Source organism: Colletotrichum jinshuiense, chromosome 6, assembly GCF_051148585.1.
Source record: "Colletotrichum jinshuiense chromosome 6, complete sequence".
Lineage (NCBI taxonomy): Eukaryota > Fungi > Ascomycota > Sordariomycetes > Glomerellales > Glomerellaceae > Colletotrichum > Colletotrichum jinshuiense.
This window is the reverse complement of record NC_139313.1, coordinates 1,423,631-1,968,199: the sequence shown is the minus strand read 5'-3', so window position 1 is coordinate 1,968,199 and position 544,569 is coordinate 1,423,631. Positions and strand designations below refer to the sequence as shown.

At 52.6% G+C, this 544,569-nt stretch overlaps 148 protein-coding genes across 148 annotated transcripts; 84 read left to right on the top strand and 64 right to left on the bottom strand.

The window, feature by feature from the left end:
* Window positions 1-1,820: 1,820 nt before the first annotated feature.
* EsH8_VI_000508 (uncharacterized protein) lies at window positions 1,821-3,390 on the top strand (the record flags this gene model as incomplete). The annotated part of the gene is made up of 2 exons (XM_083271761.1): window positions 1,821-1,889; window positions 1,996-3,390. The coding sequence occupies 2 exons, from the start codon at window positions 1,821-1,823 to the stop codon at window positions 3,388-3,390; spliced, it is 1,464 nt and encodes a 487-aa protein (XP_083126935.1).
* Window positions 3,391-6,896: 3,506 nt separating this feature from the next.
* Window positions 6,897-7,949, top strand: EsH8_VI_000507 (family 53 glycosyl hydrolase; the record flags this gene model as incomplete). The annotated part of the gene is made up of 1 exon (XM_083271760.1): window positions 6,897-7,949. One exon carries the CDS (start codon window positions 6,897-6,899, stop codon window positions 7,947-7,949), a length of 1,053 nt encoding a protein of 350 aa, XP_083126934.1.
* A 1,069-nt stretch (window positions 7,950-9,018) lies between these two features.
* Window positions 9,019-9,852, top strand: EsH8_VI_000506 (40S ribosomal protein uS19; the record flags this gene model as incomplete). Its single annotated transcript, XM_083271759.1, has 4 exons — window positions 9,019-9,039; window positions 9,195-9,271; window positions 9,417-9,713; window positions 9,783-9,852. The coding sequence occupies 4 exons, from the start codon at window positions 9,019-9,021 to the stop codon at window positions 9,850-9,852; spliced, it is 465 nt and encodes a 154-aa protein (XP_083126933.1).
* A 517-nt stretch (window positions 9,853-10,369) lies between these two features.
* Window positions 10,370-11,632, bottom strand: EsH8_VI_000505 (uncharacterized protein; the record flags this gene model as incomplete). Its single annotated transcript, XM_083271758.1, has 1 exon — window positions 10,370-11,632. The coding sequence occupies one exon, from the start codon at window positions 11,630-11,632 to the stop codon at window positions 10,370-10,372; it is 1,263 nt and encodes a 420-aa protein (XP_083126932.1).
* A 558-nt stretch (window positions 11,633-12,190) lies between these two features.
* On the top strand, window positions 12,191-12,915 carry EsH8_VI_000504 (uncharacterized protein; the record flags this gene model as incomplete). Its single annotated transcript, XM_083271757.1, has 3 exons — window positions 12,191-12,325; window positions 12,428-12,669; window positions 12,774-12,915. 3 exons carry the CDS (start codon window positions 12,191-12,193, stop codon window positions 12,913-12,915), a joined length of 519 nt encoding a protein of 172 aa, XP_083126931.1.
* A 1,192-nt stretch (window positions 12,916-14,107) lies between these two features.
* EsH8_VI_000503 (uncharacterized protein) lies at window positions 14,108-14,947 on the top strand (the record flags this gene model as incomplete). The annotated part of the gene is made up of 1 exon (XM_083271756.1): window positions 14,108-14,947. The coding sequence occupies one exon, from the start codon at window positions 14,108-14,110 to the stop codon at window positions 14,945-14,947; it is 840 nt and encodes a 279-aa protein (XP_083126930.1).
* A 1,101-nt stretch (window positions 14,948-16,048) lies between these two features.
* EsH8_VI_000502 (uncharacterized protein) lies at window positions 16,049-16,593 on the bottom strand (the record flags this gene model as incomplete). The annotated part of the gene is made up of 3 exons (XM_083271755.1): window positions 16,049-16,072; window positions 16,210-16,277; window positions 16,332-16,593. 3 exons carry the CDS (start codon window positions 16,591-16,593, stop codon window positions 16,049-16,051), a joined length of 354 nt encoding a protein of 117 aa, XP_083126929.1.
* A 580-nt stretch (window positions 16,594-17,173) lies between these two features.
* EsH8_VI_000501 (SET and MYND domain-containing protein) lies at window positions 17,174-18,970 on the top strand (the record flags this gene model as incomplete). The annotated part of the gene is made up of 3 exons (XM_083271754.1): window positions 17,174-17,734; window positions 17,805-17,994; window positions 18,060-18,970. The coding sequence occupies 3 exons, from the start codon at window positions 17,174-17,176 to the stop codon at window positions 18,968-18,970; spliced, it is 1,662 nt and encodes a 553-aa protein (XP_083126928.1).
* Window positions 18,971-20,779: 1,809 nt separating this feature from the next.
* EsH8_VI_000500 (RNA exonuclease) lies at window positions 20,780-22,927 on the top strand (the record flags this gene model as incomplete). The annotated part of the gene is made up of 1 exon (XM_083271753.1): window positions 20,780-22,927. The coding sequence occupies one exon, from the start codon at window positions 20,780-20,782 to the stop codon at window positions 22,925-22,927; it is 2,148 nt and encodes a 715-aa protein (XP_083126927.1).
* A 723-nt stretch (window positions 22,928-23,650) lies between these two features.
* On the top strand, window positions 23,651-25,636 carry EsH8_VI_000499 (tetratricopeptide repeat protein; the record flags this gene model as incomplete). Its single annotated transcript, XM_083271752.1, has 2 exons — window positions 23,651-23,824; window positions 23,879-25,636. The coding sequence occupies 2 exons, from the start codon at window positions 23,651-23,653 to the stop codon at window positions 25,634-25,636; spliced, it is 1,932 nt and encodes a 643-aa protein (XP_083126926.1).
* A 1,015-nt stretch (window positions 25,637-26,651) lies between these two features.
* EsH8_VI_000498 (Zn(II)2Cys6 transcription factor domain-containing protein) lies at window positions 26,652-28,662 on the bottom strand (the record flags this gene model as incomplete). Its single annotated transcript, XM_083271751.1, has 4 exons — window positions 26,652-26,697; window positions 26,816-27,014; window positions 27,142-27,739; window positions 27,922-28,662. The coding sequence occupies 4 exons, from the start codon at window positions 28,660-28,662 to the stop codon at window positions 26,652-26,654; spliced, it is 1,584 nt and encodes a 527-aa protein (XP_083126925.1).
* A 15,824-nt stretch (window positions 28,663-44,486) lies between these two features.
* On the top strand, window positions 44,487-48,422 carry EsH8_VI_000497 (uncharacterized protein; the record flags this gene model as incomplete). The annotated part of the gene is made up of 5 exons (XM_083271750.1): window positions 44,487-44,604; window positions 44,672-45,661; window positions 45,716-46,076; window positions 47,301-47,672; window positions 47,807-48,422. The coding sequence occupies 5 exons, from the start codon at window positions 44,487-44,489 to the stop codon at window positions 48,420-48,422; spliced, it is 2,457 nt and encodes an 818-aa protein (XP_083126924.1).
* Window positions 48,423-51,052: 2,630 nt separating this feature from the next.
* On the bottom strand, window positions 51,053-53,165 carry EsH8_VI_000496 (uncharacterized protein; the record flags this gene model as incomplete). The annotated part of the gene is made up of 2 exons (XM_083271749.1): window positions 51,053-52,494; window positions 52,550-53,165. 2 exons carry the CDS (start codon window positions 53,163-53,165, stop codon window positions 51,053-51,055), a joined length of 2,058 nt encoding a protein of 685 aa, XP_083126923.1.
* A 1,960-nt stretch (window positions 53,166-55,125) lies between these two features.
* EsH8_VI_000495 (tubulin alpha chain) lies at window positions 55,126-56,851 on the top strand (the record flags this gene model as incomplete). Its single annotated transcript, XM_083271748.1, has 5 exons — window positions 55,126-55,137; window positions 55,306-55,364; window positions 55,438-55,748; window positions 55,816-56,319; window positions 56,373-56,851. 5 exons carry the CDS (start codon window positions 55,126-55,128, stop codon window positions 56,849-56,851), a joined length of 1,365 nt encoding a protein of 454 aa, XP_083126922.1.
* Window positions 56,852-57,482: 631 nt separating this feature from the next.
* EsH8_VI_000494 (rRNA-processing protein NOP12) lies at window positions 57,483-59,288 on the bottom strand (the record flags this gene model as incomplete). The annotated part of the gene is made up of 4 exons (XM_083271747.1): window positions 57,483-57,986; window positions 58,042-59,097; window positions 59,155-59,221; window positions 59,278-59,288. 4 exons carry the CDS (start codon window positions 59,286-59,288, stop codon window positions 57,483-57,485), a joined length of 1,638 nt encoding a protein of 545 aa, XP_083126921.1.
* Window positions 59,289-60,002: 714 nt separating this feature from the next.
* On the top strand, window positions 60,003-62,078 carry EsH8_VI_000493 (Sds3-like-domain-containing protein; the record flags this gene model as incomplete). Its single annotated transcript, XM_083271746.1, has 4 exons — window positions 60,003-60,933; window positions 60,983-61,052; window positions 61,110-61,593; window positions 61,644-62,078. 4 exons carry the CDS (start codon window positions 60,003-60,005, stop codon window positions 62,076-62,078), a joined length of 1,920 nt encoding a protein of 639 aa, XP_083126920.1.
* A 459-nt stretch (window positions 62,079-62,537) lies between these two features.
* Window positions 62,538-62,902, bottom strand: EsH8_VI_000492 (uncharacterized protein; the record flags this gene model as incomplete). The annotated part of the gene is made up of 3 exons (XM_083271745.1): window positions 62,538-62,632; window positions 62,710-62,837; window positions 62,895-62,902. 3 exons carry the CDS (start codon window positions 62,900-62,902, stop codon window positions 62,538-62,540), a joined length of 231 nt encoding a protein of 76 aa, XP_083126919.1.
* Window positions 62,903-63,947: 1,045 nt separating this feature from the next.
* Window positions 63,948-66,468, top strand: EsH8_VI_000491 (RNA-processing protein PTA1; the record flags this gene model as incomplete). The annotated part of the gene is made up of 7 exons (XM_083271744.1): window positions 63,948-64,291; window positions 64,357-64,522; window positions 64,574-64,704; window positions 64,765-64,968; window positions 65,024-65,375; window positions 65,424-66,279; window positions 66,335-66,468. The coding sequence occupies 7 exons, from the start codon at window positions 63,948-63,950 to the stop codon at window positions 66,466-66,468; spliced, it is 2,187 nt and encodes a 728-aa protein (XP_083126918.1).
* A 2,583-nt stretch (window positions 66,469-69,051) lies between these two features.
* EsH8_VI_000490 (uncharacterized protein) lies at window positions 69,052-70,542 on the top strand (the record flags this gene model as incomplete). Its single annotated transcript, XM_083271743.1, has 2 exons — window positions 69,052-69,154; window positions 69,317-70,542. 2 exons carry the CDS (start codon window positions 69,052-69,054, stop codon window positions 70,540-70,542), a joined length of 1,329 nt encoding a protein of 442 aa, XP_083126917.1.
* Window positions 70,543-72,523: 1,981 nt separating this feature from the next.
* EsH8_VI_000489 (uncharacterized protein) lies at window positions 72,524-76,311 on the bottom strand (the record flags this gene model as incomplete). The annotated part of the gene is made up of 6 exons (XM_083271742.1): window positions 72,524-73,836; window positions 75,165-75,322; window positions 75,379-75,773; window positions 75,820-75,887; window positions 75,995-76,031; window positions 76,108-76,311. 6 exons carry the CDS (start codon window positions 76,309-76,311, stop codon window positions 72,524-72,526), a joined length of 2,175 nt encoding a protein of 724 aa, XP_083126916.1.
* A 1,725-nt stretch (window positions 76,312-78,036) lies between these two features.
* Window positions 78,037-79,599, top strand: EsH8_VI_000488 (transferase family-domain-containing protein; the record flags this gene model as incomplete). Its single annotated transcript, XM_083271741.1, has 1 exon — window positions 78,037-79,599. One exon carries the CDS (start codon window positions 78,037-78,039, stop codon window positions 79,597-79,599), a length of 1,563 nt encoding a protein of 520 aa, XP_083126915.1.
* Window positions 79,600-92,032: 12,433 nt separating this feature from the next.
* Window positions 92,033-93,567, top strand: EsH8_VI_000487 (uncharacterized protein; the record flags this gene model as incomplete). Its single annotated transcript, XM_083271740.1, has 2 exons — window positions 92,033-92,276; window positions 92,348-93,567. 2 exons carry the CDS (start codon window positions 92,033-92,035, stop codon window positions 93,565-93,567), a joined length of 1,464 nt encoding a protein of 487 aa, XP_083126914.1.
* A 3,954-nt stretch (window positions 93,568-97,521) lies between these two features.
* EsH8_VI_000486 (uncharacterized protein) lies at window positions 97,522-98,304 on the top strand (the record flags this gene model as incomplete). The annotated part of the gene is made up of 3 exons (XM_083271739.1): window positions 97,522-97,636; window positions 97,727-97,803; window positions 97,912-98,304. 3 exons carry the CDS (start codon window positions 97,522-97,524, stop codon window positions 98,302-98,304), a joined length of 585 nt encoding a protein of 194 aa, XP_083126913.1.
* Window positions 98,305-99,125: 821 nt separating this feature from the next.
* EsH8_VI_000485 (uncharacterized protein) lies at window positions 99,126-101,021 on the top strand (the record flags this gene model as incomplete). The annotated part of the gene is made up of 2 exons (XM_083271738.1): window positions 99,126-99,539; window positions 99,651-101,021. 2 exons carry the CDS (start codon window positions 99,126-99,128, stop codon window positions 101,019-101,021), a joined length of 1,785 nt encoding a protein of 594 aa, XP_083126912.1.
* Window positions 101,022-102,253: 1,232 nt separating this feature from the next.
* On the top strand, window positions 102,254-103,372 carry EsH8_VI_000484 (uncharacterized protein; the record flags this gene model as incomplete). The annotated part of the gene is made up of 1 exon (XM_083271737.1): window positions 102,254-103,372. One exon carries the CDS (start codon window positions 102,254-102,256, stop codon window positions 103,370-103,372), a length of 1,119 nt encoding a protein of 372 aa, XP_083126911.1.
* A 3,416-nt stretch (window positions 103,373-106,788) lies between these two features.
* EsH8_VI_000483 (uncharacterized protein) lies at window positions 106,789-107,711 on the top strand (the record flags this gene model as incomplete). The annotated part of the gene is made up of 3 exons (XM_083271736.1): window positions 106,789-106,932; window positions 106,975-107,063; window positions 107,162-107,711. 3 exons carry the CDS (start codon window positions 106,789-106,791, stop codon window positions 107,709-107,711), a joined length of 783 nt encoding a protein of 260 aa, XP_083126910.1.
* A 546-nt stretch (window positions 107,712-108,257) lies between these two features.
* EsH8_VI_000482 (cupin domain-containing protein) lies at window positions 108,258-108,887 on the bottom strand (the record flags this gene model as incomplete). The annotated part of the gene is made up of 1 exon (XM_083271735.1): window positions 108,258-108,887. One exon carries the CDS (start codon window positions 108,885-108,887, stop codon window positions 108,258-108,260), a length of 630 nt encoding a protein of 209 aa, XP_083126909.1.
* A 2,554-nt stretch (window positions 108,888-111,441) lies between these two features.
* On the bottom strand, window positions 111,442-112,977 carry EsH8_VI_000481 (Gfo/Idh/MocA family protein; the record flags this gene model as incomplete). Its single annotated transcript, XM_083271734.1, has 1 exon — window positions 111,442-112,977. The coding sequence occupies one exon, from the start codon at window positions 112,975-112,977 to the stop codon at window positions 111,442-111,444; it is 1,536 nt and encodes a 511-aa protein (XP_083126908.1).
* An 825-nt stretch (window positions 112,978-113,802) lies between these two features.
* EsH8_VI_000480 (ribonuclease H-like domain-containing protein) lies at window positions 113,803-114,552 on the top strand (the record flags this gene model as incomplete). The annotated part of the gene is made up of 2 exons (XM_083271733.1): window positions 113,803-113,883; window positions 113,950-114,552. 2 exons carry the CDS (start codon window positions 113,803-113,805, stop codon window positions 114,550-114,552), a joined length of 684 nt encoding a protein of 227 aa, XP_083126907.1.
* A 669-nt stretch (window positions 114,553-115,221) lies between these two features.
* On the top strand, window positions 115,222-117,205 carry EsH8_VI_000479 (phosphoglucomutase PGM2; the record flags this gene model as incomplete). The annotated part of the gene is made up of 5 exons (XM_083271732.1): window positions 115,222-115,274; window positions 115,416-115,513; window positions 115,584-115,787; window positions 115,848-116,861; window positions 116,913-117,205. 5 exons carry the CDS (start codon window positions 115,222-115,224, stop codon window positions 117,203-117,205), a joined length of 1,662 nt encoding a protein of 553 aa, XP_083126906.1.
* A 943-nt stretch (window positions 117,206-118,148) lies between these two features.
* EsH8_VI_000478 (uncharacterized protein) lies at window positions 118,149-120,014 on the bottom strand (the record flags this gene model as incomplete). Its single annotated transcript, XM_083271731.1, has 8 exons — window positions 118,149-118,399; window positions 118,477-118,604; window positions 118,664-118,775; window positions 118,834-119,060; window positions 119,115-119,260; window positions 119,313-119,383; window positions 119,446-119,522; window positions 119,581-120,014. The coding sequence occupies 8 exons, from the start codon at window positions 120,012-120,014 to the stop codon at window positions 118,149-118,151; spliced, it is 1,446 nt and encodes a 481-aa protein (XP_083126905.1).
* Window positions 120,015-122,850: 2,836 nt separating this feature from the next.
* Window positions 122,851-123,434, bottom strand: EsH8_VI_000477 (high mobility group box domain-containing protein; the record flags this gene model as incomplete). Its single annotated transcript, XM_083271730.1, has 3 exons — window positions 122,851-122,880; window positions 122,939-123,156; window positions 123,371-123,434. 3 exons carry the CDS (start codon window positions 123,432-123,434, stop codon window positions 122,851-122,853), a joined length of 312 nt encoding a protein of 103 aa, XP_083126904.1.
* Window positions 123,435-129,295: 5,861 nt separating this feature from the next.
* EsH8_VI_000476 (centromere protein H (CENP-H)-domain-containing protein) lies at window positions 129,296-130,166 on the bottom strand (the record flags this gene model as incomplete). Its single annotated transcript, XM_083271729.1, has 3 exons — window positions 129,296-129,671; window positions 129,781-129,946; window positions 130,010-130,166. The coding sequence occupies 3 exons, from the start codon at window positions 130,164-130,166 to the stop codon at window positions 129,296-129,298; spliced, it is 699 nt and encodes a 232-aa protein (XP_083126903.1).
* A 570-nt stretch (window positions 130,167-130,736) lies between these two features.
* On the top strand, window positions 130,737-135,181 carry EsH8_VI_000475 (uncharacterized protein; the record flags this gene model as incomplete). The annotated part of the gene is made up of 3 exons (XM_083271728.1): window positions 130,737-130,804; window positions 130,868-130,979; window positions 131,033-135,181. The coding sequence occupies 3 exons, from the start codon at window positions 130,737-130,739 to the stop codon at window positions 135,179-135,181; spliced, it is 4,329 nt and encodes a 1,442-aa protein (XP_083126902.1).
* A 1,548-nt stretch (window positions 135,182-136,729) lies between these two features.
* Window positions 136,730-138,745, top strand: EsH8_VI_000474 (uncharacterized protein; the record flags this gene model as incomplete). The annotated part of the gene is made up of 2 exons (XM_083271727.1): window positions 136,730-137,466; window positions 137,572-138,745. 2 exons carry the CDS (start codon window positions 136,730-136,732, stop codon window positions 138,743-138,745), a joined length of 1,911 nt encoding a protein of 636 aa, XP_083126901.1.
* Window positions 138,746-139,593: 848 nt separating this feature from the next.
* On the bottom strand, window positions 139,594-141,147 carry EsH8_VI_000473 (Sodium:dicarboxylate symporter; the record flags this gene model as incomplete). Its single annotated transcript, XM_083271726.1, has 2 exons — window positions 139,594-140,759; window positions 140,859-141,147. 2 exons carry the CDS (start codon window positions 141,145-141,147, stop codon window positions 139,594-139,596), a joined length of 1,455 nt encoding a protein of 484 aa, XP_083126900.1.
* A 7,884-nt stretch (window positions 141,148-149,031) lies between these two features.
* On the top strand, window positions 149,032-151,093 carry EsH8_VI_000472 (uncharacterized protein; the record flags this gene model as incomplete). The annotated part of the gene is made up of 5 exons (XM_083271725.1): window positions 149,032-149,258; window positions 149,342-149,955; window positions 150,029-150,281; window positions 150,345-150,467; window positions 150,523-151,093. The coding sequence occupies 5 exons, from the start codon at window positions 149,032-149,034 to the stop codon at window positions 151,091-151,093; spliced, it is 1,788 nt and encodes a 595-aa protein (XP_083126899.1).
* Window positions 151,094-155,602: 4,509 nt separating this feature from the next.
* Window positions 155,603-156,643, bottom strand: EsH8_VI_000471 (uncharacterized protein; the record flags this gene model as incomplete). The annotated part of the gene is made up of 1 exon (XM_083271724.1): window positions 155,603-156,643. One exon carries the CDS (start codon window positions 156,641-156,643, stop codon window positions 155,603-155,605), a length of 1,041 nt encoding a protein of 346 aa, XP_083126898.1.
* A 624-nt stretch (window positions 156,644-157,267) lies between these two features.
* EsH8_VI_000470 (mitochondrial chaperone BCS1) lies at window positions 157,268-158,683 on the bottom strand (the record flags this gene model as incomplete). Its single annotated transcript, XM_083271723.1, has 1 exon — window positions 157,268-158,683. One exon carries the CDS (start codon window positions 158,681-158,683, stop codon window positions 157,268-157,270), a length of 1,416 nt encoding a protein of 471 aa, XP_083126897.1.
* A 1,076-nt stretch (window positions 158,684-159,759) lies between these two features.
* Window positions 159,760-161,456, top strand: EsH8_VI_000469 (major facilitator superfamily domain-containing protein; the record flags this gene model as incomplete). Its single annotated transcript, XM_083271722.1, has 4 exons — window positions 159,760-160,019; window positions 160,073-160,456; window positions 160,506-161,257; window positions 161,317-161,456. The coding sequence occupies 4 exons, from the start codon at window positions 159,760-159,762 to the stop codon at window positions 161,454-161,456; spliced, it is 1,536 nt and encodes a 511-aa protein (XP_083126896.1).
* A 1,443-nt stretch (window positions 161,457-162,899) lies between these two features.
* EsH8_VI_000468 (uncharacterized protein) lies at window positions 162,900-164,296 on the top strand (the record flags this gene model as incomplete). Its single annotated transcript, XM_083271721.1, has 2 exons — window positions 162,900-163,442; window positions 163,499-164,296. 2 exons carry the CDS (start codon window positions 162,900-162,902, stop codon window positions 164,294-164,296), a joined length of 1,341 nt encoding a protein of 446 aa, XP_083126895.1.
* Window positions 164,297-165,514: 1,218 nt separating this feature from the next.
* Window positions 165,515-166,852, bottom strand: EsH8_VI_000467 (Zn(II)2Cys6 transcription factor domain-containing protein; the record flags this gene model as incomplete). Its single annotated transcript, XM_083271720.1, has 1 exon — window positions 165,515-166,852. One exon carries the CDS (start codon window positions 166,850-166,852, stop codon window positions 165,515-165,517), a length of 1,338 nt encoding a protein of 445 aa, XP_083126894.1.
* Window positions 166,853-168,923: 2,071 nt separating this feature from the next.
* EsH8_VI_000466 (uncharacterized protein) lies at window positions 168,924-169,672 on the bottom strand (the record flags this gene model as incomplete). The annotated part of the gene is made up of 2 exons (XM_083271719.1): window positions 168,924-169,019; window positions 169,076-169,672. The coding sequence occupies 2 exons, from the start codon at window positions 169,670-169,672 to the stop codon at window positions 168,924-168,926; spliced, it is 693 nt and encodes a 230-aa protein (XP_083126893.1).
* A 933-nt stretch (window positions 169,673-170,605) lies between these two features.
* On the top strand, window positions 170,606-171,594 carry EsH8_VI_000465 (RTA1 domain-containing protein; the record flags this gene model as incomplete). The annotated part of the gene is made up of 3 exons (XM_083271718.1): window positions 170,606-170,777; window positions 170,850-171,098; window positions 171,152-171,594. The coding sequence occupies 3 exons, from the start codon at window positions 170,606-170,608 to the stop codon at window positions 171,592-171,594; spliced, it is 864 nt and encodes a 287-aa protein (XP_083126892.1).
* Window positions 171,595-173,836: 2,242 nt separating this feature from the next.
* EsH8_VI_000464 (OSBP family protein) lies at window positions 173,837-175,277 on the top strand (the record flags this gene model as incomplete). Its single annotated transcript, XM_083271717.1, has 3 exons — window positions 173,837-173,899; window positions 173,983-174,302; window positions 174,404-175,277. 3 exons carry the CDS (start codon window positions 173,837-173,839, stop codon window positions 175,275-175,277), a joined length of 1,257 nt encoding a protein of 418 aa, XP_083126891.1.
* A 1,521-nt stretch (window positions 175,278-176,798) lies between these two features.
* On the bottom strand, window positions 176,799-178,751 carry EsH8_VI_000463 (putative ubiquitin-specific protease UBP16; the record flags this gene model as incomplete). The annotated part of the gene is made up of 1 exon (XM_083271716.1): window positions 176,799-178,751. The coding sequence occupies one exon, from the start codon at window positions 178,749-178,751 to the stop codon at window positions 176,799-176,801; it is 1,953 nt and encodes a 650-aa protein (XP_083126890.1).
* Window positions 178,752-182,164: 3,413 nt separating this feature from the next.
* Window positions 182,165-183,190, bottom strand: EsH8_VI_000462 (uncharacterized protein; the record flags this gene model as incomplete). The annotated part of the gene is made up of 1 exon (XM_083271715.1): window positions 182,165-183,190. The coding sequence occupies one exon, from the start codon at window positions 183,188-183,190 to the stop codon at window positions 182,165-182,167; it is 1,026 nt and encodes a 341-aa protein (XP_083126889.1).
* Window positions 183,191-183,679: 489 nt separating this feature from the next.
* Window positions 183,680-185,386, bottom strand: EsH8_VI_000461 (zinc-binding alcohol dehydrogenase family protein; the record flags this gene model as incomplete). Its single annotated transcript, XM_083271714.1, has 2 exons — window positions 183,680-185,081; window positions 185,199-185,386. 2 exons carry the CDS (start codon window positions 185,384-185,386, stop codon window positions 183,680-183,682), a joined length of 1,590 nt encoding a protein of 529 aa, XP_083126888.1.
* A 2,560-nt stretch (window positions 185,387-187,946) lies between these two features.
* EsH8_VI_000460 (BTB/POZ domain-containing protein) lies at window positions 187,947-189,081 on the top strand (the record flags this gene model as incomplete). The annotated part of the gene is made up of 2 exons (XM_083271713.1): window positions 187,947-188,607; window positions 188,672-189,081. The coding sequence occupies 2 exons, from the start codon at window positions 187,947-187,949 to the stop codon at window positions 189,079-189,081; spliced, it is 1,071 nt and encodes a 356-aa protein (XP_083126887.1).
* A 172-nt stretch (window positions 189,082-189,253) lies between these two features.
* On the bottom strand, window positions 189,254-190,516 carry EsH8_VI_000459 (uncharacterized protein; the record flags this gene model as incomplete). Its single annotated transcript, XM_083271712.1, has 3 exons — window positions 189,254-189,406; window positions 189,457-190,258; window positions 190,311-190,516. The coding sequence occupies 3 exons, from the start codon at window positions 190,514-190,516 to the stop codon at window positions 189,254-189,256; spliced, it is 1,161 nt and encodes a 386-aa protein (XP_083126886.1).
* Window positions 190,517-192,351: 1,835 nt separating this feature from the next.
* On the top strand, window positions 192,352-193,650 carry EsH8_VI_000458 (uncharacterized protein; the record flags this gene model as incomplete). Its single annotated transcript, XM_083271711.1, has 1 exon — window positions 192,352-193,650. The coding sequence occupies one exon, from the start codon at window positions 192,352-192,354 to the stop codon at window positions 193,648-193,650; it is 1,299 nt and encodes a 432-aa protein (XP_083126885.1).
* Window positions 193,651-195,300: 1,650 nt separating this feature from the next.
* EsH8_VI_000457 (uncharacterized protein) lies at window positions 195,301-196,499 on the top strand (the record flags this gene model as incomplete). Its single annotated transcript, XM_083271710.1, has 2 exons — window positions 195,301-196,006; window positions 196,057-196,499. The coding sequence occupies 2 exons, from the start codon at window positions 195,301-195,303 to the stop codon at window positions 196,497-196,499; spliced, it is 1,149 nt and encodes a 382-aa protein (XP_083126884.1).
* A 2,271-nt stretch (window positions 196,500-198,770) lies between these two features.
* Window positions 198,771-199,644, top strand: EsH8_VI_000456 (concanavalin A-like lectin/glucanase domain-containing protein; the record flags this gene model as incomplete). Its single annotated transcript, XM_083271709.1, has 3 exons — window positions 198,771-199,123; window positions 199,180-199,368; window positions 199,434-199,644. 3 exons carry the CDS (start codon window positions 198,771-198,773, stop codon window positions 199,642-199,644), a joined length of 753 nt encoding a protein of 250 aa, XP_083126883.1.
* Window positions 199,645-200,706: 1,062 nt separating this feature from the next.
* Window positions 200,707-202,382, bottom strand: EsH8_VI_000455 (luciferase-like domain-containing protein; the record flags this gene model as incomplete). Its single annotated transcript, XM_083271708.1, has 4 exons — window positions 200,707-201,634; window positions 201,701-201,948; window positions 202,007-202,195; window positions 202,254-202,382. The coding sequence occupies 4 exons, from the start codon at window positions 202,380-202,382 to the stop codon at window positions 200,707-200,709; spliced, it is 1,494 nt and encodes a 497-aa protein (XP_083126882.1).
* Window positions 202,383-203,625: 1,243 nt separating this feature from the next.
* EsH8_VI_000454 (uncharacterized protein) lies at window positions 203,626-205,323 on the bottom strand (the record flags this gene model as incomplete). Its single annotated transcript, XM_083271707.1, has 5 exons — window positions 203,626-203,740; window positions 203,801-204,707; window positions 204,761-204,794; window positions 204,856-205,080; window positions 205,141-205,323. 5 exons carry the CDS (start codon window positions 205,321-205,323, stop codon window positions 203,626-203,628), a joined length of 1,464 nt encoding a protein of 487 aa, XP_083126881.1.
* Window positions 205,324-206,389: 1,066 nt separating this feature from the next.
* EsH8_VI_000453 (flavin-containing monooxygenase) lies at window positions 206,390-208,379 on the top strand (the record flags this gene model as incomplete). The annotated part of the gene is made up of 3 exons (XM_083271706.1): window positions 206,390-206,725; window positions 206,789-206,831; window positions 206,893-208,379. The coding sequence occupies 3 exons, from the start codon at window positions 206,390-206,392 to the stop codon at window positions 208,377-208,379; spliced, it is 1,866 nt and encodes a 621-aa protein (XP_083126880.1).
* Window positions 208,380-209,414: 1,035 nt separating this feature from the next.
* Window positions 209,415-211,126, top strand: EsH8_VI_000452 (major facilitator superfamily domain-containing protein; the record flags this gene model as incomplete). Its single annotated transcript, XM_083271705.1, has 6 exons — window positions 209,415-209,478; window positions 209,541-209,769; window positions 209,840-210,351; window positions 210,406-210,485; window positions 210,552-210,772; window positions 210,832-211,126. The coding sequence occupies 6 exons, from the start codon at window positions 209,415-209,417 to the stop codon at window positions 211,124-211,126; spliced, it is 1,401 nt and encodes a 466-aa protein (XP_083126879.1).
* A 1,400-nt stretch (window positions 211,127-212,526) lies between these two features.
* On the top strand, window positions 212,527-214,762 carry EsH8_VI_000451 (luciferase-like domain-containing protein; the record flags this gene model as incomplete). The annotated part of the gene is made up of 7 exons (XM_083271704.1): window positions 212,527-212,680; window positions 213,053-213,193; window positions 213,255-213,459; window positions 213,512-213,524; window positions 213,578-213,637; window positions 213,703-214,437; window positions 214,538-214,762. The coding sequence occupies 7 exons, from the start codon at window positions 212,527-212,529 to the stop codon at window positions 214,760-214,762; spliced, it is 1,533 nt and encodes a 510-aa protein (XP_083126878.1).
* Window positions 214,763-215,989: 1,227 nt separating this feature from the next.
* Window positions 215,990-217,622, top strand: EsH8_VI_000450 (acetyl-CoA hydrolase; the record flags this gene model as incomplete). Its single annotated transcript, XM_083271703.1, has 2 exons — window positions 215,990-217,318; window positions 217,371-217,622. The coding sequence occupies 2 exons, from the start codon at window positions 215,990-215,992 to the stop codon at window positions 217,620-217,622; spliced, it is 1,581 nt and encodes a 526-aa protein (XP_083126877.1).
* Window positions 217,623-218,501: 879 nt separating this feature from the next.
* Window positions 218,502-218,714, bottom strand: EsH8_VI_000449 (uncharacterized protein; the record flags this gene model as incomplete). Its single annotated transcript, XM_083271702.1, has 1 exon — window positions 218,502-218,714. One exon carries the CDS (start codon window positions 218,712-218,714, stop codon window positions 218,502-218,504), a length of 213 nt encoding a protein of 70 aa, XP_083126876.1.
* Window positions 218,715-218,798: 84 nt separating this feature from the next.
* On the bottom strand, window positions 218,799-221,844 carry EsH8_VI_000448 (uncharacterized protein; the record flags this gene model as incomplete). The annotated part of the gene is made up of 3 exons (XM_083271701.1): window positions 218,799-221,560; window positions 221,615-221,720; window positions 221,776-221,844. 3 exons carry the CDS (start codon window positions 221,842-221,844, stop codon window positions 218,799-218,801), a joined length of 2,937 nt encoding a protein of 978 aa, XP_083126875.1.
* A 2,553-nt stretch (window positions 221,845-224,397) lies between these two features.
* Window positions 224,398-224,973, top strand: EsH8_VI_000447 (uncharacterized protein; the record flags this gene model as incomplete). The annotated part of the gene is made up of 2 exons (XM_083271700.1): window positions 224,398-224,651; window positions 224,874-224,973. 2 exons carry the CDS (start codon window positions 224,398-224,400, stop codon window positions 224,971-224,973), a joined length of 354 nt encoding a protein of 117 aa, XP_083126874.1.
* A 1,052-nt stretch (window positions 224,974-226,025) lies between these two features.
* Window positions 226,026-227,041, top strand: EsH8_VI_000446 (uncharacterized protein; the record flags this gene model as incomplete). Its single annotated transcript, XM_083271699.1, has 4 exons — window positions 226,026-226,047; window positions 226,099-226,360; window positions 226,408-226,699; window positions 226,754-227,041. The coding sequence occupies 4 exons, from the start codon at window positions 226,026-226,028 to the stop codon at window positions 227,039-227,041; spliced, it is 864 nt and encodes a 287-aa protein (XP_083126873.1).
* Window positions 227,042-227,720: 679 nt separating this feature from the next.
* On the bottom strand, window positions 227,721-231,239 carry EsH8_VI_000445 (uncharacterized protein; the record flags this gene model as incomplete). Its single annotated transcript, XM_083271698.1, has 6 exons — window positions 227,721-229,358; window positions 229,412-229,810; window positions 229,904-229,985; window positions 230,037-230,399; window positions 230,455-230,923; window positions 230,981-231,239. The coding sequence occupies 6 exons, from the start codon at window positions 231,237-231,239 to the stop codon at window positions 227,721-227,723; spliced, it is 3,210 nt and encodes a 1,069-aa protein (XP_083126872.1).
* Window positions 231,240-232,402: 1,163 nt separating this feature from the next.
* Window positions 232,403-233,698, bottom strand: EsH8_VI_000444 (glycosyltransferase; the record flags this gene model as incomplete). The annotated part of the gene is made up of 1 exon (XM_083271697.1): window positions 232,403-233,698. One exon carries the CDS (start codon window positions 233,696-233,698, stop codon window positions 232,403-232,405), a length of 1,296 nt encoding a protein of 431 aa, XP_083126871.1.
* Window positions 233,699-234,505: 807 nt separating this feature from the next.
* EsH8_VI_000443 (uncharacterized protein) lies at window positions 234,506-235,897 on the top strand (the record flags this gene model as incomplete). The annotated part of the gene is made up of 1 exon (XM_083271696.1): window positions 234,506-235,897. The coding sequence occupies one exon, from the start codon at window positions 234,506-234,508 to the stop codon at window positions 235,895-235,897; it is 1,392 nt and encodes a 463-aa protein (XP_083126870.1).
* Window positions 235,898-235,944: 47 nt separating this feature from the next.
* On the bottom strand, window positions 235,945-237,057 carry EsH8_VI_000442 (bZIP transcription factor; the record flags this gene model as incomplete). The annotated part of the gene is made up of 2 exons (XM_083271695.1): window positions 235,945-236,988; window positions 237,037-237,057. The coding sequence occupies 2 exons, from the start codon at window positions 237,055-237,057 to the stop codon at window positions 235,945-235,947; spliced, it is 1,065 nt and encodes a 354-aa protein (XP_083126869.1).
* A 618-nt stretch (window positions 237,058-237,675) lies between these two features.
* Window positions 237,676-238,548, top strand: EsH8_VI_000441 (SDR family oxidoreductase; the record flags this gene model as incomplete). The annotated part of the gene is made up of 1 exon (XM_083271694.1): window positions 237,676-238,548. The coding sequence occupies one exon, from the start codon at window positions 237,676-237,678 to the stop codon at window positions 238,546-238,548; it is 873 nt and encodes a 290-aa protein (XP_083126868.1).
* Window positions 238,549-244,316: 5,768 nt separating this feature from the next.
* EsH8_VI_000440 (major facilitator superfamily domain-containing protein) lies at window positions 244,317-245,892 on the top strand (the record flags this gene model as incomplete). Its single annotated transcript, XM_083271693.1, has 3 exons — window positions 244,317-244,491; window positions 244,545-245,478; window positions 245,535-245,892. The coding sequence occupies 3 exons, from the start codon at window positions 244,317-244,319 to the stop codon at window positions 245,890-245,892; spliced, it is 1,467 nt and encodes a 488-aa protein (XP_083126867.1).
* A 278-nt stretch (window positions 245,893-246,170) lies between these two features.
* EsH8_VI_000439 (NPP1 family protein) lies at window positions 246,171-246,925 on the bottom strand (the record flags this gene model as incomplete). Its single annotated transcript, XM_083271692.1, has 2 exons — window positions 246,171-246,669; window positions 246,729-246,925. 2 exons carry the CDS (start codon window positions 246,923-246,925, stop codon window positions 246,171-246,173), a joined length of 696 nt encoding a protein of 231 aa, XP_083126866.1.
* Window positions 246,926-252,631: 5,706 nt separating this feature from the next.
* On the top strand, window positions 252,632-253,867 carry EsH8_VI_000438 (uncharacterized protein; the record flags this gene model as incomplete). The annotated part of the gene is made up of 1 exon (XM_083271691.1): window positions 252,632-253,867. One exon carries the CDS (start codon window positions 252,632-252,634, stop codon window positions 253,865-253,867), a length of 1,236 nt encoding a protein of 411 aa, XP_083126865.1.
* Window positions 253,868-254,115: 248 nt separating this feature from the next.
* EsH8_VI_000437 (uncharacterized protein) lies at window positions 254,116-255,243 on the bottom strand (the record flags this gene model as incomplete). Its single annotated transcript, XM_083271690.1, has 1 exon — window positions 254,116-255,243. One exon carries the CDS (start codon window positions 255,241-255,243, stop codon window positions 254,116-254,118), a length of 1,128 nt encoding a protein of 375 aa, XP_083126864.1.
* Window positions 255,244-256,890: 1,647 nt separating this feature from the next.
* Window positions 256,891-257,356, top strand: EsH8_VI_000436 (transmembrane proteins 14C-domain-containing protein; the record flags this gene model as incomplete). Its single annotated transcript, XM_083271689.1, has 3 exons — window positions 256,891-256,927; window positions 256,996-257,088; window positions 257,160-257,356. 3 exons carry the CDS (start codon window positions 256,891-256,893, stop codon window positions 257,354-257,356), a joined length of 327 nt encoding a protein of 108 aa, XP_083126863.1.
* Window positions 257,357-258,255: 899 nt separating this feature from the next.
* EsH8_VI_000435 (glycoside hydrolase family 27 protein) lies at window positions 258,256-259,740 on the bottom strand (the record flags this gene model as incomplete). Its single annotated transcript, XM_083271688.1, has 1 exon — window positions 258,256-259,740. The coding sequence occupies one exon, from the start codon at window positions 259,738-259,740 to the stop codon at window positions 258,256-258,258; it is 1,485 nt and encodes a 494-aa protein (XP_083126862.1).
* A 942-nt stretch (window positions 259,741-260,682) lies between these two features.
* On the bottom strand, window positions 260,683-261,452 carry EsH8_VI_000434 (uncharacterized protein; the record flags this gene model as incomplete). The annotated part of the gene is made up of 4 exons (XM_083271687.1): window positions 260,683-261,163; window positions 261,225-261,239; window positions 261,299-261,372; window positions 261,432-261,452. 4 exons carry the CDS (start codon window positions 261,450-261,452, stop codon window positions 260,683-260,685), a joined length of 591 nt encoding a protein of 196 aa, XP_083126861.1.
* Window positions 261,453-263,071: 1,619 nt separating this feature from the next.
* On the top strand, window positions 263,072-264,080 carry EsH8_VI_000433 (cytochrome b5 reductase family protein; the record flags this gene model as incomplete). The annotated part of the gene is made up of 3 exons (XM_083271686.1): window positions 263,072-263,333; window positions 263,396-263,473; window positions 263,533-264,080. The coding sequence occupies 3 exons, from the start codon at window positions 263,072-263,074 to the stop codon at window positions 264,078-264,080; spliced, it is 888 nt and encodes a 295-aa protein (XP_083126860.1).
* Window positions 264,081-265,221: 1,141 nt separating this feature from the next.
* EsH8_VI_000432 (uncharacterized protein) lies at window positions 265,222-267,030 on the bottom strand (the record flags this gene model as incomplete). Its single annotated transcript, XM_083271685.1, has 2 exons — window positions 265,222-266,950; window positions 267,023-267,030. The coding sequence occupies 2 exons, from the start codon at window positions 267,028-267,030 to the stop codon at window positions 265,222-265,224; spliced, it is 1,737 nt and encodes a 578-aa protein (XP_083126859.1).
* A 4,713-nt stretch (window positions 267,031-271,743) lies between these two features.
* Window positions 271,744-275,837, bottom strand: EsH8_VI_000431 (uncharacterized protein; the record flags this gene model as incomplete). Its single annotated transcript, XM_083271684.1, has 3 exons — window positions 271,744-272,435; window positions 272,499-275,441; window positions 275,501-275,837. 3 exons carry the CDS (start codon window positions 275,835-275,837, stop codon window positions 271,744-271,746), a joined length of 3,972 nt encoding a protein of 1,323 aa, XP_083126858.1.
* A 1,327-nt stretch (window positions 275,838-277,164) lies between these two features.
* Window positions 277,165-278,367, top strand: EsH8_VI_000430 (uncharacterized protein; the record flags this gene model as incomplete). Its single annotated transcript, XM_083271683.1, has 3 exons — window positions 277,165-278,053; window positions 278,104-278,262; window positions 278,312-278,367. 3 exons carry the CDS (start codon window positions 277,165-277,167, stop codon window positions 278,365-278,367), a joined length of 1,104 nt encoding a protein of 367 aa, XP_083126857.1.
* A 2,362-nt stretch (window positions 278,368-280,729) lies between these two features.
* On the top strand, window positions 280,730-283,677 carry EsH8_VI_000429 (S8 family peptidase; the record flags this gene model as incomplete). Its single annotated transcript, XM_083271682.1, has 12 exons — window positions 280,730-280,858; window positions 280,943-281,269; window positions 281,326-281,389; window positions 281,453-281,555; window positions 281,617-281,674; window positions 281,737-281,793; window positions 281,895-282,724; window positions 282,779-282,894; window positions 282,949-283,045; window positions 283,114-283,201; window positions 283,257-283,504; window positions 283,581-283,677. The coding sequence occupies 12 exons, from the start codon at window positions 280,730-280,732 to the stop codon at window positions 283,675-283,677; spliced, it is 2,214 nt and encodes a 737-aa protein (XP_083126856.1).
* Window positions 283,678-284,254: 577 nt separating this feature from the next.
* On the bottom strand, window positions 284,255-285,541 carry EsH8_VI_000428 (fungal specific transcription factor domain-containing protein; the record flags this gene model as incomplete). The annotated part of the gene is made up of 3 exons (XM_083271681.1): window positions 284,255-284,660; window positions 284,715-285,385; window positions 285,443-285,541. 3 exons carry the CDS (start codon window positions 285,539-285,541, stop codon window positions 284,255-284,257), a joined length of 1,176 nt encoding a protein of 391 aa, XP_083126855.1.
* A 970-nt stretch (window positions 285,542-286,511) lies between these two features.
* Window positions 286,512-286,949, bottom strand: EsH8_VI_000427 (uncharacterized protein; the record flags this gene model as incomplete). Its single annotated transcript, XM_083271680.1, has 3 exons — window positions 286,512-286,577; window positions 286,655-286,738; window positions 286,812-286,949. 3 exons carry the CDS (start codon window positions 286,947-286,949, stop codon window positions 286,512-286,514), a joined length of 288 nt encoding a protein of 95 aa, XP_083126854.1.
* A 489-nt stretch (window positions 286,950-287,438) lies between these two features.
* EsH8_VI_000426 (uncharacterized protein) lies at window positions 287,439-288,308 on the bottom strand (the record flags this gene model as incomplete). The annotated part of the gene is made up of 1 exon (XM_083271679.1): window positions 287,439-288,308. The coding sequence occupies one exon, from the start codon at window positions 288,306-288,308 to the stop codon at window positions 287,439-287,441; it is 870 nt and encodes a 289-aa protein (XP_083126853.1).
* Window positions 288,309-288,840: 532 nt separating this feature from the next.
* Window positions 288,841-289,295, bottom strand: EsH8_VI_000425 (uncharacterized protein; the record flags this gene model as incomplete). Its single annotated transcript, XM_083271678.1, has 2 exons — window positions 288,841-289,006; window positions 289,072-289,295. The coding sequence occupies 2 exons, from the start codon at window positions 289,293-289,295 to the stop codon at window positions 288,841-288,843; spliced, it is 390 nt and encodes a 129-aa protein (XP_083126852.1).
* A 464-nt stretch (window positions 289,296-289,759) lies between these two features.
* Window positions 289,760-291,844, bottom strand: EsH8_VI_000424 (uncharacterized protein; the record flags this gene model as incomplete). Its single annotated transcript, XM_083271677.1, has 1 exon — window positions 289,760-291,844. One exon carries the CDS (start codon window positions 291,842-291,844, stop codon window positions 289,760-289,762), a length of 2,085 nt encoding a protein of 694 aa, XP_083126851.1.
* Window positions 291,845-292,184: 340 nt separating this feature from the next.
* Window positions 292,185-293,564, bottom strand: EsH8_VI_000423 (uncharacterized protein; the record flags this gene model as incomplete). Its single annotated transcript, XM_083271676.1, has 1 exon — window positions 292,185-293,564. One exon carries the CDS (start codon window positions 293,562-293,564, stop codon window positions 292,185-292,187), a length of 1,380 nt encoding a protein of 459 aa, XP_083126850.1.
* Window positions 293,565-294,764: 1,200 nt separating this feature from the next.
* Window positions 294,765-296,639, top strand: EsH8_VI_000422 (major facilitator superfamily domain-containing protein; the record flags this gene model as incomplete). Its single annotated transcript, XM_083271675.1, has 8 exons — window positions 294,765-294,985; window positions 295,067-295,119; window positions 295,176-295,393; window positions 295,449-295,769; window positions 295,820-295,944; window positions 296,004-296,304; window positions 296,358-296,457; window positions 296,515-296,639. 8 exons carry the CDS (start codon window positions 294,765-294,767, stop codon window positions 296,637-296,639), a joined length of 1,464 nt encoding a protein of 487 aa, XP_083126849.1.
* Window positions 296,640-297,060: 421 nt separating this feature from the next.
* EsH8_VI_000421 (uncharacterized protein) lies at window positions 297,061-299,802 on the bottom strand (the record flags this gene model as incomplete). Its single annotated transcript, XM_083271674.1, has 1 exon — window positions 297,061-299,802. One exon carries the CDS (start codon window positions 299,800-299,802, stop codon window positions 297,061-297,063), a length of 2,742 nt encoding a protein of 913 aa, XP_083126848.1.
* A 1,458-nt stretch (window positions 299,803-301,260) lies between these two features.
* On the top strand, window positions 301,261-303,011 carry EsH8_VI_000420 (uncharacterized protein; the record flags this gene model as incomplete). The annotated part of the gene is made up of 5 exons (XM_083271673.1): window positions 301,261-301,382; window positions 301,459-302,122; window positions 302,182-302,233; window positions 302,287-302,765; window positions 302,832-303,011. The coding sequence occupies 5 exons, from the start codon at window positions 301,261-301,263 to the stop codon at window positions 303,009-303,011; spliced, it is 1,497 nt and encodes a 498-aa protein (XP_083126847.1).
* A 5,748-nt stretch (window positions 303,012-308,759) lies between these two features.
* On the top strand, window positions 308,760-310,001 carry EsH8_VI_000419 (uncharacterized protein; the record flags this gene model as incomplete). Its single annotated transcript, XM_083271672.1, has 4 exons — window positions 308,760-308,982; window positions 309,043-309,749; window positions 309,809-309,917; window positions 309,982-310,001. The coding sequence occupies 4 exons, from the start codon at window positions 308,760-308,762 to the stop codon at window positions 309,999-310,001; spliced, it is 1,059 nt and encodes a 352-aa protein (XP_083126846.1).
* A 576-nt stretch (window positions 310,002-310,577) lies between these two features.
* EsH8_VI_000418 (serine hydrolase domain-containing protein) lies at window positions 310,578-311,877 on the top strand (the record flags this gene model as incomplete). Its single annotated transcript, XM_083271671.1, has 3 exons — window positions 310,578-310,662; window positions 310,727-311,676; window positions 311,731-311,877. 3 exons carry the CDS (start codon window positions 310,578-310,580, stop codon window positions 311,875-311,877), a joined length of 1,182 nt encoding a protein of 393 aa, XP_083126845.1.
* A 2,263-nt stretch (window positions 311,878-314,140) lies between these two features.
* On the top strand, window positions 314,141-315,450 carry EsH8_VI_000417 (uncharacterized protein; the record flags this gene model as incomplete). The annotated part of the gene is made up of 5 exons (XM_083271670.1): window positions 314,141-314,173; window positions 314,590-314,627; window positions 314,690-314,827; window positions 314,887-315,306; window positions 315,384-315,450. The coding sequence occupies 5 exons, from the start codon at window positions 314,141-314,143 to the stop codon at window positions 315,448-315,450; spliced, it is 696 nt and encodes a 231-aa protein (XP_083126844.1).
* A 271-nt stretch (window positions 315,451-315,721) lies between these two features.
* On the bottom strand, window positions 315,722-319,075 carry EsH8_VI_000416 (uncharacterized protein; the record flags this gene model as incomplete). The annotated part of the gene is made up of 12 exons (XM_083271669.1): window positions 315,722-315,824; window positions 315,876-316,135; window positions 316,208-316,295; window positions 316,350-316,455; window positions 316,508-316,617; window positions 316,677-317,974; window positions 318,024-318,083; window positions 318,136-318,190; window positions 318,261-318,360; window positions 318,420-318,480; window positions 318,539-318,877; window positions 318,935-319,075. The coding sequence occupies 12 exons, from the start codon at window positions 319,073-319,075 to the stop codon at window positions 315,722-315,724; spliced, it is 2,721 nt and encodes a 906-aa protein (XP_083126843.1).
* A 2,733-nt stretch (window positions 319,076-321,808) lies between these two features.
* EsH8_VI_000415 (mannitol dehydrogenase family protein) lies at window positions 321,809-323,323 on the bottom strand (the record flags this gene model as incomplete). The annotated part of the gene is made up of 1 exon (XM_083271668.1): window positions 321,809-323,323. One exon carries the CDS (start codon window positions 323,321-323,323, stop codon window positions 321,809-321,811), a length of 1,515 nt encoding a protein of 504 aa, XP_083126842.1.
* Window positions 323,324-324,884: 1,561 nt separating this feature from the next.
* On the top strand, window positions 324,885-325,713 carry EsH8_VI_000414 (glutathione S-transferase family protein; the record flags this gene model as incomplete). The annotated part of the gene is made up of 3 exons (XM_083271667.1): window positions 324,885-324,957; window positions 325,008-325,505; window positions 325,565-325,713. 3 exons carry the CDS (start codon window positions 324,885-324,887, stop codon window positions 325,711-325,713), a joined length of 720 nt encoding a protein of 239 aa, XP_083126841.1.
* A 3,025-nt stretch (window positions 325,714-328,738) lies between these two features.
* On the top strand, window positions 328,739-329,640 carry EsH8_VI_000413 (SGNH/GDSL hydrolase family protein; the record flags this gene model as incomplete). Its single annotated transcript, XM_083271666.1, has 3 exons — window positions 328,739-328,913; window positions 328,971-329,032; window positions 329,092-329,640. 3 exons carry the CDS (start codon window positions 328,739-328,741, stop codon window positions 329,638-329,640), a joined length of 786 nt encoding a protein of 261 aa, XP_083126840.1.
* A 1,178-nt stretch (window positions 329,641-330,818) lies between these two features.
* EsH8_VI_000412 (general substrate transporter) lies at window positions 330,819-333,286 on the top strand (the record flags this gene model as incomplete). The annotated part of the gene is made up of 11 exons (XM_083271665.1): window positions 330,819-330,986; window positions 331,108-331,144; window positions 331,229-331,451; window positions 331,505-331,567; window positions 331,649-331,726; window positions 331,795-332,224; window positions 332,286-332,580; window positions 332,657-332,753; window positions 332,811-332,822; window positions 332,887-333,025; window positions 333,113-333,286. The coding sequence occupies 11 exons, from the start codon at window positions 330,819-330,821 to the stop codon at window positions 333,284-333,286; spliced, it is 1,716 nt and encodes a 571-aa protein (XP_083126839.1).
* Window positions 333,287-333,977: 691 nt separating this feature from the next.
* Window positions 333,978-336,452, top strand: EsH8_VI_000411 (ATP-binding protein; the record flags this gene model as incomplete). Its single annotated transcript, XM_083271664.1, has 6 exons — window positions 333,978-335,232; window positions 335,285-335,395; window positions 335,453-335,608; window positions 335,672-335,737; window positions 335,796-336,038; window positions 336,100-336,452. The coding sequence occupies 6 exons, from the start codon at window positions 333,978-333,980 to the stop codon at window positions 336,450-336,452; spliced, it is 2,184 nt and encodes a 727-aa protein (XP_083126838.1).
* Window positions 336,453-337,290: 838 nt separating this feature from the next.
* Window positions 337,291-338,893, bottom strand: EsH8_VI_000410 (cytochrome P450; the record flags this gene model as incomplete). Its single annotated transcript, XM_083271663.1, has 3 exons — window positions 337,291-337,883; window positions 337,951-338,529; window positions 338,578-338,893. 3 exons carry the CDS (start codon window positions 338,891-338,893, stop codon window positions 337,291-337,293), a joined length of 1,488 nt encoding a protein of 495 aa, XP_083126837.1.
* A 2,005-nt stretch (window positions 338,894-340,898) lies between these two features.
* Window positions 340,899-341,534, top strand: EsH8_VI_000409 (uncharacterized protein; the record flags this gene model as incomplete). Its single annotated transcript, XM_083271662.1, has 2 exons — window positions 340,899-341,117; window positions 341,214-341,534. 2 exons carry the CDS (start codon window positions 340,899-340,901, stop codon window positions 341,532-341,534), a joined length of 540 nt encoding a protein of 179 aa, XP_083126836.1.
* A 1,871-nt stretch (window positions 341,535-343,405) lies between these two features.
* On the bottom strand, window positions 343,406-344,377 carry EsH8_VI_000408 (ClpP/crotonase-like domain-containing protein; the record flags this gene model as incomplete). The annotated part of the gene is made up of 1 exon (XM_083271661.1): window positions 343,406-344,377. One exon carries the CDS (start codon window positions 344,375-344,377, stop codon window positions 343,406-343,408), a length of 972 nt encoding a protein of 323 aa, XP_083126835.1.
* Window positions 344,378-354,109: 9,732 nt separating this feature from the next.
* Window positions 354,110-355,768, top strand: EsH8_VI_000407 (uncharacterized protein; the record flags this gene model as incomplete). The annotated part of the gene is made up of 2 exons (XM_083271660.1): window positions 354,110-354,745; window positions 354,887-355,768. The coding sequence occupies 2 exons, from the start codon at window positions 354,110-354,112 to the stop codon at window positions 355,766-355,768; spliced, it is 1,518 nt and encodes a 505-aa protein (XP_083126834.1).
* A 1,657-nt stretch (window positions 355,769-357,425) lies between these two features.
* On the bottom strand, window positions 357,426-358,691 carry EsH8_VI_000406 (chitin deacetylase; the record flags this gene model as incomplete). Its single annotated transcript, XM_083271659.1, has 2 exons — window positions 357,426-358,094; window positions 358,152-358,691. The coding sequence occupies 2 exons, from the start codon at window positions 358,689-358,691 to the stop codon at window positions 357,426-357,428; spliced, it is 1,209 nt and encodes a 402-aa protein (XP_083126833.1).
* A 7,761-nt stretch (window positions 358,692-366,452) lies between these two features.
* Window positions 366,453-367,571, top strand: EsH8_VI_000405 (amidohydrolase family protein; the record flags this gene model as incomplete). Its single annotated transcript, XM_083271658.1, has 3 exons — window positions 366,453-366,481; window positions 366,545-367,044; window positions 367,102-367,571. The coding sequence occupies 3 exons, from the start codon at window positions 366,453-366,455 to the stop codon at window positions 367,569-367,571; spliced, it is 999 nt and encodes a 332-aa protein (XP_083126832.1).
* A 2,026-nt stretch (window positions 367,572-369,597) lies between these two features.
* Window positions 369,598-370,752, top strand: EsH8_VI_000404 (uncharacterized protein; the record flags this gene model as incomplete). Its single annotated transcript, XM_083271657.1, has 1 exon — window positions 369,598-370,752. The coding sequence occupies one exon, from the start codon at window positions 369,598-369,600 to the stop codon at window positions 370,750-370,752; it is 1,155 nt and encodes a 384-aa protein (XP_083126831.1).
* Window positions 370,753-371,321: 569 nt separating this feature from the next.
* Window positions 371,322-372,334, bottom strand: EsH8_VI_000403 (uncharacterized protein; the record flags this gene model as incomplete). Its single annotated transcript, XM_083271656.1, has 5 exons — window positions 371,322-371,339; window positions 371,431-371,473; window positions 371,531-371,675; window positions 371,732-372,098; window positions 372,164-372,334. The coding sequence occupies 5 exons, from the start codon at window positions 372,332-372,334 to the stop codon at window positions 371,322-371,324; spliced, it is 744 nt and encodes a 247-aa protein (XP_083126830.1).
* Window positions 372,335-375,996: 3,662 nt separating this feature from the next.
* EsH8_VI_000402 (uncharacterized protein) lies at window positions 375,997-376,347 on the top strand (the record flags this gene model as incomplete). The annotated part of the gene is made up of 1 exon (XM_083271655.1): window positions 375,997-376,347. One exon carries the CDS (start codon window positions 375,997-375,999, stop codon window positions 376,345-376,347), a length of 351 nt encoding a protein of 116 aa, XP_083126829.1.
* A 2,072-nt stretch (window positions 376,348-378,419) lies between these two features.
* EsH8_VI_000401 (uncharacterized protein) lies at window positions 378,420-379,100 on the top strand (the record flags this gene model as incomplete). Its single annotated transcript, XM_083271654.1, has 1 exon — window positions 378,420-379,100. The coding sequence occupies one exon, from the start codon at window positions 378,420-378,422 to the stop codon at window positions 379,098-379,100; it is 681 nt and encodes a 226-aa protein (XP_083126828.1).
* Window positions 379,101-379,409: 309 nt separating this feature from the next.
* EsH8_VI_000400 (uncharacterized protein) lies at window positions 379,410-384,203 on the bottom strand (the record flags this gene model as incomplete). The annotated part of the gene is made up of 6 exons (XM_083271653.1): window positions 379,410-379,836; window positions 379,899-380,128; window positions 380,192-380,425; window positions 380,481-381,431; window positions 381,492-383,033; window positions 383,151-384,203. The coding sequence occupies 6 exons, from the start codon at window positions 384,201-384,203 to the stop codon at window positions 379,410-379,412; spliced, it is 4,437 nt and encodes a 1,478-aa protein (XP_083126827.1).
* A 2,094-nt stretch (window positions 384,204-386,297) lies between these two features.
* On the top strand, window positions 386,298-387,353 carry EsH8_VI_000399 (uncharacterized protein; the record flags this gene model as incomplete). The annotated part of the gene is made up of 3 exons (XM_083271652.1): window positions 386,298-386,300; window positions 386,367-386,807; window positions 386,868-387,353. 3 exons carry the CDS (start codon window positions 386,298-386,300, stop codon window positions 387,351-387,353), a joined length of 930 nt encoding a protein of 309 aa, XP_083126826.1.
* A 271-nt stretch (window positions 387,354-387,624) lies between these two features.
* On the bottom strand, window positions 387,625-390,005 carry EsH8_VI_000398 (asparagine synthetase B family protein; the record flags this gene model as incomplete). The annotated part of the gene is made up of 3 exons (XM_083271651.1): window positions 387,625-388,781; window positions 388,848-389,103; window positions 389,157-390,005. 3 exons carry the CDS (start codon window positions 390,003-390,005, stop codon window positions 387,625-387,627), a joined length of 2,262 nt encoding a protein of 753 aa, XP_083126825.1.
* Window positions 390,006-390,833: 828 nt separating this feature from the next.
* EsH8_VI_000397 (cytochrome P450) lies at window positions 390,834-392,405 on the bottom strand (the record flags this gene model as incomplete). Its single annotated transcript, XM_083271650.1, has 1 exon — window positions 390,834-392,405. The coding sequence occupies one exon, from the start codon at window positions 392,403-392,405 to the stop codon at window positions 390,834-390,836; it is 1,572 nt and encodes a 523-aa protein (XP_083126824.1).
* Window positions 392,406-394,326: 1,921 nt separating this feature from the next.
* Window positions 394,327-402,001, bottom strand: EsH8_VI_000396 (type I polyketide synthase; the record flags this gene model as incomplete). The annotated part of the gene is made up of 8 exons (XM_083271649.1): window positions 394,327-394,493; window positions 394,571-395,273; window positions 395,327-399,693; window positions 399,749-400,772; window positions 400,825-401,187; window positions 401,247-401,515; window positions 401,606-401,750; window positions 401,813-402,001. 8 exons carry the CDS (start codon window positions 401,999-402,001, stop codon window positions 394,327-394,329), a joined length of 7,227 nt encoding a protein of 2,408 aa, XP_083126823.1.
* Window positions 402,002-402,983: 982 nt separating this feature from the next.
* Window positions 402,984-403,628, top strand: EsH8_VI_000395 (uncharacterized protein; the record flags this gene model as incomplete). The annotated part of the gene is made up of 1 exon (XM_083271648.1): window positions 402,984-403,628. The coding sequence occupies one exon, from the start codon at window positions 402,984-402,986 to the stop codon at window positions 403,626-403,628; it is 645 nt and encodes a 214-aa protein (XP_083126822.1).
* A 5,950-nt stretch (window positions 403,629-409,578) lies between these two features.
* On the top strand, window positions 409,579-410,174 carry EsH8_VI_000394 (RidA family protein; the record flags this gene model as incomplete). The annotated part of the gene is made up of 2 exons (XM_083271647.1): window positions 409,579-409,690; window positions 409,855-410,174. The coding sequence occupies 2 exons, from the start codon at window positions 409,579-409,581 to the stop codon at window positions 410,172-410,174; spliced, it is 432 nt and encodes a 143-aa protein (XP_083126821.1).
* Window positions 410,175-413,630: 3,456 nt separating this feature from the next.
* EsH8_VI_000393 (uncharacterized protein) lies at window positions 413,631-414,297 on the bottom strand (the record flags this gene model as incomplete). Its single annotated transcript, XM_083271646.1, has 3 exons — window positions 413,631-413,760; window positions 413,818-413,969; window positions 414,025-414,297. 3 exons carry the CDS (start codon window positions 414,295-414,297, stop codon window positions 413,631-413,633), a joined length of 555 nt encoding a protein of 184 aa, XP_083126820.1.
* A 3,080-nt stretch (window positions 414,298-417,377) lies between these two features.
* EsH8_VI_000392 (CIA30 family protein) lies at window positions 417,378-418,070 on the top strand (the record flags this gene model as incomplete). Its single annotated transcript, XM_083271645.1, has 2 exons — window positions 417,378-417,925; window positions 417,980-418,070. 2 exons carry the CDS (start codon window positions 417,378-417,380, stop codon window positions 418,068-418,070), a joined length of 639 nt encoding a protein of 212 aa, XP_083126819.1.
* Window positions 418,071-418,913: 843 nt separating this feature from the next.
* EsH8_VI_000391 (uncharacterized protein) lies at window positions 418,914-420,806 on the bottom strand (the record flags this gene model as incomplete). Its single annotated transcript, XM_083271644.1, has 2 exons — window positions 418,914-420,696; window positions 420,748-420,806. 2 exons carry the CDS (start codon window positions 420,804-420,806, stop codon window positions 418,914-418,916), a joined length of 1,842 nt encoding a protein of 613 aa, XP_083126818.1.
* Window positions 420,807-422,312: 1,506 nt separating this feature from the next.
* Window positions 422,313-423,545, top strand: EsH8_VI_000390 (uncharacterized protein; the record flags this gene model as incomplete). The annotated part of the gene is made up of 1 exon (XM_083271643.1): window positions 422,313-423,545. The coding sequence occupies one exon, from the start codon at window positions 422,313-422,315 to the stop codon at window positions 423,543-423,545; it is 1,233 nt and encodes a 410-aa protein (XP_083126817.1).
* A 1,100-nt stretch (window positions 423,546-424,645) lies between these two features.
* EsH8_VI_000389 (uncharacterized protein) lies at window positions 424,646-425,601 on the top strand (the record flags this gene model as incomplete). The annotated part of the gene is made up of 3 exons (XM_083271642.1): window positions 424,646-424,675; window positions 424,748-425,116; window positions 425,371-425,601. 3 exons carry the CDS (start codon window positions 424,646-424,648, stop codon window positions 425,599-425,601), a joined length of 630 nt encoding a protein of 209 aa, XP_083126816.1.
* A 5,883-nt stretch (window positions 425,602-431,484) lies between these two features.
* On the top strand, window positions 431,485-434,419 carry EsH8_VI_000388 (ABC transporter ATP-binding protein; the record flags this gene model as incomplete). Its single annotated transcript, XM_083271641.1, has 4 exons — window positions 431,485-432,237; window positions 432,311-433,722; window positions 433,775-433,945; window positions 434,044-434,419. The coding sequence occupies 4 exons, from the start codon at window positions 431,485-431,487 to the stop codon at window positions 434,417-434,419; spliced, it is 2,712 nt and encodes a 903-aa protein (XP_083126815.1).
* A 1,589-nt stretch (window positions 434,420-436,008) lies between these two features.
* Window positions 436,009-437,276, bottom strand: EsH8_VI_000387 (uncharacterized protein; the record flags this gene model as incomplete). The annotated part of the gene is made up of 3 exons (XM_083271640.1): window positions 436,009-436,093; window positions 436,150-437,147; window positions 437,274-437,276. The coding sequence occupies 3 exons, from the start codon at window positions 437,274-437,276 to the stop codon at window positions 436,009-436,011; spliced, it is 1,086 nt and encodes a 361-aa protein (XP_083126814.1).
* Window positions 437,277-437,908: 632 nt separating this feature from the next.
* Window positions 437,909-439,412, bottom strand: EsH8_VI_000386 (uncharacterized protein; the record flags this gene model as incomplete). The annotated part of the gene is made up of 2 exons (XM_083271639.1): window positions 437,909-438,805; window positions 438,870-439,412. 2 exons carry the CDS (start codon window positions 439,410-439,412, stop codon window positions 437,909-437,911), a joined length of 1,440 nt encoding a protein of 479 aa, XP_083126813.1.
* Window positions 439,413-443,229: 3,817 nt separating this feature from the next.
* On the top strand, window positions 443,230-444,486 carry EsH8_VI_000385 (concanavalin A-like lectin/glucanase domain-containing protein; the record flags this gene model as incomplete). Its single annotated transcript, XM_083271638.1, has 3 exons — window positions 443,230-443,323; window positions 443,447-444,211; window positions 444,317-444,486. The coding sequence occupies 3 exons, from the start codon at window positions 443,230-443,232 to the stop codon at window positions 444,484-444,486; spliced, it is 1,029 nt and encodes a 342-aa protein (XP_083126812.1).
* Window positions 444,487-449,360: 4,874 nt separating this feature from the next.
* On the bottom strand, window positions 449,361-450,277 carry EsH8_VI_000384 (uncharacterized protein; the record flags this gene model as incomplete). The annotated part of the gene is made up of 3 exons (XM_083271637.1): window positions 449,361-449,544; window positions 449,608-449,901; window positions 450,036-450,277. 3 exons carry the CDS (start codon window positions 450,275-450,277, stop codon window positions 449,361-449,363), a joined length of 720 nt encoding a protein of 239 aa, XP_083126811.1.
* A 1,288-nt stretch (window positions 450,278-451,565) lies between these two features.
* On the bottom strand, window positions 451,566-452,258 carry EsH8_VI_000383 (uncharacterized protein; the record flags this gene model as incomplete). Its single annotated transcript, XM_083271636.1, has 1 exon — window positions 451,566-452,258. One exon carries the CDS (start codon window positions 452,256-452,258, stop codon window positions 451,566-451,568), a length of 693 nt encoding a protein of 230 aa, XP_083126810.1.
* Window positions 452,259-455,657: 3,399 nt separating this feature from the next.
* Window positions 455,658-456,734, top strand: EsH8_VI_000382 (galactosyl transferase GMA12/MNN10 family-domain-containing protein; the record flags this gene model as incomplete). Its single annotated transcript, XM_083271635.1, has 1 exon — window positions 455,658-456,734. One exon carries the CDS (start codon window positions 455,658-455,660, stop codon window positions 456,732-456,734), a length of 1,077 nt encoding a protein of 358 aa, XP_083126809.1.
* A 1,913-nt stretch (window positions 456,735-458,647) lies between these two features.
* On the top strand, window positions 458,648-460,284 carry EsH8_VI_000381 (galactokinase; the record flags this gene model as incomplete). The annotated part of the gene is made up of 2 exons (XM_083271634.1): window positions 458,648-459,282; window positions 459,339-460,284. 2 exons carry the CDS (start codon window positions 458,648-458,650, stop codon window positions 460,282-460,284), a joined length of 1,581 nt encoding a protein of 526 aa, XP_083126808.1.
* Window positions 460,285-468,896: 8,612 nt separating this feature from the next.
* EsH8_VI_000380 (uncharacterized protein) lies at window positions 468,897-470,698 on the top strand (the record flags this gene model as incomplete). The annotated part of the gene is made up of 2 exons (XM_083271633.1): window positions 468,897-469,056; window positions 469,107-470,698. 2 exons carry the CDS (start codon window positions 468,897-468,899, stop codon window positions 470,696-470,698), a joined length of 1,752 nt encoding a protein of 583 aa, XP_083126807.1.
* Window positions 470,699-474,730: 4,032 nt separating this feature from the next.
* EsH8_VI_000379 (uncharacterized protein) lies at window positions 474,731-476,326 on the top strand (the record flags this gene model as incomplete). Its single annotated transcript, XM_083271632.1, has 1 exon — window positions 474,731-476,326. One exon carries the CDS (start codon window positions 474,731-474,733, stop codon window positions 476,324-476,326), a length of 1,596 nt encoding a protein of 531 aa, XP_083126806.1.
* Window positions 476,327-478,389: 2,063 nt separating this feature from the next.
* On the bottom strand, window positions 478,390-482,022 carry EsH8_VI_000378 (salt tolerance down-regulator-domain-containing protein; the record flags this gene model as incomplete). The annotated part of the gene is made up of 3 exons (XM_083271631.1): window positions 478,390-480,498; window positions 480,568-480,827; window positions 480,879-482,022. 3 exons carry the CDS (start codon window positions 482,020-482,022, stop codon window positions 478,390-478,392), a joined length of 3,513 nt encoding a protein of 1,170 aa, XP_083126805.1.
* A 6,353-nt stretch (window positions 482,023-488,375) lies between these two features.
* Window positions 488,376-489,378, top strand: EsH8_VI_000377 (P-loop containing nucleoside triphosphate hydrolase protein; the record flags this gene model as incomplete). The annotated part of the gene is made up of 4 exons (XM_083271630.1): window positions 488,376-488,410; window positions 488,607-488,685; window positions 488,832-489,023; window positions 489,088-489,378. The coding sequence occupies 4 exons, from the start codon at window positions 488,376-488,378 to the stop codon at window positions 489,376-489,378; spliced, it is 597 nt and encodes a 198-aa protein (XP_083126804.1).
* An 828-nt stretch (window positions 489,379-490,206) lies between these two features.
* EsH8_VI_000376 (mitochondrial 54S ribosomal protein mL40) lies at window positions 490,207-490,719 on the bottom strand (the record flags this gene model as incomplete). Its single annotated transcript, XM_083271629.1, has 1 exon — window positions 490,207-490,719. The coding sequence occupies one exon, from the start codon at window positions 490,717-490,719 to the stop codon at window positions 490,207-490,209; it is 513 nt and encodes a 170-aa protein (XP_083126803.1).
* A 2,497-nt stretch (window positions 490,720-493,216) lies between these two features.
* Window positions 493,217-494,314, top strand: EsH8_VI_000375 (DUF3632 domain-containing protein; the record flags this gene model as incomplete). Its single annotated transcript, XM_083271628.1, has 2 exons — window positions 493,217-493,600; window positions 493,655-494,314. The coding sequence occupies 2 exons, from the start codon at window positions 493,217-493,219 to the stop codon at window positions 494,312-494,314; spliced, it is 1,044 nt and encodes a 347-aa protein (XP_083126802.1).
* A 1,729-nt stretch (window positions 494,315-496,043) lies between these two features.
* Window positions 496,044-496,621, bottom strand: EsH8_VI_000374 (uncharacterized protein; the record flags this gene model as incomplete). The annotated part of the gene is made up of 2 exons (XM_083271627.1): window positions 496,044-496,075; window positions 496,159-496,621. The coding sequence occupies 2 exons, from the start codon at window positions 496,619-496,621 to the stop codon at window positions 496,044-496,046; spliced, it is 495 nt and encodes a 164-aa protein (XP_083126801.1).
* A 1,316-nt stretch (window positions 496,622-497,937) lies between these two features.
* Window positions 497,938-498,627, bottom strand: EsH8_VI_000373 (translation machinery-associated protein 20; the record flags this gene model as incomplete). Its single annotated transcript, XM_083271626.1, has 2 exons — window positions 497,938-498,505; window positions 498,614-498,627. The coding sequence occupies 2 exons, from the start codon at window positions 498,625-498,627 to the stop codon at window positions 497,938-497,940; spliced, it is 582 nt and encodes a 193-aa protein (XP_083126800.1).
* A 427-nt stretch (window positions 498,628-499,054) lies between these two features.
* EsH8_VI_000372 (uncharacterized protein) lies at window positions 499,055-499,363 on the bottom strand (the record flags this gene model as incomplete). Its single annotated transcript, XM_083271625.1, has 2 exons — window positions 499,055-499,192; window positions 499,253-499,363. 2 exons carry the CDS (start codon window positions 499,361-499,363, stop codon window positions 499,055-499,057), a joined length of 249 nt encoding a protein of 82 aa, XP_083126799.1.
* Window positions 499,364-502,637: 3,274 nt separating this feature from the next.
* On the top strand, window positions 502,638-503,516 carry EsH8_VI_000371 (uncharacterized protein; the record flags this gene model as incomplete). The annotated part of the gene is made up of 1 exon (XM_083271624.1): window positions 502,638-503,516. One exon carries the CDS (start codon window positions 502,638-502,640, stop codon window positions 503,514-503,516), a length of 879 nt encoding a protein of 292 aa, XP_083126798.1.
* A 1,945-nt stretch (window positions 503,517-505,461) lies between these two features.
* EsH8_VI_000370 (acetolactate synthase catalytic subunit) lies at window positions 505,462-507,845 on the top strand (the record flags this gene model as incomplete). Its single annotated transcript, XM_083271623.1, has 5 exons — window positions 505,462-505,625; window positions 505,748-505,846; window positions 505,911-505,978; window positions 506,041-507,732; window positions 507,787-507,845. The coding sequence occupies 5 exons, from the start codon at window positions 505,462-505,464 to the stop codon at window positions 507,843-507,845; spliced, it is 2,082 nt and encodes a 693-aa protein (XP_083126797.1).
* Window positions 507,846-509,552: 1,707 nt separating this feature from the next.
* On the top strand, window positions 509,553-511,402 carry EsH8_VI_000369 (uncharacterized protein; the record flags this gene model as incomplete). The annotated part of the gene is made up of 3 exons (XM_083271622.1): window positions 509,553-509,926; window positions 510,826-510,885; window positions 510,976-511,402. 3 exons carry the CDS (start codon window positions 509,553-509,555, stop codon window positions 511,400-511,402), a joined length of 861 nt encoding a protein of 286 aa, XP_083126796.1.
* A 2,988-nt stretch (window positions 511,403-514,390) lies between these two features.
* Window positions 514,391-515,275, top strand: EsH8_VI_000368 (uncharacterized protein; the record flags this gene model as incomplete). The annotated part of the gene is made up of 1 exon (XM_083271621.1): window positions 514,391-515,275. The coding sequence occupies one exon, from the start codon at window positions 514,391-514,393 to the stop codon at window positions 515,273-515,275; it is 885 nt and encodes a 294-aa protein (XP_083126795.1).
* A 5,024-nt stretch (window positions 515,276-520,299) lies between these two features.
* Window positions 520,300-521,543, top strand: EsH8_VI_000367 (uncharacterized protein; the record flags this gene model as incomplete). The annotated part of the gene is made up of 5 exons (XM_083271620.1): window positions 520,300-520,366; window positions 520,431-520,516; window positions 520,578-520,764; window positions 520,820-520,990; window positions 521,038-521,543. The coding sequence occupies 5 exons, from the start codon at window positions 520,300-520,302 to the stop codon at window positions 521,541-521,543; spliced, it is 1,017 nt and encodes a 338-aa protein (XP_083126794.1).
* A 2,484-nt stretch (window positions 521,544-524,027) lies between these two features.
* EsH8_VI_000366 (pectate lyase) lies at window positions 524,028-525,236 on the top strand (the record flags this gene model as incomplete). The annotated part of the gene is made up of 4 exons (XM_083271619.1): window positions 524,028-524,445; window positions 524,499-524,628; window positions 524,686-524,691; window positions 524,840-525,236. The coding sequence occupies 4 exons, from the start codon at window positions 524,028-524,030 to the stop codon at window positions 525,234-525,236; spliced, it is 951 nt and encodes a 316-aa protein (XP_083126793.1).
* A 3,236-nt stretch (window positions 525,237-528,472) lies between these two features.
* Window positions 528,473-529,888, bottom strand: EsH8_VI_000365 (pyridoxal phosphate-dependent transferase; the record flags this gene model as incomplete). The annotated part of the gene is made up of 1 exon (XM_083271618.1): window positions 528,473-529,888. The coding sequence occupies one exon, from the start codon at window positions 529,886-529,888 to the stop codon at window positions 528,473-528,475; it is 1,416 nt and encodes a 471-aa protein (XP_083126792.1).
* A 1,108-nt stretch (window positions 529,889-530,996) lies between these two features.
* Window positions 530,997-531,922, top strand: EsH8_VI_000364 (major facilitator superfamily domain-containing protein; the record flags this gene model as incomplete). The annotated part of the gene is made up of 3 exons (XM_083271617.1): window positions 530,997-531,193; window positions 531,264-531,705; window positions 531,758-531,922. 3 exons carry the CDS (start codon window positions 530,997-530,999, stop codon window positions 531,920-531,922), a joined length of 804 nt encoding a protein of 267 aa, XP_083126791.1.
* Window positions 531,923-532,651: 729 nt separating this feature from the next.
* On the top strand, window positions 532,652-533,673 carry EsH8_VI_000363 (pectate lyase family protein; the record flags this gene model as incomplete). Its single annotated transcript, XM_083271616.1, has 2 exons — window positions 532,652-532,967; window positions 533,030-533,673. 2 exons carry the CDS (start codon window positions 532,652-532,654, stop codon window positions 533,671-533,673), a joined length of 960 nt encoding a protein of 319 aa, XP_083126790.1.
* Window positions 533,674-534,668: 995 nt separating this feature from the next.
* EsH8_VI_000362 (uncharacterized protein) lies at window positions 534,669-535,717 on the top strand (the record flags this gene model as incomplete). Its single annotated transcript, XM_083271615.1, has 2 exons — window positions 534,669-534,791; window positions 534,857-535,717. 2 exons carry the CDS (start codon window positions 534,669-534,671, stop codon window positions 535,715-535,717), a joined length of 984 nt encoding a protein of 327 aa, XP_083126789.1.
* Window positions 535,718-539,346: 3,629 nt separating this feature from the next.
* Window positions 539,347-541,078, bottom strand: EsH8_VI_000361 (amino acid permease/ SLC12A domain-containing protein; the record flags this gene model as incomplete). Its single annotated transcript, XM_083271614.1, has 3 exons — window positions 539,347-540,361; window positions 540,412-540,524; window positions 540,575-541,078. The coding sequence occupies 3 exons, from the start codon at window positions 541,076-541,078 to the stop codon at window positions 539,347-539,349; spliced, it is 1,632 nt and encodes a 543-aa protein (XP_083126788.1).
* Window positions 541,079-544,569: the final 3,491 nt, after the last annotated feature.

Genomic DNA, 544,569 nt, shown 5'->3' with positions numbered 1-544,569 from the left:
CTTCTCGGCCTTGTCGTCTCTACCCCCTATACTGTGACGCGAAACGCAGAGCCGGGATCCCTTGGGTATGAGCCATCTCCCATCGTGTCAAATGTCCAGCGCGGAGGAGTCCAGTTTAGCCATCGCACAGCATCAGGGGACGGTACCCGGTGCGGATGGCGGGCGGCTGCAACCTGCCGTTGTCGCCGTTTTGTAGCAGAATGCAATGCTGTAGAGGCCACTATCAAGACCCTGCGCCTGGGGAGGCTCGTCAACCACGGATCTTACCTCCGAAATGCTCCTGCTTGACGGCGTCTTCTTGTTGTTGTTGTTGTTCTGGTTGTTGTCATTTCCCGTTTTTTCTGCCTAGGTGTTGTTGTGACGGGTGAACTAAACGGGGACCAGGGTATGTGGACTTGACGTGTCGAGCTCGTGACTCGTGACTTGTTTTTGAGCAGAATTTCCTCTACGAAGCTTAAGCCGCACGGGTTTTCAGTGCTATGAACGAGAGCACATGTCAAGAGGAGGTTGCAGAATAGGCTCAATTCGCAGCGTCTATGCGTCCTGGATTCTTTGTGTCGTGGAATCGTCGCCGCAAACTGGCTGCATTAATACCGGGGGTGTGTGATTTAGGGGGCAGCAAGTGCCACACGATACCTGCAGATACCATGTAACCCTGGACAGGACGTAGTTGATTCCGCTAAGTCCGTACCCACTCTCCTGCTGGCAGGCCTGGAGAATCGTGGATCGTAAGCCGTGGGCCGTGGGCCTTGGAGTGGCGGAGCATGACAGTGACAGACGCAATGTCCCTTGTTTAGCTGAGATTTTACCAGTCAGGGTGAGGTACTTGCGTGTTGCGGCGTATTTGCCCTTCTGGCCATGTACCTACTCCAGTAGGATTCCAATTACGGGGACTCTATTTGCCAATTCGGTGCGTGTGTGTGTTGTGCGTGTCTGCATTTGTGTGTGTGGCTGTACTGCCCACGACCCATAGCCAATGCCAGTGTCAATGAAGAAGGTCTCCGCACTCACCTTGTCGAATCCCGTCTCCTCCCTCTGCCCTACGCCAACGCCAACGCCAACGCCAGGCGTTGAACGCTAACAAAACGTCTCGTTCTTCAGACTACTGATAATTACAACTTGACGCTATCCACAAACACCACCACTGACACGCCTTGCACTACACTGCAACACAGAGTGATTACCTTTATTTCCCCCTTGCTTAACCTTGCCTTGCCCAAAAGATACACCTTATCTCTTACAAGGCACCTGCAACAGGACTCAGACAGGCCTGGCCCTCCTCTTACCTCGTCTCAAGGTGCGATCCAGATAGCTCGCCCAGTCTTATTTGCTACGGTGGAGAGGCCCCAAAAGAGACAGGACCAGCACTTGGACCCAGGCCAGACGCACGCAAGTCCCCCCCCGACCCCCGTCCCCCGTCCCCGAATCGCCATCTCCACCATTACAACTCGCCCACTCTTCCCGGAAACTTCGACGCCGTCACACTCCGCTCTGTCCTTCCCACACTCTCGCCTCACCAGGCCTCGCTGCACTTCGCGTCTGTCAAACCTTTAAAGACTGCCAGGTTCGCCCCAACTCTTTAGCTATAAGCTTCCGCATCCCACCCCCAAACAACGCTGTCCGACTGCTATCCACCTCGGCCTCCCACTTCTGAACCCTTACGACACGAAGACGCCGACGCCGACGCCGACGCCGACCCTGCTACCCTTTTCACGGAACGTGAAGAACAAAACCCACATTCACCTTATAGGGTGGAACCCCTTGACCGACCACAATCTCCGCCTCCGTCGTCTTGAATCACAAACTTCCTCTGGCCTATTATGCCTCCTAGGAGATCTCACAAAAAGTCGAGGGCCGGCTGCAAACGATGCAAGTCGCGCAAGATCAAGGTAACGTCGTCACCGTGTCGCTGTGCCCCGCCCCCGCCCTCTCCCACTCCTACTCCCACGCCCACGCCCAAACTGTCCAGCTGCTAATGTCTCGCCGGTTTGATAGTGTGATGAAATCCACCCGAGATGTGGTAATTGTGTCAAGCATGGCGTGCCATGCGACTTTGAGAACCCAGACATCTTCGAAGATATCTTCACCGCCTTAACCTCTTCAAATACGCAGCCGTCAATATCTCCCATCGACAGAGCCTCGTCTGTGGCACCTTCCTCATACTCATACTCATCGAACCGAGCCCAAACCCCGCCGTTTTCCCAATCAGGCTCGCCTCCTACTGTCAACTGTTTACCGCTCTACACCACCCCTTCCACCGCTGCCGTGTCCGCTACGACGTCGCCCAACAACCGGTTATTGGAGCTACGGCTGATGCATCAGTTCACCTCGTTGACCTCGCGTACCCTGGTGGTAAACACGATCGCTACCCAAGACATTTGGACAAACATCGTTCCGAAGCTGGCCTTCAGCGGTGCCGGCTATCTTGCAGATGCTATGCTCGCCGTAGCTGCATTGCATTTGCGGTCATTCAACCCGGATGACAAGGCCCTTATTAGAGCGTCTCACTCATACATGGCCTCCTCCCTAGCGGCGTACTGTTCTACCTTGCAGAATGGCATCACCGAGTCCAACGCCGAGCCTCTATTCCTCACAGCAGCTCTCATCGCCTTCCAGTCTACCGCCACTCGAATCTTCATCCGCGATGAGGCCGACCCGAATGACCCTTCCAGCGCTTACACCCTACCGCTCCCATGGTTCCACGCATTCCAGGGTGTCAAGACGGTTGTAGCAACATCTTGGCCCTGGATCCGCAACAGCGGCGTTGTTATTCCCATCATCGATTCCCAGCCCGTCCTCCAGCTCGACTTGGACGCATCGTCACGTTCCTCGTTCTTTGGGAAGCTGCTCGACAACATGGACGAAGAACTCCAATACGAAGACGCTCTTCTCGCCATGTCAACAAGACAATCGTATCAACACGCCATTGCCGTGCTCAACTGGGCGCATAAACTACCCCATCGCGGCGCCGCCCTTGCGTTTCCTGCCACAGTGTCAAAGCGATTTATCGAACTGCTGGAAGAGCGCCGACCTCGCGCCTTAACCATCCTCGCCTCCTTTTTCGCTCTTCTCAAAGGCTACGAGTCGGCAGTATGGTGGTTGGAAGGCGTCGCGCGGAGAGAGGTTATGGGCATTGTATCGCAGTTCGAAGCCACCAGCCCCTGGTGGCAGCACCTCGATTGGCCCGTCCGGATCGCCCTTTACAAAAACCCCATCATTCCTCCCGAGATCTGGGGGTCGGACTGGATTACGGAGGAGAGCAAAGCGGACAAGGGTCACAACATGACGGCCGAGTCGTTCGTGAATCATATTGAACTTTTGACAGGCGAGATTGCCAGAGCACATGACATGCCGGTCAGGGGCATGACCCTTCCGGCGCATGCGATGTAAGCGAAAATAGCTGGCCATCGCGCACACTCGATGCATGGGACATCATTACAGGTTTGGTCTCAGTTGAGAGACCAGTCTACACGGCATGAGAGCAGGTGCATATAAGTGCGATGGGGAGTTTGGGTACTGGGGAGTTTAGAGCCGTAGGGACGGCCAGTCACTCAATGGGGATTTGGAGCATTGAAGTGGTTGTTATTTGGGTTGGGCTGTCTTGTTGCGGGTCACAGGCCGCCAAGAAAATGATTGAAGCTGGGACATTATCATCATACGAGGTGTAGGGTTCTAGGTTACGGTTAGCATCTTACATGGAACGGGTTTACGTTGCTCTACACGGTATCATAAGGCTGGTAGCGGGGTTCTACAGTCAGCACAGCTCAGGTAGAGCATATTGGGATTTTCTAGCATTTGAAATTGAAATGATATCACGAAATGCCGGATGGCAGTCGCAGAATTCTTTACCTGCTCCTTGGCGCGGCCCTTGCCGAGGCGGACGGACGTGACATGTTTGGTTAAAAATGTCATCAGCTCGCCTACGGGTGACAGCTGATCGTAAGGTATGCCCAGTTCGGACGGGTCCACACTGGCGGTAAGTTGTGTGACCCCCCGAGATATGATGCCGAGGAAGACCGCCCTGCCCATGTGACTGACGTTTGTGCCGACACGCCTCCCTGCAAGCTCTGCCCGATGCGGGACCGAATCGCGATTCTAGAAAGGTGACATCGGAAGTTTCCATCTCTCCAGCGGTTGGTTCCTTCCGTCTCAGCTCCTGGTCCGTTGGTCAGATCTGGAGGGTCTCCGACGACTGACATCCGCCGCGGAGAAGAAGGGGGTGGGGACAAGAATGTCTAGAGTCTCGTCTGAACAAATGTCGGGAGTATTTGCCTAGCCTGGGTTGATTGCCGTCAAAGCATGTCATTTTGGGTCTATCGACAAGCACACTTGTACCTGTGTAAAGAGGTATAGGTAATGTACTTTCCGGTTTCTGTCGAACAACTCGTTGACCTACACTTCCAAGGTCCCCAGATGGAAGCTTGATGATGCTCCGAGGTCCTCGGGTGACGCGGTCGGTGACGTGGATGGACACGATGCGGACACACGGACGGACGAGAATCGCCGGCGGCGTCGGCATTTGAGCCTCCTTCGGCGGCTTCATGTATCGGTTTTGGAAGTACACGATCTGTGGCAGACCAAGATCTGTAGCCCGATCATGGCGTAGATTTGCGGCTACCGTCTTTCGGTGGGCGTTGCCGCTTTGAGGAGGAAGGTTGGGTGGCGTTGGGATGACGAGGCGCGAGGAAACGGCCTTGATGCTGGGAACCCCGTTATGTTTCCTCGAATCTTTAGAACTTGGAGTTGGTTGCGGGTAGTTTCATGGTCCTCCGCCCCCCTCCGAACCATCCTCGGGACAGCAGAGCTGCTCTTTTGACGTGAACCGGACGTAGGTACTTGGCTCTGCTGGTACACTGCTTCGGCCTCGGGTACGCCACCGAGTTTTACTCGACAACAGTTGGGTGGCTGAATTGTTAATTTCAGTTTCAATTTAAGTTGTCTCGAGTAGAACGTGTGGTAGGGCTGCTCGCACTCTGGTATTGGATCTCATCGAGCCTTCAGCGGCAGATCAGCAATTTGAGTTGAGTTTGCCGCTCGGGGATGTTGGTGATTACGAGGGTTTGGGGGTGGGGTTGCGGAGATTTCTTTGGTTCCGACAGAGCTCAATGGGCTGGCTGGCTGTACACGAGAGTTGCTGTCGTGTGCCCATTCCTCCAAGAACTATTAGCAAGGTTGAAGTATCATGCTGACAGACATTTGGGCCGTATGTGCTGTAAGCTGCTTTGAGAAGCCCGGCCAAAGGGCATCACCCCAATAGAGCATCCCGATTCCTATGGGTCAGCGAGTTGACTGGTTTCAGAGTAAGGAAGAAGGTCAGAAGGAATTTCTTGCCATTCATTCCTCGCTGTTTGTGTGTATGTGTGTGTGGGGGGTGAAGCACAGCAGCATGCAGGTAATATGGCAACATTGCGCTGAGGGGCTGGTAACACTATCCAGACAGCCCGAGTATTTCTTTGGATGGAGGCAACACTGGGAACAAATAAATTACATCTAAATACTAATTAGTTGAAGAAGAGCCATTGGCGCGCATCGGTAGCGAGGTTCACTGCTGCCCGGGCAGCGTTCCGCTTTTCTGCATGCCTGTGGTTTCTGCCGCGGGAAGGGGAGGCCGTGTGGGTGTGGGATGGCCGTAACGGCAAGCGAACCGACTCCCGTTCTCTGGAATACTATCGGTGGGAAATACCCCCCGGATGACAACTGGGACGGCAAAGTTGGGGGCGGCAAATACGAGGTGGCACGGTAATCTGCGGAGAGTTTGAGTCGGCAGTCGTGAGCATGTTGGGTCGTGTCGGGTTGCGTATAAGCCGATGCGGGCAGCGAGTGTTACGAATTGGACGGCCGATGACCGGGCAAACGTCCCTCGTCTTCCTCCCCCGTGGACGATCGGTCGAAAAACTGATCAGTCGAAAACAACAACGAAAAACCGCGGTTGCTCAGATCTTATTCACGCTTTTCCTCCGAACCGAGCTTATTTCAACATCCCCCTTGCTTTCCATCCCAGACAATATGGGACATCCAAATCATTTCAACGCAAGGACCGACAAGGCTGCGCCGTCGTTTCTTCTTGCTAAATACGCCGTATTACGAGCAAATGAAACGTCGGCAAAGCCTCCCAACGTCCACTGTCATTTCGAGGCAAAGTCGCTTAGGTCGGGGTGCTCGGCCCTTTCCAACGGCACATTGATGAAAATGGGCGGGTTGGCTGACGCCGAAAAGGGCCATAGGCTGATCAGCTGGTGAGTTTGACGGGGTCGGAACAGGAACAGCGTCCAGAAAGGGGGTTGCAAAGATTCGCCAAGTTGACAAAAAAGGCCAAAAGTGTGGGGAAAGCAGGGGATGATTGGAGGAGTCGAGATGTTCCTCCCTGAACTAGGAGTTGCGCGATGAAACGTCAAACTCCCCACTGCAGGCTAGGAATGGCTCAACAAACCGGGTCGATGCTTTGTTTGGCAGCGTTTGGTAAGCGGTTCGTCGCTTCTCGTGCAATATGTCTGAGGCAGATGAATACCCGTTGGCTCCTCTTGTCTTGTTAGTCTGACGGATGATTGACCGGGGGGGTTATACCACTATACGAAAGTGACATCCGGCTAGTGTTGTCTGCTGACTGCCAACGAGTATTGCTTTAGTCGTTCGAGAGCGGGGACTCAGTGATGGGGTTCGAAGGATTCCGTCAATTAGAAAGGGGAAAGGAACTGTTTAGTTGAAGTTGTGAGAAGGCAGCAAGGGGGCGGAAAAGGTATATACTATCCCCAGAGCAGACTCGGGGGCGAAACAGAGAGGCTCTCTTCGTTTCTGCAAGTTTTCTTCCCTAACCAAAAAAAAGGGAATACCCCCTTTGTCTATTTCATTTAGAGTATCTTCCGAACAAGCCGCCGTCGTTGATCGTCGCCGCCAAGATGCTCGCCTCTTTTGCCTCCGTCTTTCTCCTCGCCCTCTCCACGGCCAATGCCGCCCTAACTTACAAGGGCGCAGATTGGTCCTCGACGACCATCGAGGAAAAAGCCGGCATCAAGTACAAGAACAGCGCCGGCACCTCTCAGTCCCTCGAGCTGACCCTCAAGAACGCCGGCGTCAACTCGGTCCGCCAGCGTGTCTGGGTCAACCCTAAGAACGGCGACTACAACCTCGACTACAACCTCGCCCTTGCGAAGCGCGCAAAGGCCCAAGGCTTGTCCGTGTACCTCACCCTGCACTTCAGTGACACATGGGCGGACCCGAAAAGTCAGGCGATCCCCTCGGGTTGGCCGACCGACGTTGAGAACCTGAGCTGGCGGCTGTACAACTACACCCTGGAAGTGAGCAACGCGTTTCAGAAGGCTGGCGTCCCGCCCGCCATCATTTCCATCGGTAACGAGATCCGCGCCGGGTTGTTGTTCAGCGCGGGCCGCACATCAAACTGGTACAACGTCGCACGTCTGCTCAACTCGGCCGCGTACGGCATCAAGGACTCGACCCTCAGCCCTAAGCCCAAGATCATGATCCACCTCGACAACGGCTGGGACTGGAATGCGCAGAACGACTGGTACACCAACGTGCTCGCCCAGAACGTGCTCAAGTCGACCGACTTCGATATGATGGGTGTGTCGTACTACCCCTTTTACGGATCCGGCGCGACCCTGTCGGCTCTCAAGACAAGCTTGACAAACATGGCCAACAAGTGGGGGAAGGAAATTGTCGTCGCAGAGACGAACTGGCCGTCAAGCTGCCCGAGTCCCGCGTACGCCTTCCCGAGCGATCTCAAGAGCATCCCTTTCTCGGTGGCCGGCCAGACGACGTTTTTGAAGAAAGTTGCAGAGGTAGTTGCTGGCGTAAAGAACGGAAAGGGTCTGTACTACTGGGAACCCGCTTGGGTTGATAACCAGGCTCTGGGTTCCAGCTGCCCTTCCAACACGTTGTTCTCGTGGCCTGGCACCGCGTTGTCGAGTTTGGATACGTTCAAGAGCATCTAAGTGGACGACGGTGACAGTCAGTGGAAGGAACTTTGATGTTGATCTCAGCCCATGTCATCATGGATGATATTTTGTCGTCGGCGGAGAGAGAGGGTGTGTAAATACTTTTTTTACTTCAGCATGTATATAGTTGAGTGTCGTACAAACATGGTTGAGCCAGATGTAACAAGCGCCCTGGCGGTACATAAGCAATCGTTACCAACAAACCAAGTTCATGATCATATGAAGTGCTTCTAGATATCGCCATGATGTGGATTGTTCTCTTGTTCTACTCTTCGCGCCTTAGCTGGATTAGTAGCTCGCAACAATGGAGTTGCACCACATCTGGTGGCAAAACTTGCGGTGTGGCTTGTCCACTTCCATCATTTACCACACGGGTCGTGGATCTTTCTTCTATGACTCGGCCACTCAGATTGGCCATAATTTAAGCAAAAGTTAAAAAAGAACAGCTCATTGATAGTTGATGAGTGTGGCCTGCGTCTCTCAGGCTCGCGAGACCCGAGTTATGTAAGGAGGCCGGTTCCATCAGGGGAATTAAGAAATAACATGATGGCCTTGAGATAGTGCGCTTTCACCTCATTCTATCTCTGGGTCCATTTCTTGCGTGCTTGTTCGAGCTCTATCACCCGGTTTCGTTGAACGAGTCCGTTTGGTGTCTGTACGGATGGGAGAAGCAAAGTGGAGTTAGGAAGACCGCTTCTCAGTAAACTCCGGCACATTCCGTCACTACCGAGAGAGTACGGTGAGGTGGAGCAAGGAGGCCGGTCGGTGGTCGGCAGAGAAGAGAGAGAGAGGGAAAGTGGTCCGGGCGTCAGAGGGCCCACCCACGCATCCTCCCTTCACCTAAAAGATGGCGACGCTCAAAAATCTAATCACATGACTGCGGGGGGAGGGCAACCGAACCCTACAAAAATTTACTGGGCCCAGACTGTGCAGGTCAAGCGAAACCTCCAAGCGAGTAGCAGCCCCAGCGACTCTCCCAAAACTTCGACACCACCGGCAATTCAGCTTATTCGCCTTCGATAGACCGCATCGAAAGCGAATTCCCTGACGACTCACAACCGCAAAGATGGCTGACGACCCCGAATACGTACGTGCGACCCTACTCCCTCTTCCCTGAGCGATGGAAAAAAAGACAAATATCAATCTGCCCGGACGCGCCCGTCGCGATGGTCGACGACGGAGGGATTGGTGGCGTCACACCCAGCACAGAACAGTTTTGGCTGACTGGAGGGACATATACAGGACGCCGAGCAGGCCGCCGAGATCAAGAAGAGAAGAGCGTTCCGCAAGTTCTCTTACCGCGGAATCGACCTTGAGGCGTACGTTTTGCCCACATCCTTCACGCACCCCACGATTGCCGACATGATGAATTCATCACTTCCCCTCCACGCCACGATCCTAGGAGGATGAATCAATTGCTATCAAGAAGATCGGTGCAGGCTAACATGGGTGTGTGTCCTACAGTCTCCTCGACCTTGACTCCGAGCAGCTCCGCGATGTCGTCCACGCCCGTGCCCGCCGGCGCATCAACCGCGGTCTCAAGCGCCGCCCCATGGGCTTGATCAAGAAGCTCCGCAAGGCCAAGCAGGAGGCCAAGCCCAACGAGAAGCCCGACCTCGTCAAGACCCACCTCCGTGACATGATTGTCGTCCCCGAGATGATCGGCTCCGTCATTGGCATTTACTCTGGCAAGGAGTTCAACCAGGTTGAGATCAAGCCCGAGATGGTTGGTCACTACCTCGCTGAGTTCTCTATCTCATAGTACGTGCTCTCCAACTGTCATTCTGACAGAAGTATTCCCTTGTCGCAACAGCTCTAACAACCTCACAGCAAGCCCGTCAAGCACGGTAGACCCGGTATCGGTGCCACGCACTCTTCTCGTTTCATTCCTCTGAAGTAAGAGGATGGTTGTGGGCTGTCTTAGGGGGGTTCTTGCATTCAAACGGACATCAAGGCGAAACGGGAAATGGTTTTGGTAGCAAGGCAAGGCCACTATCATGTTGTTTGGGCGATGATAGTTCAATACAACATCGTTGTCCGCTAAAAGTTTGAGCCTCAAATGGGAATGAATTCAACGACATGGAGATACCAAACTACATGCATACTCTTCCACCTCGCTCGTTGTGATGCCCAGTTGTGATTGCCGAATCCCACAGGGTATAAATATCTATTTCGGCGTCTTAATGCAACGACCAATCTTGCTCCAGTTGATAGACGACATGGATTGTCACTGATAAATTTCTGGTAGTGCCGGGCCCACCGGGGTTTTGCATTCTGTCCACGGAAGCCCACCGCACCTTGGACAGCACAGTGGAGACAACGGCCATAGGCATCAGCAGTGAAGGCATGCATTCATAGTAGGCGATCAAAACACATTGGGTATATCATAGTCTAAGGTGTCCACTACATTCGTATCATCACAACTCCTCCTTTCCAAGCAGCTTCAGCTGCGCCTTTTCGTGCGCATCCAGTCTCTCATACAGGTCTCGGCTCCAGTGGCTCTTGTCCCCCTTGTTCCGCTCCATGATGGGTTTTACAGCCGCTTTCCATTTGTCATCGCTCACACGGTCAGCGACCCTCTTGGACCTATCAGTCTCAGACGCCTTGAAGAGAGGCCAAACGCCTACATCGGCGCCCATGGCCTCGTCAAGAAAGCTGTCCAGCACAAGTTGTCCAGCCTTACGTTGCGCGGTGTCCCACTGCGCATTTTGCGGGCTGAGGATCTCGAGGAGGCGGTCCATGCCCCCGTTAGCGATAAAATCATCCCGGATCGTGGGGCTCTTGATTAAACCCCTGATGGCGGCAACCTGCGCCTTGGCCTTGTTCGCCGCCCGGGGGACATCATAATCGGTGTCCTCTAACGAGGGCACGAAGGAGGAGTAGAAACCGTCGCGGAGCTTGAGTCTCGGCGCCTTGTGAGGTGAACGGCACGAAGACTCCATGAGGCTAGACCAGACCTTGGTCACCTCGGTGAGGGCGGTGGGGTTGTTCTGCAGGGCGCCGGAGATGATGGCGGCGGCTTGTTGGTCCCGGGGGACGGCGCCCTCGGCTGGCGCCGGGGTCTTGGGGTCGACCATCAGACAGAAGAGGGCCTTGACAGTTTCGAAGGTTTCGGTGATCTTGACGCCGTAGTAGATATCGTGGGAAATGTCCTCGAGGAACTCAAGAGCCTCGTCTACCGGGAGATCGCTTCCGTGCGCTCCCTTCTTGACGAATTCGAGATTGGTGTAGAACTGGCTCGACTCCTGCTGCGGCTGCTTGACCATGCCGACGGGGTCGTACTTCGGAGCGTCCTTGGGGATTTGCACTTCCGGGGCTTCATCCGAGTCAATGAGAACGACTGAGCGTTCGGTAGGCATGCCTTCCAAGGCTGGGTTTTGCTCGGTAGGGTCGTTGATCTTGGCTTCTTTTTGGCCCGTGTAGATGTTCAACCGTACGTGAAGCCCGGGTGGCAAGTCTTGATCATCGTGAACTTTCTGGAATTCTTCTGTCGGTTGGAAGATTTTTGGGTAACACTCTGCGGGGTTGTCTGTGTGGCAGATGAGTTCTACTTCGGCTGATGGTGAGGGTGCGGCCGGCGATGAGGCGGAGGCTGAGGATGCGAGGAAGATGAGACCGAAGACTACCAGGAAAATGCTGAACGGGAAGAGGGATGCGCGGGATGTATTCCTTGACGCCATGTTGAAACCGACGGAAACGTCGACTTTGTGAGGTTACGTTGAAAAGATTTGAGATTGAGTGGTAGGAAGTCGACTTGAGTGGAGGATGTCACCTCAGCTCTTATGACTTCAACTAAGAACCCGGTGTTACTGGATGAGATGAGGTGGGCACAGACAAAATTCAAGTGACTTGTAAAAAATGATTGAGTGCCGTCGCGATGCTTTGACAGAATGATTACGGTTCAGGGAATCCATGCACCTTTATAACAAACGATGAAAACGAAAATGAGTCAACAGCGAAAAAGGACAGTTTACCATCACCAGATGGAAATTCGTCGAAGTCGTCCGTTTGGCCAAGTTGTCTCCAATCGCCCCAGTCAGAGGCGATTTCTCTTATTTGAATTCGGCAACGCATGATTGGCCAGAATAGCCGCAGCCGCGGCGGCGCGCTAGCGCTAATCCACGAAAAGTGACGCTCCTCCGGCCTTGGATAACCTCCACACCCCCGAAGCTCCCTCTTCAATCCGCCTCAAACCGAATTCCCATCGTCAATTGACCTGGTCTGAAACGTCATTCACGATGCAGGCCATTCGAACGCGGGCTGCCTGCATCGCGCGTCAGTCACGGCTGACTGGCCTGCGCCAATCGAGATCTTACGCCTCTGGAGGCGACCACGGCCACCACCACGCCCATACCGTCGAGGAGCCCATCGGAGTACGTCCACGCAACCCCTCTATCGCTGCCAATTGGAACTCCAATCGCTGTCGCTTCTGTGTTGTTGATAAGCCAATTGACTGACATGACTCGTCTCTGCAGAACTTCTTCTGGGCCACCGTCGCTGTCATTCCCGCCGCCTATGTCGTCTACAAGATCACCGCCCCCGGCAAGGACGGCGAGGCGCCATACCTGACGAAGAAGATCCACGAGGCCTGGCACTGGCAGGAGACGTGGCAGGAGAGGAACGCGCTGCACACCAAGGCTGTCGAGCAGGCTGGCTTTGATAGATTGCTCATCTTCTCCACCCCGGCCAACCGCGACGTCGACCTTAGATTCCCCGAGTGAGTCTCCCCCGCCTTATTTATTCTACCATCTTCCTGGGCGAGAAGAGTTGGAAAAACATGGCCTAAGGAACTTTACAAACTAACGGTCGGATTCAATACAGGGCTCTGTCCAACTTCGCCGCGCGCAATGTGGTTGCTGGTTCCCAGACCAACCTGGATCACGTGATCGCTCACTACAAGAAGGAGCATCTTGATGAGGAGGACCGGAAAGCCAAGAAGCTTGCCGCTCAGAAGCAGGAGTAAGCGGAGGTGGTGTATGATACCGTTAAATAGATCGACTTCGGGTTGAATCAGGATTTCCAGTTCATTTGTTACACATTGACTGCCTACTAAAATGTTTAGGATGCACGGGCGGCGCCATGCTCCCTTCCAAGAGCTCTTATGTGTTGCTCCTCTCAAATGATCTATGTCTGCGGGTAGTGGCAGCGCCTCAGTTCAAGCGGGACTACACATTCAATGCTCGTCGTTGCTGAGAACGCGGTCAACAGCAGATCCTGCGAGCCCTATCTGAAGAAGTGCAGCTTCGCTCTCATTGTTCATATCATATTCCTTCTTTCCTTTTTCAGCTTTCTTGTGTCTTATCCCATTTTCCGGTGTTCACCGTTTCTATTCTATCGTTTGTATCCCTATTTTCTGCTTCCCTCTCACTCTCATTCCATAGTCTGATACATTTCACTTCCAATTGAAAAACAGTGAAGCATACAAGACCTAAGATCGGTTTCAATTATTGCTTGCGCGAAGAACTCAGTCTCCGGCCATGTGGTGAGTCAAGCATTTCCCATCGGGAATATCAGTGCCAGGCCGAGCTAGAAATGTGGTATTGTTAATAAGGGTTCTTTCCGCCCATGTATCGGCCCGTGGTTCGCCTGTCGTGGTATAGTCGAGGTATGGAAAGTGCCATGCAACACCATCGTAGCTATGCTGCTTGCTCCTCACTCTCATCTCCGATTGTCTGCTCTACCTACCTTCCCCTGTCCTCACATCCACTACTCTCTCGCTCTTTCTCCTTTGCCCCTATGCTGCCTTCTTCGTCTTGGCTTCTCCTGTACTGTAATTTTTTTTTACTCATTACTGCCTTCTCATATCTGCCTCTCTCCCCCTACTGTTCTCTCCTTGCCATTACTGTTATCTCTTCCCGAACTTTCGATACGATTAGCAGTTATACCGCGGCCCAGTATTCTATCGAATGATCCAATACGCGCTGGAAATCAATCGTGACATCTACAGCCGTTCCCAAGTCACCATGGCGCCACTTCTCCCCGTCAGACCTGTGTATACACCGGGGCCGAGATCAGCGGCAAGAGCATTTCAAGAAGGCCGAGCCATCTACAAGGGAAAGGCACAGTTCCCCATTAGGACCCAAATCCTGCAGGATGGCCAGCTTTCCTCGTTTTAGGAGGGGTTGACAGATAACCGTGTTGGGGCGATCAAAAACATGTATAAGGAATTGCACCCTCGGCTTAGCGACGTTCCCAGGTTGTCAGACGACATGACCGCCGAGCACCACAGAGTTCTCTGCGACTTCATGAGCAACGTCGGCTTCCTTGCTTTGGATGGTCACCGGCTGCCAATCTCGCCCCAGGAGCTTGTGGACCACGATGATCGAAATGCCAACACAAAGTTCATTGGAATTGACCAGTCGGGAAACGGTGTGTTCGTGGCTACGAAGTACATTGCCGAAGACGAAATTATTCGGCTCAGACGCCCTATCTATCGTTGCCTTTGTAACAAATGCGTCGCCGCTCCGCTCCGGCACCCGCAAAATCCCCGTAATGTCAAATCCGCAAACCAGCAGCAACAATCCACCAGCAATGCTGATACTGTAAATGTGCTGCATAAACCGACCCAGGAAAAAAATGAAGGTGACACCAGAGGCGGGAACCAAGCCGGTTTGCAGAGGCTGGAATCGGACATTGATGCCATTACGCCAGCACCGCCATCTCAAAATGCGCCAGGGTCCCCACACCACAACAAGCCTCAAAAGGTTGGTGACAGTCAGTCAGGAAACCAACAGCCTAGCAACCTTGGACAATCTTACAACTCAGGGGAATTCCACGAGATTGGGCGTTCTAACAACCCGGAGGGAGTCAACAACAATGACGGGGCAGGGTCATCGGGCGGCGACAATGAGGCTAAGGGCAAGGTTTCTATTTTCAAGCATTCCATTAAGCAGAAAGTCAAGAAGATGCTAAGAATCAAAGAAAACCCTGCCCTCATTGTTGAACACCACGAAGATCCAGATACCAGGGACATGGCAGTGGCCGGGGGTAGGTAGCACGCTACTAAGGGCAGTCACAATATGGATGTTTCAAGACTTGGAGGGTTTGTCCCCTTTCTCTTATTACGGTAGAAAACATTATGGTTCAACAGAGAAAAGGGAGAGGATGAACGGAGAAAGATCGTAATGAAAAGGATGAAGTGGAGAGGAATCGATATTGGGCGGGGCGCGCAGTCCAGAAGGGGCAAGAACAAGAAGTGATGAGATGAGAAAACTGCTGAGAGCTGTCCCAGGTTTCGCTTGACTGGCGTTCTCTTCAAAGGCGAGGGCCGTTAGATGAAGTTAAGAGTTAGGGAGTGCACTTCAACTAGGTACAGACTTTTAAGCCCCTCTTAATTAGTTTTGTGCGAAGGACCGGTGAGACATGAAAGCAACGAAATCCAAGAGCAAATGAGCAAGTAGACAAAACCGAGGTGAAATTTGTTTGCTAAGGATACCATCATGGTGTCTTTGCGTTACATATTGCCGCATCGAGTCAAGACATATTATTCAAGTTTTGATGCACAATCAGCTGCTATTCGCAGGCTTCATTTGTGTCGACAAGCCCCTGTCAGATTCACGATAAATGGAGTTCCGACTGGAATGGAGATGCAGAGGGGGCCCGGAAGCAAAGTACACATCGATGTATAGTCTACGATATGCACGCAGCATATCATCACTGATGGATATCAAGATTGCTTGGTTCCCGACGATTTCATTACCAGGCAGTCATGCTCAAAGTAGTAATCTCTCGTATCTGATCCTTGTTTTGACGCCGACTCTGCGGTTTGAGGGACGGCAAGCTACAACAAGACGGGAGGGGTACAACCTCGAACTCCTCAAGACCGTAGATCCCATGCCAGGTTCCCGACGCGGCACAACAAACCCGGCCAGCTACAATCTGTTTGGCTGGGTCGTAGGTAGTCTCCCACAGGCACCTTTTAAGATTCTCTTGCATCCCCGGAATCGACCTTTCGGATCAGCAGTCTCGGCCGACGGGGCTTCTTCACGAAGCCGAGCCGAGTCTGAACTGATCGGTATTCGTATCGCTCCCTCTGGGTCGCCGGAATCCGGTCGGCAGCGAGGGGGAGACGGCGCCTCCTGGCAGTAACGACTTGTTTAGAAGCCGTGGACTTTGACGAGCTGCGGGGAGGGTGAAAAAAGAGTCAGCATGTCTTGGAATTTGCGGGATGGAAATGTTGCTTGTAATTGGGGGGATTTGGAGAAGCACGTGAAATAATAATAATTTTTTGGGGGGAGGGGAGGGAGCTTCAACGCACCTTGGAGTCCATCTCGAGACCCTCCTGCTTGTCGACGAGGAAGTCGTGAATGGCCTTGCGCTGATCGCCTGTGTCCCGTTGTCAGCTATGCTCAATGCTCGGGTCCAAATTTTGTCACGAACCCTGGAGCTGGATAACCTCGCCGAGGTCGTTATCCTCCACAATGGTACCGTTGCAGGCGAACTTCTTCTTTATGACCTTGAGAATCTTCTTCTGGTCGAAGCGCTTGGGAAGGCCCTGGATGGTGGTGAGGGTCTTGCGGCCATTGCGCTGCTGGATACGGATGTGGATGTAGTCCTGTCCCTTCTTCTGGTCAGATGCCTCGCCCTCGTCCGCATCCGCGAAGGGGTCGATAGTCTTGAGGTTTTCGATAGTGGTAGTCATCAGATCGAAGCTTGGCGCAGGCCGTGGGTAGTAGAGCGTGTTCAGGGTTTGTTTTATTTTGGTTGGGGGAGAATTGGGCGCGTGCGTTTCGTAAACGGTTTGCTGCTCCTAGTGGGCTTAGTGGGATTTTTTTTTTCTGTTTCCCTTAAAGTGTCTGGTTTGCGTGTTCGGCGGGGAAAGCTCGTTTGGAGGGGTTATCAGCTTTTACGTGAGGCTGAGAAAAGAGACGACGGAAAGCGGACGGGAGTTGGTGGGATGGAGTAGGGACGAGGCGGGGTTACAGGACAAGAACGGTCTGTGCACAACGGTGATGTGCTGCTGGCCTGCCAGACCTTCGGTGAAGTTCCATTCTGTGGCACCGCCACAGGGCAAGAGGATGCCTATGAGCTTCTCCGCAATGGCACAGCTTCCCCCGCCAGATCTTGGATTTACTGCCGTACCTTGCATAAGCCACCTTAACGGTGTGGCGCATGTTAGTATCCTCTACCTACAGCCGCACTTCAAATCTTCTGTCAACCTCTAATTTGAGGGTTCACCGAAAAGTTTCCCCCCGGATGCTACTGTTCGGCCAGTTCTCACCATGTCTGCCGTGAACGATGGCATAGAGGTCCGCGGTACGAAAGGTGGTGCCAAGGGCGGCCGCTCCATCCACGTAACACGCCGCTTCAAGCCCGGGGACATCATCGCCCACTTCAATGACCCGGCCGTCTTGCTACCACCGGGGCACCGTGCCCTCGAGTACTGCAATCATTGCATGAAGAAACAGGGCGTGGTGGAAGCAACAGGAGCAAAGCTTCGCGCGTGCACGGGGTGCAAGACGGTGGCGTACTGCGGCCCCGTCTGCCAGCGGGCCAACTGGCCTCTCATTCACAAGCTCGAATGTAAGGCTATTCAGAGGCTGCACGAGGTGAAGCCGGCGAACCAGCCGGACTGGGTCCCGACGCCGATCCGGGCTGCCGCACAGGTTATGCTCCGGCCCAAGGTGCTGGCTAAGTTCGATGAACTGGAGGGGCATACGGAAGCGTGGAGGAAGAATGATGAGATGCATTTGCAGTTACAGGCCCAAGGTATTGTAAGGTGCCTTGGCACTGAGTCAATTACGTTCAAGGAGTTAGAAGCAGCTTTTCAGGTTCTGTGCAAGGTGAGTTTGTGTCGTTGTCGTTGTTGAGAAACAAGTACCCTCATGTTTGCGCGCTGCTAACACCCTGCAGCTTCAGACGAATGCCTTCAGCAGGTCCGAGGAGTACCATGAAACTGGCGGTATTTTTCTGGATACCACGCTGGCCATGATTAACCACTCATGTAAACCGAATGCATTGGTTCAGTTTTCTGGGAGAACGGCCACTCTCCGAGCCACATCGTATATTGACCCTGGCGACGAGATTGAGATATCATACATTGGTAAGTCTCATGCTTGGCCATCCTGGCCAACTGAAAACACACTCGTCCTTATCTAACCCATGCAGACCAAACACAACCGAAGGATAAACGACAGGGCGAACTTGACATCTACCGTTTTAGATGTGCATGCTACAAATGCCAGCACGACATGGACGAATACCAAATAGCCATGGCAGACTCAACCGTTGAGATGAACACCCTGAGCGTCATGCCGGATATCCAGCGGTTCAAGAACCCTCCTGGCGGTGGAATCTCAGATCCGTCACAAGGGATGGAGGTTCAGAGGCTTCAAACACTATTCCCCGTCTTCCCCCGCGATATGGAGCCCAAGGAGAAGCACGAGTGGCTGAGGAAGGCTTACAAGACTGCGTCTTGGTTTGTGAAGACGGGCAAATGGGCGATCGAGCCGTTCGCGCAGCTCATCGACGAGGCCTCATTCTACTTTGGCAAAGACCGAAATAATCATGAATGCGCCCTAGCCATCGCGTGTTTATCGGCCCTCGAGATCGAACCGTACAAGCATACTGCCCCGTTTCATCCCCAGAGACTCAAAGGGCTGTTGTCCATTGCGATTGCCTTGTCCAACACTGCACCGGCCCCAGAGAAGCTTAATAAGCTTGCCAGAGATATGGCGGCGACAAAAAAGTTTCCAACAGCAGGAGTCAAAGTGCTGGAAAACCTGGATCAAGTCTCGTTGTGCCAGATGGTTCTCTCCTTGATTGGGGTTTACGGCCCGCAGGCACCATCGGCTGACTGGGAAGTCTTGTTTTTAGCCAAAGAAATGCTCAGCGATATAGAGAGCCTTCCAGGCAGGGAAAAGGAGAACAGCTTGATTGCTGCTTGGAGGATGGATCCAAAGGGTATGGAGGAGTTCTTCAGGTTCGGTCTGGTAGAGCCGGTCAAAACATTGTCTGAGCTGGGGAAGGTTGTTTTAGAAGTAGATTTAGGCCTAGACCGCGACCTGTCTGGTAAATGATACCCATGAGTTGAAGAAATAGAATACAGTCTTCCTGAAGGTTGGAGCTTCTGATGGTGCTACAAGCCCTTAGATGGTCGTCGTCGTGTTCAGCCTTGATCGCAGACAGAAACATCCGACTTTGCTTTCTTGACAGCTCTCTTGTTGATGGATCCCCTCATTGCAAGGGAAGTTTACGTTTACAAAAATGGAGCTGTAAAGCAGCAGCTGAGGATCCCTCGACTCTAGTGACGAACGGACCATGTTCTCTTAATCCTTCCTGGACTGCATCGTCCTTTACGGTGCCCAGACTGTCTTTCGCGGCCTTTTTTTATTTTTGTGCTTGAAAACTGTTCAAGTGAACCTGCAGAAGCATTGACGAGTCGTCGTAAATATACAATTGCAGAATGTAGCTCCCTTTGAAGCTCGTCCGCCTCGTCGCATATTTTGAACCCTTCTATTTCTCTGATAACGCAACACATGCTACCTAGCCTGGCTTTGTAGCTGGGAAGCTGTATATTACATGGTGTCATATTTTTCATGTTGAAAATCTCTACCCTCCCGCCTTCTGGGTTGGTCCCGTTACCATGGGTTCCCTTCTACAATTCATTTAGGGTAGGACTAATCTTGTTGACCTTATTTTCCGCATGCGAAATGGCGCTGTTGAATTGCCAGATGACCTTGTCCCGGTAGTATATATCCTCTCCACATGTTTCCACTAGATATTGAGATCAATCTGTATGCGGATATAGCTAATAGAATCGGAGTTCAATGATGCATGGCCATTGCCAAAGTCAGAGTAAATGTTAAAGGCCCGAACCAGCTCACGCAAAGCATGATCTGGCCGGGGTTCTTCTGTCTTAAAGCGATCCGGCAGCTTCAAGCAGCAGTGTAAACCCAGGTCTTCTGGCTTACCATTCTCTGCAAATAACACACTAGAGGCTTGTCTGAGGAGAATCTGCGACCTCATTTCAGTGAGTCTGGGTCGCCTCAGGAGGACGACTTCAGCTCACTCGCCAAAGGCATGATCGACTGGTGGCCCACGCACTTGAGCCCAACAATCCTCTTACACCGGCGCAGGAAACTCCTTGAAGTTGGCTGCAGGATAGTAAGCAGACTGATTAGTCTCATTGTTCATCGTAGGCTACGCCAATTGGGATCCAGCTAAAATACAATTCAGTCACCAGGGTACAGGTCGCGCCCTTCTCAGGCTCTTGGGCAATTATATGGACGTCACCATTGACTTCGATTATTGGGTAGGAGTAGGTCGTTTCAATCTGAGCCAATCAGTTGGAGAGAAAAGTCCGTTAATTGTGCACAACATTGCAATCTCACTCAATGATGACTACGGTATCAAAGCTTTAGGGACATTGGTTATCATCGACGACGTGCTTGTGACCATGATTACTACTGTGTGCCCTGAAGTATTGCAACGAACATGAGTAGTTGTCCTGGTGTGAGCGAGAATTTCCGAGAACATCATATATTGGGCATAAACTAAATACTTCACTCGACAGGAGCACAAGGGTGAGTTTACGCTGCGACAGGAAACTGGTGAGCCTCAATGAGGTCCCTGGCTGGGATGGTCCTAGTGCTGACTGGGGTACCTTGCTTGTTTGCTTGCCTAGACCGTTGGAGTTTTATCTTATCTCAGCCCATGCCGATTGGCCCGCCCCGCAATGGACCCATAATTAAACTTCCAGATCAAGGGACTTTTTCCTAAGCTCCCGTCCGCCTGCGAAAAATCACCCAGTTGCAACCCCACTACCTCCCCTTCGCTGGGCAACCTCATTTCTTCCATTCTTGAGTTTCCAGTGACTGCAGAACGCAATGGGAAAGAATCGCAAAAACCGCTCGCGCGATATTGCCGACCAAGTGGCTGAGGCAGTCGCTGCTAACCAAGAATCCCGCGGCCTCTCAGAAACCGTTTCTCAACCCATCGAGTCGCTGGCTGAGAATGGAACCCGGAACGGCGAATCAGAAGTGCGCGAGAGCTCCTCGCAGTCCCAAAGCACTGGAAGTCTGAAGCGATCGGCTCCCGGCGATGACGACGACGACGGGGGATGGCAAAAGGTCGAGCGATCCAACAAGAAGCGCAAGAAGATCCCTCGCGAGGGCTCCAACAACTATCCCAGCATTTCCTTCTCTTCGAGTGCGAAGTTATTCTCCAAGATCAACCTCGCCATGCTTCGCGACCTTATTCTATACATATTCGCGGATGGAACAGGCCCCAATTGGGTCTCTGTTTCGCATCGACCGAACTTCAGAAAGATTGTTGTCTTGATGATACCTGGATTGGAGGAAGCTATGTTTAAGGAAGCGGTGAACTTTGACAATTACAAGTCCGGCACGGCTAGTGATCAAGACCGGATAGATACGACACCCGACGACTACTACCCTCGACCTCTCTCCGCCGAAAAATTGCCACTCGCGCTCCAGGGATTCGCCAAGATGTTCCCTCATCTATGGCCTGTTAAGGCGCCTGGCGACGACAAGTACATGAAGCTTCACTCGCCCATGGGCACGTTTCTGACCGCACCTACATCAAAGTCCAAAGATGACAGGAAAGGACCCAAGCCGGCAAGAGAGCCTAGTGGGTGGAAGAACGAGCGAACCCGCATCACCGAATTCCTTGCCTCGCTTGAAGAGCTGGAAGTTGCGGGCCACCTTATTCACCCAACGCTCATCAATAATGAGGAGAGAAGAGCTGCTTTTAAGGTCCCCGAGGGATGGGCTGTTTCGAAAGTGGAAAAGCTTGAAGACGGTGACGTGCCCGAGGCGGAGATAGAGCAAGGCAGCGTAACAGCCGGCCGAGAATGTCTGGCCTTGGACTGCGAGATGTGTATGACAGGCGAGAATGAATATTCCCTCACCCGTATCAGCGTCATTTCCTGGTCTGGAGAACTCATCATGGACGAACTGGTCAAGCCAGAAAAGCCCATCATCAACTACGTCACTCAGTTTTCCGGCATCACCAAGGAGATGTTGGAACCGGTGACGACAACCCTCAAGGATATCCAACAGAAGCTGCTCGACCTCATCACTCCACGAACCATTCTTATCGGACACTCGCTCGAGTCCGATCTAAAGGCCCTTCACTTCTCCCATCCCTTCATCGTCGACACCTCCCTTATCTACCCACACCCGCGAGGGCCGCCTCTCAAATCATCCCTTAAATGGCTGAGCCAGAAATATCTTAATCGCGAGATCCAAAAAGGTGGCGCCAACGGACACAACCCTATCGAAGATGCGCGTGCTTGTCTGGATCTTGTCAGACAGAAATGCGAGAAGGGGAAGATGTGGGGCGCATCCGACTCACAGGGCGAGAACCTGTTCCGGCGACTGGCCAGGGCCGGAACTGCATACAAAGCCCAGGGTGGTGAGGCAGGTGGTTTGGCAACTGGGAAGACCAGCGCCGCCGTGGACTGGGGTGACCCGTCCAAGGGGCCTGGTGCTGGAGCGACGTACCAAATCGGTTGCAAGTCCGACATGGACGTTGTCAACGGCGTGATCCGCGCTGTGAAGGGTGATCCAGACGGACTGGAAATTCCTGGCGGTGGCGTCGACTTCGTCTGGGCTCGCATGAGAGAGCTCGAGGCTTTGCAAGGCTGGTGGAATAAGAACCGAGTCGAGAGCGCTAACAGCGACGGTGGCCCTCCTGATTTTGACAGCACAAAGCTTGACAAGAGGCTTGGCAAGTCACCTCTTGAGCAGTGTTTGGCCCGTCTCTCGGCCCACCTTGAGGCCATCCACGACAGTCTTCCACCATGCACGGCTTTCATCGTATACACCGGCTCCGGCGACCCTCGCGAGATGAGCAAACTCCAAGCAATTCACTCGCAATGGAAGCGAGAGTACAACACGCCTGGAACGAAGTGGGATCAACTGTCAGTCAAGTGGACAGATGAGGAGGAGCAAGCCCTCCGTCGTGCTGTCAGAAATGCTAGACAGAGTATTGGCTTCATTGGTGTGAAATAGTCACCTAGTCAGAAAATTTTCCATGGAAATCCTTCTAGAGGTGCTTTTGAGAGCCCAGCTTCCGGCGCGCTGGCAATTGGCTGGATTCTGTACGCATATGGCACGTTTCAAGGGACTCTGGTTTTTATTTTTGTTTATTTTTTGAAGGGTCCATGTTTGAGGCGACTGAACAATCAGATCGGCATAGATACCCCTAGGTCATGGTATAGATAGGATACCCGCATAGAGGAGAAACTCATGGTCAGAAGGCAGCAAAACATGTTGATAAAAATCGAGTAACAAAGAAGCAGGGGGTGAGGACATCTCGATGCGTCGCACTCGGTGGAAACACATTGCTTCTCCCTGTACCCATGCACAGCTCACATGCCCGCTGCATCGGAGTTCTTGGTGAACCAGGGTCTGTTCTCTCCCCACCGTGGAATCGCCATGTGATTGGCTACCCCGCCTCCGGCTGCGGAGAAAGAAATCTACCGTTGCCAGGCCCAAGCCCCACGCCGGCCTGCCTCGGTATCTTCTCGGAGACGCAACTGCTCAACGCTGCCCAAATTACAAACCAACTGATCCCACCCCGTCCGTCTCCTCCCAACAACGAAGCACCTTCATTCTTGCCTTCACGCTTTCGAATACCAGGTCCTCGACTCCGAAACTGAGTGCTTTGATCAGTGCATTGATCATAGCTTCAGCAACCTCTGATTTTCTCGACACTGACTTGCGACCGTCAATATGTCGTTCCTTGGTGGTGGCGCAGAATGCTCAACTGCTGGCAACCCACTGAGCCAATTTCAAAAGCATGTCCAAGATGACAAGACTCTCCAGAGAGACAGGTTGGTGCAAAGAGGGCCAAATGGGCTCGCCGGCGGCTTCAGAAGTGCCGGCGCAAGCACTCCCCAGGACGAGGTAGACACCCCGCACTGCCGAACTTGTGGATCTGGGGGCTGACCGACACACCAGATGATGAACGGTTTCCTTAACAAGACTCCTGGACTTCAACAAGACCTTGCTATGCAGAACGGTGCTGTCCGCATAGACCCTGCCCAGGGTGTGCACCTTCGCGCGAGCTCGACATCACCGACATGGGCGAACGACTTCCAGAACCAAGGCGCCATGGAATCCGCTTTTAATGCGCCCCCAGGCACACAATTCAGCCCCGAGGAATTTGCGCGCTTCAGACAGATGAACCAGCAGCCGTCGTCAGCAAGAGCAAGCCCCATGCCCGGTCAGATGGGCCAGCAACAACCAAGAATGGGAATGGGAATGGGAATGAACATGGGCATGGGATACAACAGCATGATGGGCCAGTCCATGTTTCAACCCATGTACCAGCAACCCATGCAACAACATCAGGAGGATGTCAAGGGCAAGGGCAAGCTGGTAGAACTCGACGACAACCAGTGGGAGGAGCAGTTCGCGCAGATGGAGTTGCAGCAGAAGGAAGACGAGCAGTCCAAGGCTGCGGAGCCAGAGCTGGAGGAAATGGACAGAGCAATGCAGAGTGAGACAGGTTTTGGCGATTTCGAGTCAATATGGAAAGGTATCCAGGCTGAAACTGCGGCAGCAAGAGGCATGGTCGACGATTCGACATTCGACAAGTTCGACAGCGAAGACTGGGGCCCGGATTTTACGGGCATGAACGGCGACTGGGGCAGACTTGGCGATCCTGTGGTCGAGAACTACCTCTTCGAGGAGGACAACTTTTTCGGTGACGAGAAGAACGCTTTCGACGAGGGCGTGCGCATCATGCGTGAGGGAGGAAACCTTTCGCTTGCGGCACTGGCCTTCGAGGCTGCTGTCCAGCAAAACCCAGAGCATACCGAGGCTTGGGTTTACCTTGGCACGGCACAGGCACAGAACGAGAAGGAGACAGCAGCCATCCGAGCCCTCGAGCAAGCCCTCAAGCAGGACCCGAATAACCTGGCTGCCCTAATGGGTCTAGCTGTTTCCTACACCAACGAAGGCTACGACAGCACCGCCTATCGTACACTTGAGCGTTGGCTCTCGGTCAAATACCCGCAGATCATTGCGCCGAAAGACCTGCACCCCATGGCTGAGATGGGATTCACTGACCGCCAGCAACTGCACGACAAGGTCACCAGCCTGTTCATCAAAGCGGCACAGCTCAGCCCTGATGGTGAGCACATGGACCCAGATGTCCAGGTTGGACTTGGCGTCCTCTTTTATGGCGCTGAGGAGTACGACAAGGCCGTCGACTGCTTCACTGCCGCCCTCCACTCCTCCGAGCTTGGAGCCTCGAACCAGCAGGAGCAGCTGCACCTGCTCTGGAACCGTCTGGGCGCCACGCTCGCCAACTCTGGCCGTTCCGAGGAGGCCATCGCGGCGTACGAGAAGGCATTGAGCATCCACCCCAACTTTGTGCGTGCGCGGTACAACCTAGGCGTCAGCTGCATCAACATTGGCTGCCATGCCGAAGCCGCCTCTCACTTCCTCGCGGCGCTCAACATGCACAAGGCCATCGAGAAGAGTGGACGTAACATGGCGTACGAGATCCTCGGCGGCGGCGAGGGTTCTCGCGGCGGCACCAACACAGCCCAGCTTGACGAGCAAATCGACCGTATGACGGCGCAGAACCGGAGCACAACGCTGTATGACACATTGAGGAGAGTGTTTACGCAGATGGGTCGGCGGGACCTGGCCGAGAAGACTGTTGCGGGCGTCGACCCTGAGATCTTTAGAGGCGAGTTCGACTTTTAACTCCGGGTTGATGATGTATAGTAGCGAGATTTGATGCGTCAGGGATAACGCAGCCATGTGTTTGGGAAAGAAATCAATGAGACTACGCGTTTTACGAGCACATCTGCTTCGCAGTAGATTCACGTCCTATTCAGCTCTATTGAAATAGGACAAGACAAGACAAGATCATGAATCGAAAAGATTCCTAGATATTTGAATTTTCTACTCATTTGTGAATGGTATTGATGTATAAGACATGGATGTGAAAGGGGGGGCTTCCAAGGAATTGCCTTGGACACCTGGTGGTGACCAAAGCACGATGGCCGTTATGTTTACACCGTCTTCACCCTGGGCCTCGGTAATTATTGATGGACTGTATGACCGTGATGCAGACATGTTTTTGGAGCAGGCTATTAGAATGTAGAAAACTACGCCCGTTGAATACACTAAGAATTTACGTTCAAGATCTAGTACTGTAATTTGGACAGAGTAAATGAAATCGTGGCACTGGCTAACCAATATAGCATCTGGATTCCCCATAGCATGGGGTCTTGAGGAAGAAGAAAACAGCCTCTCGTTGTTTGCCCCGCGCCGTCCCACCCTGCACCGTCTGCTCATTCTCCTGACAAGCGACATAACCGACGATCCGAACCGCTAACCATACCAAGGCTGTGACTGAAAGAAACAATAAGAAAACCCAAAATCCGCACCATGTACCCACCCATATTTATCGATCTCTTTTATGTCTAGAGACTTCCTCCTGCGAGAAATTTCCGAGGAAAGCCTACCGTAGATGGGGCACAGCCTGTCGAGGCAGCGCTGCAAGAGCGAGGGTTACATTTCTCGTCCGCCAGGTGCTTGCTGGCGACTGATTTCATGCCGGACCGCCTTCAACTCCAAAACGCCGCGCAAACCGGCCGGTATTCATACAAACGAGTATGATGCAACCTAGCACTCACCGGATCTTGGAATGCAGAGACCGAGCGGGAGAGAAACTTAACCCTCGCTAGAACCTCGTACACCGGCCGAATCCACTTCAAACCTCAAGCATGAAATGCTTTGTCTCTTCTACGCCATAGTTCCTATACAACGCAAGACCCATTAGCCTCCCCAATTGCGCTGCCTGCTTACACAATCCACGTGCCTCCGCCGCATGTGAAGAGTAGGTATTAGGTAAATGGAGAAAGCAAAGAAACTCACATTGCAAGGAATACCCTCGCAAGGTCATCCACGTCCGCCGGCTTGGCCACCTTGGCGGCCTCCTGCACGAAAAAGCTGTTGACCACGAAGAGAGGCTTCTCGCGCCACGCCAAGTAAAAGGCCGGCGACGACGGCGCGTCCCAGAGGTGCTTGGAGAAGGTCCATCGGTGAGGGACGAGCCAATTACTAACGTCCGGTTCTTTTTGATTGACTCCTTGTCAGCTTTCCAAGGACTTTGCAGGCGAAAATAGAAGAGGTGTAAAAAAGACTGAAAAGAAAGTTCGATGTTGACAAAAGAGACGGGTTAGCAATATGGGGGAGCTCACCAACTTCACTAGCTGACTTGAGCATCTCGTACATGGACGTAAAGATATGCCCCATCAACACCGTCCGCCTCACGCACTCGTTGAAAACCCACACCTCCCAGGTCTTGGGCGACCTCGACCTCAGGGTAGGCTCATCCAACAAAGACAAGTCGTCGAGGTTATCCCTCAGCACCTCAACCTCCTTCAGCCACTTCAGCAACACACCCATGTCCCGCTCGCCCTGCGCCCGGAGCGCGACGTCGCCGTCGAAGCATCGCACCGCCTGCAGCAGCCACAGTGCCTGGGCCACTGCGAGCTTCTCGTGTCCCGTGAGCGACGTCGGCGCCTCCTTGGCGATCCTGAGGATCTCGGCCCCGCCCTCGTACATGGCGCGGAAGGCCCAGTCCTTGTTGACATCCGTCCGGGAGGAGTAGGCGGCGATGGCTGTGTAGGCGGCTATCAATGGCCGCGGGGTCTCGCGCGGGCTGCGGTAGAGGTGGCGGTGAAGGAAGGGGGTTGCCTTCGTTTGGGCGAAGGTAACGTGCACATTCTTCACGAACGTAACGAGGTGGCCGATCCGCGAGGAGGGCTCATGGACATGCCAAGGTTGGAAGCCGCCCTGTGGCTTCGGCATGAGCATCGATGAAAGAACATGAGGAAAGACAGGGGAGGAGAGGGGAGGGGAGGGGGAGGGAAGGGGGACAGCTTTAAGATGGAAGAAAGTTTTCGGGGATTCAGTGCGGTGGAGTTTTGACATTTCAAGTAAAGGGAACGGTGAAAAGGGAAGAGGCAGAGACTTACACACATGTCCCCCAGGTTTTCAGCAAACATGGTTAACTGCGACACCTCGGGTGCCGTGGTCTTGGGCACCGGGTGAGGCAGCGGCGTTTCCCACAGCTGTATCTCGGCACCTGTCACTGGGTCCGCGTTGAGGAAATCCATGACCGAGTTGAAGTCAAACGACGTCGTGGTAGCATCCAGGTTGATGTTCAGCGACGACGATGGCGGCGCGTTGCTGCTGTCGTCCATGTCATCGGTCACGAGCATTGTCGGGAGGCCGCTGTCCAAGTACGATGATGACGCTGGCGTGGGAAGGTGATGTTGACGCAGGAGGTGGTCATTGTCGAGGGTGTTAAAGTCAAAGGAGGGAATGCCGCCGGTGCTTCCACCGCTTCCGCTCTCTTCGATGTCCATAGCCTGTAGGGGGCCGTCTTGGCCGCTGCCAACACCTTCCGCAGGGGATGTGTCGTAGCTACTGGCAGTGGCGGCAGCGGCAGAGACGGGGGGCAGGTTCTGGTACACGCAGGAAAAGTTCTTCTCAGCACAACGGGTGCACCGTGGGGTCCGCTTGTCGCAGCGACGCTTGCTCCTTACGCAGGCGTTGCAGCTCTTCTGGCGGGACTTGTCCGCAGCATCCGCCAGCTCGCTCATATTCAGGTCGGCGGCGGACATGCTCTGGTCCTTGGCCTTCTCTGTCTTTCTTTTGTGGGTATGAGAGGCTGATAGATGGGTCGGTACGGCGAGAGGGATCCGATTGACCATGAGGGTCTTTGGAAAACAATACGATATGAAGATTTCTCGATACCTCCAACAAGAGAAGATGGCCTGGCCTCTTGTTGCCCTGCTAGATGAACAAGGCAATCGGCTTACGTGGTCTCCACCCTTGTCTTTTTCCCCCCCCCTTCTCTATTCCTTCGTTGCTCACTACTTGTCAGTGCGTTGGTCAGACGTGGGGGTTGCAGAGTGCTGGAAGGGTGTCAAAGTCGGAGCGGTCGGAGGTTGCAGGAGCGGAGTGGTGCAAACTCCGCTCCGCGCGAGCCCAAAGTCCACGTCTCTGCGGCCCCACCCGGCCTCGTGCCGCCACATGCAAACCCCAAACTCCGCAACGGCGGCCAAATTCCTCGCCCGCGGAGCCGAGCGAATTTCAAGTCCAAGCAGCCCCCTCCCCGTCTTTCACTGGGGGACCTCTGCTCGAGTATGCCACCAGAGAGCAGCGGCGAATCAGCCGTCTTTGCCGATCTGAAATCACATCGTCGGTTGCCACCTCTTTCCGCCACGTCCCAGCTGCTCGGTCGCAGCCCCCTCGCCCGTCTACATCTACGTCCGTTTGCGGAAAAAGAGACCTCTACTCTCCTGAAGCCAAGCCATCAAATCCGGCCAGCTCAAAGGAATTGATATTCTTCAAGCGAGTCAACCAACGTCAAGTGATTCAAAACCTCACCTTCCTCCCTTTCCTCCCCTCCCTGTTCATCGTGCGGTCAGTATGCTCGAATACCCCGAGTCAAGCTTCCGTTATCGTCAACTTGCATTGCCGCCTCCCCCGGTCCGCTTGCAACAGAGGTGCCCCAGGATGCGCGTCATTTCCATGACGAACCCCTCGACCAAACAAATAACCCATAGACCAGCCGAGAAAGACTGGACAACTCGGACCGAGGATCATCTCCATCATCGCGATCCGAGTTAGGGGCCGCTTTCGGAAAATGCCAACTAGCCCAACTCCACCAGGTGTCCAATGCCTTTCTTCACGGACCGCAGCGTCCACGCCTTCGCGTGTGCCCGCCACCACAAGAAGAGCACCGGGGTTTATCGCTAATCCCATTCCTACCTACTGGCGTGCCTGCCGTTGACAAGAACTTGTTTTTAAATATAAAAAAAAGGTTAAAAAATAAAACTCGGCACGGGCTCGCCGTATCCTCCTCCACGGGCCCCGGCGGCTGGGCTTCCCTCCATCAGCCTTCAGCTGGCCGCCCCATCCAGATCCAAGCACCAACTCTAACCCCATGTTACGCGCTTCGCTTAAACCCTCGCTTAATCGCAGCCGCAGACGGCGCGGCTTCAAGCTTCCTCGAGTCCGTTGCTAGCAAGGCTGGCCCGGCCGCAGCGACCTCCACAGCACCGGGGCCTAGATTTGGGTTGAAGTGTCTCTCCTTCGTCACCGCACATATCCCACCACCTTCACTAAAAGGATGGTAAGGTTAGGCTAGCTGGTCCCAACACAATGGAATATCATAAGACCAAGCGGAGGGCAGGCACAGCCAGCATCGTGGACACCCCTTCGCGCACTTGGCCATGTACACTTGGATCGGGCACAAACGTATCCCTAACCGAAGGGGAAAAAACGCAAGAACGGAACCCGCTCCCGCATGCAGCACACAGACCTGAGTCACGAGATGTGGCACGACTGGAGCCACGACGAAGTGCACTCAACCTGGTTTACACGCGAGATTTGAAGGAAAGAAGGGAAAGGCATAGGCACTACCTTAGCTCCCGTACCCGCACCCGCGCACTTCCCTCTCCGAGACAAGCAGGCGCCCGTCCATCAGACGAGGAAAGAGAACCGGCAAACGCCGTACGAGGGGCGGCTTTGAGGCAGCCTGCTTGTCTGGTGACTAGGAGACAGGGCAAAAGGGGCCTGCGTAGCGTTACGCAATACGGCCGAAATGGGGCGCGACGGCGGGGGGCATGGCCACCCGTCCATCCTCTCCCCTGGAGACGGTAAGTCCAGTGAAGCCACGAGATCAAGATGCCTAGACAGCCGAGAGGAGCGGGTATCCCAAATCAGCGATGGCATACATACCATTTCTCCAGCCCAGACGCCAATGTCGTCGCGTCAAGCCCCTCCTCTGGGACGCCCCCTTTCCAACCTGCACTAGATTTCATGAGTTTATCCATGGGTAAGATAATCAGATGAAGAAACCCTTCGTGGCGGGCCGGGACCGAGAGCCAGCGGCAACAAGGCGGGGAGATGAGGCAGGCGCTGTTGAGGACGGACCTCTGACGGGACCACCGCCTGTGCCCGGTGGCTGATACCGACCGGCGCACAGGCCGGTGGCCCAGGAGGGGGCATATCTCTTATGGTATTACTGATCACAATCTCCCTGACCAAGCTCCGGATCGCCCACGGGTCGTACATGCACCCACTTGCCTGGTGGGAAGCAGATGAGAAACGCCAGGCATCCCCGTGCCACGGGGCACATCTTGAACCGCACCAGAGAGACAGACTGGTGGCGGCCGGCCTTGGGATTGGCTCCTGTACCCGATTCCCGAAAGCTGCAAAGGTAACCACGATGCCCCGTCCCACCGAGGCACATATCGGGGATGCTTTCCCCTGGTTACCGATGACTTGGAAGAGAAAGGGATCTGCATCTGGGCGACATGCCGGCGGATGGGTGTGTGCCACGCACTCAGACTCAGACTATTTCAGCTGCGGGCAGCCGGGAGGGCACGACGCCACGAGGTGATGAGAGTATTAAAAAAACGAACTGCAAACAGGTTTTTGTTCCACAATTCACTGTCATGTCTCAGACCTTTCCAATATGTGATTTGTGGCGGGCTCCAGTACATATTGAGATGTGCACACGTTTTCCTTTATGCCGGCCAACCGCCCCCTCCCACCTCCTTGAGGTTATCCTTTTTTTTTCTTCCTTGCTAGGCACAATCAGTGATATATCACACCGCCCCTGTTCCAGCCTCTCACTAGAGTCCAAGCCGACCAGCAGGTGTGGCTGACAGGTACGAGCTGCGGATTAGTCCTCGGCCATGAGGGCGCAGAGACCGTCTCTTGTGACTGTCTCTTGCAGAAGCCGGAGCAGAATGGTAGGAAGAATAGAAAGAAAAAGAAAAGAAAAAAAGTCCGGGCTGCCCTCAGTTCCATGCAGAAGCAACAGTCTGCGATTAGGACATCTCATTTGTCGCTCGATCGATCAAAGAAACCACCTCCCCATCGATAAGCCTCACGGGGGTGGTTGCTGGAGCGGACCGAACGCTGCAAGGTGACGCTGTGCGGACAGACGGCCCCCCCTCCTCCATCCGCCCCTCGTCGCAAGACGTAGGTGCCTTTCCCCGGCGTCATCAGGAGACCCCACTGACCCGCTACGAATTGACTTCCTGGTAACGAAGGCTCTCTTGCCTGCGTATTTCCTCACCCCCCTTCGAAGCCATGGAATTCGGTCGATTGGAGGCCTACCTGCAGCCGCTTTGAGACAGCTGGAATTGCATGCGGCGCAACCTTCACCGACTCAGTGTGTGTGTATCCCCCAAAAACACGAGTCGGCGGCGGGGAGGGGAGGGGGGAAATAGACTTGTTTCGCTGGCATGGCTGCCCCTGGTTTGTTCACTCTGTGTAGCTCGCATTTCAACCGCGGGCGGCCCCCCGAGATCCAAGTCGATGGGCCACCCTGATCGTCGGTTGCCCTGTGCTCCGTGCTGGACTGCTCACTCCAGGGATTGCAAAGCTACCCGGCGTAGATCATCGGTCCAGGCAACCACCGGCCTGTGCCATCAATTGCCGTTGGCAAACATGGAGCAGACCGGGTTGCTGTTCTTGGGGCAGGCTTTCGTTGAGCTTCTTAGCCAGGGGCGAAAAAACACTCCCTTCAAAGAACATGGTTTCTCCAGAATGGAATCAACGAGTCCTGCACGCCTGGTCCGCGTGGGGCGCAGAGTTAAGCAACACGCCATGGTTTGACCGTTTGGCCCATCGCTTGCTGTTTTCGACGATGCGTGAGACATCGTCTGACAGTCGCGAGGACAAAAGCCGTTGACGGCGTGTTTGGCGCCTATGCGGCTACCCAAAATCCTGATAGTTGCCCTCGACTGATGCGTTGCTAGGGTTTGGGGGTTCAACGGTGACAGCAAGTGGCCAGCGGGCCAGCGGCGGCTGGAGTGTCCCTATGAGAGCAGCAGCAGAATACCTCCTCAAACCAGCCTTTGGGGCGAGCCACCGTGCAGGGTAGGTGCCCGTCTGAGAATCGGGTTGGATGCGGTGCGTTGTATGGGTTGAAAGCTTGAAGCTTAGATGGCGAGCCAACCCCCAAGTATCGGTACATGATCGTTTCGTCTGAACTTTATGGTACGCCCGTGCTTGGGCACATCGGTAGGTGCGGCGGGCAACGGCCCGAACTCCAAGTCTCGTCTCACACACATGTTTGTCTGCCGCAATGGCTTTTTTTTTTCGTTTTTCTTCTTCTTTTTGGGCTGGCGCCAGCTCGCAAAACCAATCAATCTTCAGAGGCCCAGGTGCCTCTAATTACTGTAGGCGCTGGAGGAGCCAAGGGAGTGCGCGGGGGCAGGTAGTTTGCCCATGCTTTGTTTCTTTGGCCGAAGCTGCAGGTGCTAGCAACCATCTGGTAAAACCGACGGCGCTTTTTTCTTTTTCTTCTACTTCTTCCTAATGGCGCTAGGAGTTTACTCCGGTGGCAAGCTCCAATGCACCTTGCACAGGCGGAACCTGCCGCGAATCTTATACTGGCGTCGATTGTACCAGAGCCCTGGCCATTTCCCCATCACACCATAAACTCCGACATTTGACTCAAAGAGTTTTGCTCGTACAACGGGTGGTGGAACACAGTGACTTTAGGATTGTGTTAATCAGTAGCCGAAGAGGGTCCAGCTTGGTCCCTGAGTTGAAAAGCCACTTCGAGGCTCCAAGATTGGGTTCCCTCAATTTGGTGCCTCTCCCCGGAAGATGAACAGGTGAGCACAGCGTTTGGTGATGTGAACTCAACCCCACATCGAGTCCTTCCACGTAACCTCATTATGCATGGATTTGTTGGAATAAACCACCGAGATAGGCGGAAATCGAGGTAGCGCGATGAACGACGGGAGGCTTTCCGAAGTGTGACGGTGGGGAGAGGGCGAGGAGATGAAGGACGTCGTAATGCGCATGAGGGTGAGTTGAGGGTGAAGGACGGGTTTGCAGTGTTACCGCAGTTTCTCAAGACTTTCATTGAGTACAGTTGGCAGCACCATCCTTGATGTCTCCATGATTTCATCAAGCTCGAAGCTTGGTTGCAGTCGAGATCTCGATGTCGATAACTCCCCGGCCGTACATGGTACGGTGCTAGCTGATCCAAGACATGGAGATTTGGCACCATTGGGTCCCGGAACTTGGCGACGGGCCTTTGGGGACTTGTATGTCGATATGCTCGTCGAGTCAAGTGTAGCTGCCCGAAAAAAGATATTACTTACCACTGACCGGATCTCGATGTGGAAGCACGAATAACTCAACGGCTCGGGCGGAATGGGAAGCTGCTTTGGGCCGCCATTTCATGTCGAATATTGATACCGAATTGGGCCCAAAAGCTTTACTTTTTCTTTCTCTTCTTCTTTTTGTGTAAGGAATCGACAGCCGTCCGTGCCAACGGTCAGCCACGCGCTGAATGTGCACCGTGGCGCCAGGGCTTTGGCTTGATAACATCCACTCTCATCAGAGATTCCGAGCCAAGCTGATGCGTAGAAAACCTGCCAAGTTTTGTCGAGACCGACTGAAGCAGTATTCTCTCACCCGCCACTAGTACGTGACTGAGACATGAGCAGACCAGCACGCGGACTGGCTGGGCCAATGGGATTCGCTTTTCTGTGCGGATAGAACTCCCACAAAACACCCCCAGGAATCCTGTTGATTCTCGGTGACACGCGGACTTGAGCCAAGTGAGATAACATTGTGCAACCAAGTTGGTTAGGATGCCAACTGCGTCTGCGTCACCTTTGGTCGGGACTTGATTTTCGTTGTGCTAATTCTATGGGCGGTGTCTGGCTTCAAGCTTAGGAACAGTGGTTTGATAAACCTGTTGCAGACATGTTTACTTTCATCCATGCCCCGGTGGCTTTGATCCAAATGCGAACGTTCATGAGCACTCTCGGACAGCATGGCGATGTTGATGAAACCCAAATCACGTAGAGAAAAAAAAAGGAAAAAGCCAAATTCTCCTTTTTGCTGGGCCGGCTAGAATGCCGGCCTGTAGCAAAACTCAAAGCAATGTGCTCCTATGACGATCTTCCCGATCGGTAGATGTCCCCGCCACAACGATTCAATGTGGATGAAAACGGACCTTGGCCGACCAAGTGATCCTGTCTTGCGAGGCGCAAGGGTCCAGGGGCGGCTCTGTGTCGGCCAAATACAGTACCAATAGATTGTCCGAGCAAGGCTTTGCCTGTCCATCTGAAATCTCCCACGGGCGACCCTGATCTGAGGCGGCAATCACGACTCGCTACAACTCGTGTCCAGGGTTTGACAGCGATGGGCTCACGGGCCACGAGCAAAGGAGGCCACATGTCCAAATTCGACGAACTGTGTGGAGGCGGCAATGAATGGCCTTTCCTTGGAGTGCGGGGGATGCTCAGCACCAGTGCTCTGGGGAAGATGTCAATTCCTATTGGAAGTGGTGTGTATGTGCCCGTATCAAAATTCTGTGCATTGTCGACGGTGTCCAAGTAGCCGGAAACCAATGCCTTGCCTGGACAAACTGGGCAATGGCCCTCGGAGGCCAGAGCAGGGTTGATCATCAATGCCGTATGCTGTATCCGGGCTAATGCAGCGTGGAAATTCATCGCTTTCATATGCGAATCGTTGATACAGGGTCGGCCTGCTTAAGCAATCCTAAAGACCTCGTCGCGTCTTGACGCATGTTCTCTGGTGAGAGATTCATGTTTGCTTGTTTGCTGTTTCTATGCAGTCCGAGACGTGGCTACCACCTGCAGTGTAACGGGCCTCACTATTGGGTAGTGTTGAAATGATCAAATAGCAGCAGTTCCTTCATCGTCCTGGCGCTGTTCAGTCCACCATCCTCACGACTATATTTTTTTCCTTGGGTGGGGAGGGGGCTTGGGGCTTGATGGACGAGAATCCGGCGTTGTGACTTGGCATGGGACAAGGGAGGGGGAAACATGTTAATATTGCCCCGAGAATGGATGCTGGCGCGGCGTATTTATTGTACATGTATAGACGTGGTGTGGTGTGTCCTTGCCGGAGGGATGTACCCCGGGAGTTGGCAACCGCCCAATGCGCTCGGTCAGAATGAACGGCAGCGAAGATCCTACACTGGCAGGTGGGAGAAACGTGGCACACGAATCTGAGGAACCGATGGGCCGTCACACGGGCGGAAAGGCAACGCAGGGAGCCTTTTCCCACCAACCCAGAGGTCAGACCCCGCACCCCTCTTCTCCCAAGAACGTAACGACGACTGTGGCAGACGAACACAGATACTTGCGGAACATAAGTCTACTGGAGGTGTGCGGATAGGCCAACACGATGTGCCTCGTATGCATCGATGACTGCATTGACCAGCGTACTGTGCAGAGCCAGCCTGGATAGTCTCGTCCAGTACGGTTAATCTGTCTCATTTTTTGGTCCAGGTGGAGAGAAATGTCTAGGAAATAGCGCCGCCGGATTCCTCTCGTCGTGCCTCCACGTGGGACGACTTACATTAACCCACTTTTTTGCGTTTAATGATGATGTACAAGGTGTCGCATCCTGGAGATGGTAAGCGACAGGGGAGGGGGGTGTGGGTTGTTCTGTAATACACATGAGGAAGGACCTTTTGAAGCGCGTGCTGCATAGCGAACTTCACAAACAATCGGGGGCCCAGACAGGCTTGGAATTGTACCCGGTCATTGTAGCATTACTTGGGCAACATGCGGACGCTGCCCTTGAGGGTAATTGTTGATGAGGGATGCATGTTCTCGAAAAGCCTGCTTTTGAATATTCAACGCTACACGCAGTATTTGTTGTTCAGCTTCGGAAAAGCCTGGCGGCATAGCACAGATGGGATTCGTTGTGATTTTGGGCACTAGGCTCGCCGATCATTTCTTGGGACGCTCCCGGGGCCAGTGGAGTCTTCTTCTGGGAACTTGACTCGAATGCTGATATGATTTGTTACATCCTCTCATACGGGAAGGGAAATGGAGAAGTGACAGCGGGAAGTGAGCGTGCGGCGTGTAAAGGGAGCTGGGACTTGGACGCCTGCATACTCCTCGCCTCTTCCCGATGACGGTAATGCTGCTTGGTAGCCATCAAGATGTTAACTAACTCGACCCAGATATTAGCTCGACGCATTGTGGCAGAATGGTTCTCATCTGTCAACTCAATCAATATGTCTCTCGTACTACCGATCACAGGAAGAGGCATCATTCTCTTTTTGTTTGGTCGGTCTCTCGGAAAACATTTAAATATCATCGATGTCTGGGGCTTGACACAATTTCGGCATGTTGGCAGCCGCGGAGAAATGATGATTTCCGAGTCAGGCGAAACGTGACAGTCTGTCAGCAGTGGACAGTCGCCTGGGAAAGGGGAGTTGGTTGGCGGCTCACCCCTGTGAGTGCAAGGCCCTAGGCTGCTGTACGTCCAATCCCAAGTAATGTCGTCGGTAGAAGTCGACAGCGCCAGCGGCCCTGCTGAGCGGGCTTGGTCGTTTCGCATTGGTCCCTTGGCTGCATTGCCGTGCTCTGCGTGCTGTAGTTGTGCTCGCCACGCGGGCGATATGCGGTTATGTTACTGTCTTGAAAATACCGATCCAGGTCGAGTTTCAAATCGGAGATAGTCGATGTTAGATCACCGCAACTGTAACAAAAACAAGTGTACGCAGGGTGCGCTCATTTGCCGTGAATAATCAAGCATCCATTTGCCGAACGTATTTCACAAGGCTCTTGCTGGTTGTGATGTCAGGGGAGGGGGCTCCAACATAAAAGTTTTGCAGAACTCAGGCCGGCCACCTGATAGCTGGCAGAGGGCGTTGGCACGCTGCGTTGACCCATGTACAGGATTTATCTCAAAGTCGGGTTTGGAAGGCTGCTCGCGGGCGACCAGTGCTGTGCAATATTTCCTTTCCGGTGGCAGCAGGGCGGTTCACTTACAGCTGGAGGACTCGACAACGATGGTCGACCATGTACTGGGACTTTTCAGGCGGTTGTCAAGATGAAGGGGTATCCAAAGAACTAAGAGGGTCCAGAACGGCAATACCGAGATAGGGGTTCGTCAGCAGACAGGCAAGCCCCGAGCTCATTGTTTATTTTGGTGCATGGTGTCGATCACTTCCTCTCTTTTTCTTTTGGCAGTGTCTGTTCGAGTCAAAGTGGTCGAGGGCAGTGCCGGAAGAAATCTGGGCAGACCCGGCGGTTTGGCTGCCTGGATGTCCAAGTTCAACAACAACAACGTGGCTGGCGGACAATATTGTGTGCATGCAAACATGTGGCATACGGCGATGGATACTGGTTGGATTATGGCGCAGATTGACGTCGTTGGGCGAGGGCACGACACCGCGTTCGGTCTTCTGATAGATAGTGTGAGGTCTTGAGGATTATTGGCCACCAAGTTGGTGTGTATGGTTGGCAGAAAGGGAGCGGGGGGGATCGAGAGGCGAAGAAGCAGTGATCGACGGCCAGCCTTCGTGCCGGAGGGATTGCGGCAATGGTAAAAGGGTAGATCTTATGCCTACATAATAGGTTGCCATGTCGAAGTTGCAAAAGGTGGAAACTGGCACACTGGTTGGGCCTGTAGGATGTCAAGTGTTTGACCGTCAAGCAGTGAGAGGGGGGCAGCGGTGGGCTTGCTTCGGCAATGTGGTCGAGGGTGGATGAACCCTGTGATGATTGCACTGAGGCACAAGTGCTTGGCCGCTGGGTGCAAGAATGTTAGGAGAGGAGACAAGAAGGCACAAAAGTACCTTGGCTCGTGGGAGAAGGTGGCGTTGCATGTACCTCGTCCGTACTCGGTACAAGGCTCACGTGGTTATCGGGAGATCGCGCATTGCAGGAGCGACGGAAGGGAAATCTTGCTAGGCTGGCATGACATGGTACACTACATCAGAAGAGGTACCGCCCTGCGTGTTTGTGTGTAGACTTGGGCAGCTAATTAGCACAGATACCTGCCTCGCCTGATGGGGTGTAGTTAGATGGGGCCTAAAAAAGGCCAGCAAAGAAGTACGGAAGGATGGACGCTGGACTCATGTATGTGGGCAACAACTGCGAGGCCCCTCCTCCTTCTCGGGCCAATCCAATCCAATCAATTCCAATGCGGATGGGGCTGTGTGAAGAAGAGCAGCAGCCACAAGTGACGGAAATGCAAAGGCGCCTGAAAAGGCACTGTTTCCTTTGCATCTCACGTTCACGTCACGCCGCCGAGGTACGTTCCTCAGAAGGCTGGACGCCCTGGACCTTGCCTGCACCGTGCCGCTACACTGCGAGCTGAGGCCCCCACATGCTCCCCCTTCCTGCCCAGCCGGCCAGCCCAGGGCACCGTGCCCATCTCACTCCACGTCGTTCGCCTTGCACATTGCACAGACAAACTGACTCCAGGCCCGGTACGTACCTTGCGAGCGAGGGAAGCCCCAGCCTGGAAGGTAACGGAACGTTGCCCCACACCTGCCAGCTGAAGGGCAGCTGCCGGCGATTCCCTCTTGGGTTTTCTCATGTCCTCATCACCGGCTGTCTTCCTTTGTGTACACCTTGCCAATACGGACTCGGCCGGAGACACCCCAAATCAATACAGTCGAATAGTCCAAATATGCAAACCCTAGCATCAATTAGATTCTGGTGTGCTTGGCATGCCCATGTTGACCCGTTATAACGCTGCATCATCAGCGATTGCCTGATGGACGAGCAGAGGGGAAGGGAGAGAGACAGAGGGAGAGAGAGAAAGAGAAAGCGAGAGAGAGATTCGAGCAAGCAAAAAAGGGAAAAAAAGCTTCCCCCACTTCGCACGAGGCCCCCATGTCAGTACCTGGGAGCTAGCGCTTCCCCCCAATCTTTCGACACACACCGGGGCACGCCTCTCCCACTTTTTCGCTGCCGCCGCCTTCAAGCCCAGCCACTGAGGCGCGGGCCTCACCTGTTCCGGGCTTGCATGTCAACTGTCGTCCAGTTGGAGAGGACGTCCGTACGGATACAGCGCAATATCCATGAGCCATGTCTCAACCCGCCGGACGTTCCAGATGCCAACACTACCATGTCGTAGCAAAGGCAGCAACTGCGGATGATTCAAAAGGTCGTCAAGTGATTTGGAAGCATTGAATCAGAAGGGGCCGCCAACGTGGGTTGTTGATTGTCTTGCATGCCACAACACCAACGCTAATAACAACCAGCATCGAGGCACGGGGACCTGCCCATGCTCCAACTCTTACCTTGCTTTCCTCGATACGTCTTCGATACTCGAGGTGACGACGGCCGGGACGAAGTAGGTATGTTGACGATCAGATGCTGAATGGAATGACGCATATGGTCTCCATCCGCACCTGCGTAAATCGCTACCCGACCAGTGCCAACTAATGTTTCATCGACCAACACAGTGTATTCACAAGATCCATTTATGCCCACAACCACCCTTTGCCATGAGGATTAATCCGCCGGAGAAAAGATTAACTGGCATGCGTGCCTGCCTGCCTGCCTGCCTACTCACGGCTCTTTGTTGAGCAATGCGTTGCATCACATCCATGAAACCAAACAAAACATCACCTGCTGGTGTTCGTCATTCAACATCGCCGCCAATTTTACGTCGCAGAAAGTGCTTCTTGCAATGGTCCGTCCAAATGCACCCGCACATAAAACGATTAAAATAATCGGAATAATAATAAAGGTAGTGGGGTGGTTATCGAGACACATTTCGGCAGCATCTGGGAGTTGCCTTCTGTTTTTGGCCGTCTCTGTTGGTTTGCCCAATTCAACTTCTCTGCTGGGGGGGTTTCTTTTCCTGCTTTTCTTTATTTCCATCTACCCAAATGTATAGGTCCTGTCTACGACTTACGTCTCCTATCTCTCTCTGAGCCAAGGCAATTGGCCCAAGGGATGGGGGTAACCATTTGGTAGCACGGATTGACGGGATCCTCGCAGAAGCTGTACCGCATGGAATGCACATGGGACCGATCGGCTTAATCCAGTCGCTTGGATTCTCTACATGGCGGGATGGATCCGTCGCCCACGAATGGACGTGCACATCGCCCATCGCCCATCGCCCGTCGCCCAGCGCAAACGGTGCCGCTCGCAGCCTGTTCCCAGCCCGGTACGCACGAGGCAAACACCCGAAGCCCAACTCGAGTTGCTTTGGTCGCTGCCAGCTCCGCACGCGGCTACCACGCCATCTCACGCCTGGTTAATTGTGCCCACCTCCATCATTTTCCATACTAGTGTGCATTTCATGTCATGTACCGTCGTCAAGTAACCTTTGGTCTCCTGCCTGAGGACAAGCGGCTTCTGACTACTTGTGGCCCGCCTTTGTCCGACATCATCAACCGCCCTGGCCTCTGGCCGACTGGGATGACGAGAAACGCCATCCTCTTCCGTCTCGTCCCCGAGGCCGGGGCATCATCCGTTGGCTGGCAGCCCTGTTCTGCCTTGCAAGAGTCCTTTCCTTCGGTGAGGAAAGGGGTTCGGTGATGAAGGGACCCTGGCCTTCAGATTTTTAAACCCCATTGACATCGACCACTGCCATGTATCCTCCACCATTCTACATTGGATCGTCCACGTTCGACATCTCAAGCCGGAAGATCCCTCACTCGCACAACCGGCCTAGGCATTGTCGGCGCTGCACACAAACAACCCTGCAGGGAGCGACAGCTGAGCGCCAAAGGAACAAGCTATAGCGTTTCTTCCCATTCGTTGGCTGGTCCGCCGCTCGCCAATTATACCGGCACTACATGTCATTGCACAAAATCTACGGATACACCATCTCCGACTATAAACAACGTATGGGGGAAATGTACCGCACAAAGCATCATCGAGACCTCGGCCTTTACATAGTACTGCCCGCTGGAATTCATGACCGGCCCGTTTATCGTTCTGCCTGGCGCCCAAGGTTTCTCAACCACAGTACAACGCGGGCCGGCCTACTGACGCCTGCCATGGTATCCGTTCTGGCGATCATGTTCCGGCTGTGAACAACCCCAGCATTGGAATCTGATTCAGGGACCGGATCGGCTCCCGAGTCTGGACCTTGGGGGTGACGCATACATGGCCGCAATGGCGACAACGAGCGCCGTTCAAATTACAACGCGATCCGTCCGGCTTCCTTCTCTCTCTTCGTCGGCCTGTCTCGCAATCTTTGGTCCGTCAAACTTCGTTCTAGTCCCCGCCAGTTCGCAAGCCCCGACCCCAGGTGGCATTTGGCCTCGATCATTGTGAGACGAAACATGAAAACAGCGGGCCCCGTCATCATATTCCGCCATCATTTCCCATTCCTTCTGCTGTTAGGCGCCTCTTTTCCGCTGCCCAAGACCCGTCTTAGGGACGACCTGGCCTGGCCAAAACGCTGGCCTGACTTGGTCAGGCATGGCGGCATTGCATGGCCCGGCAAGGTCCGCTGCTGTTCATTTTACAAACACCACCGTCATTGCGATACACCGAAGGGGCTGCAAGGCCAAATTTGCAAGTTTCGAGGGCAATTGTTGCTGGCGTTGCAATCACTGCAGTCCCGAACAGCGGGGTTTGCCTGCCGCAAGGCACGCTCATCCTCCCACTGCAGCTATCTCCGGGGCTCTGCTCCCCCATCCACACGGACTGGAGAAACAGTCTAGTCGGCGATGCTGGAAAGACAAACAATAACAAGAGAGACAAGAAACACGAGTAGGTGCTCGTGACGGCGTACGAATCGACTGGAAAGGGCATGCAACCTCGCCGAGTCCACCCGCCATGGTGTCATCCAGCAGAAAAGAGGCTTTGTTTGGACAATGTAGACGCACATCTACAAGCACACGAGAGTACGCACACGCACACCACACACGGCTGCTAGCAAAAAACCTTCTCCGGGATGCCCACACGGCGAGCAGATGCGCGGTGCATGTGAGGGCCGCGGCCCCGCCCACATCGGAGGAGGTGTCTCTCAAGCTTCCCACAGTTGGTATGGCACATCCACTCCACGAGGGCGTGCGTGGGCAGTATCGATACCTGTGCGAGACGGAGCTTCCTGAAAGCCATATGGCTTGCCATGTACACCAGGTACTACGTGTTGGCGCAGGGGCAGGGATGCTCTGCTGGTCGAGGGCGAGACAAACATTCCAAGTACTCACTACCACCGAGGCCGGGAAATAAGAAACGTGAACAGCGCCCATGCGTGCCCAAAAACCCCCGAGTGTGGTTCGGCTATGCCGCCATCTTGTCCATGACGGCGCCGCTTAGCTGGGTATGACAAAGAGGTGGGTCAAGTGACACGCCCCAGGCACGCTCAGCAAAGACCGAGTCAAGGATACCTGACCACCAAGTACTCCTCCCTACAGCCTTGACACGGACACCAGACCCCCATGCCCTGGCTGCCCTCGGAGGCGTGGGCTGGACAGGCAGGCCGTGGTGGTGGGCTGGCAGCGGCACCCCGAAAGGGCACGGGTACTTGCACTCGATCGGGCTACTCTTGTACTCTATTCAAGGTGCCTACCCGTCTGTGGTAGCGCTGCAGTACTAACTTTACCTACCTTATTTTCAGGTTTGAGGGACACCCTAAAGCACAGCGGTGGATGGTTGGCTAGCCCACTGGCGGACACAGTAAGGGAAGGGGAAGAGGAAGAGGACGACAACGACGAGGAAGAAGAAGAAGAAGAAGAACAAGGAGAAGGCGAGGGACAGCAGATTGTTGGTGGCCATAGTGACAAGCACTGTCTGTCAGTGACTGTATGACTGAGTGCCCTGTCAGTACCCAGTGCCACTTCAGTGTCAATGTTCCAGTGCCCGTCCACATTTCCTCCCCCCTTCTCTGTGTCTCTGTCTCGCTCTCTTTCCCTCTCTCTCTCTCTCGCTCTCTCTCTTTTTCTTGATTTGATCTCTCCTTTCTTTTCTGGCCGTTGGCAGTACACACCTAGGTATAGGTGTCTATCTTTTCCCCACGGCTCCTCGCCAGGCCCCTCTGCTCTCGCCGAGGCGATGTGGGAAGTGGCAAGGAAGGTACATTCAATTTAGTGCAGCGGCCTTAGCTACACTCCCCCTCCCTCTCCCCCTGTCCCCCAAAAACCCTGTCTTGTCTTGCCCTGTCCTGGGCTTGTCCTGTCCTGTGCTCCTCCTCCCCCGGTACGAATACCATCTCTCTCGCATTTGTAGTACCCAAGGTACCTCTCTCAGGTACCGAGCCTGCCTCTGCCTCTGCTCAGGCCAACAAGTCGCCCACCCTACCTAGTGCTCCCGTCTGCTCAATTCCATCTTATCCCCTCCACCCCCAGCTCCCGTCTTCCTAATCTTGAAACCGACTGCCTCGAGCCGTCTTTCTCCTCCACTCGCCCTACGTCGTCGACCTCAAGTTTCCTAGATCTCATTCTATTCTCCCTCCTCCGCCCTCAACCTCACCTACCCCCTCACCAACACTCGCTCATTATCCCCAGTTCCCACGAACCGAGCAGCCTGCAGTTTTCAGACGCCTTAGGAGAGGCTGCTGCTTTCGCATGATCAGCGCAATTGGGCCCCGAACAATCTGATTGTTCGCAACGAGTTTGCTGGTTAGCCCGCGCATCCTCCTCTGTTGCGCCTCTCTCTCTCTCTCTCTCTCTCTCTCTCTCTCTCCCTCTCGTCTAGGCACTGTTGCATTCGACCTGCCCATATCGTCAAGCGCCCTCGCCTTGTCTCCGCGCCGATCGTGAATCTACGCCATTCGGTACCTCGATATCTGCTCGAACCACATCATGGACACCGCACAGCGATCCGTTTCCCAGAAGCTTCCTGCAGGGTTGGCAGGGGTGTTGAACCCGGACGAAAACCGCGACTCGGCCTACTTCTCCAGCACAGATGCCTCCAGCAAGCGTACGTTGAAAAGGCGGCAGAATGCATGTCGTGGGAGACAATACAACTGACCAGTCAATTCTTACAGACAACTCTGCCGCATCAGGCGTGGGTGCCAACGTCCTCAGCCCGACGGGCTCGGGCTATCAATCTTCGTTGGCGGACAAGACGCCTTCACCTATTACCACAAACTTGGTTCCTCAACCTCTAGTGTCACCTGCACAAAGCAATATGAGCGTTGCCTCAATGGTGTCGCCGACGACACCCGGCAGCGCTGATCCGCGTCGATTCGAGCGTCCGACATCATTGGACTCCGGCGTGGTGCACGATATGATGGGCCCCGGGTCTCGAAGAGAGAGTGTAGACAGCCGCATAAATCAGGGTTTTCACGAAATGAGACTGGGCGGGAACTCGCCATACGCGAGCCACAACCAGTCAACCACGTCGATACAGAATACCCTGAATCAGCAACGCAACCCCCGTCCTGGCCTGGACAACCTCTCAGTACACCGCATCTCCAATGGCTACCAGCCCAGCAACGACAGAAACCCCGACCCCAACAATCCAAAGATCATTCGAACTGCTCCGGCAATCACAGGCCCTGCAACGAGTAACATAGCCAGGGCAGCTGAGCCCACCAAAGGCCAGGCATGGGCATTTCCCGAAGAGGACATTCAGCGTATCGGCCCGCACGACGCATACCTTGACTCTAGACGGAGCAGCATTGCCGAGTCTATAGCCAGCAGCCAGTTCACCACCGAATCAAGGCTACCGCCTGGTCAAAGGCGCCTGGACGAGCCGGCCGACTTCAACAACCGCTTGTCGAGCACGTCTTCTGAGTTCCCTCCTGTCCATCACCATTCGCTGCAACACAAGCAAATAGGGGATCTACTCGAGGACGACGCGGCCTCACGTACCGGCGCCCAACCTTACAGCCGAACGCCCGAGCTTCGTAAGAGTCACAAGTTGGCGGAGCGTAAGAGGAGGACGGAAATGAAGGAGCTTTTTGACCAGTTGCGCGATTTGATGCCGCAGGAGCGAGGCTCGAAGGCATCCAAGTGGGAAATTCTTACAAAGGGTTCGTGGAATTTGCTTTGTCTAAAAGTGCAACACACATACTGACGTGGTGTAGCAATTTCCGAGCACCAACGCATGGCGGAAGTCATGCGAATTGTGCAATCGCAAAACACGACGTTGGCCCAGGAGAACGATGGTCTCCGACAAGACAACCACAGCCTGCGCGTGGACATCCAACGTCTTCAGAACGAGCTGCATAACATGCGGCTGCAGCAATCTCCCACAGGCCAGGCCCCGGCTCAGTCACAAGTTGCACCCGCTCCTCCCCCACCGGCAGCCTATCAGACAGACCCATATGCGAACCGTCGTGAGCTGCCGCCTATTCGTGGCTTGAACGGTGCTATTCCCAACGGCCCTGATTCGATGACCGGCGTCCAATATGATGCCCCGAGGATGAACGGCTACCGCCCCGAGAGGTACTGAGTCCATGTCAACAATGCGACAAAGACCTCATGGTCACGCCACATTGTGCGTGATCTGTCAGTACACAAAACGGTTTTGCCCATCTACTTGTTGCGCGGGCTATCTCTGCAACCAGGTGCCGCGCGCACCTTCGATCAAGGGGGTGGATTGGTCTGGGTATTCAATCTGCCGACACCCTTCCAACATGTTAGCGGCCTCGACTTCAGGCCTGCGTGTTTTATTACAGTTCTGCAACCTTTTTCTTTTTTCTTTTTTTTTGGAACATCATGCTCCGGGACTCTCTCTGGAGGCTTGTTTCCTTATTTTTCCTCTTTGTCGAATGTGTCAATACTAGCAATGCGCCAACGGCTGACATTCCGTTGAGACCGGCCCCCCGAAGTATAATACTGACAATGAGGGACGGCAATATACCCTCGTCCTTTGTCAGTGGATAAAAAAAGTCAGATGGCGCCAAGGTTTTCTTCTGTCTAGGGATGCAAAGCTCCACATGGGAATGCCGAGATGGCCAGGGCGGGATCGGGGTGGTGAGTGGTGTATATACCCACACGGTGGTCTATGGGAAGGCGATGAAGGGCTTCGAGTGTGTGGTGTGGTCTTCCATTGCTTTGCGCCGGGGAGAAAACGAAAAATGGGAGAAACACTGGGTGGGTTCAATGATTGACGGGATTGATGGATTCAGCTAGTCTGGTCGGACGGTAAACAAGTGGACTAGTACCGTTGAGTTTGTTCTGCCAGGGACGAGCTGGGGTCTCTCTCTGCGGGCTAGTAGTCTATGAGCTACGGGCCATAATCTCTTAGATGAGACATTTAGATCCAGCGGAAGGCTGTGAATGCAGAATATTTACCGTCACGATGAATCTCATGGTGAATAAAACTGCTCGTGAATTTCGCCGGAAGATGTCGAGATGCCGAGATGTCAAGCCTCAACCGGCAGCTTTAAGTGGTTCCGGGCGGGTACCGGAGGCGCTGTGCGCTAGACCCAGTCCAGGTCTAGCGCATGTCAAACGCCCAGGACCCTCGACACGGTCATTCCAAAATTTCTGTTCCTCGTCCGTCCAGCGACTTCCCAACCAACATCAGCACATTTCGCCGCCAACCTTCTCCCTGCCAATCCGTCCTGTATCCCCCCCAACTTTTCAACATGTAGGTTCATTTGCAACGGTTCGAGATGGCAATTGTCGAAAAAATGAAAGGCTAATGGAGTTTTTCAATCACAGGTACTCCATCCGTCGCGCGGCCACCCGCGCCACTTTGACCAGCACGGTTTCTGCCGCCGCTACTGCGCCTAAGTCCCAGACCATCTCGGCCGCCCTGCGTACCCTCAACGCCGCCGCCGCCGTCTCTGCGCGATGCTTCTCCGTGGCCTCCCCGAGAGCATTCTCTCGTTCCGTCGCCTTCCGCGATGAGTACCAGCGCCGGGACGAGGGCTCCCGAGTGTCTCGGGAGGAGGGGCGGAGGGAATACGAGCCCCCCAGCGACCATTGTCTTTTCGTCCAGAACTACTCCTTCGAAATCAAGTCCGAGGATATTACCGAGGCGTTTTCCAAGTACGGCGAGGTTGTTGGCGTGTCGATGCCGCCCAAGAGGAGGTATGTGCCCCTTCCCCCTTTGCCTTAGCGCGTTCCTCGCGGGAGTTTTTGTCCATTATTCTTGGAAGAAGTGGCATATATCCGACCGACTCTTTGCTCATAATGATCCGAAGCTAACTCTCACCTCTTCAAAGTTTCTGCTTCGTTTACTTCCGGGACGCCGAGTCTGTCAACGTTGCCGCCGAGAACGTCGACGGAACCTTCTGGCACGGTCGCCGCATTGTCGCCAAGCCCCGCGAGAACAACACCAGAAGCCAACGTGAGGGCGGTAATGCCGACGCAGCTTCGCGCGGCGCCAGAAGAAGCCCTGCCTACAGCGGCCCGCCGACCAGCACCATCTATGTCGGCAACATCGCCTTCGAGGCGTCCGACGCGGACCTGAACCAGCTCTTCAGCACTCTTGAGGACGTCAGTGATGTGCGTGTCGCTGTGGACCGCGCTACGGGCTGGCCGCGTGGTTTTGCTCATGCCGACTTCCACAGCGTCGAGTCCGCGACGAGGGCGTTGGAGGCGCTCAAGACCCAGCAGATCCGCGGTAGGGATCTGAAGGTTTCGTATGCTCCCCCTCAAAAGGAGGTCGGCCGATCGGACCGTTTGCAGAAGAAGCAGTACAATAGCAGAGATGGACAGCAAAGAAATTCGCAGCGGCGCGTTGAGAAGCGTGTCGAGGCGGAGCAATCTGCTGTCGAGGAGGCGCAGAAGGAGACCAAGCCCGAAGCTGGTAAGCAGGACATGAACTGGAACGCTTAAAGGGGGAGACACGCGACTGAATATCCTGTCCTGGGTTCGATGGGAGGATGAAGCTTGACGATTTTTTGAGATCTTCTGTTGTGTTGTTTTTTCTACTTTACCTTTTTCACCTTCAACTGCGACGGGTTGTGAGATAGAGGAGCAGGGATGGGGTCTTGATCAAGGTTGTTAAGGTTGTTATGTCTCGATAGGCGAGGGGATGATGGCAGGGAGCAGGGAAGGAGGTGGTGGTGGTGATAGTGGCGGGAGTCTCTAGACGACTCGAAAGCTCGCGAAACGACGACAAAAGCCGGAAGGCGTGTATCATACGACTATAGAAAAAGGGCCCCGGGTTGCACACATGGCTATTTTCATGTATAAAAAATGTATAATCTCTCCTTTCAAAACGCCCGACCATGTGCTATTGCCCCCTTGCAGACTGTCGCCTGCCGGAACGAAGACCGAGTTCTCCTCCACTCTTGTTCGGCATGGGAGCCCGGCGATCCAAAGCACGCACGTCGAAGCACCGGCCGGCCACCGGCCTGGGATGAGGGCGGCCGAGATTCCATCGATCCCGGAACCCCGTCTATGTTTTTTCGTGTACCCTCCCTCCCTCCGACTTCACAGCCCCACCTCCCGTTTGTCTTGACGGCGTGACAAGACACGGGCCAAAGAACCCAGCCCCTTGGGTGCCTGCTGAGGTGGTGGTATAGGCCAAAGCTTCTTCTGGGTGGGTGGGTTTTGTGCACCTCCTTCAGCTTCACTAGCAAGGATCGGCGGCTCCTCGCACCTCAGCCTCTTCCCCCCGAGTCAAGTTTACCGGGGGGAGGGGGGGGAGGGCATCCCACTTCCAACGCTCCTCGCTGCCGCATGTTCCCCTCCCCGCATTATAATGCTTCTTCTTGACAAGCACTGACGAACGGTTTCCCGCTCTTGGAAAGGCGTGTCCTCTGGACGGCGAGGCGGTCGTCCGCCGTCACGTCTGGTCTGTCTCGGCCCCGGCTCCATGCTCGTGTCGGTGGACCCGCCCCGTCGACCCCGGCCGCCCCCCCTTCCCAAATCCCATCCAACCCATTTTTGCGTGCCGTCGCCGCCCCCTTTTCTTTCCCAGTTTGTCATGGGCTCGCGCTATGTTTGGTGGTCCGCATCGGCCGGTCCGCATCCACCCAACCACTGACACAGACACAACGCTGCGCTAGGTACGCAACGCACGAACCGCACCCGCCTGCCCACCCTACCATCCCCACTAGCACCAAACAACCAGTGCAAAAAAATTTGCAGGAAGAGAAGGGAAAAAATTGACAAAAATGAATCGAATCTCTTGACCAGCCTGGGGGTCGAACCCAGAATCTCCTGATTGCACGATTAATCGTAGTCAGACGCCTTGCCATTGGGCCAACCGGCCGTTGTTCTTGAGGAACTCGAGCTCGTTTGCTTGGAGGCTGGGTTTGGGAAGTGGTATTATGACGTTTTACGCATCTCACATCCCACACACGACAACTCACATACATTCGGTTACCCGTCGAGCTTGTTAGACTACCATACCCATCCGCTGTTCAGATTTCTTCTTCTGTCGTAAATCCCTAGTGCTCAAAAGCAGTTTGAAAGATGATTGACTTTGCTCAATCTTGAAGAATAGGTTTTCCCCCTTTGGTCCTTGCTTGGTGTGAGTTGATTCCTGCCGGCGGCCGCAAGCCCGCGAAGCTTTTCCTTGGACTCTACTTCAAGTATGAAATCATGCAGCATGTGGGTGCCTTCAAGACCCGCGGTGCCTTTCATACCATTGAGATGTTGAAACATCCCCCTAGCTGGCTCGAGAATGGCCGTTCAGGGAATGGAGTTGTCAATTACAACGCATGTGTATCCATCCCCTTTGTTGACAATCCGGCAACCACGCTCAAGCGCAAGCCCCAGTCGCCGAGAGGACCGCATCGCATTTTACATTGTCATGTCTACCACCGCGCCGCCCAACAATACCGCAGTCACGAGGGATCGGAGTGACGACGTTGACTTCTCTGGACTCGACTTCTTGGTTCGCGAGACCGTCACAGCTTAGACCGTCGCTATCACGCTTGGCTAAGCCACAGCGGGACTGGAGATGCGGGAGCAGCTCGGGGGGCTCGACTCCAAGCTTAACACCATCATCCGGCTTTGCAACCGTGGTGGCTTGTTGCCTTGCACAGCGCTCAGCTGCGTGGGAACGGGAGTCGAAGTCTTTGGCACCGAGCCGGAGTTTGAGGGCGCGGGCTCCGGGAGAAGCTCTGTTTCTTCACCATGGCGGCAGAGGCTGCGTGCTGTTTGTGGTATGGTTCTCGCTTAGATGAACCAATGCCTCCGTAACGAACAACAAAATGGCTTTTCTCACTGGGTCTACAATTCCCAGAATGCCCTTCGACCGCAAGGCATACGAGAGATGCGGTCAACGCTTGATCAGAACTGCCTTGCATTACTAGTGCATAGCTCCCAAATGGAAAAGGATTAGGTGATATTAGTGAGATTTGAACAATGGCTTACTTTTATTTTTATGAGCTGCTTTTCTTGCCATCTGCGTTCATCTTGCCTGTGCTTGTGTCTTCTTTCGTATTTGGCTAATTCGAGTACGATCTAAGTCGTCGCTCTTCAATATTCTCCTCACAGGGCTCGTTGTCTTCCTATAACTTAGAAGACCGTAACAAAGCAATTCTAGCGGATAAGAGCGCGTGTTCTTCGTTCTGTGGTCCGAAAATGCTGTAGATACCGGACAGTGCTCGTTTATAGCACATTAAAGCTTCGTCTTTCCTCTCTAAATGTTCGTAGAGGTAACCAAGGTTCTGAAGTGTGTTTAGAACGGGTGCATAAGTGTCTGACCCAAGAACCTTATTGTAGCCTTCTAGTACCCGTTTGTATGCCGTCTCAGCCTCTTTGAACTCGCCTGGTTTCTGGTAAAGAATCCCTAGGTTGTTAACTATATCGAGCGGTGATATATGATCTTGCCCTAGCGCCTTCTCTCTGCCTTCTAGTGCCCGCTTATATGTCGTCTCGGCTTGTTGAAATTCGCCCTGGTTCCAGTAGAGAACCCCTAGGTTGATGACGGTTTTAAGCGTTGATGTATGATCTCGCCCTAGTAACTTCTCTTTACCTTCTAGCGCCCGCTTATATGCCGTCTCAGCTTTCTTGAGGTCGCCCTGTTGCTGGTAGAGAACCCCTAGGTTGTTGACTGTTTCAAGCGTCGATATATGATCCCGTCCTAGTAACCTCTCTCTGCTCTCTAACGCCCGATTGTGTAGCATCTCGGCTTTCCGGAGTCTGCCCTGTTTCCTGTGAAGAATCCCTAGTTTGCTGACTGTGTTAAGTGTCGACTCATGATCTTGTCCTAGCAACTTCTCTTTGCCTTCCAGCACCCGCTTGTACATCTTTTCGGCATCCCGAAAACGTCCCTGGTATACGTAGAGATCCCCAAAAGGCTCATATATCCATAACTTGTCGTCAGAATACTCTACAGCATCCATCATACCTACACATTTGTTTGCATGACGTACAAGCCGCCGTTGTATCAACGAATAGTTGCGTTGGCTCTTATTCGGGACGTGTGATGCAACACATCTCATTGCCACCCATGCCGTCTTTTTTTCTGTTTCTTGGTTGAGGTCGTATATCATCCACGAGTGCACACATGCATGTACGCTGTATCCTCGCGACTCTGCACCGCAATCCTTCGTGGGTGGATCCGCCTCTACAAGCCCATGGTTGCACAATACCCTCATGGTCTTATCGAAATCTAATTTGTCTCGAGTGAGGTTTTGTAGCCATATCGGACTTTTTGACCCCCCCTTTTGCAACAGTTCATACCACAAGTCTTCGTTATCGAAATATGCCCACAGCCGAAGGAGCATAGCTGAAGCCACGCTCTGCTGCTCAATATGTTTGAACGAGATGTCCCACGTTGAATACAAAGCTCGATCGTAAGACAACACCTGGGGGCTGTTTTTCTGCAATCGCAACCAGGATTCGTCGTATGACCGGAGATATTCGTCGCAGGTAGTCGACACCTGGTCTGTCGAAAGAGCGAGAGGTAGGCCATCAAGCCGCCGCGCGAGCGCATTGGCGGCGGGGTCTATCTCAAGTCATTTAGTTAGCAACCTTTAGTGTCTGTATTCATAACGGCTTACCCTGACTGAGGAGACTGCCACGGTGGGATGTTGACGCCAGAATCGCCAAGCTGTCGTTAACGTCATCTAGCTTGCCTAGCCTGATGGAATACCCAAGATTTACTATTGATGATCGTGTGGTTATGATGATGGTGCCGTGGTCTGTTTTAGGCAAATATGTGTGGATATCATAAGCCTTGGAGCCCACAGACCCAAGCTGGTCTTGTTCTGCAGAACCGCGTCTGTTTTCCTCTGTGACCTCTGTAGTTCTCTCTCCACCTTTGGTGTTGTGATTCGAGTCAAAATTGTCATAATTGTCGTATACGATAAGCCAACCGTCATTTTTGGGTTCATCCAGCCACCTCTTAACCGCCTCCACAATCTTACTCAGGTCTTGGTTCGGTACGGCGTTCTGTATGTACAATATAGACGAGTGCTCCCGCAGGATCCGTGTAGCCGCATGGGAAAAGCTCTGCCGCAGCGAAATTTCGTCTTTTGCATTCAGCCAAATTGCAGCTGAGTATCTGCTGCGGTGCCGCTTGATGTAAGCTACTGTGAGCTGAGTCTTGCCTATACCCCCCAGCCCATGCACAACAACAGTGCGACGCTCACTGGCCCGTCCCAATGTCTCGTGCATTCGTTCAAGCTCTCTTCTGACCTTGCGATAAAACGGTTCACTCCAATAACTTCTGACAAATTAGGGGCGAGCGTAAATGTGACAGGAGCTGAACTAGCCACGTTAATGCAGTTTCTGACCAAATACTTGTTAGCCACGATATAATTCTGGCCTGGACTAGCAAGGCTTGAAGAAAGACTTACCCCTGAACCCGAATCTCAGCGATGGGCATGTGAAAAAAGAGCTGTCGCGCGTACGCAGCTGCTGCAGCTGCCGCATAGCCATGCCACTGATCGTTCTTGTGAGAGTCACAGTAGTTCGAAATACCGCGAATGACGATGCAGGGGAAGTGAGCAAGCGCCCCTGCAGCCTCCATCTCAAAACATAACAGTCCATCCTGCTGTGCTAAACGGTCCCTTGAGCTGCCGTCTTTGACCACCAGCTCACCAGAAGCTATTGTGCCCCGATGGATGACAATTTATGTTTCGCTTACCCCATCCGAAGGCCGCTGAAACCGCTTGATGCGTTGAGTAGGGTCACAACCACATTCCTCGCATGATTGTTCCGGTCGTAGATGAACATACGTTGGCGAGTAAAGATGGTCTTGCGTTATACCGGGATGTTTGAACCGTCGAAAGTGTTTATGTCTGGTCTTGATCCGCTTGATATTTGCTTCGATAGGGTCCTTGGCAGCCCTTGCTACTGCCAGGTCTTGAGAAGCACTGAGGAGGACTGCGGGCGGCGGTGCAAGGGCGTCTGTACGCTCGAACTGGCCAGCCTTTGCTTTGCCGTGATCGTACTGAGCCACCCCGGAGTGTATGCCATTTGGTTTGCTCACCACCACGTCCCCTAAATGGATAGTTCCGTTATCTGTTCTCATTGGGGCACCGCCGCCAATACCAGGCCGAATCGGAGGCTTGGAAACGTCATCCTTATCTATGTGACGACCGTGGCCGCATAATTGTTTCCTGGCTGGTAAAGTCCTGCAATCACGACGTTGTGGCCGGCTATGCTCCCAAGTCGGTAGACATTATGGTCTGTCGGGGACTTGGGTAGGCTTTCATGCTCTTCATCCAGCATCTCCATTGCAGCGGTCTACTCCACCTCTAGCGGGCATATCCATGCCACAAGATAGTCATCCCGGCTTAGCCTCCTCGGCATATTGAGTATGCCGTGGAAAGCCGTATGTTGGATCGTCCGTTTGCGGCACCTCCATTTTGTTGAATAGGAAGGGGAAATGACGTCGTGCGTCCTCGATTGCAAGTTGTCGCTATATGAAGGCGTACACGTCAAACCCTTGTAAGCACGACTCGTGAAAACTGTAGGTTAGATTAGGGGATATTGCATGCACTGGGATAGAGAGTTGATGGAGGGCAGATGAGTCTTCTAACGGGCTGTTTGTTTAGTATGATATGTCTAGCTATGAAGTTGGAAAACGAGGAGGATGCTCGTGTAGCTGTCAGCCTTGTGCGGCTGATAAGCGCATCGTTGGCGAACCATCACAACGGCTGTCAAATGGGCAGCCGTCTTTTTTAGGCATTTTGTCCCTTCCAGGTACAAAGCCAACAGGGATGCAGGGGGCACCCATGAAAGTTGTCTTGTGTTCAACGCAGATGCAAAGGACAGGCGAACAAGACGCTTGGACCATGTAGCGGTGAGAGTGTCACCGATAATTGATTGGCTACGAAACCCCCCGCAATCATCAAAGCACTAGCAATGAGCGACAGGCGCTAAACCCGGCGAGGAAGGGGGGGACTACCCTTTGCCTTGGAGCCTATCGTGCCACTGGTCGGCATTGTCAATTGTGCCCCGCCTTGCCCACAACAAGCGGCCCTCCAAACCTCTGAAAACCATCACCACACCTTCCTCCCCCCTAGCTCTTCCGAACCTCAACTCTGCGCTGCGCGCGTGAAAATATTCCCTTTTCCAATTCCAACCTGCGTCGCAGCATTCTCTCAGGTTCGTCGAGCCACAATACATCATGAAGGGCGAGGTAAGTGAATGCGCCTACCATGGTTTTCTTTCTTGTTCCATCCCCATTGTCGCAGCTTTGGATCGTCGGCTGGCTGCCCATTTCCCGAACCCGATGCAACCCCTGAAATACAGCCTAGCTACCAATTACCTCGGTGTGAGACCCAAGCACTAACGGAATTGTCTCCAGATTCTTCACCTTCACCTCGGTCAGGCCGGTACCCAGCTGGGTAACTCTGCTTGGGAGCTGTGCGTTCATCTCCATCCCATACCTTCCTGATCCGAAAGAAAGAACCCCGATGGACTGACCGCCAACGCGCAGCTACCTCCTCGAGCACGGCCTCGGCTCCGATGGTCGTCCTGACCCCAACGCCAAGGATGTTGTCGATGGCGGCTCCTACGAGACGTTCTTTACCGAGACTAGCAACGGCAAATACGTTCCTCGTTCCCTCTTTGTCGACCTCGACCCCTCCCCCATCGACGAGATCCGAACTGGTGGCTACCGCCAGCTTTTCCACCCCGAGCTGTTGATCAGCGGCAAGGAGGATGCTGCCAACAACTACGCCCGTGGTCACTACACCATTGGCAAGGAGATGGTCGACAACGTTATTGACCGTGTCCGCCGTGTTGCTGGTTCGTCTCCATTTGCTGCTTTCTTGCCCGTCGCCCCCCGCCAAGACTGACCGGCAACTCTCTGTAGATAACTGCCACTCCCTCCAGGGCTTCCTGATCTTCCACTCCTTCGGCGGTGGTACTGGCTCTGGTTTCGGTGCTCTTCTGCTCGAGCGTCTGTCCACCGAGTACGGCAAGAAGTCGAAGCTTGAGTTTGCCGTTTACCCCGCCCCCCGTGTCTCGACTGCTGTTGTCGAGCCCTACAACGCTGTTCTGTCCACCCACAGCACCATTGAGAACTCGGACTGCACTTTCCTCGTCGATAACGAGGCTGTCTACGACATCTGCCGCCGTAACCTCGACATCCCCCGTCCCTCGTACGAGCACCTGAACCGCCTGATCGCTCAGGTTGTCAGCTCCATCACCTCGTCTCTTCGCTTCGATGGTGCCCTCAATGTTGATCTGAACGAGTTCCAGACCAACTTGGTCCCCTACCCCCGTATTCACTACCCTCTGATCAGCTACGCCCCTGTTATCTCGGCTTCCAAGAGTGCTCATGAGAGCTTCAAGGTCCAGGAGCTTACCTTCCAGTGTATGTCGCCACTCCCATCCAACTACAGGGGCAAGGATACTAATGAATCGCAGGCTTCGAGCCCAACAACCAGATGGTCGTCTGCGACCCCCGCAACGGAAAGTACATGGCCGTCGCTCTCCTGTACCGTGGTGACGCCGTTCCCCGCGACTGCAACGCTGCCATCGCCGCCCTTAAGGCCAAGTCTTCCTTCAACCTTGTTGAGTGGTGCCCTACCGGTTTCAAGCTCGGCATCAACTACCAGAAGCCCATGGCCGTCCCCGCCGCCCCTGGCGATGGTGGCCTCGCACCTGTCGACCGTTCCGTCTCCATGCTTTCCAACACCACCGCCATTGCCGAGGCCTGGTCGAGATTGGACCACAAGTTCGATCTCATGTACAGCAAGCGTGCTTTCGTCCACTGGTACGTTGGTGAGGGTATGGAGGAGGGTGAGTTCAGCGAGGCCCGTGAGGATCTTGCTGCTCTTGAGAAGGATTACGAGGAGGTTGCTGCCGATTCGTTCGAGCCCGAGGAGGACGATGCTGAGTACTAAGCCGGCTCCGGAGATACTCGTTCTCGTTTCGCGGCTTATCGGTTGCTGCGACGGGCAATGACGAACCTGGTAGTCTTGGGCGAAACGAATGCACGAAAAAACTTGTTTCTTTGGCGGCCGTTGGGAGTATCGCTTCGGTAGATTTCTCTGTTGTTCTCGCCGAACGGACACGGATACGGACACGCGACGGCACTGGATTACCCCTTAACCCTTGAATGGATATTTCGGAGTCAAGCTCGAGTTGATAATAGATGAGACCAAATTCCTTTCTTCTTCACGAGTAAATACCTGCCCCCTTTTTTTTGTTTTGATGAGAATCGTTTGTGAATTTGATATCTCTCATTATTGAGTGTACTTGATCTACATGGGCCGTAGTGGGGTCATAAACCAGGCTGCATTATGCGAAGATGGCATTGGCCTTGATACTCGAATCATCCGCAATTCTCGGCAACCCAGTTGTTTTGCCAAGTTGAGCATTACAAACCATAATCAAGTATGATAAATACTTTAAAAGTCATTATTTTTGGACGCCTTTTCCCGACGCTTCTCTATGCCCACCTTGGTATTCCCATGAGACTAGTACACGTGAGACATCTTCCTCCTAATACAACTTTCCCCCCTCTTATCAATCCTAATCGGACTTTTGCTTCTTCTTCCACTCCGACGCTCTCTTTGCACCACGACCCGTTGGCTTTGACTTCTGCACTCCGCCCTTGGCCTTGTTTCGCCTGCCAAACTTAAGATCCTTCGGTCTGCCGTCCTTTGCGCTGGCACGCCGGCCCTCGAAGATGAAGTCCTCGGGTGCCTTGATCTCGTCCTTGGGAACAGCGCCGGAGCCGTTGGCCCTAGGCGGCCTCTTGTCGCCGCCCTTGCGCTCGCGGTAGGCGCCGGAGCGACCGAGCAGGCGACCCGCACGACCGGCCAGGGACTGCTGCTCGGGCGTGATCTTCGCCCGGTACTTCGTGCTGCCCGGCGCGCCAGCGGCGCCAGCTTGGGCCCTGGCCTTGTTGGTGCGTTCCATGGCGAGAGCGGTCTTGTGGGGAGCCTTGGCACGGGTAACGCGCATGATGCGAGGGAGCATGGGAGGGTACTTCTTGCCGTCCAGGAGGAGGGCGGCTTCCACGTGGTTGCCATCCTGTGATTATTAGCTTGGTTTTGTAAGGGGTTTGGTGGAGCAGACTGATACTTACGTAGAACTGAACGTAGGCGAAGCCCTTGCCTACTCTCGTCTTGGGGTCGCGCACAACGCGCACATTCTCAACCTTGCCGGCCTGCTTGCCGAACGTCCTCCAGAGACCCTCCTCGATGTCCGCGGGGACCTTGCTCCTCTTCTTCTGCACTGTCTCGCCGTTCTCATCCGTGGTAACGATGGTCTCGTCATCGATGAAACCAAGGTTGCCAACGAAGACGCAGCGGCGGTGATCCGTAGGCGAGGGGTGAGCGACGCTGTCGACGCGCAGGTGGCGGTCCAGCACAACGGTGCCGTTGAGCTCGGCGACGACCTTGCGCGCGGCGGCGGGTGTTGAGAATACAACGTAGGCGTTGGCAGACTTTGTCGTCTCCTTCATGAGGGACTTGGTGATGTAGGCCGCGCGCTTGGGAAGGGCGCCGCCGGAGAAGGCGATGGAGCGGAATCGGATGGACTCGATTTTCTGGGGAGGGGAGGCGTCCTTGTCGAGGACGCTGGAGAGATGGGCTTCGAGGGTGCGCCTGGAGGACTTGGAGTCAACGGCGTCGGAAGCGACGTTGGAGAGGAAGACGGTCCGGTTCGCCTTTTCCAGCTCGGTGTCCTTGGTCTTGGTCTTGGCGTCGGCGGCCAAGGACTCGTGAACCCGGACTTCTGTGTCTTCGCCCTCGGATGATGCCTCTGAGGTTGCGTCGTCCCCATCTTCCGCCTCGGTACCCTCCTTCTTGGTGCGCTTGCCGGTTGGGTTTTCCTTCTCCTCTGCTTCCGCAAGCTTGCTCAGATATTTGCCCTCGATGTCGTCCTCCTCCCGCTTGCGCTTCCGTTCCTTCTTCGGCTTCGTAGTGGCCTCTGCTACTTCTTCCTCGGTAGAAGACTCGAACTCGGCAGCGTCCTCAAGATCAATGTCCTCGTCGCTTCCCAGCTCCGACAACTCCTCGTCATCTCCCTCGTCGGCGTCGGGGAGCTCTTCGTCAGAGTCGGCGTTTTCAGGTTCGGGCTTTGCCTTGGGAGGAGGCAATTCAGTGTACCTCGCCTTTGAAGGAGCCTTTACGGGTCCAGCCTGAGTTATGTCAGTATTTTCGTGGTCCAATTGGTCGAGTTATCGTCAAAGACTTACACTGGATGCGAAGAGAGCATCGAGGGTGGGGTCAATGGCCTTGGCCTTGGCGACAAGTTTTGAATTTCTGTTGCATGTTAGCATTTTGAAACATATTCCTGGACAATGGCGCATGAAAATTACCCTTTCGCCATTCTTGCAGTAAGTTGTTTGCTTGTATGTGAGTCCCAACGTTCTTTAACGGGCCTGCTGTAGATGCACCGGGTCCCCCAAGTCGCTTGCGCTCAGAAAAAATATCGAGCTCGCTCCTCTATCGCTTGCTCTGCGCTCTGGCCCGATAAGAAATCTCGGAGTGTCGGACGCTGATAAGAGGCGGAACAACAGTCGATTGGTGCAAAACGTCAGAAGGCCGCTATTTGCCGAGAACAAATGCCCCGTGCCCACTGTTGTGCCAGCGTTCACCGCTTTCGCTGTCAGGGCGAAGACTTGGTTCTGCCGACCGATGCTGGTTCCGCACTGGGGGGGACGGGAAAGGCACAGAGAGGGAGCAGGTGAGCGCATCTCTCATGGAGAGGCAGGTCACTAACGCTTCTCTTCCTTCTCCGAAAACCCACCACAACACCACCACCCGTGCTCGCCCACGTCTGTTTTCGGGACCAGACAATCACACGCGTTGATGCTTCTCTCAAACAGCTTTTATTTACCTATTGATTTTGGCAGACGCTCGCTTTCCTCCCCACAGCAACCAGCCCGCTTCTCCAACCTGGTGCTACTGCTTCCTGTCCCTCCGCGCCCCGTCTTCGTTCCCACGAAAACTCGTCTACCCGAATTGCACCTACCCACGACCTATCCCACCTCCAAGACACCCGGTTTGATATCGCAAATCCCAATATCATCCTCTTCTTTCAATGGCAGCTACGGCGTCAGCGCCGCCTGCCCTCTCCCCAGGGCAGGCGACGCTCGATCATGACGATAGCAACATCTCCAGCCCTCTGAGCGACGTCGAGGACAAAGACGGCGAGGGCGAATCTCTCGATGGCATGCAGCTGGATCTCTCTCAACCAGACCATGACGAAGCGCTCGACTCCGACAGCAACCTGTCCGAGGCGAACGATACCGAGGCGGAGACTGAGCGCCTCTACGACACCCCGCAGGCCCAGCGACACAAGGACGTGGTCGTCAATCAGTTCAACGACGGTCAGATCTTTGATCGTACCCCGAGCAAGCTTCAAAAAACATTCTCTCTTGACGCCGCCGACGATGGCGACGATGAGAGCCTTTCCGATCACGACGACGTGTCGATGGCCTCCAGCCGCGGCGACGACGAGGGCTCGCCTAGCAAGCCCAAGAAGTCCACCGAGTTTCCATCTGTCGAGGATGATTCTGAGAACAATGATAGAAAGAAAAGAAAGCGATCGCCGGTCGCGGAATCGTCTGAACCAGGCCAGCCCGCCAGGAAGCGCACCGGATCCGTTGTCCCCCAAGAGCTGGACCAGCACAAGAAGGACGTGGAGATGCACGAGCATGATGTTCCGTCCACAAAGTCCCTTACGGGCGATCACTCTGCAGCCGAGGACAACGTCCAAGGACTCCCACCAGCTAAGCGGGGTCCGTCGCGCGACGGCCACAGCCCAATCAAGGACTCGCAAATAACGAAAAAGGTTACCCGAAATGGCAGCAGGCGAAAGGGCCATACAGCCGAGGTCCACGAGAACGAAGGCCATGACGGTGATGCCCGGGACGAGAGTCGGGGCGACGAAGATTCAGGACCTCAAGGCGACGACCATGCCGAAAATGAGGGTGACGATGACGCAGAAGCCACAAAGAATGACGAAGAACGTAAGCAACACCTCAGCTAATTGCTTGTTCGTGGGCTGATATGGAACAGTCGAGAGAAAACGTATAGCGGTCGAAGAATGGACCGATCTTGAGGAGAAGTTTGTGCTTTTCCGTGAGCGGTGAGTCTCCCCCAACTAGCAAATAGCACCCGGCGTGCGCTTACGGACTTGCTGCAGCTTGTACAAGGATCGACTCGAGCGACTCGAGCAAGAAGAGCTCTCTCTGCAAGCCGAGCCTCCGACCCACCCCGAATACCTAAACATGAAGCAATGTTTGGACGACAGGCTCGAAAAGAAGCTCCGTAACTTTAGTAAAGAGTACGAGCTGTCGGTCGAGGCCTTAGAGCGACTGGCAGTGGCGCGTCGAGCTCAGATCTGGAATCAGTTCTACCAGGGCGCACGAGAACAGCGCTCCAAGATGCTGGAAGACTTGAACAAGGAGTGGTACGAAACTCAAAATGCTAGGCGAAGCGCGCACAGCATCCCGGACTATGGCCTATTATTCCCGGCCAACTCTGCGCAGCGCACGAGGAACGCTGTTGCGTACAACTCGGAAGTTTCCTTCCTGGCAGGACTTGCCAAACACGAGGGCTTCCCCGCTGTGCCGCCCATGCGAGGCGCGAACCTATTGGAGATTGATGACGATCTGGAGGCCATGAAGGTTAGCCAAATACTGGACACTGCGTTTGAACAATCATTGACCATTCTTAGCGCAATTCGAAGCCTCGGCAGCGATCAATAATGCAGCCTATCGAGGATTACCAGGCAGTCGCATTCGGAGGGAACCTTGGCCCTGCTGGTGAACAGTTCATCAAGGACACACCATGGGCCAACCCGAATCATATTGCGCACAAGATCAGCTCAGGGCCTGCAGCACCTGGACCTCGTGTGAATAGCCCATTGCAAGGGGGCAAAGCACCAGCAGGCCCGCCCAACGCCCAACCGATACCGGCCTTATCAAATGGCCATGCTGGCCCGCACACTTCGCCGCCAATGAACCGTTTAATATCAGCATCTCCCGAGATGGTACGAACGGCCAATGTTCTTACCCAAAGCGCCCAGATGAAGCGCGCGGGGAGCCGCACGTCCAAAGTTGCAAAGGACTCGACTCCAAAACAAGAACCAGTGACAGCAATGGCAAGTTAGGGCGGCATCACCGGGCGGCTGACGGCGTTTTCGAGGCTTACTGTACTGTTATGATACCCCACGACGGCTTGGGCAATTCGCCCCTTCTTTTTTTCTTCTTCTTCTATTTAGTTATGTTCGCGCCGAAGCGACAATGCGACGGACTTGTTTGTTTAGTTTCCCATAGATTTGAGACGGCTCTCTTGGGGTGCTGTCTTGTCTGGATTAGGGGGCTACATTTGCATTCGGATGAACAGGATTTCTCCTGTAATGAGACATATGTACAGAATTGCTGATTGAGGATTTGGTATTCTACATTGGTCTAACCGGCGTAGGAAGCGAGTTGGCCCTCGCTGGTATATATTACACAATGCAAATGCCCCTTCACATGGCGAGTTGTTCCCGCAGTTGTCCTGTCGGGCGCGTCCCCTTGCGACGGGCTCTTCGCATAACTACACTCATCTGCTTGTCATGACCAACTTAGTTGGATTTCGCCGGCTGCTGTTGCCTCGGGGCATCGGGGACCTTGACGTCTTCGAACTCGTCCTGGCCGACGGCCTTGATCGTGTACCAGTCTGAGAGTGACCTAGTTAGTTTGAACCGCTCCTTCAAGGTTTGCCAACAACTGAACATGTGGAGGGCCGCCACATACACACTGCGCCGACGAAGCACCACAATCCAGCACCGACAGCGAGGTTCTTGGCGAGGTAGGGCTTGCGTGCACGAATCAGGGCGGGACCTTGGCGAAGGTTGCGATCGTAGTAGGAGGATTTCTGCGGGCTGTGTTTTGCTTGTCAGACCACTCATCCGGCGTGGGCAGGAGAACGGGTGGCGTACATCGCCATTGTGAATTGGTCTTGAGTCCCACGAGTAGACTTTCTATCGAGTATAGCTGGGTGTTGAGGTTTGGAGACGGATATTGTAGTTGACCCTCAGGCGATCGTGGTTGCGCCGCGGATGGAAATTCAATGTCGCCTGTCGCAAAGGCCTAGCGAAGTACGGATAGAGGAAATTCACAGGCCGAACATTCCCTCGATGCTGATTGGTATCGATAACACGGTTGAAGTTCGGGTGAACTGATAATGACGTCGACTAGTCCGATAAGTCTACGCAAGGGCCCCTGCCAATTGTTGTTTGTGAAGCCCACGGAGCGCCAAGAGTGCATCGCTGCCTTTATGAGAGACAACTTGAGGCAGCTCTGGAAAATGAACCGTTTCTGCCACATCGAGCTCTGATATTCAAGCCAATTCCCCTCTCCGCCTGTTGGATTCTTGTGTGAAAGAGATGGGGTTTAGTCATTATCTTCTTCTCATCTAAGCTCTTGTCTCCTTCAAAAGCAGCACCGCTTATTTTCCCCCTCCACCAAGCACTGGGACCACCTCTGCAGCGCGGAGCAATACCGACGCTGAGGCTCTAAGGCAGCCGGTGCGCTAACCGAAAACAGCCAACAGTGGTCGACACGCCCCGTCACAAATCCGCGTCGCTTGTCACGCAGTCCCTCAACGTCGGCAGGTACTGCTGCTTTGCAAGGCAGGAAACCCTTCAAAATCTTGGAGCAGGGAAAACGAGGCAATCGCATCGCCTAGCAGAGACCGACTACTTGAACACGCCTAGTCGCCCTCTCAATTCTCTCCATCCACATCGACGAATTGCACGATTCTACACGATTGGGACCTTGTGTTTTTCAGCGCGTTAGAGGATGGTGATCTGGAAAAGCTTGAGCTCTCCATATTTCGACAAGTCGCGACAGCTCCTGCCATCGTGATCTCGAAGCCTTGCGTCTTTGCCAACTTTCGACCTCTACAGCCACAAACTGGCGCATTTTGACATATTATTCTTTCGCGAACCATCTAGACCCGTAGCGTCTCTGTCTCCAAGCTTGCAGCAATTATGGCGGCCCCTTCTCCGCAGGCGTCCGTGAGCGACCAGATCCGCCAGCTCAACGATGCCCGCAAGCTCGTCCTCGGCGACGTCAAATACTACCCGACTGTTGTCAAAAGCATCCTCCCAATCGTTGGTCCTTCAGCGCGCGTTGAACTTCGAAGATGGGGCGCCGACTTCCTGGCTGAGGCGTTTGCGACGCCCGCGCTTCCTGGAAGCGAGAAGGAGACGATGCAGCTCTTTGTGCTGGACACGCTGCAGACCATGGTCGAGAACCCCAAGGAGGACGCCCACGTTCTTCGTAGCGCTATTCAGACTGCAGCCAGTATCTATCCATTTGCGCTCCGATGGATGTACGTGCGCCCCTGCTTCCGAGTATGCTCTGTTCGTGCAAGCCGGAGGCTAACTAGAGCGATAGCATTAACAACTCGTACGATACCCTCACGTGGGAACGGATGGTCGCGGTCAAGACAAGCATTCTGAGGATATGGGACGATACCGAGCCTACAGTGCGGATATGTTGCATCAAGTTCGCACAACGTGTCGTCCTGGCGCAATCGGTGGCCAATCCCAACGAACCAAGAGTAGGCCCAGCCAAGGATATTGCTTTGTGGTGTTACTGACATTTTGCTCAGCGTGGTGACTCTCTCGATATATCACTGGATAAGATCCCGCCAAACCATCAGACGTTGGATGCTAGGACGCTTGACGCTGAAGGTGCTGGTTTGCTGGACAGAATGCTGAGCGTATTGCAGGAGAACAGCAGGTAAGGATTGCATTGGCAGTGGGCGTTCGATCACAGCTAACCACAGCACCATGGTCATAGTGATGTTCTTCTTGTTGATGCCACCTTGAACTGCCTTTCCATCTTGGTCCGCAGTCGGCCAGGTACGGCCAACAGGATCCTGAATGCCGTGCTCAACTTCAACCCCATGAAGCTCGCAAACTCGCCCATGACTCCTAGAACTCGCGTGATGGTCAAATCGATGGAGAAGACTACTCGTATGCTCTTGATACATCTGTCCAAACGGTACAGCCCAAAACCCTTTGTACATCCCAATTCCCTGACTAACCTCGTAATGCAGCGACCCTCACAACCCCATGGGGCCACGGATCCAGCAGCATGTTGAGAGAATGATGCGCATGCGGCACGAAATCTTCGACGAGTCCGGCCGAAAGCGAGCCCTTGAGGCCCAACAACACGCAGATGTTGATCCCAAGCGTCAACGGGTGGTGCCCCAAGTTGCAACAACGCCGCAGATACAAATCACACCGCTTCCACCAGGACCTCACAGTTTAGGTGACGTCTTTACCCTCACCGGAAGTGAAGGACTCAAGGCGTTCGATGTGGCGACACTCCCAGCTGCCCTGGCCGCCAAAATCAGCATCACAACTCTCATCCGCACAGATGCGCAACTCTTGACGAAAGCCATCGAGGTAAGTCGCGGTGCTGAATACGAGAGAGCTTCCGCTAACTTTACCTAGGGCATTCGGGGACGGCTCAACACATTGGCCGCCCAGCCCGCACCGCAACTCAACCCTGAAACTGCCCCTCTGGGCGTCGATGAGGATGACGATGATTATGAACCGGACTTCTACGCCGCCGAGGACAATGAACAGATATTGAACAAACTTGATAGTGATCCTGCGGCCAAGCCAGATGACGGTGACTTGGGCCTGAGATCATTCAAGCTACCCCCTCCACCGGCGCTTACCCCAGAATTAGCGCTCAGCGCTGGCCAAGGCTCTGTAATATCCCTTTTCCAGTTCGTAAAGACGTTGGAAGACCCCGGAAAGAAGTCCAAGTCTGGCATCAACCGGTTGGCAGCCAGTACCAATGATCGAGAGTCCTGGATTGCCATCATTACTCGTCTTGCAAGCCGATCATCAGCAGGCTTGGAGGTCATCGGCGTCAAGGACGAGGGTAGTAGCGCTGCATCGCGGTTGTCCCTCGGCAACAGTATCCGAGACTCGTTGTACACATATGTACTCGAGGACTTCCGACGCCGTATCGATGTTGCAATCACCTGGTTAACCGAAGAGTGGTATAACGACCAGCTGCAGAAGAAACAAGAGGGAGATCATCCACTTCATTACGAGAAGTGGGCACTCAAGCTGGTCGACGGCTTCTCGCAATATCTCAACGCCCAGGACAAAGTTCTCACCAGATTCTTGGGCGAGATCCCCGAGCTTAGCCCGGCCATTCTGTCACGCGTCAAGCTCATGTGTCGCGACCCGTTGGTGGTGCCACTGGCTCTGACAAGTTTGTTGTACCTGGTCATGATGCGGCCGCCCGCCAAGGAGCTTGCTCTGGATACGGTCCAGGATATCTGGACAGAGTGTATGTTTTGCTTGCCTGAGTGTATTGTTGATTGGATACTGACGAACCACTGCAGTCGAGGACGCACGACCATTGGCGGCCAAGTACTTGGTCAAGTTCCGGCCGGCCTTCTTGGAGTCGGCCAAAGCAGCTGCGGAGAGTGGCAGCGGTGCCCTAGCAACAAACAACACGGCAGCGATCAAAACATAAAAAATGGCCGCGGCCAGGGTCGGTTGGATGCGGCCACTTGGCGACGCGACGACTTTCGATTTCGACGCATATGCACAACGCAAATGCAGGTTTGATTAGGACGAAAACTACTCGTGGTTAAAAGACTTGTGAGGTTGCTACAGCATCCATCTTCCAAGTCTACGGGTGTGTTTGATGGAAATATTTTGATGGTTACCGAGTCCAACACTATACCCTAGAAAAAAATTGGAGTGAAGCAGCGAGAGTCTTGGGCCTCTTAGATTGGGAGGATGATAGTGGCAAGAGCGGTTACGGCGGGAAACTAGCATGGCATAGGCCTGGCGTTTCATTGGGTTCAAACCATGGGTTGTACGGATAACTGTGTGCATACATACGTATTTCTAGGGCGGCCCGGATAAAAGAGGCCCGAAAATGACGCTGAAATGAAGTTTTGGGGGGGATTCAATGCACGCAAATCCTTTTTTTTTCTTCACCATTCATCCAGGTCCTATCACAAACACAAGGGCACGGGCTAAACACGCACAAAAGTGGCCGGGCACGGTGAGAAAGTGACAACCGCTGGCTACGATCATAGATTGGCTAGACCCTAGGGATCACAACGTCTGGAAGCCTTTAATTGAGCTTGGCATGTCATGTTACAGGTGGGACAAGACATAATCTGTGTGTTGTCTTTCGAGCGTGAGGGGAAAATACAATGATTACCAGGCGGGTAGAACATATCGGAGAATTTATGTCATGCCGGGTGGGAGGGGCAGTTGGTAGATCAGGAGGCTCTTTGGCGCTCAGGGGTATTGTACGAGCCTCAGTAATAACACCATGCCTACCTAGGTAATCAGGTAATATGATGTGCGTTTATGGCATGCTTACAACATAAGCCGTTGCAGCTGCCAGGAAAAGATGCGAAGAAAGTCAAAGATTTGACGAGGTTCTCAAGTCAATTTTGAGCCGAGTGGCGCTTTGGCAGGTTTTCAGCTAGAGCTTTGGGGAGGCTGAAGTCTGCTCATGTGGGTGGGAAGTTTCAAGATAGGGTGGGTTAAGGGGTTCATCCGGAGGGTTCTATATGTCTCGTTTTCGAGAGCCTCATTCTATTGTGATCATTGGATTGGGGTTCTCTGAGGAGGTCAAAAAAAAAAGGGGCCTGCGAGAGGTCAAATCAGGGGACGAAAACTCTTAGATCCAATCGACGCCGGGGTCTGGTTGCAATGTGATGGTGAACTGGGTTGTCACTGACACCGACCCGCCTGCGGTAAGACAGGCAAGCCCGATATTGCCGTAAAGGTAAGGAGAAATCTGGAATTCGGAGCAAAATAAGGGCCGGGATGAGCTGTCGGATAGAGGGGAACATGGCTGGTGCTGGGCGAGTTCCCTTCTCTTCAAAATGCTCTCTCAATGTTGTTAAAGGAGCGGCGTTTATGCAAGGAGGTGATATGCTGTCATGCGGAAACGTTGAGAGGACGGTAGGTGTTTCTTTTTGGCCCCAAGTGCGGTGGTTCATTCATGGTTCATCGTCTTGTATAATGTACCAAATTCAGTATCGCGTACTATGTAAAAAGAAAGGGGTTTTCCCGTGTTAAACGTGAGGGAAATTCGTTGTTATGCGCATCTATATGATGGAGATGTCAGTTTTTCCCCCTCGCCTTTCCCTTGCCTCACGATTCAGCGCAACATACCTTGGCTTAGGTAAGTAGCGCAAGACACAGGGCTACTGAGGCGGGACCGTGCATGGCTTCTTTTTCACGGGACCAGGATTACCAGGAGTGACGCAGCGATCTTCGTTGCTGGGGAACAGGGTAGCCTCCTGCTTTTTAGTGGAGTTTGGCCAGGTGTCTGTCGCCTGTTCGGTACGGACATCACTGTTACCTTGCAGTGGTATTAGTGGCCAGCCCGCCCGAGAGAGAGATTGGATGCCTCTCAAACAGGTCCACGGGTGTGTGTTGTGCTGTTCCTTGACGCGGGTGCGCTGGTTCCTGTGCCTTGCGCCTGTGCCTGTGCATGTGCCTCGCTGATTGACGGCAACAGACGTAGGAAAATCACCCGAATTCCATGCATCCCACACCAAAAAAAAACCTGGGGCTGCTCAGAAAAACGGCTGCTGCACTTTGGATCTGCTTAATGCCTGTCTCGGCCACTTTCTGATTAATTTGGGCTGTCCCCTTCTCGCTCGACCCTCCTTTCCGGTGCCTCCTGTCAGACGAAGATGACCTGACTGACTGACGTAGCCCGGCACGGACTTCTGCTGTAACCTGTGCCAACGAACGCTTTTGATTCCCTGGACTTTTCCAAGAGAACCGAGATTCCCGTCCTTTTTTTATTTTGCCTTTCGCATTGCGCTGCCTACCCGGACATCCGCCCATTCCATCCCCCCCTCCCCCCATTAACCCTCATTGGATCCCACGTCAGCCGCAGTCCGACATCAGACGCACGCCGCTTTCGACCACGGGTAGACACCCCAGTTGAAAGACGAACCGGCGCCCCCAACTTTCCTTTGCTGCAACCACCACCGCCGCCAACGCGACTGCTACAAACCACCACCGCGCCGACCAGCCAACCTGGCCTAGAATCAAAAGACGATGAATGAGAGACATGCCTAGTCGACTGCAAAAGCCACACAAGAAAGAGAAGCAACGACTTCCCTCCAACCCTCCCCAAGTACCCGTCTTCAATATCCAACAAGAGTTTGCCTCCGGTAAGGGTCCCCGTCCTCGCTGCGCTTTGCTTGAAACCTCGCCCCGTTCACCGCCCGCCCACTCCTCTAGCCTCTCTTTCGGCAGCCTCCGTGGTAGCACTGCGCCTCAGTTGCCGATCTGGAATTTCGGGAGAACTTCTTGCTAACTACAACTCCCCAAAGACCTTCGCGCCTCAACCTCTGCCAACGATCCCTCCCCGACGACGCCCTCGCTAAATGGTCCCTCGAGCCATCATTCCCTTGCACCACCCCCCAGCGGCGTCCGCAACAGTTGCATGAACACTCGCTTCGACGGAAAATTCCAGTCGACGTCGAGCCCTACCCTGTCTCCTAGAGGCGCCCCTAAAATGGTACAGACCATCCGCACAGTACCCAGCTTCGAAGCCGCGAGCGACACGAGCTCCGACGCCCCGTCACAAAACTCTGCATTCTCCAGCTCCGTAAACAGCAACGCCAGCGCAGTCAGCATGGCATCGAATCATCAAGACAGGACACCCGTCAAGTTAAAACACGAATGGAACGGCGGGGACTCCACGTTGAGGGTAGACTCGACAAAGAGGGAGGAGACGCCGCTTGCCGACGACGAACATGCGGTCGGGGGCGCGGAAGCCCAGCCCGCAGGTTGGGATTCAACCATCGGCAAGGCGGGACTGGGAAAGACGGGACGGGTCATCAACAAGCTCGTCAGCGACAATGAGTCTCTGAAGCGAGACATCCAAATTGAACGGCTACGGTCCGAGGAAGCGAAGCAGGCGGCGAAGCTTGTCGAGGACAAGATGGAGCGCCTCATCAGCGACTACGAGAGCCGCCTACTCGAGGCAAACGTCACCAAAACTCTCTTGAGCCGCAAAGAACGCCAGGTCGAGACCCTCAACGCAAATGTCGATCTAGAGAAGAAGCGCACGGCGGATGCACAGGAGCGGGAGCGCTCATGGCGCGACGAGATGGAGAAGATGCGCTCCAGCACGACGAAGCAGGTCGAGGACGCCAACACCCACGCCGCGTTGATGGAAGGCCGCTATACCGCCATCAGCTCACACTGGAAAGACCAGGGCGACGAGGTGAAGCGCGCACATCTGAAGCTCCGCGCCGAGATTGCTGGACTCGTGGAAGAGCGTAGGAGAGACGACGAAAAGATTGCAGCGCTGAGGGACTTGTGCGACCAGCAGGACGGCAATATTAAGGAGCTGAGGCGGCAGAAGGAAGAGATGGAAAAGACTTTTGCCGAATACAAGTTGCAACAGGAGCTTGCCCTCAAGGATATCAAGACCGGAGCGATAGAGAGGAGTGCGGAGCAGGAGAGACTACTCGAGGAGACGAAGGCGACGTTGGCGAAGTTGAAGTGGGCGCTCAACGTCAAAGAGAACGTCAAGGACCTATTGCAATAATCGCCTTGGCTTATCCCAGTCGGACGGCCTCCATCGAGCGGCCCCGATCCCACCCTCGACGACCGCATCCTACCGCCGCTATCCGATCCTGAGCATAAAACCATCCTCACCTAACCATAACCTAACGACAGACCCGCTGCTTTCCTCCACTCTCATATCTGCAATCTACTCCGCACCAGCGTGAGATGCAACAAAACATCAAGACATACACAAAAGCTGTGTGTAGCGACGAATCACAATGGCCCATAGAGAGAACTGGACCCTAAGATCAAATTTGATTTTCTGTTTTTCTTTTTTTTCTTTTCTTCAATTCTAGGTCGACGACGGGTACCCAAAGAAACAAAACAAAAAGGGGTCGCATATCAGAATTAGAACCAGCACAACCGGGGTTTTCTGGATACGGGGACAGGGCTTGAATTTCTTGTTTCCCTTCGTGTTTGGTCGGCAATGATGAACCCGGCACGGGTGTCACATTTGACCCTACCCAAAGGTTATTTTTTAAACGGGATTTGGAGTTGTGGCGTACATGGAACGGCTGGTAGTGGATAAGGCTCTTTCCGGTTGACGTCTACTGCTCGTTAGGAGTGTGCCTCGAGCGAGTACCTCAGGCCGAGGACAATGTGGACTTTGCGTGTTTCTTCCGCATTCTTATTTCCCATGCGTAACTCTGAGGACGGTGCCGGGCTGTCCCGGCATCTCTGGTAGGACATTGGACGTTATCGATCAACTCAATAAACAACCCAATCAATCAAAATATGAAATGAGACTCTCAAGTGGCTTCCAACATCGGTGACATGCCGTGGTAAGAAATATTTCAAGACATACTCTGCTGCGCATGTACAACAATTAGCAACAAGGTCGAATGTACCAGGTGGTGATCTGTGGAGGGAAGGGGATTGTAAGGAAGGGTCTCACGCCTTGTCTGCCCGCCTGCCTTGCCATTCTTACGCACTGAGACAGTCTTGTTTGGTATTGAGTGCCGCCTCCCAAACTAAATTCCAGAGGATTTTGGATGTCCGCATTGGTCGGCCGTTTTGCCGAAGTTTGAATCAAGGCAGTCGCTTTCGCTGTACGATTCTCTGTTACCTCCTCAGCTTGTAACGGACTTGTAGAGAGGAAGACCAATTAACAAACTAATATCTTCATCACTCCATCAAAGTTTCTTTTTTGATAAGAATACTCGTGGCGGATAGTACCAGCAGCCTGGCGCAAACCAAATGAAGACGGTGACAGTAGTGGAATATCGATAATAGTCAACGAAAGGAAAGAACAGAGTTCACATGCTTGGCGGTTCATCGTGTGTCTCTTTGGTTTACCACATAGGAATATGTCCAACGTGCACATGGTGCATGCTTAATGGTCTGCTTAGTATCTTCTTGTTTCTGTTCTGTGCTCAGTACATGCATCGATGTAAAGGATTGTTCTAGAAGAGCAGCCGCTTCTCACCGCTATTCGCTTTACGTGTATGGATAAAATTAGGAGTGGATTGTGTCGTTAACATCAGTGCGTATTGATTTCTAGACCTTAGGTGAAGAGCCACACCAGGTTGCTACACCATCTTGTTTTCGAGTGCCCGGTAGAATCCATCGTCCACGATGCTCTAATAAATGAATGTGCTTCAGCACAACGACACTCCAATGGCAGGTCTGGGTGGTTTGCCTCGAGTCTATCACGACTTACTAAACCACACTACTTTGGGGGTTACAGGTTCGAGTGGCTTGTTTAGCCTCACCAATGAATTATGGCCAATAACACCCACGTCCTTCTACTTTCCCTTTCGTGTATTTTAGTCCCTGTTTGTACACTGACTATAATCCGGTACTATTGACGTGTCTATTACACTTGTGGCCATACAAAACCGCTTGGATCCAGGTATATATTATCTTGAAAGAGTAATCTTGGGAAACCGCCTTTTAAGATTGACCCAGCCTCGAGGCAGTAGTCACTCCTTAGGGCCATATTTACAGCCAAGCGCCGATTTTTACGTCCATCCTTCAATATCAAGGGCGGTCAGATCTTCGTGACGAGTCGGGCATGAAGTGTCGTGGCGAAAAGCAATCATATCCACGCCCAGCAATCGAAAGCTTTCGATGAAGGCCGTATCCACACTACCATCGCACGTGAGGTGCAACGTGTGCAAATGAGGGAGCTCGCCGTTTTTGACTCTGTCCCGAAGGCGGGATATGCCCGGCTGTGCTGCCCCCCAAAAGCATCCGGGGATCGACAAGACACGTGTTGACCGCGGCAGGACACGCATGAGCGGCCCGGCCCCTTCAGGGCTCCTTATATAGTCTGGGCAGAGGCCGTCCTCGCAACGGGCGAGTTCTAACCGCAGTACCTCGAGACAAGAGAAGGACTTGAGCACGTCTATTTCCGGCTCCTGGAAACCATCCCATATGTACAGCGGTGGCCATTCGTAAGACTTGAGGCTCAGGCGCAACCGCCTGAGGGTGGGCCCGAGGGGCGCCAGGGCCTCAAGGATTTCGACAGCGAATTCGTGGCACGCGAAGAACTGCATCTCCTGCAGGCCGGTGCAATATCCGACCAGGATATTGAGCTCGGCAGGCGTTAGACACCAATCGCGGCAGCCGCGGAGGCTCAGAACCGTCAAGTTTGCGAGGAAGTCCGTCGTACGCAACGGGAACGACACCAGTTGCTCCACGGTACGGGCTCTGTCGGGGAGACCCCACCTGTCCATTTCCTGCGTCAGCTCCGTGGTCAGGACCCTGAGGCTCGGGGTGACCAGCGCCAGGGTCTTCATGTCCGACACCGTCAGCATAGGCCTTCCATCGCCAAAGTTGCCGCCGACGCGGATGACGGCGCGATAGAGGCGTCTCAGCCCGGACCGGCCCCGATCCCGCCTGGCGACGGTCGTCAGGTGCTCGAAGACGGACTTGGTCAGAGGGCGGACGTGCCTCTCTACAATGAGAAACCTGAGGTGGGGGGTGTGCAGCAGCACCAGTTCCTGCAAGAAATACAGGAGCTTCTCGTCGGCCCAAATCTGGCCGGCCCACCACCTCTTGGTCTCCGTGAAGCGCAGGCCGAGGCTTCGGCTGGTCCTGTTGATGAGGGCGACGGAGCCCTTGAACTTTTTCAGGCAGCCCTTGATCCAGCACATGTGCGCCGCGCGAACGTGCCGGGCCAGGTCGGGACGCTGGATCAAGGTCCGCAGGAAGAACAGGATTTCCCGATTAGACTTGTAGGAGTGATGGAGGTACGCCTGGGCAATGTCTCGCCACCGCGAGTTGACGAGGCAGAGGCTGAGCAGGTTGCGTTTGGAGTTGTCCTGCAATTCTGCGTAGGGCCGGTGACAGTGCGGGCAAAAGCGTGAGGCTATTATCCCGAGGATCTCGTTTGGCAATTTTAATATGAAGGAACGTTTACTTGTCTCAGGGGCAAGAATGGCAGGCCGAGGTTCCGGAGGGTGCAAGGAAGCGATGTGTTGCGCCGAATCCGCCGGCGTTGTGATCGCCATAGATGAGTTGTTGTCTATTTTGTTATAGATCCCATGACTAGAAAATCGTAGCTGAAGAGGGGAATTGTAGATTCAAGTCGCTATTTATCAAGTTTGAAGTTTCCCTGCCAGGCTTTATCTCCGGCGAAAATGATAATTGTTTTCTCCTTCCGAATTCATACATAAAAGGATTGCACCATAAGACGGTACCAAGCAAAAATGAAAGCTACCAATGACCACGAAAAATAATTTTGGAGATGGATACATCGGAGTATTGTTCAAGTCGCTCTCTAAAATAACCTCTTCTAGAACCGTGGATGCTGTTGGCAATTGGCCCACCGTTACTTGCCTCGCGGTTCTCAGGTTGTATTTAGTTGATGCCCACTTACACTTCCTGTATAGCCTTTGTCTTAAACTCACATTACATTTTAAAAGAGTATGAGTAAATATGGAGCAGGTTCCAATCTTTTCATCGGTCAATTATAAAGGGCGCTCCCGCTCCGATTAGGAGCTTGTAGGGATATGAGATGTGGTGTAACCAGTGTGCCCTACCTCTACGCTTTGATCTTGGCACATCGATTATTCATTATTACAGTCCCGACTTGGGATATTCTGAGGCTGTTCCCGTAGTTCACTTTGAAGTGTATGTCTTCAACTAATATGTAGGTTTCATGACAACAGGTTCATGTCTATGTTCATGATCTTCCCCGAGAGTCTCTCCTGAGCCACTTCTAAGATCCACTTGCAACGGCAACTAATGCCTAATTTCGGAAACGCCGAAATCGTTCACAGGTTTTTATATAAAACCCCTTTGGATCTATCAGTGGTTATTTGTCTTCCGGGTTTACATCATGCTTGTGAGAAATGACGGAGACCTGAGTCCTGACCATGATTCCTCGATCATAGTCTGAACTCCCCTTGCTCTCTGCTCCACGACTCGACATTGTATCCCCGCAAGTCACCTTGCATGTGAGCTCAACTTCATCGTCCTCGAGGCTCGAATGGCCTGCACTACCTCGGCCACGGCCGAAACCAGTTCCGGCACTGCGACCTAGGTGGCTGGTGTGGGTATGATGGCTTCGAACTCCACCAGTCCCCGAGATACCGCCGCTCCGTTCGCCAGCATATGGATATGGGCTGTTTTGGGATGACTTTTTGCGACCCATACGGAAGAGCGGGGCATAAGTCGGTAGACACGCGGATATCACAGCGACGGAGGGCTCGAGGCTAGACCAGGCGAAGGAGGGACCCATCCACCATGTCACGTCCGTATTCTGGAAGAGGCCGTTGAGATAGTAGATGCGTACTATACTTGCAATGCAGACACTGCAATTTGCAACACGTCAGGATCTGGCGGCAAGGCATCAGAATATGAAACTCACAAGCCACCGAGTAACATGATTCCAACAATGGATGACTTCGTCCTTTTGTTCATCTGCAGTTCCCAAATACGGGGCACAGGCACAAAAAGCAAAACGATGTCGTTGAACATGTTGACAATACCGAGAAGGAGGAAGAACAAGCTGACGTTGATGCAGCTGCCCTCGGCGCCGAGGTATTGATTCCAGTAGAAGGAAACAGGCCGGCAGGCGCATGCCATGGTGATCCAGAGAATAAATGGGTATGAGCTAGTCAGACAGACTGCCGTCCAGTACATTATGGAGTACAGTCGTCCAAGGCCAGTCTTTGAGTGGAATAGGCGTCGGTAGAGCAGGAGGATGCTGACCTTGGTCGAACTGACAGCCGTCGCGTAGACGAATGGCTCTGCGTATACGATCTGACAACGTTAGTTTCATAAAGCATATATTTCGGGTTTCACGCACCTTCAATAGTGTAACGAATCTTGAGATGTTGGTCGCCCAAACATGTTCGCCTGCTCCATATTTTCCCGCTGATGTGTCGTTAGGGGAGTTCTTCCTATATGTTTGATCGAGATGGAAGCGCAATGACATTACAAGTCGAAAGGGGGAAAGACAAAGGAAATGTGTGTCTGCCTACCCAGAATGGTCATGAAAACCGTCACGCCGCAAAGGACCTGGGAGTTGAAAGAGGAGCTGGTAAGCGCCGTTTTGTAAAATAGTGCGACCGTTTGTTGAAAAATGTAGACTTACAACACTGATAAGGATGGCGTAGTCATCGTACCAAAGCTTCGTGCCCTTACTAATACGCACATAGAAACGAAGGACTACTGATGCGGCAGCCAGACCGAGGACGATACAAACGGCAATGTTGTACGACACAACTAGCTGCTCATTCAGATTGATTCCCGAGGGGACATCCCCGAAGATGGCCGCAATGCTCGGATCGACTTCCATGGCTGCAGCCGCTTGGTCGGCATGGGTAATTTTCTCTGCCGGCGGAGAAAACAATGAGAAAAAAGCACGAACTACATGGGACCGCAATCAAGGAAGGGGAACAACCACCAGCTAAAAAGAAATCACGCATACACACTGATTAAAGGAGTGGAATCGACTCAAACAAATAGACAAAGCGAAATATATTATGCGTATTGTGCACATACAGCATAGAGTTGACTGCATACTAGGCTATATCAGGTTCTTCAAATTCTTCAAATTCTTCATCGGTGTCCTCCCTCGGAATTCGAAGGATCATCGGCACCGTGCCGCATGAAGACGTCTTTTTTGCATACAGGCAAGGGTAGATTTAGTGAGAATTTGCGAAGATCACATTACAATAGTACGATTGTTCAACAAAAACTGGGGTCTTCTTGCTGCGCCGCACATATCTAGCGACGAGCAGAATGACAAGCCCCTGGCCAGGCCATGCAGACGAAACACGGCTTTCGTCGGCAATAAACTTGGCTGTGAATACGAGAACAAATGCCGGGTTTATGAGTTATCAACATCGTGCTTCTCATTATGTCTTATAAATGGGAAGCCTGACGTGGGTTTCGTCTCTGCATACCTAGGTTTGGGAGACGGTTAAACATCAGTCATTTAAGAGCACAGAGGGGCATCCTTGCCTAAAAATTAATGCGCACACTGTCACTTCTTGTTCTGGTTCAAAGTGAGTCCGTATCGCTTAGCATATGAATGGCAACAGCTTCCGTCCGGTAATTGAATCCGGCGGCCCGTATGTGTCTTCTCCACTTGGCCGCGCATGTTGTTCAAGCACCCCTGGATGGCTTGACCAATCGCATCAGTCCATCTTCAACTAACCAACTACCCAAGAACAACCAACGATTTCAAGGGTGCTCTAGATGCATGTCTAGTATCCACACGTGGTTCGACGCCGCCTGAAGACTGCGTCCAACCCTCGTAACCGTGGAGCTTCCCGATGTGTAGGGGGGGCCGTAGCGATTGACCTCGATTCCTTGTTCGATTCGACGGTTGTGCGGATGCTTCGGGTCCCGCCGCATCTCGGCCTCTCAGCACTTTATTCGGTGTTTTCAGTCCATTCAAGGGTCCATTCATTATGGCCGGCAGGGATCGATATTCTATGAACCAACGTCAAATCGGCTTTGGTTACTGTTTTTGTACTTACGCTCCCTAGGAGTTATATCTTCAGGGATCAGCGTATCAAAGTCTAAGGGAGTTTTCCTTAGCCACCCCCTAGCAGACATGGTACTAAAAACCCTAGGGTTACGACATGACCGGGTATCTTTTATCTCGATGGCCATATTACCGTTGGAGATCACCAACGAACACCCCCGATTTGTTCTAAGCAGCTTGCATAGAAAGAGCCAGAGTCCACTCCCCATTTCAATACGTACACCCAAACGATCCATACCGGTCACAACGGTATAATTTGGTAGCTAATAGAGAGAATTTCCTGGATCCAGTTGCTGCGCCGCCATCCAACCTGCAGAATGTCAAACATGCTGAACCAACAAGATCATACGAGGTCCCGCTGATTTGCCTAGCTTAGGGGGCGAAGAAGAAAAGATTCTTCAATGACCAAATCCTTCAAGAGCACCCAGTGTGACCTGGCCATGAACGCGTCCTTTCGCCTTGCTTCCCTCAACTTCTCCGCAGATAGCCTGCATTACCACACATCTCAGTCCCAGCATATCTCACAATATGGCGTCAACAATCATAGAAGTTGCTCTTGTCGACGAGACGCAGAGCCTACCAGGCAAAGATGTTTCAACGACAACAGTCACAGAGCTTCAAAGTGTTTCAAACACCGCCGTTGCCTCATCTCCCACCTCCGCGCCAACCAATGCTCAGCTTGACTTGACACCTCCCCTCTTGCCCGTCGAGCAGATTGGCCCCAAGGGATGGGTCCGCAGCATCTTCCACTTTGAGTTGCCCGACAACTACGATGTCGACCATCTTACAAGCCTTCTCAAGACCGCCTATAATGCCATGAAGGCACGCACGCCCATCGCTGGTTGCGAGGTGGTTCCTCTAGATGCCAAGCAGGGCGGCTTGCTACAATTACGCCATTATGGCGATGAGATCGATGACTTTCTCGCCAAAGACCTTCGTGCCGACGAGAGCTTTCCGTCATTCGCTGAACTCAAAGCACAAGGTTTTCCCTCCTCTGCTCTCGATCCGGCCATTGTTTGCCGGCGCGGTCTCGGAGGCGAATGGCCAAAGGCAGGTGATCGCCTCAACGTGACCTGGATGCAGGCAAACTTCATCAAGGGCGGCCTGCTTCTCAACATGCTCTTCCTCCACGCTTATGCCGACGGTACCACGGCATACAAGTTCACCGAAATTCTTGCGGAGGAGCTCCGAGCCGCCCAAGGTTTGCCAATTGACAGCCCTGCCGAGGTCCCCTGGAAAGACAGAGCCAAGATCATGAAGTCAACGGGCCTCAACGCCGGCCGCCCCGAGGACCACGCGGAATACATCGAGCTCCCCTTTTCACCACCTGGCCCCCCGCCAAAGCTGGCCTCGCCCATCCACCACGGTCATGTCTTTTACTTCTCTCCCGAGAGCCTCACTGCCCTCAAGGCGGAAGCCTCACCTGCAAACGTAAAGCTCTTCAAGGGAAGGGAAGGTATCCCAAGCTTTGTCTCCACAAACGACGCGCTAACAGCCCTGATCTGGCGCGCAACCATGTCTGCCCAGCACGCATCCAAGCTCCGCCCAATCGAAGAAGATCCCACCCCATCCCCTTCCATAATGGGCGTCGCCCTCGATGCCCGCCGCAGGGCCGGCGTCCCCATCCACAAGCACACACTCGGCAACGTCCTTGGGTTCGCCGCTGCGGTATTGGACATCCGCGAGGTGGTCTCCGAAGGTTCGCTAGCCGACCTGGCCATCTGCGTGCGCCGTGCGGTCGCCAAGACGGAGGGGACATACCTCGACGATCTGACGGCGCTTGTCGAGCGCCTCGAAGACGTGACAAGACTGGCGCCGACCATGTTCCTCGACATGCCTGGAAACCACATGCTTCAGTCCTCGTGGCGCGAGTTCCCCTTTTACGACATTGAGTGGGGTACGGCGTTCGGTGACCGGATGTTGGCGCTGCGGCCCCCGGCTGTGGGTGTGTGCCACACCATGCAGATTGTGTTGCCTGATCCGCAGAAGGGAGGCATTGAGGTGTTTGTTGGTGTGGAGAATGACGCCATGGCGACTCTTTTGGCAGATCCGTTGTGGAGGAAGTATGCCCAAGCACCCGAAGGTCTCTGAGGGCAGAGCAGTTGACGAATGTATGTACGTTATGTTTGTTTCGAACGAGGTTGGTTTTCCTTTTTCATACATTTATGCAAGGAGCCCGAAGACTTGGTTCAATATCTAATGCGCGTAATGTACATAAAGAATTAGAGTTACAAAAATGGTACATGTCGCACTTGCAGTATGAATTCTAGTTAAAAGTTTCGCGTATGGGAACGAAGCCCTGTTGGTTTTGTGATCGTTTGAGGACCATTAAACTCGGTCAGTTGGGACTTCCCAGAAGAAACGCACAGCATCTATGCTTGAAATCACAACATATGGACTCAGGAAGATAGCAAATATTATCGTAGTACAACGCGGACAAGGCTATTAAAAATGGTTAAGCTGAAAAAGCTGTTTATTAATTCAAACTTGATCACACTTCAACTTGGAATTGGGTTTCGAGACAACCAGCTCGTCGTTATCATTTCATTTCACGATCGCATGGTGTTTTGCTTAATTAAAACTATTGAAACATATTTTCTTCGTTTAAATATTCAAGGTTAGCGCTTCGACATGCCAATAATCATTACGTCTCTTGGTGGTTCTTGGTGTCTTTCGCTGCAATTCTTGAGAGAAACAAATTAAGAGTCAAAGTATCATCCAAAAACCCAACGATATCATCTTATTGTTAGTTCCTCTCTAATTTTTTCCCCCGTTGAATGACGTACATAGGAAATGCTTTTACTATAAAATGGCAGAAGAACGATTGGTTGTGTGGGTTGTTGTGCGGTTGGTGTTCATTGGTCGGATCAGAATCGTCATTCCGGAAGGATTCGGTAAACGTAGCAACAAGATCATAGCTAAATACCTTATTCCGAAATCAAACCTATCGTTTTAGTCCTCAGTCATGTTTTACTACCGAAGACTGTAAACTAATGAGGAGGCACTCTTACGTACTGTTAACGTCTTTTCGTCTAAGTCAACCAGGCTTGGCATAGGACACGTGATGGAACACGTGACTGCGGTGTATATAGACAGATACACGCTAGAACCCATGGGGGGGTTTAACCTTAAAGATATCACTTTGCTTATACCTAGCTTTCACTTTGCTGCTTGTATTGTTTAGTCCTTTCTGCTCTATTTACCTGATTTACGTTAACCCTCTATTTGCAACATCTTATGATCCCTCTAGGATTAATCCTATTCCTATAATAGTCTTACCCCTTCTAGTAGATCCGGAACGGCTGCTAGAAAGACGGTAACAAGTAGTAGTACGACCTCTTACAACACTAGGAATTTTCTTTTTATAACCAGTTACAAGAAGGACCCTAATTCCAACCGACCTTAATATACATACCCTATATTCATTACACTAGGGCACATTAAAGAGTACTACAGGTTTACAGCCTGGCGACAGGTAAATCTATAAGATCTATACGTATAGGAACTTAATTAATTTTTCCTTAAGGACGCCTAACAACTGTATACACTAGATTAAGACTTAGCCTCTTAACTAATATACATAGAGGAAGAGTAGGAGAACGGATTCTAACTCCCAGCAGGATATAACAGCAACTTATAGGCAGCAACGTTAATAATACATACAGTAATTAGACTTATACAAGCAGTATAGAAAGACCCTCTTCTTAACGCACAACTTTACAAACACACACTACTACCAGCCCTTAGTTATACAAACTTATAGACCTCCTATATAGAAGAATAAATAACACCCCCAGGACTACAACAGATATAGGAACTACTCCTACCCTAAAAACCACCCCCTATTCCACTAGATAAAGTAACTATAGTAATCCTAATAACTACACTCTAGAACCCTTAGTTAGAAGCATCCTCCTTAAAAGGAAAAAAACCTATAAGACCCCCTTAAACAAGTTAAGGAGATTACACTATCCCTACAGCCTAACCTCCTAATTCATCTAAAGGATATTACAAATAACTACTTTAACAGTAAGGGCCCTATAATACACCCCTAGGACTACTTCTAGGACTTCTAGAGTAATATCTAATAACAACCTAGGCCTAATAGGAATATAAGCTATACCCTTAGTAAGGTTTTTAGCAACCCCTACTAGGTCTATACTAATACTAGGGATAAGCCTATATACTAAATATAGTACACTAGAATTTCAACCCTCTATCTAGAATATATCCTAATATCTATAGGTAATATCCCCTAGTATAACCCCTTATACCTAACAGCATACTGCTACTCTAGCACCAGGCGGGACTAGCTAGTATGCCTTTAGATAAGACAGTTAGGCAACATCTACTACTATATCTAACGGCGCCTATATAGGTATAATAAAACACTCTACCCTACTCCTAGCAATATACAGGTTATACGCTATATAACCTGTAATACTAGAGGATAAATATATACCCTACAGCTATTCTAAACCAGCAAGCCAGCTAGGATATAGTAATCTACTCTTTTATTTAAGTACTTACAGAAGCCCTAAGAACAACCCTAGCTCTAAGGATATTAACTACACCCTACTAACTACATATAATAGTAAACCCAGCTATTAGTTACTTCTACCTAGATGCTAATACAAGAAGATATAAAACTAACTCTATATTTACTAATAATAGGGTGATAGTACACTAAGAAGTTGAAACTTAGATACAAGGCGTTAACCTATATACAGCAGACCTAGGTGAGGCCTACTAGCTATATAGTAATATACACCTTTATCTCTAAGGAGCTGCCTGCAACTAGTAGGACTTCTAGCTGCTAGACTTAAAGAAGAACAACCTAAAGGCTAGAAGATAAGCTGTAATTTAGAAATAAATCTAACTTCAGTTTAAACCTTTACTAGTAGATATAAAAAAGTAGTTCTAGAAATATTACTTTATAATAGCTATAATATATAGTAATAGGGACCTATAGTTATTTACTTAAAACTATTTTAAATACGTAAGGGTATAAGGAGACTTACAGCTATATTAGTAGTTAACCTAGTTCTACTAAAACCTCACCCCTATATTCTAATAATTCCTCTATAAGCTAACAGCAATAAATACTATTAACTTCTTCCTTATGCTAGTAGAGGAACGCTAGAAGGCTATCCAGAAAGCCTACTTAGCAGCCCCTACTAAATCCGTATTCGTTAGTATAAAGGAAAGTAAAGATTACTATACTACAACTTCCTTAAAGGAAGCATACTAGGGTGCTAAATAAGACTAGAACTAGTATACCGGAAGCTACCCCTATAGTAGGGATTAACTATATAAAAAGTAGAATGACAACTGTAATACTAAATAGCAACTAAATAAAGTTAAAACGTAGTAGATACAGGATGATAACGCTAGATACTACACCTAATACGGAAACGTAGGGATAAAACGGCAACCCTAAGACAACCAGTATAATAAACTACAGTAACAGTACTAGCTATAACAGGATAGACGCCTGTTCTACTAGAACAACCGGAGTAATAGCTGTAGATACGCGTTATACCGCTAAAGGAATAAGTACAATATAGATTATATATAGGTAGTATAGGAAGACGATAAGGACTAAGACGAACGTATTAATAAACTTATTAATAAAGGATATATACTTAATATAATAGGGGGAAATCCTAAGAATAACGATAAGTATAACCTAGCAGATTTAACTATTAACTAGACGGATAAACTAAAAACTAATACCTAATAAAACAAACCTATACTACAACTAGGGATATTAACACTAGACGATATACCTCTATAGACTAACATAGAGGATTACCTATAAGGCGTAAAGGGAGATACTAAAGCTATATTAGCTATAGATAGTACTTACAGCCTACTTAAGATTACTTTTAGAAACTCTACTAACTTTATAATCTTAAAAGGATAGATTCTTAAAGCTCTAGTATAACCCAACCCTAAGAGGCAATACTGCTAATAAATACATCTCTAAATTAACGTACAGGCAGACCCTAACGGTAAAGACCACTCTGTCTGTATTAATATAGGAGTATCTATAATTCTTGTAGATAGGCAGTAGGTATTCTAGTTTACTAAAAAGGCTTAAATCCGTCTGATAAAGCTACAGGTAATAAAAGCAGTTAACTCCTTATTTAAAGTTAATAAGGTAGCTACGTTTAACTTCTACCTCCTAGAGATTATCTGTAATACCAACGTAATAGCTTATATTATAATTACTGCTGGATTAGTTAATAGCCTAGAAGCTAAACTTCTCTTTAGGATACTATTCTGTAACGACTATAGCATTATAGTAGACTTCAATAAGAAGTTAGTTATACTCCACTCAGCCTAGGAGATAAACATACTAGCAACTATTAAGTCTTGCTTTCTAGTAATCTATAGAGTTATAGCTGTAGTAAACTTAATAATACCAGTAGGGGTAGTCTACTTAGTCTTAGTAGACTTCATCCTACTCCCTATAAAGGAAGCAACTAATAGTATACCTACTGTATATACATTCTATACTACCTACAAGTTCCTTCTTAAAGTAATAGTAGACTATTACATACTACAGCGTATACCTATCTTTAACACTTTAGGCCGGCTAATATATATACACTAGGGCGTAAAGCTAGAAAGATTAGTCCTATATAGTAGGAAAGAGGTAGCCTAGCTAATTAATAAAGATAATCTAGACGAAATAGCTGTTATAGAATATATAAACTTTATAGATATACCTAAGAATATTATAAATACTATCTACTAGCTGGAGCAGCTAATAGATTAACTACCAGCATACTAGAAGCTACCGTTATATAGTATATTAAAGCTATATATATACCTAATAAAGAAAAGCAAGCTGGGTGTAGAAATATACGCTAACAATAAGGATTTCGCCTTACAGCTCCTAGAGTTAATTAACTAGAACGATATATATAAGGATTACAGGATAATTCCTATACCGGATAAGGATAGGATGCATATTAACTTACTAGATAAATAGTAGAACTAGAAGTAGAACATTAAGCTATTCCCACTTAGCCTAGAAGACTAGAGATTCCTTAATAAGGATATAAATAAACGCCATACAGCTAGAAAAGCCGGGTGGATAATACAGCTAGTAGTAATTACTTATCCCCTATTTATTATATAGAAATTTAAGGAGGACGAAACTAAACATAAAAGCTGTATAGTTAGTAATATACACCCCCTTAATAGGTAGGTAATTCTAGATGTATACCTACTCCCTAACCAGGAGGATATTATAGGAGCACTATACAGAAAGAAATAAATCTTAATGTTTAATATATCTAGGTTCTTCTACTAACTTAGCGTATACTTAAAACATAGGGATAAGATGGTAATAATAAGTCCTAAAGGACTTAAGTACTTTAATATAGTCCTAATAGGATTTAAGAACGCTCCAGCTTATACCTAGTAGTTTATAGATAGACTATTCTATAAATACTACCACTTTATTAAGGTATATATTAATAATATCGTAATCTTTAGTAACTCTAAGGAGCAACACCTTTAGCACCTAGAGGTAGTCCTGTAAATATTAAATAAGAACTAGATCTATATTAGCGCTTTAAAATCGTTTATTAGGTTCCTATCTATATAATTACTTAGATACGTTGTAAATAAAGATAAAATCTAGAAAACAGATAACCGTATAGCTGTATTCTAGAAACTAGAGTTCCTGTAAAATCTTAAGGCACTTAAGATGTATTTTAGAATATTAGGGTGGTTATACTATAGGATACCCTAGTATAACGTAATAACTACGCTACTTTAGTAACAGAAAACCAACATACAGGTATAGATATAGGAGAAAGGCGACTTACTTAAGGAACTATCCTAAGTAATACAGGCAGCTTGCTTCGTTAAAGCTAAGTTTAAGCTAATAGAATTAGAGCTTGAAGTATAACGGGCCCTATAGAACTAACTTTACAACTAAACCGTAAGATATTACTACAACCCTAAGAAACCCCTCTTTTTTAAAGTTAACGCTTGTCTTAATAGGTTCAGCCTTATAGTGTTCCAGCTGGATGAGGAATAGGATGGCGTAAAGATCTCTAGTAGGGATATTATATAGAAACACATTAGACCTATACTTTTCCTGTTACAGACTACTATAACAGCAGAAAAACGTTTTAGTGCTACTAAGGTAGAGGTAGCAGCTATAGTCTAGGCTGTAAAGAAACTTAGGAAATTAGTCTAGTTAAATAGAAATAAGGTAAACATCCTTACTAACTATACGGCAACGGTTGGGATTATTACCTATACCTTATTAAGGACTATAGACCTTAATAAGGTAAACTTTAAACTAGTAAATATAGCAAACTACCTCTTATAGTTTAGGCTGAAAATCTTCTATATTCTAGAAAAGCTTAACGTAGTTTTAAACGCACTAAGCAGACTAGCTACAACACGCCTAAACATCTCAGCTAGGTTCCTATACTAGAATAAACTAGTAGATATTAATAATAAAGACGATGTAGATAAACTTAAGATAGTACACCTAGCTACTACAGCAGGCATGCTATTAGGAACAGTAACTACAACGTTTACCTATATTCTAAAAGAACTTACATATAAGATTATAACAGGATACTAAGGTAACAAACGGCTATACAACCTATACGCTATAGTCTAAAAGATAGAAGCAAGTAACATCCCCTATATCTCCCTACAGGAAGCAAGGAAGTTAGTAGAACAGCCGAAACGTAAAAAACTGAGATTATATAGGAGAGTAAAACTATATATAATTAACAAGAAGGGACGCTTATACCACCTTATATCTAACGGGACGTATAAACTCTATATACCTAAAAGCGTAGTAGTAGACGTACTTGCTCTTGTATATAACGTAAAATTCTACCTAGAAACAGATAGGATGTTAGCTAAACTCTAGGGTATTTACTTTAAAAACAAGAAATATACTATTAAATAGTATATTATATACTGCCTAACGTACTAGGAAAATCAAACGGATTACATAAAGCTAGTAGGTTTGCTTCAGCCTATTGTTACACCTAGTATCCTATATTACACTATTATAATTAACTTTATTACAGATATACTAGAGATCTCCTTAACGGCCTTGTTCTAGATAGTCCCTAGCTATAAGGTGTATAATAGCCTATACACTGTAACATGTAAGTTTAGTAAGAAGATCTTATTAATTCTAAAAAACATAAAGTATAAGGCTTAAGACTAGGTATAGGTATTAATCTAGATACTTCTCTTCTACAACTAGAGACTTCCTAAGGAAATTATTAGTAACTAAGATCTAAAGTTTGTATTAGCTGTATAGGGGGGGATATTCTACACCCTCTACACTAAGTTACTTATAGCTACAGCCTACTACCTATAGATAGACGGGTAGAGCAAGCAAACAAACTAAACAGTTAAAATCGTAATCTAATATTACACTTTTACTAACCCGGAAATACTATAGACTAAGATCCTCCTGTTACTTTAATATATAATTAATAACGCACTATTAGTTACTCTAGAATACTCCCCTAATAAGTTAACGCTAGGATTCCGCCTATAAACTGTAATAGACGTTATTAGTAAAGCAGATACGCTAATAGAGTCTCTAGACGTACTATAGAATACATACTAGAAAGAAGCGTTAGTGCTTATAGATGCAGCTAGGCTTATTTATAAGGAATAATATAACAAGCGCTACTAACAGGTAGACTTTAATATAGGAGACAAGGTGTACATCCGCCTTAGCTACAGGTACTCCCTCCCAAGCAAGCTGAAACACAAGTAGTCCCTATAGAGAGTAAGGCTATTCTAAGTAATCTAAAAAACAGGACTACTTGCCTGTAAGCTTAACATCCCTAGCTACTAGCAAGTTCACCTAGTAATATCTATAGCCTAGCTATAAAAGGTACTATAGGGGGAGGATCCCTTTAATTACAAGGTATCTCCTCTAGAGCTAGTTAAGGTAGACGGCATACTAGAATATAAAGTCGAAAGGATTATTAAGAGAAGGATTAGGTAGCAACGCAGCAAACACCTAGCGCCTAAGTATCTTGTATAATAGTAGGGATATTTAGTAGTAGTAGATACTTAGGAACCTTATGAGAACTTTAACGCTAAAGTAATAGAGGAGGTAAATAAGTACGATACTATAAATCCTATTAACTAGGTAGTAGAATTCTATAAGAAAGGCAAACTATAGTCAGCCTTAAATAACTTCCTAGCGGTAATAAAGCAAGAAGCTAGATAACAGCCTAGATAATAGAACTAGGTATAAAGAGATTATTTACAGCTGGATTATAAACTACCACCTTTTAATAAGGTTAGCTTCCCTTTTACTTTAAATAATCCCTTTAATAGGAATAAAGCTAAGGGATTATTCTTACTAATAATAACGTAAATAACGTAATATTTCCAGCCAGGCGGGGGTAATATAGTAAGTAATAAAATAAACAGTAGATTACTGTATTAGCCGTACTTACCTACTCTATTCTTACTTAAACTCCGCTTGGATTTACAGCTCCTGCTGTAGTTATATAGATTTACTGCTCCTACTGCAACTACCTATATTTACTACCCCTTCTAATATTAGCCTAGTACGGTTATTTATCCCTACCTACAACCACTACAATAACTTTCCTTTCTACAACTAACTTCTAGCAGTAGAGCTGTAAGAATCTTGTAATATCTACCTTTTCTTTTCTTTCTATTCTGCTACACCCTATTCCTCTCTTTAACCTATATAGTAGGTATAAATATTTACATGCATCTCTACTAGTAACCTGCAACGCAACCTAGAATAAGCAGTAACTATTAATACCAACCTGCTTACCTGCCTACTAACGTAGCTAGCAACTTTAATAAGGTAGTATTTAACTTTAAATAATTTATTATAGAAAATAAGGCTTAAATAGAACAACTAGTTTATAATAAGACTACATCTAATATGTAAGATGACGAGTAAGTTGAGGAGACGATTATAAATAAGGAGGACCTCTAGGTCCTAACTCCACTCCAGCCTCCTATAGGAAATAAGTCTGCTTGTAAGGAACAGAGCACTAAACACGTAGAAGGTACTAATTCAGCTAAGCCCTTATTCCCTAACCTAAAAAGACGCTACTACACCCAAGCTAGTAGGGCCTAAGATCCTAAAGATAGTATAAACGATCGTAAGGATACTAAGACCGACTCTAATTAGGAAGATAACTAGTTTAATAACACTAACAATAAGTTGTTTAAGGATTATAAGGACGAACTAGTCGTCTTAAATACTAAGACCCTTAAGACCCTAAGGAATACATGCTTGTAAACCCCTATAACACCTAAGGGTCCTTATACTATCTAGTACCTAACTTACAAGCAAGCTAAGAAACACGCTAAATAGGTATTTAAAACCAACTTAAACCTAAAACTTTATATTAAAGTTTAAAACTAGATTAAGAAATTCTATAAGTTTAAGGAGTTATATAAGCACCCTAGTATTACATCGGTTGTATACTTCTATACGGTTACAGATAAGATTAATAAGGTTTATAGAGCGTACCTAAAAGGTAAACTATAGATAGAATACCTCTCTATATACGCCTAGATCCTTAGTGCAACTTTTATAGAACCACCTGGCAACCTTAACGCCAGTATTACTAGCACCCTCCTTATAGTAGGACGACTCAACCTGCTAACTGCTGCTTAACTTAAGTACGTTTATATTAATCTAGCAACTTATAACGTTATTAAGGAGCTTAACGAGAAAGTTAACAACGTTATCTAGATAACAGTAGTATATAAAGAGTACATTAAGATGCTAGAGATAGCGCTTTAGGGTGCCTTTAAGACTATTAATAAGCTTTCTATAAACCTTAATACAGCTAATACAAACTACATGCATCTAGGTAACAATATTACAAACAAGCTTATCCCTAAGGTTAATAAAAACACTATAGAAATTAATAAAGTCTCTACGTACGTTAATAACATATAAGAGGCTATACGTAAAGGGTTTAAGAAGCATAAGGCTACTATAACTAGTATTAAAACCACTATATCGGCACTCAGCAAGAAAGTCAGCCTAGCAGCTGTACTTAATAAGTTTAAAAAGGGCCTATTTACTAACCTTATTGTAAAAGTCAACGATATTATAGGGAAGGTTGGTACCAGCTAGGCGAAGCGCCCGGCAGAGCTAGTAGAGGAAGAGGAAGTCTGTAAACCGGCGCCTAAAAGGACTTAACTATCGTTTGTATAAGGATTAAGAAAATATATAGGACTTATAAGATATTTTATATTTATATATAAAGGATATAGGGATCAGTTAGAGTAATTAGGATGATTACCTCTTAAAGGAGGGGCACTTATTAACGTCTTTTCGTCTAAGTCAACCAGGCTTAGTATAAGATACGTAATAGAACACGTAACTGTAGTATATATAGATAGATACACGCTAGAACCTATAGGGGGGTTCAACCTTAAAGATATCACTTTGCTTATACCTAGCTTTCACTTTACTGCTTGTGTTGTTTAGTCCTTTCTGCTCTATTTGCCTGATTTACGTTGACCCTCTATTCGCAACATCTCACGATCCCTCCGGGATCAATCCCGTTCCCACGACAGTCTTACCCCTTCTGGCAGATCCGGAACGGCTGCCAGAAAGACGGTGACACGTACTGTGTCCCGTGTTAACATGTAAGAGACCATAGAGAACAGGAGGTAATATGCCGGCTGGAAAGCCAGCATTTCATTGAAAGTTGCCTGGAACCACCGAGGAAATCCAGAACCAAACCTCCAGTCATTTGCTGGGCAACAAAGCGGATACAACAGAGCCTCTGAAGATGGACCCATCATAGCCCAGCAACAAAAACCCTAGCACGCAAAACCTCGTTGGCCAAAATGGTGGAATCATTTTATCACTCTCTCAGATTTCAAACAAATTATCTGAAGGCGAAACTTAATATATTTATATGTATGAATTCATAGCGTCAGAGAAGAATTTGACTCCAAGCAGAGAAGGTTACTTAACAGCTGGAAGAACCCCTTCCCACGACAAACTGGCAGCCTAATTCAATAGAAGCTGAGCGAAACAAACAAAAGCTGCTGGCTTTCACCTGCTGGTGAGGATATGAATAAGATTCGTGTCAATTCGGCCTAATCATACCCGGCATCCGGCAACTACCTTGATCTAGATGCAGCCAATACATGCGAGACTAACGAAGCGAGAATCTCAAAGTCACTCGGACTTGCCAAGAGAACTTTAGCCCGCAGAAAAGGGAGCAAACCCACCACTGAGGTGGAATGTGGTTGTAACAGCTGTGGGGGTTCGTGGGAACAAAGTCGCATGAAGAGCACGTATCCAACATGCAGTGTGGGAAAATTCAACACCGTGCTGGATTTTTAAATAAACTTGCCAATCTTGATGGGTGCAAACAGGAGGAGCCCCCAAGACATCGTCATCGTCATCGTCTTGCGGTATGGTCTATGCCTGCAAAGACAACGACAACTCTTCGACCGCCTTTGCTCGATTTTGAACAGAACGGTCTCGTGCCAACCCCAATTGCAATCATATAAATACAAGAATTGATTACAACCAAGACCGCCAACCCAATATCTTTAGTCCGAGGGCCACTTTCGGGAACCTCGATCTCACCGAGCAGTCCCTATACTAAGGCTCAAATGCAGCTTTCGTATAGAACCGCTTAATGAGTCTTATATTAAACCCTAGTAAACACACAGCCAGACTGTGGGAGGGAAACAACCTAGCCACCGATTATAAGCGCGAGCCCATAATTGTATTCGTCATAAGGTTCTGACCGAGGTCTCACCTCTCCCCACCCTCCCCGGCCTCGCTGCACGTCTCGTGTAGCATCATTCGCATTTGCGGGGAGAAAACAAGCCTGGCCAATTAGCGCCAAGGCCCAAAGCAAGCAGCTCTCCACATGAGCATCCACGCGGGACGGCGCCGCGCCCTGCATTCACCTTAGTTTTGCTCCGGACGGCGTTCTAGCCAGGGACTCGGGTGGGATTGCGCTCTCCCCCCGTCTCGAGTACAAGGTAGCGCTTTCTCCTACATGGGAGCCACTTAGTGCTGCAACTACCGCTACGCGACTCGGCAATACGAATAAGAGATTTCGGAAATGTCCAATAGTCCGGTGGAAGAGAGATTGTCTTGTCACCCACAACGTGAAATGTTTCCTCCCCACCTCTGGTGAAGTCAAAGCTGGTCCGTGGGCCCGTGGCCCACCGCTGGTGACTTCGAACGAAATGGCATCTACGCAAGGACCAGTGGAGTTGATGCATTGACTGGCTTCAGCATCCACGCCTTGAGAGGGCCAGCATAAAAGGCTCTTGGGTTCCCCTTCCCCTCCTTTAGCGTTGCGTCACGGAAAACAAAGCGTCTTTTCCACTGCCCCTCACTCTTCGTCAAAGTCGTCGCAAATATTTGGCTGTGCCGATCCCACGAGGGCAGCAGACCCGGAGGAAAGGACGGGAAAAAAGACCACAAGTCACCGACCGAAAACGCAGCGGAGAAACATCGATCATCATGGCATTGGTGTCCTGGACAGCCGGAACCGTACTCGGCTTGGCGGCGGCCGTGTTCTTGTACCTTTGGAAGGTCAACCGGGCCATGTCGAGCACCCCCGCCGAGGCCCTGCGGTTTGCGCCGGAGCGATGGACGCCGGAGAAGATTAAGCAGACCTATGAGCGCATCGAGAAACAGCCCATCGACTGGACGCCGCATTTGCCGCCAAAGCTGGACAGGCGCTATGTTGTTGTCGGCGGTTCTGGTATGTGCATTTCCCCCCTTCTTCGGCATGGTGCATGTGAACGTTGCTAACCTTGGCTGGTTTGCGTGCAGGTTTGGTCGGAGGGCAGATTGTCATCCAGCTCATCGCGCGCGGCCATTCCCCCGAGGCCATCCGTATCGTCGACTTCCGCAAGCCCGGGCGCGATGACATGATCGAGGGCACCGTGTCCAAGGTCGACTTTGCCCAGGCCGACATATCCTCCGAGAAGTCGGCCTCTGCCGCATTCGCCAAACCGTGGCCCCAGTCCGTTGCCCACCTGCCGTTGACCGTCTTCCACACCGCCGCCGTCATCCGCCCTTCCGAGCGCAGCGAGCTGGTCTACGACCGTTGCTCCCGCGTCAACACCACCGGCACTGCCCACGTGCTCGCCGCCGCCAAGACCGCAGGTGCCGACGTCTTCGTCTTCACCTCGTCCTGCAGCGTGGCGCTGAGACCCGTCAAGTTCTTCAACGCGCCCTGGAAGCCGTGGCCGACAGACTTCGTCCAGGTCCTGGACGAAGTCGACTTCCAGAAGCCGGTGCGTCCCCACAAGGAGTTCTTCGCCAACTACGCAAAGACCAAGGCCGAGGCGGAGCGGCTCGTCTGCAGCGCAAACGACATCCCCAAAGATCCCTTGCAGAAGGGCGGCTTCCGCACCGGAGCTGTGCGGCCGGGAAACTCCATTTATGGGCACAAGGATGACTACTTTGTCGGCGCAACCGTGCGCACGCCCAGCTCCCCGACCTTCACCGCGCCCTTCATGCAGAACTGGGTGCATGGAGGCAACGTGGCCATGGCGCATCTGCAGTACGAGGCCGCGCTTCTGGGTTCCCACGCCCACAAGGTGGCTGCGCGGCCGTTCCTGGTCACGGACGCTGGGCCGCCTCCCATGTTCAAGGACTTTTACACGCTTGTAGAGTCCGTCAGCGTGACGCCGTTCCAGATACAGTACCCGCCACCACTGATGCTGCTGCTCATCGCACACTGCATAGAGGCCTACTGTCTTTTGCTCTGGCGTGTGCCGCTGTTGCAAAAGTTCTTCTCGGAGCCCGACATGCCGCTATACATGCTACAACCGGCCAGCGTAGCTGGCTCCATCAACGCCCTGATCAACGACGCCGACGCACGCAAACGGGTGGAGGACGGTGGGTTGGGCTACCAGGCCAAGTGCACAACTATGGAAGGGCTGTGTATGCAGCTGGCAGCCTGGAACCGATGGGTGAAGAGCGGACGCGAAGATGGCAGCAGCAGGAAGGGCATCGTGAAAGACGTGCTCCAGGCCGGTGCGTAGCCTGTTGTAGAAAGAGCCTAACCGCATATGACGTCTCGAAGAAGATTGCAACACAGCCAGTCGCCCAATGTGGCTAGTTTTGCGTGCCAGTTGCTTTCCGAGCAAATGTCACTGGCGCCGGCACGTACCTGTCAGGTCTGCGTTTCCTGCCACCCAGTGGCCCGAGTTCAAAGAAGTCATAGAAAGGCAATTCATAAGTCACCTTGCAAGTATGCTGGATTCGCCCATACGTTGTGAGGTCGGGATGTTTCATTGGCTCCAGAATGCAGTATTGACCCGCAAAATGCTGTGGATTGCCGAGTGAATAGCATATGACGTCTCGGTGCTGCACGCGGCACGGGGGACCCGGTACCTTGAGACCCTCGTCCGGACCCCCACAACCCCGGCCTGTCAAGTTCGGGGCGGCTGCATGGCGCCGCGAAGATCCCTTCTTGTCCAATGATGGAATTCAGAAAACCCCATGTTGAAGGAACTTTGCACATTCGCAGGCGCACCGCATGATGCTTTCGGAGCAGCCTGGAAAGCCGTCACGCCTCGCAGTATTGGCTTTCTGTCAAGTGCACACTGCCAAGAAGGCGCACATTGCCAAGAAGGCTTGATAACCTATGCCACTCGACAGGGCGCCAAGCAAGTACAGACGGGGCAATACGGTAGTCAATGTGTTCGTAAGCTTGGTGGCGGGGTCGAAGCGGCGGCGACAGACAAGCAGACTTCGTATAGGCAACGTGGTGCAATGCTAGGCTAGTTCTGCAGACTGCGTCTGATAATGCTGCAGGAAAAGCGTATGCGTACAGCTGGCTTGGGGTGGCTGGTGGTGGTGGGATGGGCTAAGTTGGAATGGAATGGATGCAGCTGATTGACGCAGAGAACATGCATGCATGGCCGGACAGACGCCCGCGAGCGGGTGGTTCGATGTGATAGCGGGCCGGCAGAGTCAGTGTGATGATACTGACAGCATGTCTGCCTTGGACTGGAATTTGACGTGGAAATAACCTTGGATGGAAGGCAGGGGGAGTTGACGAAAAAAAGAAAGGACCTCTTTTCCAAACCGACACAAAACGTTGCAGACGGGTATTGTTGCGTGCTAATTAACAAGTCCAATTGGTGAGAGGGCAATCGTTGAAAGGCCTGGCAGACGAGCGCAAAAGGTCAACCCCCTCCCGCTGTGCCACAGACAGCTTACACTACGGCTGTCGATGACGATCACTACGAAGCTCGGCATGGAATTGGGCACGGTGATTGGACAGCAAGCTCGCGGTAGCTCCGCGTCCAAGACCGTGGGAGGCAGCTCAACCGTAGTGTGCCACGGGTGGAACGGCGTGCGTACCTTGGACGGGTGCCACTACAACATCGTACTGGTTGGCCGCTTTGCCAATTTAGGAGAGACTTGTTGTCTTGGTTCCAGCCCCGGCCTTTGACCGAGCTGCAAGGCGGCCTCTTTTCGCCGCAACTGTCTGGTGGGCGCGCAACGGTGTTGGAGCTTTGGGCACAACCGTCCGCCCACGCCGGACTGGTGGGCGATAAGGTGTCCCCCCCAGTCGTCGTAAGGCACCTGAAGCAGGGTATAAAACTGGATCCGGGTTCGACCGAAAAGGTCGCTCCCATGTAGATATCGGCTTTTTCAAGGCCCAATAACAGTTGCCATGTAATGATCAAATGCTTTTGCCTATTGACACTGCTAAATATGCTTTGAAGGCAAGGGGCTCGCAAGCAGAAACATGACATGGCACAAGAGTGTTGCAGGGGGCGAAATGGAAAAGTTACAATCCAATAACGCCAAGAAGAGGCACGACACGATGCGAGCGAGGTGCGAAGGGGCGGGGAGAGTGATGTTGGGTTCGAAAGGTGAGACGCCGTAACGAATAAAAGATGGCGCCCTACCGGAGGGCGAGTTGGATGTGTTTATGATGACGACGGCTCGGCTGAACAGGATGTTACCAGAGCAGCGCAGCGCAGCGCGGTGCGGATAAGCGTTGCGGAGAAAATGTCGTGAATTAGTCGGGGGCTCGCTCGCGTGAGGAAACCCGAGGTATTGTTATTATGATGGTCCGTATGCATATATGGACGGGGACGGGGAGGGAAGGGGAGGGAAAGCAAATGGAACGGCTGCCACAGCGAAATGCGTTGCGTCCAATTGATTGGCAATAGATACCCATGCCCCACACCTCACCCTTCTGGTACAAGTCTCCCTGCCCACGGCAATAGCGAAGCTGCATATCTGTGGCTAGTGTACCTGCGGCTCTAGTCCTGTTTGGGTCTGGCGTTGTCTCTGCAGACCGAGGAGCGGAGGAAGTTGAGGAGTCAGAAGGAAAGAGAGGCGGAAGGTGGAGCTGTGTTGGGGAGTGTTAGCCCGAGATGAAGCCCGTGCCTTCAAATCTGAGGAGACGCCGGGTCGAGATTTTTTCTCCCCCTCGCCTTTCTTCCTCATGAGACAGAAACCGCGAGGAATGTGATTGTAGCAACGCTTGGCGCTGCGACCATGGGTCATTGGGCATACCCGTCCCACGGCCCCATCCTATCGCAGCGGAGAGCTGCCGTTCACAGTGTTCCCGAAGACAGGAGGAACCAGCCCGGAAGGAAACCAGGGACGAACAATTGAATCCAGTCCGGTCCAGTCCAGTTCTTCAATTCGTTACCGGCCGTCTCGGATGCGGTGCGAGAAAAGGGATGAGCATCAGGTTGGCATGAACAAGACCTGTAGTACAGACACTGTTTTACGTTATTTATGGGAGAGCAAGCGGAAAAGATGCGACGACGCGGATGAGGCCATCACGAGGGACTGGCGAAAGTTTCAGTCCCCAAAGTCTGAAGCGACAAGGGCCAGGCACCATGACCAGGGCGGCCTATGCCTGTTCACCAATAGCACCCACCTCGGGGGGGCCCTCTGCAATTGCTGGCTTATGAGACGGGTTGCGATGGGAGAGTGTATGAAATTGCGCTGTAATTTGAACGAAATCTCACCACGCCAAACTCGCGGGATGGCGCCCGTCTAACTCTGCTTGGGCGAAGAACCTCCCGTCATGGACAAATAGTGCATCTTGCTTAAGGTGAGCAGAGGTACGTATCACCCCGGCCAGTCGGTTGACGACCCGCCCCTACCGATAACAGCCCGTCTGTGCGAATCGAGAGGTTGCGCCTCGGTGTCGCTTCCCCCATGAGAAAATCAACAATGGAATTTCTCAACGTGCTTTGGATACACGCACGCAGTACCGCAACACCACCCAGGATGTATGTACCGCAGCCCACATTGTATACATCCGGCGGCACGCTGGAGAAGACACGCTAACGCGACGCTAGATGAGGACCTTTCCTGGTCGCTTCCCCTCTCCCCCACCCGATTTTGCGATGTGTGGATCCCAGCCACACACACCTTGTCTGTGGGCAGCAGCCAAGACCTGCACCTGCGACTAGACGCACTGGGACCTGGTGGGCATCGTGGGAAGGAAAGAGAAGGGACATGGAAAGCGAGCGAGGGGAAGAAAAAAAAAAACGCGACCGGCCGGACAGGCATTGCAATCAAACCGTGCCCTGCCTGCCTTTCTCATGTTCGCAAGAGGGAAGGTGCGGTTTCTGTTGTTCCACCAGCCACCCTGCAACTGGCCACTGGCACCTGCACTTTCACTCACTCTCCCCCATTGCGCTTACCGCATCCAAGTCAAGTGCGGCCGGAGACGTGGGAACGCCTGCCGTTTGCTCTTGCTACATGCTTGCCTCGTAATAAAACCACATCGTTGCCCACGTCGCCCATCCATTTGACCTCACTTCTTCTCTTTTCCCGCCCACGTCCGTCAAACATCACCAATAAACAGATCAGGCAAAAAAAACATCTTCACCCCGCCGTCTACAATACCCTGGGAACTGAATATTGCTTGCTTGACCGTCAGACACTCCAGTCTCCAACAACAAACACACCACACATTCCACTATCTCCGCGCCCCATCACCAACCGCCAACATGCGTACTTCTCTCGCCGTCCTGGCCCTGTCGGCCGTCGCTACCGTTTCTGCCCAGCGCAAGGTCTTCAGCGCTGCCGACATCACCGTCGCTAGCGTCCCCGAGACCCAAAGAGGTAGGACAATGGAACATCCCATCGCCGTTGGAGCCGGCCAAGCCGGTACTCCACCACTCCGAGGCCCAAGCTAACATTCGCTTTCTTCAGCCAACTGGTGTGTCGGTGAGCGCAACACTTGCAAGGTTCTCTGCGACTCTACTGCCAAGACCAACGACTGTGACTACGTAAGATGCCCTATTTTTTCTTTCCCCTTGGTTGCTGAACGCTTTTGTCCATCATGGGCTGCTCTGAACCTCCCGACGTCCGTTGCCAGTGCTAACTCCACCCTGCAGACGACCCTTGAGTACTCGTGTACCTGCTCGAACGGCTCCGCTCCCGGTCTCGAATACTACCTGCAGACGCTGCCCACTTTCATCTGCGAGCAGGCTTTCAAGGACTGCATCGATGCCAACGTCGGCAACGCTCGCGGCCAGACCAACTGCACCGACAACATCCAGTCCCAGTGCGGCACCATCAATGCTCAGGCTGACGAGGCGTCTACCACCACCACTTCTGCTGCCGCCGCCACCAATGCCCCCACTGGAACCGGCAGCGCGAACACCGGAGCCACTGCAACCCCCTCCAGCTCAAGCTCGACTGGCTTCGCCGCCCCTACTGCCAATCCCGCCCGCTATGGCAACGCTGCCGCCGTTGCTGCCATCGGTCTTTTCGCCTACATGATCTAGATGTTCGCTCTCTAGACTGCGGCTACTCAGAACCAGTGATGGCGGATCTGGGGCAGCCTTTTCACTTCTCTGTATTCACCTTCCCTACTTACCCGATCCCGCGTGCTCTCCGCGCGGCATCTTAATCTTTTTTTGACGAGGAATTACGTGGAATTATGCGATGGAGACGATGGATATTCCCACCTGTATGGCATTTTGAAGTTCGAGGAGGAGTCTGTGCGTTACAGGGGATGGGCGAAGACACCCAATGTTGCTTTTGCTCTGCATTTTGCGTTTTAGGCATGATTGAGGACAGTCAAAACGATGACAAAAGAAATGAAGAATTGATTCTCCCAAGCCCCCTCGCCCGTCTTGATTTCGTTTTTCCAGTTCCTTGTTTGGCAGTCTTGACGACAATGGAGCTGTGGCATCTTTTGATGGTTCCTTTGCATAAGTATGCTACATGCTATCAGTCTGTCTCGCTGCTTTTCGCTGGCAATTGTCTTTCATCACCGTTAACAACAAAGAAAGTCAAAGAACTCATGCCAGCGTTATCATTGTTTTTATCTTCTCTGTTTCCCATAGACACGCCTCTGAAGAGTGTGGGCATTGTTTCTGTCTTTAGTGTTGCAGAGGCTCTTGGTTGCAAATTCTGCGATATGCATTTATATCTAGCTCGCAGTTGTCGACAAAACGACGCTTCGATTCTAACAACACAGATATTAACCTTGACCGGCATCACTTCATTGACCAATCGCAGGCACACTCAACAACACCCTACCCATACCAACTCCACGTTTACACCCAATATCCCGTTTCTATACAAGAACACCCAACATACCATGAGCAACTTTCAAAAGCCCATCACACCCCCACGGGTATCCTTCGGCGTAGAACTCGAGTTTTTCGTTGCCTATGTGCGTGAAGGAGAACCTGATCCTGATGAAGGCATCAAGGATCAACTGCAGCCGCTTGTCGTAGTTCCAGAGGACGAGTACGAAACAACAGCTTGGGTGTATGGCAAGATCAGAGGTGCCCTGGCCGAGGCTGGTCTTCCCGTGCATAACGCGAAAGAACATGTCGTGCCAGGATCCGTCCAGGAAAGTCACGGCCAGAAGATCATGTCGTCGTTCCGTATCGTCAGTGACGTCTCTCTCAAAGCGGACAAGATTGATGGATATCGTTTCCAAAGCGTCGAGATGACCTCGCCAGCCATGTATGACATGAAACTTTCATTTGACATGATTCGCCTTGCGGTGAGTGTACTGACCACCAAATTTCGATGCCGTGTAAATCCTTCTTGTGGGTTTCACGTTCATGTAGGAGCAGGGCCGACGGAAAGGATTGATGCAAGGACGCTGCGGCAGTTCGCTGCTCTGTTGTGGGCGGCCGACCCGCTCATTAGCCGGCTTCATTCCCCGTGGCGTGCCATCACCTGCTACAGCCAATCCGGTCGAGTGAACCAGATGACGGCTCTGGGGGAGGACCGGGGACCGGCGGATGTGCTCATCGACAGGCTCACTACCAATACATCCAGTAGTGCGCGCGGGGACCTCTCCCCCAAGGAATTGAAGAGGGTCAAGTGTTTCGGCAGAGATCGGCTGTTGGGTGAGTCGGTGGAACCAGATCTGAGCCCGGAAGCGATGCAGCGCGAGATTGATCTGGATCAAGAGGACGACATGGCGCTGCTCCAAGGAGAGCCGTGGCGGCATCAAGCCGTCGTCCCTGAAGTCACTGAGGCCAAGTCATCGGGCGACCCGGACGGCTCGTTTGGGTTCCCCGCGGTCAACTACAAGGCCCCGGTGCCGCGGCCGAAGCAATACCACGATCCCGCCTCCGACAAATTTGCCCCACCCCGACCCCGTCCCCCGCCCATCTCCCGGCTCTACCCCCGCGTCCCTGGGACGATGCGAGAAGACACGCGAAACGAGCCGGGCTTCCTTGAGGGCCACCTAGTGAGCCATGGAGGCAATGTGCAAGATCCGGAACCCAGGGTACCGCCACGCCGGTGGGACGTTATGTCGGGCGTCAGAGATCTTTTGGGGGCCGACATGACGGCCGCCCAAATCGGCGAGCTAATGAGGCACAGGTTCATCCCAAAGCACATCAACTACAAGTTCGACGGGTACAGCCTCCATGCCGTCAGGGACCAGAAGCCGAAGGGCGGCGACACGCCGCCGCGGACCGGGATGTGGATCAACAGCCGCAACACCAAAATGAACACGGTCGAGTTCCGCGAGGCGGCGGGGACGCTGGACGCGGAGTGGGTTGCGACGTGGGCGCGCATCTGTTGCAGGCTGCTCGAGTGGAGCCGGGACGCGGCGCCGGCGGAGTACATGGCCGTCATCAGGCTGCTGGCGTGGGCGCAGGAGGAGGAGGGCGCCAACTACGACGTCATCGACTTCCTCGTCGACCTCGGCCTGCTCACGGAGGCGAGATTTTGCGAGAAGAGGCTTGCGAAGGGCGAGGCGGCGTGGTGGGAGTGTTTGAACATTGGGCAGCGGAAGGGGTGGGACGAGGATATTTGGTGGGACGAGGGCGGTTATTACGAGGACGAGGACGAGGACGAGGGCAATGGCTATATAGCGCTTGACGACGATTATGAAGGGTCGGTTTATGATCTTGAGGCGCAGACCGGCCGGTTGGTCCCAGTCGATGCTGCTGGGGGCAGCGGTGGGGCAGCGAGCGGTTCCGAGAACGATTTCGGCGATGAGGAGCAGGGTGAGTCGGCGGTGTAGTGTACCAGCTGGGCGCCCTCCGGGTCCGGACACGGAGAGTGTTCATCTTCTTTTCTAGTTTAGTATAAGTGGTACTGACTGATAATAACGGTAGGTTATGTTGAGGTCTGGGACACAGTTTCGGAGTATTCTTGGATTGGTGATCAGGAGGCAGCTGCGGCGAAGGGGTTGGAGATGGTGGATCACGAGGACTTAGTGAAGTGCAGAGCTGTGATGAGCTCAGGTAGCTACACAATGACTAGAGTTGGAATTAAGTTTGCGCATCAAGACAGTGTAAATGACAAAGAGGTGAGCCGTTTCAGCGGCCGTGGCATTGTTGCTATCAAAGAAGTCAAAGTCGGACTAGGCTGATGATGGGCAGGGACCGGGGGCTTGAGGTCGGATGTAGTCTTTGTTCGAGCTTAGCTGAAGACCAGCGAGCACCGAACACTTTCCGATAATGAAGACGGTGCTGCATCTTATGGAAACGTGCTCGTTGGTTCTCACATCTTTGGTATTCCATGCATATTCTATGCACATGCTTGATTGGTGAACAACGCAGGACAGTGGTAAGGGCTAACCGTTCGGGTTTTCGCCAACTGGCCTCGCGATAATGGAGTCAAAGTATAAGAATGTAGGAACATGGGGAATTTAGGGAATTTGATCAAATATCTGGAGAAGACCGGGAGGCTTTGAGTTATACCAGACAACATCTCATCCGGTATAGGGCTTCAGGATTATACTGAAAATTTATCTTGCTTCATATGGAGACTTGTTACTACGAACATGTTGTCGACTGCTTCGAAGACATTCCCTCCGGCCACCTTTTTTGGCTGGACGAAAACGTGTACTCAGGTAGTGGTGGACGTCCACCCACAAGACTGAGCCTTGAGCTGTGGTCAAGTCCTATCAACAGAACAGCCCGACTAGGCCCAGACTTTGCAGGAACATCCCTCGGTATTCCGCAATGTTCGAGGTCTCGAGGGCCAAGGGCCAGGTTTCAATGGCATTGTTCTCGACTTAGGCTAGTTCGTTGTTTTGGCCTGGCAAGCAGAACAAAGACGCAGACCGAGTTGCGGCCCGCTGTCGAAAATTATCCGCTGTATATTAAGATGGATGTACTTTGCTGAGAGTGATTTTATGGCTCACTAGCTACGCAACATCATCACTTAAAGTGTCCCCCGGAGACTAACTGCCAGCAGGGAATATTTCTTGATCCATTCTGGGCTCTCCGGCCCCTATACACCATCAGCATGAGCCCCAACCAAGCAGCAGACCCCGCGGACGCATCGACCCTTGACCGCCTAGCCACCCTCCCCGTTGAACTCCAACATAGAGTGCTCTCGGAGCTCCTCCCGGTAAGTACCGCTTGCGCCCTGGAGCTCTTCGTCCCAGATTGGGGCGTCTGCGCCCACGCCACGGACCCCGTGAACGAGATTTACGACCTGCAGCGGGTAGACGTCTACACCCGTGGCATCGGCGGTGGGAGAGGTAAGTTGGACTCCAGAGCCCACCATGGCGACGACGGCCACGCATTCTATCCCTCCAAAAAGGAAATGGACCCGCGGGTTTTGAGAGCCTTGCTGCAGAGGTTCCCTGTGGCGATGGAGTGGGCTCTGCGGGATCGCGCAAGGAACTGCCTGCGCTGCTTTCGGCAGCTCTGGCCGCGCGGCCCCGACGACGAGATAGGTAAGTGCATGTCGGGCGGGGGGTTGGTGTTTGGGGAGGGTGGCCGCCCAGCACATGCGCTGAGCGTCGAGGGCCCCGCCGCCGGGCCGGCATTGGGGGTGGGTCAGCTGCCGCGGCATCTGATGTTCAACGGCTTCGCGAAGGACCCCTGGTTCCAGCTCCGCCTGCGGCGGAACGCCCTCACGAACTTCGGAGTCGAGATGAAGATCTTTATTGAGGTGGGCGCGAGCTTGGTCGAGGTCGAATGGGGCGCCCTGGCACAGCTCGAGACACTGTTCCTTGACCTACGGGCCTACGGCCGAGAAAAGCCTCAGGAAGAGGCGATCCGGAAGGGCGCGGCCGGGATGAAGTGCCTCCGGCTCGAGTGTCTCGTGATTGCGGGACTGAAAAGCGGCAAAAGGTATGTGAGGCCCGCCGGGTGGGAGTCGTGCGAGTGGGAGAGGGACGAGAGGGAGATTGATGGCGAGGTGAACTGGGTCAAGGTGTTCTGCGGCGCGCTGAGAGAGGGTGGCCGGCTGGTGTTTGTCGATAGGCGGATGCTGGATATTAACTGGGAGAGTTGGCGGATGAGAGCCGAGAAGGAGGGGCTGTTGCCTGAGGTCGAGGAGGCGCGGCTCGGGGAGTGCGGCGACGGGGCGTATTTGAGGCATGTTGACAAGGTGTTGGGTGAAGGGGAGGTGTAGCAGATCCAAGTAGGTACGTGATTCCAAGTCTATGGTTTTTCAACCTGGAGAAGGCTCACACGCGGCGCGGCCCGCACAACCCTTATTAGTAGCTTTGGGATCGTCCTTGACCGTTTGGATACCCTCCCTTCGGAGACGTAGAAATTCCTCCATTTCTATCTGCCAAGGGCTAATCCCCGTTGCACTTCCTCTGCTATGTACACCGCCCCCGCGCTGAAGCGAATGCGTATTCGTCGGCGATTATGTAATGCCGTCTGACCGCACAGCTGCTGGCCTGTTGGCGCTGCCCGACGTGGCGGATAGACAACGCTACTCGGCGCAGATCACGATCGTGCGCACGCTCGCGAAAACCGCGCGACCACTTGACGTAGCGATTGACCATGCACCCCGTTAACAGCGAGCGGCTGCCACAGTAGATAACTTGATGGTAATGATGCTTCCCCTCAACTTCCGATAATCGTGGCCATCGATGACCACCACGGTCAACTTTGCCGTTCCACGAAGCCCCTTGATTGGTCATCGAGCATCTTACTCGTGTCTCCTCTGCAGCCATCGGTTAGCCCATTGCTGCTTCCAGTCTGCTGGGGCCACCTCGTCTTACAGGCAATCTGTCTTATAAGAGGTTGCTGGCGGTGGGTTGAAAGCCTGGATGCGTGTCGTTTTGAAGGCGAATCACCCCCAGGCTCGGCTTGCTTGAATATCCCGCGTGAGGCGGGTCATTCACTCGTCCTCATTCTCAGCCTCGTCGGCCAAGACGCGCATCCGCGAAGCCTCCTCCTCGGAGTCACCTGGAGGCGGCTTGTTGGGCTTGATGCCCTCCATCTGGAGATAGCGCACCAGGGTCTTTGTCGCGCAGGTCACTCCCGCCTCGCGCTTGAGCTCGGCGTATGACACGGTCGGCTTCTCCTTGAGGACGCGCAGCAGGGTCTTGACGTCCCTGTCGGACAGGATGCGGGGGCGTCCCGGGCGCGGGCGGTCGCGGCCGGCCTGCTGGAGGCGGTAACGCGTGACGATGCCTTTGATGGAGGACACGGGGACCTCCTCCTTGAGGGAGATCTCCTTGAGGGACATGCCCAGCTCCGAGAGCACGGCGATGCGAGCGCGCTTCTCCGGGGAGTACTGCGGCTTGCGGGGTTTGGGTTCCAGGGCGGCGCGTCGAGGCATGTTGGGCTGGGATGGGGGGCGGTGGAAATGAAAGGCGACGGTGTTGGGCGCGCAAGAGACGCAGTTGCTGAGGATGAGAAGGTGAGTGGTGTGAAAGTTGACGATGCTGCGATGAGTTTGAAGATGGGGAGCGAGAGCTTGATGTTCAAATTTTCTTTATTTTTTCTTGCGGCCCGGTGGTAGACCCACTTTCTCGGGGTGGATCAGGGGGGGCGTGATGTACTCGGGGTAGTGGATACGAGGGCTGTCCTGGCCTTGCGGGCGGATACGCCAGACTGGGGGCCACACGGTTGATCGTTTGTGTCTGATGTCGTGCAAATAAGCAAAGTGTCGTCAGATTTGCCGTAAAAGTAACTTTGATTTCCACATTTACCGCGAATATCATCACCTCAGCTCTCGTGGCCCCCTCCATCCTTGGATTATCCGATGTACTCCTTACAAGGCGGTCAGACCAAGGTCTCAAGCCCATTCGGGTTAGCTCGGCTAAACTCCGTATCAAAACATGGCCCAGTCCGACGCTGCGATAACTCTAATCGCGTCCACGTTCTCCCATCTGTTCCCTGAAAGGGCTCCGAGCTTGGATCCAATCAAACCCACGATGGATGATGCTTCGTCTGCCATCTTGCAATTGGGTCCGTTTCTTTGGGGAGAGCCATTGACTACGATTTCCTGTGTCTCTTTCGATGCGTCCTTTCAGCAGATGCGAGACGGACTAAGGGAGCCCCTAGTCTCTGTTTCGGAGTCGCGTAGCCGTCATTCATAGCATTCGCCTTGGACTACAATATCACAGGTCATATATCAGTCCGAGATGCCTTTATTATCATCAACTAGCTTTGATTGGATTTTGAGACAAAAACAAAAAAACAACAAAAAAAAAGACTCGCGATTTAGATTCTCTTGCGTGGCCGCCGAGTCAACCAGCCAAGCCCCTTGACGTATGCGTCTGCGGAGCTGGTGTTCGACAACGGGCACGAGTATGGAGCAAAAGCGCTGGAAAAAGGACGCAACTATATTTTTTTTCTTCATCGATACCGATGATTTCATTGGAATCTTGGCGCCAGAGACAGTCCAGGTCAAGCCCATTTTCCTTTTGGCCGTCTTTCCTTTTTGCTATACCCTTGTAGGTTTCACGAAGTTTCTTTTTTTGGTCGCTGCTTTCTCTCAACAACCCTAGTCTTTATTCGGCAGGATGCTCCTAAGACCATATAGACATAGTCCGCTTGGCAGGGGGGGCCGATTCGTGATGTCAAACCTCGCCTTGGGAAGATCTTTGGCCGACGGTGACGGTCACATGACAACTCTGGCTGAACTACGCGCCGTGAACTGCGGATTGCCCTCAACGTGGCAAGCAGTGGTTGTTGAGAGGGTGTGGTTCTTTATTTGACAGAGGGCAAGATGTTTCCAATGGTCCAAATCAATCGTCTGAAATTCTGTGATGCTTTATTATCTTGGGACTAAGAAGTCGAAAATGTCGAAATTGTCGAAACGTCTCTAGGCAGTGTAAATAAGTCTTTCAAAATATAGAATAATCGAACGAGAGCATTTTGGAGCCATGGGATATCTAGTCGAGATCTCATATCCAGCAGTAAAAAAAGTATTTTCTATCCCGTTTACTTTCCGTCCCATGTAAGGTTTTTACCCTCTTGCAGTCTGACCGGATGGGATGGAACGGCCTGTGTTTTTCTTATAGTTGCAATTTTCTGAAGAAAAACTTTGGCTCTAATAGGTCTCTTGTTATCAAAATCGTCACGACCATTTTTCTTCCATCTTCTATGTGAGTGCCTTCTCTTCGCTCGTTTTCTCGCAACCACTATTATCTTACTAATGTTTTTCATCTAGCATTCCCTCTCCCATTTACAAGCTTCTCGTTGATACTATCGTTATCCTCTACGCCGTTCCTTTATTCCTGCCACTTCTACTCTTGTCTGTGGGTTTGGTATATTTGTCTCTGTCGTTATTCAACGACTCATCTTATGTTACAAAAGCTTGTCAAGAGAAACTGACTGCACAAGTGATGAAAAGACTGCCCACCAGTGTGCAGCCTGTAGAATACGATACGTCGGTCACGACCGCACCAATGTCCCGGCCACCTCCATAAAGGTTCGAATGCCTAACCGTTTATGCCCTTCTGCTCGTGACGTGCTGCACCGCTTAGTCGTCGACGAGGATGTGAAATTTCTGCTCCTATAAATACCCTCTCTTTCTCTTTCCCAAACAAACCAAGACCATCACACTCCGTTGCTGCCAACATCATGGAGGAAGAGGCAACCATCGGAGGTTCGCCTCCCACGCTGCCGTCCTCGAGATGCAAAATATGCTTCGAGTCGAAACCCCTTGACGCGATGCCCAACCTGACCACTCGCTGCGACCATCCCCCTATGGCCTGCATCTCCTGCGTTCAACAGTTTCTCGAGCGGAGCATTGGAATGAAGCCCTAGGACGGCATCACGTGTCTCTCGAACACCTGTCTCGCCACATTCCAGTACGAGGACATCAAGGCTCTGGCCCCTGAAAAGCTGATGGAGAGGTACGTCTCGGCAACGCCACCCACCGTGTTCTCGCTGGAGGGACTTCGCTGCTCCAACCCCATCCGCAAAACGCAGAAACTGACATTGCATTTCCCAGATTCGATAACAAGGCCCTCCAGTCCGCCTTCATTGCTACCCCCGGCTTCAGCTACTGCCCAAACCCCCGCTGTTCCGCCGGCCAGATCGACGAGGATACGCACGGGGCCGAGTGCAACGGCACCTCCCGGTGCCACGCGTGCGGCCAGTCCGCCTGCCACAACCACGGCGGCTACCCCGTGCCCTTCCACGACGGACAGACGTGCGAGGAGGCCGACAGCAGCGGCGTCAGAGATGCCGCGTCAGAGGCCACGAAGAAGCAGATCTCGAAGGCCTGCCCCAAGTGCAAGGCGCCGATCCAGAAGACGGTCGGCTGCGACCTGATGACCTGCATCTGCGGCTGCCGCTTCTGCTGGATCTGCCTGAAGCCGTACACCCGGATCCGCAACCGCGTGCCGCGGGGCCTGACCCGGCACGGCGACATGCTGGCCGCAATCATCGACTGGGTTCCTGACTGCGTACACGATAACGACGAGGAGGGTGGACTGGATGAGCCTTTCCCCCCGGCCGCGACTCTTGACGACGACTTGGAGGATTTGTTCACGGAGTGAAGACTAAGAATGGGGCCGGAGAAGAAATTGGAGGCGGCGACGCCGTTTATAGGCTAGAGAGAGACCGAGCAGTAAGAATCGATGGCTACTCGCTTTAGTATAAACACAGGCGTGTTTGGGCCGCCGGATGGACCTTGACGCGGACGATCCTCCACTGAATACCAAACAGCCTATGATTATCGGAGATATGGGTGTACTAGATTTGGTTGTGACTAAATTGATTCTTCCCGTGACCTCTTCCACGCTCTTGGTAGCATCGCTCGGATTGTTGAGGATGGTCCGAAAGTGGTGTCGGGACGAACAGCAGATGTAATAACCTTTTCTTTTAGCCAGTCGTAATGACGTAAAACCATTTCCTTCCACAGACTTCCAATTTTCAGAGCATTCTCGGTCATACCGACTTGTCATTATTTTGTTCTTTTTGTTTCATACCTACTCTAGAGCTCAACGTATTGTTTATAGGTAATGCCTACCTACCGGTTACGAAGCACCTCCATCGATGCCTGTCAGATTGCTACGCCGCTCTCCGAGAAGAGGAGAGATCCCTTATTTCTTCGCCTCGGCCTTCTTCGCAGCCTGCTCCTCCACAAACTTCTCATAATCCGCCTGTCTCTCGGGCGAAATCTTCATAAACGGGATGTCATCCTCCATGACCTTCCCAGCGACCCTGACGGGGTCCGCCGGCTGGAGGCAGAAGACCACCCTCGCCCACTCGTCCGTCGCGTTCTTCCACCCGTGCATCGTGCCCCTCTGGATCATAATCTCCCCCTGCTTCAGGGTCCTCTTGACGCCGTCGTCGAGGTAGCACTCGACCTCGCCCTTGAGCACGATGCCGTAATCGCACGACTCGGTCCGGTGCATCATCGGCTCCGTGTGGGGGCCGAAATCCACCACCCGCAGCACGGATCCGGAGGGCAGGTGCAGGGTCGGCATGCGCGGGTAGTTCTCGGCGTAGGCACCCAGGTCCTTGTCACCGTCCATGTTGACGGGGGACTCGGAGGTGGTGTAGCAGGTATGGAAGAACATGTTTTTCAGGGGGTCCGCGGTTACGTGCACGGGGAAGGCGTCCGAGTAGACGGCGCGGCCGTTGGCGTCATGGGTGGTGATGTGCCGGGACACAGGGCCGAGCGGGAGTTCGTCAGCGGAAGGGCCAGAGGGAGCTCCTGAGGACGACATTCTGTGTGTATGTGTGTGGGTGGGTGTGTGTTTGGGATGATCCGGGTGACAGTCCTCGACAAGACTTGACGGATGAGGGGACTAGTTGAGGAGTGAAGTGGGCAGGCGGGCAACAATGCGTCTGTCCTATTTGAGGTGCTTCTTTTCTTCTATTAGGATCGATCGTCGGTCGAGGGGTCGTCCGGAAGGCGCTTTTACAATTAAATCACTGTGAGTTTCCAAGAAAATGCAATTGCGGAGGTAAGGGATGAAGGGTCCTCTTATGACGTTGGCTTCGGGGCACAGACTTCCGGGGCCTCTGGCTGATGAAGGGACCCGAGCCAGGGAAAGCACCTAGCCAGCTGGCATTGCTCTAGGACCCCCGGTGTTGTCCCTCAGCTGACACAGAAAGCTGGAATCTTCCTGCATATTTCGTAGAGTTTCTAGAAATAAGGCCACATCGGGCGACCACGGCTGCATCGACCGGTGTGGCCCTCGTCCTCTCTCGAACACAACTGGTCGGCGATCAGAATGGAAGAGGAGTCAGCAAGGTTCATCCGTCTGTGCCGACGCCACTTATGCTGCACGTCCTATGCCTTACGTACGAAAGACCCGAGCCATGCAGCAACGCGGTGCAGAGCAACCGGTGACAATAGCGGCATTGGTGCCGAGACTGTAAGATGTGTCTCAACAATTCCGAGTGACGACAGGGATGAGCTCGCCAATGAGGAGGGGAAGCTCGTAGTGAAACGAGGCTTGGCTTTTTAACGACGCCTGTCCTGTCTTGGCACCGTAGTGACGATCAGTCATTAAGCTTTGTGAAATTAAACGCCTGCGAGAGTTTTTGATTGATAGAATAGTTCGTTGAGAAGTCGCGCAAAATTGAGTTTGGGTTAATATTGACCGTGCTTGGCGGTGGACAAGCTGTGGCGCCCCGACATGTCCGACGACGATATCGAATAGTGGGCAGTAGCATTTCACGTGGTTTGCTGTAATGCCAAAACCCTACCATCGGGCAGCCTCTTCTCTTTTCGCATTCAAAGGCAAAGCATTGTCTTGAATTAAGCAGTTGCGGGTGTTGACACGAGGCGAGATGTAGGGGGGATATATTTCCTTTAATTCATTGATGTGGAGACATTGTCTAACTTCGGATCCTTATCATAATTATGGACCGTTTTCAATCTGAGAGACAGGGGCCTTTCAGGTCGCTTTCCCGCTGTAAGTCATCGTCCGAGGTCGTTTTCTCATCTGCGTACTGGTATTCGTACGGTGGCGTTTCGGACCCCGTAGTCGCACGTCGGTCTGAACGACGGGGAGGAGTCCGCTTTGGCGACCCATGTTCTGGAAGGATTCCGTCCGGTCCGAGACACGCGGGGAACTCCGAACCCGAATCGTTCCTAGAGCCGCAGCTTCAATTTGTTCCCCGATGTGCGGCAAACCTAGTATTTCCCTGTGGGCATCAGAATGTCCTTGAGTCTGGCGGGGAATAGCCCGCCGGGAAGGATTGCTTTGTTAGCCGAGACTTGTAGAGTGATGATTGGCGTGGCTTGATAGCCCAAATTCCAAAGAGTGACGGCATGGACGCCATGACAGGTGCGAGAAATCGTTTCAATGTTGGCAAACCATTCGGGGAGATGTAAATTGGCCAGAAACAAGTCACACGGGGACAGAGGCCGCCGGGGAGAGCCCTTGTAGCCGCGAGGCCACAGCCCTGATCTGGCAACTTTGCTGGCGATTGGCAGGAGGCTGACTCCCTTGCCTGTGATCTGAGACGGCTTCATTGCTGGCAAAATACGGGTTGCCAGCGGGCTCGAGTGTTAAATCGACGAGGCAAGGCTGGTCAATTGCAAAACTTCAATCGACAAGAAAGCCCAGCGCGGAAGAGACCGCCGGGGAGACTCTGACATGAGATCCTACTGGTATTAATGCTTCGAGGACAAGATGCTTTATAACGGGGAGCTACCGCCGGGGCGACCCGAGTGAGCCTCGCGAGGCTTGGCAGTATGATTTAACCTTTGAGGCTCTAGTTTTGTATCTCAAAGAAACAAGCTTCAGCCAACAACGGCTCACTGGCTATCAGCGTGCTAGACGCTTGGGGAGGTCAGACAAGTTGATACCCGGAAACGTGGGGGGGAGGGGGGGCTGAGCTGACGATACCACGCTCCAGAGATCGGACGAAATGAAATTCGTCTCCAGGAAGAACGAAATCGAGCCATTGACAGCCCGCTGTCATTTGAGCAAGCACCCCCACCCCTTGCTTGATCGTTCTTACGCATGGCATGTGCGGGTGACAGAGATGAATGATGCTGGAAAAAACTAGCAAGTTCGGGAAGGTGCCGCCGGGACCAAGTCCCCGAGATGGCGAAGTGATATCAACGTTGACATCTCGCACGGATTGCCTGGGAGTCTGAGATTGGTCGTCCGTGTCACCCTGTTTTAAGTGCTTTAGTTTACCGTTATACATATTGTCTTTTCGCCAAGCGCCGCCTGGTTCGATTGCCGAGAGCACTGTAGAGTGCGCCTCTTTGCCCGCTATTCAACGACGCGTTGGCTAGACCGCAAGCATCACAGCCCCTCATCCACTACCCGTGGCGACAACCTTGCTCGACCACCACTCTTCCCAGTCGACCACCTTCTTTCCTGTTCTCGCCTCTTCGGCCGCAAATACCATAGCGTGCGAACGAATAACCTCTTCGAGTGAGCAGCCGATAAATTCGTCCTGTGCCCTCCTTGCCGTCCAGCCATGGTTCTTGACTCGATCTACGGCCAGTATGAACTGCCGTGCCAGACCCTTATCGCCACCGCCGTGGCCAGCATCTTCAATAGTCGGGTGGAATGATCGAGTGGAGCCCGTGTTGAAGTCCTCGATGGTAATTGTCCGAGAGTCAGCGTAGATCTCACCCTCAATACCATAGATGTGTGTGTATCTCTCGCATATCTTCTTCGTGTGTGCGATCATATGCAGTGTTGCCGATTTGGATTGCTTGGGTGTTTCTGAAGGCCCAGTTATGGCATCATCCCAGGTCATGGTTACGGTTTGGTCGTCACAGACGTTGTTATCCGCGTCGAACACACATCGGCCAAACCAGTTGCGCGATGCGACAATATCTTTGGGCGTGAACTCGTCATAGTCTTCGGACAGTTTGGAAGTTAGAACTTTGTTCCGGTCAGCTGCCGTGTGGAAGTCTTCAATCTCTGGAAGCACAATGCTGACAGGCCAGTCAGTGTTGCCAGAGCCGAGGCCCTTGAGGTCCGATCCCAGGTAGACATTCTTGGCCGAGTATTTGCACCCCTCATCGCCCAATGGGCAGGTAATGCAGTTCGTTGCGTTCCCTGCCGCAGCTGGTTTGCGGCCTTTCCTGAACAGCTGAAGAGAACCGGTTGACGATACAGTGGACGGAAGATGAGGGGTGCCTTGTCCGGCCTTGACGGGAGAACTGAGGAGCCAAAGCAGTAGGTCAATATCATGACAACTCTTGGTAAGGAGGCTAGGGGCCGTAGTCTTTTCATTTCGCCAGTTACCGCGAACGTAGGAGTGGGTGAAGTGCCACCAGCCTACTGGCTCAGTATGCACGATGTTGATGATGTCGCCAATGACACGTTCCTCCACGAGGAGCTTACGAAGGAGCATGTTGTGTGGACTGTAACGAAGGACGTGACCAATTGAGAATACATTTTTGGGCTCCTGGCCGGCAGGGGGCTTGAGGGCCTCAAACATATCGAGGCAATCGACAAGAGAGGTTGCCAATGGTTTTTCACACATGATATGCAAACCCAGAGGTGCGAGACCGACAACGACGTCGCGGTGCATTTCGTCAAGAACACATATGAAGGCGGCGTCGACCCCAGGCGGCACATTCTCGCCGGCAGCTTCTCTCTCACGGCGGTGTGTCTCGTACGTCAGAAACTCGGTCCAGTCGGCGAACTGCTGTCCTTCCTGTGGATGATTCGACCCCCAAATATAGGTTCTACCGAAAGTTCGCCGCTTGTAGGCAATAGGTTCAGCCACAGCGGTCACGACACCATTGCTCGAGGTCTCGGTTGCGCGAGCGTACGCTTGGCCGCGAGAGCCAGCGCCAATAATGAGAATCCGGGGTGGTGAAGCAGACATTGCGGGTTTCTGCGGTGGTACCGGGTTTGTTTCTTCTTGGGGCACTGCGACGGGCGACCCCGACTTTTTGACTGACGACATGATGAGTCGTTATCGACGAAGGTCACCAACCGCTACTTAAATTCAGGGGTCTCCGTTGGCGCTGCTTTTGAATGAAGCTGGATTCTTCAACTCGAACAAGCGATGAACTAGTGTTGGGCCACTGAATAAATTCTGGAAAATATTCACTGGGGATGAAGCTTGGCGTTCGGGCGTGATGGATCTCCAATCGAGGCAAGACACCGACAAGACACGATGAATGAAACACAAAGCATGAAGCTGTGAAGGTGAAGGGGAGCTGTGGTGGTTTCCGGCAACTGGACTGCATTGAGTCGAGAAGCGGGGCAGTGAGGGATTCCAGGCAATAAGAGGCGGCCTATTTGAAGGCAGGTGACGTGGGGGAGTGGCAGCAGCAGCCTTATCTTATCAGCGACTGCTGGTACGTACCTGTGGCAGCTCACCTCTTGGGGCATGGCGGGGGACTTGCTTGAGTGTGTTTTCTGGCGGTGAGGTGGCATAGAAATTCAGCGGGAAGCTGTTGCTCTGACCACCGAATGCCTCGTGCGGCACCTCGCTAGTGATGCAACAGCGCCGAAAGCCACAGCTGCTGAACCCCCACCACCACCGCTAGCAACCTTTTGTACGTTTTCGGCTGAGCTCAACGCAGAAGACTGAACCTGCATTCTGCGAATGCCTTCATCCTGGTAGTACACGACGCCCTTTGATTTTCCTTTCTTCTTCCTCCAATTAAATCAAAAAAATTCAAAGCTTTCAACGCCATTCATCATGAATTTTCTCAAACCCAAGGCCCCTGCTTCAAAGTTGCAGCCTGCATCAGACGACCCTCTTGTCTGGGTCGACTGTGAGGTAAGTCTATTTAACTCACACATCAACTCTCCCTCACCACTTCGACTTTCAATAACACACTGTAAGATGACCGGACTGGACCCTGATAAGGAGGAAATCATCGAGATATTTTGCATCATCACCACTGGGAACCTGGAAGTCATTGATCCCGAGGGCTGGGGCTGCGTGGTGCACCAGACCGGGGAGCGCATGGCGCAAATGGATGACTGGTGCACCAAGACGCATAGAGATAGCGGCTTGACAGCGGCAGTTATCGAGTCAACGACGACACCAGAGCAGGCGGCGGATGAGCTGCTTGCCTATATCAAGCGGCACATCCCGGACCAGAAGAAGGCATTGCTAGCGGGCAACAGCGTGCACGCGGATCGGTCGTTCCTCAACAAGCCGCCTTACCGGAAGGTGATTGACCATCTACACCACCGCATCCTGGACGTCAGCTCGATGAAGGAGGCAGCGAGAAGGTGGTGCCCGCCGCAGGTGGTGGAAAAAGCGCCCGCCAAGCAGGGATTGCACCAGGCCAAGGAAGACATTCTCGAAAGCATCGAAGAGGCAAAGTATTACAAGGAGGCCATCTTCGGATTGACGTGGGCACAAGGAGGCACCAGCGTGCAAGAAACGCCTATCAGCGAGAAGGACGAGGAGGAAGCTTGGGCAGACAATTTGCTCTAGATGGATGATGACCGGCATAGTGGCATTCCAAAACTTCCCACTAACATGATATCGTTAAATGAGAGAGATGAAGACGTCACCGGTGATATTTTTGGGTTGGAAGGATGGCTGACCAAAAAGGTCGATTCCGACTGTCCATTATTTGGCGTACAGTGCGACGGCATCCCTCGACTCGGACATGATGGCGTAAAAAGCGTGCATGCTCCTGACGGTGCTCTTGACAACACGAGCATGCGGTCCCCCACTGACGATGATTCGCCGGATGCTCCCCTGCGACGTCCCCCTGGAGGTGAGGGGCCTGACTGAAGCTGCCCCTCCTTCACTGTGAGGTGACCCCGCCCACGTCTAGCCTCAGAATGATATCACTGGCCAAGCAACCCCCCCACCACGACCACAGCTCCCGAAGGCGCTACTCAGCGAATATTTTGGCCTATCGTATCGCCTTGTCGATTCGCCGGAGTGTCGTGTTCTGGCCCGGGGGCGTGTTCACCGCAGCAAGCTTTGCTGGTAACTGGTCCCGTCGGCGCCCCTCCTTGGTTTTACCTCCGCATGAAGTGCACTAACAATTGCACCCCCGACACAGCTCCGTTCCCAACACTCTCCTTTTCCCTTCTGCATCCCGTCCTAGACACTTTTCTCTACACCATCGTCACCGAATTGCACAGCATCATGGACGTCCAGACTGTCGAGTTCAAGCCTTTCCAGGACCAGAAGCCCGGAACGTACGTCACTCCCCCCAAAACTCCTCCCTGACGCTGTTCCCAGCCATGCCAATCAATCTCCCAACTTTTTTTTGCTACCCCGCCATAGCTCGCTCCTGCGACGCACCGTTCGTCCAGCTCGCATCGCTGACCATCCCGCAGTTCTGGTCTTCGTAAGAAGGTCACCGTCTTCCAGCAAGCTCACTACAGCGAGGCTTTCGTCACGAGCATTCTCCTGTCTATCCCCGAGGGAGTTGAGGGTAAACACAAAGCCACCCTGCCAGACTCCGCGTCGTCATCGGCCCCCAAACTGACAGACCGTCTCTCCAGGTTCTTTCCTCGTCATCGGCGGTGATGGCCGCTTCTGGAACCCCGAGGTCGTTCAGCTGATTGCCAAGATTGGTGCCGCCTACGGCGTAAAGAAGCTCCTTATCGGCCAGAACGGCATTCTGTCCACCCCTGCTGCCAGCCACGTTATCCGCAAGCGCAAGGCCACCGGCGGTATTCTCCTGACTGCCAGCCACAACCCCGGTGGTAAGAGACCATGCTGACCCCAGCCTAGCTCTTCCTCGGCTAATTGATGGTTTCCAATAGGTCCCAAGAACGACTTCGGCATCAAGTACAACCTTGCCAACGGTGGCCCTGCCCCCGAGTCTGTCACCAACAAGATCTACGAGACCTCCAAGACCCTTACCTCCTACAAGATTGCTTCTATCCCCGATGTCGACATCTCCACCATTGGCACCAAGACCTACGGCTCCCTCGAGGTTGAGGTTGTTGATAGCACCACCGACTACGTCGACATGCTCAAGGACATTTTCGACTTCGACCTGATCAAGAAGTTCTTCCAGTCTCATCCCGACTTCAAGGTCCTGTTCGACGGTCTGCACGGCGTCACTGGCCCCTACGGAACCGCCATCTTCGAGAAGGAGCTTGGCCTGAAGGGCGCCACCCAGAACTGCGTGCCCAGCCCCGATTTCAACGGCGGCCACCCCGACCCCAACCTGACCTACGCCCACTCCCTCGTCAAGGTTGTTGACAAGAACAACATCCCCTTCGGTGCCGCCTCCGACGGTGATGGCGACCGTAACATGATCTACGGCGCCAACGCCTTTGTGTCCCCCGGTGACTCCCTTGCCATCATCGCCCACCACGCCAACCTTATCCCCTACTTCAAGAAGCAGGGTGTCTACGGCTTGGCTCGCTCCATGCCCACCTCTGGTGCTGTTGACCTGGTTGCCAAGAAGCAGGGTCTTAACTGCTACGAGGTCCCCACCGGCTGGAAGTTCTTCTGCGCTCTCTTTGACGCCGACAAGCTGTCTATCTGTGGCGAGGAGAGCTTCGGCACTGGCAGCAACCACATCCGCGAGAAGGACGGTCTCTGGGCTGTTATCGCCTGGTTGAACATCATCGCCGGTATCGGTGTCCAGAACCCTGACGTCACCCCTTCCATCAAGAAGATCCAGCTGGACTTCTGGAACGAGTACGGCCGTACCTTCTTCACCCGCTACGATTACGAGGACGTCGACAGCGACGGCGCCAACAAGGTTGTTGGTGTTCTCAAGGATCTCGTCGCCGATCCCAACTTCATCGGCAGCAAGGTTGGAGGTGAGTTGCTTGCTAACCCCCGACAGTATGGGCAAAAACTAACTCTTCTAGACCGCACCGTCACCGGCGCCGGCAACTTCTCCTACACTGACCTCGACGGCTCCGTCTCCTCCAACCAGGGCCTGTACGCCACCTTCTCCTCGGGCAGCCGCATCATCGTCCGTCTCTCCGGCACCGGCTCTTCCGGCGCCACCATTCGTCTGTACCTCGAGCAGCACAGCAGCGACCCCAGCACGTACGAGCAGGATGCTCAGGACTTCCTCAAGCCCGAGATCCAGATGGCCACTGAGCTGCTCAAGTTCAAGGAGTTCATCGGCCGCGACGAGCCTGATGTCAAGACCTAAGCACATAATTGTACGATGGTTGTTGAACATGATAAGGAGGGGATTCGTTTTAAAAGTACGCTTCAGTATAGAGAAGCCCAGCGCCAGAGTTGCTGTGGACGATGTTACGATGGTACACGATTGCATAAATTGAATCAATTGACCTAATCACTTGCGTCGAAGGCCTCGACTTTGCTGTAATTTCAATTTCTTGTATCATTCCATTCTGAGTTAACCAAATTACTTTTCAGCGCTCTTCATAAGTGTCGTAATATCGTAAATCGTGACAGGTACCGAAGGGGGAAATGGAAAAAGAAAAAGGGGGCGGGGGGCGGAAAGGGGCCCCCCTTGAGCTTCAGACAATGAAAAAACAAAAAAACGGTAAGAAACGTAAACAAACGCAAACAAAAACTCAAGCAATGTCAACGTGCAAACAAGAAAAAGAGAAAGCAAAATCAGGCCATCCTTCCCGGGGTATCTCCTCCGAGACCAAAATGACTGCTCCTTGCCCCCCTCTTTGACCACAACTCCGGGTTTGAAAGGAACAAAAACATCTCCAGGGACTGAACGTCCTTGGAATGGGGGGCGGGTTACTGTTGAGGAAGGGGGGACATTACTTGCGGGCGAGAGTGTGGTTCCTACACTGGCAAGACTTGAGATCCATAGAACTGAAAAGAAATTCCCCATTAATGGTTGCGGGTTCGTTACGAGTTTTTGGGTGGTAGAAGGGGGGTGAGAGGGCCAGGGGCGGGACTGGTGTCGAGTCGGTGAGTGAGCAATGTGCGCGACGGAGGTGGATTACTCCAAGGGTAATCCGTATGGAACCCCCCACTCAACCGGACGGGGGTCCGGGTTGTATACCGGGCCTGTATAACCATGCCCCGGGGCCTAAGTGGAGATCACCCGGCAGTACCCCATGCCGTATTCAGTTCTCCGTATCTTGCGTGGCACGTCTACCCGCCTGCTACTTGGGGGCTGCCTCGATGGCCTCAGGGGCCTCCGTGGACGACTCCGAGGTTGTGGGGTAGAATATCTCGTGGAATAGCGTCGCGCCCTCATCGGCGACGAATTTGATCTCGAAGGCGCCTGCCTGGCCTTTGCGCTGGTTTTGCTGGCGGTACCGCTGGCAGAAGACGTAGAGCTGGACGTCCTTGAGCCATACGCGATGGCGGGATTTGCGTTGGAGCCAGGTCGGGGAGGCGGACTGGTGGGTGACTGCAAGATTCACGCATTAAAAGTCAAGTCAAAAACGAGGACGATGGTGGGAGGCTCCTCTGAGATGCAGTACGTACTGAAAGCTGTCCAGACGGGACAATGGCGGAGCTCGCCGTCCCAGACCGCGGCGTGGAGGCGGATACCCTGGGTTGCGAGGTCTCGATAGACGATGAGGGCGTGCTTAAAGTTGTCGTCAATAATTTGCCTGTGGCCACTTCTGTTAGTGATGACCGGAGACCGACATCTCTTTGTAAGAAGACCTACGCTTGAAAGAGTCTCTTCTCGCCGAGGAGTCTATATTCCTTGGCGTTCATGTTGATGGTTAGGGCGTTGCAAGCTTTCAGGGAAACGAAGGTGCAATGGAACAGGACCAACTCTGCACTAGGTCAGTGGGATGACACTTTGATATGGAAAGCGCTCAGAGTATGGCATACCCTCCCAGGTCTTGAAGAAGAGAGATGCCCAGAGCTTCGGGATCCCCTCCGAGTTACTCCATCGGTTCAGTTGAAGGGAGCTCGCTTCACGCTGTATGACGAGTTCGTGGGTGCCGCGGAGAGAAAACCAAGGAGCTCCCAAGTGATACGTTCGGAGGAGGATATATGGTGTCTGGTTGAACGGGTTGAGGTAAGCCATCAGAGCGAGGCGATCTTCGTCAAACGGTCTGGGCATCAACATTAGCGGGAGCCGTGGGAGTTGACATATGCATCACCCGTACCGTCGAAAAAGTATTTTGTTCTCTTTGGGAATGTTAAGCTGGCCCCATGCTAGGAATGGGCCGTTGGCGCTCGACGGCTTGTTGTGCTTCAAAGCTGTCCGGGATGGCAACGGGAGAGAGAATATTTGCTCAGCCCAGTGCACCATCTGGATAGTCCCTTGTTAGTACATCATCGACTTGTCTGTTTGAAGTACGTACAGGATCTTGGGCCATTGGCATAAGCAAGGTCTCTGGCCGGAGGACGGGGCCAACATGCGTTGTCGGCGTGCCTGCAATATGGATTAGCAAGGCGTGAATCGAATCGAATCGATGGAACGCTTGGGGGACATACGGATTCCTCTTGCTTCTCTTAGCTGTATTATCCTTGTCCGCAAAGACTCTAGGGCGTTGAGATCGAAGTGCGGTGATCTATATGGTGGATGCTAGTATACCGGCTCTCTCAAGTACGGCAAGGTTTGCAACATACCTGGTTAGCAGCTGCCTCAGACAATCCAGAAAGTGGTTGTAGAGCATGAACCGTTGAGGAAGCGGTTGGCCGCCTACCTCTTGCGACATCTTGTGGTACATGCTCCGCCATCGCATTTCTTTGCTCATGGTGCGGTCCTCGTAAAACTCGAGGATGTTGCGGAGCGTCTTGGACAAACATGGGAGAACGATATTGAGGTAGTTGAGCAAGATGGGAACCCTTTCGAAGTGGATTTGGGATAGATCAGCCAAGTCTCTCAGTATCTTCGCCGAGGTTCGCATCCCGTCGACCAGAGCAGCGATTGGGCCGCCGAATACCTCTGGAAGTGACATACGAAGCCCCTCCAAGCTCACCGACACAATGTCAGCACGCTCAGCCTCAAGACAACAGCCCTGGAGCAGGCGAAAGTCGATCTTTTGGAGACTCTGTTCCATGTTTGCGGATATGTTGATGGGCTAGGTCGAATTGGCGACGTTTGCGTTTCAAGGTTCCATCGTCCAACGAGCCGAGCCAAGCCAATGGAATCGTTTCGTTTCTGCGAGGTCTTCCTTTCCGTAGAGGGTTTGACGTGGGCTGTTTGGATACCTTGCGCAATCTCGTTGGACCCAAGCAGTATTGTCAAAGGGAATATGGATGCCGTCGTTGACGGCTCACACGAATGTGTCGATTCTTCACTCAAAAACAACGATAGACGAGAACACTGATAAGAGGGAGGGGAGAGAGAAGAAAAATGACCCGCTTCCTATCATATGTTCGGCATGGTTTGTTATGCAGCGGTAACGTGGTGACCACAACTGTAGCCGCTCAATGGGCGGGAAGCAGCTGCAATCGCGATTCGGAGCTGCAGGTCTCGATTTTGACGGCCAGCCTGGGAGGCACACGCCACCACCCCGCCAAATCTCAAATCCAGCTCTCCGATTCTTTTTTGAGCTGGCGGTACGAACCCAAACACCGAGGGCTTATATCTGACGTGGCCAACGGTCTATGGCCGTCATACATTAGTTTTTGACGAACCGAGGGCGACAGAAGGTGTACCGTTCGCTGTGTGTTGCTTGCGATTTCAGTCTTTTCTATGATCGGGATCGAAAGCTGGACAAGGTCGAATTTTGTTCTGGCAACTTGTTTCCAATGAGAACCGCGCGCTCACCAATGGAGCCGATAGCCAACCGTCCCGGACCACCGTGTCAAATGGCCGGTGCATGCGCCGACAGTACCAGATCGATGGTGACTGCTACCAAGGACTGACGACGAACCCCAAAGAATGGAAAAGAGGAGGGCATGTAGGTCAGATTGATGCCAGAGAAATTTGTGTGGGTTCATCACATATTGACCCGGCGACCGACTAGCCAGAGCATGCCACGACTGCTGAGGATGACCCCATGGACCTGTACGGTTCCCCCTCTGCATGCATTAGGAACGTCCAAGTTGGAGTGACGGACGAATGAGGCCGGACCGGAGCCGGCGGGGGTAACGCCTGGATGTTTAGCACTTGCATAAATAATGCAGTCAAACACCTGCTTTTAGGAGAGACTTCAGGAGAACACAAGAGAACGTTGACAGCTTGTCACAAAATGCAGCAACTGGCTGGCAATTCTAACAGGGAAACCCCGCGAAGAACAAAATCGAGAAGAGTTGGTCGGGGGCGTGAAGTAGCACCGCCGTAGGGTTCCGGGAAACCTGCAGTGCACCAACTGGTTGCTGAATGCGATGTGTGAACGAAGAGCGAATTTCCCGGGGGACATTGAAGCCAGACAGACCAGGGTCAATGTAGTGTCGAACATTGGCGACAGGGAGTCATGCGAAGAAGTGTACCAAGAATCGACAGATGCATGGTGGCATTGCATCCGATGTGATGTGACGCGACACGATATGATGCCGCATCCTTTCATATTGGCCAGATAGATGATGTGCATTGGAGGGATTTGTCTTGTTTCCACAACGTATGTGGGATATCGGCGGCATATAATGCGATCGCCTCGGTCGCCCAGAGTGCAAAGCGCAGAGCCTCCAAATGAAGGAGGCAATCTGGCCTGATACACAGGATGAGAACACCCTGGTTCACGGGCAGGTTCACCGGGGCCACATGGGACGAGCACCTGCAAAACATTCGTCGGCCCGTCCCATAGGACGAATGGCCACTAGGCCCGCGTGAAAATCGGCCATCGACAACGGTAAATTGGTGGACTCGTTGACTGGTCCGGGGATCCATGGATTGCTCTTCGTTGGTTTCTGTACGGCGAATGCGGCGCTTGGGTGATAGATTAGTAGGCTGCTATGAGCTACCATAATTGACCAAGTCGTATCCACAGTGTTGTTGTGGATGGTGATAAGAAGTGCATGCCGGATTGACAGCGCTGGACGGAGGATGCGTGGTATCAGAGTGATGATTTGGGGGAAGCCTTGCTGTGATGACCGTTTGTTTATGAAGGCGAAAATAAGAATCGAGTCGAGGCAAGCCCCAGGGAGATAACCTGATTCCAACCAGGCACCCACCGTCTACATCTCAGAGCACCTGCACACCATGTCCGCCAGCTCTGTGTAAACATCTGGTGACGAAACCCGGGGCATGAATTTGACGCAGCCACTTGCTGTCCAGAGTGTCAGCCACAGCCAACCGCCCCACCGTGTTCACCGATTCACCTTCTCACCTCCCAGTATAAGTGGTGGCCCCGACAGACACGGGCCACCCACACCGGGCCATCATCGACACCGGACCGGCTTTAGGCGCGCTACATTAGTGGACAGGTCAATCCCAGCTGCAGTGTGTACCCCCGCGACATGACGGGGCGGCAAAGGTAAGGACCCTTGAGTGGGTGAGGGAAACAAGGGCCCATCAGCCCAAGGGCCTGGACCCGGGGAAAGATCCTAATGTTTTTTCTTATTTAAACATAGCATCGACGGGATGTGATTTGTTGAAGGCGTGCAACTTTCACATGACAGTAAAGATTCACGAACACATAGGCGAGTGCGGGCCATAGTCATACAAGTTTGTCAACGTGAGCCGTCAAATGTCATTTGTCCCTATCGCCTGTGGACAGTTCCGTTCCGCGACTGGCGGCATGACCAGCTCTCCTATGGATGCGGGGTGGCCATGAAAGCTTCGCCTGCCTCATATCGCCCTTCCTGCCGATCCAGAATAACGAGAAAAGTAACCCATTTCAATCCCATCATACACCGCCGAGCCCAAAGTTACAAGAAAAGTCCGAAAGATGTGCGGAAAAGTAACTCAACGCCACCCATTCGGACCGAGAAGCAACAGAAATACAGCAATCAAGAGGACTCATCCTCCTCTTGTTCGGCCTTTAGGACTAATTAGCTTCAGCAATCCACAACTAGAATAAGATATGGGGTGTCTTACGTTGTAGGCCTGCTTCTCATCCTCGTAGCGCTTCTTGTCGGTGGCAGCCTTGGCCTCATAGGGGGCACGCTGCTTCTCGTTGAGAGCCTTCCAGCGCTCACCGAGGATCTTGCCGACCTGTCCGAATGAGATACCAGGGTTCTCCTCACGGACGTTCTCGCGCTGCTCGTTGGCGAAGAACATGTAGGCAGAGAGGCCACGCTTGGGGGCGTTGGGGTCTTGAGGCAACTTGTTAGCCGTTTGCTACTTGTTGAAACGATCCGTCGTGACAGGTGCGACAAAGTGTCTACAGGCCTATTGGGAGCAAAAGACATAAAAGTAGGGGAGCAATCAAGACGTCCCCTACATGCCATGGCCTTGGACCCAAGCTGCGTCGTCTGAGTCGCACGCTGTGACGAGATCTTTCCGTAGGAATGATTGGAATGTACATACCCTTCTTCGCGCGCTTCTTCTCGACCTTGCCGCCCGCACCGCGCTTGGTTGCTGCCTTGGGCATTTTGGATACCTGGAAGACGAATGGTTAATCACCCTGCTCCATGTTGAAGATGAAGCGAAATGATTGACGAGCGAAGGGATCAGGTATGGGGGTAATGTGATGCGCCATCACGACAGAACGACATGGTTGCCGTGTCGAGCGACGGACAAGACGATGATGCAAATGGGCCGCGATTGAGCGGGTCCCAAGGTAGGTGTGGTGTAGGGTCGCAAATGCAATTGCGGTCCGCAACGCGAAGCAATTGCGATTTGAAGCTCAAAGTCGTCCAAGAGAGATCGTGAAGCATACCTGAATGGGTTTTTGTAAGGTAGAAAGGGTGTTGTGGAAGTGGTGGTCTAGACGCGTCAAGCTCTTGTTAGCTGGGGAACTCTTTGGGCGATGCTCGACCAAGATGCAAGGTGCTCGATAAGATGGAGAGTTCAAGAGGTGCACGCCAAGTTAGAAGCTCTGCGATGAACTGCACCGACGATACCGAACGGTAGAAAAAAAGGATTTCTGGGTGCTGCAGTTCGAGGTAGAGCTTCCAAGTGGCGACGACGTTGAAAATAAAATTGTATGCGTTGCGCTTGTGTTTGCGGCGTGTTGAGGGGACTCGGTATGGGCAGAAGGTACTCACGGGTTGGGTGCGCGTAGACTGCAATGTGTGTATTGCGAGAGTGCGGTTTGTATGGGAGGAGGATTTTGGTGGGAGATTTGTATGGGAGAAGAAGAGGGAGGGAGAATGTATGGGGGGAGGGCCAAGCAGCCTTTTTACTATGGGGGAGTGATTGTGCGGGAGCAACGCGCCTGGGTGCACTTGTTTTTGCTGGGAAGTCTGGGACTGGCAGGCGACTGGGGGGGTGGAGGGGGTCACCGCACCGTGGTCCTCCTTGATCAGCTTGGGCTGGGCTGGCTGGCTGCTGCTGAATGGTGGCTCTGGGTCTCCGTACCAAAAAATGGACTGTGCACTGGCACTGGCGACACTGGGCACGCGCGAAAAAGAGGAGAGAGAGGCAAGAAAGAGGGGGAAGGGGCAGTGGGAGGGAAGGGTGGGCGCGCCTTCCTCCCTGAGTCCAGAGTCTCCTTCCCTTCCCATTTTCCCCGTCTTCCCATCCCCCCTCCAAGTCCACGTCCACGTCCACGGTCCATCCACAAGGTAGGTAAAGGTACCTCACTACGGATACTACCAGGGAAAATACCTTGCCTTCCTTGCCTTACCCCCTTCTTGCCATCTCCTCACCCAGGGCAGGAAGCCGTGAATCAGCCAATACATTGGCCCAAGTACCGTAGTACCTTGGCTAGTACGGAAATGTACCTGCTTAGCCCACGGTGTGTGCCCGCACGCAACCAATACCATAGTACATGCCTCCCTCCTGTATCCGTACCAGACGAGACCAGACCAGGCCAGACCAGGTCAGGTGTGGGCAATGCGCGCGGAGACTAGAGTGTGAGGGTAGGAGCAGCCAAAGCAGGAGTAGGTAGGTAGCACCCAGGCCCAGACCCAGCACCAGCACAAGCACCAACAGCAGCGACGGCGGTAGGTGGAAGGAGGAGGGAGGGAGGAGCTGGGCTTGCCTGCCTGCCTGCCTGCCTGCCTGCCTGCCCGCCCGTGTGCCTGCCCGCTTGCTTTCTGCCTTCTGCATCCTGTCTGTCCACTTCCTTCCTGTCTGGCTCTCCCTTCTTGTCAGTTCCCGAGTTCCTTCCTCACTCCTTGCAAATTGCAACTCCTTCCTACCCTGCCCACGCTCTCTCTTGGTGTCGCTGCTATTATTGTGTGGTACTGTACAGGTACGAAGTCTGGCCAAAACTCCGCACCGAAGTACTGTACATTCGCGCTGTACCTTTGTTTTATACTAGATTTTCGCACGGTGTACATCGTCGCGCCTTCCGTCTGCTTCGTCTTCGTCTGCGACGTGCCGGTCTTTTTTTGACGTCTGAGGTGGTTTGCTTTTGCGCTCTCTTCTCCGTCGACCCCACCTTCTTCTTCCCTCTGCCAGTGCCCACCCTTCTCCTAGCTTCGTCTACGTATTGCCATTCTCTTGCACCCGTCTTTTCAGTCTGATCCACTGCCTGCAGCAGATGCTGATGGCGAGGAGAGTCACAGCTCCGACTTGGCCATCCTCTTCCGGTCAATTTGGGACTGATTCGGCGTCTGCGCTTTCTCTCAACCTGCCCATCCACTTACACCAATCGACAGCTGCCATCTCTTGGCTTCAATTGCCCCCCCAAAGACCAGCTCTCGCTCCTGCTTAATTTTGGGCAATATCTCATTTCTTGGTCAACCACTTACACCACGTTATTTACACCCTCGCCTCCCCGACCTTACTGCAATCACCCTCATGCATCGATATCACAAGATACCGATACATCCAGGCAAACTAAACAAAAAAACGCGCAGTGACACGCCTATTGCGACCGACTAATGAACTTGGCCTGAATCAAGCATCTCCTTCATAATGCTCACCGGCGCTAAAGGGTCCCCTACCCTCTGACGGCTTGCAAGGCCCGGTTTATCAGCCAACCTTACCTTGCCGCAGCAAGTACGAATACCTACCTCGAACGGCATGTAGACAAGGCCGGGCCGCACGGGGAGACGGAACTTAAGGCGTGGCCAGCCTCGCCTCGGCCTCCCCTGTATCCGTCCTTCCACAGCTAATTACCTTGTAGCTATGTGTTGTTGCTGCGGTAAGGAGATTGGCTGATCTCTGGACAGTGTCTCTCTGGCAGACTGCGTCCAAGACCTGCGCGGCATCTGTACCTCCTGATTTAGATTCTTTGGGCGGTATCGCTTCGTACACCATCAAAGCAAACTTTGCCTGTGGCAGACCACAACCTACCTGTGCGCACTAGGACGCTCATCACTTGCGCTTTGCTGGGGGTGTGGGTGTTGGTGACCTCATGTTCGGAAGGTTACCCCATTAGCGTCTTGTGCTGACTAGATTCGCGGCTTTCGCATATCCTCACCAAAGCAACAAGGCTCGGCTGCCAAGGAGAGGGCAATCAACGGAGCACTTGTGGGCGTGGTTGAGGAGGCGACGTTGGAGTTGGAGACACATCAGACAGGAACACGCTCCCACACGCACTCAGGCACACTGTGCGAGTGTCTGTTCCTCGATGTAGTTGCGCAATCTTCGCCCACACTAAAACACCACTCGACACACTCCATGGCATTTTCCCCTCCTTTGACTGGCTTGCCCACATGTGCCCTCGGCGCAGAGTTCTTGACAAACGCTCCATGCCTGGCTTGCCCTGGGTTGTAGTCCATGCGGTTAGACAGGATGGATACACACAGCCAAGCCAATGCCGATTTCAATGTGCGGCCTCAATTGCAACACCTAGCCTGAGTTCCGACGCGAAACCCCATCCACCAGCGCTCAACGCGTCTGGGGGAGCTCCTTGAAAGCTTGCGGCAACAGCATCGTGCGACCTCAGCCGGCTCACAGCTGCTGATTGCTACGACTTCCGAGGGTTCGATGCATCAAAACTTGACCGCTTCGAAATAATATACAGCTCCGATTTTGCAGGGAAACAGAGACATTTCCCATATGGTCGCACCGTCCACCGTTTGACGAGGCGGGCTCCAAGTGCAGCAAGGTACCAGACGGACAGCACTCCGTTGCTCAGGGAGATGCGACATGGCAACTGGAAGCCATGATGAGAGATGGGGTTGGCACTTGGACTGGCCGAAACGAAACCCGGGTACTTTGTTCATGCATACGCCCCATGTACCGTCATACGAGATTGCCATGTACCGCTACTTGGCCATATGTACCTCGATTTTGGTCCACAAAGTCCGGAATCAGCTTGGGCAAATGCGCCCAATCACTCCAACCCCCCAGCTTACGGTACACTCTGGAACCCCCCAGCCCCCCATAGCAGTCAGTCACCTTCGCCCACTCTCGCCTTTTCGTTGCATCCAGAGAGCAGTCTGCAGCACGTGCGGGAACTACTAACAATAGATACCACAGGCCGCCAGCTCGGCTGCTCCTTTCAGGCCGAAGGTGGTTTGACGCGAGATGGGCTGATTAATCTCTAATTCAATATTCGCAGACTTATTCTTACGGGCGCAAGTATCTTGTGGTGAAGTCCTGGCTCCAGTATCTGCCAACCTGTCATCAGCAAGCATTTTGAGTAGAGATTCCCGACAGGCTGACCATTATTCCTTCAAGCCGAGCTTGTTATCACGGCGAGCAGCGGGCCTCGTCTCTTTCCCCATCTTGCACTTTGCAGCAGCAGCTGGACAGTGTAACTCACTCACACTCGGCAGCGACAAAAGAGTGGGAATACTTCGTCATGCGCACAATTTGTGCGGGCGTCTGGTGTACCCAAAAGCATCATACTGGGTAATGCCTGCAACTACAGTCGTATACAGACGGCCTACTCTCTCCAATGCACTCGACGCACCCCATGAGCATCCAATACGCCCGATGCATGCCTTCTCTGCAAATTCACAAGCCGGCGCAGCATTTGCCATAGGCCGGGCGGCCATTGCCTGCCAGGAGGAGTAGGACGGTTCCGCACCATTCCAGACAGGTCGCTGGGCACAGCCATTTTGCTTTTGCCCGCTTGTTCCCTGTTTGGCTCGGCTGGCGGTCGGAAGGCCATGGTACCAGAGTAATGCGCGTGGGTGAACAAAGTGCGCAAAGTACCCGCGACTTGCAGCGGATACACGGAGCCAGGCAATTTAGCTGGTCTGGCCGCCTTTCCTTTGTTGATACTGTGCTGTACCTGATGCTCCCCCGGCAATTTTGGCCCTCCCTGACTGAGGACTCTCCCACACACACCCCCTCCCAAGCCAAACACTCAAGTCGCTCACACTTGACAACCTGCACGCGAAAGTACAGGTCTGCGCCAGCCAGCTCCACTCCCTCCTGGCTGATCTGGTGCAGCAGAAACAGAGCTTGACTGACGGGGAGATCTGCCCTCCCCCCAACTTTCACTCCCATCCTTCTCCCTCCTCTCCTCTTCTCTGCGGACCTCTCGGAACACTGCTTACCTCATCTCAGAGACCGCGCGCCTCTTGCGTAGTTTTCACGCCCTGGTATGGAGACGTCGATGATCTAACTCGACGCGCAGGTTGCGCCGTACTTTTTCAACTCAAACCTCATACGTCGATGTGAGGATGCGCTTTAGAGATTCCCATGACCCCGGTCGTTTCCACCTTGGATATTGAAACGGGGTTCATTAAACATCGATATTCTTTTTTTGTCTTTCAATGTTTCTACTCTGTACAAGCAACAGCTTTTACCCAGCAGAAATATCCTGCTGAAGCATTGGCCGGAGAGGCAGATCTCATGGCCAAGCTATCCCACGTGATTTCGGCAACGCGGTGGTCATAGCGCCTGGGTCGCGCTAAGCCCTGTCAAGCCTCCTGAGAGCGTATGAGTGGTGAGATTGTGTGGAGGCGGTAGGGGCCGAACATGAGCTTAGAATCCAAAAGTGCCATGAAGTGCCGATGCCGTGCTGTGCGAAGCACGATTGATCGATCGTGCGCAGGGCAGGGCGAGCACCGTGATCTGGGATTCCCATCTGGCCCTGCCAGACCAAGCCGCGGCCATGGTTCGCCTGAGGGTCCGTACCTGCATACATACTGTGCATCGTGGGTTGAGTTGTATGCCACCACGATCATAGGTACTGGGGACTTGGTCAGGTCCACTTCATCTTACGAACCCTTTGAACCCCTAATATCCGTCTGCTGTTGTTTTGGGGCTCTGGTCCCTCATAAGATGTGAGGTCAAATGGATCGTCGACGACACGTCAAACAAGAACCACACGTTCAGCGTGTACCCACCGTCCTTCGCGGCATCATCGTAGGACTCATTCCCAATCCCAGCAAGAAACAAAACGGAATAGCCTTGCAACTCCGTTCTCGCTTGATTTCATCATCCATCCTCCTCAGAGTCAAGTACCATGTCCCGTAGCGCTTCGTCCCTAGCCCAATCGACGCCGCTACCAGCGACGACAGCGCTGGCCGTGCCTTTCATGACCTTCCACCGCTGCCTACTCTCCTTGACCTCGACAAGCAGTCTAGCCATCTCCGTCTGTACGGCAGGGTCATCAGTCTCGCCGGTCTTTCGCTTCTCGGATTCTTCGGTCAGTCGGAGGACCTCAGCCGCAAGGACGACGTTTCTCCGGCCCACTCGGAGGCTTTCCGCCTCTACATTGGTGAGCTCGTTAATGACTTCGCGGATGTCGGCTGACGTCTTCGCGAGCGCGATGGAGGCGGTGTCACGAGAGTGTACATACGGCAGGAGATCCCTGGGCATGTTAGCCAGAACAGCGCCATCCACTTCAGTGTTGAAACATGAAAACGAAGAAGAAAAAAGCTGCCCCAGAGTCTATTATCAAGAGAGGAGGGTAAACCAACGTTTCAATGGGCGTGGCTTGCGTGCTACCGTGAACAGTTTTCAGTATAGGGTTGGCAGTCATGACGCTATCTGTGATGTCGTTCCTCAGAAGCCACCCTGCGCGCGCCGTTGCCGCATCTGCCTGCGCTTTCTTCACATTTTCTTCCGTGTTTGGCGTTGATGTATCTATTTAAAAAGTCAGGAATCTGGGTCAGACACCATCGCGTGACTCATAAGAGAAAGGGATACCTGAGGTATGGCTCTGCTGCGCCTTGATGAGAGCGACCTTCACCTCAAGATCGCGGAGTTCATCGTAAAGAGCTAGGACGCGCTCCTCATCCTTTGACAGGAGTAGAGCGGGGGCCTGGGTACTCGCCGTGGTATCTTGGTTTTGCAGCTCGTTCATGGCCGAGATCGATGTTTCGCATCAGATAGGGGACAGTTACCTTGACTAAATCCGCTGCCCGATTCTCACCAACCCGCGTTCCGGAGTGCGATACGCGACTCAAATCCCCCTACTGACTCGATAGAATCCGGCGGCGTTAGTGTCAGTTGGTCCAGGGCCCAAGAGCTGTGGCTGGTGACTTACCAGCCTCGCCCTTCTTTATCTTATCGGTGGCTGGTGACCCACAGGCATCCAATCAAGTGACAACAGGGATCACGAGTCGGCATCACGCTATACCTCCCAAGGATTTTTAGCGGGTTTGCAGCCTGCACGAGCTTCGGGGCGCCTCAGCGGTCATCTTTGGAAACCGGCGAACGAACCCTCGCTCGCGCCTTGCAACAACTGCAGTTCCTGCAAACTTTTCCGGCTCCCGAACCCAACGAAGAAGAGCGCAATATACTCAGCGCAATACTCATCACATCCGACGGCCTTGCCAACATCTCGCATAGTTGCTTTGCCTCCGAGAGAATACTAGTGCGGGACTAGACGGCGGGTCAGCTATCGCAGCTGTTTACTGGAGATGTTCCGGGGATGGCGACGCAGGTGTTGATAGCCCATACGGGCCAGCGCCTGGAGGCGGACACGACACAGTTCTCCACGTATGCTACTGCTGCTTCCATAGTTCAGAAAGAGCAAACAGAAGGCTGACGGGTTCATTACAGGCTTGATGATCTCAAGGCCTGGATCGCGAGGCAGACATCGATCCCGGCGCATCAGGTTGTCGCTTTGACTGCCCAAGGACGGAGCGTTAAGCTTCAGACTCTACACGAGGAGGTACGGCACCACTGAATCCATGAGACCAAAAAACTGTACTGACCAGTTCCTAGACGGAGATCTACATCTACGACATCCGGATATCGCAACCGAACTCCCCCGGCACCGCCTCGTCTCCGAAGTCCGAACGACCCCTCCCCAAGCGCTACTCTGTCCCTACCGCTCCAAACTTCATCGGAAACATTCGCGTCTTGTCGGAATGGCAATCTCTCTACAGAGAACGCCAGACGTGGGCCCTCGGCATTGTCGACGACTCGGTGCGCCTAGCGACCGAGATCCAGGAGCGATATGGCGAGATGGATGTCATGATAAAATGCCTCGATGCAGCAGTGGCCAATCTGGAGATTAGTGTGAAGCAGATTGAGCCCAAGTACGCTGAGCTCAAGAAATGGGTAGATCCCGCGCTGAACGAATACAAGCAGCTCGCCGAGAACTGGGAGCACTACCTCACCATCGCACGTAGCACGCCCATCTCCGCTGCTATGGTACGCTTCATGACCTCCCGAGATCTCAAGAAGAAACAGGCCACGTTGGAGGACTTGGTCGAACTGGACACCGCAAAGAAATCGGGACGATTGGCGCCGACGTCATTGAAGAAGTTCAACGCCAAGGCGACGGATTTGGACAATGCTGCGGGTAAAATGTATGGCGCGCTGGAACAGCTGATAGGGGAATTCGACAGCCTTGTTGGACGGTCCGCATTGTCACACAGTGACGAGGCTGCGCAGTTGCTCCAGGATCTTAAGGCCGTGGCCAAGAAGATTGAGACGGACTATCAAATAGTGCTGGAGTATTCCGACACGCAGGCGAACGTTCTCCAGGCTTCTCGGACGGCAGAGAACCACACGTCGCGCCTGATTCCAAGCTTGAAGAAGCGGGCTGCGGAGATGGACGACATGCTGCATTACGTCACGCAGGCGAGAAATGCCATCGCGGCCGACTCTATTAATTTTATGCGCAACATCACTGAAATCACCACGTTACACAGCAGCGTTAGAAATCAAATCAATGTCCTGAACCAAGCCGAGGACGACATGACGACATTTGACTATCTGCGTCTCATACACCAACTGCCATACATGTACGCCTCCTTCCTCTCCGAAGCGGTACGCAGACGGGAGTGGTCCGAAAAGATTAAGACGGATTCGTCAACTCTGGCCAACGAGATGGCGTTGTTCCAGGACGAAGAGTCGAAGCGACGGAGGAAATGGCACAAAATGGTCGGCAGCATGTACGGCCGGGACAAGGTCGAGTCCAGCATACTAGGCCTAGAAGTCAACTTGCTTGGTGAGGAGGAAACATGGCCCGGCATGGCGAAGCGCGATTTGGAGGAGTTCCTCGAGCATCTCCAAAGGCAACAAGCCGATGTGGATATCATCGAGGATGTGACAAAGCTCGTTAACGAGTTAAGCAGCCCCACCAAGCAGCAGTCGAAGAGGTTAAAGGCCTTTAAGAACGGCAGTATACACGAAGCCGCCCTTGGGCGAAGCGGCTTGATGATTCGCGGCGATGACGATCTGCTCCGCAGCCTTCAAGATGACAAGTCGAAGCTCGAGAATAAGCTCAAGACTGCCGAGAGCCGCGTACGAAGGTTGGAGGACTTGCTCCACAGGCAAAGCCAAGCGTCTCGGCCTGGTATTGGAGGCTTGTTTGGGCATGAAAGAAACGACTCGGCCAACTCTATCAGATCAGGAGCGACTTCAGAGGACAATCGTCGATCAACAGGCAATTCAGAGGCACTTTTGCAGAGAATACAGCAGCTCGAGGGTGAACTAAAGAACCGTCCATCATCTGACAATTCGGAGGCTTTGTTGCAAAGGATACAGCAGCTCGAAGGTGAACTAAGCACTCGTCCACCAAATAACGATTCGGACGCCCTTTCGCAAAGGATACAGCTGCTCGAAAGTGAACTCAACACCGAAAGGGAGAAATCTGCAGCCTTTGAAAAGGACCTCAACGCCCGGGCTACAGCGCATGACGACGTCAGGGATCAGATGGCGGAAGCAAACTCCACTAAGAAGGAGCTTCTTGAGAACATGGAGGCTTTGCAGCGGGAGTTTGTCGAGGAGCGGAAGTCCCTAGAGAACGAAATTAAGGGCCTTAAAGCACGCATCGAAGACACCGAAGACGAGATTGAGAACTTTGGCGAATCCAGGGAGAATGAGAAGGCTACCTACATCGAAAGGATGCATGAGCTGGAGGCCGAAATCGAGAGGCTGCAAAAGGATCAGAAGGACGATGCACTCAAGACTCAGGGGCAGGTCGAGTTTCTCCGAAACGAGGCACGACTTCAGAGAGAACAGAATGATACGCTCGAGAAGCAACTCCAAGACGCAAATGATGAAGCGAAGAGGATTGCCAAGAACCTGGGTTTCACTCAGGAAACTGCCGATGCACAGCTTAAAGCCCTTCGCGACATTCATGATCAGCTATCCCCGAACGACGACACCACCGAGGACCTCAACGATCTCATTGATGCACTTGTGTACCGAGCTACTGACATCGCTGCTAAGCTGAAGACTCTCGACAGCGACAGGTCGATACTCGAGACCAATCTCGAGCAGGCCGAAGAGCATGTTAAGAGCCTAAAGGCCGAGATCGCCGAAACGAAAGCCAAGCTGACCTCGGAGGAGGACAACGCGAGACATCTGAAAGAGAGTTTGGATCAAGAGAAGGCCAGAGTATCCGCCCTGGAGCAGGACGCTGCTGAGAGTCGTGAACAGCTGGACCAACTCTACGCCAAAATTGCCGATGGCGAGACTGGCTCGGAGAGCCTCAGAAAGAAACTTGATGAGGAGGAGGAGCGAATCAGCTCCATGACCGAGGAGCTCGCATCTAGGCAATCCCAAGTAGGCAGTCTTGAAGAGGAGTTGCGCCTCTATAAGGAGAAGATGGAGAAGTCCCATGCCAAGCTTTCAGCCGTCATTGGTCACTTTGAATCTAGGTCGGAGAAGACAAAGGATCTGACGCAGCGTCTCTACTCTCAAAACGACCGACTGTGCCGGCTTTTGGAGCGATTGGGCTTTTCAATTTCCCGTCAAGACACGACGATGACAATCCAGAAGGTGCCTAGGTCCGAGAGAGGTACCATGAGCCAGATCCATAATGGCAACGATTCGTCAGACCCGGGTCTTTCTATGATCCGTCGCTCCGGCATGCTTACCAGTCGCACCTTGGCTGAAAGTACCGACCTAGAACTATTGTACTGGATGAACGGCAATGACGGAGATTCCGAGAACGAGAAGTACGAGGCGTTCATGACGAGGTTGGGCAGCTTCGACATGGACTTGTTTGCCGAGACAGTCTATAGGCGTGTCAAGGATGTTGAGCATCTCGCTCGAAAACTCCAGCGAGATGCGCGTGCTTACAGGGAGAAGGCGCATACTCTACAACGGGATTCGCACGAGAAGATTGCTTTCAAGCACTTCAAGGAAGGCGACCTTGCTCTGTTTCTACCTACAAGGAACCAAACCGCCGGTGCATGGGCTGCATTCAACGTTGGCTTCCCACATTACTTCTTGCGCGAACAGGATGCGCATCGCCTCCGCTCCCGCGAGTGGCTTGTCGCTCGCATTACAAGGATACAAGAACGCGTCGTCGATCTTTCGAAGAGCTTACATAAATTGCCCGACAACGATTCGGTCAATGGCGAGGAGGACGACAACCCTTTCCAGTTGTCTGATGGCTTGCGGTGGTACCTCATCGACGCGCACGAGGATAAGCCCGGCGCACCTGCCACGCCCGGGCTTGGAAAATCCACGATCGCAACGAACAACGTCGAGGCCATGGCGGATATGCACACTCACGCGCAGGCGAACGGCAAGGACAAGCAACGGGCAAACACCCACAGCATCGAAGGCGTCAGCAAGGCGCTTAGCAAAAGTCTCGAGAGCCGCCGAAGCAGCTCCAACTCGAAGAAAGCTCTTCCCTTTGCTATAGGCGGTGGCGCGGCGCTTCTCAAGGGCAGTGCATTGGGCAGCGAGACGAACTCTCTCCGTGCCGCCGCGCCGGACACTCCGACTGAAACGAGCCCGCCAGAGGATGGGCCGTTGGGATCACCATTGAACGGACACGAGCAGGCAGGACACGCAGGGCAGGCTTCAAGCCCGCTGGCGGAAGAGGGCCACCCCGCGCATGCGGGTGACGCGAGGCCCAGGTCGCCCGAGGTACGAAACACGATCGATTCTCTCATCGGTCCCTAGATCCCCCCTCGCTGATTCGGTGGTTTTTTCTCTGCCGTTTTAGAAAGCTCGATCCCCTTTGAGGCTACAGCGTCAGAGGAGCGAGGTAAGCGTCGAGAGTCCCACGAAGAAGAGCGTTGTTTGGGACTCCTTGTGGAGCGTTGACTTGAGCTATGAGAGTGGTGGAGGCGCAAGGCAAAAGTGAAAATAGCTAGGGAGAGGGAGGCAGAGGACGAGACTTATTTTGTATGAACATTACACCGGAGCCAGCAAATATGGCGCCACTTTGGAGTTTTGTGTGCTGCGGTGCATTGAAGCATGTTGGAACGACCAACCCCCCCGAGCTTGAGGTTTCGTTGTATGTTTTGTATTGTTATCTGTTTTCATCACTTCGGGCGAACTTGTTTGGACGAGCGGTTTACGGCTCTGAAAGCTTCTTCCAATTGGATCACAACGAGGTAGCTGGCGCTGTTAAGTGCGGTTTTAGAACGAAGCGTGGAGTATTATAAGGGGCCTCCATTAGAGAACAGGAAATCGAGCAGAATGAAAGATTTTTTTGAATAGCTAGCTGGGGATTGCATAGTGTGCTCGGTGGATAGATGCGGCTTGCATGAAATATATTTGCTTTGAATCACAATGGCACTCCTTTTCGCAACTAGTCTGCATCCTGAGGAACTACATTCGCTTCCACACTCACTTCCACGCTCATTTATTGTAGCGTTCTGGCTGCTTATGCTAGAAATCTGGATGGGACCTAACATCGTCTTTCGCGGTAGAGCTCCTCTGCAATGCGGTAAACCTTGATTTGAATCAAAGAAGTCATCACATGGCGATAACCAGACTCCCACCTGTGGTTCCGGGACAATAAGTGTGATCCGTAAGGTTGCAACTGCTGAAAGCTCCTTTGACCTCGAGGTTCACAGCCGAGTTCAAAAGGGCTTTGGGCTGTTCAAAAGAAACGCATAGCCTTTCTGTGCTGTCACATAAAGACAATTGTCCTCTTGACCCGTTGGTCAGAATGGCACTTGACGCTCGACAAAATATAAAGAACAGCTTGACATTTGCCCATTGTGTCGGCTTTCTCGGGCATGAAAGAATGCACCTCTTCTGTTTTCCTTGTTGTTAATGTCAAAATATTGTCTCTTTGCCTTCGACTTGGACTGTTTGACCTATGCTCAGAATTTTTGGGGTGATATGGTCGCCGATAAGCCAGCATCGTACGGCTCGCATTGTCATCAATTCACTTGTGTTGAAGTCTTTAACCCTCTTCATTTGAGCCATTTCTTTTGAAGCTTTGTTAACTTGGGCATTCACAGTGTATTTCAGGCCACTCTAATCTATTTACTCGTCATTGTGTTTCTTTAGTAAGGTAGTTTACACTACCACTTAAAACCGAAGCTGTCTAGAACGTAGACGAAAGTAATAACACTATAAGAATCAGACTTTGACGCATCCCAGGACGACTTGTAACGGTAGAACAACAGTTCAATCAAGCAATCTCGCCAGTCGAAAACACAAACCCGCTCCAGAGCGATCCCTTTTATCTACAACTCCAATCACGGGCAGAAAATGGCCAACAATTACCAAAATCCTCCAGGCCAGTGGCACAGGCCCCATAGGGCGCCAACAATTGCCGAACTTCTCGGATGCTCCCCTGATTATGGCGATCCCCAGTTGGCATATAGGATACTGGGGCTGCATTCAACACAGGACAACCCTAACCAGCTGAGACCATCGGCTCGCGAATTCACTGAATGGTGCAACCATGTGTCCGGCGAGATTTGGACGGAAGCCTCTGACCCAAGCGCAGGGTCTGTCGGTTATCGACGAGCCGTCGAGGCAAACAGACGGGTCCTTTCAGCCATCAACACATTGGCAGGGATACGACGACCTAAACATCAGTATTGGAAGCCAACCGAGCTTTTTATAATCGAAGACTGGGACCAGTATGGACAGTGCTTCGATGTGGCGCATGGTTTGACCGAGAACAACTGGAACGACCTTGTCGTGGTACCGATGTCTTACCAAATGTTTCGGGATCGCTATCGCGTGGTAGACCAGACAATGATGGCAAAGAACGAACCCAAAAAAAGGAAGGCCTGGAAGGCAACGTGGAATATGATTTGCGATGCCGAAGAACGAGAGAAAAAGGACTTTGTCGACATTTTCCCTTGCTACGGCTTCCGTGCTCAGCCAGTGTACAAATACCCGGGTGACAAGTCGGAAGCAGCCAAGGATACACTCGTGCAAAAGTTCTACGCCGCTCCGGTTCCACGAAACGAGAACAGCTTGTGGTATTCTCTTGCGTAAGTGACCCCTTTCAAGGGTGGGTTTTTTTATAGGGGGGGTTTCATCTCTCTCCCTTTATTGTGGTTTCTTCTTGCGTTTAGAAGCTAACGGTTCCTGCTTAGACTACTCGTCGAGAGCACCCCGACCGAAGCAAAATCGATCAAGGCCAAGTTGGCAGATTGGTTCTACAAGCATCTAAGCGACCCACTCTCTCCACGCTTCCGAATGTACTGCCAGCTCCTTGCTGACTCTTCAGCCTGTGTGGGCGACGTCGACGAGTACCACTGGGGACCATTGGACATGCTACGATGTTTGAATGTAAACAGTCCAGATGCTGGGATGCCAAAAGAGGCCGGATTTCATGAGATGCTGCATCTAGTGGCGGACTTTTTTGACACCGAAGTCATTACCTTTACCCGACCTCCTGACATAAATCTATTCGGGTCCCTTGGTTACAGAGATATGGCGGCCTGGATAGAGAAGAAACCGTACGAAATGAGGGTATATGGGCGACCTGCGAGTCAGATCGACTACAAACTCAAGTTTCAAGAAAGAAAGCAAATACTCCTCGTCACGGATTCCGATCTGCGGTATTTCCAGCCAGTCATACGCATTGAACCTGACCTGCCCAGATATCTTGATCCCGCCGAGGTGGAAGCCGGACAATACATCAACACCGACCAATTTGACGAATGGGACCGCTACGCGCCGATGCCTTGGTGGCCAGGTTACCACTGGGATGCTCTACGCGATCCTCCTCGATGGTCGGGTAACTGGGACGTCAAGGACCTTCGCGATAACTTACTGCCAGCTCAACGGCAAGACATGGCGCCAAGTGATATTACTACCACCAACTACATGGACGCAATTACAGGAAATCAGGCTTTGGGTCCGTACTGGGCGATGCAGAGTGTCGCCGATGGACCTGGTCCGGCAGCTCTGAGGGGCTGGATGGCCTCCTACTGCGGCGATGCGGACACGGATAGGCCGGCGCTTCAGCTGCAAACCCCAGAGGATAGGCTCCTCTGGAGGACTTCTAGACCACGACCAACTGATCCTGCGGATGCTCCACTAGTAATGAGGGATTTTGAGGCAAGAAACGGAAACGTCAAGGTGCAAGATGATGTACGCTTCAAATCAAAGGGGGAATCCAATGCATATAAGCGTTGGGCCGAGGATTGGTTGTACCAGGTTGACCCGGTCTACCATCCAAAGTGTGGATACATGAGACTTGCAACATCGGACAAAAAGAGCAATCTTCCATGCTGGCACGCAAACAAGAGAAGACGTATATGAGTCACTCGAGATAGTGGTGTTGAGCGGAGAGGAATTGCAGGATATGGAAGCCGTTAGTCGGCCTTGGAACGGAGTTATGGCGCTCGGGGAATCTAGAAGAAATGAATCATCACAAAGTTTGCACTATTTTTTTCCCGTGAACATAGAGATATAAAGTCATGGGTAGGAATTAAATAGTCCTAAGTTGTTTGCAGTCGACATGTTTGAGAATGCGTAAGGTCCGGAAAAGCCAGCTATATTTGTGCAAAGACATTTCAAGGCAGCATTTCTCACTTCCCAAAACGTTGTTTCTCAGCATTAAAAGGGTAAATTCTGCACCATGAACTCCTGAAGAAGTGGTGCCCTATATTTAGTGACATTGTTGGAATGGCTGGTGGTGGCCAATATAAGCCGAGCTTCCGAAGCCCGTACCTAGCATGTTAACTTCGGAACACTCGGGTACACATAATGGGACTATCTAGTGTTGTTTAAGCGATATCAAGAGGGAATGGAAAGCTGCAGCCTTGATCTCTACGGACAAATATCACTTGGCCGTCGGTCATCTCCCATTCAGGGCATCCGCTAGCCGGGCCTCGACTTGGCAAGATGTGGGACCGCCTGATCACTTTGATCCTGCTGCGGCACTCTTGCATTTTACCGCGCGATACCGGAATCATCGTGTGTCATCTGAAAGAGAGGACACCATTAAAAGGCCAAAATGACCACGCTGGTGCCGACTATAAATGAAGGAACCCCCAAAGAGGAGCGAAAGCGCTTATTTCATCAAGAGATTGAACCATACTAATATTCGCTTCTCCTCTACACCACATTATCTTTTACACGTCGTTTCTACATAATCCAATGGGTTCTTAGACTCGCTCATCGTTGTGTCTAATTTCCTCAATTTCATCCTCTGAGCCGTCTTCAGGGTCGGTGATGCCGGTCATCTTCGTGACAATAACGGCGGCGAACAAGTCACCGCTGACGTTGGTCGCAGTACGGAATCGGTCAATGAACCAGTCGATAGCGACAACGACGCCATACATTCCGCTGGGGGGGATGCCGACACTCGACGAGATCATGACGGTCAAGACAAGCGAAGAGCTGGGGATGGGAGTGGTTCCGATGGAAGCCAGAGTCGACAACAACAAGATGATGATGTAGTCGACCGCGCTGAGGACGTGACCCTGCGTCTGGGCGAGGAATACAACGACAATGGGGAAGTAGATGGCGGTTCCGTCCATGTTCACAAGACAGCCCAAGGGCACAGCGAACTTGGTGACCGTATTGGGGATCTTGAGCGTCTCGCGGCAGCAGCGCATGGTGACGGAAAGAGTTGCAGCGGAAGAAGCGGTACCCCACGCCGTCAGCCAAGCGGGCGAGCACTTGAACCACATGGTGTACGGGTTCTCGCGAGTGAAGGCGAAGAAAATGAGGGGGAGAATGACGAAGAGATGGAGGAACATCGAGCTGATGGCACCGCCCATCAAGATTCCCAGGTTCACACCGATATCGTTGATATTGAGCTTGAACATGTTGGGCAGGATGAGGAAGAAGACACCGATGGGTGCAAGCTTGATGAGAAAGGTAATGATGACCATGATGATCGTCTCGACCTCACGTATCGCCTTGATGAGGGAGGAACGGCCGCCGCGGTCGTCAATAAGATAGCCGACAACGACGGCACTGACGAGAACGGCGAGAAGGTGGTCCGAGGCAAGGGCGTCGACAACGTTGGCCGGAATCAAAGAGTTGAACAGCTCGGTGACGGTGGCCGGGATGTCTTGCTCCTTGCGCTCCTCGTACGTCTCTTGGTCCTTGTCTGACATACTAGACGTGGCTATGGACTCGGCCGACGCGACCGTCATGAGGCGTGCCCAAACTTGGGATGTCATGATGATTGAGTGAACGATGGCTATAATGGTCGTGATGACATAGTAGCCGATGGTCCATTTGGCGAGCTTGGCACCGCCGTTTGTGATTTCCTTGAGCTTCTGGACGGCGAGAATCATGGCCGTCACGATGAGGGGCAGAACTGAAATCGTATTAGTTTCCGGCTTTTGTATGGACAGACACAGCAGACGATCTCGGACACGATCGATCTCTGGTACATGTGGATGAGGGTGCAACATACCGACAGCTTTGAGGGACCGCAGCCAAAGGTTACCGGGAATAATGAGGATGGTTGTCGCGGCCGCAGGAATGTTTGGGTGTGCGCTTTTGACTCCCAGACCGATAGCGACGGCGATGGCGGCAGCGATGATGATTTGCACCGCGGAACCGGGCTCGATGACCGGGTGCCACCATGGCGTCTTCTTGTGCACCGACTCCCCCGACCCTACGGAGGTTTGCTGCTGGGCCTGCTCCATGGAGGAGTTCTCAGCGACAGTCTTGTCGGTGGTACCGTACTCCGACTTCTCCATCGTGGCTGAATTTAGTGACGATGGAACACGACGTCGACGAAACAGCTATCTGGGCTGGGAATGGAGCAAGCAAAACTTGGAATACGAGTCGTAACAAGACCGCTGCCACGCTGAGAGGAGAGGGGAGAAGAGAACCAACGACTTGGATCGACAGCTTGAGGGAGGGCTATATACATGAAGGCTGCCCGGGTCGTGGGTCAATCTGATCCCGGGTTGCACCGGTGGTCTTGTCTATCAGTGTGGCAAGCCGGGACCGGCTGCCTGCGGTGTAATGGCCAGATATGGACACATATTAGAGGGGTGCGAGTGGGAGGCAACTCGCATGGGCGATTTGCTGAGAATGAAGGAGCAGGAGGGATGACACCGAGATAGGGCGCGCGTATCTCCCGCCAAGGAGGGTATCAAAGCTAGAAGAGGGCACAGGAGTTGGCATCTTTCACGCGAAAGGAAGGTGTAAGAGGATCCATTCGATCCCCGCGTTACCCACCAGTCGCATTCGATGAAGGACGGGCGACTTGGGGTGCCACGGGTCTGGAATGGGGTTGCCTGGGCACACGCTTGGGGCAAACAAAAATTGGACGGCGCGGGCGTTTGCGACGGGGGGTATTGGATATTGATGGGAGGAGCCCCCGAGGAAGGGTGGGCATGGATGGGTGCTCTTTGGAGGGAGAGAACCAGACGACAAGAGATAGGGCGATGGGGGCTGACTGGTCGAGTCAGCCTGTTGTGTCGGGGTGTTCGTCTCGGTATTGACCTTGGCTCGATTGTCTACTTGGCGGTGACGATGGGGCTTTGATGGCGGCATTCATCAGCTAGGAGGAAGCTCATTTCCGATGGTATGCTGCCACCTTCGTCAGGACGCATGGCATTGTGGGATAAGCGCGAAGAGCCTCAACTCCGGCTAGCAACGTTGCAGCTTCAACATACCACTTCTCGTGTTGTCGACGACAGCGCTCGATCGAAATTCTAGAAACCATCTCTTGAAAAGCTTCATTTCCAGGGCTCCCCCACAGGCCTTGCATCTCAGCGTCTCCCCATGTTGACAGTTGAGAATGACAACTCACGTTGTCAGCCTGCCAACCATCTCATTGGGAAAGGATTCGTCGTCCAAGGCTCCAAGGCTCGTTACCAAGAGCACCAAGACGACGTCCCCATTGGCAGCGTAAGACATGACTCTCGGACGACGTCGGCGAGAGCTTTCCACCCGCCTATTGGCCAGCCATGGCGGATGCCGTGCCGCGCCGAGCATTGCCGAGAGGCTCGGCGGGAGCGCGAAGACGAGGGTCGGGGATGGGCTCCGAAATTTGACATGGGGGGTGGGGAGAGGAGGGAAAAATCAGCCAAGTCTTGGCCGTGGCGTCGGAGCCCTTTTTTGCCTTTCCACCCACCTCCGCCCAGGAGTTCCGCTTGCAGCCATTCATAACCGCCAGAAAGCGTGAGCTCACCGGCGGTCACTGGTGGAATGCTCAGTTTGCTGCCACAAAGTGTGGTGCTGCTCTTTCTTTCAATCAAGTGCCGCCAGTCCAGAGGGACATACCCCGGTCAAGGTGTGTGCATTACGTACAGTGTAATGCTGTGCAGGGAAATAATGTGGGTAGCCGAGCGCCGAGAGTTGTCGGGGGCCAGGAAGCCATGTTTGTTAATGTCTTGGGGCCGAGCTGGTGGATGAACCGTCTGGCCACTGACATTCGAGTTGTTGAGCTTGTCACCCTGTTATCTGGGGAATTGGCAGACAAAACACGTTCTTGGTCCTTCTGATGCCTGTTTCGTGCCCATCTGAACGGTCTTGATTATCTGCATCTGATCACTCTGCAGGCCGTGGACGAGAATTTGACCCGGCCCGGAATATGGCATATGCATCTCATTTGCGGGGGCCCGAATCCGGGGAGTAGGGTCCGTCTTCGGCTTTTTTGAGTTGAGCTCCATAGATTACTTTAGAGTCTCAGGCTTTGGGGGCATTGCTCAACCGTCGACATTTTCGCTTCGAAGACTCCACAGAGAAAACGAGATTGCAGGCGGGTGCAAATGTCTGGAAGCGGTGACACCCATGGATAGTGGAATGGGCCCACTGCAGACAGCCGACGCTCTGAGTCTCAACGAAGCCCGTCTACCAAAAAAGTCTTTCTTCCCGAGTTTCTCCTAATTAACAAGGAGGCAATGGCGACTCGTATTGACGCAGTGGACATTGCGGAACCCACAGACCGTCATCCCAGCTTGAACACGCGGTGAGAAAACTAGGAGACAAGACGCTTGTCATGTACGTGCGGAAACTTTGACCATATCTCCGGAGTTTAAATACCCTTCCTTTCTTGGCCCTCGATGCGTTCCATCGAGCAAGAGTTTAGGGATGATGCAGGCAAAGCCTTGGAACCGTCATGGCGCCAAGGCGTCTGCGGAAACCGAGGAAAGAAACTTGCTTTACTTGTCGTCTGTCTCCATCAAACGATCACGATGACAGCAAACTATCAAGGTATGTGGTTTCCTTGAACATTCGGTCCGTAACCAAGCAGGAGGACAGCGGTTGTTAGCGAAAGGGTCATGAATTCAGATATTGAAACTCATGAAAAGCGTGCAACTGTCATCAACCAGCTAATCTTCCTCCATATTCACTAGAAAGACGTTGGAAAAGCTCATTTGCAGCGGAAACCTAGCGCCGAGGATGTCTGATAAGCAAAACCATTTTCGATTGATCACTTGAACATAGAAACGGCAATGCCTGAAAGAATTCTAGTTAAGTCACTTTATCCGGGTATGAAAGATGAGGAGTTGAACAGTAAACGACGCGGGCAGCCTGTGGCAGTCAAAGCAGAATTATCCTATGCCAAATAATGATAATAAGGATGCGTATAAGAACCTGAGCTGTGTCGCAAGTCATCCAAGCTATTCTATAGTCCTTGTACGGTCGCACTGAACTTCGCTCACCGGGAGATCTCATTGTTAGATTCCGATTCAATCTGGAGTAGTTCACCTTTCAGTGGGATATGAGACCACCTTGGAGGAAAGGTTTATAGTAAGGATGACATGAGATGACGCTAGGTGACTTGCCACAAATATTGGCTTCCATTGCAATCTTAACGAGAGTCATGTTACAATAGATGTGTCAGTAAGCTTCAGTTGGACGCGCCTTGTGATGATGGTCAAGCATTGAGACCATAAAAAGACTCGTTAACTCACTACAGTCGATATTCTGCGTAGGTATGGGGCAGCAGGCTTGGGATGAGTATATGCGACTCACTAGGAGGGTTGGTGACGTGAGGCTTGCGGGTCGCGTTCTCATTGATTGCTGCTGGAATTGTATTCATCGCTATTTCCAGTTGCGAATCATACTATGTATTTTGGATGTTATCGACATAGTAGTGATTAGGTATACGTGATTGGCTGTTTCTATTACAAGTCAAGCAGGATGCCGCAAAGAGACTCGAACTCATTGACTCTAGACTTGTCCAACAGTTATCTACTGAATGCAGTTGCGTTTCTCTGCTAATCTTCCCCGTGGAAAGGTTTAGCACTGGCTTGGCGGGCATATTGAGACTCATTGTCCATAATTGCAGTGGCATATGCAGTTCGGTGGTTCTGCGCCAAAGTTTGGCCGCTCACGGTATAATTTCACAAGGAGAATGTGGTTATAGTCAGCAAAAAGCGATTAAAAGAGAAGGCAAAGAAAAATGCATCATATCTCTAGAGAAGCCTGCGCATACAACTATTATAGCTGCAGAGACCTGATGAATGAAAATAATATCGATCGTCTGTTCGTCTATATATTAGATATTTTAGAAGACATGGAAAGTCTGATTCACAATTTCCGCTTCCATATCTACACAACTCTATAACAAAAACCGCCCATACCTGTTGCTGCGGTGATTAAGGTTGATTACATTGGTGATATTCGCGGTGCCAGCGGAAGAAGGTGCTATCCACCTAATAGCATGCTTGCAGATTACTAGCGATTCACGTTCTATGTTTAAACGCCACAATACAAATTTGTCTCACTAATATTGTGTTTAAATAAGTAGTTACACAAGTCTACGCCCGGTGGACTTCTACGGAGGACTTGTCAGTCTTGCAAGTGCGCAGCTTGGGCTGGGCCATTTTAGTTCCCGACACCACCGTAGTAGTCTTCGTTGCTCTATCTAACGTGTGGGACCATGAACTTGGTTTATGATATAAAGACGCCTATGATGCCTTGTCCTGTTCTAAAACAATCAATTATTTGGTTTTAGTAGCTGTTGTATGGTCTGTAGGAGACAACCGGTATCACTATTCTTTTGATACGTAATTGAATCCCAAAGAACACCAAGACACACTGTTTACCCAGCGTATATTCTCGAATCATAACATACAAAGTTCAGGATTGGTGGGTGTATGTACCAGGATTCATGCTCTAATCGATCAAGTTCTTCTTTATTTAGTGTCTACATATGAATAAGCATTTGAACTGCACCAAATGTTTGATCGCATAACATATCAGGCTAACTACATTAGAAGAAAAATTGTTTCTGATACTTAAACTTCACATCTTTTGATAGCGGACTTGAATAGCGGACTCTTCATCAAACGGTTACTGACCTGAAAACATAATTACTTCAATTGGAGACGAGAGCGAGCACGAGTTTGTTTCTATGGATATCAAAACACTTCAAGCTCTGTTTTAGTGAGAAAATAACTATTGTCAGATACTTCTAACTAAGGGTTTAGCTTGTCTCAAGAGTGCCAAAGATCGAACTAGTACATAGCCAGTGTTCTGAAAAGGATACTTGTGGCTCTGGGTCCTTGCTTGTTTTAGTAGGGAGATTAACGTAGTAGCCTTAAGTGATAGAACTTCTTGATTAGGCTATGTTAGGGTTGTATTAAACTTCGGGGGGCTTATAACCAAGGAATAAACTATTCAGGGCACACAGACCCAAAGTTAACAGCAACTGTGTTGCTCCTACGAACCAATCCCTTTCTAGGTACACTGTAGTACTTCAGCTGCTTTGAAACATTATTAAGAGCTGATCGTAACTGTCCTTGTTCAAGTACGCAACTAAATGAGTTAAAATCATCTGCCATCGAGTTTAGCCAGCTGTCCCTAGTGATTCGAGGCGGCATAGAATGATCTAGACTAAAACCTAAGTTATCTGGTAAGGCGTGTCTTCGGTACTTAATTATTTCTTGTGAAGGAAAATTTGGAGAAATTACCCGAATTGCCATGCTCAGTTGCATCTCTGTGGTTGGACTAGCCTGAACATGATACAACCGAAACCACATTACCAATCAAGGTATAACCAAAATGGCCCTGTAAATTGACTTTGGCGGGCAAATAACTGTTGGGATCACCGCTAAGCCCAATCTGACCAAATTGAGAAGATTTTCATGCCAAAGACTACATTCCAATGTCAAGGTCATCGCGTCAGCAGCATATGCGTAGTGTCAAGGTATGGAGTAGTCAAATAATCGGGAGTAGAGCAGTGCATACACCACAGGGCAGATACACGAGGGCCAACACCCGAGCAAAGAATGGGGGCAGATTCAGTGATAGTTTAACACAATGACAACCTTTTGGCGGCAAACCTAACAATCCCGTCACTCTACTATGCAACCAATCGCCGATAATTGGTTACATTTAGATTCATATGTACTAAGACATTGCAGTACGATGGCTTATAATATATTCGCAGTCAAGGAAAGACCGCAAAATTGAGCCAAATGCTCAGCATATATCCAGCTGAGATGGTGAACCAGATGTTACTTTCGAAGAAACACCATTTCCTTGTAGAAGTAGTATTGTTACAAGTAGATTCAAGCTACTGTGCTTGGGAATGTAGTATACTTGCTATGGAGTAGAAATGCAAACTTCCAACGGACCACTGTAAAAATTCTCGAACTTGTATGAAATCCTCTTAGAGTGGAATGTAATGGCGCCAAAGAACTGAGCTGAGCGTATAAACCTGCTAGTAGTATAACTAAAAGAACTATATCCAGGCTGTAGACATCTCTTAGTCAGGGTGGCTAGGTCCTACTCATCGGACTTGCCACTTAAGGGCCACCTGGAACCAGCAAGATAATATGGTTAATGGCGTTGGTAATGGGTCCTACCCGCATTACTACCAGCTAAGCGGGTCCGCTTTCGGCACGGTGGCTGAGTGTGCAGAGACATATATTATTAGTAGGTCCCGTTACGTTAGTCGTGGGGCTACCGCTACTTGGTAATAATTCCAGGGAAGAAAGGGTGGGATTTATAATTACGCCAGTCACATAGCAGAACTGTTATTTGGGAGTTGCTGGAAATAAAAGGCGCGAGAAGTATGGCCTATTACCGTCCCCCCCGACCCTACACTACGGGCAGCGCGCTGATTGATAAAAAAACTGCTCACCCTGCTCCACCTCTGCTGCCTCAGCTATTGCAACCCCATGGCGGGAGGTAATCCGACACCACCTGAACGACGTAGTAGTGTAGGGAAACGGGTGACACCTTCTTAGAACCCAACGGTTCCAGTGGGCCTCGAAGGGCCACAACGTGGTAATAAATAAAATAGAAAATAAAGAATTTAAATGCAGAGCCGATGTTCCGTTTCCCTCCTCGAAAGTCCGGTCACAGTATTACTTCTTCGGCTTTGCACTAAACACACTTGGTAGTAGTATATTCCAATGCTGCCAGTCTAGCATCAAGTAGCCTGGTTGCAGCCACGGTGCATTCAAATCACTATCATTTGAGAACAACGTAAAATGAGCTTACTACTACACTCCGAAGGTAATGTTAGACGCTTACCGTCGTCAACCAACTCGTTGCTCTCGCCAAGAAAAAGGTAGGCATTCCATCGGATGTGGACGGACAAAACGTACAATTCCAGCGCCAGGTTCAGGCCACACATCTACATCATACTGCATGCAGTCGGTGATTAAAATACGGTACCCTGGCCGATACAGCCGTGGCGAGAGGCAAGCTTTCGGGAATGGACCAGTGCAGGGGTTCGTTCGATCGGCAGTTATGTATCCTTCCTTGGCAGAAGCAGCAAAACGACCGACCACCTTACACGTAACGACGCAGTAATATCCACATAAAGTCAAACAAAAAGCAATGTTCAACTGAAAATTGACTTTAAAATGACAGGCTACACATCCGACCACAGCAAGGCGAATAACATTCTGATGATGTGTATCGGCATTCAGTATTTTAGACTCTTGTTTCGTTCAGACAATGGCAACAAATCTATCGTGAAGCCAGGCATAATAACCTGCAACCCGCAAAGAAACTCGGCTGAAGAGGCAACCGTGAGAATTTCTCTCGCCAAACTGGGATGCCCCTGATTCGATGACCACTGGGAGAGGAACTCAAGTGGACGGATCTCCACTAGGTACCTTGTCAGATCATCTGATAACGACCCGATATACGCGGCGTCTTCGGCGGCCCGCTACAAAACATTGGGAACCCCGACATAGCGATCCAATTGTCGGGCACCGTCTCCGTGCCCAGGGTTTTCCGGGCGAACTGAACCTCGTTCACGGCCGAACTTCATTGGCAGTGCCGGACCGCCGGCTCTCCCACAGTTTACTGGGTCCGGGCATTGACGCTAAGAGTAACAATTCCGCGTAGCCATCTCTTCGTCGTGACGGAATAGATCTTTTCGACGAATCAGTAATTGCCATCATGTTGTCGTTCTAGATCCACCCCGATGTTGGTGACGATCTTTGCCAACGTGGGTCCCGATGTGGGATCAGCGATGGGTCAGACATTGCAGGTACGTGATAATATAAATCTTTTTAAGTCTGCTGCCGAAGGGGTCGATCTAATCTTTCTTCTTTGGTAACTCCTTCCTTTTTGCTTCGTTGCTTTCCCAGGTGCCCCTTGTTTGTCGTCGGACCTCAGCGTGCGCGAACACTGCAGCACGTGTCCCTGATCCCATCATGGCCGCCATCAGTCCAACGACGACGCCTCAGGTCTCTGAGAAGACCAACGTCATGGGAGAAAATGACATCGAGAAGAACAACGGCCAAAACGTAGTCGACATTCACGCCGACCCCCTGAAGCCCGAGGCGGACGCCAGCACTGAGTACAAGCAAGATGGTGTCAAGAAGGTGGAGGCCATTACTTCGGTGTGGTCGAAGAAAATGCTATGGATAGTCTTTGCTCTGTGAGTCCTGCCATTTATCCGCGTTGCCTCGCTTTGTACCAGGCGTAGATGAAAGGGGACATGTTCTGATTCGTTGCTTGCAGACTGTACCTCGTCTCCTTCACCGACGGCCTTCTCCAGTCCGTCCAGAGCAACTTGACGCCTTATGTAACCTCTGCTTTCGGTCAACACGGCCTCTTGGCTACGACCAGCATCGTTTCCACAATTCTCGGCGGTGTCTCCAAGCTCACTATAGCTAAGATCATTGACATTCGTGGCCGTGCCGAAGGCTTCGTTGGTATGGTCTTCCTCGTCACTATTGGCATGATCATGAAGGCCACGTGCCAGAATGTCGAGACCTACGCCGCCGCGCAGACCATCTTCTGGGTTGGTCATCTCGGACTTATTTACATCATCACCATCGTTTTGGCCGATATGACCTCTCTTAAGAACCGTATGACTATTATCGCTCTGAACGGCACTCCGGCCATCGCTACTACCTTTGCCGGCCCCAAGATTGCACAGCTGTTTTACGACCAGGTCAACTTCCGCTGGGCATTCGGCGCGTTTGCAATCATCTTGATTGGTTTCTGCGCTCCAATTACAATCATCTTCTTCTTCAGTGAGGCCAAGGCGAAGAAAACTGGTCTGATTCCTCCCAAAGTAAAGACCCGTTCTGCACTCGAGTCCTTCAAGCACTACTTTATTGAATTCGACGGTATGTACCAATCACAAAGCAACAAATGCCGAGCCATTGTAAATATATGTGGTTAATTCTGACAACTGTGTAGTCGTCGGCTTGGTCTTAGTCATGGCCGGATGGTCTATGTTGCTGCTGCCTTTCAGTCTTGTATCCAACGCCACTCACCAGTGGCAGAGCCCGACGATTATCTGCCTCATCGTGTTTGGTGTCATCGGCCTGATTCTTTTCGCCGTCTGGGAAAAGTTCTTTGCCACAATCTCCCTGTTTCCTTACAAGTTCCTCAAGGACAGAACAATCCTTGGTGCCTGCTTGGTCTACGGCATCATGTTTGTCTCCATCTAGTAAGTTGAGAACCCGCAACTTTGAAGCTCTCTTGAGTGACTATGAAACTAATTTCTTTCTAGCTGCTGGGACTCCTACTATCAATCTTACCTTCAAGTGGCGCATAACCAGGACATCACAAGCTCTGGTTACATTCTCAACGCCTTCAGCTTGACCTCGTCCATCATCTCTCCGATTGTCGGCGTGTAAGTGCTACTCGTCTGAAGAAAATCAAGTCTAAGATGCTAACAAGGTCTCAAGGTTGATCCGCTATACCGGCCGTTTCAAGTACATCGCCATCGGCGGTGTGCCAATCTGCGTTCTTGGCACCGCCCTGCTCATCCACTTCCGCCAGCCCTCGACCTCAGTCGGCTACCTCGTCATGTGCCAGATTTTCAATGGTGTTGCCAGCGGTATTTTCAGCATTTGCTCCCAGATTGCCATCATGTCGTCGGTCACCCACCAGCAGATCGCCATCGCTCTCGCCCTCCACGGCCTGTTTGGCTCGATCGGTGCCGCCATCGGCCTGGCCATTGCTGGAGGTATCTGGAACAACGTTCTCAAGAAGGCTATCTACAACCAACTCCCGGCGGAGAGCAAGGATCTTACGGCCAGCATTTATGCGAGCATTACGACGCAGCTGTCGTACCCCATGGGCAGCCCCATCCGCACGGCTATTATTGCCGCGTATGCCGATGTCCAGAGGAAGATGGTCATTGCTGGTTGCGCTTTCATCCCGTTGATTCTTTTGTCCTTGCTGATCTGGCGCAACATCAATGTCAAGACTGTCGAGGAGGAGAAGGGCAAGCAGACCAAGGGCAATGTTTTCTAATCAAGCCTTGCGACCCATTACGCCTTGATAAGGTCAACAATCGACCCCTCTGGATAATATTCAGACATGCTGTGGCATTATTCCACAAAAGTTGTACATAAATTATTAGACTGCAATATCACAGACAAAATGTTCGGTATCGGACTTTTCACCACTCATTTTTACTAGTCTCACTGTTCTAATGAGAAACTAACACAACAGGATTATGTGCCACGGCCCTTCGTTCGCTTGTTTGTTATCGCCTTTGTTAGGTCCAATATGTAGAAAGGTATGGCCTTCATCATTACGCGATGCTTGAATCCATTTTCCAGAACTATGGGTAGGAAGAATTCGAGGGAGATCCATCGAAGATATTAGAGGAACTTGGATGGACATTGCTTGCTGATCGGACTAGGATTTACCCATAAGTGTCCTCGAAAGGGGCAAAAACGGGCTTACGAGAATGCAGCATTAGGGTATTTCCATATCTTCACAGTGAAATGTGATTCCCAATTTAATATCTTGTTAGGTGACATACACCGAAGCTCCTCGAGGGGTGTTTGACAAGTTGTGTCGCATTTTTGAGATTGGTTTGGCTGCCTCACTCCCAGTTGGGAAAGCAGCTTTCAACTGCACTGATTTTGCCTTCAGCACTCCTCTTCGTTTTTATTTCGGTGATAAATGAGTGAGTTTGTCAAAACCAGTACTGATTCATTGCATACCCAGGTACGAGGTAGTGACATGCCTTTATCTCGGCCTCAAGAGACGTCTTCGCTTCTCCCAAAATGTGAGCCAAATTTCGAGCAAGGGTCAACGCAAGGCCAGGCTTTCTCCGAGTAAAAATGGCGGCGTCGCCCACTTAGTGAACATATTGATAGTTGAAATCAGCCTGGGTACGAAGGCTTCTGGCCGGGGTAAGCACAGGCTTATCCATTAAGAGTGCCCGGTCAAATAATTGGCGCTTATAATCTCAGGCAACGCATGCATATGTGCTGCGATGGACTTGGCCGCCACTCACAGCCTTACAAGCAGCGGTGGCAGTGGTGCAGGTCTGATGATGCGCCACAAGCACAGCCGTCTATTTTGCGAGAGGCCATTTGCCAGCCTGCCTACCGTTACATTCTATTGCCGCCATGGGAATCCTTAGGGATCTTCATGCGTATCAAGATGGTGTGCAAGGCATACGATATCAAAAACTTGCATATTTTCTCAGCCCAGTTGCATCCTATATGTGACAATTGGATCCAGGGCCCGTCTTGGCGATGTCGTGGGCAATCGCGAGTGGGCAATACGAGGCGTCGCTACGCACGATGCGGTCAGCAGGCTTGCGCTGCGTTTATCTATTTAAGCTCTACAGCCACTGAGTGCGCCGTATAAAATAGCGTGAACCCTACCTTATTGTCCTGATTGCTTATTTCTTGTGGTTGTCTCCAAGGCCTTCAGACCAAGTGCAAAATTGCAACATCACAACACCATTCCCTTCTGATCTGCAACCTATACCACACGCAATGGCTTCGCGTACAAATTCGTAAGTCTTGAGGCACAGGCCGTTCTTGATAGACAAAACCACTTACGCTTCCGGATAAGCATCTTTAGTTACACCAGCGACTCCACCGCAGCTACCTACAATGACTTGGAGTGCGAATGGTGCGACGGTGACGGACTTGGACGAGATGTATGCGGTGTATGTGCCGGAGCTGGGGTTCTCATAGGGCCAACGACTGTCTACCGAACCGAGTGTTCCAACTGCAGTACTTGGACAGACGACGACCGCGAGGATTATGCCTGCACGGAATGCGGCAATATGGGCTATCTCGAACAAGAGGTGCCAAACAACGTGCGGTGCAACGGTTGTGATGGAGCCACTCTAGTCCTCACGGGTGGGACTCAGTGCACCCATTGCGGCACTCATGCTGTTAGTATTTCCCTTCAGTATCTGGTTAAACTGCCTTTTTCTAGAGTGCTGAGAGCAAAACTAACCAAGTTATCTTCACTTGATAGGGCTAATCGTCTAAATACTAACACGTTGGCACCCGGGGACCATCGGCAATAGTACATAGCTAACCCCCGTATGAAGGAGCACCAGATGGCGCAGCGGGGCTAGAGAGGGTATATTAGAATGCTAGTCGTATATTTTCTTACATGCAATCATTGAACTCTGTCATGTGGTACTGCATGATCTGGCGTACGATTTGACAACTCTTCCGGGTGACATATAGGGAATCAGGCCTAAAGATGAAGATATTTCAATTTGCTAGCACGCTATAGACGTACATGTGTTATGAATATGCCAGAAGAATATGTCAGTCAAGACACAAGTTTTCTTGCTGATCTTGCATGTCTATTACTCATTAGGTCTAGTACATCTAGGTATAACGATATACCAACTTTGAAGCCCGCCCTGTCAATTTCGTAGCTTTGTGTTCATTATTAATGTCTTCGCAGGAGTGGGTAGTTAATATAAATGTATTTAATAACTCTTTGGACCCAAAAAACTTCAAACTAACGCAATACTCTGTGTACAAGTCTCTGAGTCTGACTGGCCCTAGAAGACCCGAGCCACCCGGCTTCAACTCCCTCAACCAACATGAGTAAGCCACGCAGGCTAGTGGTTTCCAGTGTTCTATCATATAGAAACGCCAGGAACAGCTCAGCTATGTCTTCTTACTCCTATCCACGTTTTTCAACTGACACTTCGTTGTCCATGGTGAATGACTTATTCGATGCCGGGAACAGATGTTGTAAACAGTAGCAAAAGGAGACAGCCGGTATATAAATTTCTCTCTTGTCCAGAGCGTGAGACTTATGGCGATATTTGCAGCTGTTGTGAACCAGGAGAACAGTAATAGCACCTGTTGTTTCTGCGGCCTTTGAGGTTCGCAAAACGGACCCACTAGGGGAGGGGAGTCACAGGAATGAGATTTCTACAAGGCAGCAAGCGGACGTGTAGGTTGCTTTGACGAAGGCAGAAATCACGCGACTACGTGGGCCTGGTAGTAAGGTGCGAAGGGGTGTACCCAGGAGCAGATCATGCTGGGGAGGCGGGCCGCAGTGACATTGAAATAATAAACGCGTGGGACGAGACCACGACGAGACCGCGACGAGTAGGAGCGGTAAGCAGCACTTGTAAGCAGTGGGAGGAGGAATGGCAGGGTATCCTGATGGAGGGACAAGGAGAGCGGTAACTGGCCGAGAAGGGGAGACAGTCTAGCGGTAGCGTGACTGCACACATGTGCAGTCAAGCAGAATTATGGGACCGCCATCACGTCTTCAGCCATAATTGTCAGGCCAAACTAACTTTTCAGCTCGGGAGATGTAAATTAACAAGAAATCTTGGTGTCCCGGTATTATTATTAACGCTCAAAAGCTTGAGAAGAATTCGGTACTTCAATCATTAAGCTGCTCGCACATTGTGACCACTGAACTAGTTAGATTTTGTATCTCAGCAGTTCACAATTTATACAATCCATTCTTTCGATATACCCTTTGTACACATCAACCGGCGTTCAACCGCAAGCATCCCGGTTGGCTGGTCTTTACTGCACCTCCGCCGCCAGTTCGAACCATATACCACCAGATTTTGAAGATCCGTATTCTGGCCGTCTTCAGCCAAAACACCATGGTCATCTCAACAGAAGCGATTATAGGCATTGTTGCTGTTTTCGTGGCCCTGCCTCTAACTGCATACAAATTGCTTCCATGGATGCGTAGACTCCTCCACAGGATGCGCCGCAGGAAGGAATACTGTACTGAGCTCCCAGGTAAGCTGTGCTTCAGTCATCTAATTCCATTGAAGTTCTTTGGGTGGCGGAGAGCTTTGATAACGCTTGAAACCCATGTAGGCCCAGTTACTTCTCCCCTGAGTAGGAACATGACCCCCCGGAACGACGGGCCTTACGGGCCTGATATCCCATCGTCGTTAGTGCTACACGACGTTCGTATTGTAAAATATTCGCGAATAGAAGAAACGCATAAGCGCACAGTATTGACTATGGAACGGTCACTATCCCTCGAGTATCCCCAATGTAAGCATAACATCAGGGCAGCACTTTCAACGAAGAACACTGACTTTAGATGTAGGGCCTTCGGAGCGCTAGGACGACAGAATCCCCACCCGGGCCGAGTTGGACGCACGGCGCACGGCGCACTACGGCGTGGGTCCGGCTTTCTCTGCAGCTGTTGGGTAGCACTGGCACACACACATATATATACTTGTGATGGCAGCGGACATGGATATCTTAGCTTTCAGCCACTTAGCAGCGCCCCAATTGCGGCAACCTAGAACACAAATTCACAGCGGGCAATTCCCGGCATTTCTACTGCGCGACGTACTGAATGCACCTCGCGCTGGCTACTTGAGTTTAACTACCAGTCCCGCCCCCAAGGCTGTCATGAATTCAAGATACTGCACGTCGAGCACAGCACAGCCATCCCGATTGTGGTGCTCATTTCATCTTCTTGTTACTATTTTAAAAAGGCGCCGTTCTGGCTCATCCAGAACACCGGCCCGCACTACCCTCCCCGTCCGCCCTAAACCTCGACGCCCCCCAGCACGTCCTCAAAGATTTCAAAGTTGCCCTCGTTCTTGCGGTCGTACACGGCGAACCAGACCTCGCGCCACCAGCCGCCGGCGAACTCGGCCTCGCCCAGCACCTCGAGCCAGCACCGCACGACGGCCTCGGGCGGGTTCCGGAACGCGCCGCACCCCAGCGCGCCCAGCACGAGCAGGCTGTGGCCGCGGCTGGCGGCCATCCGCAGGCAGAGGCGCATCTTGTCCGCCGTCAGCGCCCGGTCGGCGGGCCTGGCGAACTCGTACGCGTCGTCGGCCCCGACCTGGCGCCTCCTGAGCTCGGGCCGGCGGATGGCGGCGACGCTCAGCACGCTCACGACGGGCAGGTCGGCGTGCGCGACGGCCGGGGCGAGCAGGCGGTGGCCGCCGGCCATGTCGCCGCGGACGACGACGACGTCGGGGGTGTAGAGCCCGCCGCGGCGCTTGAGGGGGTAGTGGCGCTTGTGCAGGCCGAGGTACAGCGACGAGCGGTAGCACAGGGCCTCCTCCTGGGCGACGGCGCCCTTCAGCCAGCCGCCGCCGGGGTGGATGTCGGAGGCCATGTTGAGCACGGCGACGCGGCCGCCGTCCGGGCGGCGGGCGGCGAGGTCGATGGCCGCGTTGAGGGTGTCTGCGTTGACGATCCTGATCTTTGCGCGCGGGGCGTGCCGCGGGCACGCCGCGGCCCTCAGCGGCGGGAGGTGGTCCAGGTGCAGGGACTCGGACTTGGAGGCGTTGAGGTGCGGGAGGCCCGCGAGGATGGAGGGGAGGACGGCGCGGGTCTCGGCCGAGACGGAGGCGAGGGAAGGGTTCGAGCGGTCGCCGCCGCGGTTGCGAGAGGATCGCGGTGTGGGGGCGGGCGAGGACGAGGAGGGGCCGGAGGAGGCCGGGGGCGATGCGGACGGTTGTTGGTCGCGTTGTCGCGGTGCGTCCTGGTCCTGGGGTGGTTTGCGTTGCCGGTTGCCGGCGCCGCCACCGCCGCCTGAGAAGGCGAAGTCGAAAAGCGTTGTTTGGCGGGACATGTTTTATTATTATTATTATTGTGTATGTGTGAATGTGTGTATGTGTGATGGTTGGTGGTGCCGACTGGATGAGCTCGGCGAGAAAACCATGCGATGCAGAGTTGGACGGTTGGACGGTGGTAGGGTAGGCAGGCGCAGATGGCTGCCTACAATGCGATTTCCCAAACGAGACGCAACTGTAAGCGTGACCGGCTGTAGTGGGGAAACGGTTGCCAGTGTGTTCCTAGGCCGATGAGAATGATGAATTTCGGTTGCGCCGAGCGAGATTGAATCTCATCGACCAACAAGAAATGATTCGATGTCGCAAGGAAGGTATAGTGCTTATGGTGTCGAACGAACCCAGAGGTGAAAATAAGGTTGGCGATGAGATGAGAGTGAGCCGGGGAACGCAAGGCCTGACCGGGGTGACTCACGTAGCGTGCCGCGCTACTCGTCCCAGCTCACGTGTCGGAGAATACAATGCCTGTCCTTTCATGGGGGGAATGGCATTGGCTTGGGCGTGCACCCGGACATGGGTATCATCTCGGATTGTGTCTATGTAGAATTTTTTTTATACATGTTATTACAGGAAGTGTACAGCTCGAGGCCCGCACGCGGTCAATGTGTTCCCCCTCCCCCCGGTCTTCAGGCGCGCGTCTTGATGGCGCCCTCTGGGATCGCTTCATCCGCCTCAAACTTGCGCGGGATGAGACCCTCGGCCATGTCAATGGCGCCCTGCATGTCGTTCTTGTTGAACAGGAACAGGCCCTGGATGGCCGCCGTGCTGGTGAACCTGTTGGCCGTCTCGTCCTTGCCGTTGCCGAACAGGCCCAGGTCCTCGAGCCTCTGCAGGAAGCGCTCGCGCCCGGCGCCGTCGGCGTCCACGTCGCCGTAGAAGCGGTCCCACATCTGGCCGGCCTGGTACCGCGTCGCCTCGCCGATGCGCATCATCATGTCGACGCGCCCGGGGCGGATCAGCGCGGGGTCGAGGCGCTCGATGTGGTTCGTCGTCAGGAACGCGATGCGCTCCTCGCCGGCGGCCAGGCCGTCCAGCGCGTTGAGCAGGCCGGAGAAGGTGACGCTGGCGCCGCTGTACCCGTCGGCGTCGCGCTGGCGGCGGTTGACAAAGGCCGAGTCGGCGTCCTCCAGCAGGAGGATGCTCCGGCGGGGGAGCTTCGTCAGCAGGTACGCCAGCTTGTCGTCCGTCATGCCCATCTCGCTGAGGTTGACCATGGCCACGCTGAAGTCCAGCTCGCCGGCGAGGGACTGGATGAAGGAGCTCTTGCCGCTGCCGGGGGGCCCGAACAGGAGGTACCCGCGCCGGTAGGGGATGCCGCGGTCGACGTACCACTGCTGGCGGCCGAGGAAGTCCCGCACGTCGTCCACGATGCCCTCCTTGACGCCCTCGTCCAGTATCACCGAGCCGAGGGGCCGCTTCTTCCGGGGGTCGCCGAGCGGCGCCCACTCCATCCCCCTCGCCGAGTAGACGATCGTCTTGCCCTCGTTCGCCTTGGCCGCAAGCTTGTGCGCCTCGCCGAACACGTCCTCGAAGATGTGCCGGTGCGCCCACAGCGTCGTCAGCTGGACGATCTCGTGCGGCTCGCCCGTGTTCATGTTGGCCGTGTTGTGCTTCTCGCGGTTGACGGCGATGTAGGCGTTCTTATGCTTGACGATGTGGCGCCCGTAGCCGGGCTGCAGGAAGAAGTGCGCGTTGGACGGGCTGGTGGCGCCGCGGAGGGTCGAGGTGGTGGTCGAGACGGACAGGTTGTGGATGCGGGTGATGCGCGAGGCCAGGAAGCCCGTGGCCTCGCGCGGCTGCGACAGCCACGCGAGGATCCACGGGTACGCCGGGTCCTGCTTGCTGATCTCGACGTTGACGAGCAGGCGGCGGCGGGCGGCGCCCGCGGCGACGACGACGCCCTTGCGGCCGAAGGCGGCGACGGCGCCCAGGCTGGCGAGGCCGATGCCGCCCGCGAACAGGGGGTTGTTGAAGAGCGCGTCGAGGCTGAGCACCGAGGCCGCCGCGGACGCTGTCGATGCTGTCGGCGCGGTCGATGACATTACGGGCTGCGGTTGTGGTGGCTCCGGGCTAGTCGCATCGTGTGCGATGGATGGCCAAGCGGGTTTCCTCCCAGCGGGTTGACGAATTTTTGGGAGCTGTGGCAGGGATGACGAAACGCCTGAGGGAAAATCCCCGGTCGCGCCGATCCAGGGCGGGTGGGCCGCCGCCCGGCCCACCCCAGCTGTGCTGGACGGAACTGAACGGAACCCTGTCCGCAATCCCGTTGTTTTCCTCTTCGGTCGACAATTGAAGGCAGGTCTGACTGCTTTTTCATTTCTTGCTCGTCCGAGTAATGCGTACGGATGTCCAGGACGCAGTTTTTACATAAAAATGGTTCTACAGCCATTCCAGGGTCCTTGAGAGGGGATTCAAGTGTACCGTGCGTAATGCAAGCTCTCTCTGGTGCCGAGACGTCGGCACTCAGACCGAACCCCCCGCCGTCGAGAATCCAGAGTCATGTTAATCTCCCAGTGGCATCAGAACCAGTCAGTGCCTCGGGGAGAGCCGTTCGACATCCCGCCTTGGCGCCTCGGGATGGGATCGTCCTTCAATGACGCCGATTCTTCGACTGGCTGCGTTCCTAGGAGGGGGGCAAGGACCGAGGCGGGAGGGGGATGTCAATGGCATTTCCTTGCTCCATCACCTTGTTGGCTCTGCCGTAACCGAGCAGCGGCAGTCTTAGTTTGAGACAGGCCCGGCCGATGGCGTCAGACGGCTTGTCCAGGAGAGACACGGCGAAGATCTTATCTGCACCTTCACAGGCTTCGCAATGGGAACCGGCGCTACCAAGGTGTCTCTTGCGATCGTCATTTGTGCATGCAACATGATCAAGCAAAGGGCGTGGAATAGTATGGCCGCTTCTGTCGGCATAATACCCGAACGTGACTGGTGCACCCGCGGCTCGCCGTCGAAATATATCCATCGCCTAGCCGGATTATTAATCATCGTTGAGCTAGAGTAATCGTCGGCCTCGAGCCAAAGGGCGTACTACGCCCTTTGGCAGTCATAGATGTGATAAAGTTCCCCGTCAATCTTAGCGAAAGGGTAAATCCTCTACTTCAGGGCCACCAGGACCATGGTTTCACACACAAGTCCTCGCTCCTCGCAAGAGACACGGACGCAAAATGGTAGCGACGAGCAACTCCAAGGAGACCGCGAAAAGCAGGAAGTATTGTCCAACAACCCGCAGCCCTCGCAGCCCTCGCAGGCAGACAACAGCCATGGACAGGCCAGGGCGGAGTGGAACTGGGACGCAGACCCTCACAATCCCATGAACTGGGAATCGCATTACAAGGTCAAGCAGATTGTGATGCTTTCTATGGCCGCCTTTACCGCGTGAGCTCCTACCGTTCCCCAGGTCGACAGGGGAGATGCTCACAGCCGAACAGATCCATCGGGACGTCCCTCGTCAGTCCCGCGCGCGCTCAAATCATGGACGAGTTTGGCGTTACCGCGACGCAGGCCATTCTCCCGCTGTCCATGTACGTTTTTGCCCTCGGCCTCGGCCCCGTTGTCGGCGGCCCTTTGTCGGAAACCGTGGGCAGGTATCCCGTCTACCTCGCGAGCCTTCCCCTGGGCGGCCTCTTCACGCTCGGCGTGGGCTTCTGCCACAACTTCGCCGGGATCTGCATCTTGCGGTTCTTGGCAGGCTTCTGTTTGTCGCCCAGCCTGGCCATCGGTTCCGGCACCATCAACGACACGTATCGGCCTTCGCAGCGCGCGCTGCCCTCCACCGCGTACATCCTCATGCCGTTCCTCGGTCCAGGGTTCGGGTAGGTCGTTGCCGTCCTCGGGGAGATGCAGCCGCTGACTCTTTCCAAGGCCCGTGATAGGGTCCTTTGTTGTGAACCGCAAGGGTTGGCGTTGGACGCAGTGGACGCTGATATTCTTCATCGTCGCATCCATGATAGCCACCATATTCGCCAGGGAAACCTACCACACCGTGCTCAAGCGCCGCGGCGCCGCGCAGCTCGGCCTGCCTGTCGAGCCGCGACCGCCAGCGGGCGAGCGGGTCAAAGAGTTTGTCACCATCGCCCTCACGCGCCCGATCCGGATGATGTTCACCGAGCCCATCGTCTCCTTCATCTGCCTGTACGTGGCCTGCGAGTTCGCGACGCTCTTTTCCTTCTTCGCGGCGCTGCCGTACGTGTTCGGCACGGTGTACGGCTTCAGCATCGAACAGCAGGGCCTGGTCTTCATCTCCATCACCGTGGGCTGCGTGCTGGGGTCCCTCACCGTCGTCCTCTGCAACGCCGTGCTCTACCTCCCGCAGACGAAAAAGTTCCCGCCGAACCGCACGCCCCCGGAGTACCGGCTGTACCCGGCCATGATCGGCAGCATCGGGCTCCCACTGGGGCTGTTCTGGTTCAGCTGGACGGCGAGGGCGGAGATCTCGTGGGCGAGCCCCGTCGTCGCCATCGTGCCGTTCGCCTGGGGGAACATTTGCCTGTTCATCAGCACCATCCAGTACCTCGTCGACGTGTACAAGGGGACGACCGTCGCGAGCGCCGCGAGCGCAAACAGCCTGGCGCGATACGTCCTGGCGGGCGCGTTCCCGTTGTTCATTGTCCAGAGTAAGTGTCGCCAAATTTGCAGGACGGGGAGAGCGACAGTGCTGACATGTCCGCGTTAGTGTATCGCCGTCTGGGAACCGGGTGGGCCAGCAGCTTGCTGGGGTTTATTTCTCTGGTATTGATGCCGGTGCCGTGGGCGTTCTTCAAATACGGAAAAGCCATCAGGAAAAGGAGCAATTTCGATACGGTGTCGACGTGAAGGGGGGTCGGCCAACCATGGATGTGTATGTGTGTGTGTGTTGGCGCTTTCAGGATGTAACCCGATGCCCCCCCGCTTGAGGAAAAAAAAAAGGGGGGGAAAAGAAACCCGCTCCATGGAAGAGAACAGCGGGGCAAGGCGTGCAAAGACACCCATCTCGTGGGGATGCGACGATGAAATAGAGTCGAGTAAACAAATTAATGCAATACATGATCATGAAACCCTGCCAGAATCAAACGTCGGAGACGGCGACAAAGCTCGGGTGGCGCCGAAGGTGCGGATCGCGGGCGTGGAGCTCGTCCAGCCGGGGAAGCGTCGGATCGCACCAATGCAACTGGATCGTCCCGAATATGGGGCTTGGGGGTTGAGAGGTGGGACTGCCACAGGGGTCAACAGGGTTCAGAAGAACCTCAGCGGTCCAAGTGACAAGGACCAAAAAAAAACAGAGGGGCACGCGCAGGAGGAGGGGAAACGGTCTTGTCATCTTGCAGCTCCTTCGGGAGCAAAAGAGAGAGAGAGAGGGACAGAGGGAGGGGTTGCGGTGTTTTCGACCCGACATGGGGATGTGAGACGTACATTTTCCTCGGCCGCGGCTGTGCCGGGTCGACGCTTTTCTGGGCGTCCAGGGCACCCAGGAGAGCGGCGCGCCCACGGCAGTGCGGCACTCAATCTTACGGATATGGCGACGCTCAGTGGGGGAAAGTGAGGCACTATAGCAAAATCAAAATGTCTTGGTGATTCTTGGCTGCCCCGGGTGCTGGGCTCAGGTACACACACACACTCACCACACACACACACTTCGCCCGCCCAATTACGAAACGCCATGCACTTGGCCAGTGGCGCGGCCTAGAGAGGCTTGGCGTGCGCGTTCTTTTTCTCTTTTCCCGTCATTTTTCGTCTCATTCCTTCCTGTCAGGGCCAAGCCTAAGCCTAAGCATGGCTGACCTGTTCAAACCCGGCCAATTTTCTCACCTCGCTCCGACGACACACCTCTTGGGTTTCATCACCTTGCCTCACCCTCATGATGCCGCAGGTCTCGACATCGCGATAGCTTCATCCGCCGCCGCCACCAGCACCGGCCGACTGCCATCCGTTTAGACCACCCAATCGCACGATCCGTGTTTGTTTGTTTGGTACTGCACCAGACGCTCGTTCGAGCCAAGCGTGACGTCCCGCTTACGTCACGCCTCCCTCCCTGGCAAACACGATTCTGCCGTCCGATCTGGTTCCTGCGCGACCTGCGCAACACGCCCCATTGCAGTCAAGGTTGGGGTCGTTTTGCTTGTCTTGGCTTGGCCGGCTCTGCTGCATGCAGCTCTGAACTGCAGCACGCCGAACCTACCCGACCGTTGGGGATGAGGACCACCGCCGCCTCGTGACAACCTCACCACACCATCTCCCCCTCACCTCGGGCCGCAGCACACCAATCACAGCGAGCGAGCCATGATCCTTCCCTCCCCGCGCATCAAGCGCCTGGTCGTTCTCGTGTTCTTCTCCTTACTGGTGGGCAGCACCATCCTGTTCCTCATCCTGCCCTACAACAACGCATTCGTCCTCGCCCTGCGCTTCAACGTCGCCAGCCTGCGCAACTGGCTGCGCGGCTCGGGCACCGACAAGGACGCCTGGCTGTACGAGCCGGCCAGGTACCCCATCGACTTCCGCACCGATGTCGGCCTTCTCATCAAGACGGGCTACGGCACCCGCCACCGCCTCGCCGCCCAGCTCGAGGCCTTTGACCTCACCGCCGAGGACGCCGACGCCTTTGTGGTCGTCGGCGACTGGACGCCGCCCGGGAACGGGACCCTCGCGGGCGTCGAGGTCCACGACGCCGTGGGCGGCGTCATGGCCATGCCCGAGATGAGGTCCCACCAGGACGCGCCCAAGTTCAAGGAGTACCTGTCCCTCAAGGAGGCCGTCGGCAGGGGCGACGACGCGAAGGCGACCGAGATTGGCAAGAGTTTCGGGTGGGATCTGGATGCGCTCAAGGTCCGTCTTCTTTCTTGCCCCCGCACCGCACCGCACCGCCGCTGACAAAGAGACAGTTCATCTGGGGGCTCGAGTTCGTGTACGAGAGGCTCCCGCAAAAGAAGTGGTACGTCATCCTCGACGACGACACGTACCTGGTCAAGTCGTCGCTGCGCCTGCTGCTGACGCACTGGGACTCGGACGCGCCGCAGTACATCGGCAACGCCGTGGGCGACTTCAAGGGCCGCTTCGCGCACGGCGGGTCGGCCGTGGTCATCTCGCACGAGGCGGCGGCGCAGCTGCTCTCCCGGCGCGACATCGTCGCCGACGCCCAGGAGCACTCGCTCGAGGAGACGTGGGGCGACAAGCTCATCGCCACGGCCTTCCAGCGCGTCGGCGTCTACCTGGACGAGCGGTACAGCCACTTCTTCAACGGCGAGCGGCCCGGCATCTCCAAGATCATGGCAGACCGGTACTGCTCGCCGCTCGTATCGTTCCACGGCGTGGCGGACCCCGCCGAGATGACGCGGGTCGGGCGCGCGTTCCGCGACGAGAAGAGCCCCGTCTTCTGGGGCCAGCTGTGGGAGATTTACGGCGCGCCGTCCGTCGCCGAGTTCAGGCGGCTCCCCGTCCGGGCCGGGCGGGACTACGTCGGCAGGACCGACGAGCGGTCCAGGGTGTCGCTGTCGGCGGCAACCGCGGCCGCGTGCCTGGGGCAGTGCGAGCGCCTCGGGAGCAAGTGCCTGGCGTGGACCTGGGTCGAGGCGAGCGCGGAGTGCCGGATGAGCCCCTGGATGATCCTCGGCGACAAGGCCGACGGGCACTTCTCGGGGGTCAACGTCGGGGAGCTCGAGAAGCTGCACGAGAGCTGCTGAGGGCAGGGCGGAGAGACGCGGAATGGCGGACGTGAACCATGATGATACCCGAGATGACACAGGCGTTGGATTACATATCAGGGGGGATTCATTTACGAGGGCACGTGTCCCATAATTTTCTTTCGGGTGCAGGGGTTTTCATTATTGGGTCCTGGGAAAGGAACCAGTGTATTATTTTTATCCATCTTGTACAATAGAAAAATCCTAGATGCGACTGTTGGATTCTAGAAGTCGCGACGTCCCCGATGCACCCCGACAGGCGTGATGCTTCTCGCTTGTTCGCATCCCCGTGGGGAGCGCGCGCGCACTCTCTCGGACCGCGGCCACGGTCGGGCGGGGCGAAGCTCGGGCCCGGTTGAGTACCGAGCCGGCATTTATTAGTGTATCCGTACGGAGTACTTGTCTGCCGTCCCCTGCTCGGAAGGGGTCTTAAGATAATATGGGGTTACTTATACAACCAACAGCCCTTGGGCAGCTTCGTTGAGCCATGGTTTTTGGTTGTATAGAGAAATGCAGGCTTAATGCGCTATAGTTGTGACGGAATAGCCATTTCCGCCGTCATGTTGCCAACTCTCCTTTCCCTTTTGGCTAATACGATTTACTCCCCCCTCTCACCGAACGGATCCGGCAGAACTCGGTGCCGCCGTCAAGCTACCAGAGCCTCTACGTCTTGAATTATTCGGATCATCCCCGGGCCTTGCAGGCCAGGCAGCGGCCGCGGCGGAGCACTTGCCCTCTGCAGACGGGGCCGGCGCAAATCACACGCCAGCACCAACATGAGATTCGATGCATGGTTCCAGGGCGTCTGCAGCAACTTGAGATTATGGTTCTGTTTCTTTACCGACTTGGACCGCTTGGGCGGGTCAAGAGACAGGTGCGCGCAGGGTCGCCGGCCGGCCAGGTGCAAACACACACCCAGCGGTGGGCAGTGATTGGAATCACAGCCGAACGACGAGAGGCCGACGAGGTTGCCCGTGGTACCATCGGCGGCGGTCCCGCCGGTGCAGACCGGAGAAGGGGGCTCGACCGTGGACGACGGAGGGGTCGTGACGGTCCCCGTCTTCGTCGCTGATGTCGTGGTTGTCGAAGAAACCGGCGCCGGCGTCGCAGTCGCCCTCCATGCTGCAACGGTCGTCCCGTTTGCCAGCGCACTGCCGCACGCGACGTCTTAAGACTCATTGCTCCTACACTTACGCAGGAGGTGTCGGGTTTTCCCTTTCAGCCCGAATGCTGCTGCTGGTCCTCGAGCACAGAGATGGGGAACGCGAGCCACTCCGACCAGTAGTCGCCAAGGTGCGCCGAGATGGACCGGATCATGAACTGGCCCGCGTCGCCGAACGCCCAGTAGCCGCGGCACCAGTGCAGGAGGACGGCATAGTAGGCGAGGACGACGAGCGCCTCCGGGCGGCGCTGCCTGAGCACGTCGATGAAGCCGGTGGTGATGTGCACCCCGAAGGACACAACGGAGGAGGACGACTGGCTGCCCCGTTCGGCGATGCTGCGGTATATGCCGAATGAATTGGCGAGGACGTCGGCAGCGGCTCGGCAGGCCTCGAGTGAGGCCGGGCCCAGATCGGCCTGGTCCAGCATACGGTGGAGGACGGCGGCCTCGGCGGCCTGGGCGTGGGGCTGCCTGGACTCCAGAAAGTCCAAAAGGTCTTTGGCGCCGGACTGCCTGATGATGTGCCACGAGGGGCCGATGACGGCACTGGCGCCGCGGTGGATGCTGAGGTACCACGCAAACTGGTCGAGGAAGGCGTTGAAGTCGTCGCGGTTGCTGCGGAGGGTATCGCACAGGACCTGGCTGCCGACGGTGGAGGCGAAGAGGAACATGGGTATGCACGTGTCCTCCGAGACGCCCTCCTTGGCCTCGTTGAATAGCACGAGGCTGCGCGTCTGGAGCTGGGTGGCTTGGTGGCGGTAGTGGTCGGCGCGCGAGGGGGTTATCTCGGCCAGGTGCATCGCTGCGTGGGCCAGCATGATGTCCATGAGGTAAGGGGCGGTCAGGGCCACTTCCATGCTCATGTCCACTATAGGTTTCATGAACTCGTCGCCGGGGGCGACCAAAGCCGGCATGGCGGTGAGGAAGTGGCGGAAGAGACGCAGGTGCTCGAGCGTGAAGAACTGCCCGTCGGCGGGGTAGACGACCTCGTTGGTGTCGCCGGTGCGCATGACGAAGTCGTTGACGACGGCGGTGACGGACGGCGAGGAGGCCGAGGCCGGGTTGCCGCCCACGGTGGCATTGCTGCTCGGGCCGGCCGGGCTGTCGCCGCCGGCCACGAGCGCTGGCTTGTCCGGGACGGCTGGCCGGGGGCGCGCCGGGAGGGAGTCGAGGTAGGAGCAGTACCGCTCCACCGTTGCGCAGTTCACGCATGCCGGGCGTCTCTCGTCGCACCTGACGTGGCGCCTCTTGCACTCTTTGCACCCGTTCCGAGACTTTCTGTGTGACCGGCGAAGCTTGCCGTCACCCGCTCCAGCTCCTGAGGTGCCGCTGCCGTCGTCCTCGTTGGCCGAGTTGGCCCAGGCCGGGGAGTGGTTACGCGTTTGCGGCGTCATCCTCCTGCGTCGTGTTGCCCGGGAAGCCAAGGAACAAGCCAACGAGCAGTCCGTGGTTAGACATGAGGTATCGAGGCCACCAGATGACAAGCGGGGGCTGTGCGGTGCGAGCGACGATGCGGTTCTTTTAAGCTGGGGATGCGAGTTGGTGATTCAAAGACAACGAAAACAAGAGTGACGGGGACCTTCAGCCTTTTTTTGGCGGGGAAATGAAATAGGGATGCTTGGTGGCGGAGGCACTTTTCGTACAGGCGACTCGGCAGATACCGTTGCGGTGCAGAAATCCCTGTCGCGGCGGTGTCAGCGGGACTTAGACTAGTGTTTTAACCGCGACCTGAAGAGGGTCGATTGACATTGCAGAGGCCACTTTGAGTCGCAATGCACCGAGGATGGCCCCATGAAATGGCCAAACTCCGCCGCAGCCCATGCGTCCTTCTTAAAAAAGCCCGAGTCGCACAACCTCCAGTCCCAATATCCTTGATTTGCTGAACTCCCGCAAGCTACTATCGTCAGCCAATAACAAACACGAGGAACCCGATCCCGCCGGAATCCTTCCGTGCTGCAATCACCTCAGCGTCCACGCTTTCTTATGACGGATATCAGCCAGAAGATATTAGATAGTACGATCTGGATAACAAGACCCGCTACAATGAGGTTTTATCCCATCTTCCAGTTGCTGTCCTTCACTGGTAAGGCTGGCTGGCGCCGCTCGCCTGGACAAGGAAGAGGGAGCAGTTGCCGGTGATAAAGATACACGTGAGCCGGTCAACGTGGGTGACCGAAAACGACTCGCCGTGGGGCGCGGTGAATAGTTCTTGACGGCGTTGTGTGAACTGAGGCCGCGAATAGGGCTGGGGCAACGAGGATGGTGAGCTCTGCATTATAGGGGCCGGCCTCCCACCAGGTTCGACTTGGTACCAGAGATGATGTCCGTTGTACAATCGAAGTTCTGGTACTGTGGATGGTTTTGGATGGATTCGACGGCCTATCGTGTTGCTCTGTTTGTTCCCTGGGTCTCTGGTCGACGATTTCCAATCAGTTGTTGATGATTCACGGTGCTCCTCCGTCCGCATTGCATCCGAATTCGCCAAGGCACAAGGGCTTGAATGCAGCCATCTTTATAGAGAAATTCCTGGATTCTGGAGGGAGCCGGCCCCGTCCGTGACACCGGATGCATAATCCCAAGATTTTGTCCCCCATGTCCACATACGCGTTTTCCCTGCCAAGCAGCGGGAAAGCTCCAGGGAGCCATTGAAGCCCGTCCCGGCTCCCCATGTGGCCCTATACATGGAACGAACCGTCTCTCATTGGTCTTTTCTGGTTCCCCTACTACCCTATTGGGTGGATCTCGCCGATTTATGTTCTGGGCTGTAGATCGTGGCTTGGCCCTTACGCGTATTTGCAATGAGAAGTTATGGCGGCAAGCGTGTGACTCAATCCAGCTCTTTATCAGCCTGACCCAACAAACATAGGGTCGGCAAGGATTCTCTGATGGAGGCTTGCGCTGCCAGCGGAATTTTATGAGAATCCCCAACCACCGGCACGAAACAAAATATACCCTGCCTGGCCATCGACTAAAAAGGAGCCTCATGTCTTCGATACCAACTATAATCCCGACCGCTACTATGGTGTTCCACAGGTATGCCGGGGTTGTGCTGCTGCCGCCTCCAAATCTGTTGCCACTGCATGAAACGCTTATTAGCCATCAGAGAATGCTCCTCAGGGCGACAACTCTGTGACTTATTACTCGGAACAGGTTTCTTGGGGGCATTGCAACATAATGGTGACAAAAGAGGCATCAATATGCAGCAACCTACAAGATTCTGCTGTCTTTATGCCCACTATATTTATACTTATTGGGTATCAAATCGCAATGTCTTCATTTTCATTACGCCTGTCTGCTTTAATGTAGTCTACGCACCAGCAAGTCAACTCGCGCCAGGTTGGAGGAAGGTATTTCAGGATTGCGTCGATGAGATGACTTCCCCAATCTCTCATGAACCAAAACTCAGATCCCGCAACGTGAAGAACGGTACAATAATGCGCGAGCACAACTAGAGAAGCCGGATGTTTAGCACGGAGCAAGGTCATGAATCCATCTGCAAGGACCATTGGCCAAGACAAAGCAACGTTCAACTCCGGAGTCGCGGCCGACGCTCTTCCGACGCTGTCCCGTAAACTCGAAATTGCGCGCCCAACGAGGTCCGCGATTTCGGGACTCACCCCTCGCTTGTCCAGTCCATCGACGACGTCCGGGACTTTCTCTAGCAACAATCCGAGTGTCTTGCTACCACCGGAATAGGGACTGCATTGCATGAACTCTCTTAATACCCCATGCCGCACATTTTCCTTGGCCGAGCTGAGAACGCTGCTGACCCCTCGGATCAGAGTAAAGTTCTCCAATATGTCATCCACCCCCGGCCGCAGAGGGCTGTGCAACGCCGGGCTCGACGCGGCGAATGCGCCGATGAGCACCAGCGACGCTGCAGCGAAGAGCGCGTGGCAGTTTTGCGGAGTCACACGAGAAATCTCGGCCTGGACTCCGCGAATCGAGTGGTGCTGGTGCTGGAGTGCCAGGGCAAGGTTCTCCTGGCGCCGCGTAGGCTCGAGGCTCGAAAGATGGAACGCGGAGACGGCGAGAATCTGGTGCATGAGAAAAGGGTATTCGACGGCTACCTTCGGGACCTTGTCTCTCCATGTATGCAGGTTGGCCCCGGGCAGGGTCGCAGAGGTCGACGACGTATAGTGGTTCATCAGGCCAAGATCCACCGCCCAACTAGATGGCTCTTCGGGTGCTGCTTCGACGGCGGACCCAGCCATCGAGGAGGGCGGTGTTGTTGATGCAACTCCGTATACAGTGCTGATGAAGGTAAGGTTTGACAGATTGCTCGACTGGCTTTCCGAGCTTGGATCCGAACAGATCTGCCCAGCGGACAAAACTCTTTCGTAAACGAAGAATGGGGCCAGGCTGCAGCATATTTGCTGCCTCGCACAAGCGCCACACGGCCGTTTTTCGTCACACTATAGCGGAATCAGCTCGTATAACTTTTCTTCAACAGATCAAATAAACATGGCGAGCTTTATGAAGTTGCCGCCTTGACGCACCTTGACCTTCCTTTGCTTACAGTTTGAACAGCCGTTACGAGACTTCTTGTGCCCAATTCGTGCCATGCTGAAGATCCAATTCAAATCTGTGCTGGAATGGCCAAGGTGCGATTCGATTCGGGGGGTCCGCTTCGGATTGAGTCCGAAGAGTTATAGTTAAGGAGGAGCTCGAATCCGAAGCCGATCGGACATTTGTATATTTGCTGGGGCTGCGGAGTTTGGTTTGCAAGGGCGGACTTTCTCGGCCACTAGCAGGCTGCCGTGCACGAATAAACACCATGCAAGTATTAACGAAGCAACAGACAGGCCCGGGGGTATCCTGGAACGATCTCTTGACCAAGCTTAACCAGGTCTTGGAAGAGATTAAAATACCAACATCGTCAAGAGCGCAATATGCATAGCCTCAACACCATGCGTGAAGGATACGGAAACATCCTTACCTTGCTAGGAATAAGAAGGACTGAACTGATTCTCAATCGTCTCTGAGTGATGTGTATATAATCATTGACTGTAACGACGTCTCAACTTTCCTGTAGCCGCGTTGTTACTTCTTTCTATAACTATTACAGATCATCAGCCGACATAAAAAGGGCCAATCCGTTCCTTGCTCTTCAAAAACACAAAACCTCGTCGCGCCCATCCCGAACCATGGACTCTCCGACACAGGCTCCAGAAGCATTCGTCTTCTACCATTATGACCCTTCTCTTCCAGCAGCCTGCATATTCATTGCAGTCTTTGGCCTCTCATTTGCGCTGCACTTCTTTCAGCTAATCAAACTACGGGCCTGGTACTTTGTCCCATTTCTGATTGGCTGCTGCTGTAAGATCATTTCTCACTCTTGCCGTCGTCTTCTCCGGAGTCTGCGTTACTGACGTCTGACCTGCTTCACAGTCGAAATCGTAGGTTACATAGGGCGTGCGCTGTCTGCAACCGAGTCCCCAAACTGGACCACGACGTCGTATACCATCCAGAGCCTTACGCTTCTTCTCGGGCCTGCCCTGCTCGCCGCGTCCATTTACATGGTCTTGGGTCGTCTGATTCGGTTCCTCGAAGCCGAACATCTGGCGTTGATCAGAACGAAATGGTTGACAAAGATCTTCGTCCTGGGCGATGTCATTTCATTCGTCACACAAGGAGCTGGTCCGCCGTCCCCGCGCCTGGAAGAACATGGTGAACTCGGCTAACACTGGCAGGAGGCGCGATACTGTCCCGGGCCAAGTCGATGAGCGACGTCGATCTCGGAGAGAACGTCATCATCGCCGGCCTCGCCGTCCAGATTGCCTTCTTTGGCGTCTTCATCGTCGTCATCTATCACTTCCACTTTAGAATCAGCCGGTCGCCCACGGGCCCCTGCAACACGGCCGCCTTGCCCTGGAGGTCGTTCATCTGGGTCCTGTACGGCGCAAGCGTCATGATCATGGTCCGGTCGGTCTTCAGAGTCGCCGAGTACGTCACGGGCAGCGACGGGCCGCTGATGGCAAGCGAGGTGTACATCTATGTCTTCGACGCGGCACTCATGTTTTTGGTCGCCGCCATGTTCAACGTTTTCCACCCCGGGAAGATCATCCAGGTGCAAATGAAGTTCACCGCGGTCTCGGAGAGCAGCATGCCCATCAACCTGCAACCTCTGGCTTAACGCGAGCTGGCCCCTTGGTCCTGACCTGAGTTTCGATCGCGGTTCGACACAGTTCTCGAGCGGGTTCACAGGTCGGCGGATATCAAGGAACACATTTTCTAGGCGGCTTCCTACGATTGTATCCACAAGACTAGGGCATGCAAGATTAAATCTGTCAAGTTCATGTTAACATAGAACGACCCTGGATACAACAAGTTTAATAGAATAGACGTGGCTACAACCGGAGTTTGCGAGAGTCATCTACAGATATAATGTGATATGTTGGAAAGCCAATCAGACTGCTTGTTATTAAAGACAGCCATCGGTGAGATGGCTAGCCACACTTAACTGCCTGTCAAACTTAACTGCTGATTAGGTTGTAGCCAGACTGCCGGAAACTGGCAGACTCGACACTATCGGGTCGTGCAAACAAGACATACCCATTCTCTTGATACTGTGAAACCCGTAATGAAGGCTATGCCCTGTTGCTGAGGGCCTCCAGCCGTCGGACAGAGAGGTCATGCTGATCAATATCGTAACTAGTGACTTCTATTCATCCCGGTTATAGTCAACGGCAACTCAATCGAACCAGACTTCGCGGAATGACCCCTCTTCAAATACCCTTTTCGTTATATTACCAGCCATTAGTGTACAGACTAAATCGCAACTGGAGTGTGCTGCCACCGTTGACCATAGTTGCTGTGAGCTATGCAATCAGATGGGGGGGTTTTCTTTCATTTTCTTTCTCATTATCTGGGCCGGTACAGAATCAAATTTGGTTTAGTCTCTTAAGAGAGACCCTGCGGTGTAACAATGTTGAAGCCAGCCACTGGGACACTGATTCAAGATGCCAGCTGGTCTGAAATCTCGACCTGTGCATGCATTCCAATCGAATCGGGTACCTGACCTGCCGTCCAGCAGATGCCCCTTTGGTACTGACAAGGGACGTATATCACGTTTTGTTCCTTCTTTCTCGAGATTTATTCAAATATGGGGCACAGGATCAATGTGATTACCTACTGTCGGCCTTGGGAGTCCTTTGCGCAACTCAAGAGGCCCACCCAAACAGCCGTCACGCCAGGTGCTGCATACAGGCCCAACCGAGTCTGCCAACTATCGAAGCCAAGAGGTTTGGTAAAAAAATAAAAATAAAAACAAAATCCTTTTCTCTTTTTTTTTGCTTCAAATGGCTCGGATCGGCAAAGATTGCATGCTCGGGAAGTATTGCGGCAAAGCTCAGGTCGCCCTCGGCAGCAAATGCCGATGGCTTGGTGATGACTTGGTCGAAGCCTTTCATGTAGTTGACGCAGCGCTTTGCCGCGTGGACTTAGTCACCATTGCACCCACCCAGCAACAGAGCAACGGAGCAACAGAAGGGCATGTGGCTGACAAAGAGGGCCTGCACATCGACCCCACGAAACGAAACGCTGTAAGCGTGCACAGCGCGACCCACCCCTCCCTCCCTCCCTTCCGATGGCGCCGTCATTGACGATGACGTCTCGTCTTGAGCGCGCGCACGCACTCAGCCACGCTCCATCCCACCATTTATTTTCGCCTCTGCACTCCGAGGTAGCAGACAGACAGCCAGCCGCCAGACAGTCAGAGCCAGGCCAGGAGACGGACACAACTGGTTTGTAGTCTAGTCCACGGACAATTATTGACGTCAACTCATCTTATTCAGCCCGGCTCTCCTCCCCCCTCCCCCCCCCTTCGGCCAACTTTGGCTCTCCGACTAGTACTCGACTCCCCAACGATCAATATCAATATCAATTTCCCCTTCTGTTGGCCTTGGCCTGGCTTCGTCCAAACACAATAAAAGACTCGAAGACAAGGTACACCACGAAACACACCATTCCCATTGTCGCCCCATCGCCCAGTCAACCGGCGGATCTGCTTCATTTCCCGTTCAAGCGTCGGCAGTGGACACAGTGCACGCAGCATCCTCCCGCGAGGTACCTGGCACCTGAAAAAGCAGCTCCGACCCCTGTTGGGCCCCGCCGAAACCTTCCCAGGCCCGTAACCGCAGCGGTCACCAACCCGCCAGCCACTGCGACATCCCACTTTCCCATAAAGACGACACGGGGACAGCGCAGCACGCCGCCTTGCCAGACCCCGCCTACCTTTTGGATACCTGCCTTTCCTTACTTACATCCACGAGACCCCTTATTTTCCTGCGACTTGGCGAGATCATCACGCCCTCCCCAAACAAAGACAAAGCAAGCAAGTCTGCACACCTCGCACCGCGCACTCCACGAACCTCGCAATGGCAACCCCAACACAAGCTCAAGCCCAGGCCAACCAGGGCAGCTGGGGAGCTTTCCTCAAGGTACGCCCCTCTCACCAGACGACACGAGCGCCCGCCTCCGTCCCCTGGATTCTAGAGCAGCAACTGACGCCCACCCCCTCCAGTCCATCGCCTCCTTCAACGGCGACCTCTCCTCGCTGACCGCCCCGCCCTTCATCCTCTCGAGCACCTCCCTGACCGAGTTCTCCTCGTACTGGTGCGAGCACCCCTCCATCTTCGCCGCCGCCGCGAAGGAGCCCGACGCCGCCAAGCGCGCCCTGCTCGTCACCAAGTGGTTCATCAGCACCCTCAAGCAGCAGTACGCCTCCCGCAGCGAGCAGTATGGCAACGAGAAGAAGCCCCTCAACCCCTTCCTGGGTGAGCTGTTCCTCGGCAAGTGGGAGGACGAGGCTGGCGTGACGGAGCTCATTAGCGAGCAGGTCAGGTAAGAGAACACCCTCCCCCCTTTCCATCTTGTCCCTCTTTGCTCCCTCTCTCCCCCCCTCGCGCAAGTAGAGGTGCTGACCCGCCCCGTCTCTGGAACAGCCACCACCCCCCCGCGACGGCGTACTCCATCACCAACATCCCGACCGGCGTCCACCTCGAGGGCTACAACGCCCAGAAGGCGACCTTCAGCCGCACAATCAACATCAAGCAGATCGGCCACGCCGTCCTGACTGTACCCTCCCCCGAGGCCGGCCAGAAGGAGACGTACCTCATCACCCTCCCCGCCCTGCACATCGAAGGCCTCATCTTCGGCGCCCCCTTCATCGAGCTCGAGGGCACCTCCTTCATCACATCCTCCACTGGCTTCACCTCCAAGATCGACTACTCGGGCAAGGGCTGGCTGTCGGGCAAGAAGAACAGCGTCGTCGCCTCCGTCTACCCCACCGGCAAGGAGAAGGACGCCGCCTACAATATCACGGGAGTCTGGACAAAGTCGTTCGAGATCCATCAGGGCTCCGCCAAGCACAACTCGGCCAAGACGCTCATCGAGACGTACGACGCCGCGGAGCACCCGACGTCGAAGCTCGTCGTCGCGCCCCTCGACAAGCAGCACCCGCTCGAGTCCCGCCGCGCCTGGAAGGGCGTCGCCGACGGCATCGCAAAGGGCGACATGGACCTCGTCAGCCGCGAGAAGAGCGCCATCGAGAACGCCCAGCGCGACCTCCGCGCAAAGGAGAAGGCCGAGGGCCGCGTCTGGGAGCGCAGGTACTTCACCGACCGCCAGGCGTCCGGGGACTCCGTCCTCGAGTCCCTCGGCGCCCACGTCGGGCTCCCGGCCACGGGCGACGCGGACAAGACGGGCGGCCTGTGGCGGTACGACGCCGAGAAGGCGGACAAGGTGCGCAGCCAGGCTGCGCTCAGCGAGGCGGACCAGGCCAAGATTGCCGGGGAAATTCTGGGACAGCAAAAATAATGGCAGAGGCGGCGGGAGTCGGGCATAAGCGGGCAGGAAACACAATGGGAGGATGTTTTACACAAAATATAAAGTCCCGAGGCAGGCTGGCATGGGAATGGAACGAAGGAGCCGTGGATGGACTGGACTGTAGAGCTAGCATGTTGGCGCATGGAGTTGATGTTGACCTGGAGGGTGCATCTTCGGTGTACACGCGAGGTATCTGATGCAAGGTACAACTAATCGGACGGAACATGTGTTTTTTTATTAAATACTCTTTGCACTTCTTCTCACCCCCCCCTGGTATCCAGTTTTTTTGAGGCTGTCTTCGTCCCTCGTATTAAAATATTCGCGTCCAACAACCATGCCGATCGTTGACATATTCCCTGACGACCCCGGACTGTTGGCTTGGGTAGTGGATAGACCCTGTGCTCGTCATCCTTGGGGGATCGTCGTCCCCCTTTGCTGATCTGATCTGATATCTGACGCACACGCACGCAGGAACCCGACCCGACGTCTAGCCAGCAAAACACCAGACGTGCTGCTGGCCGGGCCAGAAGGTCTCTCCTCTTCTTCTGCATCGGCGGCGGCGTCGGTGGTTAGTTACCTTTCGGGAAACGGAGCCGGCGCGCGGAGACGTGTTACAAGTGCAGAGCGGTTTCGGCCGAGCTGGGCTGGGCTGGGAAGCCCAACTGCAACACCGTACGTGTGCGGATCACGGAAATCAAGAAGGGGGGCTTTTGTGTGTTTTGAATCAAGCTTTTTTGATATTATTCCTTTTCATTCCGAAAAAAGAAAGGCAACAACCATCACATCGTGAGACGTGATGGGTGTGATGTATGTACCCATGTTCTTGCAATGCGAACGAACCTCTTCCTCCCCTCCTCCCCTCTCTCTCTCCCTCTCCCTCTCCCGCTGCCTCTCGCTCTCGCTCTCGCTATCTCTCTCTGGCATCCCAGTGCATTCGGTTTCCAATCCCTCCCGCCATGCTGATTTCCGAAGAAAATACGGAATTCGAATAACGCGTCTTTGTCTCTCCGAATGCCACTTTTTTTTTATTGCATTTCTTTTTCGTCATCTTTTCTCGTTTTGAGGGGAGGGATTTTTGGATTTCCAAACAGGAAAAGATCCAAAACAATAAACAACTGTGAAGCTGCCAAAAAAAAAAAACAAGTATGAATACGCCAGCCGATGCACTTTTTCTTTTGCAGTGTTCCCCCCTCCATCTTTGATGCAGCAGTGTATGTCCACACACCGGAATAAAAAGAGAAAGAAAAATAAATAACAAACCCCCAGGTCGAGAGGAGGGGGGGACGGTCCTTATGTTCAAAGCGAACCCAACCTCCCGCCACCTACGGCGGTCGTATGTAATGTAGTTGTATGAGCAGGGGTTTTTATTCTTCACCGCCAGAGGGTCAGCCTCATGGAGGCGGCGGCCGTGTAGCACCGAAAGGGCTCGAACTCGGGCGGCAACGCCCCGGGCTGCTGCTGCGGCTGCGGCTTCAGCTGCCGCGGCGGGGGGGCGTCGTCGCCAGCCTCGCTCTACGGGCTCTCGTCCCTCTCGAGCTCGTAGAAGAGCAGGTAGACCTCGCGGCGGAGGTCGAGGACCTCGCTCGTCTTGGCCTCGCGGACCTTCTCGTCGCTGATGCGCCACCAGCGGTCGACGGGCTGCTTGCGGCGGTGCCGGTGGGCGGGCGGGCGGGGCGCCACGGCCATGGGCGTCGGGCGCGGGGGGCTTCCGCCGCCGCCGCCGCCGCCGCTGCCGTTGACCTTTTGCGAGATCTTGGAGACGGTGCTGCGGGCCGAGGCCGTCAGCGAGCGCACCGACCGGATGCTCGCGGCGTCGGGCTCGCGCTGCCTGTCGCGCGGGGCCGAGGTCGGGCTGACGCGCTTCCTCACGCGGTCGCGCGGCGAGGCGTCGGACGAGGAGAGGGAGGGCGGCGAGGACGAGTTGGTCTCGGAGCCCGGGGTGAGCAGGTCCGGGGTGGACGCGGCGGGGCTGGCGCCCGGGGCGGCGGCGGCGCCGAGCTGCGGGGTCGAGGGGTGCGGGGTGGCGGCGGGGCTCGCGGCCTTGCTGTAGATGCCCGAGGGCTGGAAGGTGTTCTGGTTCGAGTAGGGGGCGTAGGTGTTCTGGCGGCGGAACGACTCGTAGTGGCCGCTGTGGTGGCTGCCCTTGTGGGTGACGAGGCCGAGCAGCTTGTAGTTGCGGCGGTCGCGGAGGCCGCCGAGGGGCAGGCGCTCGGGGAAGGCGACCTTTGCCGAGTTCTTGGTCGACGTCTGGTCGTAGATGGAGCGGGAGAGGTGGACGGCGAGGATGCGCGGGAACGACGTGAGGCGCGTGGACCGCGCGATCCGGCGCCGCGGTGCGTCGCGGATGTCCGGGAGGAGCACGTCGTCGGGGAGGTTCTCCGGGTCGAAGTCGATGGCGTACCGCAGCTTGCGCACCGCCTCGCCGAGCGCCGCGCGCTCGCCGTCGGTCCTGGCGCCCGCGAGGTCCTTGGCCAGGACCGCCTCGGCGTGGATCAGCCGGCAACGCTCGCACTTGAAGTCGTCGATCATCTCCGTCTTGAAGATCTCGTCGAAGCACGAGCTGAGCGTCGTCGAGCTGACCTGGGGCACGTTGAGCGTCAGCATGTAGAACGACTCCTCCCTCGGCTTCGTCTTGTAGCCGCACGTCTGGCACTCGGACTGCGACTCGTACTTCCCCTCCATGGGGAAGCCCTCGTCCTCGTCGGCGGCGGGCGGCGGCGGCGGGATGCCGTTGGTCTGGATCCTGGGCACCGTTGGCGTCGGGTGCGCCGAGGCGCCGGAGGCGGCAGAGGAAGACGACGAAGAAGCGGAGGACTCGTCTCTGGCGGAGCCATTGGCCTGGCCGAGGCCCTCGAGCCTCTGCTGGACCTCGCCGCCGTCGTGTTCCTCGGGGCCGCGCGACTCGGCGGCGGTCCTCGCGTGGGCGCGGGCCCTCTCGCCGGCGTGGTACTCCTCCTTGAGCCTCTCGGCGACGATCTGGAGGAACTCCTGGGCGTCCTGCTGCTGGCGGCTGATGCGCTGGCGGAAGGCGGTCTCGAGGACGCGGACGAAGTCGATGGCGGAGATGGACTTCTTGTAGATGGGCCGCTCGTTGAGCGAGTCGAGCATGTCCTTGAGGCCCTGGGTCACGAGGCCGCGCTGCATGCCCTCGATCTTCCAGTCGGCGTAGTTCTTGCCGGGCGGCTGGACCAATTGGGCGTAGACGCCGTCGTCGTCGATGTTGCGGCGGTGGGTCTCGCGGATGAGGTAGACGCGCAGCTCGCCGAGGCCGGCGAGGGCCTGCAGCGTCGAGTTGATGAAGCAGTCGTTGGCGGCATTGCGCAGGCCGACGACGCCCTTGCGGCGGGAGGACGAGGTGCTGGACTCGTCGATGGTGAAGGTCGGCGCGAAGACGTAGACGAGGGCGATGGCGGCCAGGGATGCGCCGGCCGCGTAGGAGATGGTCGTGAGGTTTTTGTCGGGCATTGTCTGGAGGTCGGGACGCCCGGGACGGGCGCGGGTGTACCGGAGAGGGGGAGGAGGTAGTTGGGGGAGGTTGAGGTGGTTACGCGCGGGTGACGGCGACGGTGAGAATGTCGCGACGCCTTCCAGATGGTCAGCACAAAGCGGTTCCCCCAAATGGGTAGGTTTGAAGCGGACCGGTCCTCTCCCCCCTCCCGTTCCACGGCGGCGGGCGGGTGACAATGTTGCATCCGCCTGCTCGCCGAGGACGGGAGTTTAAAAACTTACCTATGCTCCGTGGGACCAAATGATATGCAAGCTCATAACGATGCGAAAACCGGGCCGGGAAGGGTAGAGAGATGCAACATTGTTCTTTCAAAAAAACCCTCCCAAGAAAGAATAAAAAAAAACACAAGGTCACCGGTGTGCCAGACGGTCGTCGAAGGGGTTGCCCGGGCGTGGTTTGGCCCGACTGACAAGGCGCGAAGAGGGTCCCGGGTACACTAAAAGGGAGGAGAAATGACGGAGAGAGGTGAAGCGAGACTGGACACGAAGACTGGGGGCTGGAGACTGGCGGCAGGGAAAGAGGGTCCGCGATGGAACACCAGGTATCTGGAATGGGGCAGAGCAAAAATGGGGTAAAAAATGGAGGATTGGGACGTGGGCTGGGGGGGTCACGACCGACTCGGGGATCGGGGGTCGGGGTCGGCGAGTGGTCGATGTGTCGAGAGAGTGAGTGAGTGAGTGAGAGGTTGAGAAAGGGCCTGAGAGCATGAGAAAAGGAAAAGGGTAAAAAAAAATGAAAAATGAATGCACAAGCAAAGCTTGGCGGGGGAGGAGTGTGGACGGTGATGCGGAGGATGGTTTCTGGGCACTGCTGGCTATGAAGAAGCCTGATGAGCCGGATGAACAGGCATTACTCCTGCTGCCGGTCTGTCAGTCGGTCAATGGAAGCGGACGGGCGAGGTCGAGGACGAGCACGAGCACGAGGCGAGGAGAGGAGAGAGGAGAGAGAAGAAGGGGTGCAACATCCGAGCGTCTTCCCTGTGCGCGCACTAATACATAATTGCACTATAACGAAGGTAAAGTACGCATGTACATGTACGTATAGGCATACCTAGTACGGGCGGCATGGCATGGCATGGGACGAGAGGAACAATGGAATAATGCATCGATCGTATGGCTAGCCAGCTTAGCTGCCCAGTGAGTGAGTGTGCCGCACTGGACTGGCCCGCCTCTCCGCGATCTCCCATCTCCGTCTTCTCCTCCTCGCCCCTCCAGCTGCTGCGCTACCGCCGCCTCATTATGCGCCGCTGCAGCCGTCGTGGACTCCACCTACTCACCGTTTTCCTTTAGCGGCGGTTCCTCGCTACACCAGTCTTCCTTTTCCTGCTCGCTTTTCTTCTTCGTTTCTTCTTCCAGCCGCCCACTCGGGTTCTTCTGACGGGCCGCTCGCTCGCTCCTCTGGGGGGTGGGTTGCTTTGATTGGGCAGATGTTGAAGGACGCCCTCCGGCGCGGCGGCCAAAGGGTCCCAAGTCCCCTAATTAGTAATTACCCAATTGCTCTGTCCAGTCCAGCGACTCGGCCCCGTCGGGATTAGCGCTGTCTTTGTTCGTGTGTCCTTCCTGCCTTGTCTCGTCTTGTCTTGCATCTCGTGCTCTTTCTTGCTCTTGCTCTTGCTCTTGCTCTTGCTTCCTTCCTGCCCATTTCCACCTCGGCACCGCCGCCCGCTCGGGTCTCTCGGCCACCGTTGCTCCGCCCATTTCCACCCAGTCCGTCCGGCTGGTGGAGTTGAGCAAGTGTGCGTTGCGTGTGTGCTGCGTGTGTGCGTGTGATACGGCTATTCCTCCTATCTACTGCTCTGTACCGTCTCTCTCCTGCCAGCCGTCGCCCGATCCATACGACTGACGGTCTGACCCAACTGCACGGTATCCAACGCTTCCCACCGCAGACGACGGCGCCAGGTCCGACTTTTAAAACCACGCACCATGGTCGACGTGCATGTTCTACGTCATGTTCTGGAAGCCGCCCGCCGAACGCCATGCCCGCCCGCCATGCCTTGTCCGCACTGGTCTTTCCGCTCTTCGCCTCCTGTCTGCGGCCAATTGCCAGCCGGATACTCCTGTCCCCTATCTGCAAGGTAACACATCAATCGGCCTGGATGCGTCTCGAAGACGTCCTGATTGGTGACCGAGCCACCGTCTCGCCCTGCAGCTGCGACGTGGGGGGGCTGGAGGGACGGGGGGTGATTGAGAGGCAAAACTGTCCAATGCATGCAACGTCACCCGCCCTTTGTCGCTTTATCGCGCTGGCCCGACGGGCTGACCACCACCCTCCATTCCGTCCTCATTCGTCCGCTGTTTCTTCCTTTTCCCGAGCTATTTCTCCTGTACCACAGAAGCACGTCCGATCTGTCCCAACAATCAGACGGTTCGCCGGCCGGCGTGGGGATGCTGTTGAAATGCACTAGGTATACCGGCACTACTCCCTAGAACCATTCGGTGACAAACCACCCTCACCACCAACCTGTCAGACCGCCGCGGAGAGAATCCCGGCTCGGATTACCCCTCTGCCCCTCAATCTCCGTCTCTGTCTGAGATACCCGGCATCACCTGTCTCGGATCCCCGCATCTGGTCCCCTTGCGAACAGGCCGCACACCGCCGTCTCGTACTTCTCCAATGTGACTTTTAAAAAGTGCTTGGCTTGTCGCACTGCAGGTCAGGATAGGCCCTTCGGCCGCCCACAGACTCCGCAGCACACCCGTCTATTCCGCCCGCCCGTCCAACGCGCGCCCAGCCGGCTGTCAGCCGTCCAATGGCCATCACCGGCCCGCCGACGTCGCTGGACTTTGAAGGGGGGGGGAGGGAGGCTGACATTGGTTGCCAAAAGAAGCAGCTGGAGGATGAATCCGCGTATTCGCGGCAGAAAACGACGCGTCCTACCCTTCTTCTTGCGTAATCCCGCGGCGCAGCTGTTCCTTCGTGCCATTGAGCCGCCCGAAAGCGAGACGTGTCGATTTTTTTCCTGCTTTCTTTCTTCCCCCAACATCTGCTGCCATGCGGTGTCATGTTACCAAGCGCTGAGCAGGTTGGATCCTGGTTGTTGCACAAAGAAGAGAGCCAAGTGCTTGATCAAAGACACTTCCCCCCGCTTGTCTTGGCAACCCGATTTTGGCCATGCTTTAAAAAAAAATATTACGCTGACCCCGGATCCCAGACCCCCGGATTTTGCCTACCCAGCACGCGTGGTACACAATGCGAGACATGGCAACCTGGGTCTAGCTTGTAAAAGGGGGCAAGGACGCATTTTAGGGGCCACAGAGACAGTATTGAGTTGACAAGCTGAAGAACCTTGCAAGGTGGTGGCTTGGAAATTTGCCAATGAATTACCGGAATCTTGCCAACGCCGTCGCTGCCACCGCCGCCATCGCCCGTGTCAAACACCCGCCGCAGCGGCTTGCTGCCCGCCAACATCTCTTGGCGAAGCCTCCACGGCCTGCCCCTCCCAGCTCCAGATCGAACCATTCAGTGCGGCTGTCTTGACCCAGTCACAACACAATGCAGTAGCCTCCTCGTCCCCGTAGAACGATGTGGGGATGTGGTACCTTTCGACCGTCACCAGCCCGTCCGGGTCGTACTCGGCCCAGCCCGCGGTCTGTATCTCCGGCATGTCACTCTCAACGTCGGCCAACACGATCTTGACCTTGCGAGGGACCATGTAGTCGTGGCTCTTCAGCATGTGGTGGTAGTCGTCCTTGATGTTTGCACTCTCCAGGCCCAGCGGCCGCGCGAGCACGACCTGCTCGAGCTGGGCCGTGTTTGCAACGTCGTACCAGAGCCAGTGGCTCGACACGGGTGCCCGGAACAGCACCACGCGCCGCAGCTTGGGCCAAAGGCTCCAGCAGTTGACCGTGAAGGTCTGGGGCATGAAAGTCAGGGCGGGGTAGTCTCGCAGGCAGACGAGCTCCTCGAGCTTGGAAAGCCTCTGGAACCCGTCCGTCAGCGTCGGTCTCACGTCGAGGTGGTCGTCGTATCCAGAAAGGCTCCCGAAGGGCATGTCGACCACGAGTCGCTTGAGGGTCTCGCAGACCTCGCAGAAGAGCTCGCGCACCCACATGGCGATGGGCTTGTCGTCCAGCGACTTTCCAAAGGGGCTAATGTAGAGGGACGTGATGCATTTGAGCGACAGGGTTGGTGGGAGAGTGCCCAGCGGGGGGGCCAGGATGCTGAGCAGAAGCAGGCTCAGGCGGCGGTTCGAGTCTATGTACATGCACCGCTTCCGTAGGAGACGGATAGTGAAGTCATACGTCGAGCGCGAGACGAGGCTGAAGGCGAGAAGCGCCCTCGTTGCTCCATGCGACGATGGCAGAATCGCGGATTCATTGGACGGGAGAAGGCTCTCAATTATATGCAGGATAAGCTCGGGCGGAAGACGCTGCCGCTGAGTCTGGGAGAGGGACATGTTCCCAGATGCCTCTATGTGATGACGGGCTTTGACTAGGTTTCCAGTGATGAGACGGGCGGCTGAGGTTCTCTACTTGATAAGCACATAAAGCAACACTGATAGCAAGGGAGGGAGGGGGTGAGACAGCTGTCGAGTGAGGGGACGTCATCACCAGGCACCAGGTCTCGGTGAGGGGTCCGGCGGGAAGCACCCCCACTTTCTCCGCAGTGCCCAATCCGGGGCCACCCCACGGCCGCCTCACCGAGAGCTCAAGAATTTTGCTGCATTCAACACAAACACAAACAACATTTGAATTCTCACTACCACTATGTATTCTTTATGATTGCCACTCGGCTCAAGGATAATAGCCGCTCGCCAGCTCCAAGTCAAAAATTTTGTATATCCATATGGACACCCGGTCTTTCATGTCGTCATTCAACCTTATCAACAAAGCCACGTCGGCCGGCCGGATGGCCCCCTCCCTGCGCATCCTTCCTCATCTCCATATCATGAGAGGGGCGTCTCCGCCACGATTCCCGCCGTTTTGGGCTGCCACAGGAAGCCGTCCTTCTGAGCCGCCGCGTCCGTCGCCCCGCTCTCCGACGACGACTCCTCGTCCGGCAGGCGTCTGGGAACGGCGTCGGCCGCCGACCCGGCCTGCCACAGCGTCGCGCTGCTCCGTCTCGACCCCGTCTCGGCGAGCTTCTTGGCCGTGAACTCGGGGCTCGACGCCGGCGACGACGTCTCGGCCTGCTGGGGCTCCTCGACGGCCCCGGCCGTCGGCGAGTCGATCAGCGCGGGGACCTGGCTCGCGTCCCTCGTCACGACCTTGTCCGTCGCGTCGGCCCCGAGGCTGACGACCATCCTGCCGCCGCGGATCTCGCCCCTCCGCATCCGGTCGAGCCCGCGGTTGATGCCGTCGAAGCCCTGCTCCACGCCGAGGACCTCGGGCGGGCTGACGAGGCCGTTCTCCAGCAGGCGCTCCAGCCAGGTGACGAGCGCCTCGCCGACGGCCGGCACCTCGTGGAAGACCTTGATGGGGACCGTGTGGTACGCCACCGCCTCCGGGGCCTGCTCCTTGGGCAGGCCCGTCAGGCCGATGAGGTGCCTCACGGTGGGCGCCGCGTGGCTCGGCGTGTCGGGCGGGCTCGGCGTGTCGGGCGGGCTCGGCGTGTCGGGCGGGCTGGGCGGGGCGCCGGCGTCCTTGGACGGCGCCAGCGTGCGCAGCAGCCAGCCGGCCGACTCGCGGCCGCTGGTGTCGAGCGCGAAGCGCAGGTCCCTGCCGACGTTGGCGCGGATGATGTCGATGGCCCGCGACGGGTCGTGGCTGTCGACCAGCAGGTCCGGGCGGAGCACCGTGTGGTTCGACAGCCGCAGGCCGTGGCGCAGCTTGTCGACGACGGTGACGACGCGGAGGCCGGCCAGGCGCGCGAGCTGCACGGCCAGGTTGGCCGACGTGGACGAGCCGCCCCAGATGACGACCCAGTCGCCGGCGACGGCGCGCTCGTGGTCGCGGATGCCGCCGAGGCACTCGGCGCGGATGTCGTGCGGCAGGCTCTCGGGCGGGATGGAGCGCACGATGCGCAGCAGGTCCGGGCCCCCGAGCACGCCCGAGAAGTCGACGCCCATGCAGATGCCCAGCGACAGCGCGGCCGCGACGTAGGCGACGCCGAGCGTCGCGCCGGCCTGCGGGGAGACGTTGCGCGGTATGCGCGCCGCGTTGAAGTCCGAGGTGACGACGTACTGCTGGTACGCCGCCTTGCGGAGGTCGCGGTAGTCGGTCGAGATGACGAGAACCTGGTCGCCCTCGCGCAGGCGGCTCTTTGAGTTCTCGGCGCGCCGGACGACCCGGCCGACGAGCTCGCGGCCCGAGATGTAGGGCAGCGTGGGGATGGCGAAGTTGAAGTCTCTAAGTGCCGGGAGGATGCCTTGTTAGCAAAGGGGTAAAGTTGGTAAGAAAAGAAGTCGCTGACGCTCGATAGGGTGGATAGGACGCGCGCAGCATGGCGCGGGGGATGTCACGTACGGTGCTTTCCAGTCGATCGGGTTCAGCCCAATGTGTTCCGTCTTCACTAGCACCTCGGGCTCGTCCTGGAGGATCTCGGGCACCTGGTAACCCTCGGCCGTCTCGTACGGCTGCTTCGCAGCGTAGAGGATGAGGACGGTCTGCGTCTCGGGAATCTCTGCCATGGCTTCTGGTCCTGCCGTTCTCATTGGCCGGGGTGAAGGAGGGGGGTGTTGTTGGTTAAGGCGAGGAGGGCGAGGAGTTGCCCGGGTAGGTATGAGATGGGAACGGATGCGGGCGTCCGACGTCGTTTCCCTCTCTCTCTCTCTCTCTCTCTCTCTCTTTCCGTGGGTATGTGTGTGTGTGATTTCCCAGCCTTTACTTTCGCCTTTGGGAAAAGTTTCCTGCTTGCGCTCCGTTGTTCTTTGGGAATAACCAACAAAAGAGAATAAGGGTACGGACTCCGAATGACTGCAGGGTTAAAAAAAAAGTTGGGGGAATACTCCAATCCTTCACAATGGAATTGTTAAACTTTTTTTCTTTTTGCCCTCTCTCTCTCTCTTCCTGTGGTCTCTCTTTCTTTCCCCTCCTGCGGCTGCTGTCTGCAAGAGATAAGAAATGTTTATTCCCTTATTTCCCCCCCTCCCCTTCCCGGTATTCGGAGGGACCGTCGATCGGTTGGACGCCTCTTTGGGTGCTGCGCTTCGTCGAGTCGCGGGGGTGTGTGAATTACGTGCTCTCGCAGTCCCGCATTGCGTGATTCTCCCCCAAGATGGCTGCATTGCCATCAAATCAACCCCCCTCGCAACCTCCCCTCCCCTCCCCTCCAAAAAAAGGCCACAAGAACAGGGCCCAAGGTTTCCCCCCCCGATAACAAAATGCCCGCCCAAACTAATTCATTCGAGTCCGCCGCGCCGAACCTTCGCCCACGGGGCGGGCTTCATTGGAGGCAAAGATTGGCGGCGGGGAAGTGGGCTTTCTCATTAACAGCCCACGTCCTCTCTGCATCTGGGACAGGGCCTGTAGTCGGTCCCCTTTCGTTGTCGTTGTCGTTGTCGTTGTTTGTAGTCGTCGTCGGCGGCGGCTGGGCTTGCCCCGCGCTTGTGTGATGCCGAAAGTTCCCCCGAGTCTATTAGAGCGAACCCCACCCGAAGCGGTGCGGGTGCCCGCCCGGCCGATGACACGGGGGGGGAGGGGCGCGCGAGGGGAGATTCGAGGTTGTGGATGCAGAGGGGAGGGGAGCGAGGGACAAGCTGAACCAACGACGTCGTTAACGCCCGGACTAGCCCCCTCGCGCTCCACCTCGCCCGTCACGACATGTCGCAGGATTTGTGCCAATCTCGATAGTCAAAGACTCGCCGATGTAGGCTGATTACTAATGTTCAGGTTGGTGATTTTTTTTCCCTTCCTCTTCTAACCGCAGCCCTGCGGTGTGTGATCGGTTGGATGGCGTGCCCGGGGCTAAGGGGGGGAGCGTCAGCAGCTTTCCCCCCCTTACACCCGGCGAGATCCGTGGGTGCGTTGCCCGTCTTGTCGCGATGGGCTCCGGGGCACACGCCATCGGGTCGTTGATTTTCACGGACCGTGCGGGATTGCCCCGAGCTCGGGAGGGGGTGTTTGACGCAATATGAAGCTACGGTAGCCCGGGTTAGAGCCATCGAAGCTGCCTCCCGGCGGTGTCTTTTTAAGCTTGTCTCCCGTCCGACCACGAGATGTCGTGTTGCTCCGGCCACGTTCCCACGCGCTGCCGAGGTCCTCCAGCCGGGCCCGGCTTCGAGAGAGAGAGAGAGAGAGAGAGGCGATGTTCGGACCGCGTCCCGCGAGTCGGTGTACGTAATTGCATTGTGCAATACTCGCACCGGGCGAGCGATACCCGTGGCACCCCCGTCTGGAGGTTGGTTTTCTTCCTCGGGCCAATCGGCGAGGGTCGCCCGGCTGTCCTCGCGGCTGGGCGGCATTTACCCATATCACTCGAAACCTTAACAAGCGAGCTCGGCAGTTGGGAACGTCTCGCGGCAATCTCAGGGTCCCCTTCTTGATTTAAAATGTGATGGGTGGGCGTCGTCTCACGGGCATGTTTAGCGCAGTGAATATAGGTGCTTTACCTGTGTTCATATACGCCTTACTATAAGTTGCCCATAGTCTAAAATCCGATCGTTCCTGTTCATTTGGTTATTATTATTGAAATGCTACGCCGAAAGTCTGAATACACCTTACAGTGCGCCACCTCAGCCCACAAAACTCGCAGTGCAAAACAGTAAGTACCTGTTTTGGTGGTGCACTGTAGCATGTATTCAGACTTTTGAGTCCTAACTGTATGCCTGCGGCGTTCCACATGATCCCAATGAGGTATGTGGGTTAGCGCTGCGGTATGGCTCTAGAATTGGAACCCCCAGGTTCTCGGAGATTATAGGTATACGAAAGCCAACTTCAACCACTTGTACGTTGCTTCCTAGAGAGAGTCTTTTGCTTCGCACACCCAAATTCTGTTGTAGCAGTAAAGGCTGGTTGAATTTGCTGTCGAAATCTGGGTCGTGAAGACAAAACTCTACCACGTGCTGCATTGGAGAGCGCGTTGCTTATCTAATCGGACGACGCGGCCAGCCTTGGAGTCACGGATAATTGGCTCTGGACGATAAGGGATATTTTGAATTCATCAATGTTGAAGGTCTTGCAACCACTTCGTCATCTCACGACCGTCACGGACAGGGCATTTTGTTGAGCGAATGGTAGGCGTCCTCGGCGCTTGAAAAACATACTCATATCCCAATGACCAGCAACACCGAATATGCCTCCCCCGCTGCTGGAGACGGCGCCGCCAACGACCCACAACCCCAGCAGCCACCAGCCGAGGTCGCGTCCACGCTCATAGAGACGAAAATAGACCCGGACGGGGATCTCACTCTACGCGTGGGGGGGCAGACGGGCAAGCCAGTGCAGTCATTCCGCGTGTGCGCAAGCGCCCTGCGTCGCTCGTCCCAGGTCTGGAAGAAGATGCTGTTCGGGCCCTTCAAGGAGTCCAAGCCGGCGTGCGGCCCCTGGCTGGTGGACCTCCCCGAAGATAACCCCGACGCGTTGAAGATTCTTCTGCACATCGTCCACGCGAATTTCCAACTTGTGCCGAGCAAGCCTAGCCTTGACGAGCTGTATGGTACCTTTGTGCTGGCCAACAAGTACGACATGATCTCGGTCCTAATGCCATGGGCCAGGGCGTGGGTGAAAGTGGTCCAGAGCTTTGGGACTCCCAGTGATGGCCGCAGTATAGCGTCACTGATGTACATCGCGTGGGAGATGGGGCAGATTGGATTGCAGAAGGAAATGATGGAGCACCTGGTGCTACACTCATCCGTCGATAAGGATGGGCGGATGGTTACCGCTGATGGCGTGGTGCTGGACAACTTCGATCCTATCGGTCCACCTGGTTTGCTAGGTAGTTTTAACTCGTTCCAGAGACCCGACCCACGCTGCAAAACACTGCTAACATCTAAACTTAGAGAAACTGCGCGAGGCGCAAAGCATCATACTGAGGTCATTGCCATCGCAACTCAATTATTACATCGGACAGTTGACAAGTGACCATGGCTACTGCGCTTACAGATTAACAGAGCCTGCGAAGGCGGTGTGTTGCAACAACATCATTTTGGGCAGCTTGATGAGGGGCATGGCTCGGGAGAGAGGCAGCATCACATTGACTGTGTCAGCGCATGAAGGTGAAAGTGTCGCAAAATTGACCAGTGCCATTCGCGCAATTGCCAACTCTATCTCGTCCTTTCATGGCCACCCCGGTTGCAGTCCTGCAACCCAAATTACCATACCAATACACAACTCTCGGAATCAACTAGCAAGGTTGGACAGGGGTGATATCGCAAAAATGGAAAAGAGGCAGGACGAGTTGCGGATATGAAGGTTTTCACAAATCAGCCAGGGGAATCGCATTAGAGCCATCTGTTTAGAGATATTAGGAAATCATTATTCACGGGGCGTTGTTTTTAGGACATAAGAAATTATATTGAGTGACTCTCAGTCTAACTGTTCCAAAACTAGCTAGTGTTATACATGGTATAGTAGAAACAAATTTAGCTCATAATGCCCTTGTGGCCATCACCATCAGCATCTTTGAAGGGGTTCAGCTTGTCAACTAGAGACACCTTTTTTCCATTTGCATCAACAGATCCAGTATGACTAGTTTCTGTGTGGCTAGCACCTGTGGTGTTCGATCCAAACCGGGGCTATATGATAGTCAGATATATCCAAGTAAGAGTAGTTGAACAAAACATACCTCGGCCTTGTTCAGCGCCGCTGTACCATGGGTAGCAGTGCGAGGACCACCCGACGTGGAATAGTTGCCCTCATCATGGTCGGTTGTCGTGTGGGTTCCATGCAAAATCCCCTTTTTCGTATCGTTAGTGGTGCCACCAACGGTATGGTCGTGGGTGAGATTGTCACGAACAGTTCGCTCATTGCCCCGAGCGTTGGCAGTCTTAGCTGCGGCCAGGCTGTCCGCGCCGTGGTGGGCGGTCCCTCGCGTATCAGTGCCGTGGGTCTTGTGGGAAGCGGCGGCAACACCACCGACGGCGGCAGCAGCGCCAGCAGTGGCCTTGCTGTCGTGGTGGTGGTGATCATGGTGCATTCCAGCGATTCCAGCGTGCTCGGAGCTCTTGAAATCCTTGTTCATCTTGTCCGGGCATCCATCAAACTCATGTTGCTTGTGCTGGTGAGGGCCGTCGAGGGTGCCCCTCTCCCGGGAAAACTCGTCGAGGGTCTTGGCGGGAAGAACGGTGGTGCCGTGGTGGACAGGCTTGGCGTGGTGCGTCTCGTGGATGGGCACGGTGGTGTGGACGACGTGGGGCTGGATCGTATCCTTCTGGATCACGGGCTGAATGTGCTCGTGGACGTGGTGGTGGACACGCTCGCCCGTGACAGCGGGAGCAGTCGTCGAGGTGTGAGTAGTGTCATGGGTCGTGGAAGTGTTCTTGAACTTGGCGGCTTCCCTGTCGAGGATATCCTTGGTATCCTTGTCGCTGCCATGCTCGTACGTCTTGTGCGCAACAGGCACAACATTGTGGTGATGCTTCTCGGGGCTGGAAAGATGGTTAGTTGAATGAGCCTAAGGTATCCAAATTTGTTACTCACAGAGTCTCCTGAGCCTTGACGGGCTGGACAGTTGTGTGGTGATGGTCTTGGTGAACCTCTCTGTCAACGGCGGTGGTTACGTTCTCATGGCGGTGGGTGTGGACCTGCTCCTCGGTGACGGGCCTGTTGACATCCTCATGAACGGTGGTCTTGTGGTGGCCGTCGCCAGAGATGAAGTTTGAAACGGCTTGCTTGGCTTTCTCCATTGTGAATATCGGTTTGGGTCTGTAGTTGTTTGTATGGTTTGTATGATAGAAGTGTGATTTGGATGGTGAGAAGAATACCTTTTTGGGATGATCACAATATGGTATATATAATTCGAAGATGTCCAGGTACTTGAGTCTTCAGAGCACCGCTCGGTGCGTCGTTGACAACATTAAAACGTCATGGGATAATAGACCTCAGCTACTGATCTGCTACTACCGGACAGACTCTCCCTCATTTGCGGCTCCATTCCTTCGATCGGCCTAAGGGGATTCCGCCGAAAAGTCAAAAAGCCGTGATGCAAGACGTCATTCACGGATCGCAGCGAGTCCGTACTAAATCACATTGAGCATTCTGTGTAACGATCCAGCTGAAACGTCAAACCATTCAGCTGGGTATGCAGCACCCGGCACAGCTCCAAATGTGCCACTGACGAGGTTGAGGAGCAACCGAGCTGTACGTTCTTGGCATGGCGTTTGCTGGTGGAGGCATTTGGGGTTCCCCAGGCACGTGAGGAATGCGGGTTAAACCGCTTTGGAGGGATCCGTTGGGTCTGCGCGGCCGAGGAGAGCTTGATCACTGCATTGGAGATCCCCGGTCTGAGGGCCTAGGCGCTGGCGTCCTGGCTAGGTCTGCACTAGCCTCGGATCAAGGCGTCATAATGGGGGCGACTGCAAACCGAGTCGTCGGAAGCGGGTAGCGCCGCCCTAAACCCCGACGGCGATCGCGGGGGAAGCTTGATGATCTATGGCTGACATGAGAGTGTTGATTTGACCTAATTGTAATGTCTTTGCCATTCATGCACGCTTGTCGTCCTCACGGACAACCGCATCGACAGAGCTTCCTGATTGATGCATTGATAAAGCCTACTGGTAACACCGTCAGCCCGGACGCCTTGTTCTCTGCAGCCGGGTGTATTTAGAGCAATGAATGGTGCTTCCTTGTGGCGTTGAATTACTCTGTGACGTACGTTCTCAGTTGAGCCCAATTTTCAGTCCGGACGTTATGCTCCTACCATTTCTGCCCAGTTATTGCTTGCATCTCGTTGACATCTCTGCATATTGCCGGACAACGCAAGAAACTTTTAACTCTTCACATTTGTGTGCGAACCCATCGTCTACCAATGTGTTCAACCATTAAATGTGCCTTTGCCAGCCTGAGGCAACCCGCATGCGTCGGACGGTCTTCGGGTTAAACAGGACAGAGGAACAATAGCTACCGATACTAGACAAGGTTCATAACTGGATTGTTAAAGGTTTAATCATTATTTCTTATTCTATGTCCTCCGAATCTGAACTCAGCCACTGTGCATGAACGTTCCGCCGCCACAAAGTATTGGCCACACTATTGCATCCAGGGAGAAAGCCTTGCCAATGGTAACCTGTCGGACGTTGACCTCCAAAACAATACCCTTGTCTCCCAAAAAGGAAACAAACACAAATCAAATGGTACATTACCTAGCGAACCGCAGAGACCAGATCCTCTTTAGGCCACATGCATATGTAGTCGATTATTCCCGGAATAACCTCAAAGCACTTGAATCGAATCCTTCCTTCAACAAGGAGATCATGAAAAGAAATCTAGACTCTGCAAAGGCTGCATATCTCTTTGAAACGTCCAGGGCATGTTCACTTACTGACAACCCATGCTGTCGCGACGTCTAATATAAATACCTGGACCTTTGCTCTATACACCATCAGAAAGCAGTATCATCACTATAATCTTTCACATATCAACATTTCTGTACATTTCCAACCTACCAACTTTCCTTATCTTCCGTGTATATATCAACTCCGCGAAATACTCCATTTTGGTCTCCCGTCCGTCATTATCGAAAATGCTTTCCAAGATGAACCAATTCTCTTTCCTCGCCTCGATGCTGGCATCGAGCACGATCGCGCATGTTGTCTTGGAAAACCCTAAGCCCTTCAAGTTTATTGCAGATGGCCCTACCAACCCCATCTCCACCACTGGTAACGACTTTCCTTGCAAAATCCCGCCCGGCGCCACCTATGAGACCGACGGATCTCCGACACGTATCAAGATCGGCGAGACATTCGAAGCCACCTTCAAAGGACAAGCCGTGCATGGAGGTGGCAGCTGCCAATTTGCTCTGAGCTCCGACAAGAACCCAACCAAGGAATCCACTTGGATGGTCATCCATTCCATCGAGGGAGGATGCCCGGCCCGCAACCAAAAAGGCAACCTCGAGGGCCCCAATCAAGATAAGTACCCCTTTCAGATCCCAGCGAGTATCGCACCTGGTGACTATGTCTTTGCGTGGATCTGGCTCGCCAGAGTTGGCGGCCAGCCCGAGTACTATATGAATTGTGCACCCATTTCTGTCGTTGCCGCTTCTACCAAGAAGAAGCGGGAGCATTTTGCTGACCGTCGCATGTCGCTGGCAAAGCGTGAACAGTTTCCGGAGCTCTTTATGGCGAACATTGGCGAAGCCTCGGGCGGCTGCACCACCGGGGAGGCTTTGAATGCCCAGGTTCCGATCGCATTCCCCAACCCTGGCATCTACGTCGACCACCCCGAGGGCAAAACTAACCTGTTCAAGCAGCCATGCGATGGCAATCCTCGGGTTGGAACACCGATTGAGGCACCGCCCACCGGCAACAGCCCTGCTAGCTCCGGCGAGCCTGGTGCTCCCACCTCCACGGCCGCGGATGGCCAGACCGGATCTACCACATCCGTCACCACCTCATCTGTTGACACCTCATCTGCCATTGCTTCGTCTGCTGCGCCCGAGACACAACCGACGTCGACCACGCCACCCGCTGAGCCCGCAGCACCGAGCAGTGATTGCTCCGCGCCTGTTGCATCCGTAGTGACAACTGAGGTTACCGTAACCGTCACCGCTACTGTGACCGCCACCATCATCGCTACATCTGCATTTGCAGACGTTTCTGCTGCCGAACCCACTGCTCCCACTCCCACAGCCGCTCCATGTGCTCCTACTTCCGCCCCCGGGTCCTGCACAGAGGGCTATCTGACCTGCTTGGAGGACAAAGTTCATTTTGCCACCTGTACTGGCGGCAAGTTGACTGGTCCGCAGCCCATTGCCCCCGGATTCAAGTGTCGTGCTGGAGAGGGCCAAGGCCTTGAAATTTTGCCCATTAATGGAAAATAATTGTTGATAATCGGCTGAGGGACAAGGGAAATGTGGGTGTAGACTCGGCAATGATGAATATTTTTAACCCAGATTTGTTGCCGTTTGACAAATCGACAAAAGGCCGTGTCACCACCACAAATCGTAATAATGTGTGTATCATTGCCCCTTAATTAAACAAGTCGTCTCTCTGGATCTTTGATGTCTTTGGTGTTGGCCGTGGCTTTATGATTATGTTGAAACTTGGCCATCTTCGTTTTTTTGGAAGCAAGGAAATATTGGTACGCCTATAATCTGCCTCGAATCGTTTCAAAGAAACTGGGAATCGCAGAAAGCTTTGGCCTTATAGTTGATATGTCCTTCGGCTTCGCCAACAGGTGTGCGATGAGGTTGGCCAAGACCCCATCTCCAGCCCCCTCGGCCCGATTTCAAGAAAGCCACCCTCGCTCTAGGAGACATACTCAGATTCGACACAGGTGGCGGCACCAGCGAAGAAAGCATAACTCCTTGTTCGATGCCGGATGGGTCACATATGAGACCAAGATCGCCAGATTTTTCAACTGCGGCTGATTTCTCGTCGATGATGAAAAGGAGGCGGTTTGCGTCGTCCTTGCATCCATTAGTAATAACGCCAAAAAAAGGCTCGCCGGCGACGTGACGAATATTTTCGAGGTGCGCCTTGTCGCTGACAAGCGAGACAATACCCACAGCCGCGATAACTGCGGGTTTGCTCCCGGCCGCTAGACGATGGAACTTAAGAGCGGCTTCTACATCATGGGAAACAAGCCCAACCTAAGCCGTGACAGCGATCGTATCGAGGTCGACGTGACCATCTACGACAAGATAGCTTGGTACTGACTCGGTAATTGAGATTCATATTTCCGTGCCATCATTGATTGTGCTTTTAATGGTGGTGACAACAAGCACGACTTGGGCTTGAATAACATCATCTGGGGCAACCTCAATCCACAAGCTGTCTTCATTAAGAAGGACACAAGCGTCTGCTGCGGGAGTCTCTTCGAGAACCAACATTAGAACTATCTGAAGGGTACGATTCTCTCATAGCGTTGTATAAAACCCCAGTCTTTCTTGTTTCTTCAAACAAGGAATTAGCCAAAGGCCATTGAATCAAGGCTTAGTCAGGTGCTCAGACCAGACAATCAATTCCTTCTCCGCATGATACAACTTGGTTCAGACGTAGCTACGTAGGCGGAAGCTTTGGCCTCTCGTCGCAACACGGCCAAGCCTGACGGACCATCCCGCCTGACCTCCGCGGCCCGGGTTCTTCCCCGCAAAACAGTTACAGCTAACGTAGGAAAACGACGAAATGGCTCTGCTTTCCATGCTTTTGGATGTTTCTATGTACGAGATGCCAAGCGTCGCCACCCTATCAGGTCAGTCTGTTTGTGGTTGAGCGTGTGTCATTACGTAAAACTGGCACTTCCGTGCGCTTTCCTTCCCCTCAGCGACCAGGTTGCGCAACGTAAGGTTAGAACTCTACTATGTAACAACATGACATCGCAAAACCCGTGACCACCGTGCTTAAGTGACCGAGAGGGCAGTGCTTGTCCTCGGCGACATCACTATGCGTCTCCCAGTTTCCGTTGAAGTTACTCCTCCCAACTACTATTTTCATTCGGCATCTTAACCTGCACAATCAACTTTGACATTATGGCGCTCAAGACAGAATTGACCCTTCGTCCAGCCCCTGAGGTAGCCGACGGCTACGAAACCGACACGGAGAGTGAGTGGATCATGACACCAACCGAGGAAACTCTGGTGGACGACGATGAGGTACACATTGACCCAAACGGGGATTTGCTCCTGCACGTTGGCTCGGATCCGTCTTCTGGCGACACCAAATCATTCCGCGTCTGCTCCAGCACCTTGCGGCGGGCATCGCCATTCTGGAACCGGACACTCATGGAGACGTCTTCGGAGACTAGACCGCTCGAAAGTGAGTGGTGGGGTTGGACCCCATCACTCTTTGCCTGTCAGTATGAGAAGTCGGATGGACTATTGATCCTCCTCAACATGATCCATTCACAATTCCAACTCGTGCCACGGAGTCCGACGCTTTCCGAAATCTACAACACCCTAAGCCTCGCCAGCTTGTACGAGATGGAACACGTCCTGCAACCATGGATCGCACGGTGGTATGACGTACTTGAGGGCGCAGAGGCCAGCAGAAGCGGACACGACATAGCTATGCTGGTCTGCATAGCCTGGGCATTGGGTGATGAAAGACTTTTCGCAAAGACCATGATCAAGATTGCTGTCTCTTGCGTCGTGGACGGAGAAGGTCATATAACGACTGCGGATGGGATCGGCTTGGATGAATACACCTACGACTCCCTAGGCTCACCAGTGATACTTGGTAAGCCCGCATATTATGTTCCCAAATCAATGTTTTTAACGATGATTTAGAAAATATCCGTTCACTCCGGAGTCGCCTCTCTCTGGACTTGACCTCGCATATCAACGATGTCATCAACAGGCTAATAGATGGGAAGTGGCTGTGTGCTGGCATATCCGGCATCCCCGTCACCAGGAACAAGAAGTGCGACTATGTCGTCCTGGGAAGCATCTTCGCAGGCTTGGTCTACGTTCGTGGCAGCAGGACCACAGAGGTCGAGATCAGAGCGGACGAGAGCATCATGGACCTGCTCAAGTCCCTCAAGCGGGTTTTGTCATACATGACCTGCTATGAGAATCACCCGGTTTGCAATCCCGCGGAACGGATTGCGGACGCCATGAAGAAATCAATTGATGTGAGGGACTTGCCTCTGGGCACGGATTGCGTTCAAAAGATGAGGGAGCAACGCCAAAAGACAGGTATAGACGATTTGAAACCAGAAGGAGAGAACTGACGAAGAATATTTATTGTTGTTCACCTGAGTGTATGTATTATTTTATTCCTCGGAAAAAGTTGCGACTGGTAGTAACGCTATATTAAGAGCATGAAAGAAAGTGTTAAGACGTTGGGTGGTGGACTAAAAATTATCGAGACAATCAATTCATACATTCACTGTCTACTATTTCATCACATGCCTGCCTACCCACTTATTTCACCGTGTGTTCAACGCTTTCTCGGTCCAATGAACAAACTTCTGCGCGACCCGCGGCGCTGAGTGGTGTCGGACAAAAAGTAAAAGTTTAACGCTGTGACCGTGGCAGGGCTCGAACCTGCGACCTTCTCGGGATGTTGTACACTAATGTGAACGAGAAATCATAACCACTAGAACACACAGCCGGATTTGTTGAAAGTTCAAGCCAAATTGTTAAACATATTGGCTGAATCTGTGTGCCTCGGCATGTTTAGCGAAATGAGTGTCATCGAAAAGAGTTTAGCCCCGATCCAAAGAAACACAAACACTAATACCCACACCCACACCACACACACAACCTGGCCTCAGAGCCGGTGACCTTCAGTCCTCGAATTCATGCGAAAACGAAAACACGCCCAAAAGCAGCGGCATGTGTTGCAAGGTCTACACAGGAGTCTGGATTCAACAAGCCCCCTTACCAGCAATTCTGGATGTTGGGTCAGGAACAGTAATCTCGGTTTAGCGGCCGGGCCGGCACTTAGCGCCATCCACTCAGTACCCCCTTTAGATCTCCAGTTCAGGGCTGGCTCGTGGAATCCAAAATCCCACCACTGAAGCACCCTGGGGTCGTTATTGGAGTGACATCGGCAGATATCGAATTGGGAGACATGTTCGTATAACCACTTGGCGACGATGAGTGAATGGGCTGAGGAAACAGACGCAGGGGGTGCCCCCCTCATGTCGGTAGCTGGCCCCATTGCCGTTCTTGGATGTCCTGAGCCGGGATTACTGTCAAGCATCTGACCCTAGTAATCTGGGGGGCGCCGCTGAGCCGGTTCCGGCTCTTGTTGGATCAACCGGGAATTGAACAGCGCAGTCCGTCCTGCAATGGCCAACGTGGAGGAGTTCTGCACTCGGAGCGCGCATAAAATATCACTGAAATTGAAGAGTCGACAGCCGCCTTTATTTTTAGCAGGGCTGAGCCAGGGTTATTGCGGAGTTGCACATGGGCGGCGTCGGGCACGTATTTCCAGGCTGATGTGAAAACTTGCTGTCGCGCAGATTTGCCACGTTGAAGAGAGCATGCTGACATCTTTGTCGTTCGCAGATCGACGGGAAAGTTGACGTTGTCAAGCAAAAGCAACGTGCGCCGCTACAGCCGGATTTTTACATTAAACGCAACACTGCAGGTGATAACCGCATATCCAACACACGGCGGCTTCACATATACATTACAGTGGGGGTTCCCGTCGATGCGAGCAAGGTGCACGGCTATACCGGCTATCGTTATGCTTACCTGGTAGATTCATTTGGTTCTTGGAGCTCGGATGCTCTGGCGGATGTGTCGAGATGTTAAAATGACGGCAGAAACGTGCTTGCAAGGCTAGGCCTCGGAATGGGCCGAGTTCAAAGAGGTGTCATCGGCGAACCGAAGCAATAACCTTCGGCTTTTCAATATGTTGATTGGGGCCTTTTATCAATGTCTTCCAAAATCGGTCGAACGCGAGTCAAATCATCAAATTTCCAACTTCGCACTCGTTCTGCATTGGGACATATTGCTCCAGGGATCATAGGACCTCGAAGGGCTCCCCTCCAGGCTTTCCCAGTGGCGGTCCCCTGCCGTGGCATTTATTTACGTGAAAAAGGCAACCGGTATATTAAACCAGCCCACCTCACCTGCTGGTGGAGTCACCCAGAGCACCGCGTGGCCGCAGCGCAGCTCGTTGGCGTCCCGAAGGGTGATAAAGTTGAAACCGCCCCTGATGCCCACCGGAACCTTGGTAGACAGCCGCTAAGCCCGCAACAAGCTTTCCGACCGATGCTTAGCTCCGGCATCCCGGGAGCCATGGGCTCCAACCTCAGTCGGCTACTGCGTTCTGGCCGCACACTAACGTCACATTGGGCATTCGTCGCCGTAATTGGAGGGACTCGTTTTCTTCTAGAAAGAAATCTATCCATCCCGACGTTGTATCATGCCGGTGGGAGAGGTATATCAGCGGCCACCCGCCAGCCTTCGGTTCATCCCAACACACCACGCTCTCTTCTAACCACATTCCGTTCTAGTCATTCTTTTACTTTCAAACGCTATTCACCATGCAGCTCACTTCTTTCCTCGTCTCGGCCATGCTGGCCGCCACCGCCGTGGCCACCCCCACCCCCGTTAGCGTCGAGAAGCGCGCTGCCACCATGTGCGACAGCTGGGGCACCGTTGCCACTGGTGGCTACACCGTGTACCACAACAACTGGGGCGCGAAGATTACCAAGGACACCTCCGGCTCCCAGTGCACCACCTTCGAGTCTCTCAAGTCTGGCTCCTTTGCCTGGTCCACCTCCTGGACCTGGAGCGGTGGCGCCGGACAGGTCAAGTCCTACTCCAACGTTGCTCTTGAGAACATCAACAAGCAGCTCTCTGCCATCAAGTCCATCCCTTCCACCTGGAAGTGGACGTAAGTGCTTTTGTCCAGCCAGATGTGACGTTGTCATGTGCTAACTCGCTTATCAGCTACACCGGCTCCAACATCGTTGCTGATGTCGCCTACGACCTCTGGCTCGCCCCCTCCGTCGGCGCCAACAACAAGTACGAGATCATGATCTGGCTCGGAGCTCTGGGCGGTGCCGGCCCTATCTCCAGCACTGGCAAGACCATCGATACCCCTACCATCGCCGGTACCAAGTGGAGCCTTTACTCTGGGTAAGCTTCCCGTCGTTCCCTTTTCCCGTATAATTCCACCCGCTAACCAATGCGCCACCAAACAGCCCCAACGGCGACACCACTGTCTACTCCTTCGTTGCCCCCAAGACCATCAACAGCTTCAACGGCGACCTGATGGGCTTCTTCAACTACCTCACCTCCAAGCAGGGCGTTGCCAAGACCAACGTTGTCACCAGCCTCCAGGGTGGCACTGAGCCGTTCTCCGGCAAGAACGCCGTCTTCAAGACCTCTGCCTACACCCTTTCCGTCAAATAAACGGTCTCCGGCCATCGGAAGATCCTTTGACGACCCTTGACCCCGACCACCGTAGATATCGGTCTGCGTTGAGCTGTACAAAGTTCATCCTGTAAATATTAAATATAAATCTGTACATAATTCAGCATGCAAAATTCACAAATAACAACTATAATGCTTGCTATGAAGTCTTTCTACCGTGTCAATATGACGGCGTGTTGTTCGTATGGTCGTGTAAACTAACAAGGCATCGCGTCTGCAATGTGCTTTGCTTTACCCGTAATATCAAGAAGATAGAAGGTCCATCTGCATCCACCCATCAATTCGACTTCGGTTTCTAGGCTGCATCTAGTCTCACAATTTCGCATCATACTTGGGGATAACGTCATGTAACAGGGAATGATCGGCTTTGCATCAAAAACCATCTGGTTATTGTTGACTGTCTTGAATCCAGTTCAAACCTATTCCATTTTGAAGTATGAAAAAAAGGAAAAGAGACAAAATCACCAACGACTTGAAAGCCACCCACTGGTTAAATGTTTTTGTGCAAAATCGATTTCCCACATACCGAATCTTTCAGATTGGCTTAGATTGTCATTGACGAAATAATCAAGTTTCAAAACATCGCGGGCAAGTAAACAATCTTGCCAGGGCCATTATTACGCCCTTATTCGTGTCAAAATTACTTGAGAATTAACCGAAGCAAAGCATGATTTCTCATGGACCTTTTGATAGTAATGTGAAAAGACGAAGAAATATTCTATGTCTACATCGCAAAGATCTGCCAACTTAAGCGTGTTATACTATAATTGTTCTTTCCCCATGTGTGACTTTAAACGGGAAGATGCAAGGCATCGAGATCTGTGTAGGTTCTAGCGAGTTATCAAAAGTCGTGAAAAACTCGATGACTATGCAAACTTACCACGTGAATACCACAGGTACATAACACATTGGGTTATCAGGACTACATATCACTTGTTGTACGATTCGCCTGAGGCTAAGCGCGCTTGCATTGCCCCACAAAGCTCAGTCTATGTTCACAATGCTTTTCTTCTGTGCGATGAACCCTCAATCAAAAATTTCTCAAGTGCTACCGACCTGCTCCTCATATGCTGCGTTATCCTCCTTGTAAACATCGTACTTGTAAGTAGATCCAGTGTGATCAGACCTCAAGCCCTTCTGCCCCTGTCCATACACCTTTTCTCTGGCCGTCAGCTGAACGTCCTCCGCTGGTGCCTCTGGGTAGATGCCGCGGCGTCGAAGCTCCGGGATGAGCAGTTCAACAACATCCTCAAATGTTCCCGGTGTGGTCACATATCCCAAGTTGAAGCCGTCCAAGTCACCCTCACGGATCCAGTATTCCAGGTCGTCAGCCACCTTTTGCGGGCTTCCAACCGAGACGGGGCCGAGACCTCCAATCGCCGCCCGTTCCGCGATAACACGCGGCGTCCACTTGGGAACGTGCTCACTTGTCGTAGTGAAAGCATCCAGAATGCTGCGTACCTTGTGCGCTTCCAGTGAATCCGCCGCCGTGACCTCTTGATCGACGGGGATCTTGGAGAGGTCGATGCCCGTCCACCCACTAACGAGCACTAACCCGCCGACTACGGAGGCATACTTCTTTAGTTCTTCGTGCTTGGCCTGGGCCTCCTCGTCTGTCCTTCCGACGATAGGTGTAAAGGTTGCAAAGAACTTGACTGATTGGGGATCTCGGCCGAGGGCCGCAGCCCGCTCTCTTATCTCCTTGACCTTGGGCCGCAAAAGCTTTGGCGAGTGAGACGAAACGAAAATACCCTCGGCGTGTGTTGCCGCGAACTCTGAGCCGGCGGCTGATGTGCCTGCCTGGAAGAGAAAAGGGGTTCTTTGAGGAGAGGGGTCGACAATGTGGCGTGTGTCGAGGTCGAAGAACTTTCCATGATGGTGGATTGTTCGGATCTTGTCCGGGTCGGCGTAGCTGTCGTTTTCAGCATCGGGGGAGATCGCGTCGTCCGCCCATGAGCCTTCCCAAAGCCTGAAGGCTTCTGTTAGAATCTTATCTGACCAAGCGGCTGATTAGAGACTTTTATGGACGACTTACTTGTAAAGTACCCTCAAGTACTCGTCCGCCTGCGCGTATCGCTCATCGTGGGGAATCGGACTGTCCAAGCCAATGGCTTTGAAAGCGGCCTTCTTCCAAGAAGTCACAATGTTCCAGCCAATGCGGCCTCGTGTAAAGTGATCGAGTGTCGAGAAGCGCTTCGCGAGCAAGAAAGGTGGCTCAAAGGAGGTCGAGGCGGTGATAGCAAATGAGAGGTTCTTTGTAACTGCGGCCATGGCACTGATGGGCTATGATCTATACATCAACAAGGTGTTCACACTTTCCAATGCCAGAGGATCAACGTACAATCGTGGGGTCTGTCATGGGCCATTGAGCAGCGCGGCGGATGCAATTGTCGAGACTGCCCTCATATGTGTCGTAACCACCATAGGTATCTGCGAGGAAGAGGGCATTGATGCCACCCCGCTCCAGCAGCTTCGCAAGGTCGATCCAGTAGTTCAGATCGCGTTTAGTCGCGGATTTGTCGGCAGGATTCTGCAAACCTCTCGTCAGTATCATCTTCAACAGCCTTTGGCTCGCGAGGACCACCAACCTTCCATTGACCTGGAGACAAATGACCAACTGTAGACATGTCAAAGGCATTCAGCAAAATCTGCTTCTTTCCTTCCGTCTTGACGCCATCCTCGTCACTGCGCGATCCATGAATTGGTACTGTAGTCATTTTGAAAATGGTTGTCGTAGAGCCTTTCGAGTTCTCGTCCGCCACCAACCCCTCTCCCTAATTGGGAGGATCCTCTACCATTTTATCACTCGATGAACTTCCTGAAGCTCTCCAACTTGGCGCAGAAACGCGATACAGGGAATCTGCGCAGCTGCATGTCGTCATCGCCGCTGTCGCCCGCCGCGTGGGACTGGCGTGGGATATTATCTGCACGTCGGCCCCAATCCAACGCCTCCAATGCAGGGCGCGGCACTGGCGTGATCGCGGGTGTGGATGGTGCCATCATCCGTCCCCGGTTCCGAAGAGGCAGAATTACGTTTCGGAGCGCAACGCCGGTCGGCTATTTTTTTATCGGATGACTGTTGCGCTCGTTGAAATAATTCACGATGCCTGATAATTGGTTCATGACCCGACTTCGCCGGCGGCGTGGTGGGCCAAGTCTAGATGCATGTCCACAGCGGATCGGCTATTTGAGTATAGATGCTCATGCGGGCCATAGCCACTCGGAGTACTACGATGCTCGACGGGGACATCGAGTGCACCATAATTGCTAATGGACTCCCTGGACTAATTCCCAGCATCTTGTTCTGCTTTCGATGTTGCACTGCCCAACCTCTGGATAGTGTCTTCACACGAAAGTCCCTAAACTGCCATGGAGTCCAAGTTTGATTTTCTGGAGTGCTAACCCTTTTTATTCAAGACTTGCCTTAGTTTGCCGTGAGTTGATGATTGGACTGCAGTCAACATAACTAAGGAACAAAATCTATATGTATGTCTCCAGGAGGATTATATGGATTTGCATTGAGTTGTTGTATTGGACGACAAACGCTCCTTCGTGAATCAAATAAGCGCAAGTTGCAGTGAAAGCCAACTACTATTAGAAGTGACAATATGATTCCAAACGACCACCAGATAGATCAAAGATAAACCAGTTTAGAGTGGCAATATTTCAACAGTTCCACAATTTACTGTATCATTGGTTTGAGTCAAGTTTGAGGGGGTCGCTGAGCGTAGGCACCACTGACGTCTGGTTCAAGGCAGGGTTAAAAATCCCTGTTGAAAAGATATCCCAAAGACACGATATAGTGACCGGTTAGAATCGGGATTTGTCGATCGTTTATGACGACGTCCCACGGGCAGTGTTATTTCCAGGGAACCAAAGTTGAATTTCCTCAACGGGCTTCGATGGCAACGCTACCCCCACGCTCGCTTATGTCCAATATTGCGAACCAGAACCTCTTCCTCAATCACTTCTGTCATCCCTGCCGCTCACCGCCACCGGGGGACGCTTGCCCTCTTCCACTGCGGCATTGTCATGTTCATTATCGAGAAACCCGGTTGAGTTCTCAACTTGAGGGCTAGATAACATGCAGTTAGAAGGCAGGCCAGGTTAGAGAATCCCCTCGGGAAATACGTACTCTTTTCTCTTGACGTATAACCGCAAGATGTGCGTTGAAATAATGAGCAAAACGGCAGAGCCAAGCGTGAATGCGAAGCCTTTGGGATACCTAGGGGACTCGACCGTGGGAAACACCAACAGCGGGGTCCAAGCTGTGGACGATTGAGAGATGGCGTTGATAAGAACCAAGGTAAAAGATCGCTCAGCCGGTGATGATCTTAATTGAGTGTTTACCCAACCATGGAAGACACTCGACATAGCGTACGATGAGTAGATGGTCGCGAAGGCGAACCATTTGGCCGGCTCAGGAACGTCCCATATGACTAAAATAATCAGTCCGATGATGTTCCATGTATGCGATAGCGTGATGGCCCAGGCCGGGCCAAGGACGAGATCCGAAGCGAAGCAAATGAACAGCGTATAGAAAATGCCCAGGGCAGGCGCAATCGTGCCAAGTTCATTCACTTTCGCTGCCGAATAGCGACCAAGACTCTTGATCCAGAGCAGGAAGCTTCCAGAAGATGTGTGGATTCCCGCATTCCAGAAGAATACGTCGACGAGAATAATGCCCCAAAACTGCGGCGAAAGGATGACCTTTTTCAGGGCCCCCAGCTTGAATTTACCATGGGATCTGTGGCCAGCGCGCTTCAATCTCTCAACGCTCAGTTCGATATCCTCTCTCTTTAATACCCAACGGTTGGGTTGCTCAGGCGTGCCAGGGATAACGAAATAGCCCAGGATACCGACTGGGATAGTGATGAGAGAGCAGATGATGTACATCCACCGCCATCCGGCAAGACCATTTACACCGTCAAGCCGGGCTGATGCGCCGGCCTGGATCAGACCAGCAGTAAGTGTGCCTAGGGAAAGTCCAACGTAGAAGATGCCGCCCCGTCGGGCAATTTCGTCGCCACGGTACCAGGATCCTATATGTTGTTAGTTTATGACCTGGAATCTAATGCCATGTGACTTAATTTACCAAAAACATAATGCATAGCAGGGAAGAATGCAGCCTGAGAAAAGAACAGTCAGTCATCTCTCCGAGCGCAAAGGCCATAAAGACTCTATACGCACCTCAAACCAACCCACGAGAAACCGGTATGCAGCAAGCTCGGCGTATCCCGTAACACGGAACTGAAGCAGCGTGAAGATGCCCCAGGCAATATCCAAGAAGGGAATAAGCCAATGCATTGGTACATAGGTAAATGCAAACATCATCGGCAGCTGTCCTGTGACAGCGCCGATGATGTAAAAGGTCTGTAGCTGAACAAGCTCATTGCCCTTGAACCCGAGGTCCTCCTAGGCTTGAATATTAACACCTTTGAACTGTAGGTAGGGCAAGAGTATGGGTAGACTGACTTTGAGTCCTGCGACATAGGCGTTGTTGAGGTTGGATTGATCGATGTACTTCACCCAGTAGCTTAATACTGCGTAAGGGACAATAAGCAGGTCCAACCTGCCAATGAGTTTGCGTTCCTCCGGCGTGTCGGTATCAGCAAACCATTGGATATGCCACCACCTTTTGCGAGCTTGGACAACCATGGCTAAAATTTCGGCATTAATCGGTATATTCAAATGAGAAAAATACGGATATGTGTCTGTACGGCATTCCAGTCTCGCAACCGAAAAGTGTGGGATCGAAGGATTCCTCACGCTTTAGTATCATCCTGCCATCCTATCCCCTGAGATCAAATTCTTCGCGTCCCATGTGAAATCTGTGCGCCATCTACCCACGCCTCAAACAGGGCCGCCATCTACCCACGTCTCGAGCAGGTCCCGCGTCGCCCTTCCACGCAACTTGGGAAGCGAGAACTTGGCGCCATTGTCGACCAGGTAAAATATCGGAAACTACTGCATATAGCACAGCAGGTCTGCTTAGGATGGCAATTGCACCATTCCAGGGCTCATTGATGTGACGGGGGAGTCCAGATATGATATGGAAAGGCGAGGCGCCTCTTATTTCGATAGGCCACTCGACCCCAGTCATGGGTTTCCACACCACCGCCGGCATCATCCATGCCCCATTCCATCACCTTGCAGAATTGGAGATGTCCTTTAGCGTTCGAATTGCTCCAAAAGGCGGGTCTGACTTGTCGGGCTCCATCGCGGGAACGGGGTCCCGAAGGTTGTTGGAGCTCCGAACTGAGGAGGTAGCGGCGGGAGTCGTGGTTATCCCCCAAGAAAGTGGGGAGATGGCGTGCTCCCCAGCTTGTGCGCACCTCATCTCCAGAATCCTTGCGGCGGAGAAATGCCCGCACCACCGACGGCGGGGTTAGATGAAGCTTCATGGTGGGGTGGATAGCTGTCTTCGTGTGTAGCTATTGCTCGAGATAACAATATCTCTTCTGTGATAGGACGCTGGCGGCCGACGTGGTGGTCCCGGTCTAAGTCACACTCGAGAACTTAGATTTGTCCCCTCATGTCGGCGTAACGCGTTCGAGCACGTCTCTGACGTGATTCCGATGTCCGGGCCGACGTTGTGCGGGATCGCCGTCTAACAAAATAGAGGCATTCCATCTTATCTGCTCTAAGCTCTCGATTGAAGCAATTCCGGAATCGAACAGTGCATGCCCCGTCCTAGGAAGCAATACACTAGAAATCTACCACCATGGGCGACTACCACACTGAGACAACAACGCCACAAGCGACTGCCAGTGGCCTGGATAAATTAAACGAACAAAATGGTGGCCAGACTGAGACCCCCTCCCCAAATGGTCTCGACAAGCAGGCCCTCGTCGACCGGACAATTGACTCACTCCTCACCCCGCCAAAGTCCATATACGAAGATTTCCCAATCAAGCTCGTGGACAGATACATAGATGAGCCGCGAGAACTTCGGGTGGCTGTCGTCGGCGCAGGGCTTTCTGGTGTTCTTGCCGGAATCCTTCTCCCGGCGAAAGTCCCAGGCATTAAGCTCACAATCTTTGAGAAGAATGCCGATGTAGTATGTCAAGATGGTACACTGTCGGCTGCGACACCTGAAATAGACTAACATTGAGCTTTCTAGGGCGGAACCTGGTTCGAGAACATCTACCCCGGTGTCCGCTGCGGTAGGCTTTCCCCGTCGATGATGTGGTTACAGGGCGGATAGCTAACATGTGAGACTTGAAGACGTACCGGCACACGTTTACCAGAGTACTTTCGATCCCAATACCCAATGGACAGAGGAATTCGCCCAAGGACCGGAAATCCGCAACTATTGGCAGGGCCTCGCGCGCAAGTACGATGTCTACAAGCACCTCCAGCTTTCCCAGCGTGTCGAGGGCCTAAACTGGGTCGATTCACGCTCAATTTGGCAAATAACCGTCCGTGACCTCAAGACTGATGCGATCCGCATCGAGGAGGCCGAGTTCGTACTCACGGCAATCGGCCGCTTCAACGCCTGGAAGCTTCCCGATTACCCCGGTATCAACGACTTTAAAGGCGTCCTAAGACACGCCTCAAACTGGGACCCCAACTTCGATCCCAGGGATAAAAAGGTCGCTGTCATTGGAAATGGCGCCAGCGGCATCCAGCTCACTTCAAATCTGCACAAGGTGGTGTCGCACCTCGACCACTACGCCCGTAACAAGACATGGGTCACGGCTTCATTCGCCGGTGACGAGACCTCTATCGAGCCGATCACCATACCCGAAGACTTGAGGGAGACTTTCCGCAAGGACCCAGAAGCGTACCTCAAGTACCGCAAAGAGAACGAGGGCAAGTACTTCCGCCACTTCACCGGTTGGCTCAAGGGCTCCGCCGAAAACGAAGAGGCGCGCGAGAAGTTCCGCCAATTCATGAACGAGCGACTCACCAAGAAGCCCGAGCTCATCGACGCCCTCATTCCCGAGTTCTCGCCGCACTGCCGTCGTTTGACGCCGGGCCCGGGATACTTTGAGGCCATCACCTCAGACAAGACGGATTACATCCAGACGCGTATTAAGCGGATAACGGAGACGGGAATTGAGACTGAGGATGGCAAGCACCGCGAGGTTGAGGCCATCTTCTGCGCGACGGGCGCGAACGTCGACATGATCCCGCCGTTCCCTATCACTGCCAAGGGTCAAGACCTGACAAAGCTTTGGCGCCAAAACGGCGTGTACACATACTTTGGCTCCGGTACTCCCGGATTCCCCAATCTTCTGTTCATTCACGGGCCAAACGGTTCGGGAAGATCTGGCACCGTGCCTCACAACGTCGAGAACCAAATCACCTATTTTGCGAGGATCCTGCGCAAGGTTAGCCGCGAGGGCATCAAGGCCATTTCGCCTTCAAAGAAGGCGGCGGACAACTTCACACAGTACTCTGACGCGTTCTTCGCGACGACGGTTCTGTCAGAGAACTGCAGCTCGTGGTACAACAGTGGTAAGGCAGGGTCCAGGATCCATGGCCTTTGGCCTGGGTCGGCGACCTTGGCCACGATTGTGCAGCGGGAGCCGAGGTGGGAAGACTTTGAGTACGAGTACATTGGTGATTCCGATAACCCTTTCTTGTGGTACTTTGGCAAGGGGTGCACAAAGCAGGAGTTAGACCCTGAGGCTGATGTGACGCCATACCTGAAGGCTGGCATAATAGATGCCAAAGACGTGCATGAGAGCTGGTGGAGTCTCCCATAGATGATATTCAAACGAGAAAGCACAATAAACGCAACGAGTTGATGTTAAACGACCGGATTTAAATGCCGTGATTTTCCAGTTAAAATCGTTAATGAAACGAGAGCTAGCAGGACAATGCTCTTCCACTACGTGACTGAAGCTGCCTGCTTGAAACCTCACACCAAGCTATTCGCGCATCACATAAGGCTTCTCGAACACTTATCAATGTTATGCCCGACCTGGACTCTGAAAATCGGCCAGGTCTAGCCACAGCCACCTCACCGACACCATGGCACCGAATCTAAACCCTTTGACCCGAGAAGCCAATGCCAAGCACCAGGGCCAAGGGTGACGTGCCGATTACTGAACCCAGAAAGTCGGATGCCACAGTGCAACGGCTCATCTTCAATCATCCAGGGGGCTCCTCCCACGTGCGTTAGACTGTCTTTGACATGGAATCAATAGTCCCTCACCTCATGCCTGGTTGCTTACACTTGTGTTTTTGGGGTTGGCGGTCGGCAGTGGTGGTGGTGGTTGATGTGCGGTGTTACTTTCGGCATCTGTGCGCCGCGAGCGGAATGGCGTGCTGTACCCAGCCAATTTCGCAACCTCGCTATTCCCACCTCTCCAATACCGAACGAACTCAACCCCCGTTGCCGGAGACTTGCACAAGAACCCTGGCCAGTTTAGTTTCGAAAAATGAGTTACTGGATGATTGGAGTAGCTCGAATGACGTTACCGGGATAGTTTGGAGAGTGACCAGGGGGGAAAAGTTTGTCTGGACCCTGTACTCTTGTCCCGGCATGTGTCGAGCGTTAAGCCATAGAGAGCGGCACGGTACCCTGACAATGACATTCATCCCTGCATGCTTGTTTTGTCCAGATCTGATCCATAAGACGAAGGATTCCCGTTCCCGTTGTGGTTCGCGTATGGTAGACGACCAGGCAGTTCTGGACTCGGCCACTGGGTTTTTTCTTTTTGAACTAGGCTCTCTTCTCCTCGAACATCGTAGCTTTGGTCTGGTATTGGAACCAATTGACACGAGACATCTTCACGATGGCAGAGTACGCAGACCCCCGCAGAGGCGATGTCATTCCTCCCAAGTCGGAGCGTCACCCAGGTTAGTTCAACCGAACCGGCATCATTGCCCATGGCGTCAAATGTTAACATTGGTAACCACAGTACGATGGTACCGCTCGACGTTCTTCAATATGACGATTCTCGGTCTCTGCAACCTCGCAGCACCAGGTATCTGGGGAGCCATGAACTCCCTTGGAGCAGGCGGTGCCGCCTCTCCCAAGGTCGTCAACGCCGCCAACGCCCTAACATTCTGTCTCATGGTCGTCTCATGCTACTTCTCCTCCATCATTGTCCACTACATTGGAATCAAGGGCGCCCTGATCTTTGGAACGTAAGTTTTACACAGCCCTCCAAACAAATGGTACCAAGGGTGGCAGGTACTGATATCGTTCATTTTACAGCATCGGATACGCCCCTTTTGCCGCCGGCCTTTACACCAACAACCGCTACGGTGTTGAATGGCTCATGCTATTTGGTGCCGCGCTCTGCGGTATCTCGGCCGGCGTCTTCTGGATGGCCGAGGCAGCAATCGCAATCGCCTATCCAGAGCCATGGAACCGCGGCAAGGCCCTGGGTTACTGGCTCACCTACCGCCTTTGCGGTCAGATCCTGGGTGGCGCCATCAACCTGGGCCTCAATGCCGATAACGACAAGGCCGGAAAGGTCTCGTACACCGTCTTCATCATCTTTATCGCCATCCAGGCTGCGGGCCCTTTTGTCGGGTTCTTCCTCAATAAGCCCGAGCAGGTGGAGCGACAGGACGGCAAGAAGGTCAGCTTGGAGATCCTGGAGAATCCTTGGTTTGAGATCAAGGCTATGACCAAGAGCTTCTTTACCCCCAAGTTCCTCCTCATCGTGCTTTGGATCGGCCAGGCCGTCTTCTCCGAGGCCGTGTACTTCACTTACCTTGCCTGTGAGTTTTGCAATCCTTTGCCGCCCGGATTCGGATGCTGATGTGTGATACAAGCATGGTTCTCCGTTCGCTCGAGAGCCCTTGGCTCCTTCCTCTCCGGTATTGTTGCCGTCATTTCTGGCAATCTCCTCGGTGTAAGTCACCTCAATTTCTGAATATTATACCGCAATGATGAGCAGACGGAGCTAATATGTCCGCAGCACTGGCTTGACCGCGCCAAAGTCTCCCTCATGACCCGTACGAGATCGACCTTCTGGGCCCTCGTCGTCACCCAGGGCGCCTGGTGGATTTGGGCGACAGTCCTTGCCACGAGATTCCGGCAGACTCGCCCGACGCACGATTGGTCTAGCCCGGGCTTCGGCGCCGCCTTCGGTGTTTACATCTTCCTCACCATCGGCTTCCAGCTCAACTACCTCTTCCTGTACGTTTTGTTCTACGCCGAGTATTGCTAGGCAGCGGCCAGCTAACACAAATTGACAGATACTTCATCGTCACCAACCTGGCCAACGGCGAGGAGGAGGTCATCCGCTACGCCGCCCTGCTGCGTGGAACCGAGTCCGCGTGGCAGGCCGTGAGTTACGGCCTGACATCGCTGACCATCTTCGGCGAGGTCGGCGCCATCTACTTCAACTTCGCGCTGTGGGGCATCGCCGTTTTACCCGCGTGGCTCGTTCTGCGACACTTTGGCACGGGCTCGAAGTCGCACGAGGAGGAGGTGCGGGAGGTCAGCGCGGTGGTGTCGAGTGAGGACGGAGAGTCGGAAACGAAGCACTGAGTGAGGGTTTTGTTTGAGAGAGTGCATTGCCGAGCTGTTGGGACCTGATAGATACCTCTGTTATTCTGGCACTAGTCACTCGAATGGCGCCATGCCACCATAGACATAAGCGGCAGGCCATTGTTGATGTTATGAAGTGCAAATGCATCTTAGCTTGGGAAGGTAGAAGTTAGAGTGGGCGAATTGCGAAGAGGAAATTCAGGCAATCATGAGCACGAACTCTTCTTGCGTAGACGGCAGTCCTAATTTAAAAACATTTGAAGTATTTGCTGCAGTTCTAGATAACTCATAACCCACTACCGTCTGAGTGCCAAAATGATGGAAACGCAACTTGGTTTAGTCTGAGCTAAATGAAAACGCTTACAGAAGTGTCCAAACTTATCGGAGAATATATCAGTCTAAGAGACAGTTTAAATACAGAAGTACGGCTCTTGACAAAGGCAGTCTGTATAAGGCTCTCCTAGTACACCAACACCATCGTTTAATGAAATTTTATCTGTGGTGACTTAGTTGTGTCTGCTGATGATGGCTGATAGCTGCTGGAATCTTTACGGGGTCACGATGGTTAACCATCAAGGTTACTGGGAACCTCACGTCGTGAGTCACGCCACTAGTCTCGTAACTTGCCATCCAACATTCGCCCATTGGCCTGTATCCTCCGATGAATGAAAAACAGATGGGCAAGCATAAAAGTTTCAAATTCCTAAAGCAGATGCTGTTATCGCCTATTACCAGGCCACACATACCTACTATCTGGTGGCTCCTGCATGCGGGAAAACTCAAATGGCAGCAACCAATATCAACCAACACATTTAAAACCATCATGTCACCACCACCCTCCCCACGCCGCATTACATGACGTATGTCATTGCCGACGACCCAGAGGAGGCACCGTTGGCGATCGCAACAAGGCCCACCTCCATTGTGCCCCTTGCGTCGCGTTAATTAAATGCGTCAGAACTTTATTTAATTCCCATTGAAACCACCATCGCCAGTACAGGCAGCGCGCCAATAAGTCCATAGCCGCTCCGGAATTGTCGCGGAATGCGGAATGTTTTAGCAGCCGACAAAACCAAACTTGCGGGACCGTACCTTGTGAGCTCTTCGGCTTTTACCCCGCGTGGAATTCCACGTCCCAGCGTGGTGGATCGACAATTACGGCGTCGCGTAGTAATTCGCACCTCTGCGGTTGGGCAATCTCGTCTTCGCAGCTAATATGACGTGATGCGCTCTCTTCGAACTCTGAGCTCCACGACACGTGGTAGGCGGCGGGCGCCGCTGAAGCTCCTTGAGCAAATTCTCTTGTGCACAATTAACCGCCCTCTGTAGGCTAAAGTGCTACTGATAAGGAGGGCCCCGAAGATCCGTCGGCGGTTTCGTGCAGGAGCTTCCCTGGCAGCATGGCAGCCGCTTGCATGGCCCGCGGCATTGGCGTGGGGTCCGCCATCCAGTGGTGCGTCGTCGTGCGTCTTGCGCCACCGCGCCGCCCGGTGGCATCATCACCCCGGCTCCACGGCACCGGACCCACGCCGAACATCGGGAGGGGCAGTTGGAGTAAGACAGGACCGAGATTCTCCAAAGGACGTCACGCCAGGTCCCATCCGAGACGCGACCCCTCGAGGGCCCTGTTGCTACCCCGCGCATGCCGAGGGGTCGTCAGATAAGTCGTCTGCTAAATATCTGCCGAGACTCGAATAGTCTTCTTTCGGAACTTTTTTCTGTCGCAGACGAAGGCACTTTGCGCATCCAGGATACCCGGCACGCAGGACACGACTCCGAAAGATTGAAGCAACAATGGCCGACGCGACAGCAACCCCCAAGGCGAAGAAGAGCCTCGTGCTCAATGCTTTCGTTGAAATGTGTAGGACTCACTGCTTCCGGTAGCGAAGGGTGGGAGCTGGAGCATCGCTGACAAGCGCATTGTAGGCAGCGGGCATCAGACCCCCGGGCTCTGGAGGCACCCCGAAGACGAGTCGTGGCGCTTCAACGAGATCACCCACTGGGTTGAGCTGGCGAAACTTCTCGAGGAGGCCAAGTTCCACGGCATCTTCATCGCCGATGTTCTCGGTTAGTCTCACCACTTCCTGGTCGCACCTGCTCGAGGAGTCGCTAACATCCAGACCAAAAGGTGGTTACGATGTGTACTCGCAATCGCTCGACCCCGCGAAGATTTCCGGAGCTCAATGGCCCGTCAACGAGCCATTGGCACCCATCGCTGCTATGGCCGCGGTCACCAAGAGCATCGGCTTCGGCGTGACGGTGTCGACAACATACGAGCAGCCGTACCACCTGGCGAGACGGTTGTCAACGGTCGATCACCTCAGTGGCGGCCGGTACGTGCATTCCCAAAGCTGATTTTATGCCGACTTACTAACAATACCGCAGTCTGGGTTGGAACGTCAGTAAACAAGCGGATCACAAGTCGGGAAATGGCATACTGACGGGGCGCAGATTGTGACCAGCTACCTGGATTCCGCAGCGAAGAACATGGGCCTCGCCCAGCAACCCCAAGTGAGCCACGCCTCGTTCCAAGAGCCGGTCGGGCCCATCAGAGTACGGAATACTGACAGCCGCAGCACGATGACCGATACGCACAAGCTGAGGAGTACATCAAGGTCATGTACAAGCTCTTCGAATCGTCGTGGAGAGACGACGCCGTCAAGCTGGACCGTAAGTCCGGCGTCTACACCCAGCCCGACCTGGTCCGCAAGATCGACCACAACGGCCGCTTCTTCAACGTCCCCGGCCCGCACATAGTACAGCCCAGCCCCCAGCGCACGCCCCTGCTCCTGCAGGCCGGGACGTCCAAGGCGGGCAAGCAGTTCGCGGCGCAGCACGCCGAGGCCATCTTTGTGTCGGCGCATGCGCCGGCCGTCTGCGCCAAGAGCATCGCCGAGATCCGGGAGCTCGCGCGGACGCAGTACGGACGCGACGGCAACGACATCAAGGTCCTGGCGCTCGTCACGCCGATCCTGGGCCGCACCGAGGAGGAGGCGCAGGCGAAGCTGGCCGACTACCGGCAGTACGCCTCGCACGAGGGCGCGCTGGCGCTGTTCGGCGGCTGGACGGGTATGGACCTGAGCAAGTACGGCGACGACGAGGAGCTGCGCGAGGTCGAGAGCAACGCCGTCAAGTCGACCGTTGAGGGCTACGCGCGGTTCTCGCCCAGCACATCCAAGTGGACCAAGCACACCATCGCCAAGCACGTCAGCATCGGCGGCAACGGGCCCATCTTTGTCGGCACGGCGGCCCAGGTCGCCGACGGGCTCGAGACGTGGATCGAGGAGGCGGACGTGGACGGCTTCAACTTTGTAAGTGCTGACCCCAGTGTGCTTTTTTCTATGTCTTTTGAACGTGGTGCGTCGACGGAGAGAGAGAGAGAGAAAACAGCTGCTGACTGCGTCATTTTAGGCGTATGCCCTCTTCCCGCAGTCCTTCAAGGACATCATCGACCTGCTCCTGCCCGAACTGCGCCGCCGCGGCCTATTCTGGGACGACTACGCTGTCCCCGGCGGCACGTACAGAGAGAACTTTTACCGCAAGAAGGGCCAATCCGGGCCACTCGACGAGCACGTCGCGGCGTCATACAGATGGAAGGCTGGTGTGCCGGCGGAGGAGGCGAAGATTCCCGAGTAAGAATGGGGAGACATAACGAAGGAAAAGATGTGCATATATATCCAGGACCAAAAAATACAAGAAAGGAAGGCATTCCCAAGTTCCAGAAATAGCCATTCATCCTGCGTGGCCCCTTCCTTTCTGATCCTTGCCTCTTGGTTCCAGGCCCAGCGATGCGGGTGCTGGGGCCAGGCGCGCGGGCCCACATGGGCCGGGAATAAATGGGGCCGTCGCGCGAGACAGAGAGCTGGAACGCGTTTTAAAGCCGAGATTCGTCCGGCCGAGCTGTGCCGAAAGATGGGCTCGCATCTACGGAAGTTCGAGAAGCTCCATTTTATTTTTTTGCGCCTTCGTTTGCGAACTCGGCTAAGGCGAGACACCGGTGGGGGCGCTCTTGGATGGCCGGAGCGTCGGAGAATGCGACAATGATGAGTGATTGCAGACGCCTCAAAAGCACCAGAGATTACTCATGTCGGGGTGCGAATGAGGATTAAAAGGGAATAGTGGAAAATCACCCGACAGAAGCCCATCGTTACTTGGAATACAGCGGATTTGCCTCTTGCTGATTGGTCAATGGATGCAGCGTCGGCTCACACCGAGAGGCATCATGTCCAGCTCCCTGGGAGATGTGCCCCCAAGCCCTACCAAGAGCCGGCCGGCCAGGGGACAATGGCGTCGTTGCCGCGCTGTAAGGTGCGCAGTAAGGTTGCGCTCTAGCGGCCATGCGGCTGTCTCTGGGCAAGGGTGTTACCGACGGTTACCGAGCCGCAATCCAAACCGACAATAGCGACCAACCAGCATGTCTCGCTTGCTGACATAATACGTCCTATCACCCAATCGCCCAGGCACCCCTAGAAAAGCGTTGAGCTATCAGAGAGCTTCCCGGTCGTGTTCCAGGATAACTGCGTCATTCCCCACCAGAGGGGCTCAAAGAGTGACCTGATCTTCCACTATCTCCTGAAGGCCGCCCAGCCAGAACCCGGCAGCTCGCGTTCTCCCACCGTAAAAGAGCCCGGATATAAAAGCCCAACGACGCCCACATCCCTCCCGGAGCTCACCCCATCTTGAGTCTCCTTCTTTCTGACCAGTTGTCGTGTATTTGGCTCCATTGTCCTCCCTCGTTTCCCCGGGCTTTGACCCTCTGTGACCCGACCCTCTCCACTCATCTCGGCCGTCTCCTTTCCCACGAAATCTTCTCTTTTGTTTGCAATCGCCGGTCTCGGGATAGAAATTGCATACACCTAAAAAATGGCTTCGCCCGTTGCTTCGGCCGCCCTGCGGTCGCGCGTCCACCGCGCATCCATGCTGAACAAGCTGACCCGGCCCCAGGACCTCCTCCAGCACTTCCCCAACGGCGCCTACATCGGCTGGTCCGGCTTCACCGGCGTCGGCTACCCCAAGAAGATTCCCACCTTCCTGGCCGACCATGTCGAGCAGAACAATCTGCAGGGCCAGCTCAAGTACAGCCTGTTCGTCGGCGCCTCCTCCGGCGCCGAGACCGAGAACCGGTGGGCCGGCCTCAACATGATTGAGCGTCGCAGCCCCCACCAGGTCGGCAAGGCCATCTCCAAGGGCATCAACGAGGGCAGGATCCACTTCTACGACAAGCACCTGTCGCAATTCCCCGTCGACCTCGTCTACGGCTTCTACACCAAGGACAGGCCGAACAAGAACCTCGACGTCGTCATCGTCGAGGCCACCGAGATCAAGGCCGACGGCAGCATCGTCCCCGGCGCCTCGGTCGGCGCCACCCCCGAGCTTATCCAAATGGCCGACAAGATCATCATCGAAGTCAACACCTCGCTTCCAAGTTTTGACGGCCTGCACGATATCACCATGACCGACCTGCCCCCGCACCGCAAGCCCTATTTGATTACCGGCGTTGAGGACCGAATTGGAACTACTTCCATCCCTATTGACACCGAGAAGGTTGTCGGCATCATCGAGTCCGACTACCAGGACCAGACCGCGCCCAACACCCCCGAAGACGCCTCCTCCCAGGCCATCGCCAAGCACCTGATTGAGTACTTTGAGCACGAGGTCAAGCATGGCCGTCTTCCCAAGAACCTGCTGCCTTTGCAGTCCGGCATTGGCAACATCGCCAATGCCGTTGTGGGCGGCCTCAAGGACAGCAACTTCTGGAACCTCAAGGTCTGGACCGAGGTCATCCAGGACACTTTCCTCGACCTTTTCGACTCGGGCCACCTCGATTTCGCGACTGCCACATCAGTGCGCTTCTCTCCCGACGGTTTCAAGCGCTTCTACGACAACTGGGAATCGTACCACAACAAGCTGCTCCTCCGCAGCCAACAGGTCTCCAACTCCCCCGAAATCATCCGCCGCCTCGGAGTTATTGGCATGAACACCCCGGTCGAGGTTGACATTTACGCACATGCCAATAGCACGTGCGTTATGGGGTCCCGCATGCTCAACGGTCTTGGCGGTAGCGCCGATTTCCTCCGCAACGCCAAATACAGCATCATGCATACTCCCTCAACTCGCCCATCCAAAACCGATCCTCACGGAGTCAGCTGTATTGTTCCTATGGTGACCCACTGCGATTCCACTGAACATGATGTCTCGAATCCCCTGTCCCTCTCTACATGACTAAAGCTAACATATATTGCAGTTGGACGTCATCGTCACCGAACAAGGACTTGCCGATGTGCGTGGTTTGAGTCCGCGCGAGCGAGCCCGTGTTATTATCAAAAAATGCGCCCACCCCGTCTACCAGCCCATTCTCCTGGGTTATTTCGAAAAGGCCGAGTTCGAATGTCTGCGCAAGGGCATGGGTCACGAACCCCATCTTCTGTTCAACTCGTTCGACATGCACAAGGCGCTTGTGGAGGAGGGTAGCATGCAGAAGGTCAAGAGCTTTTAAGCGTTGCGGAAGAGGTTCGGCCCCGCACCCGGGGTCCCACTTATTTTGTTAGACCATCCTCAAGTGTTGCAATGCGGGTTTTCAGGGCAGTGGTTAGCAGTGCAACGTTTGCAGGGGCTAGCCATGACGGCTCGGAGGCTCCGTATCGGCCTTGGCGCTCGGAGGCCATTTGTCGGCCTTGGGGCTTGGAGGCTCCATGCCCCCTCCGCGCTCGGCCGAGTCGCGGCTCGGCGCTTCACTCGGTGTACCCAACCCGGCTGATTCACGGAGGCAATAGCTGGTACGTTGGGGTGGTGAGATTCCGTTTCAAAAGTTGGTTAGTTACCAAGGAACCCCCAAAAGCTGGTTGGATTGTTGGTTAATAGAATAGAGGTAAGATATAGAGAGACACGGCCGCCGTGGCGGAGTTTTGTTTATCAATTGAAAGTTCCATGGCAAACTACTTCTTTAGGATTATAGTAATCAATTGTAGTAATTTTGTAGAACGACGTGAGGCTGCTGCTCACTATTCTGTCCCGACAGACTGCCTCCATCCCAGGCGACCGGCCACCCTACGCAAAGCCGGCCCATAAGCTAACTTCATGTAGCCTACTTGGCTTTATAAAACTAGGCTGCTCTAAAATCCCGCATTGCTTCTGCCGGGAAGTTCTGCTTCGTGACAAGTGATGGATTGTAGCAATCAATTGTAGCAATCAATTGTAGCAATCAATTGTAGCAATCAATTGTAGCAATCAATTGTGGTAATCGAGCCTAGGTTCTCTCCGGAACTACAGCAATCGACTTCAAAAGCATAGACACATGACCGAACGGGTGATTGTTTGACTTGTTTCTCATTCCAGATAGTTGCTATATATTATATGTTTCAATTGTTGCAATAACTCAATCCTCTTCCTCCTCATCACTCGCCAACCAGTCCATGTCGGACTCATCCTCCTCATCCTCCTCATCCTCTCCGTAATCCACCCCCTGGTCTAGATTCAACTGAGCATCAAAAGGCCCCAGCTCAAGATTTTCATTCGCATACTCCAGAGGTATATCGATCTCCGCAATAAGTTTTTTAATATCTGGATACAGGTGCTCGGCAAAATGCATCTTGGTGAAATTACTCGTTCTTGTCTCGATCAAGATGTTGTTTTGATCGTCGAGCCGTTGCCGCAGGCTCCTTGCATCAGGATTCTATCCTGTTCTCATCTGAAGCCCATGGCGCCTATGGGCCACCGCAAAGGTTAGCGGATTGTGGTGTTCGACCGCCAGCGGGAGGCCAAGAAACTCGGCGTATTGAGCTTGAGCTTGAAGCTTGAGCTCGCGCTCTGGGTCCGACTCTTTGACGACCATGATATTCACGCAGGCCTGGTACACACACTCCAGGTAAATGGTGATCGGGGTATCGACGGTCTCATGCTTCCTGTTGCAATTGTTCCGCATCCGCCGGAATCGATTGTTCATCAGGCGCCCACAGGCTCCCCAACTCCAATCGGGAGGCAAAGTGTCGGGGTGTGCAAAATACGCACAACCGTCGGCGGATTTGACCAGCTCGACCCCAGTCCATTCCTCAATCTCCATGACAATGATCTTGATCCTGTCCACATCACGTAGCCAGTCGGGATGGATGTCAAGGGGAAGGTAGTATCGGCGAGTGAAGACGGTGTCGTCTCCGGGATGGGGCTTGCCTGCGATCCACTCATCCCGGAGATATCTCATCTGGGCAGCACTCAACTTAAGATTGAGCCTAGCGGTCAAGCGCCACGGTACTTTCAACACGATGTCGGTGAAGCGACGACAATCGCGAACAAGCTTCTCTTGCAGCACCGCAATGCTTTTCCGGGCAGTCGGCACACCGGACTGGTAAAGCGATGCTGAAGCAACCCACTCTCGGTAATACTTCCCCAACTCTTGGACAAAGATGGGCAAACTGGTGTGTTTGCACGTGTTGATAACGTAGGGAACAAGTTCGATATTGCCGGGCACATGATAACTGGCAACACCGGCACGATCCAATCCAATAGGGAAGATGGCGTCGATGCTGAGGTTCAGCGGATGGTCCCTGCTGACTGGCGGCCGCACCAGTGTTCCCGAGTATCCGTTGATGTACGCGGTGCCAGTTTGACCGGCGTATCGGTGTTCGACCTCCTTCAAAAGGATATCCACACGGCGCGAGATGTCTGCGACGGACAGTTTTCTCCGTCTGCGCTCTGTGACCAAATCACGAAGTCTTGCACGCACTTCGCGCGCGCAAAGTGAAGCCAAATGAGGCGCCTTGTCCAAACATGCCGAACACGCCCGGTAGCCATGCGGATGATCAGCGAGCAAATCGCACATGGTTTCTTTGCCGCAATGACCACAGGCATGTACTGTCACGGGCTTCGCGTCGTCAGCGCAGTGACAAGTGTTGGGAGCCTCTTGTCCAAGAGAGATTTGGGCGTTGGCGATGTCGACGCGTCTTGCCATGACCCTCCAAACCGCGAGGATGTCGCTTGTGGCCAACCAGGTGTCTATGGCGGCATCTCCGATGGGCTCTGCCCAACCCATGTCCCTGGACAAGATTCTGAGGGATGGGAGCCCGGGTAGGTCACTTAATACCTGGTCGCCAGGTATGATCCTGACGTCAAAGATGCATGCCCTCAGGCGGAACAATTGGCATGGAGTGTTAACGCCGCGGATGAGCCTCTTAGCGCGCGCGGAGCAGTTGGAAGGAGAATAAAGCTCAAACATCTCCGTCTTGAACTGCTGTGTGTCGATGTAGCTCTGTAGCAGCGATCGACTTCGAAGCCAGGTCGACACAGCATGAACCGCGAATTGATACGTCCGAGATGCTGAGGCTGCCAACGACGCGTCTGCGTTCTCAATTGTAGGCTCTGCTGCAGGCACGATACTCTCGGCGCTCTTATACATGGCGAGATCGTGATGTATCGCTAAAATAACATTATCCGTGGTAGGAATATGCTTTGCAGATGAGTCAAGTTTCTTGACTGGTATCCTCCACTTGAAGCTTAGGAGCTTTTGCGTCTCTGGGTCAATATATGGCAAGACAACAATCCAGTACCAGACGTTATATGCGAGTGCCAAAGCCGGTTTGGCAATTCGAAAGGGCTTGTGTGGGAAGAGACTGTGCTGCGCCGCTTTAGTGAGCGAGTTGATAAGACCTGGCGTTGCACCCACAGGAGGAGACTCCAGCTGCTTCGGGTCCCGCCAGACCTTCTTGGCATCGATGAGCTTGGCGCACAATGCCAAAGCTTCCTGTCTGGTGAAGTCTCTTGTGCTGACACGCAAAATCATCTTCGCAGTTGATTCGCCAACTTCCAGTGCCCGCAACTCCCATGAGGACATATCAGCAAATGCCCGAGACTGGTGCTTGACAACCTCAGGGGTGTAGTCCTGACCAGGGATAGGCGGGAGGCTGTAGACAAAGCTGAAAGGGTCCTCCGGGGCCAAAGACTTTGGTGCAACGTAACGCGTCTGAACAACAAGAGTTGGCAGGAGTACTTCGAATCTCAGCTCGCGTGGACCTTTCCGGATATTGTCCAGAATTTCAGAAGCAGTGCCAGGGCGAATACGAGGCTGACTTGGAGAAGTGTCCAGTGCTGTGACTGCCTCGTGCACTTCGCCATTGTCATCGTTTTTGTCATCGTCTTCGTCTTCGTCATGGACATGGTCATCGTCATCGACCCTGACATCAACATCGACATCGACATCGTCCTCAACTTCGTCCTCGTCATCGTCCTCGTCATCGTCCTCGTCATCGTCATCCTCATCTTCATACTCATCTTCATCCTCGTCGAAGAGAGTACGTTTCCTCTTGCCCAGATTTTGGCTGACTGGGGTAGGCAAAGAGGTGGCAGGATGGTTGGATGAGGAGGCGAGGGTTCGGGGAGTCCTCAGGGGACGGGCTGGCTGGACATTGCCATTGTCACTGGCGAGTGGTGTGGTTGTGGGCGGGCCTTGTAAGGTCAGCACTTGTACCAAAAGATGAAGAGAGAAGCAGAAGCACTCACTTGTGATCATGACTTCGTCATCGCTTTTAATTGGCTCAGACGCAGTATTGACTGGCCGAGAAGAGGGGATATCTTCCACAGGCTCAACAGAGAAGGACTCGAATGACTGACGAATCCTCTGTGATGCTCTGTTTGCAGCAGCTCTGCTGGGTCTTGCTGACTCTAGAGTAGATGTCAGCTGGAGTCGAGTGATAGTACGGTATTCTGGAGGACTTACGTCTGGAGGACATCTTGGCGGCTTGAAATCCAAGTCGAGAGAGAGAGAGAGAACTGAAGACACGTGGAACCAGATCAACCCAGCGCTGAAAAAGAATGCCGGAGCAAACTACACAACCGTCCCCCGTAGGGCAACAGCAGCAGCACTGGTGAAGAAATGACAACACGAGCCAACAGGGGGAAGGGAGGAAGTGAGAACCGAAGACCGCGAAACCAGATCAACCCAGCGCTGAAGAAGAATGCCGGAGCAAACTACACAACCGTCCCCCGTAGGGCAACAGCAGCAGCACTGGTGAAGAAATGACAACGCGAGCCAACGGGGGGAAAGGGGGAAAGGGGGGGGGAGATTCGAATGTTGTAAGTGCAGAGGGCGAGGACAGCGGTCGAGGATCGATGATCCCGAAACGTCGAAGACGGACAAAACTCAACACGAAAACGATTCGAACAAGAGACTGGCGATACTCTCAAAGACGAAGAAAGAGGAGGAGAAGAGAGGAACGCTGGTCTGAGAGCGGGGTAATGGTCCTGACTGTGTCGAGTCCAGTCATTTGGAAGGCACGAGCTCCCAAGGAAGCGACATCCCATCCCGGAAGCTACACCTTCCCACCATGACGCCCAAGCCGGACAGAGCGGGCAGGAGCATGGCATCCGCGAGGCACCACCAAAATGCAATGCAGCCGGCTGTTCTCCACGACGAGGACGATGAATACTGCAATTCTTCATGGGAGAGCATCATGAAGTCGTACTTGGTTTGTATTATTGCACGTTCCAACAGCCCGTTGCCTTCCGGCCCGTTACTAGGCGATCCCCTCCCCCCAATCGTTGTAAGCGTTACAACACGTTACAGGATCTCGTCGTCGCCGAAAGCACGTAATGGGTCCGGTATCCAGAGAAAGTGGTCTAATATAGTATACCAGACTGGGTGGAGCTCGACATATGCATCCCAGATCATCAAAGCAGCAATGTGGCAAAGAGAGCATGGCAGCCGGCACGGCTTGCAATTGTCGGTTGCGCAGAAGAGCATATTCGTCCTATCGAGGTGTAAGGGAGTTGAAATTGTAACGGCTAACTGAATTCGCATTGGTCTAACGAGGCCGCATCTACGCCATGCTGATAAGCCGGTTTTTGACCCCCTTCATAGATTTATGCCAACTAATGGACACCGAGATTGCCTCCACGCGTTTGGGGGCCGGATCCAGAAGCATGGACTGTTCAAATAGATTCCCATCGACTGGCCCAAGTGCAGCGTGTCAAGTTGGTTAGTCGTTTGACCCGATCACCCGGAATTCGAAAGCCCCAAGGCCGTCGACGAGGTACACGGAAGGCACCGGAGGACAGGAGGCATCGAGTTACTTGGTGGACACCAAAATTGCTTTCGCACGTCTGAGGTTCGGATATAGAACCGTGGTCCGTTCAAATAGGTTCCCATCATCTGACCCAGGTGCAGCGTGTCAAGTTGGTTGGTAGTTTGACCTGGAGGGCCACTTTGCTAGCACTGGCAGTGTCCCAAGACGCTGAGAACAAGCAATTAATCAGCATTAAAAATAAAATAAATAAAGCTAGGAAAGGTAAAGTACTCTAACCAAAATACAACATAAAAGCTCATATTCCGTATTAGCCTCTGATAACTCTAATGAATTGACAGTTCGCAAAATTGCAGCAAAATTGCATAGCTTGCCTAGCAATTGTGCAGACATCAAGCGAGGAGGTAGGATATGTCTCAGGTGTAAGGTCGAGCCGAAGATAGACAGGAAGAAGCTTCTAAAGCGGCTCAAATGTCTCAAGCATCTTCTCTGTAAATGCGGCAGTAGTGTGCAAGGTCATATCTAAGTTCCGCCATAGTTGAGCCGGACCATGAAGAAAGTCATGAGAGAGCTTGCCAAGGCATCCACGGATCTCCTTTTCCATTTCATTCAAACTAGGCTTCAAGTCAAGAATACGGCGACGACGAACTGGTGTGTATAGATTATGTGTACCAATAAGCTATGTAGCAGGTCGATGCTCCAAAGCAAAGCGGCTAGAGATAGATTAGCGTTATGAAAAATAGCTATTAGAACGCATTTAATGACTTAACGCATCTTGCGTTGAAGGCGAGAGAATGCTTGGAGCAGCTGGCGCTCCTTTGGGTAGAGGGGGACCAGCACTTCATAAGAACGACCCAGAGGAGATGCTCTTCTTTGGTGAGAATATCTTGAGAAAATGGGAAACTGCGGCCAGAGCGAATATATCCTTGATTCGCAACATGGAAAGATTCTTCAGTATGTCCTGGGGGGTATCGGAACTTTCCTATATAACAGCTCGAGTGTAGCAAGCTAGAGGTTTGTAAAGTAGTGGAACTTGCGGCGAAGAATGAGCCGGAAGTAATTGGCATTTGTAGGACAGCTTCCTTTTGCCTTACTACATGAGATAATTGAGTAGCCCATGTAGAAGTATTAAGCTTTAAAACATAATTAAATACCTTATTTGTCAAATATTCAACATATTTGTAGCAATAAAATGTAGCAATAGTGATTTGGAAACTTCTAGAAGTGAGGTTGGCTCTGAGAATCTCTAGTATGAGTGCAAGAATGCACTTGTTTCATTTATCCTCGTTCCTATTCATCATTATTTTGATCCTGATGGTCATCATTATTTTGATCCTGATGGTCATCATCATTTCCCTCTTCGTCATTTCCATCTTCATCATTCCCATCTTCATCATTCCCATCTTCATCATTCCCATCTTCATCATTCCCATCTTCATCATTCCCATCTTCATCATTCCCATCTTCATCATCCTGTTCATCATCCCCGGTATCATCTACAACGGTAGTCTGCTTAGGTACCTTTGTGGCACGCGCCATGTTTCTTCTGGCTGTTTTTGCGCCTCTGGAGAGACTCTTGCCAGCAAGTCCATGTCCGGGAAGAGTCTTTCTAGACCCATTGTTTCTCGGAAGGGTTTTGCCAGCAGGAACTTTCTGCGCTTGGGGCTTTGGGGCTGGTTTTTGGAAATGGTTGATGGTGGGAGTTGCGTTATCTTCCAAAAACCAAGAGTTACCCATAGGTACTGCAGCTTTAAGAATGGCCTTGACATGGTGCACATCCTTGGCCATAATAGTGACTCGTTTGGCGTGGATTGCTGCAAGATTGACACCTTAATTTAATTGTAAGAATACGTCTAAAAGAAGGTTTATAGCAACCAAATGTAGCAATATCAAACTTACATTCAAATAAGGCTGAAAGATGAGTTTCGGCTGCCTCTTGGAGGGCTAGAAGTGCAGATGATTGCCAGCGAATTTGAGATCCATTGACAAAAGTATGGCAGATCTCGCGACAAAGGCGTTGAAAAGGCATTCTGCGCATCAGGAGATCGGTACTTTTCTGGTATTTTCGGATTTCTCTGAGGGCGACAGCTATTATATATCAGCATTGTAGCAATCAAAAGTAGCAATCAGAGGGCTTACTGCCAGCTTTCCATTTTTTCTTCTTCTTCTGAACAGCGCCACCAGGCTGTTGAGAAGCTTTTGCAGCGGGCTTCTTGGACGCTTTAGCGATATTCTTAGCTGAATTTGCCTTGAACTTTGCTTTCTTCCCCTTTCTCGCATTGCCCCGAACTGGTGCCATTTTCTTAGACTAAAATGAATTAGGTATAAAGCTTCTGATAGAGAGATTGAGTTGTACACACATTAGCAGTATTTTAAAAATATAACCCGTGTTGTAGAAAAAGAAAAGAAAGAAAACTGAGAATGAGAGGTTGAAAATATAAAGCAGAGAGAGTGAAGTTGAGAGGTGAAGTGAGAATTAAAGGTGGTAAACTTGAGATGAAATTTTAGAACTTAGTGAGGAAGGTGCGAATGATGTTTTTCTTTACTTTAATTTTTTTTAAAATTATAAACAAGCAAATAAATTCAGTTTAGCACTGCTTTTTACTATATTTAATATAGTGAATCTGAAAATAAGCTGTTTAGGTAATTTAGCGACATTTTTTTGTTATTGAACAAAGTGATTTGCACCTTCCTCCGAAAGTGGCATTACACCTAAATATTTCAAATTTGAATTTTCACCAGCTTTAAATTTTTCCTTCTCCTACACCACCACTGTTTGTTTACAGCCACCACCACCACTATAATTTAACAGTATGTTATTCATTTCTACATTGCGTCATCTAATATATAGCAGAGCTTATTGAATTTTCTTTTAGGCCACGTTTTCCCCAATGGCTGACCAGCCTGCTAGAGGTATGTGTAGTCTATTTTGTAGCAATCTTTTGTTCTAATCTAGCAATTCAGGCCGCCCTGTGGGCTCTGGTGCAGGCAATAAGCGAAAGGCCAGCGCAGATTATTCAGAAAACCAACATAGCAAAAAGGCTCGTCAGAGACTTCAGGATATGGACGATGATTTGCTCGATCTTGAGCGAGCAAAGAAGGCGTTTAACGCCCAGAAGAACCGCAAGATTGCCGATTTGAAGAAGAAAGATATCTGGCAAAATGGTTCTGCTTCTGAAAGACATGACTTGGAGCAAGCTGCAATTAATACAGTTATTGATAAAGCGTAAGTTTATTTCGCTTTAAAAATATGTTCTTACTAACTGATTTTAGAAGGGCAAAGGGCCGATATCCCGAGCAAGTTGCTCAGCAACACGGAATCGATTGGACTCCTCTTAATCGCAAAAAAAACCTTGCGTGGTTTGACGAAAACAAAGTGGAGATTAAGATGGACGATAGTGACCTGGAATGGGAGGATATCCCTTTTGGCAATCTATCTGAGGCTTTGGAAGAGGGACTTGCAGATATGGACAAGCATCATAACTTCGAAGGTGGTTCTGAGAAGGTTCGCGAAAATGTGAACATTGAACGAGAGATGGCGAATAGTTTGGCCAAGCAAAAGCAGGTGCGCGTTATTAAATTGCTACAATCGATTGCTACAATTGCTAACAATTATTAGGAGATTGCACGCCGGGAGTATCATTACTTCAGTGGTCTTTGGCGAAGTGTTCTTGAGCAGCTCTATGCTAAGGTCTACCTTACTCGCAAGCACTCTGCTCTTGCCTACCAGATTGGCGTTGATCAAGGCCTCATTCGTCCTAGCGAAACTCTTCCTTTTGCTGAAGATATCTTTACAAAAGAAGAGGCTGTGCTTTGGCTTGTTCTTACAAAATACTGGCCTTCTATTACCCGAAAGCAGCGGAAACTGCTAAGAATCTTCTCTCGCTATAAGCACAAGAAGCAGTAAGTCCTTAACATCTATTTACTTTATTAGAATGTTTACTAACTTTACTTACTACAGGCGATTTTCAAGACTTCGTCGTCCCGCAATCTACCTTAGTGGTAGCTTTACACTGTCTAGCACAGTAAATCGTCGATCTGCAATTAACTTTGCTCCAAGCTTAAAGGCTATGGTAAAGGAAGTTTGCGGTAGTATAGGAAAAGAGTCTGAAGCTACTTTTCCTGGCTTGGCAACACAATGGGGGAATGTGGATATTACTTCTCCTCTTGTGTACGGGTTTGCTGAGAAGATGGTTGAAGCTTACAAGCCTCTATGGAAGCTTCTTCCGTTCTTCTTTCGCTTAAACCTTCCTGCAGAGCTTTTCCCTACCTGTTGGCTGAAAGCTCAATGCCTTTTTCAGCAGGTAATGGGACACTGCGACTTTACGTTTGCTGGGGAGATGTTGGATGATTAGATTGGCTGGAAAGATGCTAGTTGCAGTATCGAAACTTCAGTAGATAGGCTTTCTTTAAGTTTAATAAAGAAGTGAGTCCTCGCAATTGTAGCAATCAATTGTAGCAATCAATTGTAGCAAGTACAAGACATGAAGCATCTAAATGAGTTTATGACCAATTTGGTAATCCCATTAATATGTACCTTGTATCACCCATTCTGATGGATACCCATTGGGCCAATAATCCCAATCCTAAGCCCGTACATTGACCTTAATGGTAGCCACCCGCCCACGGTCATGCAGGTACTTGTGTACCTTCCAAAGCTCTTTGGCTGTCATCTTCATCTTCGGTTTTCCCGGCAAGCAAACAAAAAAATCACCATCCTTCAACTTGGGCCCTTTGGCATTCTTCGGCTTCACCATTGCCCCAGTTACGTTGATATCCCCAATGATCACCAAGCCACATCGTTGCCTGGTTAACAAGACATTTAGACGGCGCGGGTCTTTCGTGAAACCAGGGCCTGGGTTGAAAGCGCGAGTTCCCATAACCACAATAACTATGTCCGCCTCCTGGCCTTGGAAAGCATCGATAGAGGATGCAGGACGCATGGTTGCGAGGTTGGCGTACTTTTCCTGCTTTCGCCGTTGTTCAAGGAGCTGAACATTGTCCTTGTATGGCGCAAGGATGATAACCTTGGAGGGGTCGACGTTTTTCTCTTTGACAAACTTCGAAGCAAAGTCGAGCGCAACCACAACTTGGTCTTCCGACTTCTTGCCGTGCGTGACGGGGTTTGAGAAGACACTGGTGCCATCGCAGTGAATGAACAGCGGGCTGGAGGTGTTCTCAGCAGGCGCCCGAACTTCAGGATACTGCTCCTGAATGAAGGCTTCCAGATGCCGGCCAATGTCGAACTGTGGGAGATTGATGTCGCATTGATCGCCATATACAATTGGCTGATCCGCGTAGATGATGCCACCTACCATGTCCCACAGTGCCTTTGTCATCCGCAGCTGCTTCCGGAGACGGTACACAGGGATGCCAGACGCTTGGAGAAACTCCAACCCGGACACCGTGGCGTCTCGATTCAGCTGGTTGTAGACATGCCCGTCTGTAGTCTTTTCTTCTTTGGTCATGACGGCTGGCGGGAGCTGCTTTGGATCTCCTCCGAATAGACACGGCAACAAGTCATTGCCCCAGACCTGAATGATGTCACCGCGTGTCATGTTGGCGGCTTCGTCGAACGCAACGGCCTTTGCCTTGCCTTTATTCCACATGCTAACGTACTCTTCATTGTTGAACATGCTGGGAGTTGTGCACAACATGTCAGCAGCATTGATGAGCCGCTGGAAGATCTTCATGATGGCATCCTTGCTGGGCTGGGGAGTTTTGGAGAACTCCTCGTAGCCAATGCGGTTTGCACAGAGATTGCGCACAGAGCGGAAATCTTCGCGTGTGTTGAGGTCTCGTTGTATTGCCCGAAGAGCCAGAGAGTCATCCAAGGAAAGCCGCCTGGTTGTTGCGGGTGATTGCAGTAAGACCAGCAGCCAGTATGCAAGTGATATTTTGAAGGTCCACTTGACAGGTGTCCCGCGGATCTTGGGAGCAGCCCTGTCGCAACTGCCGGGGTTCTTGAGAAGGGCAATGAATGCCTTGTACTCGTGCTCTAGCTTGAACACGCGAAGGACAAAAGTCTGACGCACACGCGAAGCATCGTGGGGGGTCTTGCGCATATTGATCCTGTGGCAGACAGATGTCGAAGTCCTGTCGAGTCGCTCAGCAAGATTGGTGATGGCGACATGGGAGGGGGCGGAGCAGGCAGTGGGACCAAGTGACAGCTGCATCGCCAGCGCGGCTGCTGCTACAGCGGTCGTCTTGCCGAATCCAGGTCCCTAGTCAACCAGTCAGTACTCAAATTCGGTGTTAACAAATGGCGTAGACATACAGCAGTGATTATGCCAATCCCAAGCACCTTTTCGCTCAGGTACGCTTTGAAGCGAGCGCGATCTTCTGGCAGCGCTTCTTCACACAAAGCATCCACCCACTCTTGACTAAGGCCGTCCAGGAAATTGACGACAGGAAGATCTCGCCATTGCTGAACCTGGGCCTGCTTCTCCGTCTCCGACGACGAGATCGCCACAGTCTCTATGAGATCTCGGCCACTCATGTAGTCGTAGAATCCAGATCCTCTCATGACGGCGCGGTGAAGAGCCTGCATTTCCTTGGCTTGGTCATCGGGTATGTAGGAATGAGTCTTAGCCGCCCCGGGGTGCAGAGTATTGATGGCCCTAAACTTGCGCTCTGTTTCGACCAGGATATCTTTGAAGTTGAGCGAGATGCAGTCCTAATGCTCGATCTCCGCATCGGCTTCTTGTCTAGTCGAAAACGTCGTGACTTTATGAGTGTGTCCGAGTTGGCCGGGAGCAGGCCGCCAGACCTTCATGACCATATCGGTCTCTCCTCGAGGGTGACCACTCAACTCCGGGATTGTGCCGGGCCACGACATAACTTCGGCAGTCCTGTGACACGCATGTCAGTACACAGTCAAATAAGATCACCAGCAGACATACCAAGCTGCCAGAGGCTCATCGTCCTCTTCTTCGTCGCTGTTTGAGAGCGATTCGGATTCTTCTGTCTTTTTGACCACCTGCAAAGACGCCTCCTTGCCAAGTGCCGCACGCGAAGGATTCATCTCCCAGAATAGTAGCTCGAGGGGGTTGCCGAGTAGACGATCCCAAGATGTCTGAAACTCATCGACAAAAGCAGTTCCGCGCGGCATGATGGCGAAGAATGTGTTGTCCTCTGTCGCATGAGGGATGAAGTAGGCACGCTTTTCTCGCTCACGCAGTTTTCTCGCGTCCAACTCAACCCACAGATCGTCGTGGACATAGACCTGCGTGTTGACGGCCAACATGGTGTCATCATCATCAAACCTATGGATTGTCAGCTAGGACCATGAATGAAAAGATGCAGAGGATAATGACTTACTGGAATGTAGGATGATATGCCTTGATCCGCAGGGTCTTGTGCCACAGTTGCGCTAAGCGGTCGACATTCCAGTCCAGTTCCGTGCCGTAGGAATGAGTGAAGGGCTGTCCAAGCCATTTGGGATCGAATACCTTTTCAACAGTTTTCTCTGGGCTGGCGACAAGGACGTGAAAGGTGGTCTGGCTGATGAAGTCGCGAAAGGTCACGTCACCAACAGTCGGGCGATTGTTCTTGTACCAATCCTCAAGCTCAGGGGCGGAAGCGTTGGCGAATGGCATGCCACAGCCGACGACGGTAGGTTTTTCCCGCAAGTGGATGGTCACCAAGCAATACGTCTTGGAATCGCGATCTGGGAACCGTGAGAGCAGCTCGGGAGGTGCTGACTCGAAGTCCCACTTGTCGTCGCCCGCAGGAAACTTGAGGGTGAGGCTTCGATAGTCCACAGGATCTATCCGGTCTGAACCACAGTCTGTGCACGTAACATCAGTTAATGACTCACACCTGGGTGGTTAACGGCATGACTTACACTGGTAGACTTTGCCGAAGCCGCAGTCCTCATTATCTTGGCCAAAGGGGATATCGATACGTAGTGCGTGACAGTGAGTAGTGTCGGGGAACTTCAGACTGCACAACCTGGCCTTGATTTTAGAGATTCTGGGGCCGAATGAATTGCCGCTGGCAATAATCGGGCCGTTCTCGCCGTTGAAGACGACACAGTCCTTGATCCAAGTGTCCCGGATCTGGGCGTTGCCGGCAGCACCAGTAGGTGCCTGGGGTTGAGACATGATGATTGATGTAGGGTTGTTCAAGTAGTCCTGAATGACGAAAACGGCGGCGAACCGATGTAAAAGAATCGTCCACTAGGGGTTGAGTAGTTGAACAAGACAACCAAGAACCACAGCACCTATGGAATGGATGATTAGAACGAACATATAACTCCATGGACACGCGACACTTACCGATCACCGTACTCCTCCGCTTTTCAACCAGGTGAACAACTAAGCAAAACAGAGCTACTGCTTTCACCGGAAGACGAAAAACAAACGCCGAAGCGAATGAAAAAAAAAAGCCTGACCACGAATGGTTCAGGCCTATCGACCGGCTGCCACGAGCAAACTCTGCGATGCAAAACCGCCCACCTGGAACCCAAAGTAAAAAGAAATTAGAGCCCACGCCGGAGCCTAAAGAAGTCGCGAGCCTGAGCAGGTATGATTGATCGCCGCCGAAGAGACGATCGCGCAAACACAGTAGACTATAGTTGCCGAAGCTTGAGGAGGAAAAGAGGCCAAGACGGATCGCGTCGAAATACCTAACTGCGCTGAGCCGGGGTGGGCAGTGGAGCCCTAGCCGAGCTTGACGCTTGGGCCACCCCACATTTGAATGACCAATCACACGAGCCGAGAATGTCACGCACAAAATAAATCAATGTTACCTGGATATCTGGTAAAGCCTCAAATGGGAAGGAGCTACCGTATGTTGCGTTATCCTCATCGCCATGCATGTGACTTGTTTTGTAAAACCAGTGGCCTTTTGGGGTGTGTCTATTTATGCGTCACGGTTGTTGTTGGAATCGGGGTGCGCACTGCCCTACTGATGGAAAGTAAATATAGGGTGGGCAGGCAGGGCCTAAGGGCATGGCAGTTGTTGGGTGTATTGTGATATTTTGCCTCCATCCCTACTGTTCCACTTCAATATACAGCTTGGCGTTGTTGCAACGGAGCAAATGGAGCATTATACTATTTGCCAAGAGCGGCAGTGGACATGCCATGCGGTCAATGGGACGTGCGTACCCACTTGCTGTCAAAACCGACGATCCTCGGGGACGATGGTTGCATTCGGATTCAAGACGGGGACACGTCGCGGCCGTCGCCCGAGGCGAAGGTCCGACGCTGGCCCTCGGAAGTTGTACTCCGAACACCCTCCCCCACTAGCGGCCTCATCTCCGTTATCATCTCCGACTGCGCCCAACGACGCCCTCGAGGGCGTCGACCGCCTCGTTGGGCCCATCGTGGCCCATGAAATCGTCGCGTATTCTCTCGGCCGCTCTCCGGAAACTCTCATCTGCGATAATCCCCTCAACCGCCCCCAGCAGCGCCCCCTCGCTGGGCGCGTCCGTCGCGAGGTCGACCCCGGCCCCGCTCCACGCGACCCGTCCGCTCACGTCGGCCTTATCCTCGCTCCGGCCCGCGCACACCAGCGGGACCCCGCAGCTCAGCGCCGCGAGCACGCCGTTGTACCCCGCGTTGGTGACCATGACCCCGACGTGCGGCAGCAGCCTGGCGTGCGGTATGAACGACGCCACGCGCGCGTTGGGCGGGAGCGCCTCCCCCGGCAGGGCGGCCTCCGCGTCGGGGGTCGTGACGACGACGAGAAGGTCCGAACGGTACCTCAGCGCCGCGAGGGTTGGGATGATGAGGTTGGCCGCCTTGGTCGCGTAGGTCCCTTGCGTAACGTGGACGACCTTCTCCCGCGGGTGGGCGAGCACCTCGCCCCACCACGCCGGAAGGGCCGCGGCCGCACCTTGCTCCTCGTCGAAGAGCGGCAGGAGCGGGCCGACGAACTTGACGCCCGGGTGCAGGTTCGCGCGCGGGAACTCAAAGGCCGGCGTCGTGGGCATGATGTGCAGCATGTCGGAGCGCGCCGAGTCGTAGAACCCCGAGGCCGGGAGCGGCGGCAGCCCCATCGCGGCGCGGTGCCCGTTCAGGGCGGCCGTGAGCTTCGGGTACAGGAGCCAGTTCGCGGCCGCGTGCGACAGCACGTTGATCCAGCGCCCGAAGACGGTCGTCGGGGGCAGCCAGCCGGTGCCCCAGGGAGGCACCTCCGGGTCGAGGGTGACGAGGGGGTTTATGCCCAGCGTCGCGTACGGCAGGCCCGTCAGGTCGCGGAGGCAGTGGGCCCCGTGGGCGCCCAGGTCGACGAGGAGCACGTCCGCGTCGAACGACTCCAGAGCGGAGCGGTAGGCGGATACCTGGTCGGGCACGCGGTCGAGGAACAATCTGCGGAGCATCGACACGGCCGCACCAAGGCCCGAAGTCCCCGGGTCCGGGGCAAGCGGCGACTCGTCGTGGGACGCGAGGGCTTCGGGAGAGGCGATGAAGGTTGCGCCGGTGGGCGCGATGAGGTGGGCGTGGGAGTGGGAGGTGAGCCAGGCAACGGTGTGGCCGCGGCGGGTGAGGGCGAGGGCGATGGGCTGCATCGGGTGGATGTGGCCCGTAAAGGGCATCGTCGCGATGAGGACCTTCATCGTCGCGGGATTGTTCTGGTCGTTGGCATTGCAGGAATTCGCCTCGCGGTGTTGATAGATGGTTGCGAGCTCGTGTGCCGGCGGTGGTTAGTACCGACACACTGGAATGCGAGGATGTGACGTAGGTTTGCCGTGATGCAGTGTAACACTCCCGGGCACGCCGCCGACCGATGAGCGATAGGTCGGCGAACAAAGTCAAACGGGCGCCGCGGACCGGCTCCCACTTCCAAGGTCTCTGGCTGCAGACCAGATCCCGACCTCCCAGTCATTGATGCATAATTTTAGATTCTGGTCCAGAATAAAATGAAACCACGACTGGATTTGAGGTTCCGAGTCGTGTTGCGTTCATCAGCCACACCTGGATTCGAAGCCGTGGGCGGCTTGAACCTCGCTAGGTTCACCGAACCACACTGGAATTCAACACCTAAAATTTGGCTTATAGCAACGGGGTTGGTTTATGGTTGTCTGCAAACGTGTCTTCAGGGTTGTGGTGTCTGTGCATTGCTTGAAATGCCAAGACGGAGCATCAATGAACCAATAACGAGCGCAAGCTCTATGAGCCATGATACGACGGCTGCCTAAAGAGAACCAATCCTGGGCGGGAAGGATTTTGACACCTACAACTCCATCTTAAGGACAACATCAAATAAATTTGGAGACAACCGTGGCATTTTCATTCTGTCAAGCAATTGTATTTATCTCTTAACAGGATGGCTACATAAAAAGGGCATATGCGCACGCCCTACGCAAGGTAGCTCAATCTCAGCGACAATTGCCATCACAGAAATTTCACCTCACACCGCAACCATGCACCAGTCACTGCGCAATCTAGTCATATTTTCCTTCTTCATCCTCGCCGTATCAGCCTCACCAGAGCCGCAGTCCTTCAAATGCCCAACCTACATTGACACCGTCGTGCCATCAGGCCAGAACAGATTCTACGGCAAACGCGAGCCGGGCGACCCGTTCCTCGCGACCATGCAAGACGTGCACGCCACTCTGTTCAAGTGTTCCAATATCACGAGCCTGAAGCTCCGCGTCACGGGGCTGGGGTGCTCCGAATGGCCCGACCGGTGGAGCTTCCCCTTTGATTTGCGGTCCGGGTCGCACTATCCATCGAAGCTGGAAGCGCTGGACCTGGAAGGCTACCAATTCAACGACTCGCCGTGGGCGGAAGTGCAGGAGTCTCCGGTCCACTCGCAATCCGTCATCCTCAGGAACCTCGAGTGGGCGGCATCGGAGAGGGGGTGGAAGTGGCTGAAGTGGCTCACGCTGTCCCAGGAGCAGAAGGCGAAGACGAGTCTGGATCTCTGGCTCGACGCCATGGATTTTGGGCACATCAAGACGCTCTCCCTGAGACTGGCCCGGGACCACACGCCGAATCTGGAGCGCCTGATCCCGCACCTGAAATCGCTCCGGTCGCTGGCTGTCTCGGGCACCTGGGCCAAGGACCTCATTCTCGGGCTGCCGGAGAACTCTCTCACGCACCTCTCGTGGATATCCAGCGGCGAGACGGGTGAATCAGTGCAGCCGGCCTTGCTTCGGCATGCCCAGTCCCTCACGAGCCTCGAGTGGCGGGAGCCGGAGAGCGAGTATCGTCAGCGTAAAGTCATGTCGGCGGAGCAGATTGCCGAGGTGGGCCGCGCGATTCCGGGCTTGCAGAGCATATCGCTTGACATCAACCGCAACGGCACGTGGCCGATGGAGCACTTCGAGGCATTGGCCACCAACTTCCCAAAGGTCAAGAACATGACCATTTTCCTCGAGTTTGCGAGTGAGTGTCGACGGCAGCTGGAGACGTCCAAGCTGGGCGTCGTCAAGAACTTTCACAGGTACGATATGGAGAGAGAGACGGAGTGCAAGGGGCGCGCGTCGATGGCGCAGCCCCTGCTAAACAACCACCGGGCCGAGAAGGTGTTCGATTTTCTTCGGGAGAAGAAGGTGGGCGATGAGCTGACCAAGGTTGTGTTTTATGCCGGGGACTGGCAGCGCCCTTGGGATGGCCCGCTGGCGGAATCGACGTGGCTTGAATCGAGGAAGGCGTTTTACCTGTGTGAGGTCACCGACGAACCGGTTTCCTGGGACATTGCTGGCTCGGGTCATACCCGATGCGAGGGCCTCAACACCGAACTAGTCGGTGACCATCACCCCGGGTGGGGCGAAGACCTGGCAAAACGGGCTGCAAATTTTGAGTTGTAAAGAGCCGGGACGTTGTGCCGCAAAGGCTCGGCAAGATGGATGTCTGATCAGGATGTTGGTTCGACAGTAGAATGAGACTTCTCTTGCGCACGAGCCACGCGATCTCTGACCTCCCTGATCCAGCTTCCGAGGCCCACGGAGACGAACACGGCGCTCCACCTGGGTCCGTTGCCGAAGCAAATAAAGTTCTCGGCAAACCAGGCGATGAGCGGCCTCAGCAGCTCCTCGTCCGCCGGCGTGCCCTTGCCCTCGATGACGGCCTGGAACCGCGCGGCCTCGTCCGGTGTCATGACATCGAGGACGCAGGCGGCGACCTCGTCGGGCGTCTTCCAATACTTGGCCGATATGCCCTTGTTCTCGTAGTCATCCCTGATAAGCTTGTGCAAGTCGGTCATGGCGCTCCGTTCGAACTGGTCGGAGAGCTTGCGGAACATGTAGCCCTTTTGCTTGTAATCCACCCTCGCCTGAGTGAGCGACAGCAGATACTGGCGGTCAGTCAGGTGCCTCGAGTGGTTGAAGATACGATCCAGGTTTCTGGTTGCCGGGGGCGCCGAGCGGGAGTTCCAGAGGTCGATGGTGTAGTTCAGGGTTGACCAGAAGATGCAGCCAGCGAGGGTGTGCAGGCCGGAGCCGAGGTAGGGCATAATATCTATCGGCGGTTCGAGAACGCGGATCAAGCGGTCTGCGTCGAACCAGAGGCCGTAGTCGAGGCGGGGGGTGAGTCGTCCGATGGCTATCAGCTGGCTTTCTGGGGACAGCCTGTCATCATCCAATATCCGAGATTTCGACGTCGAATCTGAGTTCCGGGCGTGTTCTGCCGGTTGTGATGGTGGTGCATCGCCCTGATCTGCATTCCCGTTGCCGGCACTGCCCTCGGCCGCAGCAACTTCGCTGATGCCGGCGAGGTCGCGGGCCCTGGCGAGAACCACACCCAGGTCATCCGGAATGGCCCCGCGCCTGCGCAGCGCCCTGTCGAGGTCTGCGATAACATCCTTGAGCTGCGTGTTCTCCTCCTGCAGCCTCTGGACCTTGGATGCGTGGCGTTTGCGATACTCGCGCTGGGCGACGACACCGCGCTCACGTCGTCGGGCCTGTGACGATTAGTAATAGGGCCCATCCCAGCGCCGGAGCCTACTCACGTTGGCGTCGGCTGGACTCATCTCCTTATCGTTGACCGGACTGGTTGGAAAAACAGGCAAGGGTCCAGAAATAGGCCGATTCAACGTTATCACGAGTAGGAGGGAGGATGCGTCTGTAAGGGGGTTTTGGTACTCGCTGTGTTATCACGAGGATTAATCAGCGAGACCTCCAAGCGCGGCTTACACAGTAGGTTTACTGTCAAAGCTTGGCGTGTTCATGTAAGCAACAGCGGGCGGATGCGGGCCCGAAAGCCGGTCCATAACGTTATCCGTGACCCGGCCCAAAGCTCGGACGTGGCGCCAGCCGCAGTGGAATCCACCCAACTTTGCCCGATGCCGTGTCGCAACGTTGTCGGACACCAAACTCCACGAGTCTTTGTGATCTTCCTAGCTCAACCCCAAAATCATTTCAAATCCGCTGACAAGAAATGGTATGGTGACGAAGCGATGAGGTGAATAATCTTAGGGAATGTTGGCGGCGGCGGAAATAATGACCATGGCCATCCACAGAGTCCCTTCCAAAGATGAAGGCGTATAAAGGATGGAGGCGCGATGAGATTTGTTTTCTTCCTGCATAGACCAAACTCACAAGTTTCACAATCATCACTACAAAGTCTACAACCAGCAAGCAGCAGCATCATGTCGTTCCCATCCCCCACCAAGATTTACCACACGAAGCCGTACGCGGCCATCTCCCCGTCTCGTCCGGAGCTTTCGACCAAGGGCAGGCATGCCTTCATCTCGGGCGGAGGCGCGGGAATTGGTGCCTCCATAGCCAAGTCTCTCGCTGTGTCGGGAATCGCGAGCCTGGGGCTCCTAGGACGAACAGTCAAGTCCCTCGAGGATACCAAAACCGCCATCGAGGCCCTGAACCCTGCGACGAAGGTGTATCTCTACACGGTCGATGTCACGGATGCCGAAGCGACGACCGAAGCGGTCAGCTCTTTTGCCAACTCCCTTGGTGGAAAGATCGACATTCTGGTGGCCAACGCCGGATACATGGCCGATCTCAAGACCATCCCCGATTCAGACCCCGAAGACTGGTGGCGTGCTTTCGAGATCACTGTCCGCGGCAACTTCAACCTCCTCCGCGCATTCCAACCCCTCGCAGCCCCCGACGCCTCGGTCATTCACATCTCGACGGCCGCGATTCACCTGCCCTACATGTTCGGGTTCTCGGCCTACCGCGCGTCAAAGAGCGCTGCGACCAAGATGTTTGAGTACTTTCACGACGAGAACCCCGGTCTCTTCGTTTTGCAGGTGCACCCCGGCCTCATCGGCGGCACGGCCATGTCTGTGAAGTTTGCGACCACAGTGGAAGAGCTGGGCCTGGTGTACGATGACATCGCGCTGCCGGGGGATTTCGTCGTCTGGGCGCTGAGCGAGGAGGGAAAATTCCTGAACGGGAGATTTGTGCACGCGAACTGGGACGTCGAGGAGCTTAAGGGTCTGCGAGGGGAGCTTGAGAAGGACCAGAGCCGGTTCACCATTGGACTGCAGGGGTGGTTCTAGAACGTTTGCTCTCATGACGCGCGAAAATATCAGAGTATCAGCATCTATTTACATGAAAACAACAGCAGGCTATTAGTTGAATAATTGCATTGCTACCGGATGTCGAACGTAACACTACCATGCTGACAACCAACGAGGCTAGGTATTAAGTAGATTAAATGCCGCCTCTAGGTTCCGTAGAAGGAATGGAATGGAATCATGCAATAACTGCTTTCTTATAGATTGCCCCATACGCCGAGACGAATTCCTAAGCCTCTCCTGGAATCCCACCATTGCTATAATTAGTTGCGCTCTCAAGTAGACGGCAAAAACCATCAGCGACGTCACACAGCACAGGCTGTCGCTTTTGAAATAGATCCATTGGTGTATTGCCTTCGGAGTCGATGGCATGAGGGTCCTGTTTGACCAGATGGCCCGTCGCGAGTATCTGCATAGTCGTTACATCGCCATACGCGGCGGCAAAGTGCAGCACTGTCCAGCCACGGTTGTTGACTCGCCTTGCCGTTTGGAAAAGTCACATCTGGGAGGAAGTTGTGCTCAAGGCGCGCGCCCAACAGGCTCGCTTCATCCCTCCTGGAGATTTAGTTTTTAGGGAATATGCTGGCGACCCTCCTCCACCACCGTCTTTTCCGCCTTCGGGGATCTACCCGCCAGACTATGTACTGCCGGATTTCAAGACGAATGCGAGACTAGATAGTGAATGTCCGCTTAAAGCAATGGATGTGCTGGCTCTTGCACTGGCCTCTCGAACCTACGATCTTGACGGTGTCCAATATACGGCGGTGGATGGCCTACTGCTGCGACGAACAGACGCGGGGGAGATTCCGACGGAATACTGGAGAATTGGCTGCTTCTATGGAGCGATGCAGCAGGAATTTTCTGGATGTGGAAGAGTGGAGGTTACTTTGGTTTAGGGTTTATACTAGGATGATTTGGCTGTCCTTCCACCCAGATTAGAGTAAACGGACAACTTCTTAAGTCTTATTTGATTATAACTATCTAACTATCTAACCACCTAAATATTTCATTGGCTTTCGAAACCTGAGTTGATACTATATTGCGATACCAGATCGTCCTTGTGATCTATCAATATAATCACTTTCCGCCACTGGCCTGCTATGAGATCCCCTCGCCTTTTACATAGATACAATGCTTCGTGTTCAGTTATTGACGCCGCTGTATCACAAAGCTTGGTGCAAGACGTGGCATCTGGATCTGAGAAGCACAGATATTTCTTTGTCCAACCCCTTATATGTATGGCTCTGCAGTGAGTAAGCCACTCCCAAGAGGTAGACGTGCTCTGCTGTAGAACGCTGCATCATTCCTCCCAGCCTGAAGGAAACCATTGTTAGGAGTAATTTGATACAAACTGCTCTCTCATTTCCATTTGCTAACTACGCTTGCAAGTTCAACCTGGCCACAGGCCGGTAGGATAAATCCAGACTGCATTGTCACCTGTGCTGCAAACGGAATTGAATAGAGCGCTAGTACGTCACTGGTCCCCTATGAGCCGCTACGTACGAGCAGTGCAGCCAGGTTTGTGACGAGTGTCAACCTCGTCGGTTTTCGAACTCTAAGGAAGGTCAGACTCTGGAAAGAAGACGCCCTTGTCCTCCATTGTCCCAACCGAGACCTAGAGACTCGGGACAAGAGACAGCGTTTCATTTTCATATTGACACAGAAACTCTTATTAGGACCTTATCGTGTTGCGCTAGTTACCAAGAATGCTGGGTGCTAGACTCAGTTCAGCAATCACAAATATGCAGGAACGCGGGAATAAACATACCCGCGTGAATTGACTGCATGTCTCAGAGGGAATTTCTAAGTGTCCTAATAGTTCTCTTCCTAGCCTGCCACTTAATTTGAGACCATACTGGAGTACTGATGAAGAATGAGGGGTGTCGAGCCATTGCCGGACCAGGAATAGCAGCGTCCCAATCTACTGGGGATGTAGCGGGACAAATCCTCCAGCAGCGGAACGAAAATGCTCTAGTGCTCGGGGGGCTGAACCCAAAATTTAGACTGCGGGTCCCTGAAGTTCTGGACTTGGAACCCTCACAATGGGTGGTAGACTAGACTGGTTTAGCAGTAAAGGTTAAATTACATATGGAATGAAGGCATGCAAGTAGCTTCGACAGCGTTCAGAAGTTCCTTGACGGCGTTCAGAAGCTACCGGGCAAAACGACATTACAAATTCAACCAATTACTCGGAACTACATTGTCAATAATAGGAAGTAACCGTTCACGGTGCATTTTGAATTCGTGGAGGACAAAGAAAAATATCATTATAAGAATTCAAAGTACATAATTACCTTTAAATTAAATTTGCATAACCATGCCACAAGTCGGGCTGTTTGGATGACGGGAAGCTTCCGCATGCGGCCTGCCATCGGGAACGGAGACGTGAAGAATACCTCAACCGGCGATTCCCCGCAGCGATAAACGATGCTAAAACAATGCATGGCTTAAAGCGTCGATAGTATTAATGCTTTTCGGGGTCCAGAGCATTCTCGTACAGAGACAAGACTAGTATATGTCCGGTTTCTGACCTAGGTGAATACCTCATAGAGTGCTAGGGACCAGCCGAAAAGCCTTTTTTTCAACGTCAGAAGCCACCATATTCTGTTTTGGGTCAAAGAAATCCTGTATATAATTGACCATCGTCCCCTTTTGTTGGTGCAAAGTACTACGTTTAAAGTTATCCGCATCATACTCGTTCGTGTTTACAGCCGAAGCGATCTTCGGGATTTTACCCCCCACACAACCATCCAATCCTTTCAGAGTTCCCAAAATGCGACCGACAGCCATTCTTCTTGCACTGTTCGCCTCTGTCGCAGCTGCTGTTCCGGCAATCAGCCAACGGATGCGGCCAGCCGAAACCACCACTATCTACCCGGCAGTGTGTAAAGCCGGCGGGCCAACATGCTGCAAAAAATCAGTTCTTGGAATCCTCTTCACGAATTGCGTTGATCGTACGTTACAATCCTTCATTCTCCATCCTATTTTACTTGTGTGCACATGCTAATTGCTCTCCATCCACAGTGACCAATGAGCCTGTCACTGTTGCTGGGTTCGAAGCTGCCTGTCAAGATTCTGACGATCGAACCCCTTACTGCTGCAGCATTAAACTTGTAGGTCCAATATCATCAGGAAAGCAAGAGATTGCTACAAATGCTAACAAGAGCCCGAAGCTTGGACGAGCTTTACTTTGCAAGGATCCTGTCGTATAATTACCTTATGCATCACCAAGGAGTAGTCTAAGCGTTAATTGTGTCACTTAATTTCGAATCTCCCTCACAATTATTATATTTTCCTGGTCTTCTCTAATCTGGTAAACACAAATCTTTATTCTATTTGTTTCGTCAAGCATTTGAAGTATGATACGCTCGCGTATTTAGCGAATACATAATTTTGACTAAATCGTATTTCAACCGTGTTTACGCGATGGTGCCTTATTGCTTGATCACCAACTCAGTCTTATGGACCTGTACCAAACCTACAGGGTGGTTTTTATACCAAATAATGGATAAGTAACCCACTGCATTTTTCATTCTGGACAACACGAGGTAACCGTACTCAAGCCGTCTGTTCCTGCGGTTCGTCCCACAGACTTGCTAAAAGTTTTCGATTGCTGTCCAAATGTCAGTGCCTGGCTTGAGGGCCATCCTCGTTATAACTTACCCTGTCCAGGGTTCCCTACCATGTTGCACGGCGTGATTCTGATACGGATTAGCGATGTTCTTTTGCAGAAGGATTTTAATAGCTTACATCAAGAAGCAACACGTCACCTTGTTTCCAAGAAATCAGAGCTCTTGTTTCCCTGCGCCAAGTGTTAAAAAATTACATCCTTGGTATTGCGGAGTTATGGCTTCGCACTTGATAATTTCAACGGCGGAATCAAGATACTCTCTGGGTATCAAAGAACCGTCGCCATACTATCAGCAGTTAGTATTCGACTCTCTTGTAGTTATGTGCGTGGGCCGAGAACGTACAAATGCTGGTGGCTGGTATTTCCCATCCTTGTTAACGTGCGGTGGCTGCAGCGTGCCGCCGTCGATTGCATTCAAGAACCGAGATACCACATTGTTGAAAAACGCAGTGTCTCCCGTCCGCGGATGATCTCTCACAGCTTGAATGTAAACATTAGCCGACCATCTGCCTTCCCTCCTGTGGCACGTGCGCTTACCGGGCAAATGTTGCCAAACTCTTAAATCTCCGAGCGGGTTATTGTCCGACTGGTTTTCCCAGACCCACTGCGCCGTTGGCAAGCGTTGAACTTCCCTCTCAATCTTTGATCGAGCAGTTTCTGCATCATCGCTGTCTACAACAGTTCGGCCGTAAGCCTGTAAAACAGTTGTCCCAGCAGATGAAGTTTGATGGCGAGGGCCATTCGGGTAAAACAACTGGTATTTCACACCCTTAAAAGTACGTCAAAAGGAATGCACAGGACTGTCATCGTGAAGGATAACCGAACCTTCTTTTCGATTTCTTGGATGAAGTCGGGATGCTTCTCCTTCAGCCGGTGGTAAAGAACAACAGAATTGTTAATCGGAGTTTCGCCGCCTGCAATATGAGACCTTCAGCGCTCACACGTCACGCTTAGTTGCAGCTTGAAGCCTACCAGTCTCGGGCGCTGACGCGCAGTAAAATAATACGTAGGCTGGATAGTGTGGACTCAACCCAAACTCATTATGTGGGTAAACTGGCTGCGTGTTGGGACCTTCATTGGCAGTCGCTACGTTTTTGGCGAGGATGGTGCGTCTAACTGGATTGCCGATATCCTCGTGGGCCGCCCAGCCAAAAGCATGTGCAAACTGAGAGAATTCTTCTGCGCTTTGGAGACTCAAGTTCTGGAAGTAGACCGCGCCGTGCTTGTTCAATAGACTTCGTAGCTTGCCGCTAGTGGATAGTCCCTCAATCTCGACGACAAGATCCGCTATGTGGGTATTCGGCTCGAAGGCCGCAAGGGACAAGGGGAACTCCGTCTCCTCCGAGTATGGGGCCGGAAGTTTGACAGCGGGTCCGTACGGGGCGGGTCGGAGCGTCTCGGCACGGGATCCCATTTTTGCTTTCAAAATCAAATTATTTACGAATGCAAAAGATCCAAAAAAAAAAATTGTATTTACTGCTGCGAATTTCCTCCATCGGCAATGGTCTTTCTGTGGCCTTTATCCCAAGCTCAATTCGCGATTGGCATTGGAACCATCTTGCGCTCACAACCCGGCTGATGACGAGTAGTGGGTCGCAACCCGCTTGCAAATGTCGCCATCGCACCCTTGTAAGCACGTCGCGATGTCGGCCCCAACACCGACGCCTTCCAGGGTCCAGCCAACGTTTAATTCGCAATACGGACAGACCGTGCCCTCGCCGGCGGCATCCTCCAGGGATAGGTCATGCAGTTCTGACGCTACCGAGGCGAGCCGGTCGGGATTTACTCATACTTATTTTCAATAACGCAATGCGAGCCAAACCTGTTAAAGTTATCGCAAGCGCAATCAACCAATCTGGCCGCGACCCGATATCTGACAGACTGCGGAGTCTGGGGGGCCGGGGCGGAGGAAAAAAAATTCAGACAGATGCGACATGACGGACGTTGGCCGCATGGTGGTTTGGAGGGAGAAATACATTTGCCACAGATCAATTGGGCAGTGTGGTATTTAATACCGTGGTCGCCAGAATTTCCTAAAAGCTCGACATTGCAGCGGTCCCCATCCTCTCCCGCACTTGCATGAACTCATCCATTCTGTCGGGATTGATTGCAAGTTACAATGTCGACGGGTGATCACGCAAAGCAGCCCGAAGAGGTGGATCAGGAGGTTCAAGATGTCCAGCCTACCAAGCCAGTGTCGCGTTTCACGCGGTGGTACCGCAGCCCGCTGTTCAACGTCATCGTCGTGGGCTTGATCTCCTTCACTCAGCCCGGTATTTGGAATGCGCTCAACAGTACGTGTCTTCTCTCAAATCAAAATCAATCATCGACTAATATGGTTCTCAAGGCACTGGCGCTGGTGGCCAGCAGGAGCCGTACCTCGTCAATGGCTCCAACTCCCTCACCTTCGGCATCATGGTCTTTGGCTGCAGTTTCTTCGCTATTATGGCGAACAAGATTGGCCTTAAGACGGTGCTGATCATCGGTACACTCGGTTACGCACCCTACTCGGCGTCAATGTATGTCAACAACCGTTATGGCGTCGAATGGTTTGTTTTGTTCGGAGGTGCCACTTGTGGTATCGCCGCCTCGGCACTGTGGGCGGCAGAAGGTGCCATCGCTCTTGGCTACGCCGATATCAAGGACAGAGGAAAGTTCACTGGCATCTGGCTCGGTCTTCGTGAGCTCGGACAGCTCCTCGGTGCTGCTATTCAGCTCTCATTGAACGTCAACAATGGCCAACGAGGAAAGGTCGGATACTCAACCTACCTTATCTTGATCGCACTACAGTGCCTCGGTCTTCCCTTGGCGCTGCTTGTATCGCCCCCGCAGAAGGTCATTCACAGCGATGGCAGGAAGATTGCCGACCCGACAAAGAACAAGGCTGTCATGGGAGAGTTCCGCAAATGGTTGAAATTGCTCAAGAAGAAGCAGTTCTACCTTTTGATCCCCATTCTTATCGGCTTCAACTGGAACAGCACCTACCAAGGCATTTACCTTACCAAGTACTTTTCCGTCAGAGCCAGAACCCTAGGCGCTTTGACGTCTGGCATTGCGGCATCAGCCGCGAACATGTTTTGGGGATGGTTCTACGACTTGAAGTGCTTCAGTCGTCCCCAACTCGCCAAAATCACCTGGGCGTCGTTCGCAATTATTATGCTCGGTTTGTTCTCCTGGCAGGTGGCCAACGAAAAGCTGTATGAGGATACTGTGCCAAAGATTACTCTTGACTGGAGTTCTCCGGGCTTCGGGCGCGGTTTCGCAGTCAACGTGCTATTCCGGTAAGTTCTTGGCGTTCTGGTTAGCCTTATATACATTGTAACTAACTTGAACCTAGTTTCATGAACGAGTCGCACTACATGTTTGTGTATTGGTTGATGGGCACATTCTTCGACGACATTGAGACCTTGACGCTAGGTGTCGGTCTTGTGCGATCCTTCGAGTCCATTGGATCGTGTTTGGCGTTCGGTATTGGAGCTGTCAAGGTATCGCCTATGGTAAACCTGGTGGTGGCCTTCGTCATGTTCGTCATATGTGTTCCTGCAACCTCGTTGGCAGTTCTTCTTGTACCCGAGCGACCCGTCGACAACACGAAGCTGGACTCAGACAACACCTCGGTCGAAGACAACAAGGTCACAGATCCAGTTGTTGTGTCTAGCACAGCGGCTGCGGTAGATGGACCTCGGACAATTTGAGGTGGCATGGCTGGTTGTTACATTTTCCCTCGCACGCTCTCGTTGAATTTGATCGTTCACATATACCAACTTGGTGGACGGATCGTATATCTTATTTATGTTTAGGTGGTCTCTTGACTCTGAAAAAAAAAAAAAAACATGGAATCTTAATCTTCAACTCATTCAGCGGTGCTCCAGTGAAAAAGTTAAAGCTCCAGTTTTGACTATGAACAAAAAAGAAGTGGCATCTATGCCAAAGTTGGCTGGTTCATCGTGGTGATTTGTGATTAGCCGAAATCTTAGATGAGCGCCTTGTCGAGGTTCTCGACAAAGTTTTCGTCCTTTATGGGCACGTTCGCTGAGCCAAAATCGGCATCGGTCAGAGCGTTCTGGACAGTCGTGCTCATGGCATCCCAGTCAAGGACGGGGTAAGTGCGGCCAACAGTATCGGTGAACTGCAGCTCGTGGTTGAGAAGGGTCTGGGTAAAATATTCCACCTTCAAGCTGTCACCGTCTCTCTTGGGGTCTGTCGTCTTCTTGTAATTGCCGTGTCCCGAAGCAGCTCCGCCTAGAATTGTCGGGTTTGTGACGGAGGGGTTGTTGAGCCAGACCACGACGCTTTCCCAGTCATGCCTGTGCGATCCGGTGGATATACCATCGTTTGGCATGTCCTTGGGGAAGTACCATGTGTACATGATGGCGTACTTTCCATTATGCCATGTTCCTCTCGCATAGGTTTGACCCTTGCTGGTGTCTTTGCAACCTCCACTCGAGCTACCGCTGGGTTTGAGACCACCACTATTTCCAACGTCAGCCAAGTTGAAACATTTTAATCCAGAAAACCGGTTTTGACCTACCTCGTGTCGCCGGCATCGTTGACGGCAGTATATGGTTGACATCCGTGGGCGATGTGAAGGAGCGGGTTGAATCTTGCGATGGCGCTACCAACGGCGTTGTCTTGTACTTTCTGGGGGCTCGGGCTGAGGGAGTCGTGGCTCACTGTTCCACGACGGTCCAGGGTGCTCTCGATGGGTGCACCTAGAGCACCACCCATAAATGCGAGAACCGGGAAGAGAATGTTAGGGAGCATTTTCGAAGCAGTAACCTAGAGCCTTGTCAGCAAACTGCTCTAGATGTTGGCTTGAATTTAGTGTTCCCAGTTTGCACAACACTACAGATGGCAGGCCCGATATAGAAAACTCACATAAAATGATGAATTACTAGTAGAATCAGATATTTGTCACGAAGGCCTGCTTCTTTTGACCGGATTTGCCTCTACACACACAATCGATGGAAGTCACTGACTGAGGAAGGAATGGTTCACACTTCACAACAAGGGCGGGGGACAGGCTCCTTTTTGAGAGCGAAACTACCCCAGACACAAGCCAACACGGTTAGAAGTATCCTTGTGTGGATCACCGCATGACGAACTTGTATTCGAGGAATCAAAAATCCCATGAGAGTCATTGCAGGCACGCGGATTGCGGAAAGCAACTCGGGCCCGAAACCCAACGAGAACAGGGGCTCGGATACGAAGATAGGTTACCTCGTTATCAATTGGGCGGCGTAGTATATTGGTTGCGCCACGAAAAGCCATTGTGTTCCTGAACCAAAGGGTTCAAAAGCTCCCGATGCTAATTTTCCTGTCTGGAATGGCTTCAAAGTCCCACTGTAGAACCTGCGATGTAGCATCTTATTCGCCATCTGTGAGAGGGATTCTCCAGTTCGGGGTGAAGTCAGGTAGCCGAGCCGATAAACTTCATTTAGTCGAGGCCTCCTTTAGTGGGCCTTCGACCCTGTCCGAGTCAGTTCAGGGTGGCATCACACTGCATTCCACGACTGAGAACCCAGCTTTAAGAACCGTTTTCGGGCACCTTGTTCTACTTTGGCCCGCACTTGTTAATCTGTAACCCACTCGTTGCCAAGCGGCTGCTGTGTCCTTGTTTAGGGACACATGGAGATCCGTGTTGTCCGTGCCAAGAAGGGTGAGTCCGCTCAGACATTGTTTTCCTCGCTCTAGTAATCTTGCAAAGGTCTCTTAATTCCAGATTTCATAAAATAAAGTGTTTCTATCAAAACATTATGTTTGGCTAGAGCCCTTCTCAATTATAAGCGGCTAGGTTTTGCTCCTACTCGTTCTTTGCTAGAGAGGCCTCGGAAGGGGTGGCGGCTGCTTTATTAAAGAGGTGAACAATTATCAGCAGGAGGATCGGAGGTGCTTGATGACCAAGGTCAAGGTAATGCTTCTTGTTTGAGCGTGAAAAGGGCGGCCAAGCGAGACGAGTGAGCGTTGTGTCGAGGAGGTGCTGCACGCGACCCTCAATGAAGTTAAATGACGGCAGGCGGAGAGAGACAAATAGGTCTATTTAACGAGCACGTTGGCTTGCTCTGAAAGACCACTCCCAAGTCCGGTTGAATGAGGGAGAAGTTCAGTAATGTTCTTGGAAGGTTGTTCGGATGAGATAGGCGAAGAGAGACGGCGCTTTCGGTAATCCTAATCCGACTTAGGCTCAGAGACCATTGTCAATTGGTAAAAGTAAACATCTTCGCTTGCAAGGATTATATACATCCAGGCACCTCCTCCGTGGTCGCATAGGCTAGCGCGATAAGGGGTCCACTGTTACTTGGGGCACAGTGAATAGCATTGAAAGACTACAGCAAGAACCTTCTCACTCTAACATTTGCGATGCTTGTATTACGACCGAACCACCCTGGCCAACGAGGACCAACACGTTCGGAAGTAGCGTGCCGGATGGTGGTGTCATGGTGGTGGGTAGATTTAGACAGAGGAAACGAATCCATTTTTCCATAAGTATCACCCGGGAAATAATAGCGCCATGTTCTGGGCGGTTCCAGGCCTCATTTCTTGTCCTCTACACTAGACGCTACTGCTGCTTAAGTTAAAACACATCTATATCATCTTTAAGCATAAGAATTTTTTTTTTTTTTTAATCTTTGCATCCTGGACCACAGATTCCTTGCCGAACAGGGTGACCTCGTCACCGCTGCTTCCGCGATATCCTGCGACGATGACCGCTCCAAGGCCCTGCTGTAATGCCCATGAGCAGTGACAGGACTTAAAAAATGGCATAGATCTAGCAGTTATATGTGCATACTGTGTCGGGACAATAGTCTCTGGCGCAAGTAAACCTGCAAAGGTCCCCTAAAGCCGTTTCTAATCCCTCTATGGCGCACCCGAACGGCTTCGTCTCAGCGGTGGATGCGGGAGACCCATACTCGTTACATACGCAAGATCCCGCTGGGCAAAAACCGTGGTTGCATGCAAAGCTACACAGCCCAAGAAAACCATCCGACTTGGATGGACTTTTGGTTCCGCTGTTACAAGTACTGGTGGTGCTTGAGGCCGGCGCAGAAGCGGCGTCGGTTGATGATGGTTTGGCTGTGGAGCTGGAGCTGCCGGAGTTAGAGCCGGACGCTCCAGCCGGCGCGGTGACACAGTATCGATAGCCACGCTTGAGGACGCACGCAAGCGGGTCATTGTCGTCAATTTTGAGAGATGGATTCCAGGATAGAAAGGTGTCAACGTCGACTGCTCCTCATATATCAGCGGCTTGAGCTAAGCATGTGATGTGCACAAGAAAAGAGATGGAGAAGAAACAAGAGTCGCCAGCTACTATATATCTCGGCCCACACTTACGGTCATGGTAATTAGCTATCACGAAGCACGTGTTAAAGCTATCTGAAGTCCTTCTGGTGGTGGGACTCTCCATGTAGGAGTCGTAAGCTACACAGTTTTCCAGGGTACCTGGTGCAAGTGGCAATGATTCGATTGGCGTGGCGGTGGGAGCAGGTGTCACCGTCAAAGATGATGTTGATCCTGAAATGGCAGATGAGGTTCTGCTTCTAGGGGGTACCCAAACAGGCCAATCTATGGTGCCAGTATAAACAGGGTATGATCCGAAGCAGCTCGATGGCGCGCCCTTGCCGAAGCATGGATCGGGTCTTCAATAAGTCAGCAATAAATCTATTTATTAATTGCCCTTGTATTTAAGGATTTGAGAGGATCAAACCGCATATACTTACTGAGCAGTTGATGTCGGGATGGGTGCAACCGAGGTGAGCTGAGCATTCTCTCCGGGAGGACTTCAAACAATCAGTTTTTGATCTTGGCAAGAAATGGAGCTGTCGACATACCTGATACATATCATAGAGTCTGCCAGCTGACGCAGATTTTTGCAATTATCAGCAAGATTAGGATTCCATTTGATAAGGCCATCCTGAGTGAATTTGTCATGATAATCAGCGGCGATGCTGGGGCATGAGTCTCCACGCCGTGCCTTGTAAGTGTTACACTGTGGCGGGATACACAGCTTGGTGCCAGCCTTAGGAAAATTGGTACAATAGGCGGGCAAGGTGTTTGCATACATTAGCCAGAATGTCGACACCTTTTGGGAAATAACCACAGACTCGCAAGTATCTTCAGGCTGGATCGTATATGTAGAGACGCAGGCTACGTTAGGGGTAGATGGCGATGATACTACAGGTGCGGATGTGGTACTGATGGTGTACGGGGGGGGCGATGTTACAGAATAAAACGTGACGCCACACCTGTTGGAGACATAGCAGCGTTAATAGACAGGACTATCAAGTAGATAAGAAAATCATCACTCACGACTTCGTCAACGAAGCATATGATTCTTCAAACTCGTCGTCCCAACCAAATGGAGAGTTCAGCTGAGCCTGCTGGCTCAGAAGATTACAGTCAGAGCAAAGCTCTTCGCGTTTCGGATCCTCCTTGCTGTTATACTCATCCACTAAGGGGGCACAGTACGTCTGAGACTTTCTGCAAGCAAGGTCAGTTGAAAAGTGCTTGGCCAGGCAGGGAAAATGAAGCACAAAAGGATCTTTGATGCAAGTGTAGTTGTAGGTGAACAATAAGTTATCGGTGATGAAGGTTGGGGGGTAGTATTGGCCGTCTTGAAGGATCCAATCGCTAGAGGAGCAGTATCTTCCTTGCGACACCTTGAGATTCTCCAAGTCATTGACACACTCGTCGGTGCAGATGATGGCAAGTTCAGAGTCCGAGGGAAACAACTGGCCTCGGGAGACTGCGTAGATCATCAAATCGCAGGCAATAGACTCATTGAATGTATCACTACATTTGCAGTTGGTTAACTTGAAGTAAAAAGAGATTATTTTCTAGCAGTACCTGCATGTTGGCGATAGACCAGGAGGGGATTCTACCGCCGCGCCCCCGCCACCGCCGCGCCCAGCAAAGATCTGCCCGAATACCGGGCAAGATTGTAAAATTGACAAGATCTGAAGCAATGACATTAGCGACTCCATGTTGCAGACAACAACAAACCTCCTCAATGCTCCACACTCTCCCAAAAAAAAATCTCCTTAGGGCAATTGGTACTGATAAACCCAAAGCTTCAGACACCAGACTTACAAGCAAAATGGCAGTCGTGCCGTCCGCTGTAAACGAAACCATCATAATTGTCAGTTAGATTCGCGAGTACACCGACCCCTATTCTTGAAAACAGAGTGGAAGAAGGTATAGCTTCGAGGGCATGGTCATTATTTCATTTGGCCGTTGCTCGCCTTCCTGACTTTATTCTCACTTCTCCCGCATTTGCCGCCAAGTCAGTGGCAAGTGAGATCCCCACCCTGGCAGGAGCTAAGAATTCGGATCCATTCAATGATGGGTCTGGTGCGGCCCCATGAGCTTGATTCGGTAACATTCATGCAGGAGCGACCAACAAGCGTAAAAGTAAATCCAGCATGGGCTAGTGTAACAATGATATTGTAGAATGAACCAACAAGTTGAAGAGAAGCCAATTTAAACCGTTGGACGAACCAACGAACCCTAGACAGTGAGTGGGTTTCTGAGAAAGCTCAAGCCGAGCATCCGTCAGAGTCTCGCTTCCAACAGTTGCCAAGCAAAACGCTACTGGCTGCGGCAGCCTGAGATGGCATGATCAACGACTTCCGCTGCTCAGTTAGTTATTAAGTCAATGAAGCGGTCTCGCCTGACCCCGCCCAAACTCTAGAAAGGTCATGTGGAGAAATATGGCTGAGCGGAGAAGAATACGGTAACGGTTAGGGGTCCAGGGTCCAAGGTCCACGAGATTGAATCGACTTCCAACGAGATGTGAAGCCATATGAACGAACTTTGGTATTGTAGGAGCAGCGGCGAAGAAGTTGATACTTCCCGCCCTCCTACTGCTTTCTTGGAAATCCCGATAGTTCCTCGAAGTGTCAAGCAACTCCATTCAGAAGAGAAGCCATGGTTACTTTTCATTTTTGTGCGTCCTACTGGGGATATGGGCTCGCCATGCCCAGGCAAAAGCCGCCTTCGCTCATTTTATGGTCAGTGAATTCTATATGAACTTATATTGAACAAACTCTTACTGAGAACAGGTTGGAATTGCCAACAACTAAACCGTTGCAGACTGGCAACATGAAATTTCTCTGGCGCAAGCCGCTCATATTGATGCTTCTTACCAGGTTTCACTCAACAAGAAAGACATCAGCCAGCTTCTTTACCGGGAAGACAAAAATGACATAAGCTTAGTGAAGAGTTGTTGGGCTCTTTCAAGTTGGGCAGGAGCTCACAGTGCCGAGGCCGGCCCGGTTACTGGGCATAGCGGGTCCTGTCACCCCTGATAAATAATGGGCGACGCCCTCTATCTGCACTCCAACACCTTCCAGCTATTTCCCGACATATAAGAAACGACATTTCACTTCATCACTTCTGACTTTATAACCTCTCCGCTTCATCCATCTTGTACCAACTATGGTACTATCACCCGAAACTAGGGCACTGTATGCCAGAGCTATTGAAAATTCGGCTGGACTTACCGCCGCTGAATTGAACCGCGTCTTCGGGCGGCTGCCACCAGAGGAGGAAGACGAGATTTGTCGAGCACGAGTCGGAACCAATCGGCAGGCTGTTATTTCCAAGGCTATTGCAGAGCCTGATACTCTCTCTCGCGCGGAATGCGATATTGTACTGAGAGGCCCTCAATACGATAGTTTGGATCTTTCTGCTGTAAATGCCCAGTTGGATGCATTTATCTACCTATCTCCAGAGGAATTACGGCTGCAGTCTAATGCTTATGCTGAGGTTCGTCGTATAACAGACTGGCAAAACACTGAAGCTTCTGCATACCACAATGCCTATGAACGTTCGGTATCTATCCATAAGCAGAATAGGGCCGAGATGAAGAGAAAAAGGGAGAAAAAGATGGAAGGGCTTCGAGCTGCTGCAGAGCTGCCACGACCAAAATGGATTCAGGATCTCTTAGATGCACAGCTTCCGCGTTGGGGTTTTGTGTGTTTCCGGACGGGGTACATAACAAACAACGACAATGAGGCAGCGCCCAGCCTGGACGACGCAGCCTTGGATCAGCTTCACGGGACACTAGGGAACATAACAAACGACAACGATGAAGCAGCGCCCGTCCCAGACGACGCATCCTGGGACCGGCTTCAGTGGACGTTCAACGATATCGCCAAGATAGTGCTGACTCATTGGTGGAAGCGCGACGGTCACCTGCTTTACAATACTTGCAAGAATGTCTTCATCTCAGACCGAGACCTACAGGGCGCTTCTAATGAGGATCTTCGCGCCTGGTTCCGCGTATTAAAGGATAGAGATGAGATCCCAGAAGGGGTTCGCCGAGACTGCTTCTTGGTCGCTGATACCGGACTCCTAACCTCCGATTACATGGCACGAAAGTACGAGTTTCGAGGTGGAGATTGGGTGCCTTATATCAAGGCCGTTGATGCCGACTTTAACGAAGCTATGGGACCTCTTGAGGGCGGCTTTACGGGTGAAATAACCGTCCCGATGCCCAAGGTGTTCGATTGGCTGCATTACACACTATTCACCAACTGCGAGACTTGGCAGGAGAGACATCAACAGACAACACAGGAGACGTGGCAGCATATCACAACGCCGTATGTTCCATACCCGGGATATACAGGCGAAAGGGATTCATTCATCAAGGCAGGGGTGTACGACCCCTAGAAACATGTAACATCTAGGCTCACCTATCCTTGGGTGCGCCGCTCTGAATTGGCAGCGCCGGGAGAGCTATCGTCCAGGGTTAATACGGAAAAATAGTTTGTTGGATTGTTACCACCATAGAAACAAGAACGTCGGAAATCGTTGATATCGAGTTACCACAAGGGACTGCTTCACGTGTGCGTGAAAAATGGTGATTATTCTTCACCCAAAAGAGATCCCATTCCCTGCTTGTTACTAAACCCGTATGATCAAAATCCAAAGCTCTGTTCATAGGCCTTTGTCTCCTTGCCAATCGGTTGGATTAGGGTGTAGCTGCCAGACTTATTGAACTCCTGCACTCCGTTGAGCAAATAAAGAGGAGTCATTCGTCCGTCGTCGCTGAAGTACAGCTTGGGCCTCTCCCGTCGGTAGTAATCCAACTTTACTCCATCAGTAAATTCGACGGTGGTGTTATAAGCCAATGTCTTGTTGTTGTATGTCCAGGGACCCTCCCATTTGCGGGCAAAGGCATGTCCTCCAACTCGCGGGCCCTTCCTCCCTTCTGCGATATCAATCATGTGGTGAACGAGAATGTGCCAATGACCTCGCTTATCCCTCCACAGGAAGGGATCCTCGCTACGTTCCGTGTTGCGGGGTTCAACCACAAGATCATGTGGAGCGGAAAAATTGTCAGCGTGATAGATGTTGTTCTTCTCGACCGCCAGGAGAATCTCGTGCGTAGGGTTTTTGCGCGACCACAATGGCCACGGTGCCGGGTTTGTGACATTGATGACTTGTGGTATGGGCTCCGTCCATTCCCTTAGATCCGGAGACGAGGAAACCGAAATTGTGTTGTTCCACTTCTGCGATCGGCAGACATCGCCAACCTCAACGTCTTTACCAATGAAGTAGATCAAGAACTTCTCGTCGGCAGGACTCCATATAGTCGTTGGGTTATGGTGGAATGTGCTAAATAGCGTTTGGGCGTAGTTGTACGGGCCTCTTGGTCCCGTGCGAGACTCAGCTCTGATGATGGTGCTGAACGGTCGCCAGCCAGCAAGGCCGCAACCGTGTGCTATTTGTGACGTGATGAGGTGAAACAGCGTCTTGTCCGAACGATCTTGGACGATATGACCACCCCAGGAAGAGTTGCCGGCACCATCTTTGTAGAAATCTGGTCCGGTCGCGTTCGTGTGATTGTACCCAGTCCACCGCTCTACTGGCTGTAGGTCAAGCTCATTGCAGTCAGCAGAGCGCCATCCCGAATCGCAGATGCATGATTTGTTTCGTGAACAGATGCCGTTGAGGCTGCAATCATCATCAGTCTGGCAACCTTGGACCGAGGCAACGAAACCAAGCAGGGGGCTAAAGAGCCATAAAACTCCCGTTAGTCGCATGGTATGGGCGAAAAGTGCACCACAAATTTGGCCAGTGTAGCATTTCCATCTGTTCGGCGATGCGCTCAGAGCGGCACTGAACTATTTATGGTCCAGAGGCTAATTGAAAACGTCTTGGCAATTTCGTCGATCTACGGTGATCATGCCAGTTCGTTGCAAAGTCGACCGAAAACCGTGGGTTTAAAGTTGTCTGTCGCCGGATAAATTCCAATCCTCGAATCTGCTTCAAGACCTCCGCATTACCCCGCGATAGACAGACAAGCGAACACCTATACGAGCCACCCTGCACCATTACAGTAGCATACTTCATACTTCTCTAAAAGACTGAGTTTGTCGCTTAAGACCGCTTGTTTAGCCGGGCCCATAGTTGAATGGCTGTAATTTTCCGTCCAAATGTCTGGGCCATCCAATCAAAACAACACTTTGCAGCTTGCGTTCAGATATATGACGCGGGAAGCAGGATATTTCTCCGGCCACTTGATGCATATTTTACGAATCTGGGAAGTTCATCCTAACTTGATACATTGATCTTGAACTAGGGGCTTGACTAATGGTATTGACTTGGATCAAATGCAACGTATACAAGAGGGCGTATGGCATTGCCTGCCACTACCACATTAACCACTTCAATCGGCAATGTATTGTTGAAACCGGACTTACCAAATATCCCTGATTTTGGCGAAAACTGATATTCTTGATACAGTTGATTTATTTGCTGCATGTAACTTACTGCACTCTGGTAAATCCTGGCTTTCCATTTTGTCCCCAGTGGCAAAGCGTACTCATGAGCCGCACCGCAAGGTCGTGCGTGCGCGGACTTTCTTAATTGATGAATAGGAGTTGAATTAGAATGAATGTTGTGTAATGCGCCGAGTACTGCCTCCTCACGCAGGGCCAGATGTTGTTCGACTTGGAGGGCGCCGCCTGTAGGTGCGGCTCACTGCTGCACATGGGTAACAAGGGCCGGCCCGCGACGGACTGTGCCGCTCCTAGTGCCAGTAAAAGCACGCAGGTTCGCGGAGCAAGAGCCTTCTCAACGTCTTCGGCGCCAGCGGAACCCACAGTCGACATCTGTCTTGCAGCCACGTCGGGTGTTCCTCGCGTGACTGGGGCGGTACTGCTTAGGGTGGAGCTCAGGGCTCGCCGTCTGGGACCTCAAGATTGAGCATCGTGCTAATTAATGCACTCGCAAGTTCGAGGGGAACGAGGAGATCTTCTTTGTTGATAGAGGTAACAGATGCCACTGTACTATCCATAGCCGCGACCTTCTTAGAACGGTTACAGCCAAGGCAGACCTTAACGTTCCTTACGCGGTAGATCCTCAAGTATCGCCATAATACCCTTCTTCAGGCGATCAACAAGCAAAAATACGCTGGCTTAAGCGGTACACGTTGTTGACGATGGAGTGGTCAGATGGGGCATCTCGTGCATTTATTAGGTATTTAATAAGACGTTTTCGCATGTCACAGTGGATACCGTTTGGCGAGCAATCATCTCTCAAGCACGTGGCGGAAAGTCCGGCCCCGCTCGGATTCACTCAGTCCGCTTACCTCAGCAGATCATGACCTCCACCTGAACGCGCCACTCGAGCTCAACTTCGTGTTCATTTCCACGATCACCATTCCACATCTAGTAAACGTGACAGTCATGGCCGAGCACCCAGCATTCACATTGGCAGGCCTGTGTAAGTTCCAATGCTTGGAATCCCTGTTGCGCAATGTCAATGCTTACCTGCACCCTCTCACTCTACAGTGGCCGGCGGCGGCACCTTCGGCTTCTACCGCACGCGTTCCAAGCCGTCTCTCATTGCAGGCCTGACTCTCGGCGCCAGCTTTGCGTATGCAGGTCAGGCTCCCGCCCATACTGCATAGAACCTCATTGCGCTTCCCAGAACCCCCTGCTGACCGAATTCATAGGATATCTCCTGAAGAAGAACAAGGACTACGGCGCCGAGCTCGCATTGGGTAGCAGCGTCGTCCTGCTAGGAGCCGGCGCCCAGAGGTTGATTGCCACGCAAGCCAAGTCACGCCCGGCCATCGGCCTCAGCGTCGCTGGCGCGCTGTCGACATTCTACTACCAGAAGAAGTTCAGGGAATTCCGCTTTGGTGTCTAAGCCTCAGTTTCCCTGCATCCATCTGAGATCTCGCGCACGGGGAAATGTCGAATGGTTTTCTCCATCCTCCCAAGGATATTGAGGAGCCTTGTAACAACAATGAGACTTGTATTTTAACGCATAGCAAAGGCCTTGTATTACGACCGGGTCTAGGTTAGATGTAAGATTCAATGTGCCAGTTTTCCATCATTTTCGGGTAGCAGATCTACAACTCTGAGCGATGGGTTTGCGTCTGGCTCCAGTGCAGTACGTCCCCGAACAGTGCGGCGGTGAACTTCGACGTCATAAAGGAAGTTGATTCGCATCAGCGTGCCGCACTGCTTCAGTTTCGGATCCATGTGCCTGCTGCCGATGGAGAGATCTGAATTCTGCTGGCTGAGAAGCCGACCTGCTTGGCCCAGATCGTCATATTGGGGGCAGGATCCATAGGTCGCACAATCTTGTTGCATGCCTTCCTAAGGCCCTAGATTGCCATCGCCACCGAATTTTGGGGCTTGAGTGAGCCGTCATAGGGGAGCAAGGTATTGGTGGATCCCTGGTGTTCGACCCAGCCATCGGGTGTCAGGTTCTCGAGGACCACCGCAACTGGACGATGCTGGGCTTCCAGAGATGCGCTTGCGGTGGAGTGTTCATCGTCGAAAGAGAGTCCGGGTCATCTGGACTGGCTTCGACCTCTGGTGTGTTTTCATTCGGAGGGTTCACCGTGACGGAGAGGGGAAAGGATAGATTGATTCCTTGAGGCTCGGGATGGTGTCGCGGTTAGGCATGTACACGTGCGAACGCTCATTTTCGCCAAGTATAATGCAAATCATATGTGATAGGACGAGTTTGGCACACGATAACGGACGGCTTCATTGTCTCCAAAACACGCAGGACTACAAGACTTGAAATCAATTTCTCTACGCATAAGTTAGGCGCAAGAATTGGGACTCCCCTTCGCCCAGAATAGCCGATAGACTCCCTCCAGCCGCCACAGTGGTGGAGTTCCCAGACCACACATCCCGCACCAAATACTTTGAGCCCGTCAGACCCAAGTCCTCCAGCGTGATGGACAGATTCTGCGCACCGGCGCCAACGTCGACGAAGCCGCCTCTGCCCAGATTAGGGCCCAGGTTCGTCAACAGCACGTAGGCCTGCCCGATTGTACTGGGGCCAGAAATCCAGGCCTGCAGCTGCACGGCCTGGTTGCTGCCTGTACCGGGATTGCGCGGCTGCATTGGCCACTTGCCGCAGAAATCCGCGGCACGGATGGAATCGCTCGAGGTGAGCAGCTTCCTGCCGAGGTCGTCGAGATTTGTCATGTCCGAGCCCAGGATCAGGTTGGCGGCGGCGCCAATCCAGGTGCTCATGACAGTGACACGCTGGCCGTCGGTGATGCCGGACACGCCGGCCGGGTTTCCAACGAACAGGTTGTCGAAATCCGGGCGGGCGACCATGAGCTTTTTACCGAGAACCAGCTGGTTGATGTACAGGCGGTACTGCTCGATGGTGCCTTGGATCTTCCACATGCCAACAAAGGTACGAGCGCCATGGTTGTTGAGATCTACGGCGATCCTTATGCTGTCGGAGTTGGCTTCCCAGATTCCGAGGTAGGGCTCGTTACGGCAGATATTTGACGAGAGGTCGAGACGGATTTGCCTTCCGTTGTTGACGATGGCTCGGTGGTATGCAATGGCTGCACCGCTGGTGTTTGCAGGTACCGCGTAGTCGCCCACGGAGGACCCGGGGGTGATGTAATCCAGCTTGATCATGTCAACGCCCCAAGATGCCCAGAGGTCGATCATTGTGTTATGGTAGAGCTGAGTGTTTGGGTGGCTGTAGTTGAAGTAGCACAGCCCGTAGTCGTCCGAGACGCCGTTGAAGGTCGTGCCGACTTTAACATTGGTGCCGTAGATGTATTTTTCAGCTGCCTCGCACGGCAAATTCGGCATGTTATAGAGGCCCAGCTTAAGCCCCTTGCCGTGAAGATAGGTGCCCAGCGCCGGTATATCGAACCGAGTGGTGTTGTAGGTAACACGGCCGTATTCGTCCGTGACGGAACTGTACCAGCCGCCGTCGAGACTGCACAGGTCGTAGCCCGCAGCCAGAATGTCGGGATCGGCAAGGACACTGCACTGCTCGATGATGAACGTCTGGTTGGTCAGGGGAGCTATAGCCGATGGGGAGCTGGGCGTTGTCCTCGGGTTGATCTGTATGCCCCAGGAATTCCATCCCTTGGGGGCGGCGTAGAAGCCGTGAGGCGTCTTGCCGGCCTTGACAGGAACCACGGTGCCTCCGGTAGTGTTTGGCGCAACCGGATAGCAGCCGGCAAGGGCACGGTTCTGGAGCGGGAGCTGGGCCGCGGCGGTGCCGACCAGGGTGAGAAGTAGCGAGCTGCACAGCATGGTGGCGATGGAGCTTTTCGGGTGCGTGATGTGCTTCTTAGGAGCTCTTGTGGCCTGGGGATGCTGTTCTGCCAGCCGATGTTATATACCGGTGATGTTCCATATGCCGGGGAGCAACCGTTGAGTGTGTCGAACCCAGTTCGTTCATCAATGGAGCGAAACTGCACCCTTCTACACCTGAAAAAACGCCATTCGACACGTCGTATCCAGCTCGTTCGACAGTGAACCGAAACTTCAGCTGGGCGAATCTAAGATGGCACCCTTGGCCACACCAAACATATCACGTAGTTCGCCCAGTAATGAAACGATGCCCCAGTCTTCCACATCAGATAACCCTCGATTGAACACATAGGGTCCCTCCCGTTCGCCCGATGATGGACCGAAACCTCTGGCCAAATCACCGGCGACGATGGACCGACACTCTTTCCCCATTTTACGTACGCCAATGAGCCGAAAAGCCTCTAGCCAACCCACCGACGCCAATGGACCGAAACCCCAGCTGTATATAACTAGCCGGCATCGAGCTACTTCGTTGCCAAATTCAGATCGGCTCTGCTGCAGCTTCCCCGCATATCGCGTGGTTCTATTGTGTGTACCGACATCTCGTTCCCGGACGAGCCTGTCCCACCCCCGCACCCCCGGAGAAGACCGTCCCACCCCCGGATCAACCCGCCCCCCAACGTCAGAGCAACTTCACGCTGCAAGATTACCACGCTGCGGGCTATTCCGCAACTTGTTGCACCCATCACAGACCGCCGGGATTGTGGGAGCGAGGAAAGGACAAAAGATTCTCCCCAGCCAATGAAAGACGGCATTGGAGTACGTTTCCGACGTAATACTTCCCCGAAAGGCAATGACATACTACTGTAATGAGAGAGGATCGTCCCATTCAGAAATGTTGGATGGGTGGCTCTGGCTCAGCATTACTAAAGTAGACAATATTCAACGAGCAGGATTTACTGTACCGTGGCGGGGGACCTGTTCAGACTTCGCGACCTCGACTTCCCCCTCGGCGCTGTACTGCCTCGTGTAGCTCTCCACGATGCAAGCCTCGGTCCTGTTGCGGATCTCGTCGAGCGCGGGCTGGGCGGTGAGCCAGCTGGCCACGAGCATGCTCTTCATCTGCCAGCTGGAGCCGAACCTGTTCACGGTGTACCACTCCGGGCCCCGGCGCCCGAGCTCCGGCTTCCAGGGGAAATTGGCGATGAGATGGAGGCGCAGGATGGCCGGGTAGTTATCCAGCTGGAGGAGGGCCTCCTTCGTGGCGGTGATGTACCACTTGGTGCTACCGAGCACGAACCCCAGTGAAGACCCGATAATGAACGGCAGCGCGGCGGTGCCCCAGATGCTGCTGCCAATCATGGCGGCCGTGAGGCCGGTGACGGCAGCGGTCGATGTGCCTGCCAGCATGCTACGCAGCATGCTTTCAGTGCGCCATCATGTCAGCAATCGGCCACCCAACCGAAGGGGGATTCACTGCATACAGAAGACCAGGGCCACTGAATGGAGGTTCAGTCAGCGTCATCCCGGATATGCGCAGCGGTGCTACATTACGCACTTGACATTGCCCCACCCGCCCAGAATCCTGAGCAGGTTGAAGTGAGGCTGGGAGTTGGCGTTGAACTCCGTGACCTGTTCACGCCCATCAGTATTCTCGCTCTCCGGGGGTTGCGAGAAGAAGCCGCCCTTACCGCGTATTCCTGCATGGACATTTTGTTGGATTACCGGGGGGTTTGTCTGTCCGGCGAATGAGGTACGAAGCAGGAAACCGATGAAAGGGATTTTTTTTCGTCACCACCCTCGGCTGCTTGCCATCACCCACACAGCATCTCCAAAAGGAGTTAGTCGCTTTCTTAGGTAATCTGCAAGCGGGCACACCCACCGGGATGTGGGGTTGGATCTCGGCTTCGTGTAATCGATGCATGTAGTGTGGATTTGGTTTCTTTTCATCAAGCTGCAAAAAGGCTGGCTTTGGGGGGAGACACCTAAAGATGAGATCGCAGGTACTGATTTATCGCCATTGACCACACGGGGCGCCGCATTCACCGACGCGCCCGGTGCAGATGCCCCACCAGTTCCGGTCAGACGATCGGGCGGGGCCGTCTCTGGCAGCCATGACATCCCGGAGCTGTTGTGGTCGGCGCTGTGAGAAGACTTGCGTGACACCCGCGAGGACTCCGGGATGTGTGATGGCGCATTGAGTTTTAAGGAACTCTGCTTCAAGGGATAGGGGGCAAAAATGGCGACACGCGCCGCAAAGCTTGGCCAGCCGCTGGGGCCAGAATCGGACAAACCCTACGCCATGGACTCGAACTCGTTGACGAGCGAGAAGGTTCTCCGCCGGTTTGGTAATCCGCGGCCGCTCAAGAGGACGGTGTTTTGGAGTGAGGGCCTCTCTGTTTTAACACCTCCGAGAAAGTTCAAGAAAGATAGGACGGCCGTAAGTCCGCAACGGGATTGGATGGCAATGACGTCGGCAGAGTAGCGACAAGCAAGTCATCCGAATTAGCCCACGAAGCTTCCAGCGACTCTAGGAGATCAATTGGGGTACCAGGATCCCTTCGAGCGTTGTAAGCAGGTAAAGCCCTCGATCGTCCAGCAGACGACCTGCTCACTCGTGCGATGCCTTGTCGAAGGCGCCCCCGGCCGCCCCGGCGCGGAAGCAACCCAGCAGATGTGCGGGGTACCGGCAGGCCGACCGCCAAGCAGCTTGGGAAGCTTAAGACAGCGGCAACCGTGGCGCTCTGGTTTCCCGTTTCGTTTGGTTTCAGGCAGCTGTTGGGCTGGATCTCGTCCGGTCTCCCGCGAGATGCAAACTGGAACCATCGAGGCTGACCTCGCGGGAAGGGGGGGGAGGCGGGGAAACGCGCGCATGCGGCGCCGCATTCTCCCGCTGGAATGTCCAGGCGGGGAACGTCACCGAACCCGACTCCCAGGCAAGGTGCACCAACGAGAAAAATAAAGCAGGAAATTCCATTCCCACCAAATCAACTGGAATTTCATGCTGGTGTTTTTTTTTCATTCGGGGTTATGTAAATATATACAACGTCCGTCGTTTGTCGCTGGGGTCGGGTGCCTGCGTCGACCTGATCGGTCCCGGACATTTTGGGGATGGCCGAAATCATCCCGGCTGAGGGACCCCACAGTCGCCTCATCCTCCAAACTGTCTCGGTCCCGGCCCTGTCCGACATAAACGTACCACGCGTCGCCTCAAGCCCAGGGAACGCCCCCTTTTTAAACCCTCCTCGTCGCCCTGAGAAACATCTGTCGAGTTTGCCTCGCATCTAGCACTCCCTCGCACCTGCGGATTTCACTTACACAACGACACAACATGGCATCAGTAGCAGCACGCCGCTTCCGTCCCGCAACGGTCGCGGCCACCATCGCGGCCGGCGGCATCGGCCTGGGGATCCTGTCGCAGATTCTCGTCGGGAGGGCGTCGGCGGAGTCAGGCGCGCCGCCAAAGGTCTTCGGCGCGGGCCCGGCGTTCGTGTCGTTGCCGCTGGAGAGCTCCGAGGACGTGAACCACAACACCAAGCGCCTGCGGTTCAAGCTGCCGCAGAGGGACTCCGTCAGCGGGCTCTCGTTGACTTGTGAGGCTCACCCGTCGAGTGTTTTGTCCTGACGCCGGGCCCGGGAGCTAACATTGAGACAGCCGCCGTCCTGACCATGTCGTGGCCCGAGGGAAGGTGGTTCCCCGTCGCAAGGCCGTACACGCCGATCCAGCCCCTTGGTGAGATGCCCCCCCTCTTCCCAGCCGCAACCCCGGACCCGATGCTAACGCGGCCCCAGACGACGCCGGCTACCTCGAGCTCATGGTGAAAAAGTACCCGGACGGCAAGCAGAGCACGCACCTGCACTCGCTGGCGCCGGGCCAGAAGCTGCTCTTCGCCGCGGCCATCAAGGGCCACCAATGGAAGCCCAATAGCCACGCGCACGTGACGCTCATCGCGGGCGGCGCGGGCATCACGCCCATCTACCAGCTCGCGCAGGGCATCCTGCGCAACCCGCAGGACAAGACGGCCGTGACGCTCGTCTTCGGCGTCAACTCGGACCGGGACGTGCTGCTGAAGCGCGAGTTTGAGCAGTTCGAGAGGGAGTTCCCGGGCCGCTTCCGGGCCGTGTACACGGTCAGCAGCCCGGCGCCGGGGTCGCAGTACCGGAAGGGCTACGTGACGCGGGAGCTCCTCGAGGAGGTCGGCGCGGCGCCGGCGGGGCGCGACACCAAGGTCTTTGTGTGCGGGCCGCCGGCGATGGAGGCGGCGCTCGTGGGGAAGCGGGGCGCGCCGGGGATCCTGCAGCAGCTGGGGTACCGCAAGGACCAGATCCACCAGTTCTAGAGCGCGTTTACGAAATGAACGAGGGACCTTTTGTAGCATTTATTTTTGTACCGGTACGGTATTGGCGTCCTCTAGGGAATTGACCAGGTATGGCCGTTGGGTTGGCGCGGGCACGGCGTGGGGGATCGTTCCGCATCGCGTCTCCACCATCGTGGCCCAACATGGACCGCAGGTTCTGCGCTCCCGTCAACAATTACGAGATGAAACCCGCCTTGCTAGCTCAATCGGTAGAGCGTGAGACTCTTAATCTCAAGGTTGCGGGTTCGACCCCCGCGTGAGGCTCAAATCCTCACCGCGATTGGCGAAGCCATTCAGACGGGTTCATATTTTTGTGGTGTGGTCGGATTTTACCGGGGACGGCTCAGAATGGCCTTTGAGGCGGATGGTACGCGAACGGGGTTTGCTATTCACATGGCGTTTTCGGTACTCCGGCATTGTGCAATCTATCTTATATTAAATAAACATTCAGCTTGAGATCTCGGGTTTGCTGGCTCAACTTTCTGTGAGACTATTTCAACCGTGATCACGTAACATTCGCCAGTTATGCTTGGCAGGTATCTAGTTATATCGAATCCCTCCTCATCTAATTGCCATACCGTAAGCTTGTTTACAAGATGGTGTCATCATGTGTGGTCTACATGTCACACGTTGGAGTTATGTTGCCTGTCAAGTTAACCTCACGTCCAACCGTAATCACCATAACCCAACTAGCACCCCTTATGTGTCGGGACGTCATAAACATTAGTCTAGTCGTTATCGTCACGCGGACCAATTCGACGAGAAGCATGCTGAACTTAAAGATTTGTGATTACAAGTAACTAAACGACTTGCATATATGCAAAAGAAGCCGGCTCGTCATCACTCGTAAAAGGGTCCCATCTCATCCCACTCGTCCGCGCGTTTTCATAAACCGTGTAATCCCGTCCCGTACTTAATCATTACCCGTCCGAACCATAGCCCATCCGAGTCCCATTATCCTTGTATCACCCCCCAACTCCCCATATCCCACCAGAGAATTGGAACCAGCCAACTCTGCTCTAACAAAGAACATCCCCCTACAAGCTTCAAATCTAACAAGAAAAGCCCCCAAAGACGACAAACACATCCAGGGGCAAAGGGGGGAGGGGACACGAGGGCCTCATCAGCAGGCGCCGTACCGCACGCCCCTCTTGCCCAGCTCCTTCCGCCCGACGGGGTCCTCGGGCATGACCCAGCCCCTCGCGCGCTTGGCCTCCCGCTTCTCGGCGAGCTGCGGCTTGGGCATCCACTCGTCGCGGGGCAGGGCCTTGCGGCGGGTGCCCTCGGCGGGGGCGCCGATCTCGGCGCGCCAGTGCGCGACGGCGCGGCCGCGCGGGGTGTCGTCGCCGGCCATCATGCACAGGCCCCACAGCGCCAGGCACGCCGTCAGCGGGATCTCGCCGTCCTCGCAGCCGGCGGCGCCCTCGCCGGCGACGGCGCCGAGCTGGACGGACGCGACCTCGAGGAAGCCAAAGTCGGGCACGGCGTCGGCGCCGTTGCGCACGACGACGAGCTCGATCTCGGTCAGCACGAAGCCGTAGCGGCAGCCGTGCTCGCGCATGGCGTGGTGCAGGGCGGCCAGGCCGCGCAGGTACTCGACGCGCTTGACGTTGCCCTCGACGCGCATGCCCGTGTTGAAGCGGTCGAAGGAGCGCACGAGGCCGACGACGCGCGCCGTGGGCTTGCCGCCGAATATGGCGGCGGCGCTGGCGGGCTCGCCGGCGGGGGAGGCGGCGAAGAGGAGGTCGGGGTTCTTGGCGCCGGCCGAGGAGGAGGAGGAGGCGGCGGGCACGGAGAGCTGCATGGGTCGGGTGGAGGAGATGGCGAGGGCGGCGTTGAGCTTGGGGAGGTAGTGCGAGGCGTAGATGGCGTGCAGGGCGGCCTCGTTCTCGGGGTGGCGGGCGGCCGGGGCCGGGCCGGGGAGGAGGGGCGCGGGGACGGGGCAGTTGAGGAGGGCGGCGGCGCCGGGGAGGGAGAGGACGGAGGAGGCGCTGAAGGCGGTCCAGGGGCGGATCTGGCGGACGTCCCACCAGAAGTGCTTGGTGTTGGGGTCGCGGAGGGGGAAGGAGATGGTGCGGACCAGCGACGGGGCCGGGTTGGGCCCGGTGAGGTAGGTCAGGAGGGTGGTGCTCGGGGTCGGGTCCGGGGTGGCGGCCAGGCTGAGGGGGGAGGGGGCGCGCGGGGCGTACGAGGGGAACATGTAGGCGTCGGCGGCGGGCTGGGGCGTGGCGGCGGCGGCGGGCACGTACGAGGGCATCTGGCGGTAGGTCGGGAAGCCGAACCTGTCGAGGGCGGAGCCGTCGAGGCTGCAGGTGGAGGCGCGGCGGGACTGCATGTCGTCGGCGAACATGACGGGGGAGCAGAGGAGCGAGGAGGCGGTCTGCTGCTCCTCGGGCTGGCTGCAGAAGGAGGAGGGCATGTTCCAGGTGATGGTCTCCGGGTTGGTGAAGCTGCGGGAGTGGGCCGGGCGGAAGACGGAGGCGACGGGGGCGGCGGGGGCGGCGACCGACCGCCTGGGGGCCGGGGCGCGGGGCTTCGGCGAGGTCCTGAGGCGCTTGGGGGGCGACTCGATGGCCTGGTCCTGGGAGCGGATCTTGGGGAGCAGGATGGGCCCGTGCTGGCGGATGGGGGGCGAGGCGCGCGAGGGCGTGGTCATGCGGGTGCTCACCGAGTCCGGGGTGGACTCGGCGGTGGAGATGAAGGAGTAGACGGAGCCATTGGAGCGGGAGCGCGAGTGGCCCGGGTTGTGGTGGTAGGGCAGGTCGAGGAGCGACGAGTCGAAGGAGAAGCTCGGCGGCGTGGAGGGCTCGCACGAGGGGAAGATGTAGTCAAACGACATGTCCGCTGCCAGACTGGAGGGGCGACGACGTGTTAGCGGGGGAGTGTATAAGTGAGGTGAAGAGCGCGCGGGGGGGGTATCATACGTGGACATTGTGACTGTGAATCGGCTGGGTCTGCGCTATACAGACACAATTACGAGATTATGTGAGTTTGTTTTTGTCGAGAGACAGAGAGAGGAGACCGGCTCCAGAGTCTTGTGTGTGTGTGTGTGTTTCGCCTCAGGGTTTGCGGCGAGGGGGCGCGGGAAAGCAGAAAGTTGCCGTGAAGCAGGAGACGGTGGCCGCGTTCAACGAGACCAGTGTCAGAGATCTAAGTGTAACTTTTTGTGTTTTGGGGTTCCGGATTGCGAGCAACAACAAACAAAACAAGCAGACAGTTGAGAGGGGACGAGAGTGGCGAGAGGGAAAGCAGGCAAAGGGGAGGAGATGAGGATGGGAGAGAGAAGGGCCAACAGAAGGGCGCATTTGGGGCGGGAGGGGAGGGCATCTTTATCCTCGGGTCTGAGGCTCGCAGCCCAATGGATCTGGGAGTGGTGATGCGGCGCGCGACCGAGGGGCCAAACGAGAGGGCGTGGTGTGGCCTCTGCCTCGACCGTCGATGCGGTCAAGGCCTGGGTCTCTGGGATGCAGAGTACAGCGCAACGGTGGGCTGCTGCGCGCATCCGGCTTGGATGGTCCTGGGGTCCCTTGGACAGATCGTGGGCCGAGACCCCGGGGCGTCGAAGACGGACACACTGACGAGAGAATGATAGATACGTAGTCTGGTGCCAGCAGCAGGAGCAGCAGCACGAGGAAGACGACTGGGGTCAAGACCATACCCCGGTCTGGTCGTGAACGATACACACACGATCAAGAAGAAATGAAGCTACTGCACAGTAACGTCAAAAAAAGGTGGACTAAGAAAGACTGGGGACTTACACGATGGACGACGGAATGGAGGTGAGGTGAGGTGAAGGTCGGCCCACCAGGGCGCGCTGAGAGAACCCAAATCTGAAACACGGGGAAAGGTGTGTGTGTGTGTAATCCACCCGGATGTACGTATCTGCAGGTGTACATAGCGAGAGAAGGACATGAAGGCGTTCGTTCGGCCGGTGTATCAGCGTCAGTCTTTGGTTTGGGCCGTGGTGGAGATGTTCTTCTTGGTCGGGAGCAGGGCCGGCGGGGGGGAGGTGTGGGGACGCTTCCAGTGAGGCGGAGCCCTGTGGATGTGGACGTCGACTCGGTTCGGCGACGCTACGCACTGTCCGTGCAGCCCGGAATATGGGGGCGCTGGACGGTGTGCGCGGCGGGACAGGGCCACTGTCGACGGGCAGCCACTCACCGTCCACGACAGCTGTCTTGCATCAGACTGCCATTCCCATAACCCCCCTGCAGGGCGTTTATGACTCATTTTTAGACACATGGCAGTCGATGTGCATTAGCTCAGCCGGGGGGAAGCCAGGACGGACTAGGTATGCGTTAGCCTCTCCCCACATGGATGGACGAACGACATCAACAAGACGGGCAGACGCGGTGGTAGTGGGCGCGCGCCGAGGGACGACGGACACGGGATGGGATGGGCGCTGCTCTCGACGCGATGTCATGCGCCGCCGTGAACAGGCAGTCTGATGCGATGAGATGCGATGCGATGCGATGCGCGAACCCCCGAGGCTGCGCTGCGTCGCGTCGAGCAGCCCGTCGCGACGTTGTGTCCGCGAGGGCATTCCCAACTCGTCTCCCGCACGTATCTGCTGCTTCTTCTGCCAGCACACCGCGCAGTCGGTCGCAGTCGCATCCCACGTCCTCTTTCGGCCTATTCCCTTCCCTTTTCTCTTCTTTTTTTTATTTTTATTTTTATTCAATTCTCGGTGACATGAACCAGCCGCCCGCCTCGTTCCCATCATTTGGACATGCGCTCCCTCCCTCGTACCCCTCGTAATCAAAGATAGGCCTCGTGTACCCCGTCCCACCTGAACTCGCACACTCTCGCAAATTACACACAGCCGAGCGGCAACTGAGATTACCGGCGGCTGTCGCATCATGCTGTCTCTCCCCCCACTGAGACACGGCGACTGCTCTTATTTTATTTTTATTTTTATTTTTATTTTTTGCCGGGCCCTCTCTCAGTGCTACCGTCAACCCACTACTCCCCCGTCTGCCGAGATTACACTTGCACGCTTGCGCAGGAAAAGAAACAGCCGACCCGCCTTGTGTCCCCGCGAAACAGCCGCTCCGTAACCGCCCGGGCGGCTACGCGACTTGCCGGTTCTCCGCCGGCGCTTACAGGTCGGGTCGGGCCAGATCAGGTCAGGACTGGTCAGGCGCAGCCAAGCCTCTTTCCCCTCTCTCCGTCTCTCTCTCACTCTCACTCTCACTCTCTCTGTGTGTGTCTCACTCCCTTGCGAGAGTGAGACGGCAGCCGCCCGCCCTGATCATCGGTTTTGGTCTCTAACGCCCCCCAGCCTCAACGGCCCCGAAACCGGGCCCCGGAGCTGACGGGCGATGCTGCTGCTGACGACCAGCCAGGTTCTGCTGACGTCCTCGCCTCGTCGTCTGCTTGTAGCCGCGCATGTCTCGGTGAGTTCGTCGGCGAGGGCAGTGCTGAGCCTCGCCATCTTCAACCGCCCTCTGCGACGCTGGCTGGTACTGGATGACAGTCCACGCACGCGTCTCTCCGTCTCTTCGTCTCTCCGTCTCTCTCTCTCTCTCTCTCTCTCTCGTGCCGGCGGGCGGCAACGGCACTTTGTCGCCAGCCCGTCTCTGCGCCGTGATTCGCAAAGCTGTCGCCCTGGCCTTGTCCTCGGCTATCTCCCCTGGGGCGTCATCCTCGGCCGATGTAGCACGACTCTGGGCCCTCGCGGGGTCGGCAATGGGGAGATGCGGGAGGGGCAGCGAGACACGGATTAATTAAACCGACATTTTGCACAGCCGCACCCGGGCGCTTAACGCTCGAGTGAATACTCTGCTCTGCTCTCTGCTCTGCTCTGCCATGTTCTGCTGCTCCTCCTCCTTCAACTTCTCAAGCGCCGCGCCACAGTCCATTCAAACGCTCAGATGTCCAAATCATCCGTTCACCCCCTGTCCATCCAGTCTCTCTCTCCTCTTCGCTTCCAGCGCTCGTTCGTTCGCTTCCCTTCCCGCTCCCGCATGGCCTGTGCCCCGCGTCGTACCGCACGCGCGCTCCAATAACTCTAGGTACGTACTCGGTAGTGTAGGTAATGCTCTTCTCTGCTCTATGAGTGGACGAGTCCGCGCCGTCCCTTTGTCATCCAATCCTCCCCCAAAAAACCAATTCCTCAACAACATCCCCCCCCCGTCCGTCCTCCCGTCTCTCTCCCACCCCGGTTCTCGCCTCCAATTGGCCGCACACCACGCGCTGCCTCCCGCCCAATCTCGACGCGCCGCAGATCGTCCAGCCCGGCCGCCCGCCGTCCAATCGGGCACGCTCTCGACGCCCATCCAGGACCGTGTCGTCTCGTCCGCTCCATTGGCCCAGCCGTCTTCCCGGGATGTTTCACGACCGCCTTTTTTCCCTAGTCTGGGTTGTTTTTCGTTTCTGTCGATTTTATGGGGAGGCCACTTTTGCGGGTTTCCCATTCGGTAAACCCCCCCCCCCCAGCCATGCCATTATCATCATATCCATCCTGCCTAGTACCTACCTACCTAGCCTTTGCCATGCATGACGAACGGCATTTTCTTGTTCTTCTTAGTCTTCTTTGTCCCGTTCCGTGGCACCTTGTTCTTTAGCCGTGTCCTGTTGCAAGGAAGGGTGACTCACATCTCGTTGTCCAACGACGGTGGAGCTGCCGGACCCCCCCCGGGGGGCAGCAGGCATGATTTTCCCACCCCGAGCCACCCCGGCAGTTCGGGTCGCTGTCCTCCCAAGCAAGTGGGCAAGTGGGCAAGCGAGCAAACAAAACAAACTCCCTCTCTCTTTTTCTCGTCTCTTTCGCAGCACGCCCCCCGGGAAAATCGGGGGAAACATAGAACGGGTTGGGCCCGGTGGGTGGAGGTGGTTGGGGTGGTACATGGGAAAGACGACGACGACAGCAAAAAAAAAAAAGCTGCAGAATGTCATCACCACCGACCAGAAACCCCCCCCCCCCCCCATCGATGGGCATCAACGGAGCACCCGGGAACCCTGGTCTCTCATCTATTCTGTTTTGTTGTTCTTACATATTACTCCGGGGGAGTCGTAGCAGTCTTTCATCCACCCGCATCATGGAAAGAAAGAAATATTTTTTTTGGAATTTTTTCGTTGTCATTCACTGGCCCTTGCAACGTAAAACGCACAACGTCGGTGTAAGGGTCGTCCAAGGTCAAGTATCCTCATGTATCCATAGTAGTCTATTCTCTTCGCCTTGCCGGGTTCCCAGAAACCCAAGCACCCTTCGCCTCGCCCGTCTAGTGTACCCCACGCCAAGGACGCCAAAAGGGTATCCGTCAAGAAACAGAAGAAAAAAAAGAACAAGTCTCTACACAGGAAGGACAATCAAGAAGAATATGAGAAGAGAGACCAAAACCCCCCAAAGGAAACAAATGAAAGAGAGAGAGAGAAAAAAAGGCTCAGAGTGTGCTTCATGCAGGTGATGTGGCCCCATCCCGTCCCATCCCACACACACACACACACACCACTGCATACTGGTGAACTATGTTGCGACGGACTGGTCATCCGTCCCACCCACCATCGTCCAGTCACAATCGCCGCTACCCAGACGCGTCGCACTTTTTCCATACCACGCGTCCCGTCCATGGTGTTGAGGTCGATGCATCCACGACCATCCCAGCCATCTACGCCAGCCCACGGTAGTGCCACGGAGCCCCGGCTAGAATCCTGCCCCATTCGCCACCTCGTCGCCCGCTCTCGTGCTGCTGCCACTGCCTCCCTCGCCTGCATCCATCCCCGTCTCCTCGTGCGTCGGTTGACTCATACTCGATCGCCCTGAAACACCCGCCAAAGCCTCGAGGTCCGCCTTGCCTTCTCGCAGTCTCCGCAGCGCCCTCATCATCCCGTCCAGCCGGAGTCGCTCCTGGATCACCACGCCCTTGGCGAATTCCCTGATCGCCCGTCGCCCCATCTTCTCGTGCAGGTCTTGCCACCCGGCCAGCTCCCCGGCCACCACCTGCTGCGAGTATCGAAGCTCGCGGCCGAGGTCGTCCACCTGCTCCTGTGACTGGCGCGCCTTTTCTTCCCTCTCCTCGTTGAGACGCTGCCGTGTGTCATCCAGCAGCCCGAGTGGCCACCTTGTCGATCTGGTGAGCGAGCTGTAGTTCCTCTCCACTGCCTTGCGCGCCGCCGAGATCTGTGAAATCAGCGCCGGAGGTCGCGATAGGGCCGACAAGAGGCCTTGGATCGTCGATTGAGACGCCAAAAACGTAGAGTGGAACATGGCGTGCGGGTTCGACTGCATCGGGGCGACGGTGCGCACATACGACTCGAGGGCTCGTATGTACACGGGTGGCAGGAACGGCAGCGTCGAGACCGCCCGGTGTAGGAGAGCCGACGCATCGTGTAGATCTGCCTCGTGTCAGCAACTGTGGACGCCTTCACCGCGGGCGTGGGAGGGAAACCCAAACTTACCTGATGCAACAACTGCGATGGAGTTGACTCTTCTGGCCACGCTCTTGGTGGAGTAGTTGACGCTCCGCACCATCTCTCTTGCGTGATCAATGAACTGCTCGACCTCCCGCACATCCCTCAGAGGCTCGTACTCTTCCCGCACCTTCTCTGCACGTGTCTCGGCCTTGAGGTTGCTCCTCTGCTCCATCATGCCGAGCTGGATGTCGGGCACCAGGAAAAACTCCCATAGCATCTCGTGCGTCGCAAATGTCGGATGGTTGAGCATGATCTTGAGAAACCAGTCCGTCCGCGTCTGGATATCCCTCAGCACCGCTCTTGACGGCTTTGACGGTATCTGGAACGGCGACCGCACCCCGGCGACCGCGGGAATCCATGATGCCGGGTTCTCGAGCGCAAGCAGGTTGCCCAGGTGCTCAAAGTCCGAGAGGTTTCGGCGGCTCGTCGTGACCGTGTAGCTCATGTGGTCGGCCGGCGCGGCCGATTTCACGACCAAGCGAATGGTCGCATCTTCGACGAAAAAGGCCCTCACGACACCGGTGATGCGGGCGTCTGCGCCGGGGGGCATGCTGAAGAGTGCCAAGTCGTCAATCTTATTTCTGATGTCGTCATCTTTGGCCAGCTCGACGGCCGTCAGGCTTCGCAGCTCTCGTGCTGCGACGTCGACCCGTGCGTCCACATACAGCGTGCGGACCATGTCCAGCCTGCCGTATTTGCTGGCCACCATCAACGGTGTGAACTTCTTGTCATTGGTCGAGTTGACGTCGACATCGCATTGCTGGAGGACCCTGGCCGCCAGCTGCGGGTCGTTGACAATGTGAAGCAGCGTGTTGCCCTTGGCGTCCACATGGTCGTCAATGTGCAGCGGAAGCCCGTCACCCTGCGCTTCCGTGGCCGCGTCCAGGCCGGCATCCACCATCTCGCGGTAGTGGACATGGTCATACGACCGGCACAGCGCGAAAAGTGGCGTCTGCCCGTTCTTGTCCTTTTGCCGCCAGGGTACTGATTTCCCGATCCGAGAGATCAGAAACGGCGCATGGAACAAGTAGTGCGCGCAGCTGCGCCCCCAAATGTCCTGCTGCGCGAAGTACTCGACCAGCCGCTCTTTTGACGCCGAGGCAATGACAAAGTCCAGAATAATGTTAATCAGCTCCGTATGCCCCAGCTGAACCGCGGCGCTAAGCAGCGTTGTGTCCTCGTTGTTGATGTCGTCAAGCACCACAGGAGGAGCGTAATACTCGTTCAAAGACAGTAAGTACCGCAAAACATCGGGCCTCTCATTTTGCACCGCCATCATCAAAATCGACTCGCCAAAGGAGCTGTGGGTCTGCGACAACCGATCGATCGAGATGTCGCCTTCAAGCACGCTGCCTATTGTTCCGTTGCTTGTCGCCCTTGAATGATATGAGATCTCGGAACCACTCGACATGCTTCTCGTGTCCATTGCAACTCGCTTGACTTTCCTAGGAGGGGGTGGCAGAAATAATTCAAGCCCATTATCGCTGTCCTCGAGGGCCTGGAACGGGAAGACATGGCTCAGGCCAGACCCCGACGAGAAGCGGTCCGAGATAGTCACGGCTGTGGAGGATCTTCTCGAGGCGGATCCATTGGTGTAACTCCAGCTGCCAGACGGACGCCTACTCGATTGGGGTGAATCATAGATGTCATCATCAATGATGGCGTTTGAATCTGGCTCCATGATCTTCTTCAATTCATCCATGCTTCCGTTACTAGCGGCATCCCATAACGTTTTGTTTCGGCGACTGGCCCTCCGCAGCCCTGCGGAGTCCAGCGCAAGATAGGCAAGCACGGCCTCAAACGTGCTCAAAGCGTAACCCATCTCGCCGTTGTCGACATCGTCAATGAAGACGAAGTGCCGGATGTAAATGAGACGGGCGTGCAAGTGTCTTACTTGCGCTCGAATAACAACGAATAGTAGCAAGGAGACAAGAGTGTCGGCGTTGACCGTCAGGGTTGGCTTTTCCGACGATGAGGCGGCTTGGGCCCGAGAGGTATCGGTCAGGTGTGTAACCAACTTCGTGGTCGATAACAGCAGGTCAAGCATCTCCTGGGGGCTCATGGCGTTCGCCATCTTTTTAAATTCCTCCACGGCTAGACTGAGCTGCAGCGTCAGTTCGTGCTTTCCCCGAGAGCCGCCCCCGATTACAATGCCGAGCTGAGAGAGGTCAATGAACTCCATTTGTCGAATCTTGGCCTCCAACTCAAGATCGTATGGTCGTTTTGAGGCACTGAGCCGCGGGAAGAGGAGGTGGTGAACGTTCTCCGTGACATATCTCTCTATGAGCCTCTCGACGAGAGGGCCCGTCAGGTCTGTCGTAGCGCCGAGCATTGAGAGCTGCTGTTTGTCGACGCCCTGAAACAGGTCGATGGCGGCTGTCACCGCAGTCTCGAGCGAGGCTCTCATGACGTCCTCGTCATCTTCCGCGTAGAAGTTTTCCGTCACGGGGAGACCGTTTGGCATGCCGTTGGGCCGCCTCGCCGCGGACATGCTGTTGGATCGGGCCTTCCTCATGGCTGTAGTGATCGGTCCTTCGGGCTCGGGGTCGGGTATGCGAAAGGCTGAAGGGGGCGGGGGAAGCGGGCGCTCGAAGACGGTGGTGAACTCTCGAAACAACTTTTCCAAGCCGGGTTGCATCTGTCGCGCAATGATGGGGAAGTGGTTGAGGAGATCGTGGAAGCTCTTGATGTCCTTCTTGCGCGGCAGCATGGCGCCTTCGTTGCTTTCGGCCGACGACGATCGGCTCTGTTCGAGGGCTCGTCTTCGCGCCATGCCTTCGACCAGGATGGCGGGCTCGATCTTGATTTCCTCCCATAGCCCCACCAGCGGCCGCGAGACGTAGTAGATCAGCCATTGGCGGGGCTCGAGCAGGTCGGGGTACCACGTCGCGTCGTTGAGTAGCTGTGCCTGCGCGAGAGATTTGAAGCCTGGGTTGCGCCTGTTAGCTCATGGGTGTTTGCAGAATGCCCGTACTCGGCGGGCGCACCTTTATTACTGTAGACATGGTTGTCCTTGATGACGATTGTGCGGCCGTTGATGGTCTGATACTGCTTCGCCTTGCCCCTCAGCTCTCGCAGGTTTTGCGCCGCGTCCTTCCCCCCCGCGGCGGCGGCGGTGTTGGAAGCCGGGATCCGGAGAACGTGGCTAGCTAGAAACTCCTCCGAGGTAACGACCTCGTTGAAGGTCGAGCCGCTCTCGGTCTCGCGGCATGTGAGGAGGACATCGGTGCTCGGAACCAGGAGGATGTGATGATGTACCGGCGTACACTGGGACGGCAGCGAGCTTCGGAAGAAGGCGGCGAGGAATGGATTTAGGGGTTGCATTCATTCGACTGGCGCTGGACGTCCTCGGCCAGCTCACCCGGCCGGGGAAGCCAGGATTGCAGGGAGAAGGAGGGTAGAGTGAGGGTCGATGGGGCTCGGAAGCACGGAGGCACGGAGATGCCGGGCGCGGGTGTCGAGTAGGAGGATCGAAAAGGGGGGATTCGCTGGAAAAGGGGATGGAGTGCGTCGCGGTGCGAAGGCGAGTCGATCGTGGGATGTAGAGGAGCGGTAGGTGTCGTTGGTCAAGGTTACGTGGGAATTGGTCGATCAGTCGTAGGTAGGTGACAAGCAGGCTGATGGTCGCAATTCCCCTGGACAGATAGCTGCAGCAAGGTGTTGAAGCTGATGTGGGCCGGGGGCACTGACCTCATCCACGTCCCGCTGCCACTGGCCGTCGCCAGGGGGCACCGTGGCCCAACTCTCTCGGCGCTGAAGGTTCGCTACGAGGCCCTGCCCCACCGATGCGCTGTGATTTGCTGGGGGACGGACGGGGAGCCTGGCGGAGTGCGGAGAAAGAAGGTTTCCGAAGGCGACGTGGACGACGCTCTCCCGTCTTACTTTCGGCCGGGTTAGGTAAGCTTATCTTATCTAACCCCACACCAGCACCTCGCTGTTTCTGGTTCTTGGCACCAGCCATCATGGAACCCCTTCTATTCCCATCTTGTTGGTTCCCTCGAACGTCAGGAGAACGCGTTTTGGTCTTTGGATATCTTGGAGAACTGTGACCAGGAGCTCTGCTTCTCTTTGCTGAGATGTTGACCATGGAAGGCGGCCGACAGATGATGCTGTGATATGGGCTGTCACCTTCAAAGGGCCGTTTGCTACGCGCCTTGCCTTGCCCTCTCAATCGATGGTTGGCTGCAGGCAGAACTCTTCAACCAATGGTGTTATCGACACGATCAGTGTATCGCGTGATTTCACTATTGTTATCGCTGGAGAATTGATGGCATGGTATGCCCAAGACTGTGCCAAGGTTGCGCCACATGCAGGAGGCCGTCAGCTTGAGCTGGGTGGTCTCGTGCTATATAGTGTCTAGAGCCTTGCCAAAGACCTCAATATTCATACCTTTACGTTTTCAATACTGAGGCCATCCCGTCATCTCTTTTATAAGTTTGCAATACTTCAGGCTGACCGTCGTCTCCAACGCGTTTGGTATTGCCTGGAAAACAACTCTACGTCACCTGAGCCGCCCATGGTTTGTTATTTCACCATATACCCGTCTTAAGTACCAATCGTCTGCGCCGGGCATTGAATCAAACTTCTCTTTTAAGTCGCAGTTGGAGCTTTTAATACCGACTGAATTGGCACACTGATTTCTGTTTTCGACATGGCGAGCGAGCCTGCTTCCACAACTGCCGCCACCGAGACTGCCACAGAACATGTCTGTCTGCCATTCTCTCCCGGGCCGAAGCAAGCACAACTTCTGCGGGCTTTGAAAGAGATCCCGCGATATCTCTTCCGCGTCCATGCGTCGAATACTTCGGGCCAGACGTCGTCTACAGAAGTTGTGTCGAGAACCGCCCTCCTCGGGCGGCCAAGCGCAGAGCAAGACATATTTGCCATGCCCTCTCGAGATGCTGCAGACATGCTGAACTGCCACTTGCGTGGCTGGCCAAGAGACAGCGATAACTTAATGTCTTGGACCAGCTCATTGCTTTTTGCGCTCGTGTATGCCCTCTACCGCAGCCTCCCGGACAAAGACGGGTTTCGCAACGAAATGTCAGACATCCGCATTTATGTCCTAGACACCAAAAACATGCCGGCAGGGGCTTTCATGTCTGACATGGCTCTCATAGACACATTCGTTGGCAAGGATTCGGAAAATGTTAAAAACCTCTTCTACATGCGACGTCTGCGACGAGACACGCAGTACAATTTTGGCGAATACTTGTGTCAGGGCAAATTATCAATCGCGGAACATTCAACTTCGACTACTCTACAAGACCTTATCAACCATGGGCTGTTCAAGCTATGTCCCGAAATGGCAGAACCTAACGAGAATTCGGAGCTTGCCAAAAGAGTCTGTAGATTTCGCACTGGGTGCTTTTCTTCGCCTGCCCAAACGACCAGATCAGAAGTACGGTCAGCTCTGATTCTCGCCCAAGGTTGCTTTGGAGAGGTCTGGGCACTGCCGCTCACAGCCGCGTTTCTCTCATTGAGAAGGAGGGCTCGAAACGATATTGTCATCATCAACGCCTTCCATGCCAACTTTTCAGGTATCAACCCTTGGGAATTCGTCTGCCAGAGCGATTCTAACAACCCACAGACAACGAATTAAAAGAGCATGAGTTGGGCACCCTAAAAACCTTCTACCATGACCGGCATCCAGAGGTCCAGCAGTTTGCAAACACTGTCCAGGATATTCATAGTGACCACTGCGCAAGAGCTCTCGACTCTATCATTGCCACCACTATGAGCTTGTCTAGTCAGTGCCATCAATTTTCCTGTTTCTGTTCTTATCTAATGGGTTCCAGTTTCTTCTCCGTCGGCGATAGGACTTCCAACACAACCCAGCAGCGTTAATGCCTGAACAAAAGCCCGGGTGTAGTGCCCATATTTCTTATGGGTTTGCTATACTTGTTTATGACATCGGTTTCCAAAGAATAGCCGAGGAACTGCAGCAGGTATTGTTGAACCAGCGACCACCCGAAGTTGTTTGATAATAGTTTTCTTTCAATAATATGAGACTAGCTCTGGGGAATAGTTAAAGTTGAGAGCGGGCTAGGTGAGTATCAGACACATGGTTATGAGGTTTATTTGAGGACGGACAACTGATTATATCTTGGGTCTATTTTCATGGACAAATGGTCCGTCAAATAACAAAATGATAATTTGCTCTCGGTGGAAATTTGTTATCAATGGTTTGGGATGATCATTACGCAACCATGAGTGGATATCTTATGTTGTCAAGTAAGCAAATATTGATCAATGAATTTCGTGAGCAATGAGAAATGCATCCGAGAATTCTTATAATATAGAAGTACAGAGCCTCTACTGAAGGCTGGGGAAAGTCTAATGTGCAAGACGCCGAGTACCGAGTAGAGAGTGGTATCACCCAGCTCGACATGAGCTTGTGGTGGCAACAAGCCTCATTCGGATCCTGCAGAGACTCGTATCAGGCCTGTATATAAAATACAGTGGCGATTGCGCGTGCTGCGCTCATCCGCCTGACTTTGCCAGAGGTGGTCGTTACCCTCCTCTCATCAGTACGTCATTCCGAAGGTCCAACACAAGCCCCCATGGACCATGACACAACCCTCTCAGTCCAATCAGTGCTTCCCGCGGTCAAAGAAAGCCCTGATTCCGGTAACAGTGACCCAACCAATGACCACGACAGTCACCGCCAGCCGTACCTCTCTGACGACGTCCACCGCAGCGGGTCCGAAGTGGATGGCGTGTATGTGGTTGATTGCGCCAGAGTGCGCTGCCGAAAGACCGAATTGCTCCATCTACGGATCTGTGAGTGCGTGTCAAGGACATACGTTGGAATTAAAAGACTCACGATTGACGTCGGTTGATGTATGTTTGGCGAAGGAAAAGATGCGAGTTGGCTGAGTGACGGAGAACTTTTTTGTGGACTGCTCGCATTACGTCAACGAATCAGGGCGGCCAGCTTGGTCCCTGTGATCAACTATGATGCTACTACACCGCACGGCTGCGGTTACAAATGCACGCAATTTTATGTTAATTCGACGCAAAAAATAGCAAGAAAACTCATAGAGATAGAAATTTGACAGTCGTTTGTTCAGATTTATATTCGCGGCCTGCGTATAGCTTTACTTGCTAGCAACCTCTTTAAAAAGGAAAGCCAGAGCCTTGTAGTAGCAGGGTTAGGCTGGTGACTTGAATGTATGCGATGTGAGTTTTTTGATTTAGAGACAGAAGAAGAAGGAAAGCCAACTTGGGTTAGTTGAATCGAGGCAATTGACGTTTCACTGTAATTATAAGCTTAAATCGATTAATCGGCGGATTATGGATGGACGGGACGGGTTAGTCCACCAGCAAAGATGAAATGCCAACAGTCGGAATGCAATTGCGAAACCGACAGGCCGAGAAGAAACTCGGATACGTCAACAGGGCAATTTAGCTATTGAGACTGAAATTTGGTATGTCCCAAAATATGTGCAAAATGCGGTGAAAATAGGGTCGATTTGTTCTTGAGTTTCGACGAGTCGGATCAAAGTTGATAAATGCAGGTCCCACCGGTTATATACGATGTAGACCATCATCATCTTGAGTTCCACGCATGTGCAATCCCACCAACCCCGAAGTGGCCTTTCACTTCCCGTGGGATCCTTGAGATTGCCCAGCACGCCATGCTGCAGGAGTAAACGTAAAATGCCAAAGTTGGAAGGTCAATTCACCACCGTAGTGCCTTGGCACAGTTAACCGCCCTGCAATGCAACACTACAGGACTTGGCTATTTCCCACAGTGCTTACCGGGACGCAATCCTACCATTACTGAATACGAGGTTGGAGGTGAGGATAAATGACCTTGACCATGGTACGGGCGTACGGCTCATTTGGGACCGCAAATATTGCCCAAGCATGGACGTTCAGAGCAAAACAACCGCTGGACCCGACGCTACGACCAGATGTCAAGGATCCATAATACCCCTGTCGTCTAAGACTGAAGGAAGCAGTACTTGCGCGATCGGTCTCTGAACACGGCAGGTCGACAGCGCCGGCACTAATGCCACATTGCCTGCGCGATTAAGTACTGCAGGTACACTTCTCCGCAAAGCTATTTGGGAATGAGAGCAGATTATCGCGTGATGTCTCCGTGCACGACAAAATAAGACTTGATTCCCGCGCATAGCTTGACGACTGTCCTGCTTGGTCCCTCAACCATCTCTTTCAGCCTCTAGTTGAGAAGTTGGCCGATCGTCAGAATGAAGATGCGTACTTTGGACTTTGCGCTGGTCCTCTCACTTGCAAAGGCTATCGCCGCGCAGGGAGAGGGCGAACCTGACGAGACGGCGGTCCGTTTTGCCAGAAGCTACATCGTCGAATATGCTGCTGTGAGTATAATGAGTTGAAATATCTCTTTTAAGATTTACGGCTGCTTATGAGAGTTCCTTCCTCCTGCTGACACGTGGGATCAGGGCACAATAGCGAAACGGAGTTCTCTGGCTTCCACAGACGGCGTCAAAGTAGTAAAGAATTTTGACAGTGAAGTATTTAACGGCGCCAGCGTTGAAACTACCGACTTTAACCTAGACAGTCTGCTTGAACTACCGGATGTTGTGGGCGTTTGGCCCAACAACCCTGTGTATCTTGAGCCGTCTGTGCCGCAAGATGATAGCCTCAGCGCCGCCGCCTCTGTTGCTCACACTGTCACGGGCGTCGATAAGCTGCATGAGCAGGGCATCTATGGAAAGGGTGTAAAGATCGGGGTCGTCGACACTGGTATCTGGTACAATCACGACGCGGTAAGAGATGAACTCGCGATGAAAGTTTGCGTTCAAACAGTAACACATGAGAGCAGCTCGGAGGTGGCTTCGGAGAGGGCTTCAAGGTTGCTGGTGGCCACGACTTTGTTGGAGATCAGTGTAAGCCATCCTCAACATCTTAATATCTCCGCGTAAAAGCTCGGGAGCTGACATTTATGAAAGATTGGCCCTCGATTGGATACGAAAAGGAGCCCGACGCTGACCCACTCGACTTGCTCGGCCACGGCACACACGTCGCTGGTATCGTGGCTGGCAAGACCGATGAGTAAGTCTTGAAGATTTCATTTGGATTAATGAGAGTTGTTGCTCTGACAATCGAGCTCTAGCTTCTCCGGAGTAGCTCCCGAGGCCACCTTGTATGCCTACAAAGTTATGTCCAGGCAGGTATGTTGGCCACTTCATAATGCTTCGAATTTGACGTGTAACCCATTGACTCATGGCACTAGGGCTCCACGGATGCAGCCACTCTCATTGAGTCTTTCTTGACGGCATACAACGATGGTGTAAGTGTTTTTTGGACTTAAAGTTTCACGCCATCTACATGATGGGACTTTGCTGGTTCGGCTAGTTTGAGTCAACATTTCGTTTCTAACGTTTGAAAAAGGTCGACATCATCACCTCTAGCATTGGAGGCGCCAATGGCTGGGCAGAGGAAGCCTGGGCAGTGGTTGCCTCCAGAATCGTCGAACAAGGAGTCGTTGTAACAATATCCGCTGCCAACTCCGGCTCGCAAGGTCCTTTCTACTCTAGCAGCGGGTCCTCTGGGAAAAACGTCCTCGCAATCGCATCCGCCGATGCGCTATCTGTCAGTACAACTCGGGCGTCTTCGTTCACTTCCTGGGGTCTTCTCAACGACCTCAGCGTTAAGCCAGACGTTGCGGCCCCCGGAGGTTCTATTTACAGCACGTACCTCAACAACGGCTGGACGACAATGAGCGGCACTTCTATGTCATGCCCGTATGTTGCTGGTGTTGCAGCCTTGTACATCGGCGCATTCGGTGGCCGCCAAGTGCACGGCAAAGGCTTTGCCCTTGCACTTAGCAAGCAGATCATCGCCAGCGCCAAACCATTGGCTTATCACAGCACCGCCTTTTCCGAGCTTCCTGCGCCTGTGCCGCAAGTTGGTAATGGACTGGTCGATGCATTCAAGCTCCTCCACTCCAATACGACGCTAGACTTCAGGCCCATTGCACTTAACGATACTCGCTACTTTAGCAGATACCACGATATCACAGTCACGAACGGCGGCTCCGGAGATGTAACATACCAACTCTCCGTACAGGATGTTTACGGAGTAGAGACGTTGTCTCTGGATACTGTCAATGGAGACAAGAGAGTCAGGCTTCTCTCTGAGTTGACGCCTCAGAAATTTGCCGTTGAAGTTAGCCTACCTCGAGGCTTTACCCTCAAGGCAGGAGAGAGCAAGACTGTCTCGTAGGTTCCTAAATTATGCTGAAACTCGGTCATATACTCACAGGTCAATAATAGGGTCAATTTTAAGAACCCAGAAACTTCTGGATGGAATGCAGCCGTTCTGCCTCTATACAGTGGTAAGATTATTGTGTCAGGTGACAATGGCGAAGAACTATCAGTTCCATATGCGGGTAAGTAAATGTGGTTCTAACCAGATTTTAATGATGCCTGACAATCTATTATAGGTGTCGCGGCCGATCTGAGAAAGGAATTGACACCGCTATTCCGGAATGGCTTCCCTTACCTAGAAAGTGGCGACCCTGTAGTCAGGGGCAAAACCTCGTATGTGTTTCCACATTCTATAAATTCTGCAATTTATTGGGAGCTCAGCTAACGAAACATTTCCCCAGGTTCACTTTCAACCTCACTCTTGGCGTCCAAGATTTCCCCAAGATTTTCCACAACATCATCTGGGGTACACGTGAACTCCGATGGGATGTGAGTAACCTGAAATTGTCTGGAAGAACTACCCCCATACTAACTAAGCCGTCAGATTTTCGGAGCAGAATGGGTTGAGAGGCAATGGGCATACCCGCCAGTTGTTGGTGAGAATGGGTTTGTCGGATCAGGCGCCTACTGGATCGGCTCAGGCCAGGCCCCATTCTTTGACCCGAGCAGGTGGAATCCTGATGAAACATATTCTTACCCCAAGACATACAATACGAGAAGCAACTTCAACTTCGAGAACTGGTGGTTCGGCAAGCTATCCAATGGGAGTCAGATTGCTGTGGGTAACTACACGTAAGTCAACCCAGCTACGCCCTGAATGACGGAAGTATATTATAGAATATGATGCTAAGCTAAGCTTTATTTCTAGGTTGAGATACGCTGCCTTGAAGCCCTTTGGAAACCCTTCGCACTCGGATAACTGGGTGACTTTCACGACACCGATTGAAGTTTTGGGACAGTACTAAAGAATGTCGAATTTAGAGACAAAAGTGCGTTGCATATGCCAGCATTTTTAGACACATACAAAGCTCTTTTGATATAACGCAGACCAATGTTGACCGTATCAGCCATGCCCCAAAAGCCACCAAGCAGTTGAATAGCAAAGACTTTCAGTCGTCCAATGCATCTGTGAACTTTTCCCACAATATCTGCATTAGAGAAAAATTTATAACTCTGGGACCGACACTCGAGCACGACCCAGGGCTCATCCACCAATTTTGGAAGCATTAATCGCATTTATGCTTTCCAACCCTGGCATAGAAAATGGTGTCTTTGCCGATATTCAAAGCCTGGTCGAATATGCGTGGAATATCGACGAAGCTCTATGTAATCTGGACATATGACAGCCAGCCAGTTCTTGAATACAACGTCAATGGGCCAAGTGGCCAAGCCAGTCATATTTTTCCAACCTTCAGATGAATGCTCTGAAACATGAAAGAAGGGACCAAGTCAGCTGACGAGGGACATTCAGAAAAACCACTTGCTCGAAATCGAGCTGGGCACCTAATTAAGTTGTATTTTCCCCCGTTACTACAACAAATTCTAATGACCGCTTTTCCCTAGCTGGTTGTCCAAAGTAAAAGACATCGGCCCTATATATGAGCTGCCCCAATCGTTATCATGAACGTCTGGGAAATCATTTGGTTCCACTCCAGAATCAAAGCACTCCCAGGTTTCCGCCATCGGATGTTGCAACGGCAAATGCATCGTGGGCTCCGGTGCCGCATCCTTGCCAGACAGTTCTTTTTTGGTCTTTATGTAAGCCTCTGCGATGCGATATAGAGACCTGCACAATTCGTATTGTCGTTTGCAGGACTCGACCAAAGTGCCCAGCTTCTCGCTGATGATAAGAGAACCTCGCAACAAGTCCAAGTCCTCTGTGCTCGAGTTCCTGATGCAGTGGAGAAAAGTAATGATGTAAGGGGCGAAGGATGAGTAGATGTGTGTCCTGGGAATTGTCAGAAATGTGCGCTGTCGAAACGGGGCTGCCTTCTTAACATACCACACCGCGTAGGTGAACAAGGCGGCATAGCCACCAGATACAGATCTCGGGTAGGCGGTAGCGTAGGCTGTCAGTCCTTTCCTAGCGGCATCGAAGCACTCCTCTGTAATGGCGCCGGCCGAGTTCGAGGAACTCGCTCCACGATGCGTTAGAGTCAAAATAGAGTAGTAGGCAACATCGAACGCATCAAATGTGAACCGGAAGAGCTCATTTCGATATGCGTGGGTGTAGTCCACGCTGCGCCACCACTCATACCATTGCGTCAGTCGCTTTGAGAGGTCGGCCGCGGCGGCTTGTCTTTCTTCTTCTCTTGATCTGGATGCTCCCGGAGAATATAGCTTCTGGTAGATGGCGCACTGAATCCTTCCAAGTTCAATAAACGCAGTGAACCCCGTATCCCAGGGCTTTCTCTCTTGCCTCTGAGAGATCTCGTATGGTTCCGTGTCAATATCGACGTCGTTAATAATTGGCGATTTTCCTTGGGAAAGCGTTAAGCTGCGGTCGGCAACATAAATATGCCAGAAGAGTCGACGCGCCGCACAAGCTTCTGCCTCTGGCAACGCAGCTAACTTCGATTTTCGATGATAACCCAGCGCCAGAGTGTGTCTGGCGGCTGTTGACATTACGCTCCATTGGAGAGTGAGATTGCCGTCTAGCTGTGCCTTGAATGACTGCGTCATAGTTAGTGAATATCAAACATGGACTCTTACGACGTGGTGAGAACAAACCGCTATGCATAGTATCAGAATGTGCTCATATGTAGGCACAGCCATGACCTCGTATGTCTCGATGCCAGCCTTGAAGTTGGCGTGGCAAAGATCATGCATGCGGTTGGCTTCTTCGGGATCTATCTCGGGATTTGCTGTGAAATCAATGTCTCTCAATAAAATAGAAAGATATCCGTTGAAAAGAGTATTCGCTCCGATAGTAACCGGATCAACCGGGAAGTACACCCTTCGACATAAATCTTCGACTTGTGCTTTGTTTTCAACCGGGTAGAATAGAAAGAGTACCGAGTGATCTGTTTGTAGGAGATTCTAGCGGCCGTGAAATATGATCTAGGTGATGCAGTGGTACTGACCGTTTACTGTACGAAGAAGACGAATAACAAATTCTGAAGGTGGTAATTGGTAAAATCCTTTGTTTGCATGAGGCTGACGGGATTTGCCATCCGACCTGGTTTCTTGCCTCTCACAAATCCCTCGTAAAGCGACCAACTCATCTACGATGCTTGGGGATTGTACATCGTCGAGTTTGAGCTCCTCTATCTGACTTGCAAGCATCGTTTGTTGCCTGAAGGATGAGTCCCCCTCATACGTGGCATGGTGATCTTCCCACAGACAGTGGTGTGTTGACGAGTCATCCTCAACGGTTGGAGTTGTATTTCGTGTTGAAGATGGTGTTAATTTGTCAGCTTGCTGCTCTGTCTGCCTCCGAAGAGCCTCTTCGACGACTCTCAGTCTCTCATGGAGTTGTTGAACAGTAAGGTCATCGTTTTTGTTGTTGTTGTTCTTGTTGCTGTTGTTGTTGTTGCTGCCACTGCTGCATCTACATCAGCTTGACGTTGCGACACATCCGGCCCGAAAGTCCGGCATCTATACCTGTCAGATCCTTCTCCAGGCGGTCCATGTCCAGGCTGTCTTCCTACTGAGCGGCAAGGAATCTTTGACGTGACGCAATTGGAACAAGGGATCTCTCGGTTGCACCGTATCTAGCCCTGGTGTCAGTCCTGTGGGCGGGATCAAGCGTTTGCCAAACGAATCCGCGGGAATGCGGCGCGATAGAGTCCTCGGTGGATCAAATCCAGGAGGCTATGGCGCCGTCCGCAATGGCAGGGCACGGGTTCTCAATACCTTGCGGATCCTACAATTATGGCACTATGTGTGGTCGGGATAATCAGTTTCCGACATCACATGCAGATCTCAGCTGGCGAGACATACCGCTCTGGGGATAACGCTCGTCTTGAGCGTGTGCGGATCCTGGTCCATGACAGTCTTCAGAAGTAGAGGAGTTGAAGGCCTCAGCTGTATTGCTTAGTATCTGTGATCTGTGGTGATTGGGGATTGGGGACTGGGGAATATATTTGACGTCACGTACAGATATGGATGGAGCCTTCTTTATGCCGGAGACTTTGATCCTCCTTTGTTTTCCCCAGTCTCGGACTTCGTGGAACTTGTGGCGCGCACGGACCCAACTTCGGGACTCGGTCGTCGCCGGTGCCTGGCTGGACCCCATTAGGTTAAACTCCGGCCCTGAAAAACGGGCCAGAAGGTCCCTTAACTTCTGCAGTGGCTGTGGCGTAGTCACTATTCCATGGGACTAGGGTGTCATCATTTGGAAGAAACTATGATTCAAGAGCGTAATGTACTTCGATCTCTCTATCTTGCTCGTTTTAATCACTTGGCTACCGGTAGGTCCTGAAAAAGATAGCATGGGATCCATCCAAGAACGGCAAATCAATTACTGTTATTTTTGCTAGGCAGGAATACATGTGAAAGCGCCCCAGCACCCTTTGTTCTTTGACCGCGGGCTAGCACAACCGCTGGCTAGGACATCGAAGAGAGCAAGTCACCAAGACTGATTCTTTCGCCAAATACAGTTTAGTCAAGATCACAACTGTGGCTTATCGATGAACAAAGATAGCATGCCTAGCATGTACGAATTGCATCTACCAGTGTGCAAAATTGGATACCCTGTAGGCATCGAAGAGGCTATATATCCAGATTAGAACAGTGCGCAGGCGATAACGAAGCCAGCAAGGACAAGAACCGGCTTTTTGGCAGTGGCCTGTCCAGCCCCGTTAGGTGTTTGAGATGGCGAGCTGCCCGTCTGCGTGGATGACAATGTAGGAGTGGACGAGGCGGAACCCGTTGGGACTGTTGAAGCAGTCGCCGCAGTAATAGAGCCAGATGCGGTCGCGCCCCCTGACGAATCGGCACTAGAACCCGATCCCTGGCCATCGCCGTACTCCTTGATGAGCGAATCCCAGGACTGGAACGTAGTGCCGGGGCACGCGGCGACACACTCGTAGGTGTTTTTGTATATGTTGATGTCCTCGCTCGTCGTGTTTCTCTCGTCAAAATACTTGTCGTTGCACTTGCGGGCGCATCCATAAGCAGAACACGGGATGTGGTCCATGTCGCCAAACGTCGAGCCGCCAAGCTCTGTCTTGCCCCAAGCCGCCGTGCCGCCGCTCAATGTGAATTCGTTGCTGTAAGCAAAGCCTGATGGGCCGTCCTTGGTCGGGTCCGCGTTCCACTCCATTGTCGTGATTTTGAGATCGGCGGAGTCGGGCACCGCATCGGCAGGGATCCTGACCTTCACCGTAGTGACGTCGATCTTGGTCCCGTTGGCCAGAAGGCACACGGGGCCGGTGCCCCAGCCGGGCGGGGTGGTTGCAAGGTAGAGGTTGTAGTTTGTAAAGCCGGCATCGAAAGACTTGGCTCCGTCGGCGATGTCGTTGCGGAGCGTGACTTCGACGTCGGTATCGGCTTTGACAATAGACTGGATGCTGATTCTTTCAAAAGCCAGGGCGCTCGACGCGCCGGCTAGCAGGACGCCCAGTGGGCCCAGGAACGCAGATGAGATCATCATAATAGGTAAGTGGTTGAAGGTCTTCAAACGAATGTAAATAGTTAGGCAATGAACAGAACGACAAGGACGGACGCGAAGTTGGCTAAAGAGCGCTTTCTTAAGGACGAAGACGGTTATAATTTTGCCAAACAGAGAAAAGAAATCATTATGTGACGCGGGAAATGATCGAATGATGACTAAATTTTGGAAGGATTCGCTTCGCCCCTGAATGCCTAGAATAACACCAGTAAGCGGAAACCACCGGTCCCGAGATTGGCTTGCCAGACTAGTTCAAAACGATGCTAGCCGATGGCAATAGTACGGAAATCCGCCGACAAAAACTACGAACACGACCGTGATGATCTATAAACTAGTTTTAGGCTGCGGCACGCACAGAATGCTGTGTGCGGAAAAAGAGATTACGAGGTCCTGACCAAACCAACGTTAATCAAGCTTTTGCCAAGGCTCTTGACACCTAAAAGCTTACCTTTCACCTGCAGCACCTTTATGATTGGCATAGGGCTTTAGAACCACCGTGCAGCAGTCCAAGAAATCAATTCTGACCGACCAATTCCTTCAGTCGATTTTCGTCCAGGATCTCGGCTTCTACTAAGCGACCCGTCTCCGTAATCTCGCCGCCCACTCGCTGGTAGCGAACTACTGTGGGCACGTTGTGAACGTTCCATTTGGTGCGGTAGTCATTAGTGGGGACTTTCCATCTAAATCAATCCATTAGTGAATGTGATCCGTTGAAAGACGTGGGGATAAAGCCGAATACACCTACTCTGGTCTCTGCCCGACTTCGACAAAAGCCATTTCAGGCGCGCCAGCCGCCGAGAAGGCGGCCTTGATGTGTGGCAACGCGGCTCTGACATCGGGACACCACGATTCTCCGGTATCCGGATGGTCTGAGGTGGTGAACGTGATGAAGAATGGGTCTGTAGAATCTCCCGGCAAAGGAAGAGCAGTTGCTGCCTGCGGCAATGTGAAGTTGGATATGATAGGCATGATTGATGATGGTTTGTCGCCTGAGGCCGAGACTAGAGTGTTGATTAAACCTTTGATCGTAGTAGCAGTACAGACCGGACAAAAGAGTTGCTTTGGTTCCTGAACAAGACAGGCTGAAGGATGTTTGCCTTAAGTCCAACGTGAACCGAGTTTCTGGGACCAACATAATGACGTGATCGGAGCCCACTATTGTGAGTTTCGATTCATTGCACTGATAACTCCGACACCGGTCTAGAATGAATCCATCGGGCCGGAACTTTTGGAAGTGGAGAATTGGCGGGTCCGGCTAATTCATTTTATCGTGTCTGGCCGATAAGTGGTTACGATACTGCCGATATCACAAGGGATAGGCAAACAGAGTTCTGCTTATGCTGAGATCAAGTTCAATAAGACGCTTCTAGACATGAATGGCTGATGGACGGTCTAGGTTTTTACTTATTTTTTAAAAACCAATTAGGCGGCCACTAATCCTTAGCAGCAACCACGACGCGAAAGCCGTTCCCGCGCCAGAAGCCCGAAGGCTCAAGGCTGCCTCTATATGTACAGTTTGCTTTGATTTTTGGACTTGAGAAGCATCCACCGCGGAGTACCCGTCGGATCTTCTCAGGAGCATCTAGAGCCTCTCGTCCATCTATTTGCCACGGATACCGGAAGGACGGAGTGGCCATGTCCTCCCCCCAGAGAGTCGTACACCATTCCCAAACATGCCCTGCCATATCAAAGCAGCCATAAGGGGAACGGCCCTGTGGGAAAATACCGACGGCACAAGTCGTGTTGAACCCAGCCTCTTCGCTGTTAGCAGACTCGTCCTGCCAAGTCGTACCCCAAGGGAAAACTAGCCCATCACTTCCAGTGTCATTCTGATCGCCTCTCGCTGCACGCTCCCACTCCGGTTCCGTTGGAAGCCGTACCTCTTCGTGATAGCCGATCTTGCCACTAGCTCGCCAACGGGTGGTCAAATACGAGCAGTAGGCTCTGGCATCATGCCATGTAAGATCGGTTGCTGGTGCGTTTGATCTTTCCGGGTCTGTGCCGTCCTGGCTAAGCCAATCGCGGCCAGTTTCTCGGGCAAAGACCGAGTAGTCCCTGTTGACAACCGGATAGAGGCCAATGCGGAACTTGTTGAGCGAGATAGTCTGCACAGGCAGTGAGTTTGGATGACTCTCAGAGCCCATGACAAATCTTCCGGCGGGAACTTCTGCCAGAGCCGTCAGGTCCCGCGGATCGCCGATTATCGAGAGGATGCGGCCAGCCTTCTCACGATCGTTGGCAGACAAACTGCCTTGTACGACGATTTCAAGAGCCAGATATTTTATTCTGTCCCGAAATTTGTCATTTTGTGCTACAAAGTCAGCCACGAGCAAGGCGCCGCGCTGAGCCTCGCTGGAAGAGCCACTGAGAAGCTTCTCGATAAGGCCATCCGACTTGGCAGAAGATTTGAGTCGGATCAAACAACTGTTTATGATAGGTCGTGAAGCTTGAGGCTGGCGATGGAACAGTTCGATGGCAGCATCAAAGGATAGGCATGCCAAATGCCGCGCGGCCAGTAAACGTTGAATGGCGTCGCAATACAACGCCGGATTGCTGACTGGTGAAGATTGGACGATACCGCTTGGTGCCTCAGGAGACTTATTGTCGCTTATACGATCGAATGCTTTCTGGCACAAGATTTCAGCGGTATCTGCCTGCGCAATAGTGCCCAGAAGCCATGCATCCAGAAGTTCCTCAGCTTGGCCGCCATGATGTCTAGCTTGAAGCGCAAGGGCGAACAAGGATGGGTTTGCGGCTGCAACCCCAGTACCAACTACGACCTTTGAATCCTGGTAATCCAAGAACTTGGATACCAATCCTCGTCTGTGTGCACCTAGTAACGGTAGCAACTCATGGCGGATCACATCGGGAGGAAATGGCCATCGCTCACAGCTGCCTGTCTCGCCAAGCAGGAGTAATTTGACATTCTTGAACCCTTTAATCAAGGAGATCCCTTGAGATAAAAGAGGTAGACCTGTGTCGCCAGCTCTTTGAATCGTATCGAGGACAATTACCAAGCTCATTCCACTGGCCGAGGCGGACTCCAGAAGATCGGGAATTGTGACTTCAACCAGGGACCTCAAAGACTCTTGGCTGTCGACCGTGAAGTAACAAGGTACCGTGTCTCCTGCATCCCATATTTCTTCGCGTGTGTCGCCAAAGTCATTTCGAATTAGTGGTTGAGCATTGCCGAAGCCGGTGGTTGCCAAGCGGAAACAAAGGTGTTTGCCGAATGTCGTCTTACCGCTGCCACTTAGTCCAGTCAGCAGCAGAATAGGGTTATTGCGCAACAGTTCAAGGGCAGAGAAGTAAATGGGGTTCTCCGGCTTCTCTCCGGCTTTGCGTTTTCGCAGACCCTTGGCAGCCTTGTCTTCGAAGGTGAATCGTGTAAGCAGCGGAATGTAACCGCGAGCCAAGTCGACGACAGTGCCATTTGGCAATATCAACAGTGGATCATTTCCGAAAGCCTTTGCAGCAGTTTGATGGCGCTCAAAAATATCGGAGGCGTTCTTCCCCATGATGGATGTTGACGGGCCTGAGATCTAAGATGGATGGCGTGACCGGCCGGTCTTATATACCGAGATACCCGATTAGTGGACCCAGGCATTCGGGTCTAATGCGGAGGGCTCCTCCTGCGAAGAAACTCAAGGAGATGGATACTTAAGACTGAGTGGGGTATCTTTGGCATGGGGTTACTACTGGTACTAGGGTGCTGATGGTTCAAAGATTTTGGCTTTACGAGTCACATTTTGATGGACCTGCGATAGATCTAGACCCAGACGCTTGGGGTTGAACATTTTATCACGAAAATTGTGTTATTTAAGTATCCCCTATTCTAGAATTGTACGTCCTGATTCTTTATAACTCGAGTGTGAGTATGCCTGATCGTCCAATTTTCAATTCGACATCATGCTTTGTCGCCCATACAACGTCTGGATGGGCGACATACAGCCAGGGCGGGTTTTCGTGCAGTCTTTTCAGTGTTTCCGCATATGCGGCAGCGCGACTCTCATAGTCGGTCTTGTTTCTCGCCTCGTGGAATAGCCGCTGCACTTCGTCGTCGTGGTAGCCAAGCCACCAGGTCGCGTGAGATGTGCTCGAAATCTTGTCGTCTAGGACTCTAAAAGTACTGTTCGGTGTAGAATCAAACAATGCCAAACTGCCAATTTGTTTCTGAAGACCAATTTGACGAGCGTACTCGGGACGATTGGACTCGACCTTCACTTCGACATCGAATCCAATAGCTCTCAACGAAGATGCTACAAAGCTGGAGATCTTCTGAGCGTGCTCTGGCATATAAATCGGTGTCCTCAGTACGAGTGGCGTACTCGTATCCAAGCCTTTGAGAAGTTCGCGGGCCCTGTCAGGGTCATATGGAATTGGGCTCAACTCTGACTCTGGGAAGCCAAGGTGGAAAGGGCTCACGATGGTGGCAGATGGCAGAGCGAACCCATGATACACTTCTCTTACCAGAGCAACATTGTCAAGTGCTAGATTTGCAGCTAGACGTGCCTTTGGAGAAGTGAAGATACCTTCTGTACAGTTTAGGTAGTAGATAGCTGACAGTGTGCTCGTAACTCGACCCCATTGAAGGCTGGCGTCAAAATTCAGGAGATCGAGGTTTTCCACCCGCTCAAGGTTCAAGGCAGCATCCACTTCTCCAGAACGCAGTTGCTCTAGCCTGTTAGCAGCATTGGGCTCCATCGTTGCTATAATGATGTGAGGTGCGTTGTGTCGAGACGGATCCAGTCGCTGCAGTTTAGCTTTGCCGATGCCCTCTTCCCGCTCGAATTCAACCACTCGGAATGGACCTGTTCCAAGCACCGGTTTGCCATTTTTGTCAAGGCGTGATGGCCAGAACTCGCAAAAAATGCCCAGGATGTCCGCGAATGGTTCTGCATTCTCAACTTTCACCGTTTGATTGTCCTCGGCTGTGAATTTGGTCTGCGCAAAGTAACGACTATAGCTCCAGCGCATGCCGAAATAGTCCCGCGAGTCTAGCAGGCCTTTGATGTAGTCGACGACATCTGTGGCAGTGCATTGTTTCTCGTCGTGAAAGATTGCTTGATCGCGAATATGGAAATGCCAAACCCGACTGTCAGAGGAATGTTCCCAGCGATCGAACAGTCCGGGCCTGACCTGACCATGTTGTACCCATCGCAGGAGAGGTTCAAATACTAGACTTTTCAAAGCCGTTACGCTGTTATCGTCGGTTACTTGAGAGTCGTTCGTCAGCATTACTCCGGCTTTCCTTTGCGGGGTATTATATTGTACTACCCTGTGTAGGAAGGCGAAAATCGACGTTTTCCAATGACAAACGAAGTATTTCTGGCGTCATTTTTTCCGTCATCTGCCGTCAAAGGAGGATGAATCTTGAAGCTGAGAGATATGGCGATAACGAGTTCGGAGGGGTTGCTATCGCTGATGCATTCGTGGTATCAACGGCTGGTTCCAACGGCGGAAAGACTAGATAGGAATTGCCGAGCGTTTGATTCAAATAAGGATCACGCAACCTCCACGAATCACACCTAATAGCGATGACGGAGAAAGTGAATCGTCGATGGATCCGAAGGGTGGGTACGGTCTATGCAGACAAGGAGTTGGACATGGTCCCTGAGCTTATGTAGTCCTTATCCTACCAAAGCTCGCTTCGTGCCTTATCATCGGTCTTTCGCGTTGTAGTAGCCGAAATTCAGCAGACAGTTATGCAGGTTAATCAGATATCTCGTACTCCCGAAACCAGAGCTCAATCCAGTTACAATAATCTGCCGTTTTTGGGCGATGTCTACGGCTGGGACATTCCAGTTCCTAAAATGCGCTTTCCGCGCCGAACGCTTTGGATTAGAACAATCTATCCCTCTACTAAACCCCCAAAAAATGGAAAAAAAAATTCCAACCGGGTGGGAGTACTCCGTATCAGTACCGGTAAACGGTGCCGGCATGAAGGTGAAAGAGCGGAGCGAGATAACGACATTGCGGGGCGCCCACTTACGACTTGCCTTCGCGACTCGAGCCGCTGGCGTATCCGGCAGCGGCGCGCCTTCTTGTCGTCTTGATGTCGACTTCCGAAGCAATCTCATGGTATCCGCCTGCATGGGATAATGGGGTTGCTACAACCCCAAGTGAGGTGCAAAACCGGGGCCGAAGGATTCTGGGGGAAAATTGACAGCTCTCGAGTGTCTGGCTAACCAGGACCGCGATGACACCATTCTCCTGCAGCAAATCAGGTCGATTGAATTATCTAGCCCTTGTTGATTGAAACTCTAGAGCATTCAGAAACGGTTAGGCTTTTCGGGAAAAATCGTTTCTCTTCAAAGGTCCAAAGTATATAGCGATCTGGAGCCGACCGAGCTGCAGCGGCAGACCAGACAGTCGGAACCGTGGTGGTGCAGACTAAGATTGGCAACTGCTCCTCTGCTGCTTTTTTTATTGGCCGAAATGTCAGACGCTAAAGTCATTGCTCCAGTGGCAGTGTCGGACACGAATTCCGACCTGGACAAGAATGCCAGTAACATCAGCCCTGTGACGATCAACGAAACAACGCCAGGCGAGACGAAGCCATCCTCATGGTGGCGTAAGATCCTTGGACTTGTTTGGGACTCCGTTGAAGGAGACCCAGAGTACCGCAAATATGTGCAGAGATTGGACAGCTTTTTCTTGTAAGCCTTGCGTATCCCCCCTCGTCTAAATGCCGTCAAAGCAAAAGAAAAAAAGCTAACAGCCCTTCTTTTTTTTCTCAGTCCGACTGTCTGCTTTGGTTATTTCATCAAGTATCTTGACCAAACAAACTACAGTATGCAGTTGATAGTGCTCTGCATGCTACTATGTCTTGCTAACCAGCTCGTCTAGGCAATGCGTTCGTTAGCGGCATGCAGTCTGACCTTGGCCTATACGGCAACGAGCGTAACTGGTTGAACACTTGGTTCAGTCTGGGCATTATGATCGGCAGCGTGCCGGCCCAAATGTCACAGCTGAGCTTCATCCGCCCTTCAGTTCTCATTCCTTCTTGCGAGGTCATCTGGTCTCTATTGGTCATTGGCATGGGTTTTGCTAAGAACATTGAAACGGTTCGTGGAATACCACGAATGTTATAGAACTTTACTTACTAACTTTAATAAATAGATGTATGCCTTGCGATTCTTTATTGGATTATTCGAGGCTTGCGCGTTTCCCGGATATATCGCCATGCTTGGCGGTTGGTACGGCCCTAAGGAACTCACTAAGCGACTGGCAATTCTGCTGCAAGTTGAATCCATCGCAAGTATGTTTAGTGGATATCTACAGGCGGGTCTTTACACAAGCATGAATGGCCGCCATGGCATTGCTGGCTGGAGATGGTTATTTATCATGGATGCCATCATCTCGCTTCCAATAGCCATTTGGGGTTTCTTTGGCTTGCCGGATCTTCCCCACAACACGAAGGCGTTCTACTGGTCACCCGAGGTAAGACCACCGTATTTCACTTGGTTTATGAATTTACTCATACGCAATAGCACATTCGGTACGGCGTGGAGAGAATCGAGAAGTTTGGTCAAAAGGCCCAGCCAAAGTTGACCTGGAAAGAAGCTAAACGTATCTTCCTTGGGTGGGAAATTTGGGTCTTTGTTGTCCCTTACACGTAAGTCAAAGCTACTCAGGGCGCATAAATCTGTAAAACTTGCTAATACTCGTTGTCAGAATGGTTGCCGCATGCCATTCTGCTACAAGCTACTTTAACCTTTGGTTAAAAGCCTCCGGCTACAGTGTTGTGGATGCAAACATCTACCCAACCGGTGGAAGTGCCTTGAACATTGTTGCCACGGTTATCTGGGGAATTATTGCTGACCACACCGGTCAAAACTACTTGATGATAGTTGTTGTTCAACTCCTAATGATGCTCTCCAACGTTCTACTGTCCGTCTGGTATATCCCCAAGGGCGCTCTCATGTTCGCCTTCTATCTCTCATACGCTGGATCGGCGGCAACTCCTGTTCTCATTGTAAGGAATACCTCATAGAACGATTGCTTTGCTCCTGCTAACTCCAAGTAAAGAGTTGGGCCAACAGGCTCAACGCAGGCGACCCGAGTTTGAGGCAGCTTTTGGTGGCCACTGCCAATGTCGTCTCCTACGCTTGGGTTCTCTGGGTACCATGTAAGTTCTTTTCCGAGTGTCGCATATGATTGTAGGTATGACCTAACAGAATATCAGTGGTTTTGTTCCCGACATACGATGCACCGAAATATAAGTATGGGTATCAGATTCTCATACTCTTTGGTGGCCTTGCGGTTATTAGTGTCACCTTCATGTGGTACATGTACAGGCGAAGGGAGTAAGTCCAACAGTTCCATTGATTGAATTAGCCATAGGTCAGTTGCTAATTATCAATGAACAGCCAAAAGCGTGCCCAGCAAAACAATCAAGGCACAGAAGGTGCCTCTGCGGCAACGAATGAAAGGTAATGCAATTGTTTTCTGTGTCACAGCTTTTCGAAAGCTTGTGCAAGTCAAGTAGATAATACAGTTTCATGCACCACGCTGAATTGCTTGTGTACCTGCTTAGACTTTTGTTTTTAATTCAAACATCTGTCGGAGTTCTGAATTGCAGGAGGGGTATAGTATCAAATCATATTCACGGCCGATTGAATACTAGGATATTAACAGTTTTGATTCACATCGGTGTTGATGTCTCGATGCATGTCCATCGTAAAATCCGAAAGTACTTCGTAAAGTCTCAAGCTGTGTCATGTTGTCTACACTACGAAATAATGAAGTTTTGGAATGAGACGTACCCTTGTGGCGTCTTAACAGCGTACTCTCTCCCATCATTATTCAAGCGGACCTGTTCAGCCTTCAGCTCCTCCTCGATATCATCCTTCCAGCACATCAACTCGCCGTCCATAGCTCCGTGAACATAGCAGTCCCCAACAATCTCGAAGGTTTCGGGTTCTTTGCTGCTGGTGTCTTCTTGACACTTCCTTAGGACAAATGGCGTTCGAAAGCCTTCGAGCAAAACCACATAATCCCCGACATCCGCATTCCATGGGACAGTGCCTATAAAGTGATTTTTCAAGCTTTTTTCTGAATGTTTTTCAGACTCTTTGCTAGTCCCCGTGGCTTGGGGATCGTCTTTTTCGGCCTTAGGCCCTCTGGTCCCCATGGTTGCGAACCGCCGACCCCGTTGCGCTTCCTGGAACGGGATGGTGTAAGGAATCATGCGCTTCTGGAGGTCCGCTTCAACTTCTTCATCAAAATCGAGGAGCCACTTGAAAATAGCTGTTTGGTGGACACGAATACCGGGGGCTCTTTCGTCTTCCTCCGAATCGGGCCCCCTGGCGTAGAAACGCTTGAAGGCATCCACGCCCGCGAAGAACTCTTCTGACACCGACGTATTCGACTGCTCGACTTCGCTGGCTTCAGAGCTTGAAATAGCTCCCCCATCATTTTTAGTAGTCCTCTGCCCAATTCTCTCACCCTGCCAGGAACGATCCACAACTAACGTTCGCATAAGCGCGTCTTGAAAGCCCTCCTCACCGTAGTAGTGTTCGTCGACAGACATATCTGCCGTGGTGAGAGACGCGAAGGTAAGAATGACGTTTCTAGAATCTTCGTCGTTAAACGGCGGAAATTCTATCTCCGGCTTATTCTTGAAGTCGTGAAACGGAAGGAGGGAGTTGTCATTGGTGTAATATCTCCACGCTGGTCCACCGAGGTTGATTTGCGCTAGAATCGCGCCCGAAATGACCAATTTTGCTTTCTCATTTGTACTCTGGACTGAGACTCTAGGTGATGTGCCAGGCATGCATTGATACAAGTGCACTGGTAGCGTCGACCGTGACTGAATCGTCCAATCTGGTACCCAAGAGGGAAGGTCTGGGATATCATGGTCGATACCTGAGTGGTGTAGGAGGTCTGTGGTGAGTCCACTCCCCACCATCTGAGCAGCGACCTCACAGAAAACTTTGCTTGGAGAGTTTCCGGAAGAGTAATCCGGAACGATTGATTGTGCGATAGCGTCATCGGTTAGACCGAGAAGCCCATATACCTTGTCCCGCGGATCTGTGGCAAGATTCTTTCTGGTCAAGCAGAGCAACTCAAAGAGACTCGGCATTGACGGCGAGACATCTCGTTCAAGTTTGTCTTCATTGTTGGTATCATCATCGCTTGAGTTTTCATCTTCATCGTCTGACATGTTGTCCTTTTTAACTCGGCGATCTCGAAGCATCTTAAAAGAGCTCACAGGACTCAGATGCATCATCATGTTGAACATGTCCGCATATGGTCCGATCCGAAGCACTCTTGGAAGGCCACGTTGTTTTGCCAAGTCCCAGAAGTCCGTTACCGCTTCCAGGCTTATCGCTGTCTGGCCATAAAGAACAACGACTTTTGCTGCAAGAATCACCTCCTGAAGGACCCAAGTGCGGAAGTACCAGTCAGTGCTCCAGAATTGGACCAAATTGTTCCAAGTCTCCCGCCCGCCTTCAGTATTCGGATTCGGAAGATCAATTTGGTCCCACTCCTTGTCAGACTGTATCTTCTCGCGATTGCGGTCTTGCCAGATTCGCGTTAGGAAAGTCATGATGCTAATTGCACCTTGGACGTTTTTAGGATCATATGCGTCATCCACAGGCCCGAGAGAAAATTCGCACAAGCCATATGGCTGATTGAGTCCTTGTGACACCTCTTGCTCAACGGGGCTTTCAGCACCAAAACTCAACATGTCTTGGACACCGAGTCCTCCTAGGCGGTCTTCTAGGGTCCCGGTTTGGGTGTCGGCTTCGTCATCCGCACGGCTGTAACGGAAATGGCCCGGATGAGCGAGTACCAATGCTGCTCTCTGATATATCTTGCCCATTAACAATACTTGTTGACTGCGTTCAATAACATCGTCCTGATTGATGCAGATGCCGTCTGCCCAAAGCCAGGAATTGGGGTGTCTGTTGAAACATGTTCGCAAGGCATGATAAAGGTTCTGCGTTACCGAGATCATCTGCGAATTGCAGTTGATGCCGAGAAACCGTCGAGGATCTCCCCAGACATATGATAAACACAGGTAAGAGGGTGCATCGTCGAGGCAAAATGTTTCCAGCTGGAATTGACGGGTAACGCCATTTTCATCCGGCGGCGCTAGTTTCAGCAGACGAAATTGCCGAAGTTCTGGGTCTAGCGGCGAATAATCAAACGCTATCCCGGTATCTTCGAACATAACGTATGGACTTGTATGCGCTTCGTCGGATTGGGTTGGATCCGGGTCGTCTGGCGCCTTCAAGTTGTCCAGCTTGCCGACAAACCTCATCTGGGGTTGGTTGATATCATCAGGTTTCATCTCCCAGGGAGTCTTTCTAATGGATGCTGTTTCGGGGTCGACGCCGTTTTTGCGAGCGAGGAAAAGTCTCAGTGCCTCTGTCGAACCAGCAGCAAGCTGATCGAGAGCTATCTGAAGTTCATATCCGTCGGGGTCATTGCGCGCGGCTTCAGCGACGGGTTGTGCTTGCGACATATTTATCGTTGAATTGTTGAACTATTTTTCACCTCCCAGAGCCGGAATGAGACCAGTCTTGTAATATTGTGTAGAGAGATGGAACGGGATTGTATGATGAATTTGTAGTTGCGGTTTAGGCATCAACGTGGCTCGGCTGTGGAGGTTGCCTACAATAAACCTAGTGTCCACAAATCAGCGTCAGGCAGTGGAACGGCGATGTAGCCGGCTGAGGATTGGCATAGCCACAGAGCAACCTACCCACGTAAGCACTCGGTTGACATCGAAGCTGACAACATGATTAAGTGCTTAAGGTCAATATAAGGAACACGTACGTTGGCATTCCCCCGGACGAAAAGTGTTCGGCTTATTTATTTCGTCCTCCCTTCTGAAGGTTTGACGATGGCGTCGCAAATGACGTTGGTTCGGTTAACTGGTAGAGAAAACCTGGGGCTCAGTACTAGAGGTTGACACATAAGGAAAAAGCAGCAAATTCTGAAAGCCTAGAGCTTAGTGATTTATAGTCATTCATCATCGCAAAGTCAGCGGCTTGTGGTCGCATGATTGGATGTTTGCGACTAAAGTCTTGAACAACCCGTCTCAAAAATAGGCATTGCCTGGGATTTATGAGCCAATCAGGAAAACCGAACAACTTAACGTCAGCCTAAAAAAAAAAGGAAAAAAAGAAATCGAATATAAGACTTTGGTTAACAATAGGCACAAAAGCTCATCACGCATTGTTAAGAACCATCTTCACCAACAGATTGACTTCTGATAGACCTCTGGTAGTCGAGGTTCATACTGTTCTTCGAACTAGAGAAGCTAGTAATTTCAATTGCGAGCAACGGGCATGCCGTACCCACAAAACCAGTCTTCGCCGCCATCATTAAACTGATTGATAACGGCCACGCCTCACCAACTAGGGTCTAATGACAAGACGTCGCCGCATTCTTGGCGACTTTTTGTGCGGTCTGGCACGTTCATCCGGTGTTCCCGGGTACCGAGCCCATATTGACAGCTGTCAGCGTACACAAATCACGCGACTGATTCGTGTGACTAACGGGAATGAGGGAAAAGAAATATGCCAGACAACGATTGTGTTGACGACATCACGGGCCAAGACTACGACTTTTATAGTGCTTGGCTCTTGGCAGCACCGAACTTCCCCTCACCAACCCCGTCGACCTTCCCGATCCGACTTTCGGCTCGTGGACATACTCCAATTGACGGCGGCCGATTGGGCGCCAGCGTCTCGGCGGCCCGGGATAAGCATGCAAACTATCGTGTTTTTTCTGATCAACGGTGGCAGTCTGGCTGCGCCGTGGTTGACCGCAACACTAATTTCGAGAAAAGATAGCAGGCGGGCAAAGGAAAATGCCGCGCAAATAAAAGGATGCTCGCGCCCGCCTGCGAAATGCTGCTTGATTCAATTCCTGTCGGTTAGCCTTTCGCTGCACAAGTCATTAATTCATCGCAGCTATGAAGTTCTCCAAATCGGCCGCGACTTTGCTGTCGCTGGCCTCTGGCACCGCGGCCACGAATGCGACATGCAGGCCCAAGATTGATTCCGAGACTCTGCAGGCCGACATCACGACTGAAAAGTAAGGCAGACTTCCCCCGTGGCATTTGCAACGACCAAAATCGAACTTCAATTGACTGACGCGTCATTGGTAACAGTTTGATGGCCAACCTCGAAGCCCTCAATGAGATTGCTTTCGCCAACGGCGGAAACCGAGCTTTTGGACTTCCGGGCTACGCCGCCTCGGTCGACTACGTTTGGGATCGCATCTCCGAAATCCCGGCTACAAAGGCATGGAAGCAAGACTTCCCCGCCACTTTTGGTCAGGTTGTCTCGATCGACTTTAATATCGACGGCGAGTCTATCTACGTCTTTGGCTTGACCTACTCCCCTTCCACCAGTGAAGAAGGAATCACCGCCCAGGTCGTCCTCGGTCCAGAGGGCGCCGCTGCTTGCGATGTTGCAAACTACGAGGGTTTGGACGTCCAGGACAAGATTGTTCTCGTCCAGCGCTTCCGCTGCCCGACGGGAGGTACACTTGCCGGTAGGGTACGACCCGCGGCTGCCGCTGGCGCCGCTGCTGTCATTGTCTACCACGATATCACCACCAACGCGACGGCCGGCTCTCTTAGTGCGCCTGACCCGGAGGGCTTTGTCCCCGCTGGATTCATCAACCTTGCAGATGGTCTAAAGATCAAGGAGCGCCTCGATGCGGGCGAGACCATTGAGGCTCACTTCCAGCAAACTCAGATTGTCGAGGAGCGCATTACCCAGAACGTATTTGTCGAGACTGAGGAGGGCGATCCCCACAACGTCATCATTGTACGTGCCTCACTTTGTTGGGTCTTGACAGGAAACTTTTGCTTACTCATAGTTCCCAGCTTGGAGCCCACTTGGACAGCGTGCAGGCTGGTCCAGGAATCAACGACGACGGTAAGGAATGGTCCGATTTGCTACTTCTCAACAAACACTGACGGTTACATTAGGTTCTGGCACCAGTTTGCTTCTCGAGCTCTTCCTCGCCTTGACCAAGTACAGAACGAAGAGCAAGGTCCGCTTTGCGTGGTGGGGTGCCGAGGAGAACGGTTTGCTCGGCTCCAAATATTACTGCTCTAACTTAGTTGCATCCGAAGTCGATGACATCCTCGTCTACCTCAACTTTGACATGGTGTCCAAGGGCTACTTCGGTGTTGCTGACACGGACGGAAGTACACACGGAAGTGTCGCGCCACCGGGTTCCGACGTAGTTGAGCACATCTATGAGGATTATTTCGAGAGCAAGGGCATCGAGGTTACACCCGCTATCCTTACCAACGGCAGTGATTATGCCTCCTTCTGGCAGATCCTGAACAAGCCTTTCGGATTCCTTAACACCGGTACTGGCGTTGCGCAGGACCCGTGCTACCACCAGGCTTGCGACACTATCGAAAATCCTAACCCCGAGACCATTACTGTTAATGCTAGGGTGAGCCTTTCCCCCGAGCATCCTACTTATGAATAAAGTTGGAAGAAATGACTGACATGGCTGCAGGCTGCCGCCCATATTCTTACGGTTCTGTCCTTGAACGGAACCTCGCTCATCCCAAAGACGTCAGCCAACGCCACGATGCTGACACACTTGCAGTCGAGAAGTCTTGGGCTCGATAGTATTGGAATTGAGGAGCTTGAAGCACTCGGCGAGAGGCATCTCGGATGTGGTCATGACATCTAGTATGACCACTCCGCGAATTTCAGGCAATAAAACCCATGTACTTTAACGAAGTACAACTTGCTGTATCTGGGCTAGATGAGATAACGTAGCATGTTAAAATAAAACAAGGGACAAAACTTGATAAAATTATAAATAAATGTAGATGAATCATTCTAATCATAGCTTTCCTCCTTTGGTGATTAGTGCAATAACCTTGCGTTGCTTTAGTTGCCACAGTGGCATGAGATGCTAGAATTAGAACTCGGAGAATTATCTAGAAATTGACATGAATGTGTAAGGATAAAAGGCTCACAAATAACGCAGTCCTGAAAGCGATGTTACCTACGTTCCCAATGTAGGAAAGTTTGAGCTTTATGTATGCAATGAGATGGATTCTAGCAAATCTAGTGGCTATGGGACAACCAAACTCAATTGGTGATACCGTCATGCGATACAGGACTAGACCGCAAAAAGAATATGCGAGGGTTCCGTGCTTACCCTGTGGCCCTACTAGAGCCTCACCGCAACTATATTTGAACAAGATGATGCTGGATATTGGCTTTGGTTGTCGAACTACTGCCAGATAACCTTGTATTGTCTGTCAAACCCGCCCGTCGGGACAGTATGTATCTCCGCATCCCCGCTCGCTGCAATGCACCGCCTGGGGTGTCCGTTGAGGTTATTCTTATCAGACCAATAAGTGGAAGGCAATGTTGGAGATTGCATCATCGGAACAACGTGGTTATCCGCTCCGCAAGTGATGTTGCTCGGCTGTGAGCCTTACGTCCGGTCAAGTCTCCTGTCTTCTGCACGACAAGGTCATTTAGCAAGTAAGTTACGCCACTCCGTCGCGGAACTTTTGCGCATTTGCGCATTGCATGAGCGCTATCGTACCAGGGTTATGAACATTAAGGCCTAAAAGAATACAAGCCAAAAGTCCCCAGGTGGATGGGCGGGCCGTGTTCTAAATATTGCACATTACGCTTATGTCAAATGCTTATTAACCATGATGGCCAATGGCAACTGCAGCTCAATCTATACGAGATGTTCTTCGTGATTGGTGGTTTCGTTTGTCAGCCAATGACAACTCGTCCTGACGATGGGCTTAACGAGGACCCCCAGGTCCGACATGCAGGGCCAAGAAACGGTCATATTTGATCCTACTTGGGGCCTCCGTCATCTCTAGAAGGAGTTATCGTGAACCTAAACGGTTTTTTGAGACTGGGCGACTCTGTCCTCCCTCCTTCGACCAGATTCCAATAATATTAGCTGAATACCTGTCAGTCAAATAGAACTGGCACGCCTTGAGCCGCGTCGCTGTCAGTATTCGAAGGATACCAATGCTATTTCCTCAAGTTCGAGGGTATTTCAACGAAAACAGCTTCAAGACACCAGACTGGGTTTAATCAAACTAGTTTTGTATGGACAAACAACCAATCATCAACACGATGTCGTACATCAAGGTCGCACCAGAAGGGTCACAGGCATCTGCCAGCATTCCCGGAGGACAACAAGGCCGCGTTCCCACGCTACTCCCACGTACCAAGACCTCGCTCCCTGCCAATCAATATCATGAGCTCGAAACGAGACGCCCTAGCGACCCCTTTCTCCCTCGACGAAAGCGGGCCAGCAAGCCCAAGGTCCGATCCGGCTGCATTACCTGCAAGATCCGAAGGGTTAAATGCGATGAGCGTAAACCTAATTGCGCCAGGTGTGAAAAGGCAGATATGGAGTGTGACGGCTACGTCAAGGAGGCAGTTGATCCTAAGAAAATTGCCCAGCGGGAATGGATGATCCTGGCGGCGCAAAAGGCGAACCGTCATCTTCTTCCAAGGCCAACGGCAGAAGGTTTCACATTGGTCACTTCGGATGTGGCACCTCAACTCTGTCAGAACCCAAGCCTCTTACGTATCGATAGGGACGATGTATCATACTACGACATCTTCCGCAACAGGCTTATATGTGACCTTTCAGGGGTGGTACACTCGGATTTCTGGTCTCGCATAGTCCTCAATGAGAGCATGAGAGATCCATGCGTTCAAGAGTCTATTCTAGCCATTGGCGCTATTTCTCAAGCACTCTTTACATCCAAATTCAGCAACGGTTCGGGGGGTGCATCCTCTGCCCTCCACCCTTGGGGGTCTCAGAACCCACATTTTACCAGCTATTTAGATCACAACCACAAAGCCGCCTTAACACACCACATCAAAGCACTCTCTATATACAGAGAAAGAATCGCGCGGACAAACACAACTGTATCGCCTAGATCAGTCATCATAATGACCCTACTACTCGCCGCTTTCGAGTTTATCCAAGGCAACATGAGAAACGTTGATTCGTTGATGGGTACAGGCATGCACGTTTTGGAGAACAATATCGCACCCATGCAATGCCAGACAGGGGAACCGGTCCCATATTGCGAGACAGAGTCTCTGCCTTCTCGGCAAGTCCGCGATGATGAGATGAACGACATCGAGCACCTTTTGCCCTGTCTGTCTCTCATGAGTGGCTTCACTCACTTCTTTAACTTGCGCCGCGCTAGCTTCTCGATGATGAGCAGTAGCCCGACTCTCGAGCTCCCTGAACCTGGCGTCACTGCCATGGCCAAGCTCCAGAAATTATGGAGCCGATTTTTCTCACAAGCCGTTGTATACACAATGCGCGTACTGCATGAACAAGTCAACTTCAAGGATCGCAACATATCTGCCGCTACGGCAGAACAGGGGACATTTATTGCATACATATCCATGTGGGAATCCATTTTGGATGCCTACCTCGAAGACCCAGCGCTCAGTGACCGGGCACGGAGAACACTGGAAATGATACAAATCCATCGACTGATGATCTACATCGTCATCAGCTGTAGCGTAGATCGACACGAAATGTTATACGATAATTTCGAGCCTCAGTTACGAGAACTCTTGGATAGAGTCATTCGCTACGCGCAAGCATCGAAGCACATATCATTGATCTGCTTCACATATGCAGAGAGTCTCACCTCTCCTCTTTCAACCATCGTTGCCAAGTGCCGCAACCACGACCTACGAATGAGGGCGATGCACTTACTCAACACAATATCTTGGAGAGATGGTGCTTGGGACGGGAGGGCTTTGGTGGTTGGCCAGTCAGGCGTCGTGCTGTTGGAGGAGAGAGGCAGGGACGAGAATGGCTTTATACCACCTGAGTCAAGATGGGTGTGGATGTCAGGGAAGTGGGACCTTGAAAGACGAAAGCTACTTGCCACGTACTGCAGAATGACACCTGACAAGGACGGCAATCCGGTCCATGTCCAGCTGGATCTTGATATGGATATATTGACAGATACTTGTGGGATGATGGGTTGCTCGGGGCATCACGATCCCTTTGAACATTATGAAAGTTGAAGCACTAGGATATCACGGGATTTGAGGTATTATGCAAAAGAAAAGTCTCCTAGATAGAAGATGTTGTCTCGCACTGGCAGCTGAGAACTTGGTTGTTGATTGATATAGACAGCCAGCCCTTACAGTTCGGTAGTTTATCATTCTGACTTTGAAAATATTATTTCACTGGTAGTATGACATCCTCCATCATCATCGGAAATCAGTTTTACCTTCCATTTTAGCTGTGGTGCAGCTGGTGAAGACTGCCTTCCTATACAGGAATGGCGTCGATGCCACGGTTGAGCACGCCATGACCATCTGCCGTTTTGCCTTGGCTACTTGGCAAATGCTTAGCCATGGAGGAACCAAAAGCGCAGCTCAGAGCCTCTCGAAGACAGCGACTGCATTTCATGCAGCACGCCGTAGAATATTATATCTGATATACGCAACATCTTGCTGCGATGTTGCCATCGTTGAAATGCATGCTTGATAGAGTTTATGAACTAAGGGAGCTGGTTATAGGATTGTGAATATAGTCACAGTGCGATGACCTTTCAACAAACACGCCGGGATGAGCAACACATCCGCGTACGCTACAATCAGTCAACGGAGACACTAATTCCGGTAAAGTCTGACCAGGCACAGTCTGATACGCGCGCCCATCTCGGGAAGGTATTAAGATATTGCTGATCTAGCCTCGCTAATGCCCCAGTGATGCTCAACCCCTCTTGATTCATTGGGTATGGAAACACGGGACACCCTAAAAGAAGGCTAGCCTGCTGTCGGGACTAAATCGCGAACGCTCACCCAGCAATAAGGTACGCCTATTTGCAATTTGGCCAAGTCTTGCTCACGCCGATCTTCGGCATTGAAATGCAATCACAAAAGCTAGAGAAAGTTGCTGATTTGCGTGCAATGGGGCGTAATTGTGGGATGATACTCGTGCCACCAAGTGTTCAGTGCGTTACGGCTCCGTTGCAACCCCGAACTAATACCAGGTTGTCTAGACCCGGCATATAAGATCAGAATAGGAAGGTCACCCACTGGTGCACTGGGTTGAGTGGCAACGCCGTTGTTTGTGCCCAGCCGCCAAAGTGCCGTGTGCCGGATAATTGGAAATCGCCTAGACTTCGGAAGCTAGGATTTGTCCAAATTTGAAGAAGCAGATAGAAAGTCAAAGTTGACTTGTTCATCTGAAGTGTTACCAAATAATAATTATCAGAGCCCTACAATACTGGCGATACCAGAAGAGGAAAGTGAATGTTGTAGGTTATATTTTCAGGGGCATAAACAGTGGCCCAACTCCGTTCCAACTCCGTTACCCCGCAGTGAGTGTTACCCTAGGGGGATAGCGATCGGCAACATAAGCTTCCCGCGCCAGTCTTGTTTGAGCCCCCTGGCACAATCACTGTATCCAGCCATATATCCGTTGGGTTTGCTGGGAAGAATACGATAATACGTCGCTATACACTATATCCCTTACCTGACCGATGACCGCCATCTGCCCCTAGTCATTGATGGGTGTTGCGATTGGCGTATAGTCCCCCCGGGAGTTGCGGAATGCCACTTCCCTGCTGGTCATCAACCGGCAGGTCGGAAGGAAAACAATATGCTCTGAAGAGATTCCTATCACATGATGGCCCCCTTCCTACTTCCTCCTTCCTGAGGTGGCAAGGTGCTCGTCCAGCTACCTAGTTGAGGTTGGACTCTGGACATGGCCAGATGCCTATCCGACATTAGCTTCGACATGGTCAGCTTCCGGCGTTCGCCGTATCCCATTCTTCTTACGGATAAACACTTGATCTAACCTAGTTGCCGTCATACCTTTTCCATTCAAGCTTGAATCCCTTGTCTAGTGGCATGCCTCCTGGTTATTATATGTGGAGAATGCGCCAGCGTGCGGCGATGCGCCAAGAGCTTTAACGCAACGTCCTTCCCCAGATTGCACGCGTCCAGACATCTGCGACAACAGCCAGCTGGGTTTCTTCAACCAGAGAAACGTCTAGTCTGAGCTGCCATCTTGTCATCCTCCCTCGTCGCTGCTCCCCGCACCCAGACTTGGTTCCTTCCTATCCTCGCAATACGCCTGCACTCGTTGCATTGACCCCGTTTAACCCCTCGTATCGACAAAAGGAAGATGTAGCAGGAAGATGTAGCCGCCCGGGCTATCACATTCCTCATTTGACCTAATACCGTCTTGGCATACGTTGAGCAGCGTTTCTAGATGTGGTTGAGTACAATCTCATCAAAGCATCCGACGTCCACACTATCAGTATAGCTTCATGATGAGTATATATACTCCCCGTGAGAACCTTGATGGACAGTCTTTCAATCTTCATCCCTCACCAGCATCGGCAATCAGACCAATAAGCCCCAGCCTCCTGCCTTCCCCGTTCAATCACTGAAAATGAAGTTCCTCACCGGTCTTTCCTGCTTTGCGGCTCTCGCCAGCGCCGTTGTCGTCGACCTCAACAAGCGTGATAGCCCCCTCGATGTCAAGATCGAGAGTGTCGGCAACTCTGGTGTTAAGGCCAGCATCACTAACACTGGCGCCTCGGATCTCAAGGTCCTGAAGGCAGGTTCCATCCTCGACAAGCTTGCCGTCGAGAAGGCTGAGGTCTTTACTGGCTGTGAGTAAACTTTATACCAGTTCGATAATTTCGACTGGTGGTGCTAACACCAGCCAACAGCCGAGCAGGTTGCCTTTGACGGTATTCGCCTCCGTCTCGCGACCAGTGGTATCGCCGAGGATGCCTTCCAGGTTATCCCCGCTGGCCAGACTGTCGAGGTCGAGTGGGATGTTGCCGAGGTTCACGACCTGAGCGCCGGTGGCAAGTTCGACGTCGCCGCCAAGGGAGCCTTCTCCTTCGCCGATGCCGAGAGCACCGAAATTGCCGGCACCGCTAGCTTCAGCTCCAACATCCTCAGCGTCGACGTCAACGGTGAGGCTGCTGCCAAGGTCCGCCGCGACTTCCACGCCAACATCAAGCGCACCGTTGTCCAGAGTGACTGCACCGGCACTCAACGCACGGCCACCGTGAACGCCCTTTCCAACTGCCGCGCTCTCGCTGCTGCCGCTTCCTCCGCCGCCGCCTCCGGCGCGGCCGCCAAGATGACCGAGTACTTCAAGTCTTCCTCCACCTCCACTCGCTCTACCGTCGCCGCTGTCTTTGCCAGAGTCGCTAGCGAGTGCGGCAGCACCACCTCCGGTGTCTCTCGCCAGTTCTGCACTGACGTCTACCCCGCCTGCTCCTCCGGTGTCATCGCCTACACCCTTCCCAGCCAGAGCTACATGGTCAACTGCCCTTACTTCTTCAACAACTTGAGCGCCCTGTCTCGCACTTGCCATGCTCAGGATCAGGCTACCACTGCAGGAACGTTCCATTCCCTTCTCCAAGTTCATTGGCAGTGAGAACTAACTTGGAAATAGTCCACGAGGTTACCCACCTTACCCAGATCAAGGGAACCACGGATGCTTCCAGCTGTTACGGCTACAGCTGTGTCCAGAGCTTGACCGCTGCTCAGAACCTCAACCACGCCGACACGTACTCTCTGTTCGCCAACGGTAAGCTTCTTCCCTAATAAGATTCGTTTCAGCATGGCACTTGACAATTCTGACACGTCTTTAGCTATCTACGCTGGCTGCTAAGCGTGTCATCTAAGCAACTCATAGATGAGCGAGGGCTGAAATAGCTCGCTTGATTGACTCGTGAAGGCATGAAAGGGGGCCGTGGTCTGGCTTCCGTCGGCATGGCAGACAGTAAATCGAGTATGAGATGCTCATGGTTGAGGTTGAAAAGTGAGTATAGATGGATGGCTCTAACAGCTATCATTCTTGTATGTAGTAAATTCTGGAGGTCGGGGTTTCGACTCGATGCTCTAGCTGTGAATACATCTGCGACATAACACCCTAAGTTTCTCATACTGTTTTCTTTTTCGGCGGTGGATGGTTTCTTGTTGACGAGAATGACCCCTCTAACAGCGGGTCTTACCTCTCGCCAGCCACCTTACCTCGGGACGCTGTCATGCGCTTGCGGGGGATCGGCATTGACCTCGCTCCGATGACTAATGATGATTCCGTTGCCGACATCTATCCGGCCAGATCCCAGAGTTTCAAAAAGCTCAAACCTTAACGTCTACAGTTTTACCCTCGTTGAATTTGCCTTTTTTATACCAATACTAAAGGGGGAAATACCATAGATTGAGCTTAGCAACTCTATTGGCCATGGGCGTTTTCGAGGACTTTATCGACACCGCGGTGCGGAATCGTGACATACCGGGTGTCATGCTGCACGCCCAGGACAAGTCTGGTAGGCTTATTTCACTCTCTGCTCACCGTCTTCAAGTCAATTGCAGCAAACCTAATCGAATTAGGCAATTTTCAATATTCTCACGTTTTTGGGGACAACTTGAAGGACAATAGGGGTCTTGCAGCTGACAACGTCCTCACCCTCGCTTCGGTCACGAAGCTTTTCACAACCATTGCTGCTCTCCAACTTGTAGAACGCGGAATCATCTCACTCGACGAGGACGTATCCAAGCACGCCCCGAGTCTTCAGGAGAAGCCCGTACTAACAGGTTTCGCCGAGTCCGGGGCGCCCATCGAAGTTCAACGTCAAAAGCCCATTACCTTGCGCCAACCGCTCACCCACAGTGCCGGCACGAGCTACGATTTCCTAAGCGACTCAACACGCGAGTGGCAGTCATTCCATGGCATCAAGCCAGTCCGCGGATCAACTGTAGACGAGCGCTTTGGGTATCCGTTGAACTACGAGCCGGGAGAAGACTGGGCATACAGCTCGAGCACAGACTGGGTGGGGAAAATCATCGAGGCCATATCCGGAAAGTCTCTTGAGGAGTACATGCGCGAGAATATATGGGATGCTGTAGGTGCAGCCAGCTTCACCTTCAATGTGGAAGCCGTGCGGCCCAAGCTGTGGGGAATGAACACCCGCGACAAGGCCACTGGCAAGATCGTCTTACACCGCGGGAGAGAGTTGAACCAAGGCGTCACTGATTGCTTAGGAGGGCAAGGGTCATATGGTTCTGCGCCCGATGTCATGCGTGTCTTGCACTCATTGCTGGTCGACGACGGAAAGCTCTTGAGCCCGACAATGACTGCAGAGATGTTCAAGCCGCAGCTGTCCAGAGATGCAAAGAAGGGTCTCTTGAAGGCCATGGAAGAGCCCGAGTGGGCGGTTGGGCATTTTCCAGTTACTGGCGAGTACGACTGGGGTCTTGGCGGACTGTTGGTGGACGGGCACAGCCATCCATACCGGCGAGATGGAACATTGATGTGGAGCGGCGCATCGAACGTCTTCTGGGTGAGTTTTCTCTTGCTGTGTATTCGACATGAAAATATTGCTGATCCGATGTAGTGGATTGATCGGCAAGCTGGATTGTGTGGCTTTTTTGCGACGCAGATGCTGCCATCAGCAGAGGAGGGGGTTCGACCTTATATCAAAGCATTTGAAGATGAGATGTACTCAAGAGTAAAAGCCTCGAAAACTCGTGCTGTTCTTTGAGAATAATCTTGAAAACCTATAGAATGATTGACTGCTTCACGTGTACCTCGCAACGAAAGTTTGGTATTAATACATCAGATAACGACGTTTGCACTGAGACAGCCGGTGTCATTCGCCCATCACAGCTTTGCTGGAAATTTGAACGTTCTCGTGTTATATGTCCTCCATCCTACATGAAGTGATGATATTGAATACGAAAACATCATCAGTCACTCTGTCACTCATATTCACGACCAAGTCTGCTCAATGACGTCAGGTCAACATTACTCAAAGAATAAGAAAAAGAAAAAAGCAGATTTCTTATACGACTCGATATTAAAGAATACTTCGTCCAGTCTTATTATCAATTTACGCGCCATGGAGCCTCATGATTCCCAAAGTGTCCAGACTGGATTTTTACATGGCGAGGTTGATCAAACTAGTCCTCGAAAGGAAGTGGTCAGGCAATCTTGACACCGGTAGCTTATATTTGGCTTCTCATTTCCAATTCTTATAGAATACGGGAAAATAACCGCTGCCGAAAGAATCAAATCTCACGAGTAATATTTAGACGAATAGGGTTCAGCCATATGCCCGTTTTCTATACAGGTATAGACAGGTTGACTGAAGGGTCTGGCAACGGAATCATATTTATGCGTTTCAGAAAGGGTACACGTCAGCTACGAAAACTACATGTGTCAAAGTACTAGGAGCATTGCACACTTGTCACGATTCTCCCAAATAGGGTTTGGTCTGGTACGCAACTTACTCGTGCCAGTGATAAATCTGCGCCACGCCAACGCCCCTCAAAGTGGACGATATTCAATTTGCTTACCGGCCGGCCAACGGCACGGCCCGGTTTCTCCGCTTTCGACTCACATCCCCTGTGAACCTGAGTGATCTGTGACGGTAAAGCTGTTCACTCGGGTTTGGCTTACGATAGACTTTGAAATCTCCTGACGTTCTTCCTTCCACTCCTGGCAAGAGATCGCAGATTTGACTACTCATAGTTACTAATAAAGCGACCAAGAATGATATGCAGGCGGCAGGACGTCTGAGGATATCGTCTATTAGTGCATGCCCACGCGTCCATCGGCTGCAAGTGATATGTACTGTAACCCACAAGGTTTTGATTCCCAGAAGCAGACATCGAACTCATTGGTCAGAACCTGGATTACCAAAAGAATCCAGCAGGGTCAGTGCGGTTGTTTCAATCATTGGTGAGAAAACATTATTTGCGAGAAATTGGAATTCAAAACTATCAGCGTAACGATCCTGGAGAATTACTCGCCATTTCCTTTGCCAACAAAGTTACAAAGTTGCCAATTTTGTCATGAGTGATTATCCATCCCGCGAATGATCGCCGCGCACGCTTTGCGAGGAACGCTATCTCCATCGAGTAACCCCTGTGTACTAAGATTCCTATCTGGTTCGTGGGCCCCTCCACACAGACAAGTCCGAGTACCTGGGCGCCTTTTCTTCCCTGAAGGCCCAAAATTGAAGAACTACCCACCTTCCTTGGTCCCCTGTCGCCGGTGGCACGTGTCAGCGCCCTTGGCATTCGAGCAATCACCGCTAGTAGGTGGAGTTGCCTTGCGTTGAGCAGCCCGCCTCCATATTTGGTTGGAGGATTCTCCCAAAATTTCTCCACAACCCTAAGTTCGCTTTGGGATAAGTCGACTGATTCTTCGAGTTGCCAACCATCAACCCATGCACGCACATTTGCACCGCCCGGTGTGTGATATGATCGGGGAGAGGGGTTAATAAGGGGGGGGGGCCCCAGCTTGGCGGATTAAATAGACAGTCTGGACGGCCAACCCTCTACTCGCCCCCCCGCGATTTTCCCTCATCCTTGCCAGCGACGACAAACCCCTCACCGACGCCAAAACGCTCTTTTGGAGGTATAATATGGCGACTCAAGGAGAAGAAACGCACTCTTCCCCAGCGGCTGAACCCGCGGGTGAGCCTCCTGTTGCTCCTGCGCGGACGCAAGATGCCGCAAACCCAGCGACAGGCATAATTGTACGCTACAATCCGGCCCGCCAGTGCGGAATGAGAAATAAGGGTCAAATTTGCTGATCCAAGACACATTTTACGTGACAGGCCCCGGATGAAAGCGAAACTGACTCGGCCATCAACGTTGTACGTCGACCCTATTTTAACAGTACAAAGTGATATTCAATGTCGCAACTTGTGAAGGGCTTTGCTGAATTAGCCCATCCTTAGTCCATCCGCGATTCCCTTACATCTATCCGCTCCTCTGTCTTAAACTTTGACGACGAATATGGGCGCCTCTATCACTCCCACTCTCGCGGAAGTGAGTAAATCCACATGTTGGGCTTTCCATGAGGAACGACCGTGCTGACACATACGAAGAATATTACTTTCCCCATGATAATGTGCGATTCATGCCAGATACATCTTGTGCGCTTGCTTACACTAAATATCCAGGTGGAGCAAGATCGATTGGATTTGCAACACGAGCTTTTTGTGAGAACCTTTAGAGGCCGCTTGTGCACCTGTGCAAAGTCCTATGGGGCCAATAGAGTACTCGATCTTGGGACAGGCACGGGTATCTGGGCGCTAGAATACGGTCAGTTTCTAACTCAGCTCGTCTTGAATCACTTACCACCTACTTACACTACATCTTCTTCACAGCGGAACAACACCCGGAATCTGAGGTAGAAATGTTTAGCCCTTTGCTTGGTGAAACTTACTAAACAATACTTTCAGGTCATCGGCGTCGATATCAGCCCCGTACAACCGGATTTGTGAGTCAAGCAGGACAAAAGTTCAATTTAATGAGAGCAAGCAAAGCTTACACGTCTTTTAGTATGCCACCGAACTGCTCTTTCGAAATCGACGACATCGAGAAGCCATGGACATGGTCCAAGAAGTTTGACTTCATCTTCTCCAGGACTCTCGGCGGTAGCATATTAGACCCGGCAAACTTGGTTGACAGCATCTACAAGTAGGCTCCCAACACATTACACCCCTGTTCTCAACCCCAGCTGAACATTCATCCTCTAGCCAATTGGAACCGGGCGGCTGGTTCGAAGCCCAAGACGTTTTCATGGAAGCCCGAAGCGACGATGATTCGATACCACAGGACAGTTTCCTTGCTCAATGGGCCGTCGAGGTCGTCGACGCCATGGAGAAAATCGGCCGCACCCTCAACTTGCCCGCCATGTGGAAGCAGCTCCTTATCGACCGTGGATTTGAAGACGTCAGGGAGACCGTCTACAAGTGGCCAACCAATACGTGGCCACGGGATAGAATGATGAAAGACATTGGCGGCTGGGGACTGGCTAACCTCGACACCTTCCTAGAGACTGCGGCCCTGGGTACTTTGACCAATATCAAAGGTTGGTCAAGGGAAGAGGTTATCGTGCTCTGTTCGAAGGCTAGGAGGGAGATGCGTGATCCTACGATCCATGTTTGGTGGCCTGTGTAAGTTGTGTCTGGTGTTTCTTATTGGTCATACTTTACCTTGTATGTCTCGTTCAGCTTGCTAACTATATTTGTAGCTACGTTGTGTCGGGTCGCAAACCAGGTCAGCGGGCTCCACAGCCAGCAGAAGCGCCTTCCGCATAAGGATGAGGTCATTCTCCCCTCATGCAAGCCCGAGTATTGGAATTCACTTTAGCCTGGACGTACTACACTTTCGATGTCCCCAGAATCCTACAGCTTTAGGCGTGGCATCAACTATCCACCCCATGGATTCTAGTATTTACACAATGTATCCTACATAATTGAACTTATCCGCAGAGCGAGATTACAGTTGGTTGTATATTCTAAGTCTCAAATTATTTGTTTGCCAGTTACTACATGTCCCATCGGCCGACATCTTATCGAGAACCGAGTATCAAGATATGTACGGAAGAATAGTAATTTGGGGCGTTTCCCATATATCCCAGTTGTCAGAGTGGTTCGGGTTGCTGAAAGGGGTAAGTGCAGCAAAACGCATTCTGGAGGTCGCAGTTAGATGTGGTTTCAATCGCAAAGCTTTCTTAACTTACGTGTAGTTGCCAGTGGCAATGTAACTGCCATTCGCTAGCTTTCCAAGCCACCAGAACTTATCCGTCAACTCGCTCCAAGCAGTTGTACGCTCAATTCCTCGAATGGGAAATGGCAGGACTCTTTCCTTGTCCATAGTAGCAGGGTCAAACGTGCTGAATCCTGATGCGTACGTCGAGTATGTGACCGCACCTATGTAACCGTTTTCCCCGACTACTGGAGGGTACTTCCAGCGGCTTTCTTGGTAATTTGTGTCAAAAATCTTCCAGGTCCAGGCGTTAGTATTTTTTGTGATATAATGGTTGACTCAATCTTGTATTCCGATGCAACTCACATCCCATCGCAACTCTTTTATTCCCCATTTAAACCGAGCAGAAACCTTGGGAAAGTCCTGAGCAGCTCTGCTAGTGTTGAAAGCGTACCTGTATGATATCAGCCGAGCTTGAGAGCACTAATGATGTATGATGGTCGCTTACGCATGGTAGACTTCAATACCTTGCCCACTTGGACCCGATCTCTGCAATGGATATCCCGCAGGAAAGATGTTCCCTCTCATTTGCTCCTTCAAGTCAAAAGCTGCACCTGGTGGGTTGTCAGTGACAGGAAGTTCAAAAGCGAGCAGAAATAGAATTACCCATATAGGGAACAGAAAGCTTCTCGCCGTTACTTCCCGATATCAATATCTTGCCGCTATAAACTGGAAGCTTTGACTCGTCATCAACCTTCGGGTACATGAAGTTGAACCTGAGAAGAGGAATCAGTACACTGGTTGTGAAAATCTCGCAATTTTCCTCAATACTTACTGAGCCTCTCTGGTTGTGCCGGGGTTAACTTGAAAGGTCCCCGAAGGGAAAGTGACTGTCGGCACAATGCTGATGGGCTTCAGATCAAGCACATCTGCAAGAAGCCCGGAAGTGCGCCCTTGTGCATTGAACCCTCCAGAAGGCTCGAGAGTGAAGTTGTAAGTCACAACCTCATTGCCGTTGTTGGCGATGTCGACCTTGTGATACCGGCTGAATGAACCTGTGTCATTCAACGCAAAGCTTTCGAACCACAGGGAAGTCTTGTATTCCAAAAGCTTTGTGGCATTGATCAGACCATTGCCGACTTGTGCCACGGGTGCAAAATACCCAAAGTCCGTTGGAAGAGCCTGAGGCTCGAATATCTGCCACGGAAGAGACTCGCTGCTGGAGATGATGCGTCTCGAGAGTTCTTTGGCAAAACCTTTGCCATGAATTTCGCGACCTCCATGTTTGCTAATGTAAAGTGCGGCAACGCCAGCAACGTATGGTGTTGCCATGGATGTCCCACTGAGGACTTTGTACGTGTTATCAAGATACGTACTATAAATGTTGGCTCCGGGGGCGGCAACATCAGGCTTGATTTCCAATTCATAAGTCCCGCCCCAGCTGGTGTACTGAGAAGGAATACCACCGGCGGCGTCAAAAAAACCGACTGCCCAGTTGCTATCCACTGGCACGGTGAAGTCTGCAGTGACGTTGCCGCCAGCTTTGACAGTCTCGATAATGGCGGCTCCAGCCTTCGCGTCAATCAATGCCATCTGAGATTTATAGGCTGAGTTGGCCACAAGCTCAAATGGACGGTAATCATCGTTATAGAAGAGCACATAGCGTGCACCGAACTTCTCCACATTGGTTTGCTTGACGTAAGGTGTGCATGTTCCTCTCCTAATAAGTACAATCACATCGGAGAGGTCGGGTGTACTGTCGGGTAAAGCTGTGCATGCTTCGGAGGGGTTGCTTGTGTCGAAAGACAGCGGGATTATTGGTAATCCCGTGACATTCCAAACCGGTCTGTTGACTGGAGGTATGTATGCGAGCTGAGTCGTGTTAATTACGCCGTCGAGACTGAACTTTGCATGCCAGGGCTTGGCGGGTACTCGACTGGTGTCAACAGAAGCAACAGCCAAAACTTCCTTGCCGGATGAACCACTACTGGCGTAGAATGGGCCCTCATCGCCATCGTTTCCCGCTGCGATGGTCACTACGACTCCTTGTTCGACGATTCTGGAAGCAACGGTAGCCCAGGGGCCATCCGAGAACCCGTTTGCGCGGCCTATGCTTGCCGTAATGATGTCTGCCTAATTTTGATGTTAGGCATTATGCAATCCTGTACCAGTTTCAACTTACGCCGGACTCGTAGGCCTTGATAGTTGCTTCAACTAAAGTGTCCTCGTCGGTGCCTTCAAACTGCCACCAGTTAGTATCGCCTTTCGTGGAATACGCATCGCAGTTGTCTTACAGCACCAAAGACCTTAAAGGCAAGTATCTCAGCTTCTGGGGCGACACCAACGTAACTAGTAGGCGATGAATTGTCAGTTGATGCCCATTACGTTGTTTGCTGACACCATTCATGTTTAAACTTACAAATCGCTTTTCCCAGCAATGATTCCCGCCACGTGAGTACCGTGACCGAGTGAGTCGAGAGGGTCGTCGTCCGGGATTTTGTCGTTGGACCCGTCGTAGTCTGAGTATGAGGTGAGTTTTTAGAACATGGTGCCGCAAGATTAATATGCTTTTATTTACCTTCACCAACAAGATCATAGCCACCAGAAACTTTGTATCCAGGCCCGAACCCACCTCCAAGCTGGAGGCATCAGTACTCTACGAACCCAATTATGAGCAGGTCTGTGGGAAAGGCTTACTGCCGAGTGACGATAGTCAACACCTGAGTCAATAACAGCTACCTTGACTCCTTTGCCGTAGATGCCGGCCTCGTGAAGTTTATCTACCCCAGTGGAGAAGTGAATTGACCAATTCTGCGCCGTCGCATCGTCCGTGAACGAAGCCTTAGGTGTCAAGGGAGCAAGCTTATACGCCTTCACGGGCCAAGCCTGGGCTACTTCACCAACACTCTGCAAGGTATCCAAGTTGTCCTTTTCGGACTCGACACTCAGCCCAGAAAATATTTCACTGTTGAACGACTTAAGTACCCTCGAACCAGTAGCCTCGATCTTCCGGGAAAGGTCGCCAAGTGAGACGCCCTACAGGTAGATTAGTGATAGTGAAACTAGTTGTGGCTTGAATACGGGTGAATATACCGGGCCAGCTTCAACAATGAACTTTTTGGTTCCGATGATGGTGGCATTCTGGTGGTCTTCCTGTCGCCGACGATCGCCGACTGAAGACTGTGCTTCGACAGCTGCTAAGGCCACTGCCCAGAGCAAAGGACGAAGATGCATGCTAACAAGTGGATACAATTCGCGATCGCTCACGGCGAGAAATATTCGGTGCGCAAAGAGATACGAACCACATATGTAGTTCTGTCAATTTCGCTGGGAGAACCTGGATAGCCTGCAGGCAGGGACACTTACAACTTGGAGTACCTGCAGGCGTGATGTCCACCTTCATCAAAACTAACCCGCTGCTTGTCGTATCAATAGTGGCTCAGGAAGGTGCCGATAGCGCCTGTTAGGTGGACCGCACATCAAAGTGCAACCGTCAAAAACGAATTCACATGCAGACAACATGCAGATTTCTGACGGATTTGAAATCCGCCTGCCATATTTGGAAAGAGACCCATTGCGAAGGTCTTCGGGTCTTCGGTCCTGGCTACGTAGGGTTACAACGGCAACTAAAACGAGAACGCTCAACCGCTCGCCGTGCTTGGGGTTTACAGGCATCCCTGTCTAAGCAGCATTGCCAAGTGCACAAAGGAGTCCAAATAGCGCATATTAGCTCAACAAGGTGTCTAATTACGGGGAAAAGTCTCCCGCCGGAAATCCGCCATCTTGCCAGCCAATAAATACATGCGAGTATGGAGCATTCATGAGAAGGATGCAATAAACTAAGCTTGATTCATTACATAGCCCTGGCAACAGAATTATGCTTCTGAGGTCTCTCAAGTTAAGAACAATCCCATTTTTATGCCATAGTTAGCACTGAACTGGCTCTAGTTTCGACATGGGGCTTCAAAACCCACCTTCTCCCTAGGATATTCAGTACTGTGCATCTTCCTTTTGAGAGGCCTGGTACTAGGCATGACGTGTATGCAACAAAAAAAGACAAAAAAGAAGAACTCAATTGAAGAACGGAATTTAACCACAAGATCTCCCCGAGGTGGGCTCGAACCACCAACCTCCAGATTAACAGTCTGACGCGCTAGCCAATTGTGCCATCGGGGATATTGAGATGCAATTTGTTGAAGAGTTCGCGATGGCAGGTGGATTATGACTCCATTGAATGGTCATAGAATTGTGCTTGTGGGACAAATGAAGCCCTAGAAGCGAACGTTGCTGATGCAATTGTGGGACCTTGGTCCAATTGGTTTCGCTGCTGGTCACGGGGACAACACTTGTCTCTACCGTCGGTACATCTACCATCGGACTTTACTGACGAATTATGTCGTTGCAAAAGAAAGAAAGGCATTTGAGACATTATATGCGGGCATTATCACATTGGATGGTTCTTTTTAGGCTAGGTCGGGACGCGCTCAATTTTTAACGATGCTTTTACGAGCACGCGCTGTGGAAGGTGACGTCTAGCGGCACAGGGGATGGTTTACACAGAGAATGCATGTTTTAGCCTTCAGGGTGCCCTATTTGGACCACCTTGACTCCAGGTTTTAGTACCTACTAGCTAATCGGCCCCGTAATACACCACTGCTAAGAATGCGTAGCAGTGCCAAGCGAGCCACAGCGCTAAAGAGAAGCCAGCAGTAGAAGCGGCTGCCATCCAGAAGAGTGCTAACCCTTGAGGCTCTTTTAGCAAGGGGTTTATGGAAGTGTAATAAATTGCATCCGGCCCTGCACAAGCCAATGGTGAGGGTTCGGAAGCATAGATGGCGATGGAGGGCCGGGCACAAATCAAGAGTGATGTTTCTGCCAGGGATTTAAAGGGTTGGCTTAGTATTCACTATCTACCTGGGTGGTAAGAATGGGCGAGGGAAGATAAGTACCAAATGCAAGAGGCAGCGTCAGAAGGAGACATCAGCTCTTGGTTGTTAGAACATAGCTTGATGAGCATAATATTGGGCTCGTAAATGCAACCGAATAGATCACCCAGAATTCTCTTCTCAATAGATTCATGAAATTACAGTTTACATGATACAAGGATGTTATGTCGTGAGCATTGCTCTCCAAAGGCATAACTAAAAGAGCACATTCATGATACACTCATGGAATGTTCAGTTGCTTAGGCGGAAACAATGTTGCAACTAATTTACAAAGTGAGACTAGCATGACTTATGAGCACCAAAGCTTTTCGGTGGTCATATGCTCGATAGTTGAAAGAGTTTCTATTGTGATGGTGGCTAGTGCCAATGGCAGGATTTCTTTGAACCGCCTTTGAGAGAATTGACGTCTCCGAGACGAGGAGTTGTCATTTGTCACGGCAGCATCTTGAGAGGAAGCTGCAACTATTTCATCTATATCTGAGCTGTACCGTAGTACATATAAGAGTCTCTACTGAGATGACCAAATGGTCTCCCCATCAGCATATAACTTTCGGTAGCTTAGCAACACAACACCCTCCCTTAATCTGCCAAATCCCACAGCCATGACTAGAAAGCTCCCCGACATATCTGCGAGGATATTAATATTCCTTTCAGCGTCAGGTTGAAATTCCCCATTCAGTACTCCGCATGAAGGCGAGAGAGCTGTTTCAGTCATTAGATTCGAACCTGTGCGCCTAGAGGGGTTTTCGTGTCCTCCAAGTCCCAACCAGACTATCTCCACTTTACTTTTGCTACGTCATTGCACCTTTCAATGCTGGCCGAATTTTCACGGAAACCATCATGAAAACAAGTTCGGGAAAAATAGAAAGTGACGATATTCTCCAATCGTATTAAATCTATCAAATGCTTCTTCATAATCGCTTCATCTATAGGTCTATCCCATCTATACATACTCATCAAAACATTAAAAAGGCGCATGTACTGTAACAACTCGACCAGCACATTGAATTCCTGATTCCGTTCAGTCAACATACTTGGGCAGAGTTGCCATCACGCCGTCCTTGGAAATAAGCTCCATAGCCTTGGTGACTTCGTCAATGAAGCGCTGGTCGCCTCGCAAGTCGTCACCGAACAGCACCTTGACACTGAGCAGGTGGCTGGGGTTGGTACCACCTGCCTTCGCCAAGGCCTGCAGCTCCTCGCGCATTGGGTCGTCGACCTCGAAAGAGTTGCCCTCGTCGTCGACACCATTGAGGTAGAGGAACCAAGCGCCGGCGACGAAGCACAAACGGCGGAAGGGGCCAGTCACCCAAATCTGCTCGGCAATAGAAGGGATAATGAATTGGGGGATCTTGCCCGAGGCGCCAAGGGCAACACGGGGAATTCCGTCCATGATGGTAGGGTTGGAGAAGCGCTCCATGAGCGTGTTGCAGTACTGATCAATGTCGACTCCGGGAATCTCAGGCAGCAGAGGCTTGACCTCCTCCTGCATCATCTGCCAGACGAATTTACGGTAGGTAGGGTGTTCCATGACCTCATGGACGTACTTGAAACCGGCAAGCTGTCCCGGGTAGGCCATGGCGGAGTGGCTAGCGTTGAGCAGACGGAGCTTGTGCTTCTCAAACTGCTCGACCTCGTGCACGCCCTCAACAACCTGGACGCCAACCTTCTCAAACGGCGGGCGGCCGTCGCAGAACTTGTCCTCGACAACCCACTGCATGAAAGGCTCCGTAACGACGGGCCATGCGTCCTCGATGCCAAAGTTGTCCGCCAGCGACTTGATGTCATTTTGAGAAGTGCTGGGGGTGATGCGGTCAACCATGGCGTTGGGGAAAGCGCCCTCTTCGGCGATCCACTTGGCGACATCCGGGTTGCGGAGGCGCGCGAATGACTCCAGCATGTGGCGGGTGATGGAGCCATTCTTCTGCATGTTGTCGCAAGACAAGACGGTGAAGGGCTTCAGGCCCTGCGCGTGACGCCTGGCCAGCGCAGCGTAGAGGAAGCCAAAGGTACTGACAGGGGCGTTCTCGTTGGCCAGGTCGTGCTGGATGTCCGGGTGCTCAGACTGCAGCTCGTGCGTGTTCTCGTTGTAGTAGTAGCCGCTCTCGGTGATGGTCAGGGACACGATGTGGGTGTCCGGGTGGGCCATCTTAGCAATGACGGCCTCACGGTCGTCGGGCGCGAAGAGGAACGAATTGATGCTGCCGACGACATTGGCGAAGCTGCCCTTGGCAGAGCGCTCAATGACGGTGTACAGATAGTCCTGAGCGCTCAGGACATCGCGCATAGCGGCATCGTTGGGTCGGAGACCAACACCGCAGATAGCCCAGTTGCGCTGGTCGTGCTTCTGCATCAATTGGTCGATGTAGACTGCCAGGTGGGCTCTGTGGAAGCCGCCGACGCCGACGTGAACAATCCCCTCCTTGACGCCATTGCGGTCGTAGGTAGGGGTTTTCACCCTCTGCTCTCCCTGCTGCGAGGAAATCAAGGACAGGTTGTTGCTGGTAAGCTTGAGGGATTCCGTGCTGTGAGGCATTCTAATAGGACTGAAGGGTGATAATGAAGTCGTGTTTGGTGAATCAGGAGAGGCTGTGGTTTGAATGATCAAGAACACAGCTCACCGCTGGTTACCCCTGAAGGCAGCTTTTTCAAGATACACCGGAAGAAGTTCGGCCACAGAGATTTCGAAGCACGGTCCATGCTGCCCAAGCAAACCAAGCCTTGGTGGATCCGTGAATCAAGTTCCCCATTGTTAGTGTCGGTAGATTAGGTGGCGGAGGAGGGTCCGTCTTTGAATTATATGGGCCCCCGGTGGCGGATATGGGATTTGGGAACCGGCCAGGCTTTTAAACTGGGACAAGAGGCGGTCTAGCTTATCAACCAACTTGTTGTGGAGTTTTCCGCATCGAATTATGACGAAAAGACGGAAATAGCCATGGGTCCAACCTGATTAAGGTCCAGGCGACTATGACTCGGAGCGGCAAAAAGTCGAAGACAATAGAAGTCCACCCAATGACCCGTTGGCAAGCCGCAAAAAAAAAAAAAAAAAAAAACTTCATGGGGTTGCTCAATTGCCAACAACGGCGATATTGTTAATTGGATGTCCAAGGCACTATTTTGGTCTTGTTGAGGACGATCTATGCAATCCAAGACATCCAATGAACCAACGTCATCTTTTCAACGGGTATGTCTGACATCTTCGAAAGCCTATTGGCGTGTAAAAGTTGTGAGGCGATCAGGAACAAATGCATCTCCAAACGCGAGAAAGAAAAGAACCCAGGACAAATTTTGTTTTCTCACAAGTCGAAATATTTTTCAGGTCGAATTCTAAGCCTGCTGGTGTTTAGACAAAACAAGCGCACGACGATCTATGTTGAGTTGTCTCGAAACACAACATTTACCTTCAAGGATAATGTACATACGTAAACTACCTATTTTATTGGAAGCCTCATATTTTAGCCATAGCCTTTGGCACCTACGTAATACCCATCATGATGTCAAGCTCTTCTGCCTGGTATCTGAAAGCAACCAGAGCAGAAACGATGATTGCCCGACCATGCAGAGGTGAATGATCCGAACGCTCGTCTACTCACTTGCATTTCTCTACAAGTTTTGTGGTCAGATCAGTGCCAAATGCAGCAATGCAAGGGCGTAGCGACGAAAGGTTGAACTGAAACAGCATGTTCTCGGTAGGAAAGGAATGAAAACTAGTACGCTAGTTCATTTCTCAGATTGGCCAATAAGTACGGATAAATTCAGCCGAGGTTGCATCCGCCTCATGCACATAAGCAATTTGTTTAGATAACCCCGGTGCATTTCAAATGCCGAGTGGTGTAGATGGGTGATATGTTCCGGTCGATCTCGGAGTCGTCTGTCAATTAGCGAGTCCATCAGGCGTGGGGTACCGTAAGGCAGTAAGCAAAGTCCGCGGCGGCATCTCCACGGATCGTCCACGGATCGACCCCACGCGGGGTTTAAAATTGTTCCTTACCCCTCTGGTCTTTGACCTTGGTATCGTCCAAATTATATAAACCATCATATCCCGGCTCTATGTGAATTTCCACTTGCCAGTGTTCAATTCACAATAGACATTCAAAATGCCCGGACAGCTAACCTTCTTTGACATCCCCGATCGAAACAAGACGTGCTGGTCCTTGAACCCATGGAAGAGTGAGTGACTTTGGTAATATCACATACTTTAGTTGACATTATCATTACAGCACGACTGGCTCTTAACTACAAAGGCATAGACTACAAAACAGAATGGCTTGAATACCCTGACATTGAGCCCAGGCTCAAGTCCTTGGGCCTGGAGGGAGACCCGGAGCAAGTTGCGCCATACACATGCCCCACCGTGGAGTTCCCCGACGGCACCTACATAATGAATAGCGAAAAAATCATTAAGCGCATCGAGGCAGATTACCCTGAGCCGCCACTCCTTCTCGAATCTGAAGTTTTCCAGCAAGTGGTCAACCTACTCAGCAGATCCCATGGTGCCTTGCGTCCAGTTCTTCTGCCAATCGCTCCCCGGGAGATTCTTAGCGAAGCGAGCGCAAAATACTTTTGGGAAACGCGCAAGAAGAGGTTCGGCATGACCCTTGACGAACTTGAAAAACAAAAGGGCGGTGAAAAGGCTTGGGCAGAAGCTAAAGAGTCTCTGGAGGAGACAGCGGCTCTTTTGAAAAAGACTGAGGGTCCATATTTCCTTGGAGACAAAGGTGAGAATGATCCCAAACTATTTCAGCGGTTGACGATATGTTTTCTGACAAGATTTTAGTATCTTACGCTGATTTCGTTTACGTCGGATTCTTGTTCTTTGTGAAAAGATTTGGAGAAGAACATTACCAGCGTATTGTCCAACACTCTGACGCGTTTGATGAGCTCTATCGCGCGTGCGAAAAGTGGCTGGAGAGAGGGGATCACTGATCACCAAGAAAAGAAAATAGCGAATCCCAGACTACTAGTTAGTCCCGCAAATGCAGGGATTATTGTAAAATAAAACCTGAAAGAGAAAATGCGCCTTCGTGGAAGACTTTAAATATTCGCATATTTATGACAAAGTCTAACGCCTCTCTATCTTGTGCCCCTTAGTGACTTTCCAGCATTATGTTCCGTTCATCTGGCCATCCATCGCCTTTGAAGCGATTTATATCGACAACCAATTTTCCAGGGTGAATCCAAAGATACAAGGCAGAAAGAAGAGCCATGAGACACCCATCAAATATATACAGGAAAATTTCATGGGTCATGATAAACCCTCCCTCACCCTGGAGATACTCTATGCCTCTAACCAAGCTTCTGACGAACATGAGACAAGCCGCTCCGTAGGTCACCAAATAATACTTCCTCCAGTTGATGCCTGAGCGTGTGGCATTTAAGCTGGCCACTTCGCGCCGAGCGGACCGATGAGAATGCCAGCAGGAAAGCGTGAAAAGACAGATGACGGCCAGCTGGGCGATTAAACCAGCCATAATAACCTTCTTGCTCAATTCAATACTAGATGGATCGCCAGAAGCTGGGATTACAGCCCCAAAGACCTGGGACACGAAGCAGCCAATATCAACAATGACATAAAAGAACGCCGTGAGGCGGGGGCTCATGAAAGCGTGGCGTCGAAGGTCGAGGGCTGTGATGATACGACCTAGGCTCATGTAAATCGACGCCGCAAACAAGGGTGGAGAGCCTAGGATTAAAAGATTCTGGAGTATGAAAGGGCCGACTGCGCCATGTCAATGATTGAAACGGGTTATAGATAATGCTTGGGCACGCACCGGCGAGAGGGTTTTGAGAAGCCTTTGCACGACCGTAGTAACCGAAAGCTTCACCTATAACATTGTGTCAGTAGGTATGGATTTGATAGCAAACGGGTGCTTTAATGCATACCGATGCAACCTAAAATGAATGGAAGAAAGTGCCATGCCCGAAGCCAGACCAGGTAGCCGAGGTGGCCAACAGCACCAATGGCGAACAGAACTAGGAACGCCCATCCTGCAGATTCGTTTGGTCTGTAGTGGTAGAAGACGATCTGCGTGCCGTTTACGATCGGACCAAAGGGCCCATCACCGTCATTCACCATGATCCGTTCTCGTGGTTGGCGTTTCCCGGGAGTGTGTTAAACGAGTGAGGGAGGAGTGCTGCTGCGAGAGTCTACCGTGAAATGGACCAAGGATGAAAATACGCACAATAAATCCAAGCAGTGCAAAAATTATCATAGCCTAGAACTAGCAGAATTGAGATTATCTGGATTCTTGCATCTCTTATACTGCTCGAAGTTCATTCAAATTAGACCTAGGGGTTCTCCACAGTGGCAGTGTTCAGCGTATTGCGATACGATTTTGCGATGCGAATTTTCGTATCGGATGCGAAAATTCATTGGGTGGGGCTGGTGAGAGATACAGCCACTAGTATTAATTTCGACATATCATGTATCCTTCGCCGCAGTTCAGGACGAATCTGTCGAGGGGATTTGAAGTCTCACTCAATCATGAACTTTCAGATTCGAAGGCCAAGTATCCATACAAATTACATATGTTATCATTGCAAGATGCTACACAAGTGCCGACAAAGTTGTTGACATATCAACAGAGGTCTCCGCTCGACTCAAACAGGCAGCCATCGCTCTCTTACCGTCCCCTCTCCTTGTTCAATCCGACTCGCCTAGTTTGCCTGCGCTAACTGTTTCTGTGGGACATCGTTTGGACCGCTTAGGCTACACGCAAGCCGCTGACAGCAGTCTAGGATGATATTAACTGACATACACACACCCCCACCCACCGAAAGTATCACTCAAGTATATCAGACAAAATAAGTTTCTCTAGAGCAGTAGATTCGCAAGTTGTGATTAGTATATTATATCTGCTCTGCTCGAGGTACCTCTGCAATGGTCTGATCAGGTCAGCTTGAGTGGTCCGGTCGGGTCAGAAGGGAACCTAGGATGAATCAGAATGCCCTGTGCTTCAACCTTGGGGTTTATTCGCATCATATCATTGAACCAATCCGGCACCCATTTTGATTCGGAAGGCTTGCATCAAAGGTATTAATTGTGCAATAGGTTGAATGATTGAGATAAACATTCACAAATGATCAGACTTTCAATTAATTTCATATGACAGTAGAGAAATACGTTGGTCAATGCCCCATCCAGGTGCTTTTGGAAGTTCTTCAATGTTGGCTTAACCCACTGGGCCACATCTTTCTTTATCTCCCCTGTACACATTACGCTGACGATCTAGTTCAACTTTATTTCACATTTGAAAGTCCCGGTTCTCGGGATTTCTTTTATTTCTGTAACCGTACTCACATAAATGACTTCAGCGTTGCTGGGTTACCGAATGGCACGTAAATCAGACCGCTCATTCCATTCCCCAATTGACCCCAGCAACTGTTCAATTTGGGATGAGAAACTTCAGCTAGTGTTTGATTTCAAGCAGTCGTCGCTGCAACGTGATTGGTTTGGGCTGTGGGGGATTCCATCCAAAAGTGAAACAGACGTCACAGGTCTAAAGGTTCACCTTGAGGACCAGACGAGGACCTGACAAACTTCTCAAATTAACAACCACCAGTCCACCCACTGCTTGTGAAAGAGGGGAGCTGCACTGATCTGCAGCACGAATACGGTACTTATTCCTATATCTTTGTGGCTCTGTTCTCTACAAGCTACAGTTTGATTGTGCTGTCCCTAGGTAGGCACCTACCCAATGCACGGACACGGTTCGTCCACCCCTCCTTAATGACCCGACGGCTGTGGCAAATATGAGACGAGCGAGCATTCTAACGAAACAGCCGGCAACTAAGGATTATTGATGTTCTTCTCCGAAATCGACGAATTGTCTACCAAACTTATCTGTTCATAGCTACAGGATTCTCGGCAAGGTCAGTGATAAGCCGAAATTACTCTCCTAAGGGGGTTTGACTTGTCCTAACCTCCGTACAGTGCAAATATTGGTTCATTATGGCATCGAATACTCCACTGAAGTTCAAGGGTGCCAAACCAGGCCTGGCTATTAAGCCCGGAACGAAATTACGCATCCTCGGTGTCGGCGATTCAATCACCGTTGGTTGGCTCAGTGACATGGATGGAGGCGACGGTAATGGTTACAGGCTTAAGCTTCGGGAGGATCTATCAAGTGCGTAGATCTTGCATTTTGCCTCTTGAGCGTGCTATGAGCTAATACATAGCTCAGAAGACGATGTCGTTTTCGCTGGTACGGAGACTATGGGGGGCACAATGCCCGGAGGCTATTTCGTGAGTTATCAAATCCTTCTCCAGTGGTCCTCGGCTAACGATATCTGGAATATCTAAAGGCGGCTTGGTGTGCTATGACAATCAAATTCATGTCGGATCATGTCGGCCCCTCCTTGGATCAGAGGCCCAATATCATCCTTATACATGCAGGAACAAACGACATGAACCCTAACTTGGACATAGCCAAAGAAGGCAACGATCCGAAAGGTGCAGCAGAGCGCCTCGGCAAGCTTATTGACCAGATTGTGAATGCTTGCCCGGATGCCACGGTCCTTGTTGCGATGATCATTGGCTGTCACGATGAGCTGCAGCGAATAAATATTGCCCAGTTTCAAGCCTTGATCCCAGGCGTTGTTCAGTCCCGTCAGGATGCTGGAAAACACGTCTTGGCTGTCGATTTCACGACCTTCCCCATGGACGCACTAAGAGATGGTATCCACCCCTCAAATGAAGGTTACAGGTTGTTTGGTGATTATTGGTACGACTTTATTGCGCAGATTCCAAGCGATTGGATTCTGGCACCCATTGGCGGCGATCCTGATCGATCTGATAAGCCGAAAAGTTGGTGTAGGCAACTTAAGGATCTGTTGTTTGGTAAGGGGTTCTAAAGAGTAGATGGGGATAGGAAGTGATCCACTCGTGGTATGGAAGACCCCAGTGTTGAATATGAAGAGTCAGTCTTCTTGAGGTTCTGCAGTGAAAAGGCCATATCTTGCTTAATGCACATCCTCGACATGACGCCCAAATATTCCGTCACATATGGAATTTCTAGGGTTCAATGCCAGAAGTTCCGATATGCCAAAAAAGAGTAGGAAAGCGTAACTAGACCCAATTTCTCATCCCCATTGGAAACAATGAAACCATACTTCGTTAAGATCTACAATCTCACTTTCCGGCGCCATCCATTTTATCGGGTTCGATGTTGTAGCAGCATCCAGTTAACTAATCACCTGCGCAGACCATGGCCTGATGACGTGGTTACCATGGATTGCTCGTTGGATGCGTCCAGATCGGTTTAGTCACCGGCGAGAGGCTTGTATTGCATTAGCTGACCCGGCCGACAAATCTACCATGTTGGGGTAAGCAGCATACAAGGATTAAATCCATCAGCTTTTGGCAGGCCAGCTCAGGGTATTGAATGGCGCGCATCCCGCAGCGGAAATACACAATCGCCCAATCGCCTATGCAGCATCACCGGAGGATAAGCGCCAACGAATCCCCCCTCCCCCCAGAATGGGAAAAGACGGATAACAGACTTGGAGTTTTAGGCTAAATAACTATTGCCGGTGTTTGTTGTACTTAAAACATGGGGTTTTGCGGCCATCCCCACGCGGGGTAGTTTCCCAGGGTCTGGCTTGGTGCCATCAACCGGACGAGTAATCTGTGGCGCCGTATCCTGCTGTTTCATCCGAGATGCAACCTCCGTGAAGAGGTGACTCTTGGTGCCGAGAGTTTAGCATCTGTCACTGTCCAGGTTAGGCCAAAATCCCACCAGATCGGGACATGGCTATTCGCGCGGAAACTGACCATAGTGGGATGATTGAGATCCCCGGGCGCTAACCAGTGTTCCCCCATGCATATGCACCGCAGTGATGCTTCCACATTGCTAATAAAAGAGCTCAGATGCCCAGGAAAATTGACGTGTAAAGTTCCAGCTCCACCTTCCCGGCTCTGCTTTCCCGGCAACTGTTTACAAGCTCAAATCATACGCCCTGCCCAACACCAACGACGACCTCATTGCAGCAATTGAGATATTCATTTGGAAATATAGGCCGTGTCGCTAAACATGGGTGGCCACGCGACGGGCAATGCAGCATATGATGCTGCTTTACAGAGGCGCCAGGCGCTGATGGGCGCCAGTGGTGCCAGAGCTCTCGTGAAGAACTGGAAGGTCGCCCGCATTGCCGCATTCGCATGTATCGGTGGAATATTATATGGATATAATCAAGGAATGGTGAGTTTAATTCCAAAACGGTTTATATTGCGGCTGATGCAAATCGGCATTTGGTGCCTCGTCGTTGACATGTGCATGTTGTTACTCTACATCTGCCACAAAGATCTAACGTATGAATTAGTTTTCTGGCATTCTAGCTATGCCATCTTTTGAGAAGCGTAAGTTGTTCTAGGAATTCCAGTTGGAAGCACGTCGAAAGGGTGCTTCAAGAAGACACTAGCTGATGCGGTCACCGTGACTAGACATGGATGGATACACGAAGAATCCGACGCAGAAGGGCTGGCTAACAGCTATCCTTGAGCTCGGTGCATGGGTTGGTGCTGTCTTGTCTGGATTTATCGCCGAAGTCTGCTCTCGAAAATACGGCGTCCTCATCGCGACAGGTGTTTTCATCCTTGGAGTTCTTATACAAATTACATCTATCTCTGGAGGTCACGAGTCTATTCTTGGAGGACGATTCATTACGTATGTAAAGGGTGATAATGCTACCTGGATGCTGGTTGCTAACGTTGGTGAAGGGGCATGGGTGTTGGCAGTCTGTCGATGATCGTACCTCTGTATAACTCCGAGTGCGCACCCCCGTAAGTACATGATCTTGATGCCTCGTCAATGTGCCTATCCCCAGATCCAAAGAGCAAGAAATCTGACAAAGTCCCGTATAGTGAGGTTCGAGGTGCACTTGTAGCTTTACAGCAACTAGCTATCACCTTCGGTATCATGATCAGCTTCTGGATTGACTAGTGCGTTTACTCCACCGAATTCTACTGAATTGGATATAATTTGTATTCTAAGCTTACCATTAATACAGTGGATGCAACTATATCGGCGGTACAACAGAAGAAACACAGTCTGATGCTGCTTGGTTGGTTCCGATCTGTCTCCAACTGGGACCGGCATTCATCCTCTTCGTTGGGATGATTTGGATGCCTTTCTCCCCCCGTTGGTTAATCCACCACGGTCGTGAGGAGGAAGCTCGTAAAATTTTGGCCGACCTCCGCAACCTTCCCGAGAGCCACGAATTGATTGAGCTTGAGTTCCTCGAGATCAAGGCCCAGTCGCTGTTTGAGAAGCGTAGCACAGCCGAGCTCTTCCCTCATCTCCAGCAACAAACAGCCTGGAATACTTTTAAGCTGCAATTCGTTGCTATCAAGGCTCTCTTCCAAACCAGAGCTATGTTCAAGCGAGTTATAGTAGCAACTGTAACCATGTTTTTCCAGCAATGGACGGGAATCAACGCGGTAAGTCCCGGGCGACACCAGAAAAACAGATAACACTAAATTGGGCTGACAAACAACATAGGTGCTTTACTATGCCCCCCAAATTTTTGCCCAACTAGGTCTCAGCCAGACGACTACAAGTCTGTTGGCCACCGGTGTTGTTGGCGTTGTCATGTTCATCGCCACTATCCCGGCCGTGCTATGGATCGACCGTGTTGGTCGTAAACCAGTTCTCGCCATCGGTGCCATTGGAATGGGAACTTGCCACCTGATCATTGCTGTAATTCTTGCTAAGAATATTGATCGTTTCCATGAACAACCCGCAGCTGGATGGGCCGCTGTCTGCATGGTCTGGCTATTTGTTGTTCACTTCGGTTGTAAGTCAAACGGAAAAGCAATGCTATATTCCACCTCTAGCAAGTTTGGAGTAGTAGGAGGCTGACGGAATTCTAGACTCATGGGGTCCATGTGCATGGATTATCATCGCCGAAGTCTGGCCACTCAGTACTCGGCCATATGGCGTGTCACTTGGTGCTTCCAGCAATTGGATGTAAGTTTCATACAATTCCCAGTACTGTGATGATGTATATTGACTGGTGTCACTTAGGAATAACTTTATGTGAGGCTTCTTGACAATCCATCTATTTTGTTGCCTTGCAGAGTGTGTACTAATTGACTGTTAGCGTCGGCCAAGTGACACCTGATATGCTTGTGGGAATCACCTACGGAACATACATTCTATTTGGACTCTTGACATATATAGGAGCAGCTTTCATTTGGTTCTTTGTCCCGGAAACCAAACGGTTGTCTCTAGAAGAGATGGTAAGTTCTGGTCGGGGGTTTATCGCCGTTATGCGGGCGGTGGTGCCCTTGTGGCACTTTGTAGTTGAGAGCTGACCCATCACGTAGGATCTTGTTTTCGGCTCCGAAGGTACTGCCGCTGCTGACTCTGAGCGAATGGAGGAGATCAACAATGAAATTGGCTTGACTGCGGTCTTGAATCGCGCATCGCCCAATGACGGGTTCTCCAATTCGGCTGATCTGGAGAAGAAAGAACTGGCTGCTGCTGCTGAAAACAACTGAGCTTGTTTTTAAATCATTGGACCTGAGTTAAGAACACGAAGTCGGCTGATTCACGTCATGTTATTGTCGTCAGGTCCACTAAATGTTTGTTTAACCAAAATTGTACTAGATACTATGTCCAACGTAACGGCAAGTATGGCAATATTTAGTATAGGCAAATTGATGTAGGCTTATTAAAAATGCTCACACCACCAGCTAGCTTAGTCCAGCCTATGACATACTTGGAATGGTACACCATAAGGAATCTGGATGTCTGGATGGGTATGTCTGCCTCACAGATTGCCTTGACCAGTACACCGGGGTAAGACACATGCAGGCTGGCTACTAGCGCTGTTTTATCTGCCACTATTCTCCAGGCAGTATTGATCTCATGCTCTGGTTGGGTGACAATCCCCGAACATTTGCAGATGCTGCCTGGGTGGCGTATTATCGCCCTACAAGTTTAGTACAAGCTGAGGCCAATGGCGTTTGTGCTGACACGCAGCGCAATTCTGATGCGGAGATGCTCCTGGGTTTTCTCGTGTGCCCTCCCAGCAATTAAAATCTGGGCAATTTACTGTTAATTACCAGCCCTCATCTATCTTTTCTTTCCACTTAGCGGATGTGGTGAATTGCGCCCTTTCAAAACACATGATTTTTGTATCATATCGCAGCCAGAACCTCAGCCGACCACATTTATAAGCGATTTGCAATGTCCGCCGAATCCATTTTCAGCGAGGGAAAAATCGACGAAGACTTCTCAGTCATCGAGCATTCGGCTGATGCCATTCATATTGAAGAAGATGTTGATACCAGCCAGCAAGGCCGCAAAGACATTGTTCAAGACCTTTACGAAGGTCCTAGAAAATGCCAATGTTGCATCAACTGGATGGAAGAATGCCCGCACGATGTCGACCCAAGCGAGTTGAACAAAGACGACGAGGAGACTGAGAACAGCGCTCCATTAGTCATCCGACGCCGAGTAACTCCTGGTGAGAAAGGGAATGTAGTCTCCATCCATTCGATAGAGATCCGACACGCCGCAGTACGAAAGGTTCTCGTGGATGTATTCAACCCCTTGGACCACGTCGTTCACGAGGTCAAGTACCTCACTTTCCTGGCTCCATTTCTTCAGTTCTTTTGGCGCTGGGAACAATTCGAGAAGGCGGTTAAAGAAGAGAAGGAGGAGGGCGTCAAAGTTATTCTCGAGACCTTGAGAGTCTTGATTAAACGCGAGCTGGCTGAGGCGTTTGCCGTTAGCAAGGAGCTACTCAGTCATGGTGTCATCACATTCGACTATCTTTGGACCCTGTTTACACCTGGCGAGCTTCTCTACTCTAACGACGACTCACTTGACCGTTTCTATATTCTTCGGTCTGTCTCCTCACGAGGTGGGCTCACGATTGAGATCGGTTATACCTATATTACTTGGAGCGGTGGTCGCGACGGATTCGGTACTGTTCAGGAGCACCTTCCGATAACGCTGTTTCACGGGACTCGCTCCATCACCAGCCTTCCTGTGTTCCCAGCCAAGTACCTCAGCAACTTTGCAAGCATGCAGGAAAAGCTCATACAGAGGGGCCGAAAGTTTGCTAACCTAGCCGGTATCCACTACAAGGCATACCGTACGGAGAGTCTTGATGCCAGTTCCGAGCTGCGCGTGATGATAGACTCTAGCCGTAGTCAGTTGTATCTTGCGAACCTTATTGGCGACCCCGAGGACGAGATGTTCCCGCAATTGACTGGTTTGATCCGCCAGTCTCCAGTTGATTCGCCCCCTGCTGGTGGTCACATACCCTTGGAGCAATGGGAGAATGAATTCAATCCTAGAGGTCGTGATAAGACTGCCTTTAGTCGCTACCCGCCTCCGCGCCCGCGTCGAGAATCGCCTCCTCCCATCTTCGAACCAAGGTCCCCTCCAGTGGCAATAATTCGCAGGGCTAGACGAAGCAGTTCTGCAGGGATCGGTAAGGAAATCAACTTTCAATGGTTAACGTTTACTTACCAGGCGAAAAATAGCGACAAATGATCTGGCTCAGCTGGAGGCTGCACGGAAACAATTGACAGATTTCCATCTTCAATTGACCGACCCCATGGTCCATGGATATGATCTTAAGGAGAAGACATGGAGTGAGTGTCAATGTTGTTACCATAAACTTTACCGGTTTCGCTTACATTGTGGAATAGGAAACTTTGAGGTCGACCGAATCAGCGACATTAACTGGAACACAAAGCCGTTCGAGAGTCTTGTGCTCCCCGAAGGGTACAAGGAGCTGATACTGGCTTTTGTCGAAAGTCAAATCAGGGATAAAATTGCTTTCGATGATGTAATCAACGGCAAAGGTCAGTGTTTATTCTCGTTGACATCCAAGACGTATCTAATACTTACTATTTTACTGCCTCCAGGAGGTGGACTCGTCGCTCTTCTTGCGGGCGATCCGGGTGTTGGCAAAACTCTCACAGCAGAGTCAGGTACGTTGCCGTTGATGCCGTTTAATATGATGAAATCCCAGGCTTAATTCCATCCCAGTGGCCGAAAAAATCCAAGCCCCGTTGTTCAAGATGGAATTGGGCGACTACAGCGAAGATGAGCCCGATTTCGACAGAAATCGATCTGTGAGCCCACGTCCCAGAGACGTACGGCGGCCTGGGGACTTCACTACAGCATTTGACCTCGCAGCAAGGTGGGGAGCTGTCCTTCTCATTGACGAATGCGACATGTACTTGGAGAAGCGCAGCGATGCTTCGTCTAAACGCAACAGAATGGTGGCTCGTGAGTAAACCTAGCAAAACCACCAGGGGTCAATCCACCTTTTTCTAATATTTGAACACAGGCTTCTTGAAAGAACTGGAGTATTACCCATCACTTCTGTTCCTTACCACTAACCGCGAACGATCCCTCGACCCGGCTATCTACTCACGTGTCCACTTGACCATTAATTACCCGGCGTTAGACATGCCATCCCGACTGAAGATCTGGCAGACGTTCCTCGAAAAGAATGGTTCTACTATGTCCGAGGAGGAATTCAAGGCACTGTCCAAAGTCGAGGTGAATGGTCGACGCATCCGTAACATTGTCAAAACTGCGGGAATAATGGCAAACCGAGAGAGTCGAAAAGTGGTTTTTGACGATATTAAGAAGGTCATGAGAATTACCGAGGGCGTAGAAATTGAGGGTCCAAACTAGGAGGCAGGATACGTAATGCTCCGTCCAGAATGTATGACTGACGGAAGGTTGGCTGTTTCTTTTCTTTGCCACATTCAAATTGTCACCTCCACGCAATGTTATTCTTCAGGTGCTTGGCTGTAATAAACTTCTTTCCAAAATTCCTTGACTTTTCTTAATCTTAGTGTGGTGCTGCTGGGCTATTTGGTCCCGCAGAGGTACTTGGGCGTCACCGACGCGAGGTGCTCCTGGTAAATGTTTGAAACGCTATGGCATTCGTTGTAAACTGCACGTTCTGGGGGTCCAGAAGGCGACCCACACCTCCGTAGGCTATGGCTAAAAGCAGGGGCCACTAGGATAGCCAACCCCTGGTTCCAGATGTTTCGGTCTCAAGCCTTTTGGATGTGTCTGGTTATTTTAGTCTAGGTTATAATCTTTTATTTCTACATTCGGCAGAACATATCACAATGCTGATCTTCAAGGAAGTTCTCCAACTTGACAGCCTTGACAGGTCGTAAAAGGCCCGCTTGTAATCTCGGATCAATCCCACACAACCATGGGGTCGTCTCATCCCCATACCAAATTCTCTGAGGAAAATAAGTGCTAAACCTCATTAAGCATTGGACCCAGGTCGACGGAGGCTCCGGAGAACTTTGACTAACAGTCAAGTGAACTTTGAGTTGAAGTGGACTGCGTGGAAATTGTAGGCATGCAATTACTTTTATATTTCATGTATTCAACCATAAATGGAGGCCATCATCCATCTGCTGAAGCCAGGTCAAATAGTAAAAGGGGTTTGAGCTTTATACTATCAAATGCTCTCATACTATTTGCCGAGCAACCGACACCCAAGTTTCCCTCAGATGCAGAGCCTATCTTGTGTAGAAACCCGCTTTGCATAAATCATCAACGGCTTCTTGATCCATAAGGCAAATGACTTCTGCTCCGACCAGTTTCGGCTTGTTTCACTGAGCTCGAGGTCATATTCAAAGAGGAGCACAGCAAGGATAAGTCTCATTTCATGCATGGCCATGTTCTGGCCCAGGCAGTTCCGAGGCCCGAAGCCAAACGGCTGATGAGCGTCCAGAGCGTCTCCGGCGTAGGTTGGGTCTGTCTTGAGCCATCTCTCAGGCGCAAAGGTATTGGCGTTCTTGAAGTTGGACTCTGACTTGTAGGTCGACCAGTGGTGGACTGATACGCGTGTGTCTGGAGGCACCCACTTGCCAAGGATCTTCTGGCCGCCTGCGTTAACGACTCTCGGGCTACCGATGGGCACTGGAGGGTAGATGCGCAAGGCCTCCTTGATACAGGCGTTCATGTACTTGAGCTCAGCAAGGCGCTCAAACGTGAGGTCGTCCAGCTTAGTGAAGTTGCCGCGGATCTCCTCGAGCAACATCCTCATCTTATCCGGGCATTTGAGAAGGTTGTAGAGACAACCACTCAGGAGTGTAGCTAAGACACGTTAGTTCATTCCCCTTGGGTTCTTCTAGTAGCAGTACGATTGCGCTATGGTACTCACCCGTTGTCTCTGATCCGGCAAGCATAAAGAGTTCGGCATTAGAGTGCATCTCCTCGAGGGTGAGTCCCTTGCTCTCCTTAGCCGCCAAGACCAAGTTCCAGACGTCAGGCTGATCTGAGCCATCTTCCAGGCGTCGGTTGACGCGTTCTTCGGAGTGCTTGCAGTGCGTGACTCTCTGCTCGGTCACAGCCTTTGGCTCAAATCGGGTGAAGATGAAGTTTAGGATCGGGTAGTAGTTGATCATCGAGGCGATGGGCAGCATCTTGAGCGACTCGAAGATAGACTTAACCCACGGGCTATACTCGTTCTTAGCCAGCAATCCAAGTGGCTGGCCGAAGCAGAGCTCAGCCATAACGTCAAAAGTTGCAAAGTTGAGTAGCTGGGTCATTTCCACAGGCTTCTCCCCGTTCTTTCCAACCTCGGAGATCTTGTATATGAGAAGATCGACGTATTTCCGAAAGAGCGGCTCTTGTTGTCTTAAGGCACGCTCGGAAAATGCGGGGGAAAAGAGGCGACGCACTCGCGAGTGGTCCTCGGTGTTAGCTGTGAGCATGCTCGGAACGCCTAACATAATCCAGTCTTATGAGCCAAAGTATTCGATTGAAGAGTTTTGGTGGTATTCCTTACCGTTGACAGGCTGAACAGAGAACTCTTGCGCCTTCTCTGTCACCTTTGGGCCGTGAATGTCGTTCCAAGCTTCACCAGCTGTGTAGCTCAGATCAGTCGGACCGAAACGAACGACAGGCCCGTATTGATCGTGTAAGCTCTTCATCCATTGAATGTCATCGCCTCTGAACGATACCAGCCAGTAGGGAATACGAGTGATCGCGCAGATCTTTGGGCCCGGCACGTCGGCCAGGGGGTGAAATGTGACATTATAGATAGCGCTGCCGACAAGGTAAAGACCCAGGAGAGCCACGAGGGCTAGAAAGGTGCTCAGCATGTTGGCAAGTCGCAGACGACAGATCGTCGTTCAGAGGTGCACTCGTGATATAATCTGGCACCGAAACAGGATGTGGTCAAAGTGGCAGTCGACGCAAATAAACTACAAGACTTTTGGAGAGTGATGAAATATGTCAAGCTCCTCACTCGCCAGTTGATCAGACCCCTGACGATGTCCCACGCGGTTGCATAGTACATTGTTGGAGATAATAAGAATCCGCACATCCCCCGCCCCTGCCTATGACATCGTGGCATTCAAATTCCCGTCTCCACCCAGGCCTCGGACCGCCGATGGAGATTTAAGCGAGCAGTTTTGAGTGGATTTTCAGTATTGATCTTGTAGTGACGGATATTTCAAGTTGAATGTATTCCGTGCGGACAGGTTTGGCCCATTCCAGGCCAAAGATGGCACCACTTACAGGGGTAGATTTCAAACTAATAAACCCTGCCTTACCAGCAGACGAGTCAATACCTGGTATGTTGCAATTGCGCGGGGCATTTCCAAGGGGTCCCTCCGTTTGATTGCACACGGTATTGGTAAAAAGCAGTGTTGGACTCACACGCAGCGCAATGAATGTATGTACTCTAGATTGGGAAGTATTAACCGGCCATGCTGATAAGGGTGTTCCCTCCCTGCCTTATGGCCAATTATGGGCCGTGACACCTTCTGCAGTTATTGGGGGGCGAGTTTTGTTTGTTTTCTGTGCCTCCAAACTTACAAGGCTCAAAGATGAAAGTCAGAACCATCGGCGCGAAGCCATTCCCAAAGGCTCTTTGGGTCAATGCCACGTACTGCCCCAGGCGCAACTGGAATCTACAAAGAAGCCGTCAGTTCTGCAGGCCTACATTTTAGGCACACCGATCGCATCAGGTTACTATGATCCGGTTTTTGGGCCATCGTTCTGTAAAAATGCGGTGGCTAGATTCATGCCGACAGCCAACTGAACAGCCACGTAGCCTGGGGGATCCACGGTGCAACCTCCTTCTGGGCGTGCAGAGCCTAGGAAGCGATGGTATTTGTTTGTATTTTTCACTTAGTTGACCACAGCCACAATGTTTCTGTTGGGCAATATATAGCCCCTGTCTTTGCAGCCGCAGGGTCATATCGTGGTCTGCATCCCGGTTGAGGTTGCTAGTTTTGTGCCTTGTGCATCTCATTTTACACTTCGCACACCGCACGTTTAACCGAACCCTGAATATTTATGCCTGGCTTCGAAAATTGTTTGTATATTCCACTGTGTGGCAGCTCCAGATCTTGGATCCTGTCAAATATGTCTAAGTTAGCTTGAGACGACCAAACAACTGGTGTCAATGACTTTGCTCAAAGCTATCATTTTATTAGCACGACGGTATTAGCCAGAATAACATCGATATATTCGACAGCGCCTCGCTCTTTTTATACACTCGGGGGGCAGAAATGACTGGTCTCCAACCCTGGCTCCGGGGATAGCATTGGACGAGCCAATGCCAGTCAAAAATGGCAACGAAACAGTAGATCGGAACAGGGAGTTGTCCAAAGAAGAGCATAGACGGTGGGTCTCGCAAAGGACTTGTGTGTATAGCAGGACCATGTCCCACGTCGCGGTGCTGATCTCGGCCAAGGTGCAACTTCGCTTGTCTCGCTCAGACGGAGTCCAACTGAGCGCAGCATCGTTTACATATAGTAGCCGTGATTCATGCTTGTATATTACTGACGTCGGCTTGTGGGGTGAGGCAAAGAAACACCCTTGGGCCTTACGGAGCTATCCTATGTACCGTGCAGGGCATGAAGGCTAACCAATGTCTGCTCCGCATGCAGCTGTCAGATTCAAGAACTGGGGCACATCCCTTTTTGATCTATCTGATCCATCGTTTAGCTCCGCTCTCGCATTTCTTAAACAACCATCAATGTAATTCTACATCAACGTCAACGTCAGCTTCCTTTTCTCTTCACCTCCTGGCCGCGCCAGAGACTCCACGACCTTGTTGCGAGTTATGACTGAAGCAGCCAGCAACCGACTTTCAACATGGCCGAGTCAATGACGGGAGAGCAGATACAGGCTCTGGTGTACCAGCTCGAACCTCTGGAACCAAAGGGCCTTGGACTTGCGGTCGAATATGTCGCGATTGTCTTTGGAATCCTCAGCATCATCGTCGTGTCACTCCGGATATACGTGCGCGCGGGCTTTTCAGGAGCTTCAACAAGAATTTGGGGTATTGAAGACTACTTGGTGGTTATCGGGACTGTAAGTTCATGCTCTATGGATTTTGCCCACTAAGCTGTTGCGCACTAGTTCTGGCACCCCGTATCACCATCAGCTAGCTGACAACTGTAACAACAGCTTCCGTTTATACCAGCCGTAGTATTTGCGGCCTATGCATCTCGATACGGAGTCGGAAGCCATGACATCAATATTCCCTCGCAGCTCTACTTGATACGTGCCTCTGAATATCAGCTTTACTGGGAGGTCTTCTACTTCATCTCGTCAACCATCATCAAGTGTGCTATTGGCTTCACCTGCGTGCGGCTGGATCGACGAAAACGGGTCGTCGTTATCATGGGAGTTAACATGGCTATCATGATTATTGTTGCCGTACTTGCTTTGATTTTCGTTTTTGCCAACTGCACTCCGCTGGCTGCGACATGGAACCCCTCGTTGTAAGTTCCCCAGAGATTGACATAAAGTAACCACAGCAAACATCGGATCTCAAATTGTACGGCCATGGTATCGGTTTTACTGACATCTTGTGTTAGAGGAACGTGTCAGAAGATAATTACTTTGCAGACCGTTAGCTACATCGTCTCGGCTATTCAAATGGCAACGGACTGGATATGCGCTACGATTCCCTTCTTCATCGTGGCGGGTCTTCAGATGTCTCGGCGCAAGAAAGTTTCTGTTATTATCATTCTTGGTCTTGGTATTTTTGCAAGCATCGCCACCTGCATCAGAATGCCTTACCTAAAATACTATGATACCGCTAGGTATCCTACCGAGATAGGATGTACGTTGTATACGCCGCCATCATCGCTCCCCTCTTAACCGCATGCTGACTTCACGTCTTTCTTTTAGACCATCTAGGCGTTATTAGTATCACCTCAAATATGGAATGCAGCCTGGGAATTATCGGATGTTCCCTACCTCCCCTTCGCAAACTGTTCAGGTTCTACTATGGTTCCTCTCACGACGGGAATTACAAAATCACAGGCGAGGTAAGAATACTTGCAAACCTCTGTTTGACACTAGAACCCTTCGAAAATTCTCCACCGTATCACAAGTCAATCATCCGAACCACTACCACATGCTATCGCACCCCTCGTATGGTTTGGACATGAAGAGGCTGTCCATGTCAACCTTCGCTAGCTTTACTAGTTACATGAGTCCTTCTCTTCCACGATGTACTGACTTGATTTTACAGAGCGAAAATGTTCTCGGAAGCCATGGGCCGGCTATCAAACTAGGTTCCCTCAACGGCAATGACGGGGCATACCATGCATCGGCTAGGCGTACTCCCTCCGGTGCTAGGGAACTCGAGATAGACGACGACTCGTCAAGCAGTAAGGGCATCATACGAAAAACGGATGTCTACGTAAGCTCGTCGGTGGTTTAGCAGATAGTATTTGTTGAGTATCCATCAATGCATGTGGACGGATACCATATAACGAAACATTTCATGTGCACGATCTAAGAGGCCAGAAACATGATAAATGTTTTATGCTCAAGATTCATGCCTCCAATAACTTTCAGAATCTTCTGCCATGATTCTGCAGCCCCAAGTCTGTCCTAAAAAAGGAGAAGACCTGGCATCTGTTTGGTCATCAGTTTCTATGGCATCCTGCCCGAACTAGACATCGATTGTTCCACGGAACTTTATCCTTCTTCATTCAGCTTATATCGTTTAGGCTTCAGCATGGACCTAAATTAATTTAACTCGAGCATCCCATCGACTGCAAAATGGCACCAGCACCAGTGCGAGAAGGACTCCCAAAATTGATCGCACTTCTTAACCAACTTTTCCATCTATCAACACCACTACCCGTTTTTCATGTAACATGGGCTTTTGAGACAAGTGACTGCAGATAATTGCAAATGAGGAGAAGGGAGGGTCATCGAAGATGGATGCTGGTTACCTTAACCCCGACTTAGGAATGGGTCCCTCCTTGAGTTTGGTTGTGCGGGGATTCAGGCATCCCCACCACCACTAGATCTCAAGATCAGCTCGGTATAAGGAAATCGGCCGGCTGGCGCAATGGTAGCGCGTCAGACTTCTACTAAGTAGCTATCTGAAGGCTGCGGGTTCGAGCCCCGCGTTGGTCAAAGATGCACCCCGAACGAGTGTGGTTGATGGGGAAATCTTTTTTGGCAAGTTTGGGTGAAAGAATTTTCTTTTAGTGGAGACCTTGGGACCGGAGAGGTCGAACCATCGCCGGAGCGGGGCCGCTCGCTCCGGTCCTGGGATGTCCCTCCCAGTCTTCTCTTCAGGACTGATTTATCAACTAGAAGTGTAGACTTCGTTCGGATGGTATCTGGTGGGTTTATGTCTGCCAATCTGGTTTACGTTTTTCCGTGAAAGCCGCAATGCCTTCCTTCGCATCGGCGCCTCGCGCATGCAATGCCATAACCCGCCCGGCCCAGCTTGCCGCGTCCTCGTACCCGTCACCTCCTTTCCCCTCAGCATCGTCACCCCTGATGCCGATCTGCGTCCAGTAGGCCCATTTCCCAAGAGCCATCGGCTGTCCCGCCGACCCCGCCAGCCGCTCCACCACCCCCGCCACGCGCCCTTCGAACGCTGCGGCAGCGGTGTCTGTGGACTCTGCGTGCTCAGGTGTAGCCACCACGTCCACGGCGCCGCGCATGTCTTCAGCGGTAACCGCCTCCGCGGTAAGGAGGAGACGGTACGCCTGGCCTGGTGGAAGGCGGCGCGAGACAACGGTCGCAGGGCTCGTGCATGGCAGGCCAATGCTGGCGCCCGGTAACTGAAACTTCGTGGACGATAGAGCAATGGGGTAATCTGTCGACAGCGCAAGTTGCAGCCCCGCTGCAGTCGCGAGGCCTTGGATGGGACAGATTATGGGCGCCGGACTGTGGCGTATGAGAGACATGACTTCGGCGCAAAGTGCGAATGTGCGCTTCACTTCGGCGTGAGAGAGCGAGGCAAGCTGCTTGAGGTCATGGCCCGAAGAGAAGACGGGGCCGGGGCTACGGAGAACCAAAACATTTGGCAGGCCTGCTCGCTCTCGTTTCCATTCTCCAGCATCGACGAGCCAGCTATGTTCTGATGGGCTACGCTGGCCAGAACTGGATCGATTGTCTGCAATTTCAAGTTCGCGGAGGAGCCCGGGTTTGAAGTTAGGGAGTGTCAGAACCCGGCCTGTTGTCGATGACGTAAGATGTTGGAGGAGCTGGGTGCGGAGATCCTCGAGGACCTCGAGACTCAAGGCATTGCGCCTTGCTGGGTTCCTAAGATGGATGTATGCAGCTCTCGCTGGAAGCTTTGGTAATTGCATCACTCCTGGCGGGACTAGTGTTGATGAATTTTGAAATGTCGTAGACTCTATGGGATGCTGAAGTATCAAATGCTGGTCCCCTACATGTTAAGAGGAGAAGTCAAGCAGAGAACTAGATTTGGCGGGGTATATGGTGTAGCCTGGCGTGCCTGGCGGAAATGCAGAGTGCAAGTTACCCCAACAGAGCTTAGGCCTCGGTTCCGGCACTAATGTCCAAACATGACCTACGCTCAGCACTCATAGTGCGAGATACGACAATCAGCACACAAACAAGGCTATGTGAAAGATACTTTTGGGGTTTCAGTTACGTCCAGAAACTACAGAGGGTTACCTTTTCGAGGAAGCCACATCCTGACGGTGCTTCTGGGTATGACACATCAACCAATGCTACTTCTCGTAAATATACAGCATTGTTCCAATCCGGCGATAGAGTAAAACAGCATAGCAACCGGTTGTGCTTGCAAGCAGAAGCCTAGTCAAGCGTGCAAATCGCAAAATGAATTTTGCCTAGAAGAAACGTTGGTTAACCAATAACCTCTCTATCTGCTGCGGGCCAATTTAAGACAATTGCCCCAACACTATCATATTCTTTAAGAGCACGAAGATAATGAAATCTCATACATACAATGGATTTCGATTGTAACCTGCCACCCACTCGCAAAGGAATGTAATATCATACACCCAATGCTATCTTTTTATCAAGCATTGACGATAAATTTGAATCACGTGGTATTATAATCATTATAAAGAAGTCTGTCCACGATCGATATATGGAGTCTGAATGCGATGTGCTTTCAATAACATGACTCAGAATACCAGATCAAACCAGCGCCCAGTCACCCATTGCCTACGGTATATATCTCTGTTCGTAAATCATTGGTATCTTCAATTAGTATAAGTCAGTTCATGATGTAAGGCTCGCGGGCTATGTCTCATTCATTTCCAACGATAAATGGGGCGCCGCTAGAACTGCCTCGATGGAGGGTCTAGGGAGTTGTTTCCCGCTAGAGTTGACCCAATGAATGACGAAGGCGGTGAAAAGAACTATAGAGGAAATTCAGCACATTGATACACATTTCCAACTCGGAAAGTGACAAAATTGTAAACTGCACTTACTGTCAGTGTTACAGCCTGTCAGGCATAGCCATATCGCCTCACCTCCAAGTCCTAGCAACACTGAAAGATTCCTAATACGAATTTTAGTCAAAGCCTGAGTTTTGGAAAGGAAACGTCCTTCATACACGATGCTACAGAATAATGTTCCGAGAGCACCCACAAATGTTCGGAATGCCAATCTTCGCAACCTGATGTTTGGTGGGGCTCCTGACTGATGGTGGGTTGTCTCGTCCATCGTCCAGGGCTTCATTATCGAACATTGAACGGAATAAAGACCTATTGGTTCCGTTATTAACCTGTACACGAAGTTAATTGAACCTCATTTGCTGGTTATCTTACTCAAAAGTGGGACCAAGAAAAGGGAAGTAAGATATATCTGGTAAATGTCAATAAGGAAAAGGCTCTTTGAGATGTTGGCATCCATACGTTAACGATTGCATCGAAAGCAACAACTGATATCAGCGTAATTCTTTCCAATCTTACTTTGCATGAGTTGGTTTTTCTATTGCTTTGCGATGTATGACTAGGCAAAAATGTCAGTCCTTGGAGGTATCTATAAGTTCCTCGCGACTAACAAGATGATGTTGTATGTTACAATAATTCCGTAGACTCCTGATATGGTTAGTCAGAAGGTGTGGCATTTATTCAACATTGGACAGTGGTATACCAAATATGACGAACAAATTACATGCATACAATTTAGACTTGAGACGAGTCTTGACGGTGCCACGGACAACGTGCTAACCAGGGAATTAGTTGGGCATGAGACCTGCAGAATTGGAACCATACCACTTTATCGATCATGAAGAGATAGACAAGCTACTTTGAACTTAGGCCAGAACATAGGATATCATCAAAAGTGGCACAAACTTACAGTCTACATCAATATAAGCTTCATTTTCCAATACTTGATTGGGAAAATACTCACTTTCATTGCAACGTAAGCACTTATGCATATAATCCCAGCATTTTGACAAGGTAGAAAACCCAAATGAGGTTTTGCTATGAGCCAGAGCTGAAATGTCCAAGACCCAAATATGAAGAGAAATGAACAAAGATAAATAAGTAAAACCACTGTCGAGCATCATTTCAATGTCTGCGTCTAGAAAATGAATAATATCTCGGATCTTACGCCATCTTGTCCATGGAAGTGGACGCCAGCCCTTGACAGTAGACCATTGGCGACCTTTAAAAATGTTAGGTTTTGCACGTGAATACGTAAAGGACAACGTCTCACGCAATAAGTTTGCCACTAGACATGCTGAGATTGGTGCAAGAATCGCGCTGATAATTTGCTCCAGGTGTGGTCTGTAAGCCAAGTTGGTTGACATCTCGCTGCTGGTATGTGTCGTTTCGGCAGATGTAATAATCATATGCAATTGTTTCTTCATTTGGAAGAGAACCACAAATGCAGTCTCGTGAAGTTTTCCAATGTTCGGTTGAGGGCTAACTTGCTTCGAGCATGAGACGTGTTTTAATAGGATTGAGTAAGGCGAGTAAAAGTTCAATTTCAGATCTCCAAACGAACCCCTTGATATAAGTAACATACAACCCACCGGCTCAGGGGGTGGTATATCAGTGTTTGATGCGTAACTGTCAGGTGACTTGCGCTTTCGCCTGCCAGTTTAACAACCCATCGGGGATAAGGTTTTGAGCAAAGCCTCGCAACATCGTTTTCGCTCGGCTTTTGAGTTTGAGTAGTTTGTTGGGTTTTGCCCGAACACTTCCAGCTAGATTTCAGACTACATTCCTTCTCCTTTCACTAGGAGAAGTCTTCTTGTGTTTTGGTAATCAGATGGGGATCATTTGACGCACGACGCTCGCAGACCCCCAAGAGATGTCATGGTGAACTCCGTCCGTAACCAAACACAAATGCTCCTTTGAATTCTGGTATTTTTTATGTTAATTCTCATGGTTCCTGAGAGAGTAAATCCCCCAAAACAATTACCGAGGGTTAAATAAGCAGCAGAGTAAGACTGAAAGCTCCAGGGCCGGGTTGTAAAATCGTTGCTTCGCTGTATTGGTAGTTCGACCGACGGCTTTCAAACGGTAAGCGAGGCTTTCGCCGGTGCCTGCAGCAAGACCACACACGTCCTTGATTCTATCCAAGTTCACGCCTCTTGTGTAGTCCGTGTACACACTCCGGAGGAAACCCTCCCCTCGCTGTCTGCCAACCGTACGAATGTGTCCTAGCTCCTGCTAGCGGTAGTGCAAATGTCATCCCGCACTGTCCATATGTCTGTGGGATTAAACCTCTGCTTCCATATACCACGCAATTTCCTTCCGCATTTTGCCTAGCCTAGAAGATTTAGTGGAAAGCATCATTAAGAAGTCCAGCAATACAAAACATCAAAGTCTTACCTTACGGTATGTCAAGAGTAGACTACGTTGGTAGGTCGCCAAATGTACCTTCAAATATATTTCAACGCCCGATACATAGTTGCTCTACTACCTGAGATGAGTTTGAGGACTGCATTGAATTGTCTCCGGCGTACGGGTTGCGAGGTGCTCACTTCGACTTAATAGAAATGCTTTCTCGCGAAAACTGCATCGCGCCGTCCCGATCCCGAATACCCGTATATGGCATACGCAAGAGCCTAGTAAATGATCAAGAACGTTTCATCTCACCCTTTAATGCAAGGAAACATGACCAGATTATCCTTTTCAGTAGCAAATACGGGGAAAGAGGGGGGTTCTCACCCACAAAAAGCAACTACCATGCATGGTAGGCTAATAAAAAAGACTAGCCGAGGAAAACCACCGAGCCCGAAGCTTGTTTCCTTCCTTGGACGCTTATCCCCATACATATTAATATCGTCCCATGCTAATGTGAGCTAGGGCCTAAAGTCTTCCGACTTAACCGAAGAACTCCAGCACTGGTAGCTGGTGTTCAGATGAAACATTCTCCCACCTCAAAGCTTGAGGTACTTCCACACAATGTGGTCGCTTCAAGTGTCCCTACGAAAGTTTGTCCTAAAGGTCTCTATGTCCTGCCCGGTGTTGATACTGTCTTAAGGCGGTATCAGGTGTCACATGTGTCATCTGTGATCCGACGTACCGACTATAGTCTATTTACTATGCAACTATAACGGTACCACCTGCCCTAATATCCAATCGGTTAAACCCTCGGTCTATTACTTTAATACATGTTCGTTAAAGGTTATGCAGATATATAAATAACTGGCACACATTTGCCTTAGAATTTTGGGGAAGGAAAGCAATAACCTCAATTCCGCGCCGGACTTTATGAAGTGGCTAGTTAGACTTTGACCTTGGCTGCTCGTCTCGCTTGGATGACTAGATATGTAAAAGAAGCTTTTCTTTATGGTGACACAGGCTACTATACTAACATAGGTAATTAGTGATATGAGGTGATGGAGATCTTTCACAGTCGACACTCGTTAATCAATGTCAAGCACACCGTTTTGATGTGGGTGTTTCTCTTGTGCTTTTATTAGAACAAAAATATGCCAAAAGGTTCTAGATGTTGAAGTTTTCAAGGGAATGGGAGATATTCTTAGATTCCGCTCCTTAACATGAAGCTGACCAATTCAAATAAATGTGCTAGCCCTTCCCGCGTCACGTTCCATCAGGTGTGCTGTGGAAATCTTGGGTAGACTTGCGTAAACCGTTGGTAGTCAGTCATGCCCGCCAAAAATGGAAATCAAACAGAAAGCAGTAGGCTATGTCTTTAAAAACAGTCGGAGCGTAGAGACCATGCAGCCGAAGTCTACAAGCAGCACTAATCCCGTGGAGTTACCTCACTCCCATTTCGAACCTCGGAACCAGCATCCACTGCTTGCGAGGAGAAACTACATACCATAGTCATGAATCATCAGCCCATCATAGCCCGAGCTCATGTTATCGACCTTGCCATCCGTCCGACGTGAAGAGCCATTGAACGTCTGGAGTAGTGGTTTCGGATATGAGTAGACGGGCGTAAGTAAAGGAGCGACGATGCCCGAGCGACAGCCAATCGTGCACTTTGCGCTACATTTGAATAGCCGATAGGCTGCTAGCTTGCGAGCCTGGAATGGAAAGTCTTTCCGCATCGGTGCGTGTGCGAACACACTACGGCGTATGGAATATAAACTCCTTGTAACTTGTAGAAACTCTATTTCTCTAGTTCCCATAAAATGTGCCGGCTTAGCCAGAGATTGCCCAGCTAAGCCAAATATAAGATCGCCACCGTACATCGGACGATCTTCGTCGACTAGTACCGGTAGGCTATCAACCTCCACGTCCACCATGTGACACTTTGGATGTGCGTCTAAGTGTTCATACATGTGTCACCGAGGCGACAAATCTTGCAAGGACACACATCACCCAATAAAGCACGACTGTAATTCATGGGCTGTGAGTGCATCAAGGCCAGCACTATGCTTCCATAATCTCATCGGACCATTACCCGCTCTTAAAAGGGGAGCTAACTAACGAAAGATGTGGAATATTAGGTTTTTAAAAACATTAAATGGCTGTTAATCTTTTTACTAGAGGTAAGCTGCATCAGAAGAGCGGAGATCATATTCGAAAAGAGAGGAGCATGAGTCGCCTTCACGATCAACATCCACGCGCTGCGACAGAGACAGGGCAGCAAACATGCCATCTCAACAATATAGGACCACGTAACTGTTTCACGGCAATCTCTGAGTTGACAAGCTACAGGGTGCCACGTTCTCAAGGTCAGGCTGGGTTGAGAAACGAGTCATTTTATGGCGGCATTTGTCGTTTTCGTGGTCGTTCATGACTAGAACAAATCGGCTACTTCTTATGTACAGAAACCATAAAGAACGGGTATAACGAGTCGGGTTGTTTTAATTTCAAGTGATTCTCGAACGGCACAACTGGGCCGCTTTTCCGAGTACAATGAGGTGAGTACTTGTAAGTTTGAAGTAAAAAAAAATGTCAACCTTGCAAGTGCTTGTCAAAAAGACATGGATTCCAATACTAAGTGTATTTTATTGTCTATCTACGGGTTCGTCGCCCTAGTTCCAATCTTGGTGTTGGTTACCGGTAGATGCACTCCACCGACATGGCAGGTGTATATATGCGAACCATGCACTATTCATTGGCATAAGATAATAAAGATGAACCATGACTTTCGCAGATTCTCTGTACCGATTGTTTAATTCTCATCCTGGCGATACGCCTATGCATCGGGATTGGGTGTCAATGGCCGGCGGTGCCGTGCCAATCGTCCAAGCCGAGCCTCACCCGCTGGGCCACGACGACCTGACATACTCCATACCGAGGTAAGCTATGTCTTCTTATTTGAGAAAGATTTCTAATGACCGCCCTAATGCAGCTCTCTGAAGCTTTTCGGATCGTTGGTTGATGGATCTTCATAAAAGAATTGGCTTCCCAAGTCCCATGACAATCATCATTTCAAATATAGCCTTGCTCTATTCAGACTTTGAGGATAGTGTCACGATCTAGAGACCAACCCAGAGTCTAGAAATCGCCTGCACTGTCTTTTTCCAAGCTAAGCCCTACCTTTGTCTCTGTATAGCTAGGTGCGAAATCACAACACCTACCCAAGATGGAGCTCAAAAATGAATGTGACAGGTATGGGTTGACTGACTAGTCTTTTGTTGCTTGGCCAGCAACGAGTTTCACTTCCGAAGGGGGCGGCCTCGCATGTAGAAAAGGATAGTCGTCGTCCTAGCCAAGAGGGCGCTAAGACCCTGTCATCACTGCGAATTGCCTCACTTCCACATCAATAGCCGACTTCCTCTCGTGAGAAGTTGGGGTTCCATTCAGAGTATGTAGGCTCTGGCCCCGAAGCAAAGCGCGAGGTTTTGGTGTCGTCGCTATGATCCCCCCTCCTTGTTGATAATGGAAAGCTCACACTCCTTGCCGCTCGGAGTCGGATGCTAATAGCAGACAGACCCTGCGGTGCAAGTCTCGGGTTTCGGCGATTATGTGGCATTTTTTGGCCAGCTTCACCGCCGCATTTGCCGCAACTGGACGATGGTGGGCATCGTCTTTTTGGAATGCCCCATGAGTAACGTCGGCAGTCAATGCAGTAATCGGTATAGACACGTGAGTTCAGTAATCTTCAATTTGCCATCGGCATCGTCCTCCCGCATGCATTCCACACCACGTTGAAGAAAATACTGCTCCATCGCGGCTTCGGAGAGATCCACTCAGGGGGGTTTGTTTGGAGTTAGCATTGCGAACAGGTAGGCGATCGGATAGGTCCCCTGTCGTGCGGCTGGACGCTAACGGCAGGAGGCTAACGAGACTCGGCTTTAGCTTCATTGCGAAAGCCCAAGCCTTCTCGCTTTGCCCTGCAAGTGCCCTGGCTAAGGGGGGAGGGTTCGCCAAGGGCTCCAGCCTGTAATTTTCTGAGCCTCGCTTGAGGGGGGGAGAACAGCCCATTTCTCTCTACCCCGTATCCGTGGGACGCGGGCATCGTCAGCACCATCTCCCAGGATATTGGATCGTGGGTTATTGCCAGGCGGAGAGAAAATGCAAACACACGGCTCTGACTCGGGTTGATCATGCCTAGCCCTCCAAGGATGTAAGGCTTAGAAAAGAGCTTCTTACGGCCGTGCAGGGCTCTTCAGCTGTCAAACAGGACCCCGAGGCCCCGCTTGCACAACCCACGACAGCGGCCAGTCCGACGGACACGGAATCAAACCAATGGACTGAGCTCTCAAGATCAGATAAGTGTTACGCAACGGATTGTTTACCAAAAACATCTCTCTAGAGCCCGGTCCCGGAGGCTTCGAAGGGTGATGAGAGGATGAGAGCTGTTTGACAGTAATTAGCAACCCACCAGGTGTTCTTTTCGTTGAAGCTCAGGATCGGTCAAATTTGACAGCTCAAAAACAGACCGAGATGCTCGATCCGGTGGCGTCGCCGCCACCCGCCCTGGTTGACAATCGCACCGTTGAAACCATCTACAAACATCTCGGAGACGTTCCCTGGACGCCACGTTGGTGGCCTGTATTACGACATCCAACGCATCTCTTGCCTCGTTAGCTTCAACGGCCATTGACCGAGAGGAATCCCCCGTCGGACTAAGAGCAAGAGAGAACATTTCGAAACACTCTAGGCGAGCGTTCGCGAGGCAAGCTATCAGCTGCTAGGCGCCGCCCAGAGAGTTAGCGCCGCCAACTCTCGTTAAAGCTGACCATCTTGGGCCTAGCGCGCGTGTCCACAACGTGGGCGGTGGGAACCCGGCTGAAGAATCACGATGGGGACAAGGGCGCGACATCGCGAGCAACACAGGACGGGGGGAGGGGGGGAAAAAGGCATGGAGCAAACTCCACAGCAATAGGGTCTCGATTGCAATTATCGCGCCATTCATACGGCCCAACTACACTATACACTCTCCCCGACGCAGGGACGCCCGAGTTCATGCGGCATAATATCCGCACTGCTTAGCAGCTCGCTCTGGTCGGCGCCTCTCGGTCATCGCGCCGCCGCAAAAGAGGATCTCTACCCCTGGCTGCCATCTCGAGAGCGCCCAATCACCACGCCTGGTGCCCTCAGCTAAGGTTTGGTCTAGTCGATTAGCACCGGCTCGTCAAGGACTAGCTCAGCCAGCCTCGTGGCAGCCGGAACCTCCCCCCCTCCTGTCTCTCGCCCCTTGCTCCCCTGTCTTTCGTGATTTTTTTTCTGACAGGTTCGTAAAACCCGCCTAACGAAATGAACCGTCGAAGAGTCTGGACCCGGCAGCCGTTTGGCCCGTTGGGAAACGCCCACGCCCGTCTCTGCTAGACTCCCTCGGGACTTTCTTCTAGAACATGAACGGTTTGATGGTTGCTTTCTGGCCTACTTGCAAGTCGGAGACAAGCGTTGGTGACGGACGCTCGTAGATGATGCATTGTATCTAATATACACTGCAGCAGTTGATCTCTGCCTTTCACCGCTGATGAAACGTCGCCCACAGCGGACCTTTCCCCAGACAGGCGGGCGGGCAAATCGCCCCTCCTCCCCCCTCCCCATTCGCCTCCAGGCAGGCTCCATACTATAGCATGCCTTTGGAATCAAGATGGGAAGGGAACCCGGCTCTCCGGTGCAGAGTGCCTTTTACGGCATGTGGGACCCCTTGGCCGCTGGCCCATTTCCAGATCACCCTCGATTTGTCCGAACGTACAGAGGATGAAGCTGCCTTTGCCGACATTGACAACCCCCCCCCCCCCCATCCCCCCCTTCTCCCTAGTCAGTCATTCTGCAGATGACGGGCCCTCATGAGTTGGGATTTGCTGAGTCCTTCCCGCACTAAGGCATATTCGTCAGGGACAGGGTCTTGATGATCGTCATTTTGGCTCCGCAGCCTGGTCTGGGCTGGGCTCACGGCGACAGAGCGCAAAGCCATTTATCAACTGGTCTGCAGCCCCCTTCCGCCTCGTTTTTGGACGAACCGGCCAACCTTTTGCGTCAGTGGCATTTCCTCGAGCCAAAAGAACGCAGGCAAACAAACAACGCCGTCGAGGAGGGTTGCACAGCAGTAGTTTGGATGTCCGCGCGGTGACCAGCTGTCGTCCGCCGACGACTAGACCATCCAGACCGTCCCGTCCCATCCGTCCTTCACCCACCCCCTCCCCTCCTCCTTCCCCCCGAACGCCACCCGGCGTTCCGCCGCCGACGGCCGCGCCGTCCGCCATGGACCCTCAGAGCAGGACACTGGCGCCGCTCCCCGAGGTCCTCCAACGCGGCCTCACCGCCGTCAGCTTCTTCGGCTTCCTGTCCTTCCTGTCGACGACAACGCTCTTCTTCGTCCTGACGTACCGGCTGATATCATGGTACCTGGCGCCGTCCCCCGACCGGCCGCAGCGCATGGCCGACGAGCCGAACGCCGACGCCGTCCTGGCCGAGGAGATGGGCCTCCCGGCCACCATGTACGCCGCCGGCACCAAGAAGGACAAGACGAAGCGGGACGCGCCCAACCAGTTCCTCATGCTCATCTACAACCTGCTGCTGGCCGACATCCAGCAGGCGCTCGCCTTCCTGCTCAACGCCGCGTGGCTGAGCAGGGGCGGCATCATGGTCGGGAGCACGACCTGCTGGGCGCAGGGCTGGTTCATCTCGACGGGCGACTTGGCGTCCAGCGCCTTCATCACCACCATCGCCGTCCACACCTACCTCTCCGTCGTCCGGGACTACAAGCTCCCGACGTGGGCCTTCTGGTGCATGATTGCCTCGGTGTGGTTCTTCATCTACGCCCTTGCCATCGCCGGCATCATCATCACCAACAACGGGGCGGATGACGGCGGCCTCTACGTTCGCGCCGCGGCCTGGGTAAGTCTCACTTCTGGTCCCGTTCCCGGGGAAGGGGAGGGGCGGTTATGGTTATGTCCGAGGTCTTTTCGCGACACAGACACACCTCTCCCTCTTCCGACAATCATACATCCGCGAGCTGTCAACTAACATTGCAACTAGTGCTGGGTCAACGTCCGCTACGAGGCGATGCGTCTCTACCTCCACTACCTCTGGATGTTCGTCTCCTTCTTCATCACCGCGGTCCTCTACCTCCTCATCTTCAACCACATCCGCCGCACCGACCCTTCCCTCCAGCTCCCCTCGTCCTCCAACAACACCACGTCCTCGGCGTCCAACAGCAACCGTGGCCGCAGGCTCAGCCACGCGCACACGCAGTCCCAGTCCCAGTCCCGGGGCGGAAAGGGCTCCCAGGGCGACGCGCAGGCGGCGAACCCGAGCTCCGCCGGCCACCACCCGGCCTTCCTGCTCTACCCCCTCATCTACATCCTCTGCACCGCGCCCCTGGCCCTGGGCCGTGTCATCACCATGGCCGGCAAGTCCGTGTCGCTCGAGTACTTCTGCCTCGCCGGCTCCATGATCGCGTCCAACGGCTGGCTCGACGTCCTCCTCTTCTCCACCACCCGCCACGTCATCATCTTCAACGCGTCGCCGGACTACGAGGAGACGGGCATCGAGACCTTCGCCTTCATGCGCACGCCCGCCAACCGCCGGTACGGAAACATGGTCTGGGTCCAGGGCGCCGGGAGCACCGCGCACAACGTCAGCGCCGACGAGGGCACCGGCGGCTGGCTCACGAAGCTGATCAGCCGGAAGCGCCGCGGCGCCGAGGCGAAGCGGGACAGGCGCCGGAGCGGCGCGCACCGCAGCATCAGCCAAGAGTCCCTGAGGAGGCGTGGCGGCATGGAGGGCATCCAGATGGAGACGGTGACCACGGTCGTCGTCGAGATGGAGGACCACGCGGGCGGGAAGAAGATGAACGGGCGGTCACACTCAATCGACACCATCGAGAAGGAGCGGGCGCAGAGCGTCGGCAGCATGTGAGATTCTTTCTAATGTAATGGCGAGGAATGTCTGACGAATGTATTGTTCTGAGGCCATGGTGGTTCTCGACTTGGTGTGGGAACCTGCTGGTCTCGGTTGATACGGCAGGCTCTCCCCCTTGGTCCTTTTTTCTATTTATTTTTTCCCTATGTCAAGCTGTATACTTAGATTTGGGAGGCAACGACCTTACGCGGATAGATGGCGAGAGCGTTTTTTGGCATCCGGGCGGTCATCTGTATTTGCTATACCCAGTTATGTCGTTCACGCATAGAACTCTTTACTAAATACTACGTCGGCCGTTCTATGGCTCAAATGAATATCTCGATGCGATGTGCCGGACATTGGGGTTGGAGCCGAGACTCACGATGCATTCATTCCCTTGACATGTTTGGGCCACGAGGTATGTACATGTCGACCCGGTTGGATCGTTTCGAGAGATGGAAGAATCAATGCGTACCGGCATTCAAGGGTATACGTCCAACTCAATCTCTAGCTGACCCAGACTGACCGGGGGTCTATAATTTTTAGTTCCAGGAGATCAATACCTTTGACGAGAGTCAAAGGCAGAGAATGAAGCCCTCGAGCGGTACTTTACGCTCAGCCTCACTATCTCTCCCTCCTTACATTGTGCGATCATCATGGGCCTCCCAGCCATAACATATATTATGGCTGAGAGGCCCATCTCCCTGCATCTTGACGTTTCCTCAGTATCTAATTATGCTGCCTGAAGACAAGCTGCGCAACCGTGCAACCAATCGGAAACAACAACGCCTTGTCCTGGACTACATTGAACTCGTAAGGTGCCCTTCCCCCCGTGGTGTCAAAACCACTTTGCGCTCTGCCAGTCGACTGAATTCGCGCCTCCTCCCACAAGAGACCCGCGCCCGCTCCCGCCCTCGTTCAACCCACTCCCTCCCTTTCACACGCAAGAAACTATACCTCCTCGTCCTATCGCCGGTATCCATCACCACCCAACGAGCTTCAACGCCGGGACCACCGTCTCCGACCCGCTGCTTGGCCCCCCAGCCGGACTCCCCTCCACACCCCGAAAACGAACCCCCTATCCGCCCCCGCATCCCCCACCCCGGGTCCACAACCTCTGATGGCTCCCCCATCCGGCCCTCCCGCCCCGCCGAGGCCGTCCCGCGGTCCGGGGGAAGGTCTACTCCAAGGCGGTCCGCAACTTTGCAGCGACGACTGCAGATTGTCAACGGTGGTTATCAGCGGCGGGAGGACACGCGTTGTCGACTCCATCTTGCATCCATCCTCCCGCGCGGAGGAAGGGATATCGTGGGGAAACTTCGTGCGCGGGCAACTAAATAAGCATGCATTTTGGCCATGCACCAATGCAGTTCTCATATTGGACATTGGGAGGTGCGCACTTCCCTTGAAAGTTGACACCACAGGCTCGGAAATATTAGTATGAAAAATATGTATTTCACAATCAAAATATGTTTGTTAGGTTTCACATCTATGTCCAGTACGCATTAACTCGACTACATGGATGGCGTGGTATCATGTATTCATCTCGTCTCCGTCTCGATATCCAAGGCTCTGTCGACCTGGCGACTGCCAAATTAAGGATTACCCAAATTACTACTGGGAAACGGTCCCTCTTCCTCTCTCTATCGGGGTATTCGACTCGCATTGCAGGCGATCAAATCATCATGGCCCATGCCAAGACGCCAGCGAGAGCGCCGCCAACCGAAAAGACTGCGCGGCCTGCTGCGTTGACCTCGACAGTGGTGTTGGTGCTGGTGGGTTTCGCAGCGCCGTTGGTGCCGGTGGCAGGGATGCCGATGTTGGCTCCGCCGTCGACGGTCCGAGTAGCTGTCGCGGCGCTGACGCCGGTGGCGGTAGCGGTAGCGGTGGGTTCCTCAGACTCGGTCTCTGACTCATCTTTGTCGGCGGTGGCGCTCTTGTTGGTGACGCTGGCCTTCTCGGTCTCAGACTCAGTGGTCGAAACAGTGGTCTTGGTCTTGGTCTCGGCCACAGTAGTAGAGGTCGTGGTAGGAGCCGCCGTCTTGCTGGTTGTGGTCGTCTCCTCCTTGGTGCCGCTCCAGGGTTCGCCAGTCTTGGGGTCACGGTACCAGTTGGAAGCCGGGTCGCCGAGACACTCGCCGAGGGTGGTGAACGAGAAACCCTTCTCCTTGGCGACATCGATCATGTACTGAACGAAGCCGTTGACGGTAAAGGTGTGGATGTCATGGGACAGAGCGATGAAGGAGTTGCTGGCAGGGTTGCCTCCGTTGATGGCACTGGAGTAAAGCTGCTTTGAGTTGACACCGCCGTCGACCCAGTCCTTGGTGTCGAGGTCGTAGTCGGTCTGATTGCATGATTCTTAGTTCAGGAACGAGGTGGACATGGGAACGCTACGACTTACAACGTGGTACGACAGATCGCCGAGGGTCGACACGCACTCGCCGTCGCAGTGAGTGTAAGGCGGACGGAAGTAGGTCGGGATGATGCCGAGGGTCTTGGCGAAGGCCTCCTCGTTCTTGAGGACCTCATCAATCTTCTGATCCCGGTTGATGGTGTTGAAATCTTTGTGGCTCCACGAGTGGCTGCCAAGGTGGTGACCGGCGTTCAGCATGCGCTTGATGAGGGGGGTGTAGGCGGCGTTGGCAATGCCGTTCTGGCCGTTAGTGCCGACAAGGAAAAAGGTAGCCTTGATGTTGCCGTTCTTCTCCAGGGTGTCGAGGACCTTCTCGGTGTACTCTCCAGGGCCATCATCGAAAGTCAAGGCAACCTTGCCGCTGACGGTGCAGTGGGTGATATCGACGCCGTACGGGACGCTTCCGAAGCGCGGGCGAGGAATGTCCCTGGTGGCGAGGGGGGACGACGACTCGAGGGGGGCGGCGGTTGCCAGTTCGCCAAAGGCGACAATTGCCGTCAAGACGGAAAGCGACTGTACTCCAAACATTTTCGGTGGTGGGTGTGCGGAAGCGAGTGACTGAGGTGGTTGGCTGGAGTATCGTGAGATGGATTCAAGGCTAGACGGGGGGGGAGGGATACACTTATATCCAACCTACAATGCCGAGAGGAGAGGAAAAGAAGAGCCCACAAGGCGTCTCATGCATAATAAGCCCCGGGGATAAGAGGAAATGAGAGTGCTAGGGAAATCCGCCGAGCGGCGCGTGGAGAAGGCTGGGCAGGAGGTGACTCCAGGCGCGGCGTCCTGTCCGTGTGCCGCGCCCAACGGCGGCGGCCGAGTTCTCGGGCGGTATGGGGGGCATGGAGCAGGACATGGTTGGCGTTGGCCTCGTCTCAACCGCAGGATGGTCACAGGCAAGGGGGGTAGGTCCGTACGAGTAGCCTGTCTTGCAACTTGCAATGCCGGCTACCTATTCAGAAGAAGGGGAGACCGTGGGCTGTGGCTTGGATGATGTCGCGACGGGAATCGGCAGGGAAAAAGCGACTAAAATGTCGATGCGCGAGGGCCATCGCGGGACGTCCAGTCGGGTAGACCCTTTTGCGGAGGGGTGTGCAAGGATATTGTTAGCAGACGAACTGGAAGGCCGTGTTGGGAGTCTGGAAGTGGGATCACCACGGAGGACTCAGAAGAAGAAGAAATGAGAGGCAAGAAGGCCGGGATAGATTCTAGTTGGGCTTCTGACCATGTCGTCCGAAGGTTCGCGTGGTTTTCCCCCCTCCCCCTGACTCGACAAGTAGAGGAGACAATACGAGCATTGGCATCCCGAGTGACTGGATGTCAAAATTGCAGCCCCAATGGTGTGCGCCCGAAGCACTTGGCGGGCAAAAGCCCACCGTACAAGTTCCTTTTTGACCAACCGGCTTGTACTATGTACTGTCTGGGAGGATCGCATGCCGGTAACTTGGGGCGAGGGACGGAAGTACTTTTGGTTGCGACCAACGACACCGACTCCTCTCGCGGGCTATGGGAGGCGACGGGTGCGGCGCGGAACCAATGAAGGGAGTTAGTTTGCTGGCTATGCTAAGCTGCATATGCGAAAAGCTCGTCTTCCCTGAGGGGGTGAGGGATCTGTCGACGTCAACCGGCATTCTTTTTTTATTTTGTTCTTCTGGCCGAGAGGGTGTGACGGGGCCAGATCTTGGCGCATTAGACTCGTATGAAAGGGGATTGATGCAAGGGACGCCGAGTCTGTGATTGGCTGTCAACATCAATTATTTTTCGCTGTCGCACATCGTGCGATGGGGGGAGGAGCGTCCCCTGGGGGGGTTTCCCTTTCTCCCAACGTTTACTATTATTGAGCAGAAAAGCAGCACTCGCTCCAGCGATGTCCTCTGGTGGTGCGCGTGGGCTAGGACGACTGAGAGCAAAAGGGGGCGGGAATGTTTGGCGCAACTAACTGGATTGGGCGGAAACACTGCAGAAGAAGAAAAAAAAGCTTGGGGAGTCGGGCACGGTGCGGCGACGGCGTGGGTGGTCAAGTCGCTATGATTGCGCCGTTGGTCTTGGCTCAGTTTGACTTGAGACGAACGATGAGTTAGCGGCTTCTTTCGTTGCTTCTTTTGGCAGTTTGTTTTTGTCACGATGGCGTGCGTGCGTGCGTGCTGCTGATGTGCTCTGTGGTTTGCTCTGTGGTGGTCCGCTCTGGGCTGGCGGTCGGCGCTGACACCTCGTCTCGACGCTGCCTGCACTTCATCTCCGTTGCTGTTGCTGTGCCGCGGGAGGTGAGTCGACGAGATGAATGCTGACCGATGGCTGCGGGTGGTCGTCCAACATCCCCGCGTCAAGCAGCCCCGGTCTCGTTGTTCTTGTCGCTGTTTCGAATGTGGGGAGGGCGAGTGGATAAGACAGCCATTTGCTGCTAAGATTTTCTCTCAAGTCTTGTCCCACGTCATATTAAATGGAACAATCATGAATGGGAGGGATTGCGCGCTCGTATTTTGGCCATGGACCCTCGGGCGGGTTACCTAATCAAATGCCGTTGAGTTTGAATCGAATTTCTTTCCAACGGGCAGCAACGGGGGGGACCAGCATCAGGAGCAGGCAGGAGTAGGAGCAGCCCTGGCCGCAACCAGAGCTTTTCCGGCGCCGAGGTGCCGAAATTGTCCCGGCGCCTCTCCTCTCCCCTCTTGTCTCTTTGAGGGCGAGGCAGTAGCAGTGCTCTCTCAAGTAGCAACAGGTAACCCGGGCGGACACACACCCAGACACCCAACCCAAACACCTTTGCCGTTCTCTCCTTCCTGGCAAGGTAAGCAGGCAGGCAGGCAGGCAGGCAGGAGCCAGGGTTGCATTACCGCGGGTGTGATTGGTTTCATCAGCCTTACACGTTGGTGTACATACCGCGTACCATACCATGTAATTACAATGTTCGGATGCAGATGCAGATACGGATGGTACACGTAGCGAAGTATCTCCGTGCTTATCATTGTACCTACATACGGAGACACTACGGCCAGTGAGGAGGGAGAGAACTGCCCTGCTGCCTCCTTCCTTCCTTCCAACGTGGCTCAGTCCGCCACGTCAATCGCAATCAACCACGTTCTGTTGGCGGTGCTTGCCCTCTTCTCTCTCACGTCTACTTCCTTCCATATATAGCAATGCGAAGTAAGTCGGGGGTGCAGGGTACGTACCAGTCAGTTCTCTTGCCTTGGACAAGCCGGACCGCAAAAGTCCCCTCGTCGCGCAACCCTAGGTACCTAGGTAGGTACTCTACTCTGCCTTAGTGCACACAGCACACCATGTCCCACCTCCTCCACCAAGACCCCTCACACGAGATTCACTGGCCTGTGCATCTCGTCGCCCTCTCCAACTTCCCTCTGCCGAGCTCATGTTCCCGTGCCATTGCCAGGATCTCTGCGACGAGCACCGCGAAACAATCGACAATGCGCCGCACTGGCTGCTCGTGTTTACCATCGCCAACCCACCCTTCCCGAGGCCCCTAGCAGCTCGTTTTTTTCCCTCCTCCCCCCCTCCAAGGCACCCTGGTCCCAACTCCGACTCTTGCCAAGTGGCCAAGGCTCTACTACGAGCCCTATATCCGTCCGGTCTGAGCAGAGCGGTCATGGCACTTGGGCGAAATACAGGGGGTCAGGGGAGGATGGGATGCCCTGACTGCATGATGCAGGAACAAAATGGGGGCCAAGAGACGCCTGACCTCTCTCGCTCCCGCCGGGCGAAATCATGGGTGAGGCCATTTTCCCACCAACATGCAACCCTTCATTTCACCCATTAACTCTAAGAGAGCCAAGGCCATCCTATTGCTTGTTCATTTTCATATTTTTAGGCCGCATTTGTCCCGAGCCGCATGTACTTCGCACCATGTCCATTTAGCGCACTACTCGCCCGGCTCTCTCTTGTAGGTGTTGTTATTCCATGGAAGCACCCGAAGAAACGTGCAGCCCAAAGACACGGAGCCCACCGACCGACCGATGGCCGTTTAATGTGTCTGTTCTCAGCCCCCGTCTCGTCTCATGTTTTCTCCCTTCTCTCATTGACCGCTCGCCAGAACTCGCAATCAATCCACTTGCTTACCCCAGAATGATGCCGTCCTGCCGGCCCCATCACGGGTGCTTCTTTTGTTTCTTTTTTTAACGGCCCGTGTGGCCTTTTATCGCCCGGCAACGGCCATGCACCTAGAGGTTCGAGCATGAGAGAAGCATCCCGGAGATGATGTCTGGTTCCCCTTCCCCTCCCCGTTGCCGCAAAGACCGCCTTCCGCTTCGCCCATCGCCTCATCCATCCCGCCTTTCTGCTATTGAGACGGCATTTTACTGCCGGTCGCAATGGCCCTCTCGACTCCGGTGAAAAAGATGCCGAAAAAATTCTCTCGTTGCGCAGTAGCGGCAACATCATGTTTGAAATCACGTCCAATGCACTAAATGAGCCCGCGTCGGCACCGATCCAGTGCTGTGCCGATGAGACACGGGCGGCCGGGGATGGGCAAATTGTTGATTCTGAAGAAGAAGCAAGCAAAACCACCCACCAAGGAAATGCTGAGCCCATCGGGGCGCGGGCGGATTATCGCGCAATGCGTCGAACCTTTTCCCCATGCGTCTAACCGCCTCCCACCCCCGCCTGCCGCCCGAGCAGCCAGCCAGCCAGAGAGAGCTTGAGTGAGACAGCCTGCCGGAGATACAGTGATTGCCTGCATGGATGTAAAATGACCTTGTCTCTCTGCTGCTCCCGGGGGCGAATCCCGACACCCCCCATTTACAATGATTGACGTTGACGGATGCTCTCACCAAAGCATGTATTCATCATTCGAACATGTGCCGAGATGACTTCTTTGGACAAAGTTGGAGAGGCCGAGAGAGGACCGACGCCAAAGGAGCCGCCAAGAAAACACGATTGAACGATTATGAGATCCGACTCTCCCCCGTATCCAGGTGCCGATGGCGGCTGCGCATCTAGCAAGTTTCGTTCGGGCATATCAAATGTTGCAGCGACACAGCCCCCATGGCATCTCACGCTCTCGTCCCCCTCAACTCTTTTTCCAGACCATGGATGGGCTTTGGGACTTGGGGAAGGGAAGGGGGCTCGAAATGCGCCTCGCCTCCAATCCTACATCCCAACTTTGCGTCGGCGAGACTGCCAAGCTCTGCAAGGCCCTTCAGCTCCCCCGTCTTGGCCGCATCGTGCGGCAGCGACGGGCCAATACAATCCCCACGTCGCGCGACTGCCTGCTCGACCTCGGCCCTTAATTCTTTCCTGGTATCATTTTTCCTGGTTTAAACGTGTGACTATTTCTGGCAGATGGGCTGCTGACGGCACCGCACAGCCCGGCACCCAGCACGCTTCAGGGAAGCTGTCGAATGAACGCGCCGACGCCGGCCGGGCTGACTGAAGCCCAACCCCGACCGAGACGGCCGTTTGGATATGCATGTAATCCTGCCCCACGAGAGTAAGCTGGACCCTTGGCCGTATCGAAACTCAGAGGAGGGGGGGGGGTATGGCCTCAGGCCTCAGTACCGATGCCGGCAGACGGGCACTTTCACCTCGAAGCCCATCGGCCCGGGCGATGGTCCTGTCGTAAGCCCCTCCTCTCCCAGAAACCGCCGGAGCCTGGTTTCGATTGACGTGGGCGGTGTTCCTGAAGGAGCCCCGGTAAGAGTGCTACAGCGCTGCAGTGCTACTATTCATGGCGTCCGTCATTGGTCTCGTGTTGCCGTTGGGCGCCCTCCTCTCGGCGTAAGATATTGTCCTCCACACGCTGCCATGTGCCAAGACCTGTGCTATTGCATGCCTGTCATACCACAGCTCCAAACATGTGTCGACTATTGTCCATTGTCAAGACGGTACAGAGCAGTCCTCTGTAGATGGCGGGCGGGCGGGCGAGCTCTCCTGGTCGATTGTCACATGGTGCCAGCCAGCATTTGTCAATTTCGGAGTTGGGCCAATCGAACATTGCAAGTCCCAAATTCTCTCTCGCTGGTAGATTAAGGAGGCATATGAAACACCAGCTCCGTAGGCAGATAGCAGGCCCTTTGGAACTGGGTTGGTGCTGATGCCATTTGGCGATCGCCAGGCGTGGTAGGTAGGATGATGGATGAGCAAACTGTTTAGGAATGAGGGTTTTTGAGTACTACGTAAATGAAGGATTCTTTTCTATCCCTGCTCCATGTCAGCGTGTTTTGGCCTCGATGCCACGGAAAATGTTCGAGCTGAGTCTGAGTGAGCGAGGCTCCGAAGCTTCCTGTAACCAACTTCAACACAAAAGAACGTGAAGGTTGGGACATTGGCCAGTGTCGAGATTGGGCGAGACCATTGGAGCATCTGAATACCAAGCAGAAGCATCTCTTTAGCTATTGGCAGGCTAAGTCTAAACCATAGTCCGTCAAACGGACGGGCAATCCAGAACGACCGCTGTGATGTACTCGTGGATCGTCTACATGACGAGACATCGGACCACTGTTTCTAAGCCGACTGTAGCAACAACTCTTGGACAGGTTTATAAACGGTTGCGAGCAGGCTGTGGTTTGAGGATCAGTTTCGGTTCAGTTACTGCTGCTACTGTTGCAATATTAGATTCAAGCCTTCTGCAATGGACATGAGTGCCAGACCTAGATTTCCAGTCTGCTTCTAAGTGGCATCACCCACAAAACGTCTAGATTACCTGATACTAAACTATCGGCAGCGAGCTTTTACCATTATAACGGGCCAATGCTGACAACATATCATGTCGAGATGTGGCCGCGTTAAGTACTGACGACTTGAACTAGGTTTGGAAATTCTCAAGTCTTACGCAGACTCGACGTTTCCACGATCTTGTCAAGGGCCGCTGGCACAGCTCAGGATGAGACCAAGTAGGAGAAACGACAGGGTGATTTCATTTCTCCGATAATGCTTGCTAGAAGTGCACAGAATATATCCAGTCAATTCATGCCGCGGCGTTAAGTGCGCATGGAGCGAATAAAGCTTCGCGACTCTAGCCATGAACGACAACATCTAAAGCCACAGAGCTGTAAATAACCTGGTTATCACAGGTTCCATCTCGTGTGATCACGAACACCAATATCATCAATATGGGATTCTGTGGTATTCGTGATTCCCAAATAGTGTAGTTACTTGTGAATATCAACATTGATATGGTGCAACACATTGATATAAAAACGTCGATAAGGCGTTAACATCCTGTCATATCTAACTATGCGGAGAGTCTACTAATTCCTGTTGGCGAAGACATCTTCCCAGAGTGAACATGAAAGAGGCATTATTATTTCAACATCTTGGGTAATTAAAGGCAATTAAAACGAGACCTAGTGTACCTGTTCATCTTCTAAATGTATTAAACATAACCGGTTTCGCACCTCCGCTTCCAGGAATTATAGGTACTTGCTTTGCAATACCGTTCACATCATTTGCAAAGATTATAGCCGAGTTCATGATATACTCTAGGTTGATCGACTGAGGATCGTAGCTACCATAGCTGCTGAAACCGACCTCTCCATCCACAGCTCTAGCGCTCAACGCATCGCTGTGCCGCGGCCGGACCCTCTATCCGGTCTCGGAAGCGGTCATATTCACAATTTGGGACTGCCTCTCGCACAAGAAATCCTTCATACTGTGCCTGCAGGGGAGCATTGTCTGCAAGCTGGATATTGCTTGTCGCACTCTAAGCAGGCACCTGATAGCGTCGCAATCTAGAAACGAGTTGCCTGCTCCTCTCATTTTGCTCCCTTCGCTGATACCCCTCGCAGGCCGCAAGGCATTGCCAGAAGCCCCGCCGATGGATTGGCCTTGGCCGAGTGGTAGTGCCCAGCACCCGGGGCGTTGTCGGGGTGGTGGGCCGGGGACAACCACCAGAGCTTCGGTCACGACGGGCGGGCTTTGCGCCTCTGTCTCAGCTGGCGTCCTCTTGTCTCGGTTGTGGAGCAGTATGAATCGCGTACAACTCGCCGAGGCCTATGTACGACAGTCTCAGTTAGTACAGGTGCGAGAGCTTGTGAGAAGATCTTGTGAGAAGATCTTGTGAGAGATCGGAGTTGAGCCGTCGGATCGATCCGAAGGACCGCTGGGTGGAGACTTTGCACGGGAAAATGCCGTCGACGCTGCGGCTTTACTCCGTGTGCCGCTGCAAATCGCGCGGAGCGCGTTCATTTTACCAGTCGAAAACCCAGTCGCTCGAGCGGGGGGATGCTGATTACGCGACAAAGTTGCGGCCCAAACTCTACTTTGTACAAGGACGCTGGTGGATGTCCTGCGGCATTGACAGACCGCCGTCTACGGACCATCAACGGTATCTCAGTTGATAAAATGGTACCTATCACGACACCTACAGAGTCGTAAGTGTTGACAAGATTGAGGGTCGGGTCTAAAGGCTTACTTTATCTCTCCAATCTCCCCAGAGACCACGAAGGCTCCATCCCCAGCGAGCCATGGCTACCTCTGACTACAGACTCCTGGGACACCCACGTCCATATTTTTGACTCTGCTGTTGGGCCCTATTCGCCCTCCAGGGCGTACACACCGGCCCAGGCCACACTGCAACAGCTTTTAGAGTTTAGCTCGGGCCTGACGCAGGAGCAGCCGCTCAAGATTGTCCTTGTCCAGCCATCACCATATGGTAGCGATAACACAGTTCTATTGCATTCGCTCAAACAGCTACACGAGGGAGGTAGACGGTCTGCCCGTGGTATTGCGGTCGTGGACATCGGCAGAACGAGCGACGAAGAACTTTGGTCGATGCATGAGCTGGGCATCCGTGGTCTGAGGATCAACAAGCAGGCGGACGGACGCAGCGCCGATCTGGACGCCCTCCGACAGGTTATCGTGGAGACCGCGTCCCGCATCAAGGGTCTTCCGAACTGGAAGATCCAGCTGTTCTGCGCGCCGTCAACATGGGATGGTAAGGCCGTTGGTTTGACATCCAAGATGAACCAAGTCGCTGAAACTTCATTGCCAGACCTGCACGCAACGATATCCAGTCTCCCGGTTGAGGTTATCGCCGACCACGTTGGCGGAATGAGGGCTTCGTCTAGACTACCTTCAAGTCTACAGGTCGGGACCGACGGTGTTGTTGACCCTACGAAGCAACCCGGCTTTGAGTCCATGGTCAAACTTGCGAAAGCCTCAAAGTTGATTATCAAGCTATCGGGGTTATATCGGCTTTCAAAAATGAAAGAATCCGGATATGACGACTTGGAGCCGATTATCACGAGCTTGGTGAAGACTGTTCCCGATCGCCTGATATGGGGCAGTGATTGGCCTCATACTGGCGAAGGAAAAGACCGGCTCGACCGAGACCTTGACAAAATTGAAGGCTTCCAAGATATAGATGATAGACAACTCCTTCGCAACCTTAGAAGATGGGTGGGAGATGAAGAGATGTGGGCAAGGATAATGGTGACAAATCCGCAAAGGTTCTATGAGTAGCTACTAGTCCTTCCTCCACGTCCAATCGCATCCCCAATGCTCAACGTTTATTGAATAGAATAACAAGCATGGCGAACTAACATTCAATAAAACAAAAAAAATTGGAAATATGCCATCCCTTCGAGTAATCTGGGTTTCGGCAATAGCTGAATCATCAGTCCCGCTTGGCTTCAAACTATTAACTAAAACGGGTTACTCCAGCAAATATGGCAACTAAACGCAGCTGCCGGGCCATTCAAATGACCGCGAGATCCTTAGGTGCCCCATAGTATCTACTGATGTGGCGGTGTATATCTTCAACGTGAACACTGAGGGAAGTGGCTGGGACGGCCCCCACACCCTGTAACGATCTAGAAGGTTATCTTTAACGTTGATTTTACATTATTAGGTGTGGCTAACGGTTTTACTAGAAAGCATGTTCTTTAATATGTGGGTTTCCAGTGCCGTAAGCTCAACTATCCCAGACAAGCTATGATCATGACATGCATACATTGGCATTCGAATATGAAATTGAACTCGGGAAGCTTTCTACTGCATCATGGGGGTTGAATTTCCTTTTTATTCAAGTGAAAATGCCACAATACTCATGAAGTTGGAATGCATATGATGCCACTTCAAAGTTTGCCAGAGAATCTTGCTTGGAAGCGTTACGCCTCTCAATTGCTGAAAGTGAATGTATAACTTAATCGGACTCGGGAAGTCCCCTATCTCCGGGTGTTTCTTCATTTACGTATCGGTGTCAAGCCGTCAAAGCCTAGGCCATGAATTGAGTTAACAAGCTTTAAGAACTACCGGTAGTCCGCGGATGGCGTGAGTGGCCCAAAGCTAAGGCCGATGTTAACTCCGCTGGCCTTCTCCACTGTTCGTCAGCAAATTGCGTGACCATAAGCAAGTCGCATGAAAAGTGTATTGATTTGATGCAATGAACTGCAAATCCGAATTCTTACTACCATATTTCTGCCTTCGAGTTCTAAGCGTCAATATAGAAATGAAATGTTGGCGGTGACATAGCACTGGCGGGAAAAACCAAGCTGTGGAAGCTGCATGCCACCATGGAAGTACGGCGTACGCTCGGTAGCAGTGCTAGCTTCAACCGATGATCTCGCTCCGTGTGAACTCAGACTTGAAGGCACAGGTGCTTTTGGAAGTAGCAAGTTATTTAACTGTCTTATCGCAGCTTTCGAAACAGACTGTCACCTACAGCCGTTAACCCCGATATGTCAACTTCAACCTCCTCATCGGGCACGGTTTCCCCCATTGTATTTGCGGAGTCCGCAACCTACCAGGATGAACCATGTTGCCGTTGTTTTCATGTTCTCGATTGTTTATTCTATATTTCTCTACAGACGAAGCTCGATGAGCCTGCCATTCACTTAACGTGTCAAGGCCTAACTCTGCGTCGGTCGAAGACACGGTACTGCAATAGTTCAAGCCCCATATTTAATGCCTGCAACTATTGATCCGCCGTTCCTCGGTATCATGTCAAAGGCTCTCAGCATCCAGGATTAAAACGTTGGATTCGGAATTTAGCAATCTCAATGATCTTCGATCGCTCGTTTCTGGGACTAGGATGGACCCGAAAGGGATCCACCCATATTCAGTGAGTGGGTCTTGGATTACGTCTGTAGTGTTCTACTGAATTCGTGGTCCGCCGAATCTGCGGACGAGCTACGTTTAGCATCCACACTGAGCTCGGATTCGGGTCTGCTATCCTGTTTGTTTGAACGTCACAGAGAAAGCACGGAGCACAGACGGCCCCAACTATGACAGTGCCATTCCGACCGCTCTTTGAAACCCTGCATGTGCACTCGGACTTTACTCTATACCCGGGCTCGCACAGTTCATCCCCACTGCCCGAGACCATTCCATGAGTTGCTTCAAATGGGTAAAGTTGGTATAAAAGGCAACGGGATAGAACACAATTTAGAGTCGGTCCTTCTGCCATCTCGACCAAAGTATTCTACCCAAATTACCATCTTCGGATTCCAACTCTTCCACCACTACCACAGAACAACCTCGCACCACAATGTCTGAAAGCATCTTCGCGCCGGCCCCTGAGCCCAAAACCGAGCTCGGTCGCTACCGCGTTCTGTCCACCACTGCCGGTGTCAGAGTCTCCCCACTCTGCCTGGGCGCCATGTCTATTGGCTCGGCGTGGTCCTCCTTTATGGGCTCAATGGAAAAGGAGCAGTCTTTCAAGCTCCTCGACGCCTTCGTCGATGCCGGTGGCAACTTCATCGATACCGCCAACAACTACCAAGAGGAAGAATCCGAGGAGATCCTCGGAGAATGGATGGAAGCTCGGGACAACCGCGACGTCATGTTCGTTGCGACCAAGTTCACCACCCAGTACCGCAAGGGAAAGCTTGGGCCCGGCAAGTGCGTCAACTACTCCGGAAACCACAAGAAGTCGCTCCACCTCTCGGTTCGGGACTCCCTCAAGAAGCTGCGGACAGACTACATCGACCTGCTCTACGTCCATTGGTGGGACTGGACCACCTCCATCGAGGAACTGATGGACTCCCTCCACATCCTTGTCGAGCAGGGTAAGGTCCTGTACCTCGGTATTTCTGACACACCCGCTTGGATTGTTTCCGCCGCGAACACCTACGCAAAGGCCCACGGCAAGACCCCCTTCTCCGTTTACCAGGGTCGCTGGAACGTCCTGATTCGCGACATGGAGCGGGACATCATCCCCATGGCCCGCCAATTTGGCATGGCCCTGTGCCCATGGGATGTCCTCGGAGGCGGCAAGTTGCAGTCCAAGAAGCAGATGGAGGAGCGCGAAAAGGCCGGCGAGGGTCTGCGCTCCATGTTCGGGGCGGGTCAGTCCGAGGAGCAGCAAAAGGCCAGTCAGGTTCTCGACGAAGTTGCAAAGGAGCATGGAACCGAGAGTGTTCAGCAGATTGCGCTGGCATATGTGATGCAAAAGGCCCGCTACGTCTTCCCTATTGTCGGCGGCCGCAAGGTCGAGCACTTGCAGGACAACATCAAGGCGTTGAGTATCCATCTTACGGAGGCCCAGATCAAGAAGATTGAAAGTTTCAAGGAGTTCGAAATTGGATTCCCTATGAACTTCATCCTCGACGATCCTAGGGAGGGTGGACCAACCGCACCCCTGGTCGCTGCTTCTGCTAAGATAGCCTGGCAGTCTCCTGGAAAGCCGATTGGACATGAGTAGATAGAAATGGCTGTACAAAGCAATGAATTTAAAGGTCACTTAATGTTAAAAGCTTCCACGATGTTGCGAGGAAATTAGTTCGAAACTGAGAGACGGCTGTATAGGCTTTTGGTTGCAAAAGGATCTATATCGTCACTGGATATCAATATGAAAACGTGTGTTTCTGGCCTGTCACGAAAAATACGAAATTCTCTAATGCGTAATATTTGCCTTTGGTCATCAAATCGCCATCTTATGTCTCACTATCTAGCTGAAATATTATTTCTGCCAAGTCTCTTTAGCCTCAGCTACAAGGGTCTTTTGAGAGTACTCAGAAGACCTAGACGATGAAGACGCCCCTGTAGTAGACATGGAGGCAGCAGAAGACACAATGGACATCTTTTCCTCCGATCGCTGTGACGCAGATTTCCCTGAAATCCTCTCCGACCTTCTGCCAGAATTCCGGACTCTCATTTTGATCGATTGAGGAAGATTTCGGGTTTTGATTGCCGTATTGCGGAAAAGAACCCGCAATACGGGAATGGTTGCCGCTATGATGGTAATCGCTGTTTCGGCAGCAGCCCAAACGGCTAACTGGGCTCCTCCATCTGGAGTAAATGTCAGTATATGGACACCAAGGTTTAAACACCACTGATTATCAAAATACTCACGAGAAAAGTCTCCCGTAGTGTCACTCACTGAGCGCATGTATGAGGCCTTCACAAACGCTGCTATTCCGGCCCTATACAGAGTTAGTTGAAGCCATCCATCAAACCTTGCGCATGAGCTCATGACTTACAACACTCCCATACTTAACGCCACCGAAACGCCAATCTTCTCCTTTTTACTCAATATGAGGCCAGACGACTGCTCTTCCGGTTGAGGCCGCATCAAGATCAGCCATGGAATGACGGCCAAAGCAAGATCTAAAAGACCAGAGTAGACTGTGAATAAAGTCAGCATATTACCAGGACTAAGAGGGAGAGGATTTGAGACTGACCACTGACGAAAACACTGAATGTCACAACCCACTTGAGGTCGTAGCAGGTGCCTTCTGAGAAAGGCTTCCATCTCCTTTCCAGGGGTTCACACCCAATCCAGAATAGCAATGCGGAGACTCCAAACAGGATATTCATGGATATGATGGCAAACCAGACGAACACCCTTTTCCAACCGTCACACATTCGTAAGAGAGATATGGCGAAGGCGGTCTTACTCCAAGCCTGCCCTACAATCGAGCAAGTGATGGAGGACAAGCCGACAAGTGCCAGGGTGGTTATATTATCGATGGTAATGGGGAATCCTGGACGGCCAAATCGGGATTTGATAATGAATTCGTTAAGACCGGCATCGGCTGCGAGAATGACCTACACATGTCTGTGTCAGTCCTGGCCCAGAAATAACTGCAGCGACTGTGCACGGTGAACCTTACCCAAGCGGCAACAAGAAGGCCATCCTCAAATCGGATTTTCGTGTAGGTATATGACATTTTGCAATATATCCTCAGTCCCAAAAAGAATGCTGACAGGACGACAAGAGCCCACAGAACCGTCTGGATTAACCTGGCCTCACTGTCGTCATCTCCGCTTGCGCTGACCGCCATCGCTGTCGTATCCATGTGGGATGTCGTCAAGTATGTCGTATTGATCGCTTCGGCCAGAGAGTTCAACTCCTGTGTCCGGCTTCTCGAACAGAGCTCACATGCTCGCGGGGGCACAACGGCCATCTTCGGCTTCCAAATGGGTCACCGGTTATTGAAGCAGTAGTGACGATCTCATGGCAGGGACGTCAAAGACATGTCCGATGATTGATTGACAGGACTTTATAAGATCGACTGAATGTTAAAGTAGCGCGCACCGACAACGAGAATTGACCAAGCACTTCGTTTGATGGGCAGGCGAGCGGCACCGTTTCATTAAGTATACAATACCATGGGGACAGTGGTGGACCTTGGCAGAGAACTGACAAGTATCTGCTAGGATGTCCATGGCTGATGAGGTCCGGTTCTGAACGGCTTCGTATTATGGCTCCCAGCAAACATGGCAGCGTCTGATCAAGACACAGTCTTGTTCACTGGGAAAAAGAACGAAGAAAAGGGCAAAGCGCAGACTAGTGTTTACAACTTCTGGAACGTTGAAGTTCCGTGCGCCGGCACTGTCCGTCCACATGGTAGATCCACAGGCTTAGCTCGAACAGGACGGCATCTCCCCTCGGCCTCCCGAGCATGAAGGCTGCATCATGTCAGAGAGAGAACTCTTTGACCTCCTTCGTCCCAACTTTCTGGAATCCTCAGGCACGAGCTTGAGAGCTCTTCTTCATTTCCACCTGACTGTACCGGATCCGCTTGCTGGCCTATCAGATGTGTCATTTGAGTTACCACCAATGTAACAGCTGTGTCGCGGCTGATGAGCGACCCCAGCATGCACGGGCGGCGTGACCAATCCGGCTCTTCTTTTGGGAGATTCACCTTTGGGAGATACTTGGTGCATCCGATCAGGGCCGGTCCAGATTTCTGCACTACAAAGCCGACGAGAAGCCGGTGCGCGCTTCGGCTTCCCCGCCCATTCATCGGGGACGTAGAATTCGGAGTCGTCTCTTATCCTTATTCGGATTGTCACAGTTCCGCTGCGCTACTTTCTCCCATCTTTACATCCAACGGTTTATCAGTCTCGCGGCAGTGGTGAAGTTGTGAAGAAACGGCACTAGGACGACTCGAAGTATAAGGCAGTGCTAGCTAGGAGAATCGCAGCCGTTCCGGTGCGGGAAGCTTGGCACTTTGAGGCTGTGGTCCCAGTACATCCCCTTACTGAGTCGTCGTATGATCCAACCATCAATTATAACACTTGGCCATTTTCAAGACGTGCAAAGAAGTATGCCAAACCACCAATCTAACTGTCACAAATGTACCCTCGAGCTGTCAGCACCATGGAACTTTCCCTGACCTGCCAAAATGCGGCGGGTGGCCGCCCATCTTTGCCTGGATGGATTGATCCAACTCATTCAAAGCGAGCTGAATGAGCTGTTCAAACTTTTTGAGAGTCGAGACGACGGCGGCCCTAGAAAAGGCTGCTCTTCGCTTGAAACTCTAAAGATTTATGTTGGTCCCTTTGTCCGACCACAGAGTTCTTCCGATACTTTCTTCTGTGCCACATCGGGAAGTCGTTGCGCCGGCCACGATGTGGCCCCATGAACACAGTGCGTATATTTGTCTTCGATGTTGTTCATTCTGTAGGTCTCTCGCATGTCCGGTCCTTTGAAATCATAAACGAATATGACGATGTCAACCAAACGTGCTAAGTTCCCAGGCAGCGGCTTTCAAGCGGCAGAAAACGTCAAGATACTGATCATGCTTTCGGCCCCGGGTGAGATTCGGGAAAAGAAAGACATGCCACCGTGTTGGCATGCTTCGCACGCTGATTCTAGGTGTTGCTGTCCACAGAGTATCGTCGCGTCTCATGGATCAGATATTAGTTATCCTCGAGATGTGAAAGATGCAGCATGTAGGAACCGAGCTTGACCTGGACCTTGCAAGTTTCTCTTGGCAGAGTATCCAAGTTTTCGGCAGTCACAATATAGCCAAAGGCGCGGTCATGCATGCTAGCTAGACAGGCCATCGGTGTTCTTGCGAATGCTCAAACCACTGGGTCTCCACTGATTAAGCATAATCTGACGAGCAGCTGTATCCTTGCAACCTCGGTGCATGTGATTGCGCACACACAAGATAGATTGACTGTACCTTGTTATTTGAGCTCGTCAGGGAAGGAAAGGCTAGCATTTTGCCCTTGGAGCAAACTGCAGGCTTTCAAATCATTGCAGCGCCACTTTCCCTCCCCCCCCCGTCGACGTTTCCATGGACATTGTACGAAGCAGAACCCCAGAGTTCCTGCAGTTCCATAGGGCTTTCCGAGTTTTTCGACAATTATGATATATAGTACTGTTTATCTAAATACCGGTGAGATGATATGTCTTAGAAGGTGCAGATGCAGGACGCCCCTTTTGCTAAAGTGAGGCTAAGGGGAAGAGGGTCATATGACGAACGAGCGCTGACCTAATGTTGTCGAACTAACCAACTTTGCTAATGCGTTCAAAGCTCTCCTAAAATGGAGAACGCAAAGCGGCACTTGTTGTCAACAGGGAGAATCAATACTACAGCAACCCAAGCGAGTGGCAACAAATTAAATAAAATACTCGCCCTCTCTGAAGATCGCATCTATCCCAGGTATCCTGGCACTGGGACCGTGTTAAGGTGTACATCTTGGCTCCCAGTAAGCCTTGCTTAGTACTCGGTATTCCCTATCTAAAACCAGGTTAAGATTGTGCGGGCTATTTTCGTCACCCGCCTGCCTTCACAGCTCTGGTATTATTGAGCTTTTAGCAATAAGGGGACTGACTCAGCCGATCTCATCCCAATACATCCTCATTTTCATTCCTTTCGGCGCTCACTTCTCTCCGCGGAGTAGATGGGGCTTGTGCATCGCCAAGTCCCCGGCAAATCCGCCGATGGGGATTGCGCAGCCGAGATAATATGCTTACGATAGCTAAAACACTCGACCAGATCTCTGGTCATCATCGGCAGCGGTGCAGCCGCATATCTTGGACCCAGGCCCGAGGCGACAGTAAGCACGCCCTTCATTCCACTCTGACCAGCTCTCGGGGTCATCGAGCGCAGGATTTCCCGCCCGAATAACTCTGCGCTGCGAATGGAGGGCTACCCTTCAACGGGAGCCTGGCAGAGTGTGAGGGCATCGTGAGACATGGGCGTGGCTAGCGCACCCCTCAAAGCTTGTACGCGGAAAACACGGCCTATCATCGCATTAGCCGGGCAAACGCATCGAGTCAGGCGGACCCCCAGCAATGTTGTTGGATTGCCACAAGCAAAGCTCCGATTCGCGGTTGGCTTGGACAAGAATGGGCTAGTGGGCCAGCTTGCCCGACGTCCCCAATTATGTGCAGACAATATTGGCCGGATATGTGAGAGGCGTGATCTGCACTGCCCTCAAAATTGTGTCTTAGCCACGCTGCCTGGACTGTTTAGCGAACTCTCGCATAACCTCAAATACTCAAATGTCCCCCCTCACCAGAGGCTTTCCTGGGGGATAAATCCAATCCCAACAGAAAGCCACTGCCAACAATTACAAAGGTTAGCAAGGCACAGCATCATCCGATTCATCTCCATTTCCAAATATTGGCTCCAAAATCTCTGACCAAAAGTCAGCAGCAACCTTAAACCATCCAACTCTAATCATCGATATCCTGAAAGCCGAAATGGGACTCTTCGGAAAGCCAAACGTTTACGAGGAAGCCATCTCGACCAAAAAGTCGCTGTACCAACGGTATCAGGAAAAGAAGTCGGGCCGCGACAAGGTCATCTCGGACGAGGATCTCGTGAAGTACACCGGCAAGACCAGAGACGAGATCAACGCGTGGGCGCAAGACCGTCCCGGTGTTGCGGGGAACCGAGCCGCGGGAACCCTGACGGCAGGCCCTGCCTCTGGCTTCGGTGGAGCGGCGACGGCGGGTGGATATGGTGGGTGGGGCACTGATGCTGGTTCCGAACCAAAGTATCCGCCACAGCCTAGGCGGAAGGAGGAGGATGTACTTGAGTCTCCAAAGTAGGTCATGATGGGTGTGAGGCAGGATACCAGTACATGCAAGCGGCGGTTGTGGGAAGCCCACCACCAGGACGGGGGCAGTTGAAACATTTGTCCATCCGGAATATTTCTTTTGTGTTGTCTGAGATGAAGCTTTTCTTTTTCCTCACCTCGTTCATTGATAATAGTAAGCTGGGTTGGCTCGTGGTTTATCATGAGGTGGGCTCAGCTATGAGTATGCTTGAACGAGATAATGCCGAGAACACAGATTGTAAAAAGATCTTGGAATGAAAGTTGGGTAATGGAGAAATGATGGGCAACCTGGCTTACGAGACTCTCCGCGAGTCCTCATTGTTTTCTGAGTTTGAGGTTGTCCACAAAAATATCTATACACACAAGTCAGCTTGCAAAATCAGTATCGTCTATTCTATTCAATCTATGTTATTTGTAAAAAATGAAACTGCACCCCGTGTGGATGACATTGTTTGTGCCTTTTTATTTATTCAAATGACTGCGTCCATCCTAGCCACCGTCAAAGGGCACCTCGAACAGGCAAAGTGTTCTAGTGATACGTACGCAATATAATCGTAGAAAACTGCAATACGGCCATGCAATGACAATGTTGCAGTTACCATGAAACTGATCGTTTCCTAGAGGATTCTCGTAGTGAATATTCCGAACTTTGAGTCGGTCTACACCACCGTTATGAGCTCAGAGTCTGTGGTGATTTGGCATCAATGGATATGGGAGGTCGGCCGGTGCCGTCATGAAGCCTGAAAAACGGCACAATGTGCAGAAACAAAGCCGATGATTTCCGCTGGTCCGTGTGTTTTAAGTCTTGAGCATAAATGCCAAATGTTGTAGAGCCCGTGGGAATAGCGGATGAACGAGACGCGAGAAGACTGATGTTGCAACAGCCTGGGCGGCATCAGATGTGAATTAAATGCCCAATTCGAAATTTGTTGAATGTGGCTGAAAGCCCGGTATAACCCAAGAATCTTAGCCGCCCAGTCGACGCCCACTCATGTTGTTTTCGTTCATCCGTGGTTTGCGACCGACCCCCCTCCTGGTGGTTCGACCCGCAAGCACAGACCATGCTGAGCGTCTAGGTTGAAGCTTTCTGAACACCGTTACACTAAATCGGGTTGTGAGAGCTAGATTGCCTCTTGGGCTCCTGGGACCTTGACCGGCGCGCGTTGGACGCGAAGATCATGCGAAGCGTTGTGGGGGAGCGTTTTGGCTAGTAATTCCAGCAAGCGGCCCTTCAACATTCATACTACCTAGAGGCGAGCACAAGTCTAGCCCGCCCGGCTCGTGTGAGAACAAAGCCTGCCATGAACTGTCAACTAAGCGTTAATTAGCGGCTTTGCGGCTGCGTTTCGTAGACCACTTTCATCAAACACCAAGAGTTGATATCCTTTTCAGTAAAAAAACCGACATCACGCCTGTTCTCCTGGCTCTTTCTCCATCGACTTTTGCCATCGTCACAATCCTCAGGGATTAACCTCCCCCCCTGGCCCATGGAAAGCTGACTCAGCGTTCTGGACTCTCAGCCGATCGCCGCAGAGTTGCATCCCGCAGCGCTGATGTCATTTTCGTCGAGTGCGGGGGCCCGCCGCCGTGGGCCTTTCCCCCAGTGATTTTTTTGGCAGCGTAGCAAGCCGTAAGGGCCCGTCACAGCAGCTCTCCTCCCCGCGCCCGCGGCGTGGCGGCAGCGAAACCCTGTTTCCCGCTGCGCTGTATGGCCCGCGACAATCTGACGTCACCCCCTGGTCGAGAAAGCAAGAATTTCAAGATTCGGCCGCCCAGGACTTTTGGGACGTCAACTGGGCGTAGAGGGACCGTGGGTGTGACTGGAGACATCATACGACATAGTTGCTCACATCTTTTCCTTGTTCAAACTCTCCATTTCAAGTCCTTAAGCCCCCCCATGCCATACAACTCTGTTACTATCTTGACCACCCTACCTACGCACCCAACTCCCAGCGGCAACGGCGAAAAACAAAACGTGACGAACATTCCAAAGCATATCAGCAAGCCCATCAGCCAACGACAAAGAAGAGAATACATATATAAAAAGACCAAATAATAGAAACGATGCCTTCCGTACTAGGCCTCACCACCGACCCCTCCCCGCACGGCCCGGGCGCCGAGCAACGCCAGAAGAAGAAGAAGCCTCAGCTCCAGGGCGAGGACACCAGCAACAAGCAGCTGGCCCAGCGCGAGAAGAGCAGCAACGGCGAGCGCAAGGCCTCGTCGTCCCAGTCGCCCGAAAAGAAGAAGAAGAAGCAGAGGAAGGAGAAGAAGGAGGAGCCCAAGCCGAACCGCTACGAGTCCGACGACGACGAGTCCGAGGAGGAGGGGCCCCTCAACACCATCAAGAAGCGCAACCACGCAAAGGCCATCGAGATGGAGACGCTCCTATGGGGCGCCATCTGCCACAAGCCCAAGAGCGCGCTAAAGTACATTGGCAAGGGCGCCGTCATGTGCAACCCCCTCATCTTTGACGACGCAAAGGTCTACTCTGAGCGCTCCGAGCCAACCCTCAAGGAGATGCTCAAGGAGCACTGCGACCCGCCCCTGAGCTTCAAGATGCACAAGCCCCACGTCGTCGAGATCGGGCTCATGTCCATGGCCATCTGCTGCGACATTACGGTTTTCCGGCAAGCCGAAGACGGCTCGCTCGAGCCCGAGGAGTGCACCGTCTCGTCTAGTTACAGACAGTGCGCCAGCGGAGACTGGGAGATGACGAGCTCCATGGCGGGGTGGCAGGATTAGACGGGAGGGAGCTTGCGAATTGGAGTTTTCTGTTAAATTTCCTTGTATTATGTCATGTCTGTATATGGCGTCGATGTTTTCACGAGTTACCTGCGATGTAATGTACCACGGCCTGCATGAATTGATTATCTGCATTATTCACTTTCGATCATTGTTTCGTATTAGCCATGACCCTTTGAGCGGTGGTAATGGAATCTCCTCCTGGTACTTCAACGTACAATAGGCGAATCGCATGCTCCGTCATGTTGGAATTACTTTCCTCTTCCGCCCAAATCAGCGCCTTGTATATCCATTCCCATTATTTTGGGTCTAAGCATTGCGGGACCCACGCTTCTTGAAGTCGTTCTTGGGAACTCGCACAACCCAGTACAAACACGCCGCCGCCAAGACATTGAAAATGCAAAACGCCCAAATGAACCCAAAGTCGCGCCAGCGGTTGCCGAAACTCATGTTCATGCTCGACAAAAACGCGTTGGTATCGGCCATGCCGCAGTACTGACAAGTACTCGAGTTGCCGTCGACCAGATACCCGCCCTTGTTGCGGATATATTCGGCCATGTAGTCGTTGCATGCGGTATTGCTGGGGGCACGGAACTCGAGTAGCTCGGCGGAGCTACAGATAACCGGTGCGTTGGCTAGACTCACGCTGAGGAATCCTTCAACAACGTAGGTGAAGGGGTTGACGCGATACATGAAGATCCAGAAACCAGGGAGGTCGTTCGGTCCTGCCAAAACACTGTTTGCAAGGTCAGCTCGTGGACTCGATGGTTTGCAGGCACCTAGAGGGGTTAAACCTACCCGCAGAATGCAAACATCAAAATGAACAGCAAGTTGAGGATCCCGCCCGCGACCTCGGCACTACCAAGCCCGGCAATGATAAGGTGCGCGAAGGTGCTGGAAAACAGGAAAAAGACCCAGCAGATGAGGAACAATGTGATGCCACGAGAGTGAACAGCATTAGTCCATTCGGCGTTTCGGTCAAGTCTCATGGGGTAGAACCAAAACAAGAACGAGAAAATAGCCATGAGCTAGCCACTGCATGTTAGACCTCCGGTTTTGGGGGCTTGTTGGGCTTGTTGGGTCGCACTTACGGAATTCCAAAACATCTCTACAATGACGTTGGCACCGATGAAGGCCTTCCAAGAGTAAGACTTGGCGGGGCGTTCCCGGGCTTCATACATCGTTCGCTGTGTCACGAACACTGGCATGATTTGCTGCACCATCTGGCTGAAAATGAAGAGGAAAATATAGACTCCGAACATCTGGTTCCGCAGGCCACGCTGGGTGTTCTCGCCGCCCAAGAGCGTCAATCCTATGAAAAGCGCCTAGAAGCATGACTGGTCAGCAATCCATTTCATTAATTGACGTGTTTGAACTTACCGAGCCAAATGTCAAAACCGACTTCGAAAAGACGTATGACGGGCTGCGCCAATACTGCTGGAAGACTCTCTTCGTGACTTCGACTATTTGAATCCGAAAGTCTGCGGCGAACTCTGCATACGCAGAAGGGTCATGGCCTTCGGATGTCGTGTGGACCCCCTTTTCGTTGCTGAGCTCCGACAGCCTCGCAAGTTCGTTCTGAACAGCCTGGTATTCCCGGCTCTCACGCCATATAGACGGCCAATCGATCTCACTGTGGGCTTTCGGAGCTGCCCCAATGACCTCGAGCATGTACTCGGCAGGGTTGGAGCCTGTTTGATATGCTGGTGCGCCTTGTCGACTTAGGTATTCAAGAAGAATATGGGAGTTCTTGCCAATATCACCAAAGTAGACTGTCCGTCCGCCCCTTGCAAGCAGAAGCAATCGGTCGAACCTCTGAAAAAGCGATGCAGATGGTTGATGAATGGTGCAAAGAATAGCTTGGCCACTCTTCGTCAGCTTCTCCATCAGGTCGCAAATGGACCATGAAGTTTGACTGTCTAGGCCGGAGGTGGGTTCATCAAGGAAGAGGAGTAATTGGGGTCTGGCAACAAGCTCGACACCTATAGTCAGGCGCTTTCGTTGCTCGACATTTAATCCCTCGCCCAAGTCTCCGATAATAGCATCGGCATACTCCTGCATACCGAGAAGTTCGATGACGTTATCAACGTAAGCCAGTTTCTCCTCTCGGGTGTATCGTCGTGGCTGGCGTAAAAGAGCGCTGAAGTTCAAAGCCTCTCTGACCGTCGCCGTTTGGAGGTGAAGGTCTTGTTGCGTCACGTATCCGGTCTTGCGCTGAAATGAGGAGTCCCGAAGTTGACCATCAACAAGCATCTGGCCGCTGACAACCCCCATTGTGACGCGACTGGCTAGAACGTCTAAGAGACTTGTCTTGCCGGCTCCAGAAACACCCTAAGGAGTCTCAGGTCAGCAAATATGCAATCAGTGACCAATGCCAGAGCTGGCACTCACCATTAGTGCTGTCAAGGTTCCTGGCTTCACCCATCCGTCTACATGATCGAGAATCCTGCGAGTGTCTCCTTTGACATGCACGTCATAACAAACATCCTTCCAATGAAAGACAGAAGTTTGCTTCGCAAGGTCAGAGTTCTCGCTGTCGTCGGACTCTCGAACTGCCATATGCGGCTGATCATCCTTCAAGTTCTCAATGTCGCCGGGGCCTTTCTTGGTATTCTTCAATGCCTGGCGCTTGAAAAGGAGGACTTCACCCTTGGACCGTTCAGAAGACACCAACTCAACAGCGACGAGATAAAGAGCCATGAAAAAAACTGTGATGGCCACCAAGATGCCGAAGTTTCGCCAGCGATGGCTACCGTGAAAGCTGTAAACCACACGGAGGTGATCCTCACCGCTGACAAAGTCGACGCCCGAGATTGCTCCTTCAATGTTACACACACGCTCATCCGGTCGAATTGACGACGAATCGTATAAGAAACCGCCAGGTACGAACTCTGTGCAGCTAAAATTGCGTCCAACGAACTCGTTTAGTGCAAGGCTCTCCTGGGCGTAAAACACGGGGTTGATCCAGCGCAGCCAGCCGATCCAGTCGCTCAGGTCTGCTTGGGGGATGGCGAATCCACTAAAAAGCATCAATGCTAAAAGAATGATGGCCGAAGGTGCCAGCGCTTGAGAAGTCGTCTTAGTGACCGAACCGAGGAAGCGAAATATCATCGACATGGAGACAGTGATTGTGAAAGAAAGAAGAAGGAAGAAGAAGAACGGGCCAGCGGATTCGCGGCGCAGATTAGTCATGAAGTAGATGGGAACGTTGATAAATAAAGCGTTGACGAGCTTGTAGGGAAGATCGACGAGCATTGCAGCGACTGCTTCGGCGCTCGGATGATACAGGGCGTACCGAGCATGCTTCTCAATGATCTTCCGCTTGCCGTAGAGAGTGAGAATTTCCAAGATACTACCCATGGCGTTGATCAAGATGGTGTAGAAAATCAGGAGGTTCCTGTTGTAGAGACTGGAAGATGTTGGGGCCAGATTGTAGAAAATGCTCGAGATGATGAGAGATTCAAAGAAGTTTGTTGTCAACATTGTGATGGTCATCCACGGCTCGCTAATTAAAAGCTTGAAGCTGCGCCAAAGATTCAGGCTGACTTGCTGCAGAAAAGACAACGTGTAGGGAGACGACGATCTCTGACGCTTGGATTGATGAGCTCTTCGGGTTGCCAAAAACTGTTTGTGGGTGTCGCCGCCGATAGGGAATTGTCGCTCAAAATCGTTGATGTCGTTCATGAGAAGCTGTCGGTTTAGGCTGTCCTTCCAAGCCTGGGCAAACTCATCAGGACTTCTGGGGGGTGGCTTGCCCTTCCACTCAGGATTAATCACTCTTTCCGAAGAGCTTGTCATCGAAGTCAAGAAGTCGGCGGTTGTCTTTTGCTCAGGGCACTGGAAACCAAGACCCTCAAAATACGCTTTTGCGTCGGTTGACTTTCCAAAGAAGATCTGGCGTCCTTCGTAGAGAACTATGACCTTGTCGAAGAGCTGTTAACTGGTCAGCAAGCGAACTGGGAGATTATGTCTCAACAAGGGAAATGAAATCCGAGAAGAAAGCAGGGCGGTGGTTAAGACAGGCATTGATGAGATTGAGTAATCACTTACATCATATGCTTCCTGCGGGGCCTGGTAAATAGCAACAGAGGAACTGCAACCAAAAATATCGGCCTGCATACGAAGAGTGCGGCAGAACTCTATGGCGTTTGCAGAGTCGAGACCTCGTGTGCTGTTATCCCAGCATTGAAGGGGTGAGTAGCTCAGCACAGCCTCGGCAATACTGACGCGTTTCCTCTCTCCCCCGCTCACGCCGCGCACGAAATCGTCCCCGACCCGTGTGTTCTTCGTATGAGAGATGCCAAGGAGCGCCATGACAACGTCACGGAGATGTTCGGCATACTGATGCTTCGAGATGCCTTCTGGAAGATGCATGTTCTGGGGGCATCTTGCTCTGGCGGCAAAGTAAAGGGTCTCGCCTACGGTGAGATAGGGGAAGTGATGGTCGAACTCTGCCGTATAAATAGCTTCGCCCTTGAAGGTTGTCTGCATCTCCTTTGGCGAAATCCCTTGGTAGTTGAGTGCTGCACTTTCGGCTAGGTAGAAACCATGCGTTTCGCCCGCAATGGTCTTCAGCAGGGTTGTACATCCAGAGCCTGGAGGGCCGAGAACGGCAAGCATCTCGCCGCTTTGAATGACACCATCCAGGCCGTGCAGAATATCGATGCGCTGCTGCTTCTTCGAAGGCAGGAGCCAAGACATCATCGCCGCTGCCCCCAGAAAGAAGTTTCCGACAGTCTTCTGATAGTCCATGGTAGTACCTAGGCCATAGACTTGCAAGTCCCTAAAAGCTAGGCCGGCCGTGTTGGGGGCGTTGCCCAGGAGTGCCCGAGTTTGAAGTCGGTAGAAAGCTGCAGCCCATTTTCGAGCGTCGAAGTCTGGGTTGTTGGGGTCGAGGGTCTTTTCAGAAGGTTCAGGAAATAGACAATGACCACCGCCATGTGATAATGAGGTCAAGCGTCTCGCCAAATCATGGACTTCGTCTTCTGCATCTTCTTCAGCACCAGACGACAAGGAGTGGTTCGTGTCGCTGTCGAGAGCGGATTGGCGAGACTCTTGCTCAGCTGCGGCAGCATCATGGTCCAGGAATATGGGTGCCGGCATTTTGGTGATGTTGGCTCAATGGAAGAGCACCAGGCTCTTTAGAGGGACGAACATGATTGAATACTTATATATCGTGGGGTTCCCGCCCTAGTTTTGGTGTCTTGAGGGAAGCAGAAGCGTCCATGTTTGACTCTTGCACAGCGGTGGAGAATCTCCATTTCGCCATTTCGGAAAGTGCGAAACGCCCCTTCTGTCGCCGCTCCGGCGGTGTTTCCGGCTCAGAGAGGTAGGGAGCGTCGCAGTGGGAAGGAGGAAGGAAGCTAGGCGCCGCACTTTCGGAAAGTGCGAAGTGCCGGACGAGTGGATCGCCGCCAACCGCGGCGGGGCGGCTACCGTTGCTGTTCAATTAAAATCCAGCAGCCCGTGACGCCGAGACGCGATGAATGCTGCTTTAGGTCCCGATTGGGAAATGGCCCATCTGGCTGGTGGATGAGCTAAGCTTGCGGTAGCGACTCGCCGGCCAGTCTACGTGCAGAAAATAGAAAATAAAAATAAAATAAAAAGGTTTGGGGTTGCAGGCCATTTCCAAATAAAACAGACTTCCTATTCGCCAACCCAACAGGGAATCTGTGGGGAAGGAAGCTCATCTGTGCCCGCCGCCGTAAACCTCCAGACACCGAGCGACATTCGTCCAACTCTTTGTCGGTTTGTTATTTTGTCATCCAGTACAACCCAATTCTACATAACTTCCAAATTTCCACACCCGCCAGCCAGTCAGATTGAGTGAGAGGCCCCGGAGTCTCAGGGACTCTTTCACCGCCCTGCGATTCGTTGCGCGCTTGTGAGCTTTAATTAAGCCTGCTTAGATATCAACCTGCACCGACACCGCTGCCGTCCTCTTTATGGGCGAGCGGTCATGGATCGGCAAGGGTTCGTGGTAGTAAACGGTCTCTCGGTGAGTCCGCCTGCACTTTCCTCCATGAATGATCTGCAACCTTGTGCATTGTGGTCCTTGTCCTACATAGTCTCATGGTGGATTCTTCCAAACCTAGTCGTTCTTGGTTAACACTTTGTTCGGCCTCTTAGTGTACGAATTGCCGTCGCAAAAAGGTGCGGTTTTCTCGACTTATGCCCCCCATTTCATAGCATCCGCTGACTCATCGTCAATTCTCTCTAGATACGGTGCACTCGTGCCACACCTGCATGTGGACGTTGCAGCAGTAACGGCCTCACGTGCCAGTATCCTGATCGCAGACCCAGAAGAACCGGCCGGAGGGACCCAGATGGTAACAGGTTTGTCTATGTTGATCACTTAACTTTCTCTCAGTGATACTAACCGGGCCGGATTGGCGGTATCACAGCACTGATGGAGGCAAGTTATCTTTGATACTGGACCGACTGCAGCGCATTGAGAACAGATATATCTCCGATACTTCGTCACCAGCCTCCAATTCTGGACCACAACGTCATTCCATTGATGAAAGTGCTACACCGAAGGTACCAGGATCACCCACAACTCAAGATGGCATCGAGGCTTCCGCTGCAACCCCCGCGCCATGCTCGGCATCGGTACCCATACTATCCGCCAATGATAGCGCCATCTTGCTGGAAATGAGGCCAAATACGTTTGATGCTACAGTTTCTCAACGCCCTCCCGTTGATGTAGCCTCCACACTCAGCGACACTTTCGACCGTGTCCGGGATCAAAGATTGCGACGGACCGTGGGGATCAATGCCATCACGACAGAGGGTGTTCACATTTCCCCTGAGCTAGCGAGAACCTGGATTCACAGTAAGCGACGCTACCCCATCGACTTTAGTCTTTAAAAATGAACTGTATTTCGTTCGATGCTGACTCTGATTTTCGATTACTTCACTTATACGCCAACAGAAACATTTCTGAGTCTCGTTGACAGAAAAATGATCGAAATGATGCCAGACATGCTCTCGATGGGGCACGTCACTCTCGATCCCTGCATTATAATCATTTACTACGTTATTCTCTGGCGGGGATGTTATGTCCTGAATACAAGGTCATTTGATAGTCCCGACAGGAAATATTCCAGGCAGTTATACTTGTGCTGCCTGCGCGCGATCCCGAGCTGGCAAAAGGAGGCGACCGGTTCCATCACGGACTTTATCGCCGCAATATTCATGGTATGTCCACCCAGTTCATCTCCAGGTCGAGAGAATGATGGGGCTGACTTGCATTGGCGGTTCCAGACTGGAGTTGCTACGGAATGTTTTGACTTTGAGATGAGTCTGCAAATGCACAAACTCGCTTGCGAATATGCCAAAGGTCTCCAGATGCACAGTCTTGACGGCGGCGACTATTTTGAAACTATAAGAACCGATGATGACCGCAAGGGCATGTGGGAGCTAATACAGACAGATCTGTTCTATCATCTCATTTATAATAAGCCGGCTACTCTGTATCCGAGCCTCGATGCGTGGCAGGTAAACTTGCCTTGGGTATCACTCGACTCGCCCCCAGACAATGGTGCTCAGACAGCAACTGTCTCATTTCTATTTCGCAGCCGACTCACTTTTGTTCTCATACATTTCTTCCAGATTATAGAGAAGCTTGGAAACGAATCAGAGGCGTTGAAGGCGATTGAGCCTCTTTGCCACGAAGTAGAGGTTTTGTTCGAAGACTGGGGAATTGTCTGTCTCCACCATTCGATTCCAACAACTGTTCCGAGCCGCTTGCTAATGCCATTACAGGAAGACTGGATTCAGCGCTCCGTCCACGACCAAATGGACCTGTGGATTCTTGCGGCAATTGTCATGGCCGGCAACACCAGCATCATCTTCATGCTTCGCAAGGCGACGCTCCTCAACTCCAACTCGCCCAACCCCACCACCTCCGACGTCAATATCCCAAAAACAGACTTTGCGACAAGAGCATCGCGTCGAATCCTCGACTTTATGTACCGAATGCTACGTATTTGGAGATTCCCCGCCGCTGAAACGATATCCTATGTGCTGGGTGCTTATCGTGCACACATTGCCTATGCGCATGTGGCCAGCAACGTTATCAACTCGCCCACACCCGGCGAAATGGCTGAAGATCTGGATCTGCTGGATCGCGTCGCACTAGTGATTGGGGCTGCGGCGGAAGAAGAGAGCGATTTTGTGCCTCTGGCGCGAGCGATGAAGAGAATAAACGCAGAAGTCAGAGAACAGGTGAATAGGGCCCGAGATGGGTAGAAGTATTCGGGTTTAGTGCCAGTCCCGGGGTCGAGGTTACCGTCGCTTTATCTATTGTAGAAAAATTCTGCATTTACATTACCTGCCGAGTTCACATAATGGCCAAGTGCCTCGAGGAATGATTCCGTAATATATCTTCTGCCCCCCAACTCCCCCCTTAACTTAATGTCATTTTTCTCTTAACCTCGGCCACAATTGATTTAAAAACTTTATAATTGTGGAAAAGAGATGGAGCTTTAAACGACATTTTCTAGCAACTCCTCACCTGGCTTCAAGCCCAATCCTCTACTGACGCCCTCTTGACGTTGAATCTCTGCGCCAGAGTCACCCAAGCGCCGACATAGCAGAGGGTTCGGAATGACCTCGCATCGCCAGCATCGCCGAACGCTCGCTCGAGGGCGTCCTCCACGACCGCGTAGTTTACAAAACCGAGACCGTCTACCGCCTCGCGGCTCAGAAGGCCAAGGAACATGCGGTGCAGGGGCCCATCCCGCGGCCACCTCGTCGGCGCCAGAAACGGGTGCTTCTTGCGCAAGTAAAGCTCGTCGGTGATGTACGGGCGTGCTGCCTCGCGCAAGATCCACTTCTCGGTGAGGGAGCGCAGGGCCGAACCGGCACTTTTCCAGAGCACGTCGTCCTCGCCGCCACCCTCTCCTGTGCCGTTCTCTTCCGGTAGCGCGTAGGCGAGTTTGACGCTGGGGGGAAGTGCGTTGACGTACTCGGTTAGGTGATGGTCGAGGAAGGGCGTTCGTGCCTCAACACTGTGTGCCATCTCGGTACGGTCGCCGAGGCAGGACAGGAGAACGTTGGCGAGGGAGCTCTTGTTCCACATGTACTGGGCGGTATGGAGCGGGTGCCAGCGCTCTCGCATCTTGTCCCGGACGTCAGCCGAGTGCGCCGCCATGACTGTCTGCCGGCAGTCAAGGCTACTTCCGCTGTACTGTCCATGAACCCACGGAGAAAAAAGCCCCACTGACGGGTGCCAGGAGAGGAGGTTCTGAGGCATGGTGTTGCCGTTGACGTCGGCCAGAAGGCTGCCGTCCGGTGCGCCTTCGTACACATCGGCGCCTATGGCACGCCAGATGGCGTTCATTTCGGCTCCGGCAGCCTGCTGCATCCCTCTTCTCAGCTCGTGATTTTTGGCTAGAAGAGAGTCTGGCTGCGAAAGGTCTGGCTCGCGGAGGAACTCGCACGGGAAATAGGGGTATCCGGCGAAGTGCTCGTCGGACCCTTCCCCGGTGAGCACAACCTTGACCCCGTGCTCGCGAGGCAAGGTGGAGAGGGCGAACTTTGCGACGCTGTTGAGGTCGAAATGGTGGTGTTCGCAGTGGAACGCCGTGTCGGCGAAGTCGTTGGCGAGGGACTCCTCCGTGACGTCCTTTTTGATCGTCTCGACCCCCAGCCATTTCGCAGTGCGATCAGCGATGCCTGTTATAATTTCACATCAGTCAACAAAGTCCTGTAGGTTTTTTTATGCGAAATAAGGGTTCTCACTGGACTCGTCGTAGCCAGACTCCTGCGGAAACCGCACACTGAAGCAGGCGACCCTCGTTGCGGCTTGATTGCCAATCTTTACATGATTCTTCCTGGCCAGCTCTGTAACAATGCCCGCCACGGCAGAGGAATCAATACCTCCTGAGAGGTAGATGCCAACGGGGACATCAGCGCGGAGCCTGAGGCGGATTGATTCGACGAGACGCTCGCGCACTCCAAGCACCATCTCGTCAATGGTGCGAGTCTCGACCTTGGTCTACGTTTTGTCAGCATTAGACTCAAAGAAAACAATATAATTCTTATCCTTACCTTGTCCTCGTATTCAGCATCCCAATACTTATGCATCTCAATGCCGTGCTCTTCAGTCACCTCCATCCAATGTCCTGGAAGGATCTTCTTCACACCCTTGAAAATAGTCCGATCATCCATCATCCATCCGCCGTCAATCATTGCCTGGACGTCCCATTCAGGCTTCCAGCCCATGGCCAGAAACGCCTTGCTCTCGGCCGCCAGGAGGAGCCTGCCCTCGGCCTTGGTCCAAACCAGAGGCTTGATGCCGAATCTGTCGCGACAGGCGATGATCCGCTTGCTTCCTGGCCGGCTGTCGTAGAGAACAAAGGCGAATTCGCCGCGCAGATGCTCGAAGAAGGCAGGCGCACCATGAATTTTGTATAGTGCCAAGACAAGCTCACTATCGCTCTCACCCTGGAAGCGGTAGTTGTGCTCAGCTGCGCAAAGCTTTCGCAGCCGGTCATGGTCGTATATCTCGCCGTTGACGACGGCATGGATCTGCCCGTCGTCGCTAGTAAGGGGCTGCGATCCGCTAGGCGAGAGGTCGTTGATGGACAGGCGACAGTGACCGAGGCCTACACAGTCGTCATCACTGACCCAGATACCGGACTCGTCGGGTCCACGATGGTTGATAATCTCAACCGAAGCGCGGAGTTGTTTCTGAATCTTTTCGAATGTTGTGGTTTTAGTGTGTCCATTAAGGTGTCCATTCACATATCCATTGACGTGTCCATTGACATTTCCATTGGCATACCCGTTGGTATGCCCATTAACATGGCCGTTAGTGTGCCCGTTAGTGTGCCCGTTGCTGCGCCCGTTGGCAAGAGCAACCCGAGGAAGGGCAATGCTTGCTGTAATACCACACATTGCATGTGTTTCCTTATGTAGTAGCGGTATGGTTAACTTGAATCGAATTTGATGAGATCGGTCAAATAATTACAGAAGCACCATAGTCGTCCAGTCTTTAAGAGTTCAAATCATACGGCACAAGACTATGGCCTGTGGTGAATAGTTATTCTGTTTTCTGACGAATCAGAATCACTATCCTAGTAACCCGGTTGTATCAATAAACCATGTCTCACCTTTTTGACATTCATGGCCCAAAGTCTGACTGGTGTTGGGTCTAAGGGTACACCGAAGCTCGGCCCGGGCCAAATTAGGCAAGCTGACAGGATCTCTTGCAAGGTAGGTATATGGCAAATTCCTCTCGAGAATACCCCGTCCTTCTTAGACCAAAATCAGCCATCGCCGCTCTTCTTTGAACTAAACTGAAACTCCGCGTCTGACATGACCTAATTGGCAACATTAACCAACATTGCACCCATTGAAAAGACCATAAGACCAAACCCTGACGGAGGGCGTTCGGATTAAACTACGTGAACATTACAAAATAATAAGAATAGAATGAGTTAGAATGCAACGAAGTGGAGACAACACTTTTGTTTACTTGACAGAAACTACCGTTCGGTCTAGCTGGATTTTTTTGTTGGTTTGATTTACTACAGGATCAACTGAATGCTGAATTGTCCAAGTCTACTAATTGGGGTCGCTGAACAGTAGTAACCCTTATCGAATCAAATCGTGTATAAAACATATTTGCATCAAATCAAACTTGTTTCAGACTTTAAGATGTACTAGTACTGTGATCTTTCTAAGGCTATATTATGCGTTGGTCCATCGTTTCCGTCTGCATTATTATTCCTTCCTGGACGGGGACGGCCATTCGTTCCGCTTGGTCGCGCTGGCGTAGAAATTGACTGGCCTGGTAACCAAGAACTCTGGGTCGTAAACCACGGCCTCCGGTGAGGAATCTTCGAAATGGTAACGATAGACCAGTTGTATCAAGACCATCTTCACCTCCATCAAAGCCAGGTTGAGGCCCACGCACCCTCTCCGCCCAGCAGCAAAAGGCGTGTATACCCCTTTCTTCCCAAGGTTGCCCGCAACGCCTTCGTCTGCCCACCTGTCCGCGTTGAATCTTGCCGGGTTATCCCAGTGGGCCGGGTTCTTGTGCAAACTCGGGAAGCACGGGATAACCACTGATCCTTTCGGAATCAGGTAACCCCCCGGCAGCACAACGTCTTGCTTCGCGTTCCGGGCCGTTTGGAAACTTGGACTATGCATTCTCTGCGTCTCCTTGATGAAACAATCCAGGAATTTCATCGCATGCACCTCGTCATACGTCCAATTGCGCTCTCCATCCTCTCCATGGTCGATAAGCTCCTGCAGCAATCTTTTTTGGTTATCGGGATATATGACAAGAGAGTAGATAGCCCAGGACAGCAATGAGGCACTAGTGGTGAATCCAGCACCGAGTAGGACAACCACATTGGGGATCAGGATGTCTCTAGGCAGGCCTTCTCCTTTGTCATCTCGTGCTCGACTCAAAAAGTCTGCCACAGAAGAAGCACGAAGCGAAGAGGTAGGGTCTGACAGGGGAAGCTGGCCCTCGTCAGCTGTTGTGCATTCATCGATGGCCTTCTCCACGTTATCCCAAAGCATCTGCTGCACGACGCGCAGGCGAGCTGGGTCGCCAAAAGGAAGACTACCGTACCACTTGGGTCGCAGACTCGTCTTCTTCATAAGCGACAGAAACTCTCCGAAAAGACGAATGGTCATCCCGGGAGGCGTGTTGGGAGCTTTAAAGTGCTCCAGGTCTTGCCCCACCACAACCCGCCAGATGATTTGCCCAGCCATCTTGAACATGTAGTGGTAGACATTAAAGGCCAGGCTGCTATCTGAAAGCTGATCCAGCACAGGGAAGATTGAGCGTGCGCACTCTTGGATCAGCGGTGAGTGGTTTGCCACAGCCCGCGGGGAGAGCGCTGGTGGGATGAATTTGTGGGCAATTGGAAATGCGGGAGAGTCGCTATCGCATGTGAACAAGGACGACTGCAACTGCATATAGAACAGTGGATGCGAGGGGTCTGAGGTGATTTTGGTGAAGAATTCTCCTTCGCGAAGGACATGACGGGCAATTTCAGGGTCGTTGGTATGATAAATAGTGGTGCCCATATTCGTGGTCTTGATGACCGGGCCGTAGCGTGCGAATAGCCGGTCGTAATTGCCTAGAGGGTCCGGATAGATCTCATAGTGGTTGCCCACTAGGGGAAGACCTTTTGGCCCTGGAGGTAGTCGAATAGAGGCATTGTTGGAGTCCCGTACCTCCACAGGCTTGGGGCAGGACTTCACGTCCTCGAGGGAAGAGAGCTCGTCGCTGTCCGCACTGTTGTGAAATCGGAGCGCTGTTAATGTAAATATTAACATGGATTTATTTCTACCACTGCAAATCGCGGAGAAGGATCTTACAAGTTGCGTCTGCAAAGGAGAACAGTCGCCCAAGGCTGGATCTAAGTTGCTGCAGCGTTTCAAACAAAGACATGTCGATCTCTCGATGATGGTTTTCCGGCCCTTGGCCGATGAAGAATTGCTGTTGCATGTTGATGAACTTTGCAGCTTATCGGAAAGCAGTGTGGTGACCGATCTTCGTGCAAGTTTGAGCTGTGGAAGAATTACAATCGTTATCATCTCCAAAGTCTGCTTATCGATGTGCTTATTCTGCTGCTATCATCACCAGCTTGGTGTTAGCATAGCCTGATTGATCCCGAGCCCGGACCAGACCAAATATCGTGGCGGCGCGAACCTCCTGGGCTCGGACCGGACCAAATCGGGAAGTCGATTCTCTCACGGATGTACCAATCGGGCATAGCAATCGCTCAGGACTACGTCGATATGCTTGGCCGTAACATTTTGTGATTGTGCCCGCCGGGGGATTAGTGTCGACTTAAGAATAACGAACTTCTCTGGCGCCTTCGACAAAAGGCTTTGAACGCTCTCATTTCCCTCAAGATATTTACTCTGTGATAAGAAACGGCGACAAGCATGGCAAGCCTAATGAGGATTGATGACGTCATTACATCCAGCCAGCTCGGCCTTCATAAGACTCGACATGACTTATGGGTAGTAGTGTACGGCAAAGGTATGTAATTCCCATGAAAAGGACTTTTGTCAAGAATTCATATAGCCTAACTCTATAAATAGTGTACGACTTGACCAGCTTTGCGGAAGATCACCCAGGCGGAATCGACGTGCTTACAGCTTGTGCCGGAACTGATGCCACGGAATCATTTGATTTTGCTGGTCACACAGCAGAGGCGATCGAAACAATGCAACGTTTTTTAATTGGTCGTCTAAATGATGAAGAAAACACGCATGGCTCGGTTGAAGAATTACGCAACTCTCAGGTCACCAAAGAAGAGGTTGGGAAAAATGTAACTTCGGGACCGAATCGATTGGATACCCACGGTATCCAGAAACCCTTGAGCTCAATCTTCCGAGTGACATGGGGCCTGGGTGCAAGCCTTGTATTACTAGCTTTCTCAGTATACGGGGTCCTCCAGCGAGGTCTTGAGAGTGATGGTCTGGTAGATGTGGGAAGTTTAGACGGAGGCATCAGTCTGATGCATAGTGCTGGCGCTGCACTACTACTGAGCTCTTCTATCAGTTGTGCAGGACTGGGATTTCTATACCATCAGCTCAGCAAGACGCTAAAACAAGAGAGAGATGTGTTTTCGTATCCTCCTGTAATACCTCGGCTGGTACGAAAATAATATCAATCTCGATAATTGCACCCTATTGTCTGGTCTATTCGCCTTGGATTGAGGAAAACAGGAACAATTGGGAATCAGATTCAGAAGCATAAAGTTGTATTTAAAGTAACATTGAGAAAGGGCCATCCGCAACTTGAAGAATAGAGAATTTTACAATAACTTGCTGCTGACATCAAATTTGGAAAGATTTAATTGTATAAAGAGCTACTTATCTGTGTTGTAATATTTATCTCCACTTGAGAGCTAGAAACTAAACGTTGACAACTTCTAGATTCATAGTTGCAAGTTCATCTTCATCGGCTGACAACGTCTGATTGTCACCAGAACCACAAATCACAGAAATGACAAAATTGAAATGAAATTTAGTCGACGAGCTATAAATTTAAAAAGGGTTTATTTAGAACTATTACTCGTAGCAGTTGTTTTCATAGTAAGTTTATCACCTTTTGGTTTTATATATAATACTTAGAAAACATTGCATTGACTATGGAAGGAGCGGTGATTACTTTGAAGGAACAAAAGAAAACTATGCTTGCACTAAATAAATCATCAAATATTTGGTCCCCAATGTTCTGCCCTTATACATCTGCATCGTCAACCTCCAGCTTCACCAGTGCGCTCTTTGAAGCAATCTTAATCGCGAGGTCAGTCAACGGTGTCGCGCTTAGTAACTCAAAAACGGAAATATCACTTTGCATCTCCCTCAGAGTTCGGTTGCGCATCTCTACAGCCTTCAGTGAGTCGACTGTTGAACGTTAGCAATCTGTAAACAAGTGATATCTCTTGATACGATGGGGTGATCGCGATAGGTGCAAAACTCACCTCCAAATTCCGGCAGTGGCTTCTGTCCATCCACCTCATCAACCTCGACGCCAATAGCGGCTGCTACCTGGGCTTTTAGGCTCTCCTCGACAGCTCCTGCAGCCTCTCCAAGCGTTGTGGCCTTGGCCAACTTTTCACCGACGGTCAAACCCTTGACAGTGTCACCTCCAGTTGAATTACCAGACTGGATAACTCGATGGTCGAATTTTCGGTCTCTTTCAAATCCGGCAGTTCCATCTTCACGGATGAGAGAGTCTCCAAGACCCAAGACCACCTGCGGAGGAATATCTTGCCCATCAGCGGTAGAGCCATTCATGACCGCCCGCAGCGTAATCCGGAGTTCGTCAAGCGTACATTGAAGACCGCTCCACCCGTGCTGGTACTTGTGCAGGTAGTTCTCCAAGTCACCAAACTCACCAGCCGAAGTAAAGTGCGACGAGTCAGATACCAAACCAACATCAATACTGGTGGCTGCGATACCAAGATGTTTCCGCGCGTAGTGAGCAAGGGCGTCCTCAAAAGTGTTGCCAGAGGCGTAGTTGGCCTGGGCCGTGTTGCCGATAACACCCGTGATTGAGGAAAGCATAATGAAAAAGGGAGCATCGCTCGCCGAAAGTTGGGCAAGGAGGTTACGCGATCCCCTGGTCTTGGGCATGAAAGCGCGTGTCCATTTATCATGGGTCATATTGTCAAAGATGCTGTCCTGTAATTTGTGTCAGCTGAGAAAATATAAGGATGGGAAGATACTATACACACCTCCAAGACCATAGCACATTGGATAAGGCCTTTGACAACACGGCCTTCGTTCTTTAGCTTGCTAAAGACTCTTGCCACACTTTCGGCGTCATTAACATCGCACTTGAAAGCCTCAGCATTGACCCCTCGGCTGCGAAATGCCTCCAAGTCGTTTTCATTCTTGCTGCCGCCCGATCTGGACAAAAATACTAGATGTTTGGCACCGTGATCAATCATCATGGACGCCATATCAAGACCTAGCGCCCCCAAGCCACCAGCGAGGACGTATGTGCCTTCCTTATCAAAAGATAGCTTCTTCGCGGGCGATGGCGGCGTGAGAACTGAAGAGGAATCATCAATCGAAAGGACCACCTTGCCATGTTGCTGTACAGTCATCGTGTCGATTGCTTGGGGGGTGTTGGTAACTGAAATGACGGTAGTCGGGCTGATGGGTGCGATAGGTCCGCTGAATGCTCGCTGAAATAGTGACTGCACAACATTAGGCTTAACGATCTGCACACGATCCATGTCGATGCGAGTGAGAGTAATATTCCGCTTGTGGGGCGGCAATGTGATATCCAGGGCGCCAGAGTTACCATGAGCTATATCGATGAAGTAGCCAAAGTCGCCAAGAATGCTGGCAGACGCCAGGACAACCTGACGATCTTCGCCGCCGCTGAGCACCACATCTACCCCAAGACCATTGGTGGCCTGCTCGATAGCGCCGAGGAAGTATTCCAAGTTGGAGTCAAATATGCGTGTTGGATGGATTCCATATCGATCAGTAAGAATCTTCTTCTGCTCCTTGGACGCAACCAAGGCAAAAACCTTGGCACCAATTGACTGAGAGACTTGGATCGCGGCTTGGCCTAGTGCACTCGCAGCATCGTGAATTAGGACTGTCTGGTCGCTGCTTAAGCCAGAGACGTTGACGAGGGAGTATTGGGCTGTAATGAAAGCGTTTGGAAGAGCTGCTGCTTGTTCTGGAAGTAACCCAGCTGGCACAGGCGCTACTAGCAATTCTGTTTGACGGACATGGGTTTTGCAAGTATCCGTTCCGAAGACCACTACACGCTGACCAACACTCAAAGTCTTGACGTGCTCACCACAGCGTACGACAATACCAACAGCTTCGCGAGCTAGAGATGGAACGATACCGTCATTGCCAGAAGTTTCTGGCTTGCTTATACCGACAAACTGCACCTGAACCTGAACTTGGTCAGGTTGCAGTGGCGTGTTGGCGCCTTCATCCTCAACCCAGAGAAAGTCTCCCCCATTTGTAGCGGAGGCAAATCTCATGGGCATTCCAGTTTCAGTGAGTAAATTTCTCACGGGGTTTGCCACGCCACTGGCTAGCTGCAGGTCGCCATCAAATCCAGAGGCGTCAACTGCACGAGGCACGTGAATTGCCCCTTGGAATTCAGCATACTCCATTTCCGCCTTCTCAACCAATGATGAATGCCAAACATCAGCGACGAGAGAAGCGTTTTCGGCGTTAGAAGTATCGAAAGCCCTTGAGAGGTCGAGATGTGGTAAAGTAGCAAGGGAGTACTCGTTGCGCATGACACGTAGCAGACCTTGAGCAGGTGCAAACTCAACGCCACCTGCCCATGATTCAATGGCACCACCTCGGGTAATCCATAGGAGATGTCCCACAGAGGACACGAGAGACTTGAAAGCGGCGAATTGCTCAGCACTCCAGGAATAGATGAGAGGAGAGTCAAGTTCGAGGAGAGAAATAACGTGCTTGCCTCCAAGGCTTCCGATAGTCTCCGAATTAAGTGTTGTAGCGTGCACAGTGATGTTGGCAGTAGATAGAGTTGTAGTAAGGTTTGCTGCGAGGGTAGATACCTCGGCCGATTCCTGAGACGGGACTAGCAGGTGAACTTCCGAGGGGCTTTCACCAGTCGCGAAACGAAGTCCATGTGATGTGTTCGCCACTAAAAAGGCAGTATGAGAGTCTTTAGCGACGGTGATGATGTTACTGAATCCTTGCGTTTCCAACGCTTCCTTGATAGGGACCTGCGACCCTTCAGTTGCGGCAACGACTAAGTAACCTCGAGGCGAGAGCGTTTTTCGGAGCTCGGAAATGACCCTATGCCTAATGTCGACTGCAAAGGAACCTATGATTAAAATCAAGTCGTGGATGTTGTCTGAAGCTGGGAGTTCTTCTTCATCGCTTGTGACATTCCAGAGTGTGTTTTCGGAGTCTAAGGCCAAGTTGCTGGAGTGCAGCATGTCTACCCCAGCTGTGCTTGTTGCCAAAACGGCGCTCTTGATGAAGCCTAGGCGATGATCCGAGCGAGCCTGTACGTCATGTAGGATCTCAGAAGCGTTTGCCAAGTCGTCTCCCAGCACCACGAGAGCTTTTACCACAGGCTTCTTGTGAGAGAGGCGGTCTAGCCATAAGCTGAGAGGGTCTGCGATTTGTTCGGGCGCGCATTGGAGTCTTGAAACATCTCTTTCGGTCCTAATGAAGTCAATATCCTCGCTCCACTCTATTAGGGCGCATTTGTTCAGGCTGTTTGCATTGCCAGCAGCGTTGGAACCTGCCCCGTCGGCAGAGGTAACCTTCCGCAAAGCAAAGCCCTTGACAACCAGCTTCGGCGCAGACCAGGTGGCATCAGAGACAACTAGATTTCCAACAATCTCATGGCCGTCCTTAGATGTCGAACCAAGATTGCCAAAGCCATGAAATTGGTTGCCTGCACCTTGTGGCTGCTCGGCGGCCACAAACATATCTTCGATGCTGTAAGGCACTGCTGCCTCGTCGACTGGCTTGCCATCGTTGACAGCCGCCAGTAGAAGATGGAAAATTGCATCCATAGTAGCGGGGTGCATAATGTGAGGGTACTCGAAGTTCGCTGGCATTACCGATAGCGTGTCGGGAACGATAACAGCTCCGTAGGACGACTTCTGAGAAGGCACAGCCGTCAGAGAAACCACATTTCGGAACAGAGGGCCATATTCCATCCCAATCGTCTGTAAATGATCATAGAATGTGTCAACATCCACTTTTTCGGCAGCCTTTTCCTCCAGAAGACTTTTGTAAGTCTCAGATTGCTGGGCCCAAGTTGGATCTGTTGGGGAGCTCTCTATATCGCTAACTGGGGTGTCATATTCAAGACCTATCGTTCCGGTGCAATGCTTCGTCCAAGATGTGCTGGTGGTGGTGGAGAAGATTGCGAACTGAAACTGGCTTGGTATGGTCTGGCTTGGTTGCAGACTGAGGCGAGTCTCGACGGCCGCATCATCTCCTGAGGCAACCACCAAACCGCGCTCGAAACCGACGTTACGGAATCGAAACCCCTGCACTTTGGCTGACTTATCCGACATTTGGAGCGCTCCTTCAAGTGCCATGACGAGCATACCAGCGGCAGGGTACAAGATGGTTCCCGTGATCTTGTGGTCCTCGATCCAAGGGTTCTCTGAGATCCGGAGATAGTTCTTCCACCTAGGTTCCATGGTGTTTTGGAGATCTTCGGGTACACCCAAAAGATCTGTTCTCGGAGCTGACGGGTAACGGTTCGATTTAGTCGAATATGCCTCGTGCCAGAAACCTTTGCCGTGGTTCCATGGGTACGGCGGCAGGTTTGTAAGGGCCTTGGGTCCCATGATTAACGACATGTTGTCAACTCCACTAACGGCAGAGAGATCAACTCCGACGCCCATGGCCCACAACTTTCCGGCCGCCGTCAAAGCCGTTTCTTTGGCGTCCTTTCCACGCAAAATCATTGACATGTACGGCGCTTCCTTCGCCGTTTTGCTGGTGCTAACGGCGATGTTCTGCTGCACGGGTCCCTGCAAAGCAGCATGTGGACCAATCTCAATGAGCCCACCCCAGCGAACTGGCACCGCCCTACCACGGCCATTAGCGGGCAATGTGGTGTGGGCGAGGAGACTTGAGAGTGCTGCCGAAAACTCCACAGGAGCACACATGTTGTTAACCCAGTACTGGGCATTCAGCTCCTGGGGATCAACCTGTTTGCCAGTGAGCGATGAGAACATAACTGTGTCGCCACCGGGTAGAGTGGAAACATGGCCTATGCGTCCTAGGTATCCCTGGGAGACATCAAGCATGTGCGGCGAGTGGTAGGCCGTCTTGACCTGAAGTTTGCGAGCAAACTTTCCGTCTGCCGAAATCAGCTTCTCCAAGGTATCGATGGCATCAACGTCGCCTGAGAGCGTCAAGCTGGAGGGACTGTTGATGCATGCGACTACGGCTGACTTTGGAGGGACCCGAGCAAGATACATCTGCGCTTCTTCTCGTGACAAGCCAACAGCCATCATGCCACCCTTGCGATTGACGCAGCTAGAGCTGAGGCCACGGACATAAGCAATCTTAATGGCATCAACATCAGAGATGTAGGATGCAGCATAGGCGGCGGCTGCCCAAAATTAGCGAACTTCTTTTTATGTAAGAGTATTTGGTGAGTGACTTACCAATTTCACCGCTGGAGTGGCCGACAGTAGCCTTTGGAGTAATGGCCCAGTGTCGCAACAGGTTCACCAGAGCAATCTGCAGTACTGTACACAATGTCTGACTGAACTCCGGAAGTGAGATATTGGAGTCTTCGGTCTTTTGCAACTCTTCGATGACATCCCACTCACAACCAAATGACGTTAGAAATCCTTGCGATTTGTTGATGCTCTCTAGGAAGACATGATTGTCGAGCAGCTGTCGTCCCATTGCAGGCCATTGAGCACCCTGGCCGGTAAATACAAAAATCAGGTTATTGTCCTGGCGCGAAGAGCGCTTCATTTTGGGCAAGCCCTTGGACAGCTGTTTCTTGAGTTCGGCGAGGGAAGATGCCACAGCAAAACTGCGGAAATCATGGTGTGACCGCCGAACCGCGAGAGTGTACGCCAAGTTACTGATGTAACGAGTTTCCTCCTTGTCAGAATCTGATCCAGTGAGTTCCTTCGCGTATAGTGATGACAGGCGCTGAATACCGGTCTGGTCCTTCGTGGAGAAGACGAACAGCTGTCGGGCGACTTTACTGTCAACGTCCTCGCTCATCGGGGTATCAGGCCCCATGCTGATACCTGATTCGGACGAGCTTTCACTGGAATCGTGTACCGTAGTGTTGTGTTTGCCAACAAGGCCACGGGCGCTCAAGTAGTGGTAGGCATCATCGAGGATAGCATGTGCATTCGCTCCACCGAAGCCGAATGAATTGACACTAATCCGCCGTTGACCGGATCCGGGCCACTTCATAGTCCTTGAAGGCAACTCAAGATTCCATTCGGAGAGGGTAAGCTGAGGGTTCACCCGTTCAACCCCGTAGGTAGGCACAAGCATGCCCTTCTCTAAGCATATCAGGGCCTTGAAAACTCCAGCCAAACCTGAACAGCCTTCGGTATGCCCGACGCTAGGCTTGATACTGCCAACGTACAGAGGACCGAGCCCCTCGGCAATTCGAGCTGCCCCAAGGGTTGATGCAATGGCTCGCAGTTCAATTGGATCCTGTTGTAAAACGTCAGCTAATGTTGTCGAAAAAGACAATAGAACAACAAACCCCAACGGGGGTACCCGTTCCGTGACTCTCAAAGTACTGTGTTGAGGTCAACGGCAAGCCTGCTGCATGGTAGGTTTTTCTAATGAGCTCTGCCTGGGCCTCTGAGCTTGGCTGGGTAATACTGGGCGTTTTACCGTCCGCATTAGCACCAGTGTGACGAATAACAGCTCGAATAGTATCGCCGTCCCGGAGAGCGTCGGAGAGACGCTTTATAACGAGGCTTCCAATCCCTTCCCCACGACCGTAACCATTAGCCCGGTCGTCGAAGGTATGAGAAATTCCTTCAGGGCTTAGCATATGCATAGCGGAGAGCTGGTGCATAGTGTTGGGGTTTAGGATGAGGTTAACTCCTGCAACCAGACCCTGAATGCGAGTTTTTAGTCAACGTAGATCATGTATTGAAACCCATGGCAGATTCTTACCAGGTTGGTTTCCTTGAGCTTCAATGATTGACAAGCCAAGTGGAGAGCGTATAAGCTCGAGGAGCAGGCCGTATCGAGCGTCAAACTAGGGCCACGTAGACCAAAAAACCAGGACACCCTATTTGCAGTCATGGCCTCGCTGATGCCTGATGCAGCGGTGTGGCCTAGGTTGTATATGTCGTGAAGTGACATCAATTCGTAATCATCGGTCATACATCCAACATAACATCCTGTTTCAGAGTTCATTAAGCTCTCCACGGGGATCCCAGCTGCATGAGTATGGCGTTAGCCTGAGTCAAGAAACTAGTAAAAGATGGTGTAACAAGAAATGACACTACGCCGAGAAACTCTTTACTAACCATTTTCAAAACTCTCGTAGCTGACCTCGAGAAGGAGTCTTTTCACTGGGTCCATTGAAGCAGCCTCCTTGGCTGTGGTTGAGAAAAAGGGAGCATCGAAGTGGCTGATGTCTTGCTTGAGGAAGTAACCGTGTTTGACAGCCATCTGGAGAATTTGTTAGAAATATTGGAGGATAATCTTCTAAGCTTATGCCGCAATCCACTCACAGATCCTTTGCGATCTTGGTCTGGGTGATGTAGGATATCAGCATCCCAGCGGTCAGAAGGAATCTTTCCATGGCCAGTCCGCTCATGGCTGATCATATCCCACAAGTCACCAAGAGAGGAGACCTCCCCAGGCAACCTACAAGCGGCACCAATGATGGCAATTGGTTCCTGCTGGTCGCAATCTGCCATTTTGTTCGTCTGGTACTCTAACACTTTAACGGATTGTGACGGCGTTTTTGATGTCTATTGTGGCCTTCAAGCACAATACGTCTAAGAAGGCTTAACTGAAGATGAAATGATGCGGCTAAATTTCTGTTGATACAAATTAAATACTAGTCCATTAAGCCTTAATATGGGTTTTGAGAGGCTGATGACAAGCCAGTCATAATTTCATCAAGGGTCACGGATAGCCAGCTGTCCGAGGACAACACCGAGAAGGATTCACGCTTTCGCAACACGTTGTGAACAGGACAAAGGGGTGTTCGGCCCGAAATTGTTAGCCCTGCTATCTGTATGCTTCTACGGATGAAGGACCATTCCGTCTCACACTAGTTGGCTGTCTTACATGATGAGGCTGAGCTCGCTGATTCCTAAACGGGTTTTGTGTCGTCAGTTTGGGTTCGGAAATAACCAAATTGGGCAACTTCCGGGATCTAACTCCATTCAATCCAAATTTTACGAACAACTGAATGCGTTGTTGCCTTGAAGAGGCCTGGGAAGGTCAGAAAGAGCCTATTATGTCCTCATGAGTCGTGCATTAACAGTGTCACTCACATCCAGCCTGTATCTAATATCGCAATCCTATTTTTTTCAACTGCGATACGAAGACACGCAAATTCTACGTTTGAATTTCATGATGAGAATCCTCTGCCTTCACGGTGTTGGCAGCTCTGGGGATATATGCGAAAGCCAGTTTACACCTTTTCTCAAAGCTGCCGACCCAAGCTATGAGTTTGTCTTCGTTGATGGGCCAGAACTATCTATGCGAGGTCCAGGTAAGCCAAACTCTTGGGATTTTATTCAAGCCCTGAGGTCTAAATCAACACTATGAAGATGCAATACTAAGGAAGCTGACTCAAATAACTTCACGTTATCAGGTATGGCCCCCCATCTTGATGGCCCTTTTTTTTCGCACACGGCAGGATACGCGCCGAGCCAAATGCAAGATGCCATGGAACATCTAGAAACGACTATTGAAGAGCTTGGACCCTTCGACGGAGTCCTCGGTTTTAGCCAAGGCGCCGCTCTCGCCCTCTCATACATCTACGATCAACAATTCCATGGCAGGCTTGTGCCGTTCAAGTTTGCTTTATGCTTCTCCCCTGTTTTGGCATTCTCTCCAGACGAGCATTGCTCCGAGACCATCATCAAACGAGTTTGCGCTCGTCGACTAAACTTTTCGGCGCCAACTCTCGTTGCTGATGGTCTGCACCTTGCTCCCCAAGAGTCAGCTTTTGCCGACGTAATTGTACGGGTTGTCATGCCGGCGAAGAGAAGCAAAGCCATGTTGCCTGACCACGACCTGGGCATCTACGCACACGGTGATGGCACAGATGCCCCTAGATTGATGATCCCGCAACTCCTCAGTGAAAAAATCAACATTCCAACAATATTCGTTACGGGAAAGCGCGACATGAAGTTCATGCAGGATATGTCAGAAATCACTCGAGGCTTATGCAATGAGAAGATCATGAAAAAGTTAGAGCATAGCGGCGGCCATCAGCCACCACAGAAGGACGCTGAAGTAAGAGCTGCTATCCAGGCGATGGAATGGGCTATCGGGCAATCACACAAGATGGCGAGCTTTCATTTGTAACCAAGTAATCCCACATAGACATCCTTATACACAATGATAGTTACTCATTGAAACAGTTATACAAACGTGTAAAGGAAAAGCTCCGTCTGTTTGAAGCCCGTATAGAAGACGCATTGTTCTATAACGAATGAAGCTGAGCCCTTTTCATTCTGGGCTCTGTATTAGAAGCACCGCACTCTGGAACGGTCATTAATGAATGAATTGAGTGTCTCGGCTGTATCTTGGCGTGCATTCATTTGCAAAATAGCTACGCGTATGTGACGAAATCGTCCCATAACTGATTACAAATCCAGGCTCGTCCCTTACAAGTCTGAGTAAATTTGTTGATGGCTTCATTGTTACATTTATATCCTGGGTTCTAAAGGTTATATCTATGACAAGACTGGCGTAACCCGACACGCCTCGGAATTGATCCACGCCCACAAAACCTCCTGCCAGCGCGGTCATCCCCAACTCTACGGCGTTTGTATTCGCAGGAAGCCTCAGCTCGTCTTGAGAATGGCCACAGCTGCCTGTGTTCTTCCTTCGGCTTCTGAGAGCAGTACTAAATGCCCTTTACGACTCCCTGAGCGCGCTTTCAGCTTGTTGAGCAGCCTGCAGAACTCGGAAATTTGTACTGTTACCAGGCAGCGAAGTACCTGGGTGCGCTCCTGGCTCCCTTCAATTCGGTAGGTAGAGAACCACATATCTCCTGTCGACTTGCTGGAGACGCCCCCATCTTCCCTAACATCGATTTTTTTGATAGGAGGTTTTACTGACGGCCATGGTGAGGATACAGTGACCAACGGCTGCCGTTCGCTGCAGTTCTGCATCCCAAGATAACACTTGACGATCCGTTCGCAAAGGGTGCTCATGTATCGTCCCGCCATCGCCAATAGCATGTTGTTTTCGCTCGCTGACGTGCATTTCTCGCAGTCTAATATGGCCGCACAGTTGGCCAATGACTCACGAAAGTCGCATAGAAGCACATCCATTGCTGCAAGATCATTATTGGCACTTTTTGCGCCCAATTCCTCGACGAGACAAGCCGTGATATGTAGGCAGCGGCATTCTTCTTTTTCATTCGTGTCCTTGATTCCAAGAGCCGGCGTTATGCCTTGCCCATCCCTCTCTTGTTTCGTTACATCTTGGTATTCCTTGGCCGAGGCCGAATGTGGCCCGCTCGGCCGGAGACGTGCATTGGGCTTGTGGCCTGGGCGTCGAAGAGGGCTGTTATTAGCCACGATGTGCTGCGGGTCTCCTCGAGATAAAGGCGAGTTCTTTTGGCTAAAATTTCTATCGTATGGGGAAGTATTCCAGGATTGTGGCATGCTTTCAATGCTAAAATCGGAAGCGTTCTGCATGACGTCATCGTCAAAGACTTTTCAAAGTTGGTTAGTCTCGAGGATCATCGCATAGGGTAAATGATGGACTTGCTGCTTAGGCCATCTGAGTCACCAAATATGGATTCCATGTTCCCATCGGCAAAATAATCGTTATCACATTTCTGTTATCACCCCAAGCTTTCGTTAGTATGTGGTAGAGAACTTTATTAGGGGTTGATTCGCCAATCACAGCGGTGCTCGTACCATGTTCTCATTTGCGATGCTGTCGCCCATGTAGTACGGTTCCAGCATCTTCTCGGGGTTGTCTTGGTCGTAGTCTCGCTCCGGGTCCGTCTCAAATATAATCGCATTCACGTTCGTTGCCGTCCGCTGCGGGTCATTGTGCTCAAGCCCGGGGGCCTCTTCCCATCCACCGTCATCCCCACAGCTTTGGCCCCCTTCTTCCTCAGCAAAACTGCTATTACGTTCGGCTCTGTCTGGCCCTAAAGATTCGGTTGCATGGCTGGTTGACAGCTTCTTTCGACGACCATCCCGCCGTGGGTACCTGCACTCAGCTCCAACGACGGTACATCTATCGCAGCTCGGAGTCTGTCCGCTGCAACGGACCTGTGTTTGAGGGAAGAAGAAGACTATATGTTAGCCCCAAGGAAGTGTAATAGTGGCAATGTTTTCTTATTGCCTATGCGTTGGACTATTCGACAGCCACGGACAAACTTACCTTTCGAGCTCTACAGAGTTCGCATGATACACGCGGTTTGTCGCGACGATTCCGACTCAAGGCGGATACAATGTCCGTGTTCTCGACAAACATCAACGGCCTTTTCTCCGGCTCGTGGACGAGTGTACCGAACATCATGAGATAAGATCTCGAACTTTACCATGTGGTAATATCGTGGATGATGTTGATCGTAATCTGGGATATCTCCAAGCCCTATATGCGTCAAGACCCTGTTGAAATGAGCATACCTTGAAAAGTATGTTTCAGCACCTATGCGAAAACTAAGAGAGATCGACAACTTAGGAGCTCAGGTATCCCAGCTCTTTCAGGCAGCCAGAGACCCATTAGGCACCCGGGCTTCCCGAGTTCCGTTTTCCGCCCAAGTGATGCTGTTGTTGCAGCGGATGACGGGAGCGGAAGAAAGTATCATAGAAGTCCTGGGTCCACTAATGATTTCATTCCTCTCGCAGACAAATCATTTTGTCCAATGCAAGGGTAGCATGAATGCTGTATTCCTAGCATGAGGAAAACTCGGCCTCGGGAACAAATATGCGTATTTAGTGCAAGTGGCAACCATGATCATTTTCTTTCCTACCTTAATGGAACAAGAATATAACGTTTTCTGTTCACGTTTCTATCACCACGCCCTTCTGTTAGTGGCAATGGCTGTCACACTGCATACAGGAAGAGGGGCGTGGAGGCGTTTTAGGCATAATAACATGCCGCATCTTTACCAATAGCCACTTTTGAATCTTCCTGCCTAGTTTGTACGACGGCGCAGGCGTATTTTTGCCTCTTTAACACACACGCAGGGCAGCGGCGCATCCCCGCCTTCTCCCACTTTGTCGACATGCCAGAAGTCAGGGCTGAAGGTTCCAAGACCGAAGGGCTGATGTGAGCGAGACAAAAGACCCACCTACCTACCAGAGACTGTAAACAAGGCTAGGAAACCCCGTCGCCATACGGTAGTCCCTTTGTCATTGGCAGCGCTCCTTTCCCGAAAACCACCATCCCTCGCGCGAGGATCGTATTTCGTAACTTTCCGACACAGCCACCTTATTCCTAAGCCATTCCGCCCTGAGTTTAGCGTTCGTTTAGAAGAGCGAAATTCAGGGTGGAAGAGGAAGAGAGCCCCTGCTCATCGCCAAGACTACACGCACGAGGCTTACTCAGCTGCTTATGTAGGTCTTATTTGATATATCATTATTATCGTACCCCCAGACATTTAGACTCAACACTATGTGGCGCTATTCTTCCTATGCCGAGACTACGTTAAATTCTGTCACCCCAGTCTCCCGCCATGCGCCTCGAGATCCTAACAACGTTGTCGTCACCCTGAGCTTTGGCAGCGTCATACGCCAAGCGATATGCTCGAAGATTTTCGGAGAACAACGGTCGCCTATCCGTCCAGCCCGTAACGCTCCGGATCTTTTCACTTGCAACCCACTGACTCCATCCAAAAACTAACTGACTAGTCATGTCGTCGGCTGGTGCTGGCACCTCGTTTGGATGGAGTCCGAAGAGCGCGCCACCGCCGAAGCCATATTCAGCCGCCAGTGCCTTTCCGACTTCCCTCAGTGTTTCAGGATGCCGGCTGGAGATATTGAATATCTCCCCGGCAACGCATGCGTGACTCTTAGTGTTAATATTGCAAAGGAGCGCCGTTGTGGCAAGCGCCACATATGCGTCTGCGCAATCGTCAACGTGGAGTGAATGCAAAATGGTACCAGCGTCCGCAGTGAAATTGAGAGTTTGGCCGTTTGCATCGGATGCCACGCCTGATATACTCTTCTGTGCATTGGCGGCGTACTCGAACGCAGCGCCAAAGTAACTTCCACTGTATCCATATATTGGCGTTGCGCGAATGACTGCAACATCGAAACCAGACGGCTTCGTGTCTTTGCTGATGTTTTTCGCTGCCTCCAATGCCTTCAGTGCGGCATCTGTGCGGCCCCGTATAGGAGCAGGCGCGTTGAGAGATGATGTCTCGGTATGAGGTCGTAGTTCTGGATCACCGTGCAGACGGCTGGTGCCGTAATCCTTGCAACCTGACGACCAAAGTACAAGGGGGCGCCTCATCTCAGTAGAAATAGACGCTGCGTGGTTTGAAGCTTCAGCAAGGCCGATGACCAACTTCAAAACTGCATTCCAATGTTCAGCCTCAGCCACCGGGTCTGTCTTGGCGGGCTCCGTGCATGTCACGATGACATCCCACGTTGAACTTCGAGAAAGAATGTTTTGGAGAGTAGTCTCAGTATCCGCCGGGTCGCCGACAATAGGGATGACTTCATTAGATGAGAGAATGCAGGCGGCAGCAGCCCGGCGTACAAGTCCATAGACTTGGTATGAGCATAATTTGGTATTCGCGCTTGTATGGCTGGGGGAGAGCGCCTCTGCAGCACGGAGGAAGGCACGACAGACGGCTAAGCCAAGGTAGCCATTAGCACCGATTACCAAGACGGATAGCGGTCGAGAAGGAGGGCGTGGGATGTTGTCGCCCATGACTTTTGCTGTATGGGTTTTTGCTTATTTGAGTAAATTGGATCTATGAATGGTGAAATCGCAATGAAATGCAATGTGATGTGGGATTCAATGGAGGGATTCTTCGTAATTTGTGCACCAGCTTCCATGTGACAACATTTGAGTGACATTAGCCTTGACCCTGTTTGGGGTAATACGATGTTTCGTTGCATTCCCAACAAAGAAGAAGAAAAGCCAAAATTTGGGAGATTCCACATATGTAACCGTGTTTTCAGCCTTGAAAGTTCCATTGGTGCTCCTTAACGTCTTATGCAATGTTTTATTGGTATTAAACCGTAGAGAACACGCCAAGCCCTGACAAATCTTGGATTGGATTCAGCTTGGCTGTAATCCTTGACATGTGTGTCTTGAATGCAATGTCTTCGACCGTTTTAGTCGTTGAATGCTTGCTTCGACTAGCCTTACGCGGAACAGGGCCGTCTACCCCGAACAACAGAAATGTCTCATGAGTGTGGCTGACCCCAACGGAGGGATAGGTTCGTCCGAAGACCACTTGGATCGGTTAGGTGCCGTGAATGTAGGTTATTATACCCCTCATCCCCACTGTATCTATCCGATCCGTCTGTTAGTTCAAGACAGTTGCATCAAAAGCTGACTGCCAAGATAATAGGGCATGATATGCATCTCTAGCGTCGGTCCTTGCCCAACCATAAGTTACCCCACACACGCATGTTAATGAGTGGCTGGCGCCAAACGGATGATCTGGCGGCCGCCATAGTCCAGGGGCATCGGGAAAGCTGGATCTGGTTAAAGCCGACAGCTGAGCCGCTCGCTTGTCTCAACCGCGTTGCACTGCCGGCCAAATAAGAACACTGCCAAGAGAAGCTGGGCGCGAGGAAACATGAAGAATGTCTTTGACTTCTGTAAGGATGAATCAAGTCGGGTCAGCTTTTGTATAGTGGATGATGATATTTCATCTATTTCGTCGAACGCGGTGCTTACCCGTCATCTCTGCGCCTCCTTGGCGTTCCCTGTACCAATCAGTCACCCTGCAAAACTAGGTAGTCAAGTCGCTGCTGTTTGACCAGTTCCACTCTTCCAACGTATCATTCGTTCTTTAAGTGGGATTTCTCCCTTTTTGCCTTTCGCCGTACGTGACAACAACGGCCGAGACTTGGCGAAGTGAGCAAGATAGCTACCTACCTGCCTATCTTGGTACTCGCATCGCACCAGGCCTTTCGCCGTTGTACATTTACGGGCTGGACCTTAAATAAGCCCCCGAATAGAAGCTTTAGTAACTTTAACTGACCCTACACAATCATCTTCGTCCTGTTCCCTCCGTCTTCCACAGCTCTATTTCTGTCTCTAACCGAGCCAATACTGCCTTCCACCTCACAGCCTTCACATTAGCCTCCAATACATCGCCATGTCTGGTCTTCGATACTTCTCCTACAAGGATCATGGCGCTCGGCTACTGGAGCAAATGAATTACAACCAGGCTGTTCGCGTAGGCGACCGCATCGAGACAGCAGGTCAAGGTAAGGACCCTTGAGTTTCCCATTCCAGTAACATGCACTTCGCAAACCGAAAATAAATGTTACCCGCACCTCCATTTCCTGTTCTGTGCCCATTCGGCTACGGACGCACGAAGCTACTAAAAGAGACAAGTTAAAGGGGTGCCGTAAGCTGATAGATCCTGCAGGCGGTTGGTGCCACAAGACTGGCGAGATTCCTACTGATCTCCTAGAAGAGATTGACCAGGTCTTCGAGAATATTGACCTCGCACTCAAAGACGCCGGCGGCCAGGGTTGGTCTCAGGTCTACCGCATCCGTCTCTACGCTCTTGATGATGCCATGACGCCTGAGGCCCTTGGCCGCATGATCGAGAACGTCAAAAAGTGGGCGCCTAATCACTCGCCCATTCTCACTGGCGTCGGCGTTAGCAAGCTCGGACAACCGGGGATGCGTGTCGAAGTCGAGGTTGCTGCCTACGATCCTGAAGGTACTAAGAACTTGTTGTAAATGCTGGCTGTATTGGGGTTCTGAAAAGAGGCTCCCTTCACTACCACTGTATGGATTTCAATGCCGCTGAATTATCAAAAGAACATGCATTGGAATTAGGACAGAAAGGATTCAGAGTGTATGTCCTAAAGTCATGTACTCATCGTTGCGCAACTATCATAGATACAATGAATGTTGTCTTACGTTAAGCATCACACTGAGATAGCGAGATGATTAGTTGGTGTCATTTACCAGTAGCCTAGCGGTTGGTGATATTTTTTGAGCTAACATCAACACACCCGATAAGGTCTGCCCGAGAAAATATGATCACAGCACACCTTGAACCTGTGTTCTCACTCAAATATTTAGTAAAGACAACGTAAAGCAGGGAACACTCTCTGTGTTTAAAAAGTGCAGAATACTAACAAAGGGCTGTAAGTATAACTATCATCACTCCAATGTTGCTTCAATTTTCAATACTGCCTTTTTCGTTTTCCTATTTATGGGTCGCCTTTTTCAATATGGACTGGCTGGACAGGCGATAAGTGGATAGCGAACCTTTTTTATGGCCGAACTCGGGGGTTATTCATCGTTCCAACTGTCACAAACATGGAGGGGTTTCAATCCGCGAGCCAACCAACGAAAGATATATAAAATAGAGCATCAGCGTCTGTTTCCGTTATTTGGTTACATGATATGTTCTCGTGGAAAACTAACAATATCAGGAAAAGACATTTTGCCTCTCTGTGCCAGTCCACCATATGTTTAACTACTTACTCCCCCCAATATGTTCCAATCTCTCTCAAGTCTTCGACAAGAGCAACCGGGTTGTCAAGGCCCGCAAAATTACCTCCGAAGTCGTGATCTACATTATTTGTCAGTAGTGCGTTCCTTTTATTGCATACTCCCTCGATACTTACTTCTGTACATGGTCAAGTTTCCCAGCAAATGCAACACCTCTTTCGGCCAAAATCCTACCATGTACTTGAAGTAGCTGACCAGCATTGGTGCATCTGTGCTGGCCCTACGATAGATTCTCTCGAAAGCACCCGGATCTTGCGCATACGTATATACAGACGAGACAAATGAGCGCGTCAGGTAATATAGGGAGATGCAGCGTAAAATCTCGTTGTGGTCCAGGATGGAAGGCGATTTTCCAGCACTCGGATCAGACCCTGTATGAAGGTGCGTACATTAGTTTGTCTGTAGCATGGCCGAAAGGTTGGAGTCTACAAGTAAGGGTTTGGTCTTACAGTCAATGTACTTCTCACCAATCCATGCTAATTGCGCTATGGGATTGTCATACAAAGCCAGCCCAATGGTGTTTGGCTTGAGAAATCGATTTCAGCTACTAGTTCCTTGAAAAAAGCAGAGCCATACACGGCACAACTCCTGTGTCACTTACTCGAGTGGTATGTTCAAGGAAATACGCGAGGCCAGTCGTCCCCCAATCGGTGGATCTCTTCAATTCAAATTGCTCCAGAGGCGACAAGGTGATGTTCATCGCCGCAATCTGCTCCATTGGAGTGGGAAGGAAGGGAATGAAGACGAGATGGGCTGCTCTTGTTGAAGTATTGAAAACATCGTACAAGGTAAATGTCACCGGCGCCCCATGGGACGTTCCATGCGCGGCAAAGGTTTTGTAACCAAGAACCTGCGTCATCAGTGTGTTGTAAACGCGAGCAGTGTCGTCGAGAGTCCAGTTTCCGGGAGGCGATGAGGAGAAGGCGAAGCCCGGAAGTGATGGTACAACGACATTGAACGACACGGATTTGCCCGTGGATGTCTTGGCCGTCTGCGTCAGTTGCTTGATAATAGGTGTGAACTCGAGAAAGGAGCCCGGCCATCCATGATTCAGGATCAACGGGATAGCGTTGGGATCTTTAGACTTTTCATGGATGAAGTGAATTGTTAAACCTTCAATGTTTGCAGTGAAGTGTTTAAAACTAAAGTCGGTCAATTAGTATGAATGAATTTCCCTGCGACACATGAAGGTCTGTCACTCACCTATTCATTGACCTTTGCTCCTTCTCCCAATTAAACTTTTCTAGCCATTGTTTCCGAAGGCTTTTGAGCACATCCAAGTCAATTCCCATGGACGATCCTACGCCAGGATATTGGGGTTTCTCAGGGAGGCGCGTATCTCTAACGAGATCTAACATGCGCGGTACCCCCTTCGAGAGGTCAATTGTGTATGGACGTAGGTTGAATGACGTACTGGTGGGAGTTGCACCAACTGTCAGCTGGCATGCAAAGCCAATTGCCATGAGAAAAAACAAGCGTGGATTCATCTTGGCGAATTAGCACGTAGAACGATTAGATCATTCTTTTCAATCCCGCGTACCAACTTGGGATACAAGCTTACTCATAAGTAGAACTTCGACATTCAGAAAATCAATTCAACTAACCATTGGAAATCAAACAGGGTGGGCAGCCTGCCTAGTCTCGCTGTCGACCAAATTGGGACATTTCCGTCTCCCTGTCAGACGACTGCGCCACCCGGTATGATTAATTTCGTCCATCGCTTCCCAACAGTGCCAGATTAGGTAGACCAGAGTCGGGATTGGCTGAACGGTTAAGCCACAAGAAGGTTAGCAATGTGGTCGGCCGGCCACACCTATGCAACGTTTTAGAACACATTACTATCTCATCGAGTACAGACTTACCCCTTTTTTTTCAAGGGCGTGGTAGAGCCAATAAGATTCACTGATCGTATGTGACTAGAAATATTTGCCCATCAAATACTTATATCGTCAGTTTTAGAATAAGAATGAATATTTCAGGCCCTGTCAAAAATGGAGTGGGTTCACCCTCAATGTGATACGGACCACAACAAGGTCAAATTCGATTGACTTTATTCATATTAACCAATCTCAAGTATCAACCCATCACATTAAAGGCGGTTGAATCCAGGTGAGCAACTGGCTGAAGCAACTGCAATTTCACGATAGGATGTAGCGCCTCGCAATGCAGAGCATCCGAAACAAAATTGAATCTAATAGCTGATACAGTCTAGAGGAGATAATTCCTTGGTCAATGACTCGCTCTCTGAATCAGTTGATTCCATTACGAACTTGCAGTATAATGCAGCAACACTACATCAGGTTGACAAATAGCCGAATGCGACCTAGTCCTTTCCCCCTCCCGTTTTCTCATTTCTTAAGAGACAACAGGTATTTTACTGTTCGAGTTTGCTCTCTTCTAGTACCTGAATATGACTGATCATCTCCCGATAATATTTATTCTACATGACACAAACGTGAAAATGGAATACGGAATTGTATTAGCATGGAATGTACTCTTATAGAGGAGCAAAAGGTACGAGGCAATTTATCATTAACATTAATACATCTACTACCCCGAGGGCGGCATGAATCATAATCTTGTCCTTAGCGTGCAGAAACCTGCGACATCATAGGATAAACAACCCAGGACTGTGCAGCTTATCTGTTCAAGCCTTCGTAAACTGAGGTGAAATCAGTTACCAGGACGGCGAATGTGAACGAGGAGGTTGCCGTTGCCGTAAGCAAACTCTGAGCCTTGAACCGTGTTATCCGCACGAGTGCAGCTATCCATGACAAAGCCGGCACCACGCGCGACGTCGTTGCTGCATCCGTGACATCAGTTTTCTGTCCTCATCACTCACTAGGTGGATGAAACTTACCAAGACGAAGACACGGTGGCCGCGTTAGTACCTCCCTTCACGCCAGTGATCTGCGCGTTTCCGTAGACGCAGAAGACAGAGACAGCTTGGACAACACAAGCCTGGCTCCCCTTGCGGGCAAGGTCGTTAATGCACCACACGGCGTCAGGAACCTGGTTACTGTTAGTTTACAGGCCGCAATCCGGATATCATAAAGAAAACACTAACGTAAGCCTCGGTGTTGACCAAGTTGTTGCAGGAGACACGCTTCTGGAGCAAACCGCCCTCGGTAGCGGTGCTGGTAGCGTTGATAGTGGCAGACCAGGCCTCGACGGCCTCCTCTGGGGTCAGGTTGTCACCATCGGGGTTGGCAATGATGCCGTCGACCCACTTGACGAAGGAGAAGGCCTCGACGGCGTCAGTCTGGGCGGTGGTAGGGGCGGCACCGATGAAAGGTGCAACGGCCAGAACGGCCAAGGCGGAGAGGGCGAAGTTGACCATTTTGAGGAACTGAGATGGCTCGGCTTTTGGTTACTTGTCTAAAGAGGTGATGGTGCCGAGAAAAAATACATTGAATCTAAAAACCTTTGTTCTTTTATATGTAAAATCTAGAAGAAAAAGCCTCGAGCCGCAATTCCATTTTCAATCCAAGCTCGGGATAACCTGGAGCAAACCCCTGCACAATACCAAAGTTCTTTTCAAAATATCCGCCATAAAATTGCCACCCCTACACGAGACATAATATGAGCCTGCTTCATTCAGTTAAGCTAAACCCGGATCCCCGCTCAAGACCGGTCAGCCCTGTAAGTGAGCCGCTGACCTGTGCTGAAGACGGAATAGCCTCACCTACGCCAGAGCGGTTCAAGAAACTACTGCAAGCTTGTGCAGACTCCACTAGCGGGTCGGGTCGAGTTCGCCTATCGACAATGTTTGAAAATTGCTTGTGTAAACGCCCAGATACTACCTATATTGGTGGGCACGTTGGGAACGTCACCCGCAACTCCAAACACCGCGAGACATGAACAACCTACATTGCTAAGCATCGCTCCTGTACGGCACCCACGGAAGGAATGAGTATAATGGTAGCGGAAAACCTGAAGATTGAATATCTGACAGGCCATAATAAATGGAACTTAGGTGAGATTTTAGCTTGAGTCTAGGGCTACCTATCCACCCCGAACTACGGTGAATAGGCAGCTCCGATGGAAAGGCCGGAAGGGCAGGAAGGGCAGGATTTAGAGTCCACCAAACACTCAGGAATCTCAATAAGTGCTGTTCGCTTGGAGCCTAGAGCGGAGTCTCCAATGTTTCTTTGTCGTAAAGCGGACCCGATGTAACATGTTGTGCGGGCCCGAAATCCATCTCGGCAAAAGAGACCGCTCTATCCATTCAAGTCCCCAGATGATGGGAAACGATGGAGAGCCTCTTGACACGATGTAACCTATGAATATGACATTTGGGCTATGGGTTGGTTGGAATCCCCTTTCTGGCGGGGGGGCAGCTTCGGAAGGATCCGATAGTTGATGTTCGGCGTTTGTCAACAAGATCCTTCGGTAATTCTAGTGTATGTCAACTTATTGCGGAGCCAGAATTTATGGTCCTTTAACTAGCCACCTCGGTAAATCTCGGTCCGTAGGTTGCAGGAGGCAGAGTCAGCAGAGGGGATGTGAAGCAGGACACTGGACAGAAAACAGAAGGAGGCGGCATTTGCTGAGATTCAGCTTGTTGAAACGCTTGGTTTGTCCACATGCGATCTTGAACTCCAAAAAGAAAATCTTTTCGGTTGGGATGGTATTAATATTCACTCCGGTGCCGACTATTCCAACACTAAAGTAGCAACTCTGTTTTTACTCTGAAGTTGATATAAACCACTGAAGCTCTTCCAAGTTGGGAACTGGTGTATAAACATAGGAAAAGTGGAGGAAGAAATCCTTGATGACGTTACAAGCCTTAAAAAATCAGCAAATTCGACGGTATCAAAAGAGAGATAAGAACGTGTATATAGAAACCCCGCGTTTGTGATTAAATTGAAGTGAATGGTTGAGAACCCAGCAAGAGAAGGACATGCTTCTATGTTGTGAGTCGAAGTGTGGGAACGAGCCTGTAAGTAAAAGAGAGTGATCTTTTAGGCGTAGAATATGATAGTCACGTGCTTACGCGCATGGTGGCGCGTGGGACGCGCGCTAACGTCGCCCACCCACTTTTGGCCACCCCCACACTTGGCCACCCCCATTTACACCAAAAACAGTGTTTTCACGAATTCTATATTAAATTAAATACTATAGCTATAAATACACTTACTATTAATACCTATAAGTAAAATATAGATTATTAATTCTTACTTAAATAAATAAGTTGTTTATTTACTTAAACTAAAGGTATAAAGCTTTTAAAAAACTATATACTAAAATAGATATATAATATATATAGAAATAAAATAGATATATAAAAAACAAAAAAAGTAAAACTCTTTTAAAAATATATTTACTTTAATTACTAAATAGTTTAGTTACTTAAAAAATCTTTTACTTAGTAATATTAATTTTTAAATTTCCTTATATAAATATTTCTTAGTAAATTCTTAAAACTAGTATATTATAGTAATAAATTAATAAATATAATCTATTTATACTAAAATATACTACTATTAATAGTAATATAACTAATTATTTTTTATTTAAGATTTTTTATATAGTATTTATTTTTAAAACTAAGATTTTTAAGTGTTAAGAATTACTAGTACTTTACTACTAAATCTTAACAGTTTTTAGTTTTAAGCTTAAATCTTTTATATACTATAATTAGCTTAAAATAATAGATTATAAAAAATATTATAGCTTATATATAATATTAGTTTATCTATTTTAGCTTTTAAATATATTCTATATATACTATTTAATTTGATATAGAATTAGTAAAAACGCTGTTTTTGGTGTAAATAGGGTGGCCAACAGTGGGGGTGGCCAAAAGGGGGTGGGCGACGTTACAGTGCTTCACGATGCTCTCTGCCACGATTCTGGCCCCTTTTTGTTAGCCGCTCAGGTTTAGTTGTAATACAACAGGCCTCTTGACATTCAATGCCAGTCGACCAAAAGTGGATCCATTATAACGTCAGTTGTCTTAAAATGTGTCGCTTTAGGAGTCAAAGGGGGTTCGGTTCCTTGGCAATTTGTTCTCGGTAATCCCGGCAAACTTGGCTCGCGGCTGTGCTTTTGTTGACAAGAGCGAAGATCCCGGATCCATGACATCGTTGATTGAAGCCTCCACAGCTGGGTGAACCACAGCACGGGGTTGATCAGCAGAAAATTTAGAGTTTGGCGTGCAAATGAGCCCACGATGGACTGGCCCGGAGTATTCGACCGTCCCGAGTGGTTCCAAAAAAGACGAGAGTCTCTTGGCATGGAAAGTATAATAAACGCTGCTAGCGGAGACGAACGACAGCGGTCCCGAGATTAAATAGCTGGCTCACCCGCCCAGGTTGTGGGAGCGCGCCTAGGCTCCAGTAATTATTGATCGCCGTCAACTCGTTTCCCGCAACGCAGCTACTAGAATAAAAGCCAAGACATCAGCTCCGAATCGCCATGCACATCCCCGCTGTCGCCCTCCGGGCTCTGGCCTCGGCGGCTCTTTTCACTCCCTGGGACAAGAGCCAGTGGGTCGCTTCCGACGACACGGTCCGCAACGGCACGAGTCATTCGGCTTTGGACATCATCGAGGCCGGCGCGGCCGGAAATCCGTTTTCCGAATCCATTGCAAACTTCCACGGAAACTTGGACTACGCAACGCTGGGCGGTGCCGGCTTCGCCTCCCAGAGGACCGTCGACGACTGGCCGAGCATCGACATCTCGGCTTACGACACCATCACTCTGGAGATCCCCTACGCGGACGGGAAGACGTACTCCTTCAACCTCAAGGACACGGTTCCGCCGCCCATCAACGGCGTTGAGCAGTCTGGTGTTAGTTGGGAGTACAACTTCCAGCTCCCGGCGGTCAACCATCTCGACGGCCAAGTTGAGAAGGTCGTTATACCCATCGCCGATTTTGTGCCCACCTTCCGCGGCCGAGTTCAGAACGACACCGCGCCGCTCGATTTGGCAAGCATCAAGAGAGTAAACATCATGATCCGGAGGTGAGAAAGGTGCCCTAATCATGTTTAATATGGATGAATCTAACAGGAAACTAGCTTCTTTGCCGAGCAGGACGGAGACTTTGAGCTGCACATCAAGTCCGTCACGGCGTCAAGACAAGGCAGCCAGGAGCTTCGCTCCAGCTGAGTAAAATCATAATTCAACCAAATGTATGTATCGTATTGCACGCCGTGCGTGAGCTTTCGTTAGAACCACATTCTATTGGGATTATTTATGCATTGCGAATAACAAGCATGGCATTTGGAACTGAACGTCAAATATATCGTCAAAAGTACTCTGAGATTTTTTTTGGTGCAGTGTTTAATAGACAATGTGCTGTCGCATGTCATTTATGCTACGTATGGGATGGCCAATGCGTTGAAGATATTGAGAACAAGCTGCATACGTTCTTACGACGAATTGAACACAACAATAGACGGCAGAAATCTGCATGTTTGCTATCGAATCTACCTTGTACCTAGGCCACAGTCTCGACTGCCTAAGATTTTTGACGTTAACCCCATGGTACTAAGACACCCTCGCAATACCAATCGACATGATTTTGAGCCTCTAAGGCCTATGAAAACAAGCATTTGATCGTCGTAACACTAAACCGGATACCAATTTACCAGACACAAATTTGAAAGTTGGGACGGAGCCCATCTTCGAACCCCGATGCGGTTCGTAAGAAGAGAAGAATAACAGTCAGAAGAAGAAAAAAATTGTAATGGTTGCCGAATTAGACCCTTCTGCAAGGGAAGGCCGCGTCGGAAGCGAATATTGGTTCTCCATGGTGCCTCTTCGGTCTGGATGTACCAGAAAGGAGGGACATGTCAAGAGTAAAAACGGGTTTGAAAAGAAAGAAAAATGGAAATCGTTCGTTGTAAGCATTCCCGAGGGTATTCTGTTGCCCTCTCCAGAATTTTCGATGGCTCGTTCGTGGTAGAGCCTGGTTCTCGACAATCATGAATCTGAATGCGTGATGGTATATCAGGCACCGCCATGAGCCAGTCCGCTGCCTCGACCTCGACCTCGGCCACGGCCACGGCCACCACGGCCACCTCGACCTCTACCGTTTCCACGGCCTCTGCCTCGAGAAGATTGTCCACGGGTTGCGCCATTATAAGATTGGGACGCAGAGGAGGCTGTGCCATGGGTCGTTACAGTAGAGTCGTTTCCATTCTCATTGGCTTGAGCTGTTTGCTGCGAAAGGTTCTGCTGGTTCTGGTTCTGGTTCAGCACGTTCGGAATGTTAGGAGCCTCATTCTGCTGGGGCTGATTCTGCTGAGGCTGAAGATCCAACTGCTGATCATGCTGCTGCTCTTGACCCTGAACCTCCTGGTGCTGGACTTGATTCGGCTGATGCTGCTGGTTCTGCTGAGGTTGATTCGCCACGGGCTGGCTCACCTGAGTTTGGCCCTGTTGGAGTTGGTTCGTCTGAAGTTGACCTTGCTGAGCCTGAGTCTGTAGGTATTGAACAGCATTGTGACCGCCGGCAGACACCCAAGCCTGGATATTGTTGGCAACGCTCGAAATCTGTGGACCTTGGGTTTGAGGCTGAACCGCATTAATGACACCCGGCCAGTGTGCAAGCTGATTCGAGATCTGAGCCGCGGCATGGAAATGACCCCCAGTGAACAAAGTCGGGAGATGGCCGGGGTGTGCGGGAGCATGGGTTGCAGCCACATGGTGATGGCCGCGGGTTGAAATGAGACCTCCACGGGTTCCACGACCTCGGCCACGTCCGCGAGTTCCACGTGCATTGACGGCCGGGTGAAAATGATTATTGGCGCCATCGAAGGGCTGGTTGGAAGGAGTAGAAGCCGTAGGTTGTTGAGGGAATGCAGTTGTGTTGGGGTTGCGGGCGTGGGGGGGCTTCTCACGGCTGGTAGACTTAACGACGGCGTGCAGGTGCTTGACGCGAATCTGCTTCTCTTTGCAATCGTCAACCCAAGGCAGCCATTTCTGCCTGTCCTGGGGAGGGCACAGGTTCATGATGCGCTTGAAGCGACGATTCTTTTGGATGCGAGTCTGCGATGCAAAGATCAACTGATCGGTCGCAAATATGCCGCGGGCACGGGAGAACATCTCCGACTCTTCGTGACCGGTTCTATCTCTGCTCCACTCAGCGACGAACTCGGGCTTCATGAGCGGCTTGAAGTGCTGTCTGAGCGACGGCGTGTTGAGGCTGAACCAGTAGAAAGATTCGGTGAGTGCGGCTCTGAGAAATCCCTCGTCGTCGTGGCCCGTCGAAAGAAGGTGGAACGCGTCAATGTAGTCGACCATGATTTCGACGTGGAACAGCATGTCCCACTCACGGGCCTCGGCCTTGAGATCCACCCAGCATCTGTGGGTGAAGTCGAGAAGGGAGAGAAACATCTGTCTCAAGATACATAGAAGCGACCGGTGAAGGAAGCGATCGGCGAGGATGATGGTCTCCACCATCTTCTTGAGCTTGACATGGGGGATGTTCAAGTGCGCTCTCTTGCGAGGCTCCTTCTGGACGGCGCGAATCACCCCGTCGAAGGCCTGAGTGGGCACAACCTTGATGCCGTGAAACTTTATCTCGAAGAACCAGCTGTGTGCAAGATTAAGGTAGAACTCAAGGGCTCCAGGGCTGACATCGCCTTCAAATTGGATCTCCTGGGTGTATGCCTCCTCGAAGAACCCGAAAAAGGCGCACTCGAAATACATCGAGCCCGCGGCGACGATGTCACGGTACACGATGAAGGTCTTTTTGCCGCAGTGAATATGAACGGAGTCTTTGACATTACTGCCGTATGTGAGTCTTGGGAGATATTTAGCTGCGTTGGATTCAACTTACAGCTCGACGATGCGCGGACGCTTCGCAGCCTTGGCTTTTGAGTTGGCAAGAGCGGCCATTTTGACCGCGTCGGGTCTAAAGTCCCGGACGTTGCTCATGCTGAATCGTGGCTTGGGAAACGGTTCTCAAGTTGGGAAGCGATCAAGCCGGAAAATTCTGAATGGGTCAGAGATATGAGGAGGTCCTCGTGAGACTAGGGTAGCCCCAACCAACCTGCTGGTGTCCGCGGATGTTTAGCTCGGATCGAACAGTTGGCTGTCCAAGGGAGCCCAGATGATGACAAAAGGGTTGTTTTGGTATGCTTAACGCGTTGTTTATGGGTGCCGAGACACAAGGAGTTCTCGCGAGACGATGCCTGGGCACAGCCAGAGATTCCTAGATGACTGTCTCGAAATTAGGAAGAGTAGGCACGTCTTGACCAATGATGGTTTGGTCAGGGACTTGATATGAGAGAAAGGTGAAAGTGGCAAGCGTCTTATTCCCAACGCGAGGGGGAGGTTTGAGGTCGGTACGAGGAGTGCGGTCGAGGTATGCAATCAAAGGAGAGGGAAAGAGTTGTTGTGCCGCCGAAACTTCGAAATCGTGGGCCCTGCAAGCCCTGTTCCTTCCTCTGTTGTAAAGTCAAGGTCGAGGCCGTTACAAGCCCTAAAATCCAAGCCTTTATGCGGCTGAGTGATTTGAGCCGCATGTGTCTCCCGTTTGTGGCACGAGATAAGTGTGCCGTGGGCTCTATTCCCTCTTTCAGGATGGCCGGAAGCTTCTCCGAAGGTGTTGTCCAACTTGCCCGGCACTGGCCCCACTTGTTCCCGAGTGTGACCTCCTACTCCCTCCGTGCACCTGCGGCACTACCCCAGAACAACAAGGCAATGGAACATCAACAAAGACCGGCTCCTTCTTCGTACAAAAAGCTTCTCTGTGGATCTCTTGTCGGTATATGCTGTTGGAATTTGCGGGAGCTAGCTTTGCTGCCGAAGAGAGTCTTAGTGGCTAGAAACTTGCTTTGTATTTAGCCTTGGAAATGAAAGTCATTCTTACAACTTCATCGAAATTATTTCTTTGCATTTATTCCAGCTCTATGAAGTTGCAATAGCTTCGTGCCACTGTTCAACTATACCGAACCTTCTCCCAGTGATGTGATGCTGACTGTGCAGCAGACAGTGCCATCGTAGGTCCACACAGTGGTTGCCCGCCACAAACAGGCATTGGTCTACCATTCCTTCCCACCTTCATCCTCAGCACGAGAACCTCTCCAAGAAAACACAAAACCTTACCTTGAGACGACTCGATATTTAAACTTGGATTCTTCGCGCTTTTTCTTCTCAGGCTGGAGCGCAGTTTGTTGGCACGGCCGTTTGAGTCACACCCATCCCACTGACTCACCGAGGCCTCTGCAGTTCCTCCCTCTTCCGTTCTTCTCACTATTCTTACTCCATCAACATCTCTCCCTTTCCGCACGCAATCCATTGGAAACATTTGAGGTAGAATGAAGGGCTAAACAAGCAACACCCGGGTTCTGTTCGTTTGCATTTCACCTGCGTGGGAAGGAGCCGGGCTTGTCTTGCATCATGGGGGGTTCCGTCTTTGCCTCGGGCGACAGCCCCCTCCATACTCCAAGGATGCCCCCAGACATCTACGAACTCGTCAAATCTCGCTGCCATGCAGCCCTCCGCAGTATCTACGTATGCGTTGCCAGCCCCATCGAGGGCCCCGAGAAGACGGACTTCGGCGACATTGACATCCTGGTTGCCTGGGAGAAAGCGGCCGTCCTGGGGCCGTCCACAGCTGTCGCATTTGCTTCCAAGGATGAGGCACGCCTCGCCATCCAAGCTGCTCTGGGGGCGGACTATGTCAAATATGGAAATACAGGTGATCACTACGCTGTCCCTTGGCCAAACGACGACGCCGTAAACAGACGCTACATCCAGGTCGACCTCGCCATCTGCAACTCCTTGGACAAGCTGCAGTGGTCTCTATTCAAACACGCGCACGGCGACCTCTGGAGTATCCTCGGCACCATCGTCAGGCCATACGGGCTCACCGTCGATGAAAGGTCCCTCTGGCTGCGGGTCCCTGAGATTGAGAAACTTCACAAGAACTGGGCCAAGGTGCACCTCACGAGCGACCAGAACGAGATCCTGCGATTCCTAGGGCTAGACATTGGCAGATTCTCGGACGGCCCCTTTTCTTCTCGCAACGACATGTACGAGTATGCCGCCCAGTGCCGGATGTTTGTGGTTCGGCCTGGAGACGACGCAGGCCCTGCAGCGGGGTCAAGTACAGCCTCGGGGTCCAACAGCCAAGACACAGAGCCGGGCAGCAAGAAGCTCAACTCCAAGGACCGGAAACGCATGAACTCCAGGCCGGGCTTCAGCAAGTGGATCGAGGAGTTTCTCCCCCGTTGCCGAGCAGAAACGCGGTTCATGGAGGAACGGACGTCACGGCAGGCGGTTCGCGAGGAGGCGTTTCAGCGTTTCGGCGTCGAAAAAGAATACATGGGCCGCTTGAGTGAGTTCATGCGCAAGCAGAGCCAGGAGACCATCTTGGCGCATATCAAGGAGTTGGTTCCTGCTGCCACTCCTGGTGACCCCCAGTCATGCCAGTATCGCGGCTGCCTGATGAAGGCCCTCAAGAAAATCATCTTCGAGGGCGATAAGAGCTACGGGGTTGTACCGGAGACGACCCTCGAGGATGACCTTGGATTCATGATCCAGGAGAAGGCTACACGGTTCGTCAGCGACAACCTGGATGCCATTGGGAAGGCCGCCATGGCGAAGCATTACGAACATTATGAACAGTAAAAGGCAAAGGCGCAGTAGATACGTAGGGGAAAAGAGCGAAAAGATGGGAGCACTTGATACTTTACCTGGAACGCTGGCTTAGATCCGCGACGTTGGAGTTGGAGAAGTAGACGATGCAGGCTATGAGCATCTTAGTTGCGGGATAGAATAATACCCTTAATGATTACTTGCTGATGGCCAACACTTGGTTTCTTTGATTTCTCTCTTTTCCCAGCCCCAAGAGCGGGCATGTGCTTCAACGTGATGCTGTGCCTCCGGACGCCGAGGCATCTTGACAGGCTTTCAGGATGGACCACAGGCCGTCTTCAGCTCAACAACAAAACGACACCACGACGGCATCAAACCTGCTCAGCCGCATACGTTCTTCACCTACATCTTGCAAGTGGCGGCTTGGGCAAGGTGAGTGGATTCTGAAGCCCTAACGACATCATCACATATATCCACCACGGGGCACCCTCTGCCTTCTCCTACTCTAGCTCGCCCTGTAAACTTCCTTTTCTCTTCTTTCCTTTCCTTCAACTTCTGATTGTCCCCTCCTTGCTGGCTCAACAGAAATCTTTATTACAACGAAACCGTTATAGCTCCCCTTTTCTTTTATCGAAGGACATACGTACACCTTCAACCCACCAAGTCCGTCATCAAGGACGTGTCTTTCTTCTCTTCTTTCAAGCTCACTGTCCATACTCACAACTTCCTGCTCACTCTCCAATAGCCGCCAGAGTCAAAGGTCAACCACAGAAAGCCTCGAGTCACTGAGCCGTCGCTCTCTACAAGACCAGTCATCGTCAAAGCTACTGCGCTCTCGTCATCGCCAGTCTACCGCGTCCTTGACCCCGTTGAACCCCAGCAAAGCCGCCGTACCACCGTCGACCAGAGTCAAATCTCTGCTGCCGTCTCGTCTCCTCCTCCAGAAGAATCATAGCCGAGCTTCTCTGCGTCGGATTCTCCGTCTATAAACCAGCACCCCCTTCTTTCATGTGAGCTCCCTTGGTCCTCCAAAGAAAAAACTCCTCTCAACACTATTCTATACACATTCATCGCCTCCTTTCACACAAACACTGACACCACGGAGCCCAGCATCATCAAAGAAGCCAAGCACCATGTCTCGCGGCCCCGCCTACGATGCCAAGGTATGTACACACACGGCATCCTCCCCCTCCCGAACCGCCAGCGGAACCTAACAGGACCAAAAAAAGCCCCAGGAGAACGGCGGCGGCGCCTCCCCCGAGGAGCAGCGAGGCCGAGCCCGCCACCGGGCCGCCAGCCCCCTCGCCCAGGCCCAGGCCCGACAGCAGCAGCAGCATGCCGGCGCCGGCGACGGCGGGTCCGGGTCCTCGGTCCTGGACCGTGTCCCGGCGTTGGGCAGCCGCGCCCGCGCCCACGCCCGCTCCCCCGTCTCCTCCGCGGGCCGCATCTCTCTGGCCCCTGGCTCCGGCCCTTCCCACCCGGCCAACCGCTCGCGCTCGCGCTCGGTGGCCCCCTCCCTTCCCATCCCCATCGCCGGCGCCGCCACCGGTCGCCGCGCCGCCTTCCGCCGGGCGGAGATGGCGGCGATGGGAGACGGCTCCCCGGTCGGCCGGGCTCCCTAGGAGGGACCCCGTCGCTGGACCGTCTCCAACGTCTCCAGCCCCGGCGGCTACTCGGCCGAGGAGCTGAGCGCGCAGGCCACGCGCCTGCACGCCGGAATCGGCATCAGCCAAGACTGGCGGGCAAGTCTCCCAACCCCTTCTCCCCCCCCTTTCACCTTCCGCCGTCTCGCCTTTTCCTCCCCCATACCGTCTCCCCGGGCTAGGCCGCATGTGCTAATACGTACGCAACGATACAGGACCCCGCCGGCCGCCTCCGCCCCCTGCCCGAGGGCACCCGGCTCCCGCCCCCTCCCCCCCTCACCGACGAGGAGCTCGAGCGGGCCCGGACCCTGGGCGCGCAGGCCGTCCCGCCGTACCCCCTCCGCTCCCCCTCCCCGGCGTCCCGTCGTCGCAGCGGTCCCCGGACCCATGCCGAGTACATGCGGGAGGTGGAGGAGCGCGCCGCCGAGTACAACGCGTGGTTCTAGAGCCGAAGGCCGGGCAGGGGCTCCGAGGGGGGGCCTCTGCCTTTGTATATGTACACGTCGGCGGCCGAAGCTGCCGCATCGCAGTAAATGAGCCGTCTCTATGGGCTTTACCAATACGATTTTGTTTCTATGGCGCCCCATCTCCCCCGTGCTTTGAATAATCTCCTCTACGTCTATGCCATACCGCTGAGCTTGAGAAGGGACTAACATAGGCCTCCAGGGGTAGTGATCCCCTGGTCCATGACGTTCTGCTACTTTGCTGTTCTTCAATGCGAAGACACGTTAACTTCTGCTCTTTCCTCCTGTCTTTATTCCTATACTAACATGTGCTATTACGACCTCCTACCAGCTTCTGTGTCTTTGCCTCTCCGGCTTTCCTTTCAGTCCACCATAGCAGAGCAGAACTGGGTGGAAAGGAACCTTCCAAAAGCTCGGTATGCAGAGGAAGAGGACTTGACCGATGGCTACAAACGCCGGGCAAATCGATATTCCGAAGGATTGCACCAATATATCCAGTCACCTGATAAAACCTCTAAAGGGCCTCATAGGCTTCATTGATACCATGGAGCATGGCATCCATAAGACTTCTGTGCGAATTGCACCATAGGGCGCTACCGTTGCTTACGGACGCAGCCATGCGGCACACCCGATGTTGTCCATGCATGTTTTACCCTCTGTACTCTAGGGCGCCCGGCATGAGATCGACTTGCCACCCCGCTCGTGGCGGCTCTAGCTGTTCCCTCTCAGGAGTCCCGGATGAATGGGGGGCGTCGATGGCCCCCGGACGCTCCCCAAGACCTAGATCCCATTCGGGGGGGCAATAGGCCGTACAGCAATGTAGGGGAGAGGTCAGGTAGCCAAGGGAAAACTTTCAAGGAAGTCGGGGTCTCAAACCTGTCCGATGTTCGGAAGATCACATGATGCTCGAGGAGGGACACTAGCTCAGCGGCCAATGTCCAGCCACATACCTTGATGCTCCTTCGGCATGTGGTGTCTCAAACATGGCCGATCTGGGCTCGCCCCATCAGCGGCCCTGGAAAGCAAAACGCTCTGCGCCCGAATGGATCCCGCGCACAGGTTCCCGCGCTCCAGAAACCGTCCTTGGCCGCCTCCACGATGAGATGGGACGCCCAAACCTGGAGACGGCGCCCGCAGGCTGGGAAGCGGACGGAGCCGGGTTGGGATCCACAGGAACTATCGAAACATAACAGCCTCCCCACTGGCAATGTCTCACAACCCAAAAGCCGCTTGCCCGGCTAGCTCAATCGGTAGAGCGTGAGACTCTTAATCTCAAGGTTGTGGGTTCGACCCGTAAGCGCCTATCATGCCCTGTTCAGGCATGGACATCCCAACTAACACATTCCAGCCACGTCGGGCTCAATTCCCGTCAGCGATTGACACACATATTCTTTTGCAATCTTTTACTCAGTCGCTGCTTTTCAAGCCCCACCCCGAATAGGCGTGTCGGTGGGTCAAAGGTCTATGTCTGGGCCGCCGTCTGGCATCTGGCAAAACGGAGCCGGAGCTCGGGGGCGGGCTCGGGTGCGGCCCGGCGACGACCAGAAGGTACGGTACCCGTTCCGGGTGGCCAGCACAGGCAGCAAGCAAGGAGGGCCGAGGAGCTGAAAACTGCATGTCGGCAAAGCGCATGGAGTCATGAGGGAAAAGAAATCCTTTCCCAATTCCGGCCCGAGCGAACGTGCGTATTCGTGTCATATACCCGTCAGACACTGGTAATTTGCCCATCCGAAGTGTCGGCCGAGAGGATACGAACGGTCCATTTCATTCCACGCTGGCTACCAGGTCATGGGATCCGCCACCCCGGCGAAAGCTGACCCAGAGGATTGTCCAGTCTAGGAGAGGTGGCCAAACTGGGGCCCTCCAAACCCCAACAAGTTGAAGGGGGGTCGGCGCTGGTAGGAAAGGTGTGAACAGGATGCCCATGCAACGCGGCCAGGGGTGCTGCAAGATATTGCTTTTTCTCACCACTTAAATGACAAGCGGTGAGACCACTAAGATCCGATGCTGGGCTGGCCAGGCCCCAAGTACGGAACGTAGGTCGCTTGGCAATATCAAAGCAGCAGCCACAGCGCGCTGGCCAGCCGCAAAGGCGGTTCCGTGACAGGGGGCCCCAATCCTCTGCCGGGACAGACCGTCGTCGGAAGGCTGGAAGCCACCCCGCGCGGGCTAACCTCCAAGCGTGATGCTCCAAGAGCCTGGCGTGCCGGCACGATTGGTCCATGACGGCTGCTCCTCGATGAAGCGATTGAGAAAGGACTGAATGTTTCGAAAACAGCGGTCTGGGTACGGTCGCCGAGCCAGACGGTTGCGACCGTGGGATGGATGGATGTCGTTGGTAACTTTTGTGCATTCCACTGCAGCTGCAGGCTCCAAGGAGCCAAGGCGAGTGAGTTTTTGGGTGAGGTGAGTGCAAGTGCCTTGCATATCGACAGGGGTGTGCAGTGAGTGTCCTAGAAACCGGGGATTCACGCCGCCCTCGTTCTTCCCGTGTTGTTGGTTGATTGGTGTCCAGGGTGGTATTCCCAATGAAGCACCAGTGCTCTCTGGGTTCTCGACTTACCCAGGGTGATGAATGTCACTCTGTGTAAGTCGCCATGAGTCTCTTTGAGTGGTCCAAGGCGATGACATCTGCAGGCAGAAGTGAGGCGGTGGGCAGGGTTGCGCTGGAGGCTGCATGAGGGAACTGGAACAACCGGTTCCCACTGTTCCTAACCTGTTACTCGAGGGCTGTGGCTCCCTGACTTTGTGATGAGCTATCAGTACGTATGCATGCTGCTGCGTATCCAAACATGGGTGTCTCCGATCCCCGACTGGGGGGCTCTGCACGCCGCATGTTTTGATGCTCACTCAAAGCCCGCCTGTCTGATCCGTCCATCCCGGTGCCATCCATTCGTGGGCCCTGCCAGGCCTCCCACACACACACCTATGCACCACACCACCACCACCCACCATCAGCTTCAGCCGAGCCGCAACCCAGCCCTGTGAGTCAAGACGAGAGCACCCACATTACACAACACGAGCAATTCGTATCTTTGGTGCAATCGCCATTGCCATTGGCATTCTATTCTGTTTGCCGTCTCGTCATCCCCGACTTTGGGAATGTCGTTGGCCAGGGCGGCATTCGGTGAGTGCCTGACCGTAGGCAGCAGAGAGAGGGAGAAGGACTCCGTGGTGCGCGCACATGATTGTGCATCTCCATGTGGAAATTTAACATCTCCAGGGGCCATCAGGTGCAAGATGAGAGGCGTTCCTCTGTGGCCTAGGGGCATTCCGCATTTCGTACCCAGCAGTACAGCAAAGCACAGCACAGCACAGCACAGCACACCTGGCAAGGCAGCGGTGGTGGGCGACAAGTGCAACAACTTGTGCAACGTAATTGTGATGATGGGGCCCCCCCTCCCCCGGCATCCGTGGCCGAAGAAGATGACAGAGCGACGTAAGCTGAAGGAAGATGGAGAGAGGCTGGAGGCTGAGGCCTGGAGCCTGGGGACGGGGATTGTCGACTTGGTTTAAAGATCCGCAACTCCCGTTTCCACGAGCGAGACGAGATGACGCCAAGATTGCGCTTGCTCCACGACCCATCTTCTTCAATCCCCCACGACAAGCTCGCGCCATCCTGCGACGTGAGCGCGCACCAGTGAAGCCTTCCGTCGCTGTCACTGCCACCCGGTTGGTGCAGAGAAGCTGTCACCCGGCTGGCGCAGAGAACCCGGACAGCCATCTGAGGTGGAAAGTTGGACAAACAAAAGCGCCCTAGACAGGCCATTCCGTGTATCCACCCTGTGTTGTGTTCCAGTCCAAGTGTTTTTTTTTTATTGCAACATCTGGAACCCTGATGGATATCTGAGTCAGGACATAGACCTCGCCAGTTGATCCAAATATTTACTTGGCGTCGCCGAGCTTGTCACCGGCAAACCAGCGAACGTCCGCTTTGCCCTACTCGTCCTGATCAGCATTGAACCGTCCCAGAGCCACAACGTACCACGGCAGCAGGCCATCGACCGAGGCGAACAAGTTCGGGGAGGCGCATCGGCGGCAGCAGTTCCTAGCTGGTTGGTTGCCTGGAACGCTCCAGTCGGGATCACCAGCTTTCTTCCCTGGGTACCATACCATACCTCACTCATCTGTGGTGGACAAAGCGACGGGGGGGTGCGAGCTGCGTTCCAGCTTGGGTGACACGACGGTCGTCTCTCGGGACCTTCTTCGTCTTGTTTTCTCTCCGCTGCGTCTGTGCTTCTTTCCCGGGTTAAGGGAAAAGTAACAACAACTTTCATCTTGGCCGCTTGTTCAATCTCTTATTTTCTCTCCTCCTCTTTCTGAAAAGAATTCGAGCGACGCAACGCAAGGCCAAACTGCAGAGTACATCGGCGTGGCTGTCCAAGCAAGGTCTGTCTCTATCTCTCACACTCGCACATACACACACAACCACACGCACACGCACGCAAACATATATACAGACGCTCTCTCTCGCGCGCGCGCACACACACACTCTCTCGCTCTCACTCTTTCTCTTTCTGCGCGCCGTGTTGAACCAAGGGCGCTCGAACGTGCCTGTGGTACCCCGGAGACGTAGGAAACGCGGCCCCGGGAATTGAAAGGGCATTTCGTTTCGCCCGGCAGTTCGAACTCTATTGCGTTGGATTTGAGGCAAAGCACGGCAAGGCTAGGCAAGACAAGACCAGGCGATACGAGAGGGAGGAAAGAGAGTTCTTGCAGAATCGAGAATCGGAGGCGCGTCCTCCCTGTCGTCCCGCTTTGGTGCTGGCGTTGCACAGAGACATTTTCGATTTCGGACCAGGGCCGCACAGGCATCGCGCAGTAAGCACCGGCAGCAGCAGCAGCAGCACAACGCAGGGCGAGCAGCAAATAGACAAGACGGTTGGGGATCTTCCAGGGTAGCGCGACCATTACATTTTGGGCATAATTTTTCGAGCGTGACAGACAGGGAGCAGCAATCGTCCATCCTTCCTGCCGGCATCAGCACCAGCATCAGCACCAGCACCTGCCCGGAGAAGGGAACCAAGAGCAAAGGGAAGAAAGACCAGGTGCCCTGCCCTGTCTGCCCTGCAGCTCCCTTTTTCTGAGACCGTTCTCACCGGGTTCACGTTCCCTCGCCTCAGACTTTTTTTTTTTTTTTGCCTTGCATTGGCTCGTTTGACACAACACCTCGCTCTCTCAACAGAAGCACGGCTCTTGCTCCCATCACCGCCGCCATATACCTCGGCTGGTCTTTCATCACCTACCTGCCTCTCTTTATTGGAAGCCCCCCTCCTCGGAGTTATCACTTCGTGCTTGCCTGCTGCCTTACAGGTATCCCTCCTGTTTCTGTCATCATCTTGACCGGCCTTTCTAGAGGCCAACGGATCCGTTCCTTGCTAGCATCGCATCGCATCGCCAAATCTCCGCTACTCTTGCCTACTATCTAGCAACCAACGAAAACATCGCAGCTCGCTCGCTCGCTCGCGTCCCTCCGATCAGTAACTGCCCGGCCCTCCCTGCCCTTGCCCTGTCCGGCCGGCCCCAAAAGAAAACCTGGGGGAAGGAAACGAAACAAACCACGGCACCTGGCAGGCGACTTCCCGTCTTCCCCGTATTACGCTATCCTTGCTCTAGGCCCAACATCGGACCAGCTACGGCTTCTATCCCTGGCCCAGCTGCTGTGACCATCTCATCCCTCCGTCATTCACACATCATCAGCTCCCCAGTCTTTGCATTCTCTTCGATCTGCATCTGTCGGCACTTTTCCCTCGCCTCTCTGGCACCCCGTCAACTGGTCATCCACCTACCGAGCTATCTTGCTTGTCGTCCAATCGCTCTGCTGATTCGGGGTTGCTCCACCCATCTTCACCAACACCCGCCGCGATGGCGTCCCTCGAAGAGCTTCTCGAAAGTCTTCACTACCTCTATCCCGCCCTGGCCTTCGCCTACTTCGGCATTGCCTCCGCTGTCGCCGTATGCACCCTCCAAACGTTGAGGGCTGCCAACAGCCCGGGCAAGGAATTCGTTCCTCGCTCGTGGATCCTGAACCTGCTTGGTGCCTTCGTCTTGACCTACGTCGCCCAGCTTTCCATCATCGCCATCCAGTCCATCATTCTCAAGGAATGGATTGGCCAGGAACATGAAATCATTGGCCTGCTCTCCTGCGTCCTGGTCTTCGGCACCCAGCTCGCCTTCCTATCCGATACCGAACACCCCGTGTGGACACCCTACTGGGGGTCGTGGCTTATCTCTCTCGCCTTCGAGCCCATGATTGCCGTGCCAGACCTCATCTTCAGACGATCCACCGTCTTCGAGCACTGCCGCGTCGGCCACCTAGTCTTTGCAGCCCTGCGCTACTACCTTCTTCTAACCATCGTATCTGTCTATGTCGTTCAGCGCATCCGAGCCAGCCAGGAAGAGGCCTCGGACGAAGAACGCCAGTCTCTTCTCGGCCAAGATGACCCCAAGTCCAGGCTGAGCAGTTCTGGGACCGGTAGCCAGAGCTCGGGCTCGGGCTATGGAACGACGGACCCGCCTGAATCGCACTGGGCAGAGCGCCAACGAAAGGCGCAAGAAGAAATGGAGAAGCGACTTCAGGAGGAGGGCAATTGGCTCACCTACATCAAGGGCTTCACAGTAAGTGCCTCGACCCGTGCTGCACCTTGCTTTTCCTCACCTACCTCAAGACACGTGACTAATGTCGTTATAGATCCTGTTCCCCTACATTTGGCCTGTTGGGCAGAAGTCTCTGCAGCTGCGTCTTGTACTTGTCGGCCTCTGCCTCCTTGCCGGTAATGCTCTCAACCTGCTGATCCCACGCCAATTCGGTATCATCGTGGACGAGCTCAAGGACCACGATTTCAGTGGCGCCTGGATTGGTGTGGCCATTTACGGCGTGCTGAGGATTGCTGCCTCCGATGCCGGTATCGAGTTTCTGCGCGAGTGGCTGTACCTGCCGCTCGAGGTCTACGCCGATGGCGCCCTGAGCACGGCTGCGTACCGGCACATCCTGAACCTTTCGGCAGACTTCCACGACTCCAAGAGCACATCCGACATCAGCTTGGCCATGTACGGCGGATCAAGCATCTCCGATCTCCTAGAGTCGATCTGTTTCCAGGCTCTCCCCATGCTGATCGACCTTGTCGTGGCCGTCGTTTATCTCTCCGTCATCCTCGGGCCCTACGAAGGCCTCATCACCGTCGCAACGAGCACCCTTTTCCTGTTTATTGCCACAAAGATGATTGCTGTCATGAAGGAACGCCGTCGGGCTCACGTGAACGCCCAGTACGCTGAGCACTACGTGCGCCAGACTGGCATCACTGGCTGGCACACCGTCGCGTCATTCAACCAGACGGCATACGAAGACGTACGCTACTCGGATGCGATCCACACCCGCATCAACTGGACAAAGCGTGTCCGCCTTGGCTGGTTCACCGCACAAGCCTTCCAGTCCCTCGTTCTCCTATGTGGGCTTTTGGCAGGTGCCATTCTGGCCGTCTACCGGATAAAGAGCAGCAAGGCCACGCCCGGTGACTTGACAATGCTCTTGATGTACTGGGCCCAGCTTACCTCGCCGCTACGCTTCATGGCAAGCCTGGGAAAGAAGATTGGAAGCGACCTCATCGACGCTGAACGCTTGCTGGATATCATGAAGAAGGAACCCACAATTGTCAACAAGAAGGGAGCTCGAGCGCTGAAGCTTGTCGGCGGCAATGTTGAATTCAAAGACGTGAGCTTCACCTATGACAAGAAGAAGAAGATCATCCATGGAATCAGCCTTTCTGTTCCCGGCGGCCAGACTGTGGCCTTTGTTGGCGCTACTGGGGCTGGCAAATCCACCATGTTGAAGCTGCTCAACCGTTTCTATGATGCCAGCGAAGGGTCCATCCTGATTGATGGGCAGGACGTTCGAGACGTTGACCTGCACAGCTTGCGTGACCGAATTGGGTTGGTCCCGCAGAACCCAATCCTGTTCGATGACACGATCATGAACAATATCCGATATGCGAGAATCGCGGCTTCCGACGATGAGGTCTTCGAAGCTTGCAAGGCGGCTTGCATCCACGATAAGATTGTGGGCTTTACCGATGGCTATAACACACGGGTCGGCGAGAGAGGAATGTGAGTAGCCGTGAACCCCCCTCGAGCGAGATTCCGAACTAACCAGACTTAGCAAACTCTCCGGTGGCGAGCTGCAACGTGTTGCAATTGCCCGTGCCATTCTCAAACAGCCCGAGATTGTTCTTTTAGACGAGGCTACGAGTTCTGTTGATACCGACACTGAGCAGAAGATCCAGCAGTCATTCATGCAGCTCTGCAAGGGACGAACGACCTTTATCGTAGCGTGAGTGTCTCCTGCTGCTTCATTTCCCTCATAACCAAGCTACTCTCTCAGTTTAACACGAAACTGGCGAACTGACTTGCTGACTGTACATTCCCCAGGCATCGACTGTCAACTATCATGAACGCTGATCGGATTGTCGTTATTGAAGACGGCGAAATAGTCGAACAGGGCAACCACTCTGACCTTGTAATTGCGAACGGCAGATACGCCGACCTCTGGTCCAAGCAGACTTTCCTCAAGCCCAAAGACGACGACTCATCCAACGGCAAGAAGCCGTCGGTCACGAACGGTGACGCGCCCAAGCCGAACACCGCTTCGACGGCCAATGGCGCGCCCGTTTCCCAGAAGACACAGGACCCCCAGACTGAATCGACCCAAGAGGGCACCAACAATGAGGCGGTTCAGACTCCCGGTAATCACAAAAAAGAGGTAGAGTCGGCTGAAGATTCGTCTTTGGCAGATTCTAACCAATGATTGTGCAGGGATCCAAACTGAACCCCTTTGCCCCTGAGTTCACGCCTAGGTCTGCGGCCCTTGCAGGCGCCGCCATTTCAACTTGTCGCCAAAATGTCCCTTGTCTGGGAACGCCGAATGTCTCGCCCACTCGCAAAACCCCCAAGCCGACTCTGAACTGGGCCAGTTCCCCTTCCTCTGTCGGTGTTTCCCCACAAGATGATTTCCAAGCTCCATCGACCGGCAGTACCGGAAGGCTTGTTCAGCCGGCCTCTCCATCAGGTAGAGTCTCATTTACCTAAAGAGGGCTCTTTCAAGGAAGGTCTTTAACATGTCGGGGAACCTAGAAGCCGGCGAGGATACCAAATCAGTTGATTCAGACGATTCCGTGCACACTGTCATCAAGCTTGAGTTGCCTCAACTCAGACACCCTCATTCCTCGGCCCGTCGATTCAATGCCAAGAGCGACTCTACGGGACAGCCCGGTGAAGAGCTTGAGGCAAGCGACGGCACCAATGATGCCAGTCCTGTAAGGATGGAAGTCTCGACAAGATCCAAGAGGTAAACTAATGCGCGGCAGCTACGACATGCATCTGCGCCACTGCTGAAAATGAAGGTCACTTCAGGACAAAACAACACTCGTCCCAAAGCCTCTGTTGTCTTAATGGCGTCATCATGCAACAAGTCGCCCGAGCACTCCTCTTCTCACGCTGTCGCTGCGCCTATCATTCCGGCAGACTCGGCGGCAATTTCCAAGGATGCTACCCTTTCAAGGCCTTCCACACCTTCGCGAGTCATCACATCGCAGCGTTCCAGCCATAGTCGTAGCCACAAAGGAAGATCCAACCGAGGTAGAGGACGTGGACGTGGCCGTCAAGGCCATACGAGAGTACCCGACACACCAGGCGCAACCGGCGCCTAACCACGGGCCAGCAACCACGATGGTTGACGACCTTCGACCTTTTTTTTCTTTTCCTTGGACTCGCCAACTTTTCTATTATTTCATTTTCTCTCTTCGAATTGAGATCCAATTCGTTGTACCATCATCACACCGACTATTTTTTTGATTCGTTCACGGGTTGCCATGGCTATTTTTGCTTGCGGCATTAATTAGAACAGGGGCCCGCGCAAGCTGGCATGTGGTAAAAAAAAATTCATACAACGGGTGACTTATTTTCCTAATCATGATGAGACGGCCTATCGTATCAAAAGCAAGAACAGAATGGGCGAGTCAGCTTTGTTGTGTTCTGTAGAAGTAGACAGAAAGGAAAGAAGATATCATTCGTAGTTTAGACTACACTGGATGGATGTATTGATATGATGGGGGGGGGGGGGGGGGGGGGGCATGTTGGCCTAGAAGTCTTAAACGAATCAAAAGAAGCTCAATTTGCCTTCAAAATGCTGTCGGGCGCAGTTTCGCTGGGTCTTGTGCACTAATCATGTCCGTTCAATGTGGCCGTTCAATGGTCTTCTATTCATGCATCGGTATCTCATGTATCTCGACGTAAGGTAATCTAGAGAACCACAAGGAGAGTGGTTCCAGTTGCCGCTGATGCTTGGACGACATCTTTTCAGCAAGGCATTACGTCATTCCGTGACACACAAACCCTCTAGGAAGAGTTTCCGCGACCGGCACCGGCACCGCCGCCGGGCGCTCCGCCAGGGGCTCCACCGCCTCCCATCATGTTACGCGCCCTAAATCCGTCAGTACATTTGCTTGTGGATGAGTCTCCAGGCAGTGGAACACTTACATGTCGGCAATGTTGGGGTCGGCCATCAGGGAGTTGAGATCGGGCATGCCGCCACCGCTACCGAAGCGGTCGGCCATCTCGCGCAGGCGGGGGTTGCTCATGAGGTTGCCCATCATCTCGGGGTTGCTCATGAGGTTCTGGGCCATGCTGGCGAACATGGGGTTGCTCATGATCTGGCTGAAGTCGGGCATGCCGCCGGCACCGCCGGCACCACCACCGCCGCCGAGCATGCTTGCCAGGCTGCTGAGGTCGGGCATTCCGCCGCCGGCACCGCCGCCGCCGATGCCGGGCGAGGAGCGCGGGAGGTCGGCCTCCTCGACCTCCATCTCCTCGACGCGGCGCTTGGCCGTCTCGAAGCCCTTCTTCATGGCCTCGCTTCCGCCGGAGCCCTCGTACTCGATGCCCTTGCCGTAGGCCTCCATGGCGCCCTTTGCGTCGCCCAGCGCGAAGCGGGCGAGGCCGAGGCGGGACCAGGCCTTGGTGTAGGCGGGGTCGACGGCGACGGCGGCCTCGGCGTCGGCCTTTGCGGACTCGTGGTCCTTTGCGGCGGAGTGGGCGGCGGCGCGGTTGGAGAGGTAGACGGCGTTGCCGGGGTTCAGGGCGAGGGCCTGGGTGTAGAGGGAGATGGCCGAGGGGTAGTCCTTGGAGGCCATGGAGGCGTTGCCGCGGGACTTGAGGGCGTCGGCCTCCTTCTTCTCCTCCTCAGTGGGGACCTTGGAGGCGGACGGGGCGGCGGCGCCCGCGGCAGAGGCGCCGGCGGCGGGTGTTGAGCCGTTCTTGAGCTTCTCGTAGACGGAGTAGACCTGGTGCAGGTTCTGGGAGCCGACGGCCTCGGCGAGGAGCTTCTTGTCGGTGGGGTCGACCTTGAAGGAGTCGGCGATGCATTGGATCGCGACGTCGATGGAGTCCTTGTCGTCGGCGGGGAGGGTGCCGTCGCTGACGGACGAGGCGAGGAATTCGCAGATTGCGACCGCGAGGCGCTGCTTTGTAGTGGTCGCCTGGAAGAGGGGGGAGGGGTAAAAACGTTAGCCCAACTGCTTTCCCGCTCACGAACATCCTGCCCGCAGGTGGGTGGTGGGGGGGGATTAAAAGGAGCTGGGTGGGGTTTTTGTTTTCCTACTCACCATTTTCTCAAGAGTACCTGGTTTGTATATATGCCCAAAAGAAGAAGAAAATAAAAAAGGCGATTTCGACGGGAAAGGGGAGGAGGGGGGGGGTATCAAGAGGTGGTTTGGACAGGTGTGCGTATGGGAAACACGGCGGTGGGCTGGGCGTATTGTTGGTTTTTTAGTATCGCCTCGGTGACGATTGGGTTGCGGCTGCGGCTGCGTCTGCGTCCCTCGTCTGTTTGGCTGGAAGGTTCCAGCGGCCGATGGATGTGGGGGGGTGGTGTGGTGGTGGTAGTGGTAGTGAGCCGCCATCGAGCGGGTGGACTTAAACTATGCTACCCCGCTGCTTCAGTATGTGCAAAAGGTCTTGGCTTCATGCAATTATGCAAGTACGCATTTGGTCCGCGTCCATTTCACCAAAAACCTGAGTGATAACGAGACATTGTTCAATAGACTGGCTTGTAGTTGATGCTGAATTAGAGGCTGGGTCTAAAGGGATAAATTCCATCGAGTCATCGCTGTCCGCCATGCCGAACATCTAGTCATACAAAAAAAAGTTAAAGGTATCCCCCCTCCTAGCCATGTCCTGGCTTTCCACCAACGCCGATGATATGCTTTGTGTCTTGCTGTAGTATGTTCGCTGCCTCCGCTTACGGTGAGGACTGATTTCTCCGCCGATCTACATTCCGAATTGTGCGCAGAGGCTTGTTCTGGGCCATGCGGTACTTGGTGTACAGCCGGAACGCGTCCCGGAGGACAATGTACATGCATCCGCCGACCAGGTTCCGGCCCCATTGCTCCTGGAGCAGGCCTGTTCGCACCCGGAACCGACCGAATCCGCCGAGCGGGGTCGTTAAGTGCTTCGGCAGCGCCAACCGGATCAGCTCGCCCATGCCAGCGGAGAACACCGGCAGCAGCAGGGTGCTCACAAGGGCGTTCGTAACGTCTCTAAGGCTGGCTTGAAGGCCCCGCTGGCGGGGAACGGGCGCCGCCGGTGCGGGTTGTTGGGCAGCCGCTGCTGGCTGAACGGGGATTTCCTGCTGCTGCTGCACCTCCTGTCGAGGCTCCTGTCGAGGCTGTTCTTCCTGTTGACCCTCTTGGTCAACGGGAGCGGCGGCTATCTCTCCTCCCTCCGCTGCATCATTCTCAAGCTCCTCCACAAGGAGCTGGAGGCGCGGTACATCATCAGCCTGCCCCAACTCCACTTCCTCAACCTCCACGTCGACGGCAACGTCGGGGATGTCCAGCATGTCTATTGCTGCGTCAAGCAAGCCTCCCACGAGACCACCGTTTCTGGCGCCGTCGTTGGCGCCGTCATTGTTACGAGCGCGCCGTTGTCGGTTCCCCTCGCGTCTGTTGTTCACAGGTGGCGCAGGCTCGGGTAGGCCGGCCAATCTGCGCTCCCATTTCCTTTCGTACGGGGAAATGAACTCGTGGTAGAGGTTGTTGTAGGTAGCCCTAATGTACGGGAAGCACGCAACGGCGAGCTGGGGAGATGGCGGCCAGGAGAAAAAGTGGTCGTCGTGCGCCATATGGAAGGTGCCATACTATTTGATGTCAATCAGTCGCTACTTCAGAATATAAGACGCGGCACATGGTTGTGTTCCTTACCAACGCTGCTGCGGGCATGAAAAAGAAGTTCCCCAGCACGGGGAACGACTGGCCCACGATGAGGGCTGGCGCAATGGCCGGCAGGGCGGCGACATGGATCCAGTTGACCATCGGCACCCCTCTGGGGTTCCTGTCGTTGAAGAAGAAGCGATACGTCGCCTCGGGTCCTGAGAACACCCGCACCGCGATGTTGCCGTACATGGCCAATCCGATCCATGTGCCCGCGCCGAGCCCTCCGAGGATCAGGCCCGGCGACACCCTGCTGAAGGCGTTGTAGATGTGGTTGCTGAGCGCGAGCGCGGGGTCGTAGGGCTCGTCGATGTTGATCGTGGACTTACAAACGGGGCACTGGATCTCCTTGCCCTCGCGTTCCAGCTCTGTCACCCACGCGATCATGCAATCCTGGTGGCCCTCGAGGGTGCAGGGGCACGGGTTTACCCAAGGCGACTCCGAGGAGCCGGCCTCGTTCTCGTCCATGAGGCATATGAAGCAGCGCCGCGCACCATCTTGCATCCCGGTCGGAGGAGGTCCCAAGTCGGCCATGTTGGGTGATCAGTGGGGGGAGTGAGGTGGGCGGTGTTCACGTTCCTCGGTTCGTCGGGGGTCGGAGTTTGAGGGTCTCGTGGGCAAGCCTGGCAGCCAGGTCGCAAGCGTCGCAATGCAAGATATGTTGGGATACTAGCGCATATTAAGTTCTGAATGGGTCGTACGTAACCTGAACTCTGGTAGTCCAAGAAATTAAGAGGAAGACGAGGTGGGAGGTCTGCGTGTTTGCAAATGCGTTGGTCCCGGGAAGTCTGATTGCTTGGTTGCTGATTGTCAAGCTCGAGCCGCCAGTGTGACATCAGAAGCGAGCCGAGGCGCTGGGTGGGGAGGATGCTCTGATGTGTGTGGCTGAGGATCGGTGGTGTGGCTGTGCTCTGAGACCTTCTTCGACGGGGATGAATGAGATGATTCTGAAGCAACATCAACCATGCACGACATCGAGAAGATAAAAGTTGCTTATTTTCTACTATATTTCCGTGCCTGTACCTCTACCTTCTGGGCCGAACCGCTCATTGGAGTTTTCTTGTTTCTGCATTCCATCATAATGCAAGGAGCTAACAAGTTCTATTTTGATTATCCCGAGCTGCGACGTTTGGCCAGGCGACTCGGACTGGAACGACATACAGCTTCGCAACCATCCCGCCTAGGTTCAATGCCAACGCGGAGCCTTATTTATCTCCATTTCACTGTTATTGTTTTATCTCCTATCGCTACCATTACTCGAACCCTGAAAATGAAGCCCAAACCATTTCTCGTTCGTCTCTTCTGGTCCGACTTGAGCCCAAGCTTCTTTACCAGCTATCACCAGGTTTGTATGAAGTCCGTGACTTCTGAACAACTTCATATTTCTTTCTTTCTTTCTTCCCTTGACAATGATTAGCTCCAAATAGCAACTTGCCCAACTGAAACCCCTTCAGACAAGGCATTTGTGCGGCCAATGCCAGTGGTTTCCTGTTTGATGACGCATGAGGGGCAGTTTCTTCCATGTCATCTGAAAGAATGAACTCAAGAAGATCCATTATGTTATGGACGTGTTTTATAGAGCTAACAGGAAGCATGCATAGGGCGGCCTGGTGAGGATGTTCTTCCGTCACTATCCAAATAGTTGACGCAGCTTCTTTTACAACTCTGTGCAACTGGTTGTAGGCAACTGAAGAGCAGAAGCTTCGACCCAAATATTCACCCAATAGAGATGAAGGGAGTACCTCGACGCATCAACCATTTCTTCATACCCTGAAGCGTAATAACGCGATTGGTATGAGTGGCAGGGCGATTGCAATCTTGTTCGATCAAGTATGGAAAAGGACGACACCGGTCCTAGAGCCGCACAAAGGACCGACGGAAAGTTTTTGGTTAATCGCAAATGCATCAGGCCAGGCATACCATTGTGTGGAAGCATTGCGTATGTCTACAAGGCTCGAAAGATTTTGGACCTCGACTCTTATCTCAAGCGAAATGAGTCGAGGGATATTCTGCGCGGCGCCGCAGAGGTTCTCCAACCACCAGTCCAACATTGGGGCAGTGGGCTAATGGCTCTTTTCCGCCGGCATCAGGACAGCGTAAGTCATGGATCTGCCGATTACTTGGTTATCCATGCTACGAATGATGGATTAACAAGTGACAAGTGGCCACAGGCCTTACATGACGCCCATGTCTTCGCTGAATAGTATGCTCGATGGCATCTTCAAGCATGTCGCCAAGATCGCTAAAGGTGTGGCGGGAAATGTAGATAGCACTGACCGAGGTACAGAAGAGACGGTGAGCAGAGAAGGGACGGAGAGGTTCCAAATCCTTCACAACTATGAAGTGTGGGAAATCCTGGCAGCGGGGATAACACTGCGCGAGCTTGCCGTCGCCGGCTTGTTTGATATTTTGTGGAAGCCTCTGGGCCGTATTCGGTTGGAACAGGTATTTCTATAACTCTTTTTTCTCTTCAGCCATTTTTGGAAAGAAGTTGGTTTCTAGTTCATGTGGTGCACGGGAACAATGCAGAAGATGTTGGCCATTCACCCTGCCCTCTGAAAAAGTGAAACTTAGGTGATGATACCTCCTCAGAGAAACTGATACCATTGGACATTAGAAGTAAAATACTCGCTTGGTAGCAGAGGTGTGTTGAAAGCTTGCTTGAAGCCACGGTCATAAAGTCGTGGGAAAGGAAGCTGAAATTCGGTTGGCGTTCCTGCGAGAATATTTAACGTGCCCCAGTTGGCATTTTTAGGGGTTTTTTTTTTTTTTTTGGTTGGACGGCGAGCAGCAGCCGATATGTTGGTGTTTTGGAACTCTTGTTCTCCTTCCTCAATGACTAGGAAGTTATGAGAGATGTTGTGGTCCGGTCAACACATGGCCATGGATGGCATGGTGTCTACAGACATGCGTCACCGGACACCAACCTTTTTTGTACTGCTTGTGGAGAGAAATTCAATGTTGCTGGCTAGCTAGCCTGTGAATTTTCGACAAAATGTCGGTCCGTCGATTGATATCAGCTCATAACGTTGACCGATTCCGCCTGGTGGCCGCAACGAGTCCAATTTCAGACATCGGGCACTTGTGCACGGGAGATTGAACTCGTCATCTTGGTCAGGATTGGGCGAACCCATCCCTTCACTAGACGTTATCATTATTTCGGGCGATTCACTTGTGCCCGTGCGTAGATCTGCCGAGACCCTTAGCTAGCCCGGCGGGATGCGATGCCACGTACTCACGGACGGTGGGCATTCGGAAGCCGAAATGGCCTCTGCAGATGTCATTTTGCTTGGCGAGACTAGCGCCCCAATAGCGCCAAGGCCGCTAACGACTCATCTCGTGGTGTCGCATTTTGGGTGGCAACACGGCAACACAATACCGAGGGCCGCGGCCGCCAAACTTAATGGCGATGGCAGAGGGCTTTTGGGAAACCAGAAGTCGAAATACGGCCCGCGCTGAGCTTGGGACTTGCTCCGTTTGTCCAGGCGATGGATGCAAACTGGCTGACAGTAAGATTAAAGTATGTTTCGTCTGAACTGCACAGTCTGAACGCAGCATCAATCCATTCGCTCGACGTTGATCTTCGAGGCGGGTGGGTTGACGTTGGCTGAAAAGCTGGGATCATTCTTGCTCTCGGCTTGGAAGGCCTCCAAATTTGCTGAACAACGGGGAAGCACCAGCCCCTTTAAAAGACTAAGGTTTGAGTCCCAAGCCACCTCGATTCCACCTCAGCCACTCAGGTTTGAGGTCGTTCCGTTGGTCGATCCGTCTCACCATTATAGCCCCCTCAAACGGGGCCCCGTGTCGGGCGGTCCCATTGGCTTGCAGAAACTTGACAAGCCGCACTGTCTTTTAATAGAATGGACGGCCTCCCGGCACATCGGATGGTGGGCGCTGCTCGGGGCCACCAGCAAGTACAGCCACCCCAGCACACGCGTCCCCTCGATATTATACACTAGATTCAGCCCACTATAACCCCACCAAGGAGCCACTCAGGCATCTCCACTGCCGGGAAACCGAATGGCAGATGTTTGCTGTTGCCAGATTCTCAAACGTACGTCAGCCTCCTTGGGGATGCGGGTGGTTGGCTGGTGTTACTCGTTCGAGGGGTTCTCCTAGTCAAGCTCAAACACCAGGTATCCATGTATCTCGTTGACTGCTGCCCGTCCTTAATGGAGACGGCGACCCGCCCCGTAATAAGGGGGCGGGTTTGTTTTCATGGTTCTTTCACTGAATGAATGAATGCTCCTCCATTCTCTTTCTCTTTCCTTTGCAAACACTCATTTCTACCAAATACACTATCGTTGAAGTCGTTTTGGAGGGTTCTTCCTCGCCGTAAGCTTATACAAAAATGGCAATGTCTTTCGTTCGTCAAGCGTCGCTCGTTGCGCTTCTCGCAACCTCAACTCTTGCCCAAACTTTTACCGATTGCAACCCTACAGAGAGTAAGTCACATCGACCTGCGTAGATGTGGTTGAGCATGCTTTCCGAAGGGGGGAGCAGCATCCTCCACATCGCGGCTGAATAGACTTTTGATGGAGTCAATCTATTAACATGTTATTCCCTAGAAACCTGCCCCGCCAACGCTGGTCTGACAAAGAGCACTTATTCGGTGGACTTCACCAAGGGCGCCGACACTGATGCCTGGACCACCACCGCTGGCAACATCTCCTACACGGCCGATGGAGCCGAGTTCACCCTCAACAAGCAGGGCGACGCCCCCACCATCGAGACCTCGTGGTACTTCTTCTTCGGCCGCGCCGAGGTCATCATGAAGGCGGCCCCCGGAACCGGTATTGTGAGCAGCGTGGTCATCGAGTCCGACGACCTCGACGAGGTCGACTGGGAGTGGCTCGGCGGCAAGGACGCCGAGGTGCAGACCAACTACTTCGGCAAGGGCAACACCACGAGCTATGACCGCGGCGCCTTCCACACCATCGCGGCGACCCAGACCGAGTTCCACAACTACACCATCGACTGGACCACATCCGCCGTCACCTGGTACATCAACGGCGCCCTCGTCCGCACACTCAACTACGCCGACGCCCTCGGAGGCAAGAACTTCCCCCAGACCCCTGCCCGCCTGAGGCTCGGCATCTGGGCCGGCGGCGACCCGACCAACAACGAGGGCACCATCACCTGGGCCGGCGGCGAGACCGACTACACCAAGGCTCCCTTCACCATGACCGTGCAGAAGGTCTCCATCACCAACGCGAACCCGGCCAAGTCGTACACCTACGGCGACCTGACCGGCGACTGGACGAGCATCAAGCTCGAGAACGCCGATGCCACCGAGGACAGCTCCAACGCCGGCCAGAACGACACCACCACAGGTAACGCCAGCTCTTCTTCTTCCTCCTCCTCCGCCGCGACCGCCACGGCCTCGTCTGGATTCCCCACGTCCTCGGGCGCCCCGCTGAGAAATGAAACCACGACAGGAACCACCATCCGCCCCACTGTTGCTCCCACTGCCACCCAGTCCGGCTCCAGCGCGAGCGCCACCGCTTCCGCGGGCGCCAACGCCGCCTCTGGCCAGCTCTTGACGGGCTCGACTGTTGGCACCGCCGTCTTTGGGTTTGCTCTCGTCGCGATGGCTGGTCTGTTTTAGATGAGAGATGTCCCTCCCGCCCTCCCCACCAACTGCCAAAGTTGGTGTGCGTATGTAGTTCTTCCGATACCAGCCAGATAATACGGACTGTAGAGCGTCCTCTTTGAACATATACCCCTTTTGCAAGTCTTTAAACCCCATTTCTTGTGGATTATTTCCACTTCGTGTCAATTGTTCAGCGTGAACCATAACGGTAATGCCATATTCTCAAGAGTTGCCACTTTGTAAATGATTGATTGTGTTTGAGAGTCGTGGGATCCCTATTGGCATGGTTCATTGCTCTTAGGCTGAACGCAAAGCGCAGTATTGACGACAAAGGATGATTACTAGAGTCTGGTTATTCTCCAGATCTTGGGACAGATCCGTCAGTTTTTTGCTTGGGGTGTCATAGTTCAGAATTGCTTTATTTAAGAATTTCCCTGTCGATGGAAGAATAGTCAACTGCCATCAATGTTTATGACAGCGTGCTAGAAGGTGCGCGCACTACTGCAAGCCTCCACTGCTCCCAATGTTGAACCCCTCCTCTTCCCCCTTCTCATTTGACACCTTCTCCGCCGCAGTAACTTCCTTCAACCAGTTCGCAATATCTGGTCGTCTGCTACCAGGGTAGAGCTCTGCTGTGGCTATTTGTTTCATCGGATCATTGTTTGAGCTAATTCTCATCATAAACATAAATGTCATTAAAGCATATGGGCTCCTTTCCCGGCCTGGTTAGAGGTTTGACTTGTTTCACGAGATGAAGAAGAATCTAAGTGCGTCGTTGAGAACCCCAAAGCTTCGCCGCTATTCAGCTTGACAGCGTGGATCCAAGGGCTCTTACGGTCACGTTCGTTAAATTGTCTTACGGCTGCTATTGAACCGGTTTCTCCCAGCAGCCCGAATGGACACCCTAAGATGCCTCTCCCACTCAGCACTACTTTGAAACAACAGCTTGCTTCGGCTTTTGGAGCCCAGAATTCTTCACACTTACAGATAGTACCTTTTCTCCCATTTGAATTGCCTGTCCTCATTTCCCACCTCGACTTTGGCCCCAATTCTCGTGGCTCAAGAAGCTGCCGGGCAGACGAGATTCAGCTACAGAAAGAGTGGTTAATCAAGGTCGAAGAACACATGATCTAGCTAGCAATCTTCATTCGTTTCCTTACCTTATGGCTTTAGGTCCTTGAGTTATTAGATATATCAACGACAGCCCTATGATGATAACAGTCGAACCCAATAGCCGAGCTCACAAAAACGCCACTTTACCATAACGATCAAACCCTATAGAGCCACCTGCTAGCCGCTCTTCCTACCAGCATTGTGAGGTGGTTATTTCGCAGGACCATATCGTTGAATAAAGAAGAAAACAAGACCAGAAACTGAGAATTGATCCTGGATCAATAACAAAGATACCATGAAAATGAGTGGTTCTACCGCTAGAGGGTCTTCTAATTAAACGCTAAGGGTCATGTAAATGCGGCATTATAATTCATGGGCCTGCACTATGGCAAGGACCGGTTTCTCGTAATAACCCCGACTTAGTCCACCAATCAACAGCCCCTTTCGTCTGTCCTGGGTACCAGAAAAGAGAAGTCAAACCACTGATGAATAGGGTTGAGACAGAAAAGAACGGAGCTTACACCACAGAGTCATGTAAACGAGACGGTGTGTCCATCGGAGGCAGAAGCGGTGATGGTAGACCAAGATGTAGATTGATAAGATTACGTCGAGTCTTCGCTTAGAGTCTTGGTAGACCCAGAGATCACCTTTCCAATACATCGAAAATGGAACCGTGGGGAGTAAGGTGGTATTGCGGGTGGTTACTCTTGCTTGTTTTGCGCTCATCTTTTCTGTACAGGGGTATTCGCCCTGAGAGCCCACACGACGCCTGGCTTCACCTCCGCGCGGAAGGGTTGTGCGGCGGGCCGGTGTCGGATTGCAAAAGAGATCACCATCTAACATGATTCTGTATCTATAAAGGAGTCTGTCTACTTCAGATGGGCAACATGAACCGGTAGCCTCTCGACAGAATAAGAAGAACAAGAACCGAAGACATATAAGAAAACAACGCCCTCGCTCGCTGTGTTCCCAAAATGAAGTTCATCCAAGTCCTTGCGCTTTTCGGTAAGTCAAAACTGGTATAAGCAAATACTCTACTCACATGAAATTTGCTAACGTAACATTACGTGTCAGCCACGATGGCCTTCGCCGCCCCGACGAACCAGCAAGCTCGCGGCAAGGGAGCCGATCTCGAGGTGCGCCAGGGTTGCCAGTACGACCCCACAAAGATTCTCGGCGGATGCCCTTAGATGGAGGGAATGGCTTCCCGTAACACATCGGTCGATGAAGGAGTTGGAATAATCAGGCAATGCTTGGAGACGGAGGCTATTGAATCATGTCCAGATCGTACCACCTAGCTCGGCTCCACCCCGGGGCCAAGTTCGGGCTGGGCTAGAGCGAGATACGTCCTAGGTTCAATGTCGAGATTTTCTCTTAAAGTCTACGAAAGAGAAATAAAGCTCCATGCGCAAAGCTCAAAGTACATTTGGCGCCCAAGTGCAGCGAAACAAATCCTCGTCCCGTTATGGCCGTGCAGTCTGCGGTTGAACAGAGTTTGGGCTTTTCGGGACGTCGAATGCAGCTACGATTTAGCGTACGCGTTTAATTGGCGGACCAAGTAGCTTTCATCTCGTTTATCCAACCTCGGATTCTTGCACGGCAGGCAAGGTTGATATTCGTCCGCCGGGGTCATTGAAGTGGCACGAGTTGCAGGAAAAATAGGCACGATCATGTACTGACTAAACAAACTGACTGGATGTTCTGCACCACTGTGATTGGGCGGGTTCTATTTTGAGGACGCCATGGAACGTACCGGTATGCCATAGGACTACAATGAAGGGTTGCTTGAGGATATCTAGCTACTTGGCAGCATGGTATTCGCGGTCAAGTGGGTAGCAATGTGTTTGGGTATCTCGTAACCAGCAAGGCGTACCCATCTGACCAATGCCAAGTTGTCGGATCTTGATAAGCCGGCTGGGTGAGAACGAATGCACGTGTGAACTGAGGGAGGCGATCGGTCGTACGTGGAACCATTCCTATTCTCCGATACAGAAGCACCAGCAGCGAGCAGCACCAACCAAAGGCATATGAGGCGTGGGAATTCGGCGGCGTCAAGGATCGGGATCCGCGCGCCACACGTCCAATGACGCACATGCATGATGCACAACGCCGGGAACGATGCCCTGTCGTCGCCGTTGTCGTCGAATTCCACGCCCAAGACGTAGTGTAGACGAGGGTGGTCAAAGAAAGATGTGTGGGGGGGACGAGGGGGAGTGGGGTGAGTGGGTGTGAGGACATGAGCCGAGACAGCTAGCAAGCCACTTTATCCAAACCCCGCTCCGTGTCTCTCTCTGCCGCCTTTCTCCCAAGCGGCATGTCTTGTGTCGTTCTTGTGGTTTTCCCGCGGGCCCAGAGTGACGGGGAACCCTACGTGCACAATGTGTGTAGACGGAAAGACCTGGGAGCTCTCCGCCCAGTGAAACATGTCCCTTAGAAGAAACCAACACCAGTTTGCTCGCCAACATATGGTTGGTCTCGCAGCGGCAGCAAGGTTGGTGGAAGACAAGGAAAGACCCTGATTTTTCGGCTGGCCATCGACGCGGGCGACGGCCCTCGAAGATAATTCCTAGTGTATGGCAGGCTGCTGATCCCCGATTCTGCTCCCCCGCAGTTCGCTCTGATTTTGTCCCGACGTGTAATTGGCCGAGGGGCCGAGTCCGTCCCAAAGCGGCAGCCAGCAGGACAAGGCCCACCCCGGTCTGAGAGAGGCCGGGCCGGCGGGCGATTGTGATGTCGGTGGTAAGGTGGGGCGCATGCTGGTTTGGTGCACTGCACTTGATCGGGAACGATCCACTCGCCCCGACTCGTAGTGGCTTCTTCATGTTTCCATGTCAAAGGAAGGTCGAAGTCTTGGGTGGTTCTTGCCTTGTGATAATCCCCGACTGAGGGCGCTTAGCGTCCCTCCTGCCTGCACATCATTCGCCACTTCCTCCCGAGCTGTAGCCGCAACCATGGTGCGTTTCCTGACGCAGCCGAGCGGGCGGACAGGCAGGCCAGGCAAGAGAGACTACCTACGGTAGGTAGCTCTGGGTAACATCTCTCTGACCATCCTGGGTGCCTGGCTCGTTTGGCAGGAACTCTCCAAGGAAGTAACACACAAGGAAAAACCCGCATTACCTAAGATATCCGGTTTCTCTCCATCAGTCAAGGAAACAGAGCTCGATATCCGGGGCCCCTCGTTAGCTAATCAGTCGCAGTACTTAAACCAGCAAAGCTCGCGACTGCTCCCGAGAACTTTTCCTCTCCATCAACAACTTCATCACGCAAGCAAACAAACTCCAGTGAACATCAATTCACCGCAAATCATCCCAAGTCGTACTACAAGACTACAAATCCCTACCAAACCGTCACCATGAATGGCTGTGGATGCGCTACGTCCGGTGCCTGCGGCTGCGGCGAGTCCTGCTCCTGCGATGGCTGCCCCGTGAGTCTTATCCCGGCCGATCGCATCATCCGTGGCAGAATGATGTGCTAATAAGCTTCTCTTAGCATAAATAAACAATGTCAACCCTGATCGCCATGCTCCGTCGATGGGTCCTTGGGCAAGCAGAGGACCGGGTTCATGGTGCATGAATGGTGGTTGCACGGAAATGCGGGTGGACTTTCTGCTAGCAATTGATGTCGCTGCTCTTCAGCACTCCTATGCATTAGTGGTCATTGCAAACCAAATTTGATATTGATACATCGTTCCCTAAGAGTGATTGTGAGCGGAGTTGCTGTCGCCTTTGATCCAGTGATATCGTAGATCTATCATCCATTAGCTAGATCGGCCCCAATCACGCCCAGCCCAATTCTTCAGCATCGTCCTTGTACGATGACGCAATCCAAATCCCCTGTCCATCACAAGCCCAGTCGTCCAAAAGATATCGCATCTTGGGCCCGGAGGCTCTCCCGTCCTTGTTTCCCTTCTCGTACGCTGACCAGCCCAAGGCGCCAATCATTCTGGCAGCGTAGAATGATCTGGTATTCGTCAGTTATATCTTGTTCCACGTCGAAAGGGGACAGAGCGGGCGGGGAGCATACGCAGCAAGTATTGCCCATCCATACTCCCACTTTGCAATCCGGCACCAGCCCCGGTTCTGCGCCCAGGCCTCGTCGCAGCTCCGCTCGAGATACCACGGCCGCATGCTGAGGTGCTGGGGGTCGGTGAAGTCGGGCCCGTTCTGCGCCGCCGCGCTGCACGCCCAGAGGACCGCGAGGAAGGCGTCGTACGCGGCGTTGGTCCACCGCGCCTCGTACTGCAGGGCGGCCATCGTGAGGCGTGCAAAGAAGACGCTGGCTCCGAGGACCGCAATCGCCATGCTTGACGTTGTGAGTCTGATTGAAGCGGGGAAGGGCACTGTCAGCAAAGGCAACGTCCAGGCGGCGACGAGGAAGACGTAGGAAACCGTAAAACAAGTAGGAAAAGGGAGGATCTTAAAAATACAAGAAAAGAAGAAATTAGTACACACCTTTGGCTCCAGATCAAGGGAATCTCTGGCGGCTCCTCATAGTTCGCGTAAAAGTATATTCTCAGCCTGGGGTTCGAGCACCATCCCTCCTCGCCGCCGTTCCTCCAAAGCCGCGAGCGGAAGCGGTCCGGGTATCCCACGCCGAACAAGATGAGGGCCGCGACGACTACAACGGCCTCGAGGCAGAGGAAAGCAGCGATGATGTTCGCACGGCTCAGCGATAGTTCTCGTCTCTGGGACATTGTCGGCTCAGCGATCGATGCGGTGCGACGAGGGAGGAGGGTTTCGGCGGTTCGGGCAGCGCAACCGCGAACGACATGGCGTCGGGCGCTGCCATGTCAGCAGCATTCGTTTCCCTATTTGACGATGACGAACAGGCGGATGAATGCCTCAAATGTGCTCGTTTGGAGCCGGGGGGTGTTGCGGCTTTTACGTTCTCGAGGGAGCACCTTTTGGGGGGGGCCGGCTTGGCGGTTGGAATGGCAATGGTAGAGGGGGGACTGGGTGAGGGGTGAAACTTGCTCATTCCTGCGCAGCAAGACCACCATGCGGCACGCTGCATTTGCTGCCATCCGATGCATACTGGACCCTGACTTTACGCTATAGACCGACCACCTGGGGTCTACCAGAAAGAAAACGCGCGGCATCTTGACACTTCTTCGACAAGCCTCCGCTCTTCGCCAGGTACCCGTTGCGTTGCGGTTCGGCCCGCCTGATCTGATCTACTCGGCTTGAGGGCTGGGGAGCCGCCAGGTCCACTTCCTATTTGGCGTCTCTAGATCTCCCACGTGTAAAACTGGCTGCCGAAGTCCAAGCACAGCATCTGATACGTAGTTTTGTGATAACTGTTCCCATTCTGTTTGTCTGTGGTACCACACTGGCACAAACATGGTCCGCTCATGAACCTATCAAACGCTAAATCCTATACTGTTTGACTCTATTCACTGAACCAAAGGCATCCAGCGGCCAGAAAAAGCCAGGTTTTCCTGGTACCCGCTACCCAACACATTGCTTGATCTCCTAATGTCGATAGCGAGCCAAAACCCCGGCATGCTGCATCTGCGATGGTGATACATGTAGCGACTTCATCCACTGTAGACGACCCTCTTGCTTGGATAGTGAACCTGGCCTTCTGTCGCACGCCCGTTCTGATCATATCTTCTTTACCCATCACTCGTAGGTTTTGTAGCTTTCAAGACCAAGTATACGCTTCTCGTAGTTTCTTCTCCACTCGACGCCCGCCTGTTGACGGCATAAAGTTAGCTCCTTTGGCAATTCAAAAGCGTAGCCTCGAGACAGAAAGATGAAAGGACTCACCGATATGATCTCCAACATTTCACAAACTCTCTTCAATCATGCAGTGTCCAGCAGATCCAGAGTAATGACGTCCCGGAAGAAACCAAGCCATCACTGGTACCAGCACGCCGTAACAGGACCAACTTCCTCTCGCTGCTTTCTAAGAAGCTCGTCCCTCCTGCGTCTTGTTGCGGCAACGTCGTCGTCCTCGAGAAAACTCAGCGTAATGCCCAACTAAGACATGACGACAGGCCTTGGAGCCGCTGCTCCATCCAGCTCCAGCGCGCTGGGGACCTCCTTGTAGGCAAACGACAGCATCTCCGCCGTGAAGCGCGATATGTCGAACTGGTTGAAGGTGTGGTCTCGCACACCGTTCCCCTTGAGAAGGTGACAACGCGTTCGGTAGTACGCCATGCTTGCCCACACGTAGCTGCGCTGCGCGACACGCGCAAATTCCTTGGTCATCCAGTCGAGGTAGCGCGTCAGGTGAGGGATGACGGCTGTGGGGACCTTCAGGACGCGGACGAGACCCACGAGCTGGGCGTGCGATCGGACACGGATGACGTCTACGCGGTCGTAGGCATGAGTCGGTGGGAAGATCCTGAGCTGGCGAAGGCGGTAGATGACACCGCAGCCTCCGTCGCCATCGGGAGAGGTGGGAGCAGAGTCGGATATGTGCCAGTAGAGGTCCCAGTGGAATTCCTCTGCGGAGAGCCCTTCGGAGACCATGGCTTCGTATGTGCAGAAGGGAAAATCGGAGTCCTCGGGGACGGCAGTGGCGTATGTGTGCTTCTTGCGCCCAAGGTAGATGGGAAGCGGTACGGAGATCATAATATAGAGGGATCCGACCTCGAGCTTGTCCATATCGATGGGCGGGTGGGTTAAGGGCGAGTATGGCGCTGCCAGAACTTTCATCTTGGTCGCCATAATTATACCGCTAGGAATGTTGAGATGGTAATGAAGTGAATTATGCCGGGAGACCAAAAGCAGACCGGATGAGGCACTGTAGTTATCAAGAGAAAGATAATCGAGCGGAGGTGAATGGGATATGTTGGGTCCACAATGGTCTGGAAGCAAAGGGCCAGGGGAATAAAGCAAGAGAAGCAGCAGAAAAGAAATACAGGGAGCGCATTGGACCAACTGAATTTCCCAAAATTCAGCGGCGGTGGATGCAGGACACGATGCGGTAGCGTACTTCGGAAGGAGCGACCCCGGACTCGGAGGACCTCGGAAATGGGTGTGCGAGCTGAACACTCGACATGCATTCGCGGCCTCTCTGGCTGGGGGACAGACTTTGGACTAAAATTTTCAGTTTAATGTATCAAAATAGTAATGCTAAACCAAGCAGCTGCGCTCGATGTCATAGTCTTAAGAGAAGTCCACCAGCCCAAATTATGCTATAAAATGTATATAACAGCTTGCGTAAATGTAAATTCTTGATCGGCTATATCATAATACGAGAAAAGCGCTTTTCTGTACCCGTAAATCTTTGAGGCTAGATTGCGTTCTCAATATTGGAGACCTTAGACACTGGGTTGAATCGGCATCCTATCAGTGAAGATATCTTGTTGGATCCTGACGGCCACCAGTTGCTGTCAATTTCGTACTACCCTCGCGCACCAATGTTTGGAAGTACACAGCGATTCCAACTACTAGGAGATGCCCATTACGTATGTGAATCTAATAAGAAAGAGACACAAGATAATTAGTCAAAGAATTGGGAAACCTGAGCACCCTGCCTATGAAGTTATGCCACCGCTAATGAGTGTTACTGTTGGAATCACAGGGTATCTGTTGTATACAACAGGACTGCCCGTATGGGCTGGAGCTCGCCGAATATCTATGGTATATTCGGAAGCTGTAAATCGGTATGTAGAAGGGAAAGTAGAAGGTTGGCAGCGGCAGCAGCGGAAGTGTAGATATATCTGTTGGCAGCCCGGAGACGTAATCTCCGGGCTCCGCTGCTGCGGCCGCTGCCGCGGCCGGCGGCCGGCGGCCGGCAGCCTGGCTGCTGACCGCCCGCCTGTATTCTGGTCACGTAATCCAACAGTTACTATTCAGTTAAGGGTGAATAGCTTCGGGGCCTGCCTCCACTCATTCACGACATTTTTCATTCTGTCAATATTATGATCCCACATTCCAAGCCTCAGGGCCATTTATAACACGTCTCCTCGCTCAGCACCCTGCATTTTAATCGAGCAACTCGAACCCGTACCATGTGAGGCCGTGGTAACGTAGGTGGCCAAGGTTTTTATTACCCCAGGATGAAATACGGCATGACAGATTCATCGAGTAACTGGATTTGGCGTGTGAATCGCTAATTCAGACAGCTTTCAGTAATTACCTTGTCCTGTTCAATACCACTAAGGGCTTAAAAGGGCCGACATCATCCTTGTAACTCTTCAACTTCTGGGAGACAAGGGCACTATGCGCCGGAGGGCGAAAAGTTCCGTGCGCAGTACTCCGTAGAAGGACTACTTTGCTCGTAGCACCGGTAAATAAAAAAGTGCGAGAAGTGCTATCATATCCGTAGTCTCCGTAAAAAGAAGGACGCATACCCCTGCTTTATGGAGGATGTTTAAATGATTACTAAGTTAGCGTGGGTTATGCTCTAGTCAGAAGCATATGGAGTCGGAGTGGGAGCCCGAAATTGAGAAAATCCGGAAACGATATCCGAACCAAAAACTAACCTGGATCTAACCATTGAGCCAGTCGCATTAAATCCAATCCTATCGCTGATTGTTTGATTTGGAACCTTGGCTGATCATGTTCGCCTTGACGGCATTGCTGGTATCTTATTACTAAAGGCAGTGAATTTATTACCATGGTTTATTTTGCTCAGCATTGTTCAACACAGTACCTTGTTTCAATCAGCATGTGTGTAAGTTTGAAGGTTTTATTTCACTACAGCAACTTTTGCTTTGCCAGTACACGAGAACGGGATTTTTGATACTGGCGGCGGTGAGTACCCTGCCATTCAGCGCGATGGGTTGGAACCCATTCTCTGGTCGCCTGGTTTCGACTTGAGGAGGCTGCTTTCTACAAATCTCCCTGGCGAGTCATTCGGATCCAGAAAACCGTTTGGTCTTGATCTGTAATCAAAATGATCTCCAAATGCTGCTGTCTCCAGTGACTGTTAATAAACCTTAGTCAACCTAGCAGAAAAGGCCCGGGCCCGGACCAGAACCCACGTGGCTGTAGCTATCACCGGCGGGGCTGTGCCAGGCTCCAAGAGGAAGGCATGAAAGTATAACCCCTGGAAATTCGTCGGTCTGTTGGTTTCAGAATCCATGGACCGTATTATGCGGGGCGTCCAGGCAATCGACTCAACCTGGCCAAGCCATGGAAATTTCTTTGCCTTTCATGTAAGTGAACCGGTTCACGAGATGACTTACAAGGATGAATCCAAGAGATAGACTATTGCTTTCTCACTTGGTGTAAGCACTGATCTGGGTTACTGAAAGTAGACAGGATATAAAACATAAAGTCAAGGGATTCATGATGGCATGAAGGGACTAGAATGTGGGAGCTGAGTTGAACAGATCACGCGTAGAAGTTGCACAAGGTTCTCGTTACAAACACAGCTATCCTACCCAAAACTACAGTCTAAATAATACACATAGGGCTTCCTACAATCCGTTCTGTAGACTAGATACTGCCGATGGTGATTGCCAGCCGAGCTCGTCGGACATTCGCATCTTGGCCCTAACCCTGTAAGTGACTCGTATTGCAAACATCATTACAGAGCCACGAAAACTGGACCCCGAATCGTGCCCAATAATCTTCCAATCACAACGATCGTTAGCTTTATCCCACTCGGCAGCTTCCCACACAGGACCGCGTCATTTCCTATCTCGGCCGTAGTTTACATTCTCGTGACATCTAGCAGCGCTTGAAATAAGTCAGTCGACAAGGGTATGGTACCAGCAGGCCTGAAGCAAACGCGGGATAGTACTAGTGCTACATCAAACCGATCATAAGGATCTTTCTCTAAAATTCCAACTAGCCCTATATCGGCACTAATAGTAGAGGGACTGTGTTTGTAATGTGGGCATCGTGACCCCTGAACGCTGACAGTGGCGCTGCTAGTCAAAAAACTCGTAAATCCCCAGAGTACGAACTAAAGTGAGTTATTAACAGATACGCAGTCTAAAAGACTGATATGGATCTCTTGTGGGAACCAACATAGCGCGGCCGAGGACATACGCGGTGAAGGGAGTCTTTGTAATATTATTCCTTTTTTAAATATGAAGGACCTCGAGCCTCATTTGCATTGCATACATCTGTAATGGAAGGCAAGGTTGAATCCTGTCTGTCTCATTCATCATGAATTGTCCAAAGCCTTTTACATTCTTGCTGTACCCCTTTGCTATCAAGCTTCTTGTGGCCCTAGCCATCGTCATTATTCTACTCCGGACGTCGTTCCTCTATCTTGAGCTAGACACAGCGGCACATATCGACCGCTCAGTTCCGGCTCACACCTCGATTAAGAAGGCAACCCAGTGCCTGCCGGAGCCCTCTCCCCGTTTCTACGAAAAGTTAGAATCTCTGCGCTCTTCATGCCAGCTAGGTCCGAACCATCATCAAAACCAGAGCCGCGTGATCACCGCAACGGCCCACTTTGGCAAGCTGGAAGCGCATTATCAAAAGGCACTACAGACACACATGCTCCACGCCGAGGTCCACGGCACAGGGCTCGAGGTCATGTGTACTCCGGTCATCGACGATCTCTGGAACAAGCCTGCATTCCTCCTGTCCCTCCTGGTGGGCGAAATGCTCAAGAGGCCAGGGGAGCGCGCCGAATGGATCTTCTGGGTCGACCGCGATACGGTCATCCTTGACCAATGCCGACCTGCATCCAGTTTTCTACCTCGTCGGCCCTCTGGCGCCGATAGCGGGAGCGCGGGTGAGCTCGCGGATAACGATTTACGGCTTTTGGTCACAAACGACTGGAACGGACTGAACAATGGCGTTTTCCTCCTCCGCGTGGGTCAATGGGCCGTTGAACTCTTTAGCGCAATAGTCGCATTCCGATACTACAGACCCGATACCAACCTTCCATTCACCGAGCAAAGCGCCATGGAGATTTTGATGAAAGAACCTAAGTTCAAAGGGGGGGTGCAGTTTGTCCCGCAGTATTGGTTCAACACCTACCCTAGCGGCAATGCAAGCGTTTTCTTAGAGAGAAACGACGAGCAAGGCTTGGCCGACTACCATGCGAGACGGGGAGACTTTTTGCTACATTTTGCGGGGTTGCCAGAAAAGGACAAGGCAATCAACAACTGGGTAGAGATGCTGGACGACATGCCGACTGTTTTTGAGGCGGGAAATGTACAGAGGAATGCTACACCGGAGATTGAAACGTTCTGGCGGGAACGGGGTACAGACAGAGACGTAAAATGAACCCTGGTCAGGGGGTAAGGCGGATAACAGCATGGTAGCCTGGTAGTTAAAAACAACGATAGATTAATACCTAATACAAAAGTTTGGAAGATACCCGAATTCTATGGTTCTCAATATTGCAGGCGTGCGTTGCCTGTAATGTTGCTTTAAGTCGCTCAAAAAGCCGACAAAAAATCAAAAGAATTGATTTCGCCCGGACTTGAACCGGAGACCTTCAGTGTGTTAGACTGACGTGATAACCAACTACACCACGAAACCATATCGAGAATGTACTCGTTGTTGAAAGTGGAGATTAGTTTGCCATACATACAGGGCTTCTACCAATCTCCAAGCCACATCGACAAGATCAATTCCGGGATGCACCACGCCTCTCATCAATCAGCGTCAAGTCAACCGCACCAATTTGACACATGATCCTGCATTCGTGATACTAATAATATGGTCACTGCTGAAAATGGTGATACTTAACTCCGTTATCAACCTAATACTTCACTATCATCAATTTTCGGCTTCTACTCCAATTCAGTCGCATCGTCCTCTTGAGGTGCCTCGTCTTCGTGCAGGAAGCTATTCAGGCCAGTGTCGAAAGACGAGCTGCGTTCTGCAACAAGAATAGGGGACAAAGGCAAATCGACTGCCCAGGTGGTGGCTGCAGATGCCACGCCCTGCTGGAGGGAGGGATGTCTCTCTCGTCTCGCCCCCGAGATCCCCGCGACAGGTTGCCAGAGACCCTGGAACCCGGTCATCCAGGGCAATCAGGCCGTGATAGCTTGCGGTCACCCCACCGATGCGACTTGGCGACTATCTTTGGCTGCGTTCTAGAATATGTGGTGTATTCTTTCCGTTATTTTGGAGTTAATTTCTTTTAATTTGGTCTTAATATGTCTCTCTGTTTTTATTATTTTTGCGAAATGTTCGCGGATAAAATAATCTTCTTTCGTGCGCGGTTCTGTTACCCAACTTGGTTACCGGGGAATCAGAGCTATTCCCAAGTCGCTTTCGCTAGCTCGGCGTCGCAACCGAGGCAGCTGTGCCATTGTCCGCCGGTTTTCCGACGGCGGCCCGCAATGGAATGGGTCCGCGGGCCAAGCTGGAGACCCCAGATGACCCAGGAATCAGCGCATAATGTCTGGTGTTTGCTGGTATGATTTTGCATCATCGTGGTGGTCTGCCCTAAGAGCCTAGGCGACCACGCGACATGGCGCTTGTCGAAAAGCAAAAAAGAGGAAGAAAAATCGACGAAACGGCTTCAAAGCGGTCCAATTGCCGCCCGAGGCGGTGTTTACTGCCCCGAAGCGTGACGAGATGCGTTGCAATTTTCTACGTTCGCTCTACATGGCTACCTGTAATCCTTCACCTGATGCATTGCGCGACTCTCTGCAAAAAGTGTGATTTAGCACCACTCAAGACTGTCACATCACATGCCGAGTTGTAAAAGACAATTCTTTCCATACACGGCTCATGATGGCCATCGCGCATAGTTCCATCTCCTGTGACCGTGAGACATTTCGGACAAGCTCTTCGGGGATTCTTCAGGCGAGGATCGTCAAACGAGGGGCAATTGCGGGGTAGCAACACCTGCCTTCAAAGCACCCGCACCAGCCAGGCGTGCCTGGACCAGCAACAGCGAGTACAGTAAGGAACAGGCACGCGCCAGGAAAAAACACCAAAGCTCCATCGCGGGGTTATTACGGCGCATCGTTGATGGCCCCCCAGTGTCGTTCCACCCCACCAAAGCAACCACCCCCAAAACGTCATAAGTAAACCCGCACTCTTCCAACCTCTTCTTGCGCCCCCTTTTTCTCATCTCTCCCTTCTTGTCCACCGGCTTGCTGTTGTTTTTTTCTTGTTTCTAGCATCAAGATACCCCCAACAAATCTCATCCTGTCCTCGAGCAAAGCAAGTTGCCCATCATGGTTGGCCCCGTCCCTACCGCATACTCCCTCGCCGACATCTACACTGAGGATGCGATCCCCATCCAGACGAAGCGCTGGTCCTCGCTCCTTTCGCAGTTCCAGTCGGAATACGGCCATGCCGCAACCGTTGTCGCCCGTTCCCCCGGCCGCGTGAACATCATTGGCGAGCACATTGACTACTCGCTCTACTCCGTCCTGCCCATGGCCATCACCGCCGACGCCATCCTCGCCTTCTCCGTCATTGACACCCCATCCGACTCCGAGACTTTCACTCTGCAGGTCGCAAACGCCCAGTCCGACAAGTACCCCTCCCGGACCTTTGAGGTCCCCATCGGCGAGGACGTGCCCATCGACTCCAAAATCCACGAGTGGTCCAACTACTTCAAGAGCGGCCTGCGCGGCGCGCTCGAGCTGCTGCGCCGCAAGCATGGCTCTGGCTTCAGGCCCAAGGGTATGAAGATTCTCATGGACGGCAACGTCCCGGTCGGCGGCGGCCTCAGCTCCAGTGCCGCCTTCGTGAGCGCTTCCGCGCTGGCTGTCATGCTTGCCAACGGCGAGCAGACGGTCGACACCACTGAGCTCACCGAGCTGGCCATTGTCAGTGAGCGCGCCGTCGGCGTCAACTCGGGCGGGTGAGTCTCCCCTTTCTCGTGCGCGGCTCCGGCCGAACTGACATATCCTCCCCCAGTATGGACCAGTCCGCCTCCGTCTTCTCCCAGCGCGGCTCCGCCCTCTTCGTCTCCTTCGTCCCCTCCCTCACCGCCCGCCCCGTCTTCTTCCCAACCACCAACCCAGAGCTCTCCTTCCTCATCGCCCAGTCCTTCGTCACCTCCAACAAGCAGGTCACCGGCCCCATCCACTACAACCTCCGCGTCGTCGAGTGCAGTATGGCCGGCGCCTACCTCAATGCCGCCCTCAACCCCTCCGGCACCAAGCTTCCCAAGGACGCCTCCCCGCTGGGAATCTCCCTCCACGGCTTCCACGACGCTTACTTTGCCAACAACAAGCAGCCCCAGTCCGCCGACGCCTCCGCCGAGGAGGCCGCCGAGGCGCAGCTCCGCGTCCTCATCGACGTCACCAAGAAGACCCTCACCAACCCCGAGGGCTACACCCGCGAAGAGATCGCCGAGGTGCTGGGCGTCTCCACGGCCGAGCTCGAGGATATCTTCATGTCCAAGCTCTCCGTGCGCGCCGAGCGCTTCAAGCTGCAGCAGCGCGCCCTGCATGTCTTCGAGGAGGCCCTGCGCGTCCTGCAGTTCATGAAGGTGCTGGAGAAGGAGGCCCCGACCGACACCGCCGACACGAGCGCCTACAACAAGCGCCTCGGCAATCTTCTCAACGCGACGCAGGACTCGTGCCGCGACCTGTACGAGTGCAGCGCCCCCGAGATCGACGAGCTGTGCCGCATCGCCCTCGAGAACGGCTCCTACGGTAGCCGGCTGACCGGCGCCGGGTGGGGAGGATGCACCGTCCACATGGTGCCCGCCGACAGGGTAGCCGCCGTCAAGGAGGCGTGGGAGCGCGAGTACTACTCCAAGCGCGAGCTCACCGATGAGCAGAAGGAGGGTGCCGTCGTGGTGAGCCGGCCAGGCAGTGGAAGCGCGTCATACCTGCTCAAGGACGGTGGTTTGTAAATGATGCATAGCCCCGAAATCCTAATTTTGAGGATAGGGGCTTTTTGTGGAGGTGCATGTCTTGATATTTAGCCAGTTGAGGATACTTGGAAGAGAAGCGATTCGCCGTATAAATAAGAACCCTTCCCACCACCTTTTCCCACGTATTGCGGTAGCCCAGAGCAAGTCGCGCTGATGGGAACCATAATCCGCCGAGTGCAAGACGCGCGCAGGCTTTTACACGAACTTTGGCATCAGTACGAAACTGCAAGTCAGCGCAGAACGTAACCCCAGGGCAACCTTCTGCTTGTGTCTCATCACACTCTGGCCATTTCAACTGCACGCCATGCTGTGAAGGCCAATAGTTCCTCTGGATTGCGGAGAAACCCGGAAGCTGGACTCTCAACAAAGAAATGGGATTTCGCAGTGGGTTGGGTAGTTAGTATACCACAGTGCATAGTTATCGTCTCCAAGATCACGAGGGATCATCGAACAAAATGTACATCTTGGTGGGCCTTGAGGTCTCGGGCGTTGACTTCATTGCCCGACTGCTCATCGGATCCCACTTGTGTCTTCCATTGGTAGGCCATGCAGTTGCGAACGGGGCTGAACCAAGGAGTTTCAGTCCATCACGAACCTTTGACCCTTCTGTGGCTTTACGAGGCTGAACGACGGGCGAAGTCCTGTGGCAACATTGCCCGAAGCTGTCGGGGCACTATGGAATAGACACCCAGCGTGGTCAAGATGGCCATGCCCACGAATGCGGGTAAGCCCCCATTGTGATTCAAAAATATACAAGTACACATACATCATCTTCTCAATGACCTGAATCCAATATTGCCCGCCACCTTCGACCTGGGGGTCATCAAGACCAACCCAATGTCTCCCGAGTACCTCGAATGAGATTTATACGAGACCAGGGGGATATCGAAGATGCTAGAAATCCAATTTACAGGGAAACGAGGAATGTATACCGGTTTCTGTTTCTCAGAAGGGTGTTCGCATCGAGGAAGGAATACGGAGGGCACTCCGTCTTCAGCCAAACACCACGCTTCGTCAAGAGCCTGGCTTTCAACATACCTCGGCCGCAATCCAATCTACAGCATGACTGCCGGAAAACGCGTCTAGACGACACTACTACGTGTTGGGGAGGGTTCTCCCTATCAATTAATGAGGCCATGCTTCGTCTCTTCACCGATGGCTAGGCTCTGTGGCTTATAAAATGCTGCCGGCCCCTTTACTCAGAGACGCCAAGATGACAAAGAGTTCGAGTTGGACGGAACATGCAAGACCCGTTGATCGTTTCATTTCCTTTCCGACCTCAGCTGCCAAGGGGGCCGCATACATGATACTCCCGCGGCCGGCAGATCGCCGAGAATCTAAGCGAACAGCAGATATGCGGCATCTGGCACCGTCACCAGAAAGGAAGGTGAACCGGTAACATGGCCGAGGAGGGAGGAGAGAGTCCCGCCCGTTGTCTGGTGCCAAGCCTGGTGGAAAGTGAATTGTGATTCTGATAACAATCGGATTGCACTCGGGCCTTTCAAAACTGTCACGCCCAGAGGTTCTGGAAGTCCCCAAACGAAAACCTTGTTTTCGTGCCGGATCATGTTGGCCACGGCCATGAGTCGAGCCCCTAGGGGCGGGTTTAGTCTCAAAGAGCACCACCTATACCCCTCGTGTCAGGAAACCAAGAAGACGGACAGCAGATAGGATGGTCCAGAGAGCTTTACACTGGTAAGTGTTCCAGGTCAATGGCTTGGAAGTACGGAGCACACCCGGTAAAAACGATAGGCCCTTCCCTCCGCGGATGATTCCCCGAGGAAGACCTGCTTCGACGATAAGCAGTAAAGGACACGGAGAGCCGGTAACCTACACTTGAACGCGTTGGGTCTTTGGGCTTGGATTGGGGCCCAGGAAGTGTTTCAGAGTCGAGAACTTGCGGCGATGAGCCTATCAGATTATTCTCGGTACTGGCTCCGAGATCCAAACCACGCCTATCCTTTGCCGTCCAACACCCGGGCCACCTGCTTTCGGCATATACCGATGCTGAGTTTTGTCGAGCCATTGTCGGAGTCAACACCGAGTATCTGGTGTAAATGCCGACAAAGCTTACGCTGATGTATGGATGGCATGCGGCAGACGCCTAAGCGCTAATGCTCAAGGCCGGTGCCGACGGCAACAAGATTCGGACCTGCCGTCGGACTTTGCCCGAGGTCAATCGGCCAGGGCGAACAACGCTGGCCTCGATTGTTTCATTCTCGCACCTTCCCGACGGCAATACTACATTGACTTCGACTCCAATGGGTTTGCACGACTCTAAACTGTCTGTAGTTTGAACGAAGACAGAGTCATGCCAAATTCCAAATAATACGACCTATGCATCACATCACCATGGCCGAATGCGAGGTCTCGAAGCTTAGTGGACTGGGACGGCGAAAGGTGAATAAGCTTGATGCAGCCTGCACAAAAGCCCCGGAGTCATCGGCTGGGCCCGAGTGAGTATTGCTGGTATTTCCTAGAGCAAATGCACATGCTGACGTGTGAGACTGATGCGGCTGAGCCGGAGGCGCGTTCAGCCGCTCCCATTGATAGCACGAACCACCTGCATAGCAGATGGTAGAGCTTGGACATGGGGAGCTGCGCGATGGCCGCGATGATATCAAAGCTCGCCTTTCCTCTTGTCAAGATGTCGAGTCATCAACTGAGACAGTAGGCCTACAGTCGGGAACTTTTGCACTCGTGAATACTGACCGCCATCGTAATTGAAAAATGTCGTCTCCGATCAACGACATGTGCGAGCTTTTTTGTCATTCACATGTGTCGTGCACCAGAGGACGCCGACGGTGCTATCGGGCGGGCCCCACTCGGCCGGCCAATGGTGGATCCGCATGTCCGCTCTAGTCCTAGACGGGCTGAACTGCCGCGAGAAAAGAATGTGTAATTGCTCAGTGTAAGACAAGAGGAGACGATGGCAGGCGACGCGATATCAACGCGGGCAGAGAAGAAAGCGTGGGTGATGTCGCGCAATTGCTGCTGGAACGGACGCCTGGCCGCATTCCGTTTCTTTCGTTCGAGAACGAATCCAGGAGCTAGTCGGAAGCGGGAGTGCTGATGCGTCGACTGGCTCGCCAAGGAAAAGGAAAAATAAAATAAGAGGCAGGCTTGCAAGGCTGATCAAATCAAAAGCTGATGGAAGCTGATGGCGGTGTTCTCGAAGCATTCATTCATGGGCGAAGCTAGGCAGTGCTATCGGTCACAGCGGAGGCTGGGCAGTCAAGGAGAGTGAATCTCGACAGTGATTCGCCGGTGATGGTTATCAACGAACGTGAAGGGGGCCACGAACTGCAGGGTGTTTGCTGCACCCCCTGCCGGAGCCCAATGTTCCCACGAGTCCTGTGATGTGGCCGGGAGGTGAGAGAGGTGGTTGAGTTGATTAGTCTGCAGCAGGCGTGAAACAAAAGTGCTGATCTTGCCGTTTAGCTAATGGAGGTGTTCTAAAGAAACGGAGGAAGACAAGGTCAAGGAAGGATGACCATGGAGACGAGTATGCACGGGTGGTAAGCGGTCCGTCTAGTGTATCCGTAGTGGGTGTGAAGAAAGGATCAATCACCTCACCTGTCCATCGGTGGTGTAGTGGTGTACCTAGTGGTGTAGTGTACCGAGTAAGTAAGGTAGTGCAGTGCAGGTTTGGAGCGGGAATTTTCATGTTTGTCGTGGGAACAAATGGCTGGGAAGGGCTGTCCTTATTACCCAAGGCTGCATCCGTTTCGCAAGTGCAGCATTTCCTGGGGGTATCGTTGAAGCAGAGATGAAGGCCAGAGATTTGAGTTTGGAGCAGAGAGGCAGTGCTTGTCGCTAATGTCAATTGGGTAGGTGAGGTGAAGTGGGAGTGAGATGGGGGTGGATAGTGGAGAGGATACGTACCCTTGCTCCTCCTCCCCCTTCACGTCAAATGTCGCTGCCTTACCTCAGCAGAAGTTATTCATGCACTACGGAAGGTCACGTGGTGTACTTTAAGTGGTTGCTTGCTTTTTACCGGAGCAAAATTGGGGGGCAAAGCCGATGGCAGACTCACCTGCAACTGACACCAGCGGCACGGATCAACCAAACACCAAAGCAGGTGACTTGACGCAACAGCAGGCACACTACGTGCGTGTACCTTGTGTAACTTGCTCAAATTCCGTCTTAGTCTTGAAGCGCGTGGAATGCAGAGCCCTGTGAACGGTGGCTGAAGATGCCACTGAGCCGGGAACTTACATGCTATACGCCATGTAGTACAGATGCACAGGTCAACGGAAATGGCAACGGCAATGGCAGTTGGCAGTGGCAGTGGCAGTTGAGCCGGCACAAGAGCTCCTACTTGGTCAGCGTCATGACATCTGCCGTATCTGGTGCACTTGTCCTGAGAAGCAAACAAACAAAGTCGGTCGAGGGAACCGGCCAAAAAAGGGCTCCGGGCAGTGCATTCCATTCGATGGATGGATGCTGTGGACCTATGAGTACATACACAGTACGGAGTAGTGTACACGCATTGTAAGTATAGTGGTGTAGTAGGTGTCGGTGGATGAGTACCGCTAAGTACACACAGCCATATACATAGGCGAAAGTGACATGAGAGAGAAAGAGAAAGAGAAAGAGGTGGGCGGCGCATGGTTCCTTCCTTGCTTCGCGACTGCCAGGTTCCCCCCACGCTTTCCCCAATAATTCCCTCCACTCATCAAGCTTCCCTTCAGCCCATTTCCGTGACACAACATGGAGGCAAAACAGCATCCCATCGGCTGCCCTCACCAATTCGTTTTTGGTCGTCTACTGCCGACGTCTCCAGAACGGGATTGCATGTCGGGAGAAGCAATCTTTTCCAACATGGCATCACGCAAGCGATGGGATAAGCAGACGCAGCGACCAATGCGGCCAATGTCGCCAGCCAGCCGCCCAGCCCTCTCTGCATCTACACTACCTCGACGCTGGCGCTGATCTTGGACGCGAATGGCTGACCGCCCTGTTCCTCTTTCTCGCTCCCCTTCACGTGTCCGTCCTCCAGCCAGCCAGCCAACCAGCCAGGCAGTGAAGACAAAATACTCGCCCACAGACATCACTGGCCGCCCTCTGGCTGGGCTATCCCACTCAGACCAGCCCTGCAAACCGCCAGGGGCTCTGCACCAATGACCCCGGTCTGATTGGGGCTGCCCACGGTCCCTGCTCCTGTCGCCGTCCTTGTCCTAATCCTAATCCCAATCCCACCCCGGCGAAGCGGGCCATATCTCGTCGATACCGGCTTCCAGACCCGAGGGTTACCTCCTCGATCTTGTCCTCCATGGCGTCAGGGACGGCGGACGCTGCATGCCATGGCCTCCGTCGAACCTACGTAGAGCCCTGCAGAAGCCATGGCTGCGCGGCTTTCGACCCAGGTTTGATATCACATCTTGACCGGGGCTGCGACAGGATGGACCTGAATGAATGCCATTGTCCGTTCTTGCCCCTGGGCGGATGGAACGAACCGACGATGAGGAGGGGGGGTGGGTGGCCACGTCCAAGGGTCCCTCGCATCTCTCCTGCATCGAGCACCTCTACCACCACCACCTCTCCCACCCTTGGACGACGACGGCCCCAGCCTGTCGCACCCTCTCATGGCCGACTTTGCTTGGGGCACAGCGCAGCTTGCTGCCCTGCGACTGGTCTGCCTTGTCCCAAACGGGTAGCGGCCCTACTTCTGTTTCCTTTTGCCTTTATCTCTGGGCCATCCTCGGACGGCTAGCGGTGGCGTCGCCCACTACTATGGTGGTATGGGTAAGTTTTTTACCCCCCTTATGTACCGATCCACATACCAATCCATCCACGTAATATGGCTGACATAATCAGCCAGCATAATCAGCCCATACAGCTGCCTAGTATCTAGTGTGTAGGCCGTCAGCCTTGATCACTGCCTCGCAACGGTCTCGCATTGAAGCCAGTAAGTCATACAGGAAGTAGTCTGGTAGAGCCTCCCACGCCTCCTTAACCCACGGCCGCAGCTGGTTGTATGTAGGCTTCTCAATACAGCCGTACTTATCCTCAATATAATCCTTCATCCAGTTCCAACACATCTCAATTGGATTAAGGTCAGGTGAATAAGGCGGCCAAGGGATGACTTGTACGCCCCTCTCGTTAAGATCCTCTAGAGTGCCTGTAGCTGAATGACTTGGAGCGCCATCTTGCATAAGGATGAGGCTATCTCCAAATTGGCTGCGACATAGCTGAATCCAACCGTGGATGATAGGGATAGTACGCTGTTGGTAAGTCTCAGCGGTTATATAGCCCCATTCCTTCTCCCAGAAGATTCCAGGCCCCTTCCGGCCACCCGAGAAGCAGCCCCAAAACATCCAACCCTGCTTGCGTTGATGCTTCTCGATAATACAAGTTGGGTCCCATTCTTCTCCCTGGCGACGAGTGATGTACTGCTTCCGATGGTGTCCGCCTGTTATCCACGTCTCGTCCGTCCAGAGAATCGATCTCCACTGCTCGGTTGTCCAGCTTACATGCTCTTGAGCCCAGGTGAGACGTCTCAATCGATTTACCTCGGAGATTGGTGGTTTCTTGCGTGCGACTCGTCGGTTGAAGCCTAAGCGACGGAGGGTTGAGCGGATTGCGTATACTCCAAAAGTAGCATTAAACAGTAGGTTGGAAAGCTCAAGAAAGGTAGCCTGACGGCCTTGCTTAGAGGAAGTGACGTACTCAACAAGCTCAGCTTCTTGTTGGGTAGTAAGCTCTCGTGGGCGACCTGAACGAGGCTTTACAGTAGCTGATTCAGCTCGTACAGCATGCTTAACCTGCCCAACTGTATAGCCTGTCTGCTTAGCTATTTCAGTTGGGCCAAGATGGGCGTCTTCATACAGCGTACGTATTCGTATACGGTCGAGCTCTGTCAGGTGCTTTGTATGGATATTCTTTGGTCGACGCTCCATAGTGGGTGGTGGTGGGTGGTGGTGATAATAGGTAGGATAAGTTGGTGAGGGGAAATGGTAAGTTGGGCACAGATGTACTGCAATGTGGGCTAGGCCAAAATCAGTATGGTGGGCGCATTGCTGCAGCCCACATGTACTTGACAGGGGTAAAAAACTTTGGCCCGGTACCATAGTAAACTTGTCTCGTTATCGCATGTGCCCATGCTACCAAGACATCGAAAACTCGCCGGGCTTCCCGCCTGGGATGCCCTCGGATTGGTCTTTCCTTCTTCCAGCCTATTGACTGGGTGCGATTCCATCGTTACCACCCCCCGGTTCCCCTACCTATTTGTCCACTGCAGAGAGGACGGGGACCAGGATCTCGCTGATACAGACAACGGACATTCCACCTTTGTCTCTGGGCCCGAGGAAGCGTGCGTCGGGAGAACCACGGACGGCTTGGGCGTGGGATAACAAGAGAATAGTAATCAATCAGGCACTGCTTGCTGTCCAGGATGAGCACTGATGCTTCTTTCACATTGGCGCAGCACATCCCAATCCAAGACCGTCTGAACCCAGGCAGGCCAGACAGACAGACAGTCAGGGGAGGACAGCCTAGATAGACGGGCCGAGACAGTGAGATTCAAGAGTGCACACGCTGGATTTCCCCTCAGTCAATTGCACATCAGCTCGTTTTCCTTCCCTCCGAGACTTTCCTCTCTTTCCATTCCTCCTTCGCACTCCCACATCCCCCCAGCGTCTCTCAGCCTGCGCCCACAGGGCGATCGATGCCAGCAAAGGCGACGACCCCAAACACGACCGACCGATAAGGGATACTGGAGGAATCCCGAACTCCCGAAATCCTGCACTGCAACCGTCAGATAGACACGGCGCCGACATAAACCCAACGGCTGCCTTGCCGTTTCTCCCCTCATCGTCCCGTCCGATTTACCGGGTCAACAGTGTACAGAGAGCCGCCCGTTTTGCCGCCAACAACATCAGTCACGCCGGTGTTTGGAGGACACGGACAAATACGCCATCTCATCGCCTTGCGCGCATTTCATACGCCTTACGCACATTCATACGCCTTACGCCCGGCTCTCCTTTTCCTTGCTCCTTCGCGCAAGGCTCAATACCAGTAGTTCTGGCTCCCACGCACGCCAGCCAGCACTAACAAAGATTCTGTGGCTGATCACGTCAACTTGGATGCAGGTCCAGGAGACAAGCACCACAGGCCACTTTCCTGCGCTCTGCCGGTAGAGAGCGTGACAGAGAGAGCGAAAAAGAGAGGAGACATACCCTGCTCTGTTCCTCCAGCCCACGCCAGCCTGGCCTTCCTTGTCTGTTAGATCCGTCCCATCGCTGCCACCAATACCTGGGTGCACCGTTTCCCTCCCCTTATCGACCCGACCCTGTGCACTTTCATACCCTTTGCCCTTCGTTCCCACGTTGCGTCCAGCGCTAGACCCCAGGCACCCCGGCCGCCTGGAAAACCTGCACTCCACCTCCCACACTCTTCCCCCGTCCTGGCCGCGATACACTCCTTTTTCCTCGTCTTCATCCTCCAACACATACCATCATAAAATCCCTCACGACTGGTTCGCCAATCGCTCAATCATCTGCTCTCGGGCTCGAAACCAGCTCAGATTCTTTTGGTGGCTTTCCCCAGCATTTCGACGACTTTAACAAAGTGTACGCATAACCGGGGCCATGTCCGCAAATGCTTGGCCTGGGGCCGATAGCTCCTCCCAGCAGTCTGCGCAACTGTCGCAGAAGGACATTGTTCTTGACCGGCAAATGATCAAACATCTCCTCGGCAGATATGGACAAGATGAACTGAGCCGACTTATCCAAGAGACTACAGGTCCCCGTAAGTGCTTTATTTCATTTGGTTGCTACTTTTGACGTTGACTGGTTAAGCTGCAGATTCCGACGGTGCGTCAATTGTGTCGTCGGCGCAGTCGTCAATCATATCAGAGGACCCATCCAGCGTATGGGACACACAGAGTATTAGGACCTTCTCCGACACGTCTTCCATCACCGGGAGCATCATTTCAAACGTTTCTCGAGGCACGTCGAAAATCTTGGGCAGACGGAGCCAAAGTAGTAGCGCAGCCGCCGCTGCCCAGGCCCAAGCTGCGCAACAGGCGGCACAGACCCAGCAAGAAGAGCAAGAGTCGTGGAATGGTCTCGACGTCCCTACGCAAACCAACACAACACCCGACGCCGCGTCAAGTACAACAAGTGCATCCAAGCAAAAAGGAGCCTTCATGTGCGGCTTCTGCAAGGAGGAGGACATTGTTAAGACGTGCACGAGGAAAAACGACTTGAAGCGCCACATCGAGGACTTTCATAATGTCAATGCTCAGTGGTTCTGCCGCCACCGTGGTTGTCAAATGGTGTTCGACTGGCAGGGCGCGTACAAGACTCACCTGAAGCAGGCCCACGGCGGCTCAAGGATGTCATTAGACGAGGCCAAGGTCAACCTCTGCCCGCAAGTGGTATTTGCCTGCGGCTTCGACAACTGCCTGCAAGTGTTCGAAGCGCAAGGCGATTCGAACGCCAGCTCCACGTTCAAAGAGTATGTCAGCCACGTAGTCAAGCACTTCGATGAGGGTTCCAACAGCGGCGAGTGGTCGTACTCGGCAAGGATACGCAACCTCCTACGACAAGTCCAGGTGCAATCGGCTTGGAACGAGTCCATGTGGAACGAAGCATCGCGGGCGTCTTTGCAATGGAGCCCACAGACGTCTGGAATTTTGAGGAAGAGACTGGAATGCCGACACATTGGCGACGTCAAGCTGTTGGTGCAGTACGCCCTTGTACTCGGGTCTGACGCCGGTAGTGTTGGAAAGTTCCGCGAGGACTTTGTCACTCCCGTGGTCGACACTTGCACTATGCACATGCCCGGGCACAGGTCACGGCAACAGAGCATCGCCCCCCCGGAGCCAGCCGACCCTTTCTCCTTCAAGATATCACGCGGGGCAAATCCTGCTCTTGCCGCCTACATGGCATCTCAACGAAGAGTCTACGTGCCGAAGCAGCAACGAGTTGTACGACCGCCACAGCTCCACCATGCGCACCAGCAAGTACCCCAGCAAGTACCGGCATCGAACCCGATGGGCAGCCACTCCCGGCTATCCCACTCGTCCCACTCGTCCCACTCTAGCCATCACAGCCATCCGCAGGCTCACCACAACGGCCATACACAGAACAACCTCGGTCATTTCTTTCAAACGTTGCCCGAGTCGCCAATGTACGGACCGAACCCCAACGCCCATCCTTTTGGATCCACCAGCAGCGCAATGCACCACAACGGCATCATTGCAGACGATATGCAGAGTTTAAGGAGTATGGCGGGAGGCTCGCCCGATTCACCGGACGTGGAGATGCAGGACCCGGGGATGATGGCGGATTTCTCTTCGCAATATGCACCGCACGCACCAAACCTCACGAGCCCGTCGATCTCTGGTCACGCAGACGGATTCTTCCCGCCGGGACAGGCCTACTGAGCAGAGACAGCGAGACTTCGCGTTCACTCCTAGAACCAATCGGCCTGGGCAGGGGGAGTGGGCTCGATGCACGACACGGGCGATTAGCGGCGAGCAAACCGACCGACTCATGTACCAACACTGTATGACCACGCCAAACATCAGCTTCATCTCGCGCAAGAGATGCTTTTCCTTTTTCCGATTTTGCTTTCTCCTTCACAATTTTTTTCTTCGTTTTTTTCTGGGCGTTTCTAGCAAGACTATATACCCAACACGGTCTATCGCCACGTTTCATTTTTCCCAGTATCTTACAGCCTTGGACGACACATGAAGGGACGAAAAGAGGAGGACTCTGTATATTACGGCTCGATTGTGGGTTAGAACCATCCAGGGCGGGCTCTTTCATGAGCGAGTAGGCGCATAGAAAATGCGGTTGGGCTCTTTTCAGAGAGACGGGACGAAGCAGGGCTGAGGCAAGGGCGCATGCAGGACGGTAGAGACGGGTAAGGAGGGCAGGCAGGACCGGGATTATCAACGGAAGCTAACAGGTGACGCGCAACGTGTCTGCCATATATAGTATGCGTTACACTTACAGACGAAACTGTTGAAATTGGAGGTGTTTTCCCCAATATCACAGACATGCTTCATTACATGATGACACGAGCGCTTTTGAGATGATTGGCGCAGCAAAATAGTGAGCCGATTGCGCTCGTTGATTTCCGTGCCCAATGCATATGCCGCGCGTTCAGAGCCGCCAACTGAGTCAACGATGCAGTCGTGGTCCCGGAAGATGGACGGGCAGCGCAACTCAAAATTGCTTGTCAAGTGAGGGTCGAGTCATGCACGAAGGTCGCATAGGAGGAATGGGCTCCCCTGGCAGCAGCAGTGCGGGATCAGCCTCTGCGACGGCAGTCACACCACGTGGCACCCCTTGGCCCTGGGTGCAGGCTGGATGGAGTGTGATGGAGGATCGTAAGCGAGATTCTGCCGTTCTGCCATCGGGAACCGGATCGAAGGGGATCTACGACAAGTTTACTCACCTCTCGACGATGCATATGAAGGGACCGGGGGGTTGCCTTTGAGTGAGTGAGAAACTACGCCCCCCCTTTCTCCCTTTCGCCGCACGCACGCATAACACGGCCCTGGCCTCATCTTTCGCAACAGTGTCGAGAAACACGTTCATCCTCCTTCCTCTCCGTGGACGGACAGATGGAAAGCCTAAGCCTTGCCATTGGCGGGGTTGGTTCGAGTTTTCGAGGTGCCTGTGTAAGGGGGAGAAAGGGTGCATTTTCCAGTTCTCAGCATGTTTTCGTCGATCTCCCTTAGTCGGCTACACCCGCTCGTTGGGACAGGGGAGGTTCACGCATCGGGTTCGCCTCTCGGAGAGAGAAGGAGAGAGAGTTTTCATTTGTTAGTGTGCGGCGTATGTGTGTGCGTGAGAGAGAGAGGGGGGGGGAAGAGAGAGAGGGAGGGAGAGAAAAAGAGAGTGTTTGTGTGTAAGTTTCAAACCAGCCCCTCCCCTACCTCATTTGTTCATCCGTTAAGGCATCGCCGGGAGGGGTTTGTTCCCGAGTGGAGCAAAATACGTGAAAGACCTCCTTTCTCTCGCCGTGCGACGGATGGCGGACCGGGGAGATTCTCTGCCCGTGGGACGATCAGGAAAACGGGGCTAGCGGCGGCCAGTGCGGGGGAGGGGGGATGGGGCTGGGGTTTAGCGGATAGCGGATTTTTCTTTCTTTTACTTTTTACTTTACCCTTTTTTTTTCTTCCCCCTTTTCGTTTTTGAGTGGAGCACGTTGGCGTCTCCGGCTCCTGATTCCTGGGATGCCGCGGAGACGGACCCCTGGGGAACAGGAGAACTCCCCCAAGGTTTTTTTGAGGGTGCGCGGGTTCGGGTTCGCCTCGAGTCAAGTCGAGTCGAGTTGAGTCGAGCTGAGCCGAGTCGGGTTCGTCCTGGTGGGATTGATTGGGAAGGGCAAGGGGAGGGGTTTAGCATACACCGCGGACGGGCGACTGGGTGGTCAGGATATGGAAACTGGGGACCACTTGGAAAGGACGACGGGTGTCATGGCGAGGGCCGTGAGCAATGGCGGATGGGTGCTGCCAAGCCAAAGCAAAGTTTTCGTTTTAAGGCGGCAGGTGTGTTGCAGTCGGGCGGATGAGAGGTGCCTGCCGGATGAGGTTCTGATCCAATAAGATGCGCGTTAGCAGTTTGTTACTAGGGAAGGGAAGGGATGGGATGGGATAGGATGGGACGGGGTGGGCCATATTTTTCCACTTCCCTCACCGCACTCGCCGGCTTACCGATAGCCATGCACGGCACGAGTCTTTTCGATACCCATGTCGTGATGCCCCGTCTTACGGGCTCTTTGAGATGATCAATCTCGTCTCGGTCATGAAGAGACTCTCCGCATTTGGGAGGGAGGCGGGGGCACCTCTTACATGGCCAAATGCCATCCGCCATGGCATTCATGGCAGGCCGTTGACGCGAGTGGCATCAACAGTCGAGGCAAGGATGGCAATGAAACCTTCAGTGGCCGTTGCCCTCTCAAACACACCGTCGCCGGCCGCGCGTGCTCCCGAGGGCACTCTAGTCGCGCTCGAGTTGAGCCAGAACGCGACAACACGTCTACAAGAGCCGAACAATGCAATTGGCCTCCAGGCGTGTTCCCGCGCACTCGACAAAGGAACATGGGGTTTTCGCATCGTCGAGGGACAAAGCAAGAAACGAAGGAGAAAGGGCCAGCAAAGAAAGGCCAACGACTGAACTACTACCCTTTCTGCCTCTCGACTCGGCTCCGGGCGACGCGAGCCGTGGTCCAACTCACATGACCAGGGCCACCACATTGACGCGGCACCGACACGACAACGGGGGGGCATGCGACCCTTGGCCCAACGTCGTCATTCGACCACCACCCCCTGCCGCCCTGCCATGCAGATCCTTTGTTCTAGCGCTATTCTAGAAGCTCACTAAAGTTCTTGGCGTTGCTTTCTAGCTGACGGGGGCAGGCCCCCGTGACACAGCCCCGCTAAGCTGGCTGTCTCTGCGCCTGTCATCCGGACATGACGACGAGAGGAATTCTGTCTAGTTCCTTCGAAAATGGCCGCCCCTGGCACCAAAGGAGGGGAGGAGAAGGGGGATTGGGCCACCCATGCTCCATTCACATTCCGCCCACACCGGTTGGTCGATGGACCGTCACGCTTGCGTGGATGGTTTCTCTGCTCCTCTGGCCTGACTCTATTGTCGGCCCATCCACTTGTGAAAAGATTCGCGAGGGGGTTTGGCAAAGTTCGCTCCCTGGCAACCGGCCTAGTTGTCGACAAATGTCTCTTCTTCGCCTTTCCGGGATGGAAATCTGTACGACGCGGGCGGTTATGCCACGGTGGTTCGCAAAAGAAAAGTGACACTGCCAAATAGTGTCTGTGACATTTCGGAATCAGAATCAAATGTCGTGAACTGAATGAACCTGGGTTGTGTCCACAACCAGCCTCTGCAGGCAATGAGAAGAGAAAGAGAGAGACAGGCAGCTTCGCCGTTGCCTAACAGCGGCCTCGGGACTGAGCACTGCGCCCGCGCTAATGCGAAAGAGGTGTCACAACACACACACAACCAGAATCTCCAGCGTCGACGGGCTAGTCGCCACATGCCAACGCCGTCGCCCGCGCCGTCGCAGCGTCGTTCGTTGGCGCCTTTCCCAGCCGGCTGCCATGCGCTACAGGACCCCTTTGACGTTATTTCTCGGCTGCAGGTACAAAAATGTCGAATCGCCGCCCTTTGGTGGGCTGGACTTGGCGTTTTCTACTGTTATTCGACTCCACTGCCCATCTGTCCCTTCTTGTGACTCTCCATTCACTACATAACTACTGTCTTTTCCCTCCCCCTTTCTCTCTTTGAGCCCGTCTTCAATCTCGTATCCATTGTTTGTCCGCGCTCACGTTCTTTAAAGTCTATCACAGGCTACCCACGAGTCTACATCGTGCAGTATCACACCCCGCGCTCTATGGGATTATAGACACGATACATCAGTCACTCGACGCGACTGGGCCACAAAAATGTTTCCAAATCAATGCCCGCCGGCCATGGCACCGGAAGATATCCGGACCCTCCGCGACCTTGCCGGACGGTACGGCTCCGGCAGCTTGGGCCAGACTCTCCGAAACATGAGCGGCAACTACACGTCTCTCCGGCCGCCTCCTCAGCACCACATGAACACAACCATTCGAAACTCTGCCCTTTCTACATCCACATTCGGCAGCAACAACAGCGCGCCCTCACTTACAAGCTCCGGCCCCTGGAGCAGCTCTAACGCCTCTCTCGGCGACTCCGACGCTGGCTCGTTGGCTGGGAGCTGCTATAGCCCGCACCAGAGCATCTGGACCGATGCCAACGATATGCCTTTTCTCATCTCGCCATCGCCCTCTCTAGCTGGCTCAGAATGGCAAGATCGTCACATTAGCGAACACCTCTCTTCTTCCATTTATGAAAAGAGAGCCACCGCCATGACCAAGTCGTCATCCGTTGCGGGCCGCAAGCCTATCGAGTGCCCCTTGTGCGCCGTTCACGACGTGTATGTCGGGTTCGGGAGGAAGAGCGACTTCAAGAAACACCTCCAGAACTTTCACAACACCGACTGCATCTGGGTGTGCCCTCGGAGAAGTTGCCGCATGGTTTTTGACTTTGAAAAGGCGTACATCACCCACTGCAAGGTCGACCACCACAACCCGAATCCCCCGACGGACCGGGTCAAGGTGGAGCTCTGTCCCCAGGTCGTGTTCGCCTGCGGCTTCACCGGCTGCAAGGAAGTATTTGAGGCGACAGACGACACGAGCGCTCCGTCGGTCGTCGAGATGTATTTTGACCACCTGGCCAACCACTTCGACAAGAGGAGAGAATCGTCCAATTGGACTTACTACCATCAGATTCAAAACCTGCTGCGCCAACGCTCTCTGAAAAGTGAATGGAAACACACCCTCTGGGACAAGGCCGCGCGAAGCCAGCTCCGCTGGCAGCCTCGCTCCTCCGCCGACCTCAAGAAGCTGCTCGAGTGCCGCCACCTGGCTGATGTCCCCAAGATCCTCCACGCCGCGTGGACCTTGGGCCAGACCTCCTTCTCGTCCCCCGAGCACCCGGCCCCAGAATTCCCGGGCGAGGCCACTCGGCCAGTCCGAAGCCAGTGTGCGCTGTCAGCCAACGGCCACAGCGAGGTCCACATCGCCCAAAAACAATCCGCCGTGCATCCTGTTTACTCTTTCCGCCGCGGTTTCACTCCGCCGCACTCCATTCCCGAGGAGCCAGACTCCGCTGCGTATCCCCACCCTGGCACTCGCCTCGTCGTGCCCGATGTAGACGCCTGGTCTACCGACCTCGTTCTCGGCCCCGCCGAGGATAAGGAGCTCTTCAACCCAACGATATACTCGGGCGGGTGCAACCCAATCACCCCCTGGATTCCCACACAGAGCCTTGGCAACCTCACCCTGCAGACGCCAACGCGAAACCATAAACGGGAGAGCGCCGAGCCGTTGCTTCAAGTGCCCAAGCCGTCGAAGCGCCCCCGGCTGTGGGGCATGAAGAGCCTCGAGAACCTGCGCATCAAGCGCCGCCGATCGCCCATCATTGGAGAGAAGGCGCTTCAGTCTACTTGGATCTAAAGAGGTCCCCTTTCATCCCGTGGCGAATATTATGCCGCCCCGGCGCTTTTCATTGTCCATATAACCATATAACCCCCCTATCCCCCGCATTTCTATGTATTACATAATGGTTAATGATCCGGCATGACGGTGGCGCTGGCGTAGACCTTTTTCTTTGTCTTTGATCTACCTGATCCCTTCCCTTTGTCATCATTTTTTTCCCTGTGCCTTTTTTCTTTCTTCTCCGTACACTATAGACTACTACACATGATACCCGGATATAAATAGAGGGACAACGGGGTGGTCGTGACTTTGTCCGAACCAGCAAACTCCGCGGATGCAGATGATGACTTGCAACGAAACGACTTTTAGGGGGATGGGCGCACGAGGAGTGGGAGGGGAGAGGCGGTTAAGGGGCGGGGGAAATACCACATAGACACTGATACAGACATTGCGAATCGGAGTTTCTTTTTACTGCTTCATGAAAATTGCTTGCTCCCTCCCACGAGACGCCCACCCCGACTTGTATAACTCTGCTGAAACGAGGAGTAGTACTGCATTTGGTGAAAACAAACATGTGTGTGAGTGAGAGAGTTGAGTGTGTTTGAGTGTGTTGGTGTGTTTTTTACCCGCCTTCCAATCATTTCGCTGGGAATGCATGCCGCCCGTCCCTTACCCGCGACATGTTGAGCATGCGCCGGACCGCAATGTCTAAGACAACAACAAAAACAACAAAAAAGAAAAGGAAAAAAGTATGGACCGTCGGCAAAAGCCAAAGACACGTTTGCGTAGCCGAAGGAAAAAAGGAAGGGAGGGGGTAACGGAAAAAAAAGAAACAAAAAACAGAGAGGAGCAAGCAGCCAGCATAATCGAACCTCTCTGTCCCCGTCCTCGATGTACAACGAGGAAAGCGAGACATCCTCCCCTCCATCCCGCTCCCGCTTCTCCCCAAGAATCAGAGCAATATAATGGATTAGTCATAGTAATAGTATATTTTATACTAGGAAAAAGAAGAAAAAGAGATGATGCGTGTATTTGCTGACGGAATTTGAGCCCGACCTGGGCTGGTTGGATGATAGTAAACCTATTCCTCCTGGTCTCTCTCCCTCTGGAAGAGAAGGACGGTGCTAGCTTACGGGTCGAACCCGCAACCTTGAGATTGAAGAGTCTCACGCTCTACCGATTGAGCTGGCCGGGCCGAGCGGCCTTTTTTTGCCTCTTCAATATCCTTGGCCGGACGGATGCCGGCGATGCCGGCCGGGACGGTTCATGTGCCCTCCGTCGAAAGGGGAGTGAGTGGCCCTGCTGTCGAGGTTCTCCCCCTCCCCTCCCCTCCACTACTACCCTATCCCCCCACCCGCCCCCCGTGTTGCTTCGGATTGGGAGACGGGGTTTTGTTTTGTTTTTGTGTGGGCGAGGGAAAGTGGGCATCCGGAACGGGGCAGCCTCAATTCACTTGCGCCTGTTGCGGGGCTGTCAGGGTTATTGAGGGGTGGTACGTTTGTTTGTATTAGTATGCTTTGTTGATTTCGTGTGGAGAGAGGGGAGAGAGATGGGAGACAGGGCAAAGGAGAAAGGGAGAAAGAGAGAGCATTATTGCATGATCTGTGGGATGGCAGCCCCCATGCGCAGATGTCTTTGTGGCAGGGGCGTCATTGTGATGCTTCGGGCCTGTAGTATCGCTCCCATGTCTGTTCACGTGCGGAGGATCACATGTTGCAGAAAAAACGCAGGTAGTCTCTATTAGCCAGAACACAGGCGACGACGCCTAGCGACTGGAGCTGGCCAGAATGGCTGCCCCTGTATGGCAATTGCCTGGCAACCCATGACCCGATTACGGAGTTTCAAAAGTCCTACAACGACTCTTCCAAGGGAAAAGAATATCGTTTCCCAAGTCTTTCCACTCAAGATGTACCCATCGTCCGCTCCTCCTTCTCCTCGCCGACGTACCCCGGGCCCTTGGTGACCTTGTTGGAGCGGCCCGTCCGCATGGCTCGGAACATCCCACGAAAGAGCCCCTCAGACGCCATACCGAGGCTCTCGGCCGGGGATACCGACCTCGAACCCTCGCTGGATGGACACTCCTACTGCCCCCTAGCCAGGAATGCCGCTGCGCCGCTGCCGATGATGGGGCTTCCGATCTCGCCTGGTGCGCCCACCGCTCTGTGGTGAGGCTGCGACATGTCGCTGAACTCGGGCACCCACCTGACGGAGTGTTTGCCGGGCCCGCTCGTGTCTCGTCGAATCTCAAAAGTGCCCCCGCCGTTGTGTGCGTTGCCTTCCGTTTCGGCGAGATCTAACAAGTCATCCTCCGAGATGACCTCCATCCTGCTGAGCTGGTCCACCTCCGCCTTGATGGCTGCTAGGTCGATAAACGATTCCGACGTCTCACTGTTGCGGGCTTGCAACTCTTTGCAAGCGCGGCACAGCATCAGACGAACCGTCACCGAGCGAGGGTTTCCAGCCGTGCGGATCTGGCCCAACGAGGGCATCGGCGGCATCATGGGGCTACCCCAGGTAGGATTTCCCAGTCCCGGAGGTGGGGCGAAGGGCATCGGCGACGGTCCCCATACGTTGTTATGCATGTTGTGGAATCCGCCGTCCATGCCGAACGGGATGTTGGGGAACGCCGGCCGCGGGGCCTGGTTGCGCTGCCTGGCCGCATTGATTGCCGCAGTGATTGGGTCCTCGGCATCGTCCAGCAGCGCGCTGCTGCCAAGATGCTGGTTTGCAAACTCGTCTGGCTGGTCATTTCGCTGTCCATGGACAACGCTACCTGGGCGTCGGATAGGCGCTGGCCTCCCAATCGGTTGCGCCTGGGCCGGCGACGAAGCCGAGTCAAAGCTGCCCGAGGCCTGTCTCGAGTGTGTCGCTGGCCCAGGTGCCATGCTGTGCATCGGATCGCCCATGGGCTGTCCAAATCCAGGGGGCGGAGGTGGTATGAAGCCACGTCCGGCCGGCCCATTGAGACCGGGCGGGCCGGGCATCATACCCGGTGGAGGTCTTCCGAAGCCGGGGATGCCGGGCGGACCAAAGATGGGATCATGCATGCGATTTGCCAGTCCCGGAGGCGGTACGGAGAATCCAGGCGGGGGCATGCTCATCGGCATGCCAAAGGGACCCGGCTGCATCGGCCCCTTGATGCTTGACGGCGATACCGACTGAGGATGTGGCAACAGGTTTGTGGCTGCCATGCTGCTTTTCCTCGATCCGATCGGCGCTGGGCTCGTGTGGCCGGGGGTCGCGGGGTGTGGCGATGGGTTTTGGCTGGCAGTAGAGCCAGAATGTGAAGCTTGGGATCCGGGCACGCTGGTTTCGTGTGACTGGGACGCATGCTTCGGGCGAATCGGTGTTGGGGCCTTTGGGAGGACCGGCGTCGCAACGGGTATCTTCGGGGATGCGTATGATGCTGGGTTCGATGGATGCGTCGGAATCGGTACTGGGTGTTGCGATAGTCGTCGGCCCTGTGGGTTAGGGATGGGAATAGGGGCGGCCGCAATCGTGGCAGCTTTTTGCGCAGCCTTTTCCTCTTGCTTGAACCGCTCCTTGCTCTCCTTATCCGCCTTGGCATCTCGCTCAGCCTTGGCTTTGGCCTCCTTGTCGCGTTTGGCTTGCTCCTGCTTCTCTTTCCGCTCGCGGATCTCTCTCTCCTTCTGTTCTCGGGTCTCCTTCTCACGTAACCGAGCCTCTTCCTTGAGCTTCTGTGCCTTCTCCTTGGCCTCTCGGGCTTTGCGTTCCTGCTCTGCGCGCTTTTCTTGCTGCTCTTGGAGGCGTCTTTGCCGTTCGGCCTCTTTGCGAAGGCGTTCCTCCTCCTCGAGGCGTTTCTGCTCTTCCTTCTTCCGGCGCTTCTCCTCGGCCCTTTGCCTTTGCTCCTCTACCTTTCTTCGCTGCTCCTCGAGTCGGGCAGCCTCCTCTGCTGCCTTGTCGGCCTCCTTCCGCGCTTTCTCCTCCGCTTGCATCTGCTTCTTCAGTGCAGCCTTGTCCTTGCGCTTCTGGTTCTCCTTGGCCTTCTTGGCTTTTCGCTGGGCGTCTTGCCGATTCTCCTCCTCGAGTTCCTCGATGAGCTGCTGCTGGCGTTGTTTGGCGACCATATCCCGGTATGCCGTCAGGACTCGTTGCTCGAACATGCGAGCGGCAAAAATCTGAAACATGCGACGACCCTCCTCCATGCGCTGTTCCTCGGTCATCGTGTCCTGATGATGACAACAATAATGCTCAGTATTCGAGTGTTTATGGTCATATGTGTATTGAGAGGAGCTCACTTCTTCATCCTCGTATTCCTCTTCTTGGCTGTCATCATAGTCTTCATCCTCCTCCTCGTCTTCGTCGTCATAGTCGTCTTCGGGAGGAGGATGGCTATGATTCGAGTAAGAGCCGTTGGCGGGATGACCGTAGCTGCGAGAGAAGTGCTCCTTGGCGTCCTCTTCTCGAGCCATGCGACGCTCGGCGAGCTGCTCCATCATTTCGATAAAGCGCTTGCCGTCGTTTTTGAGGAGGTCATCCGCAACGGTGAGTATGCCGCCTAAGTCCATGTTACCATATCTGCAGAGTAGAGAGTCTAGAAGCTTCATACCCTTGACTTGCAGGCTGTTCCCAAACGTCAAGAAGTCCGCCACATCTCGATCGTGAGGGTGAGCATCCTCCGGAGGTTCGTCTTCTTCGCTGTACTCCTCTTCTTCTTCTTCTTCGTCGTCGTCGTCGTCGTCTTCCTCTTCCTCCTCCTCGAGCTCGTCCTCATCGTCGCTATACTCCTCTTCGGGCTCCTCCTCCTCGTCATCGTCGCCGACGTGTTCCACTATGCGGCCGCGTGACGGTGGTTGCCCCGAGTAGCTTGACGGAAGTCGTGAAGGTCGTAGGGGAAATTCGCGCGGGGGAGCGAGCATGTGAGGCCCTTCCCCGTTGTGCGCAAACGACTCGAGTTCTTCGTAGTAGGCGTCGTACAGTCCCTCTAGCTCTTCCTCGATGGCCGTACGCTTTCGGCCGCAGACGGTGCAGCTGCATGTGTGCTTCTGCTGCTCCTTCATCTTCTTAAGCACGGCGTCCTTTTCGACCTTGACCAGCGACTTGCGCTCATCCTCGCCGAGCCCGAGCCAAAACTCCTTGATGCGTTCCCGCTCCTCTTGCGAGCTGGTGTTCCAGATCTTATCCTTGGAAATGCCAGGCCCACGGGGGGCCAATGGCGAGTGGGAGTGCGGGACGTTGTCGAACTGGGTGTTGGCCAGGTGCGGGTTCTTTGCGTTCTTCTTCTTCTTCTTCTTGGACTTCTTGGACTTGGCCGAGGCGGCGCCGTTCGCGGTGGGATAGTCATCGAGGGAATGGTGGTCTTCGACGTCGTCATCGCTGAGATCCTGGTCCGCGTCATCTTGGGGAGCTTGAGGGTGCGAGGCAGGTGCGCCCGGTGCGGGACTTGGGCGTCCGTTCGGCGGTTGGTCGGCGGCCTGCTCGGCGGCAGCTTTCGCGGCAGCCTTTGCTCGCCGCTTCTGCTTTTTGCGATTCACCATGGGCGCCGGTGCGTCGCCAGCGTCCGTCCCGGTCGTTTGCACGCTCGGCGCCTTCGCCGACGAGGTTGGGGTGGAGGGCAGCGAGGGCTCTGTGGAGGGGGGGCCCTTTGGTACGGTGATGATCTTTGAGCCGTCCTTGTTCGTGTATCGAGCCGTGGGCTTCGTACTGGGGGACGCGGGCGTCTGAGATGCCGGCTGGCGGTGGTTGGCCGGCATGTCGATTCTCTGCTACGAAGCAACGAGCGTCGATGTCATAGAGAGGGAGGGTTGGGAGGGGTGAAGGATGGGGAGGGAGAGCTCGGTTCGGCGGTTGATCGGGACTCGCGTTGGATTGATGATGCGTAAAGCTATGGTGAGATGCGTGAGCAAAAAAGCGGTGCCCCTCTTTCGCAAGGAAGTGGTTGAGTCGGGCGGGCGTTTGTGGGTGCGCTCGCGAAAATGGCAGGCGGGATGCAGCGCGCTGGGCGGGCTGAGGTGGTGATGAGGCAGGACTCACAGGTGGAGGCGAATATTATTCGAGATGGGGCCGGGGCAGCCACTCGCCAAGGGACAGCAAAAGCACAGCACGGCACAGCACAGACGACCACTAGTATCTGTCTGTACTCTGTATCCGTCCTGGGCACGACGCACAATGTCGCAGGCGCAAGACTGGTGGCGGGCCGACAATGGATATACGGTCGATATTCAAGACGGGGGGGTTTATTCTCTGGCCTGTCCAGTCCTGTCCTTCACCGAAGAGGGAGGTCGGGTTAGGTGTGTCGTCGCAGCGTCTAGAGGGAGAGGGCCTGGGATGCACAAGTCACTCGTGGGCGCGGTTACATGGGAGTTGTACATGGGGCCACTGGGCGAATAGGCGAAATGCCAGCAGAGCAGGCCTGCAAGTTTGGGGGACATGGACCCGTCAATCAGATTTCGAGGCTGCGATTGTGGTGCGGCCCACGTGACTGACTGCCTGCCCGATGGTCCTGGTGATGTGACCACCGAAGCTGACAATACTGTAGGCATACTTGGCTGGGTGCCGCGAGGGAGCGCGAGCCCCGCTGCGGCCTGTGTGCTGCCCGTGCCTGGAATCTCCCCTTTCTGCCTGAGGGCTGGGGCTGAAGTTGTCAGGCATCAACCAGCCCGCTTTGGGTAGTCAGCAAGCTGACCTAATCAATCAATCCCTTGGCCTGTGCGGGGATGCGAAATTGAAAATGAGAACCCGGAAAGTTATTCCATGATTAGATCGGGCACATCGGGCCCGGTCCTGTCCATTTCCGTCCCGTCCTCCAAACATTGGCAAGTTTGCTGGTTCGTGACCCTCTGTCATCCCATCACTCGCGCCTAGGTTCAGCCCTCCCCCCTCCCGTCTCTTCGCAATGCTGCTGCATTGTTGTTTTTGTCGCGGCCTCACAAACCCCCAGCGGCATTATACAAGGTGTTCGTGGCCGTATCTGTCTGCCACATAATCCGGTTCCCCGACACGGCTTTTATTTTAGTCAATGCTGCTGCCCAAGACTAACCGTGATCAACTGATACAACCAGGCCGCCTTCTGGCCTGATCCTTCGCACATACCTGTGATTGAATCACGACTCGTCTCAACGCACTGTCAAGAAAGAAAGAAAGAAGGAAAACCCCCACCAAACCGTTCGCCCTTTTGCCACTTAGTCAGGCTTAGCGTTTTGGAAACATTTGTCGCAGTTCGGTGTGACACTCTGGCAAGGTACCTCCTGTGTTACACCTCAGCTCGCACAATGTTTCGATGCTTTTCCAACGACTTGATTCGCTTCTCGCCCAAGAGGCGTCGAGGGTACAGCATGCCAAGCCAAACAGCACATCATTTTTTTGCTTGGGCGAGAATGACCAACACCAGCCACTGGCAGGCATGATTTTCAAGTTTGTCGTTTGTCTTGTTTGCACGGGTACCCGTTCGTCCGTCGTTCCCGAGCCCACCGGCGGCGACTATAGCGACAATGTTGAGCGGAGGTTCTGGAGGACATCCCACCCGTCCCGAACCAACCCGCATTTCAGCCTCCAGGGCCGGAACCGCGCGGCCACCGACTGCTGCCGGTTAGCCAATCCAGGAGAGGCTTCCCCGGTCCCGGTCGGTCACCCTGCGTTTCTTGGGCGTACACTCACTTGCAGCCAAGCAGCCAAGTGGCCATAGCCAAGTAACCACGCAGCCACGCAGCCACGCACTCTCCCAAGCTTCCTACCTAGTGTAGACTCATGGAGGTGTCCTACGTGCACCTTTCAGCTCTTCCCAACAAGCCCCACTGATCAACAGCACAACCCCGGCTAGGCCATGGCACGGTCGACTAGCGTTTGTCCAGCACTGCTGTGGCCCCTCCGAGTTTGTGGCCTGTCCGGCGCTGGACTCGGCTACCCATACCGGAGCGTGTCTCCTGCAGACGGAACCCGAAGGTTAATAGTTTCCCGGCAGGAAACAGACCATTGGAGGCACGTCATCGTGAGGACCAGCTGTGAAGCGAGGCCTTGGCAAAATCCCTGACGTTGTGGCTTTTTAGTTGGTCGATCAAATTCGGCGACTCTGCACGTATCGGACTGGCGTGACCGGCAGATCCTGGGCGGGAGCGCATCCTAATTTTGCGGACAAAAAATGCCACGCCCGTTCTTGGGCAGCAGCGAACCAGGAACGCTTCTGTTGGTGCGGGTCTTGGGTCTGTATGGCAGCCATCACCGAGACTGTATACGCAAGGCAGGCCGGTCTCGGGTTCGTCCATGGCCCGAGTGAAGCTTCCGCAGAGCAAACGCAAACTACAATCGGGATAAATGCCCGCAGGTTGCCAAGGGGTTAGCTAGGTGAATGAAGGCTACGTTTGTTTGGCTGTGCCAGGGAATATCAACACAGCCTCGGCCAGCAACGGTGAGGCGGGCCATCAAGGCCCACCGCGGGATAAAGGCCCACTGCCATGATCGTATTATTGTATTAAAGGCATGCTACACAGTGCCCGGCCTGTTTGGTTGAGATGTGATGCGACAAGGAGAAAGAAAAGGGGGAGTCTGGTAACGTTGTTTTTCAGTGCTGGGCATGGGTAGATGGACACCAGATACAAGCGTCGTATCTTGCAGGATCCCAAGGGGCTTTATCAGAATCCAGCAATACCCCCTAGGGCCAAGAGACCGCATGTGGTCAGATCATGTCACCTCAGCAGACTTGCGGCGGCGGCTTGATCAAAAAGTCCCAGCGGTTTGGCCTCAGATCTGGCTGGGTTGGATCTGGTGGTGCCAGGGTGCGTGTCGGGCCTGTAACCAATTCCGCTAGCACCAAGTCAGACGGCCAATGCCGCTGGCTAAGGATTGTGTAACCAAGCGGCGGCCATCTGTTTACTTTGGCGCAGATGATTGGTAGGCAGCCGCCTTGGTTCGCGGACAAGTCTTCAATCTGGAGCGACGTATTCGCAGGCCTATCGTAGGCCTGTTGCTAGCACTTCGAACCTGGCCAGAGCAGGGGGGATGATGACATGATGCCGGGTAGCTGCAGACTCCTCCAGTCCGAAGTGCCGCGCGCGGGACAGCATAACACAGCACAGCCCCACGTATGGTGCAAAAGGTCGCACAGACGGGAGGCACAGCGCAGCGGGTGTGGGTGGGCGCACAGAAGATAGGCAGAGATGGTTGGTAGGTGGACGTGCCCTCTGGTGCTGGTGCTGGCGCTGCGGTCCCTACTTGCTGCAGCGAGCGCAACGGGGTGTTGGTGGCTTTCCCAAGCCTCGAAACCAACACTCCAGGGACCAGATGGCGCATGGCGCTAATTTCTCTAGGGCTGGCGGTTGACGGTTGGGGTGCGGGATAGGACTTTTTCGGGGAATAGGCCGGTGGCGGCGGTGTTGAGAGAGGGGGAGGGGGAGGGGGGGGGATGAAACCAACGGTTGTGGTGCATCGAATGCCGTGAAGGCATCCGAAGTTGGTGTTGTTTCTCAAACGTAGAGGTACGTAAGACATGATGTATATGGTTATGTTTATCGTCAAGCAACAGATTTGACGACAGGCGACGATTGCCTTTGGAAGAGACTCGGGGTAGAGTTGAGGGGAGGGCCTTTCGGGGGGCAAAGGCCAGGGTTCATCCCTTCACGTCGATGTGGCTGAAGGGCGGGAGGGACAGCAAACAGCAGGTGAGTCGGCATGCGGTCCGCCGCATGAACAGACAATTCAAACAAGGTTAGAAGTTTTTTTACTTTGTTTTTTACGCTAAATCGCAGGCTCGGCCGCTGGATCCCGGAACCCTTTGTCACGATTTTGTGTTTCTGCCGGCCGGCCGACGACAAGGCAAGACATGTGTGTCTGTGTACCTTATTTTAGAAGTGGGCGCGGCCTAAAGGGAGGAGGAGTCTCTTGCGATGACGGACACTTTGGGACCCCCCCCCCTTTGAGCTACCACCAACCAGCCTCTCATGCTCTCCTTCTCTCTCTATCTATCCATCTATCTCTCTCACGACTCATGGCACTGACGATAACGTCCAATGCTTTGCTTTGGGACCTGGCCGTCCCTGTCTATTATAAGGAGCCAAGAGAGAGAGAGAGGCACGGAATCTGAGGTGTTCGTATCCAAGTCGGCATGGCTTGCGACTGGCCGGCAGCAGACTTGGAACCTTTGTAATGCTCTGCATACGCATCACTTCAGCCAGCCTCCAGCAGGACCCCATCGGTCTCATGGATCCCGGAAGGTCATCGACAATCTAACAACATGACGGCGGCGGGGGAGTGCCATGGCTGGTGGAGGCCCCCATAGGTAGGACCGTGGGTCCCCGGCTGGCTCGTACATAGTGTAGTACGTAGGTCGGTGCTTTTGGCATGAACCCCCTGGCTCCCCTTGCCATTTTGCCATGTTGACTCTGACATCGGTGTTGCCGGTGTCGGCAATGATGATGGTGATGGGTGGTGGTGATGGTGATGGTGTTGTTGCTGCTCGGAGGAACTTTTGAAGGCTTGGGAATGCGGTCACTCGCTGGGTGACTGATCGAGTGGCTCCAAGACTCAGAGTTTGGTTGAGGTCGTCCTGGAAGCTTACCTTGGATGGTACCATGCCGCCGTGCATGCTTACCTAGTCCTAGGGTCCTAGGCTAGCAGGCAGGGAGTGAATGGGGTGGACTGGGCCGGACGGGCCACAAATCCACAAGCGACACATTGTAAGAGGGGAGAGTTGCAGGGAACAACTGCCATGCCATGTAGGTAGTATCTGCTGTGCCACAACAAGCACCGCTCGGTCATTTGCTGGGCAGGGCCGTTTACCAGAGGTAACCTTACCACGCACTCGCCTACCATCTCACCGGAATCCAACCCCGATGTCGTTCTGCCAGTGAGCTGCCGCCCCGGCCCTGCCCAGCCTAGAGTCGAGACGAGAGCATACAAAAAAAAAAAAAAGTGTACATGTCGGCCGCTGCCAAATCACACAGCGCACTACCACACAGCACAGCACGCTATTCGTCCTGCCTCCGCCTACCCGCACGTACCGGGGTCCTACTTAGTAGCCCAACTCCCTCCCTCGTCCATCCCCAGGCCCATTCGTCCGTCGCTGTGTGTTTCCCTACGCTACCTACATACAATTGATACGCCCAACGTGCATCGCCTTGCCTAAACAAAACAAAAGATCTCATCTCTCGCCCCCCTCGGCCCGCCCGCCTGCGTGCTATTCCATTCCAAACTGCACTCGCTACACCACCCGCCGCCGCTCTTGACCGGCAAGTCTCCAGATCGGTCAGATCATTCAATTGAAGGCCGGTGAAGTCTGTTGCAAGGGTGGGAAGGCCTTGCCCGCCTGTACCGCGTCACCCGGGTTCCCTGGACTGCTCCAGGTCCAGGTCCAGCTTCCAGGCCCGACTCCAACTCCTCTTGCTCCTCCGACTCCAGCTCCAGCTCCAGCTCGCTCCAGCTTCTGCTCCGCGACTGCTCCAGTCCCTTTCTTCAACGCGCGACTACCCCGAGCGTTTTCTTCAGCTCGTATTCCTCCCAAGTCCAACACCTCACCTCACTTACCTCATACCTCCCGTCTCTTTCCCCCCAAAACTCAACGACGCCCTCTTCTTCCTCCTTCTCCATTCTCCTCCTGCCTTTCGTCTCCCCGTCTCTTTCTCGCCTCCCCTTTAAATCCTCCCCTCTCCCCCTTGACCTTGTTCCAATCTTCCAATCCCATCCGCATACTTCTCTTCTTCCGACATATCCGCCATTGTCCTTTTCGCATTTTCCTTTTTTTTTTATCAGTCCCACCGGAGAAGAAGAAACAATCCCACACACCCACCACCTCAAATTCAAACATTGCCTACACCCAGCAGCAGTCGCTTCGCCGCCGCCGCCGCCGCCGCTTTTGCCGCAGCCCCCGATACGACTCTACCACCGACGTACCGCATACGAAACCCACCGACCCCAGCATCGACTCCTCCGTCGCTTGCCCGTCGCGCGGACCAGCCGTATTTTTCTGGGTTGCGATTCTTCGTCGCTCCGTCACTATCTCCTGGCTCGACTTTTAGTAAAACAGCTGCCCAGACGGTCCAGTCTGTCCTTCAATTGACGCTCGGGTCGAGACAATTCCCCCACAACGCTTCTGCCTAGTCCACCCTAAATCGCAGCCATGGCAGCAGCAACCCCCCAGAACGTCATTCGAAGGTACAGCCATTGTCCAATTCCTGCCGATCCCCATCCCAGTTGTCTTCCCTGACCGATAGCCCCTCTCCCCTTCTCGACCGCGGGCCCTCGTTCATGATGCCTCTCTACCTTCAGACCGGACAATCCCGTTTTATCTGCTGTTGTTCCGTTATTCGGTTTTCAAGTAGCTTTGTTTTTGCTGACCAACCTTGTCTAGGAAACTTGTCATTATTGGTGACGGTGCTTGCGGGAAGACGAGTTTGCTCAGCGTCTTCACCCTTGGATATTTTCCCACAGTAAGTCCAGCCCTGCGCCTCCGTGTGTGGCCTGACCTCGAATCTTCATTTTGCTAACAAAAGGCCCTCTACAGCATTACGTTAGTGCCGATGCCTCGCTCCCCCGCCCCTTCGAACTGCGGCTTCTAACGGACCATGACCTCTAGATCCCTACCGTCTTCGAGAACTATGTGACGGATTGTAGAGTAGACGGCAAGTCGGTTCAGTTGGCGCTATGGGATACCGCAGGGCAAGAGGACTACGAACGACTACGCCCCCTGGCATACTCCAAAGCCCACGTAATCCTCGTCGGCTTCTCCATCGACACGCCCGATTCTCTGGATAACGTCAAGCACAAGGTTCGTTCTAGTGGGCTTGGGTTCTTGGCGCCAATATTGGTCTGATTCTGACGAATTACAACAGTGGATAGAGGAGGTGACCCGACTCTGCCCGGGCGTGCCCATCATCCTCGTCGGTCTGAAGAAGGATCTCCGCGAAGACCCCGTCGCTATCGAGGAAATGCGCAAGAAGTCGCTGCGCTTCGTCACCCCCCAGGAAGGTGATGCCGCTGCTCGTGAAGTTGGCGCCAGAAAATACCTCGAGTGCTCCAGTCTCAGCGGCGAAGGCGTGGACGATGTCTTTGAGGCCGCCACGCGCGCCGCCCTGTTGACCTTTGAGAAGGGCGAGGGAGGCGGCTGCTGCGTCATCCTCTGAGCCATGCAACATAATCGTTTGGAATTCAACCGGCCGCGAGTGCGGGCACGGCACAGCAAACAGACGGACGGGGCCTCGACCAGTTCTGCGGGAGGATGGCGTTTGACCACGGCATCACGAGATCGCCGGCCACCACCAATGCGAATCACGCCGATCCAAGCCAATGCTGGAAAAAGCCGGCTGTCCACAAACGGACATGCCGTCAGCCAGGATGCGCAAAATGGATCGAAAGCGAATCGATTTGAAGGACGCTCCCAGAAGGCTCGCCGGGCCACCATCTTACATTGATCGAATCATACGACTCGAAAACTTTTAATGCTCTTTTTTATCTTATTTTTTATTTTTAGTCTCCTCTCAGCGGCACCGGAACGAGCGGGAAAAGCGCGGGATCCAGCGAACGTCTTTGTGAAAATGAGGGGACTGCCCTTCTTCCATTGTCTGTATTAATAGGACAGCACAACATAGAACGATCCGAAAGTTCGAAGCTAGGCAGATGGCACTGGAGTTTGGGGGGATCACATACGTCTCCCCCTCGAAAGGGAGACGGCAGTCACTTTCACGCAGTAGCAATTGAAAAAAAGGCTTCATAATGCTTCAAACTTTGGAATTGCTTTTTGACCCTTTCTCTCCTGCATTGTACAACGGCCATGCTACACAGTATGCTACAGTAGAATGACACGAAACGTGTCAAGGTTGGTGGTGGTACATGGGAGACGAGCGGCCTCGATGTCTAGATCTCTATACATCGCTCTCGGCGCCTCCCTGCTCTGCTGACTCCTTGGTATCCCGAAACGAAACCTTGCGCTCTCCATCCGTCCATCCATCCCTCTACCGCTTCCACTCGTGGTTCCACGCCTGCCGGGCAGGGCTCTCGGTCTGGTAGCGGGCGTACTCGATGGGGACGGCGCCGGCGCCGTAGACGCCCTTCTTCTCCTGGGCGACGCGGTACAGCCAGCCCTCCTCCCTGGTTCCGGGGCCCGAGGTCTTGCGGAGCTCCTCGTTGGCGTTGAACATGCTCTGCTGGAGGCGGTAGAGCTCCTTCTCGCGCTCCTCGCGCTGCTGGCGCTGGAGGAGGAGCCAGGCGCGGTGGATGGTCCAGTGGCGGAGGTGGCGGTTGCGGGCCATGCGGAGGGGCGGCGGCGCCTGGGCGAAGAGCTGCTGGCGGATGTTTGCGACGCGGGCGGCGTACTCGGGGGTCCCGCCCGAGCCCGAGGTCGCCTTGCGGGCGGCGGGGGCTGGTGTTGTCGAGAAGGGACGGGCGGCGGCGGGCATTGCAGGGGCGGTTGCGGTCTTGAGGGCGGCGGGCCTCAGGGCGCCGCGGAGGGGTGCGAAGGATGCCATTTCGGGTTTGCTTGTATCTGGGCTTGCCTGCTGAAGGTTCGTGGGGGTTACTTGCGCGGCCGGTTCGGCGGTGTCGTCGGGTCGGGCGTTGGGCGGGTTTCCCAATCGCGCGGTCTGGACGCTGCTGCTGTCGTGCGCGCCTCGTCCGGTACGGGGGGGACTTGGACAGGCCCGGTTTTGCGAACGGTTTCGGCGGATGGAATTGGCCGGTGTAGGGAGCGCGTAGAGGTCGGGCGGGCGCGGATTGGCTTTTGGTCCTTCGGCCGGCGGGGGGTGTGTGGACGGACGAGGTGATGGCTTCAGACGGAGTTTTGGGGGGGATAGGGCGATTCGAAGGGTTCCGAAATTTTGGAATAGGATTGAATTTGGGCCGACGAAAGGTGGAGGATGGGTTTATCCGGCCCGCCTCGGGGTTGGGTGTGTGGGAGCACTGTCCACCTTTGATGCTGGGGGAGCTTGCTGGACACCAACACCCCTGCAGGGACGGGGGGGCCTTGCGGAAGCTCAGCTTGGTTCGGGCTCATGATCGAACCATCTCACTTCCACCACTTCTCCTCCACCCACCCTGTCATGGGAATGATGATGATGATGATGATGAGATTTTGGGACTTTCAGTGTCCATGAGCACGCCATCTCTGTACACTGACACGCTGTGTATTCCTCCTGCTCGAATACCGGGTCCCTCGTCTTGAGGCCCCAGTCGCGGCGAAGTGCAGCTGCGCGATGTCCATCCGCCCGGTGTAACCCAGTGTTCTCTCCGAGGTCGAGACGTCCACGACGGGCGAGGGCGCCTGTTTCTGTGGCAGGCTTTCGGCGTGGAAAGCGGTCACTGCATGCGTGGGAGACCGACCATGCCGATTCTCGGACGACGGGATGGCTGCGTGGGCTGCAAGTGCGGCTGCGGGCTGTGTGAGTTTGAGCATGTTCCTTACCTCGCTGTTCCCGGGGAAGGGGGCGTATGTCTACGTTGGACCAGAGGGGGCTCCCAGAGGTTCCTTTGTCGTTCTCTCGGGGTGTCCAGGAAGCTTCGCTGGGGTAGAAGGGCGCAGGGCCGTGGTCGCGATGAGGGAGTCCTCCTTGGCCTGTGTCGGGTCTCCGTGTGTGATCTTGGAGCGGACCATGGACTTTCGCCGGAATTCTATGATGAAGCCTACGAGTTTCGCTCGCTCGCTGGGCGCGGGCCACGCCGAGGGGTGCCTGAACAACTGCGCACTCCTTTGCTGTTCCCTAGGAGGCTTTCCGTATGACCCCGAGATGGTAGACATCGAGATATTGGTTCCATATTCTGTGCAGAGCGGCTTGTCCCGGGGGGTTGTTGACTAGATCCGGGGTGTCCTAGTAAGAACGTGATGAATCACGGGCTGTTCCATGGTATTCCGCGAGTGGTCGAGCTGGTCCACTACTTTACTTCGTCGATTCCCTCTTTTCTTTTCCATAATTTCTTCCTGGGTGCAAACGGGGGATACATGGTTACATCGACATAGGTGGTCAGCCTGGAGATGGCTTCAACGTCCATCCCCGTCGGCACGAAGAGTTGAGTTTATTCGTGGGGTGGGACCGACGGTTGCTCTCCACTCAGACATGCTGGCTTGGTGTCTTTTTGAGTGCAGGCCAAGTTGGTAGTTCAACTGCCATATTCATCTGCCACGCTGCGACTGGTTGAGTCCAACAGCCAGGACAACTTGGGTTGAACAACAATAATAGCATGGGTTGGCTCAAGGTGTACTACCCGACCCGCAAAGTATTCTGTAAGGCAAGCAGTTTGCCCGCTTTATACACAAATGCTAGGTACTCAGTGGCATTCCAAGGCCCCTCAAGACCCGCTATTGCCACTGTGGATTGCCTCACTTCAACGGCCCAACAGCGCCAGCACCTGCAACTTACAAGTTGGATCAACTCAGGCCACGGAAGTTGCATGCGCACAGGTTGATAACCCAGCTGCACCGCGCTTGCCTTCCCGTCGCTAGTGCGGAAGCCAGGAAGGTGAGCGCGGCGGGGCACCGTGCTCCCAGGCCACATGCCAAACGCCTTTGTCGGCTGAGTCCGGCTCGCTCGCCCGCTGGTTCCAGACGGGATGCCGTGCCGATGGCAACACTAGTACAGACCAGGCCGCGCACTGCCCGAAAAGTTGCCGACCGGTGGAGGAAATTCCTTGGTTCTAGTCATGCAGCGGTCGTGCTGTCCGATTAAACCCGTTTGCCTGACTGTTGCCCCCGCATATCCACCGGCCCCGGAGAGATGTCGCGTGTGTGTGTCTTGGGGGTTTGGAGGGGCAGCTTAGTGACGTCTTCCTTGCCTTCTCCCCATGCAAACGCAAAGTAGCTTTCCTGAGAGTTAATGCTTCTCTCCCGACCGAGACCGTCGTGTTTGGTTTTATTTCATCTCTTTTTTCCCCTCTATGATGGGCTTGAGACGGCACAGCTTGCATTCATACATGTGACAGTGTCCTGCAAAGGGTAACAAAGGATAAGCGGACATCTCGACGACTTCCCGAGCAATGTCCTTCAGGTTCGACGCGGACGTCGGCCGTCCCCAGAGTTATGAGGAGCACATAGTCGATATAACGGGCGGGAATATGCCAGTCGTCAAATGGAGGCACACGCCAGACGAGACGGACTTTGATGACGGCGCCGCGTTTGGCATCATCCGCGGCGCGATCCTCGAGCAGAACAATGACCCGCAGCGGCTCCGCAGGGTCGCCGTCGAGCTTGCGGCCCTGCTTCCTTCCTACCGCCCCTCCGACGCCGTCCTGACCTCGGTGTGGAATCTGTTCGTGTCCTTGGCGCAGCAGACGCCGTCGGGCAACATCGCAATGCTCGACTTGGTAGTCATCCTCGACCAACTCTCGTCGTCGCCGAAGACGACAGCAACAGTGACGGTGGTGAGTCTGAGACCATTGTCTCGCGCGCTTCAGAATGGTTACTAAACTTTACAGGACGGTTTTGACCAGTTGAGTCGTCTCCATGGCCTGAACCGGAGCATCGTGGATGGCATGGCGTGTAAGTCTTCAATCACCACCCCCTTGCACAACCCGGAAATCGGGGGCAGAGGGGGGTCCACCCGGCCCAGTCTGAGTCCTGACATGAGATCGCAAAAAGCCCCATACCGACCCTCGGCGAGGACAGACACGCTGACCCGCTGGATCAACCTCAACGCCTTCGCCGCCCTCCTCTGGTCCTACAACCTCATCGACGGCCGCGACTTCGCGATCCAGCAGCTCCGCTCCGCCTTCGAGGACCGCCGCTCCGCGGACGCGGGCGACAGGGGCGGCGCCGACGCGCGGCTCATGGCGGCCGCGCAGTGGGCGATCCACTCGTGCCAGCGGCTGTACCACCTGTCCGTGACCTCGGAGGCGGCGTCGCCCGCGGAGGCGCGCGTGCACGCCGCCAAGGGCGGCGAGAAGGCCGACGAGCGGTGGAGGCCCGGGGCGAGGTTCAAGGGGCGCGCGGGGTTCTCGTTCAGGCGGTGGGAGTTTTGGCAGCAGGGCTTCGAGGAGGCGCACGAGTTCGGCGGCGGCGGCGTCGAGGCCAAGGTCGAGGCCGGGGCGGCGGCGGGCATGATGGAGAAGGTCCTCTATGCCGGGTTCGAGGTCTAGGTGCGGGCGGGGCGGGCCACGGGCCTGGGTGTGGCGAGGATAGAAAGCTAGGGAAACGACAGCGTCGAGGGGCTGTTTCTGCGGATTAGAGTATACACGAATCAGTTCGGGGAAGCAATGCCAACTATTTGCAAGGCCTGTTATATTTTGCCTACCTCGAGGTAGTTTTGTCAATTAACATGCCCGGCACCTCAGTTCGCCCAGGTCTCCCTGTCTTCCCACGACACACACCAAATATATTATGGGATTGGAGAACAAAATGTGCTGGAGAACACATGCTGAAAGACGCAAGGCTGACTCAGAGATTGAGACGTAACAAGCCAAAACGCCTTGGAGAATAGGAAAGCTTTGTTCATATGGGATCTGGGACAATAAAGAGTCGATGTGAAAATGGAGAGCCACATAGTTTAGGGGTTAGCTGGGCATAAATTAGTATCCGCTCAATGAACGCAACTCAGACCGCGTACGTAAATTCTTATCAGAGTTAAGCAATGTTTCTCATAAATATTATGCTTCTTCAGCCAGAAGACCAAATTGTAAATGGTCCTCGCACATAGGACACTACACAGCTTCCATCCTATGTGTCGAGTCCATATCAAGCCCCTCGCCGACAATGGCAATGCCCAGGTGTAAAAACAGTGCGCCTGTGACATCCTGTATCTTGCTCGTTGTAAAAGCCATTCTCATACCCTGCCACCAAACAGTGAGGCTGTCCGACACCTGCCGAAGCTGCAAAGATTCCTCAAGCTCTAGAAGATTGCTTGTCTTTTCGTCCTGATTAAGCTGAAATAATTCTTCAATAGTGATATTCCTGCCCCATTTAAACAACTGCAGACAGTATCCTTGAAAAAAGTAGATATGTAGCGTGTTGGTGACCGGGTTCTGTCTCAACACCAAACAGAAACCGTTTACGGTTCTCCGGCGCAAGGCGGCAGACCTGATGGCAAAAGCAGCCTCTAAACCAGCAGTTTTGATAGACGGCAACCATACAAGGGACGAACCAACAATACTTTCGACTTCGCAGTCTGCCAAGTACCCGTCAGCTGTGGGGCCATTCGTAATAAACCTCCTTTCGGTTCCTGTGACGTGGAGGTCGTGATACATCAGACCACAGTTGTTGTTTAATAATGCAAGTTTGCTGGAAATGAAAAAAGTCACCCTCTGGAAGTGACGTGCATAATTTGGGTCGCCAACCATTACTTCCATCTCGACCGGAAAGCCAGCGTATGCGCGAGCGAACTGAAGCTTCTCGTCGTGGGTTCTCCTCAGTATGATAGTTGGCGTTTTTGTTCGGCGGCGGCCGTCTTCATCCGCCGTACAAGGATGGTCGAATGGAAGAAAAAAGATATTATCAATGTGTCCACCAACACAAAAGAGCAAATCGTCCAGTAACGTGCTCCTTTCGGATGAGCCCTCCAAGACTTTGGCGGCGGGGACTAGGTTCGCCACCATTCGAAGCCCTTTATTCGTCATTTCGAAAGGCTCATCTAGTGGGTATAACAGCTTCTGCCCTATGTTCGAATTCGCAAACTCGCTGGGGTTGACGGCAAATGGGCAGCGATAGGAGAAGTGATTCGGTTCCGGACTTTGCCACAAAAAGATGGAAACATCATCCGAGGTTCGTATGATTTCTTCCTGTAACCGTTGGAATGCCCTCTCCCCCTCACCGTATATCAACGGCATGCTGACCCCGAAAATTCCCAGCATACAATATGCCACGTCCTCAATTCTAGTCGTTGTACGATGGGCAGCCCAACGCATCTTTTCAGCAACCGGTATTTTCCCCCTGTGGAAAGAAAGAGCCAAAGTGCTTATTGACGTGAGCTTCTCCAGCTCAGTTTTACTTTCAGACCTGCACCCGAACCTCTCCCACGAGGCCGAGTAGAACACGACCTCACTTGGTGCAATCAGCTCTTGCAGAGTCCAGCCGCGCGTGAACCAACGGTTCTTATTGGTGACTTGCGACATTCTGTCGCCATGAAAGTCTTCCAGATAGGCGAGGCATACTCCTGCCTGGCGATACCAGGCGTACATGGAGTTGATGGACTCCGAGAGCTCGGCGCTGCTGGTCTTGTTGATGCAGCATGTGTCAACCCACGTGTAGTCGTACCACATGTCGCGGCTGACTTTTGCGCAGGCGCGTATCTTTTGGTACCCCCTAGAACTTTTAACTTTGTGTGTAGGGTTCAGCATGTCGTGATAAGACACCTCCTCGCTGCCCCACGTATGCGAAAGAATCGTGTAGGGTGGTACGGCATTGTCAGGAAAGACATGCAGCTCAAGATCCAGGGTGCTAATGAGACGCATGACGGCAGCCGTGACCTGAAGTTAAAATTCTTCGTGGTTTCTGCCTCAACAACGGGGAAGAAATAGGGCGTTGATACCTGAGGCGCGTAGATGAAGAAGGACAAGGAAATCGCCATTCATCATGTATGGGTTGAAAACGACAGCAATCGACCGATGCCTGTTGGGGAAAGAAACACAACTCACAAGAAGCTCGAAACACTTGTGTTTCGACGTCGTCCTGTGGGGGGAGGGGAGGCGCAGCAAGCATTGGAAATTCTCGGTGAATGTCCTGCCCAATGGGCACCAAACGCTCAACATGAAATCATGCACTGGCTGCATATGCATGCACTTGATGGTCGGGGAGAACGCCCGTCCATAGCCAAGGAATTGGATGTAGAAGAGGAGAGGAGAGAAGGCTGGGTTGGTGTTGGCTACTCGCCAAGTTTAATAGTACCGAATTTGATGTTCTTTTGCCATGTTGCTATGAGGCGACATATATGAACATTGTGATTGTTGGCAATATCAACTACGTCCACCGACCGCAAAGGGTTGCCGCTCCCTCTTGTTAGTATGCTGGCGTGATTGTAACTCCTACAGGACATGACTTGAGTCTCTCGTGGGAATGAATATGGGGATAGTTCTGCAAGTCGTTGGCTGGAATTGACAACAAGATTCAGAACCCAGAACATCAGCATCACATAGGAGCCATTTAACGACTGCTGTCGACGAGAACATCACCAGGATGACTGTTGGATCTACTGTACTATGGACTTTCGGAAAAGCCATGGGGTCTTCCCTAACCATCTTCCAGTCAGTTTCTATCATTATCCATTCTGCTTGGTAGTTTAATATCATTCCATCCGGAGGAGACTTTGCGTCAGTACGGGAACCGCCCTTGCCTAATCAGCACAAGGCTCGTCGTGGATAATCCTCTCGAAGGCGATAGTTAGGAAACCATTACCGCATCATGCATGTTACGTGGGTGCTGGTAATAGCTGGACGCCTTAATGGGGTCTGTTCCCTTTGCAGATGCAAATCGCATGGTCGAGCAGGGCCGTAGCACCGAGACGCAAGTTCAAGTTCGACACGGCCGATATTCGTTTTTGACAGAAAAGAATTTTCAGATTAAAAGAAGGCAAAAGTTGGGTTGATTCCCGGATCAGAGGTTTCAGAGTTTAGAAGGTGTTCCTTGGTGTGGCTCGCGCGAAATTGCAGGCGACCCGGTTGCTGCCTTATTCGCAGGGTTCGTCTGCGAGATTTGTTTCTCCTGCCCAGACGCTTCAAATTTCTTTCCATTCCCGTGTTCTCATAATACGCCCGCAATCCTTTTTGTTTATTTAGTCTCCGAGTCTCCAGAGGCCGTCACCGAGGAAGTGCGCCTCCTCCACCACGGGCCCCTTGCCCTTGTCCTTGACCTCCTTCGTGCCCGCGACCAGGATGCCTACGGCACAGGCCTCGGTCTTGCCCTCGGCCATGATGATGACGGGCTCGCCCTTCGCCAGCTCCCTGCTCCAGTGCCCCTCCTCGTCTACGCCCTCGTCGCCGTCTCTCGGTTCCGGCAGCCGGCCGCCGGGGCTCGTCAGGCCAGGCGCCATGAGGGTGGCGCCGGAAAGCACGAAGCGGATCGCGCCGCGGTCGATCTGGATGGTGGGGAAGGCCTGGGGGAAGCGGTGGACGAGCTTCAGGTGCGGCATCAGGATGGCGCTGTCCTGCTGGTAGAAGAGGGGCTGCTGCTCGCAGACGTAGAGGGAGCAGCGGTCGGGCAGCTTCATCTGCTCCAGCGAGGCCTTCTTGGGCATGACCTCATCGATGAAGGGGTTCAGGAGCGGGAAGGTCGTCAGCAGCGACTGGCGGAGGTTGCGCTGGACCGACGACTTGAGCTTTTGTTTCGGCGCCGAGGTGATGCTGGACGGAGGAGGGGTAAACGGTTAGCTTTTGTTTGACGGGTTTCCTATGGGGGCGTGACATTGGGGGCGCTGGGGGCACGCGCACTGGTCGGGTGTTGCGGCTTACTCTTTCTTGAACATTTTGGCGGTATTTTGATCGACGTCTCTAGGGGTATCACAGAAGGTTGGGCGTCGGGAGGTTCGTCGCGTCTGTCGGTCGTGGTTTGGGTTGGTGGTTGATGGTGGGGGTATGTCTCAAGAGCGAACATCGCAGAGGAAAATTGCCCCGCAATTGGGCGGGCGGGGCAAACCAGACATGCAGTTATGGAGGGGCAGCGATTCTATGGGGCTTTTCGCGAGGGGTTTGGCCGGGCGCATCACGTCACTCGAAACTGGATAGGCATCGTCACACATGACCTTCAACAACATATGGAAAGAGTTAAATGTTGTATTCTTTGAAAAGTTTCACAGCTGTACAGTCATGCAAATCTATCGTATCCCGTGGTCGCGTAGCTGTCATGCTCCGAATGAACGCTCAGAGCTTGGGCAAGTGTCGTCATGTGCCGGCTTAACCGTGCTGGACGTGAGAAACGGTGCCATCCTCCTTGACGTGAACGTTCAGTCTGTCGGGCTTAAAGTCCTTGGTGACCATCATGCCCGGCTCAATGACACGGGTCTCCTTGGGGAGGTCCCTCTTGCAAAATGTCTATCGAGGTAGCCACGGTTAGAGAGTTGGCGGCAAGGGAGCAAAGGGGCTGTGACTTACGGTCTCGTTCGACTCCTCCTCATGAAGCTTCTTACCGACGAGCTTGTTGGACCACTCCTCGGTCTTATCACCAGAGGAGTTGTTGTTGATGCCGGGAATGACGAGAGGCATGGTGACTGAAGATGGTGGGATATGGGGTCTAGTGGCGTTGCGTTTTGGCTTGTTGCAGTTGGGTATTAAGAGGTTTGTGGAGTTGATGGGTCAGGATGAGAGATCGATGGCGGCAGTTGGAGGTTTAATACAAAACCTGAGCGATGGGATGCACCAGAAAGGAAGGTTGGAAGAGGTGTTGCAAGGTTGGAGGTCCGGGAACTGAGTGATGACGTCGTAATCGTGTGGGGGCGGGGGATGTTTCTGGTAGATTCAGGGACCGAGCCGGCCCCTCGTCCGACGCAAAGCGAGGACGGGACGGTCTGGAGCGAAGTACGTCAAACCTAGTTCTAGAGCCTCATGACAACATTGTTTATTACCAAGCTAAGGCCCTGATGGCTTTTACGACAACAGTGTATCATCTGGACTAGCAGAGGACATGCGTGCTCTAGGTAGGTATGATGTATGTTGCGAGACTTTGGCCAGATAGCCGAGTTGGGGGAAGGCTATGTTGAGAGCAAGCTTTCGAGTTCAATACCATCAAGAGCCTGTTTGTGGCTTTTAACAACCATCGGTGGCTGGAGATCAGTGTCATGTTTTGGTAAACAGCTGGAACCATTCCACTGATGTGTGGGCGGCACGAGAAGATGGACAGCGCCCAGGTCTCACGGGGGCGTCATTGCACAGTACGCCCAGCAGAAAACTGAGCCTAGCCTAGAAAACAGCCTCGAGCATACCTTGGCCACGGCGGGCAATAGTCTAATCAGCCAGCCAGCCAGCCAGCAAGCCAGAAGGCACGTGGCTGGGCATCTGTCAGACGAGACTCAGCCACGGCGTAGAGGAAGGTATGAGATCTCTGTCGAAGCCAAATCCTTCAACGCAGCCGAGATCCGCCGGGCCACCGTGCTTATCCCGTCGAGTTAGTCTACCTGCCTAAAGGGGAAAACATTGACATGCACGTACGGAGAAATCCACCAACTGTTTGATCCCCGAGGGAAGACCCGGGACAGGGCGGAAGGCGGTGCTGCTGCCTTCTACAACATGCAACTGTCCGACGTGTCAAGCGCGACCGGGGCCAACTGGCTGCCAACTGCAAAGCAACGGGTAGGTACCTTAGGATCCCCAGGTGGCCAGTGCACCTACCTACCATGTCTGCATCCTTCCCATCTAGCCTGCGTCCGGGGCATTCCTTCTAGGCAGAATGTAATTTCACCATGGACATTGTGGGAAGGATGATGGAGACGATGCTATTTATCGACCGCGCCTGCTTGCTGCCTGGTACATGGTCGCGACTCACACCGCCACATTTCCGACGGGATGGGGATTTACTTTGTTTTCCGAACCCGAAGATTACCGGATCAGGAGCTGTTCATCCCATGCTTTGCTATGCTGTGCTCTCGGCCACCATGTTCTTCAGTCAGCCCGGATGGAACGCCGCCCCGCCCTGCTGACAACCAACAACCGCCAACCCAAGCAGCAAGCAGTTCTTTGCTGACAGCCCTCTTGCTTTTGTCGTGCTTACTGCTACGGATACTACGAAGTTGTCTCAGGTGGATGAATGCCTTTCTGGGGCCATCGTCAAATGTCTGACCGCGCGCCAATGCCCTGTCCCTCGGCCATTCTATTGTTTCCCGCCTGTTGAGATGCCTCAGAACACACAGCATCATATCCATGACAATAGCGTTGGGTCTGTTGCCCCCCCTGCCCCTTTCTTGATGAATGCAGACAGAAAGGTCGACCTCTGGCAGAGCCTTTCCCAACAACGGGGGGCTTAGTGCAGTGAAGAGAAAAAAGGGATCTCAGCTGCTGCACGGCGTTGCTAGAATGGGCATGGTCTGGCTCAGCTGCCAGGGTGTCAGTCTCAGCCACGGGCCAACCCAGTCGTGAGTCGAGAAACCAACATTCACCACCATTTCGAGCCGCAGCAGGGATACATTACCACTGCCCGCCCGACCTTGCCAAGCAAGCGAGGGGGCAGTTCCCTCTTTTTTTTAACTTCCTTTTTCTTCTTATTTTTCTTTCCCACCCGAATCCGAGCTAACCCCCTTCCCCCGCCTGAGGACTGCGGCAGCCTACGTAGCAAAATCGGGACGGCAAGGCAACAAGAATCCGAACCTGGTTGTCGATGGTAGACATCCACAATTCGGTGGGCAGGCCCTCCCTTATGGGGCTTGGTTAGAGTTCGCTCTGTGCCCTCTGCGCTTGCGCTGATTGGGGTAGGTTGTGTGACGGGAACAGCTAAGGTCATCTTAGCTTGGGATTGTGGCCGGCGAGCTGACAGAGCTCTCCTTTATCGGGCATTGTGGTAGAGTCAGGGCGGCCAACAGGAGGAAGAGTTGAAGTGAATAGCATGCACAGGGGACAAAATGGGCAGTGCCAAACGGCAAATCAAGACTCGCTTGACGGGCCGTCACCGCTCAAAAAAATAAGCAATATGGAGACATCAGTCAATGTGAGATGGGACGAGAAATCCCCTGTGAGGGCATCGTGGACGGCTCATGCATTCCCAGTCGCAGTCGACATGGCTAATTATGGAGGCGGACGCCGTCAGCCACCACGCCTCCCGCTCCCATTCGCCGGTTCCCAAGCAAAAGTGAGCTGCAAGGGCTGTGCCACCGTGAAATGAGCTTCCCAGCCTTACTTGCAAGTCCAAGTCTGGGTCTGGTGCAGCTGCAAGTCAGCGACTAAGAGCGAGCCCAAGCGGAGACCAAAACATGGCCAATCCACGATGGCCCAATGGGCACCGGGGCCCGTGCTAAGCTGCAGATGCTCGTGGCATTGGTATTGGCGTTAGCCTCTCAGCCCACAGCCAGAGACAAGACAGGACAAGGCCAGCGAGAATGGAGAGAAGCCAAAGAAGGGCACGGCAGGTCGAGTCCAGCCCCAGGCACCAGAAGGCGCCCTTCTGCTTCCCTTGCTTTTATTGACGCCCATTCCCATCCCACCTTGCATGAACCTCCCTTTCACTCTCCTTCTTCTTCTCTCACTACCCCGACAAAGAACACGGCTTTCTCCTACACATTCATCGAGTAGTTCTCCCACCGCACACGATATCATAGACCAATCCGACGGCGCCATTTCGCCCAAAGCTGTACAACACCCTGTAGACTGCCGAAACCAAGTTTCCGTATCGGGAAATTGCTAGAGCACGACTTGGACTCTGTCGCACAACACTTCAACCGCCTCCCGAAAATCTGGGGCCGGCATTTGCGACCCCTCCGAACCGCTACCCACCTTTGACCAACCCCCGTCCCGGCAGTTCACCTGCAGCACACCCCCACAAAACCCGGCCAAGATGCGCTCATCTCAGGCCGCTCCGGCGCTCGTTGCGCTTCTTCTGACAACCGCTGCCTCAGCCCTGTCGCCGGCAAAACTGCACTGCCTCCGCTCACGAAATGTTCAGCTCGCCAAATTGGCCGACTGTGGTGAGCCGGGGTCTGTAGCGCATTGTCTGGAAATGCTCAAGGACGACTTCTCCCAAGCCGATATCGAGGCCTGCTACATCAACGCAGGCTGCGAGGTCGCCGAGGCCATTATCGAGTCGCAATGGACTCTGGATAGATGCGACGACGGCGGAAGCATCGCTGCCGAGCTGCGCAAGCGCCACGTTCCTATTTTCGCCCGCCAGACGACCGAGGCAACCACGGCTGCTGCCGAGACGGCCGCCGCTACTGCCACTGGTACGGGAACCAAGACCAAGCTCGTCTGTTCCACGACAACGACAAAATCAACGACATTGTGCCCAGTCGTCACCACGGGCGCGAAGAAGGGCAAGACAATCAAGGAAGGCTGCTTCCCAACGCAGGTGGCCTTCGCTACGTGCGCGGCAGGTCTCCTCTGCAGGAACGACCCGGGCGGCAACCCCTCGTGCATGGAGCTGAACAACACCATTTACGGCGGCGGCATTGCGGTTGCTCTCTTCTTCGCCGTCGTCATCACGGGCGCCATCGCGATGATTACCTTCCTGTGCTGCCGGGAAAGCAAGCAGAAGAAGCGCATCGCAGCCAAGGCGGAGGCCCTTGCCATTGCAAAGGCGGCGGCGGTGAACGCCAAGAGACCGACTGTCCAGGTCCACAGCGCCGATCATCATGACAACCAGCCGCTCATGTCGCATGGTCAGCCGGCTGCCGGGTACGACATGCACGACCCGTTCGCCGACCGCAGCCGGATGTGAGGTGGAAAATGAAGGCTTGGGTGTCGGGCAAGTGCCGGGTCATGGTGAGGGACATTGGCTAATTCCGGCGGTTTAGCCGGTCGGCGATGGGGAGTAAGCATGGTTAAGATACCTCTTGTGTGCGATTCTGGGTTCGGTGTTCTAAGGCTGCATCAAACGTCTACGGGTAATAATGAATGGGCCAATAGCCAGCACAAAATTTACAATTTTCCGCCTTTTCCATACGGGAAGAATAACCAAATGAATTCGTCTCGTCAGAACCGCTTACTGTGCTGTGCTGTGCTGCTGTTAAAACGCTTACCCTGCATAACAGCTAGTACCTATTTTATCAGCCGGCATGATGACGGGAGCGGCAGAGCTCGGATGAGGGGGAGGCGGTTCGGGAGCTCCAAACTCAATCGGCCAGCGCGATGGGAGCAACCGTTCGGAGCGAGCGAAACTCAATAGCCCGCCAATGCCGAGGAGGTTCACGTGCGAAAGCCAACTCGGCCACCTGGCAGTCTTTAAAACAGTCTTAAACAAGATGAAATAAACAATTATGAATTACGTTTAAGAATTTGCAATCCTGCAGCAGGTGCATGTGTTGGACGGCTTCGGCCAGACTGCAACGGGATTAGCAGCGGCAGCTCCCATGTCTCTGAATTCCTGAAGTTGACCGTTTTTTGACAGCGACCTCGGAAACCAAGACTTGGATAAAAGGAACCCCCAATCCTTCTCCCACTCCTCCTCTCCCCGAGGCACGCAATCGTCCGGCACTCAGTCGTACTCGTACCTATTAGGGGGCGAGAACAGGGCTGGCCTGGGATGCTGCTCCTACAGCGTCTGCCACAGGGCGTGGTGCAGGAGGGCGGCAGACATCGGACGACACATAGGGAGCGGTGATGGGCCGATAGGGAAAGATAGGGAACGTTTGAGTGGAGGTTTTGGTTTGCGTGTCACGGAGTGTGTGACTCCACGCCTCGTTTTAGGCTTGTTGGCGGTGGAGGGGAGAGACAAATACACTAAAACAAATAAAACAAAAATAAAATAAAAAAAGGGTCACAAGTGTGTTTTGCACCTCCCACTTTCCTCAAGCTCGCTGTGGCTGGCGTGCGTGTGTGTGGTACCTATGTGTGTGTGTGTGTGTGTGCGTGCGTGCTCCAGCTTCGGGGAGTGGAGCCCAGTCGGTACCTAGAGAGGAGTCGGAGGAGAGGAGAGGAGAGGAGCATGAGGAGAGGGAGGAGTCGGAATGGAGGAGGGAGGGCAAGGAGAGAAGGAAAGGCGCCAATCACGTTGAGTCATAATCCAATGCAGTCAGCAAGTGCAGGTCCCCGTCCCGGTCCCCGTCTCCCCCAGGGTGTTCCTGTGCCTGTCGAGTCTACGCACACTACATACGGAGGGCACACTCAATGATACGTACATGTGCCGTACCGGTAGGTCCCATAACGACCCGCAAGCAAGCACGGCTGCCAGCTGCACCATTGGCAGGCACGCTCGCAGGCGAGGCAACGCAGGTCAGGCCGATATCGCCACCCCAGATTGGACGGCTGGCCCGTGCCCCTCCCCCAAGCAGCACCGCTTGTTCCTTCTCGCCCACGTCCAGCCAGTCATGGCCCGGCTACCCCACACATCGACAGCCGATAAATTTTTTGGTTTTTTTCCTGGCTCCGAAACAGCAGCGTGCACGCCGCTACTGGCCCATAGAATCCCAGCCCGACTCTTTTTCTAAGTCCCCCCCGGCCAAACTTGAGATCTGCCATACTGCTTGTTCTTTTCTCAATTGACCCGCGATCTCTGCAACCTTCTACGCCCCTGCGATCGTCCAATTCGACGAGCCGCTCTTGCTCTCTAGGATCTCGACGACGCATCACGCCGAGTGACTTTTTTCTTCTTCCGAGTTGCCTTCGTTTCTCCCTCTCTATTCTCTCCCTCTCCTGTTTGGGAAACCCTCTCCACTCTGCCCATCATGATGCTCCGAAGCCGCCACGCCACCCGCGCCCTGAGGGCCATCTCAACCGCCGCCGCTCCCCGTGCCTTCACCACCACGTCTGCCGTTTCCGCTGTCCAGGCTGCGAAGAAGGTCACCTCCGGCGTGAGGAATCAGGCTACTTCTGCCACCTCGCCCGCTCCGTAAGTCTGCCCGTTGCTGTTGCTGTTGCTGTCGCCGATGCAACGCCCGTTTTGCTGCGAGGGCATCTATGCTCGAGGTGACTCACGAAACTTTTGACTAACCAAAGTCTTCCCAATTGCAGTGAGGTTCGAGACACTCCCGCGCCCGCCTTCAATGCCGACAAGGACCGCAGCCATGTCCAGCCTCTCGCCGCCTCCAGAGGCCCGGAGATGGACGAGTCGTACGTAACCCTCGAAGACCCTGCCAACTTACAAGCCCCCCCGAAAGCTCACCGTGTGATGCAGGTTCATTGGCAAGACGGGAGGAGAAATTTTCCACGAGATGATGTTGAGACACAACGTCAAGCACATCTGTACGTGACCCAATTGCGCAAACCCAGAGACATTGGCAAGCCATGGCTGACATGAGTCACAGTTGGATACCCCGGAGGCGCCATTCTCCCTGTTTTTGACGCCATCTACAACTCAAAACACTTCGACTTCATCCTTCCCAAGCACGAGCAGGGTGCTGGCCACATGGCCGAGGGCTACGCCCGCGCCTCCGGCAAGTGCGGTGTCGTTCTCGTCACCTCCGGCCCCGGCGCGACCAACGTCATCACCCCCATGCAGGACGCCCTTTCTGACGGTACTCCCATGGTTGTCTTCTGCGGTCAGGTCGTCACTTCTGCTATTGGCAGCGATGCCTTCCAGGAGGCCGATGTTACCGGCATCTCCCGCGCCTGCACCAAGTGGAACGTCATGGTCAAGAACATCGCCGAGCTGCCCCGCCGCATCAACGAGGCTTTCGAGATCGCCACCAGCGGACGCCCCGGCCCCGTCCTCGTCGACCTTCCCAAGGATGTCACTGCCGGCATCCTGAGGAGAGCCATCCCCACCGAGACTTCCCTCCCCTCTCTCCCGAGCGCCGCCTCAAGAGCCGCCATGGCTCTGCTGCAGAAGCAGCTCGAGCAGTCCATCAAGCGTGTTGCCGACCTCGTCAACATCGCCAAGAAGCCCATCATCTACGCTGGCCAGGGTATCTCCCAATCCGAGGGTGGCCCCGAGATCCTCAAGGAGCTTGCTGAGAAGATGTCGATCCCCGTCACCACCACTCTGCACGGCCTGGGCTCCTTCGACGAGCTGGATGAGAAGTCCCTCCACATGCTCGGCATGCACGGTTCCGCCTACGCCAACATGGCCATCCAGCAGGCCGATCTGATCATTGCCCTCGGCGCCCGCTTCGATGACCGTGTGACCCTTAACGTCGCCAAGTTCGCGCCCGGTGCCAAGGCTGCCGCTGCCGAAGGCCGTGGTGGCATTGTTCACTTTGAGATTATGCCCAAGAACATTAACAAGGTTGTCCAGGCCACCGAGGCCGTCGAGGGCGATGTTGCCACCAACGTCCGCACCCTCCTGCCTCACCTGAAGCCCAAGACGATGGAGGACCGCAAGGAGTGGTTCGACAAGATTAGGGCGTGGAAGGCCAAGTGGCCCATGTCCGACTACGAGAAGGCCGAGCGCTCTGGAATGATCAAGCCCCAGACCCTCATCGAGGAGCTCAGCAACCTCACCGCCGACCGCAAGGACTCTACCATTATCGCCACTGGTGTCGGCCAGCATCAGATGTGGACCGCCCAGCACTTCCGCTGGAGACACCCCAGAACCATGGTCACCTCCGGTGGCCTGGGCACCATGGGTTACGGTCTCCCCGCCGCCATCGGCGCCAAGGTCGCCAAGCCCGACTCCCTCGTTATCGATATTGACGGCGACGCCTCCTTCAACATGACCCTCACCGAGCTGTCCACCGCCGCCCAGTTCAACATTGGCGTCAAGATCATCGTCCTGAACAACGAGGAGCAGGGTATGGTGACGCAGTGGCAGAATCTCTTCTACGAGGACCGCTACGCCCACACCCACCAGCAGAACCCCGATTTCATGAAGCTGGCCGATGCCATGGGCGTCCAGCACCGGAGAGTCATCAAGCCCGATGAGGTCGTCGACGCTCTCAAGTGGCTCATCAACACCGACGGCCCCGCCCTTCTCGAGGTCGTCACCGACAAGAAGGTGCCCGTCTTGCCCATGGTGCCCTCCGGATCAGCTCTCCACGAGTTCCTGACATGGGACGGAGGTCAGTATTCCCAGCATTTCTTCCTTGATAGACCACGAGCTAACCCCCTCACAGAGAAGGACAAGAAGCGCCGCGAGTTGATGCGTGAGAGAACATCTGGTCTCCACGGCTAAACTGTTCGCGCCAGCTGTTTCTTGTTATCTAATATTTTTCAACATCGGAGGCGTCCATGCATATTGCTCTATCTCTCTCTCATCTTATACCACCAGCTTTGTTGGGTCTCTTTGGTCATAACGAGATCCGCCTTCCAAAAAATCTTTCCATTGGGATCAGGGTTCTGCGGGGCGACGGTTGCAGGTCGTCTGGAGCACAAAAACAAAAACATTACTCAAAAAAGTGCCTTTCGGTATTGCATCGCAGCATCACATTAGTTGGGGGCTTTCATCCGGCATTCAAAAAAGCAAAGTCAACCATTAGGGAGTTGTGTTAGCTCAGCTCGTCAAGAGATTGTACATATATAAACTTCATGAGTTGAATGTTCAAAAGTTTGTAAAACACCTTACTAAATTCCTCCTATCTAGTTCAAGTGTGTGCGATGTAGCCCTTTAACAAGGTGGTGTGAAATGTATGACCAACATGCAGAGTCCATTTGTGTCATAACTCGGTCGTATTTATTGATTTTCACGTTGACTATAGAGCAGTCGAGCACCGCACCGTGCGTGGGAAGCCATCGGAAAGACTTGGACACCAGCGCTCATTCTTCCCCGGCAGTGTAAATAAATGGCTTGCAATTGTATCAGTGACCGAGCACCTGGACCCACGTCTATGCTGCCTTGTGACAAACCTAGTGTGAAAGCAGCGGCTTCACCCCAGGACAACTACAAGAGAACACAGGAAAAAGCGGGCGAGATGGCGACTGGTTTGTGCCAAGAAGCTGCCGCCTTGAGCTGAGGAAGACAGCAGGAGACATATTTGTTATGTTTTTTGTTAACACCCTCCTTCTGGTTGAGACCTTGGTAATAGCTTGCGCCACGACAGATAACGCGTTAATCGCTGCCCGAAATCCACAGCGTCGTTTTCGTGTGACAGGTTGGTTATATAACATCATGTTGATTAAGGGCTGGCCATACGTACAATTATCAAGTGTGACCACCACCAGGCTGCGATAAATGAAAAGACGCAGTGGGCAAGTTCCACTGAATTCTACATGATGGAGCTGGATCTGGTGCTGTCAGGCAGGCACTCATCTATGGTTCTACCGAAGCTTCGAGCCTGACTTGTGCCTGTGAATCCCGCACTTAAAATTTATCTTGGCCTCGCCAACTGAAGACCCCATCCCCGTGATCATTTCCCTCAGCACCATGAGCCCGGCCGCGGGATCGTTATCGTCTTTTTCTTACAATTTCTTTCCCCATATGATACCCAGAGGTGCTTCGCTCTTACTTTTTCCCTTCCCCCCGGTCTCCCGTTAGTAATCTTAACGGGCTGTGGTATGGTTATCCTCCATGGTCAAACTTTCTAACAGACTCGGGATGTTGGACCCAGAGGTGATGGGTCAAGTCTGAATCAACCGGAGATGGGTGAGCTGGACAGTACTTATCAGTCCCTTCCTGTCCGCCTTGGGGGCAGATCAGATTCATCATCACAAGCTCATTGCGCATTCGTATTACTCGACTGGATTCCTCCATCGGAACGTTGAGTTCAACGCCAGTCAAGCCATCACTTATTCACATCACAACTCCCTAACCTCATATCCTCACAACACCACAACTCCACAACCTCTTAACCTGACAACATCACAAACTCACCATTCCATCACTCCAAAACAACTAACCAACACAACTTGCATCCGGAAAGGGATAATAACAAATCAAGAAAAAATGGGCTCCTCTCACTCCTCCATGTGCGCCCCCTCCCACTCCTATATCGGCCTCGCCGCCATCCCCTACTCGGCCAACAACGCGCGCCTGACCTGCCAGGCGCAGCAGGACCGCTACCACGCCCTGCTCGACGAGGAGTGGAACGTCGAGTACAACCTCAAGCGGGCGTGGCAGCTCGAGCGCGAGGACGCCGAGAGGCGGCAGGCCCCCGGCAGGGCGCTGCGGGAGCGCATCGCCCGCATGCACAGGGACGAGGGCATCCAGGTGGCCGCGCACCGCAACAAGTACCTCAGTCGCAAGCAGCGGGCCATTGCCCAGTTCGGGGGCGAGTGGCAGCGGAACCGGGCTTGTCGGGGCTACCCGTTCTGGGGACAGTACGTCCGGGGGATTTAGGGGATATCTCGTTCCGTGGGGCCGGTGTGTGAGAGTGTGTGGCTGTGGATCATCCAAGGATGCGGCGTCGATGACCGGCTGGGTTGATGGGCAATGTTCCGAGTCATCAGAACGGGTTGAGAGGACATCGAGTTGTACCGATTGGATAAGCACAAAAACACACTGTGTTAGTGCGGGTCGGTTAATGATGAAATCAGTTTGGGGTTAACCGGAGTAAAGTGGGATCGGGGGGATCTGAGTGCCCTCGGCAGACATAATAGTAATGGTAATAGCTGAACAAAAAGCATCAACTCAAGTTCGTTCAGTTGTCGGGTTGAATACCTCGCGACTATATGCGAGCTTCCTCTTGTCGGTGCCAGCAACTTAAACTGTGAGAATCCCCAGCCATAGGTACGCGTATCAAACATCTCAAGATGAGTTATATGTATGTGTACAGAATTGGCTTCCACTCATAGTCTTTTGGCAAGACGAGTCAATGATGACTAGGGTATAGAATAGTTCTCGTGAGTTCGTCTTTATTTTTATTACCATATTGTCACTGTTAGAGGCTAGCGTCACGACGCATCAGTGACTGAATCACTACTGACTTGCTGTTGAATTACACACTTTCATCTCAAGGCCTGTGCGTAATGAAGCCAATCAACTATTCCTGTCGAGGTGGGAGACCTCGGCCTCAACCTGGAGAAGTGTCTGTCTCAGTGAATTATTTTTCTCGAATCTTGCCGTATAAAGCCCAAAGCTACTCACATCGAGTTCTTATGGCCGTAGAGCTTTGATATCACCCCCTATTTATTGTTCCTCTTAGCTTTGAACGACGACTTATCGATCTGCTCTATCAATCACCTTCCCAAGATGATGCGACTACGTAATCCACAACTAGCCCGAGCCACCCCTGCGGCTCCTTCACTTCCGGAACATCTGAGATGCCTACCGGTATCCCGTAAGTCACCCGCCCCCCATTTTTGAAGGAGAGAGCGAGAAGGATACGAATTACGTGCGGCTGCTAAGACAACTGTGCAGAGTCAGACAGGGTCCTGCTGGAATACCTGTACAGGGACCTGCGCGAACTCCTCAGGAAGCACGAGAACTCATACATATGGTGGTGGGACGACTTCACCGCCAAGCTGCGGCGTCGACAGCTCCTCCGCGAGGGCCGACGCCGGCGCCGGTTCAGGGTCACATACCCGGTGGCCGACCAGCTGTCGCCGGTGGAGGACCAGGTGTTGCGGAGGGTGCAGCGGCTCCTCCTCGTCGCCGAGACGCTGCTGAGCACGCGCGGTCAGGAGGGCGCCGTCGTCGACTTTGTGCTGGGCGGGATGCGGCGGCTGGGTGGCGTCATGGAGGACGTCGAGGTTTTCGGGGACGAGCACGAGGTCTGGGAGAGCGTCCTGGCGAGCGGGGCGGGAGGGTGCTGGGGGTATTTGGAGGTGCTTGGGCGGCGCGCGGGCGATGGGTGAGGTGCGAGTTGTACAAGGGGCCTTGAATTCGCCGCTGAAGGAAGCTGTTGCTTGTGTTCGGTACGTCAGAACCTCCCCCGCTCATGCGAGTTGCATCGGGAACTTCGACATGAACACAATACCAGCACTTGGCCGAGAAACGGGTTAGTATCAGATATAGTGCTCAGAGAGTTTTGCTCATTTTTCTTTTCTTTTGTGTTTGTCTGTTTGCGGAGCTGACGAGACACTGCAGATCGGGCTCTTGTGGACAGGGAAAAGCGGACTGCCAACCTTCACATGTTGTGAATTGCATCATTCAGAAGACCATCGTGAATCGACACAAAAGGGGTTCGGCGGAATTAAATATTTGGCAGCAACGGCAAGCCATCAGGACTGAGGCAGGACAGGACATGGGCAACCATGACATGATCCAAACTCAGTTGGGTGGTACTATATGATACCGGGAATCCACGGCTATCAGTTCGTAAATTGTTTTATCGAAATAATCTGGCCGTTTGTTAATTTCATGGATTATTCACGCTGCTCGTGGGGGTGATTGATTGAAGTTGAGTGCTCAGACCTAGCAAAAGCGATTCAGGTGATGTTGAACCCTAGCTAGCAATGTCGGCAGACGCCAAGTATTCAGGAAAGACTATCTCCGCTTAAAAAAGTTATAAGCCAGCCGTTTTACGCGGTGAAAACAGTGGTAATAACACAGGCTGAGGGCTTGCAGCCAAGGGAAAGCAATAAGAACAAGCGGGTGTTGGCAGGCTGCTCAGATGCACTACTGGGACCATCGAAGTATAGCCAGCTTATGGTTCGTCGAGAACTCCTGCATAAACACATCTGACTGTAGTCTGACTGTAGGTTTCAGCAACTAGATAATAAATGGTTGCATTGCGCTTGGGGCGGGTTTGTATTGACTTGATTCAGCTGGGGCCGGCGAACAACAGGCTTGGGCGAAGCTAGATTCCGATGCTGTTGGGCTCCTTAAACAGCGGCGGCGACAAGGAGCTCGGGGCCCTTTGCATGGAGAAGTCCAAATAGCCTCGAATTCAATCCGCCTTGGAAACCTCCATTGAGTTTCTTGGCATGCGTTGTGTGGCAGTCTACGGGTACCTCAAGCGGACGCGGGGAATTTACTCTCAGCCGCAAAAGTTGCGATTGAGCCGCACGGACGGAAATAAAACTATTCTCATCTTTTGCAGAAGCATTTCTTCTTGATTCTTCAAACTTTCACTTTCCTCTCCGATGTATTAGCTGGTAGTCGCGATCCGCCGCCTGTGCATACTGCAGATTCTACTAACTACATTCGTAGCGCTTTCTGGGGCCATTCCACATCAAGGTGATTAATCGGTCCCATCAGCCCAGACAGGTGCGATGATAGGGAGTTACGCAGCTCTTCCTTGGATGGAGACTTTCGGCTAAGCCGATCGAACTGGTTAGCTAAGGGGACGTACGACGATATTGATGGGCGGCGAGCATGAAGTAATTACGGGGAAAAACCCAGTGCCCTCCCGAAGCGGAAAAAAGATCTACTGGCAGTTCGGCAGACGCCGAGTAAGTCGCTTAAAATAGCGGCCTGGTCCAGGGGGAACGGGGGCGGGCTAAATCACGGAGGGACTGTGGATTGGCGAAGGCCGGGGAACCCATGACATCACCTCCGGGTGGGCGAGAAGAGCCAATGTCTTGGCCAACGGGGCTTGCGCACGCATGACGAAGGTTTTGTTGCTGGCTCGGCGCCAAAAGGAAAAAAAATCAAATTATTGGCCTTAATCTGACTTCGCTTCTTGTCCCATCGTTACTTAACCTCCCCCTCCATCTCGCCTAAAAGGGAGGACTGAGGTCATCTCAAGGTCCTGCGAGCCTTGGATTTCACCTCGGACAAGGAGCTAAACAAGTTGTGTGTGCCTTGTCTGCCGTGTTCGCCTGCTACCTCACCCCCGTCTTACGCGACATTTCCCTCCGAAACCAGCGGGATGAAAGATGGGGGGCCTGTTCTTCACATCCTGATTGGTTTTGGATGCCACCCCCGGATCAGCCTCGCATGGATACAGGGAACGGCGCTCATTTCAGGATCCATTTCTGAACGGAGATGCAAATTCTGCCAACGCAAAAAGGGAGGATGGCGTCGCCGAACTTGGGGCGCATGTTTGCCATGGCTGGCCTGTCCTACCCTGCACATGGAGCCAAGACTACACGTAGAACATCGGGCAGAGCCAGTTGAACGCCGTTTCAGCTGCCCAGCAAAGATGCTGTCATAAGCCTGCGTTTAGTGGCCTGAAGTCATGACGGGGATGACTGGACGACGTGTCACTCTATTAGCGGCGTGGTTAGACATAGTCGCATAACTTGCCTGCCCACCCTACCCGAGCTTGTAAGTTTGATTCAGATAACTTCCGTGGACGAGCCGCGTGCCCTTTACGGCACTTGACTTCTTGGCGGTCGAACTTATTAGATGAGTAGCCGCCTTTCTTCCATTCTTTTTGTCTTTTTTGCCCACCGTGACTCTCCAACACGCAATCATCTTGTTCATCAGTTCGAAACCTAGATTCGTAGGTGACGATGAAAGGTCGCAATTGGAGTCCTGTTGGGACTCGTCGGAGGGGGCTGAAGTTGTCTCCTTCAAGGTTGACACTGCGGTTCTTTGCGGTAGCTGCCATCATCGCCACCTATCACTGTTTAGAATTGCACCTTCGGTACCGGGATGCTATGCGAGCCAAATACTCCCCGACACAATTCGACATTTTATCAGACTACGACCAGGCATCTCTTGCAAGTTCTGGGTGGAAACTCGAGCTTGACAAGGCAAATTCTGAGCGCAGTGTTTTGCTTGAGAACAGACAGCATTGGAAGAGGCTTGGAGGCGGCAGAGAAGGAGAGGCGTTCACATTTAACAACACCGTCATCAAGGTCTACAACGAGCAAACAAGTCCTTTTCGCAACTGTGTTCCGGGAACAGACGGGTCACCTAGCAGATGGCCGACGGAGATCCCAGTCAGTCTAATCATGGGAGGACATCAAAGCGGCGCACCTCTACCCAATGACGAACCGCACAGAGAAATGTTCGTCCCGGTCAAGGACTACTTCCTCGCCTCCACGGGCCCATTACAACCTCCCAAGTGGCATTTCGTCACACAATTCCTAAAGTCAGGCACTCTGAAGAATCTGGCAAAGAAGCTGCGTGCCTCAGAGAACCCGCATTCATATTACGAGCTTGACCGAATGTTTAGACCTTCCTTCGAGTCCCTCCTTTCAGCGCTCGACAACCTGCACCAGGCACACAATCTCTGCCACGATGACGTCAAGCTGGACAATATCTTTGTCGCTTCCGAGGATGACCCTAGGCAGTGGAAAGTCGGCGATCTCGGCAACGCCCGCGAGCCCAACCATCCGTATCACTTCTCTGCGCTTTGGGTTGCCGACACGCCGCAGCTACGTGATTGTCGCGCCAACGACGCGCTTCGCCTTACAAAGGTCTACCTGCAGTTTCTCCGCCTTGCAAGCAAAAACTCTGAAGAATTCGACGAAGCTTTACTCCAGGGCGTTGACAACTTGAGTAGATTCTACTGGACCGTTGCCCGCGCCGCGCCCCCTGCCTCAGCGGCGGAGATTAGGGAGCAGTCGGCTATTTATCAGCCAGAGCTGGACGGAGAGGAGACGCTTCGGGTGACCACGGAGCCAGCTGAGGTCACAGTTTCACGTGGTTGGGCGCCGGCGGCCGAGGCAATTCTTGGATGGAAAGGATCACTGAGAAAGGCGGTGAAGATGGAGTTGAGGGTTGGGGCCAGTGAGGATTTGGGTAGGCTATTTGGCCTGACTTGGATCTTTGGAATTCCCATTGCGACGTGCCAGACTGACACGATAGCCAGCCTGGGCCAGGGAGAGATGTGAATGGGGATGGGTTTAGAGGAGGTGTGTTTTGTCAAGAGATTATACGGCCGATATACGATACCCATGAGTGTGAAAGAACCTGTATTCAGTGTTGTTTCACTTTAGAAATCATTGCATAGTCCTGCCTCGGCAAGAAAAAGGCCTCGTGGTGGGATGAAGGTGAATGAATCGAGCGTCTTTTATCTTAACATGCCATGGTGAAACTTATTTGGTACTGAAAACGCACGGGACGAGAAATTGTAATTATTTGTTTGCGACCACCCTTGTGGATGCTTCATTCACAAGTTTCTTGGGTTTGCTGAAGAGTCACTAAAAATTGGGAAGCTATCGCAGGACTCTCTGCCTAGGTTCTACGAGCGCAACGCGCATTCATATACCAGTTCAAGTTGAACAAGGTGTTGGACCAAGCACTTGAAAACAGGAATATCTTAGTGTCTAAAAACCTTCAAAGAATATATCTAAGCGAGATCAGTTCTATATCACATCAACAACATGTGCCAGGAAGCGCTTATAGCACTGAACAGAAAGTCTTGCGCCCTGGGATTCATCCATGCCCTGCTCATGTGGATTTGGACCAGCGTGCACTCGGCAGGGTTCGGTTGCCGAGTCGCAAACTTCTTGAGGAGATAAGGCAAACAATGACAAGGCCTGTGGTTATGCATCTTATCTATCGGAAGACTACTACTGACCGTAACACACCAACCCGCCAGTTTAAAAGCATCCAAAGAAATATACTTGAGACCAAGTTAGAAGATACGGCTTCTGGAACAGATAACAGACCAAAATTATGAGAACCTTGCTGTATTCGCTTCAGGGCAGCTTGAAAACCCATGCTACATCGATGTAAGAGTTGCGTTGGAGACGGCGTCTTGCGTAGGTCTTAAGCCATTAGTTCGAATTCTCATGCTTCACATGCTCGATTGGCACGTCAAACATCGGCCACCAATACCGGACTTCAGTCGGGGAATCAAGGTAGGGATTTGGCTGCGCAAGTGGAGCTGGACGTTGCACCGAGTACGCTTAGGAGAAGGGCGTGCCGGGTATGATCCTATTTCTGCTGGACGAGGCTAGGGTTCAGGAACTTTACCAAATATTTCTCCATGACTGCGTTGGAGAGGCAATTAACACATTGATTTGTGGAGCAGCTACGAGAACTGGCACCTGGACATTGTTTGTATCGGTAAATCAATTAGTCGCATTTGCGGCCCTCGCGACCCATGGTGTTGAGACCGCAAGTCAGCCCCATTCCATTTGCAGATCATTCACACAAAGTGGTAGAATCTGGGTAGGATACTGGATCCATTCAACAAGTTACAAGGACCCAGGTATGGATCCTGGCTAGTGCCACGTTGTGTCTCAACCAATATTCCGGAGACGTATCATTGTGTACTGTCAAAGCATAGTTCCATTTATACAGCCCGGAAATAACCAGGTACTTTCTCGCTATTTCCATGGTTGGCGGAGCTTAGCCGTCCCTTATCACTAAGATATGAAGAGCGATATTGGTCTGAAAATGCTGCTGAATGGCAAGGGCTTTGCATGGCAGATTCAATAAGTCCTCAACCCCCTTTCAGCAGAATATGGCGCATATACAGCGGGGCAAGCTAGATTTTAGTTTAGTTCGAATAATGGCACGTTGCATAAGAATGTAGTTTTGTGGCACACAAAGCAACTTTCTTTTTGTCGTCGTCAAACCCCTCCGTGAGTGTGGATGGCTATCGCTGTCGTCTCTAACAGGGCCAGCTTCGCAGATATCGACCCAAATCTAAAAATGGACCAACTATTACTTAGCACCTAGATAGTGCTTGTTGTTGGATAATAGACCAGACCATACCTCGGAACCAGGCATTGTTTTCAGGTCTTCACTACGCGTCGAGTCTGATAAGCAGACGACTGGCACCGATAACCCGGCCGTCACTGTCCAAATCTGCGATTTTGCTAACCCCAATGAGTGGCCTTAACGACACGATATGCAGGAAGCTCCTTGCTGTCTATCTTCTCACCAGTGCAGATCGAAGAACCTGTCTACGTCATGGAGCCTAGAGGTCAACATCTGTACCTCATTCATGGCCCATACCCGTTGTCGCGTGACCGAAAGGAGTTGTGGAGCTCGGTCAATGCGCTGCAGCTGCGTGGTAGCGGAAATGGCGATCTGCCCTTCTTCGGAGGGCCTACAAACCAATGGAAATGGTGTGATGGTAGGTCTCGGCGCAAAGAAACAGTCGGGTAGACGGCTTCGGGATTAAGCTAGGAACTGTTCGAATGGAGCCTAAAACTTGTGCGAAAGATTCATTCCGTCTTGATTTTGTAAATTCCTTCCTAAAACGCGTCGTTTATCTGTCGCCTACGCCAAACAGGAATTCAATGCTGAGAAGTCCCTAACATTGTCGGATCTCAGGAGTCATAGACAACGGCGGTTGGAATTGAGTGTTGTGCCGCTGCAACGCAATGCGACAAGTGAACGTCATGCTTCGACAGCTTGTTTCCCAACTATTGGGATACCCGCTTTCATTTTAGGTTCAAGGTGTTCGGTTGTCGTCAATGTACGAATACGTTTGGACATAGTGCAGGCCTCTCTTAATAGTTGACTCGAGGCGGGTCTGTAGGGCTGTGACAGATGTCAGTCATGACTCGTGTTGCTCGACCCCTCGTTTCTCTGAGAGCGCCATTGTGAGAAGGTGTCGCGATGAACCAAAGAGCAAAAGTCCCTGGGAAGCTAATGGAAATAACCAGGAGAGAATTCTGGGGCATCGGACTCAGCTCCGCGTGAATTAATCTTGGAACCGGCCGTAAGCCCCTGCCACCTAAGTCGGTTATACTCAAACAGGCTGGTACCATAGTAGGCTGATGAACACGAACGCCACCGAGACTGGCCCGCTACTACGAACTTGCTACCGTTGATCAGGGTCTGAGCACAGGCACACTCTCTTGCTACGAGGAAAGGATTGTTGCCAATGACGGAAGAAATTCCGACCCTCACCACCTTTCATGACGGACGGGAGATACGGGCGGCTGGCAGTTCCGCCGCACTTGAGGTTCCATGTTTGCCTGGGGACCCAGGAAGAGCCTAACCCGGAAGGAGGGGAGGGAGAATTTCTATCATAAAATGGGGGATTGTAGGACTTGCCGCAGATCATGCAACCCCAGGGATGCCACTGCCCATCGAAGATTTTACATGATCGGATCGCTGATGGAGACCCGATAGGTGATGAAGGTCAGTAACTGGTCTGTTCTTACAGACCATTTTGGACCGCTGGAAGAATGCTGCCGTGGCACGGCAGCATCTGGTAATCGCCTGGAACCGCTATCAAGGACCAGGGTTGTCTGCTTATGAAGAATGCAGGGGTAGCTTCAGAAGGGTCAGGAGAAGAATGCATGCGCCCTGGCTTGCTGTGGAACCGAGGTGGACCGCTGGACGACAGTGCTGCTCTGCTTACCTGGATTTGAGGTCGCCGATGTTCGACTGGTTATCAACGCGACTTCATTCAGCCTGATTGTTTGAGTGGTCTGTTCAACCAACCATTCATCACCAGGGGCCACTGGGCAAAGGGGCCAATCCGTTCCCGGGCAACGCCGCCCAGTGTTCCATCGTCGAGTATGGAACCACAGGCTCGATTCAATTCCTTCAAGTTGTGACCAAACAGGCGATCTGCCTAGCATTTTTTTTATGCAGCGGCGAATGCTGGATTCGGCTTGATCTGCACCCCCTTGTTCATGAACCAGACCGAGCACCTCTGTACGTACTGTCGCATTTAGTGGAAACCAAAGACAATGAGGAGAACTGGCAGCCCGAGGAGACCGAAATGCTGGACCTTGGAGACCCTAGTGCTGCTAAATAGCTGAACCTAAAACTAGACCACATCAAACCACCACTCCCGTAGTCTTGGTTCACTCCGTTCCAGCCGCAACGGACGAGACCCATGGTTTTGGATGGACGTGACTTGGAGATTGGAACAACATTGAGTTGGTCGTGGCTTAGTGTCGCTCGCTTATTATCTAAAACTGCCCCAAATTTCCTAAGCCTCTCGGCAACACCAGACCGCCAGAAAAAGAGTCTACCCTCATTTGAGGCTAGTTTACGGTTTTCGAGGCTGATAAAGTTCTACCCGGCCGCCATTTCCAAACAGCCTGTGCCTCGGGTCACTCACAGGATAGGTATACCTCCATCACACCATTTCACCAGTTTGCCGTGTGGTGTACTCTAGTTGGGGCCCCTTTCTCATCACCAGGTCCTCGGCGCCCACCTGGAACACGTAATGGAACAGGCGAAGGAGAAGCTAGGGATCAGCCACCGCTTGAGCAGAAGTAGCCCATCAAGCATCGTCTTGTGAGTGCACCCACACCGAGTTGGTCTCCTCGAGCGCCATTGGGCCGTTTCCTGTCAGACCATGTCCGGCCTCAGTCAAACCTCCGTGTGTCGCTGCAGGTCCCCGGGCGCTAGTCTTGTTGCAGAGTCTCCAATTCCTAGACAAGGCTAAGAAACGGACCTCCTCAAAGTCGACATGACGCTAAATCTGCAGGCTCGCAGCCATCATCACGGCTCGGCGGAACAGCTTCAAGGCGGGATCGCATGCATGCCGAGGAATTCCAGGGTTCCCATGTCTCCATACAAGCGAGAAGACTGGCAAACTCGCCCAACTTGAGAGGAGATTGAACCGCCATTGCCACATCCCTCGTTTCCACCCTTGATGCGGCTCGATGTCTGTGCTTATGCATCATAGCCCGTTCATCCCTCCAGCGTCGCATATTGCCTGGGGTATTCGGGTTCCACTCCCCATCTCATGTATTCTCCATGTTTCTCAATGGGGTTAAAATGAAGGTTCGCCCTTTCTTCCCAAAACCGCTCCGTTTTGCTCCTTATCCAGCCCTATTTCACGAGAGGATGCCACCCAACCTCCAAGCGCGTGCCATAGCACCAACGAGGATCCACATATGCCGGAGGAAGACAACACATATCGAGGAAGGAAGAAGCAGATCTTCTTCAGTCAGAACAACGCCAGGAGAGAATATCGAGCTCCAGCACTATGGCTTCCGACCAGGAGAGACAGAACAGCCTCGTCATTACATCATCCCTTTTCACAGCTATATCGAGTAAGTGTGATCCAAGTCAGCTGTAGACCAAATTTTGGATGAATGCAATACTGACCTTGCATAGCTATTGTTGTGATTGCGCGTACCTTAGTCCGGACTGTCCTGATCCGCAAACCGGGCCTCGATGACTATTCCATGATTGTCGGCATGGTACGTGTGTTCGTTGCATTCTTTCCTTTGAGCCTCAACACTTACACAAGCAAATAACTAGCTGTTTACTCTCGCGTACCTCGCGGAGGTCTTCGTCGGCAAAGCAAATCACATCGGCTTTCCTATGAGTAAGCTAAGCAACGAAAATATGGTGAACCTCCTCAAGAACACCTTGGCCATACAGGTCACATACTACGTCTGTATATCTGCGATCAAGATATCCATATTGTGCATGTATCTTAGATTTGGTACGTCTTCAATCATGATCGCTTCGACGCATGTTTCAACTGACGTAAGTCCTAGCCGTGACAAGATCATTAAATCTGCTTTGCATATGTACCATCGTATTTCATCTCTTATTTTTCTTCATTTGTATCGGCGTCACACTGTCCCAATGTCAGCCCCTTCACAAGCTGTGGGACTTGACCAACACTGTTCAAGGAGTATGCATCAATACTACCGCGTTCTTCTACTGTAGGTATTAATTCCCAATTCCATGGCCTGTTCGCTAACTTGGAAAGTTACTTCTGGATTCAACATCGTCACTGATATCTGGATTATCGTTCTCCCCATCAAAACTCTCTCCGGTATTCTTCGCCCCCGCAGAGAAAAAATCGCCCTCGGTATCATCTTCGGCGTTGGCTTATTTGCAACCATCACCTCAATCATTCGTCTCCATACGATCTACACCTACACCCTTGCCAAGGACCTCTTCCGTGAGAGCATTCTCGTCAATGTCTGGTCCATGCTCGAAATCAATATCGGTATCATTTGTGCCAGCGTCCCCGCCCTGAAGCCTCTTTTTACCCCCCAAGCTCTACGAGAGGCAGCAGGTCGGAATAAACGGGTAGGATACCAATATCACAGCCAGGAAAGATCTGGTTTCAACTCAAATAGCTCCAAATCGAAGGACCAGGAGGACAATTCTTACGCCTTAGATCAAGTAGGTGGACAAGCAAACTCCAAAACAGTGCTGCAAAGCGCGACACGTATTTCAGGAAGTGAAGAAAGTATATTGAGAACATAGGCTATGTTATGAAAGGGATTCAATGGCGTACTTGTCGTTTCTATACTTGATGAAAGCGGCCTAGCGCATATTCCACCCAGGCACGGAAAACTTGATACCATGATGAATAAAGATGAATACCAGATCTACTTTCGGCTGAATTTACTTAATTCAGCTCGTACATAATAATGAGACCCACTGCGGTATCCAGTCAACCAACTACCTGATACTGATCATCATGCAAAACTATAAGACCGTAGTAATTAGATTTGATACATTGTTGCTTTCGGTTGCTCACAAGCCGCCTGCGATTTGCGGTTCATCTGAGCCTACCCAGTAAGATGAAACTGAACGCAGCGTATCGTCCTTCTTCGTCTTGAGATAGGGCAACGGCTTGCTGCAGCTAATTGCATACAGTTACGAAGCTTTTGCCACGCATGCCGCATTTTGTTATGATATCCATGTGATGGCACTCTCCACATCTATGACGTTTCCAAGCAAACCCAAGACGAAAGGGAGCGCCCACATGATTTTCTTGAATACATCCCAAGTTTGATGTCGGATTAAAGCAACTATATTTTTATCTGCATTCCGCAACTGTGTCACTTACTGCATCATAATGCAATGTGTTGCTGACACATCGGCGCACGTGCCTTGCTTGAATACGGATCAGTCGACATACCTAGATGATGTCAATGTAAGCTTTTCAAATTACTCCCACACGAAAATGCGGCACATATATAATAATTGCCACAGAGAAAATTTGCAACATGCTTGACTAGATGTGGTTAAATGAGACGTAAGAAAAAGTAAGTGGAAAGAAAAGCATGTTGTATTTAGATTTCGATGGATACCCAATTAGTGTAATCTATGTCAGCGCCGGCAGCATTAAAGAGTATGGTTGCCAACAGTGAATTTATCTGTTTGGCGACCTAAGAATCGGATAACTTCAATATTGACCTCCTAATCTTCCAACTTTCCAATAAACCTACAATTCTTGAGATTAATAATTGTGAAAAATTAAAGTCTACGCAAAGTTGCTCATGCTGGTGATGGGCAAGAGTTAATTCGACCACTGTGCAAAGAGATTCCGTTCCTATACCTAGGCAAATGAACCATGTTTGAGATGCTCTCATGCAATTTTAGGCACCGAATTCAGGACATTCATCATGGAAAGAGGGATTTCTTTCACATCAAACTCAAACGTTGGTCGAGATTTGCCGGAGAAGTATTGAAACCAGACGACGTATCATGTGCGCAAGTGCCCCAGAGATGACTCCCACACCGTGGGTAGCGGTGAAATAAGATGACAACATATTCTGAGAAACGTTGTTATCTGTTTAGAGGCAAATGAAACAGTATAATCTATGAAGGAGGCGGGGGGATTGTAATCCTGGAATAGCTTCAGTTATAACCAATGACATGCACCCGTGACCACATGCCTTTATTCAACCTGGCATATGCCCCTGGACGGCGGCGTCCAGCCTACATGACCGTAAGATGTAACCCCGCTATCAGTTTCTCACGCCGTTCGGAGTCTGCACCCCGCGTCTAGGTGTTTGCAGTGGCGGATATTTCCCGGGGGTGGCTTTGACCCTTGTTGGGGCAGCTCTCGCCATTGGTGGCTTTTGAATGGCTGATGTGCCATCAACAAAACAATTCCATCCACTTGATGATCAGAAGGGATGATATTTCGAAATATGGGCGGCGGTGCCGTGTAAATTTCTACATGGTTGTTAATTTCCAGTTACGGTATCGCCTAGCTTCGTTGCCCGGCATGACTAATTGATTCACACGGAGTTGGTTGATATCTACTTCACAGCGCGCATTACGTGGCTCTATACAAGTATAATGACTGCGATTTGATCATTTGACAGCCGGAATTTTGATACAACAAACATGATACAAGCCACTATCTCATGCAGATGCATACGGAAGGTACATATATCGTAGGGGTGCCTTCAATCCTTCATTTTCCACAAATGAGCGATTCCCTGGATGCTCCATCCACGTGGACACTCACAAAATCAAAGATCATCAGGCACACACGCAGTCTCTTCCACACAAGCTTTGCTAGTGAATGCAGCATTCTCGGATCTGTGGGGTAGCCTCGGATTCTTTCCGGCGACGACGCCTCTGCATTGAGTTAGAAACAATCGATATGGCAGCGCTAAGTATGGCATGGCGAGGCGTTATTTCATAGGTCCTTTCCAGACTCGTTCATATTAATCAAACCAAATCCTTCACCACTGGTGGAAACTTGGACGGGAAAACCAATTCCTTCACTCACCATGTACGATGCTGAAGATAACAGGCCGAAGCTAATGGGCCATACTCATTATCCGGAGATAGAAAATGTACGCATTATCAAGTGAATTCAAGAAAATGGGTTTCGAAGAACTATAAGTATGGTGATATACCCCCCGTGTAACCAACATCTTCAACCTCTACCACCAGTTCCCTCAAGCCAAGGCTTCCATTTCCCTGTTCCCAAATACCGCCAAGATGCACCAATACTACCTCCTTGCCCTTCTCCCCGCGGCCTTGGGCTGCTTGAACGTCAACTCGAACTCTTGCGCCAGCTACATCAAATCCAACTCGGCTACCGCTTCTGCCTTCTGCGCTACCTTCACCAAGAGCACAGTCACCGCCACTACTGGTCTCCCCGCCTGGGCCACCAACTGCTCGAACAAGCCCAGTGTCATCTCTGCAGAATGCACCTGCCACTACAGCGGCGCTGCTGGTAGTTCGCCAACCACGACCCTTAAGACTACTACCACGCAGGGAGGTGCCGTTGTCACGCCGCCGACTGGTGTTACCACCACTCTCCCCGCATCCTCTGGTGCCACGTCTACAAGCAAAGCTATCACTGTCTCGGCTGGACAGTCTTATGACGGTGGAATGAAGAAGTTTGATCGAAACCGTAAGTATACTGGTTATGTTTTCAGCAATTTCAGTTTATTGAGCCCCTGTTAGCCAAGGTTTGCGCCGAGCAGGACGAGACTGGTGAGGCTGATGCCATGTTTGTTCTTGAGAGCGGTGCCACGCTTTCAAACGTCATCATCGGACCGAACCAGGCTGAAGGTGTTCATTGCAAGGGTACATGGTGAGTTTAATTCCAGAACAGCACGATAAAGTCCACAAATGACTAACAAATTTACAGCACACTGTAAGTTATCTTCAGCTATCGAGACGACCTACCCTGTCACTAACCTTATGGAAGTAACAACGTCTGGTGGGAGGATGTCTGCGAGGATGCTCTGTAAGTTATCTCACGCTGGACTGTGAAACATAACCGAGATCTAACTTTCATATAGTACCTTGAAACAGACTAGCGGAACCTCATACGTCAACGGCGGCGGTGCCTTCAAGGCCGCTGACAAGATCGTTCAGTTCAACGGCTTCGGAACTGTCAGCATCAAAAACTTCTACGCCAACGACTACGGTAAAGTTGTCCGAAGCTGCGGTAACTGCAGTGGCAACGGTGGCGCCCGCCACATCCTCTTAGAGAACGTGATTGCTGTAGACGGCGGGGTGCTCTGCGGCATTAACACCAACTACGGTGATACCTGCATTGTGACCAACAGCTGCCAAGATGACAACAAAATCTGTGACCGTTATACGGGCAACAACAGTGGTGCTGAACCCCCAAAGATAGGCTCGGGACCTGACGGCACTTACTGCGTGGCTACAGGCTTCACCACCGCCTGCTAAATCCGATTGGCCAAACCCGATAGTTGATTGAGATTGGACAAGAGTTTCAGAACGACTGTGCAGAAACCTGAGGGAGCAGAATGTTGGAGTTTACTTCTTGTTAAATACTTCGAACCGAAGGGTTCTCAAAGTACATGTTTGAATTGTAAATACATATAAGTTTTACCCCCAAGCTAAATATTGCGGGAAACTATTGAAATCATACGTCAATTTGTAGAGGTCTCTTGAATCGATGTATGAAATGTTTCCTTGAACACCATCATTGATCACAGCCAGTATTCCGCTATTGGTTGGGCATACCAGTCCAACTACGTCTTTGGACCACGGATCTATAATGGAGGCACGGCGAAAACGAAAGAAAATAGTTATCTCTGTCCCTGCTGATTTTGAAATATGGCTCTTTAATTTCAACATAGAATGCAGTGTCCTTCTGTTTCTTGGATGGAGAAGCTCGGTAACTAACTAGGCAACCAGGGGGTATCCATGTTGGAGTGAGCCCGGCTCCAATGTTGTGAAGCCGCTTACTGCCCCAATTCGACCACTATTGCAAAAGTTTTCGCCTGTGCTCTTGAAACAGTGTAGAGAGATCTCTGACTCGAGACTAGTTCAACGCTTGTAAGCGCCGTATGCGTGCGCCATTTCAGCCTATCTGTCATTGATTGATCGGAGAGAATCGGACACTAGAGCCAACCTCAGTGATGCAGATAAAGGATCCACCAACTCTTGATCCACAACTGACAAAGCCGGTCCCGGCGTGCGAAAAATCGTAAGCCGAAAACTTCATTTCCGTTTGGTCGGTTCTCCGGCCACTTTTCCCTCAAACCCGACACTCGGAAAACAAATATGCGATCAAGTCTCTCGTGTGAATTTTGCCGGTAAGTCAGCTCGGAGCTTGTCCCGGCCACATTCGGATCGGCGCATCGGCGCATCGGCCGCTTACCCCATTTTGCTCCGTAGGCGATCCAAGATCAAATGCGTCAACAGCGGAACTCCGCCATGCAACAAGTGCGAGAGATCGGGAAGACCCGACTGCGTGCTGACCAGGCCTCACGTTGCATCTAATAGACGTGCAGCCAAACGAGCTCGGACAGCGACGGAAGAAGCGCCGTCAACTTCAAATGAGGATAATGTTGATTCCCGGCCCCTTCATGCGTCTGCACCGCAATCCCGAGGACCGGCTACACCCAGCCAATCTTCGTCGATTATGGAGTATCGAGATACCAGGGAAGAAATGGACAGACATCTTGAGCAGATACCGAAAGACCTGATATTCATAGCCTTGGAGGCCTTCTGGCGCAAATTCCCAGAGCTTCGGGTCATCCATCCGTCATCATTCATGCAATCCTTTGCATCAAGCCGTCCTAGGGAAAGCAGGGCTTTGCTGGCAACGGTCCTTGCAATGACCAAAACACAGAAACCAGACTCAGACCGTCTGCGAACCCAAATATTATATCCTAGCGAACGTTACGCGTCATATGCGTGCGACGTCCTAGCCGCTTGCATACTCCAGCCACCAGACGTCAAGGTTATACAGGCACTACTAATACTAACGTTGTATGAATGGGGCACAAGAGACTTTCACAAAGCCTGGATGCATTGCGGTGAGCTGGGATATATATGAGTATCTCGATTCCTTCTGACATATTGTAGGAATTGCCATCCGTATGATGCAACTACTTCACAGCTCAAGAGTCGCCCCTTTCCCCCTTGAGATCCCTCATCGCAGCGAACCGAATGACTTGACTTCTGCTATTGAGACGAGGACGTTTTGGGCTTGCTTTATCATGGATTGCATGGTCAGTTCCGGTACTTACAATCCTCGCGTGCTCCCGAAGCAAGAAATGGCCAAGCTCAATGTCCCGCGACCACCTACCTCCACCGAGTTTGCCCTTGGATCAGGATCTGCGGCCCATCCAGGCAATATAGAAGACAGTTCGATACCAAGCTGTGGGAGCACTTCTGTCTATCTCGACCTTGATCAAAGCTTTGGGATAATGGCAGATGGTTTCGACATCTATTCGGACATAATGGCATTTGTTTTCAATGACGGGAGGAAGGCGCCAGGTATGTGTTTACCGGAAAACTGCCCTTGGGTTCCAACGTCTCCCGTGGCTTGTTGGCGCCGAAGACTTGAAGAATGGAGATTGAAACAACATCACCGGCTTCATTATCCGAACAACAGCGTTGCTGCGCACGCGACCTTAGGGTATGCCGAATCATTCGTCTATCTTAATTTGTTGTATTATCAAAGGTGAGATGGTCTACGCCGTAGCCAGGTTTTAATGATCAGATCTGCGCAGATGCTAATCGTAACTTTTTACCCAGCATTATGATGCTCCAAAGAGAATATTTTCCTTTTTTGCCAACTATAGACATGATACCCAAGGGTCCCATTGATGCGCCGACACTCGAAGCTGAAGCTCCTCCAGGGTGGTGGGAGGAGAGCGCTAAGGAACTGTTCGAGGCGGCAGCACACCTAGCTAGTATTCTGCAAGAAGCCTCTGAATGTGGGGTTGCAGTAATGACTCCCTTCGCCGGTTTCTGTGCCTTTTCTTCTTGTTATATCAATCTATACGGCTTCAGGTTCCCGCGCATTACTTGCGGACATGGCTCGAGAGCTGAAGAGTTTATGAATTCAAGCATCGAGTATCTGAAGAAGTTTCGCGAAGTTTGGGACCTTGGAGATGGCTGGGTGAGTACATCTTTGATGTCCTTTAACTGGCCAATTTCTGGACATTTCTAACGACATCTAGCTGAAAACCATTCAAAACGGCTCTTTAATGTATCAAAGAGCGACTTCCGATATTCACAGATATCGTGGCCGGTCTCGTTTCGACTTCAGTGTCTTACATCAATCCGTACATGAGTTTCGGGTAGTGGATAGATCGGCCCAACATCTGGAAGAAATCGATAATGCCGAGAGGAGTTCAATAAGCACTGTAGAAGGAGAGATTTTGAGCGAGAAAATGCAGCATAACACGACTGGGCTAAGCGCTCAGGCATTGGTTGACCCTACTGGCAGTATGGACGAGCAAGGTCTATGGCCGAATTGGTGGTCAATGCTAGAGGATGTTGATACTTCAGATATATTTACGGTTAGCTAAATTTGGTTGAGATAGGGGTAAAAAACGGGGTGTCTCTCTAGCATGGACAGGATTGAACTAGATATAGAAATGCAACAAAATTACGATCATAACCGGCTGAAACCCCTTTCTATTTGTTTTTTAGAACTCCCATCAATATGTTTCCGACTCGATTTCTTCGACAGATTCTCTAAAGACTCTGCAAATCTGCCTCAGCTCTTCATCCGTTGTTGTAAAGGGTGGTGCCAGCAAAACATGGTCGCCTCTTGATCCGTCTACCGTACCGACACCAGGGTACAGAGCGACGCCCTTCTCAAAAGCCCGCTCTTGGATGCGCAGCCCAAATCGTGTTTTCGGTTCAAAAGTTTCCTTGGTCTCTCGGTCTTTGACAAATTCAACACCCCAGAACAAACCCCTGCCTCTGATGTCGCCAACCGACTGACAGTTTGCCAACTCCGTACGCAGCAGGACCTCGAGCTGCTTCCCCAACTCCGCGCAACGAGCCACAAGATTGTCTCGCTTCAAGATCTTTTGCACAGCCAACGCGGCAGCGCAGGCAATAGGGTGAGCCTGGTATGTATGTCCGTGGTTGAAGGCCATTGAGCCCTGTCTCAAGGCAGTGACAACCTTTTCATGCATCAAAACGCCGGCAATAGGGCCATAGCCTCCTCCCAACCCCTTCGCGATAGTGACGATATCAGGGACAATACCTTCCTTCTCGAAGGCAAAGAATGTTCCGGTGCGTCCGGTGCCACACATGACTTCGTCGAGAATAAGAAGAGCTCCGTGCTTGTCGCAAATTTGCCGAACGCCAGCGAGATAACCAGTAGGAGGAGCAACACATCCGGCGGTGGCACCGACCATTGTCTCTGCAACGAAAGCGATAACATTTTCGGAACCGACCCGTTGGAATTCCGCTTCGAGTTCAGCAAGAAGCCTCGCAGTGTACTCATCCTCGGTCTCGTCTTTCCGTTGATACTGGTATGCGTATGCAGGTGATACGTGCGATACATGAGGATAGCCAAAGTTTTGATAGGGTACCTTCCTGGACGCGACACTGGAGATTGACATGGTTGCTATGGTGTTACCGTGATAAGCTTGGCGCCTTCCGATGAAGTGTAGTCTCTGCGGTTGTCCCTTCTCGTAGTGATATTGACGGGCTAGCTTCAATGCAGACTCGACGGCCTCGCTTCCACTGCATACAAAAAAGGCCTTCTCTAGCCCGTGGGTATTACCATCCAGAATGAGGTTGGCTAGTTCTTCAGCTGGCTCAGTGGTATACGCCTGAGTATGGACGTAGCTCACTTTTCGGGCTTGATCGGTAATGGCTTGAATGACTTCCTCGTTGGCATGGCCGATCAGCGCAACAGCTGCGCCGCCGCAAGCGTCGATGACTTTATGGCCATTGGACAAATTTAAGTAGATTCCACTTGCGGACTCGACCATTGACGGGTGTTGAACCAGAGAGCGGTGCATCAAACGACCCTCTCCGTTCTTTGATTTGATGTTATTGGGTTGCTGTCCAGCTGCGTCCGGTGTGAACAGGTCGCTGGTGCTTGCTGGGGCCATGATCGCGGCTACCTCTAGTGAAGTTGTGATAAAGTATAAAGTTTTGGAAGAAAGGGTTGTTTGTCCGTGAAGAAAGAGAAGTACAGCCGCGAGAAAGGGGGGAACAAAGGTGTTAAGTCGCCTAAATATACTCTCCACTTAGCGCTATTCAAACCCGAGAGACTTCGGGATCGACATCACCATTTTACCTCCGGACACGGCATTCGATCGGAAGTTTGACCGGGATTAAAGTCAAAAAATTCGGAAGACCTACATCAAAGATCCACTGTAAGGTTGATAGCAGTTGATACAATTGACGTGCTCCGGGAAATTGAAGAAAATCACCTCGGTTCTGCCAAACCCGAAAACCGAAAGCCGATTAAACGTACGATTCCAGGAATCCATAAACCGCGAGCGACGAAGAACAAAAACTGGTAATTCATGATGAACATGCAGAAGTAATATCGTAAATAATTATTTGAATTTTCTGAAGATGGATGCCGAGAAAGGTACCAGAAATGTCTACCCCCACGCACCGCCAACCCCAAGGCAAGATGGCCACGACACAGACCATTCGAGCGACGACCCCGCGTCCAGGACGATGCCGAAGTCTGAAGAGCAAACCTATGACGACCGAAAAGCCTGGATCACAGTCGCAGCATCATCTTTGACCATGTTTGTCTATCTGGGAGTGATATACTCCTGGGGCATCATGCAGGTCAGGCTGGTTGAGACAACCTCATCAAGTTTGACAACACTGACCTTCGTCGGCTCATTGGGGACTTCATTCATGATTTGCTTCAGTATTGTGTCAGACAAGATTGTCTGCCGGATAGGATATCGAATGTCTGCACTGATTGGGGGTTTCTTCATGGGCCTGGGAGAAGTCCTTGCAAGCTGGACCACCCATCATGTTGTTGCGTTGTTCTTCCTTCACGGACTCGTTTTTGGTCTTGGCGGTGGACTCTGTGTATTCGTGAGTACTTTGTTCTTTTCGGCTTTCTAGAAGAAACACATAACTGCGTTTTAGTATGGAACATGTAACAACAACTAACCTGTTACCGTACCCCAATAATAGTCTGCATCAACTGCTCCAATGAGCTTGTTTAAAAAACACAAAGCCTTGGCAATGGGGTTCGTCTTCGGCGGAGGCAGCTTAGGGTCTGCCATCATGAGCGTTGTGACAAACTACCTCGTGAAGGGCTTGGATGTCGCCTGGACATTCCGTATTCTGGGCTTCATCCTCTGGGGCGTTTCCATTCCCGCCTCGTACTTCCTCCCAAAACGTAATGCCTCCGCGCAGAAAGGTTCCCGTCAGCTTCAGTGGTAAGTGATCTGAACCTGCCGCACATTCGAGAGCGAATATTCCTAGAAATTATGTAACTAACCACTTCAGGTCCCGTTTCAAACAACCACGGTTTCTCTTGCTTGTTATTGGCACGGTTTTATCTTGTTTCCCGCTTTTCATCCCGCCTTACTTCATCCCAATCTTTTCAAGATCCATGGGCTACTCAAAAGAAGTTGGCATTATTATTCTGGCAGCATGGAACTTGGCGTCTACATTTGGACGCATTGTCGCAGGCTGGGTTGCGGACACATTGCTCGGCCCAGTTGAGAGCTTGGCGATATGTATGCTGTTCATGAGCCTGAGCTCCCTCATCGTCTGGCCGTTATCTTCATCCATTGGAATCTTTTCAGTGTACCTTGTCTTCAACGGTATTGGATGCGGCGCCTTTTTCAGTCTCACACCTATCGCGGTCAGCGCCACATTTGGAGGCGAGAATACCCTTAGTATCATTCCAATAGTCTGGACGACTTGGTTTTGTGGATTCTTTTTCGTAAGTCTGATGCTAGCCCGCGTTCTGAGTGGCTGTTAACCAAAGATTCCAGGGGACGCCTATTGCTTCCGGGCTCTACTCGCTGTCGGGAGACGTTGATGGCCTTGAGAAGTTCCGACCAGCCGCATACTATGCTGGAGCCATGGCGATGGCAGGTTTTGCCTGTATACTAAGCATCCGGTTTTCTCGCACGAAAGAGATCGGGGGGAAAGCATAGAGAAGCCTAAATTCAGGAAGTTGGCGATTCCGGGGGTGTCAATACATTTGTCGAATTATGGGAAGATAAAAGTTTAGGCCATTAGGCCGGAGGAACACTGAGCAGGGGTTTCAAGAGTGTGACATACATAGCTTAAAGAAGACGACGATCAGTGCCCTTAAAGAGATCAGCACTAAATGTGAGCGAGTACTTATTGGCGGGACTTTGCGTGATGTGTGACACCTGGCTGCGATGCGGGGAAATAACCTCGTTCAACTGGTGGGTTTTCGTTCAATTCCGCACACACGTCACATCCAGACCCAGCTACCTGTAATTTCGATACTCAACGGATCCTAGCCCCTCAAATGCAAAAAGAAACATGCTTGGCAAACTCCCTTCCGCCCATAATTTCAAATTGAAAATGATTTGAAAGCTTCGATTGGTGCCCTTGAGCTGCTTGGGCCCCCCCCCGAGGATCGCTCCGCCTTGCCCATCCTGCTGTACTGCTTGGCAAAATGTCCAGAGCGGCCAAGTCTGTGTTTTCAGGCTAAAGCCAACCCTACGGAGATACTCCGCTGAATCTGTACTCGTGAACTGCTCGAACAGGTAAGGAGTGGTTACTGTTCGGAGAAAGTGCTAAAAGCGTGAAGTACGGGCAGCGTGATGTTATAAGTCGCCCGCTCCGGTCTTAGCAAGTAATTCAACCAAATCTTTTTATTGAATTTGTTGTGGTTTTTAGATACAGCCATCATGAAATTTTCTTTTCCTCTCATAGTTCTCCTTCAGGGTGCTGCTGCACATGGCGGTATCTTCAAGAGACAGTCTAGCGGATGCCTTGCTTCTGCCACGGGATTTGCATCTCTGAATGGTGGCACTACTGGGGGTGCGGGAGGTACGGAGGTGACTGTGACAACTCAAGCTGACCTTGAGAAGTATGCCAGTGCGTCAGGCAAGTATGTAATCAAGGTCAGCGGCCGCATCACCATTTCTCCGCTCGGTAAAGAGATCAAGGTAGCAAACGACAAGACTGTAATCGGTCTTGGAACTACCGGCGAGCTCTATCAAGGTAAGTGTTTCCAGCAGTGTTCCCGAAGTATCTCCAAGGAATGTCTGACAATATTTCAAAAGGCGGCTTGGGGCTAAACGGAGCCAAAAACGTTATCATCCGCAATTTGAACATTGGCCACACGAACCTGAATGACGGCGTAGAGAACGATCGGGATGGGGTTCAGGCCGACACAGTCAGCAATATCTGGATTGACCACTGTCTTTTCGAGGACGGGGGCGATGGACTTCTCGACCTTCGGAAGGACACTACCTACTTCACCGTGTCTAATAACATTTTCCGTAACCACGACAAGACTTTCGGTATCGGCTGGACTGAGAACGTAACTGCCCGCGGTACCATCAATCATAACTGGTTCGACAAGACCAATCAGCGGAACCCGAGCGCCGACAACCTTGCCCAGGTTCATCTTTACAATAATTATCTCTACGGCATCACCTCGTATGGCCACTATGCTCGTGGTAGCACCAATGCGCGAGTCGAGAACGTCTTCTTCGAGAACACCAAGAACCCGCTTACAAAAGACTCTGCTGCAGTTCTCAATGCATCTGGTAACACCTATAAGAGCTGCACTGGTACTATTGCTGCTAATTCGGGCACATCCTTCGACCCGAAGACTTACTACTCCTACACACTTACCCCGACTGCTGACGTTCCCGCTTATGTCAAAGCAAACGCTGGTCCTAAAGCCTCGGTTTGCTCTTGAACGGTGGAAAATGCCGGAATTCGAAAGACAGTTATCTGAGTACACCTTTGACTATTCAAGCGATGTTTTAGTGAGGGAGTGTTTGTTCATTCGTTGTAAATATTACTCTGTTCGAAGAGCAGGGCCGGTTACGATGCGTATTTGGAACTCATGATTTATCAAAACATTGTGAATGTTTCTTATGTTTTCCAAAACGCTTTTCTAGGCACCATTACTCTTACATGATTTTTCAGAGGTCAATGAAGATTTTCTACGCAGGCCTGACTGATTGCATTGTAACTACCAGGAAATGAGAAGTAGCTGCATAAAAAGACCGCCTAAACCTATGCTCAGGCGGTTTTCTGAGATTTAGGAGGGTCATCAGTATGCTCTCATCTTTTCCCATGGAACAGCATTTGCGTAGTCGAAGGAAAACCGCGGTCGTGCGGCCACACCTGAACCAATCCCCTGATTAACCCCGGTGTCTTGAAAAGGGAAGCACATCGCAGCTAAGGTGTCCTTCCAAATTGGCTCACATGACCTTTTCTCTAGTGTTACACGACCCCGCCGTTGCGACGTCAAATTTAGGTTCATTTGCATGCAGAAAGCCCTCTTTGAATCGAGTGGACGGGATTACTGCAGGAAAACGTTCGGGGTAATTCCAGCGGCGGGGAATGTGCATATGCGTAAGTGGTATAGCGGAATGTGGACGGAGAATTCTAGTCCACCTATTTTCTTGCCTCCGTGTCCCGTAACATGTAGATTGCTATGTCATCCTACAGAAGAAACAATGCTTCACTCCGCCGGATGGGTGGAACTTGGATAAGTTGGTGGTGATTGTCCAACGCAGCCAAGGATTTCGCCATCCAAGGATGGCATCCCTGACTTTACATACATACACAACGCCAAATAAACTTGTAGTTAAAAGATCACATACAGCATCCCTTATTGATAAAAAAAAAGTATTTTGCTAAACTCACGATTTTTTTCTCCAAACAGCTACCTCCGACAGCACTATGAAGTTCCTCAACTCTTTCTCGTCCTTGGCAGTTCTGGCAGGCAATGTTCTAGCCGCCTCAAGAACTTCGCCACCCTCTGGCTCAATTGTGGTTGCAAAGTCTGGTGGTCAATACACTTCTGTAAGAATTTCTAGGGGTTTCCTATTGAGTCATGTGGTATTTCAAAGCTAACATTATTATCTCAGCTTCAATCAGCCATCAACTCCATCTCGACAAGCTCAACTGCTACAACAACCATCTTCATTCAACCAGGAACTTATTCGGGGCAGGTTTCAATTCCTAGTCTGAGTGGCAAACTCGTGATCTATGCCTACACCGCCAATGATCAGGATTACACTCAAAACCAAGTCACCTTAACCAACACTCTCTCAGCTGCTGATGCTGGAAGCAACGACCTCTCGGCTACTCTTCGAGTCGCGACAAGCTACTTCAGTCTATACAACGTCAACCTTGTCAACGGCTACGGAAAGGGCTCCCAAGCCCTAGCAGTTTCTGCAAATGGCCAGTATCAGGGATACTACGGTGTGAGCTTCGTCGGCTACCAGGACACGATTTATACAAACAAACCGCATCAAGTCTACAAGAACAGCTACATCGAGGGCGCTACTGACTTTATCTTTGGCAACGATGGTAACGCTTGGTTTGAGAAGTGCACCATCGCCATAAACGGTGCTGGCTACATCACTGCCAGCGGCCGTGACAGCGCCGACAGCTACTGGTACGTCATAAACAAGGCTAAGATCGCGGCCAAGTCAGGTGCTGGAGTCGCCAAGGAGTCAACAGTCCTTGGCCGGCCATGGAGGGAGTATGCGCGCGTAGTTGTACAAAATTCTGACCTAAGCGATGTCGTTAAACCTGTTGGATGGTCTGCATGGGGAACCAACCCAACCGCTAATGTCTACTACGCGGAGTACGGCAACACTGGCACGGGAGCGAGTGGAACGCGGGTGAGCTGGGCGAAGAAGCTGTCAAGTGCGGTATCCATTGACTCGATTTTGCCCGGGTGGACATCGTGGGTTGACACGACCTACTGGAACGCTTCTTAGATGCTGGCGACAGGAATGCAAAAAATCGCTTCTAGCCGAGAAAGTCGGCCGGCCGGAGGATTTAAGTGATTCCTATTACCTAGTTCATATTAGTATCTGTACTCTTTATTGATGATTCTTTAGGGTATCTACGAACATGTATTCACTGCTCATGATATCCAACCCACTTGGTTTGATTGTTAAACCTTCAAAATGACAAACAGAGCAACCTCTTGTTGCAGCTTAAATTCCATCAGAACTGACCTCATCAAGATGCGGTAAACTTCCATGAGGAAGAATTGGAAAAAGAAACCGCAGTAAATTCATCGAACCAACATTGTGGTCAACGCTCATATTGTTGGAATCACAGGGTACCCGTACGGGAGTAATCGAACATAATCAAAGGATCAAACTGGTACTGTATTCTTCTGTTGTCTTGTGTAGAAGAGTAGGTAGGTTGGTAGCAGCAGCAGTAGTGAAGATATCACTATTGCCAGCCCGGAGGTTGGATCTCCGGGTTCCGCTGCCGCGGTTGGCTGCTGCTGCTGGCCAACTCCCTGTATTCTGGCTGAGTAATCCAACACATATGGATAGGTAGACAAAATAGTTATGGCTTTCATACCAAGTCAACTGGCATTATTAACAACTCTGTTGAAACTAGCGGCTCTGTTACTAATGGACAAATAAAATAACTGCCTCTTTCTTTCTACCCTTGACTCTGTCTTGTCTCAGACGTGATCTAACCTAGAGTTTTTTGATTTGTTCATTAGTCTATTGTTTATAAGCCAGAAGTGGTGATTTTTGAAGCATAGCGCAGTGCAGATGAAATAAAAGGGCCGGCAGGATGGTATTCGCTACGATTGGCCTCCAGCAGCCATGAGAATCGGGTAATCTGGCCACGCTTAAGCATAGCAGCGGCACGTCTACATCATCGGAAGCAACCAATCTCAATGCAGAACTTTCCGTTGGGGTCGCTTTTGAAAGTCATCAAATCAGAGATGGTTTGAAAGGTGCCAGAAACCCACTCACGTGCATGAGCTTGCAGTGCCGTCAAGCGACAGAACCCCGTGTAAAAATTGGGGATTCATCAAACGACTTTTCCCTCTGACATCAACAGGGTTGCGCTTATCTTCCCGTATTCACCAGCCAAGCATTGATCACGGCTCAAGCAGCACGCTCACTGCGGTTCATTGCCCAGAGTCATCACTCAACTCCTCGAACTTCGCGAAAAGGAAAAAAATAGAGTGGGGAAATTGAAAATGTCATTTTCAAAAAGCATCTATCCGCCTCTGGGCCGAGGAACAAAATCCACCAGGCTTCTAAAACTTTTGCCCGAACAGGAGGATAAAATCATACGTTGCACCTTGACAAGCCACTTCTTGGACGATGCTCCCGCTTTTATTGGAGTATCGTACGTATGGGGGTATCCCGAACCGTCACACGACATAATTGTCAATGGAGCCACACTAAAAGTTCGGGAAAACCTTTGGCACGCCCTACAGCAATTAGTACAAATTTCTGGCAACGATGAGAATTGTATATCTCTGCAGAAAAAACCCGATACAAAATTGCCAGAGTATTTCTGGATCGACGCTATCTGTGTTAATCAAGACGACATTTCTGAGCGTGGTGATCAAGTCGATCTCATGAAAGCCATTTACTCGACCGCTCACTTTGTCATTGCGTGGATCGGAGTCGATGACGGCGAGATATCACTCCTTTTCGAGTACTTGCGAGCCCTTAAGCACACAGCACGGAATGAGAGGAATCATTTTCTACGCTCGCAGAAAAGAAAGTTCTCCTTCAGAGACGCGAAATCGTTTGTGTCTCGTCCTTACTGGTCAAGGATATGGATTGTACAGGAGTTCACCTTGGCAAGGGAGCTTTGGGTACTTTGCGGATCTGCTGCAGTGTCTTGGCTATCTCTACAACAGTTTCGACCGTTTGGGATTTCAGACCAGACCAACTTGGGCTTCAAACACCTATCCAAGCAGGAGCATCACTACAGTATCGAGAAACACGTCAATGGCTGCAGAGAGTTGTCGAAGCTGCGGAGATCCTGGCAAATGAATCCAAAACGCTCCTCTTTTACGAACAAAGACTTCGGTTTTGGAGCACGGCCGCGGCTCACTCGGCTGTTGGCTTTTTGTAAAGACTACCACTGTACAGACCCTCGGGACCGGGTCTACGGGCTCCTCGGATTAACGGAAGATGAGGGAGAAGACCGATTACTCGCCGATTATAGCATCACGCCTTTCAAGCTTTATCATCGAGTAATATTTCACCTAATGCAACGAGGACAAAAGACTCTACCTCCTATTTTTCGAGACAGACTTGCCGAGGGACTCCAGATCTGCGACCATGACGATCTTCCGAGATCCAATTTTGTCTACGAAATGGTGAACAGCCGGTGTGTAAAAAGGTTACTTAACACAGGCTCCAGCATCTGGAGTGAGCAATTATTGAACGACGTCAGAAACCATTTAGACATGACTGGGAATTTAGATGACCCGTACGAATTTTACGACTGGGTTGTTTCCCAATTTGAAACATTTCCATCTGAGGAAGATCCATCAACGTGGAATCGATTTGAACAGGCTCTAAAGAAGGCTTTGCAGATTACCAAGAAAACGGGAGAGATGAGATAAGGAGATTATTCCAACCAATTTCTCACAACCTCTCATCCTCTAATCTCCTGAGCCCTGGAAGCCTTGATCTCGGGATCTCCGCAATTCGCAGTGCTTTATCCGCCCAGCACTTTATAGGCGGTCTGCCACAAGATAGCTCTGCCGAAGCCAATTTTTACAAAAAGCTCCGCGTCCTCAAGGCCCTCTAAACTTGCGGGTTCCAGAACCAGCCCATATGGAAGAAGACTATTCAGCAAAAGAAACGTCTGGCGTCTTGGCAACCCGCCCATTTCGGTCGATGCGAAACTTTCCTTGGCTGTCTAGCACCATGTGTCTGTTGCATTAGAGAAGAACCTCGCGGTCTTCGATGTGTCCAAGACACACGGTGGTCTCAGGGATGGAATGTGTACCTTACAGTGATGAAGAGTGGCGCAAGGCGGCGATCTAACAGCTTTGTGCAGCCAGAAGTCAGGACAACTGCTTCATTCTCACTATTGTTGCACCTTTGGATACCGGGGCCGAGTATGGTGGCAAGTCTTACATTGCGTAACGTGGCAGTTCTGTGATTAGGGAGATTATCGGATCACCCGCATTGCTGAAAGGTTAGATCGAGCTCCCAGAGAGGCTGACGAAAGAGGCCGAGGATCGAGGGCGGATTTTGCCACCTGGCTCACGGGAGTTACCGAGGTTTCATTTCAACCTTCGCAAGCAAAATCTACGTCGGCTTGGTCGTCTGCTCCATTTAATCATGTCATAGGAGTATTCTCAAATCAGTGTGATTACTTTCAATCTGATAGTCACAGAGGTTTTGCATGTTTGACAGAGAATTTCGGAAAGGGACATAAATAATTCAATTAATGGGGGTATCGAAACATTTCTTAACAATGCTCTCTAGGCGTCCAGATTTTAGAGTTGGCTCACAAGGACAACATCAAGGCTCTGAGGGCTGAGCAAAGGAAGCCACCTGTGCCATTATCTTGGGCCTACCTTCAAAATTTAAGGTGGCAGGGTATATCCGACTCTTTAGAAGCTCTTCAGGACTCGCTTCCACCAAGGAAGCCTATCCAAATTGAATTCGCCAGTCTCAATCTCCTGGGGTTCGTCCAGGTCTCGCCGTCGACCAGACATTAGATCGATCTCACTCGCCCTCCAGAAGTGGGTCTTGAACCAAAACTTGTAACCAAACCAAATGATGGGGAACAACGGCAGCAGGATGTAGGCGTCAACGAACGATCCGGCATCGAAAGGAGCCAGGGTCGTCCAACCCTGAACGATTGCAAGGAAGATGTTTGCGGCCAGACCAAAGTAGGCGTTCCAGGGATACCACATCGAAACAAACGGAAGAGAGCTCTCGGCATGACCCTGGGCCTTCCACGCTGTCCGAAATCGGATGTGAATGAACGAAATGGAGCCCCACACCAAAAATGTTGAGACACCGCTGAGGTTGACGATGTAAGAATACGCCTTGCTCGCACCGGTGCTAATATTCATCATGGACAGGGCGCCGCAAAGGTTGGTGAAAACGATGGCGGGTATGGGTACGCCGCGGCTATCAGTCCTGCCTAGAATCTTGGGCGCCTTCTTGTTCTGGCCCATGTACAACAGCGTGCGAGAGCCGATGTAGATGGAGCTGTTGCAAGCGCTTAGACATGTGACGAAGATGAAGGCGTTGATGAGGTGGACACCACCTTCCCAGCCTGCGTTCTGGATGGCAACAGTCATGGGACTCTTTACTGCGCGCGAACCCCCGTTCACAAGCTCGTCGGCATTGGCAGGGCAAGTGAGACCGAAAAAGAATGCCGAGCCCATGTAGATGAAGATAATTCGCCAGAAAACCTGACGAATGGCGAGCGGCACGGCGACACGGGGATTCTTGGTCTCGGTAGCTGCAACGGCGACGGACTCAACTCCGGCGTAGAACGTGGAGCAAAAGACGAACACCTTGGCGACACCGCGAAAGCCATCGGTGAAGGCGCCAGGGTCGCGCCAGTAGCGGAAACCGAGGGCATCCTGTCCGGGGATTCCTCCAGCAGCATAACTGGCTAGGTCAGTATGATACGGCAAACTAACTTCTTGTGGTATACTCACACGATGGAAAATATGAAGTAGGCGACCAGACCAATGAGCTTCAGTAGCGCTAACCAGAACTCGGCCTCTCCAAATGCCTCGACGCCAAGCAGCTGGAAACCAAGGAAAGCCGTCTGCAAACTGTTAGCCAACTTGCTCCCCGAAACCTCGACAAATTGCTTACCCAGAAGATCAGGAAATATCCCCACAATGGCACCTTGTCACTCCAAAAGACAAAAATGCTCGAAAGCACGTTGTATTCGTTAGCCAGGACGCACATCCAGATGATATAGTAGTTCCATCCCAGCGCGACTCCAAACGCCTTGTCGACAAACCGATCCGCCAGACCTGTGAAGGCACCACCGCTGGGATATAGCGTGGTCAGCTCGCCCAGACTCTGCATAATACTGAAAGCAATGATGCCAATGACCCCAAATCCGATGAGCAGAGCGGCAGGACCACCATTGGAGAGGGCACCACCAGCGCCGATTAGTAGACCGGGTCCGATGATGCCTGCCAAGGCCATCATACTAAGATGCCGCGTCTTCAGACCACGCTTGACGCCGCTCTCTGGGTCGATGGCAGCGAAGTCGGCTGAGTTTGAGGATTCGCCATTGGCTGCGCCAACACCCGTGTTTTCGATGACGGGACCGTCATCGTCCTTGTCATACGCTCTGTATCGAGACATCGTAGAGTTGTTTGGGGAGGCGGGATCCGAACACGAGAGAATACGAGAGTGATAAGCCTAATAAGATCCTATCAACACACCCTCGGTAATCATGCCGTAGAAGCTCGGTTCGCGAAGGTAGAAGCTCAAAAGTCCAGTCGGGATGGAAGTAGTTTGGGGCTGAAGGAAGATTTAAAACACCTGGAGCAACTAAACCCAACCCATCGGACCGGGACCCTCACACATGCATTGCCGCGAAAACCTGCAGTGCGTCTTTTTGCCTCAATATATGCAAAGTGACCGGCTTGTGATGGCGGGTTTGCGCCGCGCAATCGCGTCATCGCTTATCGATGCCTCGAGGATGACGCCAATTGGACGCTTGCGGGGCAGCAGTGGTTCGAGACCCGCTCAGCTGCCAGTCTAGTGCGGGGGTCCCCCAACTTCTCCCTTGATCCATCACCGTTTGGAGTATTCTATTAGGTGTTGATATTCGGTTCTGTTGCAGGTAGGTGTGATGGTGAAAATTTCAATCATGGTGACAGAGGTTGTATTCATCAAGTATTTCATGTGGTTGGCGAACCCTCCCCGGTGGGTAAATAGCGACCCAAACCAACCCCGCGAAATCGCTAAGCTGAAGAGGGCGCCACTCCAAGATTCATGAATTACGAGCTGGTCTCTTGTGACTCTCTCAAAGGTGAAGTCTGATTCAGAACACATCAGCTAACTAAAGAAACCTCCCAGTCACACCCTTTTTTAGGTTTTTTACTCTGAAGAATCGAGTACCACCCCAGTCCCATCAATGACTCAAGACACTCCATTACTGCGGGTTCATCTGAAGTCCCAGGAGTAAAAAGACAAGGAAATAAGATTGCAATCTCAAGACACTGGTCCATCGATTCTCTGTTTATTTTTTGAGCAAGGCAATCGCAGAACACATAAGCAAGTGAGAATACCTGCTCCTTGGAAATGAAGCCAGTGATATTTATGCCATAGAGGTGATAGGCTTAATTTGATCCAATCATCCATGGATATATCGAGATATCATTGCGCGGTGTATTATATACATAATCACATTCTCTCTTGCATATTTTCTGCCCCATCAGTCAATACCATGTTACTGACATGGAATCGGGTTTTCAGTGTAAGTTGCTAATTAGGTTCTATTTAAGGTTGTGGACCTCGGACTATCTGTTACTCCTGGGTGCCCTCACAGCCCTTCCGTCCAATATAGCGATGGGTTGCTCCTAGTAGGATGTAAACCTACATGTAAGAAGGGCAAGGTTTGCGCTGCTAAAGCACAAGTTATCGTTTGTAGTAGTTTGATCAATATTTCCAGCAGTTAAATATGATGATAGTGCAAAGTAAGCCTTCTGTGTGCTTGTGTATACAACGCCCCATCAACAATATTGCTGCCAAGCCTTGAGTCTTCCGATTACATAGCTCAAGCAGCATTGATACACACATAATCCACATCAATTACGCCTTCATTAGTCCAATTTACAAGAGTGCCATTACATTGCGAGGACATCATTGTCGTTTCGGTGTAGAAAACCTGTTGCAAGAATGCAGTCAAGTATATTACTTGAAAACAGCATTTCGCAGATAATTCATCGCTCATATAGAGTCAACTTTCTCTCTAGTTTATGTATTTAAAACACAGTGCACTTTTCAAAGATATACTGAAGTGGAATAGTAGGGATGGATGGGCGCAAACCATAACACACCCAGCGACTACCACGCACCCTAGGTTCCGCCTACCATAGAGTGACTTCCCGTCCGCAGAGCAACAGAAGCGTCAATTGTCTGTTAGAGATAGGCCTGATCCTGAACAGACAATCGCACTTTCTGGGCTGCACGGGGAGGGTCGAGAGTTTGCCTTGTTGCTCAGTGGTCACCTCCGCTACAGTCGCACGTGCGCACAAATGAATTCGCAGAAGATCCCCAGATTACGCAAAGAAAGGAGTATTAATCTGATGATGTCTGCCGATGTCTGATCAGGCTCAATCTGCTCTGATCAGGCCTAAATACCTGCTGATGACTAAGGAAAAGACAGGATGGTGATGCAGTCAGGGGTAAAGTGGCCCTGCTGTCTACATGTCCGCGTGGGCCGCGTGGGTTGAACCCCGCCCCATTCCAATACCACATACCTAGTTAAAATATGGTCTGAAGATGATCATTCACACATATGCCATGGTCCTGTAACATTTGGATGTTTTTCAACTCTTCTCGGTTGACAATTCCAGCTGCTTTCATCATCACCTCAAAGCTCAGAGAAGTATCAGAGAATTTGAGGGTAACAACACCATGATGGCGTTGGCTAGCCACGATGTTGAAGGCCACAGCCAAGGTGCTTCTGCCGACAAGGAAAACAGCTTAGTTAGTTGTACTTGAAATATATGCTATATGCTCAAATATATGACAGCAAAGATACAAGCCGGACATTGCGTCTGTATTCTCATATGTTGAAGGCCAAGGCAGTAAGACCATCTGGGCGCCCGTTCAATCAACGCTTATCATGTTGATGGAAAAAGCTTTATAGATAGCACACTTGAACTCGTTCAAGTTCAGATAGAAGCCCGTCCCTTGTTTGCTTTTTCTGTGTCGGCGCTGTAGCAAAATTGACTTTACGGCACTGAATAGAAATGCCCGGTGAGAGCAACATATCCCATACTTATTCGATGTTATGAGACTTGATTTCTTGCATTTCTTGGTTTTAAAGAATCTATAGATATATTAAAGAGTCTTGACTCCAATTATTGAATGAAGACAGTATGTACTGTCTAAATTGGCAAGGGAAACGTTAAGCTGCAAATAGTTTGATGATCTTGCGATGTTATTTGTGACACACTCTTTGGAAGTGAAATGTGCCAAACGATGCTTCGAAAATGATTTCAGGTCCGGTTGATACAATGCACACCGAACACTACCCTACTGTCATCTATTGGCGATACAACGAAGGACGACGCGAGAGATGGAGAGAGGCGGGCAGGGGTGTAGTGGTTCGAGATCACTCTAAAACGTTCAAATGTATTATTAGTATTAGCCGCATGCAAAATATATCGTTTCCATTCAATACTTTCTGAATAATTTGTCGTCAATGATAGAAATACAGCTTGGGAAAAGTTCCCTAGCATACCTCATACAACACCGGTCCTGCTGGGAACTAGGATGTCATTGCATCTCATTACAACAACCCAGTGTCTCGCATGGTCACTTGCACACCATTGAGCTGTGAAAAGCAGCTATCTTGACCCGCAGCTAACGAATGCTGGGGGGAAGCTATAATAGTGGATTGACTGGGTATACGACGTGATATCCGCTCCTGGAGGTGGATTTGTTTGTGGGTCGAACGAATAATTATATGGAGAAGTAGCAGCTATCAGCGTTATGACTGGCTTCACAGTTGCGAAAAAGGCCCGTAGACTTTTGGCAAAGAGCTCATTTACCGCTGAAATCCAGCTGCATGAGGCTCCCTCTTGCCGACACTGTTGCTATCTCGCCCCAACGACATC